Genomic DNA, 467,500 nt, shown 5'->3' on the forward strand with positions numbered 1-467,500 from the left:
CACCGTACATGTGTGTGGAAGCGCCAAAGGCTTAAAGGACAGGTAAGGAGCTCGGACAGGTGGGTGGGCCCTCTGGAGCACCATACCGGAATGGTACCCGGTGCTCCGGGCAGGTTACGGTACACCCATATCAGGGCGTACCCCCTGCAACCCACCACTGACACATATACATCCGAACTACACTTTGTTGTTTCTCTGTATCATATAATATATGTGAGTGTGTGCAAAAATTTATTTATTTATTTTGTCATGTTTATGTAGTGTATATTGGAGGTGGGGGACCCTTTGAGAGCTAGATGCAACAAAATTTCATTTTAATGTAAGCCGATTTGTGTACATTCAAAGTGACAATAAAGTTATTCTAGTCTAGTATGTTAAGTGAATCATATCATTCAGTGTCATTCCGGTCATTCAGTGAATCTGGTTTCCCCCATTGACTTTGCTTGTCGGAAGTCAGCTGGGAAGGTTATGAGTGGTGATCATATGACCCCAGGACACAGCAACTGTGAAAAAATGCCAGTTATCCAGTGCCCAAATTCTGATCATGTGACTATGGGGATGCTGCAAGTCATGGATGTGAAAACTGGTTGGTTATTATAACTTCATAAAATCACTAAATGAATGGTTGTAAGTCTAGGACAGTGATGGCTAAGGTGGTATTCAGCAGGTTCTGACCAGTTTCCGGAGAACTGGTAATGAAAATTTTGAGTAGTTCAGAGAACCGGCAAATACTACCTCTGGCTGGCCGCGCCCCCATCTATTTTCTGCCTCCTGAGTCCCAGCTGATCGGGAGGGAATGGGGATTTTATAGTATCCTTCCCCTGCCATGCCCACCAAGCCACACCCACCAAGCCATGCCACGTCCACAAAACCATGTCCACAAAACCAGTAGTAAAATTTTTGAATCCCACCAGTGAACTAGTTCCAACTAATTTTTCTCTCAATTGGTGTTCTGTTGTTTTTTTAACAGGACGTAACAGCATTACATTTCTGAGTTTTGTCAGAAACCATTGACAAATGACTCAAGGTGAAAAGATAAATCTTATGAAAGACACTCACATTTCCCCCCACGTTTCTAAAGCCAGTGGTATGGAAACTGCTCTATTATGACACCTGAATTTGAGTCTCTTTTCTTTTACAGCGAAGAATAGGTTTGTTTTGACTGATAGCCTAGCCCTGTATTTCTGAATCTTGGTTGCTTTCCGATGGGTGGATTCCATCTCCCAGAATTCCCCATGCAGCATTCCCAGGGAATTCTGGGAGTTGGAGTCCACCCATTGGAAAGTAACCAAAATTGAGAAATCTAGCCATGAACAAAATCAAGCAAAATCCTACCTGAGTTTTTTTGTTCTTCATCTAGAATACCATATTTTTCGGACTATAAGATGCACCAGAGTATAAGACGTACCAAGATTTTGAAGAGATAATTTTTTTTAAAAAAAAAGGTGTTTGCCCTCCCCGGCCCCCAGGAGCACTCTGGAGGCCTCCCAAACCTTCTGCATGCCTTGTTTGTTTGTAAAAGGGGGGCAGGTAGAGAGTTTGAGAGGCCTGCAAAGTGTTCCTGAAGGCAGGGGTGGGCAAAAATGTGACACGTGGGGGGGAGGTGAAAAACGAGGCCTGTTTTTCATGAAAGCAGGCCTGTTTTTTGCAGAAACAGGGCGTGCAGAGGGTGTGGGAGGCCCAAAGAGTGCTCCTGGGGACTAGGGAAGGCAAAAATGAGCAAAAAACGCCCATTTTTCGCAAAAATGACCCTGTTTTTTGCAAAAAAAAACCAACAACTAAGGTGTGCAGAGGGTGTGGGAGGCCTGTACAGTGCACCTGGGGACTTGGGAGGGCATAAACGCCCCCATTTTGTGAAAAATTGGTCCTTTTTCACTCATTTTTCCCTTCCCCCACCCCCAGGAGCACTCTACCGGCCACCCAAACCCTCTGCATGTCCATTTTTGCAAAAAACGGGATACATGGGACGGGGTTTCTGGAGGCCAAAAATACTGTATTCAGTGTATAAGATGCACCCAGATTTTCACCCTCATTTTGGGGAGAAAAGAGTGCGTCTTATACTCCGAAAAATATAGTATTTCTTTTATGCAACCAGCAGTAAAGAATGTATATTCCCAGGAAAACTAGAAGTCCGTTCTTGTGTTTCATGAAACAAAAAATTGCTCTTCCTAACGATGAGCAACTTTATCCCTCTTTATTTTCACCCACAAAAAAAATGGGTTCTGTAAGGCCGCTTGATTTTTGTAGCCTGGAACCAATCCTAATTACATATCGATGGCATTCACCCAATGTGTATAAGCAGGATTGGTAAAACCCTGCTCATTGCATTTGCCAACATATTTACATTTGGTTACTGTTGGCTTCTGCTGGAGTTTTGTTGCGGTTGTTGTTTTGAGAGGAGTTTTTTTGTCTGCGTTTTGTGTAGATTAATCCGTTCGGTTAGCATATGCTTCAGTGTCCTGCATTGTGCAAATCTAGAAAATGAATTCATGCCGTAGATTATCAACGTACAACTACAGTGGAGCTTAAAAGTTCCATATTGCTTAGTTGTTTTAAGTGAGGTAGGGTTTTTTTTGCCTTGTTTTATGCCCTTTCCTGCCACGGTCGTTAAAGGAATCCCTGCAGCTTATAACACAAGTGTTAAGTGAATCTTGATTTCACGATGACTTTGCTTGACAGAAGATTGTTATACAATACAATACAATAGCAGAGTTGGAAGGGACCTTGGAGGTCTTCCAGTCCAACCCCCTGCCTAGGCAGGGAACCCTATACTGTTTCAGACAGATGGCTATCCAACATCTTCTTAAAGAGTTCCAGTGTTGGGGCATTCACAACTTCTACAGGCAAGCTGTTCCACTGATTAATTGTTCTAACTGTCCAGGATATTCCTCCTTAGTTCTAAGTTGCTTCTCTCCTTGATTAGTTTCCACCCATTGCTTCTTGTCCTGCCCTCAGGTGCCTTGGAGAATAGCTTGACTCCCTCTTCTTTGTGGCAATCCCTGAGATATTAGAAGACTGCTATCATGTCTCCCCTAGTATTTTTTTTTCATTAAACTAGACATACCCAGTTCCTGCAACGGTTCTTCATATGTTAAAAGGGCATCACATGATGCCTGCAGGGCCACTGCGACGGTCATAAATATGAGCCAGTTGCCAAGTCTCTGAATATAAACATGTGACCATGGGGATGCTGCATTGATTGTAAGTGTGAAAATGGTCATAGGCAGGTGTTGTGGCCCAGCAGGTGCCGTTGGAGCTGCCATCAGACTCCGACAGCGAGGGGCCCTCTGAGTTGGCTCTGGAGGATGTGGAGGACCCTGGACAGGGTTCCGACTCCGAGCAGGGTGCAGAGAGGCTGGTTGGCCACCAGGAGGCACCTGAGCCTTGGACCAGTGGAGAGGAGACAAGGGAGAGTGAGCCGGAGACCAGTAGTGAATTGTTCCTGGATGCACGCCATCGAAGAGCTACTAGGCATCAGGAACAATTACACAATTACAGGAGGTGATTGTACTCAGCTGGTGGTCATTAGGCTCCTCTCTAGACTATAAAAAGCTACTTGTTCACACGGCCCTCTTTGCAGAAGTCAACGCAGGATTGAATGTCGGAGGACAGTACTGTGAGCTTGGCAGGCTGGATTGCTGCCAAGCCTTATCTGTATTCATTGCTGCCTGAGTTGGTCTGAGTTGCTGCCAAGGTCCTTATCTGTTTCTTTTGCTTGGCTTTCAGCCACCGAGGTTTTGGTGTCTTCCTATTAAAGTACATTCCAGTTAAGCTTGTCTCGGCATTCGTTACTGGACAGAGGACGGGGTCAGAACAGGCAGGGGTGGGATTCAGCCGGTTCGGACTGGTTTGGGCGAACCGGAAATTAATTTTAATCTGGTTTGCCGAAACAGTAGTTGGAATGACTGGCTGACCCAACCCACCCTTCCTCTCCCCTCCCAGGAGTCTCCACACGGCCCGTTTTAGGATGCAAGGTAAGTCCAGGGCCTCCGCAGAGGCTCTGGGAGGGCGAAAAATGGGCCTACTGGAAATCCGTAAATGAGCTCATTTCCAGCCTCCAGAGCCTGGGGGAGGCAGTTTTCATCCTCCCAGAGGCTCAAGGAAAGCCTCCAGAGCCTGGGGAGGATGAAAACGACTCCACCCCCCATGCTGTGTGCAGGAGGCTGACTAGGCTACGTCCCCCTGGCCTCGCCCACCCAGCAACCGGGGCGAGAACTGGTTGTTATTTTTTTTCAATCCCACCCCTGGTTAAAGGTCATTTTTTCCAATGCTGTTGTAAAGTCAAACAGTCAGTGAGCGAACGGTTGTAAGTTGAGGACTACCTCTAGCCTCTTTATGTATTCTGTGAAGTGGGAAGTATTCTGTGAAGTTGTAGTTTGGAGACTTCAGGAATATCCCAAGCCCTTTCAAAGCCTATAAAAGGGCTTCGGATATTCCTGAAGTCTCCGAAAGACAACTAGCCCCAATTAGCATGGTTACTAATTGGGGGGTGGGGGGTGCTGGGATTTGTAGTTTTGCCGCAGTTGGTCAGCCATGAAATTCCCACTCCCATTCCTGCTTTCCCATAGAGTGTGTTTTGTTTTGCTCATTTCAGCTTCTGAAAGTGGCAGAAATTTAGCACGGGGATATTATGAAGATGGGAAAAGAGAACAGGTCACACCTGACTGTGTGGCTTGAGGTAGGAAATCCACATTAAAATATGTCTAGCGCACTCCCTTTCACAAATCACAGGATCCTAGAGTGGAAGGGGATCAGTGGTGGGGTTGCAGGCGGTACGCCCCAGTACAGGCGTACCAGAGCCTGCCCGGAGCACTGGATACAGTTCCGGTACGGTGGTCTGGAGGGCTCACCCGACCGCCTGAGCTCCTTACCTGTCTTTTAAGGCTTCACGATGCTTACCTGCGCGATGCTCGGCAGAGCAGCTGGAGCATCGTGGAGGCTCGCAGAGGTGCTAAGACGCAAGCGCACGTGTGCAGCTGGAGCACCGTGGAGGCTCGCGGAGGTGCTAAGACACATGCACGCATGTGCAGCTGGAGCATCAGGGAGGCTCACGAGGCGGTAAGATGCATGCGCGCACTGCCCGCGTCCATTTGGACGCCGCCAGGCCTGTTCCAACCTTACCGGTTGGAATGAGATCCGGAACTCACCACTGAAGGGGATGGTGAGGTCATCCAATCCAACCCCTCCGTCCATTGCAGGAATCCAAAGTAAGGAATCCATGGGTAATGGCTGTCTAGCCTCTACTTGAACAGATGAATGGAAGGAACTTTTCTATCTGTATAGGGCAGTGAGGGCTAAACTCTTCGGCACTGCATGCAAAAGTGTGTACGCACACACACATGACACACCCATAATGCAACGCGTATGCAACCCTCCTCCATGAACCCCACACACGCATGCACACATGATCCCACTGAACTCCCCCTGCCACCCCGTGCATGTGCATGGGACCCCCCCCTACATGTGCCACCCGCGCATGCATGGCAGAGACCCGAAAACCAGCTGGCCGGTGGGAGGTGCGTGCGCATGCGCAGTGGAGCTGAGCTGGGGCGATGGCTTGCGTCCCTGCAGAGAGGGCTCTGCGTGCTACCTGTGGCACAAGTGGCATAGGTTCGCCATCACATGAGTTACACATGTGTGTAGGGTAACTGATTCCAGCTCTTAACTACAGTATTAGGAAGCCTCTCTTAATATCTAATCGGTAGCTGCCTTTCTCTATCTTAAATCTATGCCACGCATTCTGGTATGAGTAAGAATAAGTCCGCCTTAATGATTAATTTGTAAAGATGAACTAATAGTAATTAGTTGAAGGCGAAAAGAAAAGGGTGTTTGGTGATGATATGTAAGCTTAAATGAGTTAATGGAAAAAGATAAAAGATTATATAAGAGAGAAGAATATTGATAAAAGTGGGGAGATATTGACCTATGATTATAAATAAGATGTATAAGATGTGAGGTGGCCCACACTTGGTCCAGAAAGTAGAAATGAAGGGGGGGGGGGGATAGGATGCCTAACAGAGCAAGAGATGATGAATAAAGAGGAAAAAATTAATAGAAGAGAGGTATAATTATAGAGTAAAAAATGGTATGTACTGTATGTATGTATATATTGAACTGTATGTATGTATGTGTGTGTGTATACACACACACACACACACACACACACACACATATATATATATTAGATTTTTACAACCCCTGGTAAGCCCCAATTATGGGAGGAAGCTAACTGCTTCCATCATCTGTCAATCGGCTCGTCACAAGAGTCCATCACGACAGAAACCCAATATTTTTACTGTTGCCTTTGTTATATTTGTGGTTTTTTTATTTGTGCTGATAAATAAATAAAGGGAGACTAGTATAGATCTATTTCAAGCTATTTAGCTCTCATCAGCTAGCCATACGCAGGTTCAAATCCCAGTAAGGGTATGGCTAGCTGATGAGAGCTAAATAGCTTGAAATAGATCTATACTAGTCTCCCTTTATTTATTTATCAGCACAAATAAAACACACACACACACACACACACACACACACACACACACACATATATATATATATAACTGGATCAGTAGATGGGAATGTGAAAGTAGATAATTAAATAAATACTACTTTTGAATTTTGAATGTAATTTAAACAATGTTGAATGTAATTTAAACAATGTTTAAATTGTTGTAATTTTGAATGTAATTTAAACAATGTTGGGAATGTAAAATGTTAATGCTTGAGGAAGGGGAATTTGTGAGATATTTTCTGGGAAGAAAAAATAGGGTAAATAACTGGAAAAACTGTAAAGAAAAGGTGAAACAGGGCGTACAGTGATGTTAACTGTGTTTAAAAATTGAGTAAGAAATGATAAAGAATTATGTAAAGAGAATTATACTGTGGAAGTTGGAATAGCAAAGGTATGGTCAAATATGGTTAATTTGTAGAGATGAATTAATAGTAATTAGATGAAGACAAAAAGAAAAGGGCTTAGAAATGACATGTAGGTTTAAATGAATTAATGGAAAAAGATAAAGGTTTATACAAAATAGATGAATATTGATAAAAGTGGGAAGATTAGAATATATCGAAACTATGATTTATATATATGATGAATGTGATGTAACCTGGACCACACTCTGTCCATAAAGTATGTATGATGGGGGGGAAAATTGCAATAAACTTGTCTTTAAAAAAAAAAAGATTAAGTCCGCTTTCTATACGTCTTGCTTTTACGTAGTTGAAGAATGTCGTGATTTAGTTGTCATTTTCTGAGGCTAAAGACACAAGCTTTCTTCACAGGATTTAGTTTCAGTTTTTATTTTATTCAACTTTATTGCCCCCTTTTTGAGCCTTTTGCAACTTTTCCAAGTCCTTCTTAAAGTGCCCAACACCTCACCGTGCTCCCAGGTCCCAGGTCCTTAACATTGCCTTAAGCACATAAGATTCTCTAGTGTAGGAGCCTTCAACCTTAACAACTTTTAAGACTTGTGGACTTCAACTCCCAGAATTCCTCAGCCAGCAAAGCTCTGGGAGTTGAAGTCCACAAGTCTTAAAGTTGTCAAGGTTGCTGACCCCTGCACTAATGAACCTCCCCTTCCCATAAATACAGAGGGCATTGAGGGTCCTCCCTGAGTAGAGGGTTGTTTTTTTTTTAGGAGTCCTTGGTGCTCTCTGAGCTTAGTTGTTTTTTTGCAGACATTTCGTTACCAAACTAGGTAACATCATCAGTGCTACCGGTAATTGCCTTTGTTTGGCTGAGGTGGGGTTTTTTCTAAGAGTAAACAGTCTTTTACTCTCCCAATTTGCTGACAATTTGTTTTTTTTGTTTTTTTAATTTCTGGATGTTAACTAAATAGGCTTAAATACTGCCGGATAGTTTCAAAGTTTGTAGTTAGCACTGAATTCCGTGACCCGTCAAAACCGCGGTCCACTAAAGCGCGCCCGATCAAAGCCCGTATGTGACGTCATCAGCAGCGCGATAAATAAAATTAAAAATAAATTAAATTAAAATTAAAATAAAATTAAAGCAAGCCGATTCACATAAAGGTAAGGGTTAGGGTTAGGTTTAGGGTTACGTTAAGCATTAGGGTTAGGTTTAGGGTTAGGTTAAGGGTTAGCGTTAGGTTTAGCGTTAGGTTAAGGGTTAGGTTTAGGGTTAGGTTTACGGTTAGGTTAAGGGTTAGGCTTAGGGTTAGGTTTAGGGTTAGGTTTGGGGGGGTTAGGGTAAGGTTTTCGCGTTAATTTTAAATTTACCGCTCACAGCGTGCCGTTTTCGTCGCGCTGTGATGATGTCACGTACGTGCTTTCGTCGAGCGCGCTTTCGTCTACCGCGGATTTGTGGTGGAACCCTGAATTCTGGGAAAGGTGGCATATCACTCAACTGGATTTTAGAATCTCTATGAATGTATTTGTGCAGGTGTGCAATTTTTCAAGACAAAAGTAAAAGTAGATTGTCTGGTCTGCTCGCTTTTGGAGTATGGCAACATAGTTCTTTGCTCATTGGTTTCTTGAAAGAAGGAACATGACTGCAAATTGTACAGCTACAGCGAGAGAAACTGGAGCACAATATTAAAAAGAATTGCAATCCCCACACACTGTTATTTAAACTGTGTTGAATCACACAGAAAGCTGGATGATTCAGAGACCCAAAATAAACTTGGCACAATCTGGAATATTGGGATTCAAGGAACTGCTTGCTAATAATAAAACAACAACACAAACACAGCGAAAAGCCCTCTGGGGCATGTCTAAAGCAGGAATTTTAACAATAAACTCCCCAAAGTTCATTATTTCAAAGAACTCTGGGAATTGCAGCCTCATGAAAAAGCAAAAGGGCTTGTTAAAAAAAAAAAGCATCTTCAATCTCTTCCCAAAATTACAACATCTGAAATGGCTTGTTATAGAAGTTTATTAAATAGGATTTATTCAGCCTGAGTCTCGCTACAGATTTTGTACCTTGGAAGACTGCTGAATTATTCCCTGCGTTCATCTCTATCCTGATCCCACACATAATTATCGGGAAGGAAGGATATATTTGATTGATGGATTCAATCATAATGCCCAAATGCCATTGGCATGCCTCAAAAAAAGGGAAGCAAAAAAATTATATCTAGCTTAACGTTTTGTTGTTTAAAAGTTCTGGGGCTGCAGGAGGAAGTAGTTTAAAAATGGATTTGCTAAAGGCAAACATGATGTATATACACCAGTTTTTTAAAAATATATATTTTAAATGGGCTTCAGTTCTTTGCTCAGCTGATCAGCGAACCAAGCCCCCCCACCTTTTCTAAGGCAGTTTATTTTTGCCACTTTTAATCCAGAAACTGAACAAAATAGAAAACACATAGAGATTAGAGTGTCTTCCATCTACTCTAATACTTTGCTTTTTTTAGCATGACTGCACATAGCATCCTATAGACTCAAGGTAGACTGCCACTGGGCATGGAATCTCTCATTTGAGCTATCCATGCAAAGTGGCAAATGAAGACACCTAACCTAGACAGAAGAATCGTCTCTTTTTAAGGGAGGAGAATCTTTTAAGATATTAGACTGCATGAAACCTACAGGGAAGACTTGTAATTTATGGGGCTTTTAGCCACTGCCTTGAAAGGATAGGAAGTGAGGACAATATAAAATGGGTCGCTATTAAAGCGACCCTTTTAATCGCGCCTTAAGTTCGCACGCAGGTTTCTATACATTAGAAGCAGAGGCGGGCGCTCTCTTTCTCAAATATCATTGGCTGACTTCGGAAGACAAGCCCCCCCCCCAGTTTACCCAATCAAACCATTTATCTGGATTCGCAGATTTTTTCCGAATCCTGAACGAACCATCCTAAGCAAGTCGGAACAATCCGCGGGACCAACACGTTGTTGCCCGATTTGGATTTTGGTTCTTTATTCGCAGACCACCACAAACTAGCCAGGCCGACTGTTTCGTGTCTTGTGATAACGCAGTTTAATACGTCCCGTCTTTTTGTTTTGTTTTTCATTTTTTTCCTTCGCAACCTTTTTTATTTTTTCATTCTTTTTATCATCATTCTTTTTTTCTTTCTCGTTTTTTCCACCTTTTGCCTCCTTCTCTTTCTCGCATTGTCTAGAACCCTGTTTTTAGGGACCCATATCTCCGAAATCACCCAGCAAAGAGTGAATAACTAGAGGAACAAAGTCTTTCATTCTGTTTAAAGGAATGTGTAATTCTAGATACCTCTATCTTCTATTATCTCTATCTTCTATTATCTGTCTATATCATCTATCCATCTTCTATCTATATATATATCTATCATCTATCAATATCTATCATCTATCTTCTATCTATTATCTGTCTATATCATCTATCCATCTTCTATCATATATATATATATATATATATATATATATATATATATATATATATATATGTATGTATGTATGTATGTATGTATGTATGTATGTATGTATGTATGTATGTATGTACGTACGTATGATGTATATGTATATGATGTATATGTATATGCATATGTATGTATATATATAATCTATCCATCCATCTATCTAATCTATGTCAAAAGGAGGTGGAGATTTTAAAATAATTCATATTTTCAAAAACTTTGTTGGGGCAGGGAGGAAAAAAAACCCCAAAAGAACTACCTGTACAGTATTTGGTATATAAAGTAACAAAAATAATTGATCGATTGCAATGATTTTTATTGATTTATTTATGACCAATTTTATTTCATCTCAGAGGAGACATTTTCTGCACCCTTAAAAGTTTTCTTCCAGGCGACAGACGTGAATATAACGGACTTAAAATTGATTTCTCTTTTTAAAACAAAAACAAAGTGCATTGAGTTAAACTGGTCTTAGCAGGGCTGTTTTTGTTCACGAAATGTCTTCGTATAAATTAATAAAAGGCTAAAAGGCTAATACGACATTAGCTTTAAAAAAAAACAAAGAAAGCAATGTACACGTTCATTTAAAAAATAAAAACCCCGACATTCCACATTTCAAATTCAATTGAACGTGCGCAAATTCGGGATTTCAAAACCAACCGTAAAGTATACTTGCATTTATTATTATTATTATTGTTTGCAGAAGGGAAGGTTTTTTCTCGAATGCTCGGTTTCCTCTTTTCTCGCTTTACTTCTGCTTTCTAAAGCAAAATGCAAGGAAGTTAGAATTAAGCATTCTCTTCCCCCACAATGTACGTGTGTGTGAAAAGGGGGGGTATCATTTGGCAGGACTCCTTTAGATAAAAAATTATTAAAAGGAGCTTTAAACTACAATATCTAGGTTACATCTTTAAATAGCTGTTTTGAAGGAGCTTGACTTGCCCTGTAGTCAATTTGACGAAAAGACCAGGGCTCATTTATTCCAATTTGAAATGGCAACCAAGAACTTTTAACGTCCAGGTTACACAGACCGCTTCTTCAGGAAAGTTCCTGCGTGGCTCTAAAGCTTGCCCATTCTCCCGATGGAAAAATAATAATAATAATAATTAAAAAGAGAGGTTTTGCTGAAGGAAACCAACGACATTTAAACCCCCGATTTCCCTTAAAAACCCACACCCCCTCCTCCAGTGCAGATCATTCGCGGCGTCCCGTGTGGAAAGTTGGGAGTGAAGCTAAGCGAGGAAAACTTCATGGGGCTACTACGAGAAAGAAAAAAAAAACGCCGCCATTTAAAGTCACAAAACTCCCCGAAGAAAACAAGCTTTGGGGAGCGGAGGCTGAGGAAAAACAAGGCGACTCAGCGGCGCGAGTCTCCCGAGCGCCGACGCAAAGTAGCCGGAGTTACGATTATTAGGTTTAAATATTCGCTGTGTGAATAAAGTCCGATGGTTTTTATTTACAATAAAGAGGCCGCACTCGGGGCTGGTAGCCGGGTCCCTTTTGGCGGGAAAGGCAGGGCGGCGCTAGGCCCGGGGTCTGTCCGTCGAGGCTCCCGGCCTCAACTTTCCTCAAGAAACACACCCGGGCAGGGGCAGCTCTGAGGGGGGGCCCGGTCTCCTCCTCCTCCTTCTTCCTCTTCATTTCTGGTCGGGAAAAGCAACGGGGTCTGTGAAGCGCCGCCTCAGCGGGGCTCAGCTCGTCCTTTGGGCGGCCGCGCGGCGTCCCCCCCACCCTCACCCCGCGCCGCCTAGGAGGAGGCCTCGTTCTCTGAGGCGTGGAGTAGGAGGCCGGCGCTGGGCCCGCCCGTCTTGTGCTTCTTGAGCAGCTGCGTGATCTTCTCGTCGTCCGAGTTGGGGTCCAGGGGCCGGTTGTAGTCGTCGTCCTCCTCCTCGTTCTCCGAGGCGCCTTTCAGCCGCTCCGTCTCCGAGTCCTGCTTCTTCTTGGCGGTCGCCATCTCGGCCGCGTGCTTCTTCCGCCACTTGGTCCGCCGGTTCTGGAACCAGACCTGGAAGGAGGAAAGAGATAGAGGGAGGGAAGGCCGGTGAAAAGGAGAGCCGGACGGGCGGCGGGCCTGCTTGTCTGAGCCCCCGTTTCTGCCCGGCTCCCGGCTAGCCCTTTCGAAGGAGTGAATCCGGATCGGATCGGCCGCTTCCTCCTCCTCTCCGATTCGCAAGGCCAAAGAAAACCACAAGGGAATATGGGTTTCAAAACCTCTGCGCTTTGGGAGGATTCGCACTCGGTGCTAAACGAGAGGAACATGGAGGCATTTTCACATCCTTCCAGAACAAGCAGGATTTTCCCCCAAAACCTGGTAACTTTAAGATGAGTGGACTTTTAACTCCCAGAGGCCCCCAGCCAGCATTTGGGGTGGGGGGAATTAGGGGAGTTGAAGTCCAAACATCTTTAAAGTTGCCAAATTTCAAAACTTATTCCAGACCATAATCTGGTTGGTTTTACCTTGATGTAAAAACCCCAAGCTCCAATAATACACAATTATTTCTGGGTGGACTTTTAACTCCCAGAAGCCCCCAGCCAGCATTTGGGGGTGGGGGGGATTTGGGGAGTTGCAGTCCATGTATCTTAAAACTTGCCAAGTTTGAATTTTTTTTTTTATTCCAGACCACAATCTGGTTGCTTTTACCTTCATGTAAAAACCCCAGGCACCAATAATACACAATTTCTAGTTGAATATGATATGAGACCCAGTTTGGTGTAGTGATTCAAGGTGCCAGGCTAGAAACTGGGAGACTGTGAGTTCTAGTCCTGCCTTAGGCCCAAAAGCAGCTGGGTGATCTTGGGCCAGTCTCTTTCTCAGCCCCAGAAAGAAGACAATGGCAAACCTTGCTAAAGAAACTGCAGGGACTTCTGACAGTTGCCAGGAGTCAAGAATGGCTCTACAAAGGTGGCGTTGGAGGGATGGGAGAACACTGTAAAATTGCAGAGCTGTAGTCTAGATAGTAAAGGAGGGGGGGCTCTGAAAGAAGTAACACCCCTATTGTTTATTTCCAGAAAACATGGATATTTCTTTGAAATTACCAAAGTCAAGCCCATTCTCTAAAGGAATTACACATGCCTACACTTGGTTTACACATGTACACTTGGTATATAAAATTGATGCACACACCTTTCAAAGAAAAGGCCTGATTTTAGAAATTATTATAGCATCATGAATTTGTGTACATGCATTGAAAAGGGGGTCTTCATATCCTCCCAAGAAGGCACCAAGTCTCAAACGTAGCACATGTTTGTACCTCTTAACGTACCCCAACTTTTCCTGGAATCACATAGCTTATCCCGAGAATTGTGTTTTTCCAACTTGGCAACTTTAAGGCGTGTGGACTTCAGCTCCCAGAATTCCCCAGCCATTTGCCAAGTTTGAAAAACATTGTTGTAACTGCTTTGCAAGCATCTATGTACTGCATACTCCTCCAATTTGGACTGAGGGGACCCTGGAATTGGAATCTCCATAAGACACACCCTGGAAAATGTCTTCTGAATGTGGGTACACATACTGATTGCTTAGGACACATTAACAAAGGGGGACAAGTGAAAGTCTGGGTTAGTTCAAGGGGCTGGCCTGCCTGGCATACGGCCAAGTTATCTTTGAGATTGTTTCCTTCTGTGGACATCTTATCCACAGGGAGGTAAACATGAGGAGTTAATTCTACTTTGTTATAGGCCTCTATTAACAGAATCTTGCAAGGCTGAAAGTACAAATCGCCCATCATCTCTTTATTTTCTTAGGTTGGATTCTTTCTGAGTTTCCCTTTCTGCTTATTTTGCAGACGTCCTTGTCGTTTTTTCAGCATTTCTTCCCCTTGTTTGCCAAGGTCATTCCCACATACTATTGCAGGTCCAAATCATGTCTCCTCTCTCAAATGCCTTTTATCTGTGGGGATCTAGGAACTGAGGCCTTTCTATAGCTATGTCTGCTTTGTGGAACAGCCTCTCCCCTGAGAGTCAGGGGGTCTCACCTTCCAAGGTGTTCTGAAGATCTGACCTCTCTCAGGTATTCGTTCAGGAGAGCCTAACAATTGTGGTTTTATGATGGTATTGTCATGGTGCTTATTGGTATGAGAAGGTTTTTAATTTGGGATATTGTGCTATTTGTTTATATCCTGCTAGCCATTCAAGTCTTAATTTTATAAAATGTGGGCAGCCATAAAAAAACTTTTTAAAAAAATAAATAAAATTGGCCTGCGCTCAGGCAGCCTGTCTTCTTCCTTTGTGCTAATTTTGGAGACTTCTCATAGTTGAATCATTGTGAAGTAATTGTGTCGTCTCCCCCCCCCCCCGCCCTGTTATTGTAATGGAAAAATCCCAGAGTCCTACGGGATTGGGAGGCATATAAATGTTATTAAACTTTAAACTTTACTTTTAAATTATGTTGTCTATTTCACAGTCCCGGCTTTCCTGCCCAGGCATAATAGATATAAGAGATCAAATTCAGCTAAGAAGGGTAAATTAAATTTAATGATGGTAGTTGGATTTGATATACAGTATAAACTAGTTTTAGAACTAGATTCCAAAGCTGGTTATTTCAGAGTTAATGTCATTGAGATTGACACAGTTTGCTCCAGACTGGCACTCCAAAAGGTTTGCTGTCCAAAAAATACAATTTGCTGAAAAATTATCATGGGTGTGATCAGTGGTGCCTGTGAAAAAGTTACCATGATGGCTGCAATGGTTACAACTGAGGTTCATAAAAATAGACTGAGCTGTGATCAATTATTGTGGCCTCCATTCTAGAGGGTTTTTAAAAAAAACTCTACCCAGAAGACGATTCTTCGTGTGGTAGTACATTTTTTTTGTTTGGTGGAAATGTTTATAAATACAAGACAAAAAGATTCTTCACCCCACTGACTTTATGATCTAGATCAGAGGTGTCAAATTCAAGGCCCAGGGGCCGGATCCAGCCCGTGGGGTGCTTAGATCTGGCCTGTGGGGCCGCCCTCGAAACAGCTAAGGACTGGCCCATCATGGCTCTGCCAGTGAAAACAGAGCTCAGGAGGGCTGTTTTCTCTGGCAGAGCACTTGGACCACCACAGGCGCCCCTCCCCTGAAACAAGTGGTGTTGAACTGGCCACACACACACCCCGGCCACCCCCTACCCCACCCTCATCCCCCCCCCCCAGGTCAAACACAACCCAGATGCTGCCCTCAATGAAATTGAGTTTGACATGCCTGATCTAGATCAATTTAACTGAAAAATTGACAGTCTCTAATCCCATCCCATAATTCTGTTGTTAGCAGTGTGGTTGAATCCAGACTTATCCATGCTTAAAGTAAACCGATCAGAACCAATAATAAACCATTTCTACCTAACATATCAATGATTCCATAAGTCTACTTCTAAATATGCTTAACTCTAGTTCATTATGAGTGGATGTGGCTTAACCATTCAGTAGATCCTACAAATTCAGTTTTAAGATCTGTTTGGCAACATTATTTTAGAATTGTTTTGGAGCCATGGTTTTTTTACACACACAAAAGAGAATGTCTTTTCTAAGATAGTGGTAGCTGCAACATCCTTTTTTCACTACACATACATTTATGACAGGCTCATGATAGGTTTTTCTCCTAGTACTGCTAAAAATTTTAACATAATCATTTCAAACATCCTCCTATGCAAAAACAAGAGGAAAAGTACAATAGGAAAATTTGCATTTGCTTTCATTTTTCAGTGCACGCACAATAGGGCTTATCATACTTTTGCCTTCTGCACTAAACTCCACTCTGCATTATGGCAGTAACTAGTGTTAGTTCCTATGGCAATATAGATACTACTGTATATCATTGATATCCCCAGAGCAGTTATCCTGCATTTGACACTACAATTTTAATTGTGTGTTTATTTCATGCATGGGAAAATACACTCCTACATCTATTTTTTTCTCTCAAAGTTAGGTGAATGACAATTTATGTCCTGGAACCAAGTGTCATGCCTTCATTGGCATCTATGTGATGATACAACATAACTGCCATCATGTTGGTGACGTTAAGGTTTACTGGCATATGGTACCATTTCATACGGTCCATTGATATGCTCATCTCCAATGTAATATACAATCGGATAACTTTTTCACTTTCTCTTGGGCCAATAAAGTCAAACCTAGAAGTGTTCTTATGTTTCTTGACAATCATATGAAAGGGGTTTCCCTCCCCCAACTTCCAGTGTAGTTTACAAGCTGTGAGAACTTCTTGGTAGTCCTCCATTCAAATATCACCCAAAAATAATTTGCTTGGTATTTTGAGATCAGTCAAGTTGATTAGACACTTGGCTGTTTAAATACAACTGTTTATATACAATCAAGTTGATGTCAACTCTTAGCAACCAGATAAATAGACTGTCTCCAGGATGATCTGTCCCAAGGACAGGTCTCTTCCAGGGACGCACCATCACCCTGGAATTAAATCTTTCCATTGATTAGATACTACTAAGCTCCAAAATCTCAGAGGTCCTATTAAAACAATGGAGCTTGCTACTTCCAAAGGAATGTGATTGAACACTATGATTTCCACTCTTTTAATGCCAACAGATTGCTGTTAAATCAGTCCATCATATAGGATTATTTATATTCACCAAAATTATTTTTACATCCCCCTATTTAATTGACTATTCTCACTGCTACAGTTCACAGCAGTGAATGTATCAAGCCCATTATGCTCAAAAGAGCCTACTCCCAAGTAATTGGGTATATGAGTGCAATTAACCATTCATATTTGTCAGCCGGATTTCAATCATGCGAGTCTATCAACTATCAAAATGCAAATGAGCCATTAATAAGAGCGTGGCAGTAGAAGCTACTGTACTCTCACCACAAAGATTCACTTAAAAGTGCATATAATTGCTCTTCATATTAGCAACCCCTCTCAACCACTATTATCTTCTCCGAGAGCATCCTGACTACCACCACAAAGCTCTGGTGTAAGATTCCACTACTCAGCAGTCAAGAAAGCACATTTAGATATTGTGCCTTGAATCAATTCTAATTGTCTCTTCAAACCATGTCCTGCTCTTGAACCACCCCACATCATCACTAAGTAGTCGCATCTGACTAGGTCAGATATACCTGTAGGACAGTAGTAAGGACAGCCTCCTCTGTGCCATCCTAAACATCCCCTTCTTTGTTCAGTTCAAGGAAAGGATGAATTACAAGGCTAAATTATGTCACATCCAACACGCAGGTTTTGGTTGTGATGCTAAGTATGTTTGCTGAAGTAGAACTCCTTATCAAGCTGAAAGGACCTGTGTATTAACAAAAGCACACAGAATAAAACTTTACCTGGGCTGAACTGCATTTGCATATATATTCATTCCCTGCAACTTGCTATCTCCCATTTTCCCAACCCTATGACTATCATTAAGTTTTGTACCTTATGATTCTTGATGAATATATCCTTTCTTTTATGTATACTAAGTGCATTTGCACCAAAGACAAATTCCTTGTGTGTCCAATCACACTTGGCCAATACATAATTCTATTCTATTCTATTCTATTCTATTCTATTCTATTCTATTCTATTCACCCCTTCCACCAAAACTTCAGACAGTTATTGTCCATGCTGCCAAGTGGCTCTTTCCTGCACAAGGGTCTTTCAAATGGGTTCATTACAATGCCCATCGTCCACACATAATAGGAGAAGGGCATGCCAACTCAGTTAAGGGAGCACGTGGTTGGGTACACGCTGTTGTAAAGATTGAGTAGTAGCTGAGGCAAAGATTGAGTATTGGCTGAGCCTTGCCTGCATGGAATTCTGCATTGAAAGCAGTCAGAAAAAGATGAATTTGCCTCTCACCAATTTCAATACTTTCCCCATTCCTTGTATCTATCTTGTATCTTCCTGGCATTTTGTCCTCTTTAATAGGATTGTGTGAATCAGTTTTTGTGTGAATCAGACAATCCTGTAGACTGTTTCTAAAGGCTGCAGTCCTTTCGCCAGAAGGGAGACAAGGGTATTTGCTTTGGGTTTCTACAGGGAAGGGCCCATCCAAAGGATGGGTTCAAGAGATCAACATAAGGTAGTAAAGAAGGGGTAAACCTCACCAGTTAAAAGACTAAGAATTATTTCAGTGCTCCGGGTTTCACCATACATTGCTATTGACATCAAGTGGGAGGGAGGGAGGGGGAGTGAAATAAAATTACATTTTCTTTGCAGCGAAAAGTGTGGGAGAGGGCATGCATGCTTCAAAACCCAAAAGCCCCAGGAAGCTGAGCGAATCTCCCTTCTGCGCGCACACACACAAACACACACACACACAAAAGTCTTGCATTATTAATCCCAATATAGTTATGGAAATTAAAGCAGCCCCACTGTGTGGAGAATGGCAACAACAGCAGCCCGAACAGACTCGGTTAACTTTTTGCACACACTGCCGGACGGCTTTCGCCTTTCGATTCCTTCTTTTTTTTCCCCCCCTCCCTGCTGCAACCTGTTCTTCTTTCCTTTCTTCTTTCTCCCCTGCCTGCTCTCTTCCCTGCCTCTAATTCGAGGAACCCCCCCCCTCCCTCCCTCCCTCGCCATTTTCCCTCCCGCTTTCCTTCCCTGATCTCTGGACGCATCTTCTTCTATTTATTCTTGCTTCCTCACCTCGGAGTCAATTGAAAGTGGAAGCCTCGCGTTGGTTAAGTCAAAAGTGCCAGATGGCCGGAGGGGGGAAGACCAGACAAGCAGAACGGGATGGAAACAAACAAGTTGCTACTCTCCTTCCTGCCCCCATCCTTATGCCTTCGAAATTAGATGAATACATTTGCACACTATAAAGTCAACCGGTTGCATTCGCACTCCGCGCTAAATAAACCGGCGCGCGCTTTGTTGCAATTTGCTTTTTTTTTTCCTGCTTTGAGCCTCGACCGTTTATTCAGGGTTAAGCAACGGTTTAAGGCGATGCAGGGAGACAGCCCTTGTTTTCCATTTTAGGACAAACGGCATCCAATATCAGCGAGTCTAGTGCAACTTTAGAGGCTGCTTGAAGCTAGAAGCGATGCTGTTTACTCGGGAGGAAACCCAGTAGAAGGAAAGGCTATTTATTGTCCGGAAGAAATGCATAAAACTGGAGACTTGGAGTAGAAAACCATATCGAATATAACGAGGCTCTGTTCCAAATAGACATACGCTGTGTTTTTGCGTTTTATTTTTACACGTCCTTTTTGGGGGGTTTAATTTGTTATTTCTTCATGTATTATTACAGGCCAGCTCCATGTATTCTTATACCGCAGGATAAAGATAAATTCAGAAAACAGTATTTATTGTTGAAAGACAAAAACTTGCTACCGGCAGTGGAGGAGGGCCAAATTTTATTTCTGAAGATTATGTTTTTAAAAAAATTAGAACCAAATCAGGGCTGACTGCCCTTCATTCTTGCTGAAATCAAGGCGGCGTAAATAAGCTCAGCGCCAAACTTTTTCGGAGCTGGTTTGAGATCGGATGGAAAGTGTTGACCAAATGTCAAGACAATACTAAAGTTTCCTGCTCCTTGGTAAACCTCCTTCACTGCGACGGGACTTACTCCGAGTAAACAGAGCCCCGTCTAACAAAAAGCGTAGCGTTTTCCGCTTTGGTGGACTTAAGAAACAAAACACACATGAAACCTTCGTTTCCCATTCTGGACCAGACGGTTTTGTTCAAACGTGGGGCAAATTAACATCTGATTCACAATGCACCCTTTAAAAAAAAACACCCCCACCTCCTCAAACACACTGCACTAAATGGCGAGGCATGTTGCTATCGGTGGAAAAGGCAGTCATTTATTCAAAGCCTTTCCCACATATTTGCAGTGACAAATGAGGGTCTCTGGATAACTTTTGGAATAAAGTGACAATTTGTAAAAAGGGAGGTTTTCCCTCCCCTCCTGTCCCCTCCCCTCCCCCCACTTCATCCATTTGAATACCCAGAAAGAAACAGCGTGTAAAAAGATTCATTGGTTTCATGAATGGATGGATGGATGGATGGAAGGAAGGAAGGAGAAAGAAAGAGAAAGAGGGAGAGAAAGAGAAAAGAAAGAAAGAGAGAGAGAGAGAAAGAGAGAGAGAGAAAGAAAGAAAGAAAGAAAGAAAGAAAGAAAGAAAAGATGTGCTATTCTTATAACATTCCCAGTTGCTCCATCAGACAAGATTTCATTTTCTGCTGAAACCAATTCAAGGAACTGAGCAACCACCAAATTAGATCGACCTCTATGCTTCATTGAATTCTTCTCACCCAGAGAAAAGGTCCTTCTTGTTCAAACAGTTACAAGGCTCTTGCAAGAGTTCCCACGTGCAAAACGAAAACACCCACAAGCAGAAGTACCTAATCCAAAGAGCCCCATTTGCACTTTTATGCTCAGTACAATCCTACCAGGAAGATCGGTTCTCTGACTTACTATCTGAAAAGTGAGTACATGATCAGAACTGGGTTTTTTTTAAATATATAAAGTATAGAAACAGGTGAACGGACAGAGATCTGGACTTGTTAAGCTTTATTTTCTATCCCTCCAATTTGCATCTATTTCCCACAGCTACCTAGAAGTTTTTTTTTAATGATTCCCTCCAAATAAATGAAAAAAAGAGATTTAATTCGCAACTTTCCAGTGCGAACCTATATTGGTCTGCTCAGAAATGATTCCATTGTACTGTACACTTATATATATTCACATGAATATACAGGAGGGCAGCTATAACAGTCTATGTTTTATACAGACCTATAAAGGAATTATAAAGGGAGGGGGGGAATGATTAGTTAGGTTTAGCTCCTCCCTGGAGTCAATGTAAGGTAAAGTTTTGCCCACCCAGAAATAAAGATTTGTGATGAGTTTGATAAGATTCATTTCCACATATGGAAAACACAACAGGAAATGTTCTTCCAAAAATGTCTGAATTTGCTACACAATGTGTGTGTGTGAGAGAGTGAGAGAGTGAGAGAGTGAGTGAGTGAGTGAGTGAGTGAGAGAGAGAGAGAGAGAGAGAGAGAGAGAGAGAGAGAGAGAGATGCATGCCCATAATTGTACAGAAAAGTTGGCTTTAATTCTGCTTTTGTGAAATCCCAGCAGTATGAATGAACAATTGAAACAATAACAAACCTTGAAGCACACCGAGTTATAGAATCCCCCCCCCCCCCCCACTACTAGCAAGGAAAATAATGGTTTCCGAGGGCATCTTAAAACGATTCTGTTTATCATGACTTCAGCTTTAAGGAAGTAGAATGTTCTTGCTCAACTATAAGGTGGGTGGATTTTAATCCACCAACCTTTAGGCTTTACTGAATTCAAATACATTTATCTTCCTGTGCAACAGATGTGGGATTTTAAAGGCATTGAACGGGTGAGAAGAGTTAGGTCTTGAATGCAGAGACACATTGCCAAATACATTACTCTAATAATGCACAAGTTGGGCCTCTGGCAGAGTTGGCCTTGACTGTCCCAGTTCACAAGACAACCCAGTTCACAAGTCACAAGAAGTGGGTCCCCTTCAAGGTTGGGAGATGGTGGGGAGCATCTACATAGAGAAGGGAGACCACCCAAGCAATGGCTGAGCCTTTGAAGGGATCGGATAGACTGGGTATTTTTCATCCCAGACACCACAAGAATCAATTAAAGCACAATTCCAAATTTTACTTAGGCTTGTTCCAGTACTGAGTTATTGACTTCAATGGGCCAGTAGAGAGAGAAAGAGAGAGAATGAGAAAGAATCCAGTCTGGGAACGCTGGGCAGAGGACTTAAATGTGCTACATCTTCTCAACTTTTTAAAAGGCCTAGAAGATCTTAGGATTGCCCTAGATATGTGGGGGTGCATAGGATTGGAGGGTCACTCGTTCACACCTGCACCTAATTAGTGCCACAAAATAGTTCTATTTACACACCCAGATACCCTTCTGGAACTCACTTTTAACACCCTGATTTTTTTTTAAAGCTGCCCTAAGCTCCTTACCCTCTTTTACTTGACAATGGGGCCGAGTTTACCCGAGGGTTAGTAAATGCCTTCAGTCTTCGTTTAACCAATCTTGCAGATTTTGAACGTACTTTAGTTCATCAACACAGATCCATAAAGCTATTTACCAGCCATTCGTTCTCACAACGCTTGAATCCCGTTGATTCAAACCGGGACAGAAGGAACGGTCAGGTGTGTGTGTGTCTGTGTGTGTGTTTGTGGGGGTGAGGAACTCTTTAGTATATTTATTCCTTTTCCCATTAATTTCGAGACAGTTTGGGGAAGTGAGTTAAAAACAGGAAGAGCTGAATAGCTATATATATGAATAGCTGAATATATATACTCGCTATTTTGCCTGTGTTTTGTACAAGAAATCACGAACGGGACTTTAAATTTTCTTTATCACGAACCCCCGATTCGACAAGAGCGCGGTCCCCTTTGGTTTTTGCCCCAGGACTAAAGGGCGCCCAACTCCCCCGGTTTGTGAACGGCCATAATCCACCTTGGCTGCCCGGGCCGTCGTCTGAATCGGGACCACCTCTTTTTCTTTCTTTCTTTCTTTTTTTTGCCTTGCCCGCAACAACTGCTCACCTTGACTTGACTCTCCGTCATTCCCAGCGAATAGGCGAGCCTCGCCCTCTCCGGCCCAGCTAAGTACTTGGTTTGCTCAAAAGTTTTTTCCAAAGCAAAGATCTGTTGGCCGGAAAACGTCGGCCTCGTGTGTTTCCTTTTGCCGTCTTTATCCAGTAAAATGGAGCCTTGATCTAAGGGGATGGGGAGAAAGGAAAAAAGGGAGGGAAATGCCACGTAAGGGACGTAATAGAAGTCGGAGATACCGAGAGTTCGCATAGAATCTCTAAAAGGGTAAGAAAAAAAATGTATATATTCCGCCCAGCGCTGCGTTTGCTCAACGGGAAAAAAAAGGAAATTTCAGCATTACTCGGAAATTGTAGCAACCGGCGCCGTTTGTGAAACAGCAGTGACGGGTTTGGGGCCTCGCTCCTTGGCTGGACCAAGAGCCGCTGGTCTGGGGAGCAAAACAACAAGAGCAACCACAAAACACACACACACAAACGAAAACAGAAGATATCCGGAAACACCTTTTCCGAGTAACAAGTTCGCAAGAGTTGGAAAAAGCGCTACTAGAAACCTCCTGTTTTTGTTTTTGACATTCAGGGTTTGAGAAGTTGGAGATTCTTTTTTTTAAAAAAAAATACATTACACAGCTAGATTAAGAACATAAGGCAGGGAACGAAGGCAGGGGAAGGGAAAAGAAATGAAAGGGAGGAAAGGAAAAGGAGGAGAAAGGGAGGAGAGGAGAGGAAAGAGAAAGGGAGGAAATGAAAGGAAGGAGAAGAGGAAGAGAGGAGAGGAAAGGAAAGGAAGGAGAAGGAGAGGAGAGGAAAAGAAAGGAAAGGAAGGAGGAGGTGAAGAGAGGAAAGGAAAGGAAGGAGAAGGAGAGGAAATGAAAGAAAGGGAAAAGAATGGAAAGAAAAGGAAAGGAAAAATGATCTATCTATACTGAAGACAGAGCCAGATCCATTACTAGCATTTGGCACCTCGACTGAAACGGACGTCTAAATTCCAATTAGTACAAAAGTTCTTTTGCTCGACGCACAGAAGATATTGCACTGGGGGTCTCTTTTCCCCTTCAACTGCCCCCCCCCCCCAAGATAAAGGCTTTTAAAAAGGAAGCGAGAACAAAAGCGCCACGGCGGCCGGCCTTTTTAGCAAGCCACCGTAACCAAGTTCACTCAAGAATGAACCCCACGAATTTCAAAGAAGCTGCCTTCCAAACGGGGCTCCCGCTCTCCCACGGAAGGGACGGGGCTGCCGGGTTCGGTGCGTCGTCCCCTCTCCCCTTGGATATGCTTTCGTGGGGCGAGGGTGGGTGGGAAAGCGGGGTATAAACCTCTCGAACCTCAGTAGCCAGAAAAGGACCAATTTGTTTTTCTTCAAGTGTGGGTGGAAGAGTTTGGGACTTGAGACTGGCTCTTTTGGGCGAGAGGAAAAGAAGCTGAGCTTAAGAAACGACAAGGGAGAACTGGGCCGGCCTCCCCCGGGCAAGGGTTGGCCGAGAAGCCGCAAGAATCGAGGGAGCAGCTCCGTGGCTAAATAAAGCATCAGCCCCAGGAGTTTCCCAGGGGGCTCAAAGAAAAAAGCAAGAGGGGAAATAGGAGGGGTTTTTTCCGGCTCTAGCGTCCAACTTTAAAAGACGCGATTCTTTGGAAGCGCCTTGTCCCCCAGTTGCTTTCACGTGCGAATGAGTGACTCGGAGGTTCACTTCGCAGAGCGCCTCTTTCTTTTCTTCCCTGAAGGGTTGGGCGCTACTCAAAGCAGAGACTCTTCCCAGCCTAGGATGGCTGGGACTACAACTCCCATTCAAACCCCCTTCAATAACGCAACCTATCCGGAGAGAGGGCAGCAGGTCAAAGCCAGAGGAGGGCAAAGGCTCTAGAGCGAATGCCAGTCCTGGATTGTCGGCCTGGGCTCCTCAGACAGCCCCGCTTTCAACTTGGAAACAAGCAAAAAGTAGCACAGGGCGGAGAGTGCGATGCGGCTGCCCTCCAGCGGTGGGGCAGGGAACTCCCATTAGCTCCCCGGCAGACCAGGGCAAGGAATTGTGGGAGTTGTGGTCCAAAGCAGCTGGAGGGCACCAGTCCTCTCTACGGCAGGGGCCTCTCACCTTGACCACTTTAAGCCTAGCGGACTTCAACTCCCAGAATTCCCCGCCAGGCTTAAAGCGGCCAAGGTAGGAGACCCCTGCTCTACGGGGTTCGGAAAGGGAGGGGATGCAAGGGGGGAAGAGAGAGACTCACGACCTCCCTATCCAGCCCAGGTTCTTCGGACCAGGGAATAGGATTTGGTAAGGAAGGCACAGCTGGGCAGAAGAGCAGATGTGGGGTAGGGGGTCCATTGTCCAATGAGAGCAGCAAAAGTAGAACCTGAGGGGGGGGCTTCTTCTCTAAAGAATTGGGGTAGCACAATCATGAATCGTGGGATGGCACCTCGACGCCATCGGCCTTATACAGCCTGGAGGTTTAAAAAAATAGGCAAGAACCGACCGAAGCAAGAGCCGGTTAAAGCGGTTCAGCCTTCCTGTGCTGGAGCTCTCAGCCTTCTCAGCCAGGAGACGGGCCTTGCGGCGCTCTCCCGTCCCGAAAGGCATCCAGATTTGACGGCCAAGGCTTGGAAAGCCAGGGAGGGAAGGAGGCTGGGGGCTTGAGGGCCGCGCCGGAGTGATACTTACGGGGCGAGCAGGCGAGGCGGGCGTCCCTCCAAGGGGGACTCTGCATGACCCCCGGCCAGAAGATGGGCGTCCTGCCGGGCAGTTCGGCCAAAGGCTTGGGGTACCTCCCCACGGCGGCTACGGCGGCTGCAGCGGCGCTGGGGCTGAAGTAGAGGCCCGGGGGCGGCGGGGGCGGCGGGCTGAGGCTGCTGAAACGGGGCAGGCCCGCCAGGAGCCCGGCGGCCGGCGAGGCGGAGGAGGAAGAGGAGGAGGAGGAGGAGGCGGCGGCCAGAAGCGGCATGGACGGCCGGCTCAAGATGTCGTTGATGCCGTGCGGGGTGGCGGCCGAGTGCTGCTGCGGGGGCGAGCCCAGCGCCGACAGAGCCCCCGCGCCGTGAGCCTTGAGCCCGGTGGGCGAGCCTAGCGGAGGGGAAGGCGAGGCGGACGCCGAGGAGGAGGAGGAGGAGGAAGACGACGAGGAAGGAGCCGAGGAGAGGGAGGAAAGTCCGCTGGCTGCAGAAGCGGCCGGGGGCGGCAGGTGGTAGGCGGCGGCGGCGGCGGCTGAGTAGAGCGGCGTCTTCATCTCGGCCATGCTGTGCAGGGCGGCCAGCGGCGGGCTGCTGAGCAGGAAGGCGCTCTGCCGGGGGGTGCCATCCATCGGCCCCACCGCCAGCATCCCCGGGACGGGAAGCCGGGCAGGGCGGCTGGAGCTCACGGGGTCTTCCCTCTTCGGAGAATCAGCCGAGCCTTCTTTGGACGGGGAGAAGCGGGTTTCTCCTGCGGACTAGGCGCGAAGGGAGGTTTCCCCCCCAAAAAGGGGCAGAGATGGGGGGTGAGGGGGATATAGGAAAGTGGGGTGGGAGTCAATTGGGGGAGAGGTATGTGTCCTGTTGGGGGGAGTGCTGAGCTGTCGGAGGATGGAGGGAGGGAGGGAGAGAGAGAGGGAAAGACTAACTGGATTTAGGAGGCCAGCATTAAAAGGGAAAGTGGTATATACTTTCCAGGCTTTTGGGGGGGGGGGAGAGAAAGCGCCCAGTTTCTCCTTGGCTTCTCTTAGACTGAAGCAGAGGCGTCGGGGTATAAAAGGCCCGCCTGCCTGGAGTTTAAGGGACGTGGGAAGGTCTTGGGGAAAGGCGCCGTTCCCAGCCGAGACGGTGTCGCGCAGGGCTGGAGAAGCGTGTCGGCCTCTTCTGGCTCAGGGATGCCTTTCCAAAGCCTCTCTTTATATTGGAAAAAGCGAGGATCGAAACCGGGAAAGGATCCTGAAAGGGTTGGAAGCGGGTCGGGAGAGAGGAGAAAGGATTCTTCGGGCGATCCTTAGAGGGAGGCACTAGTCCGGGAGTGTGCCCCCCCCCCCAAATAAAGCGGGGGAAACTTCTCCAAACTTTGGCCGGCTGCCCTCAAAGAAGTGGAGCACCGGAGGGGCGGGAATTGTTCGTGGTGGGATCCGAGCTTCCAGGCGAAGCCTGCCGGCGGGAATCAAAGGACGGCGGGAAGAGTCAAACCCGCCCTGCGGCTTCCTTCTTACGGGCTCTTCTCTGGCCCCTTTCTGGTCGAAGGGCGGGTCGGCCGGCCCTCTCCCTCGCCAGCCGCTCGGCCAACGGGCACCAGAGCCAAATTCCCCGGGAAGCAAAACCGCCTTCACCCGGCGCGGCAAGAAGGAAGCGGGCTGGAGGATGGAGCGCGTCAATCAGCCCCGTCGAAGGCTCCGAGCCTCGGGCGGACGAGCTCTGCTCGGCTCCGCTTCCCTCCTCCGCAGCTGGAGAGATCCTTCTCGGGTTCTGGGAGATCCTGCGCTCCTTCCGGACGCGATCGCTGGATCCCAAGAGAGAAAGCGGTGCCGCCTCTTCCTTCAGTTCTGGTTTGATGGGTCGCCTGCGGAGAAAATCTCCCCGACCTTCGGACATGTAGAAAAATGTCTCCTCTTTTTTTCCTCTTCCTCCTTCTTCTTTTTCTTCCCCCCCTTCCTCAAGGCGGGCCGGGCGCTCCCTCTGCGGCTGGCTGGGCAGATCCTCCCTTTTTTCCCCTCTTCGGTTTGGCTCTTCGCTATTTTCCCCCGCTTTCCCTTTTTTTGGGGGGGGGGGGCGATCGCGCCGCTCACCTTTCCGCCGCCTTCCTTGGCTCCTGCCTTCGTGGCGCGCTCTTGCCGCGGCTCGCCTTCCTCTGACAGATCCCAAACAACCACTCAGAGGTAATAAAACATTTTCAATCCCCCCCTTCCCTTCCCGCCCCGTCTCCTTTGGCTATTGGGAGAGGGAGACGGCTGGGGGGCGGATGGGAGAGGGGGAAGGGGAGAGGGGGAAGGGGGGGGGAGAGAGAGAACTTTGGGGAGGTGTCAATAAAACAGCAGAGGGTGGGACGGAGCCGGACCCCAGCCTCCTATTGGCCCTGCCTTTTCGGTGGGGGGGGGGGACGTGGAGCCAGAAGAACAAGACGAGGCGACGCAGAAAGCCGAGCCGGCATCTCCGGCTCCCCCACTGCCCACCCCTCCCTTAAAGCCAAGGGGTGGGTCCGGCCCAGACCCCCTTATTTGCATACAGAGCGCGCCAAGAAACTGCAGCAGACTTGGGGGGACGACTCGGAGCGGGTTGGAGGGAGGGAGAGGGGATCGGCCCCGAAATCGAAGTCTTTGCGGTGAAAACCGAAATCGGAGTCGCTCCTAACAGTCCATTCCCCCCCCTTTTTTTGTTTATTTTTTCCTCCCCCCACCTTCCAGCCAATGAGACCTCAAAGTCGCCGGCTGGCCAAAAGACTGATCCCACCAGTGGTGTATTAAACATCAAGCAGACTAAGCACGTGCTTAGGGCACCAGGCCCACCCAAGGGGCACCCAAAGTTGAGAAAGAAAGAAAAAGATTTGTCAGTTCTTAGGGCGCCCGTGAGTCTTAATTCGCCATTGGATCCCACCCTTGGTCTCCGATTCCAGTCCCCATCATCCCCAACCCACCCGCTCTCTGCAGCCCAAGAGGAGAGCAGGGCTGGCGAAGGCGTCCTATGGAACTTTCCTTGACGCTCGGGGGAAAAAATACCGACTCGACGAACGCGCTGCTGTTGCTAAACTTAGAGATGTTCGACGCTTCCCCCCCAATCCCTCCCGCCCGCCCGCCCACCGCTCCGCCCGCGCCGTTAGCTACCTTGCGCGCCGGCCAGGCGATGAAGCTGTTCCTCCCCCCCCCACGCCTTCTGACCGGAGTTTCCCTCCCCCTTCCTCTCCCCCTTTCCCCCTCCTCCCCTTCTCCTCTCGGCCGTTTCGCCATTGCTCCGTGGAAGCCGCTTGTGTATGCGCGCGCCTTTCGATCGCAACAAGGCGGCTTCTCACTCCGCGTTAAACAGGGTCGGTCCCGGGCATCAGCCTGCAGACGTTTTCAAGGCAGATATATTTTTATTCAGCTTTTGGTTTTATTAACCCTGGCATCACCATGTCCCCCACCCCGGCGTCTCACTCTCTCCCTTCTCTTCTCCCTATTCCCGCGACCCTCTGATTTCCTTCGAAAGACAAGATTTGGGAGACTCGAAAACAGCCCCCACGAAGTTTGCTTTTTAAATCGAAACGCCGGGCGGCCCGAGACCTCGCTCCTAAAGACGGGGGGGGGGGCTTTCCCGAAACGCGTTTCGCTTCCCGTTTATAGAACCCGTGAATGGAAGAGGTCCCCAAGGGAGGGGCCAGGACCCGGACCTGCAGAATAGAAGACACCGAGAGAGTCTTAGAACATCTGTAAGTCAATAGCTCGAAGCCCTTCCCCTTCTTCCGGCCCCGGTGCCCAACGAACGGCGGCTAGAGTACATCAAGCGGTTTACAAAGGCAAGCGGGCTTCGCGTCTTGCAAGCGCTGAGGCTGGAAGGTGTTTGGAGAAGAACGGGGACGCCGGGCGACCCCGAGAAAACTGAACTGTTGGCCGCTCTTATCCGTTGTTGGATTTGAAGCTTTTTAAAAAAATATATGCGTCGCCGTTAGGGAAAGCAAAACACCCCAATCAAAAAAAGACAATAGAGCCTAGCTAGATCGTGTTTTGCCCTTTCTCTTTTTTTATTTTCAATTCTTTTAAGCTTCTTCGCTGACAATACCGTGTTAATCGCAGTTGCTTTTAATGACATCATCTAGACATCTAGAAGTCCTGACTTGCTTTGAAATAATACAGTGTATCGTAATATTCAATATTGCAGAAAAAGGAAAGAAAGAACAGAAGGGATGGGGGGCTTTCCTATTTAGACTTTGGAAAGGAAGAAAAAAATGACTTTATCGGATCCTTTGTTCCCCCGCTAGAAGCTCAATTAAATTAAATTAATAAACCTGACTCTTGATTAACCGAAGATACTTCTTTTGTTCTCTTTCTCCCTGCAACAGTTCCGGCCAAAGGCGAAGGGACTTCCAAGCGGGTGCTTGGGTTGGTGTCATTGACAACCTTGGATTGCTCAATTAATCCTTTATTCTGAACCTGGTTATAATTCTGAACCCTAAGCACAAGGGGCCAAATACTGGGGTTCGTGCAACGCTTTGGATCGAAATATGGGCATTCCTCGGATAGTCTCCAATCAAGCCTTTGAGACCCTTTACACACGTTAGGTTTCATAATCTGAGGGCAGTGGCGGATTAAGGCTCACTGGTTGCCCTAAACACTGACAAATGTTGGTGCCCCTCCTTTGTATATACTGTACAAATCTTCATTGGGCTTCTTTCTTTCTTTCTTTCTTTCTTTCTTTCTTTCTTTCTTTCTTTCTTTCTTTCTTTCTTTCTTTCTTTCTTTCTCAACTTTGTGGTGCCCCCTTTAGGCCTGGTGCCCCAAGCACGGGCTTAGTCTGCTTAATGGTTAATGCACTACTGCCTGGGGACCATCCCTTGGAGACATACTAAAATGGTGATTTTTCGACAGACTCATTGCAGCTGGGGCCTGGCTTCCCTTGGCAAACGGAGAAAATGTAACTCCGCAGCCCCATTGATATCTGGGCCAAGAGAGTCCCGTCACCTACAAAATAACTGGTTAAATAAACTAAAAAGAAAAAAAAAGCATTCCTTTAAAATATCGCCCTAAACCCTTTTCCTAAGCGAATTTATTTGCCCCAATTTCATTCATTTATATTTGAACTTTTCTGTTAAAAGTTTGGAGCTCGCTGTGCAACCTTTCCTAACTTAACCATCTCCGGGTATCATTAGACTACAATCCCCAAAGTCCACACTGGCTGAGAGTTCTGGAAATTGTAGTTCCAGGCAGAATATATAAACCACTTGATGTTTGTTTGAGGCTTACCCTACTTTGGTATTTGGTATTTGGTATTATGATACTTTGGTATCATAAATCTTGTGGTTAAACTAACCCGCGCTTGTTTAGTGTGTTGAATGAACAAGGTCATGGTAAACTCCTAAATCTCACCCCAACACCCCCCCCCCCAGGTCGACAGATTGTCGCCTTCCACTGCATGCCCCTAACAAAGCAATGGGAAGAGGCTGTGGAGAGAGAGAGTGGGAAAGCCAGCCATTGCCTTCAACACTTTTGGAGTTAAACGCATTGTGTGAACGTAGCCAACCACCTTTCAGCCTGGCCGGTTGGTAGGGGGTGGGTGGCAGGAATCAGTCCATCTGCTTATTTAAGAAGTCCGCCTCGCAGGGCAAAACTATTAAATTGAGTACAAGGAAACCAGGGTTAAGTTAAGGGCGGAAAAGCTCATTCGTCCCGAGACTGCAATCTCAAACTCTCCTAAACTGGCATTCGTTGCTTTGGGTTGCAGGGCAAGCAGAAATCATTGGGGAGGGGGGGCATTTCTTTTTGTTGCGGCACCTCCCACGCCGAAAGAAAAACGAAACCTGTGGAATACCTGTCTTATTTATTTTTTAAATAAAACCCTGCAGAATTAAGTTAGGCAATTGATCCCACGCTAAGGACTTGGTGGTGCGTGGATCGCTGCTCTCCGCGGCGTTTCGCCGCTTTCTCTGATCTAGCCAGGAATCATGGAAGCGCTCCCGAGGCTTCTGGGTTTCTTGGCCCGGGGCAAAGCAGCCTGCGGGAGACGAGTTGCTAACCCGCGAACCTCCTAGAGGCGGCGGCAGCAGCGCGCAGGATCAGCTGGGTTTGAATGCCAAGCGAAATTAGGATTCCGGGTCCCTTGGCAGCTTCTAGCAATCTTGTGGTAGGCCGGGAAGACGCTCCCCGACTCCGTCCGCACCCGCCTCCCTCTCTGCTTCGGCCCCAAGGCGCTTTTATTGCAACCTTTATTCAAACACCGCCAGGGGGGTGGGAAGGTTGGAAGAGTGCTTTGGATTCCAACAGAGGCCGCGATAATTTTCTCAGAGATAAGAGGGGTTGCGCAGCTTTATCTTATTAGGAGCAGTTTAGGATCGCAGCGTAGGGTTAAGACTGCTATATTACGCCTCCACCTCACTTCCTTTCTCTTTCCTTCTTTCCCTCCTTTCTTTTTCTTTTTTTCTTCCCTTCCTTCCTTTCCTTTCCTTCTTCCCTCTTTTCCTTCAATTCTTTCTTTTCTTCATTTCCTTCCTTTCTTTCTTCTCATCCTTCTCCGTTTCGGAAACATTGCTTTGAATTTTTCCCTAAAAATTAACCCAATAAGTACCCGGCGATGATTTAATAACACCCTGCCTCCTTTTGCTCCCCCCTCTCTGACTCCAACCTTGAACCCCCTCAAATATATATAACTACAAATGCCCATCGATTCTTTATCGGATGCTGGGCATTATACAAGCTAAGATACCCAGAGGCCAGGAGGCTGCGTTTATCCTTTTTGCAGTCAGTCTGCGGGACCCTGATTGTTGCTTCCTGATAAATATTGCGGTCAAAGGGGAGTCCAGTTCAGAAGGCTGGCCGCCCCTCGATCTCCAAATTCTCCGCGGCTTCGAAAGGTTTGGGAAAAAAATCTCCCTTTCTGGGCCCGAAAGAAAGACCCCCTCCAACGCTTCGTCACCGACCCGACCTCAAAGTCCCGAAATGAAACAGGTCTGTCCCGCTTCAGTGCATCTACTACAAGCTCTTTCTCACGGCGCTGGAGGCGATTTGCTGGTTTGACAGCCAACTCCTAGGGCGGAACGAGCGGGAAGCAGCTGTAGGAGAGGCGAGTCCTGAGGTTGCTAGCAGCTGGGAATGGCTCGGCGGGTTTTCCAAGAGGCGGCTGGCCGTTTGCACGTGAAGGCGACTGATTAGCATTTTAATCGGCGAGGGGGAAATGAATTTGCTTCGGGTGGGGCGGGAGGGAGGGAGAAGGCTTGGAACCTGGCATCTGAAAAATACGATATAAAAGCTGATGAAAGGGGGGGGAGGACATGTTTGCACAAAATCCTTGTCTAAGAGACGTCTAGTTTGTAGTTTAGAACGGGGATGTCCAACCTTGGCAACTTTAAGCCTGGCGGACTTCAACTCCCAGAATTTCTCAGCTAGCTTTGCTGGCTGGGGAATTCTGGGAGTTGAAGTCCTCCAGGCTGAATGCTGGCTCTATCACGTTATGCAGTCTATTTTTCTCCTTCTGCACTGCACTTCTAAAGGCACCGTTAAACGGGCCTTGGATCTCACGCCTACTGCTTCCATCACTCCATCCAGCCACCTCATTCTCTGTCGTCCCCTTTTTCTTTTGCCCTCCATCTTTCCCAGCATTAGGCTCTTCTCCAGGGAGTCCTTCCTTCTCCTTAGGTGGCCAAAGTATTTGGTTCCATCTTCAGGATCTGGCCTTCTAAAGAGCAGTCAGGGTTGATCTCCTCTAGGACTGACTAGTTTGATGCCTTACGGTCCAGTGGACTCGCAGGAGTCTTCTCCAGCACTATAGTTCAAAGGCCTCCATTCTTTGGTGCTCAGCCTTTCTTATGGTCTAATTTTCACAGTCAGACATTGCAATTGGAAAAACCATAGCCTTGACTATATGCACTTTTGTTGGCAGGGTGATGTCTCTGCTTTTTAATGTGCTTTATGTATTTATATAAATATGTATATATTTAGTATGGGGAAGTAAGTAATGGCTATTAATTCCCACAAACCATAGGACCTGCTCATAAAGCCACAAGGGACAAGCAACTTTATTTTTTAAAATAGGCTCAAACTCAAAGAACACCTTTGCCTTGCGATGTAATCCACATATACACCGGATTAGGCCTGTTTTCCTGCTCAGTTTATGAACTGTGACTCACTGCGTTTCAAAGCTTTTGGTTAATTCTCGAATTTAGGAGCTATAGCAAATACCTTAAAACTGGGTTTCCCCCAACGTGCAAAGCCGTCGAGTGCTTAACTCCAGTTTGTTCACACAAGCCCTAAGCCCAAAGCGAAGCACTTTTGCCCCATCACCTTCCGTGGAGCCACTGATGAGAAATTCGGGGGGCGAACTGCAGCGCATCTATATCTGAGAGATATGCCTCCTTTTGAAAGGATATGAATGGACAGAATTTTTTTCAAGGGGCCCGGGGACCACCACCACCTCGCCCCCAACGATCCTGACACGGCTTAAAGAAAGCAGTTAGTGAAAGGGGGACCCCGGCAGGGAACAGACGCACCCTATTGACAAGAATGGGCCGGGGCGGCCACCCATGGAGAGCAATCGTTTGCTCGCTCGCCCTCACTGAAATTCTCGCCTCGGCAATCGTGGCAATCGCTGAGAAAGTGACGCGAAGAACTTAAAGGAGGACTTAAAGAAGGAGCCCAAAGGCGCCCATTAAAGAGTTTCGGCCTATTTCGTTAACTTTCGTATTGCAGACCGCGACTCTTCGTCGTTATCAGGCTTGGTAGCGATCCTGAGAAACGCGCGCTGATTTTTATTAATAATACTAGTTAGTCAAGTTGAACCATCTTTTTTTAAATTGACATGTTTAAGTCCTGCTTGCCAGTGAATTACTCCTGGCTTCTCGCGGTATATTGTAACCGAACCAGTGGGCTTCAAACATGAAACCACCAAGCTACTAGCCAACATTAAAAGTATCCGCGCTCGACAGGTCGTTTGAATGCTGCCGCTTCGTGTTTGGCTGACCGGTGAACGGCACGAGGACTGGGATGTACCATCGTTCTCCTCGCCATCCTAAGAAAATCCTCCTCAGAGACAAGCTTTTGGATTTAAAAAAGAGCTAATGTTTAAGAAGCAATACCAATCAAATATTTCGAGCTGCGTTCACACGTGCATTTTTGTTAGTTACACCAGAGTCTGAACGCGTGTAAGGACAGCGGGTAAAGTTCTCGCTTGGCCCCGGGGACGGGAGCGCGGCACTTTTCCGTGGGGACCGAAAAGGGACGGTCAAGCAACTCTTAAGAGAAATGCGGACAAACAACACGTGGGAATCATCCGTTAAAGGGCGGCGAGTCAACCCGATCCGGGTTGAAAGGAATTCATCAGAGGAGCAGGGAAAGTGTAAATTTCTCCGAGTTTTTTTTTCCAAGGAAGGAAGGTTACTTTTAGAAATTATTTTCCTCGAAATTAAGCCGCGAGAATTCGATAGCACGGTCGGATAGGGGTGGCCGGTGGGCACTGTAGTCCGAAAAGAAGTAAGTCAATAAAAGATCATTATTGTCTTGTTCTTTCAGGTAATCCTGAAAAAAAACCCGAAATCAAACATTTGAGACCGAGAATGGAGAGACAGAACGACTAGAAGTCTCCTTGGGCAATTCTGAATGTGTTAAGGACTACCGTCTTAATTTTATTCCACAATTAAAAGTATATCACGATGTTTAATTTTTCAGCTAATCTCTTAAAATCATTGTTCTTTCCGCCGCTTCATTCGCCAAGCGGCTCTTTCTGCCGCGTAAGCTTCGTGTAAGCCTGTTACGGTGGACTGCAGTTTGCTTTTAAAGGGTGATCGGTCGATTGTAGTACAAACAATTTGCCGCTTGAACAGAAAAAAAGGACTTTTTTTCGGCCACAGTTAAGCGGAAAGTATTTTACACGAAATTCTTGAGCTGCGCTCGCCACCTTGCGGTTGAAGGGGGAAAAACCCCGCCTCAATGGAATAGCTAGAACTTGGAGTACCATCAAAAAGGCTCTTTTGAGCAGGCATTGAACTTTGAAACTCTTCAGTCGGGCAGTGAGCCCAAAATAGCTTTCCAAACAAAACCACTGGAAATGTAAGTAGAATTCTCCTCGGCGGTTTTTAATTGCTTTTCCCTGGGGACAAACGCAGCCTGGTGTGCCTAATGTCTGGTAAGGAGGAGTTTATGCGTGCAAGCTCTGGAAACGGTGCAAAGGAAGGGTTATTTACCTCTCCCTCGGAAACCCAATGAAATGTGGTTGAATCAAGATTGGAGCTGGGAAAGTTGTTAATTCTGTGCCCCGTTGTGTTTGTTAGGTGGGGCAGAACTCAAGTGGGAAATTCATGACTGTAAACACTCTGGCCAATGGTTTTTCCTTCCATTTTTAGCTCCATGCAACATACCGAACCATAATCCACACAGACTGAGTTTATGTAACTCTAAACTACCAAGCAGCCCTTTTAACCCAAATGCCATCATGGGAAACCAGGGTATGAAAGAACAGATGTTCTGGATAAAGACAAAACAGGAAAGAATAAGCCCACTAGAAAGTTGGAAGCCATCTACAGTATGTATCTAGACAACTTTCGAAGACTGATCTTTCAACTCTCAACTTACGACCCCAATTGAGCCCCAAATTCCTGTTGTTAAGTGAGACATTTGTTAAGTGAGTTTTGCTCCATTTTGTGGCCTTTCTTGCCATAGTTGTTAAGTGAATTACTACAGTGGATAATAACACAGTTGTTAAGTGAATCTGGCTTTCATGTGGATTTTGCTTGTCAAAATGTGATCACATGATTCTGGGATACCCCCAAATCCGGACTTTCCACAGCCTTATTGGACATCTAAGGATGGTTTATTCAATGAAACCAATTATCTGGTTTTACATAAGATGCCGACTCATGTAATAGCCCCATGAACAGGGCTAAAATGTGTTCCCCTAGCTCAGTGATGGCGAATCTTTTCAGCACCGAATGCCCAAACTGGAACATGTGTGCATGTGCATTCATGTGTGCACACCGGAGTGTTGGAAACCCCAAGACCAGCTGGCCGGTGCGCATGCACGCACTGACCAACTGGTCTTTGGGTGTCCAGCACGCACATGCACTCTGGCCAGCTGATCTTCGCACAGACCGGAGCACTGGAAGATCAGCTGGCTGGCACACACATGCCAGGTTTTTTTGCTGTTTGGGGCGGCATTTTTAAACCATTTTCGGGCCAAAAACAGCTTGCAAAATGGCCTGAAAATGCCCCCCAAAATGGTTCAGAAAATGGTCTAAAACCAGCCTGAAAAATGGCCTAAAACGGCCTTCTTTTTGGCTGTTTTTCAGGCCATTTTTCAGCGCTCCGGTACCCACGAAGAGCAGCTGACGATGATGCACATGCCCCCAGAGAGGGTTCTGCATGCCCTCACTGGCACGTGTACCATAGGTTTGCCATCATGGCCCTAGCTTGTGATTCATGTGCCATGAAATATGGGATGAAGTGAGCACTGCTACAGTTTCTTACTCTTGCCTGTGGTGGGCAGGAGAGAACCGCCACTAGGCTACTGAATTTGGGGGCCTGTATGTAATGGCAGGATGTGTCCCAGGCAATTCTGCCTAGGGTCACTATCAGGCTCCAGACATTTTCAGAAAGTCCATGGCAAACTCTTGCAAGATAATGCCACAAACTTTTAAATTCTGCTCTAAGCCAGCTCATGAAATTTGGCTGAGTGAGACTTCAAAAGAGATCTGAGGGAGGGAAATATTTCCAGGAGACCCAACCTCACCCTGTGGATGGTATTGCCTGGTTAAGCCTGCCTTGCTAAAATGTCTAGGGCCATCAAAAGCTTGCCCAGCCAATTATCCCACTCCTACACAATTGTAGCCAATAGTGCAAACAAGACTGAGAGGAGGGTAGCTATGGCACCCTCTGCTTCAACACATCTAGGGGTTTGGTTGCCTTGGCACCAGCCTCCTCCAGTTTTGCTGGCTGAGGAATTCTGGGAGTTGAAGTCCACAAGTCTTAAAGTGGCCAAGGTTGGAGATCCCTGCTCTAGAATGCCACTGGTTTTGGTTATATTCCATTGTTTACAGATTATGATAAATGTACAGTCACTTTTAAGACAATGTCTAATGACCATGTCCATATAATTTTCCAGGCAACAGTAGGAAAGTAATTATCCACTGCTTTCTTCCTCTTAGTCTAACCTGTATTTCTGGTATTATCTGATGGTTTTTCAACAAAACACAAACCAAATCAAACTTGTTTAGCTTCTGAGCTCACGTAAGATTAGCCAGGTGATGCCACCAGCTGAAATGATGATTGACTCTTGGGGTACATTTAGGTGTAATTGTACTCTGCAGAGTTGGAGGCTTCTCTGCAAGTACAGGGCGGGGCATAACCTTTTCCTAGGGGGTCACAGCAAGATCGACAGCAGTTTACAACTTCCGCGACACCTCATTTTAAAGCCCATAAAAAACTGAATTGAATGAGCTATTAAATGTTAAATTTGCTTTAAGAATGGCTGGAAAATTCGATTCGGAAGAACAAAGGATCATTGACAGAAGGAAAACAATGTTAAAGGAAAACAATGTCGAATTTTGGGGCAATGACGTCTGGCCGGGAAATTCGCCAGATCTCAATCCGGCAGAGAACATTGGGGCCATAATTAAGGATGAAGTGGAAGCTCTGATGATTCAGGAGCAAGGTCAAAATCGATATTCGGTTGAAACTTTGAGAATGAATTTGGAAACTGTGTTGAAAAATCTGGAAAATCGAACGGAACTGTTTGAAGATTTGTTGTGTTCTTATCCACCTCGTTTGAATGCTGTTCGAAGGGCTAATGGTGGTCATACTGACTATTAAATCGTGTCAATAAACTCAGTTTTTGATGGGCTTTCGAATGGTGTATGAATTATTTGTGTTGTTATTACAAGTGTTGCTGTGACCCCCTAGGAAAAGGTTATGCCCCGCCCTGTACTATTGTTTATAGTAAGGTAACCATAACTAGCTTGCAAAATTCCAAAATGGTCACCAGATGGCAGCAAAGAGAGGTATAAAACTCAATCCCTTTGGTAGCATCTAGTGGTGGTCTGGATTTTTGCAGCCCAGGAATGGTGGCTTGGTCATCATGCTACATAAGGATTGTCTTTGCTACACTAGTTGTTTAAGACACCAGGTGGAAACTGGGAAACGATGAGTTCTAGTCCCGTCTTAGGCTAGGTGACTTTGGATCAGTTGCTGTCTCTCAGATCCACCCACCCCACAGGATTGTTGCTGTGGGGAAAAATCACCTCCTTATTTATAAAAAAAATAATAAAGATGCTATAATCAATAAATTACACATAGTACTATAGCAACAATTTTTAGAAGTACTTGAATTTTCCCCAGATTAATGTAGATAGGTTTACAGAGAGAAAGCTTTATCGGATCCATTGGGCTTTATTCCCAAACAATTACATGAATTAGTCCTTTTGTGTGGCCAACAAGATGATGCTATTGTGTAGCAATTTGCTAAGGCTGCATAACCTGTACCAAAGTAGTAAGCCCACTATTGATTAGTCTCTTAACCAGAGATGAAATTCAGAAGGTTCTGACAGGTTCTGGAGAACCAGTAGTGGAAAGTTTGAATAGTTTGGAGAACTGGCAAATACCACCTCTGGCTGGCCACAGAGTGGGGAGGGAATAGAGATTTCGCAGTATCCTTTGCCCACCAAGCCATGCCCACAGAACTGGTAATAAAAAATTTGGATTTCATCACTGCTCTTAACCCAAATAAATATTGGCACATGTATGCTGAGCCATTCCCCCCCCCCATTTCAGTTAAATAGAAGAGTATTCTGAAATTTAAGTAAGCAAATTGGAAAATGATAATATTCCCTTTGGCTATCCGATGAGAATGTTGTGTGCCTTCTCATATCATCAGTCTTCCAGATAACCTGGCAGTGAACTCCAAACTGAATCCTCCTCTTTAGAAATTGTTGGCAGGTTGAGTCCTGGTGCCAGGGACCTGGAATTCATTCAATTTATGATCTGAGTGATATTTTGGAGAAATATGGTTATGATGTGCACGTGTGATTTTTTTTTTAAAAAAAACTTATTTCAGCATTTCCCTTGCCGTCAAAGTTCTTGATCAGAAAGGGAAAGGCAGTCATTAATCAGCACTTTTAGACTAAATCATAAACCCACATTTGGCTTGTTAGAGATGATTTTTAAAAAGGCAAGAAGCTTGAGATGTTTGTTTTACATTACGAATAAATATTAAGGATTAACAGCTGGCTTCTCGGGAGCTTTTCAGTCTAGAAATGAGAGGGAAAATGACTGAGGTAAACAAAATTATGTTGTGCTGTGGATAAAACGGATAAGGAGAAGGTATTTTCCCTTTCCAAAAATACTAGAACCAGAGGTCACCCTAATGAAATTGAATCGTGAAAGAATCGGAACAGGCAAAAGAATTATTTCTTGTACAACACATAATTCAGCTTTGCAATTTTCTACCCTGAAATGCTATGTTGACGGCCAGCTGGATTGGCTTCAAAAAAAAAAAAAAAAAAAAAAAGATCAATTCATGGAAGTCATGGCAATCTTCATAGCCTTGAAGGCAGTGGGATTACCTCTGAAAGCCACCTTCTGGGACACTTGTGGGTTTTCTTGTGCAGTTGGTTACCCGCTATGACAACAGACTAGATGGGCCGATGATCCAATCCATCAGCATAATACTTACAACTCTTACCTTGTACTTGTCTGTTTTCTCATGGCCACATGGGGGCTATATTAATCCTGTCTTCCTCAATCCTACAGGTGTGTGAGATTTCAAGTGTCAGAATTCTGTCATCAGGAATTGTCGCATCTATAAGCCAGATCAGTAAGTTTGTTGCTTATCCTTTGCATGAGTCAGGGTGTTCTATCTTCAAAGGTAACTAGGTGGACAAGAGCCACAGATCTCATTTCATTTAGAGGCAGCTTGATTGTGGAAGTTTGTGAAATCTACAAGTAAAGATTGTGATACAAAGAAATTACGATGAAGCAAACTGGCTAGGCCATTACATAATTTATTTAGGTACTGAAGGAAGATTATACATAAGTCTATTTCTGCATTTGTTATATTAGTTACTCAACTTTTATTAGCAACAAAAGAGAGAGAGTGAGTGATCAAATATATATTTGCAAGTAATGTCTTTCAAAAAGCATCAAGGTTCATTCAAATGAAATTCAGAAAGTGAGTTCCCAAATAATATTTTTAACGCTATTATTTTTTTTCTGCTCTTAAAAGGCATTGCTAAGATTTGACCATTTTGTACACTATTCATGCAAAATTAAAACTTGCAAAGCGTAATTCAGCTTTGCATGGGAAACATCCCTAAACATGAGTTATTTTATTCTGTGTTACAACTGAGCCATCTACTGTCCATTTTCCTTGTTGCTGTTTTTAATGCTGGTATTCAGAGAGGATTATAATCTTAAAACAGATGATGATGTTCAGGTTTCTGAACCTCTCTTTCAGACATGGCTTGGGTACACACATTGCAATAAGCACAATTTGTTTACCTTTTTTTTTACTAAGTACAATTGGTTGGATTTACATGTGCCATGGTACATATTTACCCATGTACTCCCAATCTCTTGAACTAAAGTTTTCTTAGGGAATTCTGGGAGGAAATTCTGCCAGATGTTGCCCAAAGCATCTTGAGTGTGCCCTAAAACGTCTAAAAATGTACAGGGCAACTTCACATGAATATGTAATACCAAAGCATGTCAAATCCTGCACTGTGGGTGTGTTTCAAATGCATGTGGGGGCAGTTAACTAGCTTCGCAATAATACAAATGTATGTTACTGGAGAGGGAACATCAGCTGATTAGAAAACGCCAGCTCCTGAGTAATTAAGGAACAGATAAGAAATAACTTTCAATAAATTAAAACACAAGATGCAGATGGTCCCTGAGTTGTAATTTGAGGTTGCATGCTCAAAAGTGGGTGGGGTCAGGACAAGAATTACATTTAATTAAATTTATGCTTGATTAACATTTGTTTGACTCAAGACATTTTATGTGATTACTTCTTATCCATTTAATATGTTCATTTGTCTACAGTTTTGTAAAAACTGTTGGGGGAGCTGTGGGGATTATATCCAAGATCTTAGGGAGCCCCATAAGTAGGTCATCCTATTTGCATTTAAGAACCTGATTTGTGATTCATAAGCAAAGCCTAAACAATCTGGGTTCTGCAAGCAGATTAAGTACTCAGACACTTTTGAAAAGCTTAAATGAAAGCTTTCCAGAAGTACAGGTAGTCCTCAACATACGACCACAACTGAGCCCAAAATTTATGTTGTTAAGTGAGTTTCATGACCTTTCTTGCCATAGTTGTTAAGTGAATCACTACAGTTGTTAAGTGAATCTGGCATCCCCTTTGACTTTTCAGAAGGTCGCAAAACCTGATCACATGACCCTGGGACACTGCAACTGTCATAAATATGAACCAGTTGCCAAGCATCTGAATTCTGACTAGGTGACCATGGAGATGCCCCCAATGGTTGTAAATATGAAAGTCACTTTTTTCAGTGCTTTGAATGGTCATTAAGTGAACTGTTGTAAGTCAAGGACTACTTGGACTACTACACCAAATGCTACCTATTGGAGGGTAGCGTTTGGTGTAGTAGTCAAGGCATTTGGCTAGAAATGGAGGCCATGAGTTCTAGCCCTGCTTTGGGTGCAATGCCTCTAGCCTTAGGAAAAAGGCAAGGTGTAATAGCAGTAAGGAAGACCATTGTTGCTTCAAGGAGTTTAGTGATATATTTTGATTTCTCCTTCATATTAAGAAAAGTCTAGAAGTTTGGAGCTCATTCTGACCTTACCTGCTTGATTGTTTTATTCTTTCTTTACTGAATAAAGAAAAAAAAAAGGTGGGGGAGGGAGAATGTTGGGCACTGGGGAAGCGGCTGTCATTATTAAGGAATTCCTGGCAGCTTGTAAGAGATTTTGGTATCATCTTGCTTGATAAACTTTGCTTTTTGTGTTATGCTTTTAGTTAATAATAACACTTAAAGTCCCTTTATTTACTGATATGCTTATTGTCTCTGGATCCAATAGAAACAATTGCCTAGGCACTTGATCACTGCCGTTAACACTTGGCAAAACACAATGACAAACCACTTCCGAAGCTGCTGCCAAGTAAACCACAGACACTGGCACAAAGGCAAACATTTTCTTCCTATAGCAAAGCTACTCTTTCTCCTGGGCACTGGCTGTTCAAAGAACTGCAGAAACATTCTCCATCCTGTTATCCTCCAGCTGTGCTGGGACCTACATTTCCAGCAACCCCAACTGGTGTGTCATTACTATGTCCCATCCTTGGTAAAGGAGTTGGGAGTTAAAGTCTATAGGATCAGAGTGGAGTTTTCTGCTAAATAACCAAAGGGCATTTCCATCATAGCTGTGACAATTCTTTCATTCACAAAGTTGCCTCTATACAGAACAGCTATTATATACATATATAATACATATTATACACATATATACTTTTCTGTCCAATTTCCCCTATGCCTGAAAAGTTTTCGATCTGTGTGGGCTACCTGCTCTAACTAATGCCAGTGAAGCACGGACACTAACCTCACAATCGACACACAAGCTATGAATGGCTTTTAGTTAATAATAACACTTAAAGTCCCTGTATTTAAGAGCCGAGGTGGCGCAGTGGTTAAATGCAGCACTGCAGGCTACTTCAGCTGACTGCAGTTCTGCAATTCGGCTGTTCAAATCTCACCGGCTCAGGGTTGACTCAGCCTTCCATCCTTCCGAGGTGGGTAAAATGAGGACCCGGATTGTTGTTGGGGGCAATATGCTGACTCTGTAAAACCGCTTAGAGAGGGCTGAAAGCCCTATGAAGCGGTATATAAGTCTAACTGCTATTGCTATTGCTATGGCGCAAAGAGCTATTAGAAGATACATGCTCGGCGTTACAAGACAAGATAGAAAGACCTGCACATGGACTAGAAAACAAAGGAAAGTATATGATATCATCAAGAGAGTAAAAGAATTGGAGTGGAAATGGGCTGGTCGCATAGCAAGAAGAACCAATGGCAGGTGGACCAAAGCAGTCATAGGCCACTTGATAAAATTGTCCACGAAAGAGACCTAAAACAAGAGGGATTGACAACAGCAGCAAGTATTGTGGGCCCAACTGGCAAAAGAAAGCTCAGGACCCTACTGGTTGGAAACATGGGGACGAGGCCTTCATCCTGCAGTGGATAGGCAAAGGCTAAAATGATGATAATACATATAGTAAAAGTGGAGAGGACTTCTCAGTGATCCCTGTGGAAATGGAGCACTATGCCTACAAATGTATGAGGTGGGAATGGGACAACTTGCTGCGGCCAATTCAGGATGGCCAACTCGCAACAACCAACTCATCACAGCCAACTCGCTGCAGGACAACTTGCCATGGCCAACTCGCCATGGGAAAATTCACCGCGGGACAATTTCAACAATTCTAATTAATTAATTAATTACCTAAATAAATATTTTATTTTTTGCCATTCACATTTCATTCTATCTCTCCTTTTGCATCCTTTCCATCAATTTTTTGATATTAGCGTAACTCTTGTCTTGCAGCAAGTTGTCCTGGGGCGAGATGGCTCTGGCGAGTTAGCCATGGTGAGTTGGCCATGGCAAATTGTCATAGACTCGCTATAGAACAGTCAACCATATTGACACCCCTGTCCTAAAGCCATCCCTTATATGAATCAGCAAGAGGAGGGAAAGGGACAGGAAACAAGACCCATGGAAAAAGGTGTTTTCTCTTGGTCCCACAACCCTAAACATTTAAGAGGATGATTCTTCAAGTTCTGGAAGATAACCAGTTTTCTTCATTTAACAGCTGAAGTATGTAAATCATATTTCTCATTCCCTTACTTCTCAAGAGGTGTTGTTCACATTGGCACTAATTGATCATTGCTAAAGGAGCAGCTGTGTCTTAAGATGGGTCATGGAGCATGTCCAACCAGGTCATTATCAGGTACAATCCTCAATCAAGATAACATGGTTTGATAGCAAAAAGTGGCAAGAAGTTCTGTCAATTCCATAAAAGACTGATTTCTAATCCACAAAAATTCATAATGCCCTAACCAAAATCATTTTCTCATCTTCCTGGTGTAAAGACTGTGATTCCCTCTGCCAAGCCAAAATGTGTGTTGCTACTGGCAGGGGAGAACTGGAGGATTTATTACTCTTGAATTTGCAGAGCTGAGATAACCACTATGTTGTCATTCACTTAGTGTAGCCTTGTAATAGCATTGTTTTATACTGTGATCTCTCTTTAAAGCAGGTGTGTCAAACCTGCACACCCATGGGTCACATGTGGCCCTGGACAGCTAGTAATACAGCTCCACAAGATGGTAAACGTTTAACATAATTTATACATACATGTATACACACATATACACACATTTTATATGTGGCCCAAACCAATTCCTCTTCACTCAATGGAGCCCAGGCAAGCCAAAAGGTTGGACATACCTGGCTTGGAATTGATCTGAAACACTTTAAGCTTCCTAGTTGACACACCTGTTTAACTCTTGATTTTTACAGCTGTCGCCTGACTGAAACCCACTTGTTTCATTTTGGTTGGTCTGAATAAAGGCATGGAACATTCCTGGACTCTAGATTTTATTTTTCACTAAATCCAGTGTAAACAACTAGCTTTCTTTTGGGATTTCATGGTATGGTCATGTTGGCAGGAATTGAGAATTGTATCTCAACTCATCTGAAGGCTATTACAGGGGGATGGCTAATTTGCAAAGTAACATTGAAGACAAGTCAAGAAACTGCCAAAAAGCCATCAGTAAACAGCCCAACCAAAGAATCTCTAAGAACACCCCCCACCCACACAGACAGGCAAGTCACTGGAATATAAACTGACAGCAAACAGCATTTGTTACTACCGTAGCACTGATGTTATCTAGTTAGGATAATGAAACGTCTGCATGAAAACAAGCAAGCTCAGAGAGCACCAAGGACCCCACATATCAACTCTGAGCTATAAATATTCTCCTTTATTAGTACTAGAGTTTACCTCCTATGGTTTAGCTGTGTAAAGTTGCTACAAACTGTGGAATCCAGTACCCAGTCTTGTGACCTGCTCAGAGGACTGGTCAAACCAGAATCCTGAGAGTAACACCTTCCATTATGCAAGAGTTATAGAATGTGCAGTTAAGTAAATTATTACTTCATAAAGCTGATGGGAATGTGTCAAGGCTTTCAAAGATTTTGTTGACTTTCTGGTGAGTAATTATTGAAAGACGTACAACACCTTAACAGAAAATGGCAATTATAATGTATTATTATTTTATCAGGGTAGCAAAGTATCTCAATAATAAATATTTATTGAAGGAGGACATTGAGAATACAAATTCTCATGAGGACTAAGCTGAATAAAGGAAAGATGTTTATATTTTGAAAAATGTATTATTTCAACAATATTTTTGGAGAGAGAAAATCTGCTAAATTGGGCTATGCAGCATCCAAGATTCAGATGATGCAGAAGCACTGCTTTCCTTCTAGTTTGATTTTGTTATCACAAATCTAAATTTGTTTGGCTGAGAGATTCAGATAATCCCTTATGACATACACAAGTGACAAGAGATGTGATTCCCCCAACTATGCACCACACTTCTTCTGAAGTTTGCAATCAGAATAGCGTTGAACTCATACAAGCAGAGCAAAGATTGCAATATTTTTATTCAAATTTATATAGCTGCCCATTTCTCTTAAAGGGGCTTTTTAAGAGGGATACAACAATAAAGAAAACAGCAAATATAAACAGATAAAAATCTGGAAAGTCACAGTGATAAATAGCATAAAAATACTAGCCCTGGGCAAAGGGAACAATATTGCTCCCTCAGCAATAGAACCATTGAGACAGAACTCCAATCCCTTGGGAGCCCCAGACCTGGCAGCATATCCAGATCTTCAGGGCCTTATGACAAATCAAAAAGGATTGGGCCAACCTAATTTCAGGAGGAAGGAGATTCCATAAAGGGGAGTTGCAGCAGGAAAGGCAAGTTTCCTGGGACCCACCAGATTTAGATCTGTAGCTGATGGTATCTGCAGCATGCCTTCCTCTACAAAATCTAATGGGGTGGATTGATGTAACCAGGGCAAGATGGTCTCTCTGATAACCCAAGCCCATGCCAAAAAGGGCTTTAAAGACTAAATTTAACTACTTCATTTGGACCCAGAAGCAAACTAGCAACAAATGCAGCTTAAAGGACGAAGGTGCAACATGCGCCAACTCTGCAAAGTCACCTCAGAGCAAGATGGGTAGCAAACAAATTTAATAAATAATAATTCTGATCAGCTGAAACTTCTGAATACTCCTCAGGGGCAGCCCCGTGTAGAGTGCACTGGAATAGTCCAATCTGGATGTGACTAGGGCATGAGTGACTGTAAGCAGAGCCTGCCCATCCAGAAACCAGCACAACTGGAACATTAGACAAAGCAGAGAAAAGGCCTCCTAGCCACAACACCCAGATTGTATATGGGGCCTGTCTGGGATAGTGCCAGGACCAAAGATGGCATAGATCTTGGATCAATAAGTTCTGAGAACCAAAGCCACTCAGTTTTGGCAAGGGTATATAGCTGAAGCCTTGTTTCCAATCCAGATTCGCGCAGCCTCCAGGCACCAGGATAAGACATTTCCTTCCATTACCTAATTGATGATACCATACTCAGTGGCCTCATTTAGATGTTGAAAAGGAGAGGAGATAGCAATGGCACTATGACACTCCACACTGTAAGGACTGAGACCTCTCATCACCAATTCTCACTGACTGAAATTACGCACAATCCTGTGCCACCACTTCTAATTTTTTGAGCCAATCCAGATGGATGGAATAGCTGATGGTATCAAAAGCCACCAGGAAGTCAAATAGCCCAAGGATGGACACACTATCCCCATCTCAATCAAGTTAGAGGTCATCAAAATAATGACTAATGCCATTTCTGTCCCATGTGTGAATCTGACTGAAAAGGACCCAAGTAATGCTCTTCTTTAAACCTCTCTGTAGCCGTTGCAACCACCTTCATATTAACGTCCACAAAAGGGGAGGTGGGATAATGCACAAAAACTATCCAATATAGTGGAATGGCTTCTCAAGGAAGGGGCAAACCATGGTCTCTTTAACATGTAAAAGGATAACCCTGAACCTATCCACATGATCAATCCTACCCCTCACCCATCCCAAGTTGTCAGAAGGGACAGGGATCCAAGGAACAGGTGGCTGAGCTTTCATTCCTGAGGACCATGTTAACTCCTTCAAGCCCAACATGTCCAAACCATTCCTAGATAACTGGGCTACACCCAGGCATCTTCTCTGGGCTTGCGACAAGACCAACTCCAATTGGGAACAAATCCCATCGACTTTATCTGACAGATGTTTTGATTATTCCACACCCTTCTGTAAAAGGAACCTCATGTTCCCCATCACTTACCTAAGCGGGCCTGCGTCACAAGAAACAATGTTGTGGAGGAGTAGGCTGTGGATATAATATAGGTGAAATACTGGTGTTTCACCATCCTTGCTGCTATGAAGTAGGCCTTAAAAACGGCTATGTTTAGTTCAGCTTGTCCTTTGCTGAGTGCTAGCAACATTCTGGATGTTTCTTCACCCATTTCATGCTCTTAGTTCCTCTGTAAATCATTGGAAAGAGCTAAGATTCTGAAAATAGAGAAGTTGCATGGTCTCCTCCTCATTTCAAGCATCAAAAAGCAACAAAAGCATGAGTGGACCATTCAGAAAACCAACAAGGACAATCTCCAGCTTCCTCTGAAATCACTTTGGATCCCATCCATCGGCAAGGGCAGACGATTTTTTTTTTTAAAATAAACCCCATTAAATTAAAGTTTGAAGTTTTGAAGCTCCCCCCTTTTTCATTGACAATGTTTGCCCATGGAAATCTGGTTCAGCTATAATTCTCAGTTATTCTGTTGGAATCGTATATTCCAAAGATTCAATGAAGATTTTTTGAAACAATCTACATGTTACAAATATGGCATCAGTAAAAAGCTAGATATAATGGTTTGACAGGATTCATCCCTATGCAGACACAAGCAATATTTCACTTATGAAACCCATGGCTAGCATTTCCACTCACACTGACATTCCTCCCATTGTAGTTATATATGCTATATTATGGATACATTTCATTTACCAACTTGATTTAAAATGAATGAATAAATACATGCTGTGCATATATAATTGTGTATTATCATTGAATCACAGAACCATCTTAAACTACAAAAATAAAGGGATTTTGTTTCTGCTGCCCTTGTGCTAAACACAATTATTTAGAAATAAATTAGCCATTTTATTGCAGAAAGAGATAATTCTAAAATGAAATTAAACATATGAGTATCTATACTACTCATGTATCTGCGCAGAACACCATTTGGGGCTAGAGAAAGCTTGGCTTTCTAGACTGATTGGAAATCACTACCCTATTTTACACCGAGGAATAATAAACCACACTTTTAATTTATTTCATATTTTCTTTGGTGGCTTCCAAAACATTTGAATTTAAAATACAGAAAAAAAACTATTACTACTAGCTCTACTACCCATAACAATTAGCCACCTGTCTTTTGGGATAAAGAGCCCAGAGGGTGGCATTAAAAGATTTGTATTCCATACAAGATGACTACAAATTATATCAAATGTTTTACAAATACCCCAAACATTGTGAATTGAATCCTACATTTATTCCAAGTGAGACGTCCTGAATTAAAAAAACGATTGGGGAATTTTGGATGAAATCCCCCATTACATCTCAACCTGCTAGCTATACAGATAGTAATTTGACTTATGATCACAATTGAACTTAGAATTTATGTTGCTAAGTGAGAAATTTGTTAAGTGAGTTTTGTCCCATTTTATGACTTTTCTTGCCACATTTGTTAAGTGAATCATACCAGTTGTTAAATTAGTAGAAATAGCAATAGCACTTAGACTTATATATCGCTTCATAGTGCTTTACAGCCCTCTCTAAGCAGTTGGCAATGTCAGCGCATAGGGCCCAACAATCTGGGTCCTCTTTTTCTGACCTTGGAAGGATGGAAGGCTGAGTCAACCTTGAACCCGTAAGGATCGAACTCCTGGCAGTCAGCAGTGAATTAGCTTACAATACTAAATGGCTTCCCCATCGACTTTGCTTGCTGAAAGATCGCAAAAGACGAGCTCCTGACTCTGGGACTCTGCAACTGTCATAAATATGAACCAGTCATCAGGTATTTGAATGTAAATCACGTGACGATGGGGATGTTGCAATGGTCATAAGTGTGAAAAATCACCAGAAGTCACTTTTTCAGTGCCATTGTAACTTCAGTCACTCTATGAATTGTTGTGCAGTCTTGTTGAATTGGCCCCTTCACTTTTACCTGCCTCTAGCTGTTACCTCCTCTGTGGATTCTCACTTACCATTTCACTCTCACCTTTAGTCACACCTGCCTGCTTCTGTTGGCTCATCTACCTGCCTTTTACAGAGTCTTTAAAAATTTACTTTTTTTACAACTGAACAAGAGCTGCGGTGGCACAGTGGTGAGAATGCAGTACTGCAGGCTACTTCTGCTGATCACCGGCTGCCAGCAGTCTGGCAGATCGAATCTCACCAGACTCAAGGTTGACTCAGCCTTCCATTCTTTTGAGGTCAGTAAAATGAGGACCCAGATTGTTGGGAGGAAATTGTTGACTCTGTAAACTGCTTAGAGAGGGCTGTAGAGCACTGTGAAGTGGTATAGAAGTCTAAGTGCTATTGCTAAGGTGCCTTTACTTGGGCAGGTATCCCATTGAAACTGAAGGTGAAATTCCTCCTCCTCTTTCTCCTCCTTCATCCAATGCAGGTAGTCCTCAACTTACAAATGATTCATTTAGTGACCGTTCAAAGTTACAGCACGGGGAAAAGTTGACCTATGACCGTTTTTCAGTCACCACCTTTGTAGCATCCCTGTGATCAAAATTCAAGACACTTAGCCATCGGTTCATACTTACGACCAAGATCCCCTTTTGCAACCTTTGGACAAGCAAAGCCAATGGGGAAGCCCGATTCACTTTTAACCTCTGGGTTTCTAACTTATCAACAGCAGTGAATTCACTTCACAACTGGGGGTGGGGGTGGGAGAAAGGTTGCAAAACGGGGCAAAGCCACACCTAGTATGATTTGATTGCTTACTTGTACCCTATGACTAACATTAAGTGTTGCATCTTATAATTCGTGACGAATGTGTCTTTTCTTTTTATGTACACCGAGAGCATATATGCACCAAAGACGAATTCCTTGTGTGTTCAATCACACTTGGACAATAAAGAATTCTATTCTATTCTTAACAAACGCTTCACTTCCCGCCAGAAATTTCGGGCTTCAATTTCTGGTCGTTAAGCACAGGACTACCTGCATGTACTTCGTGAGCCTCGGCGCATACTTGTGCAAGGCCAGGAAACGTTTCCTCAGGTATTTATGTACACCTTTTACCTCAAGTCACGCAACCGGGCCTGTCACCTCCGCGGGGGCCGAGGCGAAAAGAGAGAGAGAGAGAGAGAGAGAGAGAGAAATGAGAGAGAAAGGGGCGGGCCCAGCGCCTCATACGAGGGGGCGTGGCCCGGCTGCCGCGCGACGGGCCGAACGGCCGAACGCCAGAAGCGGGAGGTTGCTTAGCAGAGGCAGGCAGGCAGGCGCGCGCAGTCAACCGTCTTTTCGCGCTCGCGGTCGCTCCGGCTTCCCCCCCCCCACTCTTTCCCCCACCCCCCCGCAGGGGAGGGAGGAGGGAAAGGTCTCACCGGGGAAAGGGTCGTCGCTGGAGGCCTCCCCCTCCCCAACTTCCAAATCGGGGGCAAGCGGAGGGCTTTGCCTATCCCGCCTTTTGAGAGGCCCCTTTTTGAGGGGCGCCTCTTGTGGAAAGAAAGCATGGGGAGGAGGTGCTGGGGCCCCCCACGCTCGCATTTCGTAGCTGTGGGGTTTTATGAAGCGGGGTGGGGGAGAAGGTAGAGGAACTTTACCTTGGGGGGGGTTGTGTGTGTGTGTGTGTGTGTGAGAAGGAGTCCCGCCTGCCCAGAGGAGCTGCTCAAGAGGGTCAAGTTTCTCGGAGACCCCCTCAAACTTCTCCCGAAGTGGAAAAAATCCCCCTTCGTTTTCCCATCCTAATTTTGAGGGGGGTGGATTTGGAAGATTGGATTGGTTTCGATATTCTTTTCAGCCGGGACTGGGGTGGACTCCCTCCCTGAGCCATTAAGAAAAAACTGTGTGAAAGGAAGGCTTTTTGAATGGGAAGGGAAGGTTACATGGATTCGTGTTTTTTTGGAAGAAGAAAATTCTGAGCCTTCCCTGTGCGAAGCAGCCAACCTTCCCCATTTCCCGTGAAGGCAAAAACAAAAGGGATTCTTGGGGAGGGGGGGAGAGAAACATTGAATGAAAAGGGTTTTTTTTCCCTCCTCCGATTTGAGGGACCCCCCTCCTGCTTGGACGTGAAAAACGGAGAGGAGACAGACCTTCAGGACGCCTTCCAAAATGCTGCCTCTTCAGGCTTAGTCTGCAAAAAGAGAGAGAGAGAGAGAGACTTCTTTTGCAGCAGAGAAGTGATTTCAGGTGCTCTCTTCCATAGGGAGGAAATTCTATCCTATATGGCATCCGGGATATAAAAATATACTAGAGGCCTAACCTTTGGAATAAAAATCTGACATCGCGCTTAAGAAGGGGGGTTGACACCCTGCACATCTTCCAGATTGTTTCCTTGTGCCCTGGCTGCTGCTGCTGCTTTTAATGTCTTCCGAGATGTCAGAGCTTAGGAGGCGAGGAGGTGGTGGAGATCATGAAAGAGAAAGCATGGGGGACAAGGTAAGTCTGCATGAGCCTCTTTTCTACCTGTCTCCAGGTATGCAGCCGGAGAGAAGGTGGGAGTTCTCCATTTCTCATCCGGCTTCATAGCTTTTCCTCCTTGACATGTAATGTGGCGTCCCCTTCATTTTGGAAAGAGGAGGGAACGGTGCATTCTCTTCACCATCCCCTCTTTCTGTCAATTACAGCGTCACTTTTCAAAATATGCTTGAGTAATGTATTTAGGGGTGGTGTTTGTTTCCATGTCTTCCCTCTTAGGAAGTCCCCCCCCCCCCCGCTTCCGACCTTCTGCATGTGACGAATTTTACGGAAGTGAATGTAGGTTCATATCAGAGTCGCTATTTTTCATTTCCTTTGTTATCGCTCTACTATAAAATGGGAACTGGGTAAGCTTAAAAATGTGGCTGTTCTGTTTTTCTCACTTCTGCGGTAAGAGGCCATTTCCTCTCTACCTGCAGTCTGCGCTCTATGTAGGAGGCCGCTCATATATCACTCCTCCCCCGTTTTCAAGATATTTGCTGACTTAAAGGATGTAAACAGCGTATTAATTTATGGACTTTGTATAACCGAAAGAAGTAAAACATAGATACTGCATTTTCCGCCCTTTATAAGTATGCACATATTCAGAACTCAGTTCAAAGTCTAACATGACTGGAAATAGCATTTTAAGAGCCTTAAGGTGATTTCCAAACACCTGAGAACCTTTTGCATTGAATTTTGTGACTATGTGAGAGGATGGATTGTAATCACCATGTAACACAATTTTTATTCCTGGCTTCTAAGTGTTATATTTAAACAGCTTATGTTTAAAGTCTATGCAAAAACAACTACATTCATCACAAACTTTCATTTTGTGACCACAGCCAAAAAGTTTCATATGTACAAATCAGGTAATTTTTTATCTTTTTAAGCAGTTAGAGAAGAACAATATATACTTGGGTGGTGAAAACTCAAAGACAGTCAAAACCACTCACAAGGGTTTAGAAATGAGTAGATTTTCTAGATTTGCGATTATTCTGCAAATCACTTTCTCAAAGAGGCCTCCAAGCATAGTCCTCTCATCCTTTCATTATACTGTCCTTGGTAATGAGGAATCAAAATCCAGTACATCTTGATGAAAGCATTCGCCTTACTCCTCTGAGTAAGCACCCATGTTCTCCTTGAATTTGTCAAGATAAGCATCAAGGATATGAATCTTGAAAGATATTCTGTATCCCATTTTGGCATAATTCTTTATGGGAGTCTGAACTACCTACTCATAGTTTTCAGCCTTGTGATTACCCAGAAAGCCATAAACCACTTCAACAAAATAATTCCAAGCTACTTTTGGTTCAGCTTCTTGGTGAATTCATCACACTCTATGATCTTCTTTATCTGTGGTCCAATGAAGATACCTGTTTTAACCTGTGCCTCTGACAGCTATGGAAAGAGATCTTGGAGGTAGTTGAAAGCTGCTGACTCCTTGTCTAGAGCAGTGACAAATTGTTTGATGAGGCCTAACTTGATGTGCAGTTGTGGCATCAGCATCTTCTGAGGTTCTACCAGCAGCATTGTTGTTATGTTGTTTTCCTACAGAGAACTTGGTCTGCTGTGGCCAGTCCCTTTTGTGATAGTGTGCTTTAGTGTCCCAGCTTCCCAGAGGCAAAGAAACAAGAAAACTTCATGAAACTGCCTTGGAGGCCCATCAGGAATGACACCATTTTGAAGTCTCCAATGATATTCAAGCCATAATCATCATACTTCAAGGCATTCAGCAACATCTTGACACCGGTGTAGTTCTCCTTGAGATGCACAAAGTGAGATGCACATAGGGAGAGATGGGTACTTTTCCCCATTACGAAGCAACAAGGCTTTGAGGCTCCTGAATGAATATGGCGGCATTTACTTAGGTTGCAGGTGATTCCTATAGCCTCAAATAGACCAGCCACATTGTTGCAGAAACACAGACCAACTTGCCAACTGAAGAAGTTGGAAAAACAACTCTCATCTGTGTCTTGCACACTTTCATCCAACAAGTTCCATTCTTTGAGCCTAGATGTCAGAAACTCAACATGGGACTTGGTAAGAACAAGGTATCTGATCAGATCATTGAGTTGGGGAAGTACGGCTTTCTTTCCTCAGTTGCACCTGTGAAATTGTAATCTGCATTTGCAACATCTTCGCTATCTGACTTGCTTCTCACTACTGAAGATGGCTGATCCCTCTCCTGAGGGGTAGGAATGGGAAGCTCAGGGAAGTGCGGTACTGGGGTGATGGATGAAGGAATGTCTGCATACATGATAGGAGGCATGCTCTTGCCAGTTTGATGTTTGGAAGGATCCACTATGCAGAATTAGCAGTTACTTGAACGGTCAATTGGTTTCCACCAACTTCTTGGAATAGCAAACTTCATGCTGCTCTTTTCTCTCCTGTAGCAGCCTGCAAACATAGCAGAATTATATAAATTTTTTAAAAAGATATTTCACACATCTAATTTTGTACAAGATATTGTTATAGGGCATAAAATATGTATTGTAGTCTCTTTTCCTAAAAGAATGAACATGTTTAATTGCAACTCTTAAACTCCAATAATTCACTAAATTCCATCTAGTGAGGAGCAATTGTTCAAGTGTTTAGTTTTTTGAATGTGAAATAAGGTGCCCAGGGCTAGTCTTGATCCCTGACAAGCATTCCAGAGTATGATGTAGGCCTTACACATCTTAATAGACACTTTTACAGGGTACTTTATCATTCTTGTCTTGATAAATTATCCACACACCTACCAAATTGCATCTGCTGGGTGCAAACAACTTCTTGATGCCATCTAAATCAAATATTGCTATTTACTGTACTCTTACTCAGCAATTAGACAAACTAAAATGTTACTTTAAAGTACTTTATACTTCTATGGATACTACTGGATAGTCCCAGAAAGTGCTTTAAAGTTAAAAGATTCCAGAAAGTTCTAGGAAAATCTGGTCATGTCTAGAAACTTCGACAGTTCTCATCGTTCCAGAATATTCTGGAAGTCTATTCGGCATTGAATGTGAATTGAGAATGTTCGCAAAAACAGATAAATTTCAAAATATTGTTCTGACCACAGAAGCAAAGTTTTTGTTGAACAGTAGCTATTTTCTATTTATTTTAGGCATAAGGAATCAGGAAAAAACTCTTTGTACCCAGGAACAAAAGCTAAATTGAAATTTGTTACGTAGTGATATTTGAATAGACATGTTTTTATAAAAGAGCACCATACACTTTCACAATTATATACAGTTCTGTTGCTTAAAAAGAAAAATAGCCCTAGCATCATATAAAATAGAGATCCTATGCTACTTTTACTATGAACTAGAATCTATAAATATATTATTTTAAGGTAATATGTAGACTCCTTATGCAGTACTGTTTCTTATCAACTAACTTAACTAAGCAACTGAACATAGTTAAGCCTTTGAATTGTTTCACCTTTGGTTGCAAGTAAAATGCAAACAGTTTGGATTCCTAAGAGCTATGTAACCTCTATACCCATTGAAATGACACTAGTATTATTTTATACATTATCACTAGAGAGTGGATAGCTTTGTTGCCATGCTACCACTATTGTCCCATAATTAATTCCAACATAAATTGTTTGGAATCTTTTTATTACATACTGCTTTAGTGGTCTATTGTCTAGGCATAGGTTATTTATATTACGTAGATATATTTTAAATGGCTGCCTTTATAGAATTCTAACTCTGAAGTGCTAGTCTTCTATTCTTCCTGATGTGTTAAGTTTTATTGTACAGACTTATTTTTTAAATGGATGAGAAATCAGATTTCCCTTAGTTCAACTATTCTTCAGCTATTGCTAGTGTCATTGATCCCTCTTGTTTTAGGTCTCTTTTGTGGACATGTTTATCAAGTGGGATCCATTCTATGACTGCCTTAGTCCACCTGCCATCGGTTCTTCTTGCTATGCGATCAGCCCATTTCTACTTCAATTCTTTTACTCTCTTGATGATATTGTATACTTTTGTTTGTTTTCTAATCCATGCGCAGGTCTTTCTATCTTGTCTTGTAATGCCGAGCATGTATCTTTCCATGGCTCTTTGCACCACCCTTTAGCTTTTGTATCGATTGCGAGTGTCCCTATTTCACAGGCATATATTAGAGCAGGTCATACTGATTGAAAACTTTCGGATGCATGATCTTTACAATTGCATTATATTATATTACAAAGCATGTAAAACTATAGGAAGGATTATATTGATGAATCCAGAGTTTTGCTATGTTTATTTTAAAATCCGTTCCATCAATTAACTTTCATAAAACACCCTGGTCTAGATAAATAAGATATATTTTATTTAATTTGTCCATCTACTGTGAATTAGGTAAGACCTATAGAGGCCTTTACATTTCTTCTTCCTGTTATGACACCTCTTAAAGGTTAGGTTGCCTTGTATATTCCCCCAACCTTTATGAATGACCTTTTAGTTTGAATTGTGGTGCTGATTTGCAGAATGAAGATATTTGAGATGTTAGGATACTTCCTTTTGAGATTATGTATGTAAGGACTTTCCATACTTGCAACTAACTGTGGTACCTTGGCAATGTCTTTTTTGTAATTTTCCTTTAGCTCTTCCTCAACCCAAGAGTCAAACAGGCTTAAACTTATACTAAAGTAATGTTTTCCTCCTTACACTGACAGTGACATTTGCAAACTATACATCTGATTCACTTTTCAATCCATTTAGTTTGTGACAAATTCAAGTGACTCTCACAGCTGCGGTCTGTTGGATAAGTCTTGGTAATTTGGGCCTGATCTGGTTATGTTCTCATTTCTTTTTGTCCTCTGTTAACTACTTTTTTGCCATTCTTTGTATTTTCAGTATAGAGGAGATAGAAAAAAAAAAGGAGAGGTGAAAGTTTTTTTTAACTTCTGTAAAACCCCTTTTGTTTAGTCAGGCCATTGGTCTATAATGCATAAGAATATAACCATCCTCTCCTGCCTTGTTTTGCACTCAGGTGTGGTTTCAGAGGGGGTACAGGCTTTGGACATTGTTAAAATTGTACTACATTGAAATGATAATAAAATAGTCCTGCTTGATCCTGGAACTAGAAGATTTTTGTCCCTTGCATATAGATAGCATTATGATTGTGTTTATGTTATTTAGTTTCCTTGATAATCCCAGCCACCTTCTCAGTGCTTAACTTTTTTTCCAAATAATTTTTTCCCATCTTACACATCATTTTAAGTATACATTCACATGATTGTTATTCTTCTTTACATTTATCATTCTTGTACATTTATTATTTCATTTAATAAGTTATAATGTGCTTAACTTTTATTAGTTGAGAGAAAGGAGCTCAGAGATATCAAACTTCAGATGCCAAATTCCACCCCACTACATTAATGTTGTGATTGGTAGATATTTTCCTCTGTCTGGGAATGTTCAAAAGAAGGAAGGACAGCAAAGTCAGAAAGGTAGATTAAAGGCTTTGTTAATGCTGCAGATGCATAATCAAGATAATACTATTAAGATGCAAGGGAGCAGAGAGATTTGAGAGAGATTAGGGATTGACAGTGGAGAAAGCATATAGGCATAGTATATTGCCATCTGAAGGGTAAGGGGATGACACTAACTCAGCCCAGGTAGTCCTCGACTTATGATCACAATTGAGCCCAAAATTTCTTTTGTGTTTATATTATCTTAGGCAACTTTAAAACAACGACTTATTAGTTGCATTCAATTATGGGTATCACCTATTATGATTCCATGGTTTTCTGTTATTATAGTTTAATACTATTATTGCAAGTGGTACTCCAACTAATCAAGAAAATGAGTTACTCCCATAATGTCAATTAGCAAAAATGAAAGGATGCACAGGATCCTCCTTTACCGACTTCTGTGGTTACCTAAATATGTGTCCTTCAAGATGCTCACAACAATACCCCTTTTGCTGGAAAGTGATGCTGAAGGGTTCATTTTAATCTGTTTATTTAATGCAAGGAAACCATTAGTGCATCTAATCAAACATCTTTTTCAGTGATACATATCTAATGATTCTTCCTTGAGTGCTATGCAGCTGTAGGACAACATTTAAATTTTCTCATCTCCATTTATTCTGTGCTCTTAACTATTTTTGAATTGCTATTAATAGTACTAATTACATTACTGAATTACTAGACAACCACCTCTGTTAGGTCGTCCTTTTAGAGATATTTCTTTACCTCACTGATAAACAGAATAACTATGGGTGGGCAAAAAAAAAACCTAGTGGGAGCAGGATCAACTTCTGAATGTTGAATTCCTGCCAGCTTCTCCATTGATTTTGCTTGTAGAAAGCTGGCAGGGAGTGTCAGAAGTGATGATCATGTGCTTATGGCAATGCTACAGAGTCACAGCTTTGCAAATACAAGTGATGTGAAGATCCCTGAAATTTCAATTACACAGAAGTAATGACTTCCAGATTTTGTACTCATTCTTTAAGTTAGGGGATTTGAAGTATGCTGATTCAAACATTTTAGCATGAAGATACACCATTTGGACTATTGGCATCCAGAAATAACTTTATTTATTTATTACACATGCTTTTATGTGACCCACTTGGAAGCAATTCCTGGTTTGTAAAAGTTGAGATTATTTGTTGCTAAGAGATGGTATAATTCCTTACCACAGAATGTTACCGTAAGGCTTTTTAGAAAGACATTTGTTCTGAGAAGGAGCATTGGAAGAGTATGATTTGAGATGTAAACTTTAATCAGTACATCTATATACCTATAAAATTCTGTTTGATGTCTGTTTGATATTTTGTAATCAGTTAGAAACAGTGCGTCATAAGCCAACTATTTCTGAATCAACATAGCTCAAGTGGGCTAATTTAGAGAATTTGTCAAAAATCTGGGACTCATGACTTCTGTGAAATTGAAATTTGGCAAAGTTGTGACTGCTTCTGTGCTTTGCGCCGCCACAATCAGTCATAGTCAGGTGATATTCATTTCCAACAATCCGTGCCAGCTTCCTACAAGGAAAGTCAATGGGGAAGTTGGAAGTTGTTCCTATTCCCACTGCTCTTTACTTGCCCATGATCACTCTGGTTTTATATTTAGGTAAGGAAATATCTCTAAAATGTTGACCCAACAGATTCTGGATTGACTAGACATTATAAGAGTGGAATTATGTAAATATTGCTACGTACCGTATGTGGTTTTTACATAGCAAACACTAAAGTGCAACAAATGATAATGCATTTTTCTTAGTGGAGTTTTTATAATACTTTGTTAAGAAAGCCTCTGTGCAATTACCGTAGAACCCATGGCTTATGGAGTATATAGATCTCAAAAGGACACATATAATTCAGTTCAGAATTATGCATTTTGCATAAGTACAACAGAATAATGAAATATTATCTTTATTTTCCTTCGACTTAAGGAAATCTTCTGGAACTTCAGGGTAACAATCTCAGTACTTTAAAAACCATTATTAGTTTATTGATAAACCATATGACTTATTCTTTGCATGCAAACATAGCTCAAGCTATTTTGAAGAAATTAATAAAGTTGATTTAATAAACATGCCAATTTATTTTCATAGTTTTTTTGTTGATTGAAACTGTACCTGAGATGTATATTCAGTTTTGAAATGTATGATAATTTTAAATTTGAAAATTTTGTTTTAATTATATTGCCGTTATGTTTTTCATTGCCCACAATCCATTGGGAATGATACATCTTACAAAAATCACTGAATGAATAAAAAAATAAATAAAAGAGGAATGGTTGTTGTTAGAACATTTGGACATGCTACAGTTGCAACCTAAAATTTACTTTTAAGAAATTCTTTTACTTGCTTTATTGAAAGAAGCATTTATGCATTTGGAAATAAGAACAGATGTGTGAAGCTTTAAAACATGCCTTGAGAATATTTTAAAGTTGTCCAACAAGATATTCATATTCATTTTATTTTTATTTTTACAGTATTAAAATAGCATGGGCTATTACTGCCTCAAATGTGTTATCTTACTGATTCCGACAGTAAATCTCAACTATATGTTAGTGGAGTCAAGGATGGACTGTATATACAAAATCCAGGTTCCAGAAAGCCTAATCATGTGACCAGTTAGGATTTTATAGTGAAACTGCTATAGTCAGCCTCCAAATGATTAAAAAAAACCAGCATTATATATCTTAGTTTAAATAGTTTGGAGATCTAACTGCATACTTTCTGGGTTTTTTTGAGTGAAGCAGCTATGTTAGTGTATACTTGCAGTTTTATTTGGTTATTTTAAGTAAAATTCTGGTATGTTTTTGTGCTTAAATTGCTAAATATTATGTTTTTATCGTGCACTTTATGTTTTAGGATATAGATGAAAATGAAAAATTTGGAGAACAGGACGTCAGAAATGATTCAGAAGTTCCTGAAGTTGTCCCGGCAACAGACAGCACTCCAGAAATTTTTAAAAGGGCTCTTTCTGGCTTATCTTCCAGGTATGAGGGATAAATGTAGCTGGTGTGATATTAACTTAAAATTAATATTTGTCACAGGCTATATGCAAAGAACTGTTTAGAAGGGTCTTCAGCAACCATTTGAATGGAAGTGGGCATGTTAACACAGTTCAGATCACTCGTTTATGTACAAATATTGAGTCAGTTAAACATTCCAATACATCGTAGTTTTATTGTATACTTCACATATGTATTTTACTAACAGAACAAGCGCTTGAATCCTACAGTCATTTCCTTAGAACGAAGATCAATGAGTACAAGTAGACCTATTTCTGATATGTTGTCAGTTCTCATGTGAAAGTCGGATTTATTTTTAAGAAATCCCTGTATTCAAAACTTTCATTGTTTGTAATGTTACTGATTAGCTAAACATTTTCTCTGTTTATAAAACTAACTTGTATATTTGTTTTTTGTTTTTTCAGATGGAAGAACTGGTGGATTCGTGGAATTTTAACTTTAGCAATGATTTCAGGTTTCTCCCTCATTATATACATGGGATCATTTATGCTGATGCTGCTTGTAAGTTTTATATCTCAACATTTCATTTAATTCTAGGTGGAACTATAAACGTCACAATCCAAGGATTAATTGTAACAACAATGAATGAAGATGTTCATGCACACAGAGATGCCTTGCAATGTTACAATAAATGGGCAATTTTCAGAATTCCTATGGTTTTATTAGAATGATATGCTTCTCTAGTTATATCAGCAGAATGACAATTCAGTTTCATTTAGTTAAGACAAATTGATTGTACAAATTCTAGAAATGACAGCATACGAATATCTTATAATTGCTCATGCCTCTAGAAAATCCGGTGTTAGAACTTCTGTAACCCCTTTCCATTATTTCAGGTCTTAAGCATTCAAGTCAAGTGCTTTCATGAAATCATCACTATAGGTTATAGAGTATATCGATCTTACGACCTACCGTGGTTTAGAACATTAAGCTGGTAGGTAACAACTGGATTTTTTAAAATTTTAGCTCTGATTTCCAAATTTCTTTTTTATCATGGTTGCTTCCTAAGAAAAATATCAACCTAGGATTTATGATTCTGATTCCAGCCGCTGGCTTTGTATGTTGCTTCCATTCTGAATGCATTTAAACTGAACTCTTGAGACCCCCACAACAGTGGGATCAACTTAACTTAATTGAATTAATAAGGTCCAAATTATAAATATTTATCAAATAACACTAATTTAAATAATTGTATTCTTCTTATGGCAAAATATGTCTATTTTAGACAACCCTCCATCAATTCTATGATTTATTTTAAAGTATCAGAATATTGGTATTCTTTTGGATTAAACTGAGTGAACGTTTTGATTCTATCCTTTTAAATTATATGTAATACTAAGAAAGTAAAATAAAATATAATAAACTTTGTAGCTCATATCTTAATCTATAATATATTTTGTAGGTACTTCTTGTTATGCGTGAACTATTTCTTTTATGGTGAGACAGTAGCAGATTACTTTGCTACTTTTGTTCAGAGACGAGAACAACTTCAATTCCTAATTCGCTACCACCGATTTATATCTTTTACACTTTATCTGGCAGGTAAGAATAAATCTTGTCAGTAATCAGTGTATTTCACATGCTTTAATGTAACTTGTTGAACCTTCTACCTCTGGTATTCTTCAAAATATGAAATGTTATCCTTTTATATGGCCTTAATGAATTTATTAGGAGAATGGAGAACATTCGTAGCAACGTGTTACAAAGTGAGTTGACATAAGCAATGGCAGTGGCACTGGAGGTTTTCCGAAGACATTTCTGCATGTATGTGCACGTAAAATGTTTTGCTGGCAGAAAATTCGAAAGCGCTTTTGCAACTGCTTTCACAAGGGTTTCTGGAGAATGTCTCAGTCTTTAAGGAGATTCTCTTTGTTTGCACCAACATGCTTTGTGAAACACACTTTGAATACTTTGCATAGCTCCATATAGCCTTTGAAGGTTAAAAAGAAAGGAATATAAAATACATATCCAAGAGTTGCAATGAATATTGTAGACGTATCAAATCATTTTGATACTCTTTCTGTCTTCTGTTCTTAATGAAACTGTAGATTAGTTCTGATATTGGAGTATGGATCAGAAAAGACATGGCAATCTTTGTATAATCCCGAGAGCATGTATTTAGCAATAGCATTGTAATAATAATAGAAGTAATAGTTTTTCTTTGTTATATATTTTATATGGTTTTTGAAGAATAAAACTCCTAGAGGAATATGTCAGGAAAACTGTTGTCAGTTTACTCTCCATTTAATTTCAAGCTGTGTTTAGGTAGCAAGAGCGTTAACATTTTCAAGGAAGAAGAAATTCTCTGGATCACATAAAAGGCAGAGTTATGTTGCATGTTCTCAAAAATTGCATTCTTGCCTTGTAATTGTAATGTGTATTAGTGCTGCAGAGATTCTAGGGCATTTTGGGTAGTAGATTATATATAATAGAAGCTGCCCTTTAATGTGCTTTTCAAACTTGCATGGAGTACAGATCATCAAGGCGTATGTTAATTTGCAAACTTTATTAACAGATAAGGAAGAATACATGCTACCTAGAATATGCATTTTTAATAACAGCCCAAATTATAGTTTCAAAAGGTGGTTTATAGAAATTCATTAATTAATTGTAAAGTGAATGTCCGGAGGGGAAAATAACTTGGATGGTGGCAAGTGACATTATATATATCATGATAGAAATGACACAAGTATATATGTCCTGTGTGTCATGATGGAAATAACATAGAATTGAATGTATTTATTCAAAATATTTGTAGATTGCAGTGGGACTCTTATAAATACAAATGAGCTAATAATCAGCAGTTTTTTGCTGATGAGCTTAATTATTTAGCATAATGATAACAATATTGTAAAACATATATCTGTCTTCTTTATTTGTACAGGGTTTTGTATGTTTGTATTGAGTTTGGTGAAGAGACATTATCGCTTACAGTTTTATATGGTATGTATCAATGTTTGGGTATCTCAGTTGCTGTTTAAATGTATTTTGGTTTTGGAATAGAAATGTTCATAAAGTAAATTTTAAAGACTCATGGACACAGCTCAAAATTATTTACATCATGTTAATTTGACTTAGTAGTGAATAAGATCTGGGTCAAATCTAACAAAAATTGGTAGAATACAAATCAAAACTAAACCTTCTATGTTTGTTAATTGATCAGGTATTAGATATAGTGAGATTCTAACTTCATTATACAAGTATTATGAGGAGGAAACACATTGATTGAATCTCTCTATATGTGTGTGTGTGTATGTATATGTATATATATATATATATGTATATGTATGTATGTATGTATATAAATGTGTGTGTGTGTATTCCAGCATAACTCTGGAACGCCTCGAGCAATTTCAACCAAACCTGATACACAGATGACTTACTCTCTGCAAACAAATAGTGTCGGGATAAGACACCCCTAACACCCCTTGGGCTGTGTGTTCTGTTAAGATACAGCCTGTTGTGCCTTCAAGTGGCTTCTACTGTATTGCCATAAAATTGCTTCTACTATACAGGACAGTGGAGTTGCCATAGTAACTCACAGTACTCCACAAGGGGACTCCCTCTCGTAAGAGGGAAAATCCAACTTTAGATTATGTTTGGTCCAGATATTTTCCCCCTATAAATAAATACCCGGGTAACACCAAGTTATCAGCTAGTTTATCAATAAGAAAGGACTTTTTATCTACTTCTATGGAGATCACATTTTAAGAATTAATAATTTGTAGAACCTATGCACAATTTTTCAGTTACATAGCATGATTTCATTAACATTTTAATGTTCAAATTCTAAATTATGTATACATCTAGACTGATCATTATGATTTTCCTTATATACGATTCATGTTAACTTAATTTCTGCATTTTTAATTACCAAGTGGAAGATATAAATATTGTTATAGATGTCTGTTCTCATAAGTTTTGTAAAGCTTTTTGCTTTTGTAACTAATTGTTGTGTTATTACCCTATTACCAGTTCGCATGGACTCATGTCACTTTGCTGATAACTGTAACTCAGTCTCATCTTGTCATCCAGAATCTGTTTGAAGGCATGATCTGGTAAGGGAACAATAATTCTTGCAAATTTGGATATACATCTATATCTATATTCTAAGGAATGTTACTGTTTTTCAATGGTTTTTTAAAATGATTTCGAAGTGAGACCTTTCTTATGTGTATCAGAATATTGCTATAAAGTTTCACAGTTAAATCCTTTATCCTCTGACTGACAAGAATTGGTCATGATAATCAAACTTTCAGCTGGTGTGTGTAGGTCTGAGTTAGAAGATTATTTTTGTCTTGTGGGAGAGCAAAGAGAGGTGAACAGGTGCCAGGATAAAGTGTATCATCTGTCTTCAAAACAAAGTTGGGCATGAATTCCAATAACCAGGGAATACTTGAAAGGAAAAGTAGAGTCCAGCAGCCACTCCATGTCCACCAAAAACACAAAGAGCCTATAGCCAGCCAGCCAGCAGCTAGTAACAAACTTTCCTTTCGCCACTTTGCCAATTGAAGGATAACGAAAGCCTTTGCATTGGCAGCACTTCAGAGCAACAGACAGCAGTGTTGAACCGAGAGTAGCAAGATGCCAGCGACCAACAAAAGCCAGCTAACTCCAAGGTGGCTAAAAGGTGGCTAAAGAGATACTGTTAAGAGGATACCACCCCCCCCCCCATGCAAATGGGATTCTTTAGGATTGAGGAATATAATATATGTGGGAATATGTGCAGAGATAAATAGTATAGGTTTCATGCTAAGAATTAAATGGCAAATTAAGAAGTAAATAAGTACAGATGGTTCTTGGCTTATGACCACAATTGAGAATTTCATTACTAAGCAAGGAGACTGTTAAGTGAGTCACGTCCAATTTTACCACCTTTTGATCATGATTGTTAAGTGAATCATTTCAGTTGTTAGGTGCATCATCATGTAGTCAGTAAGTGAACCCAGCTTCTTCCATCGATTTTGCTTGTCAGAAGCCATTTGGGAAGCTTGCAAATGGCAGTCACATGAACTTGGGGTGCTGTAACTGTCATAAATACATGCCCAAATTTTGATCACATGACCACAAAGATGCTGTAACTTCCATAAGTGCAAGGACCAGTCATAAGTTCTCTCTTTTCAGCACTGTTGTAACTTTAAATGGTTACTCTAAATAGAGTCACTAAACAAACGGCTGTAAGTCAAGGGGCCAACTGAACCATAAGATTACTGAGCATGACTGTGTAAACTTACTGTATAACATAACAAGGAAGATACGTTCTTTGCTGGTCTGCACCCTTTTCTAAAAAAAGTCCTCGCACCAACATAGTAGCAGCGCTTGCTTTCAGTTTAACAATACTTGCAGTACAATCTCTGTTCGTTGAAAACTCATGCTTAGCAACCAGGTATTATTGAAAATCACTCTCCCTAATTCAAGTGGCTTTACAGGTAGTGCTACAACAGAGCTGGAAAAAGTATGACCATTTTCCATATTTAGGACCGTTGCAGCATCTCCATGGTCATGTGATTTACATTCAGATATTTGACAACTGCTTCATATTTAGGACGGTTGCAGTGTCCTGCCCTCATGTGATCACATTTACAATCTTCCAACAAGCCAATGTCAATGGGGAAGCCAGATTCAATTAACAACCATGTTTTTAACTTGACAACTGCAGTGATTCACTTAACTAAGTGTGGCAAGAAAAGTCACAAAATGGGACTAAGCTCACTTAACAATTTTCTCACTTAACAATATAAATTTTGGGCTCAATTGTGGTCATAAATCAAGGACTCCTTGTTGTTTAACTGGTTTAGGTTACCATTATTCCAGAGCAACATTCCTGCCTCCTTTTCTTTATTAGCAGCTGCTCTGAAGTTGAGATTCCCTTTGGCAAAAAACTAATGACAGACTCTCTTGAGCTGCGTTCAGTTCTTAGTGACTTAGTAGACGCCAGTATTGTTGAAGTATAAATTACAAACTAAGGCATTATGGTCATAATACGGTCTGTTTTTGAATTTAAATCGTTTAACTTTTTTTGCCTACTTGCTGTTCAGGTTTCTTGTTCCAATCTCAAGTGTCATTTGCAATGATATTGCTGCTTATATATGTGGATTCTTCTTTGGCAGAACACCATTAATTAAGGTAAAAATACATAGTTTGAAATATGCACATTGATTACAAGGTAGTTCAGAGAAACTTTTTAAACCCTGCCAGTAATTTCTCACACCGCTTGATATCTGAGTGACATTGCCTCATCCAACCTTAATAGAAACCACCTCTGGTTTTGAGAAATACTTTATGATTTGAGAGGCATCCCTTATAAAGCTTTTTTAGACATCCGTCAGAATTGCAAAGAGACATAAAGGGTGTTTTTCTGATAATGAAAGTGCAAAATAAAATATATAGTTTGTGCTTGTATTTCTAACAGATTATAATCTTAGTTTAGCTAATATATAGTACATATTATCTGGCTAACACTATCTTCGGAGTGTTATAATTCTACTGGATTTTAAATTGTTTGATTTATTCTATCCCTAGTTAATATCTATGCCTGATTGTTTTATATTACAGTGTCTGAAAGTAGAAATAAAATTGTTGCAGTGAGATTATGATTGTGTATAATAATACTAATTTTTGTAGTTGAGATGTATATTATAAAAAAAATATAAGTATCCTTATTTCTTACTGATAATACCACCATTCCACCTCCAAATTATGATTGCTAGAAAACTAAATCCTAGATATGTCATTATTCAAATCATACAGTACAGTGGTGCTTAACAGTTTGTGTACCCTTTTGAATTTGCAATATTTTGACATAAATACAACCTAAAACAATTTATTCTCCACACAAGTCCTAAAACTAGATAAATTAAGAAACAAATGAAAAACATTATACTTCTCTTTTATCACTTATGATCCATAGCTATCTTTGCTTTCAGTAATTGTGGGCCGACTTGGGCAGCAGTAACTTCAACTGAACATTTCCATTAACTGTTGGTCAGTCCTGCAAATCAGTTTTGAGAAATTTTAGCCATTCCTCCTTACAGAACAGCTTCAGTTCAGTTAGCTTCCTCATGTGAACTGCCTGCTTCAGGTACTCAGATCTCTTGAGATTAAGGTTAGGACTTTGACTTGGCCAGTCCAGAACATTAACTTTCTTCTGCTTTAACTATATGTATGGCCTCTGTGTTTTGGGTCATAGTCTTACTGTATGACTCACTTTCTCTCAAGCTTCAGTTCATGAAAAGATACCCTGGCATTCTCCTGTAAAATTTGCTAATAAAATTCAGAATTAAAATGTCCAACAATGATGGCAAGCCATCCTAGCCTAGAGGCAGCAAAGCAGGCCTGAAATATGCCACCACCATATTCCCCAGATGGCATAAGGTTCTTACACTGGAATATAGTGTTTGCCTTTCGATAAACATAATGCTTTTCACTCAAGACATTTCTGTTTTGGTCTCATCTGTTCAAAGGACATTCTTCCAAGAGCCTTCTGGCTTACCCATGTGATCATTCACAGTAATGGCCAGCAATGGTGTTTTGGAAGTGTAGTGCTTTTCTTTTTGCATCCTGCACACTGTTGTTCATCAGTGTTTCAGGGATAGTGGTCCCATAAGAACCAACATTTGCCAATGTAAGAGAGGTCTTTAATTCCTTAGATGTTCTCCTGGGGTTCTTTGAGACCTCCCGGATTATTACATGCATTGTTTTTGGGGTGATCTTGGTCAAACACTCCTGAGGAGGATAATCATAGTGTTGGGTTGCCTTCATTGCCCACATACTGCCTGACAGAAGACAGGTGGAGTCCAAACTCTTTGGATAGAGTTTTGTAAACTTTTCTTGCTGGTGAACATCACCAGCTGTTTTTCAGAGATCCTCAGAAATCTTCTTTGTTTTTAATCCACAATACACTCCCACATACCTGTGTTGTAACAATCTTATTTTGCTAGAGAATACTCATAATTCTGTTCTTTAAATAAAGCAGGACCACCCACATTCACACCTGGTTATTATCCCATTGATTGAAACACCTGACTGATTTCCCCTTCAAATGAATTGAAAATTCTAGAAATTCAATACTTTTGCCACTTACTATTACATAGCTTGGGATCATTTTTCTCAAATGAATAAATGCAGTATAATATTTTTTAATCATTTAATTGTATTCTCATCTTGTTTTAGAACTTGTGTGGAAAAGAGGTCAGATTTCAGATTGTATTTATGCAGAAATATTGAACATTCAAAAGTGTTCGCAAACTTTAAGCACCACTGTGTATAGTCTTATTTAGCATGTTATATGCACCTGTTAGATCATGTTAGCAACTACATTTGCTAATACGATGTATTTATCTCACCCATCTTCTTAAAGTTTTTTTTAAAAACGTGGATATATAAAACCTAAGAATTCCAATTTGTTTTATAGACATTATATACTATTTTATTTATTAATTAAATTTCTGTGCCACCTATCTCACTGTCAAGTGACTCTGGGCAGGTTAGAACATCATAAAAAGAGGAAGATAAAATATGAAAACATTAAGACATCAAACAATAAATGTTATTTAAAAAAATGGATAAACTAGGGGCCAATGGACAAACAGAATTGAGGTGAGAAAGATAACATAGGAGATGACCAGGCTAAGCATGAGGGAGGGATCAAATGTGTCATCAGTCTCGAGTCTCCTCATGCCCACTAGAGGTCCATGTCTCTATGTCCAGCCCACCTTGAATTCCGTTCACTCTTTATCTACCACCAATTGCTTTGACATTTAATAGTTCAGATTTCTTATAGAGAGCTTACAATACAATAAATCTATATATTTTTAAAAACTGCCTGGACTCCTGATTAACTGCACTTGACAGATTATTCCACCTTTCATGGAATGAGTGACCTTTTGATGTAACTCTGTCTGAATTTTCATGTTGTTTGGAAGGAATTTAGACAAAAGTAAATGAGTCAACATAGCAATGTTTGCCAGAAGAGGAAAGAGTCTTGTGCCACTTGCTGCTTTTTAATTTTTAATTTTCTCTTTTTGATTAGCTCTCTCCCAAAAAAACCTGGGAAGGCTTCATTGGTGGCTTCTTTATCACAGTTATATTTGGATTTATTGTAAGTGGATGCAGTGTTTTCTTTACTAATGTTGTATTATTTGGTGCTGGTACTGAAATTGGCATAAAGGACTAGAATTGCTGGTAATCTGTAGCATTAAACTAATTTAAAACTTAATGCTCTACTCTTGTTGAAGTTTATGAGTGGCAGATATTACAATGGTTGGTTATTAATATGCTATGTATATTAGCAACCATCTGTAATCACCATAATAAAAATCATTGTGGAAACTGAGAAGTAACTCACATCTAGCTGAGCAGTATGTATTTATAGATATTTTTGAAGATAGCTCTCAGATGAGTATTGTGAATATAAATAAGATGTATTATGAGCTGCAGTGGTGCAGTGGTTAGAGTGCAGTACTGCAGGCTGTTTCTGCTGACTGCTGGCAATTTGGCAGTTCAAATCTCACCAGGCTCAAGGTTGACTCAGCCTTCCATCATTCCCAGGTGGGTAAAAGGAGGATCCAGATTATTGGGGGCAATAAGATGACTCTGTAAACCGCTTAGAGAGGGCTGTAAAGTTCTGTGAAGCGGTATATAAGCCTAAGTGCTATTGCTATGATAAAGTGCTATCTAATGTAACTATTAAAAGTTTCATTAAGATAAAACTCAGCACTGCAGGGACATTTAAAAAAAAGCAGGCTGCAATATAATAAAAGGCATTGAAATATTCTTTAAAATGTAAAGACCTTGTGTAATTCAAAGCAGTTTCATAGCCAGTAGATCACTGCTGAAGCAGCTTTAACTTTAACTTTGCCAGTGACCCTAATTATTTTTACTGATTGGCATCATCCAAAAGTTTATCTTAGGCGCATGGTTTATTACTTATTATTACTTATACCCTGATCTGCCATGATAGTGTTTTTCAGTAGTAACATAATTCAGTACAATTTATAGATGGATGATATTCATAGTCAGATCTTTAATATTGTTCTTGATATTACCAAATGGAGCTCTGCGGCTATAAATAGGGATATAGAAGAACAGCTGGTTTTGAATAATAAACTGAATCCATCAGGTGTTCTTGCTGTTCCTGGGTGACTCATGGAATAAGATTTATGTTGTCCTAATTGGTACAAAGGACAGTGGGAGAAAGTGGGTGATTTCCCTTGGTTTCAAGATTTATAGACATTCAACCTGATATGAATCCTAAAAGGAGAGTTACTTTTAATAATTACGTTTTGACTTAGAAGGAGACAAGGCCTCTCCTTAGTCTATACCCGGGATAGCGAACCTATGGCACACGTGCCACAGGGGGCACTTGGAGCCATTTTTGTCAGGGCACGCGAGGCATTGCCTGTCAGCTGGCCAGTGTGCATGTACACGCTGGCCAGCTGACTTTAGCCTTTTTTTTAAGCCATTTTTCGCCCTCCCCAGGCTCCAGAGGCTTTATAGGACCTGGGGAGGTCAAAAACAGCCTCCTCTCCCCCAAGGCCCTCCGGAGGCTTCAGGAGCTTCCCTAAAGCTTCCAGAGCGCAAAAAACCAACGGGCAAACTGGAAATTCAGGAATGGACTTCTGGTTTGCTTGTAGGGTCGTTTTTTGTCTTCTGGAGCCTTCAGGGAAGCTTCCAGAATGCCCCTGAAGGCTCCGAAGGGCTTAAACCGGCCCTACGAGCAAACCAGAAGTCTGTTCCCGAACTTCCGGTTTGCCAGTAGGCTGTTTTTTTGCGCTCCGGAGGTTTCAGGGAAACTCCTGAAGCCTTTGAAGAGCCTCCAGGGGGGCAGGGGAGGCTGTTTTTGCCCCCCCCCCCATATAATTGCTCCTATAAAGCCTCTGGAGCTTGGGGAGGGCGAAAAAAGCATGCAAAAAATGGGGGGGGGGTTGTTTGTGCCTGTCATGCGTGCATGCATGTTGGGGGTTGCGCATTGCATTATGGGTGTGGCATGACCACGCACGACCCCCCCTGCGCTCCCCCCCACACTTTTAGCACGTGAGCCAAAAAAGGTTCGACATTGCTGGTCTATACACTAGCATTGCAAATGTGTGAGCATTGTTTAATTTTGGTAATAGTTTGGTAATAATTAAAAAATATCAAGGGTAGCAAGTTTAGCCAGCCAGCCTGCCTAGCCAGGTTGTATCCCTTCCTCCCAAGCTTTCTTTCCAGCCACCATTTATCTAATTTCAGGGGATATAAAGGCTTAGTGGAGGATTGGAGAAGCTCATAATTGCACCCCAACTCTACAGGAAGCCCTTAATCAGCAATATCTAAGGATATCTGTTGTTCTTTCAGGTTGCTCATCTTCTGGCACAATACCAGTACTTTGTATGTCCTGTGGAATATAACAGTGAAACTAACAGGTTTGTCACAGAATGTGAACCATCAGAACTTTTCCAGCTAAAGAAATACTCCTTACCACCATTGCTTCAAGTTGCTCTGAGAAAGGTATGCATAATTAAATCCTTAAAGAAAAGCTAGATCTTAAGCATTCAGAAAATTGGCTAGAAAAAGGGCTAAAGTATCTAAAATGCTCAGCTCTCCTTCCGGTTAGTTTGTTAGAAGAAATAAAATAACAACGCTAGGAACAAGCCTTTCACCCTATTTCCCACAAGTACAAGAATATATCACAAAGAAAATCACTGTTAAATTTTTCTTTTATGGAGAAAAGTCAATGGCTTAGAGGTTAAAGACAGTGAGCTTGTCAGCTGGAAAGCTGTCAGTCTGGGTTCAAGACCAGAGCGCTATGCAACGGGGAGAGCACGCATTACTCCTGCCCACTTAGCAGTTCGAAAGCATGCAAATGCGAGTAGATAAACAGGTACCATTCAAACAGATTTAATAGATTAACAGAGTTGGAAGGGACCTTGTGCAGGTCATCTAGTCCAACCCCCCCTGCCCAAGCAGGAGGCCCTACCTCTGCCTCTGCCTAGGATTGAACTCACAACCTCCTGATTGTGAGGCGAGAGCTCCACCTCTAGACCACAACAGTCTAGCAGGTAACAGTGTTCTGTGTGTCTCGGCATAGAGTCCTTCTGGCCACATGACCACAGAACTGTCTTTGGACAATGTTGTCTCCGTTGAAACTGAGATGAGCACTGGTCCCTGGAGTTGGACATGACTGAACAAGGAATACCTTTACCCTTACTTTTTTTCCTTTCCTTTTATGACACTCCTCTACCCTTGGCGGAAGGTTAGAATCTCATTTGACCCACTATGGCAGAAAGAAAGGTCCGTTTTGCACTTGGATAGCAAGACGTGAAACAAACCTATTCTGTGGATTGTCCTCTGGGTTCAGGAAGGACTTTCTACCACCTTGAGAACTTCCTTGCAACTAGAATGCCCAGTTATGTGCTTTTCATTTAAATAGAAAGATATAATTCTGATACCAGACCCTGATTATGCACATCCCTCTTCTGCTGGACAGAGCTTCAGTTACTTTGCTAGCTGCTATAATATGACATAATATTTATATGAACTTGATGATGCTGATGAGGAAAAAACTAATCAATCAGCAACATGGTTTGGGTGAAATCATAGTTCTTCCGGCCTAAGTTGGCCTCAAAAGAGGAATCATTTTTACCCTTTTCATAACAGAAGAAAAGAATCATATGAACTTCTCTGGATGATATAAATCTCCAACCTTTACTCCAACTTTTACCATGGCTACCAAGATTATTTCCTGTTTGTACAATTAAGCTGCTAATTTTGCTTGAAAGCTTTTAATCCGTTAATATGCTAAATGTAGGAATGATTTTGTCTGTTAATATCAAATAAATGCTGCCCTATTGCAGGAAACTGTGACATTGTACCCATTCCAGATGCACAGCTTTGCATTATCAACATTTGCATCTTTAATTGGGCCATTTGGAGGGTTTTTTGCCAGTGGATTCAAAAGAGCTTTCAAAATCAAGGTGAGTACATAACCTGGGGTGGCATTTTGTAAGCACACATTTTAAAAAATGTGTCTCCAGTTGCTAAAGATAATAAACTATTATTAATGGACTACTGCAGTGATAATTAACTTTCAACTCGATAGTTTAAAAGATAGCAACAATGAAACCTCATAATGTTTAATGATTGAAGGCGAAAGAGATGTCTTGCATTCACAAATGTCTGTTCAATACAAAAGCATGCAAACATAGCCATTTATGTCATTTGGGTAATGAGATCATTATGCAGATTAAGCCACTTGTATCAATTTATGCCTTTTGTGTGATGGCCTCATTATGCAAATGACATAAATTGATACAAAATAATGTAATTTGCATATAAACATTATGCAAATGGCACGAGTCAATCCAAAATAATGTCATTTGTATGTCATTATGCAAGTGACAGCATTGATACAAATTATGTAATTTGCATAGTGACATCATCACACCCTTTTTTTATTGGCCAATTCCCCACTGGAATTCTATGCATTGTCCATTCTACTGGGATCTGCCAGATCAGAATTTCACAACATTCAATTGGTTGACAGTCCTACTAAATAGTTCTAACTCTGGATACTGGGCCATGTAGTCAAACAATATAAGCACGTCCTTTTCCCTTTCAGGATTTTGCTGATACTATTCCTGGCCATGGTGGAATAATGGATCGTTTTGATTGTCAGTACTTGATGGCTACTTTTGTACATGTCTACATTACCAGTTTCATAAGGTACGTTTTCGTAAGGCGTCATTTTAGAGTTGGTTGGAAGACATACAGATGCTTTTGTACCAGCCATATCCCCAATGCTGGACTGTATGAAAGTGCTGTTGAGAGCCAAGAAGCCAATTGAGCCATTCTTTTGGACTCCAAAATAGGTGAGGTAAAACTACAACTAGGAAGCTGCACGTGGTTCCCCAGCACCCCATTTCTTCACCCAGGTCTCCTGAGGATGCTGAACCTCAATCAAATGGAGAGAAGCTTCTGGGAAGCCAACTGTTTAATTCTCATCTACAACCACAACACCAGGAAGCCTGAAAAAAACAGCCTGAAATTAGGCTGGTAAATTTCAGCCAGGTTTTCCAGGAAAAACTGGCAATGTGCTTGGAAATGGAAGTGATTTATCTTCCAGAGACCAAACATGGCCGTTTCCATCCTCTGAATCAGCTGCCTCCTGATAATGTCCTGTTGTCCCACTGTGCTATTACCAGTATGTTTGGAGTACTGTTTACTATTTATAAAGCTCTGTATAGCTTTATAATTGGTGCTCTCAATTCTTCTCATCCTCAAAACTTACTCGCTCTGTGTCCTTAAAAATAATAATACTTTAAACACTTATTGAGCTGAAAGAAAAATGCATCACAAAAATCAGTCTTCTTTGAGGAATGGAATATGGCCGGGACAGAGAGTGTTTAATTTAAACTTCAGGTTTGGAAATTGTAGACATGCAAGCCATGGCCCTGCGTCCCAGAGACGCAAAGTGGCATTCAGTGATCCGAAAAACGGACCCTGCATCTGCGGGAATATGCCAGGAAGAAGAAGAAGAAGAAGAAGAAGAAGAAGAAGAAGAAGAAGAAGAAGAAGAAGAAGAAGAAGAAGAAGAAGAAGAAGAAGAAGAAGAAGAAGAAGAAGAAGAAGAAGAAGAAGAAGAAGAAGAAGAAGAAGAAGAAGAAGAAGAAGAAGTAGTAGTAGTAGTAGTAGTAGTAGTAGTAGTTTTACAATTGTATAGAGCACAAGTTTTGCTAAGGAAAACTCAGCATTCTTTTTGCAAAAGATGCTGCGTCAAACTTCTATGAGTTTCTTGAGTGTGTCGGCAATTATAAACAGAGATGGCCCAGTAGTGTTTGCCTATGAAATGATATTCATGAAAGGCACAGAGGAGATGTATCGTTTTTGAGTTCAGCAGCAGGGTAAAAATAGAAAGAATAGATATGGGTAGCAGTACAAACAATTTCTTCATGTCATAGAATTTTGCATTACCTCTAAATAAGTAAGAATTGACATGGTATAATATACCACGTTTTCCCAAAAATAAGCCAGGGTCTTATTTTCTTTTGACCCCTGAAATAAGTGCTTGGCCTTATTTTCGGGGAGGTCTTACTATTTTTGAGGTGCAGGAGGCGGCGGGCATGGTCACCTCATGGCTGCTGCTGTGTTGCAATATTTTCAGGGGGTGTGTGTATTTTAGCACATTTGCTCAAAAGCCCGATTGGGCTTATTATCCGGGGAGGTCTTATTTTCAGGGAAACAAGAACCACTGATTTTCATCTGTCTTAAACATGATGTAAAATATTTTTCAAAAGTCCTGGGTCCCCCTGGTGATCTTCCTTGTCGCCTGACATCATTACTCCGATGGCATTTGAAATAGGGAAAGCAAAGCAGAGGTGAATTAGGGCAGAATTGAGAGATTGAGAGCTCCGATGGCAAAGCAGGCAGCACTGCTTACATCCTCTCATGCGGAATCTGTATTAGTGCTCGGTCAGTCATGCAAGAGAAGTCAGCTATTTATGCTTTAGACAGCAAATTCTCTAGTTATCTAATGGCAAATTTCCCTGGCAGCTTTTTATAATGGGAAAGTAGGCTTGCTATTGTTAGAGGAAGCACTTTGTGTTCCTGGAGAACAGGATCCGACCTGAGTAAGGCTTACAGAGGCCAGGTTTTGTAATCTAAACAGAAAGACTTGTTTACAGGAAGTCCATGAGGTAGTCCGAAAAGCCTAATGCTTTGCTGCTGCTTGTCCCACCACCAGTAGTAGAGTCAAGAGGAGAGCCTCAGGCAGGCAGGAAGGAAGGAACCCTGAGATTAACAATCAAATAAACAAGGAGCAGGAAGGATTAGAGTGACAGATGAAACACAGGATTTAGGGTTAACGGATTGTTCCCCCCCGCTGCCTTTGTGGTCATTAGGCTATGAAGTGCTAAGAGACAGAACATCTGAGATCACCTCTTCAGCAGTGATGATCAGTTGGAATTTGGCTCTTTTCCTCTTTCCCTCACAAAAGTGTTTTTAGTGCTTATTTTTCTTCCAGAGCACACAGCTAAGGAACAAAACATGAAACCAAAATTACAGAATGAAAAGCCCAGGCCATCCCACAGTTTGATTTTGCAATATATTCTGCATGGGGCTGTTCTTGAAGATGACTCAAAAAGTTCAATTGTTTCAGAATGTACCCATGCAGGCAGTGTTCTCGAACAGAGGGCACTAACTAACACACATCCTCTGTCTCTCTCCCTCCCTCTTCCCCCCCCCCTCTCTCTCGCGTGTGTATCCTTCCTTCAGCCCAACACTCTCTCTGGCATCCTGGCCAGACGTGAGCGACTGCAGAGGGTCTCCTTGAGTCTAGGGCAGCGAGTCATTCGATGGGAAACTTGCCTCTTGGAAGGAATGACCCGGCTTGGCTCCTGCTTTCGATCTGCCGCCCAACAACCGAACGGAGAAGCGAAGAAGCAGGAGAGACGAGGCAGGAAAGATGAAGCGGGAGCCAAGCCGGGTCATTCCTTCCAAGAGGCAAGTTTCCCATCGAATGACTCGCTGCCCTAGACTTGAGGAGACCCTCTGCAGTCCCTCTCATCTGGTCGGGATGCCAGCGCGAGTGTTGGGCTGAAGGAAGGAGGGATACACATGCTCACTCTCTCTCTCTCTCCCTCCCTTCCTCTCTCTCTCTCTCTCTCAAATGGCAAATCTGAGCAGCCGCTGCTGGGAGCCCGTCCCATGCCTTCTCTCAACCCCCACACCCCTTCTCTCAGCTACTTTCTGCCTTGTGGACCTAGAACTGATTGCTGTCTCCAGGCTGGCTCTCCTCTCCTATTATCGTGGAAAGCGTCTCACAAAAACCACTGTGCGGCAGTTTCCAACTGCCGCGCGGTGTTTTGTTGCCATGTGTGCGGCCGCACGGCCACGCAGCTTAGAGAGAACATTAGCTGCTACCTGTAAAGTCCTATGTGGCATAGGGTCAGCTCCTGGAGGGTTCCTAGTATCTGCCTGGTGGCTTTGATCCAACAGTGTTGCTGTGCATTAAAAAGGGCCATAATGTATTGGTACTCCAGAAGCACAGCTTCTGTGTCACAGCGCTTGCCCTCTGGAATGAAGTTCCCAAGATCCTGTTGGTATTTTGGAGTGCTTTGAAGACCAGATTCTTCACCAGGCCTTTGACAATTAGGGGGGTGGATCCTTTTGAGGAAGGGGCATTTTCATTGCTCCTTTTGCTATCTTTCCTTATGGGGGTTTCTTTTTTATTGCTATATTGATTTTTTATAATTGATATACAAATGAAACACATAGAAAAGTGGCACTGCAGATTGAAATGTTGTCTTCTTAAATGTAAATCACCAGAGGCCCGAATCCCAGCAAACTGCTGAAACAACTCTTGGTCCTCCAGCCAGAGGAGCAATTAAATATTTATAAAACTTTGAAATCACATCTCATCGAGAAAGGATTCCTCCAACATCCCTGAGAGGCTAGGAGGACTGAAGGATGGACTACAAAAGTGAAGCCTAGCCGGGAATGCAATTCTGCTTTTGAAGAGAGAGGTGTGTGGGAATCAAGCCAGCCTGTGTCCAAAGATATGACTGTTTACGGAGGATACTGTGAACACCCAGGATGCCATCAAGGTTTTAAGTTTCTTTTTAACAACTGCATGTTTTTGCAATAATTTATATCCTTGACTTAATGGAATGAGACTTCTTGCTTTGGTCTTAACTGTTCTGTTCTGAGCAATGATGCACATACTCTTAGTAAATAAAAGTTAAAGAAACAATTAGGGCGTGCAGTTCATAAAAAAAGGTAGCCCCTCATTTAGTGCAGTGATATTAATGACACCAGTTCAGTGAATGGCATTATGTAAGACAGTGTTGGTATCTCAGTTATTTGATAGTATAACTTAAGTAACAACCAAATGGCAATAGAAGCTATTTTGCCATCCCCCCAAAAAAGCAGGGAAATGGGCAAATTTGTATCTTTTTTTAGGTTTCTCAGGTTGACTGTGTTTGTAATGAAAAAAAAACAAACCCAATAGGTATGTATTGGAGGGGAGAGGAATCTAGTGGAAGGGTGCAGGCTTTTAGGGTTATCTTCTCTGTGGGACTGAAAGTGATTGGATGCCCCTTAACGGAATCATAGTCATCTAGTTACATGAGGGGTGGCCTGCATTTTCCCAAGCAAGTTCCATTCAGAGCTTTTGAGCGGGCTCTTAAGAAACGCGCCTGCAAATGTTCAGATATGTTAATTGTTTTGTGTCTTTTATGGCAAGGGTCTCCAGCCTTGGCAACTTTAAGCCTGGAGGACTTCAACTCCCAGAAAACTGGGAGTTGAAGTCCTCCAAGCTTAAAGCTGCCAGGGTTGGAGACCCCTATTTTATGGTAAGTGCAATAGAAGTGCTCTCTTGGCAATTTCAGGAAGTACAGAGCCTCGATTCAGTGTGGTTTTCTACCTTTATGGGAGGATTTGTGTATCCATCATCTTAACCTGGAAGGTCTTGGCCAATCACATTGGAGTCTTCAAACCCGCGTCAGCTGCCCTGTCTGAGATGTGCTCCATTTTATTCAGACTTTTCTTGAGCCTTGCATAAACTGTCACATTTTAAAGAGTTCCTTCATCTCTTCAGTTCTTCTGCATGATTTCTGTTATCATGTCATAATCCACACACCTTATTTTTAAGTTCAAATAACAGTAAGTGGAAAGCCAAAAATTAGAGTATGAATGTGACTGACTACCGTAAATAGGATGTAAGGCAATCAACAGCTGCAGTCTTTGCAGACTTCCTTTGCTTATGCAAATGAAGGGAGCAGCACAAAAGCTCAGTTTACTTAATTGGATTGGGCAAGATAATTTCTAGAGGATTGTTCCCTACAAATTTAATTTGAATGTTAATTTTCTTTGCAGTGAGCATTCTTCTTATTTTTGTAGGGTTTTTAAGGCAGCTGGCTTAACCCCTGTTTTTGCCTTGCTTTGTTTACCTTTTTAAAGCGGTTTTGTGGAAATCGCCTGTCCCTCTTTGACTTCCAAAATAATGAAACCTGTCTGTTTGATTTTCAGCAATAGTAAGATTACTCCGGACAAGGCAGACATCCAATAGATTCAGACTAATGTTATCAACTGAAACTGCTGCAAATGAGGAACATTGCCACTATTTAAACCCTGGGGATTCCTTGCAACATTTCTTTAGAAGCAGCAGTAGTGTTTGTCCTGCCTGTATTGCTCCATTCTTAGCAAAAGCTGATTATAATACAGGATTCACTGAAGTTTTCCCCTTCAGCCATTGTCTTTGGCCCTCCTAGTACTTGCAGCAGCTGTGATTCTTTAGGCTGGCACAAAGAGGCCCTGAGGCTGGGTTCAGAACCTTTGCTTGAACACCCAAAGACACCTTTGCCATGCTGAGAAATCTGTATGGAACTGGGGTTCTCTGAATATGTCCATTGTTCAGGCAACTTACATCCATTCTTTTTTCTTTTCAATTGTGAGGGCCATAAGATCAGAGAAGAGCCATCCTTATAGCCGTGCTTTTGGTCAGGCAGTGCCAGAGGTAGATCGCAAGATCTGCCGAGACTACTTAACGCCTTTGGGATGAGGCTATCCAGCTACTCATCTCTGAAACCTGCCTGGTTAGGTGCCATTTCTTCCGGTTGCATAAAATACCTGTTTGGTAGGGATTGTACAGAATGAATCCTGTGGCTTGGCATTCCATGCCTTCCTTTTATGTTCAGCGAGGTGTGGGGTGGAAGGAGGATTTTAAATGGGACTCCTGTGTAGGTGAAACATTAGATTTCTAAAGTGATACTACCAACAAGTAGGATAGAGCCCAACGGACATGGCCGTTTAAGAAGGAAAAGCAGGGCAAAAAAGACCATACCTAACAAGAGATGCTGGCATTGGGTTAAAGATTAGTAGGAATATTTGCACTGAACACGCTAGTCATTGTAGGTCTGTAAAAAAAATAAGACTTAAAAAGTTTTCTTTAGAAAACATGCTACTTATTCCATCTTGATGGTGAATCATAAAAATATGTAAAGTTCAGTTTTAATATAACATTGCAATTTGGGGGGTTATGTTTGTAATTTTTTAATATATATTTTTTAATTTAAATTTGTTTGTATTTAAGCAACTGAACGCAAATGAATTAAAGCAGTCAGCTTTGTTTGCACTAATAAGAGACACCACTATGTAATGCTGCTATTCCTTCAACTGAAAAAGCCTTCTTGATAATGTTAGTTGCGCTCTAGCATCAACAAACGTTTAGGATGTCTTTTAAATAAAACACTTTTTGGTGACAATGTAAGAATAACCTAATAAACTGCTGCAAAATGATTTTAAAAGGTGTTTATTATATATGTGCTCACACACGCATATATAAGAAGCAGTGCCAATAAGCCGTTCACAAAGAATGAGAGTTTTGCTTTATAGGTTTAGTGAAAGCACTTGGAAAAATAAATGTCCCAATCGTATTGGCTGAATTAGAGTGTGTACTGGATGTCTCTTTTAAGGATACAACTCAGCTTTAGGTTTTTCTTTCTGTTGTATGCAGTTAGAAGTTTTCAACAACCCCTATTCTAACAGTGTGATCCAAAGGAAACTCTTCGCTTATGTCTGCCTTTTAATTTGCACTTTTCAGTAAAACACCTCCACTTGCTTAGCAAAATTGTGCATACTGTAAATGTTTAAATATTGAGATGTGTTTTGACTATTTTGTAGAACTGAGCTGGAGATAATAAAGCTCTGCTGAAAAAATAACAGCCCAGCATTGTGAGTTTTCTTTGTATGTAAAAAGTATTTACAGATTGCAATCCAAGTTCTGGTTTAGGTCCTTATAAAGCTAACTGATGCTTCTATTCGTTTACTAACAAGCCAATGGAAAATTGATTTTTTTGAATCCAAGTTGATATTTAATGGCCAGGAACACACAATATAAACTTGGTTAGCAATTGTGGTTCCCAAATAAACAGTATTTTGAAGTAATGGTCTAATTCAGTGTTTTTCAACCTTGGCAACTTGAAGATGTCTGGACTTCAACTCCCAGAATTCCCCAGCCAGCGAATGCTGGCTGGGGAATTCTGGGAGTTGAAGTCCAGACATCTTCAAGTTGCCAAGGTTGAAAAACACTGGTCTAATTCATCCACATGCTCCTAAAAGCTACAGAAGCACTAGCTACAAATCCAATTCCACTTTCGGCCAATCCAGGCTATCCTGCAGGCCTGATTTTCTAGAGTGGGTCCCCCCCTCCCTTTCAATTAACAGACCTCTTACTAAGAAGGGGACATAATGCAACATGACCTGTTTATTCTAGAACTTAATTGGAATGCGTAGCAGGGGGAAAAAATTGTGAAAGTGAAAAAAACACATCTACGCCTCGATCCAAAACTTCCGAAAAGAAAAAAAAAAAGGACAGTGTTCCTTGCGGATATTGAAGACTGTTTCAAAGCGAATGGCAAAAGTATTCCTTGTACTATGACGACATGTGGAACTGGGGGTCAAAACTTAGCCAGGCAACCAAGTCATTTTTTTTTTTTACAGTCTTGTGAATTCGCTTGCGAGGTCAGCCACTTCGGGAAAGTGCCAGAAAAACGATCGCGGAAAAAGTTGCAGCATTTCCTAGCCTCTTCATTGGGTTGCCTATGGTTACAAAGCTGTAGGGCTTCTAAGAGAGATGCCTCTACCGACAAAACACCTATTATTTCTGAGGGCAATTAAGCCACGCTGGGAGGCTTCAACTTGTTTACTGCATAGATGAGTATGTTTTAGATAATGGGTAGCCCCAGTTTCTAGTCAATGGGAGTCCTACTGGGATTCCATTTCATAAGTTTTAATTACGTCAATATATATAACTTTGAAACACAGCAGATTTGGAAGAGGCATCAAGCACAGATGCAGGTTCAAAGGAGTATCACGTATGATAAAAAGTTCCATGTAAAGGATATACAATAGTTCTTTTTGCTCAGGTCGGCAGTTCAGCAGTTCGAATCCCTAGCACCGCGTAACGGTGAGCTCCTGTTACTTGTCCCAGCTTCTGCCAACTTAGCAGTTCGAAAACACGTAAAAATGCAAGTAGAAAAATAGGGATCACTGGTGGGGAGGTAACAGCACTCCGTGCGCCTTCAGCATTGAGTCATGCCGGCCACGTGACCATGGAGACATCTTTGGACAGTGCTGGTTCTTCGGCTTAGAAACGGAGATGAGCGCCGCCCCCTAGAGTCGAGAACGACTAGCACACATGTGCAAGGGAACTTTTATCTTTATAGCACCATATATAAACTTTGGCATCTTAAATACCATGTTTTCTATGATTGGATAACGCAAGTGTCCAGAAAGCTCTCTTTTCGTTCAAAATTAAAACAATCCTATACCCTTAATCGCTGCAGCAACTCAGATTAAAACAGTTCAGTGCTTTCTATTAGCTTCTTGGTTTGCACTGCGTAAACACTCAAGTTCCTTTGATTTTGGGCGGATTGAGTTTGACTTGGCTGGAAACAGAATTCTTGATGCACACACCTTATCCGATAGTTTAGACGTTTCCAAAGCTGGTTATACGATTTTTCAAAGAGATCTGGACCGAAAAACGTGGTGGTAAATAGTATTTATTTGAAATGAAAAAACAAAAAAAGGTACCTGAACTATTGCATTTAATCATGTATTGTAATTGTGTTACTCTACCTTTTTGCATTGGAGACAAATATACAATAAAACATTCAGATATCACAGATTGCACACTAGATAGTAATTCTTCAGGCCTTTTACATAACCACCAAAAACAGATATTGGATTCTTCAATATAGTACAAAAAAATCCACCCCTCCAGTCCTAGCCAGTTATCTTCAATTTACTCCGGTTTGCTGTACAAATAAATGGCCATTTACCCCAAGGCTTACAAATTAATAACAGGACAAAAAATATACATTGTACTGACACAAAAAGTCAGTTGTGTTAAGTCATGCAACAAGTAACCAAACTTGCTGAAATTAAAAATATTTTCTAAAAACAGTTTTAACTGCATAAATATTTTTTTTAATTATTATTATTATACACAGTTCATTTTACCAAAACCAAATCTGGAACAAAAAAAAAGAAAGAAAAAAAAGGAAAAGTTCCTACTAATTTTTATACATAAGAAAGTGCAAAATAATGTCTCTAAAAAGTCTTTTGCGCCTGGACTGGCAGATGAGGGATGGGGCTGCCATTCTGACCTTCTTCTTAAGCATGAACATTACAGTCACACGTTACAAACAAAGAGTGTATGGATACCTTTCAGGAAGAACCACGTCAAAGAACAAGGCAGGGTGAGGCGAACTGCTTGACAGTGCAAAAGTTTGGCTGCTGCACAACCAATGTTCGGTTTTTTACACACACACAAACACACAAAGCAAATTGCAACTGGCGGGAAAAAGGTTTCGGTGTTGAGCCCAGAGTTTTCTCAATCGAATCTTCAGCATCTTCCAAGGGGCGTGGATTTCAACTTTCAGAATTCCGCAGCTGTGGAATTCTGGGAACTGAAGTCCACACCTCTGTAAGATGCCGAGTTGAAAAACTTTGGGCTATGATAAAAACATTTTATGGGACTGTGGAAAGAAAGAAAGAAAAAAAAAAGCATTCCGAATTATAGTAGCAGCTGATGGGAGCTGTGAAGACTTCACTACACTAAAGAATTGTATTGCTCAGTATCCATGTATCCCAGTGGGACTTGGAAGGGGCTTTAAGGTAGGAACGGAGGGTGCCTTGCCATTTCTTGGCGCAGAATATCCCCACGTTTTCCCCTCTCATCGACAGGATGCAACTTCACAGTTACCCCTTGGAGTAGATAAATAAGGGTAGAAATCTGCAAGCTTTCCTCCCCAGTCAAGTAGCAAATTTGTTCAGCACACCGAAATTTAAATACAAGTTATACACATTTAACCACAACGCCACGCAGAAGTCACCTTCCCTCTGAGAACACCAAATGTAAAAAGTGTAGAATAACACCGGTACAATAGGTCTACGTACTCAAAATTAGGAGAATAAAAACAAAAAAACCCAGAAAACCGATACGTATCTTCTAATGAGCCAGCATTAGTGTCTACGAATGTTAGTGTCGACCAGGGCTTAGAATTTCATTTGGAGGAATTAACCGAGAGTTTGGGGAAAAAAAAAAAATCATTCTCAAGCTGAAAAAAAGATAACCTTCAGATTAAGAACTTCCGAGTTAAATTTAGTTATTTGGGGAAGGGAGAGAATTTTCAGTGGAATGAAGGAGATTGAGAGAATTTCAACGTGCTTTGCCTTTTTTATATTTGTACTTTAAAATTTTCTGTTCGGCTGAGTTTAAGGACCACATAAGCAGCACTGTGCCTATGATTACAGAGTCTTATTCTAGCATAATGTCAATAGTTGGAGATTCTATCTTAAAAAAAAAAACTATTGAGAAACTTGGCAGATATCAAACTTGGCAGCACCGAACAAGGCAGAAGAATAGCCATTAGCTCAATGCTGGTTGTGACAAAAACATCCAGTGGGGAAAAACAATTTTCATAAACCCGTGTGTGCTCATGTGTGAAAGGGTTTTTTTGGTGTGTGTGTGTGTGTGAAATCCATTTATTATAACCCCAATGAAGTCTTGCAATCCTTCGTGACAATTAAAAAAATCCTCAGCATACATACTTAACCTAATCACTGCATTGATTTCTAACCAGGGAGAAAATTGCTCTGGACGAACTATTCAAAATTATGTTAAATTCATTTTCCTCCTCCCACCGAAGTGTTAACAAATCACAAGGTTTATGTTGTGCTACATTTCGTGATGTGCCATGTTGTTTCTGAGTTACTTGTTTTTTTAAAAAAAAAACTGTCGTCTTTTACCATAGTTAAAAGGCAGTAGCAATAATCTCATCACCAAGGAAAGAAGGAAGGAAGGAAGGAAGGAAGGAAGGAAGGAAGGAAGGAAGGAAGGAAGGAAGGAAGGAAGGATCCAGTACATGGGGGGGAGGGGGTAGAGGGGATAAAACAAAAAACTACACTTCAAAGCCTCATTTCACTGAGATGTTTGATTGGATCTGATCTGTATATTTTTCATAGTACTATAAATGCTGATCTATAAAATAGCTGAATTTATGTCCTCCAAGTGAACAAATGAATGATGAAACTGGGGTGCAACATCAGGTTCAAGCCCTAAGTAAAGGAGCAAGTCTGAATTTAATTTTGAAATTCACTGGGACCCCTCTAAGCATTTCCAAGTTGTCGGGACGTTTCCAAGTCCATTTTGCAAAAACAAAAAATCAAAACCCCAAGAACAAAACCACCTAAAAGGAAAAAAAAATGGTCCATTGGTTTTCTTTTTTGGGGGGGGGGAACCTCCCGAAAACGAAGAGTATTAAATCTGATTTTCATGCAAGCCGTTTACTAGTGTTTTTAAGTAAGACTTGCCTTAGACCTATCTGGATTAGCGGATTACTTACAATGGTAAAGAATGAGCAAGCAGCAAGGTGTATAAAAACAGACCTTATTTAAATACGAAGAGAGATTCTAAATAGATGTATTAAAAACGCAACAGAACGCCGGGGGGGAGGGGGGGGCTTTTTGGTTATCTTACAGTTTAGAATAAAATGTTTGAAGTCCTATGCCACAAAACAAAAGGATGGTCTCCCCCCTTCCCCCCCATCTTCAAAATAGCTTGGATTAACTTAAGATCATGTGAGTAACTAAAAGAATCATGCAGTTGGAATAGTAAAGGGGAAGGGGGGGGGAAACATAATGCCCCTTGATGCTTTCTTCTTTTCAATTAAAAAACAAAAAACAAAAACAAAATCATGTTTAAATAGATGAGCCAAAGAAGAGATGCAAAGTATAGTTAGTGGTCTGAAATCCCATGTAACAGGCAGTCCAGTTTGTTTGTTTTTTTTGATAAAAAGGCCATTTTCTCTATTTACAATATCCACAGTTTTGCTTTGCGAAGAAGGCAAATGTACAACTATTTTTTTTTCCTAAAAAGCCTCCTGCTTCTGGCAACCCAAATCGAATGGGACTAACTACAAAATCAAGCTGGGGCGAGAGATGGTGAAGGAGGTCTTTTCTTGGCGGAGAAGACGGAAGAGGCTCGCGGGGCACCTTGACGCAGTCGGGGCAATTATGACGCCCTTCCCGCCAGATCCCAGCTGATGTTTTCTGGCACCTCTCTGCAAAGGTGCCCCACAAAATAATGAATGATCCCTCTCGCTCGCGGTCCTTGCGTAGGGAGGTGACACGGGGAATTGGTAACCGCTGCAACCGCTCCGAATGTGCTGCTCAGGCCGGGAATTAATCCGCTCGGGTGAGTTCTTGCTGGCCCCGCAATATTGCCGTCTGGCTTTGCGCTGTTCCTCTTGACGGTGTTAATTCCAGGATCCCTCCTCCGGCCCTCGCTCGTGCTGCAAATTGTAATAACAGTTCTGGCAAACCCGGACCGGGGAAGAGATTTTCAACCGCTTGATTTCGGACTGAAAACGGCTGCACCTGGAGAAAGAAATGTGGAGTTAAGACTGATCTCTCCTTCTGTACATTTCTCCAATTCTTTGCTATTTCTATGGGTCAGGCACACATGTACAGAAATACACCACAAACAGTGCATATTGTCTGTACTGTTTGCTGTTTGTTGCAAGGAGGCAAACTGCTGGGAGTCAGAGGCAGATTTCCCCCCCCCCATGGTTTCCCCCTTCCCCCCTCCCAAAAGCTAGGTGCGTCTTATACTTTGGAGCCTCTTATACTCCGAAAAATACGGTACTTTGCTACCAAGGTTTTTGGAGAATAGACTCGCCCAAGAATCGTTTGGTTACAGAGAAGCCGAGCTCTTGAAAGTGGCTGCTCTTACTTCTGACAGAAGAGTTGTCCACAATTCCTACAATGGTGACGTCTTTCGGTAAGAGAGAAGCGGACCGAGCAGCTGGAGCAGCTGTCTCCTCCCTCGTCTTTCACCCAGTGGTCAGCTGCAGAGCGGCCCGGTTGGTCACTCACAGACCAGCTGAACACGCGGCCTCGGCTGTCCCCAACGAGAATCCTGCTGTGATCCCTGGAAGAAACAAATATGCATTAGCTTCCGGTCAAAACCTGTGGCTGAAGAGGAGAGTGTAATCCAGCAGGTCAAAAGAAATGCAGGTCTATCTTCCATCATCCCTCCATTATAGGCAGTCCTTGACTTACAACTGTAATTGGAACTTCTGTCACTAAGCAATAGGGTTGTTGAGTAAATAAGCCCCATTTTATGAACATTTGTTTGGTCATGAGATCCAAATCGGGGCACTTGGCAACCAGCATTTATTTATAATGGTCCCAGGGTCATGTGAGCATCATTTACCACCTTCCCAGGCAGTTTATGACAAGCAAAATCAATTGGGGGGGAGGGGGAAACCGGATCTGCTTAACAACCATGTGATTCACTTAAGAACTGCAAAAAAGGTAGTATAGTATAGCCTTTATTGTCATTGTACATCATGTATACAACGAAATTGGTTAGTAATGTTAGGTGTGACTTATTTAACAACCGCCTTGCTTAGCCACAGATATTCTGGCCCCAGTTGTGATCGTAAATGAGGACTAGCTATATGCGTGTTTTATTTCTTTTAAAGTTCTTTCAGAGAGCCTGAAGGACACTTTTCAGTGAAATGGGATTTTTTGCTATTTCATGAACATTTTATATATTTTGCAAAATAATTTAACTATCTCAGCCTCTTTATGATGAATCGATTTAATCAGGTGGGATTCAGCCGGTTCACACAGGTTTGTGCAAACCGGTAGTTCTGGTGATCAGTTGCCCCCCCCCCTCCGGCCTCTGCCCTAGTCTGCCCTATATTTCCTTTGTTTGAAGCCCAGCTGACGGGCGCGACAGAGCACTTGCCACGTCTCAGCTGTTTTACTCGCCGGTGCTGCAGTAGAAGCAGGGGTGGGTTCCTGCCAGTTCTAACCTCTTCTATAGAAGAAGTTCCACAAATCCAAAGTGCCATTTAGAACCGGTTCCAGCTCCCTCCCCCCCCGCCTGTCCGCACATCATCAAGATGAAGAGCGAGAGGAGGAATTCTGGGAGTTGAAGTCCACAAGTCTTAAAGCTGTCAAGTTTGAACACCCCTGGGTTTTTTTTTTTCCTAAGGGGTTAGGAGTGCAAGGGTCTTGTAATTTGACAGCTTTAAGACTTGCGTGCTTCAAATGCCAGAGTTTCTGAGCCAACATTTTGGTTGCTAAGCAAGAGCGTTGTTAAGTGGGTTTCACCACATTTCACAAGTTGGCCACGCCCACCCAGTCACATGGCCGTCAAGCCACTCCCACCCAGTCACATGGCCGTCAAGCCACTCCCACCCAGTTACATGACTGCCGAGCCACTCCCACAAAGCAGGCCACACCTACAGAAGAGATTCTAACATTTTTTGAAACCCACCACTGAGTAGAAGGCGAGTTGTTGAGCTGCTTTCAAAGTGCGCTCAACAAACTGCTTGTTACACTGGTAGAACCCCACCACTGGATTTAATGCCATTTTCAGACAGATGATAGGAAGCAGGGTTCCCCCCAGGCCACTATTTTGCTTCGGTGATCTGAAGCCTTTAAATGCCCTACTAAGCTTTCTGCTGCCATTTGGAAGAATTATGTGCAAGGAATTAAGGAGAGGGCAACCTACTTACTTGGAAATGGCCAGCGCTGTGATTTCTGCAGGGTGTGCATTGTCCTTGCGGTCAAAGGCGGTGTGCATAGTTAATTTGCTCCTGAACACTAGCTGCCTCTCCCATCTGTAGCCTAAAAATAGATGCAGGTGATAAGGTAAGCAAACGTGGAAAGTAGGCGAGCGAGAAACTTCTGATCCACAAATTTAACACTCGACTGGAAACAGGGGGATGCACATCTCTGTTGGCTGTGGAGCAGCTGGTCCCTTTTTTTCAGAACATGCCACAGGGCTAAGAGGCAGGAAAGGGTAGCCATCCCTAACATGGGTGGACAAAAGAACAGAAGCTCTCTATTCTAGTGCTGATGAAGATTCGCAGGCTCCCAGAGTTACCTGGAAGTTCATTTATGGCAACTGGAGTTCTTTTCTTTTTGGTATGAAACGTTTTGCTGCTTTGGACGGTTGGAAGAAATGTCCATCTGGTTCAGTTCCAAGTGGGGAGAAAGACACTGGAAACATGGAGGCTGATTGGAAAGATGGTTTATTGGTGGACAGGACCACATGGGTTTGAGGTCCTGGGCAGCTGAGCACATGGAGTGGAGAGAGAGAGAGGTATTTATACCCTCTCTTGGGCCTTGCCCTTGAGCTTCCTGTTCCTGTGCAGGAATATGTATTCTATTGGTTGTAGTCAGACTCCCATGCAGAATCATGTTTGTCTCAATCAAGTTTGGTTGAACCTTGGGCTGATGTAATGTCCCCAGGTGATTTCACAATGCAGTGAGCTCTGCTGCTAGATGGGTAGAGGGCTAATACTATTATGTCCTGAGAAGTCATGTCTTAATCCCATCACCCTGGAGCTGAAGCTCCAATTGTCTTGTAGATCGGCTGCCCCGGTCTTAATGTGCACCAAATATCTGCTGGGGGCAGGGAGTTGCTTCATGGTTTTAAAAACACGCTTCCCCTTTTCTCATCCTGGGAAATATAACATTCTGCCTTTTTAATATCTCCCAGAACCACTATAGTGCATGTGTCACAGGTGGCACGCAGTGCCCTCTCTATGGACATGCGAGCCGTTACCCCAGTTCAGCTCCACTGTGCATGTTGGTTCTCAGGTCTCTGCCACACATGCACGGGGGTGTGCGGGACGTGCGTGCATGAATGCTCAGGGGGCAGGGCACATGCAGGGGCAGGGCACATGCGGGAGCAGGGCACATGCACAGGGGCGAGGTGCATGTGGTGGGGCCGTGTGCGCATGTACGGGGTGCATGCACAGTGACCGCACGCGCATTGCATTTTGGGGGTTCGAGTGCGCTTTGGGCACTCGATCCGGAAAAACCTTTGGGTTGCTAACTTTCTACAGGACTGAAGAAAGTATTTCGATAAGCAGCAAAACATTTCAAAGAGAAAAGAACTCCAGTTGCCAGGATTCTGCCTCTAACATCTTCTTCTAATATAGAACAGGCATTTGTGAGACGGATAATTATCCCCCCTTAGCTTCCAGGACATGTTATGTTTTCTTTGACAACTATCCTGGATCAATATAGACATTTCAATGCACCGTTCTCGTAAAACAATGGCTGCGACGTTCCCATGAGTCCTCAAGTGTGCAAAAATGTAAACCCGCGACTATCGAATCAAGACAAACCACCAGTCTCCACTGTAACTCTTTCCTAACCCGCTATCATTAGGGCACGATGCTGCTAGACGAGATGAAGTCTCCACCCAGGGGTGAAATGCTACCGGTTCGCCTGAACCGGTAGCAAAAAAAATGCTAGCGGTTCCCCAAGTGGCATTTCTGACAATCAGCTGTGACACGCGATTTATATTAGGTAGAAAGCAGGATTTCTTGCTTCCTAGCTAATCTAAATCGCGTGGCACAGCGGATTCCCGCCCCCCCTCCCTTCGCTGTTCTATTTTGCAGGTGCGCTCGGCGGCAGGTTCCACCCGCCCACCTGGATGTTGTCATGTCCGTTTTTGAGGCTCTGGGCACGCACGCGAACTCACATTTGTGAACCGGTAGCAAAGTACATTTCACTCCTGTCTCCACCCCACACATGCTAAAATCAAGGAAGCTGGCATCCACATCACTTTAATTCTGCCCTTTTACAAAGGTGTCTGATACCTGGTTTGAGCTTGCTGTAATGCCGCAATTCCCCTTGGTTGGCGTTTGAATGGTTTGTGGGCGCATGCGAGTATCCCTTGGCTTGCCCATCGGAATAGTTCACAAAAATGAAGCCGTCTTTCTCGTCCAAGCTCAGGTGGTCAGACCAACGCCTTGTGTCTTCGGAGCTGGTTTCTACTGACCATACAGCTGTTGCTCGAGCTGAGGAGGACCGAGGTCTGTGACCAGCGGGGGCCTGCTGGGGCTGGCTCTCGGGCAATTTGGCGTCGTGGGCAGGGGCTTGGTCTTCTGCGTCAGAATCACTGCTCTCTTCCTCGGGACCTTCTTGCCCTTCTGCTTGGAAGGCAAAAATAAAGGCTTTAATGACAACACTAGGGCGGCGTGATGGCTCCGTGATTAAAAAGCTGAGCTTGTCGCCTGGAAGGTTCGAACTCAAGCGTGCATAATGGGGTGAGCTCCCGTTATTTGCTCCAGCTCCGGCCAACCTAGCAGTTCAAAGCATGCAAATGTGAGTAGATAAATAGGTATCACTATGATGGGAAAGGAACAGTGTTCCATAATATCATGCCGGCTACATGACTGCGGAAATGTCTTCGGACAGCGCTGGCTCAACGGCCCTTGAAACGCAGATGAACACTGCCCCCTATGGTCAGTAACAAGCCGATAAGGGACTCCCTTTTAATAATAACACTACTCAGGCAGAATTTTCTTCTTCAGCCCCACAGTCACTGCTGTATAAACTAAATGAAAATTCAATTTCTTTAATACGATTTCTTTTGCATTTAATTTTTTTAAGTCTATTTTGGACTGTATTAGCATGTTAAGATGGCTGGAACTTGTCCATGACATTTCTCTTAGTCTGATTCATGAAAAAAAGGAAAAAAAGTAAGGTAAAGGTTCCCCTCGCACATATGTGCTAGTCGTTCCCGACTCTAGGGGGCAGTGCTCATCTTTGTTTCAAAGCCGAAGAGCCAGCGCTGTCCGAAGATGTCTCCGTGGTAATGTGGCATGACTCAACATCGAAGGTGCATGGAACACTGTTACCTTCCCACCAAAAGTGGTTCCTATTTTTCTACTTGCATTTCTACTTGCTTTCGAACTGCCAGCTTGGCAGAAGCTGGGACAAGTAACAGAAGCTCATTCCGTTCTGCAGCGTTAGGGATTGGAAGCGCCGAATTGCCGACCTTTCTGATTGACAAGCTCAGCATCTTAGCCACTGAGCCACCACGTCCTTCTAAAAAATATGTACTTGTATTCAATTTCTCCCTGGTTGATTGGCAGCACCTCAGAGCACTATCCAGTGGACACCAACCTCTTCGAGCCGAGGTGGCGCAGTGGTTAAATGCAGCACTGCAGGCTATTTCAGCTGACTGCAGTTCTGCAGTTCGGCTGTTCAAATCTCACCAGTTCAGGGTTGACTCAGCCTTCCATCCTTCCGAGGTGGGTAAAATGAGGACCCGGATTGTTGTTGGGGGCGATATGCTGACTCTGTAAACCGCTTAGAGAGGGCTGAAAGCCCTATGAAGCGGTATATAAGTCTAACTGCTATTGCTATTGCTATTCGTGCGTGAAAGGTAGCTTTCAAGCACCTGAATTGTCCATTCCACTTTGTCCTAAAAGTTTCTCTTCTTCGAAACCCACGTATCAAATTTTCACACAATCTGATCATAAATCATTACACAGGTAGTCTTCAACTTACAACCACAACGGAGACCACAATTTGGGCTACAAGTTGTTGCAATTGTTAAGCCAGGTATCTATGTAACCACCTCATCAATGACTGCAATCCAAGTTCCCCTGGGTTGAAGCCATTAAAGCCACAGTGGAGTGGTCTTGCGGCTGTTAAGAGTGGGTGTACTGCTGCCTTAAATGCTGTAGCGCGCTGGTGACCGACTCAGACAGTGAAGAGGTTGGGGAGGAACATGGGCCAGTCCTGGAGTCTGGGGAAGGCTCTGATGAGGGCTCTGTGTCAGAGGCAGAGATGGGACCAAGGCTGTCTGACAGTTATCAGCTGCCTTTGAAGTCGGAGATCAGTGGGGCAGAAAAACAGTTGGAGCCTGTTCCCGATGTGCGCATGTGCAGAGCTGCCAGGTGAAGGGAACAGTTAAGGAACAAGGGCCGACTCAGGAGTAAAGACACAGGTGGACGATGAATGGCCCCTCCCATAGGGAATAAAGAGGAGCAAAAGGGGAGTGGAGTTTGCAGGAGACAATTATGTTTGTTTTGTTAATGTGAAGCTTTGTTCGTAACTCTCAGCGACTCCTTGCCAAGTATTTTCTCGTACAGCGTAGCGAAGATATCGGCCTGGCAGCTCTCCAAGCCTGATAAGGCCTGTGGTTGTAAATTCACCCTTGAAAGACTGTTTGCAAGGACTTTGCTGGATGTGAATGAGAGGAATTCACATTACTTTAATAAAAAAGGGGTTTTGTTGGGATAAGGAGCCTGCTTTTGTGATTTTGGGAAACCTAGGTCAGAACACCCAGGGACGCTGCCAGGGCTCCTTATGCCCCCTTTGGTTCAATACTCTTGTAATCCCAGATGGTCATTGATCAAACCAGTTGTAAGTCGAGGACTAACTGAACTTGAAGAACAGTTGAAAAAAAAGAAAGATAATTTTAGAATGTAAAATAAAGCACCTATTTGTGGTTCCGGACAGTCTTCGTGCATTTCAAGCATCTCCACAGGTTCAGGAGCGGGAGTTTCCGGGACCTGTAGAAACTCCATCCGCCAAAACTAGGATGACAGATACACAGGGTGGAACTGAGGTAAAATCCTTTTAACACATACAGTATTTTTTTTTACATTGGCCTAACTTGCTTTCCATCTAAAGCAAATGGTCTCTTAGGGCAGTGGTTCCCAAACTTGGCAACTTTAAGACTTGTGGACTTCAACTCCCAGAATTCTCCAGCCAGCTGGCTGGAGAATTCTGGGAGTTGAAGTCCACAAGTCTTAAAGTTGCCAAGTTTGGGAACCACTGTCTTAGGGTAAATCACGGCTCATTAAAATACATAAGGATGAATGTTTTAAACACATTAAAATCGACTCCGTTCTTATTGATACATCCAGTCGAAAAGGGTTTAGAACAGTGGTTCCCAAAGGGGGGCCCATGCCCCACAGGGGGGCAATTTGATTTTTAATGGGGGCAATTTCAACCTTGTTTAAACCAAATTAAGGGTCTTTTAAGGCTTCCTCCACGTGAGTAGAATTCGCTTTTTGAGTAAAGTTAGAATTATATGTCACAGGGAGGGAGGAGGGGAATCAAGATTTTAAAGATGTTTAGGTGGGACATAGCCAAAAAAAAAGGTTGGGAACCACTGGTTTAGAATAATAGTAATGAACAGAATCATTATAATATAAAGGAAATCTACAGAAATTGCTACAATGCAGCGGGAAATCCTAGAAAGTTACCGTATTTTTTGGAGTATAAGACGCACCTTTCCCCCTCCCTCCCCCAAAAAGTGGGTGAAAATCTGGGTGTGTCTTATACACTGAACGCAGCATTTTTGACCTCCCGAAACCCCGCCCCCTTTGCAAAAGTGCAGAGGGTTTGGGAGACCTGCAAATTGCTCCTGGGGGCTGGGGAGGGCAAAACGAGCGAAGAACGGGCCGTTTTCAAGTTTTAGTTAAGTTTATTTTTCTGTCTCTTCCACAAATACGCATAACCATCGCTGGCCTCCCGAGGTATACAGGTAGGATAAATTGTTCGAACAGGAGGAAGATATAAAAAAAGAGAGAGGGGAAATTCACTACTACAGGTACTTACTCGGACGACTCCATCCGAATGCCCAGTCACAATAACGTTCTGCGTATCCCACTCATTCATTTCTGACATGCAGCAACAGAGAATTTGCTGACTGCGCCCGGTGAAAGTATTCACACTCACAATGGGGTTTCCGTTAATGCTCCAGACATGAATGTACGTGCCCGCACAGGACACAATATCCCCCTAGAAGAGGAGGAAAAGGTTTTAGATACAGACACACCCTCACACACAAACAATTTTCAACGCGCGACGATTTCTCTCTACTTTCAAGGGTGCCGTTCAGAGCTTGATGGGGAAAGAAAAAATGCTTCTGAAGCATTGATGATCAACCTGGAGACCACAAATGTTTTATGCAACATTTTGGTTGCAGTTTATGCAACCTCATTAGGCAGTGGAATAAAAAAACACACACACCAGAGTTTGAGCAGGTGAAGGGCCTAGCACTGAAGTCATGTTCCCCTCACTGCAGTGACACTCAAACTGATCCCCTGTTGTGGCCTGTCAGCGGCCCAGGGGAGCTGGTAGCAGATACGGACAGTGAGGAGGTTGGGGAGGAACCTGGGCCAGTCCTGGAGTCTGGGGAAGGCTCTGATGAGGGCTCTGTGTCGGAGGCAGAGAGGGGGCCAGAGCCGTATGCCAGTTATCAGCTGCCTTCAGTCAGACATCAGTGAGGCAGAAGAACAACTGGAGCCTGTTCCCAGTGTGCGCATGTGCAGAGTGGCCAGATGAATGGAACAGCTAAAGAACAGGGATCAATTTGGGAGTAAGGCCACAGGTGGACGTTGAATGGCCCCTCCCAGAGGAAATAAAAGAGGAGTGAAAGGGGAGTGGAGTTTGCAGGAAACAATTAGTTCACTTAATTGGTTCGTGACTCTCCGAGACTCCTTGCCAGGTTTTGCAGAGATCGGGCCTGGCAACTCTCCAAGCCAGATAAGGTCTGTGACTGTAAATCCTCCCTTGAAAGACTTTGCTGGATGTGAATGAGCAGAATTCACAGTCAATTAATAAAAGGGGTTTTTGTTGGGACCAGGAGTTTGCTTCATGCTCTTGGGAAGCCTCGATCAGAACATCCGCATCCCTTGAACAAGATCATTTTTGCACCTTTTTGTTCCAATCCCCATTTGGGAATGACATCACAACAGGCTGTAACTAAACCATAGGGAAATAGCTTCCATAGCCACAGAAACGACAGGAGGATTAAGTGCTAATGTGGTGAATAATAGTTTCAGATGAGGAAGGATTTTTAAAAAGTTTAATTCATCACATACATTGTTTCTACGTACTGGGGACTGTAACTTCACATTGAGGCAGTCCTTAACTTGCCATGCCTTGTTTAGTGACCATTCAAAGTTACAACAGCGCTGAAAAAGTAACTAATATCCGTTCCTCACACTTATGACGGTTGCAGCATCCCCATGGTCACGCGATCCAGATCTGGATGCTTAGCAGCTGGTTCGCATTTGTGATGTTATCAATGTCCTGGCGTCGTGATTCACCTCTTGTGATGTTCGAACCAGCAAAGTCAGATTCACCTAACAACCGTGTTACTAACTTAACAACTGGAGTGATTCACAGTGACAACGGTGGCAAGAAAGGTCATAAAAAGGGGGAAAGTTCACCAAAATGTTTCAGTGAGGAACGTGATACGCATTAGAAATGTGGGTTAGAATCTGCAGTTAGAAATGCGTTGCTCAATTGTGTTTGTAAGTCACCTGTGCTGTACAGAAAATCCTTAGGAAAAAAAAGGGTGTTTTCATTTCGTACAGAAGTCAGAAACTGCCTAATCAGGATAGATTTGAGAAGGAAAGGGAACAAGGAATGATATTTAACTATTTTGGGGTCTGTGGATATACCACCCCAAGAAAATAAAAAGTAAGAACTGGAAGAGACGCCTACAACAATAGAAAAAGAGAGGAAGAGAGGAGGAGGAGAGAGGAAGGAAAATGGTGAGAAGATGGAAGGAAGTAGGATAGAGGTAGGAAGGGGGAGAGGAAGAGAGGAGGAGAGGAGAGGAAGCGGAGGGAAGGAAGATAGAGGTGAGGAGAGGAAGATGGAAGGGAGAAGGAGAGAGGGTAGGAAGGGGGAGAGGAAGAGAGGAGGAGAGGAGAGGAAGAGGAGGGAAGGAAGATAGAGGTGAGGAGAGGAAGATGGATGGGAGAAGGAGAGAGGGTAGGAAGGGGGAGAGGAAGAGAGGAGGAGAGGAGAGGAAGAGGGGGTAAGGAAGATAGAGGTGAGGAGAGGAAGATGGAAGGGAGAAGGAGAGAGGGTAGGAAGGGGGAGAGGAAGAGAGGAGGAGAGGAGAGGAAGAGGAGGGAAGGAAGATAGAGGTGAGGAGAGGAAGATGGATGGGAGAAGGAGAGAGGGTAGGAAGGGGGAGAGGAAGAGAGGAGGAGAGGAGAGGAAGAGGGGGTAAGGAAGATAGAGGTGAGGAGAGGAAGATGGAAGGGAGAAGGAGAGAGGGTAGGAAGGGGGAGAGGAAGAGAGGAGGAGAGGAGAGGAAGAGGAGGGAAGGAAGATAGAGGTGAGGAGAGGAAGATGGAAGGGAGAAGGAGAGAGGTAGGAAGGGGAAGAGGAAGAGAGGAGTAGGGGAGAGGTAAGGGAAGAAGGAAGGGAAAGGAGAGGAGGAAGGAAGGAGAGAGGGAGAAAAGAAAGGGAAAAGAAGGTGGTGTCAAAATAGGCGAGGGATGGTAAACAAAGCAACCCAAACAGTATGCTTTAACCCCGTAAATGGAATGACAAATGTATAAGAATGAAGAACGTAAAAAAAATAATAATAATTATGTGAATGTCTATCTATAATTGTACAGAGAACAAAAAATAAAAAACTTTTTTAAAAAAAACATAGAAACTGCCTCTGTGTTCACCCCTATCTGACCCACAAGCATTTTGGCCCCAGATCCATCAGTCAGCTTTTTCTGACAGCCTCCGCCCTAACGTTTGTCAACAAGAGGACAAAAGAGGAAGCTGCTCTATCAGGAAAAGCAAGAAGGAAAAGTTCAGAAATAGTAGCTCTGCAGGGTGTTGCCTCAATCTCATCAGAACACCGTTTTCTTCCTGCCTCAAAGCTCAAGAAATTATCCGGGCCTCCTTTTCTCTTGGCAAATCCATCCCTCTGAATTGGCAGGAGAGACAGTTCTCGGCTGCCAGCTAAGTTGCCTTTGTTGTGGCCCTCCAGCGGCCAGGGGAGTTGGCAGCAGATTCGGACAGTGGGGAGGTTGGGGAGGAACATGGGCCAGTCCTGGAGTCTGGGGAAGGCTCTGTGTCGGAGGCAGAGAGGAGGCCAGAGCCATATGCCCGTTATCAGCTGCCTTCAAAGTCAGACATCCATGAGGCAGACAAACAGCTGGAGCCTGTTCCCAGTGTGCGCATGTCCAGAGTTGCCAGACGAAGGTAACAGCTAAAGAACAGGGGTCGACTTGGGAGTAAGGCCACAGGTGGACGATGAACGGCTCCTCCCAGAGGAAATAAAAGAGGAGCAAAAGGGGAGTGGAGTTTGCAGGAGACAATTTGTTCGCTTCATTGGTTTGTGACTCTCCGAGACTCCTTGCCAAGTTTTGCAGATATCGGCCTGGCAGCTCTCCAAGCCAGATAAGGTCTGTGACTGTAAATCCTCCCTTGAAAGACTTTGCTGGATGGGAATGAGCAGAACTCACAGTTAATTAATAAAAGGGGTTTTTTGTCAGGACGAGGAGCTTGCTTCATGCTCTTGGGAAGCCTCGATCAGAACAGCCTTATTCTTAGTTTCTTTTAAAAGATCACCACTGCGCTGGGATGTTGGGGAAAGACGGGAGGAAGCGGGTGGGGGTGGGTGGGAGTTGGACCGTTCTGGGTCCACTCTGAGCGAACATGCAATCTGGACAGAGATGGCCTCAGAGGAAAAGCTTCCCATGATGGGAGGAAAGACAAAGATTCCCCAGGTGATCAGCTAAGGTGAATGTGCATCAACTTTAGAAACATTGCCAAGGGGGATTATGCTCCTCAGACATGCGACATAATGCTTGACATCTATTAGAATGAATACAGGTACTCCTTGACTTACAACCACAGCCGAGCCCAACATTTCCATAGCAAAGCAAGGCGTTAAGTGAGTTTTGCCCCATTTTATGGGGTTTTTTGGCCACATTTGTTAAGAGAATCACTGCAGTTTGTTACATAAGCGAAACTTTCCTGAAGTGAATCTGGCTTCCCAAAAGGTTGTGAAAGGTCACCACAGGACCCCGGGACACTGTAACGGTCGTAACTATAAACCAGTTGCCAAGAGTCTGAATTTTGATCCTGTGACCACAGGGAGGCAGCGACGGCCGTAAGTGGCGAAAATGATCCTGGGCAACGCCGAACAGTCACTAAACAAATGGTCTCAAGTCAAGGACTACCTATAAAACACATTATAAAGCCTCATCTCAGGCCTGGGCTCACTCATACCGTCAGTTCGTTGATGCAGAGGGCGGAAACCGGAGCCCTGTGGCCGCGAAGCTGCGTTACAAAGGAAAGTTGGTTCAAATCCCAAATGATGCAGGTGCGGTCACATGACCCACTCACAATGATGTGATAGGCCAGGGAAGCCGTCAAACATGTGACTGTCTCCGTATGGCCAAGCAGCGCCTGAATGCAAAGCAAAAGAGAACGAGAATCGGAATCAAGACACACTGCCATACAACTTGACAAACGGTTATTTCTTCAGGCCCATGAAAAGCAAGACTTGGAAATGTATAATTAATAAGAGAATAGAAGATACATTAAAGCAGTAGGAATAAACATGATACTAAGACCGCTGGCGGTGGTAGCGCAGCGGTTAAAATGCAGTAAATGCAGGCTAATTCTGCTGACCGCCAACAGTTCGATCCCGACCAGCTCAAGGTTGACTCAGCCTTTCATCCTTCCAAGGTGGGTAAAATGAGGACCCAGATAGGTTGATGTTGTAAACTGCTCAGAGACTGCTGCAAAGCACCAGGGGGGCAGAATATAAGTCTAAGTGGTGTTGCTATGGGGAAAGCGAGCCTAGGAAAGTGATTGCAAAAAAATCCAAAACTGTGTCCTAGAGTGTATGCTTTGCATTTTTGGTAATTTAATAAATAAATAAAATAAAATAAATAAATGTTGTGTAATCCTCAAGAAGATTAACATTAAGTTACTTTTTATAGGTGTGATTTATCAATCATAGCTCATATTTCTGATATTTAGGAAGGCAAAGTAGAGTAACCAATTCCTTGTAGAAATAGAGCTTTAATTCTGGAATGAAAACTGGAAATTAGATACCGCGTTTCCCTGAAAATAAGACAGGGCCTTATTTTCTTTTGACCCCCAAAATAAACGCTTGGCCTTATTTTCGGGGAGGTCTTATTATTTTTGAGGTGCAGGAGGAGGTGAGTGTGGTGACCTCATGGTTGCTGCTGTGTTGCAATATTTTCGGGGGAGGGCTTATTTTAGCGCATGTGCTCAAAAGCCCGATTGGGCTTATTATCCAGGGAGGTCTTATTTTCGTTGAAACAGGGTAAAAACAACATGGTCAAAGAATGAAACAGATATCATATACAATATTTTCATCTTCCAAGTCTTCGGTAGTATACAATCTATGTTGTATACTGCCGATCACCTCCACACGACCCATTAGATCTCATCGTTTAGGCCTTCTCCGAGTTCCATCCGCTGGCCAATGCCGACTGGCCACCACGTGGAGGAGAGCCTTCTCGGTGGTAGCCCCGACCCAATGGAACGATCTCCCCGTGGAGCTTCGTACCCTCACCACCCTCCAGACCTTCCGCACAGCCCTTAGAATCTGGCTATCCCGTCAGGCCTGGGGCTAAAGATTGTAACCCGCCCGAATGGTATGAATGTTGCGTTTTAATCATGTACTGTCTTATATGTATTCCTTTGGATTGTGAGCCGCCCTGAGTCCCCCCAGGGAAAAGGGCGGCATACAAATAAACACAAATACAATAAATACAAATACAATAAATATGGCCTACTGTAAGTTTTGGATCCATCATTTTTTGTGACTATCTGGGGCGTAAAGGAGATGCAATCTAAGATAGCTTATTGGGTAACTTGTCAGGTTAACAAGGGGCAGTGTATTTAATTCAGACTTGAACCATTTGAGGCAGAGGTGTCTATCTTAGACGGATGTCCCAAAGATGATTTCTCCAAAAGACAATTGGGCTTTCTTTGAAAGTGTTTCGCTTCTCATCCAAGAAGCTTCCTCAGTTCTGACATGTTTTCAGACAAAACCCAAGACAGTCCAGTTGCCTTTTGGAAAAACCATGACCTGGATGACGGAGTATCTCCATAGACATCTTAGACTGATACAAGTGGAATGTTTTCCAGACTTCAGAAGATTCTCATGTTCTTCTTCAGCAAAGGGAGAATCTTCATCCATCTGTTTCTGCCAACAACAGACAGAGAAAAGGCCCAAACCCTCTCTTTCAGTTCAGACATAGTCAGTGAAAATTTTGATTCATCAAAGTTGTCCAATTAGGCTAGATTTTTATGGATTTCAGGTAATTTTCCTGCAATTATTTGTTGTTGTTAGTTGCAAAGTCATGTCCGACCCATCACGACCCCATGGACAACGTTCCTCCAGGCCTTCCTGTTCTCTACCATCCCCCAGGGTCCATTGAAGCTCACGCCGACTGCTTCAGTGACTCCATCCATCCACCTCATTCTCTGTCGTCCCCTTCTTCTTTTGCCCTCCATCTTTCCCAGCATGAGGCTCTTCTCCAGGGAGTCCTTCCTTCTCATTAGGTGGCCAAAGTATTTGAGTTTCCTCTTCAGGATCTGGCCTTCTAAAGAGCAGTCAGGGTTGATCTCCTCTATAGAAGAGGACAATATGCTACTTGGGGGTGGGGTTGGGTGGTGGAAATGCTTTCTGTATTTAGAAAAATGGAGAAACTGGTGCGTGTTTTCCAAAAACGGCGATAGCTTTGATACTAAAATATTTAGTTGCATACTTCAGCAATAATACTTAGCAGAGGTTTTTTGGAAGACCTTTTGGGATTTTATGCTGAACTTTAATTTACCTGTTTGAGGGTCAGCATTTTGGCTTTTTCCTTGGAGGTGCCCATCTCCCATACGCAGACAACAGTGCTGGTGCCTCCAGTAATGACCAGTTTAGGATTTGGACAGATGGCACAGAGAACTTGTCCCCATTCCGATAAGCATTCATAAACAATCACTGCCTAAAATAAATAAATAAAAAGAATGAATAGTACAGGCACTGATTTTTCAAAACATCCAGTATCCAAGTATTCTGTCTCCGTGGGTTTCTTGGTGTTCTCTGTGGTTGGTTGTTTTCCTGCATACATTTCATAACACATGTCTGCAAGAAAGGCTAAAACATCTGAAGAACGGTTGCAGGAACTGGGTGTGTCTAGTTTAATGAAAAGAAAGACTAAGGGAGACATGATAGCAGTATTCCAATATCTCAGGGGTTGCCACAAAGAAGAGGGAGCCAAGCTATTCTCCAAAGCACCTGAAGGCAGGAGAAGAAGCAATGGGTGGAAACTAATCAAGGAGAGAAGCAACTTAGAACTGAGGAGACATTTCCTGAAAGTGAGAACAATTAATCAGTGGAACAGAAGTTGCCTCTGAATGCCCCAATATTGGACGTTTTTAAGAAGATGTTGGATAACCATTTGTCTGAAGTGGTTATAGGGTTTCCTGTCTAGGCAGGGGGTTGGACTAGAAGACCTCCAAGGTCCCTTCCAACTCTGTTATTCTATTCTAAATCTAGGTAACACCATCAGTCCTATGATGATACCTAGTATGATAATGAAACGTCTCCAAGCAAACAACCAAGCTTAGAGAGCGCCGAAGAACCCACAGTTCATCCGGGAGCTACAAATACAATTTCTTCTATCAGTATTATTCTATCATTGAATTCGTATTATCATATGTTAAAGTATTAAAATATTAAAATATCATTTTATATTTAATTATCATTGAATAATTTGTTTCAACTTCTATCCTCTACACTATAGGTCACTGCACACCAGAACAACTAGACACAAGGACAGTTTTTTCCCCAAACGCCATCACTCTGCTTAACAAACTAATTTCTACAACACTGCCAAATAATTTACTAAGACTGTATTACTATTATTCTCCTCTTCCTTACTAGTATCTATCTCTATGATAGATGGCGAACTTATGGCATGCATGCCAGAGGTGGCACACAGTGTCCTCTCTGTGGGCATGTGAGCCATTGCCAGCTAGTCTTTGTGGGCGCCAGAGCACTGGAAAACGGCCTTAAAAAAGGACCAAAACTGGCCAAATAACAGCCATGCACACAACGGCCAGCTGGCCTTCGGGTTTCTGGTGCTCTGGTGCACGTGAAGACCAGCTGACCAGCACACATGCCAGAAACCCAGCGCTCCAGTGCGCATGCACGTGTTTGCCGAAAAGGTTCACCATCACTGATCTATCTCTTCCAACTTATGACTATAACCATGTTGCTTGTGTCTTTCAATTATATTGTTTTTATTGTTTCCTAAAATGATTTGATAGCTTTTAGTAACCTCGACTATCACTGTGTTATATCTTTTCATTCTTGATGAATCTATTCTATTTTCTTTTTCTTTATGTACACGGAGAGCATATGTATGCACCCAAGACAATTTCCTTGGGTGTCCAATCACACTTGGGCAATGAAGAATTCTATTCTATAAATAATAAGCTGAGGGCGCTGACTAGGAAGAAGTACTTGAAAGATGCAAGATTAATTCTGATAAACGGTCAAGAAGGGCCTAATAATGCATTTTCTACCGTATGATTTTGGAATCAGAGACCTGTCTCTCTTTTTCTTCCAAAAGAGAACAGGAATGGTAGCGAGGGATGGTTTAAAATCTCATGCAACTAAGGAACTCAGTTTGAAAGTTTTATTTAGGAAACATCTTTTTGTTTCTATGTTTAACCATCATTTATATCCCATTTTGTTTTCCTGACTATGAGATCAAAGTAACATTCTAAAGAACAAAATGATTTTTACTAGTGAAAGTATAATTTGCCAATTTCAATTCTGAAATTTTAACTCCCTTCCCTAAAAGGAGTTGCAAGTGATGGAAATAATAATGGGAGCTCTTGAAAAAGTGGCTAGCTCTTTTGAAAGAGAGCAACTGTGCCTTTATTTGCGAATGACTCTAAAAGGCGACTTCAGGCCAGTTTTCTATATAAAATAGGCAGAATTGTGTCACCAAGCCCTGCTATTGAGACATTGCATTTGACCCAAATAATTCAACTCATTGTGGCCACTCGGCAGCCGGCCCTTCCAGCAGTTGAATCAGAGGAGGAGGAGAAGGTGTGAGAGTCAGGATCAGCATCAAGGCAAACTGAGATGCTCCGAGGGGGGAAGTGGGAATGGAGCTGACAGAGAGAGAGACAAGAGGCGGAGCCTGGGCCATCCGTCAGTCCTCAGATGGAGACTCAACAGCCCCCAGGCCTGGAGGTGGCTGATGAGGAAGAGGAGGAACAGCTGGGTCCAGTGCCTGACGTGCAGATATGCCGAAGGCAGAGGAGAGGAGAGCAGTGGAAATCCATGGGCCGGTCCTTGGGACGGAGGAGCCACCGCTGCTAGCGAAGCCCCACCCTAGCTCTGGGGATAAAAGGCAGGGGGCGGAGATGAATAGATGGGGCAGACAACTATTTATCTCCCTGCCGGACAGACTTGTCAGCCTGAGAGAGAAACGTTTTTGCCGGAACTGCCGGCATTCCTAATAAAGGAATCTTTTGAGTTCATGTCGCGTTAGGGGAGCTGGGTCAGAACACACGGTATATAAGCCAGAGAGATACCAACCTTATCTGATTCATAGGTTCCTAACCTACAGCTGAGATCTGCATAACCCCAAGCAAAAGTTTTATTCCAGGTGGGCGGAAGGAGAACTTTGTTCATTTCTACGGCCAAAATTCCTTTGTCTGTGCATACGATCTGCCCGACCAGCTCCTTCAGTTCTGTTTTTAAAGGAAAAAAAAAACAGATAATCAGAATTCACATTTTTTTATCTTTTCATAAAGAGCACTTCCCTAATGAGATTTGAAGAAAAACGAATTAGGGGCATACAGGTGGTCCTTGACGTACGACAAGAGCTGCCAAAAGCTACATTTCACCCGATTTGAAGTTGTGAAGTTATCACGTGATCGCAGTTTCAGTGCTTGGCAACTGGCTCACCTTTACGACTGTTGCAGCATCCCATAGTCAAATGACCATAGCAATAGCAATTGCACTTAAGCCTTTTATACTGCTTCACAGTGCTTTACAGCCCTCTCTAAGCAGTTTACAGAGTCAGCCTCTTGCCCCCAACAATCTGGGTCCTCATTTTACCCACCTTGGAAGGATGGAAGGCTGAGTCAACCCTGAGCCTGGTGAGATTCGATCTGCTGAACTGCTGGCAGCCGGTGATCGGCAGAAGTAGCCTGCAGTACTTGCACTCTAACCACTGCGCCACCACGGCTCTTGTTTTCATATGCTCATAGTTTTCAATTCTATTTTATTTTGGCAAATTTCCTGCATTTACTTCTATTTTCTGGCAAAAATGCTCACTGGGTAACTACTGCAAAAAAATGTTATAAAATTGGGTCTAGTCACATGATGAATGGAAACCCTCTTAATGACGGCAATGAATTATGACCCTAATTCTGGACTCAGTTATGGTTGAAAGTCAAGAACTACCTATATAAATGTCTGAAGAATTCACATAAATTTAAAATGTATTTCTGGCAGGCTTTTTATATTCTCAGTTCTTTTAGTTATTTTTTTTATAACTATCTTATAACTAGCAGCAACTGAAAAAGGAACTTTTCAAATATACCAAGTCCTTGAGTATGGTACACCAATCTGTGTAGCAGCCAGCAGCCAGCAGAGCTGGCAGCAGATTCGGACAGTGAGGAGGTTGGGGAGGAACATGGGCCAGTCCTGGAGTCTGGGGAAGGCTCTGATGAGGGCTCTGTGTCGGAGGCAGAGAGGAGACCAGGGCCGTATGACAATTATCAGCTGCCTTCAGAGTCAGACATCAGTGAGGCAGATGAACAGCTGGAGCCTGTTCCCAGTGTGCGCATGCGCAGAGTGGCCAGACGAAGGGAACAGCTAAGGAACAAGGGTCAACTTTGGGAGTAAGGCCACAGGTGAACGATGAATGGCCCCTCCCAGAGGAAATAAAAGAGGAGCGAAAGGGGAGTGGAGTTTGCAGGAGGCAATTAGTTCGCTTAATTTTGTTCGTGACTCTCCGAGACTCCTTGCCAAGTTTTGCAGATATCGGGCTGGCAGCTCTCCAAGCCAGATAAGGTCTGTGACTGTAAATCCTCCCTTGAAAGACTTTGCTGGATGTGAATGAGAAGAATTCACAGTCAGTTAATAAAAGGGGTTTTTGTCGGGACTAGGAGTCTGCTTGATGCTCTCGGGAAGCCTCAGTCAGAACAGTTTCTTCCCTCAGTTCTGTGTTTGAAGAATCAAATTTTCCGTTCAATATTATGAGTGGTGAAAAAGGTATCAGGTGTTGGAGAGGTTTACAGGCATGAGATTAATTAAAAGCAACAATGGGTAAAAACAAGAAATAGAAGACTTAAAATGAAGCCTTGAACTTTGCATGCCACCTTCTAAATTACTAAAAAAAAATGCACACCAAAATAGCACAAAGCATAATCAATCCCCAGCATGTATACATAATACATAATCCACTGTATGACATCAGTAAGCAAATATTTACATTTGAGATGGCAGGCCAGATATCTCGACTGAACTCCACTGATAAATGTGACTGTGGGAGAAGGAACCGCAAAGCGCACTATGAAGTACTAATTAAAACACGTCAAGAATAAGGGGGAAAACGATCCCGCGTACCTTTCACTGGTGCAAGAGAAGGCTTGAGGTTGTCTAAATGGTGGGAAAAAATCTTGTCATTTGTGATGCCAGGGGGAACAGAAATCCCACTCATTTCTCCGTTAATCCTGCTCCTTACTCGTTTTGGTGGGTGAGGTTTCTTAAATAACTGCAGTAGGAAAGAGAACGCCGGCAAGCTTAATAGCAGGATTAGGTAGATTTTCAGCAAAACTGCCTAATTTGCAGAAACTTACACTGTCAGTGTTGGTGAGAGTCAGTGGTGAAATCTAATTTTTTTTCACTACAGGTTCTGTGGGTGTGGCTTGATAGGGGGGGGGGCATTTGACTGGGTGGGCGTGGCTATGTAGCCATGTAACTGGGGGATCAAAAGCCAGAAACTCACTTTAACAATGTCCTGCTGGAGCAGGGTTGGACTGGATGACCTCCAGGTCCCTTCCAGCCCTGGATTATCCTCTGAAGCTCCATCTAGTGCCAGGTTTGTCGTCCTTCCTTCCTCTTCTTTTTTCACTCCCTCCCTCCCTCCCTCCCTCCCTTCCTTCCTTTCTCCCTTATTTCTTTTTCCTTCCTTCCTTCCTTCCTTCCTTTCCTTCCTTCCTTCCTTCCTTTCTCAGCACCCCTCCCCCATTTTTGGCGTAGCAGGCTTCAGGGAAGCCTGCTGGGAGCAAAAATGGACACACACACACCCCTCGCATTTCCGGAGAACCTGTAGTTAAAAAAATGCTTAAAACATTTTTTTAAAAAGTTCCAAAGATAAGCCGTGCAATTGTTTGGAACATTTTTTAAAAAACTTTTTTTTTTAGTATTTTTTTACTACCGATTCTGAGAAATAGTCGCATTTTGTACTACCTATTCGGGCGAACTGGCCCAAACTGGTAGCATTTCAACCCCGGTGGGGGTAAACGTAAGAGCTTCTTAGGTTGAGCTGTTTACTAAGCTTGTTTGGCAGTTCCTTTATTGGGGTATTTACTTGATTGTTGGTGCCAGGGATGGCGAATGTATGGCACGCGTGCTGCAGATGGCACGTGGAGCCATTTCTGAGGGCACGTGAGGTGTCGCCCTGTCAGCTCCAGCACGCATGTGCACCCTGGCCAGCTGATTTTCGGCCTTGATTTTCAGCCATTTTTTGCCCTCCGGAGGCTTCCCTGAAGCCTCCGGAGGGCGAAAACCCGCCCTACGCACAAACTGGAAGTTCAGCAACAGACTTCCGGTTTGTGCGTTGGGCTGTTTTTTGCCCTCCAGAGGCTCTTAGAAAGACTCTGAAGCCTGGGAAGGGCGAAAAATGGACCTACCGGGCCTACCGGAAATTGGAAAACGGGCCGTTTCCGGCCTCCAGGCGGGGCGCGAGGGGCGTTTTTGGCCTCCCCAGGCTCCAAGAAAGCCATGTGTGCATGCGCACGGGGCAGGGCACAGGGGGATTAAATTATGGGATGGACACGCAAGCCACACAATAACACATGCACGTGTGCTTTTGGCACCCACGGCGAAAAAGGTTCGCCATCACTCTATACGCCTTATTATCACTCTAGAGGTCCCCTTACTAGCACTGAAGATGTTACCTACTTTGGATAATGAAACGTTTGCAAGAAAACAACCAAAGACCCCTCATGTCAATCCTGAGCTACAAATATTCTTCTTTATTGGGGCTCCTAAAGCTACAGAGCCTCGAGTTGCTATAGTTACCAAAATCCCAACATGTCTAAAAGGCAGCAGGTTGGGAAAAGCACAAGTCTTAACAGATCTCCCAAAGGGTGAGTAAAAAAAAAACCCCAACGCTTTCAAAAAAATGCTACCTGTTTAGGTATCTGCCCAAAATTATTAATGAATCCAATTGTAGCGGTTTCTTTCAGTGGGTCGTTGATGTTGTAGATGTCCACTTGCCCCTCATAAAAGAGATGATGGAAAACATTGACAGCTTCCACTGCGGCTGGCCCTTGCTGCTTATAGCCAAAGATTAAGTCAATCCATTCATGTAGGTGTGCGCTCACAAAATCACACTCCAAGGCCTGCAATTTAGAATATAGAGGTTGAACAGAGACAATTGGTTCTATTTACCAGGGAGGAGTAAGAGTAACAGCTAAAGGAACAGGGTGACTTACCTGCACCCAAAGATTATTTTTCCAGGAAAAAAAGAGTACCGTATTTTTCGGATTATGAGATGCACTGGAGTATAAGACGCACCAAGATTTTGAAGAGGTAATTTTTTAAAAAAAAAAAGGTTTTGCCTTCCCTGGCCCACAGGAGCACTTTGCAGTCTTCCAAACCCTCTGCACATCCCGTTTTTTGTGAAAAAGGAGCATGCAGAGTTTGAGAATCTTGCAAAGTGCTCCTGGGGGCCGGGCAGGGCAAAAATACGATGTGCGTGTGGGGGGGGGGGGTAGGAGGCAAAAAATGGACTCATTTTGCCCAAAAACAGTGGGATGTGGGAGGCCTGTAGAGTGCAGAAAATAAGCAAAAAATGGCCAATTTTTTTGCTAAAAGTGACCTTTTTTTGCAAAAAAAGAGGCATGCAGAAGATGTGGTAGGCCCGTAGAGTGCTCCTATGGGCTGGGGAGAGCAAAAAACGGCCCATTTTTTCATGAAAAAACAGTCCCGTTTTTGTGAAAAATGGGTCCATTTTTCACTTGTCTTTGCCCTCCCTAGTCCCTAGGAGCACCTTCCAGCCCTCCCAAACCCTCTGCGTGTCCATTTTTGCGAAAAACGGGATATACGTGGCGGGGTTCCGGGAGGCCAAAAATGCTGTATTCAGTGTATAAAACACGCCCAGATTTTCACCCTCTTTTTTGGGGGGAAAAGGTGCGTCTTACACTCCAAAAAATACGCTAATTCATTCCATATTTTTGGACCAAAGTCATCCTGATAGCTTTCATGCTCAAGGCAGGACTAAAACTCATAGTCTTTTGGTAATTGGTCCAAAGTCACACAGTCAGCTTTCATGCCTAAGGTGAGACTACAACTCACAGTCTCCTGGTGATTGTCCCAAAGTCACCCAACTAACTTTTGTGCCTAAGACAGGATTAGAACTCACAATCCCTTAGTTTCTAAGTCACCACTTAACTACTTCAGCAAATTGGATCTTTTAATTTATTACAGCACAACTCAAACATTGGATGAAAGTCAGTGTGTCTGCCTATTCTTTTTTTTTTTTAAATTTATCTCTCTCTCTTGTTTTTAAAATAGAAAGTTATATTACCTCCCGATGTACTCTAATGAATTCACGGGGATCCCCTTTTGCCCATGGAGGAAGGATTACATCTCCAAGTTTGGTGCCATTCTGTTTGCAACCTATAAAAGAAAAATATACTTAAATCTTGAATACTGCATAATTCATTGTACTTGCTTGTCTCCTTGGAAGATTTGAATATTATTCTATCTGTAAGAGAGGAGCATAAAACGTTAATTTTATTGTTTGAAACCAGTACTGGTAGGGAGGCCTTGATGTGTTTTATTTTCTTATAAGAATGCCAAGATCCTAGCGCTTAATACAAAGAAAATACACAACGAAAGAATAGGGTGCTTTCAGGTCAAAGATTAAGGATTGTTCTTATTCCTTTCTAGTTTCTTCCAAGCTATTTTTTACTAAAACAAAATAAATTAAGTCAGTGGCTATTGTTAAACTATTATCATAACATTATTAGGTGATTGTGAGCCACGGGAGTGCAGTGGTTGGAATGCAGGACTGCAGGCTACTTCGGCTGACTGTCGGCTGCCTGCAATTTGGCAGTTCGATTCCAATCTGCTCAAGGTTGACTCAGCCTTCCATCCTTCCGAAGTCGTAAATGAGGACCCAGATTGTCAGGGGCAATAGACTGACTCTTAAACCGCTTAGAGAGCGCTGTAAAGCACTATAAAGCGGTATATAAGTGTAAGTGCGATTGCTGTTTGTTGCAAACGTGATAAATCTACCACAAAGAGTCCTGGTCCAGTTTTTGCACACCTCTGTCTATAATCAGGGGTTCCCAACTTTTGGGCCGGTGCTCGCTTGTGAGCTGCAGCCAGTTTGGAAACAGGACACACAAATGTTGGGCAAGCGCATACATGCAGCTGTATTTGCAGGAAATGTCGGTTGTGCAAATGGAGCTTCGCATGTAAGCTTGTACTTACTGCTTGCACAGAACTATTTTTCTGTTATTCTAACCAATCTCAAAAAAGTGTCATTCTGGTTTTCCCGTGGAATTTAGTGTTTGGTCTTGTTCTTCCTAGTGGAGCGGTCAACATCCTTGTTCACCAACCACATTATAAATCATTTTTATGTTCCTTTGACCACAATCTCTAAAGAATCTACATGCAGCCCTCAAACTTATGGCCATTGGTTTATTCGCTATTTGAAGTTACAATGGCACTGAAAAAAGTGACTTATGACTGCTCCTCATACTTACGTCTGCTGCTGTATCTCTGCAATCAAATTGGCATGAATTTTCAAAAGTTATAGTGTCCCGGGGTCGTGTGATCACCGTTTTTTTGACCTTCCACAAAGCAAAGTCAGTGACGGAAGCTGGGTTCAATGAATGACCATGTGATTCACTCAACAACCGCAACGATTCACTTAACAGCCGTGGCAAAAAGCGTTGTAAAATTGGACTGCGCTCGCCTAACAACCTTCTTGCTTATCAGGGGAAATCCTGACCCTAATTTGGGGTCATACGTTGAGGACTACCTGTAACTAGAAAATAAGTTTCTCTCACCTAGATCGAAGTTGTTAGAGTTAAGCAACAGCTCTGGGAGGTAGAAGAATTCTGGGATCAGCTCCTTGACATCGGCCATATTGTGCTTGGATGCAGAGTACCAGGCTTCCCGCACGCTGTGAAACATTCGGTCGGCCAAGTCGAAGTGGCCACCCTATGGAAGGAAAAGGGTAGCTTATTGTAACCTTGAAATAAATTTTAAAATAACACCCACCTTTCTTCTCCTCCCATAAGTTGGGGATTAGAGCGGCAAAATAAATCACACTAGCATTGCCCAGGTATTTATTTATAGGGGGGAAATGTCCAGACCAAACGTACTTTCTAATGTTGGATTTTCCCCCTTACCAGAGGGAGCCCCCTTGTGGAGTACTGTGAAGCCCCATGGCAACTCTACTGAGCTGTACAGTAGAAGCCATTTTAAAGCACAACAGGCTGTATCTTAACAGAACACACACCCCCTCCCGACAGGTGTTAGGGATGCCGTACCCCATAGTATTTGTTTGCAGAGGGTAAGTCATCTGTGTACCAAGTTAGATTGAAATTGCTCAAGGCGTTCCAATGTTATGCTGGGATACACACACACAGCCATTTTTATATATATAGAAAGCATTCACTCCTCTAGTGCTATATTAATACAGTGTTACCCAGGTGATTGATAGGTAAATAAACAGCTATACTTCAAAACAGTAAAAAAATATTTTGAAAAGAGATCTATCAGGGACTGTTAATTTTGGGATTCAGTGTCACTTTCTGATTGGGGATAGTCCAGGTAGTTCTCAAAGTACAATCCTTTGTTTAATGAAGGAAAGTTATGACAGCACGGAAAAAGTCACTTATGACAGTGTTTCACACTTATGACCACTGCAGCATCTCATGGTCACGTGATCAAATTTCAGCCACTTGGCAACTGACTCATATTTATGATGGCTGCAGTGACCAGTGATTCACTTAACAACTGTGGCAAGAAAGGTAGTAAAGTAGGCAAAACTCATTGAACGACGGTCTCACTTAGCGACAGAAATTTTGCGTTCAATTGTAGACATAAGTCAAGACTCAGGACAAAGTCAATCATGAGATCTACTCCAAAGTTTGCAGGACTAATTTACATCTAAAACCAAATTTGTCCCCCGTCTGCCCGCACACATAACTCACAACGTTGTGGCATGATAAATAACAAGCACAATAAATACCTAACAGGTTTAAGAGTGACGAATGGCTACATGGAGCTATGCACCGAGGGAGACTTAAGCATGCTGGGAATTATGTTGCAAAGCAAGCACTGCAAAACATAGAAAGAAGCTATATATTTTACCTGCAGTCTTAAAAATATCTGGGTGAAAGGTTCCATTCGCACAAGGTATGAAGCTACTATCATTGCTGATGAATAGTGGGTACCATAATGATAGGCCGGGGTTTCACCTGAAAGAAAACAATATTAATGAAAGCATGAATGGAATGAAAACTCAACCTTTTCAATAGCTTCAGTGAATGAATAAGCTTTAAGAAATTTTGAGGGAGGAGAAGGTAATATACCAAAGTAATCCAGTTTAGAGGTTCTTCAATGGGGCTGCAGCAAATTTCCCTAAAAGCTACATTCATATTTTCTGTCTCATTAGAAAGATTACTAGGGTTGGTTCTCAAGCCTAATTAATCCAAAATGAAATTGGTGAAACCAAGTGGAAACTGTATATCTTTAATTTAAAAAATTTAGACCAGTGGTGTCAAACTTGTGGCCTTGCACCCCAGATGCGACACCCACTGGCTATGGTCACCCTTCGGTTTGGCGAAGGAGAAAAAAAGTCATGATGTTGCCAGTTTGACACCCCTAATGTAGACAAAAAATGAGTTATACCACAGTTAATATGGTTTAGAGAGCATATTATTTATTTTATTTCTCTATTGTTTTAATGTTTTATGTCACCAAGGTTCTGACACAAAAGAAGCAGCAACTAGAGGAAATACAACTTATAAATCATAGACCATTTCAGTTTTAGTTTCATTCATTCATTTTTCTCGATAAATTACATAATGGAAGAGTATGACACGGCTCAATCTATGGCAAGAGAAAGAATGGGGAAGAGTTATGCTGGTAAATAAATATTAAACGATGAAGTGTTTTTGTTGTTGTTAGAATGTGTATTCAAAGGCTAACCCTGAAACTTGGCTTAGACCAATTTAGGATGCTGTGATTCATTTTTTAAAAACTATTTTCTTTTTAAATTTAATTTGGAAATAATTGGCTGGAAAAGTTTCTAAGTCAGTGTTTTTCAAACACGACAACTTTTAAGATATTTGGACTTTAACTCCCAGAATTCCCCATCCAGCATGAATTTGGGGCCGTGAAGTCCACACACCTTAAAGTTGCCTAGTGAAAAACAATGTTCTAAGTGAAGAACTGACAATTACTGTATTTTTCGGACTATAAGATGCACTGGACTATAAGACGCATCTAGATTTACAGGAGGAAAATAAGAAAAGTTTTTGGCCTCCACACATTGCATTTTCGCCCTCCCCAGCTCCTAGAAGCACTCTGCAGTGCTCCACACATCCCGTTTCTGCCAAAAACGGGCCCATTTTTGGCTTGCAGTGTGTTTCTGGGGGCCGGGCAGGGCAAAAACACGATGCACAGAGGGTTCAGGAGCTCAAAAACAGGCCTGTATTCAGTCTATATGATGCACCGAAATTTTCACCCACTTTAAAAGGGGGGGGGAGTACGTCTTAAATTTTGAAAAATACGGTAATACCACTTTTATTCTCACAGAGGGCCTTTGAACTGTCACTAAGCAAACTGTTGTGAGTCGAGGACTAATTGCATGCAGACATTCACACAGTCGACAAATCCCCAGGCTAAGAACTCACCATTGGGATCTTCCCAGTCTTTGTAGCGCTTTTTATATTGAGCTAATCTCTCATCGGTCTGGGCCCCCATTGGTTTGGCCAAGTTTCTAAATGTCTTTGGGTTGTTAAGATCCAATTCCTTGAAAAGAAGGGGAAATAAAAACCATACAAGGATTAGCAAAAGCCATTAATTAGAGAAAGACTGCAACCATATCTGATAAGCCAGACAAATCCATCTTGGATTTACAGTAATTCTCTGACAGGAGCCTTTATTACTATTGGATCTCTAGCACTCTTTAAGTTCAAAATCTCACTATGAATTGGTAATTAATTCACTAACAATATTAATAACATAATTATAACTATAATCAGCAACTTTATTATTTAAAATTAATAATACAGTGCATTTTAACAGTGAAGAGTAATCAATGAACATCTCATTTTAAGACAATGTAAGTTACTCTTGTTTTCTATCAGCAATTCAAGTTATATCTAGTCACAGAATTTAGAATAAATGCAGAAGGATCAAATTTCAAATATATAGATGCTATTCTTCCATCCTTCCGAGGTGGGTAAATTGAAGATCCAGATTGATGGGGGCAATAGGCTGACTCTGTAAACCACCTAGAGAGGATTGTAAAACACTGTGAAGCAGTATATAAGTCTAAGCGCTATTGCTATTATGTATTAAGTAAGTAAAAAAGCTTTCTAGCCCTTATTAGGAATAAATATAGACTTATTTTCAACTTCACCATGCATCAGAATCTGTATTTACCTCTGAATCGTAGTCAGCAAGGATCCATGGAAAGACAGGATATTGCATAAGGTCATTATAGGATCGACCCGCCAAAGTGTTTAAGTGCATCAGGTACTGGAAGTTACTGATTTCACCTCTCTAGAGAGAGGAGGGGAAGAGGAGGAAAGTAAGGGAGGGAGAGGGAGGTAGGGAGGGGAAGAGAGAGTGGGAGAGAGAGAGAGAGAGAAGTAGCATTTGAATTCATTTGTCAATTACAAAACTTCAAAATGTAAATTTGTCTACTGTTTTATATAACACTAGCTGGATACCTGTGCTTTACGCTGAAACTATGTGATTGGGCTATGCAGGATTAATTCGGTTCACTATCTGTTGGCTCAGTGGTGGTCGGTGATTGAAACACATAAGGTAGATTTTTTGGTGAGGGACCAATGTTTAGTACTGTAAGGAGCCCCAGACTGCTCTTGAGTGAAGGAGTGGAACGTCTGCCAGTTTGAACTGAGGTAATGGAACATGAGGCAACTGGCAGTTGGAACAGAGTTCTTTTCAGGTGGGGAGGGGGAGTAGAACTCCTTAGCATCAGAGCGTGTTAATTACTATATAAACAATACTAATGATCTGATGGTCATTTTGAAAAATGCTTTCTTAGCAAGCACCTAGAAGCCAAGAAGAATATACGGGCCAAATTCCAAGTTTGTAGGTTTTACGGTTCTGGAAATTTCATGATGAGTGACTGGTATTTGGCTTTTATATATATAGATATATAATGTTTCAAGATTGCATTTCAATGTAAAAATTAAATAGAACTACTTATGCTTACCTCCCATCTTTGTGTAACAGATTTCTCCCCTACAAGAGTGCTCAGCAAGCCAGATCTAATGAGGAAAATTTAATCCATTGAATTAACAGAATTAAAAATTCAATAGTATAAAAATGGCAAGGAACAAACATATTTAAGTTAATACAAATGCTTAATTTTACAGGGTGCCATTCAAATTCAGGTGTTACTAATTCATTCATTAAAAACTTGGATTTCAATTAATTTTATTCAGTTGGTCTTAATTTTACTTAAATGTAATATGATATTGAGATATGGAAACTAATCCCTGAATCAAATTTCTTTGGATGATCTTGGGAAACTCTCAGTTTTATCTATTTTAAACGAGCCATTGAAGAAGACATGCTATGTTAATGTTTACACTTCTGAGCTCATCAGAAATTATCAGTATCTAGGTATAATCAGTAAATAGAGTCTTTGAGCTGGGGAATATTTAAGAAAAATTGCCCTGTTTTTTGGAAGCAAATAATATAAGAAAGGAATCCACTAATTAGTATCTTATGAACATTTGTTTTTCAAAAAATTTCCCAAAATTTGCTTTGTTTACCTGTACCTAGAACAATATACATTAGATAAGAAACTGCAGTGAAATTCAGCATTTTTTCCCTCTTAAATATTACATTTTAAAGTTGAGTCACAATAATATCAACCATGTTTCAACAATTATATTTTGACAGATGCTTCCATAAACTACTGATTCAATTAGCTTCTGGTTTAGATGAAAAATAGAAAAGTATAATTTAACTGAATACTTTTTGTTAACCTCCAGGCCAATCTGTGACAAGATTTGCTTATAAACTCAGCTTTGAATTGGATTACACAGAAGCAGACAATGCAAATCATTACCCTTGTTCAACGCTGGTATTAGGTCGTTGTCCGGATACTGACTCTGAGCTGTCAGTTAAAGATGGAACAACAGCCAAAAACCTTTCAAAAATCAAGAAGACAATGCAATTAGAAACTATACATTCTGATTAGAATTGGACAGCAACTCAGTAGCAACAAATTAATAGAACAAATTAATGAAATAAATGTTACTGTTATCACCCACTATATGTTAGCTGCAGATACTCAACCAAGAAAAGATTTATAGTACCTTTGATAGACTTTATTTCTCACTCCTTTTTGAAACGCTAGGAGGTAGTTGCGTCCATCACCCGAGAATACTTCAACAGCAATTGGCTGTAATAGAAAATACCTTTTAAAAATGTGTTCCAAGCAGCTGACATTTTTATTCAACCGAGAAATTAGTCTATAGGCTTCCTCTTTGCTTGAACGAAACTGACCAAAACAAAAAACATCTACCCGGTTTCCCCTAAAATAAACCGTCCCCCCAAAATATTGAAACACATGCGCAGCTGTAACCTGCCATTTCCAGAGGGGTAAGGGGGGAATATGCTCCACGCGCCCCACATGCACCTGCCACCCACGCGGAACAGCCTTGCGGAGGCTGCTCCTGCAAACCCTAGCTACCGCACCTTCTCTTAGTGGCGACCGCATGCAAAAAGAGCGCCAAGCCCAGCGATGTTACGGCTGGCAAAAGTGTGCCACAAACAGAGAAAGAACTTCCAGGCCTCTCTGGATCAGCTGATCCGTGGGCCGAGGTTAAGGGGCCTCCTGCACCTTAAAAAATAACAAGACCTACCCAAAAATAAGGCCAAGCACTTATTGTATTTTTCAGAGTATAAGACGCACCTTTTCCCTCAAAAAAGAGGCTGAAAATCTGGGTGCGTCTTAAACACTGAATACAGCATTTGTGCCTCCTGAAACCCCTCCCTTTCACCAAAATGGCTGTGCATAGCTTTTAGAAGGTTTTCAGAGAGCTCCTGGGGGCTGGGGAGGACAGAAATGAGTAAAAAACAGGCTGTTTTTTTGGTCAATTTTGCCCCTCCCCCCAATCCCCAGGAGCACTCTACAAGCCTCCTAAGGGCTGTTCATGCCCTTTAAAAAAACAACGAGTACGTTTTTGCGAAAAACGGGCCCGTTTTTGGGAGGTTTGCAGAGTGCAAAAACTTTTTTTTTTACATTTGCCCCTTCAAAACCTTGGTGTGTCTTATATTCTGGTGCGTCTTATACTCCGAAAAATACGGTATTTCAGGAGCCAAAAGAAAATAAGACCCTGTCTTATTTTTGGGGAAACATGGTATATGCAGTCCTACCTATAAAATATGATTCCCTATTAAACCCATGGGACGTTTTTAGGTATCACGTATAAAACAAGCCTAGTCCAGCATAACCACCTGCAACAAGTATCTCCTCTTGTGCACTTCTTTGATGTCTTCGTAGACAAATATACTGCATGTCCTTTTGAGCTGACTTGGACCTTGCCTTGCGCCTCGGGGTATAATAGGCTCATGCATACTGTAGGAAAGTGAGGGTAAGATGGAATGTATCAGTGAAATTATCAATCTAGAACGGGGTACAGTAGATCTTATTCTCTTCGTTTTGTGCATTTCATCTAAATGATCTTTTTCATCCATTTTTCAACATTATAGCAATAGCAATAGCAGTTAGACTTATATACCGCTTCATAGGGCTTTCAGCCCTCTCTAAGCGGTTTACAGAGTCAGCATATTGCCCCCAACAACAATCCGGGTCCTCATTTTACCCACCTCGGAAGGATGGAAGGCTGAGTCAACCCTGAGCCGGTGAGATTTGAACAGCCGAACTGCAGAACTGCAGTCAGCTGAAGTAGCCTGCAGTGCTGCATTTAACCACTGCGCCACCTCGGCTCTTCAGATGAGATGAGATTATTCATCTCATTGTACTACGACTGGATTTAAGAGCAGATTGTGTCCATTGTTACGTATAAATTTTCACATATTTAACTTTTTTCTCTTGCATTTGTCCATTGTTCTAAAGCGTTACTCACTTTGGAGGCAGGGTCTCAATGTCCCGTATTTCCCGGGTAGCAGTCATGGTGAATCCATCAATCACATAAAAGTGTTCTTTTCCAAAGAGAAGAAGTCCCTCACTGGTGTCCAGTCCTTGAACTCGGGCACAACGATACATGTGTTGTATCTGTAACAAGACCCATTATTTAATCAAGAACAATATATGTGTGTGTGTGTGTGTGTGTGTGTGTAGGTCTCTAGTTATTCGGGTTTTCTCCCACGTAGAATTGGAGATGTCTTGGTGACGTTTCGACGAAGTCTCATTCGTCATCTTCAGGCTACTTCAGGCTTGGTGTTTCCAGGAGAAACTTCAAGTAGCCTGAAGTAGCCTGAAGATGACGAATGAGACTTCGTCGAAACGTCGCCAAGACATCTCCAATTCTACGCGGGAGAAAACCCGAATAACTAGAGACCTGCATACTAACACCCGCGAAAACCTCAGAAAACACACACACACACACACACACACACACACACATATATATATTTATATTTATATTTCCTGTTTGGTTTTGGAAGAAAATGTTTGCCTCCCGAAACCCCGCTCCCTTCAGCAAAATGGCCATGCATTGCCTTTAGGAGGCTTTCAGAGTGCTCCTGGGGGCTGGGGAGGGCAGAAATGAGCGAAAAACGGGCCATTTTTTGCTCAGTTTTGCCCCAACCCCCAGGAGCACTCTATAAGCCTCCTAAAGGCTATGCATGCCATTTTTTGCTAATTTTTTTTGGGGGGGGGGGGCAGGAGTACTCTACAAGCCTCCTAAAAGAAGGAAAAAAACAGGGCCCTTTTGGGGGAGGTCTGCAGAGTGCAAAAACTTTTTGCGTCTTATACTCCGAAAAATACAGTATTGCTGTGTTCAGAAAGAAGATCTTGTGATGTATAGAAGTCAATATTATGTACCTTCTCTCCTTCTTCAAGCAGTCGAAGCAAAGTTGTGTTATCAGTTTTTTCCTCTTCATCTATTGAGCTGCCTTCAGCTATTTGATCCTGGAGCTGCTCCTGGTTCTCCTCATCGCCCCCATCAGGTGCCGAACGAGATCTCTTTAATGGCGGCTTAACAAGACCTGCATTGTATAACAGAATGCATCAACCACATGTTTATACAGTCAACGGCGCTTTGCATGGCAGCTAAGTAGAGCTGCAAATCAGCAGGTCAACTGAAATAAATGTCTCTTTTACTGCCCTCTGAGATTTATGGCCAGGCCTGTAAAGATCACATCCAAAAGAAGAAGAAAAAAATTCAGTGTCACCAACAGCTGATCCAATAAAAGTTAAATCAACGCCTCAATTTTACTAAGAGCTGTTTGGTCAAAGGCAGTCAATCGTTCCATTGCGTTGCTTAGCAATGAAACTTAGTAAATGATCTTGGCAAATCACAATCTGTCCTCTTAGGCTACTAAAGAGGCCTGCTTGGGGTATAAAATGAGGACTTCAGATCTTGAGCACCGCAAAAGAAAGCGAGATAAAAATGTGAACTGATTGGTTCACACTTGGACCACAAGGTACAGTAAAAGCTACTAATCAATGTGAAAGGTTTAGAAATTTGGCCTTGGCAAACAGTGGATTGATTCCTCCATCCATATAAACAAGAAAGCCAAGTATTAAAGAATGAAAGTTTTTTTAAAAGGTGGAAGGTGAAAGGCTCCTCCCATAGCAAGCAAAAGAGGAGCAAAAGGGGAGTGGGCTTTTGCAGGAAACAATTCGTTCGTTTGGTCATTAGATTCGTTTCAGGAGTGTGAAGATCTGTCCGTGAATCACAGAGACTCTGTGCCCAGTCTTTCCTTTCACAGCACCGCGTTTGGGAAATATTTACATGGCAGCTTTCCAAGACAGATAAGGTCTGTAGTCATAAATATTCCTTTGAAAGGCTGTTTACCAGGCCTTGGTGAACGTGAATGAGAGGAATTCACATTCGTTTAATAAAAGGGGTTTTGTCAGGACCAGGACATTGCCTCGTGCTTTTCGGGGAAGCCTAGAGCAGGACACGTGCCAAATAGTCACCAATGCCTATCTGAGGGGAGGGGGGGAAGGGGAGGGGAGGGAGAACAGAAAACAAAATGCAACCTTTAACTCTTGCGATCGTATCTTCGCCATGCTCGGGTTCTTGTTGTGCAGCTTCCCCTTCAGAACTCTCTTCAATGGCATCTTGAAAGGCAGCTGGATTTACAGAAGCCAAGCGCATGTAATATTCTTTGCTGTCATAGCTTATAGCTCTTCGGTATCGTGTGGGTTTCTTAAAATATTTGAATGGAAAGATGAAGCAAATTAATACATGTTCTCAAGAAAGTCCAGCTCGGCGCACAGAACCTCCTGACAGTCTAAGAGGTTAGAATGGAGACGGCCAGCGGAAAGCTAAACAGAACTTTTAAGGCAATCAGTTAGATTTAGAATTAGAAATTGAAACTATTTAAGAAAAAGGCAGTGTGATATTACTGTACAATCTCAAACCATTAGTGTGTAGGACAGATAGAAAGAGTTAAAAGAGACGTTGTATTAGATTCGGCGTTCCCCATACTCAGAAACTTTTAAGATGAGTGGATTTCAACTCCCAGAATTCCCCACCCGGGCGTACATGAACTCTAACTCCCAGAATTCCCCAGCCAGCAAGTGCGGACTGCAACTCCCAGAATCCCCAAATAGCACGTGTGGGAGACCAACTTCCAGAACTCTCCAGCCACTATGTGTGGAGTTGAAGTCCAGGCATTTAAAAGTTGCTGAGGTTGAGAAACGCTGGATTAAATCAAGACGTGGAGAGAATACAGCAGCAACCCTTAAGTGTATATTTACTGTAGATCATTAATCTTCATAACCACAGAATTACCAAGAAAACACAAAAAGCCAACCATGGAAGCTTTGTTACGACTGCCTAGCATGCAGAGAGATTTTAAAGCCACTCGGCCACCCGTGGGTATCTTATTCTTTCTTTACCTTTTGAGGGATGGCCTCGTCAGATGTCTCCGGAGCCTTACTTGAGAAGTCAAACTGAAAATAGGGCATTAAATATGAAAACATGAGGGGAAGATAAATCACTCTCAAGAAGAACGTTGGCACGATGATGGCATGTTCCCTTGGCTGAAACTCTCAGAAGCTATTTTGGTCAAGCCTTCAAAGTACTACCCTGTTTCCCTAAAAATAAGTCCTCCCCAGATAATAAGCCCAATCGGGCTTTTGAGCGCATGCGCTAAAATAAGCCCTCCCCAAAAATATTGCAACACAGCAGCAGCCATGAGGTGACCACACTTGACGGCTCCTCCACCTCAAAAATAACAAGACCTCCCCGAAAATAAGGCCAAGCGCTTATTTCAGGGGGTCAAAAGAAAATAAGACTCTCTTACTTTCGGGGAAACATGGTAGATTGAATCTTTCTTTTTTCTGCATCATGGATTGTGAGGAAGGGGGGAAAAATGACGCTTCAGCATCTGATCCATTAAAGATAGTTAGAACTGAGGTTAAACCTGAGGTGGTATTCAGCCGATTCGGACCAGTTCTAGTGAACTGGTAGCGGAAATTTTGAGTAGTTCGGAGAACTGGCAAATACCACCTCTGGTTGGCCCTGCCCTCCCGTCCCCGCCGTTCCCTGTCTTATATTCCCTTGTTTTTTTACCTCAGCTGATTCTCCCGGCAGACCAAATTGCGTTACCTCAGCTGAGCTAAACAACAGCTTAGCTCACCAACGCTGACACTGAGGGTGGTCTTTGAGTGCTGCACGCATGCACATGTGCGCAAAGCGCTCTCTCATAGAACCGGCAGGAAAAGATTTGGAATCCCACCGCTGGGTTAAACTCTACTTCAGGGGTATCAAACTTGCAGCATCACGGTGTTGTCACGTGACATATCATAACTTTTCCCCTCTCGCTAAACTGAGTGTGAGCGTGGCTAGCGGGTGACGCATCCGGTCTGCGGGCTGCAAGTTTGACACCCTTGCTCTACTTAATTGCAAATGGATATATGATCTGAATTAATAATCTAGGAAAGAATTGCATATAGAAGTAGTCCTCGACTTACAACAGTTCCTTTAGTGACTGAGGTTATAATAGCACAGAAAAAAGTGACTTATGACAGCGTTTCACACTTCTGGCCATTACAGCATCATGTGATCTAAATTCAAACGCTTGGCAACTGGTTCATATTTATGACAATTGCAATGTCTCAAGTCATGTGATCACATTTTGCGACGACCTGACGAGCAAAGTCAATGGGGAAGCTGAATTCGCTTAACAACTGCATGGATTCTTTTAACAACTGTGGCAAGAAGAGCGTAAAATGGGGTAAAACTCACTTAGCAACCATCTTGCTTAGCAACAGTAAGTTTGGGCTCAATTGTGGCCGTAAGTCGAGGATTATCTATTTAATATTTTAGCAATTCTCAATTAATACTTTCAATCTCCAGTCTGCAGGAAGAACAGATTATTAAACGCCAGGCTTGCAATGTCAAAAAATGAATGATCACTTTCCTATTTAATTTTTTATCAGGCCAGCTCTACCTGCCTTAGCTTTTAATCCAGCAGGTTAAATGTAAACGATCGATCCTGTATGGTAATCTACTAGTGGCTCATTACATTTCATATTTTTGCTGCCTGTCTAGAAGTATAAATAGAAGCATCTTTCAGGAAAGTGCCTCTGGCTTGAGGCCTCATACATACATACATAGATCTAGTCTCCACATTAGGACAGGGGTCCTCAATTCTGGTCCAAGGCCCACTAGCAGGCTGTGGCCCGTTTGGAAACAGGCTACATAAGCAGCTGGTCGGGTGTTATGTGCATAAAGTTCAACTTGCGCAAGTCTAGCTATCCACGCATGGCATGTGCGTTGGCCTGCTGCTTGTGCAAGTTGAGCTGTGTGCACATGCGCCAGTCCTCAGCTCGTGTGGCTCGGTTCCCCCCCTCTCAGCTGGGCTGCCAAGGTTGGGGACCATTGCGTTAGGACCAGGAGAAGACATAGATGACTTTACTTTGGTTATGCTCTGACTGAGATATTAAACAACTGGATTGTAGAAGAAGAAACCAAAGGGGAAAAAACCCATAGAGCTGATGGCTTAGGCAGCAACGCCAAACATTTGTTGGTGACAATCACTTAGAGATAAATCAACATCTATCAATAGCAATGCACTCCCAGAAAACTTTAATGCATACACAGCCAATGAATATTAAAGGGAAAGGTTCCCATCATATGTATGTGCTAGTCGTTCCTGACTCTAGGGGGTGGTCCTCATCTCCATTTCAAAGCCGAAGAGCCAGCGCTGTCTGAAGACGTCTCCGTGGTCATGTGGCCAGCGTGACTAAACGCCAATGGCGCACCTAACGCTGTTACCTTCCCATCAAAGGAGGTCCCTATTTTTCTACTTGCATTTTTTACTTGCTTTCGAAGTGCTAGGTTGGCAGAAGCTGGGACAGATAACAGGAACTCTATTATGCAGCGCTAGGGATTTGAACTGCTGACCTTTCTAATCGACAAGCTCAGCATCTTAGCCACTGAGCCACTGCGTCCCACTAATGAATATTAATGGCCAATAAATATAGGCCGCATTACAGATGGCAGTCATTCCGATGAACGTTGTTTTCAATGACACCAGCAATCGATCAGTGCTTTTACTAGTGTTCCACTCTACAAATAAGTTATCTCATGCATTTACACTTACCAGCAAATTGGTCTCGTGTTCAGTATCTGGCATGTAAGGATACTGCACGTAAAACATGTCATTTCGTACCATCTTCTTCCTCATCCGGCATGGCCCTTCGGTCATTTCCAGCATCCATTTGTCCAGGTGAGAACCGATGGGAGGCCCCCAAAGACCCCTCTCCCGTAACAACTCATATTCAATTTGAGACCATTCTTCTGTCACATACTTCAAGGCATTTTGCTGCCGCTAAAAAAAGGAAGGAGAGGTCAGCTGCCATTTTATCGAATAACCAAAATGTTTGGCTCATGTTATCATTGTTCCTTTCACTTGCTCTTCTTCCATTTTTGTTGTTAGTTGCGAAGTCGTGTCTGACCCATCGCGACCCCATGACAATGTTCCTCCAGGCCTTCCTGTCTTCTATTACCCTCTGAAGTCCATTTAAGCTCACACCTACTGCTTCAGTGACTCCATCCAGCCACCTAATTCTTTGCGGTCCCCTTCTTCTTTTGCCCTCCATCTTTCCTAGCATGAGGCTCTTCTCCAGTGAGTCCTTCCTTCTCATTAGGTGGCCAAAGTATTTGAGTTTCATCTTCAGGATCTGGCCTTCTAAAGAGCAGTCAGAGTTGATCTCCTCTAGGACTGACCACTTTGATCGCCTTGCAGTCCAATTTTAATATTCAATAAATAATTATACATTTTTAAAATTAATTTTTTTATCTTTCCCTAGTAATATCTGATCTAATCCCATTGGTTCTTTATAAAAACCATATATTCTTGCATCTTGCATCTTTCTCACATCTTGATTGTATTTGCACATGTGGCCACCATGCTAGATCAGTTCCTGTTCCTCTTTGTCATTCAAAACATCCTTATATCTTACTATTTTTTCCATATTAATACATTTGGATGTACCAATGCCTCCAACCTGGAGAACCATATTGGTATTTCCATATAATGTCTTTCTTTGATCCCCCCTCTCCCCTCCCCAATATTAGCCATCTTCTACAGTAATTCTGACAAAACGTGATCCACTGGAGAAGGAAATGGTAACCCACTCCAGTATCTTTGCCATGAAAAGTTATCCATGGGGTCGCGACTTTGCAACTAACAACAACAACAGTAATTCTACTGCAAACCTCTCATGACTTAAGGTAAAGCAAACAAATAAGCCACAATGAATTCCTTCAACCTTAAAAAAAAAGTGCAAAGATTTGGATGGAGTTATATGAACCCAGTCCAATTAACTTACCAAAGAATGATTTTATTTGAACTATGTTTCTTTCTAGGTCAGTGTTTCTCAACCTTGGCAACTTGAAGATGTCTGGACTTCAAGTCCCAGAATTCCCCAGCCAGCAAATGCAAATGCTGGCTGGGGAATTCTGGGAGTTGAAGTCCAGACATCTTCAAGTTGCCAAGGTTGAGAAACACTGTTCTAGGTATTTCTCAACATGTCAATAAAACCAATGACAAAAGAAGCCCAGTTTTTTAGTTTTACCCCTCAAACATTCATGTTGCGGATATATTTTGCTTTTCAAGATCATCTTTCTCATATAATGCTGGTAGTGGAGAAAGTTATATTGAATAAACTAGAGAACATCTATCCTAGCCTTACACCTACTTTAATCTGGAGGAGCACTGAAAAATTCTTTGCTTTAATGAAAGGAACGCTTCGACAATCGGTTCACTAAGATAGGAGAGCGTCTTTTAAGCACAGTTTTAAGCATCCCCAAGAACATTTGTCTTCCAGAAGATAAACTCCAAGAGGAATTCTGCTACGCTGCAAAACAGTTTCAAGAACTGGAGAATGAAATCACCCAGCTCGAAAGAGAACTTAAAAGCTGAAATGTGTGCTGAGCAAGCCCTACAAAGAGAACTGGAAGAGCAAAAGATTGTCCCAGGGGCATCTTGAAGGAATTCTACAATGGTTTGATCAGAGGTGAAATCCAGCAGGTTCTGGAGAACCGGTAGCGGAAATTTTGAGTAGTTCGGAGAACCGGCAAATGCCACCTCTGCCTGACCCCCGAATGGGGTGGGAATGGAGATTTTGCAGTATCCTTCTCGGCCACGCCCACCAAGCCACACCCACCAAGCAACACCACACCCTACAAAGCCACTCCCACAAAGCCAGTAGTTAAAAAAAAATTGAATTCCACTTCTGGGTTTGATGGTCTTGATAATATAGGTAGAAACGAAGGGACTGGAAACCTTAAAGAAAACTTTGCTGCCTTGACAAAAACTGCTACTAAACTGCATAATATTGCGCAGGGGGTGGAGGACAAAATGAACCCACTGAGAAAGTGATTGTAGTAATATAATAAACATATTTTAATAAAAAAAGAGATTTGCATAGAGTTAAAAGTCAAAGCTAAGATCTGTTCTTGAAGGAGCTTCTACTGTTAGATTTCTACGTGTCTCTGGAGGTTGTCCCAAAGGTGCTTTTTTTTCAGAACCGAAGGAAGCTTCTTTTTCAGTTCTTAAGAAGGAACTGAAGAAGCTTCCTGGATGAGAAGCGAAAGGTCTTCAAGCGAAACAAAGGAAGTGTAGTTTCCTTTTGAAAAAGCACCTTTGGTGGATTAGCTTTGCAAAGGGCACATCATTCTACTTAAAATGCATGCTAGTGCCTTATGTCTCATCTCCCCCAGTTCAGAAGAATGACAAGGGCAGATATCGATTAAAAGACCCATTCATTTCACTTACCTCTTGATATTCTTTATACTGCATGTCTACCAAGTCTTTTACCACAGCAATGTGGGTAAACATCCACTGAGAAATCTCCTAAAGGTAAGAATACAAATATTACTGTAGATCAGGGGTAGTCAACCTTTTTATACCTATCGCCCACTTTTGTATCTCTGTTAATAGTAACATTCTCTAACCGCCCACCGGTTCCATAGTAATGGTGACTTATAAAGTAGGGAAAAGTCAATTAAGTTAAAAAAAGGAAAGTGCTTCAGTATCGGACAAAACCCCTACCGCCCATCATGAAAGCTGGAACGCTCACAAGTGGGCGGTAGGGACCAGGTTGACTACCACTGCTTCACTGATAGAAGAAGGTCCATTCTTGAAAATATAAAGAACAGCATTGAAAAATAACAACGCAGGATTGTCACTTTTTAATGGAAACTTGGCAAACAGATTGCTAGTTTCTGCCATATAGATATTACTTATTCGTATTCAATCAATTTAAGGGGGGGGAGACTCATTAATTTTATTTCAGTGGATTTTGGACTGCAGAATTGGTGATTTATGTGACCTTCTAGAACAGGGGTGTCAAACATGGGCCGGATGCGTCATGCGCCACCCCTGGTTCAGTGAAGGGGGGAGTCGCGATATGTCATGTGATGACGTGATGCCGCGGGTTTGACACCTCTGATCTAGAATGAAAAAAACTTAAACGGCATTGTAATCCAAGACCATGTGTTGTGGCTTGGCAACAGGTCAGACATCAATGGGGCAGACGAACAGCTGGAGCCTGTTCCAGATGTGCACATGCACAGAGTTGCCAGATGAAGGGAACAGCTAAAGAACAAAGGTCGATTTGGGAGTAAGGCCACAGGTGGACGATGAATGGCCCCTCCCAGAGGAAATAAAAGAGGAGCAAAAGGGGAGTGGAGTTTGCAGGAGACAATTAGTTCACTTAATTGGTTCGTGACTCTCCGAGACTCCTTGCCAAGTTTTGCAGATATCGGCCTGGCAGCTCTCCAAGCCAGATAAGGTCTGTGACTGTAAATCCTCTTTTGAAAGGCTTTGCTGGATGGGACTGAGCAGAATTCGCAGTAAATTAATAAAAGGGGTTTTTGTCGGGACCAGGAGTTTGCTTCATGCTCTTGGGAAGCCTAGATCAGAACACCATGAGATTTAGACTGTCATTCTAAGGCAGGGGTGGGGAACTATGGCCCTTTTATGACTTATGGACTTCAACATCCAGAATTCCTGAGCCAGCTAAGGCAAGAATGAAGAGAATAGCTCCTCAGATGGCAGCAGACTCCACTTCTCAGATGAAGTCCAAAAATATGTGAAGGATTATAAATTGCCAGTCCTGGATATCATCAGAATACAATGTAGGAAACAAACAATTTATTAAGTGATGTTAAAACACAGAACAAGTTGCTCAACGAGTAGGAGACAACAGTTTAGTATAATTTTGAACTTGTTTTGCCTTTTAATTCTGTAATTTACCTGTGTTGACAGATTATGTTTACTAAGTCCACTTTCTTTTCTGTTTCTTCTTGATCCGGTTAGCTTGGATAGGCCAAAACCACTGCTGACCCGAGATAACTTTGATTGAGTTGCTGGAATCAAAGCTTCTCCTCTACTGATGCATTTCTTTTCATGAGCTGGAAAATAAAACAGTTGATCAAAATGCAATAATTGTACTTTACAACTCCCCATATACCATTAAAAGTAAAGGTTCCCCTTGCACATATATGCTGGTTGTTCCCGACTCTAGGGGCAGCGCTCATCTTTGTTTCAAAGCCGAAGAGCCAGCGCTGTCCAAAGACGTCTCTGTGGTCATGTGGCCAGCATGACTAAATGCCGAAGGCGTACGGAATGCTGTTACCTTCCCACCAATGGTGGCCCCTATTTTTCTACTTGAATTTTTACGTGCTTTCAAACTGCTAGTTGGCAGAAGCTGCGACAATGGGAGCTCACTCCATTACGTGGTGCTAGGGATTCGAACCGCCAAACTGTTGACCTTCTGATCGACAAGCTCAGCAACTTAGCCACTGAGTCACCACGTCCCTTTGTATACACTGTTACAATCTAATACAATCCAGACTGTCATCTTGTTCTACAAAGTATTAGGACTTTGCAAAGCCTCCAAGGAAGTTTTGTTTCAACAACAGTTCAGAGATCCACTTGCTTATAAGACTCAAATTAAGTTTTGGTTGGATTCAGAGTCCCTCGCTGCCCACTTCTACAGAGATCACATTATAGGAATCTTCCTTAGCAGAGTTGGTTAAGGGATCTCCTGGACCGGATGGCTCTAGCACAGGCTGGAAGAAAACCTGTAATGTCCCATCGGATATTTCATCCATGTTCTCAAAATGTTACATCAGCAGGTGTGGGGAATGGTGAGTTGGGGACCCCTTAGTACGGTATGAGTGTCTTTGAATTGAAAAATGCTGAACCCAAAGCATTCAAGTTCAAAGCCATTGTTTCAAAAATCTAAATGGGACATCCAAGAAATAAAAATAGATAGAGACTTAAGAGAGGAATGGGGAAGACAAGTTAAAAAAAGGAAAGCATAGCAATTGAAGTATTGAAGCGAGCAAGAGATGATGGGTAGAGGATTTCTTTTTCTCTATGGCTGCTTTGACCTGCTCCACCCCACCCCCCCTTTTTAAAAGCATAGCAATTAAAGTATGAAGTGGGCAAGAGAGGATGGAAGGATGATTCCTGCTGATGGTTGCTGTTTTGAATTATCTCTCCCTATCTCTCCCTCTATATTCTCTTTATCACTTTTTTCCTCTCCTTTTAGGCAGATGATAGGATTAGAAGCCAGACAGGAAAGGAAAAAAAAAGCTTTTTAATATAGGGTGATGTGATCAAAAGCTGGAGTAAGCGGTAGAAATAAAGGAAATATTAGTGTATTACATTTTTAGTTGATAAAATGGAAGTAATAATGAGAAATAGGGGGAATAATTGAATAATAATAGATTGTAACTTAATACAGATGTGTATCGTAATGGGAATTTCATAAGTTGATTGAATAATAATAATAATTCTCCATTTGATTAGTTTTATTTGCGTTGGAATGTATGGTGCCCAGATGCCACACTGTTCACGCAATGATTTGATATTTTAATAATTTTTTTTTAAAAAATGAGGTAAAAAAATCTAATTGGACTATTCTGAATATTCTAGAGGCATTTCAAATATAAAATGTTTTGAACATCATTTCACGGAATACATTACCATATTTTTTGGAGTATAAGATGCACCTTCCCCCCCCCCCAAAAAGGGTGAAAATCTGAGTGCGTTTCATACACTGAATACAGCATTTTTGTTCTAACTAAACCCTGCCCCCTTTGCAAAAATGGATGTGCAGAGGGTTTGGGAGGCCTGCAAAGTACTCCTGGGGGCTAGGGAGGGCAAAAATGAGCAAAAAATGAGTCATTTTTGCTTGTCCTCCCCCCCCCCCCAGCCACCAGGAGCACTCTACAAGCCTCCCAAAGCTCTGCGTGCCCCCCCCTTTTTTGGGCAAAAAACGATGCCTGCTGAGGGTTTGGGAGGCCTGCAGAATGCAAAAACTTTTCTTTTTAATTTACTTTTAATCTTCAAAATCATGGTGCTGCTTATACTCCGGTGCGTCTTATAGTCTGAAAAATATGGTATCTCCTAAATTCTAAATCGGAGTGTTAGATTCCCCCCCCCCCCTTACCCAAGTGATTCTGCCAACATTTCAAACTGGCTTCTTCAATGAGAGATTTTGCAACTGCAATGTCCACGTGGCCTCGGTCATTGACGGGAAGGGATACTTTGAACGCCTCCTCCAACACCTGTTTCTTGGTGTAGATCAACTCTGTCCAAACACGATTCACAGCTTTAAGGAGAAGTTGGCGACCTATATATGTGCGAATAGAACAGCATTGTGATCAACGATGAGAAGAACCATGGCACTGAAAAACTGCTGAGAGTTAAATTTAATACGACATTTATCTAAGCCTTATTTTAGCATTAATGATTAAGTGCCAACATGATCCATGAAAATATGTGTAGTAGCATAACTTTTATTTGAAAAGCGATCAGTTCTAACACCAGAGCTTTGCCATGTCAACTCAAAGCGAGATACTAATGTAAAGAAAAGATGATAACATGCAATTTCTGTAAGCTTCTCATTTAACTCAATGGTTCCCGACAGAAAAGACTGCCCATTTTTTCCCAACTCTGACTTTGGAGCCATATAAAGCTTAATACAGGTAGTTCTCGATTTACGGTCATAATTGGGAATCAGAATTTCCATTGCTAAGCAAAGCGGTTGTTAAGTGAGTGGTGCCCAATTTCACAACCTTTTTTTTTGGCCATGGTTGTTCTGACTTAGGCTCCCCAAGAGCATGAAGCAGACTCCTTGTCCCCACAAAATACCCTTTTCTTAATTGACTGTGAATACTGCTCACTCATATCCAGCAAAGTCTTTCAAGGGAGGATTTACAGTCACAGACCTTATCTGGCTTGGAGAGCTGACAGGCCGATATCTGCACAACTTGGCAAGGAGTCTCGGAGACTCACAACCAATTAAGTGAACTAATTGTCTCCTGCAAACTCCATTCCCTTTTCGCTCCTCTTTTATTTCCTCTGGGAGGGGCCATTCATTGTCCATATGTGGCCTTACTCCCAAGTCAACCCTTGTTCCTTAGCTGTTCCCTTCGTCTGGCAACTTGAGAGACCGCCTGCTGCCAATTACCTCCCAAAGACCCATTAGATCACACAGGGTCGGCCTCCTCCGGGTTCCGTCCACCAGCCAGTGCCATCTGGCTACTACCCGGGGGAGGGCCTTCTCTGTGGCAGCTCCGGCCCTTTGGAACAAACTCCCCGCAGAGATTCGGACCCTCACCTCTCTCCAGGCCTTCCGGAAAGCTGTCAAAACCTGGCTGTGCCGGCAGGCCTGGGGTTGACGAGTTCCCCTCCCCTCTCGACCTGTGTGGCTGTGTGATTCTTGGCTATTTTAACTGCTTGTATTGTGTTCTATGTTCCCTTTTCCCCCTTTGAGTTGTTCGCCGCCCTGAGTCCCTCCCGGAAAAGGGCGGCATATAAATAAAACAAATCTAAATCTAAATCTAACTCTGTGCATGCGTACATTGGGAACAGGCTCCAGTTGTTCTTCTGCCTCACTGACGTCTCACTCCGAAGGCAGCTGATAACTGTCAGACGGCCCTGGCCCCCTCTCTGCCTCCGACGCAGAGCCCTCGTCAGAGCCTTCCCCAGACTCCAGGACCGGCCCAGGTTCCTCCCCAACCTCCTCACTGTCCGAATCTGCTGCCAGCTCTGCTGGCGGGCCACAATAATGGTCATTAAGTGAACCACTGCAGCTGTTAAGTGACTCACATAGCTGTTAAATGAATCCAGCTTCCTTCCCTGCCTGCCTGTTGGAAGCTGTCTGGGAAGGTCCCAAATGTCATCACATGACCATGGGATGCTGCAACCATCATAAACACGTGCCAGTTGCCAAGAGACCGGATTTTGGTCACATGACCGCAGAGATGCTGCGGCAGTCATAGGCGTGAGGACCAGCTGTAAATCACATTTTTCAGTGTCGATGTAACTTTGGACAGCCGTTAAACGATGGTCGTAATTGAAGGATTCCCTGTACAGGCTACCTTTTACATAGGGTGAACCCAGCCACTCACAAGAGAGGGCATTTTTATTAGAATAATCCTAAATACAGAATTGCATCTCCGATCAGCTGTCTGTCAGCGCTGAGTTTTCCACACCTCTAGCAGCAGCTAAAATGTTATTGTTCACAAAGACACTTTTTGTTTTTTTTGCTGCTTCTACAGATTTCGCTGAGTGACAAGAGGTTTATGTCTAGTTGTAATGCATCCCTGACTGCAGCTTAGCAGGGTGTATTTAAAGTGGATACGCAGCCTATCACCACTTTAATTTCCCCATCTTACCCTCCCAACTGCTTGCTGCCAATTAGGCCTCTTGTGGCCTACATTTCAATCTGATGAGCTGAAGTCTGCTTAGCATTTCCAATGTGTTCTTCATAGCCCACTGGAAAATAATACCCCACTGACTCAATTGTCAAACTCAATTTCATTCGGGGCCACATCAGGGTGGTGTTTGACCTCGGTGGGGCTGGGAAGGGGGGGGCATGGCCAGCTCGACGTCATTCGTGTCAGGGGCACCTGTGGTGGCCGTGCTAAGGCAGGACTTCCCTCAAACCCTCCCTCCCTCTCATTATAATCTTCCTTTGTTTCTTCTTTTTCCTTCCCACTTCATTCTCCTTTCTCCTCTCTTCCCCCCTTTCCTTATTTTTCCTTCCTTGCTCTCTTCCCATCTTCCCTCCTTTTTCTTTTTCTTTCCTTTTCTCCTTTCCTGTCCTTTCTTGGATGCTCAAATGCAAAAGGGGAAACGTTTCTCCTTTCGTTTTGTTTTGCTTCTAGTTTGTTTTGCTAGCCCTCTGCCAGTGAAAATGGAGCTCAGGGGCCCCACAGTTGACCTCACCCTTTGGCCCCTGTTTTTAGTCACAACAACCTCCTGCAGCCTTCTGCCAGTGACAATGGAGCTGGGGTTGGGGTGGGGACACATGGTGTCCTGTTCTCTGTTTTCGCTGGCAGAGGCACCATTTGCTGTTTCCAGGGCCCCGCGGGCCCGATCTAAGCACCGCACGGGCCAGATCTGACCCACGGGCCTTGGGTTTGACACCCCTCCTCTAACAAGTAGCTAAAAGATCAGGGAAAGGATGGGAAAAGGAGCGAAGCACAACAAGCAACATTTGACTCGTATTCCAGCCTAACATGCTTCATGGCGTTATCGTTACCTTCACCGACATCTTGACTGTAGACTCCATCGGGCTCAACGTCAGACGGTATCATGATGTGCCATGTAGTCATTCTGGCCTCTGCTTCCAGACCAAAACCCTCAACGCTGCTGTAAACAGCATCCAATAAGGTTAGACGTGAAGGAGGCATATTTGCTTTAGAAAAGCTGTGGGGGGAAGGAGAGCTGGTCCTGATATAAACAGACAGGTTTTTTTGCATTTATAAATATACGCACAGTTATGTTATTTTCTAAGGGTCTCAAGAAGTTCATAGTGAAAAAAGGCATAAGAGTGAACTGATTAGTTTCATTAAAAGGCTAGCAAAAAATTGTTTAAACCTCAAAATGACACTATAGAGCATTGCACACCAGAACAACTAGACACAAGGACAGTTTTTTCTCGAATGTCATCACTCTGCTAAACAAATAATTCCCTCAACACTGTCAAACTATTTACTAAATCTGCATTACTATTACTACTAATCTTCTCATTGTTCCTATCATCCATCTCCTCCCACTTATGACTGTATGACTGTAACTTTGTTGCTTGTATCCTTACGATTTATGTCGTTTCCTAGTATGATATGATTGCTCATTTGTACCCTATGACTATCATTAAGTGATGTACATTGTAATTCTTGACGAATGTATCTTGTCTTTTTGTGTACACTGAGAGCATCTGCACCAAAGACAAATTCCTTGTGTGTCCAATCATACTTGGCCAATAAAGAATTCTATTCCACTCCATTCCGTGAACATTGGGACATATGATGGTTCTGAACAAGCGGTGCTTACAACTGCTCTTGAAGTTCCAGTTGTTGTGTTGCCTGGTGGTCCCATGTTTGCAATCTGGGAACTGGCAACCAAGCTGGGTTTCTGACTGTTGCAGCATCCTACAGACACATGCCTGTAGCGAACCGGCAGTAACGCCGGCAGCAACTCATCCCTGAAATAGAATCTGGTATCTGAAGCATTCGGGGGTACAAGAAAAACTGGTACCTGACATAGCATTCAAACTGATAATACTTTTATGTATAAAAAGCCCTGCAAATCTGCTTGTGATTGTCTTTTTACTGTTGATACCCTGTTTTCCTGAAAATAAGACCTCCCCGGATAATAAGTCCGAGGTGGCGCAGTGGTTAAATGCAGCACTGCAGGCTACTTCAGCTGACTGCAGTTCTGCAGTTCGGCTGTTCAAATCTCACCGGCTCAAGGTTGACTCAGCCTTCCATCCTTCCGAGGTGGGTGAAATGAGGACCCGGATTGTTGTTGGGGGCAATATGCTGACTCTGTAAACCGCTTGGAGAGGGTTGAAAGCCCTATGAAGCGGTATATAAGTCTAACTGCTATTGCTATTGCTAAGCGTGGCACGACAAAACCACGCTCGTCAAAATAGCGGTGATAAAAGCGCATCGCTAAAGCCGCGACGTCATCACCGCCACGACAACAGCGCGGTGGCAGAAGGGCGCTTTAAAATAGCGCGGCGGCAGAAAGCTGATTTACATTAAGGTAAGGGTTAGGATTAGGTTTAGGGGTTTGCTTTAGGATTTGCTTTAGGGTTAGGGTTAGGTTTAGGGTTAGGTTTAGGGTGCTGAGTGCTTCGGAAGGCACGGATTTGCCCTCTGCGATTATGTCATCGCGGTAGGGTCGCGTTTTTCCTTAGCGCTTCGAACGGCGCGGATTTGCCCTCCGCACTTATGTAGGCGCGGATAAGGGCTTCGCGGTTTTGTGGTGGAACCATTGCTAAGCCCAATTGGGCTTTTGAGCACATGTGCTAAAATAAGCCCTCCCTGAGAATATTGCAACACAGCAGCAGCCATGAGGTGACCAAGCGATTATTTCAGGGGTGGGGGGTGGGAGGAAAATAAGACCCTGTCTTATTTTTGGGGAAACACAGTATCTAATTTCCAGTTTCCGTTCCAGAATTAAAGTTCATTTCTACAAGGAATTGGCTACTCTACTTTGCCTTCCTAAATATTAGAAATATGAGCTATGATTTATAAATTACACCTATAAAAAAGAAACTTAATGTTAATCGTCTTGATAATTACACATTTATTTATTTTATTTATTTATTAAATCAACCAAAAGTGCAAAGCATACACTCTGGGACACTTACCTTCCTGCATAAAGATTAATCAAGCAATGAGCCAGACAGCTGATGAATTCTTGGTCGTGATTTGCGGGACCTAAGATCAGGCTTCGGTTCACGGTAAGCATCCTTAGAGAGTCGAGAAGAGCGACTTGCTGGGGCACCGTTTTGTGCGGTCGTGAGAATTGGTACAAGATGGTCCTGTTCAGGCAGTGATAAATGGCATCCAGGGATAGTCCCTGAGATCTTCTTTTTGACTTTAAAAAAACAACAACAACACACAAATAAACATCTTGAAAGAGAGAAACCGTAACAGTACTACACATTTTTATTTCTGTGGTTTTTAAGCAGGTTCTCAGCAATTATTTCCTCTGCTATAAATGAGAAGGTTCCATTATCTTGGAAATTATCCTAAATCGTTGCTAACACTGCCTCTTGTTATTAAAAGTATTCATCAAATAGCCTTGGCGAAATCCAATTTTCACTGTTTCCTGTGAAAGAAAAAAACAAATCCAAATAGGATGAAGCTTTTGATAGATCTGCAGCACTCACTTTTCCCCTTCAGCACATCTACTGAACAAAGGCACAACTGTTTGGAAGCTTTACAGGTTGGAAAACAGTTGCCCCTATCGTTCTAATGTGATTGCCAGATACAAGATCTGACTTCAACAACAGAAGCTGCTGTTTGTGCCAATACAACTGAGGAAGGAGGAGAAAACTGGTTTAAGAGGAGGTCATCTCCAACTTGTGAACAAGCATATAGCCCACTTTAACTTTGATTCAATGAAGTATGAGAAAAGGAAAGCATAAAGGTTTATTTTCAACGCTCATAAATCTTTCCATCTTTACTACAAGTTTCTATGGAAAGAAATATTTACAGGAAAACAAGTACAGGAAGTATTGTCTGTCTAGGTAACCAATGAAATTGTTATTTGAACACAAAATCATGTGAGCATACCTGTGCAATTAATTGGAGTGTGAAATCTATAAGCAACTTTGATTCCTTGTTGAACATCCCTTGCCAAAGTTTATCTACCACACGCTGCGTGAAATAGAATACATTGTTGACAAGCACCTGGTAGCTTCCTCCACTGGTGATAGGCAAAGATGCATCCTCACCTACACAAGGAAAACAGCAGAAGAATTTCATTCCAAAAATGAATACCTACAAAAAAATAACAATACCCCATTCCACCCTCCCACGGATGCCCTAATTAAATCATGAGCCTCGAGCCAAACTTCAAAAGAAATCCAGTTATTTATTAGGAGCAACATGTCGGCAGGTACCCAAGTGAAGCCAACTCTGACCCCACGTAATTTGCAGCTCAATTATGACCCTGTTTCCCCCATTCCGCCCAGGGTATATCATAAATCACATTCTCCAACCGGAGCACCTTCGTGGGCTGTAAAGAACACACCCCTCCAGCTGTTGCAGGTAACCTGGGAGACAGCTTGGGGAAAGATATGCGTGGAATGTGCTTCTGGTTGTGGCTGCCATGTTGCTCCATCAGTTCTCCCCAACACTTATGGCAACTTGAGAGCAGGCTAAGGATGCTTCACAAGTTGACACAGAGCATATAAGGATATTCCATAAAACTAACATTAATACCAGAAAACAATTTATCCATAGAAGTACAATTACACACCAAACAGTATCATTATGCAGTATCAGAATTCTTAAGCTTGCAGAGCAACTGCTCTTGTTTTAATGGATCGTTCTCAACTAGAGTAATTCATAATTTTTTAATTGATGAGTAGGAACGACATTTTGTATTTACAGCAATTCATCAGTTATGTTCTTTTAAGGATTTGAAGGAGGTTCGTTAGGGATAAAAGCATGTAAGCAAATGTTTACCCAATAAAACATCAGCAGCAAGCAAGTGGTCCATAACACTATCCAATATATAAGTCTGAAATTCTTTTTGTTGGGCCCTCGTCGATCTTTCCGGAGAGGCCTAGAAAGGCAGAATAAGGATAATGAGATGTCATCAGAGGAAGCTGTTCTGAAATGTTACTAGGAACTGTGGCAAATTTAAGATGCATTAAACATTGTGCCATCTGGCACCTGGTGCAAACAAAACTTTCCATCAACTTCTTCATGAAGAAGATGACTCTGCAGACACCTCCAGAGTTCAGTTTTATAATAAATGAATTCAAATAAACAGGTTTGGATAATTAGAGCTTTACATTCCTGGAGCTACAGTAAACGTGTAACCTTTTATATAGCAATAGCAATAGCAGTTAGACTTATATACCGCTTCATAGGGCTTTCAGCCCTCTCTAAGCGGTTTACAGAGTCAGCATATTGCCCCCAACAACAATCTGGGTCCTCATTTTACCCACCTCGGAAGGATGGAAGGTTGAGTCAACCCTGAGCCGGTGAGATTTGAACCGCCGAACTGCAGATAACAGTCAGCTGAAGTGGCCTGCAGTGCTGCATTTAACTACTGCGCCACCTCGGCTCTCTTTACTATGCTCAATAAAACTCGTTCACACACAGAGAGAAACGCACGCACCCTTGACAAATACCATTTTAATACTGATAGCCTGTGCTGTTTTACTTAGATACAGTTTGGGAGTAGCAGCCTTGTAACTTCAACCTGAAGTAAACACTCCTCCTCCCTACTCTCTCTCTCTCTCTTGGGTTGCTAATGTAATCAGTTTTTGTAATGGTGTCAGCAAATAAAGAGATGCTTACTACTAAAAAAAACCCTTTCCATTCAATGTATTTAGTGTATAAATATATTTAGTGTAAGAGTGAATAATAAATTATTAATTCTTTCCCTCAGAAATTAACCAATGCCCCGAGTATAAACTACTGGAAAGCCCATATGTCCTTTTTACATATTTCCATGCAGGGAAAAAAAAATGATACTGAGCAACAAAAATCAAACTGTTTTTATTTTTCTAAGAGATGTTAGCTTTAATTTTTTTGAGGGGGCAGGTTATTCTAAATCAGAAGTGCGGAATTACGGCCTTTTATGACCTGTGGACTTCAACTCCCAGAATTCCTGAGCCGCCTGGCTCAGGAATTCTGGGAGTTGAAGTCCACAAGTCATAAAAGGGCCATGGTTTCCCCACCCCCACTCTAAATCAACAGAAAGGGCCAGTTCTGCAAAACAACTTTCAGCAGATTATCTTCCACTGTAGGTGAAGTTAATGAGTGGTACAGAGGTCACTTGAGAACTCAACTCCCTTCCCGTTGCCAATGTAGAAGGCAAATAATTCTCCCTTTTTTCCTTATGGTTCTGAAATGTATATTAGACAGAGCAGATAAATGGGGGGGGGGGAGGGGGAAAAACAGCCTGTGGACCTTGATGGGGAAAGAGACTTATAAGAGACTTATGGTTACTTATTCCTTGGTATAAAAGAAGACACTATGCGAGTGTGATAAAAGGGATTGTTTGTATTAGAAAATACTAAATCAGTAGACGAAAAGGGGATTGGAGCCTTTATAGAAATGTGGCTTTAAAGGAAGGCACTGAGTCAGATCACTGTAAGGTCATTCCACTGTACTACCAGATGGTACATTCCAATCTAGTTTGATTTATATTGCTCCTAGGTAACACTTCTGGGAGACACAACTAATGTGTTTGCTTAGTGTGGGGTTCCTTTGCATTCTTGTGGACAAAAGCCCAGTGATCTCTGTAACTGTGCAACAAAAGATACCTTGTGGCATCTATCTCCAAACTTCTATCTTCCTTGCTTAAAAATGGCTTTCCCACCATAACATTCCTATCAGTTTTCCAGTTTCTTCCTGTAAGCTTTTCCCTAATAAGTAGGAATTGGGACAAAGAGCAGGGGAGAAGATTCGTTGGCACCTCATCCTCACCCCAATTGTCTCTTTTCACTTTTCTGAGCTGCTTCCCGCCTGAATGAGTTAAAGGAGGAAGACAAGCTGACAGATGTGGAAAAACGATTCTTTAATAATTCTTTTCGTAATTAGAAGATATTGTAGCTAGAAAACCAGAGGTGAGATTATACAGATAGGATTGCCCTTATGTCTTTGGCATAAAAATCTCTCCAAGGAGATGGGTGGGAAACCAAATAGCCTTCTACAGCCGTGGTGGCGCAGTGGTTAGAATGCAGTACTGCAGGCTACTTCTGCTGACTGCCGGCTGCCTGCAATTTGGCAGTTCAAATCTCACCAAGCTCAAGATTGACTCAGCCTTCTATCCTTCACAGGTGGGTAAAAGGAGGACCCAGATTATTGGGGGCAATAAGATGACTCTGTAAACCACTTAGAGAGGGCTGTAAAGCACTGTGAAGCCGTATATAAGTCTAAGTGCTATTGCTTCTTAAGGTGCAAATCATTGTAAAACTCTCAAAATTATTCTGATATGCCAGCGATTCTCAATCTTTTCTTCATCACGGATCCCCTTTAAATACTTTCTGTGGCCACGGACCCCAAAACTTAAGTTTTAAATCATAACAATTCTTCAAGTCTTCGCAGATTCCCTATGACAACATCGCAGCTCCCAAGGAGTCCGTGGACCAGAGGTTAAGAATTACCGTGATAGCAATAGCAATTACACTTCACAGTCCTTTACAGCCCTCTCTAAGTGGTTTACAATGTCAGCTTATTGCCCCCAACAATCTGAATCCTCATTTTACCGACCTCAAAAGGATGAAAGGCTGAGTCAACCTTGAGCCAATGAGACTCGAACTGCCAATCCGCCGAACTGCTGGATTCTAACCACTGCATTCTAATCAACGGAATGTTGAAAATATCCAGTGTAACTTTTCTTTTTGCTTTAAGAAACAACGATAAAGTACTAAATTTACCTCCAGGAGGAGATCTATTAGAGGAGTTTGCTTGCTTGCAGGTGTAAGGCAGAGATTATCTATGATCAGCACACGCATAAAGTCAAACACAAACTTCTTAGCAGGGTGGTTGGTTAAAAAAGTCTTAGACCCAACATTGCAATATTCCGATTGACTCCGATTCATCCCCGTATCAGAGGCAAAGGCTTTGAACTCTTCGGCCGGAGATCCGGCGTCGTCATCTAAATCAGTAACCTGTTTTTGAAAAAGAAATCAGTCATCAGTTTTGGACAACAGAGTACGATGGATTGCAGTTATTTATTTTAGCATCTCACTATGGACAGATGTACAAAGGGGCACGGTGGCTCAGTGGCTAAGGCGCTGAGCTTGTCAACCAGAAAGGTCAGCAGTTCGGTGGTTCGAATCCCTAGCGCCGCTTAACGGAGTGAGCTCCTGTAATTTGTCCCAGCTTCTGCCAATCTAGCAGTTTGAAAGCCCATAAAAATGCAAGTAGAAAAATAGGAACCACCTTTGGTGGGAAGGTAACAACGTTCTGTGTGCCTTCGGCGTTTAGTCATGCCAGCCACATGACCACGGAGACGTCTTCGGACAGCGCTGGCTCTTCGGCTTTGAAACGAAGATGAGCACCGTCCCCTAGAGTCAAGAATGACTAGCACATATGTGTGAGGGGAACCTTTACTATTACCTTATGTACAGAGAGTCCTCGACTTACAACCATTTGTTTAGTTATTGTTTGAAGTTATAACGCCACTGAAAAAAAGATATTTGTGACCATTTTTTGACCCTTAGGACTTTTGTCCCATGGTCACACGATCAAAATTCAGATCCTCATGTTTATGAAGGCTGCAGAGTCCTGGAGTCCTGCGATCATCTTTTCTGACCTTCTGACAAGCAAAGTCAATGGGGAAGTCAGATTCACGTTAACAACTGTGTTCCTAACTTAACTGCAACGATCCACTTAACAACTGTGGCGAGAAAAGTCGTAAAACGGGGCAAAATTCACTTAACAACTGTCTTGCTTAGCAATAGACATTTTGGGAGAGGACTACCTATGCAGGTAGCGTAACTGACAGCCATTTAGGAATGTCAAGAGTGGAACTCACTGAAATAAATGTGTCTCTTAGCAAATAAACAGTCTCTCTCAAAGGAAATGTTAGATTCAGTTGTGGTTGTAAGTTAAGGACCATCTGCAACAGCACCTAACCAATCTAGGTGGATCTTGGACGTTAAACAGAAACGACCTTGCAAAAATACTTGAATGGTGGACGTTGTTGGGAAGTTGAAAAAAATGGGCACAATTCTCTTAATAACTGTTATGACCTGCCAGTGGCCAGCAGAGTTAGCAGCAGAGTCAGAAAGTGAGAAGGTTGGGGAGGAACATGGGCCAGTCCTGGAGGCTGGAGAAAGCTCAGATGAGGGCGCTGCGTTGGAGGCAGAGAGGGGGCCAAGGCTGTCTGGCAGTTCTCAGATGCCTTCAGAGTCAGACATCAGTGAGGCAGAAGAACAGCTGGAGCCTGTTCCCAGTGTGTGCATGCGCAGAGCTGCCAGAAGAAAAGAACAGCTCAGAAATCAGGGTCGACTTGGGAATAAAGCCACAGGTGGATGGTGAATGGCTCCTCCCATAGGAAATAAAAGAGTGAAAGAGGAGTGGGCTTTTGCAGGAAACAATTCGTTCGTTCATTCGTTTCAGGAGTGTGAAGATCTGTCCGTGAATCTCAGAGACTCTGTGCCAAGTTTTTCCTTTTGTACAGCACTTGTACAGTTTGGACAATACTTACATGGCAGCTTTCCAAGCTAGATAAGGTCTGTGATCATAAATTCATCTTCGGAAGACTGTTTACCAGGCCTTTGCTGAATGTGAATGAGAGGAATTCACATTCATCTAATAAAAGCGGTTTTGTCGGGACAGGGAATCTGCTTCGTGCTTTTTGGGGGAAGCCTAGGTCCGAACAGTAACCACTTTTGCATAGCAAATGGAAATTTTGTTCCAGGTTGTGGTCATAAGTCAAGGACTAGCTGTATTATAATTTCTCCTAAACGTACATTAGAAAGTAGTCATGATTTACGTACTGCAATGCAAGTAGATACATTCTTGGAAGCCAGAGGCATCCTATGGTCAAGTAAATATGATACAGCGAAAAACCACCCCGTCACTGAGCCTAGAACAGCAGATGGTGCTAAGGAGGCCTACAAGCTGTCTACTGTCACAAAGACCACTGCTCTGTCCTTCCTCCTCCCACGCAGAGACATGAAGCACGGTAGAGTGACTTTAATTTGGCCTTTGGCCAAACGGGAAAATTTGATATCAGAAAAATCCTGCCTCTAGAAAACTACCTGCTGAGAATAGGATACAGACAGAAAGAGACTAAGCAGGAATCTACCCAAGCAAAATATTAAACAAAATTTATACGTGGTAATAAGCAGATTAAATTCCTAATTACGAGCTAAGAAGATACTGGAAAGGACATAATGAAAGCAGCATAATTATCCACCCAGAGTGTTCAGCAGCTGTTGTCAATACGGTGCGCAAACCCCCACCCCCACCAACCTGTTGTGGCCCAGCAGGATCCGTTTGAGCTGCTGATGGACTCGGATAGCGAGGAACCCTATGAGTCTGCTATGGAAGATGTGGAGGATCCTGGGCAGGGTTCAGAATCAGAGCAGAGACCAGAGAGGCTGGTTGGCCACTAGGAGGCACCTGAGGCATGGAGCAGTGGGGAGGATTCAAGGCAGTTTGTTCCTGATGCCAGGCAAAGGAGGGCGGAGAAACGGAAGCAGCAACAGCTGCGGAGGCAGACTCATGAGAGATAATCAAGCCCAGGTGGTTGTGGCTTGGCCCCTCCCAAGAGAGTATATAAGTGAGAAATTGGGAGGAGTCCTTTTGCAGGACACAACTGATCGTAACAGTCTGGAGGAACTCTTGTCTGGTCTGTTGTGTATTTCTATTCTGTTTGGTTTGAGTTGCTGGCAACCCTTCTTGCATGAGAGTGTTGTCTGGGCTTTCAGCCAACGGAGTTGTAATTCCTGTGATTAAAGAGTGGCAAATAGCCAAGCCTGTGTCTGCGTTACTCACAGGCCGGAGGGGGGGTGGGGGTCAGAACACAACCTGACGATGTATGGCTTAAACCTTCACTCTCAAAGGTTAAAGTCGTATCAAGCGTTAATTCCCTCGTGAGAGCTGCAAAGCCTCTTGAATCCGACGCTATTAATCCGTGTATGAGATTTTGCAAAGCTTTCAAAGGATCCCTAACAGCGGTGAAAATAAGGTTTTTCTTCCCTTTAGCCTCTTAAACACAAAAACATGCATAATACTCTAATGCATGGACTTCTCCAGCTGATGGTGGCTTGCCAAAATTTCACGTTTTTCCTCATATAAGACCTAGTGCTGAATTGGGGATTTTAGGCACCCATAACACTAAGTGGCTCAGTGGCTAAGACGCTGAGCTTGTCGATCAGAAAGGTCAGCAGTTCGGTGGTTCGAATCCCTAGCACCGCATAACGGAGTGAGCTCCTGTTACTTGTCCCAGCTTCTGCCAACCTAGCAGTTCGAAAGCACATGAAAAATGCAAAAATAGGAACCACCTTTGGTGGGAAGGTAATAGCACTCCATGCACCTTTGGCGTTTAGTCATGCGGCCACATGACCATGGAGAAGTCTTTGGACAGTGCTGTGGCTTGTTGGCTTGGAAATGGAGATGAGCACCATCCCCTAGAGTCGGGAACGATTAGCACATATGTGCAAGGCGAACATTTACCTTTACGTTTAACACTAAGTAAGTTTCAAAAATCAGAAATCATCTTTGCATGATACAGATAAAATATGTTAAAATTTATATTTTGGTGTTCACTCCTGCAATCTACCCTAATCAACCCCATATATGCAGATCTCAACTGAACCATTCTGCTATAATTTTAACATATTTTATCTGTGTGTTAAATTATTGTATTTTATTCCAATTTCATTTCAAATTGTATTTTGTCCAATTCCATTTTAAATTGCTTTGGTCAAATTTCAGTAATAATTTGTTTCTGGAACTCTGCACTTTGATATGGCCCAAGGGCTAATCAATAAATAAAGATCCAACATCTTTGCAGGAATAATCAGCTGGTACTTGCAGCAGAGAGGGCTCTCAGTAATTTCCCTGCTGATGAATATTTCTATTCAATTCTATTTATGTTTGCTAATTAAATACTCAAATCAATTTCCAGCCCATAAAGCAGTGTTTCTCAACCATGGCAACTTGAAGATGTCCGGACTTCAACTCCCAGAATTCCCCAGCCAGCATTCGCTGGCTGGGGAATTCTGGGAGTTGAAGTCCAGACATCTTCAAGCTGCCAAGGTTGAGAAACACTGCCATAAAGGTTTGACCATAAATTAAAGGTTTTGGGATTGTTGTTGTTGTTGTTGTTTTTAAAGGAGGGGATTCTTTTGTTTCCTACCATTTCTGAGTATGGCCGGATGTTGAAAGGGAACACGGTAGCTGCCAGCGCACAAAGGAAATCTGGGCTCATCCACATCGAAGCTAAATCTGGAACATTATGATACAGGTATCGAAAGAACTGCATCAAGGTGACGGGATATTCGCGAAGCCAAGAACCTTCTTCCTCAGACTGCCAAGGCTGCAGGGCAAGGAAAGATCAGAAACTTTATTCAATTGAAAGATAAAATCAGGTGAGAACTGCATTAGTCAAGAGGCAATGTTCTGACTAGAGTTGCATCTTAATAGTAAAATGTATTGAGGAATTAACCCTATGTATTATTAACTATAACATTGGATGGGAGAAAGAGGGAGGGAGAGGAAGGGAAGGAGAGGGGGGGATGTTAATATGTGACATCACCTGTTTTATTAACTGGGTGCACAATATAAAGAAAATTAGCTTGGACCAAAGCCATCCGGTAACTTCATATTTACTCATGTGTAGAAGCCAGCAATATACTGTGTTTCCCTGAAAATAAGACAGGGTCTTATTTTCTTTTGACAATCCCCCCCCCGAAATAAGCACTTGGCCTTATTTTTGGGGAGGTCTTATTATTTTTGAGGTGCAGGAGGCGGTGAGAATGGTCACTTCATGGCTGCTGCTGTGTTGCAATATTTTTGGGGACGGCTCATTATGGGGGGAGGGCTTATTTTAGCACATGCACTCAAAAGCCCGACTGGGCTTATTATCCCGGGAGGTCTTATTTTCGGGTAGTTTTCACTAAGTATGCTTGAATGGATAACTTTTTTTTAATTTTAGATTTTCATCCTGTGTTTATTATTATTTTTTAAAAAAACAATTCAAGGTAGAGAACATACCTAATGCTCCTTCTTCCTCCTATTTTTCCCACAGCAATAACCCTGAAAATTGAGTTGGGCTGAGAGAGAGACAGGAGAGTAACTGGCCCAAAGTCACCCAGCTGGTCTTATAAGCCTACGGCAGGACCAAAACCCGGTCTCCTGGTTTCTAGGCCAGCACCTTAACCACTGCAGCAAACCAGTGCAACTGGTTTCTTGTTAGCATTATTTATTTCATAAGGAAGGAGTATCTTTTCCTTAATGTATGCCATTTCTCTAAAAGCACAAGTCTGCTTCTACTTGGCAACAAGACTTCAATAATACCCAGCAAAACACTTATTAATCCCAGCTTTATTGAGCAGTGCTTTGGTTTGCTAGACTGTGGATATTTAATAGATTGTGATGTCATGCATATATTGTCTAAAGAAAACTGTTGTGGCCCAGCAGGAGCCGTTGGAGCTGCCACCAGACTCCGACAGCGAGGGGCCCTATGAGTCGGCTCTGGAGGATGTGGAGGACCCTGGACAAGGTTCCGACTCCAAGCAGGGCGCAGAGAGACTGGTTGGCCACCAGGAGGCACCTGAGCCTTGGACCAGTGGGGAGGAGACAAGGGAGAGTGAGCCGGACGCCAGCAGTGAGTTGTTCCTGGATGCCCTGCACCGAAGAGCTACTAGGCGTCAGGAATAGTTGCACAGTTACAGGAGGTAATTGCAGTCAGCTGGTGGTCATTAGGCTCCTCTCCAGTCTATAAAAAGACTGCTTGTGCACACGCCCCTCTTGCAGAAGTCAACACAGGAAAGAATGTCAGAGAACATTATTGTGAGCTTGGTAGGCTGGATTGCTGCCAAGCCTTATCTGTGCTGGATTGCTGCCCAAGCTTGTCTGTGCCGGTTTGTTGCCAAGGACCTCTCTGTCTGCTAATTAAATGCCGTAACTTATCTTTGGCTCAGAGTGTGTGTTGGTGTGGGACGAGGGGGGTCAGAACAGAAAGCTATCTAATAAAAGTTAATTATTTTAACACAATACAGTGCAATAACATTTTATTAATTGATCATATCAACATATTTAATTATTACTATTAAACACAGATAAAGTCATGGAAAAACTTGGGGTGGCGAATAGGTAGAAAGATATGACAATCACTTTTTTTAAATGTAGTTTGTTTGGTTTTTTTTAAAGAAAGGGAAGTCACTTGTATTTACATTCCTCTGCCCATCCATCCATGAGCAAAAAAACCAAAACAAATAAAAAGACTTTTCCTTGTGAGTCAGGTTGGGAGAAATAAAATCAGTGAGTGGCTGAAGGTAGACTGAGCCTTATTCTCCTCTATCCTAGACCAATACTTTTAACATATTAAACTCCCTTACTTTTACTTATTGCCAAAACAGAGGTGTCCAACCTTGGCACTTCTTTAAGATCTGTGAACTGCAATTCCAGAAGGCTGGCTGAAGTCCACAAGTCTTAAACATTGCCAAGATTGGACACCCAACACCATGTCCTAAAATACTGCATCCATTAATGGCATCACGAAAGCAACTACTGCCAACGAGTAGGATAGAATTTTGTTGGGAGTTTAAAATGAGTTTTTCCCTGTCAGTTTGCAAAAGATTCTACCTTAGAATTCAGAAGTAGTAAACTTTTCTTAAACGTTTTACGAACAAAAGGATAAAACGAACAGGTGGAATATCTCAAACTTCTCGTGGGATAGGGAGACGCCGTACTTACTGAATTTAGCATACTCCTAAGCATTCCCAGCAGTAAAAATGCCGCTTCTGTGCAAACACTGTGAATTGAAGCAACCACAGTTCCACTTGATGCGGGAACACCAAATATGAACGTCCAAATTGAATCCAAGTCAAACTTCAGCAGAGGAGGAGGAGAGAAAAAAAAAAAAACAAATTACATTATTCTGTGTTCATTTATAAGCAATCTGTAAATTATTGCCGTGCCAATCTTGCTGTTCAACCGCTTGGTAGTTCAGAGTTATTTGTATAAATCAACCAATGAGAGATGCTCCCTTAATGCACCAGAACCTGTACCAATTTCAATTAAGCACTTATCTTATTTTTATTATTATTATTATTATTATTATTATTATTATTATTATTATTATTATTATTATTATTATTATTGTATCACAGCGGCCAGTTGTTTCGCCGGATTTGGCATTGGTTACTAGTCGGGCCCCACCCAGGGGCCTAAGACTTCGTAACGTATTTTCGTAATATGCGTGCAGATCCAAGCAGTGCGGCTTTTTGCATTTGACTGATGGTGATTTTGTCAGTTTTTAGCTGTTTTAAATGTAATTCCAGTGCTTTTGGAATAGCACCCAGTGTGCCAATTATTATTATTATTATTATTATTATTATTATTATTATTATTAATCCTTATTATCTTCCTTACTCCCCACTTTTATTGGCATTATGATGGTTATGACTATTGTGTGGCTTTGCATGTATCCCAAGTGCTTTTGTACCCGCGTCAAATCACCCTTCGGCCAAATAAAATTCGCTTCAATTCGGTTTAATGCAAAGTTTATTTGAAAGCTCCCTTTTACCAGTCATCTCACTGAATCCAGTAGGTATTTTGCTACATAGTTCCTACCTGACCACCCTGGTTGCACCGACTGATGGGGGCTGGTGTGCTGAGTTGCAGATTTTCAGGCAGTTCAGCGACTGGCTGCTGTAGGAAAAGCGCCATGAGAAGGAAATACAATGCAGGCACATTGGTGTGCTTCGGAAGAAATGACTGAAGAACTGGGAAGCCGGGGAAATGGCAGGCATCACGGTTAATTTCCCTGACAGTTGATCTGCCACCAGCACTCCTGCCAACATTAAAACCTAAAAGCAGAAAATAAAGAAGAAAAGTTAGTTCTGTAATATCAACACTGTTTGGAAAAACAAGTTGAATAGCTCAACCTCAGTATCTATACATATAAAAATGGCTTTGTGTGTGTGTGTGTGTGTATGTATGTACCAGTATAACTCTGGAACGCCTTGAGCAATTTCAACCAAACTTGGTACACAGATGACTTACTCTCTGGAAACAAATACTGTGGGGGTAAAACACCCCTAACACCCCTTAGGGTGTGTGTTCTGTTAAGATACAGCCTGTTGTGCCTTAAAATGGCTTCTACCATACTGCCTTAAAATGGCTTCTACTGTACAGCGCTGTGGAGTTGCCAAAGTAATAGCTTCACAGTACTCCACAAGGGGGCACCCTCTGGTAAGGAGAAAAATCCAACATTAGAAATTGTGGTGATGTTCATGGAAGGAGGGTTGGGATAAATAAATACCCGGGGAGCGCAGGGTTATCAGCAAGTGGTAAATAAATGCTGGGTTACAGAAGATTTTTTCTCAATGTTATTTTTATTCAACTGAATGATTGAAATTCGGAAGAGTGCTAGGCTATATAAGAGAACTACTCAAAATAGTCAAACTTTGGCCTAAAATAGCGGTCTCCAAACTGGCTGAGGAATTCTGGGAGTTGAAGTCCATCAGTCTTAAAGTTGCCAAGTTTGGAAACTGCTGGACTAAAAAGTCAAAAATTTTAAGGGTGAAGTTTACTGATAGGCTCCACCTTTCACTATGTATACATCCGTTAAGAGCTTTTTTCTATGTGAGCCCATTGAAACAAATGGAATTGCCCCAGGCATTTAATAATAACAAAAATATTGCTTAGGTCAATCAGTATACAATTAAACAATTCTTCATTTCACTCCCAAATAAATACTTTCTCATTCCCTTTCACTTCTAAAAGAAAACATATCTATATTCTTAATCTGAAGTTGTCAAAGATAACAAATGAGTATAGAAAGGAAACACAGAAACTAAATTATTGCTGTTTGCAAAAAAAATAAAAATGAATGAAACACATTTTTTTACAAAAAAGAAATAGTCATGGAATTATATTTTCAGAAATGTTCAGTATTTGAGCACAAGCCAATTTCATCTCAATTTCAGAGCAGATTTTAGCAATAACCCCTTAGCACATCTCAGCTCTACTAGTGATGTCTGTTAATTCCCAATAAACAAAGGTATTAATATAAAAATTGCATTTGCTCAACAATATATTAAAAATATCCATGCTGATTTTTTCTTTCTGATTAAAAATATTTACGCTAAAAAATATGTCTACCTTCAAAATTCTATAGAACCTGCTCCTAACAGCTGATGTTCCAACATTGCTTATCAGTCACACTCACATTGTTAGAACAATGAACAAGGAAGCAGTGCTAACTTTGAAGATTTTGTCATTTTAGGATTTCCCATATAGTTCGTTTTTGGTCCAATTCTTACACCACAAGAGCAGCTGTGGCTTTTGCTCCCAAGCAGATGTTCCATAACATCAGCTTAATTAGATCATTTGGGAGGGCCTTTCAGGGGAACCCTTGCATACAAATGAACATATGTCACTTCCTACTCAAATATGTCAACATAATGGATTAGCCTTGTGGCTCAGTTGTTTTTCCCCTTGGCGTTCTACCATTAAATTGGGAGACTGTAACAACATGCTCTGTATTTGACAATGTTATAAACTAGTTTCTGAACAAAATTATGTTTTGTGTTCTTTAGATGAAAACCAACTTTTATAGAATATAAACAGGCCAGTTAAAGATGTGACTTGGGTAAAAAAAATTCTAAGACACACTGATCAATAATTGTGCATGTACGAAATTGTCCAGAGATATTTTCTAAAGAAATGGAACCTAAACATAGGGCGTCTCCTCGGCTGGCCCATCTAGCCATAGAGTTATCTGTGTTCTCTCCTTTGGTTAACTGGTTCAGGAACCATCTCCAATTTGGGAATATGCTATATATATGTCAGGTATCAGATCAACTTTATAATGACCACAATACTCAGCCTGGGGAAAAGCCCACCCCAAATCTCTAAATTCTGATACAATCTTCTGTTAGTACATAGTTAAAGTGGCAATTTCCTATATCAAAAAAACATTTTCTTTTACCATTCAGCCTCATGGATTAGTCCAAGTTTTATTATACAGGTAGTCCTTGATTTACAACCACAATAAAGCCCAAAATTTCCACTACTAAGCAATACAATTGTTAAGTGAGCTTTACCTCATTTTATAACTTTCGTTGCCACAGTGGTTAAGCGAATCACTACAGTTATTAAGTTAGGAACACGGTTGTTCAGTGAATCTGGCTTCCCCCATTGACTTTGCTTGTCAGAAAGTTGCAAAAAGTGGTCGCTTGACCCTGGGGACATCGCAACAGTCATAAATACAAGCCAGTTTCCAAGCGTCCAAATTTTGATCATGTGACCACGGGGATGCTGCAATGGTCATAAGTCACTTTTTTCAGTGCCATTAAATGGTCACTAAATGAACTGTTGTAAATCGAGGGCAACCTCTTGTCAGAGTTCCAAGCAATACCCCTAATGAAAGAAGACTATGAGGCTTGAGTTTCCTCAAAGTTACCATATTTTTCGGATTATAAAACACACCTCTCCCCCCCCAAAAAAGAGAGTAAAAATCTGGGCGCATCTTATAAACTGAATACAGCATTTTTGGCCCCCCGAACCCCTCCCCCTTTTGCAAAAATGAACGTGCAGAGGGCTTGGGAGACCTGCAAAGTATTCCTGGGGGCTGGGGATGGCAAAAACAAGCGAAATACAGGTGCTTTTTTTGGCTCGGTTTTGCCCCCCACCCCAGGCCCCAGGAGCACTCTACAAGCCTCCCAAAGCCTATGCATGCCCTGTTTTTTTGCAAAAAACGGCGCTGTTTTCGCAAACAAATGGACCATTTTTTGCTTGTTTTTGCCCCCCCCCCCCCGGCATCTAGGAGCACTTTGCAGGCCTCTCACTCTCTGCATGCCCTGTTTTTTTTTTACATAAAATGATGTTCGCAGAGGATTTGGGAGGCCTGCAGAGTGCAAAAACTTTTTTTTTTAAATTTACCTCTTCAAAATCTTGGTGCGTCTTATACTCCGATGCGTCTTATACTCCGAAAAATACGGTACATTTTATTAGAGATGTCATATTGGCATATCTGGGAAAACTCGAATCTGAAAGCTTCCAGGTTTTCCCCACCCAAACAAAAGTTCAAGTCCCTGCCCAGCACCCACATGCCCATCACATGGCCCATTCGGACCCCGTGCCAACTGGAGATGCCTTCCGGTCACACCACTCTGGGTGCAGGGCAAGACGTCCTTGACTCTCTGAGAAAGGAATGTTATTTTGACTATATCTCTCACATTCCATATATTCCGCCCCCCTGCCAATTTCCCACAGCATTAAATGTGGCAGGCCTGAAGGTCCAATGCAAAAGGTAGCTTCCAGGCCTGACACCTGTACTCTATTTTGATAACATGGTGATTTGTGGGGACTCATACCAAGTACGGTTCCAATCTTATTGGTTAATACAGAATCGGTCTGTTCCAGCCAGCCTCCGCCACTCAGACCTTCCTTGAATTTGATGAGGATAGTTGGGTTGCTCAGCAAAACTACCAGAATCCTCATGGCTGCGGTCACTGTAGCCGGATGCAGATGGTCTTCCATAAACAGCACAACCCAATCAAAGCCCAGGGTCCGGACCAGCTCTTCACAAGCCCTAAGGGTGATCCATAAAATTAGCAATACAGACCAACACTAGACCAAGAATCAAGAAGTAAACAATGCCCCAATCAAGGAATTACCAACGTAAACAAACAAGCTAACAGTACACAACAGCCTAGTCAGGGAATCCCCCAAGTCCTCTGGGATTGGGCGGCCTATAAATCGATTTAATTAATAAATAAATAATAAATAAATAAATAAGACCAGGGGTCTCAAACTGGATTTCATTGTGGGCTGCTTCAGGATTGTGTTTGACCTGGGGTGGGTGGGTGAGCATGGCCAGGTGGCTGTGGCCAGCTCAATGTCACTCATGTCGGGGGCACCTGTGGTGGCCCTGGGGGGATCCATTTTTGGTAGTAGTTTGTTTTGCTAGCACTCTGCCAGCAAAAACAGAGTTCGGGGAGGGGGGGGCGCACGGCCCTCCCAGGCTCCATTTTTGACTGTGACAGCCTTCTGCAGCCCTCTGCCAGCGAAAAGGGTCACCGCGCATGGCCCTCCCAAGTTCCATTTTTGCTGACAGAGGCACTGCGGGCCAGTCCTTCATTGTTTCCAGGGCAGCCCCACAGGCAAGATCTAAGCACCCCGTGGTCCTGATCTTCAATTTGACACCCCTGCCCAAGACCATTCCCATAAACACTGAGAGGGAGCCACTAGAATATAAAAATAAGAGTAAATCCCATTTCCTCCTAGCACTGATGATGTTTCCTAGTTTAGTAATGAAATGACTGCGAGAAAACCACCATGGCTCTAAGAACAGCAAGGACCTCACAGTAGGCAATTTTTCAGGGGGGAAAGGGGTTTAACAAAGATCTGGTGTTTTGTTCCCGAGCATTTATTTGCACAGACATGGATTTGTTGATGTCTGCTGATACAAAAGTAGAATCGTCCTGGATTTTGTTACAGTTACACCTATGTAAAGAAAAATCTAGATTATGTGTACTCACTGTAAATTGACGCTTGTTTTTTCTTTAGATGTGTACATAAGCTTCAGCAGGATATCCAGCAATCTGTTTCGCAGAAGAATAAGATTTGCAGAAACAAGACCACCAAAATCTTCCTCGGTTCCTAAAATGTAAATTATTACTTTGAAGCAGGCAATTTCGAACACTCATGCAAAGATTATTTTCTAAGACGATGTCAGAGTCAAAATGGCTTCAGTCAGGTCAGGTCAGGGTTGGAGCCCTGACAGTCAGTGGACATTAAGGCCATAATCCATCTAGCTAACAAATACTTCCTCAGTTTTATTGTACGGGAATAATGTTCCTTGAGCTAAAGATTACAAGATGATATATATATTAATTTAAATAGACATGCTGCAGAAAATAGGTTTAAACTAATCTACCAATGTACACCTAAGCAAGTTAAGATGTAAATAGTCTTTTAGTGTTACAACATTTTTGTACTTAGTACAAATTTTGACTGGCGTAAAAAGAGTTGTAATATCAAGTGCAGTCACAAGGTACCTGCTTAACAACTACCTTGTTTCCCTGAAAATAAGCCCTTCCCGGATAATAAGCCCAATCGGGGTTTTGAGCGCATGTGCTAAAATAAGCCCTCCACCAAAAATAAGCCCCCCCAAATATTGCAACACAGAAGCAGCCATGATGTGACCACGCTCGCTACCTCCTGCACCTCAAAAATAATAAGACCTCCCCAAAAAATAAGGCCAAGTGTTTAGGGGGGGGGGAGTTTCAAAAGAAAATAAGACCCTGTCTTTTTTTCGGGGAAACACGGTAGCACACCTTCTGACTGTAATTCCAGTCTCAATTACAGTCATAAATCAAGGACTACCTGCACACCAGAGAATGGAAAGCATGAGCTTAAAAACACAGACACACACATTAAATGTTAATGCAAAAATACATCTCAACTTCTCTTTCATTCTTTCCCTTGAACCTGGAACTACTTACCAGTGTCAAGCTTCTCTTCATTGTTCATCTCCATGACTACAAATTTCTCACAGACTGCAAATGTAGGCAAAGTAGAAGCGATGAATTGTCCAAACCTTGAAAAACAGAAGGAGAAAAATGGCAGGCACTTATGTGACAAATCGTGGTTAATTTTGCCAGTTGGTAATATCAGCTGCGCAGTAAAGTAACACTAAGTGGCAATGGATTAAAAAATGTAGATTGTGGTGACATCTGATTTAGAACTAAAATTGCCTTGGTCTAACTCTAACATAATGTCCTTCCTCACTCTACCAAAACACTGCTTGTACCACTGGAGGTTCTGGTATTGAGATGTCAGAACGCAACTTAGTTGGGAAAGGTGACTTGTAAAAGCCAAGACGCATGTGATAATGCACAATTATTAGGTATAAATGGTAAATTATGTATTTTAAGTAAATTATACATGTGTATATAAACTATGGGATTGTCATTATGGAACTGACATGGATTTTGAACGCAAAAATATATTATTTTTTCCAAACATTAAATTACATTTTCCAAGCATGACAAAAATTTATACAAGTACTGTATTTTTCGGAGTATAAGATGCACCTTTTTCCCTCAAAAAAGAGGGTGAAATTTTGGTGTTTCTTATACACTGAATACAGCAAGTTTTGGCCTACCGAAACCCCGCCCCCCCTTTGCAAAAATGGACGTACGGAGGGTTTGGGAGGCTTGCAAAGTGCTCCTGGGGGCTGGGGAGGGCAAAAAATGGACCATTTTTGCCCCCCCAGCCCCCAGGAGCGCTCTACAAGCGTCCCAAAGCTCTGCCTGCCCCCCTTTTTTTGCAAAGGGTTTAGGAGGCCTGCAGAGTGCAAAAACTTTTTTTTTAGTTTACCTCTTCAAAATCATGCTACGTCTTAATAGTCCGAAAAATAAGGTAGTCCTCAACTTATGACCACAATTGAGCGCAAATTTTTTGTTGCCAAGTGAAACATTTGTTTTGTGAGTTTTGTCCCATTTTACGACCTTTCTCGCCACAGTTGTTAAGTGAATCACCGCAGTTGGTAAGTTAATAACATGGTTGTTAAGTGAATCTGGCTTCCCCATTGACTTTGCTAGTCAGAAGGTCGCAAAAGGGGATTATATGACCCCGGGACACTGCAACCGTCATAAATATGATTCAGTTGCCAAGCACCTGAATCTGAGACCATGGGAATGCAGTAACAGTCATAAGTGTGAAATATGGTCATAAGTCACCGTTTTCAGTACCATTGTAATTTTGAATGGTCACTAATAATCTGTTTTAAGTCGAGGACTACCTATAGTAAGATTCTTATACCTACTATCCAATAGATTCTGGCCCTATTTTAAACATTTTCCTCTCTCACAGAAAAATCTCATACTTTTCTATGTGGGACTAGAGCAGGGGTGGGTTCCTGCCAGTTCTAACCTCTTCTATAGAGGAGGTTCCACAAATCTACAGTGCCGTTTAGAACCGGTTCCAGCTCCCTCCCCTCGCCCGTCCGCACATCATCAAGATGAAGAGCGAGAGGAGGAATTCTGGGAGTTGAAGTCCACAAGTCTTAAAACTGTCAAGTTTGAACACCCCTGGGTTTTTTTTCCCTAAAGGATTAGAGGTGCAAGGGTCTTGTAACTTGATAGCTTTAAGACTTGCACACTTCAATGCCAGAGTTCCTGAGCCAACATAACTGGAGGAGGAATTCTGGGAGTTGAAGTTCACAAGTCTTAAAGCTGTCAAGTTTGAACACCCCTGGGTTTTTTTTTCCTAAAGGGTTGGGGGTGCAAGGGTCTTGTAATTTGACAGCTTTAAGACTTGCGTGCTTCAAATACCGGAATTTCTGAACCAACATTTTGGTTGCTAAGCAAGAGTGTTGTTAAGTGAGTTTCACCACATTTTACAAGTTGGCCATGCCCACCCAGTCACATGACTGCCAAGCCACTCCCACAAAGCAGACCACTCCTACAGAAGAGATTCTAAAAAATTTTAAAACCCACCACTGGACTAGAGAAATGTGCCCTCTCATAGGTACCAGCTCTGTCAGGCCTGGAAGCCATCTTTTGCATTGGGCCTTCAGGCCTGCCATATTCAGTGCTGTGGGAAAGAGAGCACTCTCTCTAATTTTTCTAGGAAGAAAATCCATAGGGAATCTCAATAGTACCTGAGTAGGTCATTGCTGCTAGGGAACCCCTGAAGTAAATAGCTCAGAACGTTGCTAATAGCGGCAATGGTTGGCTGTGATAAAGACACATCTCGAAGAGTGAGCAAGAGTTTTGGGATTAGCTGGAATTCCCTCATCAGTTTTGCATTTTTTGATGCTTCGCTGTAAAAGAAAGAACAAGGTAATAAATAAGAAAATAATTGTCATTCTCCCTGAAAAGGATAAGCTTCTTATATTACAACTCACCTTATAAATTATTTTTGGAGAGGCAATAATATCTATGCATCAATCAGCAGATGGATCAATTGAGAAATCTGTATGGCTGGTATCATATTATACTACTTCATTCAAAAATACCCACATTTATTTACTTAGTTACCCCAATTATTATATCCAAGCATTTTTTATTTGTTGATACTTTTTATAGTTACCTATTTTACATAGGTTCCTAATATAATGAAAGTCAAATGCTGGTTAGCTCTTCTAAGACCCAGGTCTGGACATCACTTCTGAACACCAAGAAATCCGGTAAACATTTTGGAAGGCAAGACCTGTTCATATATTTGTAGTTTCCCTGATTGATTTCAAACATTATTTGAACGATATCTTTTAAAAGAAGCTGCTCTATTTCCTGCAGAGTTGTATATATTTAACTATAGTTAGCATGTGTGTTTGTGTAAAGATGTATGTAATTATACCTATGCAGTGCTCTGTATTCAAAGTGGAAACATAGCACCTATCTGTAATAACTTAAAACAAATTTGTGTTTTCTAAGATTGCAACTGAACTAAAGCATTGTGCTCCTCTACATTCTAAAATTTCATTTGGTGATTTAATCCAAAAAACTGTGTGGCTTTAACAAATATATTTTATCATGAGATAAGATATCTTTCCTACTCCTCCATCACTTCAAAAACAAAACACAAGCTCAAAAACGATCAATCAAGTTGTATAAGAGCATTAAAGCAAGCAACATTTTCTGTGAGTACTGATGAAGGAAAAAATTTTGGAGTGTTACATTTCTTACACTGTTTATAAAATAATATTTATCAATGTTACCTGGACTCAGTAAGAAGTTCGATGAAATGTTCAAATAATGAAAGATGAAGTTCGTAGGGGGCGTGAAGCCAAACCTGAAATGCAAAAATATTTCTAATTTGGCAGGTAATACGGCTACCAAAATATTTTCCTGAAGTAGAAGTGAAGTCTGACTAATACTTCATCTTCATTCTAGATTAGCAAAATCACAATTTTATCAATTCTGCTTTAATCAGAACGTCGTTGTTCTGTAAAATATATACATAGTCTAAATAACAGTTCACTAATTTAGTTCTCCTTTGTCAAATAAATTTCCAGGCCAGGACTGCTCACTGGTCTAAGAAAGCAAAATTGGTTTATGTTTATTTTGATTGGCTCTGAATGTAACACGAGCCCAACCTATGAATACTATGAATCAATTTTCTATTTCAAATTCAAAGATTTGCAGGCTGGGTCTCCCCACTGAAATAGCTCTGAAGGGTTGATAGAAAAGTTTATGCATATTACATAAAATTGTTTGCTCTAACGTCTTGCCTGTCAACGACTTCTTCAGCTTCAATCACACTAATGCATGGGCAAACCATTGATACAAACTCAAGGTAAACCGCTTCAAACTCGATTGCAGAAAATAGGACTTCAGCAACAGAGTGGTCAACGCCTGGAATGCTCTACCTGACTCTGTTGTTACAGTCTCAAACCCTCAAACAGCTTCAATCTCAAACTGTCTACTGTGGACCTCACCCCATTCCTAAGAGGTCCGTAAAGGGGGCGTGCATAAGCGCACCAGTTTGCCTCCCGTCCCTGTCTTACTGTCCCCATTTATCTGTATTTACTTCCTTTGTTTGTGTTTATGTCCATTACTATACTTGCTATCTTGTACATGTTTGACAAATAAACAAACAGTTATTATGCTAAATATAATTGCACCTAACTCTATTCATGTCTAATATTTTCAATGGATTCAACAAATCTATTTCCAGTAGTATCTTTCGTTTAGAACAAAGTCCACATTATTGCAGCCTTTACTAGTTTAATATTGTTCTCCTATAAATCTCAGCCATGAATCTCATATCCCTCAGCCAGAAAGGAAGGGATTAGAAATGTAGATCCTGCAAATCTGGAGAGCAACAGAATGATGAATACTGATATAATCTATTTCAATAGTTTACATTAAAACTGGTCAACAAGGCGGATCGTTGTTTATTTGCAGTACAGCTGTACGATACAGGTAGTCCTCGGCTTACGACCGCAATTTGGCTCAAAATTTCTACTGCTAAGTGAAATAGTTGTTAAGTGAGTTTGGCCTCATTTTGCGAGCTTCCTTGCCACAGTTGTTAAGTGAATCACCGTTGTTAAATTAGTAACATGGTTAAGGGAACCTGGCTTCCCCCTTGACTTTGCTTGTCAGGAGGTTGCAAAAGGTGATCCCATGACCCTGGGGCATTGCAACTGTCATAAATATGAGTCACTTGCCAGGGATCTGAATTTTGATCACTTGGCCATAGGGATCCTGCAACAGTTTGTGTGAAAAACGGTCATAAGTCGCTTTTTCCGGTGCTGTTATAACTTTGAATAGTCATTAAACGAAGTGTTGTAAATCAAGGGTTACCTGCATACCATATGCCACCTGAAGCAAAAAAACCAACAACTTTTTCCTCCCGATAGTACATGTTTTCTTTCAAGCAACACCATTACAGCAGGTTTGCTGCTTAATCTTTTATTGCTAGAGTTCAGAAATATTCTCAGTACCTCAAAATCACAAAGCAGATCCTGAAAAGCAGTTGAATTGGGAATGATGGATGTTTCGTGTCCGCTGTCCACGGTCCCCACTAAAGAAAAGGTCAGGTGTAGAATGTGGCTGTTCAGGAGACAACGCTTCTTCTTTAACAGCATGGCCAACAACTGGAATGGAGAGGGAACCACAGAGAGATGTTGAAGCGCAAGGTTTCTTAATGTTGTAATCTCAAAGCATTGTGCAGACTGACAAGAAATATTCATTTAATCCTAGCACAGAAAAACAGTCATTACCCAAACTAGGTAACATCATCAGCGCTAATAAGGAGTGGGGCTTGCTCTCGGTTTATATTCTATAATAGGGTTATTACCCTATTTTTCGGAGTATAAGATGCACCAGTTAAGACGCACCAAGGTTTTGAAGAGGCAAATTTTAAAAAAAAAGTTTTTGCACTCTGCAGACCCCCCCAAAACGGGCCCGTTTTTTTGTCAATAAAAGAGCATGAATAGCCTTTAGGAGGCTTATAGAGTGCTCCTGGGGACTGGGGGGCAAATTGAGCAAACAACAGCCCGTTTTGCGCTCATTTCTGCCCTCCCCAGCCCCCAGGAGCACTCTGCAAGGCTCCTAAAGGTTGTGCATGGTCATTTTGGTGAAAGGGGGGGGGGGTGTTTCGGGAGGCAAAAAATGCTATATTCAGTGTATAAGACGCATCCAGATTTTCAGGCTCTTTTTTGAGAGAAAAAGTTGCATCTTATAATCCGAAAAGTACACTACCTAGAACAGGGGTGTCAAACTCAAGGTCCGGGGGCCAGCTCCAGCCCACAGGGTGCAGGGCCACCCTGGAAACAGCGAAGGACTGGTCCGCAGTGCCTCTGCCAGTGAAAATGGAGCTCAGGAGGGCTGCCCACGGCCCTCCTGAGCTCCATTTTTGCTGGCAGAGGGTTGCAAGAGGCCGTTGCAGCCGAAAACAAAGCCCGGGAGCCCCTTTTCACTGGCAAAGAGCTCGGGCCACCACAGGCGTCCCTGATACAAGTGACGCCAAGCTGGCCACACCCACTCTGACCACGCCCACTCCAGCCCCCTGAGGTCAAACACAACCCTGATGCGGTCCTCAATGAAACCGAGTTTGACACCCCTGATCTAAAATATAAACTGAGAGCAAACCTACTCCTTACTGGCACTGATGACATTATCTAGTTTGAGTAATGAAATGTCTACAAGAAAACAACAAAGCTCAGAGAGCACCAAGGACCCCTCATTTCAACTCTGAGCTACAAATATTCTCCTTTACAAGCTTTCTTATGTAAAAAAAAAAAAGGACCTCCAAATTTATAGTAAATAGTGGCAAAAAAACCAGAAATGAAACTGAAACCCTGACATAATAGTGACTGAGAAGTGAAAGAAGGAAATTATCTGATTCTTGCTTCTGAATTGTTCAAAATCCCTATTTTTTAGAAAGCAAAATAAATAAATTCAATGGAGAGAAGGACATGTAACTGCCAGGGCACTTTATAATTAAAGTCTTTGACTAATTAGGTGAATGTAATTTTTTTTAAAAGGTCAGGCCTTTGAAAAGCAAGGGTTTTCACTTCTCCGAATCCATTTTCTTGAAAATTTGGGAAACTTTTTTTTTGCATTCTTAGAACGAAATCATTTCTATTTCATGTATTAATATCATGGGCATATTACATATCTATATATCTATATCTATATATTTATAGTACTAGCACTTAGACTTATATACTGCCTCATAGTGCTTTACAGCCCTCTCTAAGCAGTTGACAGAGTCAGCATATTGCCCCCAACAATCTAGGTCAGATGTCAAACTCACATCATCATGGCATGATGTATCACAACTATTTTCCCCTTCGCTAAACTGGGAGGGGGCGTGGCCAGCACATGACACATCTGGGCCGTGGGCCACGAGTTTAAGAGCCCTGATCTAGGTCTTCATTCTACCAACCTCGAAGGAAGGAAGGCTGAGTCAACCTTGAGCCAGTCAGGATCGAACTGTTAGCAGTGAGCAGAGTTGGCCTGCAATAGTGCCTTCTAACCAATGCATTGCCCTGGCTCTTCATATATTATATATATTATACCTTAATTCTGATGGCAAATTTATAATTTAATTATTATTCTCATATTTCTTTAACTTTTCGGACGACAAACTGAGAACTGACGCAGCCAGATCACTAATGTAGTGAACTGATAATGTCAAATTAAATTCTCGGTTCATTTGGAATGAAAAAACAACAACCCCCTTCTCATTTTGCCAAGCTCAATTTAGAAGCTGAAGCTCATTCCAAATCATGCAAATACATACTGCTGGATCATCGTAGGTGATGCTATCTGGCTTTGGATTAGAACAATTAAACCTTTTCTTGGGATAGAAAAACCTTCCCATTTTGCAGGAAAGGTTTCTGCCGCGTACCCGAATGAAATGTTACATTTTGCATCAATTATATAGGTAAAACCACTTCCAGTAAATGTCCTTCAACGGACACAGATGGTGAAGTGCCCTTGATCGCCCCAGCGATAAAGCTTCCATTTGTTTCTCTTCGGGATCCTATCATGAGTGCTTCCTTTCAATCTGGCAAAAACGAAATGTCTCTGCTGAGCTAGCAGCTGCCTCAATTGCAAATCCATGATATCGTGCTGTCGCTACTTGAAATTTGTGCAATACAATTTGTCAGGGAATTGTGCAGCAACTGTCCAAAGGAAGTCAGAGATCCTGACACAAACTTGTAGGTTTTTTTTTTTAATATAAATAAATATATTTCACATTTATATTCCTAGCAGATGAGATAGGACGGAAGCTCATGGGCTAAATCAAACAGCATACGGAAGAAAAAGACGGGGGGAAAAGGGAAACTCCCCCTTTCAATCCACAGCAGCCAATCACAGCGTCGATTGCCTCGCGCATGAGCCAGCGCTCTCCAATCAATCAGATATACAACTGTGTGTTCTGGCCCATGGCACACTTTTAGTGTTCCAGCTGCTAAATTTAATATTCTAATATAGTTAATTTTCCCACTCTTCCAAACCTGCGATGTGCATCTGATTCTAAGGTGAAATTCAATGACTTTCACCCAAATGTGGTCTGCGCAAGCAGTTTTGTTTATCTTTACCCGCACCTGGTAACCTCTGATTCTTTCCATTTCTTTGCTAGCGAGAGGGTTGCTCTTGACCACACACACAAGGGCCTTCACAGCAGCGTAAAGTCCTTCGACGTCCGACGCCATGGCTACTAGGCCCAAAATAGCAGCCGCTCCACCAATGTACTGTAGGGTAGTTGCAACAGGCTTAGGGACAAATGTTCTTACCCCTGCATGGAGGTGGCAAAATGAGATGAAAACATCAGTTTTACAGGATAGTCATCAACTTAATTGTTACTTCAAAAATAAACAAAACAGCAACTATTCCAATCTTCCTTTATCTTGCCTTATTTAAAAATAAATGAAAAACAAACAAACACTAAACACATCATATATGACTCTTGAGTTGTTGGAATTACATTCCTCATCCTGTAGAGCTTGCTAGTAACAGAGGATAAAGCCAGATAATAAGTTCAAACTTTTTACATTCATATATGTATTCAGATTCCTAACAGATGTATAGAGGCTCTTCTCTGCGGGAAACAAAAGGAGCTACTGTCCTTGTTTATCGAATATTCAGCGATGGTCAGAAGTTGAGAGACCGCCTGCTGCCAATTACCTCCACTAGACCGATTAGATCCCACAGATTAGGCCTCCTCCGAATTCCATCCGCCGGCCAGTGTCGACTGGTGTCTACCCGGAGGCGAGCCTTCTCTGTGGCTGCTCCGACCCTCTGGAACGAACTCCCCGTGGAGATTCGAACCCTCACCACCCTCCAGGCCTTCCGCAAAGCCCTTAAAACCTGGCTGTTCCGACAGGCCTGGGGCTAAAGAGCTGTTGCCCCCGTCTCGAATGGTATGACTGTTGTGTGTTTTAATTATGCATTGTTATGTGTCGTTTTTTAATTTTTTGTCTGTATCCCCCTTCCCTGGTTTGAGTTGTGAGCCGCCCTGAGTCCCCTTCGGGGGGAAAGGGCAGCATATAAATATAATAAACAAACAAACAAACAAACAAACAACTAGGTACGCCAGTGCTTGGGGGGGGGAACTTTACAGCCCATATACAATTTTTGCAGCACCTCAGTCATGTGATTGCCATTACAGAAAATACACATTGTCCTATGCCTGAGCTGTTTCTTTTTTCTGCACAACAGGGACACTGGAGAGAAAGGGATTGCAAAAGAATAAGCCGTTTGCTCTCCTATACACTGAAAGCAATAGGCATCAGAAGCTCAGGGTTGGAACCCACTCTTTACAATACATTTTTATTTTTGCAGTCCCTTCCCCTCTAATCTTTCCATTCTTTCTGGAAGGCAGGGGAGAAAAAACCAAGCAAAATCTCACCTTTTCCTGATTATTTCCTCCACAGAGCAGAGAGATTGGAGAGGAAGGTATTGCAAAGAGAGTAAGCTGTTTTCTACAGCAATGTGACTACTCCAGGAGTAGGGAAACAATCCCAATTGGGAATCAGCAACTTGGTTGTCAAGTGAAGTGAAAATGTGACTGCTTACAACCTGACTTCAGCTTTCTTTTGCTTTTACAGACTTGCAAAGATTGTCGATGTGAGGATTGGTTGCAAAGTTAATCTTTCATCACCTTTGTAAGTGTGAATGGTTGCTGTACAGGGCAGTCGCTAAATGAAGACTGTCTGTTTAGATTTGTGATCAGGACTGGATATCTTTGGCAAACTGAATGAGCCCTCCTTAAATAGTTGATACTGAACAGTAATTTTTAATGTAACAAACTAGGGATGCATCACATACTTGAGTAATCCCCATACAAATCGCGCATCATTTTATTTTAATGTTTTCTCACCCAAATATCCTATCAAAGCTGCGCCAATGGTACGCGCAGGGCCATTTAAATGTCCTCCTGAATTGTGGAGCAGTTTTACTGGAGTCGCATTTTCGTGAGATGAAATAGCTAGCTGCGAGAAACGGGAGGGGAAAAAAACAATTTTGTTTAGACAGAGTTTATAGGAACAATACTTTTTGAGCATTTTCACAGATTGGCAGAAAAACAAACCCCTCAAGCCTGAGAGAAGAAAGCTTAGGTATGATTCTGTGATTAATACAAGCAGAAGAACAGTAGAAAGGAATAGTTTCCTTGTATAATGGAAGGTGTTTTTTCCAGATGGACAAGATCAGAAACAGTCTAGCAAACATCTTTAATTTCCCCAGTTTGAAGATAAACACTTTGTGGATACTTAGGCCCGTGATGGCGAACCTATGGCTCGTGTGCCACAGGTGGCACATGGAGGCCTCTCTGCCGGCACGCGAGCCATCGCCCCAGCTGAGCTCCACCGCACATGCGCACGCACATTTTTGGGTCTCTGCAGTGCGTGTTGTTGAATCAAAATGCAGTTAAAACACTGTAGAAGCCATCAAGAATATAAATATATACATTCAACAGGAACAGGAAGTGCCTCACAGGAGCAGATAAAGGTAAATCCTAGAGAGGCAGGAAATGCATCACTGAACCATGGAGATGAATGCTAGAGAGGAATAAAGCTGCATACAAGGCAGACATAATACCTGTAATAGCGTGCACATACATGGGGGGGGGGAGGCTGTTGTGCGGGGGGGGTGTTTCACACTCATTGTATTAGGTTCAACCACAAAACCGCGGTAGAGAAAAGTGAAAAGCGAAAGCGCGTACGTGACGTCATCACAGCGCGACGAAAACATCGTGCTGTGATCGGTAAATGTAAAATTAAAGCGAAAACCTTACCCTAACCCCCCCAAACCTAACCCTAACCCTTAACCTAACGCTAAACCTAACGCTAACCCTTAACCTAACGCTAAACGTACTTAACGTAACCCTAAACCTAACCCTAACCCTTAACCTAACCCTAACCCTAAACCTAACCCTTACCTTTATGTGAATCGGCTTGCTTTAATTTTATTTTTATTTCAATTTTTAATTTTTTCGTCGCGCTGTGATGACGTCACGTACGTGCTTTCGCCGAGCGCGCTTTTGTCGACCGCGGTTTTGACGGGTCACGATAGTATTATGGGTGTGGGCACACAGGTGCACGCTGTTATGTGCAATTTTGGCACGCGAGGCCAAAAAGTTTAGCCCTCACTGACTTAGGCCAAGCTTCTAACTCTCACAACCAAAACTGTCGCTAAAGGGAATCATTCATTTCTAAAAGCCACGAGAGGATGTAGCATGTGGCCAGGGGGAATTTTGCAAGTTGTCTGTGTCATAAGTCACTTCTTTCAGAGTCATTGTAACTTTGAATGATCACTAAACAAAGTGGGTAAATCAAGGATTACCTGTACATCATATGAGATTACATAGCCAGTATCCATTGGAATACTCCAAAGTGGAAGTTAGCTGGAATAACCCATATAACTTCCTCTCTCCAAAGTATAAAAGAGGTTTTTTTTTAAAGCATACTTTTTAAACTACCTGGAGCCAACCAAGAGTGAGTTGGGTATTCATATAGCAAAAGCACTTAGATGTATATACTGTTTCAGAGTGCTTTATAGCTCTCTATAAGCAGTTTACAGAGTCAGCCTCTTGCCCCCAAACAATCTGGATCCTCATTTTACCCACCTCGGAAGGATGGAAGGCGGAGTCAACCTTGAGTGAGGTGAGATTCGAACTGCTGAACTGCAGCTAGTGGTCAGCTGAAGTAGCCTGCACTGCTGCACTCTAAGCACTGTGCCACCTCGGCACTTAGAGATATACCACTTCACAGTGCTTTACCGCCCTCTCTAAGCGGTTTACAGAGTCAGCACATTGCCCCCAACAATCTGGGTCCTCATTTTACCAACCTCGGAAGGATGGAAGGTGGAGTCAACCTTGACTGGTGAGATTCGATTTGCCAAACTGCTGACAGCCGGCAGTCAGCAGAAGTAGCCTGCAGTACTGCACTCTAACCACTGTGCCACTGCGGCTCAATATAAATTCTCTTAATAAATAATACTTAGGAACTAAATACTTCATTTCTTTTTTATTAACCTTTAGCTGTGCATGTTATCATCAATCCTGGGATGCATCCAAGCGTGGACCCAATATACAAGCACAACCTATTATAAAAGATGCTTGTTGATCTGGTGACTCTCATGTATCGAATATTGTGTGGGGTCTACTGATGGTCAACGTTGAGTATTACAACATTTGTGGAGTCAATACTGAAAACTAAAAAAGCGATACATTAAAAAAAAAGGGTTCAGCTTACCTGCTTGGCTATGGCCTTACTGTCCAATTTGTTATAAACTTTTCTAATCCTTGCCACTGTCAGTGAAGAAACAGAGAGCGCATAGAGGCCAAAAGAAACTTTCTCCTCTGGGACCAATGAGACTGGAGATGGACTGATTCCTTCTGCTTTGGAATCTTTACCTTCAAATGAGAGAAACATTTCACCGTGAGATGATATAATATAAGATTATAAAACAGATGAGATACAGTCGTTAAACCAAATATCACCACAGTTGGAAATGCCCTACGGCAGGGGTCTCTAACCTTGGCCCCTTTAAGACTTGTGGACTTCAACTCCCAGGATTCCTTACCCAGCCTGGCTAGGGAATTCTGGGAGTTGAAGTTCACAAGTTTTAAAATGGCCAAAGTTGGGAGACCCCTGCCCTAGGAGACTTCAGAGAAGAACAACTCCTCAGAATTACCTTCTACAGGTAGTCCTCGACTTACAACAGTTCGCTTAGTGAACGTTCTAAGTTACAACAGCACTGAAAAAAGGACTTTTTCACACACATGTTGAAGCATCCCCATAGTCATTTACATTCAGATACATGACAACTGACCCACATTTATGACGGTTGCAGTGTCCTGGGGTCAAGGTGATCCCCTTTTGCGACCGTCTGACAAGCAAAATCAATGGGGAAGCCAGCTTCACTTAACAATTGTGTTACTAATTTAACAACTGCAGCGATTCACTTAACAAAGGTGGCAAGAAAAGTCGTAAAATGGGGCAAAACACACTTAACAAATTTCTCACTTAGCAATGTAAATTTTGGGCTCAATTGTGGTCGTAAGTTGAGGACCAAAGGTAAAGGTTCCCCTCGCGTGTATGTGCTAGTTGTTCCCGACTCTAGGGGGTGGTGCTTATCTCCGTTTCAAAGCCGAAGAGCCAGCGCTGTCCGAAGACATCTCCGCAGTCATGTGGCCGGCATGACTGAACGCCGGAGGTGCACGGAAGGCCGTTACCTTCACAAAGGTAGTTCCTATTTTTCTACTTGCATTTTTACATGCTTTCAAACTGCAAGGTTGGCAGAAGCTGGGACAAGTAATGGGAGATGACTCCGTTATGCGGCGCTAGGGATTCGAACCGCCGACCTTTCTGATTCACAAGCTCAGCACCTTAGCCACCGCGTCCCTCAAGTTGAGGACTGCCTGTTTCCTATTTAGCCTAAGATGTAGTCAATAATAGCAACAATTCTAAAACGACGTGATAGCAGTGTTCCAATATCTCAGGGGTTGCCACAAAGAAGAGGGAGTCAAACTATTCTCCAAAGCACCTGAGGGCAGAACAAGAAGCAATGGGTGGAAACTAATCAAGGAGAGAAGCAACTTAGAACTGAGGAGAAATTTCCTGACAGTTAGAACAATTAATCAGTGGATCAGCTTGCCTCCAGAAGTTGTGAATGCCCCAACACTGGAAGTCTTTAAGAAGATGTTGTATAGCCATTTGTCTGAAATGGTGTAGGGTTTCCTGCCTAGGCATGGGGTTGGACTAGAAGACCTCCAAGGTCCCTTCCAACTCTGCTATTGTATTATATTGTATTGAATTAAGTGTTCATCTGATCCAGTGTTTGCTACTATGAGCACAAATCTAATAGCTGTTAACTTCACAGTAACTAGGACTTTGAAACAAGCTGCCCTCCTTGCATGTAAATTCTAAGAGTGGGTAAAATTTATGGACCCTTAACAATACAGCTATAGTTGATATGATAAACGAGTTGCAAATTTCCCTCCTTTCCAATTGGTCTGTTTTGCAATGGCTCAGTTGTTTTCCTAATTAAAAACAAAGCTCCAGCAGCACGTTGGCCCAGTTACAATTAGAGGGGCTGTGTCTGAAATGCTAATTGTCCTCTTCCAACAAGGCAGAGCTGCTAGAAAAGACACAAGAATGGGAAGAGTAAATCTCAGCTCCGGGTGACCGAACCAGATTTGATCTTTTAACACGATCCTGGGACATGTATGTTCGGGTTTGTTTTGCACCCATTCCTACCATCTACCTTTCTGTCTGCAGACTGGAAGAGCAAAACCTGAGATGGTTAATTCTTAACACCTGAACATCTAAATTCAAATGTCCTATAGAAAAACCTAAGCGTATCACAGTTTTACAAGTAGTCCCCACTTCCCGACCACAATTGGGACTAGCAACTCCATAGTTAGGTGCCCCAGTTGGCAAGTGAAAAAAATAAAATAAAGCTATATTGTCAAAAGTCACTTTAACAAAGAAGATATTTAAATTAGGGTTTGTTGTACTTACAAGGCATATAGACAGCTTGGAAACTTCCAACATAGTTTGGGCCAAGTTCGTAAATTGTGCTAATGCTTGATGGAGGCAAGACTTCTTCTAGGAAATGGGTTGGTCCCAACCGCCACACGAGTGATGAGAGCTGTCGCTGGGCAGGTGGTGTGCCTATATAGGCATAAACTGTACTAACTATTGGTGGGTTGGCACAACTTGAACCGCCAGGGCTACTGTGAATATAGTGAAACTGTAAAATAACGTTAATGTAAGACTATCATATCTATCCTATAGACAAATAAAGTTATATGCTCTACCTATAATTAATCCCCTTAGGCTGACAACAAACCACTGGTGGGTTCCGATCCCATTGCAACCGGTACAGGGGCCCGGCGTCCTCCACATGAACGCGTGCAGCGCATGCGCACACGTGCACGCGTCCTAAACTCCAGCGACGCCTCCCCGACGCTCCAGCTGCTCGGCGGAACATTGCGCAGGTGGTGTACATGCCATGCGTGGAGCGCCAAAAAGTTTAAAGACAGGTAAAAATGATGGGCAGAAGGCTCCGAACAGGCACCGGTATGCTCGTACTGGGGTATACTGCCGGCAACCCACCACTGCACCAAACCATCTAGCTATTTTCTATTATCTTACTCTACGTACATAAGAAATCAACAAAACTAGCACCATATGTAGCGTATATTGACATTTCTATGTGCTAAGAAAGGAAAGCAAATGTTTATTCAGGCTGCTGTCCAATTAAAAATATACATAATCTATTTATGAAGGTTTCAATCTGATGAAAGCTGCATGTATTAAGCCTGCATTTAAGAGGGTGAATATACTGTATAAACATAAACATAACTTTCAGATGTATTTAAGGAGAGATTTTTTTATTTTTTAGGCATCAGACAGTACCACTGAGGATAAGAAATACAGTGGGACCTTGGGTGCCGAATGGTTCAGACAACGGACAATTTGGGTGCCGACCAAAAAATCCGCTAAATGTTTCACTCAGTTCACAAATGCATCCTCGGGTGCCGAATAAACACAGCCGCGCCACGAGCAAATTGGGTGCCAACTGAAGTCCTGGAACGGATCACGGTTGGCATCCAAGGTCCCACTGTACAGGTAGTTCTCCCTATATTCCCCTCGCCCCACCTCCACCCACAATTTTCTGCACCCCCTCGTTTTCATGGTGGAAGAGAGGAAGGAGCAAGGTGCCTGTCCGACATAAAAATCAGGACCATTTTTAAGATTGCAGCATAATACACAAGAATAGCAATAGCACTTAGACATATATACCGCTTCACAGTGCTTTTACAGCCCTCTCTAAGCAGTTTACAGAGTCAGCATATTGCCCCCAATAATATGGGTTCTCATTTTACCCACCTAGGGAAGGATGGAAGGCTGAGTCAACCTTGAGCCTGGTGAGATTTGAACTGCCAAATACAAGCAGCTGGCAGTCAGCAGAAGCAGCCTGCAGTCCTGCACTCTAAACACTGTGTCACTGCAGCTCAGAATCTGATCAACTAAAGTTCAGTGCTGAATTGGTACCAGATAAGATCAATGGAACTCGGGAGGGGTTGGGACTTAAGAGCGTTTGTGGTATCGTAATGATTCTAAGCTGATGATGCACTTAACTCCGCTCCCCAGATCAATCTGCTCTTTTCCTACAATGACCTCTGTTACACATTTTCATATAGTTCATCTAATCTATTACTTTATAGGGAGATCATTCATCTCTCCTATGGAGTGACAGAAGGGAAGGTTTCCTTCTGATTGGATTAGCATGGAGACCTTCTTCTATTTCACCCATTGGCATGGGGCACCTTTTACCTAAAGATAATAGATGAAAAGAATCAAATTCCTCCTTGTTCAATTTTGACTAGGCGGGGGGGACGACGGACCAAGTAGTGGTTTTGTCCCCATTTCATGATATCTTGGGCATTAAACAATCTGTTTTTATAACCCTCGTACAAGCTCTTTTAAATAGATTGGATATGGAAAAGAGAATTGGATATTTACTACTCGCCTATTCCTCTTGTGAATTAGGCTTGTGGTATTGGATGGAGTTCCTAGTGACTGATGCCGTCTACCTTTGGTTCTTAACATTTTGTATCCTGTACAAGGATAACTAACTGGATGAAACATCCTAAGGAAATGAAAGCTATTTGTCTTTATGGTGAAAGACAAACAGAATCAACTGCTATTAATTCTATGTTTGCAGGACATTGGAATAGGAAATTTTGGCAGCCAGAGAAATAACTCTGGCTTGGCTTACATACAGAGATTTTATTTGAGGATACGGGGACTAGACTTAAAGCAGAAAAAGTTGTTCTAACTACTAAATAAGCCTATCCCTACTAGTTCTAAGGAACTACAAACGAACCTTGTCATTTCTCAGAAATGTGTAAGAAAACATCTGTTCATATCATGTCAAACGAAACAAACAAAATATTTTAAAAATTATGATATTTGTGTCATTATTTGCCAAGCACTTCTAAACTATATTAAAGTAACCAAAATGTATTTACAATCCCCATGGCACATCACAACTTTTGAGCACCCTTAATGTTTGGAAATTGAAAACTGAAAAATTTGACACGGGCTAAATCTCATATTTCACAAACTTATTACTGCTATTTTGGTATAAAGCAGTGGCCAAAATTGCGGAACCCTTTTGGGAAAAGTGTATTTTTGAGGTTTGATGGCTAACAACATTCCTTTTTGTTTGAGTAGTACTATAAAATTATATATCAATGAAAAGATAATTTAATCAAAAATGTAATGCAATAAAGTTTGTTGAATTATTTGTATTCTATGAAACGTGATAGCCAAATATAGCCAGAAATAAAACCCAGTTAATAGAAGCAATCATTCAATCTTGGTTTCACATTATAACAGCTGCAGAACTAAAAGACTTGGTTCACTCCATGGAAAGACATAGCCCCCCCCCTCTTTTAAAATAAGCCCTCCCTGAAAATATTTAAACTCATGCTGGTCCTTGCCATTTCCTCTGGTTGCTTGCTACACAAACAACACGAGGGGAGGAGGGGAGGCTGGAGGGGAGGCAAGGGAGGAGGAACATGCCCCATGCACCCCAAACACCCTTACCTAACGGCCCCTCCCACAACCCTAGCCATCACGCTCCTTCTGTCATGCTAATGGCCACCGCGAAAAGAGCGGCAGGCCCAGCGACGTGCAACACAGCAGCCATGAGGTAACCACGCTCACCGACTCCTGCACCTCAAAAATAAGACCTCCCCAAAAATAAGGTCAAGTGCTTATTTTGGGGGTCAAAAGAAAATAAGACCCTGTCTTATTTTCGGGGAAACACGGTACTATGACACATATTTTCTAGTAAGGGACAGGTGCTATAGACTCTGAATTTACCTTTACTGTATTAATCAGCTGTCCATCAATGTAAAGTGCAGCAGTACTATTTTTCAGCATGCCTTTGCTCATTACCAGAACCATATGATGCCACTGGCCTTCCACGATGTGGTCACCACAACGAAAACGAGCACAGCAGGGCAGAATCTCATAGCAGGAGGACTCCTCATTGAAGTCATCAGCTGGAGACAAAAGAAGATTGAACATTTCAGTTGCCAAAGGATATTGGCAATGGCTAAACTCAAAAAGAAGTGAATACCAAAGAGTTTGGTATGCACAATTGCCCATTAAAAATATTAGCCCCTAAGCACAGTCCTCTAATTTGGTTTCAGATTTGTCAAATCAAAACATAAGAGTACAAAGCAGTTGATCACTTGAATGTTTGCATTCAGTACACCATCACAATAAAGAAACACATACTGGGGCGGGGGGGGGGGGAATCAAAATTAAGACTAGGTAAAGGTGAAGGTTCCCCTCACACATATGTGCTAGTCGTTCCAGACTCTAGGGAGTGGTGCTCTGTTCCGTTTCAAAACCGAAGAGCCAGCGCTGTCCGAAGACGTCTCCGTGGTCATATGGCCAGCATGACTAAACGCCGAAGGCGCACAGAAGGCTGTTACCTTCCCATCAAGGTGTCCCTATTTTTCTACTTGCATTTTTACATGCTTTCGAACTGCTTGGTTGGCAGAAGCTGGGACAAGTAACGGGAGCTCACTCCGTTACGCGGCACTAGGGATTCGAACCGCTGAACCAACGACCTTTCTGATCGACAAAGTTCAGTGTCTTAGCCATTGAGCCACCGCATCCCTTTTAAGTTAAGATTACATTGGAATTAATTAATAAATGTATGATAGTTTTCATAGACTATCCGTTTTCATTTACTAGGCAAGCCATTTGGAAGGGCAATCACAGGGATTTAACTTTCATTACTAGCAATATTAAAAAGTTACTTTTCAACTACCTACAGGTAGTTCTTCACTTAGGACTGGTCATTTAGCGACTCACTAAATTTATGACAAACTTCCAAAGGGGTACTTACAACCCAATTCTGAAATTCCATCAGCCAATTCCCTGTGTGGCCAAGACTCCATGTTGGGCGCTCGGCACAACTGGCCCAGATTATGGCCATTTGTAATGTCCTGCACTAAATTTTATAGCTTTTTTTTTGGCGGAAAGTAAGTTCTAAAATTGAGTCAATCATGTGGGTGAACTAATTTACAACCATAATGACTTACGACCGTGAATGACAAGCTCCATTTTGGTTGCAAGTTGAGGACGATCTGTTTTAAGTTATTGTAGCGGAAAGGGAAAATTAGCTGAAGAACCTCTTCATCATACTTGGGTTAGATTTCAATAATTCCAAGTTCAGGGTCCTCAACAAATTAAGACTTCAAGTTTAGAACCTTAGTTTGTGTAGAAGCCTTAAAAACTGTTCCTGCTCATTGCTTATTCTCCCATGTAACCCATCATGCTTTGCTGGAGCAGGAATGTTATTTCAAAATGATGCTTGATCTAAGTATAGCCTTTATTGCCCTTGTACATCAAGTGTACAACGGAATTGAATTTAGCCTCATTGGTGCAATCCATGACAAAAAAAATACAAACAACATAAATAGTATAAAGAATATAAGTAATAAGTATAAGCAAGTAATTAGGGAAAAAGAAAAACTAGTCATACTGTTGGGAGTATACTCCTAGTGCTGGGTAGGGAATATAGATTCATATACAATAACAAATGGTCGATGTTGCTTTAAATGGGTGAATGTACTTATCAGCTGTAATTAACTTTACAATCAGCTGCAATTAACTTTGCAATAAGAGGGAGTCAGGAAAGTTCACACTCTCTCTCTGCTTGTTCTATGTTTGATAACTACTTGCTCGATTAATGACTGGAACGTGAACTGCGACTGTAAACAATTGTTTGTTCTTTGAATTGTGTTTGGACAAATATCTACTATCACTGCTTGTGAAGCTATTATTAGTAGTAAAGCTACTTGTTTTTACTAGCAGTGTCTGAGACTCTATTCGTGTGTTTTTCTTCTACTAGTATTCTACTATTAGTAGTAGTTTTACATTCCTTCTCTCTAGCTGTACATTCCACTGTGCTACTTTCTGTCTCCCAACGGAGAGACCCCTAACACATACATTTCCATGTATGTGTGGAGTGATTGTGGTGTGATTGTCCTAAAATGAAAAAAAATATATGGATGAAATGTCTCTAGACAGGCTGGTTCTTACCATAGTTTTGAAGCAGTTCTTCTTTAGTTGAAACAATAAGGGATCTGTCTTTTACTGAAAGGACGATAGCGAGGCATATATAGTGCTGTTCAGAGCTGTTTGCTCGCCTCACAACTGTAAGTAACCTAATTGGATGATAATTTGGGGCTGTGCTAAAATGTTCCACACAAAACCAACTTGAAAAGCTTAATCCAGATGGAGGTGGGAAAAGCCGCTCTCCTGTAAGAGAAAAATGGCAGGAAATTAGCTATTAACTCTTCCTCCAAATTCTTTACATGTCTAGGTTAAATATTTTAATCTTGCAGATATCTCTACAGCTGGATCCTATGAATTTCTGGAAAAAATATTACTTATTTTTTTAAAAATCTAATTCTGCTTTAGTAGATAACTTCTTTCAAAAGTACATCCCTCTTATTAATGCATGTTCACTCATCATGCATTGTGGGCTAATCGTACATGATTTAATAATAATAATAGTAATAATAACAACAATAATAAATTAGTATAAAAGCCTTATCTACAAATATAAAATATGAAAGGACATGAAATTAAGTAATTCATTAATGCATCTGGGAATCACTGCCCACACTTTGCATTTGCTAAAGGTAAAAGTTCCCCTCGCACATATGTGCTAGTCGTCCCAACTCTAGGGGGCGGTGCTCATCTCTGTTTCAAAGCCAAAGAGCCAGCGCTGTCTGAAGACGTCTCCGTGGTCATGTGGCCGGCATGACTAAATGCGGAAGATGCATGAAAGGCTGTTACCTTCCCACCAAAGGTGATCCCTATTTTTCTACTTGCATTTTTACATGCTTTCAAACGGCTAGATTGGCAGAAGCTGGGACAAATAACAGGAGCTCACTCCGTTACGAGGCGCTAGGCATTCGAACTGTCGACTTTTTTGATCGACAAGCTTAGCGTCTTAGCGACTGAGCCACCGCGTCCCTCACTATTGCTATTGAACAATAAATATAGAAGTGATATATATTCAATCACAAAGAAGTGTATGATACTTGTTATCTGTTTCGACTGCTTGCAGCCAATTACTAAACATTTTCCTATATTATTTCCTTTTTTCCCTAGTGTATAAAAGGAAGGGAAATGCTGACACAATGTACTAAAAGCTCCCTCCCTCCTTTCCATTTATATACAACCCATTTTCTACAGGCTTCCAGTGATTTACATCACACAAAACCTGTACATTAAATGGTTCACCCAATTGTTAGAGGATTCTGCTATGCAGCAGTTAAACTGAGTTGCTGTAACTCTTCTGTCACTTTTCTCTGCTTATGATTCCCACAATATATTTTCCCCTCATGAAAAATTTAACCAAAAATGGGTCGTCAAGAGATCATTCTGTTAAAAAAAAATACTATCCTGACACAAAGGTCCTAGTACTATGATGGCGAACCTATGGCACGTGTGCCAAAGGTGGCATGCACAGCCCTCTCTGCAGGCACGCCAGCCGTTGCCCCAACCCAGCTTCACTGTGCATGCGCGCATGCGCGCATGCCTCATGCCAGCCAGCTGGTTTTTGGATCTCTGCTGCACATGTGTGAAAGGCAGGGCGCATGTTCTGGGGGGGGGGCTCTTGCATTGCATGGGGGGGGTGTTAACACGTTTGTGTATGCTCCCCCGGTGCCCCATTTTAGGCCTGGAAGGCTTCCTGCACCAACCTGGAAGCCAAAAAATAGGGGAGGGGGGCTGCAGGCACAGGGGATGTTCACACACGCATGGGAGTGGGGCACATGCATGGGGGACTGCATGCACGGGGGCGCTCGCATTGCATTTTGGGGTTGTGCATGTGCACGCTTTGGGCACGCAGCACCAAAACGTTTAGCCATCCTAGTATGAGTTTATATACCAGGGGGGTGAAACACAAAGCCCGGGGGGTCAGATCTGGCCCGCAGGGTGCTTAGATGTGGCCCGCGGGTTTGCCCTTAAAACAGCAAAGGACTGGCCCACGGTGCTTCTGCCAGCGAAAATGGAGCTTGGGAGGGCCTCAGGCAGCCCGCCCGAGCTCCGTTTTCATTGGCAGAGGGTTACAGGAGGCTGTCGCAGCCTTAAACGGAGTTCGGGAGCCCATTTTTGCTGGCAGAACACTTGGGCCACCACAGGTACCCCCAACATGAGTGATGTCGAGCTTGCCACACCCACCCCAGCCCCCCAAGGTAAAACACAAGCCTGATGTGGCCCTCAATTAAATCGAATTTGATACCCCTGTTACAGGCCAAGTATGAAAATTAAGATCTCACACTGCTTCTCTCAGAAAACAATACACAAAACACATCTATCTAAGCAAGCCGGAGGTGGGGAACTATGGCGCCTTTATGACTTGTGGACATCAACTCTGAGAACTTTCTGAGCTGGTATGGCTGGTTAAAGGAATTCTGGGAGTTGAAGTTCACAAGTCATAAAAAGGGCCATAGTTTTCCATCCCTGATCTAAGTGGACAACAGTCAAGGACTCACCAGTTCCAATTCCACTGACTACAGTGCCGTCAATCAGTCCTGTAGTAACAACATTATTGGTTGGTGCATTGTGAGGTGCCAAACTAGGTAGGAACAGGCAACTATAAAAGAGATGAATGAATTAGGAACAGTTTCTGAACAATAAATGAAATCAGCAATATCTACAATAAATTAGATCAAAAGCTTGCTCTTTTGCAAGTTATCTGGGCCTAAAACCAGGGACAGTAACATTAAGACATTATTAAAATTGCTCTGTTTGTCTGTTTGTAAACTTCAGTTGGGAGAAACAGTGCATTATAGGGCAATCAGCTCACTTCAAGTGGGCCAACTTAAAGATCAAAATTCAGATATTTGGCAACTGGCATGTATTTATGATGGTAGTAATGTCCCAGGGTCATGTGATCACTTTTTGCGACCTTCTGACAAGCAAAGTCAATGGGGAAGTCAGATTCACTTAATAACCGTGTTACTAATTTAATAATGGCAATGATTCACTTAACAATTGTGGAAAGAAAAGCTGCAAAATGGGTCAAAGCTCACTTAACAATTGTCTTGCTTAGCAACGGTAATTTTGGCTCCATTGTAATTGTAAGTGGAGGACTACCTCTATCTCTGAAATGATGACCAAATGAATCACAGGTTGTCAAGCCAGCCGCATATCATAGTAAATTGTACATCACCTCGATTTTTTTTTTAAGACTATATATCTTTATTGAATTTTTAAAAACCCAGTAAAATAAAAACGAATGCCTTTGGTTTTAATGTTTTTAACTTTCTATGTATTACAGGAGTGGGTTCTGGCCGCCATTACTACCGTTTGGCGCCAGAAAATCTTTGCTTGCACATACATCAGACGCGCGCTATGCACGCATTTACACTTAAAACGATCTGCGCATGTGCACATTTAAAAAGGAATAAAAATTACATTTTTTCAATGAAGATTGTTCTGCGCATGTGCAGAACAGAAAATCAAGATGTCGCCTCCGAGGGTAGAACTAGTACCAGTCACCTGTCCACCAGAGTTACTACCTATTCAGCTGAAGCGGACCGAATAAGTAGGAACCCACCTCTGATGTATTAACTGTATAAGTAAGCGTAAATCACCCAGAGTTAACCTATGTATGGTAAAATGGGCAGCCAATACATTTTATAAATAAATAAATAATATAAAAGGAAGAAAGTGAAGGGGATTAAAATGGTAACGTTAAAAACACCGACAAAAATACATAAATCAAATATTTAAGGAAGTTTGACCAACATCCATAGAAATGTTCAAATTCCTATTTGGAGTAAGAGACAGACATGGCCTTTTACCTTCAATTTTTGATAGGAATTGTGAACCAGGGAATGCCAGCGTATATGGATTGATTGCAGATTAGTGGCATTTACACACCCACTTGTACTCACACACGCAGACACACAAATCTCCCAAAGAGAACACAAGTACATAATTCCCTGTTTCACCGAAAATAAGACCTCGGAGGATAATAAGCCCAATCGGGCTTTTGAGTGCATGCGCTAAAATAAGCCCTCCCCTGAAAATATTGCAACACAGAAGCAGCCATGAGGTGACCACGCTCACTGCCTCCTGCACCTCAAATATAATAAGACCTTCCCAAAAATAAGACCAAACACTTATTTCGGAGGTCAAAAGAAAACAAGACCCTGTCTTATTTTCGGGGAAACACGGTAAGTAAAAATTAATAATCGTAGAAGCGCTCTCTGAAAGACGAATATGGCAAGGAATAGGAATAAATATCATACTGTGACTTTCCTAGCTGTCATTGTAAGAGCAGTGATGGAAAACTTGCTCTTTCCAGGTTGCAGACAAGCTAAAAGATCCCTTTTCTATGGCCCAGAGCAGGGGTCTCCAACCTTGGCAACTTTAAGCCTGGCGGACTTCAACTCCCAGAATTCCCCAGTCAGCTTGCTGGGGAATTCTGGGAGTTGAAGTCCGCCAGGCTTAAAGTTGCCAAGGTTGGAGACCCTTGGCCCAGAGGACCATCTCCATCATAATCACTCAAAATTGGCGGCATGGTTTTCTTGAATTTTGAGGGGGGGGGGAGAAGCAGTAGAAATTTTCCCGTAAGCCTAAAATAAAACTGTCATGCTTCAAAATTGATAAATAACGCCCTTCCTCTCAGTTGCACCCACATGCATGATGTTCCCTCATTGTTTTGCATCACTGTTCCATTTATTGGACCCAAAATATGTTTTCCCGCCTCCCATAAATATTTCCAAAATGTCAGGAGACGTTTGCCATTTGCTTTCCCACCTGTCTGTTTGATGGTACATTTGTCTCCATTCCGGAAAATGAAGTACTTGCTCATGTTCTTTGAATAAGACCCATGATTAACAAACCGTGGGAAACATCAATCACATAGCAGCTACGTCATTCAAAATCAAAGAGTGTATTTGTGTGTGTGTGTGTGTGTTGGAGGGAAGATGGCAAAATGACACATTGTGGATCTACTTCGCAATTTTGATGTGTAATCACTGAATGAGAATTACATCCTATCTCCCTCGGGTTTTTTTCCTTCTTCTAAAGACAGGAATAAGGATATTTTAAGGAGATAATTCAATATTTTAGCAAGTGAAATACAGAACGTTATAAACTCACATTATGCTTTCACAATCTAAATTTCTTTATGGCACAGTACATCAAAAATCCAAGCAATTTCTGGGTACAATTAATTTTAGTAATCATAATGATAATAATATTCAAAACATTAATAATGATCACATAATAATAGTATTTGCTTATCCATTTTAGTGAACCTTCGCTATGTAATTAATCATTCTCTTATGCTTTTAAATTTCTAACTTCTGTTTTTGCTACAAATCCCATGTTTAAAAATATTCCGTTTCTTCCTTCTCCTTAATTTTAAGTGTTAACCTATCCATTTCTGCACATTGTAATATTTTTTTATTACATTTTCCTCTGTAGGGATCTCTTCCTTTTTACACTGTTGTGCAAACACAATTCTAGCCGCTGTTAACACATGTAAAATTAAATCCAAGCAACCTGTAAACCACATAATGAATTATCTAGAGCTTTCTGTGCTCTTCTTGTGCCACATTCGTCATTGGACGTGTTGGCATGATCATGCTGGCAATCCTATTTTTGTCAACAGCTGCATGAAAAAGTGCTGCGGACTTTTGTCCAAACCAGTCCGTTAGATTTTGAAGCCACGATCTTCTTCTTCTGCCTGGACCTCATTTGCCTTCAATCTTTTTTAAAGTTTTTTTTTGTTATATATTTAACTTCTTTTATAAACACAGTGTTGTCCATGTTTTCCCCCTTAAAATCTTCTCATAGGCCTAATTCATTTTACAACATATTTCCATTTTCAATTTCAGCCACATAATTTTCTTTCCATATTTTCCATCTTAGATTTAATTCCTTCTTAATAAACAATATCATTATTTGCCTCTCCACGTTAATCAAATTTAACATTCCATTTCCATCTTTTTCATATTCTATTTTACTATAGATAACATATATCCTCAGATTTAATTTTGTATAACAAACACTTCACTTAGTTAATTATCCACAATTGATAGTATTAATCGATTTCCCTCACATCATATTAACTATGTGTCATTAACAATATTAACATATTTCATTTTGTTCTACCTGTAAATCCTTTTCCTTCTTTCCTCCTTTCCTAACCATTGTCTCTTAGTCTCTCCGAAACTTCACTTCTTTTATGTTCTCTTCCTTTCACCCATTCATCTAGGTTTTTTTTTCTTTTTCTTGTTTTTCTAATTTCTATATTTTTTCTTCCCAAATCTTTTTCCTCCCTGTCAATTTTATTCTTCCGATAATTTTCCCCAGGTTTTTTCTTGGTTTTTGAGGTGTTAAGCTCCAAGCCATATTTTTTCAGTCATTTCTGTGAATGACAGGTGTCTTTCCAGACTTAAGACAAGTGGATACAAGGGCCACTTTTAAAGGGGGTGGGGGGAGGAAATGTTGCAGCACATAAAAAGTAATGCTTTTTAAGGTGGTCTTCAACTTTGTTCCAGAAGAATGCGTAACATCCAAAGCAGCCTTCCGTGTCACATTCTATATCAGTGTTTCTCAACCTTGGCAACTTGAAGATGTCCGGACTTCAACTCCCAGAATTCCCCAGCCAGCGAATGCTGGCTGGGGAATTCTGGGAGTTGAAGTCCAGACATCTTCAAGTTGCCAAGGTTGAGAAACACTGTTCTATATGGTTGTAAAACCAAAACCGTCCCCTTAAACCTCCATGAAGAACAATGAATTAAGACAAAAGATTTTGAAAGACCTTACCCGAACCCTTCAAGGGAAGTGTCAAATTCAATAAAGGCAGGCGTAACGGATGATCCGTGAAGCCTAATATCATGTGGCGTTGTCATAGAAACCAAACACTTTACTCTGGTAAGAGGCACGGTGCTTCCTTCAGCTGGCTTCAAAAGGCTCTTGCTAATCCTGTAGTGGCTGTCTTCGTGTAAGCTGAACACACAGTCAGTACCAAGACCTTCCATTGATGTAACCATGCTATCTATAGTAGAAAGTAAGGAAAAGAGGTGTAAAATAAGAATAGCTGTGCTAACGGCAAGCGTGAAAAAAAGGAAGAGGTTGAGTTAACGGAGAAAGGCGGGGAGGGAAAATAGGCTTGTTGCTTGATGTTACGTCCCACGTATTTGTAAAATGTGATTCACATGTTCCACACGGATGAGCAACCAGCAATGGACTAGATCAGTGTTTCTCAACCTTGGCGACTTTTAAGTCCTGTTAAAGTCGCCAGGGCTTAAAGTCATTAAAGGTTGAGAAACACTGGACTAGATGGTTCTAAAAATGATTAGACTGATTATAAAAATCAGTCCTCGAAACGCTAATGGAAGTTATAAAAGTTAAGGCTATACATAATAGACCAAAAAAAAAACAACCCAAAAAAGCAATTTACGTAATTGAAAATCTTTCAAATTTTAACTCGTGAAATTCCAATGAAACCATTCACTGAAGCAGACTCAAATCCTCCTTATGTCAGTTTTATTGGGTTGTGAATTAAATGTTAAGATATTCTTTTTCTTCTAGTTAATTCTCACACTGAAAATCTATCTATGTGGTCATTAAGTAATAACGTCGATGGCCTATAATCAACCCATCAATCATTGCATATCTTAATGACACATACAGTGTTTCTCTGAAAATAAGACCTCAAACCCCAAAATAAGTGCTTGGCCTTATTTTTGGGGAGGTCTTATAATTTAGGGGTGCGTGGAACAAGATGGGGCTCCTCTTGCCATCTTACCTGATTTCCAGCTCTGTCTTCCTAACCCTAACCAGAGGAAATGGCTGGGACTGGCTGTGCATGCCTTTAAATATTTTCAGGGAGGGCTCTTATTTTCAGGAGAGGGACTTATTTTCAGGGGGCGCTTATTTTAACGCATGCACTTAAAAGCCCGACTGAGCTTATTATCCGGGGAGGTCTTATTTTTGGGGAAACACGGTAGTAGCAGGGGTGGGTTTCGGCTTCTTCTACTGCCGGTTTGCTCAGGGATGTGTTTTGGGCACGCACGTACGCTTGATACATGGTACTCACCTATGTGCAGTAGGTAAAAATGCTTCTGCGCATGCGCTGAAGCAAAAAATCAAGATGGTGGCGTCTATGATGCCGCCGATAGAACCGGTTTGGGAGCATGGCCAGCCGAGTTACTATCTACTCGGCTGAACTGGTCCAAACCGGTAGGAACCCATCTCTGGTTAGTAGCATCCAAATGTATTTTAATTTCCACAACAAAGTCTACCTAAATCCAGTTTAGCCATCTTCCCGCTAACAGAAATCTTTTTCTACTCAGCCTTGTACTGAAATAGAAATTATTAAGTAAACCTCAGCTATTAACGACACTGGACTAAATATAGCTGTAGTACAGTCAGTCTTTTAATCACAAATCAAGGTATGTGACTCTTCTATTATTATCTACAATAACAGAAGTTATAATTATCGGATATACTATTATTATCAGGGCTTTATTCTATTTTTGATTTGAAATCAGATTTTGAAGATGGTTGCAGATCTTAAATTATGGAGTTGTTATCAAAAGTGAATACTTAGACCTTAGATTTTTAGTCTTGTATTCAATCAGCTTTTTCTATTGCTAATCCAAAAGGCCGCTATAATAACACAAGCAAATCTCATTAGCATTCTAGATTTTGCTCGAGGAATTACTAGATTTTAAGTAGTGCCAGAAGAACCCCTGATGCATTTTTAGTACGTGACACTTACTTCTCATCTCCGGCTCATAACTGAGTGAGCTTGGTTTATGTACACGATACCGTTTCAATTGTTTTTTATCCCAGGCGCCACAATTTAGAGGATTTCCCAAACGTAAAAATTCCCTAGAAGAATAATGGAGAGGAAAATAAGAGAAGCTTCAGATTATTCTGTATGTCTTTTAATCTTTAATCCCTTAATCTAAAGGCTTTCACTTGAACTCTTTGATGAATTTTTTTTTAAAAAAAAAACAAGGTAAAAGAGATTAAAAATGTCAAGTCTGTACTGTATGTAACGGCATCAGTTAAAATTGTCCTTCTACTGTTATTTTACTTATTTACAAAATTTATAGCGTACTATTTTGCCGTCAAATAGAATGCAAATCATGTAATCAAAATAGAAAAGTTGCAATCATTTACATATACTTGCTACCATTCATTTAGTGCTCTGAAAAAAGGGACTTGACCATTTTTCACACGTACGACCTAGGGGTGCGTTCCGGCAGGCACTACTGCAGGTTTGCTCGTGTGTGTGCGCACACGCTTGATGTGTGCTGCACGTGCATGTGCAGTGCAATTACAATTGTTCTGCGCATGCACAGAACACAAAAACAAGATGGTGGCACTTACAGCGCCACTCGGAGAACCAGTTCGGAAGCATGGCAGGCCTGGGTTGCTGCCGGTTCTAGCCACTCAGGCCATCAAATCACTACCGGTTCGCCCGTACTGGTACAAACCAGTAGGAACCCACCACTAGTACGACCATGGCAGCATTTGCATGGTCACATGATCAAAATTTGGGTGCTTGGCAACTGGCTCATATTTAGGATAGTTGCAGAGTCCCAGGGTCATGTGATCATCTTTGGCTACCTTCCAACAAGCAAAGTCAATGGGGAAACCAGATTCACTTAACAACTGTGCTACTAACTGAACAACTGCAGTGATTCACTTAACAACTGAGACAAGAAGGGTCGTAAAATGGGGGGGAAATTCACCTAACAACCGTCTTGCTTAGCAACAGAGGTTTGGGGCTCAATTGCAGTCATAGATTGAGGACTAGCTGTATTTCGTTAGCATCCATGTGACTGCTTGACATTATTGTGTAGTTTTAGGAACTACACCAACTGGAGAAGTGGAGAGAAGCCAGTTTAGAATATTTAGAATAACAGAGTTGGAAGGGACCTTGGAGGTCTTCTAGTCCAACCCCCTGCTTAGGCAGGAAACCTTATACTATTTCAGACAAATGGTTATGCAATCTCTTCTTTAAAACTTCCAGTGTTGGAAAATTCACAACTTCTGGAGGCAAGTTGTTCCACTGATTATATTCTTACTGTCAGGACATTTCTGCTTATTTCTAAGTTGCTTCTCTCCTTGATTAGTTTCCACCCATTGCTTCTTGTCCTGCCCTCAGGTGCTTTGGAGAATAGCTTGACTCCCTCTTCTTTGTGGCAGCCCCACAAATATTGGAACACTGCTATCATATCACCCCTAGTCCTTCTTCTCATCAAATTAGACATACCCAATTAAACAAGACATACCCAAATTCCAGCAACTGTTCTTTATATGCTTTATCCTCCAGTCCCCTAATCACATTCTCTGCTCTTCTCTGCACTCTTTCTCAATAATGATCTGAATTGAGCCAAACTTTCTCACTTACCGCAGCACCATTGGTTCTAACGCCTGAGAAGCCAACCTTTCAAACATCCTTTGGAGAGGGGGATGCAAAGAGTGGTCCTCATCCGTAAGAGCAGCGCTGCATTTCTGCAGAAGCCGAGCATGGAGCCCGCCTTCACACATAACTTGTTGATTCCTTTCGGTGTGTACAAGAGATTGCAAGATGTTGGCCACTGCAAGCTGGAGATCCAGGGCATGCTACAAACACAGAAAAGCAAAAACACTGTATTTGAATACCTACCTGCATATTATTCTAAACCAGAGGTGTCGAACCCAAGGCCCGGAGGCCGGATCCGGCCCATGGGGTGCTTAGATCTGGCCAGGAGGGACACCCTGGAAAAAGCAAAGGACTGGCCTGCAATATCTCTGCCAGCTAAAATAGAGCTTGAGAGGCCCGTGTGCTACCCTCCTGGGCTCCATTTTTGGTCGTGACATCCTTCTACAACCCTCTGCCAGCGAAAATGGAGTTCCGGGGGTGGGGTGGTGATGCGTGTATGTCCCCAAGCTCCATTTTCGCTGGCAGAGGGCTATCAAAACAAACTCAAAACCAAACCAAAGGAGAAATGTTTCCCCTTTTGCATTTGAGCATCTAAGAAGGGACAAGGAAGGAGAAAGGGAAAGAGGAAAGACAAAGAAAAAGAAGGGAAGATGTGAAGAGAGCAAGGAAGGAAAAATAAGGAAAGAAGGGAAGGAAGATGAAAGGAGAATGAAGATGGAAGGAAAACAAAGAAAACGAAGGAAGGAAGGAAGGAAGGAAGGAAGGAAGGAAGGAAGGAAGGAAGGAAGGAAGGAAGGAAGGAAGGAAGGTTATTATGAGAGTGAGGGAGGGTCTGAGGAAAGTCCTGCCTTAGCACTTGGCCCCCACAGGTGTCCCTGACATGAGTGACGTCAAGCTGGCCATGCCTATCCTGGCCACGCCCACCCTGGCCACACCCACTCCAGGCCCCTGAGGTCAAACACAACCCTGATGTGGCCCTCAATGAAACTGAGTTTGACACTCCTGTTCTAAAGTGTACATTCTTACTCGAACAATAGATGTAGATCAGAAATGGGAATTTTATGCCGCTTACCAGCCATGACATTGGCTCCGAGTAACACAGGTAAACTCATATTCCTAACGCATACTGAAAATACATAGGACAACACCTGGAAGGAGATATTTTTGGGGAAACAATAGGATAATTATTTTTTTCCCCTCTGAGCTTCCTGCCATTGTGTAAACATGTTGTTCCAGGTGCCAAGCAAAATACAAACATTTTTTCAATAAACTGAACTAGTAGTGTTATCAGATTCCAGACAGTAGATATGTCCTAAGATTTAAATTCACTATGTTTATAATACTTTTTCTCAACCTTGGCCACTTTAACATGTGTGGACTTCAATTCACATCATGCTGGCTGGGGAATTCTAGGGAGTTGGAGTCCACACATCTGAAAATCATCAAGGTTGAGAAACCCTGGTTTATAGAAATTACTAGCTGGATACCTGTGCTCCGCTACTAAACTATGTGATTGGGCTTGATAAATCGACACTTACAGCTTGAAAATTAATCAATAGTTACGATCGGCCTCTCCTGTCCTCTTCTCTCCCTCAGGCTTGCCCCACTGATCCTCCCCCCTTCTCTCCCTCAGGCTTGTCCCACAGAAGCCTCTCCTATCTTATCCCCTTTTCTCCCTCAGACTGGCCCCATTGATCCTCTCCTAACCCCTTCTCTACCTCAGGCTTGCACCAGAGGCCTCTCCTATCTTATCCCCTTCTCTCCCTCAGGCTGGCCCCATTGTCTAAACTCCCAGCCCACAGGCCGGATGAGTCATGTACTGGCCACGCCAACACCCAAGTGGCAGTTGAAACAGAATTCTTTTCAAGTGGGGAGGGGGAGTAGAACATCTAACTCCTTAGCATCAGTGTGTGTTAATTTATCTATCTGTCTGTCTGTCTGTCTGTCTATCTGTATCTATATCTATATCTATATATACATACATACATAAATACATACATACGTACATATATATTGTAAAAGAAATACTAATGATTTGATGGTTATTTCGAAAAATCCTTTCTTAGCGAGTACCTAGAAGCCAAGAGGAACATACATGTCAAATTTCAGGTTTATAGGCTTTACAGTTCTGGAGATTTTGTGATGATGCGTGAGTGGTATTTCGCTTATATATATATATATAGATTAGAATGATATACAATGAAGCAATATAAGACTCTCACTTCTGGCTGTGTGGTTGACCCAACAGAGACCACAAGATCCAGCATAGCCAGCATAGCTCCCGGATGGATAATAACGGCATCCAGATTTTGCAATAGTATCGTTCCTTTGTGTAACTTTGCATCAGTGGCATTTTTGGAAGGAAACACTGAAGATGCTGCTGACACTGAATGATATGCATGTCTAAAGGCGGGAAGGAAAAATGACAGCATTACACTCTTATCCAAAGAGTTGAATTAAGTACTGAATATTTCAGGTTCAAATAATCATACACTTCATCTCTTAATAGGCAATTAATAGCAAATACAATATTACAAATACCTTATTTTTTTCTTTTCCATACTAACTTGCTCTTTCTCTTATTTTTACAAGCATCACATTTTTTCCAGAAGATATTTTTGCACTAATAATTATATGTCAAATAATCCAGATGAGCTATATACTGTCTGATAACAAGACAACTTCTCATCTCAAAATCATCCAGGTCATGGTTCTCCCAAAATGTTTTCCAAAAGGCAACTGGACTTAAAATGTTTCACTTCTCATCCAAGAAATTCAGAACTAAAGAAGCTTCTTGGATTAGAAGCAAAGTGTTTTCAGAGAAAAAAGAAAAAGGAAGTCCAGTGGCCTTTTGGAACAGGAAGAATTTTGTCTTTCGTCAATCTGGATTGAAAAGGAATCTTGCATATCATTCCCATACTCTGCAGTATATTCTGAACAAAACACATATACAGGTAGTCCTCGACTTACAACCATTTGTTTAGGGACCATTTAATGTTACAACAACACTGAAAAAAGTGACTTATGACAGTTTTTCACACTTACAACCGTTGCAACAATCCCCGTGATCCTGTGATCAAAATTCAGGCGATAACCGGCATGTAGGGGGTTTTTTTGTACATTGTATTGACTTATATTCCCTTCACTTATATGTGTATGTGTGTATGTTCCAGCATAACTCCGGAACGTCACGAGCAATTTCAACCAAACTTGGAACACAGATGACTTACCCTCTGGAAAAAAATACTGTGGGGGTAACACACCCCTAACACCTCTCGTGTGTGTGTGTCTGTGTTCTGTTAAGAAACAGTCTGTTGTGCCTTCAAATGGCTTCTACTGTACAGCACTGTGGAGTTGCCATGGTAACAGCTTCACAGTACTCCACAAGGGGGCTCCCTCTGGTAAGGGGGAAAATCCAACATTAGAAGTTACGTTTGGTCTGGACATTTTCCCCTTATAAATAAATACCTGGGCAACGCCGGGTTATTGGCTAGTTCTTAATAAAATAATTGGGGGGTGGAAAATATCATGGATATTCAAGAAAAGGAACAAATGGATCAATGAACAATGAACCCAGAATTCTCACTCAAAGCACAAACAACGAGGCTAAAATTAACTTAGGATGTGCAGGCCTAGTTGTCTGGAGAAGGCTCTAATAATCGGAATGGTGGGAAGAAGAGATGGCCACTGATGCTAATGAGCTCTTCATAGTTTAAAGAGCTGTAGGACCAACTTAGGGGCAGATAATCACAGAGAAAATCTATCTATGTAGTTGCTAAGAGTTGCCACATACTTGATGGTATATATAATCAAGCAGCTTTGTACATTTTGTTTCAGAATATGAAACTATATATAAAATTCATCGTGTTAATTTGATCCTAGAAGCATCTATTTTAATTGGTAAAGGATCTTTAAGTCCTCAAAAGTAATTCATTTGCATATAATACATGGTCCCAGGGTCATGTGACTACCATTTGCAACTTTCCTGGATGGATTTCAACAAAGTCAACGGGGGGGGGAAGCCTGACTCACTTAACTATCACATGACTGACTTAACAACTGCAGTGATTCGCTTAATAACTGTGTCCAAAAAAGTTTGCAAAGTGGGGCAAAATTTCACTTAACAACTGCCTTGCTTAGCAATGGAAATTCTGGGCTCAGCTGTGGTCGCATGTCAAGGACTACCTATAACGTGAAGAGGTATGTAACTTACACACCTCTTTCTACAGGGTATGATCATATTATACTAGATGGCATTATTGTACAGGGAGCTTCATCGTGTCTAATCTAGATAGCAGCTGTCACAGAATCTTGTGCAAATAAACAAACGAACGAAAACCAGTCCTATCACTTTTTCATTTAGGGCTCAGCAACACAGGGTCATCGGAAAGCCTACAATGAGGCGGATTGATAACTAAAAACAATTCGTGGCAATTTTAAGTGAAAACGTGGGAAAACAGAATTGTAGCTACAAAAGGTAGTGTACATCTCAATTTTAAAAACAAAGCATCTGCCCACCACTGACCTAACTTGGTTATGTGCTTTTGTGTGTGTGTGTGTGGAGGTGTCATTTTTTGTTACCATAATTTGTCTGAATTAGCACCCAGCCCCCCCCCCCCCAAAAAAAAACATTTGCTCTGTAAATAACCACTTCCCCGTACAGTCTTTAATAACGGAGCCCAATGTGATGGCATCATATATAACCTCAAACTGATTCTTATCTCTGCGCACTTGGCATCATCCTAAAAGTTTGCAGGACCGTACTGCTTCCATTTGGCTTCTATCAGCAACGTAGTCAGCATATATTAAATAAGTCATCATATATGAAATATTGAGGAGAGCTGGAAATAGCTACTTGAATCGCAAAGCCAAACCGGAATGCAAAACTTTCATTCTAGCAATAGCAATAGCAATAGCAATAGCAGTTAGACTTATATACCGCTTCATAGGGCTTTCAGCCCTCTCTAAGGGGTTTACAGAGTCAGCATATTGCCCCCAACAACAATCTGGGTCCTCATTTTACCCACCTCGGAAGGATGGAAGGCTGAGTCAACCCTGAGCCGGTGAGATTTGAACAGCTGAACTGCAGAACTGCAGTCAGCTGAAGTAGCCTGCAGTGCTGCATTTAACCACTGCGCCACCTCGGCTCATACTTTCTAGCAAAAGTATGGTTAAGAAAGAAAGAAAGAAAGAAAGAAAGAAAGAAAGAAAGAAAGAAAGAAAGAAAGAAAGAAAGAAGGAAAAAACAAAAATAGACTTATATACCACTTCACAGTGCTTTACAGCCCTCTCTAAGTGATTTACAGAGTTAGCACATTGCCCCCAACAATCTGGGTCCTCATTTTACCGACCTCGGAAGGATGGCGTCAACCTTGAACTGGTGAAAACCAAACTGCCAAACTTCTGGCAGTCAGCAGAAATAGTCTGCAGTTCTGCATTCTAACCACTGCGCCACCAAGGCTCTTAAATACCAATTAGGGAAAAATATGCATAAATGGCCAGAGATAAGAGGAAGCAAATAGGCCTGGGGGCTGTTCAATGTTCTGGATGAGTATAACACAATCAGTTTGCTCTGTGGTGTGTATCCATGTCCTGCTGATTAAGGGCAATGTACATCTTACGTTTAAGATCAAAGGTCTATGGTTGACTGGCAGTGCATTCCTTGTCCAACAACTAGCATCCTCAAGAACGTGGGTCTTTCTAGGGTGAATGACACAGTGACATTGTATTATTCACATCTACATGCAAACTTCCTCTGTGGGATTTTGCACTTAAGGAAGACTGAGGAATCTTATCCCACCATTTCACTATCAACTACTGGCTCACTTGAAGCCAATGGTGACGGGAATGCTTACCCTCTGACAATAACCTGCTTGTTATTCCCTTGAGATAGACTCAGTGATGGGTTCCGGATCCTGTTCCAACTGGTACGGTTAGAACAGGCCCGGCAGCGTCCACATGGACGTGCACAGCGTGCGCATGCGTCTTAGCGCCTCCGCAATGCTTCAGCTGCTCCGCAGAGCACCGCGCAGGCGCTGTATGCTCCATTTGCATGTGCGGAAGCCTTAAAAGACACATAAGGAGCTTGGGTGGGAGGCTGGGCCCACTGGAGCACCATACCGGAATGGTATCCGGTGCTCCGGCCAGGGTTGGGGCGTACTGCCTGCAACCCATCACTGGTTAGACTGGAATAAGTAGGTGAAGAAAAATCTAGCCAACAGATTACTCGTGTCCTCTTACTGGCAAGTAGCAGTAAGTATTGACTATCACTCAGGGGTGGGTTCTGGCTTCTGCTACTGCCATTTTGCTCAGGGCTGCGTTTCGGGTGCGTACACGCTTGATGCATGCTATGCGTGCATGCACAGTAGTAAAAAAATGCTTCTGCGCATGCAAAAAGCAAGATGGCAGTGCCTATGGCGCCGACGATAGAACCGGTTCGGGAGCGTGGCAGGTTGAATTACTACCTACTCAGACGAACTGGTCGGAACCCACCTGTTCTATCACTGCATCTACTCTTTCAGCTATTAGGTTAAAAGCAAGCGTATTTTCTGAGTTTCTATCATTTCTATGGTCAGGTCTTTTGTCCTGTTTGGTCACATGTTGAGTTTAATGCACTGAAAATAGTACTAATTAATACAAGCCAGTAGGTTGCCAACACATATAGAAATATTTATGAAAAACCGGATTCTCTATTGCAGATGGCTGCTGGATTGATGGCAGACTCTGTCTTCCCGCCCTCCAAGGTCTAGTTGGTTATCATACAGTATTGGCGGTATTTTCAAGTTCTATTCCTTTTTCATTGTTTGTTTTGTGGGTTCTGTTATTTTAGTTCTGTTTCTGTTTATGTTCTCCTTTCATCTCCCCCTCTTTTTTTATCGTAAGCTACCTAGACTGCAAATAAATTTAACAAATAAAATGATAAATAACACGTTTCATTAAGGATGTTTCTGTACACTCAATGGTCAAAACAATACTATCTCTATTTCTTTAACTCACTTTTTAAAAGCAACAGGTGACATCTGAAGACTTTTATTTATTTTTTTATTTATTTAAATAACTCATTAAGGATTTGTTGAAAATCTTTCTGGCTTGGTCTACCCCAGTGGTTCCCAAACTTGGCAACTTTAAGACTTGTGGACTTCAACTCCCAGAATTCTCCAGCTAGCTCTTCTGGCTGGAGAACTCTGGGAGTTGAAGTCCAAAAGTCTTAAAGTTGCCAAGTTTGGGAACCACTGGTCTACCCTGTTTCCCCAAAAATAAGACCTCCCCGGATAATAACCCCAAACGGGCTTTTGAGTGCATGTGCTAAAATAAGGCACCCCCCAAAAATAAGCCCTCCACTAAAATATTTAAATGCATGTGCAGCTGGTCCCCACCATTTCCTGGTGGACGGGACATGCCCTACGCACCCCACATGCACCTGCCATCTACGCGGAACGGCCTCGCAGAGGCCACTCCCACAAACTCTAGGTACCACCCCCTTCTCTTAGTGGTGGCCGCGAAAAGAGCAGCAGGCCCAGCAATGCTACAGAGACAGAACTTCCGGCCCTCTCTGGATCAGCTGATCTGCTGGCTACGAGCAGAGGTTAAGGGGCCTCCTGCACCTCAAAAATAATAAGACCTCCCCGAAAATAAGGCCAAGCGCTTATTTCGGGGGGTCAAAAGATCCTGCCTTATTTTGGGGGAAAACATGGTAGTGGTTAATGCACCATGGTAGAATTCAGAAGACTGCATGAAAACCAGCTGTGTGATTTTATAACAACAACAAAGGCAGAATAGAAATAAAGTGGAAGTTCCATATTAATGAATATTTCTAAATGGAGCTGCATGAAGTTGGCCACCCAGGGGCTCTAAGTTTGTGAATTGGGAGTAATCAAGGTTTTAAGCAACTGAGAATCCTCTCTGTCTCTCTGTCTGTCTATCATAAAACAAAGCAGCCACCCATTTGGACAAAGCTCCAGTTTTGTCTGTGCAGGGAAAGTCAAAACTCCCACGAGAGCTTGCCCCTCATTTTCTCTTTGCACTTCTACATGGGCAGTTGCAGCCTGCAAAGTTTCAGGAGTCCTGAGATAAAGAGATTAAAGTTTAATTATTGAAAGTGTTAAATTTTTTAATTTCCTATCCTCATCCCAGCATTAGAAGGCTCAAGTCTTAGTTGTAAATTTGAGAGGGGCATCATTTACTGTTTTACAAGGTTATAGACTGGCTTAAGATACACTCATTTAAGGGATCTGCTATTTAAATCACAATGGGTTTGCGCTCTACATGGGGCTGCCCTTGAAGAGTGTTCGAAGACTCCAGTTAGTCCAGAACGCAGCCGCGCGAGCGATTGTGGATGCACCCAGGTACACCCACGTCACACCTATCCTCCGCGAGCTGCACTGGCTACCCATTAGTCTCCGAATCCGCTTCAAAGTGCTGGTCGCTACCTATAAAGCCCTACATGGCATCGGACCTGGGTACCTGAGGGACCGCCTCCTGCCGATTACCTCCCTCAGACCGATTAGATCTCACAGGTTAGGTCTCCTCCGGATTCCCTCTGCCAACCAATGTCGGCTGGCGACCCCCCGGGGGAGAGCCTTCTCTGTTGCAGCTCCAGCCCTCTGGAATGATCTCCCTGTCGAGATCCGGACCCTTACTACCCTCCCGGCCTTCCGCAAAGCCGGCAAGTCCTGGCTGCTGCAGCTGGCCGGGGGGCCTGTGAAATATCCAGCCCCATGGAAATTGTGAATGTTGTGGTTTTGTTTTTAAAGTGTTGTCTTTGTCTAGTTTTCCCCTTTCCCTTGTCTATTGTGAGCCGCCCGGAGTCCTTCGGGAGTGGGCGGCATACAAGACAAATAAAATCAAAATCAAATCAAAATCAATGTTTTTCACCCAAATATTTATGACTCCCTCCAGGTCTGAACTGAAGAAAAACCCAATCCCAATCCCAATTAATGTCAGGTTTTATTTAACAGGTGATCTAATTTAAACCTAGTTTGGGGTTCAATGCTGATATGACAGAACAAGAGTGCAGGAAGTAGGAAATAATGCAATAATTCAACTATTAAGACAGGGTCTTATTTTCATTTGATCCCGCCCCCAAAATAAGCACTTGACCTTATTTTCGGGGAGATCTTATTATTTTTGAGGTGCAGGAGGTGGCGAGTGTGGTCACCTCACGGTTGCTGCTGTGTTGCAATATTTTCGGGGAAGGCTTATTTTAGCGCATTTTGAGTTCATTCATTTTTCTAAACATGATCCAAGTACTGATAACACTCATGACATATAAATAGGGCCTCAAGACTCATATTTTTCCAGACTGAACCTATCAGTAGAAGGAAAGTAGAATGTATAGAAGATCATATAATGCAAAGTCAGAGAGAATTTATCAGTTTCATTATGCCCCATTCTCTACTTTTTGTTTTATCTTTTTTCAGAATTGGGAGTTAAGAAACTGTATTTTGCACTCAAAGGAATGAATGAACTTTCAGTTCAACTGCAAAAAAACAACAACATTGAATACAATTTGCCAATCTTGGATTACCTGTACAAAATTGCACAATCAAAATTGACAGCGGAGTTTAACATTTTCTGTTATAGAAAAACATTTTAAAGCTAATTCTAAAGTATCACTTGCAATCTTTTCATGCCACTGGTACCATTGTGCAACAGATGGAAGGGATGCAAGAAAAATGAATTAACAATAGGTGACATTTCATAAGATTTCCAAACCTCGTGAAATTTCAGCAATATTTCTTTTTAAACTGTAAGAAGATTTAGGGAAACCTCAATAATCTTCATAGTCTGGACCAGACCTGGGTGCAGGTAGTGTAAGTCCGCTGAAATAAACTAAACTTACAGGTTGTCCTTGACTTACAGCCACAATTGGGGTTGGAATTTTAGTCACTAAGTGAAACCGTTGTTAAGTGAATCATCAGGCCCGATTCTGTGACCATATTACCACAGTTGTTACATAAATAATAGCAATAGCATTTAGACTTATATATCACTTCACAGTGCTTTACAGGCCTCTCTAATTGGTCTTACAGAGTCAGCCTCTTGCCCCCATCAATCTGGTCCTCATTTTACCCATCTTGGAAGGATGGAAGGCTGAGTCAACCTTGAGCCAGTGAGACTCGAACTGCTGGCAGCCAGCTATCAGCAGAAGCAGCCTACAGTACATGACTCAGGTGGTTGTTAAGTGAATCTGGCTTCCCGAATCGACTTCTGCTTGACAGAAGACAGCTGGGAAGATCACAAATCACAGTCACTGGACTGCAAGATACTGCCTCCATTTAAAAGGCAAACCAGTTGCTAACCCCCCCAAACGGCAATTACACAGGTGTTATGATGGCTCGTAATAAGGACAGGTAATATGTCATTTTTTCTAAAGCTGTTGTAACTTTGATCCGTTGGTAAACAAGTAAGTCAAAGACTACCTGTAGTTAGGAGTAGCTTGCCTGATCCACTGATTTAATTTAATTTCTAACCAATCAAATATAATCTGAATGTTCAGCCTCTCTCCCTCCCTTTTAATAAATCTTTCAATTAAGTGCAGACAGATTAATTACATATAACAGGGGGGAAAAGGAGCATAGTTACAGAAGTTAATGATATGTTAATGATTCCTTTATAGCAGGAGTGTCAAACTCAAGGCCCGTGGGCCGGATCCGGCCTGCGGGGTATTAGATCTGGCACAAAGGGCCACCTTGGAAATGTTGAAGGAGCCGTGGTGCCTCTGCCAGCAAAAACGAAGCTCGGGAGGGCCGAGCGCGGTGGCCCTTTCCGCTGGCAGAAGGCTGCAGGAGGCCGTCACAGCCGAAAATGGAGCCGGGGGGGGGGGCTGAACAAACTACTAGCAAAAGTGGATCCCACCAGCCCTGCCCAGGCCACCACAGGTGCCCTCGACATGAGTGATGGCAAGCTGACCACGCCCACTATGGCCACACCCACCTGACCATGACCCCCCCACAAGGTCAAACACAACCCTGATGTGGTCCTCAATGAAATCGAGTTTGACACCCCTGCTTTATGGACTCAATAAGAGGGCCTTTACTCCAGAGAAAGTTTTAAAAACAACAACAACAACGATTGAAGAACACAGAAAGACACGGTGTCAGTTTGGGGAAGGTAAGATCAGTACCTTTTCCTGGACAAAGCTGGTGTGCCCCAAGGAGAGGGGAGAGAAGATTCATTTGTCAGGCAAGGAGGAATCTGCTCAGCACGACTACAGACAAAACAAGACATAGAGGGGACAGAGAGAAGTTAGAAAAGAGAACAGGAGGCCGGAAGCTTTGTTAGTTTTACAGCGTCACCATGAGAAATGGATTTTTCAGGAGGAAATCGAGAAGACGACAAAACACTCAACAAACGAAAACAGAATGAAATGTAGGAAGCTTTCAAAGACATATAGGTGCCATCTTTTCTTTTGGACTTCAGGCCTGCCACACTTTCTACTATTCATTTCCTATTGTGGGAAAATTGGAGGGGGATTAAACGGAGTTGGGTGATATGTAGCCATAACAACATTCTTTCTAGAAAGCCAAGGTCATCCTTTGTCTCTGCACCTGGCCGGAACTGGATGGATGGAAACTGCCAACATGGCAATGGAAGATTGGACCATGTGATGGACTTGTGGGTGTGGGGGCAGGATCTTGAACTTTCATCTGGGTGGGAAAACCTGGAAGCTTTCAGATTTGGGTTTTCCCAGATGTGCCAACATGGCTCTCTTAATAAACTGGAAGTTTGAGGAATCTTTTGCCTCGGACTCTGATTTGCTTTTGGATGCTATTTGGAACCCTGATAATAGGATAAGCAAAATTCATGCTTAACGATGATTTGTGCATTAAGGCGGTCATGGCCTTGTGCATTAAGGCGATCATGGATCGTTTCGGATTTAGAAAAGATAACAAAAATCACTTTTAAGTACATGTAATGTAAGCAGATACTATTACAGTTTCATTATTAGGACTGATATAGCACTCTATAATACAGTAGGAAGTTTTCAAAAATGTTGCTCAAGTAGAAAGATGTGAATAAGGGGAAACAATAAGAGGGGGGTGGGGAGAAATACTTATGCAACAATTTTAGCCCAGATTCCTTAAATTTCATCATCCTAGAATACCAACTATTGAGAAATCTGAAAATACTTTAAATATATAGTGTTATGACATTTTAAAAAATAACACCAGTGAAAGATAACTTATTTACACATATGCTTACAATTAAGGGAATACTTAATTGTTGTTATGACTAGACATCAAATATTTCATGCCTTTATCCCTATGTCTGAATCTTTGTGTTAATATCACAATATATACTGCACAAACAGCATCAAGATTCAAAATGCGACTACTATAGTTCAGGTTTTATTTCCATCAAGAGAAAAGCAATGAAAAAAAAGTGTAGACAATAGTCTACAGTACAAAAATGCATATTTACAATCTATCGATTTCTATTGTAAGGAATACCAGAATTTCCAGAAATCAAATGCTTCAAATGCTCTTAAATACTGTAAAAATAAGACATGTTCCAACAAGCATTATTTTAATTCCAAAAAACCTTTAAAACTCATATATTATTTAAAGTACGAATTTGGCCCTGCTTTTAAATGTTGATTTGTGATTTTTTTTAAAAAAAAGACTAAAACAAGCAAGCAAACCTTCTTTTAAACCAAGGCTTAAAAGTTGGTTTGTTTGCTTATTTTATTCCAAACAAAGAATAAACAAAGGCTTAAAAGAGGGCATGTTTTTGGGGGATGAATCCAAAATTATGAATAAATGATGTTTCTATAGGTAAATATACAGTGGCGATGGCACTTCTAAGCTTTCAAACACAAAGATATTATTTCAGCAAAGCTATTTGCTGCTCCACCACTATTATTCTACAGAAGCCCCTATCCTTCTTTGCCAAGATCCAGATAACACAGGCAATCATTATCACAAAAGACCAAATTCTTTCTCCAATACAATTCCCTGTTGTAAATTGTGTGTGCAATGTAATAAAATGAGATTACAGACACATAAATCATTGGCAGTAAAGAGCTGGGATATGAAGGAAATGGTTGGCCCTCATCCATCTTAAGAGAGTGAGCACTGTACTAAGTTAGCCTTCTCCAGACCAATATTGTATACATGATACAAATGTCCATCTTCCGAAACACAATAGAAAGAAATATGTGTGATCTAGGGTTGAACCGGTGCTTTCTGAGCTCCGTTGCTTTCTTGCAGACATTTCGTTACCCTACTACATAACTTCATCAGTGCAGGGAAAAAAAACAGTGAGAAAATAACCAAGTTCAGGAAGCACCAAGGACCCCAAAACAAATGGCTATGAAATGTGGGGTACAATCTGAGTCAGTCACCGGGGCCAGAGGTTTAGTCTTCTGAGTTTGGACTCATGCTGGGGCCCATCCTCGGGGGATTCCTCTCTACCGGAATATGTCAACCACATATCTGGTAGAGAGAAGTTAGTTTAGAATGGGCTCCGGCACGAATCTGAAAGCTCGGAAGATTAAACCTCTGGTCCCGGTGACTGATACAGATTAGTTCCTGCAACATACCATATTTTTCACTCCATAAGACACACTCCTACCCCCCCACCCCCCAAAAAGTGGGTGGAAATGTCTATGCGTCAATGTCGTTCCTTTGGTGAATAGCAGGCGGGCCACAGCGGCAGGGTCCTTTTACAGTGCTGAACCCCGCCTCTTCTGTCTTTGTCATTGCCTGCCTCTTCTGTCTCTTTTACGCAGTGCAGGAGTCAACAGGCAGAGCTGGCACATGAGAGGACACCTATGTGGGGTCCTCTCAGGCTCCGCCTGATTTTTCTTTTCTTGTTTTCCCCCTCTAAACCTTGGTGCGTCTTATGGTCCGGTGAGTCTTATAGTGCGAAGAATATGGTATATCCTGGGACATGTTCATGGCTAGGAGATGCCTACGTACTTGAAGGCTTGTGGGAAGCTACACCAGGGACCCATCACAGACACAAAACGCGATACGCCCAAATATTCAGAACTCTGTCGCAAGGCCCTACAACATACCTGTCAAAAGAATCTGTGGTTACTTTGTAGAGGTAAATAAAGAGCTTGCTGCAGTGCTTTAAAGTGGGCGAGACAGTATCCATGGAGACGAGGTCATCTTCCAACAGTTTTTGAAAAGGCTGGGTATTGGAGGGGAAGACATTCACGGGGCTTAGTTTTCTGGAGTCCGAGAAACAGCCAAGCAACCTTACGGCATCGGCCAGCTTTTCGTACTGGATCTCCGTTCTGAAGAAGTGCGAGTTGGCTGGCTCGTAACGCATGGCCGCAGTCAAGGTACACAGCACCGTGTGTAGTAGCTCGAAGACTTGGTTCTGGTTCACTTTCTCCCAGCCGTTTTTGAGCGGAGAGCATAAGGATCGTTCCATGGCAACCAACAACGAGGTGATATATACAAATCCACCAACTTTCCGGAAAACCGTTCTCGTCCGGTGGCTCTCCTTCAATACCAAAAGCAAGGCCTGGGTGGATGTTTAAAATATGGCAGTGTGATTAAGATATAAGCATAGGATTTCTTAGGCATTTGTTAGATGCATCTAGGCCAGTGATTGCTAACCTTTTCCATCGCCGCGTGCCGACCTTCCGCAAGAAACGCACAGCTTTGCTGGTCTTTGCGCTTGCGCCAAAACCCAGAAGGGCAGCATTCCATTGCGCATGCGTATGCCGGTACCCCAATTTCCGGTTTCCAGCATGGGCACACGCCCAACAAAAAACAGGAGATCACACATGCATGCAATGGAAACCCCGAATTTTGGGTGCCAGTGTCCACATGCGCGCAAGAACGCTGCTTTTCCAGATTTAGGCACTCCTCTGTGTGTGTGTGCACAGGAATGCAAAAGAGGAGCCAGTGAGGCCGTGCGTTTCACGCAGAATGGCTGTGTGCCGTTTCTGGCATGCGTGCCCATAGGCTCCCCACCACGGGTCTAGGCACTGACAGATTAAAAGCAATAGCACTTAAGACTTATATACTACTACACAGTGCTTTACAGCACTCTCTGACAATAAAAGCATATGGTCCCCAACAATCTGCCCCCCCCCAAAGGTGCTCTTTCAAGAGGTAAGTGGACTTTCTGGTTCTTCTTTGAAGATGTTTCACTTCTCATCCAAGAAGCTTTTGCAGCTGTGAGCTGAAGAAACTTCTTGGATGAGAAGTGAAACATCTTCAAAGAAAAACGAGAAAGTCCACTTGCCTCTTGAAAAAAAGCACCTTTGGGATAACCATGGCCTGGATGACTGAGAATCTCTGTCGACATTTAGCGAAATTGGGCTTCTCATTTTACCAACCTTGGAAAGACGGTTAAAGTCATCCAAGGAACTTCAGAACCAGAGTTTCCAATATCCAAAAGCCAATTCTGGCCAATACCAATAGTCATTTCTACACTATGTTAAAAATATAATATATTCTAATTAGGAATAACAAAGTAACAGAGTTGGAAAGGATCTTGGAGGTCTTCTAGTCCAACCCCCTGGATCAGGAAGGAAACCCTATAAGCATTTCAGACAAACGGTTGTCCAATCTCTTCTTAAAAACTTCCAGTTGGAGCATTCACAACTTCTAGAGGCAAGTTGTTCCACTGATTAACTGTTTTGTCATGAAATTTCTCCTAGTTCTAGGTTGATTCTCTCCTTGATTAGTTTCCACCCATTTCTTCTTTTCCTGCCTTCAGGTGCTTTAGAGAATAGGTTGACAACACCCAGCACCCACCTTCCTTTTTTGTGGCAGCCCTTCAAATATTGGAATACTGCTATCATGTCACCCCTAGTCTTTCTTTTCATTAAACTAGACATATCTAATTTCTGCAACTACTCTTCTTAAGTCACTTGGAATAAAGTAATAAGCTTCTGTGCTGGTTCTAGGACATTCATCAAACTCAACTCAACCATCTTTCTCAGATTCATTATGCTGATCTTTTGTACTTCAAGAATATCTAAAGATTTTATTTCTTCGATTTACATTTGTTATTTGGACCCTTAAATGAAAACTTTCATGGCACGTGCATATTTTGATATAACAGATTTTAAAACTCGTAACTAATTTTCAGAGCAGTTATATCTGATTATTGTGACAGAAAGATTAATCTCATGAAATAGTGGGGGGAGAAAATAAGTCTTGCATACGTACTCTTAATATATCAGTCTTCAGCTGCAACTCTGTGGGGGGAGCGGAGTGCATCAAGCCTAAGAGAGTCCCCATGTCATCATCACCACTTGGAGACAACACCAGCTGCTGGATTATCATCAGTGCTTGCTGCCTACATTGTGGGTATTTTACGATGTTATGTACACACCTTGCTCCGCCAAACTCCCTGAAGATGCCTACAATGTGAACAAGTGAAAAGGAATAGTTGCAATAATACCAACAACGAAATTCAAAGACACCATCAACTGAACTATTAATTGGCATAATGATCTATTAATGGCTGCCAACTCAAAAATGCCAATAAGCATTCCAAATCGGGAAGAGCAGCTTTTCCAAAGATCAAAAACTTCAAAGAGATTATTGCAATTGTGGCAAAAACTATGCATTTTGTTCATCGGTTATTTTTCCACTTATGGGTCTGTAGGAAAAACAATCTTGTTCAATGAATCTTATCTCATTTTTCTGATTTGGCAACTTTAACAGATTGTGGGAATGTTGCACACATAATATATCTTGACTTTAAGGAAGTATTTGATTAAGCTCACCATGATATTCTCATTAGTAAATTAGCTAAGTCTGGGCTGGTTGGCATAACAAGATCATACCTAGCTCGAAAACCAAGCTCAAATAATATTGATCAATAATTCCTAATCAAACTGGAATGAGATACAGGTTTGGTTCAGGGAAATGTCACACAATTGGTCTTAGCCTTCTTAGTCTTCCTTAGTTTTATTAATACTTGAAGAAAGAGATCGAGAGAATGCATATTAAATCTACACGACAGAAAATTAGGTAGAATAGCTAATCCTCTAGAAGACGAAAATAGTTTTAGCTGAAAACAATAGAATGGTATTTGAAACAATTGTAAATTCTTCACATGGGCAACCAAAAATTAATTGCACAGTAATAACATAGGCTGCACATAATAATGCCTATGGTGAAAATCTTAGAAAAGAAGTTGGTAAAAAAATATGGGTCAGAAACATAATGTGATTCCCCCAAAAAAGGGCAAATGTAATTTAGCCTGAAACGACAGAAGTAATAGTTTTTAAACCATGGGACGTATTTATTCAATTTTATTCTGCACTGATAAGACTGGATTGAAGGCAGACAAGGTCCAGGCAGAAGAAGATCATCATGGCTTCAAAATCAAAGGGACTGGTTTGGACCAAAACTCAACAGCACTTTTTCCTGCGGCTGTTGCTAAAAATAGGATCGCCAACATGATCGCCAACATCCGATGATGGATATGGCACAAGAAGAAGAATTGGTAAGACACCTACCCCCATCTTGAACACCATACACAGTTCTGAACACTTTACTTTAAGAAGCATCCAAAGAATCTGAAACATCTACAAGAATGATCAGAGAACTAGAAGTTATCCTGTGAAGAGTTTCAAAGATTTGGGTATGGCTTTAGAAAAGATTAGAGGGACAATATTGTGCCATTCTCCAAATATTTGAAAGAATATAACAGGGCTGGTGAACCAAGTGCCCAAACCGGAATGCTCCTGCATGCACGTTTCTGTGAGCACCGGGAACTCAAAGACCAGCTGGCAGGCATATGCCTGCTTGTTTTGGGGCCGTTTTTCAGGGTATTTTTCAGGGCGCTTTCAGGCCTTTTTGGGCTGTTTTTGGCCCCAAAACCAGCCTCAAAATGGCTTGAAAACAGCCCAAAAATGGCCTGTTTTCAGGCCATTTTTCGGACAGTGTTTGGGCCATTTTAGGTGCCATTTTTGGGTGATTTTCAGGACCAAAAATGGCCCCAAAACGGCCTGGAAACAGTTCGAAAAACGGCCTGGAAAACAGCCTGGTTTTTGCCTGGTTTTCGAGCCATTTTCAGGCCATTCTCTGGCACTCCAGCACTCACGAAGAACAGATGGCGATGGCACGCATGCCCACAGAGAGGGCTGTGTGTGCCACCTCTGGCACATGGTTCCATAGATTCGCCATCCTGGGGATATAACATAGAAAAAGGTCACGGTCCTTCTTCTCTTGCACCCCCAAACAGGAAGGTAGATTCAGGTTGAATGATCGGCACGACAAGATACACCTAGCTCATCAGGAAAGATGTCCTAATATCAGGGCTGAAAAATTAGGAACAGCTATAGGGAGAGATGGTGAAGAGGAAATTAAGACAATCACCATGAGTGGAATGATCTAAATGGCCTTTCCAATTCTAAGTAATACAATTCATGGTCCTCTGTATACAATAAATATCTAGATATTTTTCAAAAGCTAAAGCAAACTAGTCAAGTGAAGCTATGCCTGGGGCTCGGGATGTGTGAAGAGTCCTGCATTGTGGCTTCACTATTAGTTGATTAATCGTCATGACTGCTATTTATACATTTAGTTGGTGGGTGTTTTCATTGTCTCAATGTCTTTTAAACTGTTTTAGAATTGTATAATCATTATTCAAGATGCTGTAACCAGATACATAAAGTTTCATTTGTTTAGCTCAAAAGCCTTATAAATGGGAGGGAAAGGATTACAGTAAGCCCAAATTGTTTTTCCATTTTAGTTTACTTTTACTTTATTGTCATTGCACCTCGTACAACAAAATTAAATGCCATCTCCAGGGCACACAAGAAAACTGTAAAAATAAAACAAAAGCATGCATCCTTTACATTCTATACAATTGAATTGAAAACCGCTGATACTGCATTCATTATTACACTATACACTACTTTGCTTTTTAAAAAGTGAATGCCTTAACTTTGCTTTTTAAAAAGTGAATGCCTAAAACTTTAAATGCTTTAATATAACCTTGTTAAAAATGATTCTACCTTTTGCAATTGATGGCAATTGCTAAGAGAAATGACCAACTTTGACCAAATGTAGTTACTATCTATTTATTTCAATCATAGGGCCAGCATTAAATTAATATATTATTAGTTTTATGCTGGTCTATGTCCTAAATAAAAATAAATACTAAAAATACCGAATGAAATAAGAATTCTGCTACTAATATTCTTTTTTTCAATACTCAAAAAAAAAAAAACCCCACACATAAACATGGAATCCAGGATAGAGTTAAATACATTTCAAGAACAAACATCATCACCTAAAAGTTATTGCTCATTTCTTTCAATCGTTTGTCAAATACCTGCATTTGTGTTTGATCCTTGGAGCAATACTGTCAAGGTCTCCATAACCAGCAAAGCAAGTTGTTTTTGGTCTTCAAATGAACTGTTATTTTTTGAGTCTCCTGCAAAAACAATTTTAAGAAGCTATAGGAGAAGAATATGCTTTTCCTTTCACAGCGCACATCCATTTCATGCTGCCACGAACACGTGCAAATGTATTTCCTTCCATTTTATTATGCTCATTAATTCTGAACATCACTACTACTTTATACATACGATACCTTATGCAAAATTGTTATGAAAATGAGCACTGGTGTAGCACTCAGCTTTTGAGCACTGATTTATCGCAGCTTCACATCACTGTATAAAAAGTAAGCTTATTGGGCAAGGATACGCAATTTATAGGTGTGGCCACAATGCATTAAATACCATATATCTCACGTAAGCATTTGACAGTAGATGGGAAGGTTCTTTTGGGGAATGTTTTATGCTTTGAATGAAGGTCAGAATAACCATATAGAGCAGGGGTGTCAAACTGGCCTCAACATGTTCCCGTCACGTGACACATCATAACGTTTTCCCCTTCACGGACATGGGGTAGGCGTGGCCTGCATGTGACGCATCTGGGCCGCCAGTTTGACACTGCTGATTAGAGTATTTATAATTTGCAACTCCAGGTTTTTTTTTTTAAATGAAAGCAAGGTGTTTTTTAAAAAAAATAAAATAAAATGCAACTGAAATATTTTAAAGAAAGGGGGGAAAGTGGGGGATGGGATCTACCTTGATCATTCAGGGCTTGTGTAGGATCTTTCAAAAGGGCAGCGTACTTGTGCAGGAGATTCACCATCACTTCCAGAAGTCCCACCTCCCTGAAAACGTCCTTAAAAATGTAGTCGTGCCGCGTGAACTTAAGCAGGGTCTTCGTAGCAATAATGCTACAGGAATAGGAGGTGCTGGATTTTAAGAGGATGCTGACGCTGATCAGTTCTTTGCAAGGTATGTAATTCAAGCTAAAGACGACAAATTCAAGCATCTCAAAGTATTTTGTTTGTACTTCTGGGAGCTTCGAAATTTTCTCCGCAAATTGAGACAAAGTGTGCTGAGATTCCAGGATGAAATAGTTGGCGTTATCCGCAATGTATATATTCAAAATGGCATCAAGAATAATTTGTGCAAGGTAGCTGGTTTTTGCTTTAAGAAAAGCGTTCTGTAGGACTGAGAAGGCCTGGATGTTCCTCACGTTGTGACCTATGAAAGAGAAAGAGAGAGAAAGTAATACACACGCACACACTCTTAGCCTTCTTCAAAACAGGCAGGACAGGAATCTGAAATGGATGCGAGGGAGGTTTGCTGAGGGTTAGGAAGGGTGTACAAATGACCAGCAATAAATTAATGCAAAGGGGGAGGCTTATCTACAGCAACCTAAGACATTCCCTGCCAGCTTCCCCAATGACTTTCTGGGGAAGCCAGCAGGAAGGGTTGCAAAGGCTGATCGTGTGATTGTAGGGTGCTAGGCAACCAGTGGGAAATACAGATGAGTTGCCAAGCACTCAGACTGCAATTAACCATGTGGACTTGGACTTGGACTTAATCTTCATAAATGTCAACGTCCACAAGGCAGTGACCGTTGCATTGTGAAGGCCAAAGGCAGAACGTCACGGATTACAGAGTTGTTTATCCGTGTGTTGTCCTGCCATTGGATTCTCAGCTTGTTTCACGGTTCCGTCGCCACGGGAACCAACACTCCCCATTTATCCGGGCTTGTGACCGGCTATGGTTTCCCATTGTAGGGTGCTAGGCAACCAGTGGGAAATACAGATGAGTTGCCAAGCACTCAGACTGCAATTAACCATGTGGGGTACCGGGATGGCTGGAACTCCGAGAAGGACTGGTCATAATTACTATTTGTTCGGTGCTGTTGTAAGTTTAATTGGTTGCTGGACAAATGGTCCAAGATCAAGGACTACTCTTATACATCAAATATATTTTAATTTAAATACAATTTAAATAACTTAAAGCTCTAAAAATTCCTAAGCAATCATTCAAAATGATTGTATAAGTAATTGGTTGCTCTATGAAGCAAAGGAGCATACTCTAAGGAATATTGTCAACTCATAAAGTTGCCATAGTGAGGAAAGGGGGAAGCGCATTCCACGCATAGTTTAGCTAGAGTCGGATCTCAGATTACTGCAGGTTTGGGAGGGATGTACCTCATTGGGGAATGTGATTTATGACGCAGACTGAGGGGAGGGAAGAAACAGGGGTAAAGTCCAACTATAATTCAAATGAGGCTCAGATCGGACTGTATAAGCTCTTGCCAAATGGTGCTCCTAATAAATGACAAGTTTTCTTTTGAAACTTGGCTTGAGACTCATGAATCAATTAGGGCATCTTTCGGAAACCTGACATACATTTAAAAAATTAAAAATTATGAGGCCTATTTAAGCACATGATTAAGAATTTTGGGACAGATTTTTTTTAATGGAAGTACTATAAAAACCCAGGGCAACATACTGTCCATGTTATTATGCTTGTATCAGGTGAAATAGTAGTACCTTTGCCTGCAGGTTGTGGAACTGCAAATCCAGGCAGTAAGAAAGGTGCTCCCGTAGTAACGCCAGCTGGTTTTAATTCATTCACACCATATGTTGTTAATGAGGTTATCAGGTTAACTAAGTCCTTCAAAGCATCCTTGGATTCTGCCTCTTTTGCTTGTTCTAACCTTCAGGAAAAACACATACATTTACTGAACAAAAACCCCATGGCTTTCTCTGGATTGAAATCTGGAATACTGCAATAAATTAATTAATCAAACCAGTTGATCTCAAACATAATTTGGTTTAGCATGGTTCCAAAGTTAAAGTTCAGGGCTCATTATAACAGGAATCTTTTAGAAACCTTAAGGCCATTTTAAACAGATCCACACCATAGATCCGTCTCAGCAATTATGGTTGTGTTCTGATCGAGGCTTCCCAAGAGCATGAAGCAAACTCCTGGTCCCGGTAAAAAACCCTTTTATTAATTTACTGTGAATTCTGCTCATTCACATCCAGCCAAGTTTTTCAAGGGAGGATTTACAGTCACAGACCTTATCTGGCTTGGAGAGCTGCCAGGCCGATATCTGCAGAACTTGGCAAGGAGTCTCGGAGGGTCACAAACCAATTAAGCAAACTAATTATCTCCTTCAAACTCCACTCCCCTTTCGCTCCTCTTTTATTTCCTTGGGGAGGGGCCATTCATCATCTGGCTTTACTCCCAAGCTGACCCCCGTTCTTAGTTGTTCCCTTCGTCTGGCAACTCGGCGCATGCGCACATTGGGAACGGGCTCCACCTGTTCTTCTGCCTCACTGATGTCTGACTCTGAAGGCAGCTGATGACTGGCATATGGCTCTGGCCCCCTCTCTGCCTTGGACACAGAGCCCTGATCCGAGCCTTCCCCAGACTCCAGGACTGGCCCGTGTTCCTCCCCAACCTCCCCACTGTCCGAATCTTCTGCCAGCTCTGCTGACCACTGGCACACCACAACAGGTTAGGTCTACATGCTCTCCTAAATGAAATTTTCTACTCAAAATGTTAATTAAGTGAATAGGGGAGTAAAAGAGATAACGTGGGCTACATATTCCGTAATACCATCTACCTTTAAGTAATTTCTCTTCCTTTCCTTCTACACTCTTTTAAATTAAACTTAACTTCCTATTCAAAGCCCTTCACATTTAAGCCAAAGGGCATGTGCAGCCAAAGGAGATGTGGCCAGGAATAGATTGACTCAGCTTCAAGAGAAAGCAAGGAGCGAAAACTCATTCCGTTGGAATCTCTCCCCGACACAGTGGAGGATATCCATATTTATTTCACAAGCATTTGCAATGCAAACTGCCCCTGTATCACCATCAGAGATTGAGGGAAACCACTTTGGACAAACAGGGGGATCGATTCACAAGAATATACAAATTAAATTCATCGGGTTTTTCATTAATGTACAGTCTCAGATGGGGGAGTGGAGTTACTATTGACACCATAAAATTATCTCATCTTGTTGGATGGCAGTGTTGTAATACACGGAAAACACAACTGAAACACAACTGACAAATTGCTTGGGGGAGCATAAATACAGATACTAAGTTAAAAAGGAAAAAAGAGGAATTCAGATGTGACACAGACTGTTACGAAGCTGGCGTATCAGGGGTCTAAAACTGTTGTAACAACAAATCCCCAATACCTTCTTTGACCTTGAAGAGAATGTCCAAATATCCATTAACTAAGAAAGGCAGGACAAAAATGCCCAAATTTGAAGCACTGGTACGTATATAGTATATAAAGGTTTGGTGTATACTGCAGTAATAAGTAAATTGGTTGTAGTTGTTTCCTTCTTGACTGCAATACAGTATCTACAGTGGCTGAGTCATGATTGAGAGTCTACTGCTGAATAAGCCAATTCTAGAAAAAAGAGGTTGAGAATCTGGAGAGCTTAGATTTACATAAACTAGCAAGTGAGTTTTGGCAGTGCTCCCATTCCACCTGCACAAAGCCACGATGAGCAGTTGTGGTCCTCCTCCTTCTCTGGATTTACAGATTAAAATTATTAATATTTAGCATTATAGGCATTTCTTCAACCATAATCCCACAGAAACAATTTGATGGATTTATTATCGGGGAGTGGTTGCACAAACAAATTACTTTATCGTGTTAGGGCCATACCATATTGCAGGAATTTGAGAACTCTTAGAAAGATAAGGTAAATACTTAAAAAGAAAAAGTAAATCATGGTAGTTAACTCTATGATGTCAGATGTATTCTGATATTCTCAAATAAATCAATATGGGTTACTGTCCTTACCAAAGAAGGGAACTGAAATTGTTTCACTACTCAAAATGAAATGTTTGAAAATCAAGATACAAGGTAGAGAATAAATCTCCCTCCTACACCCAATCTACAGATGTTCGCCACTATTGCAAAGAAGCAATGTTAAAATTATTCTGTATCAAAAATTTGATGATAGAACAGATGTTCTATTAGATGTTTTCTAATCGAATTAGAACTTGAAGCTAAAACAGTCTCTGTGGGATAGTACCACTTTAATATAGCCAAATAAGGAGGTTAAATTTTTCACCTGCATATTCACACTAGTATTTCATTTACAATATTTATAGATTGGCGAAGTGCCTCATTTAAGCAAGAAGATATACTTACAAGCATGATCTGCATACCTGAGTAAAAGATCAAAAAGGAAATTATATCCTTGCCATATCCTAAAATCATCTAGCAGCGTTTGAGACACGTCACTGGAATCTTTGAGGAAGCAGGATAGCCCAGCAAACATTTCGACTATTTCTAAGGGAGAAAGATCATCGGATTGCTGCATGTTCTGAACACACGTTGAGAGGCATTCCTTTTCTGAAAACATATTAAAGGGAAAAAAATGTTTTCAAATGATAAATGTTGCAAATTCACTATGAAGTAATTTTAACGATTGTAACAGATTTCAAGTTAAGTGACATACAAAGAATTATAATCAGTTAAGGATACCTCTCTATATAAAGAAAGAAACAGATGCTGCGTCATTCACATAATTTCCTCGTTTTAGAATGCTAGGAAAGAGGCAGAGACGTAAGTCTGCCATATCTGGACTGCAAAAATCGATGTGACCAGCAGGTGGCAGGAAAAACAACAACTCATTCCTGCCATCCAGTGGATATCTGAATATTTGCAGCATAGTTATATTACAAACGGGGACATCTATACAGGTTTAAATACGAATTCGAAAACTTTACTCTTTACTAAAGGCAACAGGGCAACCATTTCCTTCTCCACAATCAGACATAACTAGTTGTTTTCTGTAAGATCCACTCTGAGTCGGTCACCGGGACCAGAGGTTTAGTTTTCCGAGTTTTCGGACTCATGCTGGAGCCCATCCTCAGGGAATTCCTCTCTAGCAGAGTGTGTGCTTTCCGCTATTCTGTGTGCGGTATTGACAGGGTGCCTGGTTATGTGTGGCCTTTTAGTAGTTGATTGGGGTGTTGATGGCTGACTATTAAGTCATTGGCTGTTGTTTCCTTGTGTTTTCCTCACTTCACAAGTACTTGATAAGCTGGTGGTAAATCAGCACTCCTATTGACTGATGGTTTTCTGTATTCTCAGGTTTCTGAACAATTGTCTCTGCATTTATACCAAAAGGCTGTGAACTACGTGCAAGCAGTTGAACTGAACTACAGTTACTGAACTGAACTGCAATTATGGACAAAACAACATGTCCTTTGCTGTGGTCTTAATGCCATACACATATAAGTAATAATCTGACTTACAGACTGGCCGAATGATAACGTTATCCAATCAAGTCTAACTAACCACACTCTGCTAGAGAGGAGTTTGAGGTTTGAGGTTTGTTTTATTTATATGCCGCCCTCTTCCCAAAAGGGACTCAGGGCGGCGAACAACTCAAGCGGGAAAGGGAACACACAAATACAAGACAAGCATTTAAGATAGCCAACAACCACACCTGTCGAGAGGGGAAGGGAGCTCATCAACCCCAGGCCTGCCAACACAGCCAGGTTTTAACGGCTTTTCGGAAGGCCAGGAGAGAGGTGAGGAAAACACAAGGGGAGTTCATTCCAAAGGGCCGGAGCTGCAACAGAGAAGGCCCTCCCCCGGGTCATAGTCAGATGGCATTGGCTGGTAGACGGAACCCGGAGGAGGCCGACCAAGTGCGATCTAATGGGTCTTTGGGAGGTAATTGGCAGCAGGTGGTCTCTCAAGTACCCAGGTCCAATACCATGAAGGGCTTTATAAGTGATAACTAGCACTTTGAAGCGTATCCGGAGACCGATCGGTAGCCAGTGCAGCTCACGGAGGATAGGTGTAACGTGGGTGTATCGAGGTACACCCACAATCGCTCGCGCAGCTGCATTCTGGACAAGTTGAAGTCTCCGAATGCTCTTCAAGGGCTGCCCCATGTAGAGCGCATTGCAGAGTTCTGTGATGGTGGGCTTCAGCACAAGTCCGAAAGCTCGGAAGACAAAAAAACCTCAGGACCCGGTAACCAGCCCAGATTGGATCTTGCAAAGTGACATCCCGTGAAAAGATATAACTTACATTGGCCCAGCCTGAACTGAAGTGCATGTCTGAAGTGCGCGCACGCACGCACACACACACAGTGTTGGTTGTTTCATTAATTCATGTGAAATGTGTAATCTCTGTGACCCAACTGTAGGAAGTTAGCACCCACCCCTCTCCTAGAAAAAAATGAAATATTCTAGGAAATATTAAAAAGGCAGAATATTATATTGCCCTGGATGAGAAATGGAGAAACATTCTTTCTTTAGGCAGGAAGCAGACTCATTTGTGATAGCCCCCACCCTCCTCAATAGCCCACATTAGATGTCAGCACTTAAGAGACAACGAGATAGCTAGGTCTATTCATAAGCAAATGCCCTCACCCAAGATGCAACAAAGGTAGCATTAGCCCTCTACCCATCTAGCAACAGAACTCACTACATGACACCAGGGGAGATTACATCACCCAGCAAGAGTCAACCAAGCTTGGGACTCAAGACACTACAAAGTTACCTCTGCGTGGCCCCATGGGAATCTGACAACCAATCAGTTTACATTTCTTACACAGTAACAGGAAGCTCCAAGGCAGGGCCCAAGAAAGGGTATAAATCTTTCTCTCTCCCTCCCTCCCATGTGCTTTTTTTTTTGCCCAGGATCTCAAACCATGTGGTCCTGTCTACCATTAAACCATCTTTCCAAGCAGCTTCCATGTTTCCAGTGTCTTTTCCCCCACTTGGAACTGAGCCCAGAAGGACATTTATTCCAACACAATATGTAGGCTGCAAAGCTGGAACACATTTCCTTCCAGGATTGTAATCTTCCAACAGTTGCTACGTTTTCATAAAGATGCGTACTCTGCTCGCATAAAAGGCCAAGAACCGAGGTGGTACAGTGGTTAGGGTGCAGTACTGCAGGCCACTTCAGCTGACTGTTATCTGCAGTTCAGCGGTTCTAATCTCACCGGGTCAAGGTTGACTCAGCCTTCCATCCTTCCGAGGTGGGTGAAATGAGGACCCAGACTGTGGGGGCGATATGCTGACTCTGTAAACCGCTTAGAGAGGGCTGAAAGCCCTATGAAGCGGTATATAAATCTAACTGCTATTGCTATTGCTATTGAACACCTTCCCGCTTTCCCTGAAAATAAGACCTCCCCGGATAATAAGCCCAATCGGGCTTTTGAGCGCATGCGCTAAAATAAGCCCTCCCCCAAAAATAAGCCCTCCCCAAAAATATTGCAACACAGCAGCCATGAGGTGACCACGCTCGCCGCCTCCTGTGCCTCAAAAATAATAAGACCTCCCTGAAAATAAGGCCAAGCACTTATTTCGGGGGGGTCAAAAGAAAATAAAAACATGGTAGCGAGCACAGAGCAGTGCCCCTAATGATTCACTGAAGCAGGGATGAATATGGACAAAATCATTTCCTAGTTAAAGTAAAACTTAAAAATGGCTTTCGGGGAAATGGATCTGACTGAAAACCATCACCCTATCTCTGAGGGGAACTGTGAATGATGGGGTTTCGCCAGCATAATTGAGCTAGGGGCAACAGCCAAATTTCATGGTCAACAGGCAGAGGTCCAATTTTGCTAAGGCTCGATGAATTTGTTCATTAATGCTGACAAATCTTCAGGAAGGAACAATCAGTGTATGGAGGGGACATAGATTACCGGGAGCTTTCTGAAATTGCCTTGTGAGGTGGTGAGGGAAACAAGGCGCCTATCTGGAAATGAAAAGGAGGGAAAAAAAACAGTAAAGGTGCCTAAAATAGTATTAAGGCAGATTTCCAGAAAGGAAAATGCTGAACCTTTGGAATGGAACAACAACAAAAAACTCAAAACTGTAGGCACTCGCACGTGAAATGGCGAAGTATATTCTCTGGGAGCAAAACCTCATAATAAAAGTTGCCGCCACATTTTAATGCATTTCCCCGTCTGTGGCTTCTTGGGAGCTCTGGAGACTTATGCTAAATCACCTGTCATCAGCTCAAGAGACCCAAGGCCCAGATGGTAGATGGGCTATAAGGAGGGCCATTTTTATCAGGAGGCGATAATAGCATTGTCAGTACAAGATATAAAGCGGAAAAGAATTATGGCTGGTATGGCCAACCATTAAACAATTAAGATGACTGATGATCCATCCCAATGAATCTTTGGGGATAGGCAATATTGACATATGGGGAGCCACAGAAGAAAGATAGATAGATATAGAAGGATATATATATATCCTTCAAAAAACACATTTCAGGATTTGCCCTGGTCCAAAACCTGCAGGATAATATACTTCTGAGTGTTGAAAAAGAGTGTGCTTACCACTTCGCCTAAAAATCATCAGGCTGCAGGAAAACCATTTCTGAAGCATGCATCCATTACGGTACTTAGGAACTAAGAGCCTGGAGGAAATGGCAGCATTTGTAATTGATGTGCTCCATCAGCTGTACTTCAGAACAGAAAACTATCCTCATCGTTCCCAGTGGGTCTACCATGTATGGGACACTTGAAGAATCACTGTAGTCACTGCATTAACCCTATAGCCAGTGAGAGTGAACCTTTTTCACCTTGGGTGCCAAAAGCATGTGCACACCCCTATAATTTAATGCCCCGCCCACCCACGACGTGCCCCCTGCGCATGCATGCGTAACACCGCCCCCATGCATGTGCGCACGGCTTTCTAGGAGCCTGGGGAAAGCGAAAATGGCCTCCCCAGCCTCCGGAGGGTGGAAACAGCCTGTTTTCTGACTTCCCGTGGGCCCGCTAGGTCCATTTTTCACCCTTCCCAGGCTCCAGAGACTTTCTAGGAGTTTGGGGAGGGCAAAAAACACCCCAATGTGCAAACCGGAAGTCGGTGGGCGAAAAACAGCCGGAAATCAGCTGGTCAGCAAATGCATGCGTGCTGGAGCTGACAGGACAACGCCTCGTGTGCCCTCAGAAATGGCTCCGTGTGCCGTCTGTGGCACTCGTGCCATAGGTTCGCCATCACAGCTGTAGGCCTAGCACAGGGGTGTCAAACTCAAGGCCCGTGGGCCACATGTGTGGTGTTTATTTGTGTGTGAGAGGTTTTTTAAAAAATATTTTATTTTATTTAAATACAAAAAATCAATCTTTCATTAAATAGTGTGTCGCCTGGGTACAAATGGCTTGTGCAATAACAATAAAAATGTACAGTCATATTCATTATTTGTCTACTCTTAATATTGATAGACATAACATATCTAATACTGTAACAGTCTTGTCTTAACTTATTTAATTCTAATGATATATTTTCACTAATCTACTTTTATTTCTAACGTTCATATTTACTCTCTAGCCATCGGTAGAATAGTCCCCATATAATATAATATTCAGTTTGTTCTTTCTCTTTAATTGCAAGTATTAACCTATTCATTCCTGCACATTCTAATATTTTCCTAATCACATCCTCATCTGTAGGAATCTCTTCACTTTTCCAGGTTTGTGCAAATGCAATTCTAGCTGCAGTTAATACATGAATAATCAGATATACATTTTCTTTACTATAAGTTCCTGATAAAATCCTCAGCAAGAATATTCTGGGTTTCAGATGAATGTACTGTTGGATCACCTTCTCCAACCACATATGCATTTTTGTCCAGTATTTTTTTGGTTTCTACACATGTCCACCACATACGGTAATAGGATAATACGGCGGGATGTTTAGATCTGGACACAGCGAAGGACTGGCCGATGGTGCCTTTGCCAGTGAAAATGGAGCTTGGTTTTCACTGGCAGAGGGTTGTAGGAGGCCATCGCAGCCAAAAACAGAGCTCAGGAGCCCATTTGCACTGGCAGAGTACTTGGGCCACAAGCACTCTCCTATACAAGTGACGTCGAGCTGGCCACCCCCACCCCAAGGTCAAACACAACCCTGATGCGGCCCTCAATGAAATAGAGTTTGACACCCTTGGCCTAGCATAATGAATGGCCTGAGAGGTTTTCTTGCACCGTCTCTGATTGTGCTATACGTAATCATTTTGAAACAGGCGACAGACCCTAAAAACTCTCTGCAAGCTATTCCAGTATCTTGGAACGATGACACAGATGCTGGCAGCATCAATACTGGGACGGGTGCCAGCGGATTCAACTCTGCAGAAGTTACTGGGTTATTACTGACTGAACTAATTATGCAGGCTCCAGACTTATTACTCCTATAAAATTTGTTCTCTCGGTGCAAATGGAGAGATGCCAAATCGGAAAAATAATGACCTGATCCAGAGAGTGGAGTGCAAGGGCTACCAGCGCATACATCATTGCTCCACACCAGATAACTTAAGAAACAGTTCAGAATATAGCATCAACCTTGTCAACTCTCAGGTTTCCTCTTTCCGCTACGTATTCAAAATACACAATGATTAATGTGTGTGTGTGTGTTGCAGATATATATTTATGTATGTATATAGCTGCGCGTACTGTATTTTTTGGACTATAAGGCGCACCGGTGTACAAGACAAACCAAGATTTCAAAGAGGTACCGTATATACTCAAGTATAAGCCGAGTTTTTCAGCCCACTTTTTGGGCTGAAAAAAGCCGCCTTGGCTTATACTTGAGTCAGCGAAAAATTTGCCCGAAATGGAGGAGAAAAAGGGGCGGGGCCATGCCGCTGGGTGACGCTCGTGAATGGCCCGGCGCCCCTGTGAGTTTCCCCTCCCTCTGTGTCAGTTTGTCGCGCAGCGCACACCGCACCATCCCCCCAGCTCACGTTCTAATGTAATGCAGGGCTGTCTTACGATTCCCCTTCCTCCCCCTCCTGCCACTCTGCAACGATGTCCCACCTCCTCCTTGTTATGGCAAGCAGCCACATAGCGATGTCCCACCTCCTCTGGTACAGTGATCCAATGATAGGAATCACTGTGCCGTGTGTCATAGGAGGCGGGACATCGCTCCCGCGGCTGCACGGGACATCATCATCACAGCGGGACATCAGCATCATGAGGTGAGTGAAGTATTTCATTGAATACACCGGTAAAAAAATCTATTTTTATTTTTGAAATTTACCGGTAGCTGCTGCATTTCATTTTTCAGTTTTTTGTGGTAAAATTAGGTGCCTCGGCTTATATTCGGGCCGGCCTATACTCGAGTATATACGATAAGTAACAAAAAAAGTTTTGGTCCTCCGTGGCCCCCAGCAGCACTCTGCAGGCTTCCGCAGGGCTGGGGGAAGGCAAAAATGCCCATTTTTGCAAAAAACAGGCAACAAAAGGCTAAAAACGGTCCATTTTTTGCCAAAATGGGATACGGGGATGGGAAAAATGGCTATATTCAGTGTATAAGATGCACCAACATTTCCACGCTCTTTTAGCGGGGGGAAAGGTGCATCTTATACTCCGGAAAATACAGTATGTGTGTTATGTATGTGTTTGGGTAGATATATATTTTCCCTTCAGAGCAGGCAACAGAATTTCATTTTAAATGTGGGTGGCCAAGGTGCTCACAATAAAAAATAAAAAAAATGACCATAAAAGTTAACTTATCTAAAATAAATGACTTTAAAGTTATCTTACAAGACTTTGGGAAATATTTGTGCTGACAGACGGCATTGGATCAACTTCAATCCCCCCCCAAACGGGCAAATCTCTTATTTGCATGAAGGCATCTCCTAACCAAATACCAAAAAAGATAATCCAATCTTATTCGACCAAAAGTCACATTGTTGGTACCAAGCACAGTCTAAGCAGCTTCCGCAAGCAAGATAATATATCATTATAATACAAGCCAAGCCATCAATTGGAGTTGTTCTGTCCCACGGAGATTTAGGGAATGAAAAAGCATAAGGACCGTTGCCAAACTTGAGAGATCATGAATCAGCTGCAGACAGTTGCCGGAGTTAAAATATTATTCAGGCCAGCATGACATTTCAAGAATGGATACTAGAAAGGGCAGGCTAAAAGCATAGTCATGTTCTAGCACAAAAGGAAAAGGAAGTTAGTTCATGGTCAAAGGTTCAAACGTAGGATACAATATCACTGTGATGGCGAACCTATGGCACACGTACCACAGGTGGCACACGGAGACATTTGTTAGGGCACGCAATGCGTTGTCCTGTCAGCTCCAGTGTGCATGCGCATGGGCGCTGGCCAGCTGACTTTGGCCTTTGTTTAAGGCCGTTTTTCGCCCTCAAGGAAGCCTCCGGAGCGCAAAAAACCAGCCCTATGGGCAAACCGGAAATTCAGGAATGGACTTCCGGGTTGCTTTTCGCCCTCTGGAGGCTTCGGGGAAGTTCCTGAAGCCTCCGGAAGGCTCCGGGGGAGGTGGGGGAGGCTGTTTTCACCCTCCCCAGACTCCTAGAATGCCTCTGGAGCCTGGGGAGGGTGAGAAAAGCACATCAAAAGCAAGGGGGGGGAGCTGGTTGCTCGTGCAGGCATGTGGGGGGGGCGCATGCATGCTAGGGTCGTGTGCATAGCATTATGGGTGTGGGCACGCCCGTGCATCACTCCTCTGCGTCCCCCCCCCACTTTTGGCACCAGTGCAATATCAGATTAAAAAGAATGCTGGCTCCAGCAATATTATTAGATGTAATACAGGTAATCCTCGATTTACGACCACAATTGAACCCAAAATTTTGGGGATCACTGCAGCTGTTAAATAAATCTTGGAATCATTACGCTGATCTGGCTTCCCTTGTTGGCTTTGCTTGTTGGAAGCCAAAGGAAAAGTTTGCAAACGGTGATCACGTGACCCTGGGACAATGCAACCGTCACAAATACATGCCAGTTGCCAAGTGCCCAACTTTTGATCGCATAACTGCGAGGATGCTGCAACTGCGTAAGTGTGAGGACCAGCCATAAGTCACTTTTTCAGTGCTGCTGTAACTTCAAACAGTCCCTAAACGGATGGTTGTAAGTCAAGGACTACCCAAATGCATTATGGTCTACAATCAACTCTTTTCTTGTTTGTTATCAAGAAAAAATAAGGGGAGAGGTTGCCTCTCAAGCAGGCCATCACTTGCATGGAGCTCAGCCTTGCGTAGAGATACTCCTTTACTGTTCAGCCCTTGGTTCTTCTGACAACAGTGTAGGAAGTTATCACCCAGCCCTCTCCCAGAAAAATGAAATATCCTAGGAAATATTGAAAAGACAGAATATTTCTCTGGATGTGAAAAAGGAAGAAACATGTTTTAAAAGGCAGAATAGCTGCCTGCAGCTTCCTGCCCATCCCCCTTTGTCAATGAGCCATTAAAGCCTGAGCTAGTCCACTTTACATAATAAAGAGTTCTCCCCTTCAGCTCCAGAGTGATGGAATTAAGGCATGATAATATTAGCCCTTTACCCAACTCGCCACATGGCATCTGAGAGCTCAACCAAACCTGGATTCAAAACGCAGCCTAGAGAGTTGCCCCTGCATGGGCCCATGGGAGTCTGACAACCAATCAGAATACAAGCTTAAGATCAAAGGCCAGAGAGGGATAAAACCAGGAACTCCGCTTCTCTTCCTTCCTTGCTTCTCCTTGCCATCCCTTCTTTTCTCTTCTCCACCAACATTGAAGCATGTGATCACCTTTTCTGTTCAGGAGCTCAAGCCCTGTGGTCCTGTCCACCATTAAAACCATCTTTCCAAGCAGCCTCCATGTCTCCAGTGTCTTTTCCCCCACTTGGAGCCGAACCCAGAAGGACATTTCTTCCAACAACAGGAAGGATAATTTATGGCAGGGGTCTCCAACCTTGGCAACTTTAAGACTTGTGTGGACTTTGACTCCCAGAGTTCGCAGCTAGCTGAGGAACTCTGGGAATTGAAATCCACAAGTCTTAAAAGTTGCCAAGTTTGGAGACCCCTGATTTATGGGATAATGTCTGCATCAAGTCTATCGAATTCTATTAGAGGACGTAGATTTGAACAAAGAATCACTCGAACGAGAGCCATGGGGTAATGGTTAAAACACCAGGCTAGAAACCGGGAGTTCTAGTCCAGAGGTGGGTTGCTGTTGGTTTGGCCCAGATTGGCTAAACATATAGTAGCGGCGGCGGGAGGCTCCTCCCACCCACTCGGACGCTTCTGTGCATGCGCAGAAGTGTCGCACGCATGCGGGAGCAAGCACGGGAGTGCACCCGAGCTGGTAGTAAAAGAATTAGCAACCCACCTCTGTTCTAGTCCCAATTTAGACACAAAGCTAGCTGAGCAACCTTGAGCCAGTCACTTTCTCACAGCCCTTGGTAAAGCGTCAATGGCAAACGACCATTTTTGAAAAACCTCAACAAGAAAACTGCAGGGACTTTTCTGGCAAGTCTCTTGAGAATCCGACACAATTGGACAGAAGAAGAAGAAGAAAAATCATTCATGTTACCTTATTAAATAGAAATATTTTCTTCCCACTTCCCATTATGTTCAAAACAAGGGCAATCCCACCTTTATCTAATGCATCCCACCGAACTTCCTTAGCTGTACAAAAAGAAACACCAACCGTGGATGTATTTCACTACGTTGACACTAAGGCCGTGACGTGATATAGTCATCAGGACTTCCCCTGCGCTCTTCCGCCAAGGCAGGTTGTAGGGAGGGCACCACGAGGTTATTGCACTGAAAAGAAGCTGGAGGTCATCCTTTTGGGCCAGCTCTTCTGCTGGGGACACAAAACTGCACAGCTTCACTAAGATCTGAAAGAAAAGGCAACAAAACCCACTTGAAAAAGGCTGAACCCCATACAAATAAGAGAAGGAGAGAGTTGGAAGGGACCTCAAAGGTCTTCTATTCTAACCTCCTACTCAAGCAGGAGAGTCTATCCCGGGGTGTCAAACTCAAGGCCCGGATCTGGCCCGCGGGGTATTTAGATCTGGCCCATGGGGCTACCTGGAAAGAACAAAGGACCAGCTCGTGGTGCCTCTGCCGGCATGTGGCCCTCCCGAGCTCCGTTTTTGCTGGCAGAGGGTTGCAGGAGGCCATCGCAGCTGAAAACAGACTTCAGGAGCCCGTTTTCTCTGGCAGAGCATTCAGGCCACTACAGGTGCCCCCAACACAAATGAAGTCAGGCTGGCCATGCCCATTCCAGCGCCCAAGGTCAAACACAACCCTGATGCGGCCCTCAATGAAATCCAGTTTGACATCTCTGTCCTATACCATTTCAGAAAAGTGGCTGTGAAGTCTCTTCTTAAAAATCTCCAGTGATGGAACAACTTCTGAAGACAATCCGTTCCACTGATTGATTGTTCTCACTGTCAGGAAATTTCTCCTTAGTTCTAAGTTGCTTCTCTCCTTGATTAGTTTCTACCCATTGCTTCTTGTCCTGCCCTCAGGTGCTTTGGAGAATAGCTTGACTCCCCTCTTCTTTGTGGCAGCCCATCAAATATTGGAACACTGTTATCATGTCTCCCCTAGTCCTTCTTTTCATTAAACCAGACATACTCAATTCCCTTAACAGGTTTTCTTTACTGATAACTATTTATAAGTATTTATTACTATTTAAAGAACATTCCATTCCCAACCCATTCATCTTCTGGTTCCTAATTCACCCAATCATTTAAACGTTTTTTCCCCCAATGTTTTAAAATAGTTATCCTTGCTTTTATGCTGTCTAGGTTAGCCAGATTGAGAGATTTATTAATTTAATAAATAAATAAACAAACTGCGAACGAAATAGGTAACTGTGAACAACTCCTTGGAGGGACTTCAGTTATTAAACAAGTTATTAAGCTGCCTTTGGCTTAACTATATCATAAAACAGCACTCATATGCCACTGAATCCTTAGGGTGGTTTCTATTCTCAGTAACCAGTTTGCTTAAAGGTGTGTGTATGTGTGTGTGTATACTGTGAAGAACCTTTTGACTCTTAGGCCTCTGAAGTTGAAGAAGACATGTACCACCCTTAGGGGTTAAAAGGGGATTTTTACACACACAAACACACTTTAATTGACAGTTTACATGCCATCAAGTCAATGTCAACTCTTAGCAATCACGCAGATAGATTCCGTCTATGGTTTATCTGACCTAACCTGGTTTTTCATTTTAACACGCACTGCCTGCCACCCTGAAAATACGCTAAAAGCCGCCATCCTCCAGCCCAACCTCTCTGCAAAGAAATTCCATTTAAAATGTTATTAGCGCTGCCGTGCACTTACCTGCACAAATACTTTCTGCAACAGCGCCCTTCGCTCCGCTAGAGGCAATTCATTCTGGGCTCCGCTGGCCACCTCAGGCACATGTGGAAGGTCAAAAAACAGATAGAGACATTTCACAAGTGTGGAAGGCACTGACATAGTTGTCATGCAGTCCACGGTTTTCTGGGGAGAAACAGCAAAGAACACTTTTAAGTCACCCTCGTGTGCGATTTGTTCTTCATCTGCTCGACTCTATCAGAAATCATTTCACTGCACATTACTGCACTTTGGCATGTTTGCAAACAAAATCATTCTAATTATGTAGAAAAATAAACATTCACAACCTGTTTGTAGATTAGATAAACTTCAGGCTTGATTTATCTCAACTGTAGGCAGTCCTCCTCTACTTATGACCAGTTGCTTAATGACCAAAGCTATGATGGACCCTTCCTAATGCTACTTACGACACAATGTCTGTACCTCCGTGGTCACCTGATCGTTTCTGGGGCGCTTGGCAACCAGCTCACCTTTATGGTAATTTGCAGTATCCTGCAGTCACATAACTGTGATTTTCGACGTTTTCGGCAAGGGGTTACAACTTGTCCTTTAGGTTCTGACTGTCACAGCACCCATGTGATCACAATCAGGGCACTTGGTAACTGGTTTGCATTTATGGCTAGATGGAGCACCCGCGATCCTGCAATTGTCATTTGCAAATTTCCCTGCTGGCTTCCCCAGAAAATCAAGGGGAAGCCAGCAGGAAGGACTGCAAGTTGCTAGGGTAAATCTCACCCACCTGTGCAACCTTCGCCAACTGTTTTGTGCTAGCAATGTTGCATTCTGCAACCTGCACCTTTTCCCCAACCCTCATTGCATGCCTCCTCTTGCACCCCCTTCCTAATCCTCACCGCACTTTTCCTGCAATGCCTTTCTCCCCCCCCCACCCCCTCACCCAAAAGCAGCCATATACTTGCCTGCTGGCTTGGGAGTTGCAATTTCCTGCTGGCTTCCCCAATGACATTGATTGTGGGAAGCTGTCAGGAAGTCACCTTGTCTAACAACTGAGAGATTCAGTTAATGATGAACAGAGACAGGACAGAGGGATTGCCATTGCTAGGCGATGCAATTGCACTCCACAACTCCATCCCATAGCCATGGAAATTCTGGTTTCAACTGCTATTATAAATCGAGGACTAGTTGTATTACTTTAAAAAAATTAAGTTGTTGTAGTGTATAATTTACCAGTTTTTAGCTATGCATTTGTTGTATAATGGTTTAATTCACAATTACTGTGTAAAAATTACAGTTTTCCAGATACTTCATATAAGGAGGTACAGTTATTTGAATCAACCCAATCCCTAAATTTGCATTTATTCAGATTCAGATTCAGATTTAATTTATTTGTATGCCGCCCTTCTCCGGGAGGGACTCAGGGCGGCGAACAACTCAAAAGGGGAAAGGGGATACAAACACAATACATATAATTAAAATACACAAGAGTCATACAGCCATACAAGTCGAGAGGGGAGGGGAACTCATCAACCCCAGGCCTGCCGGCACAGCCAGGTTTTGATGGCTTTCCGGAAGGCCTGGAGAGGGGTGAGGGTCCGAATCTCCGCGGGGAGTTCATTCCAAAGGGCCGGAGCTGCAACAGAGAAGGTCCTCCCCCGGGTAGTAGCCAGATGGCATTGGCTGGTAGACGGAACCCGGAGGAGGCCGACCCTGTGCGATCTAACGGGTCTGTGGGAGGTAATTGGCAGAAGGCGGTCTCTCAAGTACCCAGGTCCAATACCATGAAGGGCTTTATAAGTTACGACTAGCACTTTGAAGCGTATCCGGAGACCGATCGGTAACCAGTGCAGCTCGCGGAGGATAGGTGTACCGAGGTGCACCCACAATCGCTCGCACGGCTGCATTCTGGACGAGTTGTAGTCTCCGAATACTCTTCAAAGGCTGCCCCATGTAGAGCGCATTGCAGTAGTCCAGTCTTGAGGTCACGAGTTATCTATGTTCATCCAAATGAGGGGGCTCTGGTAATTTTACAATGTAAAGGTGAGGCATTCAGGATTTAAGAAATGGGGCACTTTAACGATTTATTGCCAGATCCCACTTGCTGCTCATTAAGAACTCACCTGTCCAGATGAAGCTAAAAGGTTAATTGTAGTAAGCAACATCCAACCTCTGCTGGCTTCTTCGCTCTGATTGATTTCTAGGAACTGGACTATGGCACGACTCGCAGCTTCTAAAATACAGAGGAAAAGGAGGAGAAAAATCAACCCCACACAATCCCTCCAACTACATTTATTTTAACGTGTCAAAATTCCTCGCAATGTACTGACTGTAGTTCTCACCAAATGACTGCTCTGTTTAACAACCCAAGCTAGGACGATGCCAAAAAAAGTAACTTTATCTTTTTTTTCCTCAACTTACAACCATTCCTTTAGTCACCACCGGTGCAAGACCGGTTGTAAGTCCCTTTTTTTATTTTGCATAATATTTTTATTTCCGTTTCTTTCTATACAATCAAATGTTTACTGTGCATAACCAGGGCATATAACATTGAGTAATAACCACAACCCTCACTTATATAGAAAATGCCCCCTACAATACAAACCCAATATACCACCTTGATCATACACCCTCTTTCACCATACACCCTCTTTCAACCCCCTTCAACTTTCATTCTTCCTTCTCACATACCCCTCTACACCTACTTCCCCTCCCCCTCTATCTAACCCTAACCCTATCACTCCCTCTCTTAATCCATTCCCTCCCTTCCTTCTCCTCCTCCTCTCTCTCTCTCTCCACCCTCCTTCTTCTTTCACTCAGCTCCTCCTCCCAACCCAAGCTATGACGATGTCAAAAAAAGTAACTTTATCATCAGTCCTCACACTGATGACTGACAGAGCATCTCCGTCGTCACATGATCAAGATTCAGTCGCTTCACAACCACAGGGCGTTTGCAACCATTGCAGGGTGCTGCAGTCACGTGATCATCACTTGTAAAGTTTACAACTAGCGTAGGACAATCCAGAATCGATGGAGAAGCCAGCAGTGAAACGGCAAGTGGTGGCCATGTGATGCCTGACAACTATTGTGTGGTTTGTGATGGACTTGCGGGTCTCAACTGGGACTATGAGGGAAGGAATAATAGTACAGGTAGTCCTCGACTTATAACAGTTCATTTAGTGACCAAGGTTACAGCGGCACTGTAAAACGTGACTTATGAGTTTTTCACGGTTACAACCTTTGCAGCATCCCCAGCAGGGGTGGGTTCCGGCTGCCGGTTGCCTCAGGGACGCACTACTGCATGCGCACTATTAAAAAAAATGCTTCTGCGCATGTGTAAAACAGGGGTGGGTTTCAACCGGTTCGCGGCGGTCCCTACGAATCGGTTGGCCGCCGAACCCGGAAGTAAGTAACTTCCGGGAACGGCGAAGGGCGCGCCCGCCCGCCCGCAGTCCTTACCCGGTTTTGACGAGTTCTGCGCTTCCACGCATGCGCAGGACGCATACAGCGCCTGCGCAATCGTCCAGGAGCAGCTGGAGTGTTGCACAGACGCTAGTACACATGCGTGCACCGCGCGCGTGCACGAGGACGCTGCCGGCCCCGTTCCAACCGAACCGGTTGGAATGGGGCGAGAAACCCACCCCTGGTGTAAAAGCAAAAAACAATATGGCGGCGCCATAGACGCCGCCAAGAGAACCAGTTCAGGGGCGTGACAGGCCGAGTTACTACCTACTTGGCCGAACCGGGCCGAACCAGTAGGAACACACCTCTGATCCCAAGTATCCTGTGATCCAAATTCAGATGTTTGCCAACTGGTTCGTGCTTATGACCGTTACCGTGCCCCAAAGTCATGTGATCCCCTTTTGCGACCTTCCAATCAGCAAAGTCAATGAGGAAGCCAGATCCACTTAACAACCATGTGACTAACATCTCAACTGCAGTGATGTTCATGTAACAACTGTGGCACGAAAGGTCGCAAAATGGGGGCAAAACTCACTTAGCAAATGTGTCCCTTATTAGCAGCAGAAACCTTGGGCTCAACTTTGGTCGTAAGTCGAGGACTACCTGTGCAATCCTTGGGGCAGCATTGCGAGGTAGCTGGTTCTAATTCTCTGGTTTACGGTTAAGCAAGATAATGCAGGTATTAGCAGGTAATCCTGATCATTAGCAGCAGCTGAATTTAAACATGCTTGGGATAAGCATGTTGTCTATCGTCTGGCAAAAATAAAAACAAAATAAGAAAAGAAATAAAAGTAAATAAATAAATAAGAATAACAAAAAGAAACAACCCACAGAATTGTTTCTGCCCTCAGTTTTCTATGTTTCTGGGTAGTTCTCAAAATGCAGCCTTTAATGGAAGCACTTTAATGAGCCATAAAGTCCCCTTTCTGAGGCGACCATAAACTTCAACCAGTTGTTAACTGCCAGTCGTAAGTCAAGGACTATCTGTATTCCTTCCTATTGTTATTCTTAGGCATGGTAAGACTATAACTAGAACACTGCATGCTATCTCAAGGTTGACTCAGCCTTCCATCCTTCCGAGGTGGGTAAAAGGAGTACCCAGCTTGTTGGGGGCGGTTCCACCACAAAACCGTGCTCGACTAAACCGCGCCCGACTAAACCGCGTTGCTGACGTCATCAACAGGGCAACAACAGCGCGGAGACAGAAGCACGCTGTAAACCCTAAACCTAAAATTAACCCCTAAACCTAAACCTAACCCCCCTAAACCTAATCCTAAACCTAACCCTAAACCTAACCCTTAACCTAACCCTAAACCTAACCCTTAACCTAACCCTAACCCTTAACCTAACCCTTAACCTAACCCTAAACCTAACCCTAAACCTAACCCTTACCTTAAGTTGAATCGGCTTGCTTTCAAAGCGCTATTTAAAGCGCCCTTCTTTCTCCGCGCTGGCTGTTGTCACCCTGTTGATGACGTCAGCGACGCGGTTTAATCGGGCGCGGCTTAGTCGAGCGTGGTTTTGACGGGTCACGGTTGGGGGCAATATGCTGACGGGTCACGGTTGGGGGCAATATGCTGACTGTAAACCGCTTAGAGAGGGCTGAAAGCCCTATGAAGCGGTATATAAGTCTAACTGCTATTGCTATTGCTATCTCGGCAAATACATTTTAGAAAAGGCATTTAACAAACGAGAGCCTGCCTAATGAAAAGCCAGCAAAATAAAGGTAACACAGCCTAGAAGGAATAATTTATTCCTTCCCCTACAGGGAATATCTGCAAATGCAGGTATGTTTAGCTTAAAGAAGACAGGCTGTGGAGAGATATTATAGCTATCCTGCAGAAGATGGGCTAGAACAGGGGTGCATAAATCTGACCTGTGGGACCAGCCTGGAAATAGCAAATGCCCGGCCCATGGTGCCTCTGGCAGCCAAAATGGGGCACGGGGAGGGGGGGGAAAGCGCATCCTCCCCTGCGCCCCGTTTTGGCCAGCAGGGTGCTGCTGGAGGCGTTCCTCCTGTTTCCCCGTCCTGGCAGACCCAGGGAGAACTGCAATGCTGATCCAGCCCTTGAAGAAATCCAGTTTGACACCTCTGGGCTAGAATAATCCAGGGTTCCTTTTTTCAGAAGAAGGAACCACAAACAAACCGTTTAAATGAAGTAGATTTTGGTTGGGATAACTGAAAATGTTTCCTTTCGTTCCAGCTTTAGAAGAATGCCTTGAAGGATGCGGGATTTTCCTACACCGGAGGTGTTTCAGCCATCTGTCAGGATGCTGTAATAGTGGATTCTTGCAGCAGGAGGATTTGGACTAAGTAATCTTTGGTATCTCTGCCAACCCTTGTCTTTGATGAATCTAGAATCTAGGGGAGAACCAATGGCACTCCCTTCTCCCAGGAAGAAGATCGCAGTGAGATTAGCATGCTTTCTTCTCTGTAGAACAGGGGTGTCAAACTCAAGGCCCGCAGGCCGATGCGGCCCGCTTAGATCTGGCCTGCAGGGCTACCTGGAAACAGCGAAGTACTGGCCCGCAGTACCTCTGCCAGTGAAAACAGAGCTTGGGAGGACTGCGCATGGCCCTCCCGAGCTCAGTTTTTGCTGGCAGAGGGCCTGACCGAAAATGGGGTTGGGAGGGGCTGTACGTGGCCTCCCAAGCTCCATTTTCACTGGCAGAGGGCTGCAGGAGGCTATCCTGGCCGAAAACAGGGCCCGGGAGGGCAAACTCTGTTTTCTGCTGGCACAGGGCCACCCTGGCCATGCTCACCCGGCCCTCCCGAGATCAAACATAACCCTGATGTGGCCCTCATTGAAATCGAGTCTTACACCCCTGCTGTAGAATAAAGAAGCAGAGAACATCCTTCACCGTCTGCCAGAAAGAACATTGAAGTGAAGCAAATATCAATAATGTGTTGCACCTATGTGTCTAATTTTCATGGAGATATCTTTCTTTTTCAACGGAAAAAGCATGCATTTTTCTTGATAGCAATAAAAAAATAAGCTTGCCAACTTTCTCAGTTGTCTCCCATCCACCTGGTAACCAGTTCTTACTGTGCTTAGCTTGGCATCCCCAAGGCTGTTTAGGCTAATTATCTGTTGTAGTTTAGCTAGAGAAAATGAATAATAAGGTGGAAATTCAAGCATTTATTTACCTGTGGACTTATTAGAAGCCCTCCGACGAATTTCAGTTACCATTAATCGTGACACTTGTGTTGTGAACTGAAGGAGATCAGAAAACTTTTCTATCATCGTACTTGGAGGAGCGTTTCCAAATACCTGGAGAGAGATGAAAAATGGCTAAATAACATGCATAAATCAAAGTTGACATTAACATGACACAAATAGGAAAATGTGCAGTTTAACAACATGGTTTTAGCATTGTTATTGAAAAATTCCAATTAATGAGCTGTGGTGGCGGAGTGGTTAGAATGCAGTATTGAAGGATGACTCTGCTCGCTGCCAGGAGTTCGATCCTGACCAACTCAGCCTTCCACCCTTCCAAGGTGAGTAAAATGAGGACCCAGATTGTTGGGGGCAATAGGCTGACTCTGTAAACTGCTTAGAGAGAGCTGTAAAGCACTATGTAGTGATGTATAAATCTCCACACTATTGCTAATGAAAGATTTTTTTGCTATGTTCCAAAGTCGCGCGGATAATCCCTAAACTTCAATACACAAAATTAGAGCCTTGTTTTGTATTATAGACCATGACTTCTTTCTGTCACTGTGTTCTGGTTACTTTTTATGTTTTCTTCACCTCCTTTTTCATTTTAAGATCCTCAGAGTTATCAGACAGTCGGTGACCTTGAAATTTGAATGAATTATTAAATAAATAATGACCCAATGAAAAATAGCCACATGTATAAAAGCTTTCCTTTAATCCCTTTCTAAATATTGTCTGGGGTAAAAGGAGAGAAATCTGAGAATTGTAAGTAAACAAAGAGAGAAGAAAAATTTTGGCAACCTTTTTGCTATTATTTTTTTTGTAACAATTAGGGCTTTCTTGTTCTTGTTTTTCCCCCCTAAATTCTTCAGCAAAGGTGACCTGTTTTATATTATTACTCTCTATTAGATCCCCTAGATCTGAGAAAAAGTGTATCATTGATGTTACTTGCACAGCTAAGAGCCAAAAGAATTTTTCCCTATGAGCTTAAGATGTCTTCATTTATTTATTTGATGTATGTAGCCACGACCTCAAAACCCTGGGCATCTCATCAACAACTATTAATTGGAGGGGCGGGGAGAATAGCAATAGCAGTTAGACTTATATACCACTTCATAGAGCTTTCAGCCCTCTCTAAGCGGTTTACAGAGTCAGCATATTGCCCCCAACAACAATCCGGGTCCTCAGAGAAAACCCTCTGCCAATCAAAATTCAAGGCACTGCAGGACAATCATCTCCCATATATCAACTTTCTACCTTGTTGGGCTCTAACTTTGTTCTACCCCAACCCTTGCAAAAAGAACACAGGTAGTCGTTGACTTACAACCAATTGTTTAGCAACTGTAAAGTTACAATGGTACTGGAAAAAAAGTGGCTTATGGCCATTTTTCACTTATGATCACTGCAGCATCCCCATGGACGCATGATCAAAATTCTGACAATTAGCATGTATTTATGACACTTGCAATGTCCCGGGGTCACTGTTGTGGCCCACCAGCAGCCAGAGGAGCTGGCAGCAGAGTCGGACAGTGAGGAGGCTGGGGAGGAGGCATGGGCCAGCCGTGGGGGGGGGGGGTGAGGAAAGCTCAGACAAGGGCTCTGCGTTGGAGGCAGAGAGGGAGCTAGACAGCAGCGAGGCAGAGGAACAGCTGGAGCCTGTCCCCAGTGTGCGCATGCGCAGAGCTGCCAGAAGACAAGAACAACTAAGAAAGCAGGGGCGACTTAGGAGTACAGCTACACCTTGGAGGGGATTGGCCCCTCCCATAGAAAACAAAAGAGGAGTGGACGGGGGCTTTTGCAGGAAACAATTCGTTCCTTCTGTCGTTTCAAGAGTGGAAAGTTCTGTTTGTGACGATGAGAGACTCTGTGCCAGGTTTCGCCTTGCCCTGCATTTGGAAACTAGTTATCTGGCAAATCGCCAAGCGAGATAAGGTTCGTGTTGATAAATATTCTTCTGAAAGACTGTTTGCCAAGCCTTGCTGACTGTGAATGAAAGGAATTGACAGTCGTGTCAATAAAAGAGGGTTTTGCAGGGACAAAGACTCAGCTTCTTGCTTTTTAAGGAAGCCTTAAAGTCACGTGATCACCTTTTGTGACCTTCTGACAAACAAAGTCAATGGGGAAGCCAGATTCATTTAACAACCGTGTTACTAACTTAACAACTGCAGTGATTTTCTTAACAACTATGGCAAGAAAGGTGGCAAAATAGGGCAAAACTCACTTAACAACTGTCTTGCTTAGCTATTGAATTCTGAGCTCAATGAGACAACAATTTTTCGCCTGAACTGCGAGATGGACAGCAAATAAATTTGAAGAACAAATAAATAAGTCATTTTTAAACCAAGGTTCCACCAATGGGCTAATTTACAGAACCTACCCAAGACACACTCGGTGCCGAAAAGGTTCGCCAGCACTGGCTGGAGGCGGTAAAATCCACTTATTTTTGATTTTGGGGAAATTACAGTATGCGTAAGATTAATACAGATTATTTGTTCTTGTACAGCACATACAGTACATTTTTCAGTTATTTACTAGCAAACAGTGCTTTCATGGAGCATTAATTTTTAAAGAGTATCCTAGGTGTCTTTATATAACCATTAGCAGAAAACCAAAAAGTGCATCAGAATCGCATAGTTGCTTTTCCAAGCAGAGAGAAATCTGCGCTGAACGGACGGTATGGGTTGTGTAACTCAAAATGTAGTATATGCTCCTGATTATTACAATCAGATAGCTCTTACTACCAATAAACGAGTTTTGAAATAAATAAATAAATAAAACCAAACATTCATTATCTACGCCACCTTGTTACTACCAAGATGTAAAACCTCTGATTTAAATCATTTCGCCTCATAACAACTGAATGAAATCAAGGAAATATTTGAGAATAAGACGGGCAAGAAACATCTCTACAAAGAATTCTATGAATCACTATGAAAATGCAATTTATCACTTATACGCCAGTTTGGTCTAGTGGTTAATTAAGGCACCAGCCTAGAAATAAAGAGATTTATATGTTTTAGTCTCACCTGAGGCATGAAAACTAGTTGGGTGACCGTGAGCCACTTACTCTCTCTGAGCCCAATCCACCTCACAGGACTGTTGTTGTGGGGTGTTGTTATTTATTTAGGAAATTTATATTGCCGCCTGTTGTGGCCCAGCAGGTGCCGTTGGAGCTGCCACCAGACTCCGACAGCGAGGGGCCCTCTGAGTTGGCTCTGGAGGAGGTGGAGGACCCTGGACAGGGTTCCGACTCCGAGCAGGGTGCAGAGAGACTGATTGGCCACCAGGTGGCGCCTGAGTCTTGGACCAGTGGGGAGGAGACAAGGGAGAGTGATCCAGAAGCCAGCAGCGAGTTGTTCCTGGATGCACACCATCGAAGAGTCAGGAGCAATTATGCAATTACAGGAGGTAATTGCGCTCAGCTGATGGTCATTAGGCTCCTCTCCAGACTATAAAAAAGACTGCTTGTGACACACCCTTCTTGCAGAAGTCAACGCATTGACTAAAGAGAATGTAACTAACTTGGCAGGCTGGATTGCTGCCAAGGTTTGTCTGAATTGCTGCCAAGGTTTGTCGGACTTGCTGCCAAGGTCCTTATCTGTTTCTTTGCTTGGCTTTCAGCCACCGAGATTCTAGTCTTGTTACTAAAGGGCATTCTAATTAAGCTTGTCTCGGATTTCGTTACTGGACAGAGGAGGGGCTCAGAACAGCTGCCTATTCACACATGGCAAGGCAGCTCATAAGACTATAAAGCCCTCATATAAAAAACAATAAAACTAATAAAAGAGAGAATCAATAGTTTTGAGTTATTCTAAGGCTAATAAAAGAGGGATAAAAATCTAATACATAAATAAATCAAATAAATAAAGGGCACAACTGGTTGAACGCTTACTAAAAATCAAAAAAACGGGTCGAGAATGTTTAAAAAGTGCAAAGACTGGGAGAAAAAACAATAATGACAGCATATTGTCTGTGGGAGAAGCACATGTTTTTATGTAGCTACTTGATATAGAAGTGAGAGTTTTACGAGAAGGAAAGAAGCAAAAACATAAACTGAATAGGGTGGCAATGAAGTACACTTGTTAAAAAGAAGAGGAGGTAAGGTCAAAAACAAACAGGAGCTAAAGAAATATGAATTGAATATAAACGTAAGTAAACACAATAAAAGATGTACGTTCGTGTTATTTGGTAATATGAAAGGAGTTAAGTGACACTCCAAATTGCGAAACAAATATTTGAAAGAAGAATGCACGTAAGGGAGGGGAAGACTCAGAAAGTCACAAAACTATAAGATATTTAAAGACCAAAAAACATGGCGTGAATTAATATGAGGATGTAATAAAAGCAAGAACGCATTGTAGATAAAATAGGGAAAGTCATATTAAATGTTGTTTGTGCAACTAACTGCCTGTACAATTAGGCAGACTTTGATTAGATATTGACAACTCACCATTAATTGTAACATTTTATCTGGACATACCATATTTTTGGGGGTATAAGACGCACCAGAGTTTAAGACGCACCAAGATTTTGAAGAGGCAAATTTTTTAAAAAAGTTTTTGCACTCTGCAAAACTCCCAAAAACAGGCCGGGTTTTTTTTTTAAAGGCATGAATAGCCTTTAGGAGGCTTGTAGAGTGCTCCTGGGAGGTGGGGGGCCAAAAACGAGCAAAAAACGGCCTGTTTTTTGCAAAAATGAGCCAATTTTTTAATCAGAAAAAGGGCATGGATAGCCTTTAGGAGGCTTGTAGAGTGCTCCTAGAGGCTGGGGGCAAAATTGAGCAAAAAATGGCCATTTTTTGCTCATTTCTGCCCTCCCCAGCCCCCAGGAGCCCTCTGAAAGCCTCCTTTAAAAGCTATGCACGGCCATTTTGGTGAAGGGGGGGGGGGTTCGGGAGGCAAAAATGCTGTATTTAGTGTATAAGACGCACCCAGATTTTCAGCCGCTTTTTTGAGGCAAAAAAGTGTGTCTTATACTCAGAAAAATACGGTAGTAAAAGCATTCATATTGAAAGGTGTTGGTGTAAACTAGACTTAACCAGGTTTCCTTTCTTCTTCTATTACTTCCAGCTTGTTTTCTTTACCAGTTCTTATTTGCATGATGTTATTTATTCTAAAAAGGAACAGTATGATGGGCATGTATGTACTCATTTATGCTGAATATTAAAAATGATGGAAAAAAAGCTACCTAATAAAGGAGCCGGACCAAGGAGCCATCAAAACACTGCTGAAAAAACAAAGTATTATCTATTTGATTCATATCCTGCAGACGTTTATTGTAAATTTGTGTGTAAGACTAAATTCAAAGGTCAACTTAATTTTTTTAAAAAAAATTAAGGTGATTTTTATGTTTATTTTGATTGATCTGCAGGAAACTTTGTTATTAATCATCTCCACTAGGCCAATAAGATCTCATAGATTAGGCCTCCTCCGAATTCCATCAGCCGGCCAATGTCGGCTGGCAACTACCCGGAGGAGAGCCTTCTCGGTGGCTGCTCCGACCCTCTGGAACGAACTCCCCGTGGGGATTCGTACCCTCACCACCCTCCAGACCTTCCGCGTAGCCCTTAAGTCCTGGCTGTCCGGACAGGCCTGGGGTTAAAGATTTCAACCCCTCTCGAATTGTATGACTGTTGTGTTCTTTTAATGATATATTGTTCTTGTGTTTGTACCTTGTTTGTCCTCCCTCCCCTTGACTTGTGAGCCGCCCTGAGTCCCCTCAGGGAAAAGGGCGGCATACAAATAAAGTATCTATCTATCTATCTATCTATCTATCTATCTATCTATCTATCTATCTATCTATCTATCTATCTATCTATCTATCTATCTATCTATCTATCTATCTGCAATATCCATTACTCATCCTGTATTTTACTCTGTCAATATCCATTTTTCATTTCTTCTTGTGTTTGCCCCGATTCTTGTAGACAAGGAGAAAAGCATCTGAAGACTGAAGTGGTTACAACCAACATGAATTCAAACTCACTTCCCAGATTAATTGTCCCCAAGGTGTTTTCTTCAAGAGGCAACTGGACTTTTTTCTTTTTCTTTGAGGACGTTTCACTTCTTGGATGAGAAGCGAAGAAGCTGAAGAAGCTTCTTCGATGAGAAGTGACACTCCTTCAAAGAAAAACAAAGAAAGTCCCAATTGCCTGTTTATAAAGCACCTTTGGGATAACAGTGACCTGGATGACTGGGAATCCCCATAGACCTTCCCAGATAATTGATTTCACATTAGTACTTTGCAGTTCATTTTCACGACAGAAAATGGAAAAAAGAGAAATAGAGTCAGAGAGTAATTTATCTCCTATTCAGGATAGGTAGGTAAGTAGGTAGGTAAGCAGGCAGGCAGGCAGGCAGGCAGGCAGGCAGGCAGGCAGGCAGGCAGACATGGATGGATGGATGGATGAATGGATGGAGATGATAGATAGATAGATAGAAAGATAGAAAGATAGAAAGATAGATAGAATAGATAGAATAGATAGAATAGATAGAATAGATAGATGATAGATAGATAGATAGATAGATAGATAGATAGATAGATAGATAGATAGATAGATAGATAGATAGATAAGATAGATATAGATAAATAGGATGGATGGATGGTTGGATGGATGGATGGATAGATAGAGATAGATAGATAGATAGATAGAGATAGATAGATAGAATAGAATAGAATAGAATAGAATAGATAGAATAGATAGATAGATAGATAGATAGATAGATAGATAGATGATAGATAGATAGATAGATAGATAGATAGATAGATAGATAGATAGATAGATAGATAGATAGATAGATAGAGATAGATAAATAGATAGGATGGATGGATGGTTGGATGGATGGATGGATAGATAGATAGAGATAGATAGATAGAGATAGATAGATAGATATAGATAGATAGATAGATAGATAGATAGATAGATAGATAGAGATATAGATAGATATAGATAGATAGATAGATAGATAGATAGATAGATAGATGATAGATAGATAGATAGATAGATAGATAGATAGATAGATAGATAGATAGATAGATAGATAGATAGATATAGGTAGGCAGGCATACATGGATGGATGGATGGATGGATGGATACAGGCAGGAAGGCAGGCAGGAAGGCATGGATGGAGATAGGTAGGTAGGTAGGTAGGTAGGTAGGTAGGTAGGTAGGTAGGTAGGCAGGCAGGCAGGCAGGCAGGCAGGCAGGCAGGCAGGCAGGCAGGCAGGCAGGCAGATATGGATGGATGGATGGAGATAGGTAGATAGAGAGAGAGAGAGAGAAGGGGAGGGAGGGAGGGAAGTGATAGAATGTATGTATAGCATTTCAGCATGCCAATCAATATCTGATTCTGAGAGACACAGACACAAATCATTCCAAACTTTTTTATTTTTGTCTTACAAAGGAACTGTGGGAATCCACTTCCATTACAGGCTGGCCGTTCAGGGGAACGTGACTTAAATAACCATTAAGACAATGTGCAACGCTCAAAATTTAAAACTTCCAAAGTTTTATCATGTGCTTAAAACCATACTCAAAAAAATCCTTACCCTGTTAAAAACTGGTAGCATCATGTAGAGTTTCTCTTCCTGTTCCTTTTGAGTCATATGCCGAGGGGGGTGACACAATTCTGTAAACAGCCGGCGTAGATGCATTAATCCTAGAGCGTTATCTTGAGGGCTGCATTCCTCTTGGCGAGGTCGACCCATTATCCTTTTTACCATATTCATCTTTGCTTCTTTCTGAAAGATCCCTTTGATCCTATTCAGGAAGAACAAGAGCAAATTACCAAGAATGTTAAGACAAGGATACAAAAGCTTTCCTTCTATGCAGCAGTGAAAGTGTGTGTATCATCAGCATATAAAAGCATAAATATATGGCCAGATTTAGTTAACCATGGGCAACGATAATGCCTCTTTGGAGAGGGGTTTCCCCCAAACTTTGAAAAAGAGAAAAGTAAAAAAGCCAGATCCTCTCTTTGAGCATGAATTTGTAATAGTATTCCTATTTAGAACATATTTAAGTGCAGTACGCAACCTATTTTTAAGTGAAGTCAGCAGACAGTTAAAATATCAAGGCCTACAAATGGCCTGGGTGCAGATTATTTATTTAAATAAAAGCACCACTGTTCCAAAGAGGATTGTTTTAATCTCCCGCATAGCTTGACCCTAGAGCAGAGGTGTCAAACACAATTTCATTGAGGGCTGCATCAGGGTTGTGTTGGACCTGGGAAGGGGAGGGACGGAGTGGGCGTGACCTGGGTGAACATGACCAGCTCAACCACACTCGTGTTGGGGGTACCTGTGATGGCCCAAGCACTCTGCCAGTGAAAATGGGCTCCCAAGCTCCATTTTCAGCAGTGACGGCCTCCTGCAATTCTCTGCCAGTGAAAACGGACTGTAATTCTTGACTCGATCCAAAGATCAAACTATTTGCTCAGTCCTAAGTAAAAACAGTTATTCAGTTAAAGCAGGGGTGTCAAACTCAAGGCCCGCGGCCCAGATCCGGCCTGTGGGGTGCTTAGATCTGGCCCACCAGGCCAATCTGGAAACAGCGAAAGACCAGCCCGTAGGGCCTCTGCCAGCTAAAATGGAGTTTGCGGCCCTCCTAAGCTCCGTTTTCACTGGCAGAGGGTCGCAAGAGGCCATTGCTGCTGAAAATGGAGCTCGGGAGCTCGCTCGTTTTCGCTGGCAGAGCCCTCGAGCCACCGCAGGCACCACCGACACGAATGATGTCAAGCTGGCCATGCCCCCCCCCAAAGTCAAACACAACCCTGATGCGGCCATCAATGAAATTGAGTTTGACACCTCTGAGCTAAAGAGATTGTTCCTTCTGCGCTATGTAACACTTTCTATCATGACTCAGTTAGATACTGTTGAGAAATAGAAAAAGTTTTTAGTTTCAGATCTGGAAACATCACTGTGAGAGGGACGCGACCATACTTCCCTCTTTCTATTGGGAAGTTAGGGAAGTCGGAGGAGAGATCGGTAACTAGCAATAGCAATAGCAGTTAGATTTATATACCGCTTCATAGGGCTTTCAACCCGCTCTAAGCGGTTTACAGAGTCAGCATATTGCCCCCAACAACAATCCGGGTCCTCATTTTACCCACCTCGGAAGGATGGAAGGCTGAGTCAACCCTGAGCCGGTGAGATTTGAACAGCTGAACTGCAGAACTGCAATCAGCTGAAGTAGCCTGCAGTGCTGCATTTAACCACTGTGCCACCTCGGCTCTTATAGCTCTGAAATATTGTATGGGGGTGTTTTGGCTTTGGCCTACATACAGCATTAGCCAAAACATGGATTAGCCAAAAACACTGGCTAGCCAAAACACGGATTAGCATGAAACACCAGTACAGTTTAATACTAGTGCTCTGTATACATACAGTACCTCAACATTGTTTTCTTCAATTAGACAACCGCTGGTATTATGCAAACTTATTAACATAGAGAAGCTATTCTCATGTTTACCTATCTTACACTGACCTCATCTGACAAATATTTTTTTTTCTTATAACAGGCTAACAATAAACATGTTATGAAAGAAAAGGTTCCTTGACTCCTGTCATGGTGTGACTCTAGTTGTATAGCAGGTGTGTCAAACTCAGGGCCTGGGGGACGGATCCGGCCTGCAGGGTGCTTAGATCTGGTCCGCAGGACTGCCCTGGAAACCGCAAAGGATTGGCCCACGGTGCCTCTGCCTGAGAAAACGGAGCTCGGGAGGGCCACCCATTTTCTCAGGCAGAGGGTTGCAGGAAGCTATTGCAGCTGAAAACAGAGCTCGGGAGCCTGTTTTCGCTGGCAGAGCACTCGGGCCACCACAGGCGCCCCCGACAAGTGTGACAAACTGGTCATGCTCACCCTGACACCCCAAGGTCAAACAGAACCCTGATGCGGCCCTCAATAAAATCGAGTTTGACACCCCTGTTGCAGAGGTGGGCTGCTCCCGGTTCAGCTGAACCGGTAGTGGAATTCAGGCCTGGGTTGCAGAACCGGCAGTGATCGAGGTCTGCCATGCCCCCGAACAGGTTCCCACGCCGCCACTAGGCTGCTACCATTTTGGTTTTTAGTGACTGCGTGTGCGCAGTTCACTGTAAATTGTTCTGCGCATGGACGAAGAACAATGTACACTGAACAGCGCACGCGTTGCGGGCGGGTTGCAAACCGGTAGTAAATCTGGCAGCAACCTACCCCTGCTCTGTTTTACAGGGTAGGAGGAAGACTCAGTTAAGCACATTTCAATATTGGGAATAACTGTTCTGAATGTAAGAAAAGGGCATTATCTGGTCTAATACACTTATTTCCCTTTGCTAGGGGGAAGCTTGCTTCCTTTAACACAGAGATTGCCCAATGAGTAAAAAACCCTCAGTGTGGGCACCAAGTAATTTTTGTGAACCTGGGGCACAAAATATAAGAAGCTTCCGGTTTTTTTTCTTACGCAAACACTCCAATTATGTAACAAGTTGTGTGTTCCACCAAAACGTAGGTGGAACGTAGATCAAAACATTTCTTCCTATTTCGTGCACAGAAATACTATAGATTCATGGCCAAGGATCTTTACTACACATAGTTCTCAACTCTTAACTTATAACCACAACAGAGCCCAAAATTTATGTGGCTAAGTGAGACATTTGTTAAGTGAGTTTTGCCACATATTACAACCTTTCTTGTCGTGGTTGGTATGTGAATCCCTGCAGTTGTTACGTTAGGAACTAGGCTGTTAAGTGAAGCTGGCTTCCCCGTTAAACTTTGCTTGTCGGAAGGTCATAAAAAAGGGGATTACATGACCCCAGGATCGTCATAAATATGAAACAAGTGTCCAAATGCAAATCATGTGACCATGGGGATGCTGCAACAGTTGTTAAGTGTGAAAAATGGTTGTAAGTCACTGTTTTCAGTGCCTTTGTAACAGTAACTAAACAAACTATTGCAAATCAAGGATTACCTGTATTAAAAAATATTAAGATAAGCAAACCAAGCGAGGAGTTTAAAGAGTTGTGCCCTCCGGAGAGGCAACAAACACTTCCAAAGACTTCACCAGTTTTGTGTATGGTCAGGCATAGTTGTTTATCTGACAGTCCCCAGTGTAAGAATTGTCTGGGTATGTAGACACACACACGCACGCACACACACGTTTTCCCAAAAATAAGACCTCCCCAGATAATAAGTCCAATCGGGCTTTTGAGCACATGTGCTAAAATAAGCCCTCCCCCCAAAATAAGTCCTCCCCTCAAAATAACCGTTCCCCGAAAATATTTAAACGCATGCGCAGCCGGTCCCCGCCATTTCCTGAGGGGGAAGGGGGGGAACATGCCCCATGCACTCCACATGCACCTGCCATCCATGTGGAACAGCCTCACGGAAGCCGCTCCTGCAAAAAGAGCAGCAGGTACAGAGACAATAGGGCTGGCAAGAGTGCGCCAGAAACAGAGACAGAATTTCCAGTTCTCTCTGGATAAGCTGAGCCGCAGGCTGAGGCTAAGGGGCCTCCTGCACCTCAAAAGTAATAAAATTTCCCGAAAATAAGGCCAAGTGCTTATTTCGGGTGTCAAAAGAAAATAAGACCCTGGCTTATTTGGGGGGAAACATGGTATATACATGTTAGTTAAAACCTCGGAAGCTTAATATGTGGAAAATATGAATGCTTTAACATTCTGAGGGGGATATAGTTCATTTAGTGACCTGTTCTGACCCCCCCTCTTCATACACCAAAGCACGCTGAGACAAAGATATTTCAAGGATTTATTAACACACAGACTAGACCTTGGCAGCAATCCAGCACAGACTAGACGTTGGCAGCAATCCAGCACAGACTAACCTTGGCAGCAATCCAGCCTGCCAAGCTAGCCACGATAGCTTCTCCAGCTCTAGTGAATTCGTTGATTCCTGCAATGAGCGTGTGGAACGTCATTCCTTTTATAGTCTTGAGAGGAACCTAATTACCACCAGCTGAGTTCAATTATCTCCTGTAACTGCGTAACTGTTCTTTACGCCTATTAGCCCCTCCGTTGCTGGGCATCCAGGACCAACTCCCTTGTCTCCTCCCCACTGCTCCAATGCATGACGTCAGGATCACACTCCCTTGTCTCCTCCTCACTGGTCCAAGGCTCAGGAGCCTCCTGGTGGCCAACCAGCCTCTCTGTGCCCTGCTCGGAGTCGGAACCCTGTCCAGGGTCCTCCACATCCTCCAGAGCCGACTCATAGGGCCCCTCGCTGTCGGAATCTGGTGGCAGCTCCAACGGCTCCTTCTGAGCACAACAGTGACCATTACAACAGCCCTGAAAAAAAAGTAACTTATAACCATTTTTCACACTCATGAGCACTGTAGCATTGCCATGGTCATGTGATCAAAATTCAGACGCTTGACAACTGACTCATATTATTGATGGTTGCAGTGTCCCAGGATCATGTGACCTTTTGACAAGCAAAGTCAATGGGGAAATTTTCTTTTTTTCTTTGAAGAGACTTCAAAGAAAAACCAAGGAAGTCCAGTTGCCTCCTGAAAAAGCACCTTGGGGACAACCATGACCTGGTTGACTGAGAATGTCTAGAGACATTTGCAATGATTGTTCCTTCTGTTACATATGTGAAACCATCATCTCCATATATATATATATATCCGTTCAAAAGTAATTGTGGAATTGGAAACATTCAACAAATTTGATGAGCAACTCTATTAAGGGAATCCCGAGCTATATTTTATAAAAAGCATCTATGATGGTACTTTCCAATTTTTTTTTCCTTCATTGCTCAAAACCACTCGTCAGAATATCCTTTTTACACAAGGTATGTGAAACCCTTTGAGCCAATTTAAATGTTTCTTTTGTGATTGGATCATGGTTCATGTGTTGTTAGGTAAAGGTAAACGTTACCATCGCACATACGTGCTAGTTGTTCCTGACTCTAGGGGGCAGTGCTCATCTCCGTTTCAAAGCTGAAGAGCTAGCGCTGTCCGAAGACGTCTCCATGGTCATGTAGCCGGCATGACTAAACACTGAAGGTGCATGGCAAGCTGTTACCTTCCCACCAAAGGGGGTTCCTATTTTTCTAAGAGCCGAGGTAGCGCAGTGGTTAAATGCAGCACTGCAGGCTACTTCAGCTGACTGCAGTTCTGCAGTTCGGCTGTTCAAATCTCACCGGCTCAGGGTTGACTCAGCCTTCCATCCTTCCGAGGTGGGTAAAATGAGGACCCGGAGTGTTGTTGGGGGCAATATGCTGACTCTGTAAACCGCTTAGAGAGGGCTGAAAGCCCTATGAAGCGGTATATAAGTCTAACTGCTATTGCTATTGCTATTCTACTTGTATTTTTACATGCTTTCGAACTGCTAGGTTGGGAGAATCTGGGATAAGTAACAGGAGCTCACTCCATTACGTGACACTAGGGATTTGAACCGTTGAACTGCTGACCTTTCTGATCGACAAGCTCAGTGTCTTAGCCACTGAGCCACTGCACCCCTATTCATGTGTTGTTACTCAAAGAAAAAACACTTTTACTTAATTTTGGGTAGTTTACCCAGGTTTGGGAAACACTATAGAGATTAAAACAGCACAGTACATTAATATACATTGATTATGAACCTCAAAGTTATATAATTTACAGATAATTAATTCAGCAGTTTTCAAAACATTTACAAAAAACAAAAACGGGCAGAGAATAAGCAAAACACACTATATTTTAGTTTAACAATAGCTATTATATAGGACTTACAAAAGTGGATTGTCGCTTCCAAAGGGTATTATTTAAAAGTAAACAAACAGATAATTATCTACACATTCATTGGGAGCCTTTGCTCAGTTATTTAAGCTGGCGTGCAAAAAGCAAAAACGAGCAACCATATACAAACACGTTGGAAATATGACAAAATAAGCCGTTACTACTTTTTCTCGTTTTACAATAAGATCCATAGGAGCAGCTGTTTTCAAATCAGTACTGTCAGGCTCCAAAAAAACCAAGAAAGAGATGCTGAAGTTATTCTGAACAATTTCCTTTATTGTTCCTTCATCTATAGAGAGAAATCTTGCCAAACTAAAGCAAACTACTTGTACAATTAAAGATATAACCAGGTATCTCCTAAGGAGGAGCTATCTTAACTCTCTTCCATCCTCCCAAACCATCTAAACTTAGCTGTCTCTTGTTCCTCTCCCTCCTGCCCCTCCCTTCTGGGAATCCAGGCTGCATTCCATCACACTAATGAAAAAAGATTTCAAAATGGTCCTGTAACAAAATCAAATACCAAAGTTGTTAAATTGAGAAGATGGCACATGCTCTTATCATACTTTATAACCCCTATATTTTCAAAGCTACAAGCCAGGTCTAGGTGTTGCCCTCTTATTTAGGCGAGCTACACAAACGAGAGTTTCTAAAGATCAAGACACTCCACCGAAGCACTCCATAGAAATTTGAATTGTAACCCTAATGTTGAAAGCTAAAATAAAATAACTTAAACGACGCTATAGAGCACTGCACACCAAGGCAACCAGACACAAGAACAGTTTTTCCCCAAATGCCACCACTCTGCTAAATAAATAATTCCCTCACCACTGTCAAACCATTCACTAAGTCTGCATTACTATTACTATTAATCTTCTCATCGTTCCTATCACCCATCTCCTCCCACTTATGACTGCAGGACTGTAACTTTTGTTGCTTGTATCCTTACGATTTATATTGATATTGATTGTTTCCTGATTGCTTGTTTGTATCCTATGACTATCATTAAGTGTTGTATCTTATGATTCTTTATGAATGTGTCTTGTCTTTTTATGTACACAGAGAGCATAAGCACCAAAGACAAATTCCTTGTGCCTCCAATCACACCGGGCCAATAAAGAATTCTATTTTATTCTATTCTAAATATTACTGCATACATTGTTGAAAAGGTGCTCCCTTTATAGAATAGTTCTATGAATTCACTCTCTTTCAGCCACAGGAAAAAGGGAAAAGCAAACCACTTCTGAAAAACTTACTCCAAAAATCGAATGGACTTATCCAAGCATTTATTGGGAATAAAAAAAAAATTTGAAAGCACAATGATAATGATAATTATAATGTTATCGGTATATATTTACACTTCCATCCATCATTACTTACTTACTTACTTACTTACCTACTTACTTACTTACTTACTTACTTACTTACATACATACATACATACATACATACATACATACATACATCTACTGGTATGCATGCACAGACATACATACATATGTATATATGTGTTTGTATGTATGTATGTACATATACATGTATACAAAATAATCTATATGCTTATTATGTTTTGTAAAATGTTCAGAGTCACTTTATTAGTAACATGGCCAGCAACTAAATTTAATGAACAAAAATAACTTTCACGCACACAAACATAAATAAGAGCTACCATATTTTTGGGAGTATAAGACGTACTGGAGTATAAGATGCACCAAGGTTTTGAAGGCAAATTTTTTAAAAAAGTTTTTGCACTCTGCAAACCTCCCCAAAATGAAATGTTTTTCGCGAAAACGGGCCCGTTTTTTCCCCAAATGGCATGGACAGCCTTTAGGCGACTTATAGAGTCCTCCTGGGGGCAGGGAGGGCAAAATTGAGCAAAAAAACGGCAGTTTTTGTTCATTTCTGCCCTCCCCAGCCACCAGGAGCACTCTGAAAGCCTCATTTAAAAGCAAAATGGCAGGGCCATTTTGGTGAAAGGGGTGGGGTTTCTGGAGGCAAAAAAAAATACTGTATTCAATGTATAAGGCGTACCCAGATTTTCAGCCTCTTTTTTGAGGGAAAAAGGTGCATCTTAAACTCCGAAAAATACGATATACAGAATTTATTTTAAATATTTAAGCAGATATAATTCTGCAGCAGAAAAAGCATATGGTCTGCAGGGACCAAAGTTTTAGCTCATGCTCACTGATGAAGGAAAGGCACACTGACATATGATTATAATAACTGCTTCAGGAAATATTCAGAAAGCATGAATGTGACAATGGAAAAATTGAATTTAATATATGATTTCACTGCTTTTTTCATAATGTAATGCCTACTTAATCACTGGGAAATTGCATTTCTTACCTTCCAATTTGCAGAGACAGAAATCTGAAATATAGGACTGGAAGCTATACGAAATGGTTATGCTTATCATATCACCAATTTCCTTTTCTAAGCCTAGTATTTCGTGGATTAAATATATTAAATGCATTATTTTTTCATTTGGTTTTCTTTCAGATGTTCCCCACCATAGCAATTCAGAAATATATCTTACTACTATATAACCCAACCACATTACACAGTTAAACAGAATTTAAAATAAAACTATGCTAATTTTTACTAACAGAAAGCTATAGTAGTCTAAAGCTCTCTATATAATTTATTGTATATTTGTATATCATTTATTGGTTTATTTGTATATTTCAACAAAATATGCAAAGTTTATTTGTATATTTCAATGAATGCCAGTTTAGGATTATCAATTTATTTGGAATAACTGAAACATTCTTTTGAGTTAAATGCTAAATTAGCTACTGATGTGTTGAGTTAAATCAAAACTAAATAACTAATTAAATGAAAACTAAGAGAGCCATTTTGCTTAATGGTTAAGGCATCACGATAGAAACCAGTGAGTTTTAGTCCTGCCTTGGACATGAAGCCAGCTAGAATATATTACTGTATTTTTTGGACTATAAGATGCACCTCCCCCTCCTCCAAGATAGTGTGGAAATGTTGGTGCGTCTTATACAGCAAATACAGCTATTTTTGGCCTCCTGAAGCCCCGCCCCCACATCCCATTTTGTGAAAAACAGGTGGAAAACAGGCTGGTTTTTTTCACAAAAATGGGGGCATTTTTGCCTTCCCCCATACCCCAGAAGCACACTGCAGGCTTCAGCAGGGCTGGGGGAAGGGAAAAATGCTCCCATTTTAGTGAAAAACAGGTGACAACGGGCTGTTTTGACTCCCCCCCCCCCAGAAGCACTCTGCAGGCTTCAGCAGGGCTGGGGGAAAGGAAAAAGGCCCCAGGTTTGGTGAAAAATGGGCCATTTTTGTCTTCCCCCACCCCCTAGAAGATTCTGCAGGCTTCAGCAAGGCTGGGGGAAGGGGAAAATGCCCCCAACTTTTTTTCCTTACTTACCTCTTTGAAAGCTTGGTGTGTCTTATTTGTATTTGTATTTATATTTGCATTTGGTTTAATGTATGCCGCCCTTCTCCAGGAGGGACTCAGGGCGGCGAACAACTCAGGGGGGAAAGGGGACATAAACACAGTACACATAATTAAAATACACAAAAATCACACAGCCATACCAGTCGAGAGGGGAGGGGAACTCATCAACCCCAGGCCTGCCGGCACAGCCAGGTTTTGATGGCTTTCCGGAAGGCCTGGAGAGAGGTGAGGGTCCGAATCTCCGCAGGGAGTTCATTCCAAAGGGCCGGAGCTGCTAAAGAGAAGGCCCTCCCCCAGGTGGTAGCCAGATGGCATTGGCTGGTGGAGGGAACCCGGAGGAGGCCGACCCTGTGAGATCTGACGGGTCTTTGGGAGGTAATTGGCAGCAGGCGGTCTCTCAAGTACCCAGGTCCAATACCATGAAGGGCTTTATAAGGGCTTATACACCGGTGCATCTTATAGTCTGAAAAATATGGTACCTCAGACTTTCTCTCAGCCCTGGAAAGGAGGCAATAGCAATAGCACTTAAAATTTACATACTGCTTCATGGTGTTTTACAACCTCTCTAAAGCGGTTTACAGAGTCAGCCTATTGCCCGCAACAATCTGGGCCCTCATTTTACCAACTTCGGAAGATTGGAAGGCTGAGTCAACCTTAAGCCGGTTAGGATCGAACTGCTGGTAGCTGGCAGTCAGTAGAAGTGGCCTGCAGTGCTGCATTCAAACTACTGCGCCATCATGGCTCTTAATGGCAAACTAACTACTGGAAACTTTGCCCAAGGAAACTGCAGGAACTTTGTTCAGGCAATCTCGGAGAATCAGACACAATTGTACAGAAGGAAAAATATATATAAAATATGTTCCTTGACATGTTTTCAGTACAGTATGAAGCAGATTGATAAAAACTGCTATCAAACCTATCATTGGCTTCAAAATGGCTATTGCAGTAAGCCGTGTTTCTCCAGTGCACCCTCTCACAAAGATTACTTCCATAGCAAAACCACTTGCCTTCAGAATTGATCTACACAAGGAAGGAGGGAGGGAAGGAGGGAGGGAAGGAAGGAGGGAAGGAAGGAGGGAAGGAAGGAGAGAAGAAAGGAGGGAAGGAAGGAGGGAAGGAAGGAGAGAAGAAAGGAGAGAAGGAAGGGGGGAAGGAAGGAGGAAAGGAAGGGGGAAAGGAAGGAGAAAAGGAGAAAAGAAAGGAGGGAAGGAAGGAGGGAAGGAGAGAAGGAGGGAAGGGGAAGGAGGGAGGGAAGGAAGGGGAGGGAGAGAAGAAACAAGGGAAGGAAAGAGGGAGGGAGGGAAGAAGAAGTAGGACCGTTGTAAGATAAGATGGATCTATGGGATGATAAAAAAGCAATCTTCAAGTATACTGTCAACAGTAGGGAAAAATTGTTATAAATGCACATTATTAATAACAGTTATGAGATCATATAATTGTGAATGTATATATGAAATTGATAAAATAAAATAAAAAAATTATTTTTAAAAAAAGAATTGATCTACACAAAACATTCCTTCACAAAAGGCACATCCTGTGATTCACCCCAAAGGAATCCCCAGTGTAGAAAACGATTCGTTTTCGACACGAATTGTAACTTTCATTCATCTCGTTTGTTTGAACCATGTAGAAGTGCACAACATTGCTAAATCAACACACAAAGCATTCGCAGGCCACCTTCACTGTGTATTTTTAATATCGGGAAGAGAGAACAATGTGTAAAATGATAATAAATCTCTCATCCATGTGCAAAACGTGTTAAACGTAAAAATTCAGACATGGGTATCAATTGCTATTTTTAGTCCTTTATCAGCATATCCTCTATACTAAACAACGTGGTAAACAACGCAAGAGAATGTTAAGCTTCCTTGTGACCCAATTTTCATCTTCAAGGCAAAATGAGAGCAAGAAAAAAAAAATCTTGGCAACACATTAACATCATTTCCATAGCAATAGAACAAAACAGTTTCCATGCTTAGCACAGGATAAAAAAAAATAGTGACAGGAACATCTTAATGGGTGAACAACCTGTGCTAACTTCAAAACAGCATTTAAAAAAATATACAGTACACCAATTTCTTTCCATGTAAAATGCACCCCGGAGTAGCTGTCTTACAATTGTTAGTTGCATCAAAATAGAGTCGGAAACCTTACGTTAGGAATGCATTAAAAGCTAATCTCATTCAGCGGCCGTTTGATATTAAAGCTTGTTTTCTTTGCTAGAAGCTAGCAAACATGGGTTCTCTTACCGAGTACTTTTTAGATTCCTTGCAGGCATCTTCAGTTTTTTTAAAAAGGGTCTTTTTTAAGAAAAACACAATCGCCTTCGTTTCTGCCACCAGCCCAAGTCTTTGAGGCAACTCACATGAAAGCCAGAGCTTTGCACCAGTGTCTCTGGGACCTTGCAGTACCAGCGCACAAGCTGGCGTAACAATAGAAATATCCGGTGATGTCGAGTCATTAACCATACAATGAGAATACAAGGCATGGGGCATTCTGCTTCAGGCACAGCCCTTCTCCTCTTCCGGAGTGGCAACTAGAGCAGTGGTCACCACCACCACGGATCACCGGTAGTCTGTGAGAACATTTCGGTGGACCACAGAAAAATTATTTGCGTTTTTTATACTGCACTGGCTCAGTGGGCTAAGACATTTAGCTTGCCGATCAGAAAGGTCAGCAGTTCAAATCCCTAACGCTGCGTAACGGAGTGAGCTCCCGTTACTTGTCCCAGCTTCTGCCAACATAGCAGTTCAAAAGCCTGCAAAAATGCAAGTAGAAAAATAGGGAGCACCTTTGGTGGGAAGGGAACAGCGTTCCGTGCGCGCCTTCACCATTTAGTTATGCCGGCCACATGACCACAGAGATGTCTTTGGACAGCGCTGGCTCTTTGGCTTTGAAACAAAGATGAGCACCGCCCCCTAGAGTCAGGAACGTCTAACACATATGTGCGAGGGGATCCCTAAATACTACCGTACTTTACAGAGTATAAGATGCACCTTTTTTCCTCCCCAAAAAAAGGCTGAAAATCTGGATGCATCTTATACACCGAATGCAGCATTTTTTGCCTCCCGAAACCCCGTCCACTTCACCAAAATGGCCATGCATACCCTTAAGGAGGCTTTCAGAGACTTCCTAGGGGCTGAGGAGGGCAGAAATAAGCAAACAACGGGCCATTTTTTGCCCCCCCCCAGCCCCCAGCAACACTCTATAAGCCTCCTTTAGACTATGCATGCAATGTTTTTGACAAAAAACAGGCTGGTTTTCACGAAAAATGGGCTGTTTTTTTGTTTTTGCCCCCCAACCCCCCAGGAGCACTCTGCAAGCCCCCCGAAGGCTATTCATGCCTTTAAAAAAAAACAGGCCCGTTTATGTGAAAAACAGGCCGTTTTTAGGAGGTTTGCGGAGTGCAAAAACTTTTTTTTTCCTTTTGGAAAGCTCTTTAACTGATTGAAGAGAATTACATTGATCAAATGCTGTGCCAGCAGAAACACCTACCTGCCTACTCTATTTCTCTCTCTCTATCCCTCTACCTACTTACCTACATTCTCTCTCTCTCTCCATCTACCTACCTACCTAAGTACTCTCTCTCTCCCTACTTACCTACTGTACTTCTCTCTCTTTCTCTCCCTCTCTATACCTCTACCTACCTACCTACATTTTTATTTAATTTGCCTCTTCAAAACCTTGGTGCGTCTTATACTCCGGTGCGTCTTATACTCCGAAAAATATGTTAAATACTATTTACCTTTTTAAAAAATTCATATTAGTGGTCCGCGAGGTTTAAAATTATGAATTTAGTAGTCCCAGGTCCAAAAGGTTGGCGACCCCTGAACTAGAGTGTGTTGCATAATGTGGTTTTTAAAAACTCATGTCACCCCTAGTTCAAAAACTGAGGATCGTATGTCAAGGACTACCTGTAGGTTTCCAATAACATGTTAAAGTAGCTAATGAATGCAAGAATGCCGTACCAAATCTAATATCTAACCACAAACAGAGGAAAACAATTTAGTGACTCGCATCCCTTTTACTGACTCTAGTTAATAATCGGCAAGTTACCACTGTGTGACCTCACGTTCCATGTTGAACTGTGAACATAGTTCATGTTTTAATATAAATGAAAAGATATGATACTGTTACCACAATGTTATTGCTTGTTTATTCCATGAAATAATAATAGATATCATTCACCTTTATATCATCACTTCTACTTACTTCATGTTCATGAGGCCAATCTCTTTCCAAGTACCCTGTTTCCCCCAAAATAAGACATCCAAGTGGAAAATAAGCCCTAGCGTGATTTTTCAGGGTGCTCATAATGTAAGCCCTACCTCAAAAATAAGACCCAATTAAGATCGTCAACCAGACGGATGCATTTAGTATTGTATTTCCCAGAAAACAAGACCTAATCAGAAAATAAACCCCAATGCATCTTTTGGAGCAAAAATTAATATAAGACCCAGTCTTATTTTTGGGGAAACGCTGTATCTTCTGCATGGATTCCCCCATTCCCTTGGTTAAATATAAATAACAGGGGAGGGATTCATGCAGAAAATCCTAGAAAACAAATGGGCCTCATGATCAAAAGGAAAACAGGAGCTTCAGTCGACAGGAAGAGGCATGGCCAAAGCTTTCCACTTCTCAGTCTCTGGCCAAATAGACAGAAGATAACCCATGCTTGGACTCTCCAAGTAGCGCACAGGAGAAATGGTGATACAAAAGTTAATGATGTTTTGGTTATATGGTTAATGCTAATGTTGGTTAATACTATTTAACAGGGGTGGGTTCCAGCCGGCACTACTTGCCGGTTTGCTCGTGCGTGTGCATGTGCAATGCAATTAAAACTGTTCTGCACATGTGCAGAACTGAAAAACAAGATGGCGGTGCCAACGGTGCTACCCAGGGAACTGGTTAGGGGACGTGGCAGGACTGGGTCGCTGCCGGTTCCAGCGACCCAGGCCGCCAAATCACTACCGGTTCGGCAGAGGTGGGTTCCAACCAGTTCGCACCTATTCGGTAGAACCGGTTAATCAAATCTACCAAACCGATTAGAAGAGGTTCTACCAGTGGACTCAGAAAGCAGGCCACACCTACAGAAGAGGTTCCAAAAAATTTTGAAACCCATCACTGGCAAGGATCTTGTAACTTGACAGCTTTAAGACTTGCATGCTTCAATGCCAGAGTTTCTGAATAGCTATTTGGACCGACCTAAGTACTAATTCATAATTTCATATCTGGTCACATGGGCGGCAAGCCACTCCCATCTGGTCACATGGGTGGCAAGCCACTCCCACAAAGGAGGCCACACCCACAGAGTAGGTTCCAACAATTTTTGAAACCCACCACTGTGGTTCAGCCAAACTGGTCTGCCACTGCTTTTTAACCAACCTTCCCAAAAAGGTGTGGAGAGGATAAATATCCTGGATCCAAGGAAAAATGGATAAAATAAATTCAGGATTCTACAACCCCCAGAAAAGTCAAGTTATAGTAACCCTTTCCAATACAATTATCAAAGGATCAAAATATATACATACAAACCAGTTTCGAAAACCCAGAGAATCCAATTTTCCCTCTTATTCTTGCAGGTCAGGAGCTACAAAACTGAACTTCGGGCTGGGTGCATTTTACAAAGCATAATTTTATAAATGGTGCAGCATTAAAAGTCATGATAAGGAACAGGATGGTAAGCATTTATTTTCAGTTAGTAACAACAATTATTTGTTGCTAAAGAATCTGAAATTTTAAGCAATTCATCTTTTTGCTAATATTTATCAAGTTGGTACTACCAAAACAAAGATTATTTTTAAAAATAAAAATAATAATAAACCTGCACCAGTCAATAAGTTTGCACGATTGGTCTGCATATATTTCTTTTCACTTTAGATGCTATTCAAATTATTCAAAAGATAAACTTTAAAAGATACAATACAATACAATAGCAGAGTTGGAAGGGACCTTGGAGGTCTTCTAGTCCAACCCCCTGCCTAGGCAGGAAACCCTATACCATTTCAGACAAATGGCTAGCCAACATCTTCTTAAAGACTTCCAGTGTTGGGGCATTCACAATTTTTGGAGGCAAGCTGTTCCAATGATTAATTGTTCTAACTGTCAAGAAATTTCTCCTCAGTTCTAAGTTGCTTCTCTCCTCGATTAGTTTCCACCCATTGCTTCTTGTTCTACCCTCAGGTGCCTTGGAGAATAGTTTGACTCCCTCTTCTTTGTGGCAACCCCTGGGATATTGGAAGACTGCTATCATGTCTCCCCTAGTCCTTCTCTTCACTAGACTAGCCATGCCCAGTTCCTGCAACTGTTCTTCATATGTTTTAGTCTCCAGTCCCCTAATCATCTTTGTTGCTCTTCTCTGCACTCTTTCTAGAGTCTCCACATCTTTTCTACATCCTGGTGACCAAAACTGAATGCAGTATTCCAAGTGTGGCCTTACTAAGGCATTATGAAGTGGTATTAACACTTCACGTGATGATGCCGATGTAACTGGCACAAAGAACATATTTCTCCACCAGACTCACTAAAATTACAAGATTTGAAGGTGCAGAAATCTGTGCACATTTTTGCCTCAGGAAAAAAAATATGAAGTGAAATGAAGTGCAAAAATCAGTGGTTTTGGGCAACAGCTGTGGAAAGTAAAAGAATATCTAAAAGGAATTTAAGTGAAGGCGTCATACTGGACTAAATGGATAATACGTAGTGGCTCAAGTACTATAGCACTGTTTCACCTTTTTCCGAAAAAGGATTAATCTATTTTTGCATTAGCCTTTACCGATCTTTATTTACACAAAGGAAAAATAGCCATGTGTCTTCTTAAAAATACAAAGGCAACATCTGGTATGGAATTCAGCAGGCATAATCCCCGAATCACAACCACAGTAGAAAACACTCCTTCTATTTTTCTTGGCCTAAGAAACATCCTCTCCTGAAATCATTGTGACTATGACTAACAAGGGATTTCAGACACTCAATGAAGTAATTCCCTATTTATGTAATAAAAGCAAAGCAAAAAAAAAAAAAAAAAACCCAGCTACAACAGCTGTTATAAACACTGTGCAGGGTTATACTCAGAAGGTGCTAAAACCACTCTTATTCAACTCAATAGTTAAACAAGCTGAGCTGCCCCAATTTTGATGCGGTGTTTGGGAAACAGGATCAAGGAGAATATCTATGGAGGTTCTCAGTCATCCAGGTCATAGTTGTCCCAAAGGTGTTTTTTTTTAATTTTCAAAAGGAAACTTTTGTTGTTAGTTACGAAGTCATGTCCGACCCATCGCGACTCCATGGACCACGTTCCTCCAGGCCTTCCTGTCCTCTACCATCCTCTGGAGTCCATTTAAGCTCACACTGACTGCTTCAGTGACTCCATCCAGCCACCTCATTCTCTGTCAATCCCCTTCTTCTTTTGCCCTCAATCTTTCCCAGCATTAGGCTCTTCTCCAGTGAGTCCTTCCTTCTTATTAGGTGGCCAAAGTATTAGAATTTCTTCTTCAGAATCTGGCCTTCTAAAGAGCAGTCAGGGTTGATCTCCTCTAGGACTGACCGGTTTGATCGCCTTGCAGTCCAAGGGACTCGCAGGAGTCTTCTCCAGCACCATAGTTCAAAGGCCTCCATTCTTTGGTGCTCAGCATTTCTTATGGTCCAATGTTCACAACCATACATTACAACTGGGGAAACTATAGCCTTGACTACACACACTTTTGTTGGCAGGGGGATGTCTCTGCTTTTTAGTATGCTGTCTAGATTTGCCATAGCTTCATTTTTTCTCTTGAAGACGTTCGCTTCTCACCCAAGAAGCATCTTCAATCAATCTTCAGTTCAATCCATCATTCAATCAGAACTGAAGATGCTTCTTAGATGAGAAGCGAAATGTCCTCAAGAGGGAAAAACCAAACAAAATTAAGTCCAGTTGCCTTTTGAAAAAGCACCTTTGGAAAGACTAAGGAAAGCTGCTTGAACCTTCACTTCCTATTTTGTAGCAGAAAATCCAAGTATCAGTCAAGTTTAAGGTCTTTCTCAAATAATCAAGACGGAAGAATTAGCAAATACATAAAGAGGAGAAAAAAGCATGTTTCTTAAAAAAAATATCTGAGGTTGCGTTCCATACAGCCGGCACAAGAAAGGTGCCTTCTAAATTCACAAGTGTGAAAGAGTGGATTCTCACACTCAGTGAAAAGCAGCATGGCAACAGATCAGAATGTGAGAAAAAAAGACAGATGGAAACAGATCAGCCTACTCATAAGAAGGGACCAGAGGTGGAGGCAGGGAAAAAATGCAAAAGGATTTGATAAATTTCTATTTATGGGTCCTATCATTCAGTTGTGGGAGTTGATGGAAACTCTTTACTATGGTTTCTAACTTTCCTCAATAAATATTATTTAAAGTTCTTGGATTTCTTTTTCTTAAAAAGTTTTTTATTTTTTACAAACATCTCAATGGGTGAAAAGTGGGGCCCCTGAGTGTCATACATTTTTACAAATAAAATAGTATTAATCATATTTGTTTCATTTAAGAAGGTTATATAATCCTTGTAATAATACACATATTTTTATTAAACTATATTTACTTATTTAATCATTCAAATATTTTAACGGGTCATATCTATGCCAATCACCCTATTCTAAGTGATTCTATACCCTATTCTATGCCTTTTAATACAAATAGAATATTATAGATTAATCATATTTATTACTTTTAACAAGCTTATAGAATTCTGATCATAGTACAAACATTTATGCTAAATTGAAATCTTCCATTAGTTGCTTGTTCAACTTATAATCCTTCATTATTCAATATCTCAATGTTATTTTTATGTCAATCATCATATTCTGCATGTCATAAATTTTAATACAAATAAAGTATTTTGATCATATTTATTACATTTAGTAAACATACACTTACTCCTATTGAATTATAATTCTTCATTATTTATTTTATCAATAGTTCAACATATTTTTTTCATGCCAGTCACCATTTTATTTAAGTATACTTAGTAATACCATCATTCAAATTCTAATTTCCCCTCTTGATATTACTTCTCCTTATTATATAAAAATGTGTAATTTATTAATCCCTATTCTAACTTTAATTATGCCACTACTGCATTTAAACATATTCCCTTTTTAACCATCATCTCTTACCCGCTTTCAAGCTTTAATTGTTCATTTCTTAGTTCTTGGATTTCTTGTGAGTTGGCTATTAGTGGTTCCTTTCTGCTTATGGTGAGAGCTACTGATAAGGGTTGCCCTCTTCCTAAAGATTATTCATGTTTGGGATGTATTTACAAATTGTGTAAACTGACTAGAGCCAATTTAGGAAAGGTCAAATCTAAATCCCTAAGAACTATTTTATTGGTTCTACAAAATGTTTCAAATGCAGTATTTCATCTGTAATCAGAGAAAAACTAGGGTATGATCTTGGCAAGTGATTAATTTTAATGTCAACAACTGTCTTCCATCAGGTATGGTTTCTTAATTCTCAAGGACGGTTTTCTGTATATCTGAAAGAAAGGAAGTTTTACTCTCATGTTTTGCCGGAAAAGTTGGGTTTGCTATGGGATTTCAGAAAGCTAAGGCCAGCACCTACAAGGGGATTAAAATCTTATTTCCAGCTGTCAAACCCTTGGTGCCTTGCACTGCATTGGTTATATTTTAATCTCATGTCCACAAAAGGAATACTTTTTTCTATGACCTACTTTAATCATTGTTCCAGTAACTCAGTGGTGAAATTCAATTTTTTTTACTACCACTTCTGTGGGCGTGGCTTGGTGGGCATGGCAGGGGAAGGATACTGCAAAATCTCCATTCCCTTCCCACTCCAGGAGAAGGATACTGCAAAATCTCCATTCCCTCCCCACTCCAGGGAAAGGATACTGCAAAATCTCCATTCTCTCCCCACTCCAAGGGAAGGATACTGCAAAATCTCCATTCCCTCTCCACTCCAGGGAAAGGATACTGCAAAATCTCCATTCCCTCCCCACTCCAGGAGAAGGATACTGCAAAATCTCCATTCTCTCCCCACTCCAGGGGAAGGATACTGCAAAATCTCCATTCCCTCCCCACTCCAGGAGAAGGATACTGCAAAATCTCCATTCTCTCCCCACTCCAGGGGAAGGATACTGCAAAATCTCCATTCCCTCCCCACTCCAGGAGAAGGATACTGCAAAATCTCCATTCTCTCCCCACTCCAGGGGAAGGATACTGCAAAATCTCCATTCCCTCCCCACTCCAGGGGAAGGATACTGCAAAATCTCCATTCCCATTCCACTCTGGGGCCAGCCAGAGGTGGCATTTGCTGGTTCTCTAAACTATTCAAAATTTCCGCTACCGGTTCTCTAAACTATTCAAAATTTCTGCTACCGGTTCTCCGAGCTACTCAAAATTTCCGCTACCGGATCTCCAGAACCTGTCAGAACCTGCTGGATTTCACCCCTGCATTAACTCCACTTGAAGATCTGGAGAAGGTAGAAATGACGCCCCATATTTTTACTTTATTCTGCGCCATATTTTTACTTTATTACCTTTACTCCTCTCCTCATAGGCGAGGTTCCAGATTTGGTCTAAAAGAACGTTAATTAAATTTTCTTTCACCTGATCAGTGGCAAGAGAAGACAGTTATTTGCTCAGTCTGATTCAGTGCATAACAAACGGCTGATGATGATAAACACTGATAGATTCACTTGGTATTCAATCCTGTACATCCAGAGGTGTTTCCCCCCCCCTCAGAGCCAAGTTTTTGTTTTCAAGGCCTCTTTCCTCTACTTCTGCCTGGAGCCTTTTCACTTCCTTATTATTTCTCCAGATAAATCTGCAAACTACCACAGAAATATTCAGTTCCAGCTTCTATTCAGAGAACAGTCTCCATTATAGTTAAAATTCACTACTTGACAGATTTTATTTTCCTGGGCTCCAAGATCACTGCAGATGGGGATTGCAGCCAAGAAATTAAAAGACGCTTGCTCCTGGGGAGGAAAGCTATGGCAAATCTAGACAGCATACTAAAAAGCAGAGACATCCCCCTGCCAACAAAAGTGCCTATAGTCAAGGCTATGGTTTTCCCAGTTGCAATGTATGGCTGTGAAAGTTGGATCAAAATAAAGGCTGAGCGCCAAAGAATTGAGGCCTTTGAACTCTGGTGCTGAAGACTCCTGTGAGTCCCTTGGACTGCAAGACGATCAACCGGTCAGTCCTAGAAGAGATCAACCCTGACTGCTTTTTAGAAGGCCAGATCCTGAAGATGAAACTCAAGGACTTTGGCCACCTAATGAGAAGGAAGGACTCACTGGAGAAGAGCCTAATGCTGGGAACGATGGAGGGCAAAAGAAGAAGAAGGGGACGACAGAGAATGAGGTGGCTGGATGGAGTCACTGAAGCAGTAGGCGTGTGCTTAAATGGACTCCGGAGGATGGTAGAGGACAGGAAGGCCTGGAGAAACGTAGTCCATGGGGTCACGATGAGTCAGACACGACTTCACAACTAACCATAACAATCTTTTTTAAGTTTCCTTGTATGATTGTTAAACTGATCCATGGGATACTTATCATATCTGTCTCAGTTTTAAGTGAACCAAACATAGTAATATAGACAGTCCCCAAATTAAGAACAAGTCCCATTCCTAAATCTGTCTTTAACTTGAATTTATATGTAAGTCGGGACTTGTACGTACAAACAGACTGCCTGTTACTAAAATGAGTGATATTTTTGTTCTTAGCAATAGCAATAGCAGTTAGACTTATATACCGCTTCATAGGGCTTTCAGCCCTCTCTAAGCAGTTTCCAGAGTCAGCATATTGCCCCCAACAACAATCCGGGTCCTCATTTTACCCACCTCGGAAGGATGGAAGGCTGAGTCAACCTTGAGCCGGTGAGATTTGAACAGCTGAACTGCACAACTGCAGTCAGCTGAAGTAGCCTGCAGTGCTGCATTTAACCACTGCGCCAACTCAGCTCCTTCTTTCTCAAGCTAACAAACTGTTGAAGCCATGTAGTACTTTCAGAACTGGATATATATTAAAAACACAGAGTTTCCGCAATTCAGAATAACAGAACTGAAAGGGACTTTGGTGGTCTTCTAGTCTACCCACCCACCCACCCCGATCAAGTAGGAAACCCTGACCATTTCAGATAAAACGTTGTCCATAGGGTCGCGATGGGTCGGACATGACCGGAACTAACAACAACAACTGGTGGTATTTTCAAGTTGTGTTCCTTTTTCACTGTTTGTTTTGTGGGTTATAACAAACATTATAAGGAACTGCACTTTATGAAGTTGCTGGATTCTTAATCCTTTGGTTTATTTGCTCATGCGGTGGACAAATTTAGACTCTGAGGAATCGGAGCTGTCTCATGTAAAACATGACCAACTATATAATTACACTGTGAAGTATTTCCTACTCCTCCCTCTTCACCTAAACTCCAGCCTTTTCTTCATGTTTGTTATTTTTTAAAGAAAGAAAAAGTCAAGCTTCAAGGGCTCATTTTTCAGGTTTTTTTCATTTCAAATGTTTGTTTTCAATCAATGATTTCAATGATTTGGCTGCAGGGTGGCTAATAACAAGCTAATCAGCTTGTTCTCCCTATCAGCCTCTCTCCAATAGCTTTTTCCCTTTGATATTTTTCAGTAGCAAGGTTCCCCCCATTATCAATAACATCGGGGTTGATTGCCACATTTTAAACTGGAGAAAATCGCTTATATTCTCTCTCCCTGGATTTACGGCATTGCATTAAATGAGATACACTGTTGGCTTGGTTTGCAAAGCACGCTAAGTCAGACCCAAACAAAACACAATTTGCTTAATTTGCTGTATAAATCCAGCCTCTGAGTTTCCAATATTCATGGAGAAGCAAGAAATTATATCCTCTCTTTTTTTTTTCTGAGCCTAGGTAAATGGACTCTTTCTTTCTCTGGAGAATTCATGGAATCTATAAATTTTACAGCGAAGTTACTTTCTTCCTAACACCATCTCCGTCTCTTATCTGATAATGTTCTAATTCTTCACCTTCAGCTGGATTTGTCATGGCTATTAGAAACACTTGCCTATCCAAGTGCTAAGCTGATAGACTAAGCTGTCTTCTGTTAAGCACTTTGCATTAAGCTGCATCATGTTTATCTCAGGAAAAATTTACCCCGAATTGGAACCGAACCCCCAGAAAGAATAAACAGAAGTTAAAAACAGTAAAAAAAAAATCCTAATAGCCTAAGTGTTTCACTTCTTTAACTTTAGGAGTGCAATTCCAACTGAAGCAAATTCAAGAGGTCCCTTCGTTAATCAAAAGAATCAATTGATACAACACAGGTATATTTGTGTGTGTGTACATATGAAGGACTTTGTTTGGTTTAGATATCATGCGATGCATGAACAAACCATGGGCTGTAAATCATGGCTTACAATCTAACATAGTTGCATAAACTTAGCCCAGTGATGGAGAATCTTTTCGGCATTGAGTATCCAAACTGAAATATGTGTGCATGCGCATGCACTGGAAACCTGAAGACCAGCCGGCCGGCGCACACATGCCTGTTTTTTGGCTGTTTATGGATGGTTTTGGGACCATTTTTCAAGCTGTTTTGGGGCCATTTTCGGGGCATTTTCAGACCATTAGGGTTGTTGTTTTTTTTGCCAGAGTGCCAAAAACAGCCCCAAAATGGCCTGTTTTGGGGGCATTTTTGGCTGTTTTCTGGTGCTCCAGTAGCCAACGTGCCTAGGCACACCGGAAACCAGAAGAACTGCCGATGGCGTGCGTGGCAACAGAGAGGGCTCTGTGTGCCTCATCTGGCACCCGTGCCATAGGTTCACCATCATGGACTTAGCCAGTAGCGATCCATTCCATAACCTCTAATAAAGTAGAGGTTAGAACAGGGGTGTCAAACCCAAGGCCCAGGGGGTGCTTAGATCTGGCCCATGGGGCTGCCATGGAAACAGCAAAGGCCCGCGTTGCCTCTGACAGTGAAAACAGATCTCCCTTTTCGCTGGCTGAGGGCTGCAGGAGACCGTCACAGCCAAAAATGGAACCTGGGCAGGCCGCCCATATTCCCCCTGGGCTATGTTTTTGCTGGCAGAGGGCTGCTGGAGGCCATCACAGCCAAAAACGGAGCCTGGGCAGGCCGCACTCAGCCCTCCCCAGCTCCGTTTTCGCTGGCAGAGGGCTGCAGGAAGCCATCGCAGTCTAAAATGGAGCTCAAATGACGTCCAGCTGGCCATGCCCCCCAACCTCCCAAGGTCAAACACAACTCTGATGCGACCCTCAATGAGTTTGAGTTTGGTTTAGAATGATTCACAAACCTGTAATTGGAAAGGCTCACTATTGAAATATTTAGGATATAGGTAAACACAAAGTAGAAAATTAAATTGGTACTGTAGTTAAAGTGTAGTAGGAGACTGCTGGCTGGGTTCACAATGCCATGGGATTGATTTAACTATGGTTTATGGAGCCTGGTATACAAAACAGAATTGGCTTCATGCTAAATCAAAACCAAACAAACTACATTACTGTGTGGTTTAGAGTTTGCTTCTTTATTACAGACTTTGACCAGCTTTACAAAATTGAAAAAGAAAATAGATTGCTACAGAAAACCCATTACCAGAAAGAAACAGAAAATCATAAAATAATAGAGCAATGCATTGTGACTGAGCAATGTTATATGCCTCCAGCATTCAGTATTTAGACTCAACATAGTCCACCTAATTTATCAACAAGAGATTTCTCCCAAAATAAAGTACACAGTAGAAACTCTAAATAAATTATAAATAATGGTTGAACACTTCTCATGTGGCAGAGCTGACAACAATGCCATCATGAAAGTTGCAAAAACCTGCAAAAAATTCTCCTCGTGTTTCATTAAATTTAGCACACTACTATTATTTGACAGTACTTTTAAATTTCTTTATTTATTCAACTATATAGCCATCTCACACCTGTGACTCTGAGTAGCTTACAATTAAAACATTCCCAATTAAAATGCCCCTCAATACCTAAGGAAAGCACATGTTAAAGATTTCCAAAAAGCAAAACTGAATGCTACCACATCCAATACTGTGGACATTCTCAGTCATCCAGGTCATGGTTGTCCCAAAGGTGTTTTTTTTCAGGAAGCAACTGGATTTTTTTTTTCTTTTGAAGATGTTTTGCTTCTCCTCCAAGAACCTTCTTCAGCACTGACCGGATAGTGGGGAATGGAAGGATTTATATTCCTTGCAGACAGCTGGACATTTGCATCCTTTTAGAGGGGCATTGAAGCACTTGGAAGTTTATCGCTGTCCTCAGGGTCACCTGAGTTAGTGCTCCTGGTTCCTATAGTCTGCAATTTTTTCCTCTGGAAATCCATTCCTACTCCCACACCGTTCCAAGGGTGTTCATCCCAAATTGTATAGCCAAAACTCTGGTGAAATTCTCAGTCATCCAGGTCATGGTTCTCCCAAGGATGCTTTTTCAGGAGGCAACTGAACTTCCTCGGTTGTTGTTTCTAAGATGTTTCGCTTCTCATCCAAGAAGCTTCTTCAGCTCTGACAGGATTCCATTCCCCACTATCCTGTTCAGAGCTGAAGAAGCTTCTTGGATGAGAAGCAAAACCCCTTCAAAAGAAAAAAAAAGAAAGTCCAGTTGCCTCCAGAAAAAGCATCCTTGGGAGAACCATGACCTGGATGACTGAGAATTTCACCAGAGTTTTGGCTATACACTTTGGGATGAACACCTTTGGAATGGTGTGGGAGTAAGAATGGATTTCCAGAGGAAAAAATTGCAGACTACAGGAACCAGGAGCACTAACTCAGGTGACCCTGAGGACAGAGATAAACCTCCAAGTGCTTCAATGGCCCTCTAAAAGGATGCAAATTACCAACTGTCTGCAAGGAATATAAATCCTTCCATTCCCCAGTATCTTGTCAGTGTTGAAGAAGCTTCTTGGATGAGAAGCAAAACATCTTCAAAAAAAGTCCAGTTGCCTCCTGAAAAAGCATCCTTGGGACCACCATGACCTGGATGACTTGAGAATCTCACCAGATTCTGCATCCAATGTGTACAGAATTATTTGTTAATAATGCAAAGTTAAGTTTGAAGAGTTAGCAACGACAAAAGAGATCTCCTACAGCAAAATAAGCAGAGTAGTGTGAACAGAGAATCGGGCAGAGGAGTATTACCAAAAAGAAATGAGATTAAAAATCCAGCTCAATCAGAGAAATTCACTGCCTTCAAGCCACTTACTTTCTCACCCGCCCCAAAGGTTGTTCGGGGTTTGGCGAAACTAGAAGGATTGTGGTAGGTAAGATAGGTAGGAAGATATTGCCTTGAATTCTTGAAGAAGAAAAAACAGGCTATGCAGATGGTCCTCGATTTATAGCCATTCGTTTAGTGAAAGAGCGACTTATGACTGTTTTGACATTTCTAAACGTTGCTGCCATCCCCGTGGTCACATGATCAAACTGTGAATGCAGTATTCCGGGGTCATGTGATCACCTTTTGTGACCTTCTGACAAACAAAGGCAATGGGAAAGCCAGATTCACTTAATAACTGTGTTAATTAACAACTGCAATGATTTGCGTAACAACTGTGGCAAGAAAAGTTGAGGGCTACCTGTATATTTAATAAAGAAATAAGGAAAATCCTTAACCTCTAGTGCTTAAGGATTTAGTTCTGATCCCGCCAGCCAGTGAATTTTATCTGGTGGGGGTCTAGGACAGGACCCTTTTCTGCTGTACTCCTCCCAACTTTTAGAATATTCTCCCATCAGAGGTGACTCCGCCCCCACACTCCTGGCCTTCCGGAAAAGTCTAAAAACCTGGGTCTGCCGCTTGGCCTGGGGCCCCAATCCATTGGAGCTGGTCGACGGATAAGGAAAATCATCATCCCGAGACTGCCCATCATCTTGGCTTTTAACTATAATGTTCATGTTTTATTTTTTAATTCTATTTTAATTATTTTGCACCTTTTAAACTTTTATTATAAGCTGCCCAGAGTTGCTGTATAAGTGTGATGGGAGGCATTGAAATCAAAAACTAACTACCGACAATTAACTAACTAACAAAAATAAATAAAGCAGGTTTTGGAGTCCTTATAAATGACGTATAGTATAATCTATAAATATACATAAGCCTTTCAAGATGTCACCTTCTACTCTGACAGGCAGATTCCAGCTCACTCTGCAGTTTTTAAGATTCATAAAAAATGCAGCCACCTAGTCATAAAACACTACTCTTTCAAACAAGTTAAAATGGATTTTGAATGAGTGGGTTTTTTTAAAAAAAAAAAATTGCGTCACAATGAAATGTGGCTTATGTTCTACAATCCTACCATTAATGTGAAGACTTTCTAACAACGACAAATGAAATTGTGACTGCAAAAAAAAACCCAGTTAAGAAGCAACGTTTTTATACTTACAGCAAATAAACAGGCTTTGGCGCATCTAACATAGGGGTTGGCAACCTTAAACACTCAAAGAGCTACAAAGGTCGTAACCAGAAGCCCCCCATTCCATTCTGGACCCAACCGGAAATCTGGTCCCCCCCACCATAGAGTCTTCCTAGCACAGCGTCCTTTTTCCCCTGCCAACTGGAAGTCCGGTTCTACCACCACCACCACCATCATAGAATCTCCTAGTGCAGCATCCTTTTTCCTCTATCTGTCCTAACCGAAAGCCCTATCCATTGGGGAGCCGACCAGAGACAGGGAGCCACAGCAAAGGGATGAAAAAGCCACATGCGGCTCCAGAGCCACGGGTTGCTGGCCCCTGATCTAACAGAGTGCACTACGGAGACTCACTAAGGAGGCAGCAAGAATATCTGTGCATTTTTTCATCAAATCACCCAATTTAAACATATTTTTAGAAGATTCATGATTAGGTAAAAATAATCTGGTCACAGTGATACATATTCTTGTGAGAAATAAGTTTGTCTAATGCACCAGGCTGGAAACTGAGAGACTGTGAGTTCTAGTCCCGCTTTAGGCGTGAAAGACAGTTAGGTAACCTCTACCCAACTCACCTCACAGGGTTGTTGTTGTTTTTGTGGGGAAATTAGGAAGAGGAAGGAGGATTAGATACTATCTCCGCTACCCTGAGTTATGTGCAAAAAATAATAAAGATGAGATACAAATAAATATGCAATAGGATTCACTCTAAAAATATTCTTTTGTACAGGTATGAATCAACTTGTACAGCTCCTTATAATTTATAAAGTAGAATAGATACAAACCTTATGGGGACAATTCTGTTCCAACATTTCTATGGCAATTTGAGATTGAAGCATAAAAGAGATGGGCATTTATTTATTGTAACCTTTTCACAATGCCCAACAAGCAATCACAATTTAACGACTGCAAAATATGCCTTCAGCAGTAATTGAGGGTAGGTACCAGCAAATTGCCTTCGCACAAAAAGTCTTACCCTTGTGACCACTTTCAAATTATGAATGTACGTTATATCTCAAAGTGCCCCACCGTATGTTTCAATTCATGATTAATATATTGAAAAAAGGGTAGAGAACGTTCAGCTCAGTGCGGAATGAAGGAAATACGGGAGGTTTCTTTTAATGAAGGTACTTCACCGAATTAATTGTGTAGCCGTACAAAACATGCAGGCAAATTGTGTGGAAAATAAACACTGGCAGATGATATGGAGCCAATGATGAGTTAATAGGAAGATGTCCTGTTCTGGTTGTATTTTTTTAAAATTTATTTATTTTGGGTACCATTACTGGACATAATGTCCTATGGCTATACAAGTTTCTAATTAGTTTTCAAAGGCAATACCAAGTAGAATGTGTTTATAGCACAAAGTTATCCTTGGCCTTAGTTGTGATTAGGTTAACAAATTACTCTACGGTTAACATGTATTAATCAATGCTTAATCATGATCTGGATTGTAAACTACTACAGCAATAGCAATAGCAATAGCAGTTAGACTTATATACCGCTTCATAGGGCTTTCAGCCCTCTCTAAGCGGTTTACAGAGTCAGCACATTGCCCCCAACAACAATCCGGGTCCTCATTTCACCCACCTCGGAAGGATGGAAGTCTGAGTCAACCCTGAGCCGGTGAGATTTGAACAGCCGAACTGCAGAACTGCAGTCAGCTGAAGTTGCCTGCAGTGCTGCACTCTAACCACTGCGCCACCTTAACTACAATAGTTAATCAAAACCACATAACCTACATTACTGTTTTATTGAATGTGCAGGCCCAGCCCTTGTTGCTTTACTTAACAACCGTGTTACTAATTTAACAAGTGCAGTGATTCGCTTAACAACTGCGTCAAGAAAACCGTAAAATGGGACAAAATTCACTTAAATGTTTCGCTTTGCAACAGAAATTTGGGGCTCAATTGTGGTCGTAAGTCGAAGACTACCTGTACATGCAAATTACTAATATAATTATTATTAATAAATAAATACTAATAAATACTAATTTATTAGTATTTTTAGTACTAGTTTTAGTACTAATACTAAAACACTAATGTTAAAACTTTGAAGTTATAAAAAAAGCGCAGAATAAAAAAAGATTGGGTCAAGGGTCAATTTGGGGCAAAGAGCAAGTGTCAATTTGCTATCTCTGTTTAGCTACTGGACTAACCACGTACTTAACATCTAAAGTTCCAGAAACTTCAAGGGTATTATGTTTTTCTCAACCGTATCCTAAGCCCCTACCTTGCTTCAAATGATTTTTATCTGTGCGTCTGAAGCTGAAATGATAAAACATCCTCTCTGGATCTCCATTTAAATAACTTCATCCATCATAATCAGAATGTCAATGGTAACAGTGACCTAAGATTTTGATAGATTTTTGACAAGAGTGATAGAATGACTCCATCAGTCTGCATTTCCGTCATTCCTTCCAAACTCACCTGCATTTCTAAACAAAAAACTATTCCGTGGAGTATGCGATTACGATTCTGCTCAATCTTTACCGGTTTCCAATTTGCTACCAATCAGGATGACTCGCCTAAATCTTTTCAGCGTTTTCCCCCACCAAAAATGTGGCTGGAGGGAGCCAAAAGAAAACTTTGGAAATTCACAGTTCTCACACCTCTCTGTCAATAAGGTTATTTGCCTTTTTGTGCCTTTGGATTAATTAAACTTTTATATGCCTACAAATGTTCTTTTTTGCTTCTCTGTTTATGAATTTTAAAATTAGTTGGTTATGTGTGTGGGTGCGCACGCCATTTACAAATAATCAAGACCCAAAGAAGCACAGATGAGTAATAATTAGAGTAAGACAAGGTAACAATGACCTTGAGTTCATTGTTCACTTCTAGAGCAGGGGTGTCAAACTCAAGGCCCGTGGCCCGGATCCAGCCCGTGTGGTGCTTAGATCTAGTCCACGGGGATGCCCTGGAAACAGCGGATTGGCCTGCAAGACCTCTGCCAGCGAAAACGCAGCTCGGGAGGGTTACGTGTGGCCTTCCCAAGTTCTGTTTTCGCTGGCAGAGGGTTGCAAGAGGCCATTGCAGATGAAAACTGAGCTTGGGAGCCCGTATTCTCTGGCAGAGCACCACAGGCAGCCCCGACACGAGTGATTTCAAGCTGGCCACACCCAGCCTGGCCTCGCCCCTTGCCCCCAAGGTCAAACACAACCCTGATGCAGTCTTCAAGTTTGACACCCCTGTTCTAGAGGACTACGTGGATCCACAAGGACAATTTTTGTTTTGCAATAAAGTAATTTCCATTTCTTTTTTAAAAAATTTAAGGTCGCAGCTCTGGTATTCCCTAATCCACCGCTCCACCCATCCAATTTCAAGCCAGGCCCAACCATGTTAGCTTCTTAGTCCAAAAAAAATGCTATTGATTTTCAAAAAATGGTAAAAAGACTGGACAGGGATCATAAGATAGAATGCATGCTTCCTTCACATTCTTTCACTCAGGAATGTATGCACCCTTAATCTTTTCTCTGCATCCTTTCTCCTGGTTAGCTATAAATTACTGCAACTATTAACCATTAATCAAATTCCAAATTAGGATTCATGGTTCTTAAGACTTCCAAAGGAACCGAGTAAGGAACACACAATCTGGATCTACAAATGTTTAATTATGCCTATGTCTTATCAATCCACTGAGAATTTATGCCTTGCCTGTTCAGCCTGAATAATTCCTTCCCGCAGGCAGAAGACGTCTATCTAATCAAAGCTTTCTTCTAAGCCACATATTCTCAGGTGAGAGGTTATTGATGTAAGAATATAAAAAAGAGTTTTGAAAAAGATCATACGCAATGATCCAATAAATGCTAGAGAAATCGATAAGCAGGGATACTTTGAATAGTTGCCCTTTCAATTGATTACCACATTGGGAAAAGTAAAAGCTGGGATGGGCCTATTTCTCGGTCCACCGCCTTCAGGTGCTACAACTCGAAAAATCACCGAAGCCACAGTAAAACCAAAATGACTCAAAAACTACAAAATGCTCCAATTTTGTTTTAAAAGATGTACTGTAAATAGCATATACAAATCAGAGGTGGGTTCCTACCGGTTCGGCCCGGTTCGGTCGAATAGGTAGTAATTTGGCCGGCCACGCCCTGAACTGGTTTTATTGGCGGTGCCGTAGGGGCTGGTCATCTTGTTTTTTGCTTCTGTGCATGCACGGAAGCAATTTTTTTTACTACTGCATAAGTATGCCCACAGCGCATCCCTAAGCGAACTAGAAGTAACAGAAGCTGGAACCCACCCGATACAAATATTAAATGCACAAATATTAAGTAAATATAACCAGGAATTAATAATGATCAGAAATGGTTGAATAACTGAAGTTTAGTGTTAACTTCTATGCCAGCAGGCATACGGATAGTATTGCATGAAAATGCTATAAAAAGCCAAAAGGTTAAGAATGAGTAAGCAAAAAAATAATTATTCTATTCAGACTTCTTTTAAAGTCTATAACAGCGGTTCCCAACCTTTTTTTGACCATGCCCCACGTAAGCATCTTTAAAATCCTGATCCCCCCCTCCCAGTGACATCTAATTCTTAACTTAGTCAAAAAGTGAACTCTACTCACGTGGAGGAAGCCTAAAAGGCCATTAACTTGGTTTAAACAAGGTTTAAATTGCTCTCATTAAAAATTAAATTGGGCCCCACGTTGAGAACCAGTGGTCTATAACCAACAGGTCAAATTTGGAAGGCAGGAATATTACCTTCTTACCATCCCAAATCTCTAAAATTCGGATGCAATCTTTTTGTCTGTCCATAATTAAAAGAATAATTTCCTAAAACAGAAAGTTTGTTTTAAAACCGTTCAACTTCATGGATTAGCCCAAGTTCTACTACACAGGTCATCATCAATGTATGGCCACAACTGAGTCCAAAATTTCTGTTGCTAAGCAAGGCAGTTGTTAAGTGAGTTTTGCCCCACTTTACGACCTTTCTTACCACAGCTATTAAGTGAATCCCTGCAGAAGTAAATCTTTCTTCCCCATTGACTTTGTCCGTCAGAAGGTCGCAAAAGGGGTCACATGACCCAGGGACACTGCAACCGTCATAAATACATGCCACGTGCCAAGCATCCAAATTTTGATCATTTGCGGGGTTGCTGCAATGGTCGTAAGTGTAAAAACGGTCATTGGCTACAGAGCCGTTGTGACAAATGTTTGTAATTTGAAAATTCCCTGTATATTATGCATTGGATACACAGATATGTATGTATGTATGTATGTATGTATGTATGCCAAATATATATGAGCTAAAATGAGCTAATATGAGCCGTGGTGGCGCAGTGGTTAGAATGCAGTACTGCAGGCTAATTCTGCTGACTGCCTGTTTACTGCACATTGGCAGTTCGATTCTGACCAGCTCAAGGTTGATTCGGCCTTCCATCCTTCCGAGTTCAGTAAAATGTGGACCCAGATTGTTGGGAGCAATAGGCTGACTCTGTAAACTGGAGAGGTACTTTAGAGAGGTACTGTGAAGCGGTATATAAGTCTAAGTGTTATTGCTATCACTGAAAGATAGAGACAGGCACTAAATCTCTCAGTGAACTTTCATGTTAATGGATGGATCTGAATATGGATCCCCACCGATCGAGGTGCAATGTCATTGTGCAAACTGACTTTATGAACCATATGACTTCACATATTACGGTCATCTAAAATGTGATGTGTGGTCTGCTTATTTGTGGTCAATATATTGTAAACTCTGACATCATGATTTACAAACTGTATTTTATAATTTAGTGTTGTGTATAGCCCACCCAACTGTGGCTTATATACAGTAAACACAATTTTACAAAGCTATGGTATACGTAAACACAGTCACTGCAAGTTTAATTAATCTGATATTGTTTAAAATTAGGTAATGACTTTATTCTTTCTAAGTCAGAAGAAACAGTAGGCTATATTTAAATAGAAAGGTTTTAAATTTTTCTTTTAGGACACTTGTTAAAATGGATTCTTTATGATTTCTGCAGCTCAAACAAAATGAAAAGCAACTTATTTTTCTGGTATTATTTTCACAATTACTTTCATGGACTTTTCATGAATGAAAATATTTCTGCCAACAATCCTGGCAGAGCTCACAAATATTTTTTTAATATAAATATCTGAGAGCTCGACCAATTTCTCAACTGAAAATATGTTAATATCCAGCATATCAAAAAGTTATTATGCACATTTGTCCTTGGAAAGAAAGAATGACTATTCCATTTACAGCGTATTTTCCTTTTAAAATAAATTATGGCACACTGCATTAGCAAGAAGTCTTTGTAATAGTTTTATACATGTCTAATATTTCTAGTACAGCTATCCATTTAAAGGTCATGCTAAGCCAAAATCCAGAACTTTTGACTTGCTATGAATAGGTCGCCGGGCTCCTTCTGCCAGCAGGAGCTACTAATCAAAACATGAAAGCTTTATTTGTAGTTTTCTTTCCACAACAGTCAAATGGAAATATTTGGTTTGTCGCTCAAGGACGGCAGTAATTGGAAGCCAAGAATCAAAACTGAATCCCAACTCCAGGTTGTTCGGAAATCAAAATAGGCTTCTCACAATTAGCTGCAAACATCTGGAAAACATATGGCTGGAGGAAGATGGCTTTGATGAACAACAGCACTATTTAAAGAAAAAAGTTCCAGTGTTCATTATGTTACACATCTGTAATTGAGAAACAATTTTGTATACATTTCTCTCTTTAGTATGGATATGTGTGTGTGAGAGAGAGAGAGACTGTGTGTGCAGACTCATAGATCCTCCTTTAACCACTGCAGCTCTAAAAGTAAAATTAAGATATATTGCTGCTATAGCAACAGCACTTAGACTTATATACTACTTCACAGTGCTTTACAGCCCCCTCTAAGCGGTTTACAGAGTCAACCTATTGCCCCCAATAATCTGAGTTCTCATTATACCCACCTCGGAAGGATGGAAGGCTGAGTCAGTCTTGAGCCTGATGACATTTGAACTTCTAAACTGCTGGCAGCCGGTGATCAGCAGAAGTAGTCTGCAGTATTGCACTCTAACCACTGCACCATCTCGGCTCATCCAAGCCCGTTGCACATAAATAGAGAGCAAGCCCTAGCCCCTTCTAGCCCTGATGATGTTACCTAGTTGGGTAATGAAATGTCTGCAAGAAAACAACCAAGCTCAGAGAGCACCAAGGATCTCTTAGATACTCCTAGTTTCTCTATCCTGAGTTTAGAAATGTTTACCGCTAAGTACCATGTTTTCCCGAAAGTAAGACAGGTCTTATTTTCTTTTGACCCCCAAAATAAGCGCTTGGCCTTATTTTCGGGGAGGTCTTATTATTTTTGAGGTGCAGGAGGCGGTGAGCGTGGTCACCTCGTGGCTGCTGCTGTGTCGCAATATTTTTGGGGAGGGCTTCTTTTTGGGAGCGGGCTTATTTTAGCGCATGCGTTCAAAAGCCCGATTGGGCTTATTATCCGGGGAGGTTCTTATTTTTAGGGAAACAGGGTGGTAAACAGGATAGCAATTTAGAATTGATGCGAAAGAATGAAGACTCGATCTTGAGGATGAGGAAGGAATGGGTGAATCAGGAAAGAGTTTGAGGAAGATTTACTTGACTTGGTTGACACATCATATTAAGCCAGAGGATCCAAAGCTTTCTTAGATCACATCACCTTTACTGCCTCAGTAATTCCACAGTGTCCCTAGGCCAAACTGTGAACTACTTTAAACTAGTAATTCACGAATCCGCAGAGCCTCCTGTGAGGTTGCTGCATTGCCCCAGGTTACTGTAAAACCCAGCTTGGGAACCCAAGTTAAATAATAAAGTAACTTAGTTTTGGTTTGAAGTGTTCTGTGAATTCTGTTTCTGATTGATATAGCTAGCTGTAGCCCAAGGTTTGTACACAGAAATTGTGACAAATTTTGGAACAGTTTGCCAGACGACAACAATATGCCGCCTTTTAAAATGGATAAGAATAACAATGAATTTATGTATACTTGATAGAGGATTGGGGATATAATGTATAACCCTAAGAATATATTACAAAGATATCTTGTTGTTGATAAATAATTTTAATAAGGAAATAATTAAAAATTGGTATATATATGTAGTGACTATTTAGAATACCTTGTTGAAAAATGAAGGAATAAGATTTCCGAATGTATGATGTACAAGGACAATAATGAACATAAGCATACTCGATAGTTGGTGGAAATATGCATAATTGAAAACAGTGATATACAAATGTAAATGGTCTTTCATATTGGGATCTGTGATTATGTAAAGGTATACTGTTATTAAATAGACAATCAAGAATGTAAGGGAATTAGGTTCATTGAAAAAAAATACTAATTGTAATTGAATATACTTTGTACAATGAAAGTGAGGCATTTAGTTATACTAGATGAAGAATCTGTGATTGTAAATGCTATTTGAGAATATAGACGCAAAAACACTTGTAACCAAACGACATGCTGTATGTAATGGATGAGATCTTTTTTTTTTAATATTGTTTTTTTATTCTTTATTTTTATGTTTAAAAATAAAAAAATAGATTGAAAAAAAAACAATATGGTGTCTTCCTTCTAAAGCAGCGGTTTTCAACCTGTGGGTCACAACCATTTTGGGGGTCGAACAACCCTTTCAGAGGGGTGGCCTAAGACCATCGGAAAAGACTTATTTTCAAAAAAATATGGAAAACATAAAATAATGTTATAGGTTATAGGTTTATTTCATTTATATGCCGCCCTATTCTCGGAGGGACTCATGTTATGGTTGGGGGTCACCACAACATGAGGAACTGTATTAAAGGTTCGCGGCATTAGGAAGGTTGAGACCCACTGTTCTAAAGACTCCTTTGACAAAACTGATAAATGTATACAAATGAAACATCCTGTGGCCTACATAGATATTACAAAGAGTACAGGTGTATTTACAAAAGTTCATTTAGTGACTGTCTGAAGTTACAATGGTGGTGAAAAAAGTGACATGACTAACCTATTTCCCCGAAAATAAGACCTTCCTGGATAATAAGCCTAATCGGGCTTTTAAGCGCATGCACTAAAATAAGCCCTCCCCCAAAAAGAAAATCTCCCTGAAAATGTTTAAACGCATGTGCAGCTGGTCCCCGCCATTTCCTCTGGATGCTTGCCACACAAACATAAGGTGAGGATACAAGGCCTGGGGAAGGGAGTGGGGAACATATCCCATGCACCCCACATGCCCTTACCTAATGGCCGTTCCCGCAACCCTAGCCACCACGCCCCTTCTGTCATGCTAATGACCGCCGCAAAAAGAGTGGCAGGCCCAGCAATGCGCAACACAGCAGCAGCCATGAGGTGACCATGCTCACTGCCTCCTGTACCTCAAAAATAATAAGACCTCCCCGAAAATAAGGCCAAATAACACCCTGTCTTATTTTCAGGAAAACATGGTATGTCTTGTGATCATTGCAGCATCCCCATGTTCACATGTTTTCTATTCGGATGCTCACATTTATGACGGTTGCAGTGTCCTGGAGGGAGTCGTGTGATCACTTTTTGCGCCCTTCTGACAAGCAAACTCAATGGAGAAACCAGATTCACTTAACAACTGTGTTACTAATTTAACCACTCCATTGATTCAGTTAACAAACCTGCCAAGAGAAGTTTTAAGATGTGGCAAAACTCACTTAACCAATTTAGCAACATAAATTTTGAGCACAATTGTGGTCATAAGTTGAGCACTACCAGAGAGAGAGAGAGGCTATAAAATGAATTGCAAGATAAATATGTGTGATCTTACAGTCAATGAGAGAACGAAATGTATTATGTACGAATGAAGGCAAATAAACGTGTTGCAACATAATATTGCAAAAACCAATGTTGCTCCAAGCATTGATAGCCTCACATTGCAATGAACAAGGGCATACGTTTAATTTTGCAGCTACTAAGATTGTTGGCTGTGCAGGTACAAAGATAGCCAGGGAAATGATTGAAGCCATCAGCTTATCAGCTACTTAGGAGCCGAGGACTTGGCAGCACAAGGAAATAACAGCCAATCACTCGCCATCAACACACCAATCAACCAATAGCACAAGGAAATAACAGCCAATCGCTGTCCATCAACACTTCAATTAACCAATAGGAAGGCACCACATAAATACGACTCATAGAATAGCCCAAAGCACATATTCCAGTAGAGAGAATCTACTGAGGATGGGCTCCAGCACGAGTCTGAAAGCTCGGGAGAGTAAACCTCGAGTTACAATGACCGACCCAGATTGGAACTTACACAATGTATTGTTCAAAACACTCTTTCTTTGGCCTATGGATTCTGGAGATTAAACATTCCACAAGAACTACACTTTATGTTGTTTTCAAACATACTAATTCATTCCAATATTCTATTCACAGGGTGATCACAGCATATACCCACAATGGCAAGCTGTTTATCCAACGTTAGTTACATTGGTTGAATGTTAGTTGAACGTTAATGTTTTGATTAACAAGACATTTTTTTTTGTTTGATTTCCAGGATTTGAGTAGTCCATTGCGTTCCCAAAATTACACATGAAATTTGATTTCCAGATAAGCACTTGTTTAATTATGGGTTCAATATCCAGGATAAGATGCCATGTTCAAATACATAGGAGATTACTCAGTTCAGACAGGTATTTCATTCGACTTTTCTTGCACAAAATCTTTGAGGAAGGTGATGGTTAGGGATACCATATCCTATCAAATTAAAAGCTGAACTCAGCATTTCAGATTTTGAGATTAATAGGAACAAAAATCAAAGGCATGGCCAGTATATCTCTTCTGCATTTACCATTTTTTGTCTGTGTCATTGGCCAGTTTCTATTCTTGCTATCAGTTCAAATCAAATATTCAGACAAGCTTTCCCAGGGATTTTATTAGTCATGCTCAGTGAGAAAAATGCATTATATTTTCAAAATTCATATTGTAGCCTCAGAGACTGCTGGCACAATAGAGAGATAGTACAGAGTGCAAAGCTAATTGATATCTGATTCACACTGATCTACTTTTTAAATGTGTATTTTCAAACGAACTCTGCTGGCAGAAGCTGAACAGAAAACCAAAATTGTTGTTGCCTTTTGCTATGCCGGTGACCTGAGGGGACATATAATGAATCATACCGTCACTGAAGTATATAAGGAGGAAAAATTCTCCAGCAGACTATTACCATATCACCCTGTTATTCATCTCTCCATAAATCAAAAAAACACTCTTCAAGTTTCCATTTTTCCTTGTGAAAATTAACACAATCTCAAACTCATAAACTCCTAAAAATATCCAGGGTTAAAAAAATAGTTTGAATACCGAACACAGCGCCATTCTGAAGTGCTGAAGGGAAGAGGTGGTCCTTGCTTTAAGACTGCAATTGCAACCAGAAATTTCCATCGGTAAGCGAGGCAGTTGATAAGTGAATCACACAGGATTTTTCCAACTTGTTTTAAAATCATTTTGGTTAGGTGATTCATTCCAATTAAATGAATCACACCGTCGTAATGCAAATCTGGGTTCCCACATTGATATTTCTTGGCAGAAGCCAACATTTCTTTCCATACTCTGGATTTTTAAGCACAAGTGTTGATTGGGATGGTTTCCCCACTTGCAATGTATGGCTGTGAAAGTTGGACCATGAGAAAGGCTGAGTGCCAAAGAATGGAGGCCCTTTGAACTATGGTGCTGGAAAAGACTCCGGCAAGTCCCTTGGACTGCAAGACGATCAAACTGGTTAGTCCTAGAGGACATCAACCCTGACTGCTCTTTAGAAGGCCAGATCCTGAAGATTAAACTCAAGGACTTTGGCCACCAAATGAGAAGGAAGGATTCACTGGAGAAGAGCCTCATGCTGGGAAAGATGGAGGGCAAAAGAAGAAGGGGACGATAGAGAAGGAGGTGGCTGGATGGAGTCACCAAAGCAGTCGGTGTGAGCTTCAAAGGACTCCAGAGGATGGTAGAGGATAGGAAGGCCTGGAGGAATGTTGTCCATGGGGTTGCGATGGGTTGGACACGACTTCGCAACTAAAGCAGTAGGTGTGAGCTTAAATGGACTCCAGAGGCTGGTAGAGGACAGGAAGGCTTGGAAAAACATTGTCCATGGTGTCGCGATGGATCGGACACAACTTCGCAAGTAACAACAACATTGATTGGGAAAGGAATTGCATATACATCATTTGCTTTCGTACAAATCCAGTAGGTTTCAAAGTTCCCATTTTATATTTAATGAGAATGGTGACTTTTCCAGCCAAAGGTCTACTTTATTTTTTTAGGTTTTATCCAAGTTCAACTGTAGCAGTTTAAAGAACATCATATTTATCAAATCTTAACAGAATTTCTTTTGCTCTTTGAGAAAGAGTGAAGAGAGGAGAGAAAAACATTGCAGAATGTGAAATTCTCAATCAACACATTTTTTAAAAAAAAATTTTACTGTGGTAATGCATTAGTTATTTAATCAGAACTGAGTCCATAATCATCTCAAATTAATTTTGTTCCATTGTAGGTTAACTATATTTTTACTGACCTTAGCTAGCTAAGAGTATTTTAAGGAAGAAACCTAACGAAACGCTTCCAGTAAAACAATAGATTGTGATGCAGATTGATTAGCTTTGTTGTATCTTTCCTATAAAGTCTCTGGAGCCTTGGGAGGGCAAAAATGGTTTTAAAAAAGGCTGAACTCAGCTGGCCAGCGTGCGCATGCGCGCTGGCCAGCTGACAGGGCAATGCCTCGCGTGCCCTGACAAATGGCTCCTCATGCCACCTGTGGCACATGTGCCATAGGTTCACCATCCCGGGTATAGGGTCTCTTGCTTGAGTAGGAGATTGGACTAGAAGCATGATGGCGAACCTATGGCACGTGTGCCACAAGTGGCACGGGGATCCCTCTCTGTGGGCACACAAACCATCACCCAGCTCAGTTCCACCATGTATGCGTGCATGCGCCTCCTGCTGGCCAGCTGGTTTTCGGCTCTCTGCCGTGCATTCATGAGGCACACATGCATGTGCGGAAGGAGGCAGGGGGGGTCACACACGCATGCATGGAGGGCCGTGGGGAGCGGTGGGCCCCCCTGCCACCCCCTTTTTTTGTCCCAGGAGGCTTCAGGGAGGCCTGCTAGGCCCAATTCAGGGCACAGGTGGGCGTGCAAGCATACACATGCAATTCTGCCATGCGAGGACAAAAAGGTTAGCCATCACGGGACTAGAAGGACTCTAAAGTCCCTTCCAACTCTGTTATTCTGTTAAAAAATTGTTTAATCATCCAGTATCACCATTCCCAAACATTCCCGCTATCTATGTGTTTTCCCTTATTTTGATGAGAGTTTAACATCATTAGCTATTGTAATTTCCGAAACTATTTGCTCAAATTTAGATTTGACCCCACCTAAAAATAATTCCACCAGAATTTATATGTATATACAACTTTTCTATATAGTACAATTTAAAGGCTTCCTTCAACACTGCAATAAATGAATACTCAGCATTCTATTACAGACTTCCTACTCAGAAACAAAAGAAGCAGCTATGAATAAGGGGGAAAGAATTTAATGCCTCCCCCAGGATAAAATACTAAAGATTTTATACAGGGGCAATATATTCTATATAGGCAAATGAATAGACTGCAATTTAGCTAGAATTATGTATTTTGTAATTAACAGTAATTTTAATTTACTCTCATTTATCATGGTTATAACCAATATTGTATTAGAAGATTCTTGTTCATTGAACATGCCATAGATATGCTCTAAAATCCCCTCAACTCAGAGATGGCAGAAAACATGATAAAGTGAAGTTTGAAATACAGGACCTTTCATATATCTTGTTTTAAGCTATAATGTGGGGTAGCTTTGGTTTTGACTTAAGGGCTGTGATCACATTACTAAGTCATAAATCATAGTTTACAAACATCCACCCGGTAGGTTAACGAAAATTAAGCAAAACCCAGTACAGATTAGCACAAAATGAAAACTCATCTATTTTGATTTATCCAACAATCAAAAGTTTACATAATGCACAAACATGTCCAGTAAATTAGGAACATTTGACAATTTATATACATAAACAATATTCACTACCGGTTCAGAACTGGGAGCGCTTGCATGTGACGCTTCTGCGCAGAACATTTGTGATGACGTCTGGGTGGGTGGGTGGAGCCTCCCACCGCCACGACTACCGGTTCGCCCAAACCGGGGTGAAGCGATAGAATACCACCTCTATATCACAGAAGTGAGTACACCTCCCTCACATTTTGTAAATATTTAAGTATACCTTTTCATGTGTAAATATTTAAGTATACCTTTTCAACACTGAAGAAATGACACTTGGTTACAATGCAAAGTAGTGAGCATATAGCTTGGATAACAGTGTAAATCTGTCCCCTCAAAATAATGCAACACACAGCCATTAAAGTCTAAACTGTGTGAAACTTCTGTGATATGCTGTATATATGTACATATTCTGAAATCTGATACTCCCTGTTTTTGCTTTCTCGTTTCATTTTTTTTTTAAAGCCATACATATAATTTTCCAACATAAACTCTTTATCAGTGTTTCTCAACTTTAGCAACCTTAAGATGTGTGGAGTTAAATTCCTAGAATTCCCTAATCAGTCATGAATTCTGGGAGTTGAAATCCACACATCTTAAGATGGCCTAGGTGAAAAATACTGTTTTACATGCTACCAGGGGTGGGTTTCAACCGGTTCGCGGCGGTCCCCGCGAACCGGTTGGTCGGCGAACCCGGAAGTAAGTAACTTCCGGGAACGGTGAAGGGCCCACCCGCCCGCCCCCGGTCCTTACCAGTCTTTGAAGGCTTCTGCGCTTCCACGCAGGCGCATGGCACATTCAGCGCCTGCGCGATTCTCTGCGAGCAGCTGGATGGCACATACAGCGCCTGCGCGAGTCTCCACGAGCAGCTGGAGCATCGCGCAGGTGCTAAGACGCATGCGTGAACTACGCGCGTGCACGAGGACGCTGCCAGCCCCGTTCCAACCGAACCGGTTGGAACGGGATTAGCAACCCACCCCTGCATGCTACCTATAATTATTCATTGGGTATATGGACATGCACACATACATGCACACACACACACACACAAAGCTGTTTAAGTGATAATATATTTAAATAGCAAATCTTTTGTAGCCTTTCAGTGCATTCTTAGAAATTTCATAATCAACTTAACTGCAATTAATGAACATTTGAAGCATATTGCATCCACCTCATATTACGGTACTTACGAATAAAACAAAAATCCTTTAAGGGAGTGAAGTGGAATTCAAATATTTTTTTGGACCTGCTGAGAATTTGGAAAAAAATGTTGATCCAATGGCTCTTGAAAGACAACAGATTGGGCCAAAGGACGCTGGATTAAATAACGTTACTGCTTTCACCTGTGTATTCATTTACTTAACCAAACTTCCTATTGGTAAATATTAATTAACCTAAAACTCGCTCATCTAGTAAACAATTTCCTTTTTGCAATGAGAGAGAGCAAGAGCAAGAGGGGAAGGAAGGAAGTGTGGGAAGTTATTATCCAGCCCTCTCCCAGAAAAATGAAATATCCTAGGAAATATTGAAAAGGCAGAATATTTATCTGGATGTGAAAAGAAACATGTTTTAAAAGACAATAGTTGCCTATAGCTTTCTGCCCATCCCCAGCTAATGGGCCATTAAGATGGCCAGGCCAGCCCACTTTACATAATAAAGACTTCTCCTCACTGCAGCTGTAGGGGGAAGGGATATTACTCAACTGACCACAAGACAACTGAGAACTCATCACAGCCTAGAGAGTAGCCCCCTGCATGGCACCATGGGAGTCTGACAACCAGTCAGAATACATTTCTTACACAGGAACAGGAAACAGAGAGGTGGGAGTGAACAGGGTATAAAAGCCTAGCAAGCCCCTTCCTCAGCCCTTCTCTCTTCTTCTCCATCAACATTGAAGCATGTGATCACCTTTTCTGTTCAGGGCTCAAGCCATGTGGCCCTGTCCAACAATAAACCATCTTTCCAAGCAGCCTCCATGCCTCCAGTGTCTTCTTCCCCACTTGGAGCTGAACCCAGAAGGACATTTCTTTCAACAGAAGGAGGGAGGGAGGGAGGGAGGGAGGGAGGGAGGGAGGGAGGGAGGGAGGGAGGGAGGGAGGGAAGGAAGGAAGGAAGGAAGGAAGGAAGGAAGGAAGGAAGGAAGGAAGGAAGGAAGGAAGGAAGGAAGGAAGGAAGGAAGGAAGGAAGGAAGGAAGGAGTTTGGACATTTTAATTTACCAAATTGAAAACCAGGGAATCTCATTTGTGACTTAAACCTGAGGACCAAGTTGCTGAATCCAGGCATTATCTGCATTCACAGTTGGGTTCTGGAGTGTTTTTATTCCCAGGCCTTCAAGTCAGACTTGTTTCCTGGCAAGTATCTGGACAAGTCCATACAGTTTCCCAGGCAAGGCTTTCAAAAGTGGTTTTGCCTTTTGTCTTCTTCTCAAGAGAGAACCGCAGCCTCAAGGTCATCCAGATGGCTGCCAAGGCAGGACCCAATCTGAGGTTTCTTCACTTCTAGCTCTGCACCTCAGCCAATAGACCTCAACTGGCTTTCAACTAGATTTTAAGAGTAGTTTAAAGAGGGTAAATCGAGGGATTTTAAAATCAGAAGTTAAAATGTAAACCATTTATAAATTTTTTTAGATGTCAAAACTAGGGAAGAGGGTAATGTAATGAAGCAGCGGGGCAGTGTTTGGCAAGCTCAGCGATTTTAAAATGTGTGGACTTCAACTCCCAGAATTCCACACATCTTCAAATTGCTGAGGTTGAGAAACACTATTCTATAGGGTTACCTCTGACAGAACCGTATATATCTCTGTAACTGTATCTGTATCTAGCTATATCTATAAGGTAAAGGTTCCCCTCACACATATGTGTTCGTCGTTCCTGACTGTACGGGGCTGAGGGAGGGAGGGAGGGAGGGAGGGAGGGAGGGAGGGAGGGAGGGAGGAAGGAAGGAAGGAAGGAAGGAAGGAAGGAAGGAAGGAAGGAAGGAAGGAAGGAAGGAAGGAAGGAAGGAAGTTCATACAAAAAACCCTGCACAAATTACCTGAGATATCTTGAACATTCCCTGGTTTTCCCAGTTGCAATGTATGGCTGTGAAAGTTGGACCATAAGAAAGGCTGAGCACCAAAGAATGGAGGCCTTTGAACTATGGTGCTGGAGAAGATGCCTATGAGTCCCATCAAACTGGTCAGTCCTAGAAGAGATCAACCCTGACTGCTCTTTAGAAGGCCAGATCCTGAAGATGAAACTCAAATACTTTGGCCATCTAATGAGAAGGAAGGACTCCCTGGAGAAAAGCCTCATGCTGGGAAAGATGGAGGGCAAAAGAAGAAGGAGACTACAGAGGATGAGGAGGTTGGATGGAGTCACCGAAGCAGTCGGCGTGAGCTTCAATGGACTCCAGAGGATGGTAGAGGATAGGAAGGCCTGGAGGAACATTGTCCATGGGGTTGCGATGGGTTGGACACGACTTCGCAACTAACAACAACATCTTGAGGAAACATTCAAATAAGAATTATTTCAAGAGCATAAATGCAATGGAATATGAATGTCCATGTTTCTCATACATTAAATACTGATCTTCCCCTTATATTTTCATGATCTAATTTTGCACCTCAGCATCGCTTAAGTCTTTTCAAGACTACAGAATTTTTTAAACTATGACAAAATTATCACATTGGAGGGAAGAGTAAAAGGAATAGTAAAACATTCCTTTTACTTTTTAAAAGCATAATATTCTTTCTTTTCATTATACTGTATTTAACATGCCTGGTATAAATCTCAATATATTTTACCAGTTTGCACAGGCCAATATATTTCATCGACACTCACCCAGTATTTTTAAATGTTACTTGGACTTTATTTCAATGTTTGATGTTGGCTGTAATAAGTGCTACAAATGCACTTTCATAAAAGTATGTTGAGGGGGGGGGGGGTGGTTAATGCTTCATCCTAGCCCTGTGATGGAGAACCTATGGCACGGGTGCCCAAAGTGGCACACGAAGCTATGTCGCCCAGCACATGTGGCCTTGCCTGTTTGTCTTCTGGTTTTCTGGTGAGCATGCACGTGCAATGATCAGCTGTCCTTTGCATGCGCGGGAGTGCCAAAAACCAACTTGTAAATGTGTGCTGGCCAGCTGATCGCCGGGTGCACATGCACGCCAGAACCTGGAAGTTTGGCTTTTCCGGAGTGCAACCGCTTCACCCACGCAGCAATGCCGAAAACCGCCCTGTACATGCACACCAGCCAGCGCATAGTTTTGGGTGCACATGCGCAGTAGAACTTGGAAGTTTGGCTTTTCCAGAGTGCAACCCCTTCATCTGCACAGCAGTGCCAAAAACCGCCCTGCACATGTGCGTCGGCCATCATTGGGTGCGCATGCGCACTATAACCTGGAAGTTTGGCTTTTTGGAGTGTGGCCCTGATGAGTGCACGTGCGCGACATTTCCGTGTAACTTTTTTGGCACTCGGTGCCTAAAAGGCTCGCCGTCACTGTCCTAGACACTGTGGATTTTCATCCAGAAACATTCTGAATAACTGCACCAAAATCCTTCCTCTTCCATTCAGCAATCACACCAGATTAAAGTGTTCAAGAACACACTCTTCAATGACACTTACCCACAAAGGAAAGTATCATTAAAGTATTACTACCTTGTTTTATAGCTGGAAGAAAGTCAGCCCAAGGTTTGTCAGAATAAGGATTGGTTAAAGGTTAAATTATTGGACATTATAGATCAGTGCCTCTCAACCTTAGGAGCTGGAAAATGCATGGCTGACTGGGGAATTCTGGGAGTTGAAGTCCACACAACTCCAAGGTCACAAGGTTAAGAAACTCATTTCAAAACCTCCAAGTGAGAAACTATAGTTTTTTAAATTCTCATAGCAGCACTGACCAGTAATCAAGTCCTCCTACAGTTTGGATCGTAGTTTTTCAGCTGAATTTGGAGAATTAGCTTTAGCACCTTCATCAAAAGGAGGTCCCTTTCTTAGGGTTCTGTGGTCCCCAAGGACTGACTACAAATATTTTCCTCCCAAAACTTACTTTAAGCAAATAAAAAGAATCCAGAAGCACTAACACATTTAGCAACTACATACTTTCCCCATATCCCAAGGGGACCGAAGCACATTTTATTTCAAATTGCAACGTTGAAATAATTCAATTTGATTGCTTTTTTTATTGCATTTTATTTTTATTTAAAATATATTTATTTTTATCGTAACCTGCAGTAGAATAAACATCTGCTTTATGTACCTGCTTTAAAAATCTCAGTAAGTTTAGTAGAAGAAACAAATTTGTGTGTGAGAGAGACAGAGAGAGGGAGGGAGGGAGGGAGGGAGGGAGGGAGGGAGGGAGGGAGGGAGAGAGAGAGAGAGAGAGAGAGAGAGAGAGAGAGAGAGAGAGAGAGAGAGAGAGAGAGAGAGAGAGAGAGAAATTGTCTGCTACAACATCTTGCCTGTCAATGACTTCTTCAGCTTCAACCACAATAATATACGGGCAAACAATCGATACAAACTCAAGGTAAACCGCTTCAAACTAGATTGCAGAAAATACGACTTCAGCAACAGAGTGGCCAACGCCTGGAATGCTCTACCTGACTCCATTGTTACAGCCTCAAACCCTCAAACAGCTTCAATCTCAAACTGTCTACTGTCTGGACCTCACCCCATTCCTAAGAGGTCCGTAAAGGGGGCGTGCATAAGCGCACCAGCGTGCCTACCATCCCTGTCCTACTGTCCCCATTTATCTGTATTTACTTCCTTTGTTCGTGTTTATGTCCATTCCTCTACTTGCAATCTTGTACATGTTTGACAAACAAAGCATCGTATCACTTTGTAACGTGTGTTGAGACTCTCTCTAACTGCATAATTTTAAACAAAAATGGTCTTTATTAGTTAGCGATCATTAGCAAACTTTGGAGCGTTCTGCCGAATCTGTAAGGAATGTGGATGGAAGGCCAAAGAAACCACCTACATCAAGATTGAACAGAGAGGGATGAACACAACCACACCTGTTTACAACAGGCTCCTTTCGGCAATTCCAATAAGCTTCCACACCCATTTGCACTATTCAGGTCATCCTAAGGGCTCAGATAAACCTCCAACCTCAGAAAGAGTGCTAATGATCAGATGACTGCAAGGAATATAAATCTGTCCATCCTCTACCATTCAGTCAGAACTGAAGAGGCTTCTTGGGTGAGAAGTGAAATGCCTTCAAGGAAAAGCCAGAAAATCCAGTGGCCTGTTGAAAAAACACCTTTAGGGCAACCATGACCTGGATGACTGAGAATCTCCATAGACATTTACCAAATTCTTACGAATTCATTCAAAACAGCAATGCCAGCAGGTATGTTTCAAATCAAGATCAAATCAAAACAAATACTTATTACGGTCAAACACCAGCACAGACAGACATGATTTCTAGTGAGGGATTGAGTCGATAACTAGGTGTTACCTGGTGAACAGGGGCGTGTCCCAAAGAGCTTACCTGACTCAATCCAATCAGGGAGACGACAAGGTTAACCCAGTCTGGATACTCCTCCCCCCCTCACTATGGAGAAATATGGATTGTCTTACAACAATGCTATTCACAGCGAGCTTCAATGCATATAATTTGCATCCATTTACTTTAACAATACACCCAGAAATTAAGCAACTATTTTTTCAGTATGCAAGGGTGGCATTTGCGGGAATAGATCTCGAAATTCTCACAAAAAGTAAAAGGCACATTTCAAGAGAAACAAAGGAATGGTTTTAAAAAACAAGGAAGTTCGAAACGCTGCCAGTGATTAAAGGAAGCAATGAAAGAATCGAAAGCTGCAATCCAACATATGTTGCATAAAGAAACTTAGCTACAATAAGATTGTGAATATGGTTTTTTTTAAAAAAACCAAAGGTTCTATTAAATTGGGCAAATTTCTTACCCAAATAAACCTACTTAGGAACTGAATTGTAAAGTTGCAACCATTAGCACCATTCCATAGATTTCAATTATTTGTATCCAATAAGTAAAGGTAAAGGTTCCCCTCGCACATATGTGCTAGTTGTTCCTGACTCTAGGGGCGGTGCTCATTTCCATTCCAAAGCTGAAGAGCCAGCGCTGTCCGAAAATGTCTCCCTGGTCATGTGGCTGGCATGACTAAATGCCGAAGGCGCACGGAACGCTGTTACCTTCCCACCAAAGGTGGTTCCTATTTTTCTACTTGCATTTTCTCGGTGCTTTCAAACTGCTAGGTTGGCAGAAGCTGGGACAAGTTACGGGAGCTCACTCCGTTACACGGCGCTAGGGATTTTAACTGCTGACCTGCCAACCTTTCTGATTGACAAGCTCAGGAACTTAGCCACTGAGCCACCTTTGTATCCAATACACATTTAGTAATATTTTAGTACAGTTATTGCTACATATATGATAATTTAAATCAATAAATTTCAGTTTTAAGTTTTCCACAATATTTTTAGCCATTTTTAATGTTTACTAAATCTTCCTATCCACTCTAACAGTTCTGTATAGTTCCTACGTAGTTCCTAAGGTACCTACTTCAAGTCTGATTGAACATAACATTAAGTCTAAGTCATCTTCAACAACACAGGAATATGAAAAAATAAATGTCATAGAATAGGCACCAGAAATATTTTGATTATCAAAAGCATTATATACAGTATTTTAACAGAGTTAGCATCCAAGATGTAAGAATTGTAGTATCTATCTACAAATCTTACCAGCTGGCTGGGTAATTCTGGGAGTTGGAAGTCCATAGATCTTAATGTTGTTAAGGTCGGGGAAACACTGGTCTAAACTATGTTAGCAATTTGTTCGTCTGCATCTACAGATCTACGCTGATTCTGCTAAAGTCTTACACACACAAGTGCAAGGAGGAACCTCAATTTGCACACACATCTATTCTGCCAATGTAATAGTCCTATGCATCTCTGACCTCCCCAGCAATTCTCATCTCTGCTTTAAAAAATAAAAGTTTGCATTGTTATCTTGATTGCTGATACACCACATTATTTGATGAGGAGTCATAGCTCAATGTTTGACAATTCTTTGTAGGCAGAAAAATCCAGCTTTAGTTCCAAGCAATTCCCAGACTGAATGATAAAAATGTTCCAAAGGTTAGGAATGAACTGATCCTGAAAGTTTTGAGGAATTGGTAAAAAACTAGCTCAAGGGTTGGCAACCTTAAAACATTCAAAGAGCCAAAAAGGTCCTAACCGGAAGCCCCCCATTCAATTCTGGAGCCAACTGGAAGTCCAGTTCCCCCATCATAGAGTCTCCTCCTAGTATGGTGTCCTTTTTCCTCTACCTGTCCTAACCGGAAGCCCTAACAGTTGTGGAGCTGACCTGTGACAGGGAGCTGCAGCAGAGGGATGAAAGAGCCACATGCGGCTCCAGAGCTGCAGGTTGCCGAACCCTGGGCTAGCTGGATCAGTCCTTGGATTCATAATACAGGTAGTCCTCAACTTACAACCATTTGTTTAGTGACCATTTGAAGTCATTAAAAAAAGTGACATATAACTAATTTTCTCACAATCAATGCAACATCCCCCATAGTCATGTGATCGAAATGTGGATATTCGGCAACTGGCATGTATTTATGACAGTTGTACTGTCCCAGGAACATGTGATTGCCATTTATAACCTTTCCAGCAGGCTTACAACAGATGGGGAAAGCCAGATTCACTTAATGACCGCATGATTCACTTAACTGCAGGTCATTTAACAACTGTGGCAAAAAAAGGATTAAATCATGGGGCAAAATTCATTTAAGAATTGCTTTGCTTAGCAACAGAAAATGGGGCTTAGTTGTATTCGTAAGTTGAGGACTACCTGTGTAACCTTACAGATGTATATAGATTTGATGATCCTCGACCAACATTTTATTCTGAATCATTACTGCATTAAGGAAAAGGTTCCCCACACATGCGTGCTAGTCATTCCTGATGCTAGGGGGTGGTGATCATCTCCATTTCTAAGCCGAAGAGCCAGCGCTGTCCGTAGATGTATCCGTGATCATGTGATCGGCATGACTAAACGCTGAAGGCGCATGGAGCACTGTTACCTTCCCACCAAAGTGGTCCCTTATTTTTCTACTTGCATTTTTTACGTGCTTTCAAACTGCTAGGTTGGCAGAAGCTGGGACAAGTAACGGGAGCGCACTCCCTTACACGGTGCTAGGGATTCGAACCGCTGAACTGCCGACCTTCTGATCGACAATCTCAGCGTCTGAGCCCCTGAGCCATTGCATTACATTTTTGCAAAAAAAAAAAAAAAGAAAACCTCAAAAAACTCTAGAAAGTGCTGAAACTACTCGATAAACAAGCAAAAACAGCATTATGTTTGCCTTATAGTCTTACAGAATTGAATTGAAATTACACAGTGATTCTAAACTCCCCAAATGTCCATTTCTCTGGTTAAGATCATGGGGAATATTGGTGAAAATATGAATTTTCTTGTAATTACAATGAAATGCACCATCATTATTCTGCCCACGTGTTCTCTGCTGCTGCTTCTCATTAGTTCCATGACCAAAGAGGTAAATACTGGTGGAATGGAAATAAAATAAAGCGCCTTCTCTCCACAGAAAGGTTTAACAGAAATGTTCGATCACGTGTGAAATACGGCAATCCTGAATAAGGAGGTGCTGCGGCCATGAGAGACAAGTCACAAACCTCCACAACCCCCATTGAGCAATTTGTCCCCTTCCTTAAATATGTTTCGCATACCGTTTACTCTTTCAATCTAATCAAGCACATTCAACTATATTTCAATGGGAAACCATGTTTTATTACTATTAATAAAAAGAAACCTCTAAGAAAGTTCAGCTCATGCATGCACTTAGCGGTTCATATCTAAATGCAATTGAAGAAAAAATTTGACAAGTGCTGTTTTTTCATGGGTGATTAGATAGATAGATGATAGATGGATGGATAGATGGATGGATGGATGGATGGATGGATGGACGGACGGAGGGATGGATAGACAGACGGACAGACAGAGACATAGATATAGATGATATAGATATAGATATAGATGAGATAGAAATATAGATAGAGATGATAGATAGATAGATAGATAGATAGATAGATAGATAGATAGATAGATAGATAGATAGATAGATAGATAGATAGATAGATAGATAGATAGATATGATATATAGATGAGATAGAGATATAGAGATGATATAGATATATAGATATATAGATGGATGGATGGACGGACAGACAGACAGAGACATAGATGATATAGATATAGATATAGTTGTCACAATTCCCAGTAAGGGTATGGCTAGCTGATGAGAGTTCAAATCCCAGTAAGGGTATGGCTAGCTGATGAGAGCTAAATAGCTTGAAATAGATCTATACTAGTCTCCCTTTATTTATTTATCAGCACAAATTCAATATGTGTGTGTGTGTTCGTGTGTGTAGGTATGTATGTGTGTAGGTATGTATATACACACATATACATACATACACATACATACATACATACATACACACATACACGAGAAGCTGTTATCTATACATTTGACACTAGGCTGCCTTGCAAGGCCCTTTGTGGAACTTCACTCAGCAATAGAACCTTACTTTTATTTTAACCGTGATTTAAGAAACCTACAAATGCATCCAGTTTTGACACTGCTTGCCTATCTCCGTCTCCAGTTCAAATATTGTAGTCTTTAACATAGGATGTTATTTGCCTCTTTGGAAAAAATTGAAGTTTTGAAATCATTGATTTTAAGAATTGGAACCCATTAATAAACAAAGAGCAAGGGATAAAAAGGCAGCCATACCTATATGGTATGTTGTACTGGGTTTTCTGATAGCTTCCCAGCGTAAGTGCTTTCCTATGATTCAGCTCTGTTATATCTATTATCTCAGAGACACAGGGAGAGCAGAAATCGTATCTAGAACGAAACCATCGTTGTATACAAGATGTACAATGACGATACATAAAAGCTATACTATACTACATAGCCGTTTTGCATCCTTTCTATCCCTAAGGGTATTAAACGAAACTAGGAGAGGTCATCAACTTCCCGCTGGCCCCCCTCCCCAGTGAAAATTCTGCCTTAAAGAACCTCCAAGCCCTCGAGTCATTGCCGTTCACACACAATGCAACCTTCCCACTGGGTTATTATGAAACCCACTGCAAAACAAACGTACAGAAGTCGCCTTACTACACTGACATTTAACGCTCAGGAAGAATGTCAAAGGATCTCCTAAAGTTCTCGGTGGAATCACAAAAAAAAGAGATCCCTGAAATCGAAAGCCAGCGATCCCTACTGACAGCGAACCATTATAAAGGTTCTCTAGAGAAGAACTAAGAGGATTAATTCGCCGGAGCACAACACGGTTCGTTCTTTCTTTCTTTTTTTTAAAGCCAACCTTTTGTTCCTAGCGGCTAGTGACTTTCTCCTTGACAATATGCCTTCCCCCTCTCCGCCCCCCCCCTTGTATCTTTTCACACCCCACCCCACGCTATAGATCTGTCATGTTAAACCACTATATAAAAAGCCAAAACAAGACACCTCTAATTCCACTGGGGTTGAGTTACCTTTTGTTATTTTTTTTTCCTTTCCTGCTGGGAAAGTATGGATTGAGTATAGAAAGAAGAACCTAGAAACAAACCTTTTCCTTTCCGCATCTAAAAACCAACCGCTTCAAAAGAAAATCATAAGAATAACACCACCACAAACCACAACTAAGCCAACGAAAAACCGAGCATCCTTAGTTTAATGAAGATAAAAAGGTGGCATGCAGTGAATTCTTTCTTCTTTTTTTTCCTTTTTGGAATGAAGATCTATATTCACTGCAGGGCCAGGGAGAGAGAGGGAAGGTTTTTAACCATCCTTCCATCCTGCAAGCATCAAACCCCTTCTGCAAACCATCTGCCCCCACCCACACAGAGATCAGAGGAGACACCCCCCCCCCTGCAAAAAAAAAAAGCTTTGATTTATTTGGGATCTTGGCTATTTTTCACCGTTTCTGGGGATGCAGGCCTTCCAGCCAGTTTCCAACACCAGTGTAGGAAAATAATAATAATAACAACGGAGGCGGTGGTACTGTGGTTTTAAAGCAGAAGAAGAAACGAAACCTTTTTTTTTTTAATACGATGAATCAATCCATCTTTCCATCCATCCATCGGGAAGCCTGGGCTCTGGGGCTCTTTCCTTGCCCGCGGAAGATTTCCCTTCCCTTTTTATTATTATTATTATTTTATTATTTCTTTTATTCATTCCACATGAAACTCAGTCAAGGGAACATTGAAAGATATGTCACAAATACCACCGACTGGTGCTAATGGTTGACACGGGTTGCTGCCAGCATCCTAGGTATCAACCAAGTACCTTAAGATGTACATTTATTATTATTATTAATAATAATAATAATAATAATAATAATAATGTTAATCTTTGGTGAGATTCACAGCCTTTGGGGCTGGTTGGTAGCCCAACAGCTCGACTTCTAACCAAGGACCTAGGAACTGTTAACGTCGGAGGATATAAGTTGTTCCAAGTAGGGTGGTTTTTTGTAGAGTCACAATGTTCAAGTCTGATAAATTTAAAATTTCCAAATAGCGAGGTAGCCCTTTAGGTATTGCTCCAAGGGCTCCAATCACAATCGGGACAACACACAATTTCTATTTCCACAGTCACTCAAGCTATTATTATTATTGTTATATTATTATTATTATTATTATTATTATTATTATTATTATTATCATCATCATCATTATTGTTGTTGTTATATTATTATCATCATTATTATCATTATTATCATCATTATCATTATTATCATCATCATTATTATCATTATCATTATTATTATTATCATTATTATTATTATATTCCTCCCACCTTTCTCTCTCCTCCAGGATGGAGAGCCAAGATTAGACACACCAATAATAACTGTTTCCCCGCAAAAAGAAAAACCCGCACCGGGAAACAGGAAAGCAACGCATCGGGACGAAAAAGAGGTCAGGAAGCGGCGGCGGCGGTGGTGGCCGCTGCCGCAGCAGCATCTCTGGGAAGGAGGCGTTGGAAAGCTCGGAGCGCCGGCGAGGCCTAGGGAACAGGGATGGGGAGTGGGGAGGGTGGTGGAAGAAAGAGAGCAGGGGGCTAGCCGGCTCGCCCCCCACGGCCGCCACGGCCGAAAGGGAGCAGAACTCACCCGAGGCGTGGGGCGGCCCCCACGTTGGTCTTGCTCCGGCTGCGGTCAGGGAGAAGGGAGCCGGCCCGGATGCGCTGCCCTCACCGGAGGGGGGGTGGGCGCTTCAGGACGGCATGCAGGGACCCGGAGGCGAGGCTCAAGGGAAGGAGAAGGGCGGCCGTCCGCCTCCGGCTGCAGCCCAGGCGAAGGGGGCGATTTCAGGCGGAGGAGGAGTAGGAGGAAGAGGAGGAAGGCAGCGCCCCCCGCCGTCGGCTCTCCTCGGCTGGCAGCTCCCAGCTCCGTCTCATCAATCAAGGCCGAGCGGAGAATCCCGGGAGGGGAGAAGGAAGGCGGCGCTCTTCCCGCGGCTGCGGCGGCTGCTTCTCTTCCTCCGGTTCCAGCTGCTGGTGGCCATTTTAATTCCCAGCCCTGGCCGCTGTAGCTGCTGCCGCCGCCGCCGCCGCCGGTGCGCCTGGTTCCCTCCCTTCCTGTCCTCCCGCTTCCTTCTTTTCCCCTCCGCCGGCTCTCCCGGCTGCGGCCTCGACCCCTCCCCGCCGCCGCTGGAGGGCTCGCTTCTTCCTTTCCTTTCCTTCTCGGGCAGCCGCTCCCGCCCCGGAGTCTCCGGACCGTGGTGGGAACTGGTGCCCCCACGTCCGCCGAGCAGGGAAAAAGGAAGGAGAGGAAGAGGAGGGGGGGGCGCCTCCGGTGGCTTTTTCCGACCCAACCTCGGGAATTCTGCCCCCTTGTCCACGACCATCGGACCCAATCCTTGTGATCTTGTTTTCCGATAGGGAAAAGAGCCAGAGAAAGGGGGAATGATGATGATGATGATGATAATTAATAGCACCAGTCAGTGGTGTTTATGGTGCATTTTTAAATGTTCAGTTGGCTGAGTTTCATGTTTAATGAATAAAGATGATGATGATAATGATAATAATAATAATAACAATAATAATAATAGGCTGTCAATCTCACCAAAGATTAACCACATATAATAATAACAACAACAACAATATAATACCACCTTACTTGAAACACCTTATATCCTCGTTACTCTCACAGTTCCTAGGTCCTTGGTTAGGACTCGAGCTGTTAAGCTACCAACCAGCCCCAAAGGCTGTGAATCTCACCAAAGATGTAGTAGTAGTAGTAGTAGTAGTAGTAGTAGTAGTAGTAGTTAGGAGGAGGAGGAGGAAGAAGAAATAATATTAATAATAATAATAATACTTTATTGTCAGTGCACAACATATGTACAATGAGATTGGTTGAAGTCCCTCAGTGCACACATGCACTCACCCCCACACCAACACAATACAACTCACAGTGAAGACACCAAAGTCCTTGACCCAATAAATCCTATTAACACCCAGTCCTATTGCACCCGTGATATATAATGGTATGCCACTGGGGCATAAACCTATAAGGCAGTGATGGTTAACCTTTTTGGTGCTGCAGGAAGTTAAAACCCACCCCTCTCCTAGAAAAATGAAATATCCTAGGAAGTATTGAAATGGCAGAATATTGTATTTCCCTGGATGAGAAATGGGGGAAACAGACTCACTCTTAATAGCCCCCACCTTTGTCAATAGCTTCCACCTTTGTCAAAAGCCTGAGCTAGCCTACACTAAATAACAAAGGTAGAATTAGCCTTCTACAGAAACTCACCACATGGCATCTGGAGTGGGGAGGGATTGGGGATTCTGCAGTATCCTTCCCCTGGAATGGGGAGAGAATGGAGATTTTGCAGTATCCTTCCCCTGGAGTGGGGAGAGAATGGAGATTTTGCAGTATCCTTCCCCTGGAGTGGGGAGGGAATGGGGATTTTGCCGTATCCTTTTCCTTCCATGCCTGCAGAACCGGCAGTAAAAAAAAATGAATTTCACCACTGCCCTTCCTCCCCCCCCCCCCAAAAAAAAAAAGGATTGAAGAACTTTGATTTAAAGAGGAGGGGAAGAGGTGGCACAGTGGTTAAATGCAGCACTGCAGGCTACTTCAGCTAACTGCAGTTCTGCAGTTCACCTGTTCAAATCTCACAGGCTCAGGGTTGACTCAGCCTTCCATCCTTCCGAGGTGGGTAAAATGAGGACCCGGATTGTTGTTGGGGGCAATATGCTGACTCTGTAAACTGCTTAGAGAGGGCTGAAAGCCCTATGAAGCGGTATATAAGTCTAACTGCTATTGCTATTGCTATTCACCTGGTGCTGAAATTGAAATAGCTTTGGGGGGAGGAAAATCCCCCCCTCTTATCTTTTCCCTCAGGCAACTTGTTTCAGTTGAGAAGTTTCCCACCCTTGGAGGGGAGGGTGCATTATAATAGCGAGAACAGTAGACACATGATAATAGTAGGCATGTATTCTCCCCTGAAGGTCACAATTTGCATCTTGATTTATGGCTCCTGAAGGTGATCCCACCTTCTAAAGGGCCAGAGTTCAAACACCAAGGAACAACCCTGTATGTGCAAGAAAAAGAAATTGCAAATGAGAATAATCCTGGTGGAGAATTCGGTATATTCATCTGTTTAATAAAAATGGGCTTTAGTGTGCATCCTAACTTTCTTGCTTGCTTCCTTCCTTTCCCTCCATCCCCTGGTTATACTATGCCCTCTTCGCTTATATACAATTCGGTGTGTGTGGCAGGCAAATGCCCCTTAAGAGGGGCAGCTATTGGGCAACGTGACATTATAGGCAGACGCTGCATAGGGAGGAACCCTCTTAGTATGTGACAGATTTATCTTCCATTGTCAAACCAAGCTTTTTCTTCACCAGATGCAGATGAGAGCAATGTTAGCCTATGGTGGCCAAAATAATAATCATCATCATCATCATCATCATCATCATCCAATACAATACAATACAATAGCAGAGTTGGAAGGGACCTTGGGGGTCTTCTAGCTGCTGCTGGGATGACTGATAAAATGGCTGAGTGATTCGGTGGATCTTTATAGGGTTCTGATTGAGATGCTCTAGGGCAGTGGTCCCCAACCTTTTTATCGCCGCGGACCAGTCAGCCTTTGATAATTTTACCGTGGCCCGCTGAGCGCGCGCAGGGGTGCGGGGGCGTTGTTCGCGACGACACATTGATTGTTCAGTATGGCTAGCATAGATAGCGTAGCACAAACTGCGCCTACGCAAGGCTACGCTACTAGCGCTGTCTACGCTAGCCCTACGTAGCTGTGCAGGCGCTCTTAGGTTTTTTTCAGGAATCGGCCAGCGCTGAAGCGCTGAAAAGGAATGAGAAGGGCGGTGCTGGACACAGGGGGGCGGTGGGCCGCTGGTGACGTCAGAGTGCCACCAGCGGTCCAGTAACACCCCTTGTGCCAGTTAGCCCTAATTTGCATACAGAAAGAAACTATGGCCCCCGGCCGCTGCAGCGATCATGGCCCCCGGCCGCTGCGCGGCCCGGTGCCAGGTACTCCACGGCCCGGCACTGGTCCGCGGACCGGGGGTTGGGGATCACTGCTCTAGGGGGTTGTGCAATGCAGTGAGCCTTGTGCCTTTTGCTGTTCTAATGGTGATGGGTTAATCCTAGTATGTCCTAAAGGTGGAAGAAATACAATACAATACAATAGCAGAGTTGGAAGGGACCTTGGAGGTCTTCTAGTCCAACCCCCTGCCTAGGCAGGAAACCTTATACCGTTTCAGACAAATGGCTATCCAACATCTTCTTAAAGACTTCCAGTGTTGGGGCATTCACAACTTCTGGAGGCAACTTCTGTTCCACTGATTGATTGTTCTAACTGTCAGGAAATTTATCCTCAGTTCTAAGTTGCTTCTCTCCTTGATTAGTTTCCACCTATTGCTTCTTGTTCTACCCTCAGGTGCCTTGGAGAATAGTTTGACTCCCTCTTCTTTGTGGCAACCCCTGAGATATTGGAACACTGCTATCATGTCTCCCCTAGTCCTTCTTTTCATTAAACTAGACATACCCAGTTTCTGCAACCGCTCCTCATATGTTTTAGCCTCCAGTCCCCTAATCCTCTTTGTTGCTCTTCTCTGCACTCTTTCTAGAGTCTCCACATGTTTTTTTTTACATTGTGGTGACCAAAACTGGATGCAGTATTCCAAGGGTGGCCTTAGCAGGGCATTATAAAGTGGTATTAACACTTCGCATGATCTTGATTCTATCCCTCTATTTATGTAGCCTAGAACTGTGTTGACTTTTTTGGCAGCTGCTGCCCACGGCTGGTTCCTATTTAAATGGTTGTCCAGTAGGACTCCAAGATCCCTCTCACAGTTACTACTATCGAGCAAGATACTACCTATACTGTACCTGTGCATTTCGTTTTTCTTGCCTAAATGTAGAACCTTACTCTTTTCACCATTGGATTTGATGATCATCATCATCATCACGATCACCAAGGGACTTCAATTTGTTTATTAAACTAATTTACATAGCACTTTTCCAAAGAGATTAAAAGTAAAGGCTTCCCCGCACATACATACTACAGTGTAGTAAAGAAAATAAGGTCTTATTTTCTTTTGACCCCTGAAATAAACGCTTGGCCTTATTTTCGGGGAGGTCTTATTATTTTTGAAGTGCAGGAGGAGGCGAGAGCGTGGTCACCTCATGGCTGCTGCTGTGTTGCAATATTTTCGGGGAGGGCTCATTTTCAGGGGAGGGCTTGTTTTAGCACATGCGCTCAAAAGCCCAATTGGGCTTATTATCCAGGGAGGGCTTATTTTCAGGGAAACAGAGTAGTCGTTTCCGGTTCTAGGAATCTAGAAAAGGCTCATCTCCATTTCAAAGCCGAAGAGCCAGCGCTGTCTGAAGACATCTCCGTGGTCATGTGGCCGGCATGACTAAATGCCGAAGGCGCACGGAATGCTGTTACCTTCCCACCAAAGGTGGTCCCTATTTTTTCTACTTGCATTTTTATGTGCTTTCGAACGGCTAGGTTGGCAGAAGCTGGGACAAGTCACAGGAGCTCACTCCATTACGCGGAGCTAGGGATTCGAACCGCCGAACTGCTGACCTTTCTGATCGACATGTCTTAGCCGCTGAGCCACTGCGTTCCTTTCCAAAGGCATTATGTGCTGTCAGGTCATTTTCCAACATTAAAGTCATCATCATTATCAGTCATCAATATTTTCTGTATTGCAGCGGGCAAAAGATTTTGCTTTTTAATAAGATGCTGCGCAGTCCGGTCAGTTTCACCATCTGAACCCAGGTGCAGGGAGGGAGGGCAGGCATCACCTTGGCCTTGGTCTACTCCTGCCATTTCAAGAGCTACGTTACGTGCCAGGCACGGTGAATTGAATATTGCAAAGACAGTGATGTCTCTATTCGCCATGGGAATGGAGAGGCTGGATTATGAGAGGGTACAGCCACCTGAGAGGATCTCAAGATGAGAAAACCAGACAATGGAACCAAGGACATCTCTTTTACACTAGCATAATGCTATTTACAATCACATCTTTGAAAGCTTAGTTCCTAGCAACCTTTCTAAGCAACCTCAAATAGGGTTGTAGGAAGTTAATGCCCACCCTTCTCCTAGAAAAATGAAATATTTTAGGAAAGATTAAAAAGGCAGAATATTATATTTCCCTGGATGAGAAATGGACAAACATGTTTTTAGGCAGGAAGCAGACTCACTTTTAATAGCCCCCACCCTCCTCAATAGCCCACAGCAGATGTCAGCACTTAAGAGATAAAGAGATAGCTAGGTCTATTCATAGGCAAATGCCCTCATCCACGATCCAACAAAGGTAGGATTAGGCTTCTACCCATCTCATCACATGGCACCTGGGACGATTACATCACCCAGCAAGAGTCAACCAAGCTTGGGACTCAGGACAGCCTACAGAATTGCTCCTGCATGGCCCCATGGGAGTCTGACAACCAATCAGAATATAAGCTCAAATTCAAAAGCCCAGAGAGAGCATAAAACTCTCAGCATCTCTGCCTTTTCTTGTCTTCATCCAACATCCTCCGGACATGTGGTCCTGTCCACCATTAAACCATCTTTCCAAACAGTCTCCATATTAACAGGGTCTTTGTCCCCACTTGGAACTGAACCCAGAAGGACATTTCTTCCAACACAGTCATGCCTTCTGCAGGAAGCAACAATCAATTCAATCCTATCCAGATTTAATTTCCTGATACAAATTATGTTGCCACCAGGTATGCAATTCTGCCTTCATAGAATTATTTCTTTCCCACCGCATTTTTACTTCAAAATGAACTCTAATGCAGTCTGGCATCAGTTGAATAAAAAATGTGTTTCGAGATTACTTATTGCTTTGGCTTCCATAGATATTTTCAGATATTTTGCAGCTTCTTTCCTTCTGTTTTCAAAGATTTCTCTGCAAGGATAAAACATGTAGTTTTCATTTCCTAATACAGTTATGGTTATTTCCAAACTATGCGGGGCTACCAATTTTACTGAGGTAGACTATTTTTGTTTAAAAGGTTTCTTAATGTCAGGGATAGCTAAAATTTCTAAAAAAAAAAAAGTAGGGGATAACAGATTCCTTCTGTTTTCTTTGTTTGCATGGACCAGTTTGAAATCTTCCTCTTCAGTTTCAATAGATCACAATCTCAGGGGCTGCCACAAAGAAGAGGGGATCCACCTGTTCTCCAAAGCACCTGAGGGCAGGATAAGAAGCAATGGGTGGAAACTAATCAAGGAGAGAAGCAACTTAGAACTAAGGAGAAATTTCCTCACAATTAGAACAATTCATCGGTGAAATGACTTGTCTCCAGAAGTTGTGAATGCTCCAACATTGGAAGTTGAGATTAGACAACCATTTGTCTGTAATGGTATAGATTTCCTACTTGAAAAGGGCGTTAGACTAGAAGACTTCCAAAGTCCCTTCCAACTCTGCTAATCTGTTGTTATTGTTGTTGTTGTTGTTATGTGGTTAATCTTTGGTGAGATTCACAGCTTTGGGGCTGATTGGTAGCTCAACAGCTCAAGTCCTAACCAAGGACTCGAGCTGTTGAGCTACCAACCAGCCCCAAAGGCTGTGAATCTCACCAAAGTTTATCATCATCATCATCATCATCATCATCATCTTACAGTCAGCCAGATGTTCAGACTGGGTTTGGCATTTTTGTCTATCTATCAATAGGTAGATCTGGATGTTTGACGGTGTTACAGATATCATCGCCAGATGGAAACTATTCCAAGTAAAGCCGCCTTCTGCAATTGACTGATGGCAAATTTGTCAATGCCTATTGTGTTCAAGTGGTGCTCCAGTAGTTTTGGGATAGCACCCAAATGTTGTTGTTGTTGTTGTTATTATTCTGAATATATCATTTTCTACTTACCTAATAATGGTTAAAAATTAACTAGGAGACTCCAAGCTAACAATATTCAGAGCTGGCTCTATTCTTAGGACTAATGAAGGAGTCACTTTAGGCTGTAGATGAAGAGAGTTGGCAAAATGGAGTGAAATTGTGGTATTTTTAAATGTACTTATTTATACCCGCCTCTATTACTTTTATAAATAACTCGAGGTGGCAAACATATTCAATACTCCGTCCTCCTCCTATTTTGCCCATCACAACAGTCACAACAGTTGGGATCAAGATACGTTGCTTTCTTGACCATACATAGGGACCAAGTTTGCTTTTAGGTCACGTACAGAGGTGGGTTGCTCCCGGTTCGGGAGATCTGGTAGTAGTAATTGGGCGTGGGTCACCGAACTCGTAGTGATGGCTGGCTGGCCACGCCCCCAAACTGGCTCGCTCTGACGCTCGCTCTGCTTTGTCTTTGCCACGTGCATCCACACAACTGCCTCCTAGTGCCTACACTAGAGCCAAGGTGGCGCAGTGGTTAAATGCAGCACTGCAGGCTACTGCTAGATCAGCAGGTCAGCGGTTCAAATCTCACCGGCTCAGGGTTGACTCAGCCTTCCATCCTTCCGAGGTGGGTAAAATGAGGACCCAGATTGTTGGGGGCAATATGCTGACTCTCTGTAAACCGCTTAGAGAGGCCTGAAAGGCCTATGAAGCGGTATATAAGTCTACTGCTATTGCTATTGCTATTGCTATTGCTACACACAGGTAAGCACATGGGTGGCAAGCCACTCCCACAGAGGCCACACCCACAGAGTAGGTTCGAACAATTTTTGAAACCCACCACAGATGTGCAGTACTGAAAAAGTACACCATCAAAAAGTAAGATGGTGGCGCCATAGGCGTCAGGGGTGGGTTTCGACCGGTTCGCACCGGTCCCTGCGATCCGGTTGGTCGCCGAACGGCGGGAACGGCGAAGCCCCCCCCCGTGCCCACGTGCGCCCGCACACCCGCGCCCACGCGCGCCCGCACACCCGCGCCCGCTCCTTACCCGGTTTTTTTGAATTTTGCGCTTTCCACGCATGCGCAGAACGCCTGCGCGATCCTCCAGGAGCAGCTGGAGCATCGCGCAGACGCTAGTACGCATGCGCATGCTGCGTGTGCGAGGATGCCGCGTGCATGCGCGAGGACGCCGCCGGCCTTGTTCCAACCGATCCGGTTGGAACGGGGCGAGAAACCCACCCCTGATAGGCGTAGAACTGGTTCAGGGGTGTGGCAGGCCAAGTTCCTACCTACTTGGCCAAACCGGTCCAAACCAATAGGAACCCACCTCTGGCATGCATGCATGCAAGCCACGTGTGATCACAATTGCGAATCGGTAGGGAAAGTAAGTGAATGCCACCCCTGGTGGACTTCAATTCCCAGAATTCTCCAGTTAGGAATTGTGGGAGTTAACGCTGACACCTCTTAAAGCCGACAAGGTTGAGAAATGTTGTTGTTTCAGAACCTGACTTCTCGATGTTTATTCCGTTAAGGGCCTCTCCCAAACTGAGTCAGAGAGAGAAGATGAAACGAAAGTCCAGGCCAAGACTAAGCGAGAACTGTTACCACAAGTTCAGATAGCGGGAGAATTAGCAGGAGGTTTAAGGGAACAACTGGGAAGCTATTTGACTTTCTGTTTCGCTAGCTATAAGCAAGCTCCTTTTCCTGCAGTTTATCCCTGCTTCTTAAGATTCCCTTTTCATGTTTAGCTTTATAATTTCTGACGTAATTGGGGGAGGAAACTTCTTAAAAGGCATTCTTTTAAAGCGCAGCCCAAAATAAATTCTACCGTATCTTTTTAAAATCAAGCATTTAAAAAGCCAAGAAAGTTTCTTTCGAATGCCTGGAGCCATAGTCTGCTCTTGTTAAGTAGGAATCTTTGTGAAGACTATGGCAGTTTTGCTTCTGTCTTATTCTGAACAAGCAAGGGGGAAAAAATAGCCTTAATTCAAAGGAACAGTCAGTCAGTAAAGAGCATTAAGCCAAAAATATGTTGAAAAGATAATACTTGCCTCTTCTCAGGGGGACTGGGGTAAAAACAAAAATCTAATGGTTTTTACTTGTTTTCATTTGCAGATAGCCACATCTTCTATTTATCTATCTATCTATCTATCTATCTATCTATCTATCTATCTATCTATCTATCTATCTATCATCTATCTATCTATCTATCTATCTATCTATCTATCTATCTATCTATCTATCTATCTATCTATCTTCTATCTAAATCAGAGTTGCGTTCGGCCTGGTTCGGCCGAACTAGTACTGGCCCAGAGTAGCTCAGAGAGAACCAGTATGGTGGTTCTTTTGGTCCGTCCGCCTGCCAGGTTCTATACCTGTTTTTATGGCAAAAGGCAAATTGCGCACACGGGCACAGTGTGTGGTGCCTGTGTGAGCCCCGACAATCAGCTGGTTGTTGCAGGGGCGGTGGTTTGCGCACATGCGTGCAGCACAAGTCAGGCGTGCGTGCAAACAAAACGTGCGATCGTGCAATCAGCAAACCAGTAGTGAAGGTAAGTGCAGCCACCATTGATATGTGTGTGTGTGTGTGTGTGTGTGTGTGTGTGTATACATATACATATACATACACATACACATACACATTCACATACACATACACATACACATACACATACACATACATATACATACATATATATATGGCTGTGTGTGTGTATATATATATACATATATATATGGCTGTGTGTGTGTTCCAGCATAACTCTGGAACACCTTGAGCAATTTCAACCAAACTTGGTACACAGATGATTTACTCTCTGGGAACAAATACTGTGGGGGGTAAGACACCCCTAAAACCCCTTGGTGTATGTGTTCTGTTAAGATGCAGCCTGTTGTGCCTTGAAATGGCTTCTACTGTGCTGCCTTAAAATGTCTTCTACTGTACAGCACAGTGCAGTTGGCATGGTAACGGCTTCACAGTACTCCACAAAGGGGTCCCCTCTGGTAAGGGGGAAAATTCAACATTAGAAATTACGTTTGGTCTGGACATATTCCCCCTATAAATAAATACCCGGGCAACGCCGGGTTATCAGCTAGTTGTGTAATAGAGACAAAAATATATTGTGTCCTTAATTGGTGCCAACATGATTTAGACTCAAATGAAAATATGAAGAAATTATGAAAATGATTTATCAGTATTCAGGAACACAAATCTGTGCCCTAAGGTCTACAAAATATAGTGTAGTATAGAAAACCAGTACATGAAAGGAAGGAAATAAGAGACCAGGATAAATGAAACATGCAGTATATGCAATTGTTTTAACTATAGAGGTGGACCTTGACTTACAACCATTCATTTAGTGACTGTTGTGATCCAGCATGAGCCATTGGAGCTGCCGATGGACTCCGATAGCGAGGGACCCTATGAGTCAGCTCTGGAAGATGTGGAGGACCCAGGAACGGGTTCAGACTTCAAGCAGGGACCAGAGAGGCTGGTTGGCCATCAGGAGGCACCTGAGGCATGGAGCAATGGTGAAGATCAAAGGGAGTCTGTCCCTGATGTCAGGCACTGGAGCAGTGATGAAGATCGAAGGGAGTCTGTCCCTGATGTCAGGCAGAGAAGAGTGGAGAAGCGAAAGCAGCAATTACAGAGACAGACTCATAGGAGATAATCAGGCCCAGGTGGTTGTGATTTGGCTCCTCCCAAGAGAGTATATAAGAAGAGATTTTGGGAGGAGACCTTTTGCAGGACACAACCGTTTATACTAAGTTGGAGAAGTTCTTGTGTGTATCTCTTATCTGTGGGAGTCTGGGTTGCTGCCAACGTCTTGTCTGTGAGTAATTACTGTGAATAAAGCATGGCTAACAGTAAGCTTGTGTCGGCGTTACTCACCGGACGGAGAGGGGTCAGAACAGTGACCATTCCAAAATTATAATTGCACTGAAAAAAGTGATTTACGGCCATTTCTTCACACTTACAACCATTGCAGTATCCTTGTGAACACACGATCAAAATTCAGACGCTTGGCAACTGACTTATACTTATGACGGTTGCAGAGTCTTGGGGTCACCTCATTTTTTTTTCAACCTTCCAACAAGCAAAGTCAGTGGAGAAGCCAGATCCACTTAACCACCATGTTCATAGCTTAATAACTGCAGTGATTCACTTAACAACCGTGTCAACAAAGGATGTAAAATGAGGTAAAACCCACTTGATAATTGTATTGCTTAGTAGTGGAAAACCCTAAGTTAGGTTAGTGACCCTAACAACTATAGAGGTTCACTTAACCATTACGGCAAGGAAGATCGTAAAATCAGGTAAAAGTCATTGCAGTTGAAAAAAAAACTGCAACTCTCACTCCTTCAGTCTGCAGTAGAACTGTTTCTGTCAAAAGACGTAGAATCCCAATTGCCGTAAAGATAAGCAGTTCCTCATAAAAACATATTAACACAAACAAGAAAAAAAAATCAAACAGCTAGTTGATTGTTAACCAAATAAATAATCATGAGGGCAAACAGTAGTAAAAGTGTTTATTAACAGAACAACATACTTGGAAGGGACTTCGGACGACTTCTAGTCCAACCCACTGCAGAAGCAGCAGGCTCTCTATCATTCTGGATGATCTTTATAAGGCCTTGGTAAGGCCACACTTGGAATACGGCATCCAGTTTTGGTCGCCACGATGTAGAAAACATGTGGAGACTCTAGAAAGAGTGCAGAGAAGAGCAAGAAAGATGATTAGGGGACTGGAGGCTAAAACATATGAAGAACGGTTGCAGGAACTGGGTAGGTCTAGTTTAATGAAAAGAAGGACTAGGGGAGACATGATAGCAGTGTGTCAATATCTCAGGGGTTGCCACAAAGAAGAGGGAGTCAAGCTATTCTCCAAAGCACCTGAGGGCAGGACAAGAAGCAGTGGGTGGAAACTAATCAAGGAGAGAAGCAACCTAGAACCGAGGAGAAATTTCCTGACAGTTAGAACAATCAGCGGAACAGAAGTTGCCTCCAGAAGTTGTGAATGCCCCAACACTGGAAGTCTTTAAGAAGATGTTGGATAGCCATTTGTCTAAAACGGTATAGGGTTTCCTGCCTAGGCAGGGGGTTGGACTAGAAGACCTCCAAGGTCTCTTTCAACTCTGCTATTGTATTGTATTGTATTTCTTCCACCTTTGTTACATAATGGGATTAACCCATCACCATTAGAACAGCAAAAGGCACAAGGCTCACTACATTGCACAACTCCCTAGAGCATCTCAATCAGAACCCTATAAAGATCCATCCAAGCACTCAGCCATTTTGTCAGTCACACCAGCAGCGTTGCTGCTGTTACGGAAGTTTCTGGAAACCAAATAGGTCTTCTTTCCTTGCAGCCAGTCAGCCTCTATTTTATTTTTAACGCCTTTCTCCCGGCTTGGAACCAGACAAGGTTTTTCTTCCTACACCACTTTGGGCAATTTTTAAGTGGTGTGGACTTCAATTCCCACAATTCCCCAGCCAGCATTTTGACTGCGGAATTCTGGGAGTTGAAATCCACACTGCTTAAAGGTTTCCAAGGTTGAAAAACACTGCCATAAGGTGCAGTCCTTTTTCACCACAATAATAAACATGCAATTCTGCGATTGGACTTCTGTAACGTAGGAAGTTAGCACACACCCATCTCCTAGGAAATATTAAAAAGGCAGAATATTATATTTTCCTGGATGAGGAATGGAGAAACATTCTTTTTTTAGGCAGGAAGCAGACTCATTCGTAGTGTCTGCTGTTAAGTGTCAGCACTTAAGAGATAAAGAGATAGCTAGGACTATTCATAAGCAAATGCCCTCACCCAAGATCCAACAAAGGTAGGATTAGCCCTCTACCCATCTAGCAACAGAACTCACCCCATGGCACCTGGGGAGATTACATCACCCAGCAAGAGTCAACCAAGCTTGGGACTCAAGAGACTACAAAGTTACCCTGCATGGCCCTATGGGGGTCTGACAACCAATCAGTATACATGTCTTACACAGGAACAGGAAGCTCCTAGGCGGGAGAGTCACGAGCGGGCGGGCCATCTTTCCAAGCAGCTTCCATGTTTCCAGTGTCATTCTCCCGACTTAGAACTGAACCCAGAAGGACATTTCTTCCAACAGTAACATAGGCTCTATGTTCAGAAATTGTACTGGTATATTGCAGATTATACATGCTCTCCCGATGCAAACATGCCATGAAGCAGCTGACTTTTGAAACGAGAGAACTTAATTGGACAGTGATGTAATGGATGTAAGATTACAACAGTCAAAATTCTAGATTCAGTCATGAAAAGTAAATGTTTATAACCAGTTCAGCTCCGAACATGTAATTGCATCCTGTGAGTTGAGGTGAGATATGTTTGCTACTATTTTTAGGGCTGTAGTCAAGGTCTGTCATTCAACGTTTATCATTGGCACATAGACTTTTTAATAAAATTTAACTAAATGAATGCTTAGAAAAGCAACTTGAGCAAGGAATGGCATTTTATTCATGAAATAAATGTATGGCTGACGTGGGTTTGTTGCAAACAAATGTGGCCGGACCAAAATTGGTCACGGAGTAAAATGTACATGGCTAAGCAGAGTCATGGATAACTTGATGGCATGTAATCATACTTCTTTGGTGGAGTTACCTAACAGTAGATTGGGGAAATACTGTAGGTACAGTATACTACGTATATTCTACTATATCCTTCATAATGGTAAAACATAGGCTGGATGATATTTCTGTCAATGGTTTTATAATTGGCCAATTTATCACATTTGAAAGGTGTTCTCTCATGATTTCAAAGAGGGGTATGGGATGTTCAAGGACAGATAGCAGATGTGGTATTCAGTAGGTTCTGACCAGTTCTGGAGAATCAGTAGTGGAAATTTTGAGTAGTTCAGAGAACCGGGAAATACCACCTCTGACTGGCCCCGCCCCCATCTATTCTCTGCCTCCCGAGTCCCAGCTGATCGGGAGGGAATGGGGATTTTGCAGTATCCTTCCCCTGCCATGCCCACCAAGCAGTGACATGCGGTGAGGTTTATGGCTGGTGAGGCAGCAATTTTTTTAGACTTGTGGACTTCAACTCCCAGAATTCCACAGTCAGGCATGCTCAGTTCCGATTTAAAGCGACATGATTTGTTTTTCTCCTTTGCTAAATAAGTTTCCTTCTTTCTTTTTCTTCTCCCTTCCCCTCCTTCCTCCCTCTCTCCCTCCCTCCCCCTCTCTCAAACACACACACACACACACACACACACACACACACACACAAAGTTGCACCAGGAGGATGAAGTTTGAATTCCTCCCCCTCCCTCTGACCCACATGTACCTTTTCCAGCTGTTTCAGAGAGGATTTCAACTCTGCTCTTGCCTGTCATCATGAAAAGAAAAAAAAATGTAAAAGGAAAAAGGCAAGAGCTGAGGTCAGGCTGGGCTAGTTGCTGCCAGAGTCACCGCGGATGACTCTGCTTAACTCTTTAAAAAAGCACCCTCTACAGGAGGAAGCAGGAGAATGACGTGCCTCATCTACGTCAGGAATTTTTCAGCTTTTAACCCTTGCTTAACTCTGCTCGAGTGATCATAAAAAGTCAGACTAGATGAGGCACGTCGTTCTCCTGCCGTTTCCTGTAGAGGGCACTTTATTAGAGGCTTTTTAAAACAGCTAAGCACTAAGCAGAGTCATCCATGGTGATTCCAGCTCTGACTTCTATGCATGCGCTTTGCCTAAAAAGGGGGCCTAAATGGGATGCCGTAGAGTTGGGGCAGGTGGGCGGGGCCACCCATGATTTCTGCTACCTGTTCGGGCGAACCGGTCCGAACCAGTAGAATACCACCCCTGGTCTATGCCATGAGTGACACCAGCCAAAGAACGTCTCCCTTGTGACTGCAGAAACCCCCTTTTGCACCGAGAGTGTTAAGCAACTTCTACCATTTCCTGATTTTTTTAAAAAAAATTCACATATGGCCAGTCTTGCAGTGATGTCTTTGGAGAAGATGGGGATGGTCACTCTTGCAGCTGTTAGGTGGAGAAAAGAGCCTTCCGGAAAGAAAGAAAGAAAGAAAGAAAGAAAGAAAGGAAGGAAGGAAGGAAGGAAGGAAGGAAGGAAGGAAGGAAGGAAGGAAGGAGGAAAATGTTCTGCTATTTGCCATGGTGCAATCCTGAAAGATTCTTGGAAGCCACAAAAAAGGCTGGGGGACATATCCTCTGGCCTACAGGCTGTTTCCTTCCTTGCTTATTTGGAGAGCTGCCCGTTCTGAGTCATAATATTAAGAAGGGAAAGGAGAGGCCTTAAAGTGGCCAGGAACTGCTCTAGAAAATAGTAAGTGCCTGATCTAAGACTCTGCAATAGCTTAAGACTGCAGGCTCAATAGCTGTATGTCATATCAGGTTCTGTCTTCCCTCACAAGGTCATACAGGCTGGAGGTAACAACTATCTTCTTCTTCTTCTTCTTCTTCTTCTTCTTCTTCTTCTTCTTCTTCTTCCTCCTCCTCCTCCTCCTCCTCCCCCCTCCTCCTCCTCATTCTTCTTCTTCTTCTGTATATATAAAAATGGCTGTAGGTGTGTATGTTCCAGCATAACCCTGGAACGCCTCGAGTATTTCAACCAAACTTGGTACACAGATGACTTACTCTCTAAAAAAAATACTATGGGGGTAAGACACCCCTAAAACTTCTTATGGGGTATGTTCTATTAAGATACAGCCTGTTGTGCCTTAAAATGGCTTCTACTGTACTGCCGTAAAATGGATTCTACTGTGCAGCACAGTGGAGTTGTCATGGTAACAGCTTCACAGTAGTCCACAAGGGGGCTCCCTCTTGTAAGGGGGAAAATACAACATTAGAAATTATGTTTGGTCCGGACATTTCCCCCCTATAAATAAATACCCGGGCAACACCAGGTTATCAGCTAATATACTACTAAGATACATCTGTCTGTCTGTTTATAACCTTCAAACAGCTGAAACAGTGCATTTCAGGACAATAAGATTTGAAACCAAGGACCTTAAACGTGCTGATTGAAAGAATGCGTACAAAATCCGGAACCCGTTACTCCCATGGAATTGAAATTTCAAGGATTTTCCAGCTAGTTATATATTATATAAAATTGTAGCCACTGCACAGGATGTTAGCTTCCCACAGGCAAAGTCAATGGGGGAAGTGGGCAGAAAATAAGAAATTGCTCCTCATCCCACTGTTTTTATTAACCTGCGCTTCGTCATTCTGTTATGCTCTTTAGATTAAGTAAATATTCACAAAGGAGGACCCAATAGACCATAGATTTACAGATTACAAATTAACAGAGTTGGAAAGGACCTTGTGGGTCATCTATTCCAACTTCCTGCCCAAGCAGGAGACCTACACCATTTCTGACAAATGGCAGTCCAATCTCTTCTTGAACGCTTCCAGCGATGAAGGTCCCACAATGTCCAAAGGCAACTTCTGTTCCATGGGTTGATTGTTCTTCCTAATGAAGATAACACTGCAAGTTGAATTTTGAGCATTTAGTAAGCCAAGGCAGCTGTCCACGCTAGAAATTATTAATTTCTTAAGTGGGCTTCTCACCACCTCTGTGACACCGCGGCGAATTTACTGAGCCAAATGACAAGGAATGTTCTCAGTACGATGGGTGGGCGGGCGAGGAAATGTGTTCTTTTGGAAAGGGTTGAGGGAACGAGCCCTAATACATGTGAGCACATTTGTTTTGGAAGAGAGAAATGATTCTTCCCTTAAACTGTTTTGCATCATGAATATTTAAAGGGAGAGTTTGAGGACTTCAGCAATTTATTGTAGCTTTAAAAAAAACCTCAATCCATAAAATTTGGGGTTCTTATTAGAAGCTATGTTTATTAAACATTGATAAAGGATTTTGGTTGGCGGTATTCATTAATAATGGTTAAGCGTCTAAAAAAAGCATTTGGAGAAATTAAGACTAAAATCTGCGTTCACAGCCTAGCACAAACAACATTACGGTGCATAAGCAATTAAGGGGAAACTGTACGCAGGCTTTATGCAGTGTATAAAATTGAATTATCTATGTTAGTGGGTGTCCTGCTTGATTTAGTTTATTTTTACCAAGGCATCTAGAGGAGATTTTCTGTTTCTTAAAGGTTGTAAATTCTATAATTTGTAAATTCATTCTGTACAGTGGCGGGTTCCTACCGGCGGGTTGAACCGGTTGTGCTCTGGCGGCCTGGGTTGTTGGAACCCGCAGCGACCCAGGCCTGCCACGCCCCTGAACTGGTTGTCCCACTGCCACCGTAGACGCCGTCATCTTGTTTTTTGCTTCTGCGCATGCGCAGAGCAATTTTTATTGCTCTGCGCATGCACGCGCACTGCAACCACAAGCAAACCAAGCAGACTGCTGGAACCCACCCGTGATTTTTATATATACGTGAGATTGGTTGGTTGGAAACGTGTGGAAGCTGTGGAATATGGAGTTGTGTTATTGTCTGCAGAGGCGTCCAGGAAAGCCTTGCCAGACTTACTGGCTGCAGATAAAATGGGCCAGCAAGCCAGGAGTTGAGGTGTGCGAGGCCTGGCTACAACTGTGCAAAGGTAAGTAGTAGGGCAGCTCCACCCCTCCATCTACACCCTAGATTAATTTTAACCCACGTACCCTGGAGTGGGCGGGGTCTTTATTAGGGCTTATTTTGGGGGGTAGGGCTTATATTGGGTGCACCTGTAAAAATCAAGCTAGGACTTTCAGGGTAAGTCGTATTTTCAGGGAAACACAGCAGTGTTTGTAGTATGGGACTTTTCGCTGTACAAATTCTACGGGCATGAATGGGATGTAACTGCCAGCTACCGGACATTAATGCTTGCTGGGCATTGCCAGAGCGTGCATTACAGTGGTGAAATTCATTTTTTTACTACCGGTTCTGTGGGTGTGGCTTGGTGGGTGTGACTTGGTGGGCATGGCAGAGGAAGTATACTGCAAAATCTCCATCCCCACCCCACTCTGGGGCCATCCAGAGATGGCATTTGCCAGTTCTCCGAACTACTCAAAATTTCCACTACCGGTTCTCCAGAACCTGCTGGATTTCACCCCTGGCTCCACCCCTCCATTCCTGTTATGTCCTCGGAGATACGACCGGCGGCTGCAGAGGGATCAGAAAGAAGCCCTGATTGGTTCTGGCGTGCTTGCCGGCTGGCAGGACAATCACAACTTTCCTACTGGTTCCCCGCCTGACAGCTACAAGTATAAATAGCTGTCAGGCGGTTACCGTTTGGTTCTGTTCTATTCTGTTAGCTATTACTGTTGTTCTAATTTAATAGTTAGTTGAAGCAAATGTTCCTTAGTCATTCGTTCGACTCAGACATAAAAATCCCCACTGTCACGTTCTGAGGATGCTCAATAAAGTTGTGTTTAAGCGGGAGTTACTCGACAGCTGATTGGCTGGCCGTCTGACAGCTCCTAGTATAAAAAGGGAGCTGTCAGATGAAAAGCTGCTGTTCCTGTCTGAAGCCGGTTCTACACTGTTAGCTTGTTACTTTCAGGAATAAACTTGTTAGCCTCTTTATTCCTGTCTCCACCTCGGTTCCACCACAAAACTGCGCTCGACTAAACCGCACCCAACTAAACTGCGTCGCTGACGTCATCAACAGGGCGACAACAGCGCGGAGACAGAAGCACGCTGTAAACCTAAACCTAAAATTAACCCCTAAACCTAAACCTAACCCCCCTAAACCTAATCCTAAACCTAACCCTAAACCTAACCCTTAACCTAACCCTAACCCTAACCCTAACCCTAACCCTAACCCTAACCCTAACCCTAACCCTAACCCTAACCCTAACCCTAACCCTAACCCTAACCCTAACCCTAACCCTAACCCTAACCCTAACCCTAACCCTAACCCTTAACCTAACCCTAAACCTAACCCTTACCTTAAGTTGAATCGGCTTGCTTTCAAAGTGCTATTTAAAACGCCCTTCTTTCTCCGCGCTGGCTGTTGTCTCCCTGTTGATGACGTCAGCGACGCGGTTTAATCGGGCGCGGCTTAGTCGAGCGCGGTTTTGACGGGTCACGCTCCGTCTCAGTCATTCCCGCACAACCCACAGTCCTAGTACACAATACCTATCCTAGATTAATTTTTACCCGCATACCCTGGAGTGGACAGGGTTTTAATTAGGGCTTATTTTTTGGGGGGTAGGGCTTATATTGGGCGCACCTGTAAAAATCAAGCTAGGACTTAACTTTCGGGATAAGTCGTATTTTCAGGGAAACACAGCAGTGTTTGTGGTAATCCACGGGACTTTTCACTGTACAAATTCTACGGGCATGAATGGGATGTAACTGCCAGCCACGGAGCACTAATGCTTGCTGGGCATTATGAAAGCGTGCATTAGCTGTGCAGATTCTTGCTGCCTTGCTTTTTCTTAGGCTAATACTGGGAGAGGAGAGGGATCTTCCTCAATCCCACTGCACACAGTTAATTGGTAGATCATCCACCTTTGGCTTTGATCCTGCCCATTACAGATATATGACCTAAGGGAACGCATACCTCTGCCTAAAAGGGCCCCCACCCTACATTTACACAATGCTTGACTGCCAATGCACTTTAGGGCAATCCATAATTTAAAAGAATAGCTATAAGGAGCAGCTTTTCCATTAGATGTTGGGTTTCATGAAAGTCCAGTCCATGTTTTTGTTGTTGTTGTTGTTGTATTTTTACTATTGGGTAAGGAGAGGAATATTTTTACATGGTATGCAATGATAGCTCAGTTCCAGGGGTGGGTTACGGCTGCCATTATTACCGGTTCGGTAGTAAAAAAAAATTATGTCCGTGCTCACTTCACTCACGCGCACACCAGATGCATGCTCCATGCAGGTTTTTCATTTAAAACTAACTGTGCATGTGCACAACATTAAAAAAAATGAATAAAAATGACATTTTTAAAATGATGATTGTTCTGCGCATGTGCAGAACAGAGAATCAAGATGGTGCCGCCGATCGTACAACCAGTACGGTCACGTGTCCACTGAAGTTACTACCTATTCAGCCAAACTGGATCAAATTAGGTAGGAACCAGGGGTGGGTTCCTGCCAGTTCTAACCTCTTCTACAGAGCTGGTTCCAGCTCCCTCCCCCTGCCCGTCCACACATCATCAAAATGAAGAGCGAGAGGAGGAATTCTGGGAGTTGAAGACCACAAGTCTTAAAGCTGTCAAGTTTGAACACGGGTTCAAACAAGGTTTTTTTTTCTAAAGGGTTAGGGGTGCAAGGGTCTTGTAACTTGACAGCTTTAAGATTTGCGTGCTTCAAATGCCAGAGTTTCTGAGCCAACATTTTGGTTGCTAAGCAAGAGCGTTGTTAAGTGAGTTTCACCACATTTTACAAGTTGGCCACGCCAACACAGTCACATGGCTGGCAAGCCACTCCCACCCAGTCACATGGCTGGCAAGCCACTCCCATAAAGTAGGCCACACCTACAGAAGAGGTTCTAAAAAGTTTTGAAACCCACCACTGGTAGGAACCTACCTCTGCTTAGTTCGCGTTGAGTGCCATATATCCTAACCTGGATGGGGAGAAAGCATGTTATGCTACTTTCTGGATCCATAATGGTCCAATGGGATCTATTTGTCTGAGATGGCAGGACCACCACTTCCATCTGCTGTACTCCCACTCCATCCTGTGACTACTTTGTTGGGTGTTGTCCCACAATGCTCCCTGAAACAAAAGCATTGGGACCTACTTAGAAATTCTGGATCTCCACCAGATGAAAATATAATTTTGAAAATATAGGACTGTGCAGAGATGGCTAGATTGACATTGAAACTAAAAGTTAAAAGTATTATTTAACATGGAATAGGTCTTATCAATGGTTAGAGATAAGACATGGAAATTAGATGAAGAAAGAGCATTGTAGGGTTAGGTAGGTAGGTGGATGGGTGGGTAGGTAGGTAGGTAGGTAGGTAGGTAGGTAGGTAGGTAGATAGATAGATAGATAGATAGATAGATAGATAGATAGATAGATAGATAGATAGGCAGGCAGGCAGGCAGGCAGGCAGGCAGGCAGGCAGGCAGGCAGGCAGGCAGGCAGGCAGGCGGCAGGCAGGCAGGCAGGCAGGCAGGCAGGCAGGCAGGCAGGCAGACAGACAGACAGATAAAAACTTGATTTAAAAAAAAAGAAATTTGGGAATCTCCTACTGTGATCCAGAAAGTGGAATCAGAGGACCAGAAGACGGTCTTTTGAGAACTTCACTCTGGAGAAATTGAAGGCACACACACATACAGCCAAGAATTCATACTTTACTTATATGGATTGGGCTGAGGATGTTTCTAGGTTTGACCAATTGTAATGTGTTCAATAAATTATGCTTAAGTGAGAAATGATTTAATATACCGTATTTTTCAGAATATAAGACGCACCTTTCCCCCCCCAAAAAAGAGGGTGAAAATCTGGGTGCATCTTATACACTGAATACAGCATTTGAAACCCTGCTCCCTTTGTAAAAATGGACATGCAGAGGGTTTGGGAAGCTTGCAAAGTGCTCCTGGGGACCGAGGAGGGCAAAAACGAGCAAAAAATTGGGCTGTTTTTGCTCATTTTTGCCCCCCAGCCCCCAGGAGCACTCTACAAGCCTCCCAAAACTCTCCATGCCCAATCCTTTTTTTTGCAAAATACAAGGTGTGCAGAGGCTTTGAGAAGCCTGCAGAGTGCAAAAACTTTTTTTTTGTAAATTTACCTCTTCAAAATCATGGTACGTCTTATACTCTGGTGCGTCTTATAGTCTGAAAAATATGGTAATATATGGACTCGGGCTGTAGACAGTACAATGGGTCACAGTGGTATTCTATTGTATGCTACATGTAATGATTTTGGCATGACCTTTATATATCCAGATAAATGATTTTAAGAGAAAGCATTAGAGTACCTGAAGTACAGGGGTGGGTTTCAACCAGTTCGTGGTGGTCCCTGCGAACTGGTTGGTCGGCGAACCTGGAAGTAAGTAACTTCTGGGAATAGCGAAGGGCACACCCGCCCGCCCACGCTCCTTACCCGGTTTTGACGAGTTCTGCGCTTCCACGCATGCGCAGGACGCATACAGTGCCTGCGCGATCCTCCAGGAGCAGCTGGAGCATCGCACAGACGCTAGTACGCATGCGTGCGCTGCACGCGTGCACGCGTGCATCGCACGCGTGCACGAGGACACCACTGGCCCCGTTCCAACCGAATCGGTTGGAACGGGGCGAGAAACCCACCCCTGCTGAAGTACCTACAACATCCTTACACCTTTTAGAATGGCAATCTCGTCTTCAAATGGAAACAGACCACATTCATCTTACTATAAGCATTTATTTATTTATATTCCCACCTTTATTATCTTTATAATTTAAGGTAGCAAACATACTTAGTAATCCTTCCTCCTTTTATTTTCCCCACAACAGGGAGGTGAGTTAGCCTGAGGGGGAATGACAGACACAAAATCAGCCACAATCTATAGATTATGATATAGGTATCAATCACCTCAAAATCTATGACTGGGGACTAAATATGACATTTTTTTCAGCCTTTGTTTTAACTGCTTCTGCTTATTAACCTCAAAGCTCTTTTAGCTATAACTTGACAGACAGAAAACAATTGTAATACTTTCAACAGTAACTTGGTTGCTCAACTGTAAGCTTTTACTGTGGTTATTAGTTTTGTTGTCAAAATCTCATTTAAAAAAAGAGCAAAGGCCTATTTGATGCCTCTGGCCTCCTCAATTGCAAATTGCACTGTCTACTTCTGGGAGATATTATGGAAAGCTGTCATTTTATGCTAATCATTAAGATTTCAAGTTCAGTCCTTATTTTATGCACATGAAACTTCTTTTCTTGGCTGGTTCTGCTTATTTATACAAAATGAACCATTAAAATCATCAAGGCCAAAGCAAATCTAAATTAAAACCTCTCTGATACATGCCTGTGCAATCTACCACAGAAGATACCCAGAAGATGAGTAGAAAGAAAGTTACCATCCTTTGAAGGAAATTTTCTTCTTTCTTTCCTTCCTTCCTTCCCTTCCCTGCCTCCCTCTTTCTTTCTTTCTTTCTTTCTCTCTTTCTTTCTTTCTTTCCTTCTTTCCTTCCTTCCCCTTCCTTCCTTCCCTGTCTCCCTCCCTCCCTCTTTCTTTCTTTCTTTCTTTCCTTCTTTCCTTCTCCTCCCTCCCTCCCTCTTTCTTTCTTTCTTTCTTTCTTTCTTTCCTTCCTTCCTTCCCCTTCCTTCCTTCCTTCCTTCCTTCCCCTTCCTTCCTTCCTTCCCCTTCCTTCCTTCCTTCCTTCCCTGTCTCCCTCTTTCTTTCTTTCTTTCTTTCTTTCTTTCCTTCCTTCCTTCCTTCCTTCCCCTTCCTTCCTTCCTTCCCTGCCTCCCTCCCTCTTTCTTTCTTTCTTTCTTTCTTTCTTTTTTTCTTTCTTTCACCTCCTCCTCTCTTTTCCTCTTTTTCCTTCCTCACCTCCCTCTCCCAAACTCTTGTAAATTAGATATTAAATTCCCTGTAATATTTGGTGCAGTGACAGAGGGGAGAAAAACCCAGAAAACACTGGCGCAAAACCTTGAAGAGAATTTGAATGGAGAATTTCTTTCTTCTTCTTCTTTTTTTTGGGGGGGGGGGAACCAGTCCCTGTAGTTTTAGAGATGAGGAAGTAGCATTGCTGATGGTGCTCTGTGCATGATCTGAAGTTAAGGCTGAACTGTGAAGCAGCCAAATGTGCTGACTCATTTCTCTCTGTTTTGAGAGTCTCATCAATTTCTCCCACTCATTTTTATCTCAGACTTCCCTTTCTCTTTAAGTTGATTATTTTCCCCATCCTGTATTTGTTTGGCAATTCTGCCTATATATGACAAAACCAACTCAATGGTCTTCGCCAGGGGTAGGACTGAAAAATTTGAGCAACTGGTTCTCTGCCCAGTTGCTGGGTAAGTGTGGCCATGATGGGTGTGGCCTCCGGCACCATGCTGGGGAGGGCATTTTCACCCTCCCCAGGGTCCGGAGGCTTTTCTCGATCCTCCGGGAGGACGAAAACTACCCTACCCTACCCTACCTGTTGTGGCTCGGTAGGAGCCTTTGGAGCTGCTATCAGTGAGTGGTTTCAGGATGCTCCCAGGAGCAGGATAATGAGCAGCTGTTGCTCGTCAGAGTCTTCTCCTGCAGATAAAAGACGGATGGTGCCACGCCTTAGTGGCAGAAGTCAACGTTCGTAGTTCATGGTTCGTTTGTTCGTGAGTTCAGTTTCGTGATTCAAAGAGGCACTTGGATAAGTGATTTGCTTTCTGTAAACCAGGTTTGCTGTAAGAGTTTTGTTTTTGCATTTGCTGTGTAACTTTTGGGCAGAGACTTTATCTACGTTTATTTTGGGCTCGCAGCCAGCTTGAGCCGGGACTGATAAAGATATTTCCTTTGAAGTTCTGTCTGACTGTCGTTTGTGAACGAGCGAAGAGGGGGGTCAGAACACCTACCCTACACTACCCTACACTACCCTACCCTACCCTACCCTACCCTACCCTACCTTACCCTATTCTATTCTATTCTATTCTCAAACTGGATAGCATTGCATTCAAAATGACTTACTGGAAACATTGCCTTTAATTACTCCTAAATCAGTTTAAGTCTACCATCTGTGTGACTGAAATGCATGAAATTTACTTTTGAGTAACCTCACATCCGTTTGTCTTGCATATGGTTCCATATGGAAGGTACACAACCACATGAAGCCAGCCTGCTTAGAGAATTTCCCCCTTTTCTCTTCAAGGGAAGATGGGATCCCTGCCCTGGGCCAATGCAGCTGGCTTCTTTCATGCAGTTTGAGTCTGAGGAGGTAAAATAAACTTAAGAAGGGCAACTCCTTTACTCCTTTCTCACTGACAGCTGGCAACAAGAGGAGTTCTTGTTGTTTTCTTGCAGATGTTTCATTTGCAGGGGTGGGTTTGGATCAGTTTGGACCAGTTTGGGAGAACTGTTACTCCAACAATCAGCTGGGAGTGATCCGGTTGGCTCCGATGATCAGGTGGGCCCTGCCCGCTCGTGCCTGCGCTGTACTGACCTATATCTTCTCAGCTGATTTCCGTGGCAGATTGGATTGCCGTGGCTCAGCTGTGTTACTCCCCAGCAGTAACGTGGAAGGTAAGTATTCTTAAAACTGTGTAAGCGCAAAGCGTGCGATCATCGAACCAGTTGTTAAATCAACAGGATCCCACCACTGTTCATTATGCAAACTAGGCAGAAGTGGGTTCCTACCGGTACGGAATGGTTCGGCTGGCCACGCCCCCAAACCAGTTCTTGTTTTTTGCAGAAGCATTTTTAATCTACTGCACATGTATGCATAGCGCACATCAAGTGTGTGTGTGCCCAAAGCTGAGTGAACCGGCAGAAGAAGAAGCCGGAACCCACTTTCGAAACTAGGTAACATCTAGCACTGATGCCATTACTTAGTTTGGCTAATTAAACATCCATAAGAAAACAACCAAGCTCAGAGAGCACCAAGGACCCTTCATTTCAAACCCAAGCTACAAATATCTTCCTTTATTGGGTTGGCAACCTTCCCACTATTGAATTCTAAACAATGGTTCCTCTTACTGTTTGCTCTTACACTTGCCAGGTTTGCTCGAAATATTCAACAAATAACCAAGGATCAAAGGTTCCAGATTTATAGCCTCTGATCTTACAGCTGAGCTCTTCCAACTTGAGTTTTGAAAAATCCATATCAAAACACCTGAGGCAAGGAAGAAGGGAAATAGCAAGCAGAAAAGATTTGAATTTTAATAGCCTTACTGGCTGCAAAGATTTTGGCCTCTGGGTACCAGAACTTCTTGAAAATGTGCACAGCTTGAGGCAGCAACATGAATGGAAAGAAAATTAGCATAAAAATGAAAACATATGGAGCCAGAAGAAGGGGAGCCTAGAGATAGCGAAAAGGTGACATCTAATTCTTTTTGTGTTTTATATTTTTCTTCAGCTTCATTGGAAGAAAAGAGGGAGGGGGGAGAAGTGTCGAACATTCTTAGTTCTACTTTTCATTCAGACCCTCCATATTTCCATTTATTGACATTAAACACAGCTAATTATAATTTTTAAAGTCTTTTGCTATGCAAATTGCTTTATAATCCCTAATTAATCCCCACAGCCAAGGCAGATCATTTGTCCGCCATGACGATGGTACCTTCCAGAAACTTCAGAGCGCCTTCAAGGGGAAATATATTTACTGCAGTTTGACCAGAGGGAAGGTAGGCAAAATATCCCCTTTCTCTTATTCCTTGATAGCAGTTCTAACATAGTGAATACATAGTGGGCTCATTGTGTTGTGCCCGCCAGCAGAGCTGGCAGCAGGAGTTGGACAGTGAGGAGGTTGGGGAGGAGCATGGACCAGTCCTGGGGGCTGGGGAAGACTGGGACGAGGGCTCTGCAATGGAGACGGAGATGGGGCCGAGGCCATTTGGCAGTGATCAGGTGCCTACGGAGCTAGACAGCAGTGAGGCAGAGAAATGTTGCATGCTCCGAGCTGCCAGAAGAAAAGAACAGCTCAGAAATCACTTGGGAGGAAAGTCACAGGTGGAAGGGGATTGGCCCCTCCTATAAGAAATAAAAGAGGAGCGAAAGGGGAGTGGGCTTTTGCAGGAAACAATTCATTCATTTGGTCGCTGGATTCATTTCAGGAGTGTGAAGATCTGTCCGTGAATCTCAGAGACTCTGTGCCCAGTCTTTTTTTTTGCACAGCATCTCCTTTGGAAAATATTTACATGGCAACTTTCCAAGACAGATAAGGTCTGTAGTGATAAATATTCCTTTGAAAGACTGTTTGCCAAAGCCTTTGCTGAATGTGAATGAGAGGAATTCACATTCGTTTAATAAAAGGGATTTTGTCGGGACCAGGACCCTGCCTCGTGCTTTTTGGGGAAGCCTAGGTCAGAACACATTGTTCCAAACCATGATTTATTAAACAAATTGGATTTAACTGTTTTTTTTAGAACCATTGGCATGTAGAATCAAATTAATGTCACACAGGACATTAGTCCCGCCTTAGGCACGCAGGCCCATCTGAGTGACTTTGGGTCAGTGGTGGGATTCAAATAATTTACCAACCAGTTCTCTGCCCTAATGACAGCTGGGTGGGCGGGGCTCAGTGGTCATGTGATCATGTGGGCGTGGCCAAGTCAACGTCACTCAGGTCGATGGGCACTTCGCCTTAGCTGTTACAATGGTAATAAGGGTTAACTGGAGAGGCAGTTTCTGTAAGCAGGGCAATAAAGATTAGGCTAGAAACAACACCAGAATGTTTCCTTCCTGCCTTCCTTACAGGATTAGCCCTGTAAAGTGGGAAAAAACAAAAGATTTCTTCCAACAACCGGTTCTCCGAACTGCTAGAAAGTTACCAACCGGTTTTCCCGAATAGGTGTGAACCGGCTGAATCCCACCACTGCTTTGGGTCAGTCCAAAGAAGGAGGAAATGGCAAACTACTTCTGAAAAATCTTGCCAGGAAAACTGCAGGGACTTGTCTAGGCAGTTGCTGACTCAAAGATTGGGAGGGGGGGGGGGGAAACCCCCAACCAAAGACATTAAGCAGAAGCCAGATAAACAACCCATAACATGGCTTAGCATAATGAGCCATGCAAAGGTCAAGTCATCTTCCCTCCTTCCTTCCTGAAATTTCTTGCTTGAAATCTGTCAATGGCTACCCAAAATGTTGCCAGTCACTGTTGAGGTCAACAGACCTGAAGGTCTTGGCTTGCCTTGCTTCCTTTTCATTGTCCTCTGCAATTTGCATCCTCTCTATTCCCTTGGAATTAGAAGTTGTTTATTTTGGAGCAAGCTAACCCTGATATGGAAATACACAGAAGGCAATTTGAATGAGGCATGGATAGGAGAAACTAGAATAGATCCTTGCCATTTTCATCAAGTGGTGCTTTTCAGATGCTCTCCTTGCCAACTTCCAACCTTCTCATTTGAGTTGGGCGAGCACAGTTTTGCTCCCTGGAGCAAAGGACAAAATTATACCTTCTCCCTTTTCACATGCAAAAGATGGCTAGCAATTAGCAATTAGAGAAGCTCAGAATCCAAAAAGATCTTAACAGACTTGAACAATGGACCCTAGCTGACAATAATAATTTAATAAACAGTTAAACAGGAAATTTAATGTGGAGAAAAGTAAGGTTTTACTACCTGGTTATTGTTAGTTGTGAAGTCATGTCTGACCCATTGCAACCTCCAGGCCTTCCTGTCCTCTACCATCCCCCGGAATCCATTTAAGCTCACGCCGACTGCTTTGGTGACTCCATCCAGCCACCTCCTTCTCTGTCGTCCCCTTCTTCTTTTGCCCTCAATCTTACCCAACATTAGGCTCTTCTCCAGGGAGTCCTTCCTTCTCATTAGGCGGCCAAAGTCTTTGAGTTTTCTCTTCAGGATCTGGTCTTCTAAAGAGAAGTTAGGGTTGATCTCCTCTAGGACTGACTGATTGGATCACCTGGCAGTCCAAGGGGATCAGCACCACAATTCCACCTAGGCAGGAAAAACCAAAGGTACAAATGCAGATTAGGCAAAACCTCTCTCTCTCTCTGTCTCTCTCTGTCTGTCTGTCTGTCTCTCTCTCTCTCTCTCTCTGTGTGTTCCAGCATAACTGTGGAACGCCTCAAGCAATTTCAACCAACCCTGGTACACAGATGACTTACTCTCTGGAGAAAAATACTGTGGGGATAAGACACCAACACTCCTTGGGGGGGGGGCGTTCTGTTAAGATACAGCCTGTTGTGCCGTACTGGCTTCTACTGTACAGTGCAGTGTAGTTGCTACAATAACGGCTTCACAGTACTCCACAAGGGGGCTCCCTCTGGTAAGGGGGAAAAATCCAACATTAGAGATTACATTTGGTCTGGACATTTCCTCTCTATAAATAAATACCCGGGCAATGCCAGGTTGTCAGCTAGTATATATCTAAGAACCAGCTGACCCCCTTTATGCCTGGAATATCAGCAGAATGTCAATCACTCAACAGTAGAGCATTCTCTGTGTCTCTGCTGTGATTATTGTGGTGCTCTCCCCCCCCCCCCGAGCAATCTTTCAGGATTTTGGCTGCAAAGGTTATTTAAGTTAAATCATGACAGTTCCTTTTTCCTAGTTTTTGCTCATTCTGGAAATCTCATTTTTGTCTGCTGTCATTCCTTGCCAGACCAAACCAGGTGTCGGCACATTTGATAGAACTACATCTTCCATTACTTTAAGTTAACATCTCTGCCGATGGCAAAAGTCTAATGAAGCCCAAATAGGATTTGATTTCAAATTTAGAAGTTTGTGCCCCATCAGGGGACAAAAACCTGCTTGGATTTATATAGCTCTCGGGTTCAAAAGGCCTCTAATGGAATAAAATTAAAAGGACAGAAATGAGCTAGAAAAGATCTTTTTATTTTACTTTCATGTCATTGTTGCATTGTTTACTGTTTATATCTTATGGCTGCAAAAAAATGCAATTCTTTCCTGCTTATTTTTTTTTTAACTCTATTGTTTCTTCTTTAAATCTTCAGGGATGAAATGTGAACATAAAGAATTGCTAGTAGAAAGCAATCCAAGAAATTTTGGAGATTGTTTCTATGGAGAATTATAGGACTGGAAGCCCCTTGGAAAGAGGTGGGATTCGGCTGGTTCGGACCGGTTCGGGCGAACCGGTAGTGCTGACGATCAATCAAACAATCTGTATATAAGTATAAAGCTCCTTGAAATGAATTCCTTATTCTATAATGTTGATGCCCTTCACCTACACCAGAGGTGGGGAACAATGGCCCCTTTATGACTTGGGGACTTCAACTCCCAGAATTCCTGAGCCAACATGACTGGCTCAGGAATTCTGGGAGTTGAAGTCCCCAAGTTATAAAACGGCCATCTTTCCTCACTCCCGACGTACTGTTAATTTATACATCTGATACCATAGCTGCCCTATTTGAGCTTCAGCTCATTTTAGCCCCCAGATTTGAGGGACAGAGCTTGGACATTGTCCCATCAATTGTGCTGTGGTCCAAACAAAATGTTTATAGGTTTATTTATCCACTGCCTCAATCTAGTGGGCTCTAAGCACTTTGCAGATATTAAAATAACCATAATAAATAATACATTTTACATTACTTTGGGATACCACTGATTTATCCTGCCAATTGGAGACTGAGAGGTAAACATACTCCACTTAGTCTCTGTGGACTCTCCAGGCCCAGATAGCAAATGGTATCCTTGAAGACCCCCCCGCTCCTGCATTGGGGCGGGGGGCGGGGGGGGCGGGGAGATTGTTCTTTAAAAATCAAGCAGTTCAATATGGCATTTGAGCCTGCATATAATTGTGGCCGCAAGAATAACCTATGCACAACTTTGGAAATCCACCACTATACCGCCGGAAGATGCTTTAATTAAAAAGATCTACGAATGTGCAGAAATGGACAGAATGACGGGTTGGCTGAGGGACAAAGGAGAAACAGAACATTATCTTAGCTGGAACCTATGGTATATGTGGGCGACTAGGAGAACAGCAGGGACTTAAAATGGGGAAAGTTAACATAGGTACCGTAATAGATCCCTGAATCTTGCAATGAGAAGATGTGGCTTAGAGACCTAATAATGAAGAAAGAAAGAAAAACCAGGCTGTGAATGACTGTCACCGTGGGGGGGGGAGGGGGGGTTGTATGTTTAAAACGGTATTTGTATCTGTATGTTTTACTTTATATTGTTATGTATGATTTGTCTTGCTTATGTCGTTGTATTTATGTCGCTGTATTGTTTTTTCCGTTTTTTTAAAGGTAATAATGTTTAATAAAAATTATATTTAAAAAAATAAAAAAAATAAAAATCAGTTTTGCATTTTCCTTTCTTTGTCTCCCTGCCCCGAGCCGAGCAGCCATCTAATTTGGCTGCCATTCTGCTGCCTGTCTCTGTTGGGACTTTGACAGCATAATATGAATATTGGAACTTTTCATAATAGCTTTAGTAATAATCATATTCCGCTGAACCTGTCAGAGCCCTTTAGTCATTACGGTGAGAGCGGCAGAGAGCAAAAGCACACGTTGCAAAGATAAATTAGCCCAGCGTTTCCCGAAGCTCTTTCCAGAGAGAGAAGGAAACGTCTCTATGTCGCTTTGGTGATTTCTAAAGCCTACAACAAGTCACACCCCGCCTTCATAAATTGAGAGCTTTAAAGAGACACCTACAACAACAGAAAGAGAAAGAGAGGAGGAGAGGAGACGAGAGGAAGAGGAGGGATGGAAGAAAGAGGTAAGAACAGGAAGATGGAAGGGAGAGAGAGAGAAGGAGAGAGGGGAGGAAGGGGAAGAGTAGGAATAGGGGAGAGGGAAGGGAAGAAGGAAGGGAAAGGAAAGGAGGAAGGAAGTAAGTTGAGAAGGGAGGGAGGGAGAAAAGAAAAGGAAAATAAGGTGGTATTAAAAGAGGTGGATGGGATGGTAAACAAAGCAACCCAAACTGTATATCACAACCTTTCAAATGGAATAACACATGTACAAGAATGACAAATGTAAAGAAGAAAAATAACTATGTGAATGTATACCTACAATTGTATGTAAGAGAATAAAAAATAAAAAGTTTTGTTTTTTTTAAGTCACACTTCACCTTTTTGATGTGTGCCTGGCCTTTTCCCAGACTGGTTGTCATTCAAAAACAGAATAACAGAGTTGGGAGCAGTGGTGGCATTCAGCCACTTCGGACTGGTTCGGGCAAACCGGTAATGACGACCTGCGGTGTGGGTGGCTCTATGCCGCCCTATTTAGCCACGTTTTCTAAGCCGCGTGCATGCATGCAAGCTCAGAGGTGGGTTCCTACCAGTTCGCACCTATTCGGTAGAACCGGTTCGTCAAATCTACTGAACCGGTTAGAAGAGGTTCCACTAGTGGACCCGGAAAGCAGGCCACACCTACAGAAGAGGTTCCAAAATTTTTTGAAGCCCACCACTGGTCCTTGGATATGATTATTCTACACTATCATGCTCATATTTATAAAACTCCGTGCCTCTGTGAAAGGTAAGGATGACTACTGCGTTTGTGGGGCAATCAGAACATTGCGTGTGTTGAAGTTGTTTTAACGCAAACCAAAGATGCCTTTTAAAAAATAAGTTTACATCATATTCTTATGCATGCCAGTGCTGTGTGTGAGGTAATTTAAAGTGGTTCTGACAAGTGTCGTCGGCATCTTCATATCCGGTCACATGGGCGGCAAGCCACTCCCATCCAGTCACATGGCAAGCCACTCCCACAAAGGAGGCCACACCCACGGAGTAGGTTCGAACAATTTTTGAAACCCACCACTGTGCAAGCTGCACGTATGAGCAAAGTGCATGTAGAGAAGGTGTGCACCTGAGTGGTGCATATGGGTGTGGAGCCTTCTTGGAAACATTAGAAGGACTGTGTTGTAGATTGGAGATAGATGATGTCGCATCCCCCCCCCTCTTTTGAGAGAGGGCGGCTCAATTTTGACATGGATGGCCTCTTTAACCCTTCTTTCAAACCAGCAATTCTCTCTGTCCAAAATATGGACTTTGTTGTGTCCATATTTTACAAACTCTGCAGTAATAAGAATACTTGGATTCCAATCGTTAGAGATCTCCAACCTCGTGGTGCTTATGAAAATTCAGAAGCTCATTGAAGAAAATGGTTGACTTTTGTCGGATTGGACAGTCTTTTCATATATGAGGTCTCATTTCCGCTCTGTACTTAAATTCATTTTTCAAATGAGCCGAGGTGGCGCAGTGGTTAAATGCAGCACTGCAGGCTACTTCAGCTGACTGCAGTTCTGCAGTTCGGCTGTTCAAATCTCACTGGCTCAGGGTTGACTCAGCCTTCCATCCTTCCGAGGTGGGTAAAATGAGGACCCGGATTGTTGTTGGGGGCAATATGCTGACTCTGTAAAGCGCTTAGAGAGGGCTGAAAGCCCTATGAAGCGGTATATAAGTCTAACTGCTATTGCTATTGCTATTGCTATTAAAAAGAAATGCAGTCGGACGTAGCTTCAAATTGCTCCGGAGCTCGGCTGCCTTTGATTTTAAATGTTAAGTCACACAAGATGCTATTTTTCACCTTTGTTTTGCAGGTTTCCATGACAATATACTTCAATGGGCCTTATTCTAGCCATTGCAAAGAAGCAAGAAAAGCTAGTCATCCAGTAAAAATGAGGTTCTTTAAAAGTCTGATCTCTGCAATTTAATACGAGCAAATGAGATCGAGGGTTTTTGGTTTTTGTAAAATATACCACAACTTTTATCTCTTTGATAGTTTGAACAATTAAATGCACAGGATAAAAAGAAGTGGCTGGAAAATTACTTTCAAAGAAGAACAGGAAGTATGAGATATTATAGGCAGTCCCTGACTTACAACCATTCATTTAATGACCATTCAAAGCACTAAAAAAAGTATCTTATGTGTCCGGGTTCTGAATAGCACCCAAAATTAAATCAGAGTCCAAAGCAAAGTTTCCCCCAAAGTTCCAATTTATTAAGAGAGCCATGTTGGCACATCTGGGAAAACCCGAATATGAAAGCCAGTTTCCCCACCCAGTTGAAAGTTAAAGATCTTGCCCCCACACTCACAGGTCCATCACATGGTCCAATCTTACACTGCCGTGCTGGCAGTTCCACCCATCCAGTTCCGGGAAGTGTTAATACCACTTTATAATACCTTGGTAAGGCCACACATGGAATACTGCATTCAGTTTTGGTCGCCACGATGTAGAAAAGATGTGGAGACTCTAGAAAGAGTGCAGAGAAGAGCAACAAAGATGATTAGGAGACTGGAGGCTAAAACATACGAAGAACGGTTGCAGGAACTGGGTATGTCTAGTTTAAGAGAAAGAAGGACTAGGGGAGACATGATAGCAGTGTTCCAATATCTCAGGGGTTGCTGCAAAGAAGAGGGAGTCAAGCTATTCTCCAAGGCACCTGAGGGCAGAACAAGAAGCAATGAGTGGGAACTAATCAAGGAGAGAAGCAACTTAGAACTGAGAAGAAATTTCCTGACAGTTAGAACAGTTAATCAGTGGAACCGCTTGCCTCCAGAAGTTGTGAATGCCCCAACACTGGAAGTCTTTAAGAAGATGTTGAATAGCCATTTGTCTGAAACGGTATAGGGTTTCCTGCCTAAACAGGGGGTTGGACTAGAAGACCTGCAAGGTCCCTTCCAACTTTGCTATTGTATTGTATTGTATTGTATTGCATTGCATTGCATTGCATTGCATTGCATTGCATTGCATTGCATTGCATTGCATTGCATTGCATTGCATTGTATTGTATTGTATTGTCTTCAAAGAAAAACTAGAAAGTCCAGTTGCTTCTTGAGAGAGAAAAAAAGTGCAGTTTCTTCTCCTTTTCTTATTCTGCGCCTTAAATGAAAGCAATTTAGCCTAAAATGTAGCAGTGGCCCAGCTGACCTCTTACTAAATGCTACTAGTCATGTTGAAATATAAGTCCAGTGGTGGGTTGCAGGCGGTACACCCCGGTACGGGCGTACCGGTGCCTGCCCAGAGCACTGGGTACCGTTCAGGTACGGTGCTCCAGAGAGCCCACCCTCCCATCCGAGCTCCTTACCTGTATTTGAGCTCTTTGGCACTTCCATGCACGCGCACAGAGTGCATGACACCTGTGCAACGCTCCGCCAAGCAGCTGGAGTGTCGCGGAGGCATCGCAAGAGGTAAGGACCCATGCGCATGCACTGCGCACGTTCATGTGGTGGACACCGGACCCCGCTGCACCGTACCAGTTACGTCATGGGGAAAATCGAAGTCACTTTGACTCCTCAAAATTAAATAGTTATTTTTCTTGGAGGTGCATTACACTGTAATGGAATATCAAAACTAACAGGGGCCAGAATACTGAATTATAATACCAATTAGCTCATACTAAGAAACATCCATCTACTTGGCAGGAAAACTTAGAGGGTTGAAGTTGATGAGGTGGGAAGCACTGATTCCCAGACTAGAGATGGTTGTTTAAACACTTCGTACACCAGGGTCACCAAGCAACGTTTCAAGTATCTATTAATTTGGAAAAGTGAGGAGAAGAAGAAGAAGAAGCGTAGAGAAATCAGAAACCTCCCGATTTATTTGCATTGTGTTCTCCATTGTAAACAACTGTTATGCATAAAGCTAGCCAGGGTCTTCTGTCAAGTCAATCTGTGACATTAAACGAAGGGTCAAATGATTGACACATGTTTTCTAGAGACAGTTTAAGGGGTTGGTAATCTTGAAGGGCTTAGATGGCTGCTCAGATAATAGCAATATGAACTTGGGTACATATACAGGCCACTGACATTGGGTGATTAAATTTGAGGAGGAGGAGGAGGAGGAGGAGGAGGAGGAGGAGGAGGAGGAGGAGGAGGAGGAGGAGGAGGAGGAGGAGGAGAAGAAGAAGAAGAAGAAGAAGAAGAGGGGGAGGGGAGGAGAAGGAGGAGGAGGAGGAATGAAGGAAGAAGTAGGAAGAAGAGGAGGAGGAGAGAAGGAAGGAGCTGGAAGAAGAAGGGGAGGAGGAGGAGGAGGAGGAGAAGAAGAAGAAGAAGAAGAAGAAGAAGAGTGGGAGGGGGAGGAGGAGGAAAGAAGGAAGAAAGTGGAGGAAGAAGAGGAGGAGGAGTAGAGGAGGAGGAGGAGGGGAGGAGGAGAGGAGGAGGAGGAGAAGAAGAAGAAGAGGGGGAGGAGAAGGAGGAGGAGGAAAGAAGGAAGAAAGTGGAGGAAGAAGAGGAGGAGAGAAGGAAGAGGAGCTGGAAGAAGAAGGAGGAGGAGGAAGAGGAGGAAGAGGAGGAGGAGGAGAAGACGAAGAACAACAAGAAGAAGAAGAGGGGGAGGGGGAGGAGGAGGAAAGAAGGAAGAAAGTGGAGGAAGAAGAGGAGGAGGAGAGAAGGAAGAGGAGCTGGAAGGAGAAGGGGAGGAGGAGAGGAGGAGGAGGAGAAGAAGAAGAACAAGAAGAGGGGGAGGGGGAGGGGGAGGAGAAGGAGGAGGAGGAAAGAAGGAAGAAAGTGGAGGAAGAAGAGGAAGAGAGAAGGAAGAGGAGCTGGAAGAAGAAGGAGAGAAGGAGGAGGAGGAGGAGGAGAAGAAGAAGAAGAAGAAGAAGAAGGAAGAAGAAGAAGAAGAAGAAGAAGAAGAAGAAGAAGAAGAAGAAGAAGAAGAAGAGAAGAGAAGTTGATTTGCGTGTGCACACACAAACAGAAATGTTCACCATGTGTTGTGAAAGAAGATGTCTTCTAATCTTTGTATAAGAGAAGAAGAGGAAGAGGAGGAGAAAAAGAAGAAGAAGATTTGGGTTCACACACACAAACAGAAATGTTCATCGTGTGTTGTGAAAGCAGATGATCTTCCAATCTTTGTATAAGAGAGGTTGGCTGCAACTGTAGATGTTGAGTTTTAAGGATTTCTCCTGCCATTTTCGATTACACACAACCTATTCCCCCCATGCTTATTTTCCTTCTGCAGAAGATCAAAAGAGAACAACTTTGTACTGTGCGTCTAATAAACAGGGCTTTGTCTGAGTCTGACTTGACCGTGTCAGCTATTTTCCAAAAAGGGCTGAGTCACTTCTTCCTATCCCCTGGATTTATTTTGTTGTTTTCCCATTCAGCTGCCTTTTGTTTTGTCTTTCATATAACCGCTCTTTCCTGCACTTGGGCAGCACATGGCCAATGGTAATATCTGCATTCTGTTCCCATGCCTCCACTTCAGGGGTGGGTTTCTCGCCCCGTTCCAACCGGTTCGGTTGGAACGGGGCCGGCGGTGTCCTCGTGCACGCGCGCGGTGCACCCATGCGTACTAGCGTCTGCACGACGCTCCAGCTGCTCCTGGAGGATCGCGCAGGTACTGTATGCATCCTGCGCATGCGTGGAAGCGCAGAACTCGTCAAAACCGGGTAAGGACCACGGGCAGGCGGGCGCGCCCTTCGCCGTTCCCGGAAGTTACTTACTTTCGGGTTCGCTGACCAACTGGTTCGCGGGGACCGCCGCGAACCGGTTGAAACCCACCCCTGCTCCACTTAAAAGTTTTGAACTATGTTAGCCTGTGCAAAACCTATGAATTGTCTAGATGCCAGCAGGGTGCTCTGGGAATTATAGTCTGAAGCCAGGTGGCTGCCATCTTCTCAACCATGGACTGCTTCACCCACCCAGCCAGCCAACACGATCTCTTCTAACATGCTCTGATCCATTCCTTAGTTAGCAGAAAAATGCAAGCCGGTTTTTTTTTTTTACAGATTTACAGAGTGGGAAGGGACCTTGTAGGTCATTTAGTCCAACCCTCTGCCCAAGCAGGAGACCCTTCACCATTTCTGAGAGATGGAAGTCCAACCTCTTCTTGAAAGCCTCTAGTGATGAAGCTGCCACAACTTCCGAAGGCAACTTCTGTTCCATGGGTTGGTTCTCCCTGTCAGAAAGTTCTTCCTCTAGGTTGAATCTCTCTTTGGTCAGTTTCCATCCATTCTTCCTTATCTGGCCTTCCGGTGCTTTGGAAAATAGCTTGACCTCTTCCTCTCTGTGGCAGCCCCTCAGATGCTGGAACACTGCTATCCTGTCTGCCCTGGTCCTTCTCTTCACTAGACTAGCCATGCCCAGTTCCTGCAACTGTTCATCGTATGTTTTAGCCTCTAGTCTAATTTTGGTTGCTCTTCTCTGCACTGTTTCTAGAGTCTCAACATCTTTTTGACAGTGTGGTGACCAAAACTGGATGCAGTATTCTAGGTGTGGTCTTACTAAGGCTTTATAGAGTGGTATTAGTACCTCACTTGAACTTGAGCCCCATTGGGCCCCATACTAATCTGTGTATGTTTACCCCTCAATGCATCTTGTATTGCCCAGAGCCCATAATGCTGTTAAGACAGCCCTCCCTCTCACAGTTACTGCTATTAAGTCTGGCTTCACCCAGTCTATATGTGTACTTTTGATTTTTCTTGCCAAAGTGTAAGATTTTATTTTTCTCTACATTGAACGTTGGCTTTCCCGTGGGTTGGGTATGGGCAGAACATGTCACGGTGTGTTCTTGCTTTGAGAAATGGTCAGTAGCCTTGCTAGGACAAGCTGTCCGTGCAGATCAACCCTCAGGCAGACCTTGCCCTCATCCTTATGGCCCATGGACAATAAAGATTAATTTTATAGCCAAAGTATCCAAATGGTTCACATACTACAGGGTTCCTAGGCAATATGACCTGGGAGAAATTAAAATTGATCACAGTCATATGGCACATACAGACGAGTCACCTTGGCTTGGACTTAATATAAAGCAGGTTCTGCTACTCTATAAAATGCACTTTAAGTGAAGTTGCAATATGTATTTGTCTCTGAAGAATCGTAAGACTCTGAAGTGTTCATTAAATCCACTTTGCCACAGATCCTCGGGGTTAAATAAAACCCTTTTATACTGCCCAGAAGCAAATCAAAATGGACAAATATTAGCCAGGAGTAGAAAAGACACAAGGACAACTTGGACGGATAAATGATTCTAGATACTATAATCCAGGGATATCAAACTTAAGGCCTGAGACTCAGATCCGGCCTGTGGCGTGCTTAGATCTGGCTTGTGGGGACTGGTGCGGGAGTGCGGGAGTCCGTGTCTGTCCCTCCCAGCCTTCGTTTTTGGCTGCGACAGCCTCCTGCTGCCCTCTGCCAGTGAAAATGGAGGGCATCCATGCATGCCCTCCCCCAAGCTCCATTTTCCCTGGCAGAGGGCAGCAGGAGACCGTCGCAGCTGAAAATGGAGCTTGGGAGCCCGTTTTCACTGGCACAGCACTTGGGCCACCACAGGGCCACGATATGAGTGACATCAAGCTGGTCACACCCACCTTCAATTCAATTCAGTTTCAATTTATTAGCATTTGTATGCTGCCCACTCCCTAGGGACTCTGGGCGGCTTACAGACAAGACAAACATATATTTTAAAAATTTAAAATAAAATACAAATGTTAAAATATCAACAACATGCATACAGTTGGAGTGGGGCTGGATGCTGATCAACAGCCCCAGGCCTGCCGGAACAGCCAGGTCTTCGTGGCTTTACAGAAGGCCGGAAGAGTGGTGAGGGTCCGGATCTCTACAGGGAGATCCTTCCATAGGGCCGGAGCAGCTACAGAGAAGGCCCTCCCCCGGGGACCCGCCAACCGACATTGACCAGCCGACGGCACCCGGAGGAGTCCCAATCTGTGTGATCTTATTGGTCATTGGGAGGTAAATGGCAGGAGGCGGTCTCTCAGGTAGCCAGATCCTAAACCATGAAGGGCTTTAAAAGTAACGACTAGCACCTTGAAGCGTGTCCGGAGACCAATGGGGAGCCACCTTGGCCACACCCACCCTGGCCATGCCCACCCCTGAAGTCAAACACAACCCTGATGTGGCCTTCGATGAAATGGAGTTTGACACCCATGCTATAATCAAACTTTGAAGTCAGAACAATGTACTGTGGTGTTTTACAAATGTATCCCCATATTACATTGTTAAGAAATATGACTCTTTATATATATTCTGATATGTTGGGTGTCAGCCAGCATACCAGTTGCAAATCCCATGCGCAGAAGTGTCCGGGCGGGTGGGTGGAGCATCACGCCGCTGCTACTACAGGTTAACCCAATCCAAACCGAACTGGGAGCAACCTACCTCTGGTGTCAGTCTGTATAATATGTTATTACTGTATTACAAGGTTCTATCTGTGTGTTTTTAATAGGAATTTATTAAATATTACATTATTTTTAATTAGTCAGCATTACAAACTAATACAAACTAGAAAACCAAAAGAATAAAAAATAGAAGCTACAAAAAAGAACAAAGAAAAATAAGAAGGTACAAAGGAAAAAGAAAATAAATATATGAAGAAGTGACTTCTTCCTTCATCACAAGCATAAACAATTTTAGTAACTTATCACCTTCTCTTAAAATACAATAAATGATCTCTTCTTCCCCATATCTCACGTCCTCATCTATAAACAAACCCAGAAAGCATCATCAGTTCAGTCCTGATATGAGAAAAAGTCTATGATGGATGATCAGAGATAACAACATACTGTATTTTTCGGAGTATAAGACGCACCAAGTTTTCGAAGAGGTAAATTTTTAAAAAAGTTTTTGCACTCTGCAAACCTCCCCCAAATGTCCTGTTTTTCACGAAAATGGACCCATTTCCCCCCCCCCAAAGGCATGAATAGCCTTTAGGGGGTTTGCAGAGTGCTCCTGGGGGATAGCCCCCCCAAAACGAGCAACAAATGGCCCGTTTTTTGCAAAAATGGGCCTGTTTTTTGCAAAAACGGGCCCATTTTTTGTTAAGAAATGCATGTATAGCCTTTAGGAGGCTTATAGAGTACTCCTGGGGGCTGGAGGTAAAACTGTGTGAAAAACGGCCCGTTTTTCACTCATTTCTGCCTTCCCCAGCCCCCAGGAGCTCTCTGGAAGACTTCTACAGGCTCTGCATGGCCATTTTGGTGAAAGGGGTGGGGTTTCAGGAGGCAAAAAATGCTGTATTCAGTGTAAAAGATGCGCCCAGATTTTCAGCCTCTTTTTTGAGGGAAAAAGGTCCGTCTTATACTCTTAAAAATACAGAAACTATTTTAAACTTGATCAAATAAACTAATTTTATATTCCTTCCTTTTACTTCTAAGAATCTGGATAGTAATCATTAATAGTTTAGATGTGAGATCCTATTCATTACATTGGCGTCTAGTCAGTGATGAAATCTATTTTTTGCCACCGGTTCTGTGGGCGTGGCTTAGTGGGTGGAGGGTCATGTGACCGGGTGGGCATGGCCAACTTTTTTTCACTTTTTAAAGCATTTTTCCTACCTATTTGGCTGAACTGGCAGGGAAAAAATGCTTTAAAAAGTGTTTGTGTGTGTGTGTGAGAGAGAGAGAGGTTCCGATGATTGCACGGTTCGCAGCTGATCCGCATGATTGTCAGCATCTCTCCCCCCCCCATTTTTAAAGCATTTTTTTACTACCGGTTCTGGTGAATCTTAGCATTTTTTGCTAAGGGAACCAGTCAGGACTGGTAGCATTCCACCCCTAGGACTAATGATCAGTTGAGATTGTTGATGTATAAATTTCCCTGCCTGAGTGCAGAAAAGCAGGCAGAGCTGGGAGGAGTTAAACGCATCATCAGTTTAGAGTCCTTGCATTGCAAAAAGAGATCCTTGAATTCTGTAGACCTTATCTAGCACCGATTTAATGCTGACCATAGACTTGATTCTTGTGCATAGGCTTGCATAAACCTTGGGGGATTTATCTCAATCTGCCTTTAGGAAAGGCAGAAGCCCTTGAAAAAAGATATTATCAAATGCAGAAAGGTAGCACAGAATTCTTCCTTCTTTTTCTTTGGTTCCTGTTTTTTTTTAAAATTATTCTATCTTAAAAAAAAACCACTCCAAATTCTCAATAGACTGAGCCTAAATATTGTCTTAAATCAACGGCATCGTACTAATTTTAGCTCTGTTGAAACTCTGATTGACCAGACTCATCAAAATATAAGTCTAGAAAATTATTGTGCAATCTAATTTGGAACACTATAAAGCTAATTAAAACCTTGATTCTAGCGAGCGAAATGGTCTCTGTTTACCCACAACTTATTAAACTTGTAGAAATAGATAAATATTAAATATTTTGCCTCCTCCTGCAGCTGTGCTTCTAGCAGCTAATTTAGATTATTGTTTGAATTGTAATACTAATTTTAGACCCGTCAGAAACTGGAGAGGGAGGTGGAAAAATATCTAGGAAGACAGCAAAAAAAACCTAACCAAAAACTACAGGCCACATTTTTTTTATTAACTCAGATATTCCTTTTATATATTATGGAATTGATTACTTATTAGATAAATCTGGGAAAATACAAAATTGTTTGCTGGGATCCTTTATATTGAACTTCTAGCAGGAGTTGATGTTGCCTGGCAATAAGTAGAGAAAAATATGATTATAGGAAATTCTTCTGAGACATGATACCACTAAAAGAAAGAAATGGAACTAAACGAAGAATATAATAGAAACAAATGTTTTAATATTTAGAAAGCAAGTTTCCAAAACTACCATATTTTTTGGACTATAAGATGCACCGGAGTATAAGACGCACCATAATATTGAAGCAGTAAATTTAAAAAAAATTGCACTCTGCAGGCCTCCCAAACCCTCTGCATGCCTTTTTTTTTTTGTAAAAAAGCGGGGGGCATGCAGAACTTTGGAAGCCTCCTGGGGTGCTCCTGGGGAGTGGGGTGGGGGTGCAAAAATGAGCAAAAAATGGCCTGTTTTCACAAAAATGGGCCTTTTTTCAAACAAAAAAAGGGCGTGAAGAGGATTTGGGAGGCTTGTAGAGTGCTCCTGCGGGCTGGGGGGGACGGGAAACGGCCCTCCTCAGCCCTCAGGAGCACTTTGCAAGGCTCCCAAACCCTCTGCACATCCATTTTTGCAAAGGGGGCGGGGGTTTGGTAGGCAAAAAATGCTGTATTCAGTGTATAAGACACACCCAGATTTTCACCCTCTTTTTTGAAGAAAAAAGTTGCGTCTTATACTCTGAAAAATACGGTATATTGTTTTCAGTGAGCACCTGCTAAAGATTACCTGCTTTTGCTTTTACTGGAGCCTAAAAATAACACTGATGGGGGCAGGACCAGTCAGAGGTGGTATTTACCATTTACCAGTTCTCGGAACTACCGTATTTTTTGGAGCATAAGACACACCAAGATTTTGAAGAGGCAAGTTAAAAAAAAGTTTTTACACTCTGCAGACCTCCCAAAAACGGCCTGTTTTTTGTAAAAATAGGCCTGTTTTTTTTTTTTTAAAAAAAAAAACAGAATACCCTTTAGGAGGCTTCTAGAGTGCTCCTGGGGGGTGGAGTTCCCCCCACCAAATGAGCAAAAAGCAGCCCTTATTTGCAATAACAGGCCTGTTTTTTTGTCAAAAAAGGTTATGCAGAGCCTTTAGGAGGCTTATAGAGTGCTCTTCGGGGCTGGGGGGCAAAATTGAGCAAAAGATGGCCTGTTCTTTGCTCATTTCTGCCCTCCGCAGCCCCCAGGAACACTCTGCAAGGCTCCTAAAGGCTCTGCACAGCCATTTTGGTGAAGGGGGTGGGGTTTCGGAAGGCAAAAAATGCTGTATTTAGTGTATAAGACACACCCGGATTTCCACTCTTTTTTTTTGAGGGAAAAGGGTGCATCTTATACTCCAAAAAATACAGTATATTATTTTCAGGGAGCCCCTGCTAAATATTACCTGCTTTTGCTTTTAGCGGAGCCTAAAAATAACACTGCTTTTTAAAGAAATGAACTCAGTAAATTAAGGCCGTTATGTATAAATCTATCTATAGACAAGTTAACCTTCCCATATTTAACCTAAATACCATGAAAAGTGTGCCGTCTCTGGATCGGATGACCCTCAGTTTTAAAGGTATTTTGGTGAAAAAATAGTTTTAAAAGATGATGGACAATAGAAAGTATTTCACTTGAGTTGACTTTAGCATAGTGGTACTCAACTGCTTTGACACTCATCAAATTTGGAACTCAACACCCGAAAATTTTGTCCCGGTACTCATTGCTTCTTGGTACACAATACACAAAACGGAACTGATCAGTGTCGGCTGTGTTGTGACTCACTACATCAGAGTTTCCCAATCCTTTTGGATTGGAGGCCTTGGGGGCGGGAAAGGCAGGCACCTTTATGAGGGCGTATTGGACAGTAAGCATGAACATGTGGCAACGCTAGTGTCCGTCAATGCTTGCAGGGATGCTAGCGCCCATGTGACACTCGCAGTGATGCTATTGCTCGTGTGACACTTGTGGCAATGCTAGCATGAGTGTGGCGTGCACACTCACACATGGATTTGCATTGGCAGCTACTCACACAGCAGTGGTGGGTTTCAAAAATTGTTCGAACCTACTCTGTGGGTGTGGCCTCCTTTGTGGGAGTGGCTTGCCACCCATGTGACTGGATGGGAGTGGCTTGCCGCCCATGTGACCGGATATGAAGATGCCGACGGCACTTGTCAGAACCACCTTAAATTACCTCACACACAGCACTGGCATGCATAAGAATATGATGTAAACTTGTTTTTTAAAAGGCATCTTTGGTTTGCGTTAAAACAACTTCAACACACGTAATGTTCTGATTGCACCACAAACACAGTAGTCATCCTTACCTTTCACAGAGGCACTGAGTTTTATAAATATGAGCATGATAGTGTAGAATAATCATATCCAAGTAGTCACATAGCCTAGTGGCCAATAGGTCATTGCCTGGTAGTGGGCTGCAGCCCACAGTTTGGGGACGCTGCACTATATTATTCCTTATGGGAATTTTTTTTGCTTGTTTTTGCCCTCCCCAGCCCCCAGGAGCACTTTGCAAGCCTCCCAAGCCCTCTCTGCACATTCATTTTTGTGAATGGGGCAGGGTTTTGGGAGGCCAAAAATGCTGTATTCAGTGTATAAGATGCACCCAGATTTTCACTCTCTTTTTTTGGGGGGGGAGGTGCATCTTATACTCTGAAAAATGTGGTATATAGCAGGTGGTAACAGCAGTAACTATTAATCTGCTATCCCAATGTAAGAATCTGGGCCAGGACATGCCCAGAGCCGAGGTGGCGCAGTGGTTAGAGTGCAGTACTGCAGGCTACTTCAGCTGACTGCTAGTTCTGCAGTTAGGCTGTTCAAATCTCACCGGCTCAGGGTTGACTCAGCCTTCCATCCTTCTGAGGTGGGTAAAAGGAGGACCCGGATTGTTGTTGGGGGCAATATGCTGACTCTGTAAACTGCTTAGAGAGGGCTGTAAAGCCCTATGAAGCGGTATATAAGTCTAACTGCTATTGCTATGCAAACCTAGGGAATTCTAGGAAGGAAGCTAACACAACGTTTTGACCACTTGGGCACAGAAATCCCAACAAGATACTTTAGTTAAATCATACCTTGTTTCCCCAAAAAATAAGTCCTCCCCGGATAAAAAGCCCAATTGGGCTTTTGAGCACATGCACTCTCCCAAAAATAAGCCCTCCCCCAAAATATTGTGACACAGCAGCAGCCACGAGGAGACCACGCTTGCCGCCTCCTGCACCTCAAAAATAATAAGACCTCCCCGAAAATAAGGCCAAGCGCTTATTCCGGGGGTCAAAAGAAAATAAGACCCTGTCTTATTTACAGGGAAACACGGTATTAAAGAACAGCAGATTGGGATGAAGAAAAGGAGGATTCCTCACAAATTTTGCTCTGAGGTAGACCTGTATCCCTTAGAGCCAGGGGGTGGGCAAATCTGTGTCAACTTTACCACCTGTGGACTTCAACTCCCAAAATTCCTGAGCCAGCCATTCTGGGAGTTGAAGTTCACAGGTGAAAATGTTGCCATAGTTTCCCACTTCTGTTTTTCATTAAGGCAATGGCTGTCAAACTCCCAGCCCACCAGCCAGATACATCACATGCTGGCGAAGAGCCAAGGTGGCGCAGTGGTTAAATGCAGCACTGCAGGCTACTGCTAGAACAGCAGTTCAGCGGTTCAAATCTCACCGGCTCAGGGTTGACTCAGCCTTCCATCCTTCTGAGGTGGGTAAAATGAGGACCCAGATTGTTGGGGGCAATATGCTGACTCTCTGTAAACCGCTTAGAGAGGCCTGAAAGGCCTATGAAGCGGTATATAAGTCTACTGCTATTGCTATTGCTATTGCTATGCCTGGTTTAGCGTAGGAGAAAAAAGTCCCGATGTGTCACGTGACGCTGCGAGTTTGACACGCCTGGATCAAGGCGATGATCAAATTGGGCATTATTTTAGCGCACACATTCTTACTTACTCCATAAGTTCAAACGTTCAACCAGATCTCATTCTACTCAAGAACGTTCCCCCCCCCCCGAAATTCTTTTCTATGAAAGAAACTTCAGAAGTCACTTAGGTTTCATTTACCTGAATGAGAATCAGAAGAAGAAATATGCAGAATTTCTCTTCCAGGCAGTAATTTGAACCATAGCTTTGATTATTGCACAGTTCTTTCTTTACACACACACACAGACACACAGACAGAGGATTCATGTTCAATCTTTGTTCATTCTGGAATTGCAGAATGAAACCACTTGAGGGCGCTCCTCTACAAGGAAAAGCAAAGGTTGCCCACAGTGTTGTGGCACAATATTTATTTCATTGCTGGAATAAATGTGATTCTCTCACGTTTTGTTATTTATTCACTGCTACGAAGTGCCAAGCATTATCAGGGTCTTACAACTAGAAGGAAGGAGACATGTGAATCCATATAAATTGGCCCGTTATCTATTTTATGTATAGAAATAATTGCTTATTCCCGGCAAACGGATACTTAAAATAAAGACCCAGCTTATCTTAATCTTAACAATCACAACAAAGAGCTGCAGCTGAGCTCATGGAGGCTGTCAAATGATTTGCTAGCAGGGGAATTGTTATTTTACCTCCAACTGGCACATGGCAACAGGACATATGCTTGATGTAAAAAAAACCAGGTGTGTGGTTTTTTTTTTTTTTGTAAAAAGCAATTGGACATTCTTGGATGTTTTTTTTGGGGGGGGGGGATGTTTTGCTTCTCACCCAAGAATCTGTAGAGAGTCTCAATCATCTAGGTTGTCCCAAAGGTGCTTTTTCAGGAGGCAACTAGACCTTCTTGTGGGTTTTTAAAGATGTTTCTTTTTCTTTGAAGATCTCTACAGACTTTTAGCTATACAATTTGGGATGAACACCCTTGGGATGGTGTGGGAGTAGGAATGGATTTCCAGAGGAGGTGGGGAAATGCAGACTACAGGTACCAGGACAGGGGTGGGTTCCTGCCAGTTCTAACCTCTTCTATAGAAGAGGTTCCACAAATCTACAGTGCCATTTAGAACCGGTTCCAGCTCCCTCCCCCCCGTCTGTCCACACATCATCAAGATGAAGAGCGAGAGGAGGAATTCTGGGAGTTGAAGTCCACAAGTCTTAAAGCTGTCAAGTTTGAACACCCCTGGGTTTTTTTTTTCTAAAGGGTTAGGGGTGCAAGGGTCTTGTAACTTGACAGCTTTAAGACTTGCGTGCTTCAAATGCCAGAGTTTCTGAGCCAACATTTTGGTTGCTAAACAAGAGCGTTAAGTGAGTTTCACCACATTTTACAAGTTGGCCACACCCATCCAGTTACATGGCTGGCAAGCCACTCCCACCCAGTCACATGGCTGGCAAGCTACTCCCACAAAGCAGGCCACACCTACAAAAGACCTAAAAATTTTTGAAACCCACCACTGAACCAGGAGCATTACTCAGGTGATCCTGAGGACACAGATAAACCTCCAAGTGGCCTCAACGACCTTCTAAAAGGATGCAAATGACCAGCTGTCTACAAGGAGCATAAATCCTTCCATTCCCCACTATCCTGTCAGAGCTGAAGAAGCTTTTTGGATGAGAAGCTAAATGTCTTCAAAGAAAAAAACAAGGAAGTCCAGTTGCCTCCTGAAAAAGCTTCTCATCCAAGAAGCTTCTTCAGTTCTAACCTCGAATGATGGAGAATCTTCACAGACATTTGCTGGCTAGTTATTCAACTTTGCAGATAACAGCAAAAGTTTACTAGCCAGTCAAAAATCTGTGTTTTTCATGATACTGCAGGCAGATGAACGATGACACTTTCTGTTCGATCAAGTCTGATTCTCAGCAGTTCTATGGACTGGCTCTCTCCACAGTTTCTGATCTTGTACGTGTGTCTGATGTATGGTGGTTGTATGACATTTGTGGGGATTCTGCTGGTAAAATTCTGGACTGGAGGACCATCCTGACCTGACTCTAGGAATTCTGGAGTGGATCTTCTGAGCACTCTTGTTAAAACCACTCAGTCAAACTTCTGTTTTGGGTTTCATTCCTTGTTTGCTGTTATCTGCTGAGACTTCAGTAAACTACTGATTATCATAGCAACTGTGTGTGTGTGTGAGAGAGAGAGAGTATATAATTGAAACCAGAAGCAGGACATCTCCACAATCTTCCTTAAAAAGGGATGATTGGGAATTGGATGAAAACTGTCTAGACTGGTTGGGTTGAGTGATGATTCTTTAAACAGGGGCCTGCCACCATCGCCTTAAGAGCGAGTGGAACACTCTATCCACCCCTCCAAGGAAAACTTAACCACTGCCTGAACCTAATCTCATGTCTCCTCTCTTGACCATGGATCAAATATAGAGGTGGCCAACTTTACAATTACAAGAATTCTTCCCACTTCCTCAGTCCCTGTAACCACTGTAACTTAGCCAGGGGTGGGATTTAGCTGGTTTGGACTGGTTTGGGTGAACCGGATGTTAATTTTAATCTGGTCCACCGAACCAGTAGTTGCAAGGAATGTCTGACCCCACCCCACCCACTCCCAGGAGTCTCCACGCAGCCCATTTTGGATGACAGGTAAATGCAGGGCCTGTGCGGAGGCTCTGGGAGGGTGAAAAACATGCCTCCCAGAAGTTCTGGAAGTACGGAAATGGGTTCGTTTCCGGCCTCCAGAGGGCATCCGAATTGTGCAGGAGGCCGTTTTCATCCTCACAGAGACTTAAGGAAAGCCTCTGGAGCCCAGGGAGGGTGAAAAATGGGCCTACCAGAAGTCCGGAAACGGGTCCATTTCTGGCCTGCGAAGGGTCTCCGGAGCCTGGGGGAGGCTGCTTTCGCCCTCCCAGAAAGCCTCCGGAGCCTTGGGAGGGCGGAAACGGATGCTACATTTTTTCAATCCCAGCCCTGAACTTAGCTCATTACAATGTTTTGCAGAAAACACAGCATATTAAAACATTTTGCCTGTAAAAGTTTCCTTGTTGCAGTGCAGACCCTTTTCTTTTAATCATGTTGAGTTTCTCAAGGGGAATAATTAATTCCACTCCTACTCTGAACAAAAAAAAAATCCTCAATCATTCTTTAAGAACTATAGCGGGGATCAGGTGTCTTTCAGAAGCGTATATGCGACATGCACTAGTCTATAGCACTTTCTCAGCAGCTATTCCTTAAGGGAATTCGGATTTGGAAATCCATAGGCTTGATCAGATCAATCAGAATGAAAAATGCAAAGCTCTTTATTAGCATTTAAAACCTAATATCTAGAAAAACGGCAAAGACCCCAAAACCAAAGTGGAGTCTTCAAAAGATTGAGTGAATGAGTTTGTCATTTGTTTTAAAAGTAAGAGCAATTTTTTTTTAACCTCACAATACTGGTATAGAAGACTCCACAATTCTGAAAGAAAAATATGACAATAATACAACCGCTGAAAATGATATTATGATGGGATCACGGGTCAATGATTTTGAGAAGGACGTTCAGTCTCCCTGGGTTTTCTGACTTTTTCTGCTAGTACCTGCAATGGATAAACCCCAAAGGCCTTGTCCTAATTTTGAGACTGGTGATAAGAGTGATGGCGAACTTTTTAGACACCGAGTACCCAAACTGTGTGTGCATGCCCAAACTGAAAGGTGCACACATGCGTGGACATGCATACATGTCAATCAAGATATTTTCCAAGAATATCTCCATCTCTAAATATCAACTAGTCCTTATCATCCAGTATAATCTTTGAGCCAGGGGTGAAATTCAGCAAGTTCTGACAGATTCGAGGGAACTGGTAGCGGAAATTTTGAGTAGTTTGGAGAACTGACAAATGCCACCTGGCTGGTCCCAGAGTGAGGTGGGAATGGAGATTTTGCAGTATCCTTCCCCTGCCATGCCCACCAAGCCACACCCACCAAGCCACGCCCACAGAACTGGTAGTAAAAAAATTAGAATTTCACCACTGCTTTGGGCCCCTATACTCAGGTAGTAGAACCTTCTCACCAACTTTTACACTAACTGGTTGAGTGTTTCCATCCTTGCTTTTCGAACCTGATCCAACCGCCACAACAGTGGCTTGTAGCACCTTTCCTTGAATTTTTTTTTGGGGAATCATGCTTCCTTCTATTGCCCCAGCAGTGGTGGGATTCAAATTTTTTTTACTACCGGTTCTGTGGGCCTGGCTTGGTGGGTGTGGTGTGGCTTGGTGGGCATGGCAGGGAAGGATACTGTAAAATCTCCATTCCCTCCCCACTCTAGGTGAAGGATACGGAGGCAGAGACTAGATGGGGCGGGGCCAGCCAGAGATGGCATTCACCGGTTCTCCAAACTACTCAAAATTTCTCCAGAACTGGTTATAACCTGATGAATACCACCTCTGTGTCCCAGCCACAATCTTGCAACCAGTACTCGGTCAGAAAGATGAAGAAAATTTTGAAATGCTTGTCCTGGCTTCTTCCGACACTTTCCTTTCTCAGTTCCTGCCATTGACCCTGCTCTCGGTGTGGGAAAAGTATTCCCAACTTTCTTGTAACCTTTTGAAATAATTATGCAGGAACTGACTGCAAAAATCCTTGTAGAATAACGAAGGCATTAGAAACACAGGGGAATGTTTCCCATTTGTAGGCTCTTCTCTAAAAATTTAAACAGCGATGTTATCCGCATGCCTATCAAACAGAAGTCCGGTTGCTAGTGACAAAGTGGGACACAACGAGGGAGCAATTAGTGTGCATTGTCTTCAAAGGAAGGCTACGGACATTGATTCCCACAATTGTCTGGCTTTTTGTTCCCAGCAAAGGAAAGGGAATGAGTAAAACTCATTAGTCCCAGCTTCAGTGATGCTTTGGTGGGCTGGGCTTGAAGCAGGGGTGAAAGCCAGCAGGTTCTGACAGGTTCTGGAGAACTGCTAGTGGAAATTTTGAGTAGTTCGGAGAACCAGTAGCGGAAATTTTGAGTAGTTTGGAGAACAGGCAAATGCCACCTCTGGCTGGCCCCAGAGTGGGGTGGGAATGGAGATTTCGCAGTATCCTCCCCCTGCCACGCCCACCAAGCCACGCCCACCAAGCCACGCCCACCAAGCCACACCCACAGAACCAGTAATATTTTTTAAAAATTTTTACTACTAGCTTGAAGTAATGCAGCCCAAGTCTAGAAGCTGATGTTTCAGAAGGACGTTCAAAGACCAAATAGATTTCTTCTCTTTGCTTCACCAAAGGGGTTCCTATAGATCAGTGTTTCTCAACCTTGGCAACTTGAAGATGTCCGGACTTCAACTCCCAGAATTCCCCAGCCAGCGAATGCTGGGGATTCGCTGGCTGGGGAATTCTGGGAGTTGAAGTCCGGACATCTTCAAGTTGCCAAGGTTGAGAAACACTGCTATAGATGCTCAACATGGTTTGAATCAGAGGTGGACTGCTGACGGTTTGGACCGGTTCAGCCCAACTGGTAGTTCCGACCAGCGATTGGGTCCACCCATCTGCCCCCGCTCTAGCATCCCAGCATGCACTTGTTTTGAGAGTGCAGGCTGATGGGTAAAATGGGTTGGGTCAGCTTCAAACAATATACTTGGTATTTTGTCCCTCTGGCCACTAGATGGGGCTAGAGGGCAACAACAGTATATAAAGATCGTATGTTGGGGCATATTTGTCCCTCCGGCCACTAGATGGGGCGAGAGAGCAACAATAGTATATAAAAATTATATGCTGGGGCATGACATACTCAGTGAATTAGATCAAAGCTCAGACTGTGGTTTAAGATCTTGCTCATCATAGCATCAAATAGACTCCTGTAGGAAGTCCAGATATCTCCCGAGTATGGCATGTCAACAGTCAGGATTCTGGATCCCGTCCTCCTTTGTTTTTACATCACAGCATAAGAATTTTTCAAATTACATGAACCTGATTTAATAATTTCAGAATGAATTGAATATGAAGTTTCACCATACCGGAGTCTATTTAAAAACAAAACAAACCCCTAAACCCAGTTCAAATCTTTGTTACTTTGGAACGCTTCTCTTTCACAGGTTAAGTGGCATCTGCAATTACCAGCCCTCTAAATAAATAAGCAATCAAAACAATCCTATTTGCAGCATTTAAATGAGCACCTGGATTTTTTTAAAAAAAACACGTGCTAACCCTTTCCTGCCCCACCCTCCTTTTATGCAGTTTTCAAAATATTTATCAAAATGTTTCAATCTGGTATAAATGAGAATGGACCCACCCCCCACTTTCTGTTATAGCACATTTTATATGATCTTCTTTCATGAATGAAAGCAAATCTTTTTATCCCCCCCCCTTCTTGTTAACAATGGATATATTGCTATCACTATTATCTTAAGGTTTTGCTCATCTTTCTTTCTCTTTCTGTCTTTCTGTCTTTTTCTTTTTCTTCCTTCCTTCTTTCTTCCTTCTTTCCTTCTATCTCTCTTTCTTTCGTACTGCCTGTGTCTCTCCTTCCTTCCTTCCTTCCTTCCTTCCTTCCTTCCTTCCTTCCTTCCTTCCTTCCTTCCTTCTTTCTTTCTTTCTTTCTTCTTTTCTTTCTTACTGTCTGTCTCTCTCCTTCCTTCCTTCTTTCATTCTTTCTTTCCTTCCTTCCCTCCTCTCTCCTTTTTTGTCTTTCTTTCTTACTGTCTCTCTCCTTCCCTCCTCCCTCCCTCCCTCCCTCCCTCCCTCCTTTCTTTCTTTCTTTCTTTCTTTCTTTCTTTCTTTCTTTCTTTCTTTCTTTCTCTCCTTCCTTCTTCCTTTCCTTCCCTCCCCCTTCCTCCCATCTTTCTTTCTTTCTTTCTTTCTTTTTTCCTTCCTTCCTTCCTTCCTTCCTTCCTTCCTTCCTTCCTTCCTATCTCTCTCTCCTTCCTTCCTTCTTCCTTCTTTCTTTCCTTCCCTCCCCCTTCCTCCCATCTTTCTTTCTTTCTCTTTCTTTCTTTCTTTCTTTCTTCCTATCTCTCTCTCCTTCCTTCCTTCTTCCTTCTTTCTTTCCTTCCCTCCCCCCTTCCTCCCATCTTTCTTTCTTTCTTTCTTTCTTTCTCTTTCTTTCTAGGTCTCTCTCCTTCTTTCCTTCTCCTAATTTAAAAGCAATTAAAAACAAATAAACAAACACCGAGGCGACACAGCCACCTCTGTCCTTCAAACATGTGGCCGACTGCCGTGTTATCTGAAAGAGCTAAAAAGCTGGACTAATTTATATTCTGAATGGATCAAAATTCATTACATCTCCTTTAAAGCATTCCTCTCTCATTTCAGTGTTTACCACGGAAGGCAAATGACTGCATCAACAATCGCATTTATTTTCGAGAGCAGTGGAGAAAGAAAGAGCAATCAGTCATGGTAGCCGATCCAAGGAGCCGATAGCTCCCCTCTCTCATTGTTTTTCTAGATGCAAATGCGAGGAATGGTGATAAAAAACAGGATAGGCCCATTTTAAAAATTCAGTCACGATCTTTGGGCTCCACTGAGGCCCTTTGGGAATTGTAGATTATTATTAAGAGGCCACTGAGAAGTGAGAGATTGCTTTGTAATTTGTGGCACTCCATCCATTTGGGAGGGCCTGGCGTAATTGACAATTTTGAAAAACATAATTGACAATTCAATTACATGGCCTACAATGCAGGCAATGTTAATTCTGCCATCTCTTTTCAGCACAGAGCAAAAGTTGCTTCATCTCATCTCCTCTTTTGCTCAGTACATCAATTAGAGGCTTCATTTTGTGTGTGTGTGCGTTTGTATGTGTGTGTGTGTAATCAGGCGGATTGTCCGCGTGTTGTTTGATGGTGTTGTGAACTCCATTAGGAAGTTTTACTGACCCAGCTGCTCTGGTTTTAATTTCACTCTGTTTTTCACAACAAGCGCATCCGTCTCGAGTCCAAGTTTAATATGACTTCCAAAACTGGTTCGTGAGATAAGTTGTGGTTAACAAAGAAGACCACCACAAGTTTAAAAGCGTGTTTCGTCATTGATTGGTTTACTTTATCACAATTAGTCCCCTCATCTGAGCATGTGAAAGGCCAACCTGATTTATGTACGCAGAGATGGGACTGGAATAACCTCAAAATTGAGGTCCTTCTGCTTATATCTGTTCAGCTTGTGGATCTCCATCTCTTCTGGGTTCTTCAGACCAAAATTAAACCAGCATACATATATTTCATGTTTATAAAGCATTTTGAAACATGTACAAGTACCCCAGCCTGACAGTCAATGCAAAATGGATAAAAAATGATTAATCAGCAGTCCTACAGTCAGCCTTGGTTACATATTTCAAGATCATGTAATGTATCAGTACTACCGTAAGTGATGTTGAGACCCCAGAAAGTGTGCAGAAAGGAGCAACAAAGATGATTATCTTTTTGGATCAAAAATGTCCTTCCAGTTGTCATCCATTCATCATTTTCAGGTGTTTTAAAGATCTGGTTCATTTGGGCTGCCAATCTTTTGTGCACATTTGTAAGTGCCTTTAACCAGAAGCCATGTAACTCATCTGGTCCAGGTGCACTCCAGTTCTTCACTTTTCTTGACTGTCTTTGCACCATTTCTTTTGTTATTTTCACACCTTCCATTTTATGCACTTTAATAGAACCCTCAATCTGTTTGATCCATTTTGCATTTCTACTGTGGTTCTTGTTGTTTCCCCACAAATTCTTCCAGAATTTTAGAGCTTTCTCCTTATCAGGCTTTTCATTTGTTGTTACTCCAGCTCCACTTTCTAAGCTGTAATAAAACTGGTGCTGATTTGCTCTGAACTGTAAGTTTTCCTTGAATTGAGTTACTCGGTTTTCATATCTTTTAATTTTTTCAGCAACGGCAACAACCCTCTGCTTCAGCTCTTCAATTACTATTGCAATCTCCTTATTCTCCAAATCGTATCTTGCTTCCAGGCTGCTTTTGACCTGCTTGTTCTTTAGCTGACCTTGTCTTAGGTCCTTCAAGTTGTTCAAGTCTCCACGAAATTTTTTGATCTTCAATTCCAACCGAATTTTCCATTTAGGCTTCCTCTTCCTGCCTCTTCGGTTCTTTTGTATTTTCAAACCCAGTTCTTTGGTGGTTATGAAGGCTGCTGCATACATCAGCTGGTTTGTTTCAGCTAATGTAGTGGTTTGAATGATTTGCACAGCCTCATTGACCTTTTTTAGTACCTTTCTCAATTCTTTCCGGTTCATTTGGTTCAGCTTTGGCAAACGTGTTCTTTCAGCATCTTCCATTTGATGCTTTATTTTCTCAGCTAATTGAGCACTATCTGTTGGTGTTTGTTTTTCAGTGCTTCCTTGTTCTTTATCTTCATCCATTTCAGCAGCCTCTTCCTCCCTTTCTTCCTCAGTTTGCTTTTGAGTCTGCAAATCATTCTTGAGGTTACTCTTCTTTGTTGGTATACTCAGGCCATTAGTTGCTTTCTCTTCGATTCCTATTAATTCTGCTGTAGTGAAAAATTTGTGGCTTAGAATTACACGCCGTTGGTCCATTAGCCTTTGTTCACTGACATCACAGTCCGTGTGGTTCACCTTCCAAATTTGATACATTCGTTTATGAAATCCACGTTTTGCTGGCTCAGTCTGATAGTAAGCTTTCATAATAGAGATGTTTTCTTCCCTAGTCCAGATTTTTTACTTTTTCTTCCAGTAGCTTGTCAGCTCCATGCCCTGGTTGCCTAGTAGAGGGAGCTGAGCCCTGTAGCTCATTTTGTGTATGCCCAGGAGCCATAGCATCCAACGGAACCCTTGATTATCTGGGCGACGGTTCAGCCGGCATAAATTTCATTTTTTTTTGTATTCACCATATTTGAATGGTTTGTGGAGCAAATTTTGTCTGGTCCTTCACCTGAAACCTGTCTGATATGGTTGCACCTGTTTAGCATAGCCCTTAGGAACATTAGAGCGCGCAAGTCCCTCCACCACGACAAGATAAATTATTATTATTATTATACAATTGTATCACAGCGGCCAGTTGTTTCGCCGGATTTGGCATTGGTTACTAGTCGGGCCCCACCCAGGGGCCTAGGACGTCGTAACGTATTTTCGTAATATGCGTGCAGATCCAAGCAGTGCGGCTTTTTGCATTTGACTGATGGTGATTTTGTCAGTTTTTAACTGTTTTAAAAGTAATTCCAGTGCTTTTGGAATAGCACCCAGTGTGCCAATCACCACTGGAATTACCACTGCTGGTTTGTGCCATAGTCGTTGAATTTCGATTTTTAAGTCCTGGTATTTTGCGATTTTTTCATGTTCCTTCTCGGCGACCCTGCTATCCCCTGGTATTGCGATGTCTATGATTGTGACCTTATTTTTCTCAACCAGTGTGATGTCTGGTGTATTATGCGCCAGTATTTTGTCGGTTTGTATGTGGAAATCCCACAAGATCTTGACCATCTGATTTTCGGTGACTTTTTCAGGCTGATGTTCCCACCAGTTTGTTGCTGTTTTAATATTATAATTTTTGCACAAATTCCAATGGATCATTTGTGCTACTGAATTGTGCCGCAATTTATAATCAGTCTGCGTGATTTTTTTACAGCAGCTGAGTATGTGATCAACAGTTTCATCAGCTTCTTTCTTTCTTTCTTTCTTTCTTTCTTTCTTTCTTTCTTTCTTTCTTCTTCTTCTTCTTCTTCTTCTTCTTCTTCTTCTTCTTCTTCTTCTTCTTATTATTATTATTAGTAGTAGTAGTAATAGTAGTAGTATTAGTATTAGTAGTATTATTTTAATATATTGTAAAGTAATGTCTGTTGCTGGTCTATAACCGTAGTAAAGATCTATTCTATTCTATTCTATTCTATTCTATTCTATTCTATTCTATTCTATTCTATTCTATTCTATTCTTCTCTGGCCATTAAGCCACATCACTTTCTCTCATCTCCCAAAGTCATCTACACATGCCATTATAATTTTTCTAGATTTTCCCCTTCATCATCTACTCCGTGTAGAATTCGAAAAGCTGCTTTATTCGAAAGTTGATCCAATTTCCATCCCCAGAGGAAAAAAATAAAGATTCCTGCTTTGGAATTTTGAAATTATGTACCAGAAATCTCCCTGTCTTAAGTTCTACTATGTAAGTCATTCAAAGTTGCTTTGGAGCCAAGCAGTGCCAAAATTAAATGAAATCATCTTCAACCTTATCCCAGATCTTGTTTGCTTAATACAGCAATCGCTGTGGGGAGAGGTAACTTTTGATGACTAAGTAAACACCCATCAAACTAGGAGCACAATAATTGCTATGGCAGTGGGTTGCAAAAGATAATCACAATAGCTAAAACCTGACATTTATCTAAGCAAGGATGGAGATGCTTGCTTGCCCGGAGTCACATTTCAAATCGGTGCCACTTTTAAGTCTCCCAAAAGATGGTGATACCATCTTTACAACTTAAACTGAGAAAGAAGAGGTCGCTACTTTTAGAGTACCAGATTAACGATATCATCAAGGACTTTATTTCTTTTAAAAAAAAGATTTAAAAGGGTTGCGTCCCTACTATCAAGAGCCAAGGTGGCGCAGTGGTTAAATGCAGCACTGCAGGCTACTGCTAGATCAGCAGTTCAGCGGTTCAAATCTCACCGGCTCAGGGTTGACTCAGCTTTCCATCCTTCCGAGGTGGGTAAAATGAGGACCCAGATTGTTGGGGGCAATATGCTGACTCTCTGTAAACCGCTTAGAGAGGGCTGAAAGCCCTATGAAGCAGTATATAAGTCTATCTGCTATTGCTATTGCTATCAACACTTTTGGCACATTTGCAAGTTCTCTAGCAAACATGTTGAAAGCACCACCATATATAGGAAGGGCTGATGATGTGATTTTAAACAATTGTTGTGGAGATGGGCTCACCTCAGTTGTCTTTTAGTTCTATTTTGTTATATATATATTTTTAGGTTTTTTGTTTTCTTTATTTAATTTATTTTTTTACTTTTACATTTTTTTCCAATATTTTTTTCATTTTTTTATTCTCTTACATACCATTTTAAGTATACATTCACACAATTGTTGTTCTTCTTTACATTTATCATTCTTACCCATTTATTATTTCATTTAGTAAGTTATAATGAGGAGAGGAGGATGGAAGGGAGAGAAAGAGAAGGAGAGAGAGTAGGAAGGGGAAGAGCAGGAGTAGGAGAAAGGGAAGGGAAGAAGGGAGGAGAAAGAGAGGAGGAAGGAAGGAAGTAGAGAAGGGAGCAGAGGTGGGTTCCTACCAGTTCGCACCTATTCGGTAGAACCGGTTCGTCAAATCTACCGAACCGGTTAGAAGAGGTTCCACCAGTGGACCCGGAAAGCAGGCCACACCTACAGAAGAGTCTCCAAAATTTTTTGAAACCCACCACTGGTCCTTGGATATGATTATTCTACACTATCATGCTCCTATTTATAAAACTCAGTGCCTCTGTGAAAGGTAAGGATGACTACTGCGTTTGTGGTGCAATCAGAACGTTGCGCGTGTTGAAGTTGTTTTAACGCAAACCAAAGATGCCTTTTAAAAAACAAGTTTACATCATATTCTTATGCATGCCAGTGCTGTGTGTGAGGTAATTTAAGGTGGTTCTGACAAGTGTTGTCGGCATCTTCATATCTGGTCACATGGGCGGCAAGCCACTCCCATCCGGTCACATGGGCGGCAAGCCACTCCCACAAAGGAGGCCACACCCACAGAGTAGGTTCGAACAATTTTTGAAACCCACCACTGGAAGGGAGGGAGGGAGAAAAGAAAGGGAAAACAAGGAGGTGTTACAAAAGGAGGAAGCGATGGTAAATAAAGCAACCCAAACTGTACATTATAACTTATTAAATGACCTCAGTTGTCTTTTGGGGAGCCCACTCCCTGCCTGTCTAGTCACCCTTGATAATTTGCTTGTGTTTTTTCTCCCCAAATTTCTCCTTTGATTGAAGTCTTTTCTATGTTAGTCAACAGACTTTTTGTTCCTCAGATACCTGGGTTATGGCTGGACTAGGGGTGACATGATAGCAGTGTTCCAATATCTATCAGCTGCGGTGGCGCAGTGGTTAGATTGCAGTATTGCATTCAGCCTACTTCTGCTGACTGCTGGCTGCCTGCAATTTGGCAGTTTGAATCTCACCAGGCTCAAGATTGACTCAGCCTTCCATCCTTCTGAGGTGGGTAAAATGGGAACTCAAATTGTTCGGGCCAATAGGCTGACTCTATAAACCGCTTAGAAAGGGCTGTTAAAGCACTGTGAAGCGGTATATAAGTCTAAGTGCTATTGCTATCTAAAGGGCTGCAGAAAGAAGAGGGAGTCAAGCTATTCTCCAAAGCACCTGAAGGCAGGACGGAAGAAGCAATGGATGGAAACTAATCCAGCAGAGAAGAAACCTAGGACTAAGGAGAAATTTCCTGAGAATCAGAACAATTAATCAGGGGAACAACTTGCCTCCAGAAGCTATGGATGCTCCAGCATTGGAGGTTTTTTAAAGAAGAGACTGGATAACCATTTGTCTGAGATGGTACAGGGTCTCCTGCTTGAGCAGTGTGTGTGTGTGTGTATTAGAAGGTCTCCAAGGTCCCTTTCAACTCTATTATTCTGTTATTCTCTTTAAAGGAACAGCTGCATGGAAGTCCTAGCTTCTTCCCAGGGGTGGGTTCTGCCCAGCTTTACTGCCAGTTTGCTCATGCACAGGATGTTCACTGCGCGTACCTTCGCAGTTCAATTAAAATTGTTCTGAGCATGCACAGAACTTAAAAACAAAATGGCGGCAGTGGTGACAGCAACTGGGGAACCAGTTCGGAGGTGTGGCAGGCCTGGGTCGCTGCCGGTTCCAACAACCCAGACTTCCATACAGTGGTGGGATTCAAATAATTTAACAACCGGTTCTCTGCCCTAATGATTTCTTCCAACAACCAGTTCACCAAACTGCTTAGAAAGTTACCAACCGGTTCTCCCAAAGTGGTGTGAACTGGCTGAATCCCACCACTGCTCCCATACCACGACCGGTTCGGCCGAACCGGGCCGAACCAGTAGGAACCCACCACTGCTTTTTCCCCAGTGAACATTCACAATCCCTGCCACAGTTGTTTGAGGAAGAGTCAACTCAAAACTTACTTTGTGTGTGTGCTGAAGCTCACTCAATCTGTTAGAATCCCAGCCTCCTTCTCCTCCGGGAAGCTGTTAAAGGAATCCATTGAACCAGCTTGTAAACAGACATCCTGCCTATTTGAATTGTACTGAGACATAACCCAAGGAGGCTCCTTCTGTAGGCAGTTCCTTTTATCATCCTTCAAGGTTACGGGCTCCCCGCTGTTATCTGAGGTAAACACTCCTTTATAATTAGCCGCACGAGCCTCTGCAGGTCATTTAGTACTAGCTGCGATTGGCGTTTTCCTCATGGAACAGGTGGCCTCAGAAATATCGGTGAGAATGCTAGGACATTTCTCATCTTGAAGAAGCGTCTGTGGAGTTGTTGCATGGTTTACCCTGTGACTGGGGGGATGGGGAGGAGGGTGCTTTTGTCAGTGTCGAGATTGGCAGCCCCGCCACTTTTTTCAAGTCAAAGCAATAAATTCGACAGCATAATTTGGGAGGGCGGAGGCGGAAAGTGTTTTTAGACTTGCAAAATGCTGGAAGGATGGAAGGCTGAGTCAAGAACAAGAAGCAATGGGTGGAAACTAAACAAGGAGAGAAGCAACTGAGAACTGAGGAGAAATTTCCTGACAGTTAGAACAATGAATCAGTGGAACAAAAGTTGCCTCCAGAAGTTGTGAATGGCCCCAACACTGGAAGTCTTTAAGAAGATGTTGGATAGCCATTTGTCTGAAATGGTATAGGGCTTCCTGCCTAGACAGGGGGTTGGACTAGAAGACCTCCAAGGTCCCTTCCAACTCTGCTATTGTATTGTATTGTATTGTATAACCTTGAGCCTGGTTAGAATCGAACTGCTGGCATTCTTCAGAATGAGCCTGCAATACTGCAATACTGCTCCAGCACTGTGCTGTTCTATTTAGACATGTTTTTGAGGCCAGGCCCATGCATGGAAGGTGTGTGCAGGAGGCAAAGGGCATGCGCAGAAGGATGGGCACATGTGTGGACTGTGCCCATGCGTGCGAAGCGAGTGCACACGCGCACGGCGAACCGGTGGTAAAAATAAGTGAAACCCAACGCTGAGGATAAGTCCCATTTTTCAGTGCTGTTGTGGTTTTGAATGGTCGCTAAATGAACTGTTGTAAATCGAGGACTACCTGTAATTCCTTCCATCACCTCAAACGTCGTGGTCTCTTTTTTTCTTTTTCTTTCTTTTCCCTGTCTTCCCATTCCCCCCTCCCCCACTTTTACAAGCCCTTGAAATTTTTTTCGGGTTTTACTTCTTTGAAGCTTTCAGTGGAAGAAAGTTATTTTGCATCATTAGAGACAAGGTTATTCCTGACACTTTAAAGTAATGCGGTTTGCATAGGCATGTGCAGGTGCATTGATTTTGCTTCCTAATGATGTATCTGCTCTAGTTAAAACATGCATACGATCTCATCAGTATTCATTTTTTATTCGCAGTTTGTATCGTCAGCCGATTGCCGTAAGATTATGGAGGGATTGTTTCATTTCAAAAGAAGTTCAGAATCAAATATTAACTGGCTGGATCCTTCCTCCCCCCCCCCTCCCCCTTTCTCCTCCATGCCTAAAATTTCAGGGTAGAAAATGAAAAGGGGAAGGGAGAAGAGGTAATACATATAGGAGAAATAATTTTCTTCTAAGATCTTTCAACTCAAGGTAACTTTGATTTCCAATCAGAAGCATGAAGGGTGTTTCACTTTAAAAAAAAAAACACACTTGAAAAAGTTTTAAGGTTGTTTTTTTTAAGCCTGGAGGCAAGGAAATCTGGCTGGCAGGCAGTGGGTTTATAATAATTACAAGAAAGTCAGAAATGTTTAAAAAAAACAGTTTTATCAGAAACCACAGGGATTCAACACTGCTGGTGGCACCAGCCTCTCCCAGTAAAGTGATTGCTTGGGACAAAACGTGGTCATCCCACACCCAGCAGAGATTACGGTGTCTACTTATTTTATTTTATTGATTTATTTATTTAATTGGCATGGCCACCCATTTCACCAAATACCACCATGCTGCTTGGATATGCTGGACTATTTCTTCCTTATAAAATGAAAGCAGAAAGATAGCAGCCAATGAAGAGAAGAATAAGCAATGCTGTAAAATAAATAAATAAATTAACAATGCAGGTCTGATTCTTCAGACTTGGATTTGGGAACCTATAAAACCTCACTGCAACAGGTGGGGGGTGCTGTTCTAAGGGGTCCTCAACTTACAACAGTCTGTTTCAAAGCCCCCCGAAGGCCAGACAAGGAATCATGGATGGAAACGGAAGAAGGAGAGATTCAAGCTAGAAACAAGGAGACATTTTCTGACAGCGAGAACCAACAGAACAGAAGTTGTCTTCAGAAGTTGTGAGAGCCTCATCCCTGGAAGCTCTCAAGAAGAGATTGTTTCTGCCATCAATGGTGTAGGGTGTCCTGCTTGGGCAGGGGGTTGGACTAGATGACCTACAAGATCCTTTCCAACTATTCTATTTTATTCTATTCCTCTACTGTGCTCTATCCCTGTTCTCTTATATTCTCTTCTATTCTATTCTCTTCTCTTCTATTCCTCTGTTTTGCTCTGCTCTGCTCTGCTCCTGTTCCTGTTCCTGTTCCTGTTCCTGTTCCTGTTCCTGTTCCTGTTCCTGTTCCTGTTCCTGTTCCTATTCTATTCTATTCTATTCTATTCTATTCTATTCTATTCTACTCTACTCTACTCTACTCTACTTCTATTCTTCTACTCTACTCTATTCTTTTACTCTTCTACTCTACTCTACTCTACTCTTCTACTCTTCTCTACTCTACTCTACTCTACTCTACTCTACTCTACTCTACTCTACTCTACTCTACTCTACTCTATTCTTTTACTCTTCTACTCTACTCTACTCTACTCTACTCTACTCTACTCTACTCTACTCTACTCTACTCTACACTACACTACACTACACTACACTACACTACACTACACTACACTACACTACACTATTGCTAGGAAAATTCCAACCAATTTCCATAGGTCATCTCCATTGTACCTTAATTCCCAAGGTATGGTACCTTAGCACTCAACTGCTTTGAAACTCATCAATGCATTTTGACATGAATTGTGCATCCTGACTCAGTACATTATTTGGTACTCGTCGTTTTGATACTCAACATGCGTCCTAGAACCAATCAAGGATGATTGGAGCCGAGGTGGCGCAGTGGTTAGAGTGCAGCACTGCAGGCTACTTCAGCTGACTGCAGTTCAGCAGTTTGGCTGTTCAAATCTCACCGGCTCAAAGCTGACTCAGCCTTCCATCCTTCCGAGGTGGGTAAAATGAGGATCGGGATTGTTGTTGGGGGCAATATGATGACTTTGTAAACCGCTTAGAGAGGGCTGAAAGCCCTATGAAGCAGTATATAAGTCTAACTGCTATTGCTAACTGCTATTGCTATACCATTGTAAGTGCAAAAACCTGAAGTGGATATTATACCAGCCTTGAAAAATACGCTGCAGTTTGTGAAATATGGTGGAATGATAGTGTGTGCCTCTGAAAGGAGGAGCGAGTTTTCTTTTATATCATAACATTTGGATATTATACAGCTCAGCTTCTTGAGGTTATAAACAACCCAAACGCCATAATTGGATGACAAAGCAAATGAAGCTTTACACAGACACTAAATAGCAGCAAGTGTGGCTAATTAATTTTTTAATAAGGGTCTGTTCAGGTGCTGCTGTTACTGCCAAGGATCAGAATTGATTAAAAAGTTGGCCGTCACAGCCAAGAGGAAAATTGTATGGTAGCTGCCAACATTTCTTCTTCCACTGAGTTATTAATGATACAGGATTTCCGCCTGCCTTTACATCTGGAATTTTAAGTCCTTCCCCTGTCCCCCCCCCAAATGTGGTACCCTTTGTGTTGTGGCCCAGCAGGTGCCGTTGGAGCTGCCACCAGACTCCGACAGCGAGGCGCCCTCTGAGTTGGCTCTGGAGGATGTGGAGGACCCTGGACAGGGTTCCAACTCCAAGCAGGGCGCAGAGAGGCTAGTTGGCGACCAGGAGACACCTGAGCCTTGGACCATTGGGGAGGAGACAAGGGAGAGTGAGCCGGAGGCCAGTAGTGAGTTGTTCCTGGATGCACTCCATCGAAGAGCTAATAGGCGTCAGGAACAATTACACAATTACAGGAGGTGATTGTGCTCAGCTGGTGGTCATTAGGCTCCTCTCCAGACTACTACTGCAATGCGCTCTACATGGGGCAGCCTCTGAAGAGTATTTGGAGACTACAACTCATCCAGAATGCAGCCGCGCGAGCAATTGTGGGTGCACCTCGGTACACCCACGTTACACCTATCCTCCGCGAGCTGCACTGGCTACCGATCGGTCTCCGGATACGCTTCAAAGTGCTAGTCGTAACTTATAAAGCCCTTCATGGTATTGGACCTGGGTACTTGAGAGACCACCTGCTGCCAATTACCTCCCAAAGACCCGTTAGATCGCACAGGGTCGGCCTCCTCCGGGTTCCGTCTACCAGCCAATGCCATCTGGCTACCACCTGGGGGAGGGCCTTCTCTGTTCCTCTGCTCCTCTTCCTCTCCTCTCCTCCTCTCTTCCTCTCCCCATTCCTACCTCTCTCCTTCTCCCTTCCATCTTCCTCACCTCTCTTCCTTCCCTCCTCTTCCTCTCCTCCTCTCTTCCCATTCCTCCCTCTCTCCTTCTCCCTTCCATCTTCCTCTCCTCACCTCTATCTTCCTTCCCTCCTCTTCCTCTCCTCTCCTCCTCTCTTCCTCTCCTCACCTCTCTCCTTCTCCCTTCCATCTTCCTCTCCTCTCCTCACCTCTCTTCCTTTCCTCCTCTTCCTCTCCCCCTTCCTACCCTCTCCCCTTCTCCCTTCCATCTTCCTCTCCTCACCTCTATCTTCTTTCCCTCCTCTTCCTCTCCTCTCCTCCTCTCTTCCTCTCCCCATTCCTACCTCTCTCCTTCTCCCTTCCATCTTCCTCACCTCTCTTCCTTCCCTCCTCTTCCTCTCCTCTCCTCCTCTTCCTCTCCCCCTTCCTACCTCTATCCTTCTCCCTTCCATCTTCCTCTCCTCACCTCTATCTTCCTTCCCTCCTCTTCCTCTCCTCTCCTCCTCTCCTCCCATTCCTACCTCTCTCCTTCTCCCTTCCATCTTCCTCTCCTCCCCTCTATCTTCCTTCCCTCCTCTTCCTCTCCTCCCCTCCTCTCTTCCTCTCCCCCTTCCTACTCTCTCTCCTTCTCCCTTCCATCTTCCTCTCCTCATCTCTATCTTCCTTCCCTCCTCTTTCTCTCCTCTCCTCCTCTCTTCCTTTCTTTTTCTATTGTTGCAGGTGTCTCTTTCAAATCTCAGTTTATGTTTGAAAGGAGCTTAAAGGTAGCCACCGTCAAGTTAGGGGTTTGAACAAAATTAGACCTGCCTCCTATAGTTCCGGGCTCTGTGTCTTAGCGGTCTCTGTTTTTCAGGGTTATCCATGTGTACTTAGCTTATTTGCCCTTGTTACACAAAGATTTCTCCTCGGTGGAGAGACCTCGTAAAGGTCATCCCAGTCATGGCAACTTTGGAAATTAAACGGCTGTTACTTTACACAGCTGTGACTGTTTGGATTTTCCTGCAGACACGTTCAGGCATCCCCCAAGCTTAGATGGGGGAAATGATTAAAATGCTGGAGTACGGTTGAAAACAAGAATGGCCCTACTTATGCAAGGAGCTTTTGTGTGCTGCCTCAGTAGACATCTATATATTGGCTGAGGCTCTGTTACCTTTGGCTGCCCTTCCCAGTAGCAGCAGCTCCTTTAAATCTTATTATTTTTTCCCCCTAAAGGAAGGCGTGCTTTCCTAATCTATGGCATAACTCTACTTCGCTGCATTATTGACCAACATGGAGATCATTAAGTTCCCACCAAGCCTTATACAACGGGATCATAAATTCCCCAGCCTATTCTCATACTTCTCTGACCAGACGCTTTTGTGAGATCAGGGTGACAAAGTTTCCAGGCACTCAAGACCTATTTATTAAGAATGTAGCCTGCCGATTAAACAAGAGGTCAATCTAATCTATCCAAATAACATCGAAAGCTCACATAGAGGACCTGATAATGTTGGATTCCAGACTTTGAAAACACTTTGTACTAGGGGTGGTAGGTTCCTGCTGCCATTACTACCGGTTTGGTACCCGGAAAATTTTGCACGCACACACTCACTTTGCTTGCGTGCACGCACACGTGCACATTTGCACTTAAAATGGTCTGCGCATGCGCACATTAGAAAAGGGAAAAAATTACATTTTTTTCAATGAAAATTGTTCTGCGCATGTGCAGAACAGAAAATCAAGATGGCGCCACTGAGGATAGAACCGGCACAGTCACATGTCCCCTGGAGTTACTACCTATTCAGCCAAACTGGACCAAACCAGTAGAAACCCACCTCTGCTTTGTACCCAGCGGTGTGATTCGAATAATTTAACAACCGGTTCTCTGCTTTAATGACCAGCTGGGTATGCCCGGCTGAGTGGTCATGTGACTGGGTGGGCATGGCCAGCTTGACACCCTTCACGTAGAGTGGCGCTTCACCTCGCTTGGCCTCTCCTGACCGTGGGGATGTTGCAACGGTCGTAAGTGTGAAAAACGATAGTAAGTCAGGGGAAGGATACTGCAAAATCCGCATTTCCTCCCAATCAGCTGGGACTCAGGAGGTAAAGATTAGATGGGGCGGGGCCAGTCAGAGGTAGTATTTACTGCTTCTCCAAACTACTCAAAATTTCTGCTACCGGTTCTCCAGAACTGATCAGAACCTGCTGAATACCACCTCTGCTCCACTTCTTTCACCACCACATCAGACGTGGCTTCCTGAGGCTCCCTGGCGTATGAACTGCAGCCTCCATGCTCCCCAGTATTACTCATCCTTGTTGCATGAGGCAGAAAAAGATTACATACTATGGAAAGATGGGCTCCTTCCCGATGAATCCATCTTAATGATATCCATGTGGTTGACCTTAAATGCGGGATTTAGATTTATCTTTTGGCCAAATCCATGCCGGATTGGATTAAGTCTAACTAATTCAAGCACTACTCTCGTTCAAAGATACATTTCTCCTCTCCCCTTGTTTTTAATTGAATCCAGTGAGAAGTGATTACCTTTAATCTCATTCTCCAACGTGGCTTCTTGATTTGGTTTGGGGTTTAAGCAATCCTGACACGCTATGGCAGATTTGAGCCCTGCAGCCATGAGATTTAACATGACAAGGTAACTTATTTTGTTCCAGGTCATTGAGCAGAACTGGTACTTATCTAGGTGTGGGACTTTCCTGCGATGATGCATAGATATGAAGCTGATACTATAGTGAAGTCTTTTGGAAAAATAGAAAGAATATACATCCTCAAACCCTCCCAGCTTCATCCTTAAACTGTCTACCATAGACCTCAACCTCATTCCTAAAAGGTCCGTAAAGGGGGCATGCATAAGCGCACCAGCGTGCCTACTGTCCCTGTCCTACTGTCCCCATTTATTTGTATTCATTTCCTTTGTTCATATCCATGTTCATACTTATACCTGCTATCTTGTATGTAGTGGCCCAGCAGGAGCCGTTGGAGCTGCCACCATACTCCGACAGTGAGGGGCCCTCTGAGTTGGCTCTGGAGGATGTGGAGGACCCTGGACAGGGTTCCGATTCCGAGCAGGGCGCAGAGAAGCTGGTTGGTCACCAGGAGGTGCCTGAGCCTTGGACCAGTGGGGAGGAGACAAGGGAGTATGATCCTGAAGTCCTGCATTGGAGCAGTGGGGAGGAGCCAAGGGAGTTGTTCCTGGATGCCCGGCAACGTCGGGCAGATCGACGTAGAGAACAGCTACGCAGTTACCAAAGATAATTGGACCCAGGTGATTGTAATTAGGCTCCTCTCAAGATAGTATTTAAAGAGAGACTGGGAGGAGCCTGGTTTTGCAGGATTCAACATCATTCCTAACGCTGGAGAAACTGTTATCTGTCGAAGTCTGAATTGCTGCCAAGGTTCTTATCTGTTTGTTATGCTTGGCTTTCAGCCACTGAGGTTTTGGTTTCTTGCTAACAAAGTGCTGTGACATTCCAGTTAAGCTTGTCTCGGCATTCGTTACTGGATGGAGGAGGGGGTCAGAACACTTGTACATTCTCCTTCCTTCTTCCAGAGGTGGGTTCCTACCAGTTCGCACCTATTCGGTACAACCGGTTCGTCAAATCTACCGAACCGGTTAGAAGAGGTTCCACCAGTGGACCCGGAAAGCAGGCCACACCTACAGAAGAGGTTCCAAATTTTTTTGAAACCCACCTTGGATATGATTATTCTATACTATGATGCTCATATTTATAAAACTCAGTGCCTCTGTGAAAGGTAAGGATGACTACTGCGTTTGTGGTGCAATCAGAACATTGCGTGTGTTGAAGTTGTTTTAACGCAAACCAAAGATGCCTTTTAAAAAACAAGTTTACATCATATTCTTATGCATGCCAGGGCTGTGTGTGAGGTAATTTAAGGTGGTTCTGACAAGTGTCGTCGGCATCTTCATATCCGGTCACATGGGTGGCAAGCCACTCCCATCCGGTCACATGGGCGGCAAGCCTCTCCCACAAAGGAGGCCACACCCACAGAGTAGGTTCGAGCAATTTTTGAAACCCACCACTGCACCACAGGCCGATCCTTTGCTGTTTCCAGGGCAGCCCTGCAGGCCAGATCTAAGCACCCGCGGTCCTTGAGTTGATACCCCTGTTGTATAGTTTTAGACATAGAAGGGTAATCTATTGTGGAAAAGCTGTCCTTACTCTGCCTTTACTAGCTTCATCGTGGTCGATTTTCAACAATGGTGTCGAGAGGGGGAAATATTCCAAATGGCTTCCCCTCTTGTACTTTGGAGGGTATGACCCACACTCTTCTCACAGCAATGAGAGAATTTTAACAAGAGATATCAGTCATCTGCTTTGATAGAGTTGGCAAGGTGAATTGGAGAGAAATAGCCTTGTAAACCCACAGCAGAAAACGTCTCTTACGGCAGTGGATATCTGGACAGAAGCTTCCTGCCAAGGACAAAAAAAGTAAAAATAAAAGTAATAAGACACCTGCAAAAAAAAAAAAGTTATGTTTTCATCATTCATAGCTACTGACAAAGCGACGTTAAAAAGCTTGTGGCTTAATATTCTTCCAATCCTATTCCCTCTGGTTTGTTGAAAGCACTTTGAGAGCAGTCTATCAAGAAATGTGAATTCCAATTTCATTTTTTTTCATGAAGTAGGACATGACAAAGGCTCTTTACCCAATTTCCACAGAGAGAACATTGAGTTTACTATAATAACACTGCCTGTGACCTTCATGATGAAGTGTGTCAGTGCTTCCATTATTATAACCTCTATTTTTCAGAGGTTAATAACTTTGATGTAAAAATCTGCAATTGTCTGAAGCTACAGATGAGGTCCTGTACAACAGAAAGAAGGTATTTTTTCCTCTTCCTTAATCAGATATGATTGGTTATGATAAATGTCATCCCACCCCAAAAAATAAGACCAGACGTACAAAAAGAGATGTTATTTAAATAAGGCTGGCGGTAAACCGATGGATTTCTGTACATTCTTATGCAATCGTTTTACACGATTGTCTTCTACCACACTTTTAATTAGAACGAGAAATGAAATACCAGTAGTTCTTGACGTACAATGATTCGTTTAGCGACTGTTTGAAATTACAATGGCAATGACTTATGACCAGTGGTGAAATTCATTTTTTTAAAACTATTAGTTCTGTGGGCGTGGCTTGGTGGTCATGGCAGGGGAACAATACTGCAAAATCTCCATTCCCACCCCATTCTGGGGCCAGTCAGTCCGAACTACTCAAAATTTCCACTAGCGGTTTTCCAGAACCTGTCAGAAGCTGCTGGATTGCACCCCTGCTTATGACCATTTTTCACACTTACAACCATTGTATCATCCCCCTAGACATGTGACCAAACTTTAAACTCTTGGCAATTGGTTCATATTTATGATGGTTGCAGTGTCCCAAAGTCATGGGGTCACCTTTTGCAAACCTCTGTCAAACAAAGTCAACGGGGAAGCCAAATTCACTTAATAACTGTTAGGTAAGCTCCCAGTTGGGAGAGCGAGTACATGCAGCGAAGCATTGTGAAAGTTGTGTTGGAGAACACACAAACCAGAATACAGAGATACTGCAGCTTATATAGGCTTTTACCTTTGTGGAAATAGAGGTATCAGAGTCCATCAAACAGTCCAAGTCATACACGGATAAGTCAGTCAGTCATCAACGTCTTCCAGTTAAGGGATAATCCAAATAACATAGTCCAGTAATCATATAATCAGTCCGGTAAACAAAGTTTGCTAACAGTTGCAAAACTTACAATAGCTCAGGGCACTTCCTAACAGCCAGCTTCCAACAACACTCAGATCAGATCAGCCCAGCATCTAACGAACAGAGAGAGCTAACAATCATTCTGGCTCCCTCTTATGGCCGATTGAGGAAAACAGCAACCAATCACATTTTACAGTATGATTTAAAGAAACGGGAACAACATTGTTACATGGTTTATATATTGCCAACCCAACTGTTAGATTATATTCCTAACAATAACCAGCCGAGGTGGCGCAGTGGTTAAATGCAGCACTGCAGGCTACTTCAGCTGACTGCAGTTCTGCAGTTCGGCTGTTCAAATCTCACCGGCTCAGGGTTGACTCAGCCTTCCATCCTTCCGAGGTGGGTAAAATGAGGACCCGGATTGTTGTTGGGGGCAATATGCTGACTCTGTAAACCGCTTAGAGAGGGCTGAAAGCCCTATGGAGCGGTATATAAGTCTAACTGCTATTGCTATTGCTATTACTAACTTAGATCCACTTAACAACTGTGGCAACAATTAAACTGACGCAAAACGCGCTCAACAACTTTTTACCATATTCATTAAGTGAATCTGTCTTCCCATTGACTCTGCTGGTCAGAAGGTCACAAAAGGTGATCACAAGACATCACAACTTTATAAATGCATGCCAGTTGCCAAGCATCCAAATGTTGATCATTTGACCACAGGGATGCTGCAATGGTTTGAAGTGTGAAAAAAGGTCGTAAGTCCCTTTGTCATGCCACACACTGGCACCACCTCATCGGTGACCATGTCAGGGAAAAAGCAATGGGAGCTCACCTAATGCTACCAACTCAGAACTCAAATAGTGGTTGATACCAGGCAGGGAGTGTTATGCCACACCATAATAACTTTACATACTGTTGTTGCCCTCCAGCCCCATCTAGTGGCCAGAGAGACAAATATGCCCCAAATATATTGTTTGAAGCTGACCCAACCCATTTTACCCATCAGCCCACACTTTCATACCAACTGCATGCTGGGAAGCCAGACTCCATTTCCTGAAGCATTCGGAGAAGGCAGAAGCACAAAGAAGAATCCATCTTAATCTGTGGCACATGGTCACCCAACAATATAACTACATCCCACAAAGCATCGCGGGTGAGATGTAAATTGCTTGTATTTATTAATTGTTATGTTCAGCAGTAACTCAATGCTGTCTATCTTGTATTTGGTCCTCGTTGTATGTATCCCTATTTTCCCCTGTTTCACCATATCCTGTTCTTTCAATAAAGCATTCAGATCTAAGCACACGGTCTGTTTTATTGGAAGATAGGTGGGTTTAGCTGCATGTTGAGCTGCACCCAGACTAACCTGCAGTAGGGACAGAACACACTTTTTTTCACTGCTGCTGTAACTTCAAACAGTCACTAAATGAATAGTTTTAAGTGGAGGACTATTAATTCCTAGCTTATATAAGGAAATCACATTCCCCAAATAGTCAAGAGCAGTAAAGACAACATATGGACAAAGCTGGGGATGCCATACATTTGGCTTGGTTATGAGATCTTCTGTATATATAAAAATGGCTGTGTGTGTGTGTGTATGTGTGTTCCAGCATAACTCTGGAACACCTCAAGCAATTTCAACCAAACCTGATACACAAATGACTTACTCTCTGGAAAAAAAATACTGTGGGGCAGTGGTGGGATTCAGCCAGTTCGCACCTGTTTGGGAGAACCAGTTGGTAACTTTCTAAGCAGTTCAGAGAACCTATTGTTGGAAGAAATCTCCTTTTGCTTTTTTCCACTTTACAGGGCTAATCCTGTAAGGAAGGCAGGAAGGAAACATTCTGGTGTTGTTTCTAGCCTAATCCTTATTGCCCTGCTTACAGAAACTGCCTCTCCGGTTAACCCTTATTACATTGTAACAGCTAAGACAAAGCGTCCATCGACCTGAGCAACCTTGAGTTTGCCATGCCCATCCATTCACATGACCACTGAGCCCCACCTACCCAGATGGTCATTAGGGCAGAGAACCGGTTGTTAAATTATTTGAATCCCACCACTGCTGTGAGGGTAAGACACCCCTAAAACCTCTCAGGTGTGTGTTCTGTTAAGATACAGCCTGTTGTGCCTTAAAATGACTTCTACTGTACTGCTGTAAAATAGCTTCTACTGTATAACACAATGGCTTCACAGTACTCCACAAGTTGGCTCCCTCTGGTAAGTGGGAAAATCCAACATTAGAAATTACGTTTGGTCTGGACATTTCCCCCCTATAAATAAATACTTGGACAATGCCAGGTTATCAGCTAGTTTCATCTATTACTGATGACCTGAACCTGGACTAGCATAACGCCAAACAGCCCAATTGTTCTCTTTTTATGAAAGGCAGACGGAGGGGTGGAAAAACTATTGGAGCGGGACATAACCGAGTGGCTGCCTGAACAGTAAAAGAGGGGGCTGCGGCTGGGTGAGCAATGGGAAAACAAAACATCAGATAATGGCTCCCCATTAAGGGACAGAAAAACAAATCAACAACAACAAAAGAGGCTTATCTCTCTTTTTTCCCCCCTTTCAAAAGGGCTGCCAGCTGAAAGGAATTGTGTGCTAAATTACAAGTTGAGGGCTGTGCTATGAAATCTATTGGAGAGGCCAGAGGTCAAGACACTCATTTCGTAGGGGGCATATTTACTGAGGGCCTTTGAATGACAGGGTCACAGCAAAAAAATAAAATAAAAATAAATAAGCCAACCTATTTATATGCACAGTTTGGTTTGGAATGGAGAGAGAAACTCCTGCTAGTTGTTTTCCGGAGAGTTGCCAGAGCAAAATATATTGAAAGTGCTGTGGGATTACAGATTCAGGAATACGTCTGCGGGGGATTGAAGCTGTACTGTGTCCATCCTTAAATTTAAGCAAAGTAGACCTAGAAACCCGTATCTTTATACAAAAGAAAGTATAGGTAAAATGACTGTATTTACTACATTGTGTACTATCAGGTGGAAATCATATACTACTGTGCCTTACGATTTCCACTAGATGGTGGTACCATTAGCTAACAGGTAAACATTGGTTCCTTAATGAAAGGACGGTAAGATTTGAGTTCAAGCTATAAAAGTCTTTCCCCCCCCCTCAAAAGTTCTCCCATGTGTTGGGAGCAGAGGTAGGTTCAGTGGTGGGATTCAGCCAGTTCGCACCTATTCGGGAAAACCGGTTGTTAACTTTCTAAGCAGTTCACAGAACCGGTTGTTGGAAGAAATCTGATTTCCCCCCCTCCCCCATTTCACAGGGCTAATCCTGTAAGGAAGGCAGGAAGGAAACATTCTGGTGTTGTTTCCAGCCTAATCTTTATTGACCTGCTTACAAAAATTGCCTCACCGATTAACCCTTATTACATTGTAACAGCTAAGGCGAAGCGCCCATCGACATGAGTGAGGTTGAGTTGGCCACATCCACACGGTCACATGACCATTGAGCCACGCCCACCCAGCTAGTCATTAGGGCAGAGAACCGGTTGTTAAATTATTTGAATCCCACCACTGGGTAGGTTCCAACCAGTTTGTACCAGTTCGGCGGAGTAAGTAGTAACCCGGCCGCCCACACACCCGAATCAATTCTCTTGTCAGCGTCGCCATCTTTATTTTTGGTTCTGTGCATGCACAGAACAATCTCCATTGCAGAAATATAATTGTCCCCTTTTGATGTTCTGCGCATGCGCAGACCTTTTTAGGTGTAAATGCGCACGGGCGTGGAACCGGCACTAATGCTAGTAGCAGCCCACCCCTGGTTGGGAGCTGTGTTTTGTGCCAGCACACAGACATAGGTGTCCCTTCTTATTGAAATGATATCAAAATGGCACCTTCCTACTCTTTGATTCTTGAATTCTAATCACATAAGTATAAAATCATAGCCATTCCGAAGAGGGTTTCTTTTCATATCAAAACCTGTCCCCAAATGACACGCTTTCTCCTGGAAGACAAAGATAGACACATTCGATATTACTGAACTAAGCTTGCAACTTTCGTACCTCAATGCCTGTGGAATTGCAACTCTTTGAACTCAAAATTCTTACGAAATATCTCTGAAAAGAAGCCATTGTGGAGAGTTTGGAAGTGGCAGTGAGTGGGGGGAGGGAGCTTGGGTTCATGTAGGACAGGATGTGACTGGTTGGGTATTTTGTTCCTTCCTTGGGATAATTTTTAGCATAGCACTGAGTACGAAGGGCTCATTTCACAATAGTCCCATTCATTGGGGAATGGTAAACACCAGGGAGATCTGGAACCTACAATATTGATTAACAGAATAACAGAGCTGGAAAGGACCATGGAAGGCTTTTAGACCAACTCCCCCTCAAGCAGGAAACCCTGCATCAGTGATGGCTAACCTTCTTGTCCTCGTGGGTTGAAATTGTGCGCTATTGCGCGCGCACGCATATGTCCACACCCACAATGCAATGTGCCCTTCCCCTGCGCATGTGTGTGTCTGACCTCCTCACACAGCCTACTCAGCCTCCTGCACCATGCCAGGCTTGGGGGGGGGGTTACTCTCCCCAGGCTCCAGAGGCATTCCTCGAGTCTCTAGGAGGGCGAAAACGGCCACCCCCCAGCCTCGCATGGTGCAGGAGTAGACTGTGTGAGGAGGTCAGTCACGCATGTGCAGGAGGCCCCGAAACAGGCCCATTTCTGGACTTCTGGAAGTTCTGGAAGTCCCATTCTCCCCTCCCAAAGTCTCCGGAGGCCTTTTCTCGAGCCTCTAGGAGGGTGAAAATGGCCTCCCCCGGGCCCCCAGAAGCCCTCTGGAGGCTCCGGATGGCCTCTGGAGGCTGGAAACAGATCCGTTTCTGGACTTCCGGAATTTCCGGAAGTCCCATTTCCCCGCTCCCAAGCTCCGGAGGCTTTCTTTGAGCCTCCGGGAGTGTGAAAACAGTCTCCCCTGGGCTCCGGAGACCCTCCCTGAAGCCTCCTGGCACCAAGAATGGAGCATGTGGGGTGCGCCACACCACCCCATGTGCATGTGCATGCATGCATGCGCTTGTGACCCCCGACCCCTGCACATGCATATGTGTCTCCCAGCAAAGACTTGAAAATCAGCTGGCTGGTGGGAGGTGTGAGCGCATGCACAGTGGAGCTGACCTGGGCGATGGCTGGCGTGCCATCAGAGACGGCTCCGTGTGCCACCTGTGGCATGTGTGCCATAGGTTCGCCATCACAGCCCTATATCATTTCAGACAAATGGCTGTCCAATCTCTTCTTTAAAATCTCTGGTGACGGAGTACCCACATCTTCTATATGGCGCAAATTTTAATTTGAAGGGAACAGTTATGTTCTGTTGCCTTAAAAATTAGAAACGTAGCTTCACAAATTCACAAAGTTTGAGAACTTTAAGAAAATCGTACCCTGGTGCAAAAAGCCACAGAGAAAAATTAATATCAGGGCTGGAAAACTAATTATTTGAAGATGTGAGCTCATGCTCATTTAAGTTATTCATTTTACCCCATTACAATTATCATGAAACGCGTTCTGAAAAAAAAACCCTATTTTTTAAATTTAAAATAATGGTTTGGCTATATGGTCTTCAGAAGATGTTTCTGGAAAAAGAGATACTAAGAGCTCTTCTGATTCTTATTTATGTAAAGAAATTGTTCTGTTGATGTGTCTAGTTCCTTTTGGGAGTTATATAAATAGTAACTAAAACAAGAAAGTGGAAGTAAGCCCAGACAAGATGTTTTCTAAAAACATTACCTAGAAACCACTGAAAGCTTGATCAACATCTGACTAATTTGCATTTAGTTGTTTGTAACTAGTTTGTAACTTAACTAGACTACCGGATTTTTTTGGAGTATACGATACACCCGAGTATGCACCAAGATTTTGGTCTGTTTTTTCGCTCATTTTTGCCCTCCCCAGCCCCCAGGAGCACTCTATAGGCCTCCGAAAGGCTATGCACGGCCATTTTGGTGAATAGGGTGGGGTTTCGCGAGGCAAAAATGTTGTATTCAGTGTATAAGACGCACCCAGATTTTCAGCCTCTTTTTTGAGGGAAAAAGGTGCGTCTTATACTCTGAAAAAATATGGTAACTTATTTGTCCAAATTTCTTTCTCTCTCTCTCCTATCTGCCTGTCTGTCTGTCGGTCTGTCTGCCTGCCTGCCTGCCTGTGTGCCTGCCTATTCTATCTATTCTATCCATCATTCATTCATTCATTCATTCATTCATTCATTCATTCATTCATTCATTCCATCTATCTATCTATCATCTATCTATCTATCTATCTATCTATCTATCTATCTATCTATCTATCTATCTATCTATCATCTATCTATCTATCTATCTATCTATCTATCTATCTATCTATCTATCTATCTATCTATCTATCTATGCACATCTAGCTGTACAATGTACAGTGTACATCCATCCATCTCTGTTTCTCTCATCTTTGTATCTTCTATCATCCATCCATCCATTTATATCTAACTGTCCATCTCGCTCTCTCTTCTCTATCATCACCCTCACTCGCTCTCTTTGTTTCTCTCTCTCTCTCTCTCTCTTTCTGTTTTTTCCTCTCTCTTTCTTTCTGCAAAATACAGTGCAAAAAAGAACTATCTAATTTTTTCAAGCTGCTTTTTCATATGTAAAAGTTAAAAGGGTCTCTGAGGATTTTACTTTGCTAATTGTGTTGCTAGGGGGCGATGTTCATCTCCATTTCAGCACTGTCTGAGCCAGCACTGTCTGAAGACATTTCTGCAGTCCTGTGTCCAGCATGACGTCACAAAGTGCTGTTACCTTCCCACCAAACTGGTACCTATTTATCTACTCGCATTTGCCTCCTTTGAACTGCTAGGTTGGCAGGAGCTGGAGTGAGGATGGGAGTTCACCCCGTCACCTGGCACTTGGATCTCAAACAAGTTTAGCATCTTAACCATGTCAGTTTCTTGCCTCCTTTTTTTTCTCTATAGGGCATTTCCAAAACTGTCTTCAGATTCTGGAGGGGAAAAAGCAAGGCAAAGGCTGATGCAGGTATTATGGCTTTCCGTCAGTGGTGGGTTGCAGGTGGTACGCCCCGGTACGGGTGTACCGGTGTCTGCCTGGAGCACCGGGTACCGTTCCAGTAGGGTGTTCCGGAGGGCCCACCCGCCCGCCTCAGCTCCTTACCTGTATTTGAGCTCTTCGGTGCTTCCACGCACAGAGTGCACGGCGCCTGCGCGACCCTCTGCCGAGCAGCTGGAATGTCGTGGAGGCTCGCGGAGGCGTTGAAGAGGTAAGGATGCATGTGTGCGCTGTGCGTGTGTGTGCACGCGCTGTGCATGTTCATGTGGTGGACGCCGGGACCGGTACAGTTGCAACGGGATCCGGAACCCACCACTGTTTTCTATCCATTCTAACATACAACATTCTAAATATTTTGATTTGTTATCACAGAACCACAACCAGAATTATAGAGAAGATGAGAGAAGGCCAGCTCTGCTGATATGGATATATCTAGAGAGCAGCACCTTCCGCCATTGCCAAGACTGTCTATCAACTAGAAGTCAATGGCCGGTGACCTTGCGGGTGTACAAAACAGAGATGGCAAGACACCATCAATGAAGATATGCAAGCCACAGGGAGGGCCAGATTTAGATGAAAAGAGGCCCTAGGCTATTCCACTTATGAGGCCCTTTCACCTCCCATTTTTAAGTTTGTAAATTACATGAGAGACAATAAAATACTTCATTACTGTGATATATATCAACATATATCAATATATATAGCTGGCCTCCCGACGGAGGGTGGCCCTGCTCTGCGGCAAAGGCAGCGAGGCCAGCCACCTCCCCTGCTGCACTCAGCTGCCCAGCTCGGCCCCCTCGCCCTCACCTGCCTGACCGCTGGTGGGCTCCACGTCAACGGGGCGGCTACTGGGAGCGGCCGCGCCTCTCGTTCGACCGCCGGTGCCGGGAACGTGGGCAGGCTCCCCAACTGCCGCGGCGCTGGAACGATCTTAACCAATACATTTTTATGTTTGTTTATTAGTCATATGCGTAGAATTTCTCCTTGTTTTCGGTTCACTGTTTTAGTGTTCACTGTTTTTAGAATAGTGTAATTTTAATTTTGCTAACAATTTGAATGTAGGCCCCTCTTGATCTTGAGGCCCTAGGCTGAAGCCTAGTTAGCCTATAGGAAAATCCGGCCCTGGCCACAGGCCTGCACCCTGGCGATGCAGCTGACCATGCAAAGTGGCATTCAATGACCCGAAAAGCAGATCCTGCACTTGCGGGAATAGGAAGAAGAAGGAGGAGGACAATGATGATGAAGAGAAGGAGGAGGAAGAGAAGGAGGAGGAAAAGCAGAGAAGAAAAAGAGGAAGAAGAGGAGGAGGGGATGAGGAAGAGGAGGAGAATAAGCAGAGAAGAAGAAGAGGAAGAAGAGGAGGAATGGGGAAGCCAGATGCACTTACTAACACGTGCTGCTAACTTAACAATTGCAGTGATTCTCTTAACAACTGGGACAAGAGACGTTGCAAAATGGGGAACAGCTCACTTAACACATCTCTCGCTTAACAACTGCAATTTTGGACTCAGTTGTGGTCATACGTTGAGGAGTACCTATACTATTGAATGGTAAGTAATTTTATTTTATGGTCTACATCAGGGGTGTCAAACTTGATTTCATGAGGGCCACATCAGGGTTGTGTTGAACTCGAGGGGCTGGGGTGGGCGTGGCCGGGATGGGTGTAGCCAGCTCGATATCACTCATGTCCGGGGCACCACGGGTGGGTTCTGGCTTCTTTTACTGCCGGTTCGTTCAGGGCACGCACACTCTTTGGGCACGCACAATCTTGATGCGCACACTTGCACAGTAGTGAAAAAAAATTGCTTCTGCGCAATTCTTGTTTTTGTGCAGCAAAAAACAAGATGGTGGCACCTACGTCGCCGCCGATACCACCGGTTTTGGGTCGTGGGCCAAACTGGGCCGAACCGGTAGGAACCCACTCTGGGGGGCGCCTGTGGTAGCCGATGGCTCTGCCAGCCAAAACAGGCGCCCAAGTTCCATTTTCAGCCGCAACGGCCTCCTGCCACTCTCTCCAAGCGAAAACGGAGCTTGGGAGGACCGGGTGCCCCAGAGGCACCCCAGGCGGATCCTTCGCTGTTTCCAGGTTGGTCCCATGGACCAGATCTAAGCACCATGTGGGCTGGATCCGGCCATCGGGCCTTGAGTTTGACACCCCTGGTCTACGTTAATGTCATCTACAGACCCTAATGTGTTGGAGAGAAATAATCCACAACACTTCTACTATTCACCAATGGCAAATAGTTTGAATTAAAATCTTCCAGTGATTTCCCTCGGCTCTTCAGAATGGACCAAACGACATTGAGTTGGGCCTCTGGTGTCTTCTTTTTCAATATAGCAAAGGACTCCTTAAGGGCCTGTGGACTTGATGAGAAAGCCACTTGATTTCACTGTTTTTACCTCCTCCGTTTCCTTTTTGGATTTATGCAAAATGGAAACCCCATTGCAAGTGTTTAGTGCAAAAGGGCATCCATTTTTTCTACCGGTTCTGTTTTAATCAGAGGAAGGAAAATGTGCTTTAGAACTCCTTCAAGAGAGAGAGAGGGGGGGGAGGGAGAGAGAGAGAGAGAGAGGGAGAAACAGAGAGACACAGAGAGACAGAGAGTGAGAAAGAAACAGAGACAGAGAGACACAGATAAAGAGAGACACACAGAGACACAGAGAGACAGACAGACAGACAGACAGAGACAGAGAAAGAGAGCGAGAAAGACACAGAGACACACAGAGAGACAGAGATACACACACAGAGACAGAGAGAGACAGAGAGAGAGACAGAAAGAGAGGGAGGGAGGGAGAGAGAGAGGGAGAAACAGAGACAGAAAGACACAGAGAGACAGAGAGCAAGAAAGAAACAGAGACACACACACACAGAGAGACAGAAACACAGAGAGAGAGAGAGAGAGACAGAAAGAAAGAGAGGGAAAGGGAGGGCGGGAGGGAGGGAGGGAGGGAGGGAGAGAGAGAGAGAGAGAGAGAGAGAGAGAGAGAATGAGAATGAATTTAGATGAAATTCTCAAGGGCAGAATTTGATCTGATTTTATTACAAGAAAGCCAGTGGATAATATCCTGACTTTCATTGCACAATAATGTCTTCAACGGCCTGCACAATACCTGGATTCCCACGCTTTGTTTAAATCCCAAGGGAAGATATTCTGAGAGAATGTTTCCCATAAGGTTTTGCAATTGGCAAATGTGAGCTGCAAGGGAACCTTCAGGAGGGATGGGAAGAATTTACAACAGAAAATAACAATACCATCAACAATATCCTTTGGCACCTCCAGCAATAAATCTAACTCAGGAGTGGGGGGATTAAACACGACCAAGAGAAATGTGAAAGATATTCTCAAACATCCAGAAGCGGAAAAAGTCTAAAGACAGATTTTCACTTATTACCACTTTTACAGATACATGAATCTTTCTACAGTTCTCCAAAGCTTCAAACTTCCCATAAAGCCTCAATTGCATTGTTTTGCATCATTTGTGTTCTTTTGTAGGGATCCAACTTCAATTTACAGAGCCAAATAACTGTCCAAAAAAGTCTTCTGTCTTTTGGATTGAGCCTCTATCCCTGGAAAACAAGAATATAGTTTTGATTCTATTGGAAGATTATCTCCCCTTCTGGTCCATGGACTGTTGTTCTATTGATGCTGGCATTTGGGATGCTGTGGTTAAAGAGATGGACCAGGACTTGAGAGGTAAAGGTAAAAGTTCCCCTTGCACTTATGTGCTAATCGTTCCTGACTCTAGGGGGCGGTGCTCACCTCCGTTTCAAAGCCAAAGAGCCAGTGCTGTCCGAAGACGTCTCCGTGGTCATGTGGATGCCATGACTAAATGCTGAGGGTGCATGGAATGCTGTTATCTTCCCACCAAAGGTGGTTCCTATTTTTCTACTTGCATTTTTACATGCTTTTGAACTGCTAGGTTGGCAGAAGCTGGGACATGTAATGGGTGTTCAAATTTTGGTGGATGAATGGATGGATGGATGGATGGATGGATGGATGGATGGATGGATGGATAGATAGATAGATAGATAGATAGATAGATAGATAGATAGATAGAGATAGATAGATACCGTATTTTTCAGAGTATAAGACGCACCCTTTTCCCTCAAAAAAGAGGCTGAAAATCTGGGTGTGTCTTATAGACTGAATACAGTTTTTTTTGCCTCCCCAAACCCTGCCCCCTTCACAAAAATGGGCATGCATAGCCTCTAGGAAGTTTTTAGAGAGCTCCTGGTCGCTGGGGAGGGAAGAAATCAATTTTATCCCCAGCCCCCAGGAACACTCTAGAAGCTTCCTAAAGGCTATCCATGCCCACCCTTTTTTACAAAAAATGGGCCCGTTTTTGTGAAAAACGGGCCATTTTTTGCTTGTCCCCCCCCTCCGAGAGCACTCTGCAAGCTCCTTGAAGGCTATTCATGCCTTTTGGGAGGGGAGGGGCCATTTTGGGAGATTTGCAGATTGCAAAAACTTTTTTTAAATTTTCCTTTTCAAAACCTTGCTGCGTCTTATACTCCAGTGCATCTTATACACTGAAAAATACGGTAGATAGATAGATATATGGATGGATGGATACATAGATAGGTGGGTGGATGGATGGATGGATGGATGGATGGATAGATTAGATAGATAGATGATAGATAGATAGATAGATAGATATAGAGACAGACATACAGATAGAGATAAATAAATCAAATTTAGTTTTAATTGATTTTATGATTGTTCATTACCCAGAATCATTTGTTTGAGATGGGCAGTTATACAAAGAGAATAAATAAATAAATTACAGATAATCACAAACGGAACTCTGTCCTACTAATGCTTTGCTCTTTATAGTATCATTATAGTGTCATTAAATGTCAGAAATTCAGCTGATTAGTGGTGAGCGAACCATTTAGGGCAGATAATTTATGCTTTTAGAACAAGCAATTTGGAGTCCTCAGTTACTAATACATTGTCATTATGGAACATTTTCTGCTAATATGAAATCATTTTGGAGTGGGTTGAATTAATTTGGTATGATGAGGACCCCTTTACTCTATGATGAACACATTAGTCCTAAACTGGGTAGAAGAACGCATTTATGTATGCTGGTTTCACCCATATCTTGAATGCATTATGTGGTCCTGATGTAACCTGTAGGCCATGTCTTCAAGCTCTTATCTACAGGGGTATCTGTAGGAAGGTGGTTAAGATAGCGGCTACCACTATGGCATCAATGCCCTGCTCTTTTTAATATAAATTATGACACACAGACACATGCACACACAAAAAGGTGGGACTTTGATCACACATTTGTGGTCATCATCTTAACTTTTTTGAACCCTCTGTGTAGGAGATGACCAGGCTGATCCCAAGGGAAGAGTCAAGCATGTCATCAGTTTCAAATCCCTGCTGAATACCACCTCTGGTCTCTTTGCATTGGTATGTTCCTGCTACTGCATTGGCCCAGCAATTAATTAGTGCAGATATCAGCAGAAAATTAATATTAGTGTAATGGGCACTAAGTTATAACTCTTCGCAATGAGTCATTGAGAGCATATGTAGCATGGTAAAATGTTTGAAACGTCAGGTTTGGAGTGAGGAGAATCCAGAAGCAGCATCGTAGAATTTACTGAATACCCATCAATCGCTTACTTTTTCCTCAGCTCAATCTAAAAAAAAAAAACAATCTTTCAAAATGCTATTACCTTAGCGATACAGTTGGGATAGACATCAAGGTATGCTATCTTGGCTGTCAGAAGAAAGGCAGAATTCATAGGAAACAAATCTTTCTGAGGAGGCCCAGGATTACAATGAAGCTACTGTCCTTGACTCCCCTTTAAATATTTTCCTTTTCTATACTCTTTTGAAAACCAGGTAACATACCAATTCTCTCTCTCCCCCCCTACTTTTTGCTCTAGCAAAGGCTAGGATTCTGAGGGATGGGCTGCAAGTCTCCATGTGACCACTAGAGGTCAGTAAACTGCCAGCACTTTCTGTGTTTCTCTACCGCTCTCTAGGGGTCAAGTTCCAGATTTTTGCAGCTTGGATCTAAGAGCTCTGGCGTAAACCTGTCAAGGTTGATTGACTTAGCAAGAGATAATATTGTATTGTGTTGGTATCAGGGATGGTACTCAGCAGGTTCTGACCAGTTCTGGAGAACCAGTAGCGGAAATTTTGAGTACCGTATTTTTCGGTGTATAAGATGCTCCTTTTTCCCCTCAGAAAAGAGGCTGAAAATCTGGGTGTGTCTTATACACTGAATACAGCATTTTTTGCCACTCAAAACCCTGTCCTGTTCACCAAAATAGCTGGGTAGAGCCTTTAGGAGCCTTGCAGAATGCTCCTGGGGCTTGGAGAGGGCAGAAATGAGTGAAAAATAGCCCGTTGTTTGCTCACTTTTGCCCCCGAATCCCCAGGAGCACTCTATAAGCCTCCTAAAGGCTCTGCATGCCCTTTTTTTTGACAAAAATTGGCCCATTTTTACCACACTAGGGGAAGGATACTGCAAAATCTCCATTCCCTCCCCACTCCAGGGGAAGGATACTGCAAAATCTCCATTCCCTCCCCACTCCAGAGGAAGGATACTGCAAAATCTCCATTCCTTTTCCACTCCAGGGGAAGGATACTGCAAAATCTCCATTCCTTTCCCACTCCAGGGGAAGGATATTGTAAAATCTCCATTCCCTCCCCACTCCTGGGGAAGGATATTGTAAAATCTCCATTCCCTCCCCACTCCAAGAGAAGGATACTGCAAAATCTCCATTCCTTTTCCACTCCAGGGGAAGGATATTGTAAAATTTCCATTCCCTCCCCATTCCAGGGGAAGGATATTGTAAAATCTCCATTCCCTCCCCACTCCAGGGGAAGGATACTGTAAAATCCCGATTCCCTCTCCACTCCAGGGGAAGGATACTGCAAAATCTCCATTCCCGTTTTTGCTCATTTGAGGAGCAACCCCAGGACCACTCTACAAGCCTCCTAAAGGCTATTTGTGCCCTTTTTTGGAAACAAAATGATGCAGTTGTTGGAGGTATCTTAAATCTGATCCACACTTGTCTAAATTTTTGTGGAATTTAAACATTCCTAAACATAGGAGAAAATTTCCACTTCTTCACTTGAATTCCTTATCACCTGCATTCCTGGATGGAAAGTGTAGGATAAGTGCACATTTTTACGGTATCTTTCGGGAACTGAAAGCAATAGAAAATATTAATTTTCTTTCACCAGGTTAACCCCTAGAATGGATAACATCTGCATGGGTTTTTTTTTTGTATACTTATAATGAAGGATGAATATCCTGAGCAGTGATTCTGCTCTGACTGCCCTTTGTCGTGTCTTAATTCAATATTTTAGGAATGCTCTTTTGTGAGTAGATTACAGCCCTTGAAAATCTAATTTAGAGAAACTTCAATTGAACAAATAACCTTTTACCAAATGTTAGATGCAAAGGACAAATTTGCATCAGGACGTCTTCCCAAAATAAATGCACTGAATCCTATTTGTAGTAGTACGGACGATTCAATTACAGATCATTATTTTTGTCAATTTCCATCGTTTGCATGCATATACAAGTTGCCTAGAGACTCCGGATAGCTAACAAGGCTTAAAAATACCACAGCATGAAAAGAAGATAACAAAGGGATATAATAAATCAAATCGGGAGGCAAACATAGCATTGCATTGACATCCTTCAGTCTCAAAAGACTATGGTATCGTGCTCTGGAAAGAGGTCAAACCTGGAGTGTCCTCTCCAGCATGAGGGCTGGATAGATTAATATGGAGGATAGACTGTTACCCAAGCAGCAGATTCCGAGGTGGCCGAGGTGGCGCAGTGGTTAGGGTGCAGTACTGCAGGCCATTTCAGCTGACTGTTATCTGCAGTTCAGCAGTTCGAATCTCACCGGCTCAAGGTTGACTCAGCCTTCCATCCTTCCGAGGTGTGTGAAATGAGGACCCGGATTGTTGTTGGGGGCAATATGCGACTCTGTAAACCGCTTAGAGAGGGCTAAAAGCCCTATGAAGCGGTATATAAGTCTAACTGCTATTACTATTGCTATTGCTATTCCCCCTTCTCCATGTCGAATGGAGAAATAGTCCAATGGAAAGGCAGAGCTGATACGATTGGTTCCAGCTGCGTGGGAGGAGTTACCAGAACATGGTTGTACACAGTCACGAACTGCTTCCGGGACTCCGGCTCTGGATTTTGCCTCGAGGTTGACTCCTGAAGCCTTTTCCAGTAGTGGATAGAGCCACAAGGCAGTGGAGGTTTGTAATCAGAGTTTCCCTTCTCCTAGAAGATGGCTCTGCTGCTTTATCTGCCGTTGGGGAGTAGAGCCCTCTTCCGCCTTCAAAACTGTTGACCGTCTTCTCCTGTAACCCTGGAAAGGGGCCCTTATGAAGTGCTACCAGCTGGACCAAGGTTTTTTTAAGGAGGTGTTACTCCTCCATCACTCACCCTTTGTCCTGGCTTGTGAAAGATAGAGCCTGGCTTCCCAAAATAGTCTTTTAACCAGAGATTTTATCTTCCTCTGTTGAGCATTTTCCTTTGTCCATGAACTGTCAGGATGTCTCCATCTCACCAGCATGTTCTCCAGAATCTGAAGATGGAGATATTAGATCCTATGATTTATACTCTGCCTTTCTGTAGAAGCCCAAGGTGACATACTGTAGGAAGTTAGCACTCAACCCTCTCCTAGAAAAATGAAATATTTTAGGAAACATTAAAAGGGCAGAATATTTCCCCTAAAAAGAGAAGTAGAAACTCATCCCCCCCTTTGTCAATGGGCCAATAAGGCCTGAGCCAGAGAAACATGTTTTAGGCAGGAAACAGACTCACTCTTAATAGCTCCCCCACCACCTTTGTCAATGGACCATTAAAGCCTGAGCCAGCTTATTCTACATAATCAAGATCTACCCTTCATTGAATCACCCACCAAGTTTCAGCCAAACTTAGCACACAACCTACAAAGCTAGCTATGACCTCTGACAGCAACCAATCAGGATACTCTTCCTGTGCCCCAGGAACAGGGATGGGTTCCTGCCAGTTATAACATCTTCTATAGAAGAGGTTCCACAAATCTACAGTGCCGTTTAGAACCGGTTCCAGCTCCCTCCCCCCCTGCCCATTTGTACATCATCAAGATGAAGAGCGAGAGGAGGAATTATGTGAGTTAAAGTCCACAAGTCTTAAAGCTGTCAAGTTTGAACACCCTTGGTTTTTTTTCTAAAGGGTTAGGGGTGCAAGGGTCTTGTAACTTGAAAGCTTTAAGACTTGCGTGCTTCAAATGCCAGAGTTCCTGAGTCAACATTTTGATTGCTAAGCAAGAGCGTTGTTAAGTGAGTTTCACCACATTTTACAAGTTGGTCACGGCCACCCGGTCACATGGCTGGCAAGCCACTCCCACAAAGCAGGCCACACCTACAGAAGAGGTTCTATAAAAATTTAAAACCCATCACTTCCCAGGAAATTCAAAGCCCAGGAAAGGGTATAAAACCCACAGACTCTCAGCATCTCTGCCCTTTTCTGCTCACAAACTCAAGCCACGTGATTCAGCTCAGGAGCTCAAGCCATGTGATCCTGTCCACCATTAAACCATCTCTCCAAGCAGCCTCCATGTTTCCAGGGTCTTTTCCCCCACTTGGAACTGAACCCAGAAAGACATTTCTTCCAACAGTACACAACCTTCTCGTTTCCACTTTCCCGCGTCAACAATTGTGTCTGGCTCCAATTCACCCAGCGTGCTTTCATGACTGAAGATGAACATAAAACCAAATTTCTCTAAATTAACCACTAATGGAGAGGTTCTTTGTGTGTTGCTCTCATGGTCCTCATCCTATCAATATAATTCTCAGACTTATTTTTCTCAAAGAGACCTACAATTCTCAGGATTTCCAGCCTCAGTCAATCTTACTCTTGAGGTCCTCATCGATGAACTTGAAGGAAATGCCTTCAAGAGGGTAGACTAGGGTCGTGCAGTTTTAAAGTCACAAATCAGGCAAATGATGATGCAATTGCTCTAGGCAATTAAAAAAAATCTAACTAATACATCTTAATTTTGTGGTTTAATCTTAATTTTGCACTTTGTTGTTGCAGTTCTTTTCATTTTTTATTTTTTTACATTTTGTTTTCTGCCCGGAATCACTTAGTGGGATGGGCAATAATGCTAAATAAAATAAAACAAAACAAAATGAAATAAAAATTTTCTATCTGCATTTTTGCTCTTAAAAGCTGTGGATTAGATTTCTTATGATTTGCTGCCAAAACCTTTTAGAGCAATGAAGTGCAGATTGTCAGTTAAAAATGGGGAGGGCCATGCGCCAGCCATTTCTTGTAATTGATATTATCATTTTTTTGTTATTATGAAAAATATAAAGAGAGATTAATGGTTTATGTCATTAGGCTGGGTTTTAACTATATCCAAATTGGTTTTTATTAAAATGAGGGTGGGGAATTCTTTTTCATCCTGAAGGATGGAATCCCTTTCAGGAATCACATAGAAGGGGGAGACCTTACTGACTACAGGAACCAGGAACGCTACTGAGGTGACCCTGAGGACAGAGATAAACCTCCCAGTGCTTCAATGGCCCTCTAAAAGGATGCAAATGACCAGGTGTCTGCAAGATAGATAAATCTTTCCATTTCTCATTATCCTGTCAGAGCTGAAGAAGCTTCTTGGTTGAGAAGCAAAAAGTCTTCAAAAGAAAAAAAAAGAAAAGAAAGTCCAATTGCGTCCTGAAAAAAAAACCACTTTTGGGATAACCATGACCTGGATGACTGTGAATCTCACCAGAGTTTTGGCTATACACTTTGGGATGAAGACCCTTGGAATGGTGTGGGAGTAGGAATGGATTTCCAGAGGAAAAAAATTGCAGACTACAGGAACCAGGAGCACTAACTCAGGTGACCCTGAGGACAGAGATAAACTTCCAAGTCCTTCAACGACCCTCTAAAAGGAGGCAAATGACCAGCTGTCTGCAAGGAATATAAATGCTTCCATTCCTGTTCTGCCCCGGGCAATGAGGTTCTGCTCGGGCAGCCAGTTAACTCCACGCTTTGGGAATATCTTTCAGATCACGTTTATTGTCAGGCATCCTTAATAGCAAAACTTACAGTTCAGTAATCAGGTTCTTCTGACTTTCCCTGATCTTGAGAGACCGCCTCCTGCCAATTACCTCCTCACGACCGATTAGATCACACAGATTAGGCCTCCTCCGAGTTCCATCTGCCAGCCAGTGCCGGCTGGCAACTACGCAGAGGAGAGCCTTTTCAGTAGTAGCTCCGACCCTTTGGAACGACCTCCCCGTGGAAATTCGTACCCTCACCACCCTCCAGACCTTCCGCACAGCCCTTAAGATCTGGCTATCATCCCGCCAGGCCTGGGGTTAAAGATTGGGATCCGTCCCCACCCGAATGATGAATGAATGTTGCTTCTATTTTTAATTATGTCTTGTCTGTATATGTCATTACGTGTATCCCCTCCCTATAGGTTGTAAGCCGCCCTGAGTCCCCTCAGGGAAAAGGGCGGCCTATAAATAATAGCAATAATAATAATAATAATAATAATAATAATAATAATAATAAGTGGACCAAGTGGACCAGCCAACAAAACGACAAAAATATAGTGCAGATGAAAACCGTGCCATAATGGCCTGTTACTACAACTCAGAGCCAGAAAAAAGAGGATATTTAAAGCGAATGTATGAAATATGGAAACAACAATATCCAGATTCAAATGTTACTGAACAACGACTAGCAGATCAAAGGCGATTTATTATACGGAATAAAGTGTTTAGTGAAGTTGAACATGAGGAAATTCAGGCAAATTGCAAAACCCAAAAAACAATATCACAAGCGGAAATAACTGATATTCAAGACACAACTAAAGACACTACAGTAGAACTCCCAGAAGAAGCTCTCAGGAAGGAAATAACATCACCACCACTAGAACCAGTTATCACTGAACCAACTGATGAACTAACTCAAAAACAAAAAGAATTGAAGGATAAGATCATGGAGCATTTTCTGCTTAATGAGGAAAGGCAACGTTTACCATCACTAAAAACTGTGCCTAAGAAAATTTTGGCCCCTATCATGAAAATGGTTAATGCAGTGTTTTCAACAATTGAACCGGGATCCATCTTGGAAACAAACCAGTTAATGTACAGTGCAGCTGTAATAGTCACTAACGAACTAGGCATTAAAATTAAAGTACCTAGTCACACAACAGAAAAAGCATCAAAGCCAAAGTGGAAAATCCGTCTAGAACAAAAAATCAAAAAATTAAGGGCAGATGCTAGTAACTTAAAGAACATGCATGAGCAACGGCTTAAAAACAACAAAATCATAGATCGGCTAATCAGAAGATATAGATTGGATACAAGAAACATCAATGAAGCTGTAGAGATTGTAAAACAGCAGATAACAGCAACAGCTAGAAAAATTGAAAGATATGAGGCACGAATCATCCAATATAAACAAAATCAGGAATTTCGATCAGACCAACGGCGTTTTTATCAAAGTCTTAATGTGAATGGTGACACCAAAAGTGAAAAACCAGAAAAGCAGGCCACAGTTGAATTCTGGAAAGAATTGTGGGAAAATGCAAAGGACTACAACAAGGAAGCAAAGTGGATACATGACTTTGAGAAAAGCATTGGCAACAAACAAATGCAAGTATTAGAAATAACAACTGAGATGATCAAAAATCGAGTTAAAAAGGTAAAGAATTGGACATCACCTGGAAAGGACCAATTACATGGTTTCTGGCTCAAATATCTGACCAGTTTACATGCAATATTGGCCAGGCAACTGAATGAAATTTTACAAAAGGGCCAAATTGATGAATGGTTGACAACTGGAAAAACATACTTGATTCAGAAAGATCCAACTAAAGGAACAACACCTGAAAACTATAGACCAATAACATGCTTACCAACAACCTTCAAATTACTCACAGGCATTATTGCAGATAACATGATGGATTATTTGGAAACAAACAACATCTTGCCAGCAGAGCAAAAAGGCAACAAAAGAAGAAGCAGGGGCACAAAAGATCAGCTTCTAATTGATAAAATGATATTAGAAAATTGTAAGAACAGAAAAACGAACTTGAATATGGTCTGGATTGATTACAAAAAGGCATTTGACTCACTGCCACATAGTTGGATCATAAAATGCTTAGAAACAACTGGCATTAGCAAAAATATTACATCCTTTACTGAAAAGGCAATGAAACAATGGAGAACTGAGTTGGCAGTAGGGAATGAGAGCTACGGAATGGTTAATATCAAACGAGGAATTTTCCAGGGTGATTCACTTTCACCTCTTCTCTTCATCATCGCAATGATCCCACTATCAGTAATCTTAAAAAAAATGAAATTAGGCTACCAAACAGCCAAAAAAGCTGAAAAAATTTCGCATTTACTATATATGGATGATTTGAAACTCTATGGAAAGTCAGAAATAGAAATCCAATCATTGACAAATACAGTCCGAGTATTCAGCACCGATATTTCAATGCAGTTTGGCATGGAAAAATGCGCCACTATATCCATAAAAAGGGGCAAAATCACTGCATCTGAGGGAATTGAAATGCCCAATGGCCAACTAATTAAATGCAAAGAAAATGAAGCCTACAAATACTTAGGCATTCTGCAGTTGGATAACATCAAGCATGGAGAAGTAAAAACTATTGTCAGGCGAGAGTACACCAACAGAGTTAGGAAAATTTTGAAATCTAAATTGAATGGTGGAAATACAATCAAGGCCATAAATACCTGGGCAATACCAGTTATAAGATACACAGCTGGAATAGTTAACTGGACACAAGCTGATTTGGACCTTTTGGACCGAAAAACCAGGAAACTAATGACAATGCACTACAGTTTACATCCACGTGGTGATACTGATAGACTATATCTGCCTCGAAAATCAGGTGGCAGAGGATTATTACAAGTGAAGCAAACAGTTGAAGAAGAAAAACATGCACTGGCTGATTATTTAAAAGACACTCAAGAACATCTATTAATCGAAGTAAAGAACAAAAATCTACTGAAGGCCCAACAGACAAAACAAGAATACAGAAAAGATGTGATAAAATCAAGAATGGAGAGTTGGCAGAACAAAGCACTGCATGGTCAATTTCTGGAAAAAATAAAAGATAAAGTGGACAGTGAACAAACTTGGTTATGGTTAAAAACAGGTACATTAAAGAAAGAAACAGAGTCACTAATCCTGGCTGCGCAAGAACAAGCTATCCGCACAAATGCCATTAAGGCCAAAATCGAAAAATCCTCTGATGATGCCAAATGCAGACTTTGCAAAGAAGCTGATGAAACTGTTGATCACATACTCAGCTGCTGTAAAAAAATCGCGCAGACTGATTATAAATTGCGGCACAATTCAGTAGCACAAATGATCCATTGGAATTTGTGCAAAAATTATAATATTAAAACAGCAACAAACTGGTGGGAACATCAGCCTGAAAAAGTCACCGAAAATCAGATGGTCAAGATCTTGTGGGATTTCCGTATACAAACCGACAAAATACTGGCGCATAATACACCAGACATCACACTGGTTGAGAAAAATAAGGTCACAATCATAGACATCGCAATACCAGGTGATAGCAGGGTCGCCGAGAAGGAACATGAAAAAATCGCAAGATACCAGGACTTAAAAATCGAAATTCAACGACTATGGCACAAACCAGCAGTGGTAATTCCAGTGGTAATTGGCACACTGGGTGCTATTCCAAAAGCACTGGAATTACATTTAAAACAGTTAAAAATTGACAAAATCACCATCAGTCAAATGCAAAAAGCCGCACTGCTTGGATCTGCACGCATATTACGAAAATACGTTACGACGTCCTAGGCCCCTGGGTGGGGCCCGACTAGTAACCAATGCCAAATCCGGCGAAACAACTGGCCGCTGTGATACAATTGTATAATAATAATAATAATAATAATAATAATAGCAATAATAATAATCTGTCCCATCACGTAGTGTAAAAAGACATTAATTCCTCTAACCCATGCTGCTGGTGCAAAGCTGCTTCTGGTAGTGCTGATGGCGATTCAGTGAGTGCGCAGTAATAAAACAATTTCCCGGGCAAAATACCCCACTGCCCAATCAGGGAGCACAGATGTGGTCACATGTTATGGGACTACATTTCCCATGAGGTAGTTACATTTCCCATGAGATAGTTGCTTAAAGGAGACAGCTTCTAATTTTTAAATTGGCTATATACTGTTGGGACAGCACAATTCCCCACTATCCCGACAGAGCTGAAGAAGCTTCTTGGATGAGAAGCGAAATGTCTTCAAAAGAAAAAAAAAACAAGAAAGTACAGTTTGCCTCCTGAAAAAGCACCTTTGGGACAACCATGACCTGGATGACTGAGAATCTCTACAGATGTTTGTTTAAGGATCATTCAAAGTTACAACAGCACTGGAAAAAGAGGCTTATGACCATTTTTCACTCTCGCAATTCTTGCAGAGAATGCCCATAGTCATGTGATCAAAAATTCAAATGCTTGGAAAAAATGGATTGACTATATACAAAACAAATACGGGACTAAGAAATTCCAGATAGTCTACGCTTAGGATCAGGAATGAGTTAGTGTAACAGGAAGAAGCTAAGATCAATGTAGAGATGTTATTAACCTCTTTTTTTAATTTCTTTGGTCTCAATATATTTTAGACTGTGTTTGTTAAAAATCTATACAGTGTACGGGCTCTGGGAAGTCGGGGGGGGGGAGGGAGGTGGGGTGTTAGGGGGGGTAGGGGAGGGGGGGACATATACTATGAGTTAGATTTCAACGTAATGCGGTTTCACATGTATACCGTTTCTCTTTAATTTCTCCATAAAAATAGGACAAGCTGAGTACATTGACATATAGTAGAAATACACCAAGGGGAGGAGGAGTGGGATAGAAGGAAGAAGGGTAGAGAGGGCGGGAGAGAGGATGGGAGGGAGGGTGAGAAGGAAGGGAGGGAGTGGATTGGGAGAGAGGAGGGGTAGAGGGGGAGGGGAAGTAGGGTAGAGGGGAATGATGGAGGGAAGATAGTAAGTTGGAGGGGGGCGGAAGAAAGAGGTGTATGGAGAGCGGAAGAGGTATATTGGGTTTCTATTTGAGTTTGAGTTTTATTTTATTTATATTTCTGGGGCTATTGCTGACAAGAGGATCTGCTGTGATTATTGTTTAATGTTGTATGGCCCTGGTTATGCACAGTATATATGTGACTGTATGAAAATGAAAAATGGAAAATAAAAACATTTTAACAGGAAAAATTCAAATGCTTGGCAATTGACTTATATTTATGGCAGTGGGAATATCCTGGGGTCAGGTGTTCCTTTTTGCGACCTTCTGACAAGCAAAGTCAAGGGGGAAGCCAGATTCACTTAACACCTATATGACTAACTTAACAACTACCAGGGTTCACTTAACAAATGTGGCAAGGAAGGCCATAAAATGGGGCAAAATTCACTTAACAATGGTCTCACTTAACAACATAAATTTGGGGCTGAGTTGTGGTCATAAGTTGAGGACTAATTTATTCATTTAAAAATTTTATATGGCCACCCACACTCACTCTTATGGCTTATATAATATTTGAAAAAAGGAGCAGTTTCCATTCAGTAAACTTTTTTCTATTGTTGGCTAAAACTTCCTATTTTAAATCTATCTTATAAGCTTTCCTGCTGACTAAGGCAATGTACAACTATAGGCCTATAGAAGTCTCTTTCTGTTGCGATGAAATAGTACAGAGCCATGTTTGCTAACCTCAGCAACTCTAAGATGTGTGGACTTCAACTCCCAGAATTCCCCAGCCATCAGGCAAATCCTAAAGTTGCTGAGTTTGGGAAATTCTGATTTAGAAAACTGGATGAAAAGAGACCAGTGTTTCAATGTGCCTCTTCTGAACAAGATCAAAAGATGAAAAATAAATAAATAAGAGGAAATTGATCGCTAGCTTAGCTGCAGTGAGTAAGAAATCAGTAATTTGCATTGATCTGGTAGGTCTCTTATTGGGAGGGGGGGGGTCCGTTGTAACTTTGAACAGTTGCTAAGTGATTGGTGATAAGTCGAGATCTACCTGTGTTTGCTGCCCACGCATAAAATCCATGGAGAGGTGTAAGAAATTGGAAAGAGCCACAGTGGCAGAGTGGTTAGAGTGCGGTACTGCGGGCTACTTCTGCTGCCTGCCAGCTCCCTGCAGTTTGGCAGTTCGATTCCGACCCGTTCAAGGTTGATTCAGTCTTCCATCCTTCCAAAGTCATAAATGAGGACCCAGATTGTTGAGGCAATATGCGGACTCTGTAAACCACTTAGAGAGGGCTGCAAAGCACTATAGAACGGAAGGATCTATATTCCTTGCAGACTGCAGGAACCATTTGCACTTCTCAGGTGGCCCTGAGGACACAGATAAACTCCCAAATGCTTCAACAACCCTCTAAAAGGTTGCAAATGACCAGCTGTCTGCAAGGAATATAAATCCTTCCATTCTCCACCAAACCTGTCAGAACTGAAGAAGCTTCTTGGATGTGTAGGAAGTTATCACCCAGCCCTCTCCCAGAAAAATGAAACATCCTGGGAAATATTGAAAAGGTAGAATATTTCTCTGGATGTAAAAAGAAAGAAACATGTTTTAAAAGACAGAATAGCTTCCTGTAGCTTCCTGCCCATCCCCACTTTGTCAGTGAGCCATTATGAAGGCCAAGCTAGTCCACTTTACATAATAAAGGCTTCTCCACTTCAGCTCCAGGGGGATGGGATTGAAGCATGCTAATATTGGCCCCAACTGACCACATGGCATCTGAGAACTCAACCAAACCTGGATTCAAAACGCAGCCTAGAGAGTTGCCCCTGCATGGCCCCATGGGAGTCTGACAACCAATCAGAATACATTTGTTATACAGGAACAGGAAACAGAGAGGTGGGACTGAACAGGTTATAAAAAGCCTAGCAAGCCCCTCCCTCGGCCCTTCTCTTCTTCTCCACCAACATTGAAGCATGTGATCACCTTTTCTGTTCAGGACTCAAGCCATGTGGTCCTGTCCTCCAATAAACCATCTTTCCAAGCAGCCTCCATGTCTCCAGTGTCTTTTCCCCCACTTGGAGCCGAACCTAGAAGGACATTTCTTTCATCAGATGAAAAGTGAAATGTCTTCAAAAGAAAAAAAACAAGACAGTCCAGTTGCCTCCTGAAAAAGCACCTTTGGGACACCTCTCATATAATTATAGCAACACCTGCCTTTGTTTTCTTTGCAAAACACAGAGGCCCCCATTGTTTTACAGCAAGGAGTTTGTAATGTGTGTATAAAATCAAACAATGAAGGGCAAATTGGGGAGGGAGGGATGCATGACAAGAGTCCTGGCACCTAAAAAAATGTGTGCTCAGCCTCAACTTGCCAGAGATAAGCCTCCCGCTTGAAAGCATCAAGACAATGGAGAATTCCCTCCTTTCAAAACGGATTGTTTGACTTAAAACCAATCTTGAAGAGACTTGCCTCAATGAACAATAACATCTGGATTTTGCAAGAGGCAAAGGTGCATTATTGGAAATGCAAAACCACATTTAAATGCCCGTGGAACTGGATCATCTCACGTTCAGGGCATCACATTCAGTTCTGTTATTTTGGTGACTCAGGCTCGGCAATGGCGAAATGTTTAGGCTTGTGATTTAGCCTCCTGCTCAGTTTTTCTTTTCTTTTTTCTTTTACTGTGTCCTTGCCAAAACAACGTGGAAGAAAAGGTAGAATTGAATCTGGCTGCCATCCACCCTGATCAAGTCAGTCAATCACAGGATTCCATCACTGTAATTCATCCAATGTGGGAGTAATGCTATACTTTCCAGAATGTTAGAACTCATCTTTATTTTATCAAGGATTACCCGATTCCAGCTGCAAAAATAATATATATGTGTGTGTGTGTGTGTGTGTGTGTGTGTGTGTATGTATGTATGTATGTATGTATGTATGTATGTATGTGTATATATATATATATATATATATATATATATATATATATATATATATATGTTATATTTATGCTGATAATTATAACAAATGTTATGCTGATAAATATAACAAATGTAACAAAAAGGCAACAGTAAAAAATATTGGGTTTCTGTCTGGATGGTCTCTTGTGACGAGCCTAATGACAGAGAGTGGAAGTGTGACCTTCCTCCCATACTTGGGCATACCAGGGGTTGTGACTTTAAGGTTGTGACTGCTGAATATCACCTCTGATTCTACCTCTTTTAATATCCCCCAGAATATTTCCCCAGAATATTTCATTCTCTAGGGCAGTGATGGTGAACCTTTTTTGGCTCATGTCATGTGCCATATGCAGGGGGAGCGCAGGGGGTCGTGCATGGGCGTGCTGCACCCATAATGCAATGTGTGACACCCCCCCCCCCCCGTGAGCATGAGCACATGACAGGCGCTCCCCCCCATTTTTTGCATGTTTTTTCGCCCTCCCCAGGCTCCTTTATAGGAGCCTGGGGAGGGCGAAAAGAGCCTCCTCTGTCCCCCCCGGAGGCTCCCCGGAGGCTTCAGGAGCTTCCCTGAAGCCTCCGTAGCGCAAAAAAAAATCCGGTCCTACCGACAAACTGGAAGTTTGGAACGGACTTCCGGTTTGCTCGTAGGGCCGATTCAAGCCATTTGGAGCCTTCAGGGGCCTTCCAGAGACTTCCCTGAAGGCTCCAGAGGACAAAAAATGACCCTATGAGCAAGCCACTCTTTGTCCATTGGGAGATTTTTATTCCTCCGGAGCATTCAGGGAAGCCTCCGGAAGGCACCTGAAGGCTCAGGAAGGCTTAAACCGGCCCTACGAGCAAACCAGAAGTCCGTTCCTGAACTTCCGGTTTGCCCGTAGGGGCAGTTTTTTGCACTCCGGAGGCTTCAGGGAAGCTCCTGAAGTCTCCACAGGGCCTCCGGGGGGGAGGTTGTTTTTGCCCTCCCCAGGCTCCTATAAAGCCTCTGGAGCCTGGGGAGGGTGAAAAATGGCCTTAAAAAAAGCTAAAGTCAGCTGGTCAGCGCATGCATGCACATTGGCTAGCTTACAGGGCAACGCCTCGCGTGCCCTGACAAATGGCTCCACATGCCATCTGTAGCACACGTGCCATAGGTTCGCCATCCTGGCTCGTGTGTGTTTGTGTGTGTGTGTGTGTGTGTGTGAGAGAGAGAGAGATTTGATTTCTTCTTACACTGGCCCAGCCTAGTCTCCCTCTTACCCCTTGATTCTGTGATCGTGATTTGTTGGGGAATAAACTGTACAGGACTATTAACATTGCCCACAAAGAGAGCATCATTTGTCACACTGCTAATTCTGTTTGTGCTTAAGAAAATAACGCAAGCCCTCTCCCCCCTCCCACACCATTCAACCTGGGCACGGTTTGCGGTTGAAGGAGTGGTATATTTGTGTAATTCTCTGCATTTTCAATCTCTATTAATTGGGATTTGGAGATGACTGAACTTGTCCCATTGCACAATGGAGCAAAGAGGCCCTCTCCAGCTCCTCTTCTTCCTGGAGCAGATATTAAATTGCTGTTCTTTGAAATTAATCGATGGAGTATTAAAAGAATACTCCATTCCAGGGGAGACATGATAGCAGGGTTCCAATATTTGAGGGGCTGCCATAGAGAGGAGGGGGTCAAGCTATTTTCCAAAGCACCTGAAGGCCAGACAAGGAATAATGGATGGAAACTGACCCAGGAACCTGGAAATAAGGAGGAATTTTCTGACAGTGAGAACAATCCACCCATGGAATAAAAGTTACCTTCGGAATCTGCTCATCGGAGTGAACCGGTTTGCTCCCAGCTGATCTTCGGAGCTACCAGTTCACCCAAACTGGTTTGAATTGGTAGAATCCCACCCTTGTACTCATAAGCCACTTTTTTCAGTGCGATTGTAAATTGGAACGGTCACTAAATGAATTGTTGCAAGTCAAGGACTATCGGTACGTGGCCTTCAATCCAATGCTTAAGTCATCAAGGAATAATGGATGGGAACTGATCAAGGAGAGATTCAACTTGGAAATAAGGAGACGTTTTCTGATAGTGAGAACAATCAACCCATGGAACAGAAGTTGCCTTTGGAAGTTGTGGGAGCTTCATCACTGGAGGCTTTCAAGAAGGGACTGGACTGCCATCTGTCAGAAATGGTGTAGGCTCTCCTGCTTGGGTGGGGGGTTGGACTAGAAGATGACCTACAAGGCACCTTCCAACTCTCTTATTCTAAAATGGGGCAAAAGCTTTGCAGCAAAAGCAATAGAAAACCTTAGTGATTCCTAGGTGATACCGAACCGGATAGAAGAGGTTCCACCAGTGGACCCGGAAAGCAGCCACACCTACAGAAGAGGTTCCAAATTTTTTTGAAACCCACCACTGGTTCCTTCCTTTTCTTTCTTGTGAGTGGTTTCTTCTTGTTTTTCTCTGATGATTTGTTCACCGTTTAAGAGAACCGGTAGTAAAAATATTAGCAACCCACCACTGCATGGCACGCTAGGCTAAAAGATCGCTAGCTAGTTTGTAGATCAACACGGCCCTTAATGAATTTGAGTTTGACACCCCTGCTCTAGTTCTTCGATGATAAAAGGATGACAAAACAATTCTTGACCCAACATCTGGCCTTGCCACGAAGACGTCTCTGTGGTCATGGGGCCGGCATGACTAAATGCTGAGGGTGCACAGAATGCTATTACCTTCCCACCAAGCATTTTTACATGCTTTCAAACTACTAGGTTGGCAGAAGCTGGGACAAGTAACGGGAGCTCACTCCATTATGCAGTGCTGGGGATTCGAACCGTCGAACTGCCGACCTTTCTCATCGACAAGCTCAGCATCTTAGCCGCTGAGCCATGGCGTCCTGATGTGAACACTGCAGTTTAATGCCAGATTTTACATACTGTAGGTCAATTTAATTTACAATCAACCATCTATAACTGACAGCCCTTTCTATCTGCTATCCTGGAAATTTACCTCTGCTCTTAGATCTTGTATTATCACCAGATTTATGCTCTTGTATTTTTATTATTAGTTGAATAATAAAAATATAATAGCTTTTCTGCGGGGGGGAAAGCAATTTGCTGTTAAACAATGGGGTATAAATTTAGAAATAAAATGTTTAGGGAAGGGTAGGAGTAGGGGAGAGGTAAGGGAAGAAAGAAGGGGAAGGAGAGGAGGAAGGAAAGAAGTAGAGAAGGAAGGGAGGGAGAAAAGAAAGGGAAAATAAGGTGGTGTTACAACAGGCGCTAGGAATGGTAAGCAATCCAATCCAAACTGTACCCTATAATCTTTTAAATGGAATAACAACAGTATAAGATTGGCAAAGAAAAAGAATAACCATGTGAATGTATACCTAGAATTGTATGTAAGAGAATAAATGATAGTAAGAATATATAGCTCATTATAGGTAAACAATATTTGGTTATAAATAGCTAAGTATAAATAAATATAGAATTGTACATAAAAATGGATAAAGAATAAGGAGACCATGAATGTAAGACAGAAAAGTATAGAAAGGGAAAACACTAACTGCAAAGAAACCGATACTTGTCAGCTTGTCCAGAATGCAGCCACGCGAGCGATCATGGGTGCGCCTCGATTCACCCACGTAACACCTATCCTCCACGAGCTGCACTGGCTGCCTGTTGATCTCCGGGTGCGCTTCAAGGTGCTAGTTGTCACCTACAAAGCCCTTCATGGTATTGGATCTGGGTACTTGAGAGACTGCCCACTGCCAATTACCTCCACTAGACCAATAAGATCTCATAGACTAGGCCTCCTCCGAATTCCATCTGCTGGCCAGTGCCGACTGGTGACTACCCGGAGGAGAGCCTTCTCTGTGGCTGCTCCGACCCTCTGGAACGAACTCCCCGTGGAGATTTGTACCCTCACCACCCTCCAGGCCTTCCGCATAGCCCTTAAAACCTGGCTGTTCCGACAGGCCTGGGGCTAAAGACTTACAGCCCCACTTGAATGGTATGATTGTTGTGTTTTTTAACTGTGTGTGGTCTTTATATTTTGTAACTTTATCTGTTTTTCCCCTCCCTTGAAATTGTGAGCCACCCTGAGTCCCTTCAGGGAAAAGGGTGACATACAAATAAAGTAAAATGAAATGAAATGAAAATGAAATGATACGGAACTGCTGTATGATATATGATGGAACTTCTTGTTCCTATGTTGTCTTAAGTCATGTGTTTGTTTTTGTTGATGTGTTTATGTGTTTAAAATAAAAGAACTTAAAAAAAAATGTTTAGGGAAAAATCTCTTGCTTATATAATCCCAAGCCAGGGTCAAAAACTTGCCAGTCCTTGGCGAAACTTTAGCGCTGGCTCCTTTGAGCTGTATTCCCCCTCCCTTCCCACCCAGATAAGATACTGTTCTCAAGTTCCTTCTTAGGAGCTCCCCCCACCCAATCTCTTCTGCTCCGCTGATTTCTCTGTGCAAGTGAACGAGGCAGACAGCTAGGTCAGCAATTGAATGAACACAGGTGGCACAATGCCCCATTTGTCCTCCCCCCCCTCCACCCGCAGTAGGCAGCACCTGCTGCAATTTCCTTTGTAGTTGGACCTCCGTGACAGCTGGTCTCATCACAGTTTCACTCGGTGGAGAGGATAGGGGGAGACGCCTGGAATGCAGCTGAAGCTAAATGGGATGCATCTGTCAAAGGGCCTGAATGAAGTCACCTTCATCTCCCAAGCCAAAAGCCGAGGAGAAATTGTAAACCGGCGGAGTCTTTTTGCAGGTAACGCTCAGGCTGGGAGCTACAGATGTGGAGAGGTTTGGCTGGATTTGCTGAACATATTGGATGAGAGACAAGCCACCCAGATGACAGCCTCAAGTGTTGTGGGATCTCATCCTGGGCGGTTGGTGTGTGAAACTCAGTGAGTCACGTAAACCTGGAGAAGTGTATTAATTAAGTTGTGCCCTTTGGTTTACCTTCTAGAAGCTGTGTGAAGCCACCCAATGCTTCTCTTAAAAACTTCGGCTCGATGAAAGTAGTGGTTTAGTGGTTTATTCGACTTGTATGCCGCCCTATTCCCGAAGGGAATCAGGGTGGCTGACAAACCAGGAGGGAAGGGGCACAAATACAAAAAGTGTAAAAACAGAAACAAAACAACAATACAAAACAATTTAAAAAGTCACAACAATCACAACCAATTCGAGTAGGGCTGGAACAGCCAGGTCTTAACGGCTTTACGGAAAGCCTGAAGGGTGGCGAGGGTCCGAATCTCCATGGGGAGCTCGTTCCAAAGGGCCGGAGCAGCCACAGAGAAGGCCCTCCTCCTGGTGGTCGACAGCCGGCATTGGCTGGCAGATGGAATTTGGAGGAGGCCTAATCTGTGCGATCTAATGGGTCTTTGGGAGGTAATTGGCAGCAGGCGGTCTCTCAAGTACCCAGGTCCAATACCATGTAGGGCTTTATAAGTGACGACTAGCACCTTGAAGCGTATCCGGCGACCAATAGGCAGCCAGTGCAGCTCGCGGAGGATAGGCGTTACGTGGGTGTACCGAGGCGCACCCACAATCGCTTGCGCGGCTGCATTCTGGACAAGCTGAAGTCTCCGAATGCTCTTCAAGGGCTGCCCCATGTAGAGCGTAGAAGAGATGTTATTTATTTGTACCCAACCTTTATTGTGTATAATCCCTGGTCTCCCCACAAGGTGAGTTGGGCTGAGGGACTATGACTGGCCCAAATTCATCCAGCCAGCCTTCATGCTTAAGGCAGGACTAGAACTCTCAGTCTCCTGGTAATGGGGCCAAAGTCACCCAACCAGCTTTCATGCCTAAGGCGGGACTAGAACTCTCAGTCTCCTGGTAATGGGGCCAAACTCACCCAACCAGCTTTCATGTCTAAGGTGGGACTAGAACTCTCAGTCTCCTGGTAACTGACCCAAAGTCACCCAGCCAGCCTTCATGCCTAAAGTGGGACTAGAACTCCCAGTCTCTTAGTTTCTTAACTGGTGCCTTAATCTCTAGGGCTAGGCCATACTGTCTTTACCTACATACATTTATGTATGCCATGTATTGATTTATTCCATATATACTGATTTGCGTTTTTATCAGCTTCTGATTTTTTCTAATTACCCAGAAACATCTGTGTGGGCTCTGCATATTTCTCGAGTACGATTTAGCAGAATTAAGTAAGTTGATCTGCAGTAAGATGGCACAATATTAAAAAAAAATTGAAAGGATTATAGTAATTATTCCAAATTGCATTTTATATATACACAAAAGTGTAAAAATCAGCTGTTGAGACAAGTTTTAGAGGTGCTTATAGAGAGACTGGGGGAGGGGGGGAACCCTCTCATTTTACTGTAGCCAAATTATGTCTGTGTGTGGGAATTCACTGAACATCCAAGAGATTGAAGTTAAGGAGCAAATCTCACCCACAATTGGCCAAACATTTCAGGGAGATTTAATTCTGCTTTCATACCTATGGCTGTATAATTGAGGTAGAATCGCCCATAACACCAACAATTGAAAAGCAAATGAAAAAAATATTCTTTTATGCAGCTCTAAAACCTTCTCTCATTACACATTGGCTGGCTTCACACATTATACAAAGTCATGGTTTGTGAAAGAAGCCACATTGTTCGAGCTAAGCAGTATGAGTTGGGATGGGGTGTGTGTGTTTGCCTTACTGTGTGGTATGAATACAATTACTGTATTTTTTGGAATATAAGACGCATCGGAGTATAAGAGGCACCAAGGTTTTAAAGAGGCAATTTTTTTAAAAACGTTTTTGCACTCTGCAGACCTCCCAAAAATGGCCCACTTTCATGAAAACCGGCCTGGTTTTTGTCAAAAAAAAAAATGGCATGAATAGCCTTTAGGAGGCTTATAGAGTGCTCTTGGGGGGCTTGGGGAGCAAAAATGAGCAAGAAGTGACCCATTTTCACTCCTTTTTGCCTTCCCCAGCCTCTAGGAGCACTCTGGAAGCCTCCTAAAGGCTATGTACGGCCATTTTGGTGTAGGGGGCAGGATTTTGGGAGGCCAAAAATGTGGTATTCAGTGTATGAGATGCACCCAGATTTTCACCCTATTTTTTGATGCATCTTATACTCCAAAAATATGGTAATTGTGGTAGGATGTGTAAAAGTAGGTAAAAGTAGGATGTGTGAACCCAGACTCTCCTATGGGTTTCTATTATTACAAAAACAATCCATTAGGAACTCTACATAGCAGAGTTTTGGGTAGCCACATTTTTCCAGTAACATACTGGAAAAATCAATCCTGAAAGGAATTTTATTGTGATAACAACAGAAATTTTATTCCAGTTGAGCTTTATGGTTGAAGCTTCTGTGAAAAGTCTTTATTCTAAAGCCATCCATCTGGAGTTATACTCCTTTATTCAATATGAATAAAGGAGTATAATTTCCTATGTGAATAAGGTAAAGGTTCCCCTTGTACATATATGCTCCTCTCCATTTCAAAGCCAAAGAGCCAGCGCTGTCCGAAGACATCTCCGTGGTCACATGATTTATGTTCTTGTATTTTATTATTAGTTGAATATTAAAAATACAATAGTATAAATAGCTTTTCTGCCTGGAAAAGCAATTTCACTGTTAAACAATGGGGTATAAATTTAGAAATAAAAAGTTTAATAGAGTATGGAGAATAAGTAATAAACGTTTGCCAGTAATATTTGGTAGAAGAGATAGGAAAATGGTTATAGTGAATAACTGTGGAAAGAAAGAAGGGGGAAATGCATCTTGAGCCTGTGTCCAATGCACACCAAAGGCCACCCTCACCAGGCCACGCCCACACTGACCATGGCCACCTCCAGCCACACATTGTCACCCCTTCTGGCCCTCTGAGGTCAAACACAACCCTGATGCGTCCCACAATGAAATCGAGTTTGACACCCCTGTCTTCATTCTTGGAAACTGCAAATTTTCTCTTGAGAATCTGCTGAGAACTGGACCAATTCAGGTCATTAGATTTTTTTGGTCCTTTAATGTTGTGGCCCAGCTGGAGCCATTGGAGCTGCCACCAGACTCCGACAGCGAGGGGCCCTCTGAGTTGGCTCTGGAGGATGTGGAGGATCCTGGACAGGGTTCCAACTCCAAGCAGGGGGCAGAGAGGCTGGCTGGCCACCAGGAGGCACCTGAGCCTTGTACCAGTGGGGAGGAGACAAGGGAGAGTGAGCAGGAAGCCAGTAGTGAGTTGTTCGTGGATGCACGCCATCGAAGAGCTAATAGGCATCAGGAACAGTTGCGCAGTTACAGGAGGTAATTGCACTCAGCTGGTGGTCATTAGACTCCTCTCCAGACTATAAAAAGCTACTTGTGCACACGCCCCTTTTTTCAGAAGTCAACGCAGGATTGAATGTTGGAGGACGTTACTGTGAGCTTGGCAGGCTGGATTGCTGCCAAGCCTTATCTGTGTTTATTGCTGCCTGAGTTTGTCTGAATTGCTGCCAAGGTCCTTATCTGTTTGTTTTGCTTGGCTTTCAGCCACTGAGGTTTTGGTTTCTTGTTATTAAAGTACATTCCAGTTAAGCTTGTCTCGGCAGTCATTACTGGACGGAGGAGGGGGTCAGAACACTTTAATATTTCATTTTCGGTTCCCCGTGCAAAATCACATTCATTATTCTATGCAGATGAAAGTTCATTTCCCCATACTGAACCCCCATAAAAGATTTTGAGTTTCGACATTTGCGGAGTGCGAGTAGTATGAAATTTTCAAACTGATATCAGCAAATCATTTTTTTTTTTGGTACCATGTCATATATATCTTGAAACAGCATGTGGCTTTCTTCCTGTGGAGTTTTAAACAACATTTGCTTCAGCCAGAAGGTATCACGATGCAACGATGCTTAGAAAAAATGTGAGTCCAGTAAAGCCCATGATTGTTCCTTGTGAGTCCGATGTTTTTGCACGGTTTGCTTTTCCATTCAGTTTTAAAGGATCCAATATTTACACGTCTCTTTTCATCGCCTGGTATGTCAGCTCTGCAGCTTTATTATGCTTTCTACAACTGTTTCTAAGGAAACCCCTTCCTTGTGCCTCTGCAGGTCTTTCTTTCTGGTTTAATTAAAGTATACCATCTGTTGAAAGGAAAGTCGGGTTTATTTAAAAAAAAACACCACAGGTTGATGGCGATGATGATTAATTACCTTTTCAACATAGCAATGGACTGTTCTTGCTCCAGTTTTTATATATATATATATATATATATATATATATATATATATATATATATATATATATATATATATATATATATATATATATATATATATATATATATATATATATATATATATATATACTTAAAGTCACAACCCCTGGTATGCCCAAGTGTGGGAGGAAGGTCACACTTCCACTCTCTGTCATTAGGCTCGTCACAAGAGTCCATCCAGACAGAAACCCAATATTTTTTACTGTTGCCTTTTTTGTTACATTTGTTATATTTATGCTGATAAATAAATAAAGGGAGACTAGTATAGATCTATTTCAAGCTATTTAGCTCTCATCAGCTAGCCATACCCAAGTTTTTGGGAATCGAACCTGTGCTCTATTGCCTCCCAGGCAGGGAGTTAACCATTTGAGCTACAGAGAACGACTCCTTATCAAAGGCAACAGTAAAAAATATTGGGTTTCTGTCTGGATGGACTCTTGTGACGAGCCTAATGACAGAGAGTGGAAGTGTGACCTTCCTCCCATACTTGGGCATACCAGGGGTTGTGACTTTAAGTATATACCTCCCACCCTGGCTGGCTGATAAGGAGTCGTTCTCTGTAGCTCAAATGGTTAACTCCCTGCCTGGGAGGCAATAGAGCACAGGTTCGATTCCCAAAAACTTGGGTATGGCTAGCTGATGAGAGCTAAATAGCTTGAAATAGATCTATACTAGTCTCCCTTTATTTATTTATTTATTTATTTATTTATTTATTTATTTATTTATTTATTTATAACAATTAAAGATCTTATCCACATCAGAGTTGAGTTGAATTGTCTGGAAGAAAAATCACTCAAGTTCCAAGAATTAACCAAGAATTCCATGTCTCAACGTAGAGTTTGAACATTAAGATTCAAATGTTCACATTCTTGCTTCTCAATGAATGTGATTGTCATCCCCTTTTTCTAGTTCCCTGCCTGGTTAAGACGTGTAACTTCTATTGGGTTATTAAACAGATCACCCATGATTTCAATGGTCTGTCTCCATAAGTTCATTTTCTTAAAATCAAGTGCTTTTGTGGTGTTTTATAACAAAGTTCCTTTCATTCTCATCCGAGCAGTTTCCACATTCCCTTTCATTATTTCACTTTCCTTCTATTCTGTTGAGAAGATAATCTGTCCTAAATTGATAGAATCAAGATCAGGTGAAGTGTTAGTACCACTTTATAACACCTTTTGGAATATTGCATCAGTTTTGGTTGCAATGATATAAAAAAAAGACGTTGAGACTCTACACTGGACAACTAGCAAGAGTGCAGAGAAGAACAACAAAGATGATTAGGGGACTGGAGGCTAAAACAGATGAAAAATGGTGGCCAGGAATTGGGCATGTTTAATTTAATGAAAAGAAGGACTAGAGGTGAATGATAGTAATGTTCCAATATCAAAAAATATCACAAAGAGGCAGCCCAAACACCTGAAGGCAGGACAAGAAGCAATGGATGGAAACTAATCAAGGAAAGCACCAACGGACAACTAAGAATAGAATAGAATAAAGCAGAATAGAGTAGAATAGAATAGAATAGAACAGAACAGAATAGAATCGAATTCTTTATTGGCCAAGTATGATTGGACAACCAAGGGATTTGTCTTTGGTGTATATGCTCTCGGTGTACATAAGGACAATAAGATAAATTCATCAAGAATATAAAGATACAACACTTAATGATAGTCAAGGTTACTAATAAGCTACCAAATTGGGTTCCACCACAAAACCGCGTTCGACTAAAGCGCGCTCGACGAAACCGCGTACCTGACATCATCACAGCGTGATGAAAAAAGCACGCTGTGAGCGCTAAAGCTAAAATTAACCCCTAAACCTAAACCTAACCTCCCGAAACCTAACCCTAAACCTAACCCTAACCCTAAACCTAACCCTAAACCTAACCCTTAACCTAACCCTAAACCTAACCCTAAACCTAACCCTTAACCTAACGCTAAACCTAATCCTAACCCTTAACCTAATGCTAAACCTAACCCTAACCCTTAACCTAACCCTAACCCTAACCCTAACCCTAACCCTAACCCTAACCCTAACCCTAACCCTAACCCTAACCCTAACCCTAACCCTAACCCTAACCCTAACCCTAACCCTAACCCTAACCCTAACCCTAACCCTAACCCTAACCCTAACCCTAACCCTAACCCTAACCCTAACCCTTAACCTAACCCTAACCCTAACCCTAACCCTAAACCTAACCCTTACCTTAACTTGAATCGGCTTGCTTTCAAAGCGCTTTTTAAAGCGCCCTTTTTTCTCCGCGGTCGCTGTTGTCACGCTGCTGATTACGTCAGTGACACGCTTTAATCGGGCGCGCTTTAGTGGACCACGGTTTTGTCGTGCCACGACCAAATTGTATTGGGAAACAAATAAAAACAATACAAATTGAAAGATACAAGCAACATGGCTATAGTAATAAGTTGGAAGAGACAGATGCTAGTATGGAAGAGAAGAATAATAGTAATACAGTCTTAGTAAATTATTTAGTGTTGTGGGAATTAGTTGTTAAGCAGAGTGATGGCATTCGGGAGAAAACTGTCCTTGCGTCTAGTTGTTCTGGTGTGCAGTGCTCTATAGCATCATTTTGAGGGTATAAGCTGAAGCAATTTATGGATAGATGGGTCTGTAGAAATTTCTACAATTTAATTAGAAATTAAATTTCCTGACAGTGAGAACAATCAACCAGTGGAATGGCTTGCCTTCAGAAGTTGTGGGTGCTCCATCAATGGAGGCATTTAAGAAGAGATTGGACAACTATTTATCTGAAATGGTATAAGATTTCTTGCCTGAGCAGGGGATTGGACTAGAACACCTCCAAGTTCCTTTCCACCTCTGTAACTGTGTTATTTTGTCTTTTTCTGATATTCTATATCTTTAAATAGAAGTCACACTTTCTCTTTCTGTTCCATTTTTCACTCTAGTTTTTGGTTTTTCCCATGTCTATTTTCTTCCAAGACTCACTTTTGACACTACTGAATAATGTCTCAGACTAAGAACTTCCCATTACAGTGGCATTTTTCACGAATGCTTCCCCTGTTTCATTAGCCGAGGTGGCTCAGTGGTTAAATGCAGCACTGCAGGCTACTTCAGCTGACTGCAGTTCTGCAGTTCGGCTGTTCAAATCTCACCGGCTCATGGTTGACTCAGCCTTCCATCCTTCCGAGGTGGGTAAAATGAGGACCCGGATTGTTGTTGGGGGCGATATGCTGACTCTGTAAACCGCTTAGAGAGGGCTGAAAGCCCTATGAAGCGGTATATAAGTCTAACTGCTATTGCTATTGCTATTATGTTCAGTGAAATCAGAGGTGGGTTCCTACCAATTCACACCTATTCAGTAGAACCGGTTCATCATATCTACCGAACCGGTTAGAAGAGGTTCCACCAGTGGACCCGGAAAGCAGGCCACACCTACGGAAGAGGTTCCAAAAAATTTTGAAACCCACCACTGAGTGAAATCAATTGTATATTTTAACTCATTTTTTTCTGCATGTAATTGTGAAAAGATTTTTGCTTAAACCATGTCTCTGAAGCATTCAAAACCTTTCCTAAAGTGATGGTCCTTAAGCCATAATTACTCTTTATGGGTCTTCAAATAAAGACCAATCACTTTTTCTTATTCCATTTTCACCCATTTACTTATGTTATAGAACAGGGTAATTTCCCAATGAAATGTGTTCTGTCAAAATTCAATTTTCCCTAAAACTTTGTCTGATTCTTCCATGATCACCATTAATCTGAACATAGTAGACATATATCACAAATTTATTTAAACTTGCTTATGTATAGTCAGGGGACGCGATGGCTCAGTGGCTAAGACACTGAGCTTGTCGATCAGAAAGGTTGGCAGTTGGGCAGTTCGAATCCCTAGCACCACATAACGGAGTGAGCTCCTATTACTTGTCCCAGCTTCTACCAACTTAACAGTTTGAAAGCACGTAAACATGCAAGTAGAAAAATAGGGACCACCTTTGTGGGAAGGTAACAGTGTACCATGTGCCTTCAGCATTTAGTCATGCCAGCCACATGACCACAGAGTCGTCTTCAGGACAAAGCTAGCTCTTCGGCTTAGAAACAGAGATGAACACCACCCTCTAGATTTGGGAATGACTAGCACATATGTGCAAGAGGAAACTTTACCTTTGTATATAGTCAGAAATATGCATACAGGGACCATACATTTAATCTCTGTATAACCAGAAAGGTGGATTTTGAAACCAAAATAAATGATAAAACAAAACACAATTGTGATATAATTTTCAATCCCCCTCCATTCTCTGTCTCCTCCCCAGACATGCTTTACTGCTGAATGCCTCCAACTACCATTCAATTAGAGAGAGAAAATAATCTGACAATAACAATATAAGGAGAACATTCAGGTAAATATATTTTTTACCTGAATAAAATTAAAATTAGGTAAACATTTTATTAAACAAGTTGGTACTTCATGCACGTGATTGCTGTATTCTCTGCAACATAAATCAAATGCTAATCTAATAACATTTCCATAGATTTGATTTGGCTAGAAGGCAGTCCGGGTTTAATTTTGCAAGAAGTTTATTAAATATCTATTAAGTGACAAGACTACGAAAAAGCAATAGATACAGTAGATATGGTAGGAAGAGCCAGTTCGGTGTAGTGGTTAACGGATCAGGCAAGAAACCAGGAAACACTGGGACTATCCATCTACCTATCTCCACAATAAGGTAGATTTTTGTAGTACAAAAGTCCAAAAATTAAACTTGGCTGTAATAACATCTGTCCTTAACTACTGTATTCATTTTGCAAGGTCCATCATAAGAAATATCTTGAACAGTTTCCTGTCTAAAACACTTTAGGACTTTATGGTTGGTTATAACATCTCGCCTGATAAAGCATTCGGTAGTTCTCACAATTTTATACTATTAATTCACTTTTGGTAGCCATAATCTTACAATGATTTAATTGCAGGTATCGGATATTGTTTTTTTTAATGGATGAAATGGCTAATCAATGGGGAAGCTCCCAGGAGGCTGCAGGGAGGCCTCCTAGGCACAAAATGTTTTGGGCCCAGGAGGCTTCCCTGCAGCCTTCTGGGAGTGAAAATGGGCCACGGGGACTCATGGGAGGGGTGGAATGGAGTGGGGTGGGGCCAGCCAGTCAGCGGAACTACCGGTTCACTGAACCGGATGTCAAATGAGGACCCAGATTGTTGTTGGGGGCAATATGCTGACTCTGTAAACCGCTTAGAGAGGGCTGAAAGCCCTATGAAGCGGTATATAAGTCTAACTGCTATTGCTATTGCTATCCAGTTCACCTGAACCGGCGCGAACCGGCTGAATCCCACTCCTGAGCCAAACCAATAGTACATTGAACAAATGAAACACAAAATTATCTGTGTTTCAAAGCTAACAAATTTATTTTCCCTCCCAAATATACCGGAGGTGAGTCTTTATATTAAGACTGTAAGACCGTGATGGTGAGCGCATGGAACGTGTGCCAGAGGTGGCGCGCAGAGCCTTCTCTGTGGGCACATGCATCGTTGCCAGCTGCTCCAGCATGCACATGACGCTGGCCAGCTGATCTTTGCAGGTGCCAGAAAATGGCCTGAAAACATCCAAAAACTGGGCCATTTTCACTGGGTCTTTTTTTTCAGGCTGTTTTCGGGACCATTTTCAGGCTGCTTCTGGGCCAAAAAACGGCAGGAAAACGGCCCGGAAAACAGTCTGAAAACAGCCTGAAAAACGGTCAAAAACCAGGGAATGGATGCGCCAGCCAGCTGATCTTCAGGTTTCCGGTTGTTGTTGTTTGTTGTTTATTAAATTTGTATGCCGCCACTCCCGGAGGACTCCGGGCAGTGCTCTAGCACACACACACATGTGTGCACACACATTCCAGTTTGGGTACTCAGTGCCCAAGAGCCGAGGTGGCGCAGTGGTTAGGGTGCAGTACTGCAGCCACTTCAGCTGACTGCTAGTTCGGCGGTTCAAATCTCACCGGCTCAGGGTTGACTCAGCCTTCCATCCTTCCGAGGTGGGTAAAATGAGGACCCAGATTGTAGGGGCAATATGCTGACTCTGTAAACCGCTTAGAGAGGGCTGAAAGCCCTATGAAGCGGTATATAAGTCTAACTGCTATTGCTATTGCTATTGCCGAAAAGGCTCACCATTACTGCTGTAAGAGGATGATGTTACATCTCACACTTTCTGTTTTTCCAATTGAAAACCTCATTTCATCTGGAGAATAGCAATAGCAGTTAGACTTATATACCGCTTCATAGGGTTTTCAGCCCCCTCTAAGCGGTTTACAGAGTCAGCATATCGCCCCCACAGTCTGGGTCCTCATTTCACCCACCTCGGAAGGATGGAAGGCTGAGTCAACCTTGAGCCGGTGAGATTAGAACCGCTGAACTGCAGATAACAGTCAGCTGAAGTGGCCTGCAGTGCTGCACCCTAACCACTGCGCCACCTCGGCTCTCTCTAGAATTTTAGTTGGAAAATGGGATGAGGTGAGACAAATCTCAGTTCTTCCTTTGCACCACACAGAGCCCGCCTCTCCTGCAGCTTCCATTAAATTTGAAATAGATGCAAACAGTCAGCTGGAGACCCTGCCACAATTCATGTCTAATTGAATAATGCTAGAATTCTAGTCAATTTTAAAGACATCTATCTTATGCAGTAAAAATCCCCAATAACTTAATGACCAATAAAACTACAAGCTGTTTTCAATCAATCTTCTACATTAAATTGATCTCCCGTAAGATGAAATATACAAAATCACTATTTTTCTGCTGCTGCAGTCGTATAATATTAGGTTGCAGTTGATGTGTTTCAGAATGATTAGATGAGAATTTGGCCAATAGCTAAGAATATTGGAAGGTTAGTAAGTACTCATCTAGGGAACTCCAGGTTGGAGAAGGTTCATGGGTGGACTGCTGCATTCAGGAGAACCTCTAGCTAAGATTCTGTGCAGAGAACCCCCAAATCCCACTCCTGGCTGGCCCTGCCCACGCCACCCCTCCCAGGAGTCCCCATGTGGCCCGTTTTGGATGCAGGTAAGTGTAGGGTGTGCACAGAGGTTCAGGGAGGGCAAAAAACAGGCTTACTGGAAATTTGGTAAGGCTGGAAACAGACCAGCCTGTTTCCAGCCTCCAGAGAGCCTCCGGAGCCTGGGGAGGCCATTTTTGCCCTCCTGGGGGCTCAAGGAAAGCCCCCGGAGCCCAGGGAAGGCAAAAATACCTCCCCTAAGGTGCAGGAGGCTGATTGGGGCCACGCCCACCTAGCAACCAGGCAGAAAACCCCATGCTAAAATTTTTGAAGCCCACCCCTGTCAAGTTTGAACACCCCTGGGGTTTTTTTCTCTAAAGGGTTAGGGGTGCAAGGGTCTTGTAACGTGACAGCTTTAAGACTTGCGTGCTTCAAATGCCAGAGTTTCTGAGCCAACATTTTGGTTGCTAAGCGAGAGTGTTGTTAAGTGAGTTTCACCACATTTTACAAGTTGGCCATGCCCACCCAGTCACATGGCTGATAAGCCACTCCCACTCAGTCACATGGCTGGAAAGCCACTCCCACGTGGTCACATGGCTGGCAAGCCACTCCCACAAAGCAGGCCACACCTACAGAAGAGGTTCTAAAAAATTTTGAAACCCACCACTGAGTGGGGCCAGCTGATCATCGGAGCTACCAGTTCACCCAAACCAGTCCAAACCGGCTGAATACCACCTCTGGTCTCTATATAAAGTATGGAATCCCAATGATATTGCAATGCACAATAAAGAGATAAAGTCTTAGTTGTCAAAGGTTTTTCATATTATGCAATCCTAAAGAATGCCATTATAATAATGAACTAACTTGGAATTGTGTTAGCTCTACAATGCAGTCACGGCGTTGAGAAAAATGGCTTGTGAATCGGAGGAGGTTTTTTTTTTGTTAAAATGGATAAATATCTGCTGCTCTATGTATAACAAATTTAAAAAGCTGGAAACATTTTGACGTACCGTATGCAGAAAGAATAAGACTTAATGAAAGATTAGCAGAAGAAACAAAATAGTCGTATTACTCACAGACCTAGCATGCATTATAAAGATTTGCTGAACTAGCAAACGGTAGGGGGAAAAAAATTGCAACTTTATCAAGCTGTAAAGCATAAGCAAGTATAATATGAGCACCGGCATAAATTTTATTGCTCCATAACTGGATGATGAAGAATCATGTTTATACACAGGCAAAAATACTTTAAAAACTTGAGTAATTTTAGATGGTATCCCACCATAATTCAGAGTACAATGGACGTTCAGGTCCGCCAATTCTCCCTTTTGCTTCTTTTTCCCCATAGCTGAGTTGCCCTCTAAGGTCACTTAGAGAAAAACAATGAGAGAAAATCTGGAGGCTGCTCTGTGGTGTTAAATTCTGTAGCGTAGTGTCATTATGTAGTGTTTTACAGCTAGTCCTTAACTTATGACCGGTTGCTTAGCAATTGTTCAAAGTTCCAATGGACGTACCTAGGAGGTCTTTGCAACCTGGATTTGAAGTTCCAAGTGTCAGGCCCTCTTTGTGGTCACCTGACCACACTTTTCGGTGCTCGGCAACCGAATTTACGGCGTTTTGCAGCATCCCATGGCCACATTGTGGGAAGCCACTCCCTACTCCCCCTAGAAGAATGAAATATTTTGAGGAATATTTAAAAAATAAGATGGGATAAAATATTTCCCCTAAAAGAAAAAGAAAAATCTTAAGAGAGACAGAAACTCAGAACTCCAGCTCCCTAACCCCAAGCAGATACTGAGCTGGGGCAGTTTTTAGAAATGCAGATTTGGTAATCCATTACTCCCTGCAGTAAAATCTGAACAAAGATGTTCAGCCCTCACTCAAGATCCAAAACAGAAGGAAATCCATTAAGACACAGAAAGAATTATCCAACACTCTTTCAGAACACAAGCATCTTCATTACATTATGGCAGCTGTCCAAACTTCAACCAAACATAGCTCAGACAAACATGACCCTTAATAACCCCTACATGATCCCATGGGAGTCTAACAGCAGTCAATAGAATACCATGTTTTTGCACAGGAACAGGAAGCTCAAATACAAAGCCCAGGGAAGATATAACCTCCCCCTCAATTCCATGTGGTCAGTTGACCAGAACCGCCCATGTGATTCTGCTTCATCATTAAACTATTTTTCCAATCAGCCTCCAGCCTCCATTTTGTCTCCCATGCCTTTCTCCCAACTTGGAACCAAACCAGATGGATATTTCTTTCAACAATGTGATCACATTTTATGATGGTTTTGTGGAAAGCCTGTCATTTCATTCTGGTTTTCAGCAAAACCCCACCCGTAGCAAACTATTGGTTCGCTTAACGACTTTGGTGTTCGCTTAATGATGGGCAAATTGTGGTCTGCTTAATGACCAATGCAAAAAAAGTTGCAAAATTGGGTGAGTCACATGAATGACCCATTTTATGACTTCCACGAGTTATGGGCAGGCTCCCTTGTGATTGTAACTCGAGGATTACCGATTATTACCTAAATGGTGATTTTGTGTTTGCATATTGGGGAAATGTGAGTACTGTTGATTGCATTCATACCGAACAGGTTAATGAGAAGTGCCTCAATCATGGTCACAGAAGTCATCAGCAGGGAAACCAGATGAAGCGTGTGTCACTATGTCACACGGAGACTGTGTCTGTTTCAAAAATGAGCCATGATGTGACACAAGTTAAGGATGGCATTTGCATGTTGATGTGACAATTTAGTCATCCCTGGATTGAGCAGAAGAGTCTGACCTTAATCATTATGGCTTTTGCTGAGCTTAATTTCTACATCCCATCTGGATAAATGCCTACCTCAGCTTTTAGCTAGTTCAGCATAGCCGGAGATTGCCTGTAAGGAAAAAACAAAAAAAACAAAATTGTGGTTTGGCAAGCATTACTTCGCCAGGAAAATAACAAAGAACACGAGAGCGGCCACAGCTGAAATGGATGCTTCTGCTACTTCTGCTTTCCATTCCTTTGTACACCGTACCTGGAAGATCTCAAGGTCTTGTGGAAACAATGCATTTCTTTTACATTATACATTAAAATAAACTATGCATTAAAAAAATAAACCACAGAAAGTGTAATCAGTACAAAGTCTACTCGAATACCAATGATAAAAAGGTGATCTTAGTTTGGTGGACAAGAAGCTTCATTATGGTTAGCGTCGGGGGTGGGGTCCAGGGGTGGGTTTCAACCGGTTCGTGGCGGTCCCTGCGAACCGGTTGGTCGGCGAACCCGGAAGTAAGTAACTTCCGGGAACGGCGAAGGGCCCACCCACCCGCCCACGCTCCTTACCAGGTTTTGACGAGTTCTGCGCTTCCACGCATGCGCAGGACGCATACAGCGCCTGCGTGATCCTCCAGGAGCAGCTGGAGCATCGTACAGACGCTAGTACGCATGCGTGCACCGCACGCATACATGAGGACGCCGCCGGCCCCATTCCAACCGGTTCGGGTGGAAAAAACCACCCCTGGTGGAGTCCTACCGATTTAACAACCAGTTCTCTCCATGTGCGTGCGCAGGTTACAGATAAACCATCTTCCGCATTACTGCTGGGGAGGAAAACAACTGAGGTGTGGCAATCCACTCTACCACGCATATTAGTTGGGCTTCAGAAAAGGGAATATAGGTGAGTATAGCACAGGGGCAGGTAGGTTGGCTCAGCTGAAAGTCAGAGTGAACCGGTTCGCTCCCACCTGATAGCTGGCGCTACTGGTTCACTCGAACTGGTCCAAAGTTGGTTAGCATATCTTACTAACATGACCTGTATATGCAAATCCCAATAGCAATAGCCATGTTTTGTGAGAATTTTAAGAAATGTCTTATTTCTTTAGATCAGGGGTATCAAACTCAGGTCATTACGACAGCATCACACGATGTATTGGGAGTTTTCTCCCCTTCGTTAAACAAGGCACGGGCATGGCCAGCCTGTGACACATCCCGCCCATGGGCCATGAGTTTGACAGCTTTAGACCATAGTTGCAAGCCCTGAGTGCTTTCACTTGAGGACACCAAAGCTAGAATTTTGTGCATCTATTTACAACCAATGGTGGTGGGAGCAGGGGGGGGGAGGGCTCTAGCAACCACACTCCCATCTAACACCACATTGTCAGGAGACTTGAGGTCACGTTTTTTGCAGTCTATCATAGATCTGACCCCCTTCCAGAGGCGAGTTCAGAGGTGGAAGCTGAGTTTGAGTCTGCAGGGGATGGAGCATTGGTCAGGATCGGGCCTCAGAGAATGCTAGCCTTGTCACGATGTTTGTTTGTTTTGCCAGCTGTGCTAATATTCTAAGACATACGGTAGGCTGAATCTTCTCTGTAAGCCTATTACGCATGTCCTTTTGCCTTCTTCTTTCTCTTTTCTGTTTGCCTGCCACGAGGAGGTAGGCTAGGAACTTTACCAGAATGTAGTTATTAGCCAGTAAGTTTATTTGTCCCACCCGGACATCATCACGTCCCTTTTATGATGCTCTGTGCATGCGCGGAAGGTCCTGCGCATGCGCACACACTCACACTTGCGAACGGGTAGCAAAGGTAAGTTGAGCCAAGGTGGCGCAGTGGTTAAATGCAGCACTGCAGGCTACTTCAGCTGACTGCAGTTCTGCAGTTCGGCCGTTCAAATCTCACCGGCTCAGGGTTGACTCAGCCTTCCATCCTTCCGAGGTGGGTAAAATGAGGACCCGGATTGTTGTTGGGGGCAATATGCTGACTCTGTAAACCGCTTAGAGAGGGCTGAAAGCCCTATGAAGCGGTATATAAGTCTTACTGCTATTGCTATTGCTATTGATTTCACTCCTGGCTTGTAGGATCTTGTTTCTATAGGCTTTTGGTACAGTTTTCCTGAAAAAAAAAATATTTGGAAAGGTCACTTTCTTACCTTTGAAAGAGTCATAACTGTACCACACGCGTGGAAACAAATAATTCCTTCAGTTCCAGCAGAACAAGATATTGTCTTCTTCAATCTTCTCCCGGCCCTCTCCATTTCTCCATTTTACTGAGAGATGAACCATGACAGATAGTTGAACGACTACCCTCTGGATGGTATCTTGTGAGAGATTAGTGGAAGGCTTAGATATTCTTAAAGAAAGATTTGGGGACTATCTTTAATTTATCAACAGCCTCCTTTGACTTCTGCAGCTGTCAACATTACTGTATTAAAAATTCATCAACCCGAAGGGTTTACTCTTGCCGTCAAATCCACTAAGGGTCTTTTCTTTTCCAGCTTTTGCTTCTTTATTAAGTGGGTGGGTTTAGGTTTCCATTTATCATCAAAAGAGCTGGTTTCATGTGGATGTCAGCTGTTCCTCAGGGTTGTCCCTTAGAACATGCTTAATTTACCAAATTTTTCCGGAGTATAAGACGCAGCAAGGTTTTGAAGAGGCAAATGAAAAGAAAAGTTTTTGCACTGTGCAAGCCTCTCAAAAATGACCCGTTTATTTTCCAAACAAAGGCATGAATCGCCTTTAGGGGGCTTGCAGAGTGCTCCTGGGGGATGGGGGGACCAAAAACGAGCAAAAATAGCCTGTTTTTTTTTAAAAAAACGGGCCCATTTTTTGCAAAAACTGGCCCATTCTTTTCTTTAAAAAAAAGGATGGATAGCCTTTAAGAAGCTGATAGAATGTTCCTGGGGGCTGGGGGGTAAAACTGAGCAAAAAACGGTCCGTTTTTTGCTCATTTCTGCCCTCCCCAGTCCCCAGGAGCTCTCTAAAAGCTTCCTAGAGGCTATACACGGCCATTTTGGTGAAGGAGGGGTTTCGGGAGGCAAAAAATGCTGTATTCAGTGTATAAGACGCACCCAGATTTTCAGCCTCTTTTTTGAGGGAAAAAGGTGCGTCTTATACTCCGAAAAAATACGGTACCCTAGATTTCCCCATTATTTTGGACTATAAGTAAATGAATCATTGATACCGGTGGGAATATTGGTTGACCTTGGCTGATCTTAAAAGAGGAAAGGGACACCTTCAAATTCTAGGGCTGTTGGCAAGACTAGATCAAGGAAGCATCCTTAAACATCCACTGTCCAAACATCTCCATCATGTCCCATGTAGCCACTAGAAGTCAAGTTGAAGCCTGAGGTAAATAAAAATCAAGACTAACCTCCATTCTTTCTTTTCTTTGGACTATCAGACTTTTTTCTTTCTCTCAATAGAGCCCAGATGCAGTAGTAGCCATTTAAATTATATACAGGTAATAATTAATTAATTCGGTTACTTTTATTTATAATGTGCCTGTTCTCTCAGAGTTTACCTGTGGGGTTCCCTCCTGCATTTATCTCTTCTCTTTGCCTCAACTCTTTGAAAAAGGGCAGGCCAAGAGAGAGTGAATGAATCTTAATTACTCAGGAGCTCTGTGGTCTCCCTGATCATGGTTTAATTCATTTATACACAAACATAGAAATGCAATGCTCAAGCACACACACACACACACACACACACACAAACACACACACAATCTTAGACTCCCCTCTGTATTCTTGTCAATTTCTCTCTCTCTCTCTCTCTCTCTCTCTCTCCCTCTCCTTCTCTCCCTCTCCAAGAATCTGAACTACTAACTAGTGACGTGTGGTGAGGTTTATAGCTTGTGAGGCACTGACACAGGGGTTTCAAATTTTTTTAGACTTGTGGACTTCAACTCCCACAATTCCACAGTCAGGCATGGTCAGTTGCGATTTAAAGCGACAGCATTTGTTTTTCTCCTTTGCAAAAAAGTTTCCTTCATTCTTTTTCTTCTCCCCCCTCCTCCTTCCTCCCTCTCTCCCTCCCTCCCCCCTCTCTCAAACAGACACATGGACACAGAGAAGTTGGATTAGACTATCTCTCATACCCCCTTCCCCCTCTCTCTCACTCTCTCTCAAACAAACACAAAGACAGAAGTTGGGTTGGAGCCTATCCGAGCCTTTGATTGCAGGTGGAGCCACGTTGCCTTTTCAAACTTGTAATCAGTGAAGCTGGGCTTATATAGTTTTATCCAGCTGTGTGTGTGTGTGTGTGTGTGTGTGTGTGTGTGTGTGTGTGTTTTTGAAAAGGCAACGTGGCTCTGCCTGCAATCAAACTACACTTGGGGAGGGATCTACACTTGAGGATGAAATTTGAATTCCACTCCCTCTGACCCACACGTACCTTTTCCAGCTGTTTCAGAGAGGATTTCAATTCTGCTCTTGCCTGTCATCATGAAAAGAAAAAAAATGTAAAAGAAAAATGGCAAGAGGAGCTGCCGGGGGGGGGGGCATGCACACGCCAGAAAATAAACTTCCGGTTTCCAGCACGTGCATGCGCGCCTGCCACCTAGTCTTCCGGATACTGGCAGGCATGCACAGACGACGATCAGCTGGCCAGCGTACACGCTCATGCCGGAAAATGGAAGACCAGTTTCCGGTACTGCCGCATGCACAAAGGCCAATCCTGGAAGAGGAATGGGCGGCGCTGCGTGCGCCAGGTGACATGACTCCATGTGCCACTTTGGGCATGCGTGCCATAGGTTGGCCATCCCAGCACTAGAGTGTCTTGACAGTGAGACGTGCAGCATAATAATAAATAAAGTAAAGTAAAATAAAGCAAGAAAATCCCAAAGGTGGTTTTTCAGGAGGCAACTGGACCTTCTTGTTTTTTTCCCCTGTTTTATTTTTCCTTCTTCTTTTTTTTGAGATGTTTCCCTTCTCATCCAAAAAGCTTCTTCAGCTCTGAGTTGCCTCCTGAGAAAAAAGCACTTTGGAGACAACCATGACTTGGATGGCTGAGAGTCTCTACAGATTTGTAGCTACACAATTTGGGATGGTAACTCTTGGAATGGTGTGGGGGGTAGGAATGGATTTCCAGAGGGGAAAAATTGCAGACTACAGGAACCAGGAGCACTAACTCAGGTGACCCTGAGGACACAGACAAACCTCCAAGTGCTTCAAAGGCCCTCTAAAAGGATGCAAATGGCCAGCTGTCTGCAAGGAATATAAATCCTTCCATTCCCCACCATCCTGTCAGAGCTGAAGAAGCTTCTTGGAGGAGAAGCAAAACGTCTTCAAAAGAAAAAAAAAAAGAAGAAAGTCCAGTTGCCTCCTGAAAAAGCATCCACCATGACCTGGATGGCTGTGAATCTCTACATGCTTTTAGCCAAAATGACAAAATGTTCTGAAGATTAGCACAGACAGAGATGAAGGACTGAAGAGCGTGAGATACTGCAGAAGCCGAAAAAAGGAGAAATTGAGTGGGAAATTTATGATGGGCAAGGTTTCTGTAGCCTCTTGAAGAACTGACAAATGTTTTTGGATATATTCATTCCTTTCAGATTGACTGGCACACATGGTCAAATATTGGACACGTGCTCACCTTGACATGTCCTACAGATATCTCTGGGAAGCAACACAAAATGTTTAACAAAGGAATTAAACATTTTCCACCCGACGTACTGCCATTTGCGATCTGCGTTTTTAAGTATACATCACCTAAATTTACATCTTCTATGTAAGTTTTGAGCTGTAAACTGCGACCATCAGCACAGGACAGTATGATTCCCATTAAAATGTCATCTTCAGGGCTGCTGTGACTTCCTAGTAGAAGCTATTATCTTCTGAAGGAAAAATAACTTTAATCGGTTTTTACTCTCTATTAAAAAACTATCTGCTATCAGAATTACACGGGTAGCTTTCAGCCAGACGCACGGCCATAAGGATTTATAATCCCCAAGTAATGTACAATAGTTCATCGTGGAGACCTTCTTCAGCGAGAACTAAGTTAGTGAAAGTCACAGGAGAGAAAGGGCATTGTCGTAATTGGAATAGTAGAGCAATTTAGTTGCTAATTTACAGCTATTGATCATAAGGTTTATGTTAGGATCAACAAGATATTTGCTGGGTTGAATTCCCTCCCCTTAACTTGGGGCTCTTATTAAGACGCCTGCTGTTTTTATCCTAATTGGCAATTGCAGAGGAAAAGAGCATCAGCCAATGAAGGAATAAAACCATTGGTCTTCAGGAGGCACTAAAACAGAGGTGGGTTCCTGCCAGTTTTAACCTCTTCTATAGAAGAGGTTCCACAAATCTACCGTGCCGTTTAGAACTGGTTCCAGCTCCCTCCCCCGCCCGTCCGCACATCATCAAGATGAAGAGCAAGAGGAGGAATTCTGGGAGTTGAAGTCCACAAGTCTTAAAGCTGTCAAGTTTGAACACCCCTGGGGTTTTTTCCCTAAAGGGTTAGGGGTGCAAGGGTCTTGTAACTTGATAGCTTTAAGACTTGCGTGCTTCAATGCCAGAGTTCCAGAGCCAACATGACTGCAGGAAGAATTCTGGGAATTGAAGTCCACAAGTCTTAAAGCTGTCAAGTTTGAACACCCCTGGGGTTTTTTTCCCCTAAAGGGTTAGGGGTGCAAGGGTCTTGTAACTTGACAGCTTTAAGACTTGCGTGCTTCAATGCCAGAGTTCCTGAGCCAACATTTTGGTTGCTAAGCAAGAGCGTTGTTGTGAGTTTCACCACATTTTACAAGTTGGCCACGCCCACACAGTCACATGACTGCCAAGCCACTCCCATTCAGTCACATGGCCAGCAAGCCACTCCCACAAAGCAGGCCACACTTACAGAAGAGATTCTAAAAAATTTTGGAAACCCACCACTGCACTAAAGACACAACAGGAAAGATTGTTATACTAAGAGTGAACCGTGTGATCATCTAGAAGTCTGGACTGAAAATCAGGGAGAAAAAACCGTAATTGTATGTATTCATAAACTATGCCACAGGCAATATTTAAAGCTGAATCAGGGCGGCAAAGTGTACTGTCTATTACCAATGACTTGCTAGGGAGGTTTAGCAATGTTAGCAGCATTGTTTGTGTATGTCAAGGGTTTCGTTGGAAAACTAAAAAGTAACAAATGGAAAGCTAGGAAACCCATTTCAAAGAAATCTTTTTTTTTTTTTAGCATACTTGTGGGAGACATCATTGTTCAAGTCTATCATCAGACTTGACGTCCCAATTTCTAATTCTTATGGCCATGATCGTCTGTTTCACACTGCCCCCTTCAGATCGGATACGGTCATCTTGGTGTAGAGAGCAGAGCAGAGCACAGCAACAATAGAATGGAATAAAGCCGAATAGAGCAGAATAGAATAGAATAGAGTAGAGTAGAGTAGAGTAGAGTAGAGTAGAGTAGAGTAGAGTAGAGTAGAGTAGAGTAGAGTAGAATAGAATAGAATAGAATAGAATAGAATAGAATAGAATAGAATAGCACTTAGACTTATATACTGCTTCACAGTGCTTTACAGCCCTCTCTAAGCAGTTTACAGAGTCAGCATATTGCCCCCAACAATCTGGGTCCTCATTTTTACCCACTTCGGAAGGAGGGAAGGCTGAGTCAACCTTGAGCTGGTGAGAATCGAACTGCCGGCAGTTGACAGTCAGCAGAAATAGCCTGGAGCACTGCGTTCTAACTACTACACCTGATAAGATAATATGAGACGAGATGAGAAGATACAAGAATGGAATGGAATGGAATGGAATGGAATAGAATAGAATAATAACTTTATTGTCACTTTGAATGGCTTGCTATGGAGATAAAATGGGAGAAGGTTTTTGTGGGCCCAAAACCTGTTGTAGGAAAGTTGAGATGAAAGCAGAATGATATTTTTTTTTAAAACCCAGGAAGTTCCTGGTTTAGGTATTAACATTATTCTAAGGCTGAGAACATGTTGGGCTCAGGAATCCACAATTGTAAATATTTGTTAGTTTTATATACTGCCTCTCATTCAAGAATTCAATGTTGTGTACAAAATGCTTACTCTGCCCACATTTTTCACACAATAAAAACTCCATGGAGTTCTTTCTTTGTGCCAAAAGTGCCTTCAAGTTATAGGCATACGACATTCCACACTGAGCAAATAAAATAGGTAGAAAATAGGTCACAGAAATATAGTATGTGTAAAAGGTATGTAAAAATAAATAGGACTAAAACTAAATGACATTCATCCAGTATCAGCCCATGTTAACAGCATATATATGAAGAACGGTTGCAGGAACTGAATATATCTAGTCTAATAGAAAGAAGGACTAGGGGAGACATGATAGCAGTTTTCCAATATCTCAGGGGCTGCCACAAAGAAGAGGGAGAAGCTATTCTCCAAAGCACCTGATGGCAGGACAAGAAGCAATGGGTGAAAACTAATCAAGGAGAGAAGCAACTAAGGGGAATTTTTCTAACAGTGAGAACAATTAACCAGTGGAATGGCTTGCCTCTGGAAGTTGTAGGTGCTCCATCACTGGAGGTTTTCAAGAAAAGATTGGACTGCCATTTGTCCACAATGGTATAAGGTCTTCTGCTTGAGCAGAGTTGGATTAGAAGATCTCCAAGGTCCCTTCCAACTTGGTTATGCTGTTAGTTCTGAGAAAGAAAAAGTTATATAGAAAAGTGTTCTGGCCCCCACTTAGCCTGTTCCAAAACTACAGTCACACAAACCTTGCAAAAGAAAGTCTTTATCAGTCCCGGCTCACGCTGGCTGCGAGCCCAAAATAAACATAGATAAAGTCTCTGGCAAAAAGGTTACACAGCAAATGCAAAAACAAAACTCTTACAGCAAACCAGGTTTTCAGAAAGCAAAATCACTTATCCAAGTGTCTTTTTGAATCATAAACACTAACTCGAACAGGGAAGGAATTGAATTCTCTAACAAACAAACGACGTTGACTTCTGCAACCGGGGCGTGGCACCATCAGTCCTTTCATCCGTAGGAGAAGACTCTAATGAGCAACAGCTATGTGTAATCACCTCCTATGAGTCCTCAATTGTGTCTTAGTCGTCAGCTCTTCTCCTACGTGCATCCTGAAATAACTCACAGGAGGGTTCTTGCTCAGCCTCTCTTGTCTCCTCCCCACTAATCCAAGGCTCAGTCATTACCTGGGGACCAACTAGTCTCTCTGAGCCCTGCTCGGAGTCAGACCCCTGTCCAGAGCCCTCCTGCTCTTCCAATCGTGACTCATAGGGCTCCTCGCTGTCAGAGTCTGATAACAAAGGCTTCAGCCGAGCCACAACAGAAAAGCTATATAAATCTACATAAAACTTGCATAAACCTACTCTGTGCATCTCAACTCCTACAATTTAACCACTATACCAGTGATGGCGCTCTGTAAAAGCCGAACTTCCGGGTTCTAGCGTGCATGCGCGCCCAACGATCAGCTGGCTGGCATGCATGCACAGGCTGGTTTTCAGCACTGCCACGTACATGAAGGGATCACGCTCCATAAAAGTTGAACTTCTAAGTTCTGGCACGCGTGCGCGCCCAACAATCATCTGGCTGGGGCACATGCCAGTTTTCAGCATTGCTGTGCAGGCAAAGGACAGCTGATCATGCGTACATGCGTGCCAGGAACCCAGAAGACAAACAGGCAAGGCCATGCGTGCCTGGCGACATGGCTTCGCATGCCACTTTGGGCACGCATGCCATAGGTTCGCCATCACGGCAATATACCATACTGGCTCGTACTAATGAATGTTACAGGAGATAAGATTTACTATGAAGAGGCAATTATGAAGAATAAGAAGCAGCTTGACACTTTGCATTCCAACTAGAATTTGTAAACGAAGAGTAGTGACACCTACTCTTTAAGAAGAGACCTTCTTCTCCATTGCAGCTATAAGATTGTAACCCAACTGCCCCTTTCTTTGGTGCATCATTCCGATTTTTTAAACACACACACAAACACACACTTACTAACGTCTTTTTAACATTTTTTTTAATTAAAGTTTTTTTATTTTTTATTTTCAAAAGAAACACAACACATAAAATCTTCCTTTTTTACATACTGTAGAAAGTGTATCAGTTGGTTACAAAAAACTTTCGTGCATCTCCTCCGCAGTCATCAAGCATAATTTACATTAACTCAAGTATTTTAACTCAGATATTTATACATGTTACCGTCATCATACCTCCATTTTCATTTGACTATAGTTGTTTAAATGTCCTTCATCATAAAATATACCAAGGTTTAATACATAACCCCACATACTGGCATTACATTTACTATTTCTAAAATCCTCCAATGACACTAAATCCTTATGTCCTATTCTAGCTAAACATCCATAATGTTTAATAATAAAGTTTTCTATCCTTCTTTCCAAATCGCTGTTTACAATGTACATCTCATTTCCTTATATTGTATACATACGTACGTACGTACGTACGTACGTACGTATGTACGTACGTACATACATACATACATACATACATACAAACACACACACACACATACACACATACACACCAATATCTATCTATCTATCTATCTATCTCTCTCTCTCTCTCTCTCTCTCTCTCTCTCTCTCTCTCTCTCTCTCTCTCTCTCTCTCTCTCATGTGTGTGTTATTTTCATTATCCCTTTATTTGACTATATCCTGCATCATATCATTTTCCCCCCTGGTAATCAAGACTTAACTAAATCTAACTTAATTCTTTTTCCCCCCTTATTATTATTAACCTTTATATATAATCCAAAAGGGTTTCTAATCTTCCTTTCATTTCTTTTTAACATTTTATTGACGACTTTGGAAAGCTGTACAAAGCCTCCTGCATCTTCCTTCCCTCTCTCTCCGAGGTCCAATCCCTGAAGTGTAATTGTCAATATTGATGATTACCTCCCACGAAGAGTTGTCTATACTTGTGATTCTGTGATATCCTTGTGGCCAGCCCTTTGTTGCAATCAATTTGCCCCACTCTGCTGAAAGGGAAGGCTCCCCGTGGGGAACAGGGGAGCCCCAAAAAACGAGACTGGGGAAATCTAAAAAATGACCTGGGGAGTTTTTCTGCTCCAGGTCTGTATTGCCTTTGTCAAAAACCAATCCATAAATGTATTATGGGAGACAGCTGGAGATTTTTTAAAAAAATAAATAAATAAAAGAAACCCTTTTCTGCATGGTGACAGCAATAGAATTTTCTGGGGAAAATCCAGGTAAAATTGTGTCGAGTTCAGACATTGATGCAATACTGCAGGTATTTTTGTACAGAAACCCCCCTTCACAGCATCTGCTTTTGTGTGGCTCACTCCATTTTTCTTCCTTTGTACAGGGACTGCTATGAATAGAGAATGCTGATGGTGGGAGAAAATAAGCCCACAAAATAAATATATCACACTTAAGGAGGGGGGTTTTTTTGCCCTAGAAAAACCAAAACAACACAGTCCATTAAACACAGAAAGATGCTTAGGGAAACAAAAACAAAAAAAAGAAAAGAAAGGGAAAGGAAAAAAAAATAACAGCAACCTTAAAAACTAAGTTATGCAAGGTATTAGGTAGATATCTACCCTAAATTTGAATCCATTTTTATTGGGCATTTGTAGCGATTGGCAGAGTCCAGTTCTGGTCAGCACTTTCGAGGGCTATGTTTTTTGCAACTAGTATGATGATGAAAAAAATGTCCTTCTGGATTCAGCTCCAAGTGTGGAAAAAGACACTGGAGACATGGAGGCTGCTTGGAAAGATGGTTTATTGGTGGACAGGACCACATGGCTTGAGCCCTAAACAGAAAAGGTGAACACATGCTTCAATGTTGGTGGAGAAGAAGAGAAGGGCTGAGGGAGGGGCTTGCTAGGCTTTTTATAACTTATTCAGTCCTACCTCTCTGTTTCCTGTTCCTGTGTAAGAAATGTATTCTGGTTGGTTGTCAGACTCCCATGGCACCATGCAGGGGCAACTCTCTAGGCTGTGTGTTTGAATCCAGGTTTGGTTGAGTTCTCAGATGCCATGTGGTCAGTTGGGTAAAGTTCCTTAATCCCATCCCCCCCTGTAGCTGAAGTGGAGAAGTCTTTATTATGTAAAGGGACTAGCTTGGCCTTCTTAATGGCCCATTGACAAAGTGGGGATGGGCAGAAAGCTGCAGGCTGCTATTCTGTCTTTTAAAACACGTTTCTTTCTTTTCACATCCAGAGAAATATTCTGCCTTTTCAATATTTCCTAGGATATTTCATTTTTCTGGGAGAGGGCTGGGTGATAACTTTCTACAGTAGGATGCAATCTTTTGCCGCTTATGGAAGTCGTTGTAGTTCAAAACAGTACGTCACTTTAGGCCAGGGTGTCAAACCTGCGGTGGCATGTTGTTGTCATGTGACATATTGCAACTCCCCCCCCCTTTTGCTAAAATGTGGTTGAGGGTGGCCAGCGTGTGATATATCTGGCCTGTGGGCTGTGAGTTTGACACCCCTGCTTTAGACAGAAGAAGACAACCAACACTTACATGTGGGGTGATATTGCACCAAAAGTGTGTTCGCTGAGGAAAAAATGAGAGCAGGGAGGAGACTGGTGACTAAGGAGAAGGGGAAGATGGAGTAGATGGGCCAAAGAGCAGTGTTGGCGACTTGAAGATGTGAGGACTTCAATTCCCAGAATTCCCCAGCCAGCATGGGATGAAGTCCATACATCTTAAAGCTGCCACGGTAGAAAAATATTGTGCTAGTGAAATAGAATACATGGACTTACAAATGTTGGGGAGCGCATGCAGCGCAACCATCCCGCTCCTACTTAATTGGATTCAGGTCTGGGGCAACTTCTACTTAAAAGTACTAGAATTCAGAGGCTGTGGTTGTTTTTCCAAAAAATTCCCCCCATGCCGTCATCCTGCTAAACAATTAATTCCCACAACACTGTCTATTTACTATTTACTAAGACTGTATTACTATTATTTTTCTCCTCTTTCCTATTACCTATCTCCTTTTCTACTTGTGGCTATAATTTTGTTGCTTGTATCTTTATGATTTATATTGTTTTATTTAGTTTCCTAGTATGATTTATGTTGATTGCTTGTTTAGTATCCTATGACTATCACTAAGTGTTGTATTCTATGATTCACCATGAATATGTTGTGATAACTGTGATCGTGATTCATCACTTATAACTGTTTTGTACACTGAGAGCTTATGCACCGAAGACAAATTCCTTGTGTGTCCAATCACACTTGGCCAATAAATAATTCTATTCTATTCTGTTCTGTTCTGTTCCATTCCTTTCCATTCATATCCCATTCCATCTATTCTATTCTATTCCATTCTATTCCATTCCATTCCATTCATATCCCATTCTATTCCATTCTATCCCATTCTATTCTATTCTATTCCATTCCATTCATATCCCATTCTATTCCATTCTATCCCATTCTATTCTATTCCATTTATATCCCATTCCATTCCATTCTATTCTATTCCATTCCATTCCATTCCATTCCATTCTATTCCATTCCATTCCATTCATATCCCATTCATATCCCATTCTATCCCATTCTATCCCATTCTATTCCATTCTATTCTATTCTATTCCATTCCATTCTATTCTATCCTCTTCTATCCTATCCTATCCTATCCTATCCTATCCTATTCTATTCTATTCCATTCTATTCCATTCATATCCCATTCTATCCCATTCTATTCCATTCTATTCTATTCCATTCTATTCCATTCTATTCTATTCCATTCTATTCCATTCTATTCCATTCCATTCTATTCTATCCTCTTCTATTCTATCCTATCCTATTCTATCCTATTCCATTCTATTCCATTCTATTCCATTCCATTCATATCCCATTCTATCCCATTCTATCCCATTCCATTCCATTCTATTCTATTCTATTCTATTCCATTTATATCCCATTCCATTCTATTCCATTCTATTCCATTCCATTCATATCCTATCCTATCCTATTCTATTCTATTCTATTCCATTCCATTCCATTCCATTCCATTCTATGGAGGAATTAATGATGATTAATAAGCCCTGTTCAGAAAGGAAACCAGTCTGGAAAATATAACGAGGAAAAGGGAGTGTAAAATGGCAAACATAAAGACAGAATTAGGTTTGCTGGAATATCATCCTGAAAATACACCAGATGGAAGAGGAAAGTAGGCAATCACAACAATAAAAAGAGGAAAGGAAGAGAGGAAAGGTAAGGGAGGAGAAGAGAGGAAAGGAGAGGGAAAGAAGAAAGAGGAAAGGAGAGGAAGAGAGGGAGGGATAGGAAGAGTAGAAGAGAGGGTATGAAGAGGAAGAGGGGAGGAAGGGGAAGAAGGAAAGGGAAAGGAGAGGAGGAAAGAAGAAAGTGGAGAAGAAGGGAGGGAGGGAGAAAAGGAAAGAAAAGTAGGGTTGTGATAAAATAAAACAGGTGTATGGGATGGTAAGCAAAGCAATCCCGATGATATATTTTAATTTTTTATATGGAAAAATGAATGCGTAAAAGCGTTAAAACATAATGTGAATAATAGCTATGAGAATGTATACCTCTAAATGTATGTATGAGTTTAAAAAAAAACTTTTTACAAAAAGAAAAGAAAAGAAACCAGCCTTAAGAAAAAAAACATTCTATATAACATCCTAACATGGTTTGCAGGGGTTTTGGACTTAATTAGGTTTATGAAGCCACCAACTGTGGTTGGTAAACCAAAATTGTGTTTAAGGCTCAGTGTTGTGTATGAAGCCGGCTAATTCTGGCTTAATCAACAAGCCGCAGGAAAGGCAATCACAACTGCATAAGTATTAGACTAGTTAATGACTCTGTTTGAATTACTGCAGCATTTCTCAACCTTGGCAACTTTCATATGGATGGATCAAATCCCAGAATTCTTCAGCCAGCATGCTGGGAATTGAAGTCCACACATCTTTAATTTGCCAAGATTTGAGAAACAACAACCTACAATGTCCAGCAACTGTAGGAGGCCTGGCCAAAGATGAGTTCCCAGGTAGTCCCTGACCAGAGGTGGGTTCATACCAGTTCGCACCAGTTCGGTAGAACCGGTTCGTCAAATCTACCGAACCGGTTAGAAGAGGTTCCACCAGTGGACCGGGAAAGCAGGCCACACCTAGAGAAGAGGTTCCAAATTTTTTTGAAACCCACCACTGACACACACACACACACACACACACACACACAGAGAGAGAGAGAGAGAGAGAGAAAGAGAAAGAGAAAGAGAAAGAAAGAAAGAAAGAAAGAAAGAAAGAAAGAAAAAGAGAGAGAGATGAAAGAATAAAAGGAAAAAGGGACAGAGAGACAAAAGGAAGGAAAGAGAGAGAGAGAGAGAACACATGGCTGGCAAGCCACTCCCACTAGGTCACATGGCCGGCAAGCCACTCCCACAAAGGAGGCCACACCCACAGAGTAGGTTCGAAAATTTTTTGAAACCTACCACTGTCCCTGACTTACATTCCCCAATTGAGCCCACAAGTCCTGTTGCTATGTGAGACAGTTGTTAAGTGAGCTTTGCCCCATTTTATGACCTTTCTTGCCATAGTTGTTAAGGGAACCGCTGCAGTTCTTAAGTCAGTAACACAGTTGTAAAGTGGAATCTGGCTTCCCCAGACTGCTTGCCAGAAGGTCTCAAAAGGTGATCATATGACCCTGAGACACTACAACCTCATAAAATACAAGCCAGTTACCAAGTGTTTAAAATTTGATCACGTGACCATGGCTATCCTTCAATGACTGTTAAGTGTGAAAAATGGTCACAGGTCACTATTTCAATGTCGTTCAAATGGTCACTAAATGAACATTTGTAAGTCCAGGATTACATACCGTATTTTTTGGACTATACGACGCACCTTTTTCCCTCAAAAAAGAGGGTGAAAATCTGGGTGCATCTTATACACTGAATACAGCATTTTTGGCCTCCTGAAACGCTGCCCCCTTTGCAAAAATGGCCATGCATAGCCTTTAGGAGGCTTTCAGAGTGCTCCTGGGAGCTGGGAAGGGCAGAAGTGAGTGGAAAACAGGCTATTTTTACTTGTTTTTGGCCCCCCGGGGCTCCAGGAACACTCTACAAGCCCTCTAAAGGCTATGCATGCCCTTTTTTTTTTTGACAAACATTGGGCCCGTTTTCATAAAAAACAGACCATTTTGAGGAGGTCTGCAGAGGCAAAACCTTTTTTTTAAATTTGCCTCTTCAACATCTTGGTGCGTCTTATACTCCAATGTGTCTTATACTCTGAAAAATATGGTATATTTTGCACTAAACGCATGGTTTGTTAGCCGGGCATTGTGACCTGGTGCTTAGCCCTTCAAGATGGACTAGAAATCCAAAGTCATGCATGTGTTGGAAGAAACGTCCATCTGGGGAGTGGGGAGAAAGACACTGGAAACAATGGCAGCTGTTCGGGAAAAATAGCTTTAACGGTGGGACAGGACCAGAGGTGGGTTGCTACCAGTTCGCACCGGTTCAGGCGAATCGGTAGTGGAAATAGCAACTGGGTCGCCGAACTGGTAGGGACGGCAGGCTCACGAACGCCCCCGAACTGGTTCCCTGGTTGCCGTGGCATGTTTTTCTTGACATTTTAAGTGTTCTGCGCATGCGCAGACGTATTTAAAGGAAACTGCACACGCACCGAACTGGCATTAACACTGGCAGAAACCTATCCCTGGACACGACAACATGGTTTTGAGGTCCGGGAAAGAAAGCACATGGAAGAGTGAGTAAGAGAGAGCGAGACAGAGACAGAGAGAGAGAGAGACAGAGACAGAGAGACAGAGAGACAGAGACAGAGACAGAGACAGAGACAGAGACAGAGAGAGAGCGACAGAGAGACAGAGAGAGAGAGCGACAGAGAGACAGAGAGAGACAGAGAGAGATTGATTTATACCCTTTGGAACGATCTCCCCGTGGAGATTCGTACCCTCACCACCCTCCAGACCTTCCGCACAGCCCTCAAGATCTGGCTATCCCGTCAGGCCTGGGGTTAAAGATTATAATCCGTCCCCTCCCGAATGATGAAAGAATGTTGCTTCTACTTTTAATTATGTACTGTTTTTATATGTCATTGTGTGTACTCCCTTCCCTATACGTTGTAAGCCGCCCTGAGTCCCCTCAGGGAAAAGGGCGGCCTATAAATAAATTTATCTACATCTACATCTACATCTGTTGGGCTTTGAATTTGAGCTTGTATTCTGATTGGTTGTCAGACTCCCAGGGGGTGGGCGTCTTAGCTAACTTTGTAGGCTGTCTGTGTCCCGGGCTTGGTTGAGCCTTGCTGGGTGATGTAATCTTCCCAGGTGCCATGTGGTGAGATGGGTAGAGGGCTAATCCTATCATGTCCTGAGGGCCATGTCTTAATCCCATCACCCTGGAGCTGAAAGAGGGGAGGGAGCTTCAGGAAGCTGCTTTGTCTTTAAAAACACGTTTCTCCTTTTCTCTTCCAGGGAAACACAATATTCTACCTTTTTAATATTTCCTAAAATATTTCATTATTCTAGGAGAGGGCTGGAATGTGAATTTTGGACAAACTCCAGGAGACAGCAGAGGATGAGATACTTAGATAGTGTCATCGATGCAATGAATATGAATTTTGGGCGAACTCCAGGAGACAACAGAGGATAGATGAAGCTGCCATGCTATGGTCCATGGGGGTCACGAAGAGTCGGACATGACAAAATGACGAAAAAATGACCAGAAATGAGAAAATAAAGTAACAGAAATTGTTGTCTTACATTAATTACATCACAATTGTCCAAGAACTTCATGCACATCAGCTCTTGTGAATGATCATAGACCTCTGGCTTTTTTGAGTTGATATGGATGAAGATATAAATTGTTGGTCACTCCGAGAGGCTGATACGCAAGGATCTCTCTTGCAAGATATTTTAATCAATGTTTGGCTCCATAATTGTAATGATCAGATGGCTCAATCTTTTTTTCATTCATGGGCAGTAACTCTCAAGGCCACCCATTCTCATTTACTGGGCCATTGACTTCAGTGCATAAAAACAATACAGGAAGAGATTACGATGATCTAGGATGCAACGAGAAGATAACGGAGGAGAAATGAACATCCTGTCTCTGGGCTTTTCCAAGTGTTAAAAAGGACTCATTCCCCAGGGACAGCACAGGAGATAAAATTTCCTGAAACATTAATGAATTTTAATTTGAAGACGACCCATTACACGCATGTCAAGGTCTGGGCTGAATTTTTCTGAGCTTGGAAGGTAATGGGGTTGGACATGATTATACCTGGTTGGGAAATTGCTGGAGAAAATCAGAAGTGTAAGCTAAAATGTAAAGCCTGAAAGCATTGGGAGAAGGCAAAGGTTCTCCTAAGTTCTCCTTTCTCTTTTTTTATTGAAAGTTTTAAAGAGTTTTACAAATATGTACCTTCCCTCCCCTCCCCTTGACCCCACATCCCCTCCCCTCTCCCCCCCCCCCAGAACCTCCCAGAGTAAATACAGGGTATAAACATTTAACAACCATCTACCAAAATAAACTAACTATAGCATCATCCCTCGCTTATACTTTAACTCCCCTTTTGTAAAGCTAACTTTAGATAAGTTGTAACATTCCTTGCTCATTCATTCATAAGCTATCTGGAGTTTCTTAGTCCCGTATTTATTTTGAATGTAGTCAATCCATCTTCTCCATTCCAGCTTGTATTTCTCATCTGAATGGTCCTTAAGATATGCTGATATTTTAGCCATCTCTGCTAAGTTTGTTACTATTAATGTCCATTCTTGAATGGTAGGCAATTCTTCCTTCTTCCAGTACTGCGCCACCAACAGTCTTGCTGCCGTTGTTTGACACCCCTGCTCTAGCCAATTAGAACCTCCATCCCCCCACATCAGAGGTGGGTTCCTACCAGTTTGCACCTATTTGGTAGAACCGGTTCGTCAAATCTACTGAGCCGGTTAGAAGAGGTTCCACCAGTGGACCCGGAAAGCAGGCCACACCTACAGAAGAGTTTCCAAAATTTTTTGAAACACACCACTGGTCCTTGGATATGATTATTCTACACTATCATGCTCATATTTATAAAACTCAGTGCCTCTGTGAAAGGTAAGGATGACTACTGCATTTGTGGTGCAATCAGAACATTGCGTGTGTTGAAGTTGTTTTAACGCAAACCAAAGATGCCTTTTAAAAAACAAGTTTACATCATATTCTTATGCATGCCAGTGCTGTGTGTGAGGTAATTTAAGGTGGTTCTGACAAGTGTCGTCGGCATCTTCATATCCGGTCACATGGGCGGCAAGCCACGCCCATCCGGTCACATGGGCGGCAAGCCACTCCCACAAAGGGGGCCACACCCACCGAGTAGGTTCGAACAATTTTTGAAACCCACCACTGCCCCCCATCCATAATTGGAAAACACCCCAGGGCTGTGCTGCTTCGAAGCAATGACTTTTGTATGTGTTTTTGTTGCTCTCTGTCTTGAGTGAATGCAAGAGAGCTACGGTGTAGAAAACAGCAGGAAAATCACTTGCTTTTTAAAAAAATATATATATTTATTCTTTTTAAACAAAACAACACATACAAAGAAGAAAAAAGAACAACTTTCCTCCATTTCATCGAGCATGTCGATTGGTTACAAGTTTTTGTTCATCAATTCTTAAGCTTAGTGTTAACATCACTGGTTTACATTAAACACAACTGGATATTTCGCTCTCATTGAGCATTAAGAGCCAAGGTGGCGCAGTGGTTAAATGCAGCACTGCAGGCTACTGCTAGATCAGCAGGTCAGCGGTTCAAATCTCACCGGCTCAGGGTTGACTCAGCCTTCCATCCTTCCGAGGTGGGTAAAATGAGGACCCAGATTGTTGGGGGCAATATGCTGACTCTCTGTAAACCGCTTAGAGAGGCCTGTAAGGCCTATGAAGCGGTATATAAGTCTACTGCTATTGCTATTGCTATTGCTATATTATGTGTTCAAATTACCATTTATATTCTTTCATTTGTAACAATCCTTATTTCCTTGAATTCATAATTATCCATCAAATAACAATGAGTCTTTAAAGTATTATAGTGTATCACCTATCTCTAAGGAGAAAAAGCGATGATTAGAACAAAGAATTCCCATTAATTTATAATATACATTCATATTTTCAATTGACCATAATGTCACCAATCATCCAGAGTTCTGAGAAAATCACCTGCTTTACAGCAATAGCAATAGCAGTTAGACTTATATACCGCTTCATAGGGCTTTCAGCCCTCTCTAAGCGGTTTACAGAGTCAGCATGTCTCCCCCACAGTCTGGGTCCTCATTTCACCCACCTCGGAAGGATGGAAGGCTGAGCCGGTGAGATTAGAACCGCTGAACTGCAGAATAACAGTCAGCTGACCTGCAGTACTGCACCCTAACCACTGCGCCACCTCGGCTCTTATATCTATCCCCAGTTGCTGCCAACTGACTCCTTGCCTCAGTATCCCCTCCGCAACAAAGAACTGGCCGACACTTGGAATTTCTCTAAACCAAGTTAAACATTGTTTTATGTTAGATATGTCGTTTCTGGGCACAGGTCCCCTCCTGGGAAATTTGGTTGGAAGCAAACCAAGCCTCAGGCAAACAGAAGCATCCCGCTGTGTTCTGCACATAATTTGGTAGGGCCCCTCCTCTTTTAGTATGTACTCATATCCCGGTTCCCTTGCTGTTTGCTCCTTTCCTTTTCCCAGCTTCGAAGTTGCTGTCAGAGTTGTAAAACCATCATGTATGCTTAACCAGCGGTAGCTTTGGTATTCAATGGTGCAGGCTCGGCGGGTGGCCGCGTCAGAGTCTGTCAGGGTAGCTCGCTACTGCTAAAAACTTATTCAGGGCCCGGTGTTGTGGATGTGCTTATTTACACGTCAATCCCTTTGGCCAAATGGAAGCAGCTTTTGACTACAATGGTGGTTCATGAACCTGGGCCAATCATGCTTTTAACAAGGAAAGTTCTGAGACTTAAAAGAATAATAGAGTAATAAAATAACAGAATAACAGAGTCAGAAGGGACCTTGGAAGTCTTCTAGTTCAACCCCTGCTCAAGCGGGAGACCCTATAACATTTCAGATAAATGGTTGTCCAATCTCTTCTTAAAATCCTCCAGTGATGGAGCACCCAACCCTCAGGAGCATTCTGAAAGCCTCCTAAAGGCTATGCATGGCCATTTTGGTGAAGGGGGTGGGGTTTTGGGAGGCCAAAAATGCTATATTCAGTGTATAAGACACACCCAGATTTTCAGCCTCTTTTTTGAGGGAAAAAGGTGCGTCTTATACTCCGAAAAATATGGTATTTGAATCAACCCTGCCGGTTGATCATCTGAATAATGACAATCATCCTTGTTGCTCTTCTCTGCATTCTAGGAAATGAAGAAAGCTAACCGATCAAATGATAGAAAACGTGGAGATTTCCAAGAGCAGTTTTCATTTTAGGCTAGCAGAGGAAGCTGTTTCTGAAGGGGGAAAACCCAGCGGCGTGGTTAAGATGAAGAAGTGACAAATAGAGCTAGGGAACGCCCAACTGAAATCTGGCTTGCAAGAAGGACCACAGCAGTCTTTAAGGCAAGAGGCACAGTCTTTATTCAAGGCAGCCTATGCTCAGGGCCAGCTGTTGGAGGCCTCAGGATAGAGATAGCTAGCGGAACAGTACTTCCAGCTTAGGCAAGATCGAACATGATCCCCCTTGGATTTCTGGAGGCAGAGAGACATGGCATACTAGCCTCGAGATACCCCAATGAACAGTTAGCCCAAATTCCCCCTGTGCTTTGTGGCTCTGAGTAATGTTTTCCATTTTTGGTCCAGCTCAAGGCATGTGGTGTGGTTTCCATGCTGCATTTCAGTTGTCGGTAAGGCTGTTTCTCTCCCAGGGTCATGCCACTGACACCTCGTCATACAACTGGGCCTTTTAAAAAACAAAAAATATCCTGCTTGATTAATGGAAGAGGAAAAAGATGGCCTTAAAAAAAAATCCCATAGATGAAACTGAAATGAAATTGAGACGTGCTCTACTACTTTTCTCATTTAACTGCAGTGACAGATATTTTTTTTTTGTTAAAGGTGTTTTCTCTCCTTTCTTCATTTTACCAGTTCAGGTGGGATAATGAAGCAGCAGAATCCATCAATCATAGCAGACATAGCTCTGGAAAGGACATGTCAAGAGGTTGTCTCCCTTTCACACAGACTTTTTTTTCCCCCCTTTCCTTATTTTTGAAGATGCCCTGCTGGTATTTTCAGCTAATTTAACGAAGGAGATTGAAGTTAATGCTGGTGTTTCGGTTTTCTGATATGCCTCCTTCCGTCTGAAAATTCACCTTCTCCATCTGGGGGGGGGGGAAAAAGGATTTGCAAGAAAACAACTTTGGAAGAAATGTCCTTCTGGGCTCAGTTCCAAGTGGGGAGAAAGACACCAGAAACACGGTGGCTGCTTAGAAAGATGGTTTTAATGGTAGACGAGATCCCATGCCTTGAAGATGTTGGATGAAGAAAAGGGCAGAGATGCTGAGAGTGCCTGGGTTTTATGCCCTCTCTGGGCTTTTGAATTTGATCTTGTATTCTGATTGGTTGTCAGACTCCCGTGGGAGCATGCAGGGGGAACTCTGTAGGCTGTCCTGAGTCCCAGGCTTGGTTGAGCCTTGCTGGGTGATGTAATCGTCCCAGGTGCCATGTGGTGAGATGGGTGGAGGGCTAACCCTACCTTTGTTGAATCTTGGGTGAGGGCATTTGCCTATGAATAGACCTAGCTATCTTGTTATCTCTTAAGTGTGGGCTACTGAGGAGGGTGGGGGCCAGAGGTGGGTTCCTACCAGTTCGCACCTATTCGGTAGAACCGGTTCGTCAAATCTACCGAACCGGTTAGAAGAGGTTCCACCAGTGGACCCGGAAAGCAGGCCACACCTACAGAAGAGGTTCCAAATTTTTTTGAAACCCACCACTGGTCCTTGGATATGATTATTCTACACTATCATGCTCATATTTATAAAACTCAGAGCCTCTGTGAAAGGTAAGGATGACTACTGCGTTTGTGGTGCAATCAGAACATTGCGTGTGTTGAAGTTGTTTTAACGCAAACCAAAGATGCCTTTTAAAAAACAAGTTTACATCATATTCTTATGCATGCCGGTGCTGTGTGTGAGGTAATTTAAGGAGGTTCTGACAAGTGTCGTCGGCATCTTCATATCCGGTCATATGGGCAGCAAGTCACTCCCATCTGGTCACATGGGTGGCAAGCCACTCCCACAAAGGAGACCACACCCACAGAGTAGGTTCGAACAATTTTTGAAACCCACCACTGGTGGGGGCTATTAAGAATGAGTCTGCTTCCTACCTAAAAACATGTTTCTCCATTTCTCAGCCAGGGAAATTTAATATTCTGCCTTTTTAATATTTCCTAAAATATTTCATTTTTCTAGGAGAGGGATGGGTGCTAACTTCCTACCCAACCAAGCTCCGAGAACAGCAAGGACCATTTCAACCCGGAGCTTCGACTATTTCTCCTTTATTGGAGGAGGTCCAACCTTATGCCCTTTTTAGAGATTTAACTTAATCAGGGAAATCTCTTGTAGGCTAAAAAAAAAAAAAAAATTCAAATGGCCTTTGGTCACCTCGCAACGGAGAACTCCAGATTCCTGCATCTGCTTTGCCCTGTTGGAAGAAATGTCCTTCTGGGTTCAGCTCCAAGTGGGGGGGAAAGACACTGGAGACATGGAGGCTGCTTGGAAAGATGGTTTAATGGTGGACAGGATCACATGGCTTGAGGTCCTGAACAGAAAAGGGGTATCACATGCTTCCAGATGTTGGGTGAAGAAGTGAAGAGGGAGAAGGGCTGAAAGTTCCTGGCTTTATACTCTTTGTTCGGCCCCACCTCTCTGTTTCCTGTTCCTGTGTAAGAAAATGTATTCTGATTGGTTGTCAGACTCCCATGGGGCCATGCAGGGGCAACTCTCTAGGCTGTGTTTTGAGTCCCAAGTTTGATTGAGTTTCTGGATGCCATGTGGTGAGTTTCTGTGGAAGGCTGATCCTACCTTTGTTATGTAAAGTAGACTAGCTCAGACTTTAATGGCTCATTAACAAAAAGTGGGGGGGCAGGAAGCTGCAGAGAGCTACTCTGTCTTTAAAAACACGTTTCCCCCTTTTCACATGCGGGGAAATATAACATTCTGCCTTTTCAATATTTCCCAGGATATTTCACTTTTCTAGCAGAGGAGTGGGTTTTAAACCTCCTGCAGCCCACAAATGGTTTCAATTTTTTTCAAGGAAAGAAACATTGCAAACATTGAATTCACTTTCATCAGATGAAAGCAGGCTGGGAGGAAAGAAAGCAGGCTGGGAGGAAAGAAAAGGCAGGATAATGTTTCCACATGGCACTTCCCACATGGCCCAGGGGAGGGAGGGGCCCTACCATGTGGGGGTCCAGAGATAGTTAAGGAATGAGGTGTTGGTTAGGAAGGGACTCCCGTCAAGCAGAGCCAACAGAGCTGGTTCCAAAGCTACCAGTTGCTGGGTGAAACCCGAAACCTCCTGGAGGGGGGTGGGTGAAGGCTGGCCTGGCCCCACTTACTAGCCTGTCATGCTGTATGTTAACACATTTTGGACGCCGCCTCAGCTGTGGCTTCTAAGCCTCACTCCTCATTCAAGTACAGCTGGGAACTCAGCGTTGACGTTTGGTGTCAGCATTTAACAGGAAGAACCAAGACAAACCCACCAACTTTTCACAACAGTGGTGCCTTTATTTAGCCTGTCTGCATTTCCTTTTCGAAACCGGAGTTACAGGGACCTTCACTTTGATTTGAATGTTCTGGGGAAGGATTTTTTTTTCTTCTTTTTTCGTTCTGCTTTTTCATCTTCGGAGAGAAAGAGTGGAGGCTCTGGGTTTGGAATTAGCACCGGCGTGGATCAGTTCAGCTGCTAGGAACAGGGTAAGTGGCATTAAAATACCGTTCGCTTCAAGTGATGGAATGCCAGCAAAAGAATATGATCCTCCAGACGGTCAGAATTATTCCCTCACTTGTGGATACCATGCAATTGTGGAGAAGTTGCAGTCAGAGTTTAAAGCTTTCTCTAAGGTGATCTACATTTTGATGAAAGAAATTGAGTAGTTGGCGCTCCTTGGCGTTTGTCTTTTCTGAAAGTTAAAACCGGAGTTGACAGGCGGGATCTACAAAATCTTCTGTCCTAAATGTCTTATATTAAAAAAAAAGACTTGTCATTTTTTTCAGCCTCTCCCTTAGCATATTCTTATTCCAAAGCAGCACACCTGCACGAAAAAGTCTCAAAACATTTTGAATGTCCCCGCGATTGGTTTTTCTGGCAAAAGTTAGGAAAAATCATGAAACACCCCCCCCCCCATGTCCCCCGTCTCGGCACCCAATCAGTTCTTTGCAATGAAATCTCCAAAATCTCTGCAATGCAGTTCAGTTGACAAATCGTGTACTTTTTTTTTTTTCTTAAAGGAAGAGAGTATTTTCTGTTTAAGGTGAGGTTAGGTTTTTGAGATGCTGTGAGATAAATGGCTAGTGGGAGGAGAGGTGAATCTTTTCGAAACAAGACTTCTCTTTGGGAAACACAATGTCAAGGTTTCCATGAACTCCTTCGAAGTGTTTTCATGTATTCTGACAATTCAGCTGGCACATGTTTACCCAGCTGTACAATGTTTTTATCGGGGAAAACGTATGTGAGTGTGGCAGTGATTTTTCTCTGCTACGTGATGGTATGGTTCCATCTGCATTTTTAAAACTTTCCTCTTTATATCTATGTTGTGTTCAGGAGAAAATAAATTTGGAGGCCAAATGACTGAAGAGAACCATAGAATTAACAAGCTGAGAATGGGTCATGAGCATCACCTAGTCCAGAGGTCTCCAAACTTGGCAACTTTAAGACTTGTGGACCTGAACTCCCAGATTTCCTCACCCAGCCATGGAGAATTCTGCGAGTTGAAGTCCACTGGTCTTAAAGCTGCCAACTTTGGAAACGCCTGGCTTAGTCCAACCCAGTGGAAAACCAGACGAACTATTCTCAAGAGGTAGCTATCCAGACTTTTTTTAAAAACCTTCCAGAGATGAATAGAATAGAATAACAGAGTTGGAAGGGACCTTGGAGGTCTTCTAGTCCAACCCCCTGCTTAGGCAGAAAACCCTATACCATTTCAGACAAATGCTTATCCATCTTCTTAAAAACTTCTAGTGTTGGAGCATTCACAGGCGAGTTGTCCCACTGATTAATTGTTCTGTCAGGAAATTTCTCCTCAGTTCTAGTTGCTTCTCTCCTTGATTAGTTTCCACCCATTGCTTCTTGTTCTACCGTCAGGTGTCTTGGAGAATAGTCTGACTCCTTCTTCTTTGTGGCAACCCCTGAGATATGGACACACTGCTATCATGTCTCCCCTAGTCCTTCTTTTCATTAAACTAGACATACCCAGTTCCTGCAACCGTTCTTCATATGTTTTAGTCTCCAGTCCCCTAATCATCTTTGTTGCTCTTCTCTGCACTCTTTCTAGAGTCTCCGCATCTTTTCTACATTGTGGTGACCAAAGCTGAATGCCGTATTCCAAGTGTGGCCTTACCAAGGCATTATAAAGTGGCATTAACCCTTCACGTGATCTTGATTCTATCCCTCAGTTTATGCAGCCTAGAACTGTGTTGGCTTTTTTGGCAGCTGCTGCACACGGCTGGCTCATATTTAAAGGGTTGTCCACTAGGACTCCAAGATCCCAGTTACTACTATTGAGCAAGGTACCACCTATACTGTACCTGCGCATTTCGTTTTTCTTGCCTAAATGTAGAACCTTACTTTTGATACACTCCAGAGATTGAGAACCCATGGTCTTCATAAATAAATTATTCTAGTCCAGTGATGGTGAACCTTTTCAGCCCCAAAAGCCCAAACCCGAACCTCTGTGATTAAATGTGCATGTATGTGCGCGCCGGAGCATTGGCAAACTAAAGACCAGCTGGCCAGCATGCCTCTCTTTGGTTTTTGGCCATTTTTCAGGCTATTTTAGGCCATTTTCCAGTGCTCCAGCACTCCTGAAGACCAGCTGGCCAGCCCGCATGTGTTCAATGGAAACCAGAAGAGCAGCTGTTGACATTGCCATAGGTTTGCCATCAAGAGCCGAGGTGGCGCAGTGGTTAGAGTGCAGTACTGCAGGCCACTTCAGCTGACAGCTATCTGCAGTTCAGCGGTTCAAATCTCACCGGCTGAAGGTTGACTCAGCCTTCCATCCTTCCGAGGTGGGTGAAATGAGGACCCAGACTGTGGGGGCGATATGCTGACTCTGTAAACTGCTTAGAGAGGGCTGAAAGCCCTATGAAGTGATATATAAGTCTAACTGCTATTGCTATTGCTATGGTTCTAGGCCAGTGATGGCAAACCTTTTTCCGATCGCGTGCCAAAAGCGGGAGTGATACAGGGGGGTCATCCGCAGATGTGCCCACACTTATAATGCTATGCGTGTGAGACCCCTGTTTTTGGCACGCGATGGACCCGTTTTTCGCCCTACTCAGGCTCCAGAGGCTTTCGAGAAGCCTGGGGAGGGCAAAAACAGCCTCATCTGCCCCCCCCCCCTCCGGTGGCCATTCGGCGGCTTCAGGAAGCCCCCTGAAGGCTACAGAGGGTGAAAAACGGCCCTACGGGAAAACTGAAAGTCAGTTCCCGAACTTCTGGTTTGAACGTTGGGTTGTTTTTCGCCTTCCGGAGGCTTCAGGGCGAAAAACAGCCTTAAAAGAAGGGTGGAGTCAGCTGGGCCAGTGCGCACATGTGCGTTGGAGCTGACAGGGCAATGCCTTGCATGCCCTAACAAATGGCCTCCGCATGTCACCTGTGGCACGCGTGCCATAGATTCGCCATCACGGGTTCTAGACAATTGATAACCGCTAAACTGCAGATAACAGTCAGCGGAGGTGGCGCAGTGGTTAGGGTGCAGTACTGCAGGTCACTTCAGCTGACTGTTATCTGCAGTTCAGCGGTTCTAATCTCACCGGCTCAAGGTTGACTCAGCCTTCCATCCTTCCGAGGGGGGTGAAATGAGGACCCAGACTGTGGGGGCGATATGCTGACTCTGTAAACCGCTTAGAGAGGGCTGAAAGCCCTATGAAGTGGTATATAAGTCTAACTGCTATTGCTATTGCTAATTCAGAAGGGTTTTCCTCATATTTAAGTAAAACAACAGCTTAAATACTTGTTATTTTTTTACTGCTTTATTCCTAGTCCACCTTTTGGTAATAGTAGTTCCTTACCATTTTCTTTATCACATCCTTTAATGTATCTGGATGCTGCCATATTTTTCCTTTGTCGTCTTTTCTGAAGAGTTCATTCAACCTGTTTTCAAACACTGGCATGAAGTCTGCACAGGTCCTCGACTTACAACGATTTGTTTAGTAACCGTTGAAAGTTACAACGGTGCTGGAAAAAGTGACCTTTGACTCTTTTTCCCCCTTGCAGCATCACGCAGCATCCCCATGCATCAAAATTTCAGACGCTTGGCAACTGACTCATATTTATGACGGTTGCAATGTCCCAGGGTCGTGTGATTACATTTTGCTACCTTCTGACAAGCAAAGTCAATGGGGAAGCCAGATTCATGGAACAATTGTATTACTAACTGCATGTGATTCCCTTAAAAAATTAGGCAAGAAAGGTCGTAAATGGGCCAAACCTCACTTAACAAACGTCTCATTTAGCAACAGAAACTTCAGGCTGAATTGTGGTCGTAAATCAAGGACTACCTGTACTTTGGTGAAACTGGCTAATTGGGAGTGTATAGGTTTGCATATAGAGTTGTCCTCAAAACACAAGTTGTGGGGTTTTATTTCTGTTTTGGGGTGAAAATGTTTCCTTCTCAGACAATAAGAAAATCCTTGGAAAAAGCTACCGTATTTTTTTGGAGTATAAGATGCACCAAGATTTTGAAGAGGCAAATTTTTAAAAAACATTTTTGCACTTTGCAGACCTCCCAAAAACAGCCTGTTTTTCATGAAAATGGGCCTGGTTTTTGTCAAAAAAAAAGGGGGGCATGCATAGCCTTTAAGAGGCTTATAGAGTGCTCCTGGGGGGCTGGAGGGGGGCAAAAATGAGCAAAAAGCAGCCCGTTTTCCGCTCATTTTTGCTCTCCCCAGCCCCCTGGAGCACTTTGGAAGCCTCCTAAAGGCTTTGCACAGCCATTTTTGCAAAGGGGGTGGGGTTTGGGGAGGCTAAAAATGCTGTATTCAGTGTATAAGACCCACCCAGATTTTCACCCTCTTTTTTGGGGGGAAAAAAGGTGTGTCTTGTACTCCAAAAAATACGGTATGTGGGAGGCTTATAGGACAGCTGGGGCCCAGTGGCATTTTGAAAGCATACCTTAAATTTGTGAATGAGATATTCTCCAAGATTTTTTCAAGGGTAGGCTGGTGACAATATGACTACTGTGGGTGAAGCTGCTCAAGCACATTTTCTATGATTAACCCGCCACCACACTTTGGAAATTTCCCCCAAATTCTTCCTCCACCACTTTCAAAGAAATTTTAAAGCCAACTTCCATTCATCAAATTGAGCGAGGACTGTTAGGAAAAATACAGAATTTCTCTGCTCAGCTCTGGAATAAATAGCGAATGGCGTAATTGTTTGTGTTTGAATGTGGTAACATTATAAAATAGCCAAGGTTGAGAAACAAGTGATCTAAAGCTTGTTATTGACCTGTAATCTCCAGCAGATGGCAGCGTTAAGTTAACTTTGATAGATCTCCAATAAGCAAGCGGGTTGGACCCTAATTAGAATTTGGAAGGGAGACCACCAGAAAATATTAAGCAGAAGAACAGATGAGGAAGTCAGAACAAAACAAAAGCACACACAGAAAAAAGGCTGTGGGAACCATTCCAAGCTGCCCGCGTGATCAAAGTGTATGTGCAAAAGCTGAGCGCATGTGTGGATGGGAGAGGGACGTGCAAGCTCACATTTGCGATTGGGTATGGAAAGTAAATGAATACCCCCTTTGCTGTAGACCAATCCAGGAGATGCTCTGTTCTTATGGGTGGCATGCTAAGTAGGCTGTGAGAGAGTGAAAAAAGAGGAAGTGGTACAAAAAGCCACCTGCAATGAACTATTTGGTTGCGTGTCGTTTGCCAGACCTTTTCCCTTTCTCTCTCTCACTTTCTCATAGACTCATGATTCCTCAACCCTAACTAATTTATTTGTTAGCCTGCTGAAGTATGCTTTAAACGTGGCCAGCCATCAGTCTCTACTGGTTCGGCGACGCAAGTCCAATGTCCGCTACAGGTTCTCCCGAACCGGTCCTAACCGGTAGGATTTCGCCCCTGCCCAAAGCCCCTTCATTACATCATCACCCAGCAAGGCTCAACCAAGTCTGGGATACAGACAACCTACAAAGTTACCCCTGCATGGCCCCATGGGAGTCTGACAACCAATCAGCATACAAGCTCAAATTCAAAAGCCCAGAGAGGGCATAAAACCCAGGCACTCTCAGCATCTCTGCCCCTTCTTTTGCCCATGACCTCAATAGCAATAGCAATAGCAATAGCAGTTGGACTTATATACCGCTTCACAGGGTGTTCAGCCCTCTCTAAGCGGTTTACAGAGTCAGCATATCGCCCCCACAGTCTGGGTCCTCATTTCACCCACCTCGGAAGGATGGAAGGCTGAGTCAACCTTGAGCCGGTGAGATTAGAACCGCTGAACTGCAGATAACAGTCAGCTGAAGTGGCCTGCAGTACTGCACCCTAACCACTGCACCACCTCGGCTCCTCAAACCATGTGGTCCTGTCCACCATTAAATCATCTTTCCAAGCAGCCTCCAGGTTTCCAGTGTCTTTCTCCCCACTTGGAACTAAAACCAGATGGACATTTCTTCCAACACTGCCTCCCCTTTCTTTTCCCCTGTATTCTCCCCCCCTTTCCATGCAACACCCCCCCCCCCAAAAAAAACCTTTTACCACACAACATTTTGACCTTCCAGAAAAAAGAGAACCAGTGGCAGATTTGCCATCGGACTAAAAGGAAACGCAGGTTAAAGACATTTGCATAATTTTCCCCAGCTGAGCTGAAAAGCACAACTGTAATGAATCTGCCAGTAAGAGTGCACCGGCGGTGTGCCGATTTCCTGGCCTTGTCTCTTCCCCTTTCCACATTCAGTTATGTTGTTTGAGTAGCACTAATATGTGAGAAGGATTTGACTGAAGGAGGTGTTAATTGTCCACCGGAATAAGGAATCTGAGAGGCCTGTTATCCCTGGTTAGTTCTACAGAAAAAGTGTAGCCAGGAGCACTAGAGAGCATCGAAACTTTGCGACGTAGCTTAATCCATGAAGCTGTAAAGGTTAGAAAGACAAGGAATAATCCACTCAGCCACAGCCCTGTGTGTTCCTCCAGGAACAAAGATGTACATCAAAGAGCCTTCCACTGAATCACATCATCCTCTTTCCTGTCAGCTAGTGATAATTATTTGAGGAAGGGAAGATTTCAAGTTTGTGAGATGTATCTTGCATTTTATTAGGGACGCGGTGGCTCTGTGGCTTAAGACGCTGAGCTTGTCGATCAGAAAGGTCGGCAGTTCGGAGGTTCAAATCCCTAGCACCGCGTAACGGAGCGAGATCCCGTTAGTTGTCCCAGCTTCCGCCAACCTAGCAGTTCGAAACAGGATTGGGTTCCGGCCGCCATTACTACCGGTTTGGTAGTTTAAAAAAAAACCATTTAAAATGATCTACGCATGGGCACAACATTAAAAAATGAATACAAACTACATTTTTAAAATGAAGATTGGTCTGTGCATGTACAGAACAGAAAATCAAGATGGTGGTTCCAATCATAGAACTAGTACAGTTACCTGTCCACCGGCGTTACTACCTATTCGGCCGAACTGGACCAAATAGGTAGGAACCCACCTCTGGTTCGAAAGCACGTAAAAATGCAAGTAGAAAAATAGGAACCACCTTTGTTGGGAAGGTGTTCTGACCCCCTCCTCCGTCCAGTAATGAATGCCGAGACAAGCTTAACTGGAATGCCACAACTCTTTATTAGCAGGAAACATAAATCTCGGTGGCTGAAAGCCCAAACACAACGAACAGATAAGAACCTTGGCAGCAACTCAGACTTCGACAGATACAGATAACAACTTCTCCAGCATTGAGAATTAAGTTGAATCCTGCAACCAGACTCCTGACAAAGTCTCTCCTTAAATACTATCTTGAGAGGAGCCTAATTACAACCACCTGCGTCCAATTATCTTTTGTATCTGCATAGCTGTTCTCTCCGTCAATCTGCCCGGCGTTGCTGGGCATCCAGGACCACCTCCCTTGTCTTCTCGTCACTTCTCCAAGGCCTGACGTCAGGAGCACACTCCCTTCGGCTTTCACCACTGTTCCATGTCTCAGGCGCCTCCTGGTGGCCAACCAGCCTCTCTGCGCCCTGCTCAGAATCAGAACCCTGTCTAGGATCCTCCACCTCTTCCAGAGCCGATTCATAAGGCCCCTCGCTGTCGGAGTCCGTTTGAAGCTCCATCGCCTCCTGCTGGGCCACAACAGTAAGATAACAGCGTTCTGTGCACCTTCGGCATTTACGTGACCCGTCAAAACCGCGGTCCACTAAAGCGTGCCCAATTAAAGCGCGTACCTGACATCATCAGCAGCGCAACAAATACGACCGCGGAGAAAAAAGGGCACTTTAAAGAGCGCTTTTAAAGCAAGCCGATTCACATAAAGGTAAGGGTTAGGGTTAGGGTTAGGGTTAGGGTTAGGGTTAGGGTTAGGGTTAGGGTTAGGGTTAGGGTTAGGGTTAGGTTAAGGGTTAGGGTTAGGTTTAGGGTTACGTTAAGCGTTAGGGTTAGGGTTAGGTTAAGGGTTAGCGTTAGGTTTAGCGTTAGGTTAAGGGTTAGGTATAGGGTTAGGTTTAGGGTTAGGTTAAGGGTTAGGGTTAGGTTTAGGGTTACGTTAAGCGTTAGGGTTAGGGTTAGGTTAAGGGTTAGCGTTAGGTTTAGCGTTAGGTTAAGGGTTAGGTATAGGGTTAGGTTTAGGGTTAGGTTAAGGGTTAGGCTTAGGGTTAGGTTTAGGGTTCGGTTTGGGGGGGTTAGGTTTAGATTTACGCGTTAATTTTAAGTTTACCGCTCACAGTGTGCTGTTTTCGTCGCGCTGTGATGACGTCACGTACGTGCTTTCGTCGAGCGCGCTTTAGTCTACCGCAGTTTTGTGGTGGAACCGGCATTTACTGCCGGCCACATGACCATGGAGACATCTTCGGACACCGCTGGCTCATCGGCTTTGAAACGGAAATGAGCACCGCCCCCTACAGCTGGAAATGACTAGCACATATGTGCGAGGGGAACCTTTACCTTTATTTATCTTGTATTTTATTAGACTTCTGGATTCTGGCCACAGGAAAAAATAATGCCTCTTCCAATAATGCCTGTCCTCAAACTGGTTTCCTCCCAATGGGCTGGACTTCAGAACCCATAATTCCCACTCCAAGGTCCTGCAGAAATCTCTGAAATAATAAAGTTGGCTCCCCATTTTTGCACATCAGTCTGGAAAATGAAAAAAAAAAGAATACGTGGATCAGTTCCTTGGTGCAAGTTACTTAGATTTTCTTAGATCTAAACTCTTCTCTTGTGTATAGAGCAGTGTTTCCCAACCTTGGCAACTTGAAGATGTCCGGACTTCAACTCCCAGAATTCCCCAGCCAGCATTCGCTGGTTGGGGAATTCTGGGAGTTGAAGTCCGGACATCTTCAAGTTGCCAAGGTTGGGAAACACTGGTATAGAGGGTCAGATTATTGATTTGTTATTCTTTCAGCGAACTATCAGCCCTTTCTATTTTGCCTAGGCAGAGTAAAAAAAAAATGATAAAAATAACATACCGTGGAATCATTTGATCTCAAACATGATAAACAATTAGAAAAGGAACGAGTTACAAACAGGGTAAAGTTAGAATTAGAAATTGTTCAATACTAGCATTTCTTGGGGAAAGAACGACAAAAGCAATTTCCATCACCAAATAAATCCTGTACCAGAGAAAAGTTAACGTGACATGAAGGGTTCTTGCTGCTCTCTGAGCTTGGTTATTTTCTTGCAGACGTTCATTACCCAAACTAGGTAACATCATCAGTGCTAGTAAGGAGTAGGTTTCCTCTCCATTTATATTCTAGTGCAGCAGTGTTCACTGGTGGTCTACGAGAAAATTTTGGTGGTCTGCAGAAAAATCTTTGCATTTTTGCATTTTTTAAAAATAGTGCACTAAATCAGGGATGCTCAAACTACGGCCTCTGGGCTGGATACAGCCCACTGAAGCAATTACTCCCGCTCAGTGATGGGATGGGGTCCTTCAGGCACTTAGCTTGGCTGCCTGTTTAGTAGTTCCAGCTCTTCCCTCTCTCCTTCCCTCCCTGGGAGTCCAGGCGCTTCGGTGAGCAGTACACAGAACTTTGGTCGGAGTTTGACCGAGTTTGTAGGGGGCTGCTCTAGCACCCGGACTGTCTATAAGACAAACATTCATTCTTGGCCATATTTGAGATTCCTAGCTGCAATGGATAGCAAACCTAGACTTGACTCCAGGCGCTTCTCTCTGCTAACAGGTGGCCAAGCTAAGTGCCTGAAGGACCCCATCCCGTCACTAATTCATATTACTGGTTCATGGGATTTAAAATTATGAATGTAGTGGTCCCTGAGGTCCGAAAGGTTGGTGACCCCTGTTCTAGGGGCTTGCTCTTATCAGTTTTGGTTGGGAGGGTCTTAGAAGTTTATTGTTTTATTGGAAGTATTGTTTTTTTGTAAGTGCCTTGATTATATTATTGTTTATGTTAGGAATATAATCTAATGGTTGGGTTGGCAATATATAAATCATGTAACAATGTTGTACCTGTTTCTTTAAAACCATACTGTAAAATGTGATTGGTTGCTGTTTCTTCAAGCGGCCATAAGAGGGAGCCAGAATGACTGTCAGCTCTCTATTAGTTAGATGCTGGGCTGATCTGATCTGAGTGTTTTTTGGAAGCTGGCTGTTAGAAAGTGCCGTGAGCTATTGTAAGTTTTGCAACTGCTAGCAAACTTTGAGTACTGCACTGATTAGATGATACTGGACTATGTTATTTGGATTATCCCTTAACTGAAAGACTTTGATGATTGACTGTCTTATCCATGTATGACTTGGACTGTTTGATGGACTCTGATACCTCTATTTCCACGAAAGTAAAAGCCTATTTAAACTGCAGTCTCTCTGTATGCTGGTTTGTGTGTTCTCCAACACAACTCTCGCAACGTTTCTCTGAACGCATTCGCTCTCCCAACGGGGAGCTTACCTAACAGTTTACTTCTAATTATTGGTCTGATGTTAAATCTTGAAGTTCATCTATACACATCTGGGTGTTGATTGGTCTTTTTGTTCTTTTTTTGGCTTGTTGATTGTCTCTTTTTCCATAGTGTGTAGATACTGTTTATGTCTATGTGCCTGTGATGGCTAATCTTTCAGAATGGGAGGAAAAATCCCCTAGAGTTTTTTTTTTTTTAACTTGGCTTCATCTGTTTAACTTGACATCTCATCTTGATGGTCAATTTACAACCTTTGTCAAAAATCAAAATTCCAAGTAGGTTTATAGACTTTTGACTTACATATGGCAAAGGTAGTGTATTTGTAGTCCTGATATCCTTAAATTTCAACGAACAGCCCCCAACAATACGACAAAATCCTGGGAGCAGAATTTAATAACCAATGGAAAGCTACAGGCTCCTCCTTCTTCACCTATATCTGATTTTAAGGTTTTCTTTCTTTCTTTTTCTTCAATGCTGCCATCTCCAGATTCTATTGGACTTTTCCCCTGGAGTAATTTTATTTTCATTACATGCAGTGATAGACTGAGCATGATTAAAACAAGCTCATCCTATCAGCTTCAAGGCATAATAAAACTCCATTTTACAGTGGCTATTTTTTTTAAAACGGCGGATTCACAGAACGTTTTGAACGAATTAAAGCTTCAGAGTTGGATTCCTTTGGCATATTGATCCAGCTCTGTAAATACCGTCCTCACTTCTCACACTGGAATTAGAAAAGTGAGTTAAAAGGTGCAAAGCAATGGTTATATAGGCATATTTTTCAGAAACATATGGGAAGCTTATTCAATATTGCATGATCACACAAAGGGGGAGAGAGGGTAACCTCACTTAACGGATAAATCAGCCTGTGATTAACGACACATCTGCCCTTTGCTTTTATAGCGATAAACCTCACGGCCTGTCAAATGCAAATTTATTAGCACCCTCATTCTACATATCTCCATATCCTCACCTGAACTTAGGAACTTACGAAAGCATTCTCTGTGTAGTCCAGACGTGGTATTCTGCCGGTTCACCCTGCTGCAGGCGAACCGGTAGCAGCGGTGGCAGGAGGCCCCGCCCACCCACCCAGACATCATCAGGAATGCTCTGCGCATACGCAGAAGGTTCTGCGCATTCACAGATGCGCCGTGCATGCCCAGAAGCCCCCCGCGCACATGCTCCCAGTTCCGAACAGGTAGCGAAGATAGGAGGAAACCATTACTGGCGTAGTCTTCGACTTACGACCACAATTGAGCCCCAAGTTTCTGTTGTTAAGTGAGACATTTGTTAAGTGAGCATTGCCTCATCTTACGACCTTTCTTGCCACAATTATTAAGTGACTCCCTGATGTTGTTAAGTTAGCAACATGGCTGTTAAAGTGAATCGGGCTTCCTCATTGACTTTGTTTGTCAGAAAGTTGCAAGAGGGGATCCCAAGACTTTGAGACACAGCAACGGTCGTAAGTGCGAACCAGTTGCCAAGCACCTGAATTTTGATCACGAGATCACGGGAAGGGGGGGGGGGGTGCTACGAAGGTCATAACTATGAAAATGGTCATAAGTCATTTTTCTTCACTGACAACGGTCACCAAATGGACTGTTGTAAGTCGAGGACTATCTGTATCGCCTTCTGCTATAAAGAGCCTCCATTTTGGAAGATGCGTTTTCACAGTTTCCATTGAATGTATGCAGGGGTGGGATTCAGCTGGTTCAGACCAGTTTGGGTGAACTGGTAGTTCCGACGATCAGCTGGGAGTGAACCGGTTCGCTTTGATGATCAGGTGGGCTTCCCCCACCCCTGCACTTTACTTACCTATATCCCAGCATCTGATTTGTGAGTAGATTGCCACGCCTCAGCAATGCTACTTCTTAGAGGTAACGTAGAAGGTTAAACCAGCAGGATCACACCACTGAATCAGGGGTGGGTTGCTTCCAGCATTAATGTCGGCTCGGTGCACTCATTTGCACAAAAATAGGTCTGCGCGCATGCGTGAAATGTTAAAAAAGTAAAAAGTTACATTTGTCCAATTAAAATAGTTCTGCGCATGCGCAGAACCGGAAATCAAAATGGCAGCATCTTAGAAGAACCGGTTTGGGGCCATGGCAGGCCTGGGTCAATGCCAGTTCCAGCGACCCAGGCAGCCAAACCACTACCAGCTCGGTCAAACTGGTCCAAACCAGTAGGAACCCATCTCTGCACTGAATATATGGTGGTGTTGGTTGTTTGGACCAGTAACCACGATGCCACTCCCCTGTGAGAGGTGTTGTCTTGAGCCCCATGAAAGACTAGGCCTCTGACATATGTTAAAAATCTGAAGATAAAATGCAGAGACCCCCATGTAGGACTCTCCGGCAGGAAAACATGATTTGTAAGGTTCACCGACAAAAGCGCGCCCGACAAAAGCGCGCCCGACGAAACCGTGGCGAGAAAACTGCGAGTTCTAAACTGCGCTGATGAATGAGAGCAGAAGCACACCGACAACAGTGCACCGACAGAAGCGCGCTCTAAACCTAACCCTAAACCTAACCCTGAACCTACCCCTAAACCTAAACCTAACCCTAAACCTAACCCTGAACCTAACCCTAACCCTGAACCTAACCCTAACCCTAACCCTAACCCTAAACCTAACCCTAAACCTAACCCTGAACCTAACCCTAACCCTGAACCTAACCCTGAACCTAACCCTAACCCTAACCCTAACCCTAACCCTGAACCTAACCCTAACCCTGGAACCTAACCCTAACCCTGAACCTAACCCTAACCCTAACTCTAACCCTAACCCTAACCTAAACCTAACCCTGAACCTACCCCTAAACCTAACCCTAACCCTAACCCTGAACCTAACCCTAACCCTGAACCTAACCCTAATCCTGAACCTAACCCTGAACCTAACCCTAACCCTAACCCTAACCCTGAACCTAACCCTAACCCTAACCCTAACCCTGAACCTAACCCTAACCCTAACCCTAACCCTAACCCTGAACCTAACCCTAACCCTAACCCTAACCCTAACCCTAACTCTAACTCTAACCCTAACCCTAACCTAAACCTAACCCTGAACCTACCCCTAAACCTAACCCTAACCCTAACCCTGAACCTAACCCTAAACCTAACCCTAAACCTAACCCTGAACCTAACCCTAACCCTAACCCAACCCTAACCCTAACCCTGAACCTAACCCTGAACCTTACCCTGAGCCTAACCCTTACCTTAACTTAAATTGCGCTTCTGTTGGCGCGCTGTTGTCGGCGCGCTGTTGTGGGCACATTGATGATGTCGGGGTTTTGGCGCCACGGTTTTGTTGGCACGCTTTTGTCATGTGCACATTTGTCAGGTCACGGATTTGTAACTGTCTAGGGCAGAGGTGTCAAACTCAACGTATTGCCACCTTTTCAACGATGGACACATTCAGAATTTCTACAGTGTGGTATATTATGATTGCAAAGGGGTTGAAATAGTGAAGGCTTGCCCATTCTCAAGATGGCAGCCTTGCCAGTAACAGGATGCTGATTTGCCAGAAACTCAACCAATGAGAATGCCTTTTGCCCCTCCCATTAATTCCCAGGGTTCTTTCTCCAATCCAAGCTTAATTTGCACCATATTGGTTGGGCAGGTGGTGCTTAGCCAAGCACTGAGCTGTAGCCTTTGCAATCTTTCTTTAATATAATGTGGAAGGCAGCTTGCTCGAAGCCCGTTAACTTCCCATTTAACTCTCTCTTTTAATTAAGAAATATTTAATCTAAAAACAAGCCTACTGGGGCAAACTCTCTGGCAGGCACCAATAACAACTCCACTGTGTCGTGTGTGGCTCATCATATTTAAACCCAACTTTTCTTCCTCTGTGTAATTCTTGTTGCTTATCACTTGGGGACAAGAGCAGGTAGCAAGGAAAAAAAACAAAAATTCCCAAGATAATGGCTACGGTTGTGCAAACAAAATTCTGCTCCCTATTTTATATTTGTCACACATGACAGAGCGAAAAAAAGGGACACGGCTAAAAGGTTTTTAATCTTTTTGGCAACCCCCACTTTCTTTTTTTTTATTATTAAAAATATTTTTTTATTTTTAATTTAAAACAAGTACAACATCTTTCTTTACATGCTATAGAAAGTGTGTCAGTCAGTCACAAATAAACTTTTGTGCATCTCCTCCATAGTCAACAAACATAACTCATGTTAACTCGAGCATTTTAACTCAAATATTCATACATATCACCATCATCATATATCCAAGTGTGGCAACCCCCACTTTCTAACTAGACCTTCGATATGTCTTCGTCATCAACAAAATTGAGTATTTTCACATTATTAAAAAATAAATCAGGACTTAATTCCCTCCACCCCACCCCCCCCCACAAGCATTTGTTTGTGGTTTTTTCTTTTTTGCAAAACAGTGCATTTACATGATATACCGCATTTTTCGGAGTATAAGACGAACCTTTTTCCTCCAAAAAGAGGGTGAAAATCTGGGTGCATCTTATACACTGAATACAGCATTTTTGGCCTCCTGAAATCCTGCCCCGTTCACAAAAATGGACGTGCAGAGCCTTTAGGAGGCTTATAGAGTGCTCCTGGGGGCTGGAGAGGGCAAAAATGAGCAAAACAAAACCAGTTTTTGCTCATTTTTGTGCCCCCCTGACCCCCAGGAGCACTCTACAAGCTTCCTAAAGGCTATGCATGCCCTTTTTGGGGGCAAAAAACAGGTCTATTTTTTCAAAAATGGGATGTTTTTTGCTTATTCTCCTCCTCTGCTCCAAGCTCCCAAGAGCACTCTAAAAGGCTCCTAAAGGCTATGCATACCCCCCCTTTTTTTGCAAAGACTGGGACATTTTTGCATAAAACGGGATGTTTTTTGCTTGCCCCCCCCCAGCCCCCAGGAGCACTTTGCAGGCCTCTCAAACTCTCTGCATGCCCCGTTTCTCACAAAAAACGAGGTGTGCAGAGGGTTTACCTCTTCAAAATCTTGGTGCGTCTTATACTCCGAAAAATATGGTACGTTCTGCCATTGAGGCAAATATCTGTCTTTCTAGCATGTAAAATCTCCAGCAAAACAAATTGCAAGAGCCAAGGTAGTTCTTCAGCTCTCGAAATCCCATTTTTGAAGTTAAGTTTGGCAGCATATGATACATTTGCCAACATGGCAGCTGTCTGAATGCCTGCCTGGACAAATGCAAAAGTACGAATGCCCAAAATAGACTGTGCATTTGTAAATCATTTCAATTTCAAGTCCGAACAGAAATTGCTAATTGCTGTTGGGCCGAGGGAAGGCAGCCACCTTGAAGTACATTCAATATTACAGACATATGATTTGTCCTTATGCGAGGATCTATATAGAATGGGGATGCAATTCTTGGCAAAGTCTGCATAACTAAGAGATGGGAGATGAGCAGGTGGTGGGCTTCAAACATTTCAGCCATGGGATCTCTGCCCGGTTGCTGGGTGGGTGTGGCCATGGTGGGCGTGGCCTAGTGGGCCTCCTGCACCATGGTGGTGGGGCTGTTTTCACCTTACCCAGGCTCCGGAGGCTTTCCTCGAGTCTCTGGGAGGCCGAAAACAGCCTCCCCTGGGCTCTGGAAGTTCTCTGGAGGCTGGAAGCCCATTTCTGGCCTTCCGGAACTTCCAGGAGGCCCGTTTTCCCCCTCCCTGAACCTCCGCGTGGGCCCTGCACTTATCTCGCATCCAAAACGGGCCGTGTGGAAACTCCTGGGAGAGGAGGGGTGGGAGGGGCCAGCTAGAGGTGGGATTTGGAGGTTCTCCAAACCAGACATAACGTTAGCTATGGGTTCTCCTGAACCTGGGCAAATCCGTAGTAGCCCACCGCTGGAGATGACCCAGCAAATTGCAGCTGAACATAATTTGTTGGTCCCCCTTCCCCATTTGAATATATGCAAATTTGACAAGGTTTTATATTTTAAAAAAAATTAAGAGAAACATTCTTATTATCTTTTGTAGGCTCCTAAATTAATTCAGCCCAACATATCTTTTCAACACCCGCAACATTTTGCAAACATCTGGAACTTCTGCCTGGGAATATAGAGGATACAGTGCAGTGGTGGGATTCAGCCAGTTCGCACCTATTCGGGAGAACCGGTTGGTAACTTTCTAAGCAGTTCGGAGAACCGGTTGTTGGAAGAAATCTCATTTTGTTTTTTCCCACTTTACACAGGGCTAATCCTGTAAGGAAGGCAGGAAGGAAACATTCTGGTGTTGTTTTTAGCCTAATCTTTATTGACCTGCTTACAGAAATTGCCTCTCCGGTTAATCCTTATTTCATTGTAACAGCTAAGGCGAAGCGCCCATCGACCTGAGTGACCTTGAGTTGGCCATGCCCACCCAGTCACATGACCACCGAGCCCCACCTACCCAGCTGGTCATTAGGGCAGAGAACCGGTTGTTCAATTATTTGAATCCCACCACTGATACAGTATCACATTCAAACCACTCTCCACTCCTTTCACCTTCTTAAGCAAAACCAATTAGGGTGTAACTATTCTTTCAAGACTATAAAATGAAGCTAATCAGGGAGAGCAGCAACCTAGAAATAAGGAGAAATTTCCTGATACTGAGAACAATTAACCAATGGTTGCCTTCAGAATTTGCAGATGATCCATCACTGGAGGTTTTTAAGAAGGGATTGGACAACCATTTATCTGGAATGGTATAGGGCACTGTTGGCGAAGGCACTGAGTGCCGAAACGGGACTATGCATACGTGTGTGTGCCGGAAACTGGAAGAGTTGCATGGGATGGCTGCTTTTGCAATTTCCGGTGCTCAGCGACCTGGTCTTCCGGTTTCCGGCACGCATGCATGCGTGAAGACCAGCTGGCCAGTGCACATGCACACATAAGAAACAGGGGTGGGTTCTGGCTTCTTTTACTGCCGGTTTACTTAGGGGTGTGCTTCGGGTGCATGCGCGTGCTTGATGCATGCTATGCACGCATGCGTAGAAGCAAAAAACAAGATGAACCGGTAGAACTGGTTCAGGCATGTGCATGGCCAAGTTACTACCTACTTTGCCGAACCAATCTGAACCAGTAGGAACCCACCTCTGACCAGAAACCAGAAGAGCAGCCACCCCGTGCGCATACGTGCACCAGAAAGATGATCTTCAAGTTTGTGGCGTGCATGCGTGTGCATAAACCAGGTGGCTGGTGCACATGAGTGCTCTGGAAACCAGAAGATTGTCCTCTCGGCACGCACATGCACGCCAAGCAGCTGCTTTTCCAGTTCCTGGTGTTCCCGCATGCATGGAGAACAGCTGGCTGGCACGCCAGAATCTGGAACAGCAACGGGCAATGGCTCGCATGGGCGGAGAAATGGCTCTGTGTGCCACTTGTGGCACGTGTGCAAACAGCTTTGCCATCACAGGTAAAGGGTCTCCTGCTTGGGCAGGGGGTTGGAGAAGAAGACCTCTGAAGTCCCTTCCAACTCTTGTTGTTCTGCCTTCTATCCTGTAAGTTGTATAGTTGAAGAGGGCCAAAATGTTCATTTGTATACCAACCAGTGGTGGGTTTCAAAAATTTTAGAACCTCTTCTGTGGGTGTGGCCTGCTTTGTGGGAGTGGCTTGCCGGCCATGTGATTGGGTGGGAGTGGCTTGCCGGCCATGTGATTGGGTGGGAGTGGATTGCTGGCCATGTGACTGAGTAGGAGTGGCTTGGCAGTCATGTGACTGGGTGGGCATAGCCAACTTGTACAATGGGATGAAACTCACTTAGCAACGCTTTTGCTTAGCAACCAAAATGTTGGCTCAGAAATTCTGGCAATTGAAGCACGCAAGTCTTAAAGCTGTCAAGTTACAAGACCCTTGCACCCGTAACCCTTTAGAAAAAAAAACCCAGGGGTGTTCAAACTTGACAACTTTAAAACTTGTGGACTTCAACTCCCAGAATCCCTCCTCTCGCTCTTCATCTTGATGATGTGTGGACGGGCGGGGGGGGGGAGGGAGCTGGAACCGGTTCTAAACGGCACTGTAGATTTGTGGAACTTCTTCTATAGAAGAGGTTAGAACTGGAAGGAACCCACCCCTGATACCAACTGTCTATTCATTTGTATACCAACTGTCTACAATTTGTAATCCCACTCCATTATTCTGTGCTCTATGTATAACTTTCTATGCCTTTCTACAGCATTCATGTCTGAGGTTTAGGGGAAAAGAAATACCTTTGGATATCTCAGTTGCCTCTGGAGCTTTGTATCTGGGTGTCTACACATCCGTACACACGTATGTACATGTGCAATGGTTGAATAAAATGAATGCCTCCCATGCTATAAATTGTTAACAGATGGCAGTACTGACATGCCAAAAACTTTTTAGCATCTGTTCTTCTACTTCATTTGGCAGGAGCCTAGTGTGAGAAAAGGTTGTGTTGCTATTGTTCATGAAATCGAAGCCTGCAGTGAGTAGCCGTCAGTACATTTTGAACAACCTGTTGTTGAGATTGAATTTTGACTGGTGAAGAGGTCCTTTGACTCGAGTTCACTGCTGAATGTAGGCTGCTTCAGCTGTTTTGTTTTTCCAGTGAGACAAGTCTATCAAGGCAACCTGTGTACCCAAATATGGGGCGGAGCAAACTGCTTCTGCTTTCACCTTTCACCCCCAACCCAGGAGCCTTCGCAGGCAGTCGCTTCCATGACAAACTATTTTTGTGTTACATTTTTGTTTACCGACAAATAAATAAACGGAGACTAGTACTAATCTATCTCAAGCTATTTATCTCTCATCAGCTCGCCATACCCTTCTGGGATTTAGGGCTGCTTGCATATTAAGTAGATGTATTAACCTCTAAGCCACAGGTTCTCCTCACTTTGTCAGCTATACCAGGGGAGAGATTAAGTGTATAGGGTTTTTTTTTGGGTGAGACCAGTCTATCAGGGCAACCTGGTCTACCCAATTATGGGGCAGAGCATACTGCTTCGACTTTCACCTTTCAGTCCCAATCCAGGAGCCTTCTCAGGCAATCGCTTCCACAACAAACTATTTTTGTACTGAATTTATGTTTACCGACAAAGAAATAAAGGGAGTCTATTATAGATCTATTTAAAGCTATTTAGCTCTGATCAGCTAGCAATACCCTTCTGGGATTTGAACCCGGGCTGCTTACATATTAGCTAGATGTATTAACTTCTAAGCCACAGGTTCTCCTCACTTTGTCACCTATACCAAAGGAGAGATTAAGTGTATAGGTTGTTTTTTTTGGTGAGACCTGTTTATCAGGGCAACCTGGTCTCATCAGCTAGTCATACCCTTCTGGCATTTGAACCCTCTGCTTCAGGTGATAACTGTGTTTGATTGAATACAGGTAGTCCTTGACTTACAACAGTTCATTTAGTGACCGTTCAAAGTTACAATGGCAATGAAAAAAGTAACTTATGAATGTTTTTCACACTTACAACCATTGTGGCATCCCTAGGGCCGCGTGATGAAAATTCAGACATTTGGTGCCTGACTCATATTTATGACGGTTGCATTGTCCCAGGATCACCTGATCACCTCTTGTGATCAGCTGACAAGCAAAATCAATGGGGAAGCCGGATTCACTTAACAACCATGTTACTAATTTAAGAACTGCAGTGATTTACTTAACAACTGCGGCAAGAAAGGTGGTAAAATGGGGCAAAACTCCCTAAACAACTCCATTAGCAACTGAATTGTTTTGGCTCAATTGTGGTCGTAAGTCGAGGACTATTGGGGGGAATCCAACCTGGGCCAGCAGCCAGCAAATGTCATATGAGAAAGGTGGATGATTAAGGACAAACAGGGGATCGCTCAAAAGCTTGAAATGACTGTCGTTTCGCAGAAGGGCCTCGTTTACGTTCTCAACGCTGCCGAGTGGTGGAAGATTTGCGCAAGACGGATTCCTTGCCTGCTGATGGCAGAGATCCGAGCTGAAATTCGCCAGCAGTCATCATGCTGTAAGAATGAAAGCGAGAAATTTCTCCACGGTATTGTGACGACCCAAATGACATCGTTCTGGAATCAAACATCAGTCCAGGAGATGTCATCAGAAAACTTCGCTTGGGAAAATGACACAAAGTTCTCGTTGTGCCAAGAAAACTCACGGTTACAGCTTTTGAAACAACGATTAAGCAGTGTTTGGAAGCATAAGGAGGGCAGTTTGCCAGGCTTATATCTCACAAACCACCCAAGAAGGTTGAATCTCATACCCCGTACACCATGGAGTCTAGACTTCATTCTACGCAGCCTCCACCTGTTCCCAAAACTGAAAACTATTTTTCAAACAGTTTTTTTATTTTATTTTTTGTTACACAATTAAAAATTATTTTACGAACAAAGTGCTGTCCGGATTTCCCCTTTAACATTTTCACACATACATAATTCATTTTTACATTATATTTCCATTTCCAATTCTAGCTGTATTATTATTTTTCTTCTCATATTTTCCAACATTTAATTTTTATTATATACATAAACAATATCATTTTTTTTCTTCCCTTTAGAAATAAACCAAATTTATCATTTCCTTTCCATCTATTTTCTACAAGTAACATGAGTCTTCAAATTCAATTTTTTATATAGTATTTAATTACTTCGCACACTTAAAAATATTAATAAAGTTCACACACATCTTAATTAGATACGGTTCCACCACAAAACCGCGTTGGACTAAAGGGCGCTCGACGAAACCGCGTAGCTGACGTCATCACAGTGTGACAACAGCGCGGAGAAAAAAAGCACGCTGTAAACGCTAAACCTAAAATTAACCCCTAAACCATAACCTAACCCCCCTAAACCTAATCCTAAACCTAACCCTTAACCTAACCCTAAACCTAACCCTTAACCAACGCTAAACCTAATCCTAACCCTTAACCTAACCCTAAACCTAACCCTAACCCTTAACCTAACCCTAACCCTAACCCTAACCCTAACCCTAACCCTAACCCTAAACCTAAACCTAAACCTAAACCTAACCCTTATCTTAACTTGAATCGGCTTGCTTTCAAAGCGCTATTTAAAGCGCCCTTCTTTCTCCACGCTCGCTGTTGTCGCCCTGTTGATGACGTCAGCGATGCGGTTTAATCGGGGGCGCTATAGTTGAGCGCGGTTTTGTCGTGCCACGAATTAGATACATGCTAGTGCCCTGTTTAAAATATTACATTTCATTCTACCAATTTCATTTCATTCTATTGATCTCCTATTCCTAAATTTTCTTTTCTCTTTTTCTTCTTTTTATATGTCTTATATCTTTTCTTCTGAATTTTTTCGATCACTTTTCGATAGATTTTTTTGGATGGCTCCCAAGATTTTTTTCCCACCCCTCATTATTTCTCTCTTTATTTTTGGCTAGTTTCTTTTTGGGGTACCCTTTTCCTTTTTTCCCTCTTTCCCTCTTTCTGTGCCTCTATAAGTCTCAAATTTGAAGGCTATTTTGTGGGCATCTGTTTAACTCAGTGACGTGCGGTGAGGTTTATGGCTGGTGAGGCAGTCCTCTCCCCCAACACCCCACTGACTAAATCACTTTCTTTCGCCCGCCTGAGCTCGCGGCAGCCTGCCTGAGCTCTGCCGCGAGCTCAGGCAGGCGAAAGAAAGTGCTTTAGTCAGTGCAGTGTCGCGGGAGAGGAGAGTTTGAGTTTGAGTTTAATAAATTTATATGCCACCCAATCCCGAAGGACTCCGGGCGGCTTACATAAAAATACAATAAAAGGAATATTAAAAGTTTAAAAAGTAGAAGACAAGACAAGACAAGTTAAAAGAGATACAACATGCACTCAGCCTTAATGGGGCTGGACCTCATTCAAGAGGTCAACAGCCCCAGGCCTGCCGGAAAAGCCAGGTCTTAAGAGAATGCCTGAGCATTGCATTTATTAAAGAAAAAAGGGAAATTTGAAGGAAAAGAGGGAGTGTGGGGTGGGGGTGGGGGGCATCAGAAATGGAGAAAGAGAGGAGGAAGAGTGAGCGCGACGCTGCAGCTTTAAACAGAATGACAGAGTTGAAGCATCTAAAAAATGCAGCCTCTACTATGAGGCAGGAGAACTGCATGTCTCAACTACCGGGATTTTTTAGGCTTTTAACCAGGGGTGGGTTTCTCGCCCCGTTCCAACCGGTTCGGTTGGAGGATCGCGCAGGCGCTGTATGCGTCCTGCGCATGCGTGGAAGCGCAGAACTCGTCAAAACCGGGTAAGGAGCGCGGGCGCGCGGGTGGGCCCTTCGCCGTTCCCGAAAGTTACTTACTTCCGGGTTCGCCGACCAACCGGTTCGCAGGGACCGCCGCGAACCGGTTGAAACCCACCCCTGCTTTTAACCCTCGCTTAACTCTGCTCAAGCACCTAAAAAGTCAGACTAGATGAGGCATGCAGTTCTCCTGCCTCATAGTAGAGGGCGCTTTTTAAGGGGCTTTTTTAAACAGGCAGTCATTCACGGTGTGGCAGCAGCTAGCTAGCCTAACCTCATCACTCGCCTTTTCCTGTTTACATTTTTTTTCCCTTTTCAGGATTGACAGTGGTGAGGCTGTGTCTCCCCTGCTTCCCCGTCACTGGTTTGACTCAAGTCAAGAGAGAGAAAACTCTGTCAAGATAGGACAGAGAGGACACACTGTCCCTTGTCCTACTTTCGTCACAGGTGTAACAAGCTTGTTCATTGTAGGAAGAATCGTGCAATATACGGAAGTGATTTTGTGGAGGAACGATAGCAGGTGACAATGGAGTTCATTTCAAAGGTTCTTTTCAGAGGTGGTATTCAGCAGGTTCTGACCAGTTCCGGAGAACCGGTAGCGGAAATTTTGAGTAGTTCAGAGAACCAGTAAATACCACCGCTGACTGGCCCCGCCCCCATCTATTCTCTGTCTCCCGAGTCCCAGCTGATCGGGAGAAAATGGGGATTTTGTAGTATCCTTCCCCTGCCACACCCACCAAGCCATGCCCACCAAGCCATGCCCACCAAGCCGTGCCCACCAAGTCATGCCCACATAATTGGTAGTAAAATATTTTGAATCTCACCACTGGTTCTTGTCTGTTTTGTTTATTAAAATGTCCCTAGGTAGTCCTCACCCTATGGCCATAATCTGGACCAGAATTTCCCTACCTAAAACAGGGTGGTTAAGCGAAACACTGCTCTTAAGTGAATCAAACAATGATTAAATGAATCCAGCTTCCCCCTTTTGACTTTCCTTGCCTGAAGCTGTCTGTGGGAAGGAAATAGAGATCGTGTTACCTGATATACTGCAACAATCATCAATACACCCCAGTTGCCAAGCTCCTGAATTTTGATCAGGTGACCATAGGGATGCTGCGATGGTCGTAAGTGTGAGGACTGGTTGTAAATTGCTTTTTCCCCCCAGTGGCGTTGTACCTTTGAACAGTCACTAAACAAACAGTTGTAAGTTGAGGATACGTGAAAACTCATAAAGATGGATGCTTTACTTTCATTTCACTTCTATATGTGTGGGTTGTTGTTTTTTTTTGAGTAATCTATCAGAGCTTATCTCCCAAAACTAAGCATCGGGTTGAGGAAGGCTAGAAAGGTGAATAGGGTAGCCTTACAGCTACAGTTGATGACAACCGAAAATATTTCACCGTGGAGCAACTGGTACTGGTAATTACAAGTGCCATTATCAAGGATGGGTTCCTGCCAGTTATAACATCTTCTATAGAAGAGGTTCCACAAATCTACAGTGCCGTTTAGAACCGGTTCCAGCTCCCTCCCCCCGCCCGTCCGCCCATCATCAAGATGAAGAGCGAGAGGAGCAATTCTGGGAGTTGAAGTCCACAAGTCTTAAAGCTGTCAAGTTTGAACACCCCTGGGGTTTATTTTTCTAAAGGGTTAGGGGTGCAAGGGTCTTGTAACTTGACAGCTTTAAGACTTGCGTGCTTCAAATGCCAGAGTTTCTGAACCAACATTTTGGTTGCTAAGCAAGAGCGTTGTTGAGTGAGTTTCACCACATTTTACAAGTTGGCTGCGCCCACCCAGACACATGGCCAGCAAGCCACTCCCACCTGGTCACATGGCCAGCAAGCCACTCCCACAAAGCAGGCCACACCTACAGAAGAGGTTCTAAAAAAATTTGAAGCCCACCACTGCCTTACAGCTACAGTTGATGACAACCGAAAATATTTCACCGTGGAGCAGCTGGTACTGGTAATTACAAGTGCCATTATGGAACATTTTCATTGCTTGAGAATCAAAGCAAGCAGTTCAATGGCGGCCTATTTGCCCTACGAAGTATTCTATTTCTAGTTGGAATCGTGAGCCTTTTTGTTTTACAGGGAGTGAGTTGCTATTTTCGTGGTCGTTCTTTACGAAAACTCAAAGAAAGGTCTTTCCCAGAAAGATTAAAATGTGTTTTTTTTTTGCCAGTAGGTTATCCATTAAAAAAAGTACAATAGAATAGAATAACAGAGTTGGAAGGGACCTTGGAGGTCTTCTAGTCCAACCCCCTGCCTAGGCAGGAAACCCTACACCACAGCAGAAGTAGATCTGCTTCTTAGCATTTTTTCACCCCTGAGCCAAGGTGGCGCAGTGGTTAAATGCAGCACTGCAGGCTACTGCTAGATCAGCAGTTCAGCGGTTCAAATCTCACTGGCTCAGGGTTGACTCAGCCTTCCATCCTTCCGAGGTGGGTAAAATGAGGACCCAGATTGTTGGGGGCAATATGCTGACTCTCTGTAAACCGCTTAGAGAGGGCTGAAAGCCCTATGAAGCGGTATATAAGTCTACTGCTATTGCTATTGCTATTGCTATTTTCTGTTAGCTGAGAAAAACCTGGACCTCTGAAAAAAAAACACGGCTTCTTGGCATTTTGCAATATTTGTGCAGCTGTTTCTACAAGTCAGCTTGTTCTGTGCTTTTTATTTTACTTTTAGTTTTTTTTAACCAAGTGACAAGATCTGATTTGGAAGCTAAAGCAACTGGTAAAGTAAAAAAACAACAACAAGAAAATGTCCCTTTGGTGTGTATATTCCTGCCTAGACTGACAGTAGTTTTTTTTTTTTTAATTTGGATTCTGTTTGAATTTCTGTTTTAACGTGGAGCACCCAGTAAGTGATGAGTTGTTTTAATTTAAGGCAAGCAATGCCCTATTGTGTGGTTTTGTTTTTTGGAGGGGTTTTTTTGCGGGGGGCTCTTGATATTGCTCAGAATATTCAGCAATTTTCTTAGCATGTTAACGATTCGAAATAGAAGGTTTGTAAAGCATGTTTACAGCTGTGGAAGACTGAACGAGGGGGTGGGGGTGGGATTTACCCTTCTGAAACGCGATGCTGGAGAAAACTGTTAAGAATACTTTAGATCATGAGAAGAACAAAGAAAGGAGGTCTAAATAGTTATAAACCCAGTGTTGGAAGAAATGTCCATCTGGTTCAGTTCCAAGTGGGGAGAAAGACACTGGAAACATGGGGGCTGATTGGAAAGATGGTTTATTGATGGGTAGGACCACATAGGTTTGAGATCCTGGGCAGCTGAACACATGGAGACTGAAGGTTATTTATACCCTCTCTTGGGCCTTGCCCTTGAGCTTCCTGTTCCTGTGCAAGAAATGTATTCTATTGGTTGTTGTAGGGTTCACTGCTAACTTTGCAGGCTGTTGGAGTCCCAGGCTTGGTTGAAGGTTGCTGGGTGATGCAATGAAGGGCTCTGCTGCTAGATAATAGAGGGCTAATCCTACTATGTCCTCAGGGGTTCATGTCTTAATCCCATCACCCTGGAGCTGAAGATCTTTTGTCTTGTAGATAGGCTGGCCCAGTCCTGCTAGGGCTATTAAGAAAGGTGGGGACTGCTTTCCAAGAGCACATTTCTCCTTTAGAGAAATGTACCATACTTTTTGGAGTATAAGACGCACCTTCCCCCTCCCCTAAAAGAGTGTGGAAATGTTGGTGTGTCTTATACACCGAATACAGCCTTTTGTGGCCTCCTGAAGCCCCGCCCCCCGCATCCCATTTTTGCAAAAAACAGGCCGTTTTTCACAAAAATAGAGGCTTTTTTGCCTTGCCTTAGCCCCCAGCAGCACTCTGCAAGCTTCAGCAGGGCTGAGCAAGGCAAAAATGGGCTGTTTTTCACAAAAACGAAGGCTTTTGTTCCTTACCCCAGCCCTGCTGAAGCCTGTAGAATGCTACTGTGGGCTGAGTGAAGGGAAAAACTTTTTTTCTTACTTACCTCTTCGAAATCTTGGTGCGTCTTATACACCAGTGCATCTTATAGTCCAAAAAATACAGTAATATTTTGCTTTTTAAAAAAAAGTATTTCCCAAAATATTTCATTCTTCTAGGAGAGGGGTTTGTGCTAACTTTCTACAATAGATTGCTCCCTGGAAGCACTGATAACAGAGCTAAAAGTTAGATTTTTGGACACATAACAAAAAGGGCAAGAGTCACGGAAGATCTTGATGCTGGGAAAGATTGGCGAAAATAGAAAAAGAGACCAACAGAAGCTAGATATCATTAGTGATGACCCAAGGACAAGCATTAAAAGAATTCGGAGAAACAATTACAGACAGACAGTTCTGGCAAAATGATGTCCATTGGGTCATGAAGAGTTGGAAACAACAAAACAACAACCATGCTTTAGCCATTACTCATCCAGCTGGTACATAATGGTCTGAAAGATTCCCTACAGATACAGCTTTACAAGTATGTGCATGTATGTGGTTATCATATTCAGACTGCCAAAATCTGGATGAACTAGAGAAAGAACTATAGTAAAGTCTGCCGCTTTTCAAGTGAAATTTAAAATGTCTAATTTTTTTTTATGTTTTCAACATTCCATGCAGTAACTGAAGAATTGCTCAGGGCATTCAGATAATGGTGGGAATAGTAAGGTGGAAGAGTTCTCACTATAGGAACAGCCCTGATTCTAGAATAGAATAACAGAGTTGGAAGGGACCTTGGAGATCTTCTAGTCCAACCCCCTGCCTAGGCAGGAAACCCTACACCACTTCAAACAAATGGTTATCCAATATCTTCTTAAAAACATCCAGTGTTGGAGCATTCACAACTTCTGGAGGCAAATTGTTCCATTGGTTGATTGTTCTCACTGTTGGGAAATTTCTCCTCAGTTCTAAGTTGCTTCTCTCCTTGATTAGTTTCCACCAGAGGTGGGTTCCTACCAGTTCGCACCTATTCAGTAGAACCGGTTCGTCAAATCTACCGAACCGGTTAGAAGAGGTTCCTCCAGTGGACCCGGAAAGCAGGCCACACCTACAGAAAAGGTTCCAAACATTTTTGAAACCCACCACTGGTCCTTGGATATGATTATTCTACACTATCATGCTCATATTTATAAAACTCAGTGCCTCTGTAAAAGGTAAGGATGACTCCTGCGTTTGTGGTGCAATCAGAACATTGCGTGTGTTGAAGTTGTTTTAACGCAAACCAAAGATGCCTTTTAAAAAACAAGTTGACATCATATTCTCATGCCAGTGCTGTGTGTGAGGTAATTTAAGGTGGTTCTGACAAGTGTCATCGGCATCTTCATATCCGGTCACATGGGCGGCAAGCCACTCCCATCCGGTCACATGGGTGGCAAGCCACTCCCACAAAGGAGGCCACACCCACAGAGCAGGTTCGAACAATTTTTGAAACCCACCACTGGTTTCCACCCATTGCTTCTTGTCCTGTCCTTGGGTGCTTTGGAGAATAGGTTGACTTCTTCCTCTTTGGGGCAATATCTCTCCTGAGATATTGGAACACTGTTATCATATCACCCCTAGTCCTTCTTTTCATTAAACTAGACATACCCAGTTCCTGCAACCATTCTTCATATGTTTTAGCCTCCAGTCCCCTAATCCCAGTGTCCCAGTTTTGGTTCAAAAATAGTCCACTGAGAAAGAAAAGAAGAAATATTATTGGAACATGTAGGTTTCTCCAAAATACATTCAGGTGAACGGAAGACTATTCTTCTGTGTGAATAATTATAGAATGAGAATATGATGCTATCAAAAATATAAGAGAGAATGAAATATGGTGTTAAAAACAGATTAAGACACCTTTATGTTCTTGAAGGGAAAATTCTGTTGAGGGATGGGTTGGTGCCAGCTGTAAGCTGAGGCAACATCTGCCAACATTTTCTTCCCTTCAAAGAGAAAGTTCTATTTTTCTAAGTTATTTTCTGGTTCTTTGAACCTTTTCAGGCTAAAGGATGTCATTAAGCAGCTTTGGTGGATTGCAAATAGTGAGCCAAAGATGATAAAAGCTCATGCCCTTTGATAAAAATGGGTCAGTCTGAAAAAGGTAGATGAATAGATTTCATTAAAAGAAAGTACAACAAAATCAATGGTGCAAATAGGGTTCAAATAAACAGAAAATAAATGCACTGAAGCTAAACTTCATGAATTATTGTGTATCTAAATTTAAAAGAGGGAGTAAATATTCCACCTATACAAAAACAATGTAAAAATGTAGCTTGAAATCATCCTATAAAATGTTAAAATCTGGAGTATTAACAGGGTGAACTCCTGTTCCTTGCTTCAGCTCCTGCCCATCTAGCAGTTTGAAAGCATGCAAATGCAAGTAGATAAATAGGTACCACTTTGGTACCTACACGCCTCGGCTTATAGCCATGCTGGCCACATGACCACAGAAATTGTCTTTGGACAACTCTGGCTCCTTTGGCTGAGAAATGGAGATGAGCACTGCACCCAGTGGTGGGATTCAGCCTATTCAGGAGAACCGGTTGTTAACTTTCTAAGCAGTTGGGAGAACCAGTTGCTGGAAGAAATCTCATTTTGTTTTTTTCCACTTTATAGAGCTAATTCTGTAGGGAAGGCAGGAAGGAAACATTCTGATGTTGTTTCTAGCTACATCTTCATTGTCCTGCTCACAGAAACTGCCTCTCCAGTTAACCCTTATTCCATTGTAGCAGCTAAAGCGAAGCGCCTATCCATGTGAGCAGGGGTGGGTTTCAACCGGTTCGTGGCGGTCCCTACGAACCGGTTGGTCACCGAACCCGGAAGTAAGTAACTTCCGGGAACGGCGAAGGCCCCCCCCTGCGCCCGCGCCCCCGCGCCCGCTCCTTACCCGGTTTTGATGAATTCTGCGCTTCCACGCATGCGCAGGACGCATACAGCGCCTGCGCGATCCTCCAGGACCAGCTGGAGCATCGCACAGACGCTAGTACGCATGCGTGCACCGCGCATGTGCACGCGCGCCGCACACGTGCACACGCGCGCCGCACACGTGCGTGAGGATGCCGCACGCGTGCGTGAGGACGCCGCCGGCCTCGTTCCAACCAAACCGGTTGGAACGGGGCGAGAAACCCACCCCTGCATGTGAGTGACGTTGAGTTGGCTATGCCCACCCACTCTCTTGACCACTGAGCCACGCCTACCCAGCTGGTCATTAGGGCAGAGAACCAGTTGTTAAATTATTTGAATCCCACCACTGACTGCACCTTAATGTTGGACACAACTGGGCAGGGAAACTTTTTCCTTACCTACAATATCTGGTTGGTTGGGAAGATGAGAGTTATTTCTTGTGCTGTTCTTGAACTTATATGAGTGTTGAGATGATAGTAAGTGAAATGGATAGTACTGCTGGGTACCTTTTCACATTGGAAAAGGTTTTTTTTTTTTAGGTTCAAAAGTTTTATTTCTTTTAAAACAAACATTTCATCATTCCTCAATCAGTAAGACATCGAAGTACAATTTTTTGTATGTCAAAATAGTTCTAGTTTACCACCAAATTCTTGTCTAGCCTAATGTATACCCCTCCCTCCCTCCACCCTCCCCCCCAACCCCCCTCCTCCTTCCCCCCCCCCCCCGACTTCCCAGAACCCGTACACGGTATGGATTTTTAACAAACACGGTCTAAAATCTGTTGAGAAAAAAGAAATAAAGAAATTAATGATATTCTACATTGACCTTAGCTTCTTCTTGCTGAACTAACTTTAAACAGTTTAAATCATTTCTGATCTTAAGCATAGGCTAACTGGAATTTCTTGGTCCCGTATTTATTTTGTATATAGTCAAACCATTTTTTCCAGTCTCGTTTATATCTCTCATTTGAGTGATCTTTAAGATATGCCGATATTTTAGCCATCTCGGCTAAGTTTGTAACTTTCAATGTCCATTCTTGAGTTGTAGGCAAGTCTTCCTTCTTCCAGTATTGCGCCACCAACAGTCTTGCTGCCGTTATTAGGTGCAGAATCAAGTTAGTCTCTACCACTGTAAAGTCAGTACATATACCTAGTAAGAATAACTGAGGAGTAAACTTTATCCTTCTTTTAAAGATATTTTGCATAATCCACCATATTTTTATCCAAAATGCCTTCACCTTTTGGCAGGCCCACCATATATGAAAATATGTAGCATCGAGAGAGCCATATCTCCAACATTTAGGCTGTAAGTTCGGATACATAGAAGGATACATTGGAAAAGTTTTTGACTGCTCATATTTCTCATTCTAGGCAAAAGAAAAACATTGGGAAGAGGTCTTGGAATTTATGTATGGAAAATGAGAGAGATGGCAGGCTGTTGGACATTGGATGTGAAACATCCAACATAGGAATATATCAAACCTGTATAAAATACTTTGCTCCATTTATGAAAAAAATACAAGTGGTTCTCGACTTACAACCACAACGGAGCCCAAAATTGCTGTTGTTAAGTGACACACTTGTTTTGTCCCATTTTATGAGCTTTCTGGCCACAGTTGTTAAGTGAATCTGTATAGTTGACAAATTAGTAGCGTGGTCGTTAAGTGAATTTGACTTTGCTTGTGAGACGGTCGCAAAAGGGGGATCACTTGCCCCAGAACACAACGACGCTCATAAATATGAACCAGTTGCCAAGCATCTGAATTTTGATCACCTGACCATGGGAATACTGCAAAGGTTGTATCTGTGAAAAATGGTCATGATTCATATTATTGTGCCGTTGTAATTTTGAATAGTCACTAAATGAATTGTTGTAAGTTGAGGTCTACCTATACTGAAAAGGTTTTTAGTACTATTCTACACTATTTAGATTCTCTCAATATCTATGTTAGGCCTTTGATCCATTCAAATGTGTCAATTTTTTATTTTCCTTTTTTTCCTTTTTCTTTTTTCTTTCGTTTTGTAAGCCGCCCAGAGTCCTGCGGGATTGTGCGGCCTATAAATTTAATAAATAATATAATAATAATATAATAATAATAATAATAATAATAATATTTATTATATTATTATAATTATTATTATATTATAATAATAGTAATTAATATACCAGACATCACACTGGTTGAGAAAAATAAGGTCACAATCATAGACATCTCAATACCAGGTGATAGCAGGGTCGCCGAGAAGGAACAAGAAAAAATCGCAAGATACCAGGACTTAAAAATCGAAATTCAACGACTATGGCACAAACCAGCAGTGGTAATTCCAGTGGTAATTGGCACACTGGGTGCTATTCCAAAAGCACTGGAATTACATTTAAAACAGTTAAAAATTGACAAAATCACCATCAGTCAAATGCAACTGCTTGGATCTGCACGCATATTACGAAAATACGTTACGACGTCCTAGGCCCCTGGGTGGGGCCCGACTAGTAACCAATGCCAAATCCGGCGAAACAACTGGCCGCTGTGATACAATTGTATAATAATAATACAGTTTGATCTTCCTTCCCTTCCCTTCCCTTCTTCCTTCTTTCCTTCCTTCCATCCATCCATCCATCCTAAAGTTGCTTCAAGGCTTTAACAATCCTCTTTTGTAAATCCATCAAGAAGTTGTTATCCAGTTCATTATCTTGTCTTGTCCTTTGTCTTCCCACTTTGACTGCCATCTGTATTTTGTAATCCACAATTTATTTTGTAGTAAATCTACATAAGCTTGTTTCACCATTTCATCCTATAACTCCTTCAAAGCATCTTCTTGGATAACTATCCTTTCTTGTCTGTAAAGAATACATTCATATAAATAAGCTTCATTTGTGCCATTCTAGCTACATGTCTGTCCCCTTTCTCTAAAAGTATCTTGAAATGATTCAAATTTCATAGCATTATCTGTCATTTTGTACAATGCAATGCTTACTCTCCAATTCAAAAATGAGAAGCGTGCTTTCTTCCCCCTTGCCTGGAGTCTTTTTTCCCCCCAGTAGTAAATTGATGAAAAATTAGAACGACAACAATAAAAATATAAATAAAGTACAGAAAAGACAAAGAAAATAGAAAAAAAATAGAAAGGGAGAAATAAGAATAAAAAAGTAAAAGGAATATATAAAGAAACAACTTTCCCCTTCACCACACATATACACAATTTTAGTAACTCATCATTTTCTCTTAAAATACAGCAGTCTCTCCTTCCCATATTCTCATGTCTTATTTATAAATGTAAAAATTCTAAACTTTTCTGAATCTTCTGTCGATTGAAATCTTTCTTAAATTAAATCCTTATTTCTATTTTTGCTATTTGTTTTTGTTTCTTCCTTCTTAAGTTTGTAGGGTTGTTTTATTTATTTTTTGTTCAAGAACGCAGGTAAACTCACAAGTGGGTTTGCAAATTAGTCATTGTGAAGATCTCTAATTTCCTTAATACAGTTAAATAAGTAATTTCCAAAAGTAATTACAAAAGTGAGGTTAGCGCACCCAGTATTCTTTAAAAGGCTCTGCTCTGGCTTAGAACATGATAGCAATAGCACTTAGACTTATAGTATATACTGCTTCAAGCCCTCTCTAAGCGGTTTACACAGTCAGCATTTTGCCCCCAACAGCCTGGGTCCTCATTTTACTTGGAAGGCTGAGTCAACTGTTGGAAGAAATGTCCTTCTGGGTTCAATTCCAAGTGGGGGAAAAAAAACACTGGAAAAACTAAGGCTGCTTGGAAAGATGGTTTAATGGTGGACAGGATCACAGGGTTTGAGTTCCTGAACAGAAAATGGGGACCACATACTTCCAGATGTTGGGTGAAGAAGAAAAAGAGAAGAAAAGAGGCTTGCTGAGAGTTCCTGAGCTTTTTATACTCTCTCTTTGGCCCCACGTCTCTGTCTCCTGTTCCTGTGTAAGAAATGTATTCTGATTGGTTGTCAGACTAATACTATCGTGCCTTAATCCCATCACCCTGGAGCCGAATGGGGGGAGATCTTTGTTATGTAGAATAGATGGGCTCAGGCATTTTAATGACTTAATGGCCCATTGACAAAGGTGGGGGCTATTAAGGGTGAGTCTATTTCCTATACCTAAAAAAACATGTTTCTCCATTTCTTATCCAGGGAAATATAATATTCTGTCTTTTCAATATTTCATTTTTTTCTTGGAGAGGGGTGGGTGCTAACTTCCTACACAACCTTGAACTGGTGAGGACCGAACCGCAGTCAGTCAGCAGAATGATGATTCCCTTTGTCTCCCAGTTTTCAAACCCAGGGGGAAACCCACACTCCTGTAGTCTCTTCATGAGGAGCAGCCACCCAAAGCACAAATGGACAATCTCTTGTCCTCTTCTCATCTGGAATGGTTCGGTGGTACGGGTGTAACTGTTAGCCCTTCACTCTTTGCCGCAGCCAGGATCTCTGCTTGCCTGGGGGTATGTTATAGAGGTGGGTTGCTGTTGGTTCGGCCCGGTTCGGCCAAACCGGTAGTGGAATTCAGGCCTGGGTCGCAGAACCGGCAGCAAGCCAGGCCTGCCACGCCCCTTCGCTACTCCTCGGCTGCTGCCATATTGGATTTTAGCGACTGCGCATGTGCAGTTCACTGTAAATTGTTCTGCGCATGCACGAAGAACAATTTACATTGAATAGTGCATGTCCGTGTGTTGGGCGCGGGTTGCGAACCGGCAGTAACACTGGCAGTAACCCACCCCTGGTACGTTAGTTTGCCATTCCTCACCCAGGAATGCAAAATATGCCTTTCCAATAAATATTATTTTAGAGATGTGGTTTTATGCCACTTAGTCAGTAATCAGATCCAGCTGATTTCTGCGTTGAATCCAGGATGAATCTTCCTCCCAGCCGCAAGAAATTAGCAAAAATCTTATATTTTGTTTTGTCTTCTTCTGTAAAGTATGATTTGACTTTCTTGACTGACAAATTTGGAGGCATTTGCTTGATCAGCTCCTTCCATGGTTTGTGGTTCATTAAGTGGAGTTAGGCTCTTCTTACTCTTTGATATTTTTAAAAAGTTATTTAATTGGCTGCTGGGAATCAAATATTGACATGGGATTAACTTAAACCAGGAGTAGCTCTTTACCCCAAGGCTAGCTTTACCATTAAGGAGAGCAAGACAGATGGTTAACTGATGCCAGATATTCTCCAGCTGATCTCCTGATTTGTGTTTAATTATAGGATTTTTTTTAAGTGTTTGCTCCTGCCAATAAATTGTTCTTTTTATATTGAGGGATTGTGAGGGACTTTAGCAGAATTAACTTTTAAGATTGTTCAGGAGCTACCTATTTAGGCATCTATACTACGCGGTGGCTCAGTGGCTAAGACTATGAGCTTGTTGATCAGAAAGGTCGGCAGTTTGGCAGTTTGAATCCCTAGCACTGCGTAACGGAGTGAGCTCCCGTGACTTGTCCTAGCTTCTGCCAACCTAGCAGTTCGAAAGCATGTAAAAATGCAAGTGGAAAAATTGGTGGGAAGGTAACAGTGTTCAGTACACGTGCGCCGAGGTGGCGCAGTGGTTAGAGTGCAGTACTGCAGGCCACTTCAGCTGACTGTTATCTGCAGTTCAGCAGTTCAAATCTCACCAGCTCAAGGTTGACTCAGCCTTCCATCCTTCCGAGGTGGGTAAAATGAGGACCCAGACTGTGGGGGCAATTTGCTGACTCTGTAAACCGCTTAGAGAGGGTTGAAAGCTCTATGAAGCGGTGTATAAGTCTAATAAATAAATAAATAAATAAATAAATAAATAAATAAATAAATAAATAAATAAATAAATAAATAAATAAATAAATAAATAAATAAATATAGTCATGCCGGCCACATGACCACGGAGACCTCTGAAAATCAGCACTGGCTCTTTGGCTTTGAAACGGAAATGAGCACCGCCCCATAGAGTCGGGAATGACTAGCACATATGTGCGAGGGGAACCTTTCCCTTTATAATTACTTCAGAGAGCAATACTCTGAAAATCCTATCGAAGCTTCGTTGTTTACTTGAAGACTTTTCATTACCCAACAAGGCAACAACATCATATCCCTTCGTATGGAAACAAGCAAGCTCAGAGAACATCAAGAAATCCACGGTTTGACCCCTAGCTTACAGATAGTCTCTCTTATTGGGATCTTATCAAAGTAATATTGAGAAGAATTCAGTGGTGGTACTATTGGGGAAAGAGTATAGAAAGGACCCTATGGAAGGATATAGTAGGCCCTCCTCCTGCTTCATGTGGTGACTACTCTTGGGATGCCTGAAAAGGTCCATGGTCATTGGAGAGGTGGCTTACTTGCAGGACACTGCTCTAATTTGTAAGGTTCTCTATTGAGATGATTAAAGCCCTGTAGCCAAAGTGTAAATGTAGTGTATGCCGTCATCTTTTTTCTTGTTGTACCATATCCATCATCAGATGTTGGCATTTTTATCAACAGACACACGAAAAAGTGCTGCTGAGTTTTGTCCAAACCAGTCCCTTAGTTTTTGAAGCCAAAATCAAGTCCCTTAGATTTTGACCTAAGATCTGACTGTCTGTCAGATTTCCTAAAAATGCCCTAATTGATTCATGAGTATTGAGCCAAGTTTCAATACAAAATTAGTCATTTATCAGGAGCACCATAGGCAAGTCTTTTCGCAGTCAGATCTATGTTTGAGTTATAGCTGAACTTTACCTGTTCCTTTCCTTCCCTCAGTCTGTGTCATAAATCACATTCCCCAATGAGGTGCACCCCTCCCAAGCCTGCTGCAGTAATCTGAGATCTGACTTTAGCCGAAAGTATGTGTGGAATGCGCTCCCCCCCCCATTCTCTCACTATGGCAACATTAGGAGTTGTCATATATGTCTAAACTAATGAAAAGGACTAGGGGAGACGTGATAGCATTTGAGGGGCAGGGGGTTGGACTAGAAGACCTCCAAGGTTCCTTCCAACTCTCTTAGTCTATTCTAAACGTTTGGCGCCTGCCAAAGTTACAACTCAGTAAGATACTAGTGATACCATGGCATCTTGAAATAACTGCTACTTCTACACTCACTTCCTTGTAGGTAAGGCAGATTTGACTGTATACAAGTATACAGAGAAAGTGTTATTGTTGGTAATACCTGTTAGTAGATAAAAGAGAAAAATAATATTTTAGCCCTTGGAAAGGAGGAAAAAAGACTCAAGATAACTTCATCTTGATTATATCTGCTTTCAGAGGAACAGAGGAAAATTTTGGTAGGATTTCAAGATTCTATTAGTACGTTGTTGTTAGTTGCGAAGTCGTATCCGACCCATCCCAACCCCATGGACAACATTCCTCCAGGCCTTCCTGTCCTTTACCATCCTCTGGAGTCCATTTAAGCTCACTTCAGTGACTCCATCCAGCCACCTCCTTCTCTGTCGTCCCCTTCTTCTTTTGCCCTCAATCTTTCCCAACATTAGGCTTTTCTCCAGTGAGTCCTTCCTTCTCATTTGGTGGCCAAAGTCCTTGAGTTTCATCTTCAAGATCTGGCCTTCTAAAGAGCAGTCAGGGTTGATCTCCTCTAGGACTGACCAGTTGGATCGCCTCTCAGTCCAAGGGACACGCAGGAGTCTTCTCCAGCACCATAATTCAAAGGCCTCAATTCTTTGGCGCTCAGCCTTTCTTATGGTCCAACTTTCACAGCCATGCATTGCAACTGGGGAAAACCAGAGCCTACACTTCTGTTGGCAGGGTGATGTCTCTGCTTTTTAGTATGCTGTCTAGATTTGCCATAGCTTTCCTCCCCAGGAGCAAGCACCTTTTAATTTCTTGGTTGCAGTCCCCCGCCTACCCTACAACAACATCAACAACAAATGAAACTTCCAGTAGTATTTGCAGTGTCTGTTTCTTGACTTTCCCCTACCTGTAAGGGATGACAGCAAGAGCAACAAGATGGCTTTACAATCTCCTCTCCTTCTGCTCCCTGAAGTTATTGGCCAGCAGAAGGTAAAGGGACTGCAGACCGAGAGGAAGGAAGAGATGGGAAGAACGAAGATAGTATATCTCCCATTGTTTCTGCCCACCTGATATGCTCTGATAGAGTTGTGTGTGTGTTCCAGGCCCTTTCGATTAAGTGTGGACAATTTATGGGACTGAGGAAACGTGCCTTCTCGGTCATGT

The 467,500-nt window shown here is 42.7% G+C and overlaps 4 protein-coding genes, 1 long non-coding RNA gene and 1 pseudogene across 11 annotated transcripts in view; 3 read left to right on the plus strand and 3 right to left on the minus strand.

Moving 5' to 3' along the window:
* Positions 1-10,650: 10,650 nt before the first annotated feature.
* Positions 10,651-26,590, minus strand: NKX6-1 (NK6 homeobox 1). The gene is made up of 3 exons (XM_014066413.2): positions 25,509-26,590; positions 22,850-23,022; positions 10,651-12,356 (listed from the first exon to the last, which is right to left on the minus strand). The coding sequence occupies exons 1-3, from the start codon at positions 26,161-26,163 to the stop codon at positions 12,099-12,101; spliced, it is 1,086 nt and encodes a 361-aa protein (XP_013921888.2). The 5' UTR covers positions 26,164-26,590; the 3' UTR covers positions 10,651-12,098.
* Positions 26,591-34,269: 7,679 nt separating this feature from the next.
* Positions 34,270-50,979, minus strand: LOC148043781 (uncharacterized). 2 transcript variants are annotated; one of them, XR_015697810.1, is made up of 3 exons: positions 50,932-50,979; positions 40,145-40,398; positions 34,270-34,992 (listed from the first exon to the last, which is right to left on the minus strand). It is a non-coding gene; the product is annotated as an uncharacterized LOC148043781 (long non-coding RNA). The 2 variants fall into 2 exon arrangements; XR_015697809.1 differs by lacking the exon at positions 34,270-34,992 and adding an exon at positions 38,835-39,421.
* Positions 50,980-51,453: 474 nt separating this feature from the next.
* CDS1 (CDP-diacylglycerol synthase 1) lies at positions 51,454-81,469 on the plus strand. Its single transcript, XM_014066414.2, has 13 exons — positions 51,454-52,290; positions 60,612-60,739; positions 61,180-61,276; positions 61,612-61,709; positions 62,178-62,317; positions 63,660-63,718; positions 64,751-64,833; positions 66,814-66,901; positions 69,807-69,875; positions 72,110-72,262; positions 73,609-73,728; positions 74,373-74,476; positions 78,077-81,469. The coding sequence occupies exons 1-13, from the start codon at positions 52,216-52,218 to the stop codon at positions 78,195-78,197; spliced, it is 1,335 nt and encodes a 444-aa protein (XP_013921889.1). The 5' UTR covers positions 51,454-52,215; the 3' UTR covers positions 78,198-81,469.
* Positions 81,470-83,294: 1,825 nt separating this feature from the next.
* Positions 83,295-290,378, minus strand: WDFY3 (WD repeat and FYVE domain containing 3). 6 transcript variants are annotated; one of them, XM_087724054.1, is made up of 66 exons: positions 289,935-290,378; positions 235,766-235,976; positions 228,208-228,331; positions 223,721-223,830; positions 221,610-221,771; positions 219,959-220,151; positions 209,710-209,896; positions 207,061-207,227; positions 205,286-205,753; positions 204,526-204,627; positions 201,402-201,595; positions 199,283-199,740; positions 196,388-196,471; positions 187,485-187,665; positions 185,248-185,462; positions 183,604-183,716; positions 181,644-181,875; positions 177,350-177,450; positions 174,882-175,100; positions 172,644-172,825; positions 169,266-169,497; positions 166,995-167,155; positions 164,621-164,732; positions 162,846-163,036; positions 159,729-159,881; positions 158,001-158,074; positions 156,942-157,103; positions 154,780-154,874; positions 153,814-153,934; positions 152,647-152,864; positions 148,898-149,133; positions 148,019-148,153; positions 145,458-145,637; positions 141,019-141,252; positions 138,089-138,188; positions 137,192-137,352; positions 136,261-136,490; positions 134,143-134,252; positions 131,041-131,223; positions 128,835-128,992; positions 127,353-127,430; positions 124,674-124,901; positions 121,963-122,016; positions 121,099-121,267; positions 119,935-120,098; positions 119,015-119,163; positions 118,383-118,503; positions 117,239-117,324; positions 116,989-117,069; positions 116,125-116,179; positions 115,326-115,445; positions 114,572-114,689; positions 113,025-113,131; positions 111,713-111,866; positions 110,221-110,312; positions 108,821-109,033; positions 107,031-107,178; positions 104,991-105,145; positions 102,220-102,378; positions 99,629-99,808; positions 95,207-95,389; positions 94,080-94,176; positions 91,444-91,776; positions 89,344-89,455; positions 87,546-87,743; positions 83,295-87,190 (listed from the first exon to the last, which is right to left on the minus strand). In XM_087724054.1, the coding sequence occupies exons 2-66, from the start codon at positions 235,943-235,945 to the stop codon at positions 87,070-87,072; spliced, it is 10,593 nt and encodes a 3,530-aa protein (XP_087580180.1). In that variant the 5' UTR covers positions 235,946-235,976; positions 289,935-290,378; the 3' UTR covers positions 83,295-87,069. The 6 variants fall into 6 exon arrangements, with proteins under 6 accessions (XP_087580180.1, XP_087580177.1, XP_087580178.1 ...); XM_087724051.1 differs by having other exon boundaries at positions 134,143-134,309; XM_087724052.1 differs by lacking the exon at positions 289,935-290,378 and adding an exon at positions 277,963-278,026 and having other exon boundaries at positions 134,143-134,309.
* On the plus strand, positions 126,104-126,956 carry LOC148043782 (protein MIS12 homolog; annotated as a pseudogene).
* A 139,383-nt stretch (positions 290,379-429,761) lies between the features above and the next one.
* ARHGAP24 (Rho GTPase activating protein 24) overlaps positions 429,762-467,500 on the plus strand; it is a 447,041-nt gene continuing 409,302 nt past the window's right edge. The window contains exon 1 of the mRNA XM_087724059.1: positions 429,762-429,999. The gene's annotated coding sequence lies outside the window, so the exon portion shown is untranslated. The remainder of the gene's footprint in view (positions 430,000-467,500) is intronic.

This window comes from Thamnophis sirtalis, unplaced genomic scaffold (genome assembly GCF_051295495.1).
Source record: "Thamnophis sirtalis isolate CommonGarterSnake01/CBP01778 unplaced genomic scaffold, rThaSir2_p1.2 scaffold_10, whole genome shotgun sequence".
Classification (NCBI taxonomy): Eukaryota; Metazoa; Chordata; class Lepidosauria; order Squamata; family Natricidae; genus Thamnophis; species Thamnophis sirtalis.

Bases quoted from the DNA above. Each gene is read 5' to 3' on its own strand.
- CDS1 (XM_014066414.2), top strand. From the start codon at position 52,216: ATGTCTTCCGAGATGTCAGAGCTTAGGAGGCGAGGAGGTGGTGGAGAT. The intron at 61,277-61,611 runs GTAAGTTTTATA...CCATTATTTCAG, and splicing joins CATTTATGCTGATGCTGCTT to GTCTTAAGCATTCAAGTCAA. The intron at 66,902-69,806 runs GTAAAAATACAT...CTTTTTGATTAG, and splicing joins GCAGAACACCATTAATTAAG to CTCTCTCCCAAAAAAACCTG.
- WDFY3 (XM_087724051.1), bottom strand. From the start codon at position 235,945: ATGAATATGGTAAAAAGGATAATGGGTCGACCTCGCCAAGAGGAATGC. The intron at 111,867-113,024 runs GTAAAATATATA...TTCCTTCCATAG, and splicing joins AGATATTTTTAAGACTGCAG to GGTGGCCACTTCGACTTGGC. The intron at 94,177-95,206 runs GTAAGTACCTGT...CTGTCATCCTAG, and splicing joins ATTCGGATGGAGTCGTCCGA to TTTTGGCGGATGGAGTTTCT.
- NKX6-1 (XM_014066413.2), bottom strand. From the start codon at position 26,163: ATGCTGGCGGTGGGGCCGATGGATGGCACCCCCCGGCAGAGCGCCTTC. The intron at 23,023-25,508 runs GTAAGTATCACT...CCATCCCCTTAG, and splicing joins CCGCCTCGCCTGCTCGCCCC to ATCAAGGCTCCATTTTACTG. The intron at 12,357-22,849 runs GTGAGCAGTTGT...TCCTCCTTCCAG, and splicing joins TGACGGAGAGTCAAGTCAAG to GTCTGGTTCCAGAACCGGCG.